At 40.4% G+C, this 516,093-nt stretch overlaps 17 protein-coding genes and 1 long non-coding RNA gene across 32 annotated transcripts; 6 read left to right on the top strand and 12 right to left on the bottom strand.

The window, feature by feature from the left end:
- Positions 1 to 37,285: 37,285 nt before the first annotated feature.
- On the bottom strand, positions 37,286 to 60,978 carry IP6K1 (inositol hexakisphosphate kinase 1). Its single transcript, XM_083356145.1, has 6 exons — positions 60,870 to 60,978; positions 47,203 to 47,548; positions 43,043 to 43,253; positions 41,277 to 41,449; positions 40,688 to 40,863; positions 37,286 to 38,969 (listed from the first exon to the last, which is right to left on the bottom strand). Exons 2-6 carry the CDS (start codon positions 47,423 to 47,425, stop codon positions 38,463 to 38,465), a joined length of 1,290 nt encoding a protein of 429 aa, XP_083212271.1. The 5' UTR covers positions 47,426 to 47,548; positions 60,870 to 60,978; the 3' UTR covers positions 37,286 to 38,462.
- Positions 60,979 to 65,914: 4,936 nt separating this feature from the next.
- On the bottom strand, positions 65,915 to 109,574 carry CDHR4 (cadherin related family member 4; the record flags this gene model as incomplete). The annotated part of the gene is made up of 20 exons (XM_083351095.1): positions 65,915 to 65,970; positions 67,198 to 67,231; positions 70,721 to 70,805; positions 73,070 to 73,111; positions 73,545 to 73,684; positions 75,101 to 75,315; positions 77,591 to 77,735; positions 80,053 to 80,192; positions 80,928 to 81,134; positions 91,245 to 91,347; positions 91,644 to 91,791; positions 92,164 to 92,347; positions 93,932 to 94,065; positions 95,354 to 95,457; positions 95,792 to 95,887; positions 99,155 to 99,246; positions 99,600 to 99,759; positions 100,764 to 100,951; positions 107,434 to 107,454; positions 109,502 to 109,574. The coding sequence occupies 20 exons, from the start codon at positions 109,572 to 109,574 to the stop codon at positions 65,915 to 65,917; spliced, it is 2,367 nt and encodes a 788-aa protein (XP_083207221.1).
- Positions 109,575 to 122,766: 13,192 nt separating this feature from the next.
- Positions 122,767 to 130,532, top strand: INKA1 (inka box actin regulator 1). 3 transcript variants are annotated; one of them, XM_083352050.1, is made up of 2 exons: positions 122,767 to 122,885; positions 129,616 to 130,532. In XM_083352050.1, the coding sequence occupies exons 1-2, from the start codon at positions 122,835 to 122,837 to the stop codon at positions 130,483 to 130,485; spliced, it is 921 nt and encodes a 306-aa protein (XP_083208176.1). In that variant the 5' UTR covers positions 122,767 to 122,834; the 3' UTR covers positions 130,486 to 130,532. The 3 variants fall into 3 exon arrangements, with proteins under 3 accessions (XP_083208176.1, XP_083208177.1, XP_083208178.1); XM_083352051.1 differs by lacking the exon at positions 122,767 to 122,885 and adding an exon at positions 127,508 to 127,633; XM_083352052.1 differs by lacking the exon at positions 122,767 to 122,885 and adding an exon at positions 128,952 to 129,214.
- A 10,685-nt stretch (positions 130,533 to 141,217) lies between these two features.
- On the bottom strand, positions 141,218 to 184,142 carry UBA7 (ubiquitin like modifier activating enzyme 7). Of its 3 annotated transcripts, none has more exons than XM_083352023.1 (25): positions 184,003 to 184,142; positions 181,103 to 181,179; positions 180,370 to 180,538; positions 177,885 to 178,019; positions 177,364 to 177,470; positions 177,045 to 177,135; positions 176,351 to 176,486; positions 175,857 to 175,954; positions 174,516 to 174,662; positions 174,236 to 174,397; positions 165,534 to 165,635; positions 165,196 to 165,276; positions 163,472 to 163,627; positions 163,102 to 163,267; positions 161,563 to 161,759; positions 160,864 to 160,928; positions 160,367 to 160,547; positions 158,321 to 158,374; positions 157,530 to 157,719; positions 157,213 to 157,322; positions 153,526 to 153,612; positions 152,976 to 153,170; positions 144,718 to 144,819; positions 143,836 to 143,930; positions 141,218 to 141,583 (listed from the first exon to the last, which is right to left on the bottom strand). In XM_083352023.1, the coding sequence occupies exons 1-25, from the start codon at positions 184,027 to 184,029 to the stop codon at positions 141,433 to 141,435; spliced, it is 3,081 nt and encodes a 1,026-aa protein (XP_083208149.1). In that variant the 5' UTR covers positions 184,030 to 184,142; the 3' UTR covers positions 141,218 to 141,432. The 3 variants fall into 3 exon arrangements, with proteins under 3 accessions (XP_083208149.1, XP_083208150.1, XP_083208151.1); XM_083352024.1 differs by having other exon boundaries at positions 181,103 to 181,174; XM_083352025.1 differs by having other exon boundaries at positions 183,999 to 184,138.
- Positions 184,143 to 184,811: 669 nt separating this feature from the next.
- On the top strand, positions 184,812 to 187,883 carry TCTA (T cell leukemia translocation altered). Its single transcript, XM_083352027.1, has 3 exons — positions 184,812 to 185,064; positions 187,396 to 187,450; positions 187,581 to 187,883. The coding sequence occupies exons 1-3, from the start codon at positions 184,827 to 184,829 to the stop codon at positions 187,621 to 187,623; spliced, it is 336 nt and encodes a 111-aa protein (XP_083208153.1). The 5' UTR covers positions 184,812 to 184,826; the 3' UTR covers positions 187,624 to 187,883.
- A 252-nt stretch (positions 187,884 to 188,135) lies between these two features.
- AMT (aminomethyltransferase) lies at positions 188,136 to 198,512 on the bottom strand. Its single transcript, XM_083352026.1, has 9 exons — positions 198,397 to 198,512; positions 195,900 to 196,067; positions 193,471 to 193,551; positions 192,435 to 192,566; positions 192,206 to 192,284; positions 191,845 to 191,990; positions 191,021 to 191,201; positions 190,611 to 190,766; positions 188,136 to 189,981 (listed from the first exon to the last, which is right to left on the bottom strand). Exons 1-9 carry the CDS (start codon positions 198,490 to 198,492, stop codon positions 189,803 to 189,805), a joined length of 1,218 nt encoding a protein of 405 aa, XP_083208152.1. The 5' UTR covers positions 198,493 to 198,512; the 3' UTR covers positions 188,136 to 189,802.
- Positions 198,513 to 201,217: 2,705 nt separating this feature from the next.
- NICN1 (nicolin 1, tubulin polyglutamylase complex subunit) lies at positions 201,218 to 208,817 on the bottom strand. 2 transcript variants are annotated; one of them, XM_083351201.1, is made up of 6 exons: positions 208,500 to 208,817; positions 207,991 to 208,179; positions 205,543 to 205,656; positions 204,101 to 204,172; positions 203,830 to 203,934; positions 201,218 to 203,035 (listed from the first exon to the last, which is right to left on the bottom strand). In XM_083351201.1, exons 1-6 carry the CDS (start codon positions 208,638 to 208,640, stop codon positions 202,994 to 202,996), a joined length of 663 nt encoding a protein of 220 aa, XP_083207327.1. In that variant the 5' UTR covers positions 208,641 to 208,817; the 3' UTR covers positions 201,218 to 202,993. The 2 variants fall into 2 exon arrangements, with proteins under 2 accessions (XP_083207327.1, XP_083207326.1); XM_083351200.1 differs by lacking the exon at positions 201,218 to 203,035 and having other exon boundaries at positions 203,707 to 203,934.
- Positions 208,818 to 210,554: 1,737 nt separating this feature from the next.
- GMPPB (GDP-mannose pyrophosphorylase B) lies at positions 210,555 to 219,495 on the top strand. Of its 2 annotated transcripts, none has more exons than XM_083356147.1 (10): positions 210,555 to 210,639; positions 210,872 to 211,006; positions 212,628 to 212,708; positions 214,336 to 214,384; positions 214,474 to 214,616; positions 215,238 to 215,396; positions 216,297 to 216,375; positions 217,199 to 217,326; positions 217,892 to 218,074; positions 218,764 to 219,495. In XM_083356147.1, the coding sequence occupies exons 2-10, from the start codon at positions 210,878 to 210,880 to the stop codon at positions 218,893 to 218,895; spliced, it is 1,083 nt and encodes a 360-aa protein (XP_083212273.1). In that variant the 5' UTR covers positions 210,555 to 210,639; positions 210,872 to 210,877; the 3' UTR covers positions 218,896 to 219,495. The 2 variants fall into 2 exon arrangements, with proteins under 2 accessions (XP_083212273.1, XP_083212272.1); XM_083356146.1 differs by having other exon boundaries at positions 210,568 to 210,783.
- Positions 219,496 to 219,681: 186 nt separating this feature from the next.
- RNF123 (ring finger protein 123) lies at positions 219,682 to 332,309 on the bottom strand. Of its 4 annotated transcripts, none has more exons than XM_083356120.1 (39): positions 330,952 to 331,033; positions 328,204 to 328,312; positions 326,472 to 326,556; positions 318,517 to 318,596; positions 316,531 to 316,628; positions 314,475 to 314,529; positions 314,026 to 314,111; positions 313,558 to 313,644; positions 313,228 to 313,295; positions 310,533 to 310,658; positions 309,740 to 309,848; positions 307,943 to 308,047; positions 306,698 to 306,823; positions 306,201 to 306,293; positions 305,452 to 305,525; positions 302,232 to 302,349; positions 301,804 to 301,903; positions 301,086 to 301,147; positions 299,238 to 299,309; positions 298,012 to 298,132; positions 297,202 to 297,303; positions 292,931 to 293,037; positions 291,220 to 291,412; positions 290,256 to 290,401; positions 289,548 to 289,631; positions 287,297 to 287,404; positions 286,201 to 286,378; positions 284,574 to 284,648; positions 283,945 to 284,032; positions 283,637 to 283,724; positions 283,167 to 283,251; positions 275,537 to 275,676; positions 274,911 to 275,099; positions 272,588 to 272,663; positions 268,510 to 268,594; positions 229,900 to 230,042; positions 226,112 to 226,206; positions 221,496 to 221,581; positions 219,682 to 220,991 (listed from the first exon to the last, which is right to left on the bottom strand). In XM_083356120.1, exons 2-39 carry the CDS (start codon positions 328,283 to 328,285, stop codon positions 220,892 to 220,894), a joined length of 3,915 nt encoding a protein of 1,304 aa, XP_083212246.1. In that variant the 5' UTR covers positions 328,286 to 328,312; positions 330,952 to 331,033; the 3' UTR covers positions 219,682 to 220,891. The 4 variants fall into 4 exon arrangements, 2 of the variants coding, with proteins under 2 accessions (XP_083212246.1, XP_083212247.1); XM_083356121.1 differs by having other exon boundaries at positions 275,043 to 275,099; XR_014491705.1 differs by lacking the exons at positions 219,682 to 220,991; positions 221,496 to 221,581; positions 226,112 to 226,206; positions 229,900 to 230,042 and adding an exon at positions 332,073 to 332,309 and having other exon boundaries at positions 268,531 to 268,594; positions 275,043 to 275,121.
- LOC310635713 lies at positions 226,683 to 229,451 on the top strand. Its single transcript, XR_014491489.1, has 2 exons — positions 226,683 to 226,779; positions 227,894 to 229,451. It is a non-coding gene; the product is annotated as an uncharacterized lncRNA (long non-coding RNA).
- On the top strand, positions 240,917 to 242,485 carry AMIGO3 (adhesion molecule with Ig like domain 3; the record flags this gene model as incomplete). The annotated part of the gene is made up of 1 exon (XM_083356144.1): positions 240,917 to 242,485. The coding sequence occupies one exon, from the start codon at positions 240,917 to 240,919 to the stop codon at positions 242,438 to 242,440; it is 1,524 nt and encodes a 507-aa protein (XP_083212270.1). The 3' UTR covers positions 242,441 to 242,485.
- A 2,857-nt stretch (positions 332,310 to 335,166) lies between the features above and the next one.
- Positions 335,167 to 346,280, bottom strand: LOC310635300 (NACHT, LRR and PYD domains-containing protein 3-like). Of its 4 annotated transcripts, XR_014491378.1 has the most exons (9): positions 346,094 to 346,279; positions 343,801 to 344,086; positions 343,082 to 343,102; positions 340,602 to 342,312; positions 340,000 to 340,086; positions 338,773 to 338,940; positions 337,144 to 337,276; positions 335,526 to 335,615; positions 335,167 to 335,412 (listed from the first exon to the last, which is right to left on the bottom strand). XR_014491378.1 is itself a non-coding variant. In XM_083354092.1 (8 exons), the coding sequence occupies exons 2-7, from the start codon at positions 344,066 to 344,068 to the stop codon at positions 337,177 to 337,179; spliced, it is 2,355 nt and encodes a 784-aa protein (XP_083210218.1). In that variant the 5' UTR covers positions 344,069 to 344,086; positions 346,094 to 346,280; the 3' UTR covers positions 335,167 to 335,615; positions 337,144 to 337,176. The 4 variants fall into 4 exon arrangements, 1 of the variants encoding a protein (XP_083210218.1); XR_014491379.1 differs by lacking the exon at positions 346,094 to 346,279 and having other exon boundaries at positions 343,020 to 343,102; positions 343,801 to 343,828; XM_083354092.1 differs by having other exon boundaries at positions 335,167 to 335,615; positions 346,094 to 346,280.
- Positions 346,281 to 349,651: 3,371 nt separating this feature from the next.
- On the bottom strand, positions 349,652 to 351,923 carry BRK1 (BRICK1 subunit of SCAR/WAVE actin nucleating complex). The gene is made up of 3 exons (XM_083351806.1): positions 351,714 to 351,923; positions 351,497 to 351,579; positions 349,652 to 350,216 (listed from the first exon to the last, which is right to left on the bottom strand). The coding sequence occupies exons 1-3, from the start codon at positions 351,829 to 351,831 to the stop codon at positions 350,190 to 350,192; spliced, it is 228 nt and encodes a 75-aa protein (XP_083207932.1). The 5' UTR covers positions 351,832 to 351,923; the 3' UTR covers positions 349,652 to 350,189.
- A 240-nt stretch (positions 351,924 to 352,163) lies between these two features.
- FANCD2 (FA complementation group D2) lies at positions 352,164 to 410,121 on the bottom strand. Its single transcript, XM_083353892.1, has 44 exons — positions 410,114 to 410,121; positions 408,953 to 409,037; positions 406,834 to 406,974; positions 405,715 to 405,782; positions 405,492 to 405,595; positions 405,047 to 405,110; positions 404,170 to 404,222; positions 403,503 to 403,581; positions 402,635 to 402,759; positions 402,220 to 402,307; positions 401,882 to 401,986; positions 399,729 to 399,829; positions 399,406 to 399,514; positions 398,951 to 398,986; positions 398,635 to 398,778; positions 397,934 to 398,068; positions 394,860 to 394,991; positions 394,100 to 394,207; positions 389,940 to 390,049; positions 389,600 to 389,660; positions 387,861 to 387,980; positions 387,426 to 387,499; positions 387,191 to 387,334; positions 385,942 to 386,042; positions 385,412 to 385,527; positions 383,674 to 383,782; positions 381,859 to 381,960; positions 380,951 to 381,063; positions 380,193 to 380,339; positions 378,939 to 379,055; positions 373,372 to 373,500; positions 373,145 to 373,263; positions 372,713 to 372,823; positions 372,350 to 372,477; positions 369,600 to 369,699; positions 368,112 to 368,234; positions 366,223 to 366,316; positions 364,532 to 364,603; positions 362,963 to 363,001; positions 361,187 to 361,261; positions 359,298 to 359,372; positions 358,407 to 358,553; positions 356,898 to 356,984; positions 352,164 to 353,230 (listed from the first exon to the last, which is right to left on the bottom strand). Exons 2-44 carry the CDS (start codon positions 409,017 to 409,019, stop codon positions 353,162 to 353,164), a joined length of 4,341 nt encoding a protein of 1,446 aa, XP_083210018.1. The 5' UTR covers positions 409,020 to 409,037; positions 410,114 to 410,121; the 3' UTR covers positions 352,164 to 353,161.
- A 136-nt stretch (positions 410,122 to 410,257) lies between these two features.
- EMC3 (ER membrane protein complex subunit 3) lies at positions 410,258 to 423,602 on the top strand. The gene is made up of 9 exons (XM_083352678.1): positions 410,258 to 410,311; positions 411,149 to 411,350; positions 413,551 to 413,608; positions 416,202 to 416,295; positions 418,077 to 418,181; positions 419,383 to 419,464; positions 419,562 to 419,641; positions 420,190 to 420,272; positions 423,435 to 423,602. The coding sequence occupies exons 2-9, from the start codon at positions 411,196 to 411,198 to the stop codon at positions 423,561 to 423,563; spliced, it is 786 nt and encodes a 261-aa protein (XP_083208804.1). The 5' UTR covers positions 410,258 to 410,311; positions 411,149 to 411,195; the 3' UTR covers positions 423,564 to 423,602.
- A 2,764-nt stretch (positions 423,603 to 426,366) lies between these two features.
- On the bottom strand, positions 426,367 to 431,009 carry LOC310634366 (uncharacterized protein C3orf62). Of its 2 annotated transcripts, XM_083352680.1 has the most exons (4): positions 430,466 to 431,009; positions 428,064 to 428,158; positions 427,889 to 427,913; positions 427,295 to 427,425 (listed from the first exon to the last, which is right to left on the bottom strand). In XM_083352680.1, exons 1-4 carry the CDS (start codon positions 430,963 to 430,965, stop codon positions 427,422 to 427,424), a joined length of 624 nt encoding a protein of 207 aa, XP_083208806.1. In that variant the 5' UTR covers positions 430,966 to 431,009; the 3' UTR covers positions 427,295 to 427,421. The 2 variants fall into 2 exon arrangements, with proteins under 2 accessions (XP_083208805.1, XP_083208806.1); XM_083352679.1 differs by lacking the exon at positions 427,889 to 427,913 and having other exon boundaries at positions 426,367 to 427,425.
- Positions 431,010 to 434,725: 3,716 nt separating this feature from the next.
- USP4 (ubiquitin specific peptidase 4) lies at positions 434,726 to 494,515 on the bottom strand. 2 transcript variants are annotated; one of them, XM_083356127.1, is made up of 22 exons: positions 494,347 to 494,515; positions 493,760 to 493,887; positions 492,180 to 492,310; positions 489,259 to 489,385; positions 488,349 to 488,494; positions 487,927 to 487,988; positions 486,469 to 486,612; positions 484,569 to 484,683; positions 474,704 to 474,877; positions 472,809 to 472,967; positions 470,931 to 471,155; positions 465,552 to 465,635; positions 464,553 to 464,647; positions 448,315 to 448,506; positions 447,034 to 447,122; positions 446,575 to 446,784; positions 446,417 to 446,487; positions 444,685 to 444,800; positions 443,032 to 443,181; positions 441,801 to 441,904; positions 436,328 to 436,416; positions 434,726 to 435,048 (listed from the first exon to the last, which is right to left on the bottom strand). In XM_083356127.1, the coding sequence occupies exons 1-22, from the start codon at positions 494,496 to 494,498 to the stop codon at positions 434,929 to 434,931; spliced, it is 2,883 nt and encodes a 960-aa protein (XP_083212253.1). In that variant the 5' UTR covers positions 494,499 to 494,515; the 3' UTR covers positions 434,726 to 434,928. The 2 variants fall into 2 exon arrangements, with proteins under 2 accessions (XP_083212253.1, XP_083212254.1); XM_083356128.1 differs by lacking the exons at positions 492,180 to 492,310; positions 493,760 to 493,887; positions 494,347 to 494,515 and adding an exon at positions 489,817 to 489,855.
- An 8,658-nt stretch (positions 494,516 to 503,173) lies between these two features.
- On the bottom strand, positions 503,174 to 506,823 carry GPX1 (glutathione peroxidase 1). The gene is made up of 2 exons (XM_083356150.1): positions 506,429 to 506,823; positions 503,174 to 504,149 (listed from the first exon to the last, which is right to left on the bottom strand). Exons 1-2 carry the CDS (start codon positions 506,657 to 506,659, stop codon positions 503,799 to 503,801), a joined length of 582 nt encoding a protein of 193 aa, XP_083212276.1. The 5' UTR covers positions 506,660 to 506,823; the 3' UTR covers positions 503,174 to 503,798.
- Between the last annotated feature and the right edge of the window lie 9,270 nt (positions 506,824 to 516,093).

The following is a 516,093-nucleotide window of genomic DNA, read 5'->3' as shown; positions in this document are numbered from 1 at the left end:
TTGGACAAGACCTTGGAAGAAACAATGTAAAGGAAACAAAAAATTTAGAGACCATGAACATCTTTTAATTCTGCCTGCTTCTTCCACCTTTTGCCCAATGAGAAATTTAGTAGTACTGAAGTTTCCATGCTATTTTTTAAATTCAAATTCTCAGTAAAGGAGTTGCCACAACAGAGATTTCTGGAATATTTTCTGAATGGTTGGAACGTAGGCTGGGATTCTTGTTAATTACATCAATTTTTTATTATTAATATAGTCTGTCCATGAAAATGCGTCACAGGTATGATTCATCCTCCTAACTGAAATAATCTCAAGGGCCTATTTTCAAGATGAAAAGCATTATAGCATAATTAAATATTTATTTTTAGCATTCTGTGACAATTTCCCAGCCAGTCTTGCAACCCCTTGTTCCCTCCACTCAGCAGCAGCCATTTGCATGCCTACTAGGAAGGGAAGGAGGAAGGGAAAAAAAGGAAGAAGGAAAGTAGATTTCTGATGTTCCCTGCCACATTCTCACAAGAAACTCAATGGGGACGTCAGCAGGAAATTGCTCCTGCTCCCAGTGTTCTTTTTCTTTCTTCCTGCCCTTGGTCATTCTCTGCTCAGGTAAAGAGATATCTCTGAAGCAATAACCTAACAACCAAGGACTACCACTCTTACTGTTCTCTAGGTTCCCCCAAACACCAGTTCTACCATTGTTCTGGTGGGATTCCTCAACCAGCAAAAACAGATTGGAGAGTAGAAATGGGAGCTCAGGGAATCAGTTTAGGACATTTGATCTTTTCCTCTCTTTAGCAGACACTGGAGATAATTTAGTTTCAGTAAGAACCATTTTATCAACAAAAATTATATTCGCTTTGCTACATTAACTATTCAGTGAAACTTGCTGGTCCTTTCAAAAGTATCTCTTTAACGCAGAGTAGGTTGTTTTTAATAGATGGTTGTAATTTCACTTTCATTAGGAGAGGAGCATACTTTTCCTCTGTGACTAGAAGCACGTTTAGTTGCTCTTTTGGAGATTGTAGGTCAGAGGGATGACAGAAAGATGATAAAATTGAACTTCTTGACCATATTCTTCTATATAACGTATGTCTTCCCTGATTCCGGACTTAGTATTTTCTTAAACTAGTTAAGCATTTAGATTTAATTCTGTTATAATACTTTTACATAGGCTTTAAAACTGATAAATATCTAACTGGGGATAATTCTATATGCATTCATAATTCATGTAGTTGTATTTGCTTTAGTCAGGAAGACTAAAGTTCATATTAACATTCTTTCTGTATCCCTAAGGCACAATTCTATGCTTACTTAGCACACTGGAAGCCCCATTTAATGCAGACAAACTAATTTTCAAGTAAATAGAAACATGATTACACCTCATGATTATCTAACTTTTCAAGGGGTAGGAATATATTTCATATTCTTTTTTAACTACTGGTTTTCCCCTTTATAGGACAGGAAGTCCTCTACTTACAACCATTCATTCAGTAAACAAAGTTTACAAAGGCACTGAAAAAATGACACATGATCGTTTTTCACACTTGTGTCCATTGCAGCATCACCATGGTCATCTGATCAAAATTCAAATGCTTGGTAACTGGCATGTATTTATGATAGTTGAAGAGTCCCAGGATCACATAATCAACTTTTGAAACTTTCTGACAAGCAAAGTCAATGGGGAAGCCAGATTCACTTAATAATCATGTTACTACCTTAACAACTGCAATGATAACAACTATGGCAAGACATTGTAAAATGTGGCATAATTCACTTAACTGTCTTGCTTAGCAATGGAAATTTTAGGCTCACTTGTGGTCATAAGTAGAGGACTACCCATATTGTGAAAAAGCTTGACAGGGCCTCTAGCTCTTCAATTCCAAAACTCCTGCGGATATATGCAAATATGGGTAGACATATATGGTCCTCAAATCATGTAATCAGATTATCTTTTAATTGAATATATTGCCTTTGCACAATAAACCAAATTCTTCCTGCAATACCTCAGTTTAAAAACTTGGCTGCAATAAAATTATCTGAGGAATTAAAGCCACATTAGCCAAGAACTCAAAATAATTTTAAAGAGGCAGGAGGAAAGGTAGGTAAGGAAAGAATTGACTTGAAATTCTCAAACTAGTAGCATCCTAGGGTCTATAATGGGAGTAAGGGTCAAAGTTATTATACTTCAATCCCAGTAACTTTCCTATGTGTCTGATAATGCCTAATTCTGAAAATATAACTGAATTTTGCATGAAACAGAACCAAGTCTACAGCCAAGATATCGGAAAGGTAATTTTAACACGTTTATTATCCTGAATTGCAAAGGTTTTTTAAAACTAAATCATTTGAATTACATAAAGAAGCCAACAGGTATGTCCCTTCTCTCCCATCATATGAAAGCTATATTTTGGATATAGTAAATCAGGGAAGACCATGTTTACTTATCTATCTGCTTAAAATACCTTAAAGGGGGTTAATATAGGAACTCCTCCAAATATATATATGTGAATCTTAAAGCAATATTCATTTTTAATGTTTCTTTTCCATAAACCCATTTGGATTTTGAAACTTGTTTATGTTAAAACTGATCTGAAATAAAGAATCTTAGGTATTTACATTTACAAACAATTTTTATTTGCACTAATTATTTCAAGAATTTAAATTTCAAATAAAATATCCTTTTACCAGTTTCCTTAAGTAAATTAAAGCCTATGGGAAGTATCAAAGACTTACTCTGGTTAATTTAGTAATCTGATATGTATCAAATTGTTGATCCTTATCAGTAAATGTTATTGTGTTTAACTCAGTAAACCCAGTAAAAAGTGTTTAATCATTTTTATCCTACTGGGCAAGACAAGCCAGTGTTTCCAGTATTAAATTAAATAAAAGATCAAAAGAATAAGCATCCCTGATGAAATAATTCTATTTGTGAAAACCCTGGCCAAAGAATGAGAATAATACATTGTAATTCAATTAATAGAAAAAGGAAATCCATATTTATGTAAAACTTCGTTCCAAAATTAGAATTATATTGCATTGGATGCTTTTTTGCATCCAACTGACCACCTCTGCAAAATTCAAGCAGTCTAAAAAGAGCCTTGGTGGAGCAGTGGGCTAATGCCTCCTTAAGTAACACCAGCTGCCTGCAATTAGTGCAGGTTTGCATCCCACCAGGCTCATGGTTGACTCAGCCTTCCATCCTTCCGAGGTTGGTAAAATGAGGACCCAGATTGTTGGGGGCAATAAGCTGACTTTGTAATAATGCCGCTTGGGGGTGTGTGTGAAAGCCCTAATAAGCAGGCATATACATAGAATGAAGGCTACTGCTAAGCTTGTAAGCCGCCCTGAGTCTTTGGAGAAGGGCGGGATATAAATGGAATTAAAATTAAAAAAAAATATTATAGTTTATGGTTGCCCTTTCATAAAAACAAATTGTGCAGAATGAACAATTGACAACAATTTTACTATTAAAACTTAGCATTAACATCTAATCAAAAAAATCAGATGATAGTTTATACAATCAGCAGAAGCTTTACCAGTCTTAAAAATCTTAAAAAGGAAGACAGAAAAGCATAATTCTAAATCTCCAACAATCAATATACACCATATATCAGGGGTCCCCAACCCCCGGTCTGTGGTCTGGGACCAGGCCATGGCATGCCAGCAGCTGGTCTGCACAAACAAGCAAAGCCTCATCCTTGGGATGCAGGCAGCACACAAAACCAGGCACTCTCTGGTCCGTGGAAAAAACTTTCTCCACAGAACCGGTCCCTGGTGCCCAAAAGTTTGGGGACCTCTGCCATATATCATTCAAAAGGATAACAATCAGCACTGGAAGCCTTTCATGTACTTAATGTTTATTATTTCCTGATAGAATATAGGAATGTTGAATAAAGAATCCGATAGTGTGTTATCTTTGGGAAAATTGTACTTATAAAACAATTAATTTCTCAGTAACTTTTAAATCAGTATACACCTTTTAAAATTTTGCTTTGTTGCAGTGGTTTCAATCAAGCAGCAAATAATTATCCTTTTTCTTCTTCCTCTGGTTTGCAAGACATGCTTATAAGATTCAGTTTCATAAGATTCTATTTCAACTGCATAGAATAATAACTAATAATTTAGCAACATAAGAAATTTATATAATTTGACTTTGTATATGCATAATGCCTTGCATAAACGTTTGTGTGTGTGTGTGTGTGTGTGTGTGTGTTCCTTAATTATGTTTTCCAAATTTTCTCATTTTTTCTTTATCCATGAAGCACAAACAATACGCCTTAAAAGTATCCCAAACTATCATTAATGCTGCAGAGTATATTCTTGTATATTTTTATGTAAACTAATATTTAAAATCTTGTTTTATCTGTCTAATAAATTGTCAATCTTCCATTAATGATATAATTAATTACCATCTTTTCTTACATTTTCTGGTACTTGCTTGGGTGTTGCAATAAGAAGTAGATTACAATTATCTATTTGATCAAAGATAAGGACAATAACAAAATTTAGTTGAAGACAAATTTTGCTTTTTTTTAAAAAAAAGATTTTTAAAATGTGTTTTCTTGCTGACAAATCACCCTACACTTACCAAATTAAGTTCCAACCAATACTCTTATAGTGCTTCCCATGTATTAGGATTAAATTAGGTAAGCAGTGTTGTGATCCAAAATTTGCTTTGGATCTTCACACAAAATTATCTGATCAACTGATCAGCTAAAGATAAGCTCAAAATCCCTACATAAAATATGTAGATGAGCATAATTCTAATTAAAATAATGGCTCTAGTGGGGTAAAATTCTGTGGATTATAATCAAACTAAAAGACAAAATAAGGGAAGGTTGGCTTAGTCTAAGATGTACTTTAATATTTCAGAAAGGACTTTGCTGGAAAATGCTGAATAGTACTGGGACAAATGGTCACTGTCCTCAAGGAACCAGTTCTAACCACCTAATAATAGTAAAGTTATTTTGAATAATTAGTAATAAAATTAATAATACAATGGAAGACCTGTATATTGTGCAGGTCAGAAGGAAGGCTGAGAAAATATCTACAGATCCCTCATAAGCTGGACATAATCTGTTTGAACTCCTCCCCTCAGAACGTCAGTATAGGCGCAGGGGTAGGCAACCTTGCCCTAGCTGTCTCAGGAATTCTGGGAGTTGAAGTCCATGAGTCATAAAAGAGCCAAGGTTGCCTACCCCTGGTAGGGCATTGTATGTCAAAACAACTAGATACAGGGACAGTTTATTCCCTCGTTCCATTATTCTGCTGAACACCTAGTTCTCACAATATTATCTTATGTCTAAATGAGGAGTAGTAGTAGTATTCTTATCTTCTTTACTACCCTCTCATTGGTATTATTATTAGGTTTATTATTGCTTTGTTGCTTTGCGTGTACACAGAGCTTCTGCACCAGAAACAAATTCCTTGTGTGTCTAATTACAGTTGGCCAAATAAAATTTCCAAATATTTATCTAAGGAGACACACAGCTCTCAGGTGCTTCAAACAATTTCTTAAAGATCTTGTGTTACAGAAATCACATGAATAGGCCATAAATATCTATGGTGGAATGTGTATGGCACATGACAAGAAAGTGATGGGTATGGCATGAATCATGGCAGAAGCATTTGGCATTAATTTTTCACCTTTAAAAAGTAATAATTAAATGCTCATATTTCGGGCTCAGGGATCCTGTTCATCTCCTTTGGGTCATGAATCTGTCATAATTAGAATTGTTTTTGAAGTATTACTGAAAGCTGTAAAAGGTGAGTGCTAGCAAACATTTCACATGTCTTAATGAGCTTAAGAACACCAGCAAAAGATGTTCTTCTGGCAAGACATAATTGAAATCATCACATGTTTGTATATAATTCACGTTAAATCAGTTTCTACAAATCTCTGTGACATTTAACTCGGTTGGCAGCAGGTGAAGTTCACTTGCTCCCAAAATTCACACTGGTGTGAATCTTGCTCATTTGTACAGAAATCTGAAAAACTACAATGTGATTAAAACTCAGTTTGAACTTCAGAGTTTAAATGCTTAGCTGCACACAGAATTAAAGATTGCAATTTTAGGTAGGATTTAGAATTCACGTTCTCCAAAGTAAAAATTACTTTTTGTTTTTACAACTATTATGCTTCTTGTATTGATGCTTTGACTAAAATAATAAGAATTTTACTGCCTCATGAATTAATAAATACTAGCTATAGAAATCAATTCGCTGTTCTTAGAGGCCTTTCTCGTTTCTAAGATCCTTAGCGAATTAGTATAGTCAATACAGCGGTGTTTTTCAACCTTGGCAACTTTAAGATGTGTGCACTTCAACTCCCAGAATTCTGTAGCCAATATGCTTAGATGTCTTAAATTTACCATACATGTTAAAGTTGCCAAGGTTGAAAAACACTGCAGTACAAACTTTTCAGAAAACACTGGCAATGCCTTTATTTATTATAATTTTTATTTAGTTTGAAGTGTTTATGAAAAGAGAGCCAGCTTGAATCCATTTACTGTATACTCGAGGCCCTGTGTAGAAATGGAAGTAACTTGTATCAGAATGTCAGAAAATTGTTAGAACAAACTGAATCCAGACTAAATTGTAAAAAAAAAAACTTGATCCACTAATTGAAATCCCGCTGATTTCAATCATGCATGACTAAATCTATTCAGCTCTTTGTCTACTTAAACTTTTTCATTAATACTACACAGATTCTTATGAGAATAACTGAACAGTTAGGGTATTTTATTTCACTGTTTTTAAGTTGTTTACCATCTTTTCTACTCAAAGCTGAATGACTACAGTATGCTGTTCATGGGGCAACCCTTGAAGAGAGTCTGGAAATTGGAACTGACCCAGGCAACGTGGGTGATGTTGAAACAGTTGTTCTGGTTACTAAGTCCAATTCACTGTGGCATATCAAACAATGCACGCCTTAGTCTGAAATTAGTTTCAGGACTACTTACTCCAGTGCAATCTGCCCCATCCTCTTTGATCATCTTTTTTCAAGCTCTGCCACTGGTAAATTTAACAGTATCAACAAATTCTTTTTCTGTGTGGGGCTTAGACCAAATGTAGGCCATTGGGATTGAAGCTGTCCTTCATTACAGCTAAAAGATACAGTATATTGTATACCTATGCATTTTAGAACTTAGAATGGTCAACATTGCTGGTTTTTAACAGGAAAACATTGGACCACAGCAAAACTTTAAGCAAACACAGCAAGTAGTTAGAATTTGGACCCTTGACTCCTTGAAACTTTCTTACTGTGTTCCATTCTGGTAGGGAGAGACTTTCAGAACTGTATTTGGATGCTCAGAAAAGTACTCCGCATAAGTCCCATGTTCTTGGTCAGTGAATGTGAGCTAACAGGCCTATAGTGCAACAATATCCCTGAATGGGTCATTAGAAGTTAAAGCACTTTCTGTAGCATGGTGCACCTCAAGTCCCCACCTGCGGAAGCAAATTTTAACCTGAGCTTAATAAGCACCCTTCACCCAAGTTGCTGTCTTACAAGTGTCTTCTCGTAGGACCCCTGCTACTTGAATAATTGATCTAGCTTTCCAGACAGAATGAGCCTTAATGCCAACAGGGGGGCGTTTCTTGCTGGCTGGGTTTATCAAAGCAATGCATCCTCTGACTGAACTGCTGAAAGGGGCTCCTGTAATTCATCTCCTCTGTGTCTCCCCCCCACCCCCACAACTCCCGGGCTGAGATGATCCTCATTTCAAACTCTCCTTGACAACTTCGCACAAGTTGATAGAGAAGCCGGCAGCAATTCTAATCTCTTCTGAGGAGATGATGGCACCATTCAGCAGTGTGCTAAAAAAAATTAAATAAACATTTTAAAAAATCTTGTCAGCCCAATTATGCCATGTGAAAACAGAGGTGGGATGTCATGATTAACAAGTCACATGACTGTAATTTTCAGTGCTCTCAGGCAGCTTCCCGCAAATCAGTGGAGGGGCCAGCAGGAATTCCAAATTATTCTGAGGTGATGACGGTGAAGATGTCCCAGTTCCCAGTGCAGTCATGCTTTGTGCTCACCATGTTACAAAGCACAGAGGCTGGTCATGGACAATGTGCTGCTTTATCTGAAGAAACCGTTATATCAGCATAGTCAGCTGCGTATCACTTCAGGCTGAGGAAAAAATAAAAATGTCAAGAGTATTTTTAAAGGATGGCAGATCAACCAGATATTTTGTAATCAAAAGCACTCTTTGTTAAACAAAAAGCATTTACAAGTAGTCCTTCAGTTATGACCTCAATAGGGCCTGGAATCTCAGTTGTTGACTGAAATGGACATTAAGTGAGATACCAAATGACCTCTTCACATAATGATTACAATCTCAGATCTCCCAATTGTGGTCGTTAGGCAGACCACTAAGAAAAAGCCTGGGCTTCCTGGGCATGGTGGGGTGGGGGAGGGTCTGGGCCCACCCAGGTGGCCTGAGCCCTCTCCACGCCCCACCAGGGAGAACAATTGGGAGAATGCTAGCGATATCAAGCTATTTACATATTGGCAGCAAAACAATTAGGTGCAAAAAAGAGGCTTGAAGGGAGTATTGGCACAATCACTGCTGCACCTGTTGGCACCTAATTAAAGTAGCCTTTTCCTGGACATATATGGCAGCCCTGCAATAGCTTTCTCAATAGGCTAGGAAGGATGTGAGCAAAAATCAAGATGAGAATCTCTTTTGCTTGTTGGCCTTGGACAGTAGGGGTTCAGACATAGCACCATTTTAATAAATAAATGTTTTAATGGAGTTCATATAAATGCACATTCATAGAGAGCACTACCTCCCCAAGCCTCCTAGATGATGTTAGAATTACTAAAGGGCTGTTTTCCAGAAAAGAATGTTAATGGGAATTTGTCTGGTGGAATCAAAAGGAGCAGTTGTTCCACCTTCAGAACCAAGGACAATGTTTTTTTTTTTATTGAAGAGTTTTACAAAAACAAAATTTTACAATGTGTCCCCAAATCCCCCCCACCCCAAACCCGCCCACTTCCCCCCCCCACTTCCCAGAGCTAAATACAGGATTATAGTTATAATAATCATATTCTAAATAAAAATTATGCATAATATACAATTAACCAAATTCATAATGTGCTTTAACTCCCCTTTAACATAACTACAAACAAAGTACCAATAACAATATCCCACTAAAATCTACTCATAAGCTAAATGGAACTTTTTAGTCCCATATTTGTTCTGAATATAATCTATCCATCTCCTCCAAACTGAAATATATCTTTCCTGTGAATGATCTTTCAAGTAAGCAGAAATCTTAGACATTTCTGCAAGATTCGAAACTTTAAACACCCATTCTTCTATAGTAGGCAAACTATCCTTCTTCCAATATTGTCCCACCAGTAACCGTGCTGCTGTTATCATATTCAACATCAAATTAGTTTCTTTAACATCACAATCTACAACAATACCCAATAAAAACAATTGCGGAGAAAACTTTATCTTTCTCTTAAAAATCTTTTGAATGTTCCACCAAATTTTAATCCAAAAAGCTTTTATATTTCTACAAGTCCACCACATATGAAAATAGGTGGCTTCTAAACTACCACATCTCCAACATTTAGACTGTAAATTAGGATACATGTTAGACAACTTCTTGGGATCCAGATGCCATCTATAAAACATTTTATAAAAATTTTCTCTTAAGTTTTGAGCCTGAGTAAATTTAACATTTCTGACCCAAATTATCTCCCAAGTGTCCAACGAAATTGGTTCCTGAATATTTTGTGCCCACTTTATCATACAATCTTTAACTAATTCCGTTTCCGAATCTAATTCAATTAAAGCATTATATATCCTCTTTATATGTGCACAATTTAAATCTCTAATTTGTTTTACTAAATTTTGATCTGTAATTGTGATGCCAACCTTTTGGTCTAACTTCCACCTAGCTTTCAATTGGGTATATTGAAACCAAGAGTAACTTATGTTTTCTTGTCTTAACTCCTCTAATGATTTAAGTTGCCAATCATTCCCTTGCAATCTAAGTAGTTCCTTATAAGAAACCATATCCAAACTCACTCCCATAGATACGCCCTCTATTGCATGTCCAGGAATTCCCCAAATCGGTATTTTATAATTTAACTTATAATAATACTTTTTCCAGACACGCAATAAAGCACTTCTAAGAATATGGGATTTAAAAGCCCTGTCCACCTTCTTATCGTAAAGCAAATATGCATGCCGTCCATATACCAAATCCCATCCCTCAAGATGAAGTATTCTCTTATTAGTTAAATTAAGCCAATCACTAACCCACGTCAAGGCAACCGCATCATAATACAATTTCAAATTCGGCACCTTGAGTCCCCCTCTTTCCCTAGCATCTTGAGAACCAAGGACAATGTTATGGTAGAAGAACATGGATAAGAGAAGACTCATTCCCCTGAGGAATTGGTGCACCTGAGAGTGGCTAATTAGTGATAGGAGGATAGATCCCTCTCCTAGCAATTGTGTGTGACCACAATGTATTTGCTGCTACCCCCTATTGCAGTGCCACTTGTAGAAATCCCAGTTGTTCAGGGAACCCTGTTTAGGGTCATTTGTACCATTATTAAAAGACACACTTCAGTGGTGGTTAAGTATTTAGAACCCATGAAGATTCTCAGCATGGGGCTTGGAAAACCAGAATTTTGTAATGTCCACATTTAATTTCCAAGCACAAAATTGTAGCAACCCAGATGTAGAATGGGGCCTTGAGTGAGAATATCTGCTTTTTGTTTTGGAGAGGATGGGGTGTAGGAACCTGTCTCTTAGTTTTCCTAAGAATTCCAGAGCCACTTTCTACCAAACTGTCTTCAGAAACCTTGCTTGTGTGCAAAAGGTGCATCAAAATGTTTGCAGTTGTCCACCCAATTGGGAAATATTTGTGTCAATTCAAGGAACATGTCCTTGTTTCTTTCCTCCTAAGAAAGCATTATTGAAAACAGCAACATATTGAGGTATTTGGTGGAGTAATTATATTTTTCTGTGCTGGCAAATGTGTAGCGTCTTGTAGTACCTTAAATAAATTTGTTGTGGTTTAAGCCTTCAAGGAATATAGCACATTTTAGTTAAGCACAATGCATTATGTTCCAGTGACAAAAAATTTACTCATGAGTGAAAATGAAATGACAAAAAACAAGTGTGTGGCTAATTCCAATATATTGGGGCAATTTGGTATCTCAGAGATTCCCAATTGGCCTTAAAGTTACTATCCTTTATCTGGAAATTTCAGAATTTTGCTGCAACTTCATTCATATTATAAGTACTTTGAGTTTCCTTCTTTAGATCTCAGCCAGGGTAATAGATTCTGAACAATAGATTTTTAAACTGCTATAGTGAATAAAAAAATATTACAATTGGTTGTCCTTGGGATATTGCTTAATTGCACTGAATGGTCGCGAATATGTTTTGCTCTCAATAGCATTTGGCTTCCCATTTCTTCTTCTTCTTCTAGATCACATGTGCATCTGCCGCCTGAGGAAAACCATGAGATGAATTGGGTTGAAATTCAGACTGGTAAACAGCATCATCAATCTCTTAAATTTTATTACTCTTGGCTGTAGCTGGGGCTTGTCTCCTAGGTCCTATCAGGCCAGGCATGTGGCAAATTGAAGATTGTTGGCTTGAATCGTTGGGGCAGCTTGACTGAAAAAAAGTAAAGAATTGTATCTGTGGCACTTTGTGGCCAGCAAATGTGGTCCCAGAAAACCGAGTAAGTGGGAGAAGGGAACTGCATTGCCTCCTACCTTCAGCAGTTCCGGGTTTGAACCTCCCACTACTATTTTTGGCATGTTGTTGCTTGGCTGTACCCTAAGGGTATGAATTGGATTGTTCAGCCAAGCCTTAATCAGACTGCATTCAGAGAGAGGGTGGAAAGAATGAGAAAATGGGTACTTAAGAGCCTTCTGGCATCTCTGCCAGAGGCTGAATGGCAGGTTTGCATCTGCTCGACTAGCTGCTATCAGTGCAACTTCCCGTTTTCTGCATGGCTGGGCTGTTTGCTGTCCTGTGAATGTTGTCACAGGGCTCTGCTGATAAGAATTTCCAGCCCCATTTTCAGTGGGGGTTTTCCCCTGGCGAAGGGCGAAACAGGCTTGGTAAAAGCAAGGCTCTGCCTCAGAAAGTCCTTGTTGCTTTCACTCCCCATCTCTGCTTGGCAAGCCTACAAACATTCATAAAGCCCATCCCATCTATTTTCAGCCTTGCCAGGAGGGCAGAAGCAAAAGTTCTGTAAAAGGCCTTCCCTATTTATGGCTCCCTCTCTTGCAGCAAAATGTTACTCTCATTGCACAGCCCCTCCTTTTTTTTTTCCAGCGAGCTACATTTAAAGAGAAGCTTATTTAGAAACCTAATTTAAGACTTTATTTCATCCAAGAGTCTCAACAGCACAAATGTTTGGGAACAAACAAGCAATTTTTAGCATCGGGGGGTGGAGAAAATATTATATTTTGTGAACTAACTCCAGCCTTGGAGTGTTTGCTGTTGTTCAAGGGCAAGGCAGGACATTTTGAGGGCTTTGGCTTATTATCTGCAGTCACGCTGGAGCTGAGAGCTCCCCCTCGGATTCTGGAAGTTCCCCTCATAGGAAGTTCGAGCAGTGGCCTAAGAAGGTTGCTTTGAGAGGTTTTGCCTTATGAACTGCTCTGCGATTTAAGAGAGACGGCCTTGAGCCTCTCCTGTATGCTGTTGATGTTTTCCTTTGCTCCCCTGCAGCATCTGCCATTGTGTATTTGTCACTCCCAAACCGTTTCTCTACAGCTGATAATGGTTTCTACTGAGCTGCTTCTTCTTTTTTTTTAAAGGATTTTATTAAATTTTATAGGGTTAGGAATAATATAGGATCGGGTCAGGGTTTAGGGTGGGGTTGGGATCAGGATTGGGATCGGGATTAGGACAGGGTTGCCTGATGTGATTCCTTAGAATACTGGAAGAGTAATCAGTTTGCTCTCTACACATCTCTCTCTGTCTCTTTCAGATTGGTTTTTAGGATCTGTCTTCCTTGGATTGGCCCTTGGGGTCTTTTGCTCCAGCCTGTCTCTTTCTCTATCTCTGCTTCAGAGTCTACAACTCATCCTACTTCAGTGGTCAACCAGGGCACCAAGGAACCTTTGAGCCACTTGCCTTGCCTGGTGGGGAAACTCTACAGCAGAGCCTTTTCCAGCTCTGCTGTCTCCAAAGCTGAGGAAGCTTTCCTTACTGAACAGAAATACTTAGCCCAGAATTTAAATGATACAATGAGGCCACTTCATTTTTGCTCACTCCACATCCAGGCCTCTCAGCTCTGTGCCAGGAAGCTGCAAAGGGGCAAAAGGAGGAAGCCATTTGCCACCTAAGGCCTTGATAAGAGGTCCAAATACAAAGCTGGGAACGGCAGGTTCAATTACTGTATATCTGCAGGAGTTTCTTCATGGTGCCAACACCTACACTGGAAGATTAAGAAGTCTAAATACAGAATTGCTAGCCACACAAAGTACTGGCATTTAGATGGATTTGACTACTGCTGCTATTCTTTAATCACTTAACTCAAGAGCTTTGGTGCTAGACAGCTTTACAAAAAGAATTGGACATGCTGATAAGTAACTTGGTGCCACTCTGCACAGCCATTTTTCCTGGAAGCTTAAGCAGATCTTCCCCATTCAAAAGCAGTATCTCCTTGACTAACAGATGTGGAGTTTCCCCCCATGGTTATATGTCAGCTTCCCAGGACTGGAGTCTAACCAGGCACGCCATCTTCCTCCTTCTGACAACTGGCTGCTGTAGAGCTACTGCTCTACAATAAAAGGGTTAAGGACCACAGCCAGTAGACCATGCTCTGTACAATTCAGTCAGATGGTCTTTTACAGGTAAACTCCCTTGAGTCAAGCTTGAGAGTTGATGGAGAGGCTAAAAGATGGACAAAACAGAAGTGTTTCGGAAGTGATGCGCCTGCTACGCATGCCAAGAATTCCTTATTTCTACTCATATTTTCCAAAGACTGCAGGGCTGCCATATAAGTGGTGAATGCTCCAACACTGGAAGTTTTTAAGAAGAGACTGGACAGCCATTTGTCTGAAATGGTGTAGGGTTTCCTGCCCGAGCAGGGGGTTGGACTAGATGACCTCTAAGGTCCCTTCCAACTTCATTATTATTATTAAGTTCAAAAACAGGCTGCTTTAATGAAGTACCAACCGGTACAGTGGTTGTGCTGATGCTCTCTTCAAAATACTTTTTCTGCTTCAAATTTGACTTGCCCATGTAATTTTCTTGCCATCAATGTGTAAATGGCTTGATATTGCCTTCTACCAGACTATGGGGTTTTTTTGCTTGCCAATTTACCCTGAGTCCAACCCTGCTTAGATCTTTTAGGATCAGCCAAATTTGGCTATATGCTGGCACCCAAGACCAATAGTAGTAAATTCCACTGAGAACAATGGAACCTGCCTATTTCTCTAGCCATCCCCACTCCCAAATTACATATGCATATGATCGTTCAGTTAATATTGGAAATCAATTTCTAATAAGCACATCTGATTAAATAATGCAATACTCTGAATATCAACTCAAAAGAGAGATCCCTCCCCCAAGTTCAGTGGCATTTACTCCTTGAGAATTGCTTATAAAGCAGCAGCTTAAAATCACAGTAGAGGGGAAGCAGGTTTTGAGTCATTGGACAGAGTTAAATATGACCAGGTCTGAGATCTCTATAGGATTCTTCTATTCCACACATTATGAATGAACATTAACTCAGTCTGCATTATTTACTAGCTAGAGGACTCATTATTTACAAAGTACAAATTCATTTTTCTTCATCAGAATTGCCATAGTATCCCTTCACTGAATCTTTTTTCTATCATTGTAAATAGCAGTCAACTACAGTATTAAGTCATACTTCTTTTGTTTTGTTTTCTAGAAATACATTTGTCTGGAAAACAATTTTAGACCAATTATGGTACATTTAAATCTGTCTGTGGGATTAGATCACCTTCATTTTTGGCACAAGAAAATTAACTTATGGATGTTGTAATACCAAATGCCCAGAATGAGACCTTGTTGTGAAAATGACCATAAAGCCATACAGCTTAATAGAACATGACAAGGGGGGGATTTAAATCTCTCCACCCACCCTTCACTAACCCTCCTGAGAATTGGTCACTTGTCTGAAAATTATTAGAATTGTAATCCAGCCTCTTTGCAGCAGGTACCTTGTTGGAGAGGGTTACTTTAAAAGAAGATCTGGGTCTGGAAGAAGGTTAGGAATAAATATAGTTTGTCAGAAGAGCATTATTAGATTTGGAGAGCGTTTTGTGCTAAATAAATCTAAGCAGGTTTTCTGTTTTGAATCTTATTCTGGATTGATTTCATTGGACCCACTGTCTGGAAAGCAAAGCAAAGGTGATCTTCCAGCAGCTGCTTTCCAGCTGAAAAGTGACAATAGAGCTTTGTCTGGAACCGGTCTCTGGGAAGTCCCAGTCTTGGTGGGAAAGGATTACCATCTGGCATTAGGACTTCAACATTTGCTGCAAGCACTGTTCCAGGGAATGGGCGTGAAAAAACAAACAAGTGCTTTCTAACCAGTATGTCTTCCCTTCAGACTCTCCCAGCAAAAGTAGGCCAAGTCCATACTGTATGTGACAGCTGTTGCACTCCACTGCCAACTTTTAACAACAATGCCAAAGTCCCACATTCAGTCTCCGCACCAACACCGAGGGGTATGATCCAATCAAATGTGAGCCACCCAATCTTACTTGATTTCCACGGAAAAGATCTTCAAGTAATTATCCAAAATCCAACCTTATTTTTCCCTTGGTTTTAATTAAAAAAAAACACCAAAGATACATTATCTCAATTTCTTCCTCTGCCTCTCCCCGTGTTGTCTTTTTTTTAAAAAAAAACAGTTGCCTTGGAGACCCTACAAGGTGGAATGACATAGGGAAGGCTCCAGAGAGGGAGGGAGGACCTCTCTGCTTTTATACCTGCAGGGATGAACAACTTTAGATGCAGCATTTGGGGCCTTCAAGGGGAGTGGTTACCAATGTCACTAAAGTGATTGGGGTGAAACATTGGGGCCAGTTTTGTTAGCATTATTTATTTATTTATTTATTTTTTTATTATTATTATTATTATTATTATTATTATTATTATTATTATTATTGAATTTGTATACCGCCCTATTCCCGTAGGACTCAGGGCGGTTTACAGGGCAGTTAAAACCATAAAATACAAAAATTAAAATAAATTAAAACAATTAATTAAATTCAAGCCCCAAAAGTAAATCTAAAACCCAATTAAAATTAAAAAACCCTCAGTCTGGGCCAAACAGCCACCCATCTTGTCTAAAGGTGACTGTTAAGAGATGAAATAGGTCCCTTAATGCTTTTCTTCATCCTAGGCATTCTTTTTGTACCTTAAAACCCAAATAGACCACATCATTCTACTCTTGTGGCAAACTGAAAGAATGTAATGGTTTTACAAGGCTTCTGGAATTCTTAGTAAGAGTTTATCCCTTAAAATCCATTGAAAGGAAACAAAAACTTGATTCCATCTGTTTGAGGGGAGGAGTTCATCTATATCCTGTAGATTGCCCATCCTTGTTCTGCTGGATGTGTACAGAAAAAGCTCTTCCTTCTGTTCAAACAATGGCCAATCTGAATCCAATTAATTACAGAATTAATGCTATGTACCATTGGAAAAGAAAAGAGTGACTAGCCCTGATTTATAAAAGTTTGCACATAATAGTGATTCCACAGCTGCTGCTGAGTAAACATCTCCATGACAAATTGATGTGCTCTAGATATCACTTTGGACAATGTTGGTCATCTGTTAAGAGAAAAAAGAAGGCATGTATGTAAGGAGAAGCAATAAGAGGTTAAAAAAATGAGATTTTGCACTTTTCTTTGAAAAAAGCTTTCCTAACTCAGACACTGCCAAAGCCAGATGCTGAATGAAGATTTTATTGAAACACTTGCAGCCATCAGACTTAATCCAGAACAGAATCTGCCTTTGCATATGAAAATTGATCTGACTAGAAATAGCAGCAAAGCTATCTGAGATCCCTTCAAATGGAAATCAATGACAGTTAATAATTAAAGATAGATAGGACATGATTTCAGAAGTACCTGGTTTTTAGATTTTGGACGATATTTATTTATTTCCAATGATTCTGCTTCAGCTGAATAGCAAGTATTTTGTATAAAGGAGCTCCAAAGCAAATCAGCTTCTAATTAAAGCATCTCATTGGAGTAGACTGAGATTAAAAAGAAGATTGTTTGACTGTGGGGATTAGGCAGTATAGAACTAGATGACCACTGTATAAACAGTTTCAAAGCTTTTATAGTAAGGCATTGCTTGACCCAAGTCCATCCATATTTGCATTCATATTCGTAAGAACACAAGTTAATAAAATGGATGGTTTTTATTCTAAGGTACTGCTTAGCTGCGCTGCAGTAGAATTATAATTGTGTTTCATTCTATAAATTTGATACCCCAAACTACTGATGAGCAGAATTGTGTCAGGGGAAGATGTTCGTAAAGAAACAAGTCCCGATTCATGTGAGAGGATTAGCCAATGTCCAAATTTCAACATTTTGAGGACTAGATGCCTCATCATCATTTATTTATTTATTTATTTGTTTATTTATTTAATTGGATTTGTATACCGCCCTTTCCCGAAGGACTTGGTCATGGTTGTGCCATTCAGAACAACTACTGTGAATAGCACTTTGCTTACAGTTCCACTTCCAGTTCAGTACTTTTACCTGCAGTCAGATGGCATTAACAAATATTAAATGATACATATACATTTATAAAGGGACTCATTGTTCATCTACAGGAGTGAGGAAAGTGTTCCAGCAATACAAATTAAGTGAGAACCTTAATACAAATTAAAAAGAGTCCCTAGCCACTGATGTTTGAAGCTACTAACCATCAAAGTAAAATAGGGGTATAATGCTTAATTGCATAATCTACGGGAAGAGTTTTGTGCATGGAAACCAACTATTAAGGTAGAGTGTTGTAGCAAAAACCACAGGGAAACAGGCTGTGTTCACAGAAAATATTACTAGATTAATTAGGAGTTTTTAATATAATTATTAAATCTAGTAATAATATTACTGAATGAAACTACCTCCTGAGTTTGTTCAATACACTGAACTTTTAATCCAACAGATAGGACTAAATTCGTTCTATGCTGGAAAAAGAAACGGAAACACTTTGCAAACATGCAGCAAACATTTGATTTTTAAAGAACTTGGGCAAGCATGTTGTATGACTGCACTTGTTTCATCATTGTCTGCTTGTGCGAGGATTCCGAAACTTAATGCAATTTTCTGGTTTTACACAGGACCATGGATCAAAATGTCAGTATTCTGGCAGTTTTTCCAACACAGGTAGCATGGGGGGCATTTGCCCAGGTTCGCCTGGTGCGCCAGTTGCGCCCCTATCTGGACCGAGATGCCCTACGTACGGTCACTCATGCACTCGTTACCTCCCGGATAGATTACTGCAATGCTCTCTACATGGGGCTGCCCTTGAAGACCACCCGGAGGCTCCAGCTGGTGCAGAATGCGGCCGCGCGGGTAGTGATGGGAGCATCCTGATACTCCCATATTACACCCCTCCTGCGTCAGCTGCATTGGTTACCGGTTGTCTTCCGGGTGAGATTTAAGGTGCTGGTACTTACCTTTAAAGCCCTACATGGCCTAGGCCTGGGATACTTGCAGGACCGTCTGCTGCCGGGAACGACTTCCCATCGCCCAGTGCGCTCACACAGAGAGGGCCTCCTCAGGGTGCCGTCGGCTAGACAATGTCGGCTGGCGACCCCCAGGGGGAGGGCCTTCTCTGTGGGAGCGCCAGCCCTGTGAAACCAACTCCCCCTTGAGCTCCGGATGGCCCCGGATCTCTGGTCCTTTCGCCACAGCCTTAAAACTTTCCTTTTTCATCAGGCTGACCTGGACTGACGATACGGTTTTTTAAAATGTTTTTTTAATTTTTAATTGTTTAGTTTAACTTATTTATTGGGGCTGTTTATTTAATTTCTTTTAACTTTTGTATTGTTGTTTTTATTGTTGTTAGCCGCCCTGAGTCCTTCAGGAGATAGGGCGGCATATAAGTCCCAAAAATAAATAAATAAATAAAAAGCAGCTCAGTTGGTTGTACGAACACAGCTAGAGCGTTATGGCATTTTCAAGGCTGGCAGAAAGTTATCCCTCTTGGTTGGATCCCCCAAAATGGCATCTTTGAACAAATGCTGACCTCATTTGAGAAGGTCTGGTACTGCATGCAAGAATCCCAGGTCAACACTGCAATTCAGGCTCACCCTCAATAATCTCTATGATGGAAAGGTTAACGGTTAGAAGCTAATGGTACGTGAAAGCTTTGCACCAATATTTTTAAAGCAGGCTTTTGTTCAAGTATAGTTACTATCCTCTGGAATGATTCTAATCCTACCCTTTTTTAAGACAATGGAAATAGCTGAGGTTAAACTGCTGGTAAAAAGGTCGGCTTGGCAGGGCTGACTAGAGTCAGGTAATAGCTGTCACTTAAGCCCTAACAAGCGAAAATAGTACTTTTTAGTGCTGCATAGTGAGCTGAAGGACACAGTATTTGTATGAAAGCCAGCGTATTTCAACCACGCTGAATGGCTTTGTTGCTGTTCTGTGCATGAATGTGTTGGACATATCTAGCATTAGCCTGCCAGAATGAAACTGCATTTGGGAAGCATCCCAGACCACTACTGTAAAACAGCAATGTGTGCACTATCATCCCCTTCTATGACAAACTTTTCATCTTGAGGAATATCAAGGAGTGTTCCTGCTCCTAGAAAGACTTGGACTCTCTTAACTATCATTATTCTGTAGTAATGTGTTCTCTGCCCAGGGTGATTCAGAATTGTTCTGTAGCTGCTTTGTATTCTTTCAGCAGAAATGAAAATAAGTTCTGCTTATAATACTCTATGTTAATGTTTGGAATAGCTGTGTTTAGGGAGTCTAACAAGCCAACAGAAGCAGTATTAACTGCAGCATGAAGCATGTAGTTTGAAGTCACTGACTGCAGAGAGTTAGTTCTTGAAGTTCACCTTCTGGAGCACGGTAAGTCTCAGATGCCTTAATCTTGCTGAAAGTCTTCATGCCAGGCAAGATCTTTCATGGACTTCTGATGAAAGTTTTCAAGTCAGTCATTTCACTTGTATTATTTCTACAATTATTTATTGATGTACTTTGTATCACTAAGTTCTCAACATGAAATAACAGTGAATGTATGCTGTATTTATTGCCCTCTCCCTTCTCAAGAACTTGTATTCGCTTCAGACCATGGTGGCGAACCTATGGCACAGGTGGCACGCAGAGCCCTCTCTGTGGGCATGCGCACCATCGTCGCCCCAGTCCCAGGCCTTCAGCTGGGTTTTATAAAACCTTTTCGCTTTAGGCCTCCACCGCTGTATACAAAAAAAAGGTTCAATCAAATCAATGTCAACTTCTTGCAGGAAAAAAAAAAGTTCTCGCAAAGTTGGAATTGATTGATTGAACTTTTTAGTTCCACCCAGTCTGCAGCTACCACTGCAGCCATGCCCACCCAATGGGCCACACCCACCCAATGGGTCACGCCCACTCGGCACCCACTGGTACATAAGTGGGTTTTGGGTTGCAGTTTGGGCATTCGGTCTCTAAAAGGTTCGCCATCACTGGACTTCATTCAATGCTCCATCATAGCATTGGCCACAGCACTTATTCAGAAGAAGATTAGAATAACAGAGCACATTTTATTTATTTATTTATTTATTTAGTTAGTTAGTTAGTTAGTTAGTTAGTTTTATATACCGCCCTATTCCAGAAGGACTCAGGGCGGTTTACAGGGCAAAGTTAAAAGACAAAACAAGAATTAAAATAGAATTAAAATTAAATTAAATAACAATTAGTAGCCCAAAGTTTAAAATTTAAAAGTTTAAAAATTAAAACCCCTCAGTCCAGGCCAGATAAATCAAATAACCAAGTTTTTAGGTCCCGGCGAAACAAAAGAAGGTCGGGGGCAGTCCGGAGTTCCACAGGCAGATCGTTCCACAGGGCAGGCGTGCCTACCGAGAATGCCCTTCCCCTGGGGATCACCCGCCGGCACTCACTGACCGGCGGTACCCTAAGGAGGCCCTCCCTGTGGGAGCGCACAGGATGATGGGAAATTGATGCTGGCAGCAGGTGCTCCCTAAGATAATCCGGACCCATGCCATTTAGGGCTTTACAGGTCATCACCAGCACCTTTTCAAAGCAGGAGGCAGAAATTTTGCAATTCTGCCACAAATTTCATAAAAATCCACACATTTCATAAAACCCAAACCTCCCACCACTTTCAGCAAACGTATCCTGTCATGTAGAATATTGTGAGCTCAATGAGATCTCAAGCGGCTCTTTTGTCACCAGAGGAGAGAATCCATTTGGCTCAGCTCGGGCAGAAGGTCAAGAACTGCTTCTTGCTCTTTGAGTCTTCCTCAAGAAGATCACACTTCCGCTCTTGAGGGCAGTCTGGTTGGGGCTGTTTCAAAGGACAGCTTGAGTTGAGAGGGGTAGGCGTTGCAGTGACTCTTGGGAGTTGGAGCCTCTGAAAGCCATTTCCTTTCTTGGCATCACTTGCAGGAGCCTGATGACACTACTTGGTTTGGCAGCCAAGCCCAGAGTGGAGGCCAGCACTGGGGGAAGTAATTGCCCCATCACACCCACCGAGAAAATGACTGGCTTTACTTAATACATTCAAGAAATATATTTGGGTAGTTTGTGATTCAGTATACTGTTACCCAAACAATTATGCTAATTTATGATATAGTGTGTGGCATGAACCTAGGCACCTGCGTTATTCTAATAAGCCATGATGCAAGCTTAACCAAACAAAGTATGCTGGCTTTGTAATCAAAATAATCACTTATTAGCAGCCGCTGCCTGATAACTGAATTTTCAGGCAAGAGATTTTTTTTACTGTCAATCGTTTTAAACATGCTCATAGTGACTCTGTTCATATGACACACTGGTTTGTAAGTCATAACCACAGCTTACTTGACCCATTTTATGACTTGTACAAAATCATAAACTAACATGTAAAAAACAAGAAAAAAGTGAAGGAAATGATTGGTCCGTTAGTGAGTGAAAGTGGCAAGAAGGTGACAAGCAACAGGGAGAAAGCAGAACTATTTAACTCGTTTTTTGCATCTGTCTTTACACAAAGGGAAAAAACAGTCCAACCTATCAAAAACAGTACCATAAAACACAGAATAGAAACACAAGTTAAGATAGGCAAGAAAATGGTAAGTGTGCACCTGTCCAGCCTAGATGAATTCAAATCAACAGGACCAGATGGATTACACCCCAAGGTTCTCAAGGAACTGGCAGATGTGATCTCAGAACCACTGAACTATATTTTTCAAAGATCCTGGAGCACTGGGGAACTACCAGAGGACTGGAAAAGAGCTGATGTAGTTCCCATCTTCAAAAAAGGAAAAAAAATGGATCCAGGAAATTACAGACCTATCAGCCTGACCTCAATACCTGGGAAGATTCTGGAAAAGATAATCAAACAACGAATTGGTGAGCACCTAGAGGCAAACAAAGTCATTACTAAAAGCCAACATGGGTTTGTCAAAAACAGATCATGCCAGACAAATCTTATTGCATTCTTTGACCAGGTGACAAAATTAGCAGACCAGAGGAATGCTGTGGATATAATTTACTTGGATTTCAGTAAGGCATTTGATAAAGTAGACCACAACCTACTACTTGATAAGATAGAAAAATGTGGGTTAGACAGCATCACCACCAGATGGATTCGTAGCTGGCTGACCGGCCGTACTCAGCATGTGGTCCTCAATGGAACCACATCTACATGGAGGGAAGTATGTAGTGGGGTGCCCAGTGGCGTAGCGTGGGTTGTCAGCACCTGGGGCAAGGCAAGTAATTTGCGCCCCCTAACCCGTGGATTTTAACGCTCGAGTCTCTTCCACTAGATTAGTTAAAGAAACCCTTACCCCCTAAGCACATGTATTGTTTGTTATGAAAATACTGATGTAATTAAAGTAAAATGCATCTAATGCGCCCCTCCAGATGTTGCGCCTGGCCCCCCCTGCACCCCCCCACGCTACACCACTGGCTTAAAGGAATGCCAGGGACGACTATTGCTCCCCTTGTCGTGTGTTCATCAAAACCCTAAATAAAAAAAAATTGGCGTGTGATGCACGCCTCCCTGAATAAAGGTGGGTCGGGGCGAATGAATCTCTGCCCCCCCCCCGCTTCCGTTTGGATTGGTGCTTTGAGAGGGCTGCCTTCGGGTCAGCGATTTTCAGAGTTCAGCCGCAAATACTCAAGGCTTTTGATGTGCGCAAAGTAGCTTCAGATTCCCTGGGGAAAAAGAAGCGAGCGGGGTGGGGTGGGGTGGGGTGAAGGGAAATAAAAAAAAGGCGAGTAACTCGTCCCTCGAAAACTTAACCCGCCGTTCCTTTTCCCCCGCCATGGCAGCCGCAAGTCCAGCGGGGATTAACCACGGCGCGGAGCCACGTGGACACTGCGGCGTCCCGCTCCGCCCCTCCCGCGAGTGGGTGGCTGATCTTCCGCGAGGCTCGTAAGCCGAGCCTTTGCCGGCTGCCTCCATCCCCAGCTTGGCTTCGCGCGCGATCGCGGAGACGAAGCGGCAGAGCCCACTCAGGCCTTCCGAAGCGCCGCTGAGCGGGCCCTCCTTGGCGCCTTTGTTTATTATTTTTTTTGGCCCCGCGTGCGAATCCGGCACGGAAAGGGCGGCAGCGCCGCTGCTCTTCTCTTTGCCCCGTCCCAACGCGCCTTGGCCTGATCCCAACGGGGCGTCGGTGGACGGAGAGGTGCCGGTGCCGGCGGCGGGATCGGACGCGTTGCCGGGCTTGACCGGCTGCCGTCCCCCCACTACCACCGACCCTTGGCGAAGGGGAATCGTCCTCCTCCGGCGAGCTTAATGGGCGCCCCCCCAGATGTTGCGCCCGGTGCAGCCGGCCCCCCCTGCACCCCCCACGCTACGCCACTGGTGGTGCCCCAGGGCTCTGTTCTGGGCCCAGTGCCCTTCAACATCTTCATCAACGATTTGGATGAGGGGATAGATGAGGAACTCATCAAATTTGCAGATGACACCAAGCTGGCAGGAATAGCCAACACTCCAGAAGACAGGCTTAAGATACAGGAGGATCTGGACAGACTTGAACACTGGGCGCTATCTAACAAAATGAAATTCAATGGTGAAAAAAGTAAGGTTCTACATTTAGGCAAGAAAAACCAAATGTACAGGTATAGTATACGGAATACCTTGCTCAATATTAGTAACTGTGAGAGGGATCTCTGAGTCCTAGTGGACAATCACTTAAATATGAGCCAGCAGTGTGCTGCAGCTGCCAACACAGTGCTAGGCTGCATTAACAGAGGGATAGAATCAAGATCACGTGAAGTATTAATACCACTTTACAATGCTTTGGTAAGGCCACACCTGGAATACTGCATCCAGTTTTGGTCACCACAATGTAAAAAAGATGTTGAGACTCTGGAAAGAGTACAGAGAAGAGCAACAAAGATGATTAGAGGTCTGGAGGGTAAAACATATAAGGAACAGCTGCTGGAATTGGGTATGTTAAGTTAAGAGTTAATGAAGAGAAGGATGAGGGGTGACATGATAGCAGTGTTCCAATATCTCAGGGGCTGCCACAAAGAAGAGGGAGGCAATCTATTTTCCAAAGCGCCCCAAAGGCAGGACAAGAAGCAATGGATGGAAACTAATCAAGGAGAGAAGCAACCTAGAACTAAGGAGAAACTTCCTGACAGTTAGAACAATTAACTAGTGGAACAACCTGCCTCCAGAAGCTGTGAATTCTCCAACACTGGAAGTTTTTAAGAAGAGACTGGACAGCCATTTGTTTGAAATGGTATAGGGTTTCCTGCCTGAGCAGGGGGTTGGACTAGATGACCTCCAAGGTCCCTTCCAACTTTACTATTATGATTATGATTATGATTACTGATCAAAATATATCATTTGTATCCTATCACAATCAGTACTCTTGGAATATTGTATCATCTGCCTCCAGTTATCTTTCTTAACAGTCATTATTTAATTTTCTAATGGATTAGAGACTACCTTCATAATTTAGCAAAATGTTATTAATCTTTAAAAGCTTACAGTATTCCATTTAGAAAGCAATCTTGTATCTGATTTAAAACTAATATAGCTAAGGTGAAATAATACCCCACTTTTAGATTTAAAGAATTCCACTTCTTGAATAGGGGAGAACTCAACAATACAACTTTAAAATATTGATATGAGGTAATTTAAGCCTGTTCAGCAATTTCCAGCTGTTGGCTCATTATCACTTCACCTAAAAATAAAATACAATTGTGATATTTTTTTGGTCCACTAGAGGGTGCATACAACACACTGCTGAAAGTCTGTCTACACAGTACTGAAGTCCACAACTGGTAGAAGTAGGAAGCAGATGAGAAGAATTTGGATAACCCTACAGGAGAAGCATTTGACATTTTTGTGAAAATTGTGCCTTTGTTTGTAAAATTAGTGGTTTGAAAGTCAATGAGGAACCCTAGAATGAAGTTAGTTTCACTTTGATCCTTTTTAGTTTATTACTGCAGTTAATGAAAAACCCTCCAGTTAAGCCTACTTAAAGAGATTTTCATTCCCATTGTCCTACATGTTTTGATGGCCAGGTCGCGGTATTTCATAATTTTTTTAGTTCTTTTTCTTCAACTCTGGCATCTCCTGGTACAGCGATATCAATCAGCTGTACGCTTCGGTTCTCTACAACTGTGATATCTGGTGTGTTGTGTTCCAAATGGCGATCTGTCTGTATTCGGAAGTCCCACAAGATCTTCACCCTCTCATTCTCTACAATTTTTTCCACCCTATGTTCCCACGACTTTTCAGACACAGGCAAGTTGTATTTTTTACACAATGGATTAGTTTAGCAACTCGGTGGATTAGTTTAGCAATGGATTAGTGGATTAGTTTAGCAACTCGGTCATGTCTAGCTTTGTAATCAGTTTGCACGATTTTGCTGCACTCACATATTAGATGTGAAACAGTTTCAGCTTTGTTGTTGCAAAGTCGGCAATTTGGATTGTCAGTAGATGATGATGATGATGATGATGATGATGATGATGATTATCCCACTTGGGTGGGGTTCAACCAACTTATTTAGCTAAAATGTGGCTGGCTCATCTGTTCATATCCTAAAATGCAGTCCATAGTCAATTAATTGTACCCAGCAATTGATTAGAATCATGTTGAAAGGTGCCCTAGTCTCTTAGTGTTGTTGATCTGAAGGTACTCTTGTTGCTATGGAATATTAATTAGGCAAGCATTACTGGGCTCTTTAGCCCAGATACGTTCCAAATGGTTAATTTGCTCGCCTAGAACCACACAGACATTTTGGAAGGATCAGTAATTGAAAAGCTTTTAGACTGAAAATTTTCAGTGACCCCACTAAGGGGCTCAAGAACTCAAGGGCTCCCCTTTCTGACATACACAGCACTAAGCAGGCAAACCTCTGCTTCTTGTTACTTTTCCCAGACAGAGATCTCCCTCCCAGAGCAGGCTCATTTCTGTTGGGTAAAGCTATCAGTGGGGGAAAGCTCAGCAGCAGCAGCAGCAGCAGCTTTGAACCCTTTACGCCCAGTGGAAGTTATTCCACCAGAATTGTTTCTCCATAACTGCTTCTATGAAAACAATATTGTAGTCTTTCCCCACAGTTCCATCTTCATATGTTAGAGTGCCTCTCCTAGCATTCCTTAAGTGGGGAGGAGGAGGCTGTTGTAAATGTTTTAATTTTTATACCAGCTTTTTATAAGTTACAGTTCATGCATGCTTGTGTAGATTGGTGATTTATTTATTAAGCTGACTTTGTAATAATGCCGCTTGGGGTATGTGTGAAAGCCCTAAAAAGCAGGCATATACATAGAATGAAGGCTACTATGCTAAGCTTGTAAGCCGCCCTGAGTCTTAGGAGAAGGGCGGGATATAAATGGAATTAAAATAAATAAATAAAAATTTACTATTTATTATAATTTAAATAGCTGCCCATCTCACACAAGTGACTCTGGGTGGCTTACAAGGTTAAAACAAACAATTGTTGATTCAATTCACCACCAACAGCCAAGAGTTTATCCGACACGCCACCCCCCCTCCCCCTGCAACACAAATGCCTAGAACAGCTACTGAGGAGATGAGACCCAACAAGATGGCATTTGTACAAAGGTACAATTTAAAGTGCTGTTTTTGATCGATAGGGCTTTTATAGCATATGGACTGCCCATTTCTCTTATTGTTTCTATCTGACATAAATTGATAAGACTGGTCATGCTCCAGATCCCATCGTTAATACTGTGTCATCTGATGGCACCCGGGTGGTGAGCCTACTTTGCCATAGGGCCTGCCCACTGGAACAGCATTCCCCTGGAAATTTGAATTACCCTGATCTTCCCTTTTTAAAAACAAGCGATTCTCTCCTGCGTTACATTATTTAGGGTTTCTGTATCCAAAACATATATTATTTGCACTTTCCCCCCCCCCCAAGTATTTCAATATACTGGATAACTATATCAAATACATTCATTTCTGAGGAGATTCATTTGGAATGACTGCACCAAACTTCCTTCCCATCTAATTTCAAAACTTGGGGGGGGGGCTTGTCTTCTGGGTGAGGTCTATGGCAGCAATGTCTCCAAAGGAGCAGAGATGGCACTGTGGCTGTGGCCAGCAACATCTCTCTACATCACGTGTCAAACTCGATCGCGTCAGGAGACGTTATCATGACATATCGTGACTTTTTTGCCTTTGTGGAGCTGGGATGGGCGTGGCCTGTGTGTGGCACATCCGGCCCATGGGCCACTAGCTTGACACCCCTACTCTTGATAAAGGAGAGACTGAGAGATCGTCTACCTGCATGCCGGACAGCTGCTCCTCATGAGAAGACTGCAAGAACTGAAGTCTTGTGGACTTCTGGTTGAGCAGAGCAGCTGGGGGATGAGGGAGAGACAGCCTGTTTGCACCTGAGCACAACCTTTTAAGGACATCAAACCCTCACCCTCATGCTGTAGTGTAAACACTTTGGATATAACCAATGTACAGTTAAAGAGGTATTTGGAACAGAGGAACAAAGAAAATCACCACTCAGTGAATCGGCCTTCATTCCGAATTACAGAAAGAAAAGAGGCAAATATTTTTTAAAGATTACAAATTAACAGCAAAAAGCCCAATAGGGTTTTAATTTAAGAAAGTTATAAATGAACAAAGGGGACCATATACTTTTGAGCGATTAATAATTTTCGCAAAAGTGCTTCTGATGCTATTTGGAATTAATTAGACAAATAGACTAGACCTTGCTGGGAATGTTAATTGTTCAACCTCAAAGGCAAAAGACAAATCTTACAAAATAAGATAGAATGTAGGACAGAATATATGATTAAAATTGCAGAGACAAATAAGAGCTTTAAAAATACAGAAGAGGCAAAAGGAGGAGAGGGGGTGTGGAAAGCCCAGCCTTTACTTTCACCTATGATTCACTTTCACTGTTGGGTTACAAGAAAGAGAGCTACCAGAGAAGCTGCAAAGCTTGGTAAGGGGAGGGGAGGATTGTTAGAGCCACTGATAGAGAAGCAGATTACTCCAGAAAAAGTATTTGAAGAGATGAGGGAAAAGGTACCTGAATCTGCCAAATCTGTTGAAAGTGATCTGGTTGATTTGTTTAAATTTGAAATGGAAAAACAAGAAGTGAAAAGGGTATGATAAAATGGGCTAGGAACTATATACTGAGGGAACACTAGGAAAGCATACAGTTGGGAATTTACATTGTTATAATTTTAAACAATTTTTATAAAACAATGTACCATTACTAAAGGTAAAGGTAAAGGTTCCCCCACACATGCGTGCTAGTCGTTTCCAACTCTAGGGGCCGGTGCTCATCTCCGTTTCAAAGCCGAAGAGCCAGCGCTTGTCCGAGGACGTCTCCGTGGTCATGTGACTGGCATGACTAGACACCAAAGACGCATGTAACGCTGTTACCTTCCCACCGTAGTGGTCCCTATTTTTCTACTTGCATTTTTACGTGCTTTTGAACTGCTAGGTTGGCAGAAGCTGGGACGAGTAACAGGCACTCACTCTGTTACGCGGCACTCGGGATTCGACCCGCCAAACTGCCGACCTTCTGATCGACAAGCTCAGCATCTTAACCCACTGAGCCACCGCGTCCCTATGTACCATTACTACTTGAATTCAAATCTATGTTGGAAATGTGGGAAAAAAGAAAGTCATTTTAACATATCAGGTGGACTTGTGAAAAAGCCAGAACATTCTGAGTTCAAATAAGAGATAAAGTTTACCTCTGGGTAGGTGTGTGCTCATCTCCGTTTCTTAGTCAAGGGAGCCGGCACTGATGGTCATGTGGATGGCACAACTATATGCCAAGGGGCACAGAATGCTGTTACCTTCCCACTGAAGTGGTACCTATTTATCTATTCACGTTTGCCTGTTTTCAAACTGCTAGGTGGGCAGGAGTTGGGGCAAGCAATGGGAGCTCATCCCCTCTTGCAGCGCTTAGGACTCGAATCTGGGCTGTCAGTTTTTCAGCTGAGAAGCTCAGCGTCTTTAATTGCTGAGCCATTACAATAATAAAAAGAATTTTAAAAACCAGTATTCATCTAAAACCAGATTTTTTCTTGCTGGAACTAAAGGACAAACAATTAAAGAAGACTTATGGACAATTGTTTTTTAATATGGTAACTTATGTGCATGAAGATAGAAAACTTTTGAAAAACCTACAATGAACAAATGATGAGAGAATTTGCAGAGACTGCAAAATTGACTTGTTTAATTAGAGAAAAGACAATTAACAGCGTTAAGACTTGCAACGGCATTTTGGCACTATATCTGCCAAAACTGTATATTCAATCTTGAATATAAGTAATAAACCTCAAGCACACTTTGTTAGGACCATAAATACCTATTCTGCTGGCAGTGCCTTTAATTCATACTTCTGATAAAACTGTTGTTCCTGCAAATAATAACTAATAATTATTACTTACCGTGTATTACAGAGCTGGAAAAGGCTATTAACTACATTTGTTAGTCACTGGAAACCCTTTATGGACTTTTTGCTAAAAATGGAAAAAAATGTACTTGTGGTTGGTTTACAGTCATGAGTTATATGATATGCATCAGGACATAGTAAAAATCATCCAGTCCTTGGCATTTTTAAAAGTAAATACAACTTCAGATGACCAATACATGACATATTGCACCATGTCATCATTTATTTTACAAAATGAAGGCCAAAACAAAGAAGCCACGTATGAAAAACTAAGAATACCTTATGATTCAATAGCTTATAGAATCACCTTAATATCAATAATTGGAAGTAATCGTTTTCTGTACTCTCACATCATTGTGGAGGGATTTTGATCCACTCTTCTTTATAACAATGTTTCAGTTCATTGAGGTTTGTGGGTATTTGTTCATGCACAGCTTTCTTGAGGTCCCGCCACAGCATTTCAATCGGGTTGACATCTGGCCTTTGACTGAGCCATTGCAACATCTTGATTCTTTTCTTTTTCAGCCATTCTGTTGTAGATTTGCTGGTGCGCTTGGGTTCATTGTCCTGTTGTGTGGCCCAATGTCAGCTAAGCTTTAGCTGTTGGACAGATGGCCTCATATTTGACTCTAAAATATTTTGGTATACAGAGGAAATCATGGTAGACTCAGTGTTTGCATGCGCCCAGGTCCTGTGGCTGCAAAACAAGCCCAAATCTTTACCCCTGCACCACCATGCTTGACAGCTGGCATGTTTATGCTGATATGCTGTGTTTGGTTTTCGCCAAATGTGGCGCTGTACATTATGGCCAAACATCCCCACTTTGGTTTTGACAGAAGTCTTGTGATGTTCAGAGGCAACTTTGCAAATCTAAGCCATGCAACCATGTTCCTTTTAGAGAGGCTTCCTCCTGTCAACCCTTCCAAACAAACCATACTTGTTCAGTCTTTTTCTAATTGTACTATTATAACTTCAACATTGAATAAGCAAAGTGAGGCCTGTAGAGTCTGCAATATAACTGTTGGATTTTTTTGCAATTTCTCTGAGCATTGCACAGACCGACCTTGGCATGAATTTGTTGAGATGTTCACATCTGGAAAGATTGCCAACTGTCGTGAATGTTTTCCATTTGTGAATAATCTTCCTCACTGTAGAATGATGGACTTTGAATCGTTTTAAGAATGGCTTTATAATCCTTCCCAGATTGATGGGCAGCAACAATTGCTTTTCTAATATCATTGCTGATGCCTTTCCTCTTTGGCAATGTGTTGACACACACCTCAATGCTGGAGACCAGCAAAGCCCTAAAACTTTGGCTTTTGTAGAGGTAGTCACACTTGCAGATCAATTGATCAAGGGCATTTGATTAGCAGCACCTGACTACTACTAAGCCTCATTCAATGTAGAGGCAGTAAGAGTGTACTTACTTTTTCACACATGTGGCTTCTCAATTTTGGCTCTTTTTCCAAAATAAATGACAATATGGTGTGATATGTCATTTGCTGTTGTTCATGTGAGGTTGTATTTACATACTTTTTAAGAATTGCTAAGATGATTTTTACCCTGCCCAAATGTGTCAAAACAACAGAACTCAAAGAGCATATTTTTCACATGACTGTATGGCTTTGATGATTAAATAGCATAAATTATAAAAAAGTTATGATATATCCTTAGAGAGGATAAAATTTGAATGCATTTATAACCACTATAAAGATCTGGTCATATTTCTTTATATTTTGTCTTTTCTATTTCTCTTATTTCTTTATTCTTTTCTCGGCACTTTTTATATGTTTTTATTCCATCACTTTTTTTTTTAATAAAAATTATTTTTTAAAAAATAAAACTCTTTGGGGGGCGTCTATAGAAGTGAAAAGTTCAAGGTCAGGTCAGAAACAAGAACATGCAACCTGAGATCCAAAACCAAAAAGGTACTCTGCAATGAGCGTTCTGTATCTTTCCGCATTCCCTTAAAGCAGACATGTCAAACACAAGGCCCGGGGCCCAGATCCAGCCCGTGAAGTGGTTTCATGTGGCCCATGAAGCCATCCTGGAAACAGGGAGGGAACAGCCCCCACTGCCTTGGCCCTGGCCCAGAGACCCTCCTTCTGCCAGAGACCCCCAGATCTGTCCCACTCCTGCCCAGGCCCCCATAGGCACCCTTGATGCCAATGATGTAGAGCTGGCCATGCCCACCCAGTAGGCCATATGCACTCTAGCCACGCCCACCCAGTAGGCCACGCCCACCCACACCACACCCACCCAGCCCCCTGAGGGCAACCGCAATGCTGATGCGGCCCTCAATGAAATTGAGTTTGACACCCCTGCCTTAAAGAATTGGTGCTGTTTCTGGGTTCACGCAGGAGCCGTTCAAGGAGACAGAGGCATTATGTTTACACCCACTTCAAAGTACTTGGTGCAACCTACTGGTACTTTCTTAATTCAGATGTACACTTTCCTGGGGATCAGGCAGCAACCTGTGAGCCTTGAAGAGGCAGCTTTTGTCAAGGAGGTGAAGACAGAGGCAGCACCCGTGCCCATGTCTTTTCCTTTTCTGAATTCAAAATGCTACACAATTATAGACAGAACTTGTTAAATAAATGGTAATTAAAGCTTGTTTCCAGAGTCGTATGTTTAGAACTAAATTAATGTTTTGTCTTGAAATTGTTCTAGAATCCATTTAAAACAACTTTATTCTGGTAACTAGATTTTGAGCTGCACGTTTTTATTGAACAGCTTAGAAGAAGAACCATTTATTTCTATGTTCCCTAATCTAAGGGACCATACGTAATGAGCAGTCTTTCAACAACTTTTGTTACAAAGAACTATTGCTGGGGTGTATGTAGAAGTCACTCTGCCAGAAAGTACAAAAGAAAAGTACATTCCGAACCGCAGAAAGAGCTGCCTCAAATTTCTTAGGGTGTATTATCTCAGGCAGCGATTCTAAACCTTTTTCAAACCACTTTCTGCTGAGCAATAAGTTCACTCGAACGTGGTAGAGTGTGTGTGTGTGTGTAACCCCGACACGGTGTATGTTTATAATGCCGTATAGCGTGGAAATAGCCACACAAAGACAAAAGCCACTCAATAAATGTCCACATTTTATTTATATACACGTAGGACTTTATGCACAAACAGGAGAGCTAAAGGTGCAGTGAATGGAGTAAGATACTGTTATTTCTCATGCCCAAAAGCACTGAAATAAAGACTATGGAAAATACCGTATACTAGGAATTTGTAATATGATGCAGCATCCCTCCCAAGCAATTCGAAAGGGATGGGTGGGAGCCACTCCCTCCCTAGGGTGCAGTTCTGCTCCTCGCTCTCACAGTATGTAACATTTTCTCCCTTTCAAAGCAGTTCTCATAGAGACCATTCTGCCCCCTGCACTTCTCAAAGTATAAAAACAATAAGTTTGCTCCTGAGATAAAGCATGCAGTAATAGTACAAATACAACCAAAGCCGGAACCTGATGAATGACTCTTTCCAGACTTACTGTAAAGCAAGCAAAATACATAAGCCTCGAGTCTTTCTCCCCCTCCCCTCAAGAGAGGTTTTTAAAAAAAAGCGCCCGAAAGCAATAAAGCTTGCCTCTCTTTTTAAGCTTAAAAGGTAAACTGTCTGTTGAGACCCTTTTCCAGCAAGCAGTAAAGCAGGGTCCTTTGCACTGGCGCAGAGCAACTCACACCCACAGACTCTGCCTCCGTGTTATAGCCCCAAAGCCGCCGAACGTGTTGCCTTGTCAGGTGCCCTGGGCTTGCAGCAAGCTGCTGGTGTCGCTTACCAAACTAGATCTTAGCTAGCTAGCGAAAGTGCTTTCCCCCAGTGGGAACTTCTTTTTGGCCTCTTAGAAAGCACACCAACAAATTCAATCTGTCAGCAGCAAAAGTAGGCAACTGGACTCGGATTCACTTTTATGTTTTGGTCCTCTGTGGAAGGATAGGATGCACACGGAAACGTAGCGGCAGAAAGGACAAGGCTACCGAAATCGAAGCTGGCGTTCAGTCTCTCTACCAGCTTTTAGCAGAAACTCGGGAAGGTTTTCTCCTTTCAACTTTCCTAAGGTGCAAAAAACGGATACGGTTTAAGAGCGCTGAATCCTAACGCAACGGGTTCTCTGTGGCACGGAGATCTTCCTTGGACTCAAGAGACGGAAGATTCTCCAAAGTCAGCTCAAGAGGAAATATTTGAACAAATCTTTCAAAAAGATCGTGTAGCAGTTCCAGGCTACAAAAGGTGTCAGTAAGGAGCACCTGTTCAAACTGAAAGAGCCCAAGCTAACTAACAGAACAAGATCAAAAACTGATAAAAAGCACAGTGAGTAGTAACCTTAGCTGAGGAAAGAAAGAGACACTTCCATGGCAGTAGCTGCCATCCATATAAAATAAATTGAATGGTGAACTCCCATTTGGCCTTTATTAGAAAGATAAGAGAACCGTGCCTATGTGTGCTAACAGTGCCTATGTATTGCTAGAAAGAGAGCTGGCTATGTATTCCGGAAGGCTGAAAAGCTGATTCATCATCTATATGAAGGCAACTACACAGTACGTGCAAAATCCTGCTATAAGAGCCATCACTATTGGACTTAAGTATCAGCAAACCGTAAAGGGCAATAAACAGACTCTGCTGTTCCAGAAGGAACAGACTGAAAAGTTTATTTACAAGAGTCCTCCAAAGAGGACTTGAATGTATATAATGCATGCAAAATGGCTTCATTGAATACAGCTCTCCTGATCAGCATCCCCTTTACCAAGTAGGTTCAAACTCTCGCATGGACCCTCTGTGCATCTTAAGATTGGATCGAGTAAACTCCTGTTTTCTGGTGAATTCGAAAATACAAGGGAAATACCAATACCCCAGGCTTAACCACAGGAAGAAAAGGACAAGTTGCTTTACATCAGCTGAAAAAGCCAACCCAAATGTCACACGGAGAGTTTTGTTTTTATTTCTGCAAATTATCCCAGATATCTCCACAACATCTGCAGTGGAGCTTTCCAGTTCAGTGACAACGCCCCTAAGTAGCATGAAAATCCCGATTACCCTTTTGTGTTATTCTATCTTCAGTCATGAGGTAGAACCTACAGAGAAGTGGCAGATTACCATCAATGGTCAATGGCCTCTGTGGTTTAAATAATAATAAAAAAAAGGTTTGGCTGCAACACTGAAGGTTGCATTTTGCTTTACTGATTATGTTAGACTATTAACAGTAACAAAACAGAAGATGAAGTAATGCTGTAGAAAAAAAAATAGGACGAGTTAACTTTATTTTATGTAGATTGAATCCCATTTGTTTAAAGGAAGAAAGAGACCATGGATGTCTGGCCTACTTACCATGGGACATATTTTTTCTTGGACCAAGTTCCACAGCTGTTTTGTAAAACAGCACCAACGGGAACATCTACTTGGCAGTTACGTGTAAGAGATCCATAAACTATTTAACAACACAACCCAAGAAGGGCTACAAGAGACCAAGTATATTCCTTTCGTTTGAAAGATGCACTTTTGAACTAACTACCACATTTCTCAAGGCATGTGGAGGAAAGTTGAAGAAGGCAAATATTTCATTTTCTATCTTTGGATTCGTTGTACATCTTTTGGTGCCTTTTAGAAGGCCCTATCACACTACAGACGTAATTTCAATTCAAATCAAATGCCAGGCTGCAGAAGATGGGTTTGCCAAATGCCAAAAGGGATGGAGGCCTTAAATCTAATTTGTATGATGAAGTCTATTTGAATTCACCTGTTCTGACAATCTGGCTCTTTTCCTAATAATTCCTATAAATGTTTCCTTACACAATTTTGCCTGTAGTCTCCCAACCATTTTGGTGCTGACAAACTGCCTAGAAGCGTATGTACACATTCATACATAAGCTCTGCAAAAAAACAAATTAAGGGCATGTGTATAAAAAGCACCCAGCCTGATAAACTAATTCCATCTGTAATTTCCGAGCTCGGTTGCTTTAGCAGTAAAAGTTCATCAAATGTACAAGGTACTCACCAAAAACAATAACTGTCTTTTTGCTTATCTTGAAATTAAAGATCTGAATCTGGAAAGCTTATTGCTATAGAACAAAACTGTGCTTTACACTGTTTGAAAGCAAACCACAATGCTAAAATATTGACAAAAACATATTCTTACGATTTTTTACTTCTGCGTTGAGCAAAAAGAATTACTAGTCTTATGAAAACCTGGAACAGGAAAGGGAAAAAAGCTATTTACAAGCTCTAGAACTTGCGGTGTAAAAATCTGAATGGTTCAAAAGTATTTTATACATATTTGTTTTAAAACGAGGCATTCATTAGACAGGAAGTAAACTCTGCAGAGTGGCTTTCTAGATCGATTTTTGTTGATAACAGCTGAAGGGATAAAAATTCCCTTCCACCCTTCAAATTTTTAAAGATGTTTTGAAAGGTACTGTTGATCTAAAATGGGACACAGAATAAGATGCCACAATCACAAAATGTCAAGAAGTAACTCACAGAATATTTTTTTTAAAAGATCCAGGAATCAAGAGTAATGCTGGAAGAACTGCATTACTTTCTTCCTAGCGCAAACATCTTTGCCTTGTGAAAAAAATAGCAGGACCTAAGATTAGTACTGAATGGCCAATGCGCCAAGGTGACTCACCTACCTTTCAAAATAGCCTCAGCAAGGTTTGCTTCTGCAGGTCCACATTGGCACTATAAAAAGCTCAACCAGAAGTTCTTTGATGAACACACACACACACCCAAAAAAAACGCTTGCAGGTATATGTATAAAGGCCATAAACACCCAAAGGGAGGCACAGATTCTACACAAGGAGTTTTAGTCAAATACTAGTTCTTTTTAAAAAACATCCACAACAGAGTCGTAAGATAACTGTCCTCAATATTAATAACATCAGTTCCCTACGGTAGCAAATCCTTTCCCACAAAGTGCATTTTCCAAGAGGTCTAGTAGTGCATTTATCTCTGCTAGGCTTAGCCTTAACCAGAGCAACCGTTGTCTATGGTCCATTCAACACTTCTTGCTGATGTTTTTGCTTGCATTTGTGTGTGTGTGTGTGTGTGTGTGTGTGTGTGTGTGTGTGTGTGTGTGTCTGCCTGTCTGTGTATGTATATATGTATGTGTATATATATACACACACACACGTATACATACACATAAACACTAACTGTAGGAATATATATATGTATGTGTGTGTGCGTGTATACACACACACACACACACACAAATACACACACATACATACACACACACGCACATTTACTAACTATAGGAATAAGGCCAGCAAACACCAGCTCCCTGAGGTGAAGACAAGCACAGGTGATAGTACTCTTTACCAGAAGGCCATCGTTCAAAGCCAAACAGGTTCTTCCATCCACAATGGGAACGGGTTTTCCAAACAAAAAGGCCAACTTCTCATCAACGGCCTCTTGAGTGCTTCTCTAGAGTGGATGGAAGCTGTGTGGAAAGTATCAGTTTGGCAGGGAAGGCCGTTGAAAGGAAACGGAAAGGGAAGGACCATTCAGCATCACAGGGTTTAGGCATGACTGAGGCTGGAGAAGAGGCTGCTGGGTCTACCAGAGGAAAGAACTTGTACCTGATAAAACATCATTAATCCCAGAAAGTATTTTAAGTCTTTTTAGCTACCTTAGTGTCCTGTGAAGACAGACGTCAAGCCCACTGTTGTGGACATTTGATTAGGTATTCCTGGAATTAATCATTTCAGTCAACTCCAGGAAATTGGGGAGGTATGAAAGCTTCATCAAAATGATGCAAAGCAAAATCATTAAAGCATTGAACTGGTTTGCCTTTGGTCATTTATTTCCCCAGTTGGGATGATCTGTTAACGATCAGGTTGGAGAAGATAAATGATATATATGTTCCCTCTAGAAGACTATTTCACATCTGCTCAGGGGCAAAAACAACAAGAGTAGGGCCTGTGTAAATCATGTGCATTGATCAGCCCCAAAAGCTTGAATGTGAATGCCCATTTTGAACAACAAAAAAAGAGAAGTTCAAACCACTGTGCCTCACTGGAAAGTTGACAAGGAAGTGGACTATTGGAATCCCAACATCGACACCCACTCCTTCTTTCGGATGTGGGGGTGGGGGGTGGGGGGGTCTACATTTCTGAAAGACAAGGGCTATACACAAGGGCTATACAGAACAAATACCAAGCCCCAGACAAAATGCCCCATGCTGGAGCCATGAATTGATTTCTCCCACAAGGAGTTCAGGCTGATAGTGAAAACTGAAAACCATTTTGCCAGGATCATCCAGGATATCAAGTCCTTTGTCAAATACATTGAAACAAATTGTATTTTCAAAGCAGAAGAGTCTACTTTCTCTGTACCAATAGTGGTCCTGTCTGTTCCTATCCTTGGGAGAGAAAACTGAAGAGGCCAGCCCAAGGCTACTGATTCTCATCCCTCATCTGTCCTATTATGTTGATAAGGCTCTCTAGTCCAAACACATATCCCATATCAGGGCCATCATGTACAGTGGGGTCATCCCGAAAGCCTTTGAATGTGCTGTGTGCGAAGTCAATCATACGTACATCCACCTTGGGCTGGAAGGAGACGGATTCTGTGTTGCTGACATCTTGTAAGTTGTCAGCGAGGGAGAGGTCCATTTGTTTTAGGCACACCTCTGCTTTGCGTTCCAGGTATGTCTCACACCGGGTATCCTTCCCATCATAAATAATGAGCAAGGAGCTGGAATAGAACCGATAGGAGGCCTGCCTCTCCAATACAGCCTTTAGACTCTGCAATTTGCTGAGGATGGGATCAAAAAGGTCCTTTCGTAGCTCTACGCCATTGTGCAGGTATTGGCAAAGGGCACTGCGAAAACCCTCAATGGAAAGACCTCTGCCATAATATTTGTTCCTGCACAAATAATGCCCTGTGTTCAGCTGATAGACCTACAACACAAGGAGAAAGCGTGCATTAGTTTAGAAGCACAGTCACATTTGAGGATGGTAAGAAAAACAAAGTGCTACTGATCCATTGTTATTTTCTACCGACGGTCAAGGCGGTATATTCGCATTTTGAGATGGCAGTATTCCTAAGGACTGGCAAGAGGAAACAGAAGCATTGGATCAACCCTTCAAAATATAGTTTATACCAAGAAGAAGAAAAAGGAAGTGCCCTAATCTGCCAATTTAAATGATTGCTAAGGGCATTCCTCTCCATTAGACTAAGTAGCCCAAAAAGCCCAGAGCACTAAATCAAACACAACAGTATTTCCAGGCAGATTGCTGTCTCCTGTGCATAATGCTAGCAGTTATTGGATAAGGGTAGAAGCTTTAGTGTTTCCATACAGGAACAAAACCTCTTTCTTGAAATTAGTAAAACCCTGCTACAAATTTTTAAAAGCCTACGGAGAAAACTGCTGACTGGGTAGCTAAATGCTTTTCAAACTAATTGCCCTAGGCATTCTCATTCCTAAGTAAAACATCCCACAATGGTCGTTAATCAAACAAAAGTTACAGAAGGAACAATTTATTTTAAAGTCACGCCATTCACAGCAGCTTGGAAATTCAGAATATGGCTGTAAAATCAATAGAAAGTTTTACAACCAAGGTATTTTCCCACCTTGTTACCATCCAGCAGAGGGCACCAGCATGTAAGGAACAAAAAAAAAAATACCTAGCCAAAAAAAAAAAAAAAAGGTCCCAAATCCTCTAAATCGGAGCTCAATGAGCTAAGTACCCTGACCAACCTACATTCCTTGTGCTTTGAGTGAACAGTCCTTTTTTTTATCCTTTCCTCCCCACGCATGCCCTGCTCCTCAAATCTGTTCTGGCTGCGCCGTTTCTCAAAACCGGGGAAGAGATTCCAGGTTTCTGCAGACGTTGGCGCAATATCTATCTAGACCGGGATGCCTTGCGTACGGTCACCCATGCGCTCGTGACCTCTTGTTTGGACTACTGCAACGCTCTCTACATGGGGCTGCCCTTGAGGACCACTCGGAGGCTCCAACTGGTACAGAATGCAGCCGCGAGAGTTGTGTTGGGAGTTTCCCGATACTCCCATGTTACACCCCTGCTCCGCGAGCTGCATTGGCTCCCAGTTGTCTTCCGTGTGAGATTCAAGGTGCTGGTAATGACCTACAAAGCCCTTCATGGCATGGGTCCGGAATACCTCAGGGAGCACCTGTGGCCGGCATCAACTTCCCTTCGCCCAGTATGCTCCCACAGAGAGGGCCTCCTCAGGGCGCCACCGGTCAAAGAATGTCGACTGGTGGCCCCCAGGGGGAGGGCGTTCTCTGTGGACGCGCCGGATTTATGGAACCATCTTCTGGTTGAGCTCCGGATGGTGCCCGACCTTCGCTCCTTCCGGCGCGACCTAAAGACTTACCTGTTCGAACAAGCCGGCCTCGCCTGATGGGTGATGGGTTTGGGTTTTTATTGCTTTTTATGTATTTTAACTTATTGTTACAGTTCTTGGGCATCTTGTTTAATCTCTTTTAATTTTTGTATTCTTGTCTTTTAACATGTATTGCCCTGTTCACCGCCCTGAGTCCTTTGGGAGAAGGGCGGTATACAAATAAAATTATTATTATTATTATTAATATCCAATGCTTCATACACACAGGAAGAGGCCAGCGGCCACATTTTGCTTACGGTTCATACAGTACCTGCATTCCACAAACTCGGACTCCTAGCGTAGCTGAGGTGCTTTGTGCACATTTCTTCATCTGCCGAGCAGCCTTCTCCTCGGATGCATCGTCCCCATGCTGTCTGGTCCCCATTTTCAAGTCAAGCACACAGGGAAATTTGAAATGATGCACCACATTCTCCAGCAAAAGAAATTCTGAGATGCTGGTCAAGGAGAATTGATCTCTTGAAGCTCTCTGTTGATTGCTACTGAAATACTAGGGCTTCCCTCCTGCTTTCCGGAGAACGTTCTATCACTGAGCTTATGTTCAGACAGACCAAAGAATTCAAAGAAGGAAAAGAGTACTGTACTGTACGTACAATTAGCCACCAAGGGGGTAGGAAGAATGTCAATTTTCCCTCTCAGAACTAATATTTTGAGTATTCCTGACTGAGGACTGGAAATGGCCAGAAGAAAACAATGTCACAAGGAACTATTTGCACCATTATAGTCAATACCTGATATGAAGAATAAAAGCAGACACCCCTGTTAGAATCATCAGACATTGTGTAAAAGTCATCATGTTGTAAAACACTACATTGTGGCAGATTTTGCCATTTGGAGGATACTGTAGAGCTTTCGTTCCTTAGACTCCGAGCGCATGAGACTCAGTTGTTGCTTGTGGCAACGCAAACTCCACGGATTAAAGCTGATCTTCTCAGAACTAACACTACTGTTTCCATCTAGCATCTGAAATGGAACGTCTGAATGGAAGTACTTGAGGCTCTTTGCGTCCTGGATGCTGTGGGTACAACATAATATGACATGACGTTAAAAAGCTCTGCAATCATAAGAACTGGTGTGTGTGTGTGTGTGTGTGTGTGTGTGTACATATATGTATATATATGTGTGTATGTATATATATATATATATATATATATATATATATATATATATATATATATATATATATATATATATATATATATATGTGTGTATATATCTGTGTGTGTGTGTGTGTATGTATATATATATATATATTTATATATATATTTGTTTTCGTAGATTCTCGCGGGTGTCTGTATGTGTAGATCTAGAGTCTCGGGTTTCTTCCCGCGTTCCTTTCATCTTCAGAAAGTTGTGGCGACATTTCGACAAAATCCCATCCGTCATCCTCAGGCCGGAGTGTTCCTCCTGCTGCTTCCAGGAGCAATGCGTGGTCTGGCTGTTCCTTTCCTTCCAACTGCCGGTGAGGCTGTGTTCTGACTGGGTGGAGGCCCAATCCCCTACCCAATCAGAGCACACCTCCACAGAACACACCCCCTCTGGCAGTTTAAAAAAGAGGAACTAACAGCCACATGCTTCTCCCAGAAGAAGGAAGCTAAAGCCTGATGATGACGGATGGGACTCCGTCGAAACGTTGCGCCCACACCTTTAGTTCTACGCGGGGAAAAACCCGAAAAACCAAGGATCCACATACAGGCACCCGCGAAAACCTCAGAAAACATATATATATATATATATATATATATATATATATATATATATATATATATATATATATATATATATATATATATATAAAATGCTAGTTAAATATTTAGATTACCTTGCTAGGCCCCAAACATGGGACAAATCTTTATTTCCTGTTTCAGCCTAACCGAAGGCCATCGACAGGCAGTAGTCACAACAGTGCAGCTCATATTTGTGTAAATTTTTTGGATTGCTAACAAAGAATTAAAGGGAGACTGATATGCATTTCAAACTTATTTGTTTTCATCAGTCAGCCATACCCTTCTGAGATTCGAACCTGGGCTGATTGCACATTAGGCAGTTGTTTTAACCTCTAGGCCGCAAGCTCTATCTCACTTTGTTAGCTGAGAAGCAAGGGAGATATGTGTAAATGCTTGTTAACTATTTAGATTACCTTGCTAGGCCCCAAACATGGGACAAATCTTATAATATATATGTAAATTTTACACAAATATGAGCTGTCACTGTTGTGACTACTGCCTGTCGATGGCCTTCGGTTAGGCTGAAACAGGAAATAAAGATTTGTCCCATGTTTGGGGCCTAGCAAGGTAATCTAAATAGTTAACAAGCATTTAACACACACACACACACACACACACACACACACACATAAAATTATCTAGAAAACAGGGAGCATGCCATGCCATGAACATAGTGGCCAAACATTACATTTCTGGTGTGTATTAAGGGGTTTGGAGGTCGCTGCCAGAAAGCCAGTGCCAATCTCTTATCATGGACCTTTGATTTTTAAAAGGAATCCAAGAGGATGCTTAAGAAAAGGAGTTTTTTAATTACCCATTAGAAGGAAAATAAATCAACCACAAACAAACCCCCCCCCAAAAAAAACCCCACAAGCCAGTACCTTTCTGAGGTCTCAGAGGTGAGCCCTGCTTTCTCCTCCTTATGCTCACTACCACTGCCTGATTTGTTGAGGCTCCTGCGGGAGTGTTTGCGACGTGGCTGGTCCCACTCTGGTGTATCATCTTGCTCCAAGGTTTCGCTCTCCACATACGGATATGCTACCAGGTTAATGTAGCCATCACTGTCTCCCTCAAAACAGACAGACACTACACCTGCCAGAAATCAGCCATATGATTTCAGCATGCCTCACGTTAGATTTTTAAATTAGTACATCAGAAATAACAAAACTACTAATCGTTTTCCCAAGGAGCAGATTAAAGGGGAAAAAAATGAAAATGAGGCTCATAAACCCAGTTGTAGAACTACCAAGAAGAAAAAGAGAGCTAAGACGCAATTCTATAATCTCTCCAATTTGAGTATCTCGTACCACAATGTATTTATAGAATTGTTTAAAAAAATAATTCCCTATAAAGTATTTCCTCTTTTCAGTGGGTTATGTAAAGCTGCTGTGGGCTGAAAAACATAACGGTAGATCTCTGAATGAACTGCAATGGATCACTAAATGTTTTTAATTCCCACACAATGGCACCTTGGGTACTCATTGCTAATTCGTTCTGGGAGGACGAGTACTGAGCAAACTACGTACTCGTGGTTTACCACGTGACCCTTTATTTCGGCTGGAAGAAATAGCAACTCACAAGACAGCCAATGCCAGCAAGTTTACCTCGGACGTCAAGTAGAGAGAAAAATGACTACTGAGACAAGATTTTTGCTTCAAAACGTATCAAGTGCCAAATTCAACGAGTTTTGAAGCAGTCAAATACTGTGGTGTGATTGTAATTTAATTATCACAGTAAAATGTCCGACTTGTTTACCCAGACCAGGGTTCCCCAAAGTTGGAGAGATTGCAGAATTGGAGTCCCAACAGAGCTTCACGCCAGTCCTTAGTCCTGAAGGTTAGGTGGCTAGAGACAAGACAGTGTTATTCAGGGTTGGATGGTCAGCCATCAAAGAAAGCAGCCTGGAGATGTCTTATATTATGGTTGGTATATTATTCTGATGATGATTGGTCACAGCCATATACTTACACTGGATTTGGCATTTTTATCCACCTATCAAGTCCTTCCCAAGAACTTGGGATAGGCAGGTGTGGTTGTTTGATGGAATTAAAGATCATTCTTTTCATATTACTATTAGTTAAAATAGCATTTAATAATTATTTACAAATAATAAATGTTGGGGGGGCTGTCAATGAACAATCTGGAACTTCACGAAGGGACTGGTGAATGAAGAGTTTGGAGATCTGTACCCTAGATTATTCTGCTGGTATGAAAGTTTGGGATAACAGGCAATTGATTTGGAAATGTCATTTCCATTGAGGTCTGTTTGTACTGTATCTTTTGCACTGGACTTCGTGGGATCAAATCAGTCAAACGAACCATAAATTTCTGCCTATCCTTGTAGAAAGCATTTGTTGTACCATAAATGGGGCAATTTAGCTTGAAGAGATGATACCAACTGTTGAATAATTGTTGGAAAAACTGACCAATGGAAAAAGGAATTTATATACAAAAGAGAGAGAGAGAGAGAGAGAAATTCCACACTTTAAAAATTCCTTTTTAACAGGCAGGCGACAGATATGTAATAGGTAAAAGCCGATAGATGTAAGAGAAGGACTGGCAGAGCCAGAGGGAGGAGTAAAAGGCAGGATCAGCATAAAATTGTTACATAGCCATAAACAAACTAAGCCTTCCTCCATTGCTGTTGACCCTTATCTAACCATGCTGACCATTAGCTGAGAAGATTGCTGTGCGTAAACTTATAGCAATAAATCAGTTAAACTAAACATTCATATGTGGACCGGGTCTTTTGCACCTGACAACAGCACAGCAATTCCCAAGTGATGGCCATAATGGAGCCTGACTAATCCGATTTTACGGGGAGGGGTTTGCAGCAGTTGCTAAGTGAAAATAGCGGTCATAAAATGAATGTAGCATTTGTTAAGTGAACCCACTGTTCTATATTGCGCAGTTTTACCCAAATCCAGAAGTGCCGGGATTTGGCAAAATCATCATGTAACTGTGGTACATTCACACATGCAGCCATGTTGGCGAGCACCTGAAGTGTGGGCACATGACCACATTGGGAGGGGGGGGCAGAATCAGAACTTTGAATTTGGATTGTAACTCCCCCCTTTTCTGGTAGGGTCGTAACTTTGAATGGACACTCGGTGACCAGTTGTAAATCGAGGACTACCTGTATATTCCATAAGAGTGAAATCTTCTCTGCTAGATGGCAGAAACTATTATCAAGTTTGATTTCTTGTGAAGGAATCAATTTATGGGATAATATCCTCGTCCAACTTGTACCCAGCTTTTCCACCCAGATAAACATTGCCTGCAGTAAATATTGGCCATCATTGATCCATCTAATGCAGACATGTCAAACTCGCAACGTCACGTGATGCCGCGCGACGTATCAGAGCTTTTTCCTCCTTGCCGGCAATGGGGTGGGCACGGTTTCTGCGGGCCGGCAGTTTGACACCCCTGATCTAATGCAACAATAAATTTGTATAACTAAGTTTTTGTTACAGAGGTAAACAAAATGAGGATGAGAGTATGTATTTAAAGGATCAGTTTTCAAATTCCAAAGTGGCATAAGTGCCTTTTTCTGGAGTAGAGGAAAATATAGGGCAGCAATTTACATGCTAATGATGCACTGTATGAGCAACTAAATGTACTTTGGAGTCTGTCCCATGAAAGGTACAATAAATATTTCAGTATAGCTAGCATAGATTCAGCTTCGGTTATTAATTACTGAGTTTGTGCCCAGATAATGCCTTCCATAAGTCATCCCTGTCTGTTTGTTGGCACACTCACAACTTGCACACCAAACGTAATGTTAAAGACTTTGCCTTATTAAATATTTTCCCAACAGTTTTAATAGGAAAAACGATGTGGAATCTGGATATATTTATCTTCATTTGCTGTAATATGTTGAATATTTTAAAAAATCCGAAGCACTATAGTGAGGTCTGAAGATGTGTCTATGTCTGTGTTTTTTTTCACACATTCTTTTTCAGGCTTTCACATTTGTAGCTGTAAAGTCTCATCTATATTTGTAAGTAATACCTAGAAATGGAGCTCCATTTTTGTTCTGTTTCAAATGTATCAGTCCTGATTTTTCTTGAAAGATTTAAATCAATTAGAATAGCAGCTTTTCTGGTCCCTGCAATATCCCACTTGGTTAAGGAAATGGAATGTAGCAATTACTTGTGATACAGTAATGCATGATCTCAAAATTCAAGCAACACTTTATGTCTACCCAGCCCACACTTTCAACAATTTGAAAGAGGACAAGATTTGACATACTGTACTCGGGCCTGTTAAAATTATGATTTTTAAACTGGAATGACATAATTCAGTTATTCGTATCACTAGTTAAAATGATCCAATTAATCATCACTTCCTAATACAAATGTTGTTTGATATAGCTATTATTCATCAGAACTTATATATGTTTCACTCTGAATACATCAGTACACTCTACCCGTTATAAGGATTTTCATTGTTAATTTTCAACCAAAAAATGAATAATTATCTGTTTTGATAGCAGAGCAGAAATATTAAGCAAACTACTTCAATTAATTAGGGATGCTTACTGGATGTTTTTGCTATAAAAGGTAAAGGTTCCCCCGCACACGCGGGCTAGTCGTTTCTGACTCTAGGGGCCGGTGCTCATCTCCGTTTCAAAGCCGAAGAGCCAGCGCTTGTCCGAGGACGTCTCCGTGGTCATGTGGCCGGCATGACTAGACGCCAAAGGCGCACGGAGCGCTGTTACCTTCCCACCGTAGTGGTCCCTATTTTTCTACTTGCATTTTTTACGTGCTTTCGAACTGCTAGGTTGGCAGAAGCTGGGACGAGCAACAGGCGCTATAATTTTTGCTATAGTATGCTAGTATAAGTATCAGCAAATAGCTTATTTATACTAATTTTTATGCTTATTTAAGTTTTATACTTGAATAAGTATAAAACAAAAAAGGAAAAAAAATCAGTGAAATAAATATGTGCCTTGTAAAACTAGTAATTCTTTTAAATGAATCAAATCCAAATTGTGTTGTTTTTCAACTTCGGGTGTTTTTCAAGGTTTTGGGATGCTTACCTTTATACTCAGGTGTGAATTCCTTCATTTCTGGAGGCAAAGATTCATAAAAGCGTTGTTCCCGGGTTATGAGAGGTTTGCAGACAGTGTGGTCATCGTAGCGCATCATGCTGCTGTGGCCGCCCACCTGATGGATGAAAGGCTCCAACAGGACCCCTCGGCTTCCTGTGTGGGTTGCGTTCTTGCCATGCTTCCCCACCTCCATGGTTTGACAAACACACATTGCGTAGGGCGCAAGTCACACACTTGGGGCATGGGGAGAGCTGCATGTGGTGGAAGGAGCAGTTTTTCAAAGAGAAAATTATCACCCCTCAGTTAGACTGATAAATGATTAGGCACCAACAGCCTGCAAAACAAAAAAGAGATGCCACAGACTTTGGTCAAAAGCAATGAAATAAACTCTACATTTGGCTGTAACAATTGTCCTTATTGCATCTGATGAATTGAACCCATGTCAAGGAGTCTGAAGAGGCAAGATTCCACATTTGTTCTCAATTGTACAGTACATCCAACAGTTAAGCTCCTACGCACAATGGCTTGTCCAGTATAAACTAGGCAATTCTTTTACCATTATAGCTTAATTTCCTACGCTTGCCTCTTTGCCAAGTTTGAGGGATGGTTTTCTACGTCAAAATAAGCAAGGCAAGAAGTCTTGTCCCACTGCCACTGTTCCTTTATTAATTAAAAGAAGGAATATAGCATATGGCAAGGTTCTAACAGGAGGGAAATCTCTTTAAAATGACTGTTCAGTAATCCAGGTTTGAAGAGGAAAAGGTGATTCAGAACAAATCTGTCACTAGTTGATAACTAAAAATAGTGCATTTTTAATCTGGATTCATCTAGAACAGGGGTCTCCAACCTTTTGGTTTTGGCGGCTCGGTGGGAGAGGGAGGGGCAGGCACCTTAAACATTCATGCACAAACATGAATGTGGCCACATGTGCGTGCGCATGTACAAACAGGCTGGCAACACGTGCACCACGCAAATGGGGCTATGAGCATGTGCGGTGATCGTGCCACGGCCCGCAGCACTGCCGCCCCTGGCACAAGTATCGCACCACTGCCACTGCTCGAGGCTCATGCTGCGGCCCACCTGCTGCTTACAGCACTGCAGCTGTCCACACAATACTAGCAGCGCTGCCGCTACCTACACACTTGTGGCAACGGTGGCACAAGGGGGGTGAGCACACACACACATGCATGCACTGCCCAGGTACTCACGCGGCCCAGCAGCGATAGGTTGGGGACCTCTGATCCAGAATATATATGTTTGCTCTGAATCACTTTTTACCCTTTGAATCAGGATAGTTGCAAAGTTGTTTCTGTTTTATTAATCATAGAAGCAGTAGAAAATAAATGATCTTGTATAATATAGTCTAGTAAAACAAATGAAAATAAAGAGTCTGACATGTTATATATTTTTCTGTAACTGCTGGTAACTCTTCCCCCCCAAATTATACATGTCTGTATTTCAGCTCATTTTAGAGACTTAAGAACACAATCCACTGGACACCACAAAGTGCAAGAATCAAGATGTGAATATAATATAACATAGTGGGTATTATAGCTACTAATGGCTATTCAAGAAAAAAATTAATACAAACACTTCAAAACAATTCTTGTCACCTTGCTACATTGACAGATTTGGCCAAAATAAAATATTCAGTGTTTGCTAGTTACACAGCCTATTTGTATTTAAGAGCTGATTTTTGAATTACATTGCCATCTAAAAACTGTTAGATAACCACCTACAATTGTTCATACTCTCCACAATTTCATGTAAGTGACATTCACATGCAATGATTGCCTACATGGAAATATTTCATACTGAAGAGCAACAGGGGACATATGAATAAAAATTCAAAGAGAACTTTGAGTGGGAGAATGGCGCTCTAGTTTTTATTTAATTGACCTTGCCATGTTTTAAAAAAATCCAAATGTTTCAGCTTCAAACAAGAAGGAATAGCTCAAGGAGAATTACCGTATACAACATTACCCGAACATTCTGATGAAGCAGAAAAAAAACCCCCATGTAACCTTAAAGGGGAAAAGCTTAATCATCAGACTAACTAAACATAAAACAGATGCAGTTTAAATGATTCCAGATTTACAAAATCAACAAAACAGCTTAAGTAGAAATTTCCTTTCCTCTAACTATAGTCTGAATATTAAATGCACTCTGATATGGGTTCCAAACAAAGCATATCTAGATTTGCATGCTGAGGACCCTTACTTAAGAGAGTCAGTTCTCACCATTAATATAGGTCTTAAAGCATTTTCCTTTCAAGCTAACAACTCATGCAGCGCCAAAAAAAACCACAACCCAAACATTTTGAATGCCATAAAAGTGGGAATTTTGTCAAATATAATTTCCTGCAGAATCAATGCAAGCCAAAGTTTTCTTTATAGCACCGAATTCTTCCATTTGTTTTTCTTTTTTATATACTATTCCATTTAGCTTCATTATCAAATTAAGTAATGAATTTAAGCTTCAATACTTCTGATCATTAACAAGAACCTTGCTTTGACAAAACATCCTCTCCCCCTCCTCTACCACCACCACCACCACCACACTTTGGATGTCAAGTGAGATACAAAAATCTGGTTTTTGCTCTTCTGGCAGCCTCAACCATTGTTATCTGAACTCTGGTGAAGAAGTTGTAACAGCCCCAAGCAGGTCAGCAATGGATTATATATCGCTACAGAAATTATAACAAGATACAAATGGACTGATCTTCCTTTACAAGTTTCTAAAGTTAAAAATAAGTTCTGTATTTGTAATTCATATTTTCACCAGGAGTTCTCAAACATATTCAGGTTGCAGAAGTGTTTTTTCCCCCAGACCCCCTGATTCACAAACAGGGTTATCATGGCCTTCTCTGACCTCCCTCACACACAGTGGCTTTCCTGCACGAGCTTTTTGACATCATTGCTAGGTTGGTGATCAAGCTTCTCAAATTGATAGTTTTATTTTTTTATTCATTCTATTTATTACATTTATATGCTGCCCATCTCACCATTTAGCGACTCTGGGCCCCTGAGGGATTCGAAGTGGCTTGGGAGTTGATGGCCTTCACAGCCGTGAACCTGACTCACCTTACCTTGACAGAAATACGCATGAATGTTTATCTAGGTAACAAGGTCTAAAACATTCTTTAACTCCTAGGAAGCAAGGTAATATTCAGAAGCGGCTCAAGCAAACTGGGATAAAAGGAAAGGAAGTAAAGCATAGTCAGACTTGCGAGATTCCGTTCTGTAGTCTAACTCGATAAATTACAATACTACAATACTGCCCTCTGGTCTACCTCGTGCAGTTGATACCGAGGGGCCAAAACACATAGGTTATAACCAGTGCTTTTTTTGTAAAAGAAAAAGGTGCCGGAACTCACACATGTCATACAATCCGCCTTGCCTACCCTACAAGGTTCCATCCAAAAAAGGTGCCGGAACTCCGTTCTGAGCGTTCTATGAGAAAAAAAGCCCTGGTTATAACACATCAGCATCAAATTCCTGGGTGTGCAGCTAGCGAGTAGGCTGGCTTGGTCGCTCAACAGCGAGAAACTGGTGAAGCGGGCACAGCAGCGCCTGCATTTTCTGCATCACACGAGAAAAGCACATCTTCCTTCTCCTATCCTTACCACTTTCTACAGGGGGACGATCGAGAGCATCCTGCCATACAGCATCACAGTCTGGTTTGGAAGCATCCCTGCTTCAGATAGGAAGGCGGTGCAGAGAGTGGTGAGGATGGCCGGAAAGATTATTGGCAGTTCCCTCCCTCCCATCCAGGACATAGCACAGAAGCGTTGCTTGAACAGGATCTGCAAGATTATCTGGGACACTACACATCCTCTTCACGACCTGTTTTCCTTGTTACCTTCTGGGAGGAGGCTTCGTGGTATCCGTAGCAGAACATCCAGATTCAGCCATAGTTTCGTTCCATACAGCATTAACCTTGTGAACTCTCAAGCTTCCTCCTTCCGTTACATATTCAAGGTGGACAATTTAATATTTACTTGTTATGTATATGTAGGGGTGTGGGTCTATACATATGTTGTACATAGTATGTTTAGGTGTGTGTCATGTATGTGTTTCACTTGGAGAGCGGGCAACTAAATTTCATTTTTGATGTGTGCCCTTCTGCCCACAGTAAAAAAAATGACAATAAAGGTTATCTTATCTTATCTCATTACATCTGCTTTTTGTCTCAGAATAGCTGCAATATGGGATGAAATTAGAAGACATTAACACCAGTCCCTTGCCATGGTCAGATCACTCTGGCTGATTTAGAGCTTTTTAGTGGTCCAGGAAAAATAAGCCCATTTGATCAATCCATTCCAGGTACCTGGGAGATCTAAACTTTTTCAGAGGGAGCTCGGGGGGTTCCTGACACTCTAGTGATCAGTAAAACAGAGGCTCTCATTACCTCTATTGCAAGCTAACTCTGCCCAAAGCCAGGAGTTTGATCCTGACTGACACAAGGTTGACTCAACCTTCCATCCTTCTGAGGTCGGTAAATTGAGGACACAGATTGTTGGGGGTAATATGCTGACTGTGTAAACTGCTCAGAGAGTGCTGTAAAGCGCTGTGTTATGGTATATAAGTCTAAGTGCTACTGCTATTTCTATCTCCTGGAACAAAAATCTTGGATAAAAGTGCCCGGAAATGGCCCCTTTCAGAACCCTGATCCTCAAGGATTCCTTATTTCTCTGGAGAACACTAGGAAATATAGCAGCACAAATGACATCTAGAACACTGCTGGAGAAAGACAAAGAATAAATCCAAATGAATATGTAAATAAACCCATTTATAACACATTCTAGCAATAAGAATGGCAAAATACAGCTATTTTTCCACTGCTATTGTGTCAGATTATCAACTAGCGGCCCTTTTTAAAATATTACCTGGAAGAACCTTAAACCTGTAAGACTTCAGGAAGTGGACAGTGTTCTCAGATCTGTCAACACTGCCACCTAAATATTAAAACCATATCCTGTAGCAAAAAGTGTCTAGTTGGCTTTATAAACTATATCAAGATAGCAGTTACTATTCACAGAAAGAAGAGTAAAAAAAAGGATGGAACAGCATTATGAACTTGAGAAATCAAACAGAAATTCAAAAGCACAAAAGACTCTAATGAAATAAGTAGAAAAGATTTAGAGGGAACTGATCAACCGCAAGATAACTAAGAGCTATAAATGATATAACTGCAAAGATCAAATTGGAGGAGCCGCTAATATTCATGTGCAAATATTAAGTCAATTAAAATATTCTGCCCAGTTACTCCCCCTTAATGAATGAAAACAAAAATACTATGTTTAAAATTAATAAATGTGAAATATTCAACAAAACTATTTTTGAAGTTTAATATACATCTATCATGCTCAACAACTCTGCATCAAAATTATTTGTCAGATTACCCAATGTGACCCATGTTGCCAAAAATCAGGTGGCCCCTAATCATTTACTAAACCTACTTGAGAAAAGCTATTTTGAAATTTAAGCAAAGGGTTTAAATACTAGAAGTATAAGGAATTTATAATGATACATTAATGATATTAAAAACAGTTGCTGAATTCAGCACAATCGTAGTTGGGGAGACATAAACATGGGACATGGAAGCACGTGATAGCAGTCCAGTACTATAACTCAGGCAAGTAGCAGAAAAATATCTCCTGTATGTTCCACCATAGGAAACATGAAAATAGTTCTTACTTTTTCAAAGTGGTGGCAAGCTGAATCTTGAGTTGAAATGGAGCATCAGAATAATACATGTGTATAGAAGTGGGCATCAAACAGATAATACACATCGTATCACCAACCTAATTCCAGTATTCCTCACTTGATTTTGCTTGAAGCTAGGAAAAAATGTTGTATCTGTGGTCAGAGCACAATTTCCCCCGGTTGAGAAACTGGTAGGAATGAAAATGACTGTTTGTACTTATCATGTGTTCATTTTTTCCCCTGCTCCAATTTTCTCAGTCATTTTAAGGTGCTGCTTTTTTTGTTAAAAATCTTTCTGTAATTATTGCTTTAGCGCAGAGGTGTCAAACTGCAGGCCCGCGGGCCATTTGTGTCATGCGGAGGCCACACCCACACCAGTTCTGGCAATGCAAAAAAAGTTCTGATACGTCACAACACGTCATGTGATGCGGCAAGTTTGACACCCATATAAAGTAGGGCACAAAATATAGTGATGAACACCTTTCTATATTCAAATGATCAAAATAATTTGCATGTCTATTACTTCCAACACGTCACCTGGATTTTACAAATGCTAGTATTACAGAAATAAATGACGGAGGATGCACTTATCAGTAGCAATACAAAGAAGGTGCACACAAAACAGGCTTGCAAATATTTTACATCAGTTTACCCAAGTATTTCTCTGCAATGTGAAAACTAGTTGCGCTAACCTTCATTGTTACAAATGGAATTCACTGTTAGAAATCTGAACTAACAACTAAGTTTTTTAATGACAGACCTATTACTACTACTGTTCTTATATATTTTTAATTTGCATAATAACCAGTTTTTTGAGCAAATCACTGTGAAATTCACTTCTTTTTGCCAATTATGCCATTTCCTAGTACAGAATTCATTTCTCAAGATAAGGTTCCATGTCATAATTTTATAACAACATTTGATTATTGATTTCTTTCAAGTGTCCCAACAATGCACTCATCTCTACTGTAACTGAGTCTATCAAAAATTTCCTTCTGTGAGTTTAGACTAAGAAAAGGCAATCTTTGGCCCTTTAGATTATACTGATACACCGTCTTGTTTATCTTAACTACCTTCCTCAAGGAAAATGGTCTGAAAATTATTCAGTTCCTGAACTACTTGTATTCTAATCTAAGCCATCAAATCAGCAAGCACATCAATATTGGAAACAATTTATCATAGTTAAAAAGGAAAAACACCTGAATACATTTAACACAAGCTATTGGAATTATTTTGCATGTTGCAAGTAGCAATTCAAGGGGACAATTGATCAGACTTTCCAAGAAAGATATGTGCCAGAACTTTCACATAAACTATATTGGGCAAAAAGATGCATGAAGATAAATGTATAGCCTGCTTTCCAATACATTTACAATTTCCATCTGACATGCCCTTTATTGTTGTTGTTGTTATTCCCCTATCTCTTGCTGCTTGGGATAACAACCAATCATTGCTTCTTGAGCAAGTGGATAAAGAATACTAACCTGTTGGTGGAATGGTAGTATAGCATTAGTATAGCAATAACCCTGAGGAAACAGAGAGCATATGTAGCATGTAGCATTCTCTCTTTCAGGAACTGAAAGCACACATAAGTATAAACATAGTTATGATGGTGTTCTTTTATTGCATAAAGTGCAGAACTTGGCCTACAGTTATATCACCACCGTTGTGAGATGAATGCTCAGTTAGATGATTACAGGAAGCTGGTTCTATTAGTAAGACATCTTCATTAAAATTACTGTCAGTGATATGGTAATGACATGATAATCAAAACCAGAGTGTAGAAATAGTCTTCATTCAAAAAGTTAACATCAATCATGGTACAACATAGCTGTGTAACTTGGCACTCCTTTGCTTACCTTTGCTTACCAAAGCAAAGCAGGAGAGGACAGCCTTGGTGGAGCAGTGGGCTAATGCCTCCTTAAGTAACACCAGCTGCCTGCAATTAGTGCAGGTTCGAGTCCCACCAGGCTCAAGGTTGACTCAGCCTTCCATCCTTCCCAGGTAGGTAAAATGAGGACCCAGATTGTTGGGGGCAATTAAGCTGACTTTGTAATAATGCCGCTTGGGGGTGTGTGTGAAAGCCCTAATAAGCAGGCATATACATAGAATGAAGGCTACTGCTAAGCTTGTAAGCCGCCCTGAGTCTTCGGAGAAGGGCGGGATATAAATGGAATAAAAATAAATAAATAAATAAATAAATAAATAAAATGCAACTGGCTGAATTTTATACTATTCCAAGACTTGTCAGTTATTGAAAGCAAGATCCCATTGCAGTTTACAAGCTAGAGAAATAGTGCCACTGTTTTCTAATCTTTTTGTCCTGAAAAGACCAGATGTCCCACAGAATACAAAAAGAGTAACAACTGTTGCATTTTAGTAAGCCGTTCTTGCTTTCTGCTACTACTAATATACCTTAGGACACAAAAGTGTATCTAAAATAACACTGAAAATCAGACAAGACCACAGTTACTATCCCAACACGTTATCTAAATAAGTCAAATTCTAAATTTTGAGCTAGTTTCTGAGGCTTCCTTGTTCCTCAGCTCCTCCTTTTGCCCAGTCTCCTCATACCATACGTACTACATCAACTCTTCCCGAACCATTTTATAGACTTCCTCCAATTTAATCCAAATGCTGTCAGTATGTGCAGAAATCCTCACGATCTTCTTACTCTATAAATGAAAGGTTATGATGAAACCCCATGGAGACACTGCAGAGCCAAATGAGAACAAATGATTCACGTTTGCCCAAGGGCTATCCTAGTGTTTTGACATAATACATAATACAGGAATGAAGCTTATTCTTCCTGTTCTGTCTTTGCAGAGGAAAATGTTGTATTGTTCACCTTTTATAAACATCTTATTTACATAGTACGCTGAATTATATACTGCTAAAGTAATGTGAAGCAGCAGAAAAAAAACATAGGCTCTACCATTTTTATGTGCATACATAAATGCTGAAAGCTTTATTCTCAAAAATGACGAAAATCCTTGCATCTCAAGCAGGACTCCATGGTGCTGCATAAATTCTGTTTCTAACTTCTGAGGTCACAGGCAGAAAAGCTAGGCCTCTCTCCAGAAGAAAGCTGAATACAGCCCCAAGCAATATGAAATAACATCATGTTCATTTGCTATCAAATAGTTTTCCAAATAAGAATGGTATGTATTGCCTGGAAAATCAAACTTCAGCATAGTCCCATAGGAATACCAACAGTGAAAATAATATAGAGCCACTATGGCAAGGCAATTTTACTGTCTCAAACATTCGAACATTTCCACTGCATAACTTGTGTATCATAATAGGTAAAGGTTCCCCTGCATATGCGTGCTAGTCGTTTCCGACTCTAGGGGCCGGTGCTCATCTCCGTTTCAAAGCCGAAGAACCAGCGCTTGTCCGAGGATGTCTCCGTGGTCATGTGGCCGGCATGACCAGACGCCAAAGGCGCATGGAACGCTGTTACCTTCCCACCGCAGTGGTCCCTATTTTTCTACTTGCATTTTTACGTGCTTTAGAACTGCTACGTTGGCAGAAGCTGGGAAAAGTAACAGGCGCTCACTCTGTTACGCGGCACTCGGGATTCGACCCACCAAACTGCCGACCATCTGATAGACAAGCTCAGCGTCCTAACCCACTGAGCCACTGCGTCCCTGTATATCATAATACAATACTATATAAAGAATTTTTCAGTGACAATGATCAAAAGATAAAAGCAGTACTGTAGGTGCAATCTCAACATAGACTAATAAATTAATTTTATCTGCCTTGGTTAACATTTACATTAGCAAACATTTTTTGAGAAAATCATTTCAGAACTGGCATGTCAATAATGCCAAAAATCTCCCACTAGAAGGCATCATTTAGTCTATAAAGTCTGCATGCGCGCATGGACACACACGTAGTGCAGTATTCAAATATCAAAACTCTTTTATATCAATTTCAGTTAACAAGAAAAACACTCTGAAACATTCATTTTGGCAGATAATCCTAAAGTACAGCCAGCCAGATTAATATAAGAATTGGTATTCTTAGGTATTGGAACCCAACAGTTTAGGAAGTTACTACCATTTAGGACTGGGGTCAGACGTAAACGTATACTGGTACGTTTCTTTTAAAACTAACCTAACAAGCAAAATAAGAGCCACTAGTCAAAATTCTGTACCAACCACTGCAATCTTTCTTTACTCACTCAGGTTTCCATACATGTGACATAGAAAATATAGGAATATTATTCTATCGGAGCAGAGATTGTGACTAGATTTCTACTGACATCAATTATGTAAGCACTGCTAATTTGTCACTGCTTCAGACTCTTTTTCAGGCATATTTAAATCAAAATTCTATACAGTGAACAGGGGAAAACTGAAAACATATTTGACAAGGTGTAGGGATGCAGGCAGGCAATTAAGATATGATTTATCTAACACTGGGAGGTCTTAATCAATGTCTTAACCATCCATTGTTTTCCAAAGCCAGCCAAACTGATATGCTTCTGAGCAACGTTCTCAGGCTCCATGAAGCTTGCAAGAGTTTAAAATCCGAGATGGATCAAAAAGGCCAATCTTGATGTATCTTAACATTTTAATATAACAAATATATATTAAGTACATTTCCTTTATATTACAATTTATTACACACTACCCTAAATTTATCACTACTCTGAACAATTCTAAATCAGGTCAATTAAATCAGGTCCATGCATCATTATAAAATACAAAATCCCCCCAATCTTGATAAAAGTGACGTTTTCCTTTTTTTTAAAAAAAACATGGATTTTATATATTAATGAGACCTTCCCAAACAGTAACCAAATCTTATCCAACCTCTTTCAAGCAAAAGATTATCTAGATCAGGCATGTCAATCTCACGATGTCACGTGATGTATCACAACTTTTTCCCCATTGCTGGCAATGGTGTGGGTGCGGTTTTAGTATGATGAATCCGGCCCGTGGGCCGGCAGTTTGATATGCCTGATCTAGATATTTCCATTGGTAAGCAATGATTGCCGCTAAAAGCATTTGAAGTTAAGAGAATACTTTCAAAAATAAAACTGAAGTCAAACAAGTCATATTATTGTGTTTTTATCCCATAAACATCAGCGACAGGGAAGCCAAGCAGTCTAAAGACAGTGGGAAAAAATATAAGATAACTTTTTATATTCCTATAACAAAAAAAAAATCCCTATGAAACTGCATATTTTATTTTTTTTAAAAAAAAAATCCTACTGTGATAAGATAGTTCATTGTAGTTCCACTGTGGCAGTTATCCAAGGCTGAGGAAGACAGAAAAGGGAAACAACAGATAAGATGGACTGGATCAAAGGGAAGATGGGTCAAGGTGACCAGGAATTGAACTCCGACTTAATGGCACCTACTGTTTAGTACACTACAGATTAGAACTCCTTTAAATATACCAAGAAAATATTACCACAGATGCATAAATACAAAAAAAATACTCTCAGGATCACTGTAGCGAATCACAAATACAAACCGCAGTGTCACCTGAAATTTCAAACACTTCTTCAATCTCATGAGAAGCATAGCATTTCCAGATCACAAGTAAATGAAAGATATTCATATCATTAAGCCTAGATTCTTGAACAAATTATGAACCTAACATGTTCTGGGGGGCAGTAATAAGTGAATTTTAAATAAAAACTGAAAGGCTTTTCCTATTTATCTCAATATGCTAGCTAATAAGAGCAGCATTCTAAGCAATGAGAATTTATTTCCAGCAATAATCAAATAATCATAATTATCAATATGATCTCATTGCTAATTACTTGACTCTTGTCAGTGGACTGACAAGATCATTTACCAAATGCATCCATAAACATATGTAAAGTGTATGCAATTTTAACAGAAGCTGTTTATTTAAAAAAAAAATAGTTCCAGGCAGTTAATTAGCTGATTTCACTTGCTCTTCAAAACAAAGATACTAAGTTTTCCTAGACTTGTGACTCCTGCTCCAAGAGCAGGTGTCAGCCATGGCTAGGAAACCCTTTGTACAACTTCATGTGGTGCACCAATTTTACCCTTTCCTGGAACATGAGTCCCTGTGCTCAGTCACTCATGCCCTGGTAATCTCCTACTTGGATTACTGCAACATGTTTTACATGGGGCTACTCTTCAAGAGTATTTGGAAAGCTCAGTTGGTCCAGAACACAACAGCATGGACAGTTTTGGAGGTGCCTAGGGTGGTACATATAACACCACTGTTATGCAAGTGCACCAGCTGCCAATCTGCTTCTGGATGCAATTCAATGTATAGGTTACTGCCTTAAAGCCCTTTGTGCCATGGGTCCAGGATATCTGCAGAACTGTATTTGTGCTGGCAGAAGGGGGCCTACTGTAGATCCCATCAACCAAAGAACTTCAGCTGGTGGGATACAGGAGAAAATCCTTTTCTGCCACAGTTTCTGCTCTTTGGAACATCTTGCCACAGGAGTTAAGACCCCCACACACACCCCTCTTTCAGCCATCAGGAAAAATCTGGCTATGCCAGCTGACATAGGGACCTGAAGGAGAAGCTGCACTAATAGACAAGGCATACTCCCCTCTCACCTCCAACTTCTTGTTTTTTTAGTTTCATTTTTGTATTTTTAATCAGCTGTTATTTTTATAACTGTTGAATGTGTTTTATTTTGTTGTAAGCCACCCAGCATTGCTCTGGACTGTGAGATGGGCAGCAAATGAATAGGATAAATAAAGTGAAAATTGTGCAAAACTATTTTAATAAAGAATTATCTACACTTTCGAAACATTCGAAACTTATTTCAAGTTGGTAGAGGATAAGCATTTGTATAATGTTACAATGATGAACATATCAATGGGAAAAAAAAGTTTGCAATATCAAAAGGCAATCCAAAAAGTTAATTCTTTGTTCAATGGCATCGCAGTCACGGAGAGCTGTTATATAAACAAAAGTCAGTCTAAAATTCAACTATAAAATATTCATTGCCCATGGAGGAAAGCTTTTTTTTGTTTTGTTATTCCCACAATGTTTTGAATTGGGGCCAACCTGCTTTGTCAGGATGGAAGTTCCAAGCAAAACTCTCCTGCCAAAAACCAACACAACTTCTCAATAAATTTAGACCACCTTAAATCTTATATTGTTATTGCTGGTGGATGGGAGAAAGTTTATGGCATACAGCACATCCCCAAGTACCCTCTGAGCAAAAGTTTCTCTAGCCTCAGAACTCTTTACCACCACCACCACCACCCACACACAACCACCTATCACCCTGCAGATGTCACCAACATCTGCCGGTGTCATTCCTTACAAGTCCCCCTTCCAAAATGACCCGCTGGAATCTCACAGCCAGTTGTCATCAAGGCAAACGGGCCGGCAGAGCGCTCAGAAAACCACAACTGAGCAGAAAACCACAACTTCTTGCGCTTCTACCCCAGCTTTCCATAACCGAGCGCCCTCCCTACTTGGATTGTGTCCGACCACCCGAGTGCTGGCCGGGGATGATGGGATCTGACGTGAACTTCAGTCAACTCATTTAGAGGGCGGCCAAACGGGGGAAATTGCTCAACGGACACCTGTACCGTAGACCAGCGTTTCCCAACCTTAGGAACTTGAAGATGCGTGGACTTCAACTCCCAGAATTCCCCAGCCAGCATAGCTGGCTGGGGAATTCTGGGAGTTGAAGTCCACGCATCTTCAAGTTCCTAAGGTTGGGAAACGCTGCCGTAGACTTCTCTCCAGCAGCTTCGGCAGGATCGTCGTGAGGACACCTATTCCCTCTCTCGCGAGCTTCAACAGCAGCCCTCGAGCCAGGCGGCTTGGCCGTTTTGCCCGCCGGATCCCCCCGAACCGGCCTTACCTTCTCCCTACGAGCGCTCATTCACTCCCCGATCCCCTCCCACATCCAATTCGGAAGGGGCTCCCTCCCTTTCGATCCAGATCGCTTCCTACGAAGAACAAAGGCCCGACACTCACCGACGTAAATTTCCCCCTGCCTGGCCGGGGGGAGGGTGCTGCTGCTGGGTTCCCCCCAGGCCGGCTTCAAGACTTCCCTCACCTGCTCCCTACCGTTCGAATCAACAACAAGATGGCGGCGCCGGGAAGGTGGGCATTCTGCCGTCATAGCAACCGGGGCGCCCAAGGTCCACCTCCGAGGCAGCGAAACCAATCGCAGGTTGATGGCATTACGAGCTTTCTATTGGTTCTCATTTTTATTGGACTACGTATCCGTCACTTCTCCAAATTCTCTGCGCCTTCTGCGACTGGAACCCCGCCTCCGGTTTTCCAACGCACGCTGCGCAAATGTGACGAAACCAACCTTTTTTCCGGAGGCTCTCTCCTATTGGCTAAGGAGGAGTGACTCACCAACCAATCACAAAAGCCTTTCGCTGCTATGCTGTATGTCTCTCTCGAGGCTGCTCTTTTAACGATTGACCTCTGAGCCTTCGTAGGAAAGTGATTCTTAAGCTAACTTTCCGCTGCTTAGCCTCTGAACTCTGGCAAGACGTATTTTTCATGCTACCTTATCTCTCAGGAGGCTTTCTAAATGTTTTACAAACTCCAGTGTTATCCTGCCTGCCCTCTGACTAAGATTGCCTTAAATTTTACTTTTAAAAAAAAGTTAGTAGCTTTAAAGCGTTTACAATAATAATGACTGAATATATGTGCTAACATTACCAGATTTACTAACAAAAATTCGTCTGGCCTTTGCAAAAAAACAAAGTATTTTTTAAATTTCTTTGTTGCCAACTTGTAATTGTCCCATGGTAAATCATCCAGGTCAAATGGAACCCATTACACACACCCCAACCCACCAAATAATTTATATTTTCACAAAACAACCTCTCTTTTTTATTTTTTTAAAAAAATCATATTTAAACAAATTTCAATTCAAACCTGCAGCAACGAGAGGTGCAGGTAAATGATAGTTGCTCATTGTTGTTAGCTGCAAAGTTGTGTCCGATCCATCGCGACCCCATGGACAATGTTCCTCCAGGTCTTCCTGTCCTCTACCATCTTCTGGAGTCCATTTAAGCTCACGTCTACTGCTTCAGTGACTCCATCCAGCCACCTCATTCTCTTGTCGTCCCCTTCTTCTATTGTCCTCAGTCTTTCTCAGCATTAGGTTCTTCTCCTGTGAGTCCTTCCTTCTCATTAGGTGCTCATAGGTGTGCATATATTTCACACCTACTGATTTTTTGTTTGTTTGAAAACCTCAATTACTAAAATCATTAAGTTTTCTTGGCCAGTATTAAAGGAAGAGGCTAATGACATTTGGAACTGTTTTAATTATTGAAGACAATATGTTTAATATTGTTCATTACATCTAACCAGATTTTTTAAAAGTAGGTCACAGCTATGACAATAATTCAAGGTATCACAATGGAATATAATTGATGTAGGCTTTCTGCTAGTTTTCTAAGCAGCGAGAAATACAATATTTGCCCATCAAAGGAAATTAAAGGAAACTTTTGACCAAGACAAAGATAAGAGAATTTCTGAACATGGCAGTTTCACCAATAAGAAAGTAAGTTCACATATAAAGTATCAATCCAAGTAAAATATTATTTTTAAATGTAGATCTTTTTAATGAAATTCATATTGTAGCCACATCTCCTGCATGTATCCAGAAAGTGCTTTTCACTCATCTGAAAGTCAATAGTACATGAAAGCTTTATATTGGCCTTCTATTCTACACACAATTGCATATATGAAATATTGACTATGTAATAAAATTTCACAGAAAATTCTTTTCCGGAAATTCCCACTGTTATGTTGCGGGTTCGTCGCGCAGGAAAGAAGACGAGGCAAGTGAGTTCAGGAAAGCTCATGATTTATTGCTTGCAGAATCTGAACTGAGAATTGGGCTGCAACTAGCAGCAATTTATAGCCTAGCCCCTAGGCAGCAGCCAATAGGTTTAAAGCAACCATTGCCGCCTAGGGACAGCCAATAGCAGCACTGGAGACCTGGAGTCTGGGTAGCTGGAGAGCCATTAGCTACTCCAGCTAACCATGTGGTATTACAATTGAGCCCAATACATAACACCCACAATCTTAAATGCATAGAACTTAACAGATTTAACTGTTTACAGGATCTAGCATCCAGCATCATATGTAATAGTTGTCAACCAGTGTAGAAGCAAATTTAAAAGCTGAAGTGTAGAAGTTAAAGGTAAAAGTATTGCTTTTTCATTTTCGCTTCTTAGTACGTTAGTTGGTATTTTAATATAAGAGCTCTTGAGTCTGCAAGTAGTACATAAGCTAGCTATCAAGAAGAGTACCTATTAATAAAGGTTATCTAATTCCAAATTCAATAATAACCTATAATTTGTTGAGATTGTTCCTTTAAGTCGAGAAGGATAGTTATTATTTTTTCAAAAGTAGTTATGATGCTGATTCTTTTATATCCTTTCTCCAGAAAGGATTTAAGTTACAGTGGTGTCAGCCAATACACATAGTAAATTACTGGTAACTCAATCTTATCCTTACTATGCAGTTCAATATCATTTTGACATTTTGACTTTTACTGGATATCCATATTCCCAATAGGCACTCCCTATTTCAGTTCTTATTTATTTGTTATTCTTGAATTCATTTGATGTTTGTTCATCTTCTCTCACTTGCTTCAGCTTCAGCTAGCAGCTGCTTGGGTTGATAAGAAAAATATACCATTGGCTTAATTTCACCATGTTTTCTTTTATTTCAAATGCAACAGTCTTTTTTGGGGGGTTTTCTACTTTTTATTTCAATAATTTCTTTTTTCCACTGTGTATTTCAATATATTTACTGTAACAGCTAAACTTACTTTATTAAAAAGAAATAATAGAATCCTATCCAATAGACTCTAAACACATTTACCTGTCATTAATTATTTGTATTTAGGCAATTAACTACTTTATTGTGCAACACTGAGAATTTACAGATTCCTAATGTATAATAATCTTATATTACTTCCAGTAATAAATCAAGTTGTTTCAATTGGTGCTCCAGCAGAGGGCACTTTCACATCACAGGTTTGTCCTGGCCACTACTGCACACCCAAAAACAAATTGTACTATAGACTGCAGCAGGGCTTTTTTTTTCTCATAGAACGCTCAGAACAGAGTTCCGGCACCTTTTTTGGATGGAAACTTGCAGGGTTGGCAAGGTGGGTTGTATGACATGTGTGAATTCCGGCACCTTTTTCTTTTACAAAAAAAAAAAGCACTGGACTGCAGTATTAGGGCGACATACATATTCAGCATTTAGACTATATCCATATTTTTAAAATAATGCACTGCTGTAAATACCACCATCGTCCATCATTTAGACTACTGCAACGCTCTCTACATGGGGCTGCCCTTGAGGACCACTCAGAGGCTTCAACTGGTGCAGAATGCGGCCGCGCGAGTTGTGATGGGGGTTTCCCGATATTCCCAACCGGAAGCCAATGCAGCTCTACTCCGTGAGCTGCATTGGCTTCCGGTTGCCCTCCGGGTGAGATTCAAGGTGCTGGTGATGACCTATAAAGCCCTGAATGGCTTGGGTCCGGGATATCTGAGGGAACACCTGCTGCCAGCATCAAGTTCCCTTCGTCCAGTGCGCTCCCACAGGGAGGGTCTTCTCAGGGTGCCGGCGGTAAAAGATTGCCGGCGGATAACACCCAGGGGGAGGGCCTTCTCTGTGGGTGCGCCTGCCCTCTGGAACCAGCTGCCCGTAGAGCTCAAGACTGCCCCTGACCTACGTTCATTCCACCGGGACCTGAAGACTTGGCTCTTTGAGCTCTCTGGCCCAGGCTGAGAATTTTAACTGGGGTTTTATTTTCAGGGATAATTTAATCTTTTTAATTGTCTTTTAACTTTGTATTTTGTATTGGTGTGATTTTAAAATGCCCTGTAAACCGCCCTGAGTCCTTCTGGAAAGGGCGGTATATAAATCTAATAAAATAAATAAATAAATAAATTATATGCAGAATTTTGTTAGGAGATAAAGAAGAATCAGTTGAGTGAACAGTTAGTGGCAGGCTGCAATACTAATACCCAAGTTTTGAGCAGCAGGCTGTTCTCAGAAGACCTTTCACTCTCTTCTCTAAATACAACACCTCCCCTTGAAGCAGAAAGGGAATCAATCTGGCAGACATTTGGACCACAGCTGATCTGAAAATTGCTATTTCATGCCCCCAACATCTCTGACTTCTGATAACTTCATATGTCAGGGGAAGATTTTATTTATTTATGTTTATTCACTTTATTATATTATAATAGCACTAATGTGAGTAAAGCTTTGCCTAGGGAGTACCTGGAAAAAAATATGCCCCACCATGAATCCAACCTAATCTGCACTGAATAAAGTGTTAGAAAATTACAGTTACTGTATCTCATGTGGCTGTGTTTGACTTTGGAGCACTTACCCAACAGGCTGGTGCGATGCGTAATTCTTTTATTATTTCTCAGTTATTCAAGCATCCCCAACAATCAGCAAGATAAATGAAACGGAAGGAAAGAAATATGTACACGATGCTATATTGTCAAATGACACAAAACTTCAGAACCACCGAGCTACAACAGCAATGAATATGCCTAACCAGAGATATAGAGAATTTAATATTAAACTCAATTGCTATCCCTTGTTTTTGAACCAGATTTTACAGTTCACATACAATTCTTCTGTACTCAAGCAACACTAAAAGGGCCTTTATTACAGCACTTTCTCATAGAGAGATGTCTTTGTAAGAAGGAGGGACAAATGGGTGGATGTGTTACCTAGTAGTGCCATATCACCATTCTTAACTTCTCCCATAATATGGAGAATTTCCAGATATAGGGGCACCATAGATGGTGGAAAGAACTTCTCACCAATGAAACAACCATGGAAACCAGAATAGCAAAAGAAGAAAGGAAAGTGGCAACCACCGATTATTAAAATACATGATGTAACTAATGGAAAGCTACTGTTGTGCCACCATTATAAACATATATAGCAGATACCCAACAGAGAGTTCCTGGTGTCCAGAAATCTGGGTTCTTCCTTCTCCTTCATGCTCACACCCAGCGCCGTGCTCCAGTGCTGCTGTCAAACAGATAATACTGCCCAGAGACTTGAGACAAAAAATAAGAGCTAGTTAGTTTTTTGCCTACTTTTGCTCTACTTATTTTTGTAGAGCTGCCCATCTTAGAATACAGCTCTAAGACAGAGGTAAGCTGAAATTCATAATGTTATTCAATGTCATGAAATACCTAAAAGCTGTTCCTCTATAGAATTTGGGAAGATAGCGATTTAACCAGAGCTGCCATCAATTTCACTTCTAAATATGAAATGGTTAGACTTTGTAGCGTTGCACAGACCCAGAAAACTCCTAGAGACCCACCAATAGGCATTCATCCTTTTTCAACCTCTAAAGTGGGTAACATCATTTGGCAAAACTTCTGTATTTCAAAGTTACATAAGATTGGGCCTGCTTAATACTTGAATGCAAAACCAGGGGAGAATACAAGGGCTGCAAGTGAGACTGGAATTAAAAAAACAACAACAGGCAAATCACTAATGTGGGTCTGCCAAGAAAGCTACTTTGTATATGGAGGTGATGGAGTGGGGGGATTTTTTTTTGCCCCAGGACTATATCTGGCCTGAATGATTTATGGTGGGCTGCAGGCGGAAAAAATGGGTGAGACAAGGAGGAAAAAGAACTGACACAAGCCTGAGCTTACAAAAATTTAAGAGTTTCTGATATACAACTTAGGCAAAAGAATGTCCATCAGGCCACAAAGGGAGAAAGAGGACCAAAGAGCTGAATGAGAACCAACGGGAACATATGTGTAATCATCTATTTCCATGTAATACAATGAACTATTCTCATATAATTTCTCTCTAGAATTTTTTTAAAAAGTACAATTCGGTGTTAATAATGATGGGAAAGGGCACAGACAGGGCGTCCTTCATCTAAAGTCAGACTTCCCAGCAAGGAATTATTGTATTACCAAGTCCTCTGCAGAGCACAACAATGGCATAAATCCAGTTTGGTCTCTGGCAATCGTTCCTTATTATGCGTAAGGAAACCAGCAACATGCAATAGTAAAGGTTTTCAACTGGCTAAGCTCTGCAGTCTCTGCAGAAGCAAGTCATATGTGACCGCAGCTGCAGCTCTCAGCCTCTTGCAGATAAATCCAGCTTTAGCTAAAAGATGAAGTCTGGTATTTCCTTTCTTGCAATTATATACAAGAGCTCATTTATGGGAAATTGAGAATGTCTGTCTTTTCTATTGCCTGATTGGCCTATGCTATCTCTCTATAGGTCAAGATGATTTAAAACGGGAGATTAAACTTACTGGGGTCTTGAGCCCGGCCATCAAATTGTTGTTCCTATAATGAGAGAGAGAGAGAGAGAGAGAGAGAGAGAGAGATGATCCACCTCTTCCCAAGGGCAAGGAGCCCAGGAAGAAGAAAGCAAGCTTCCTTGAACTGAAGACCTGGCTCTTCGAGCTCTCCGGCCCAGGCTGAGAGTTTTAACTGTTTTTTTTTTAATTTCTTCAGGGATTTAATTTAATCTTTTTAATTGTTTTTAATTTTTGTATTGTTGTTTTAAGTACCCTGTAAACCTCCCTGAGTCCTACGGGAAAGGGTGGTATATAAATTCAATAAAATTCAAATTCAAACTTAACCTTCTGTCATTTAATGACTCGCCTAGAGCAGGGGTCGGCAACCTAAAAAAGAAAAAGAGCCACTGGGAACCGGTTCCATCACAAATTAAAAAAAGAGGGAGCCGCGTGCGTGTGTCCATGCACGCGCATGCGCAAAAAGGTTTTTTGCGCATGCGCGGACGCACGCGGCTGCCATTTTTTAAAAAATGAGATGGAACCGGTTCCCGGTTGCCTGATGGCGACGGCCCGTCTGCAAAGCTGCCGCTTTCGGCAGCTTTGCAGACGGGCCGTGGCAGCTTCCGCAAAGAGCGGCGCCCCTGCCCATTCCGAGAGGTGCGTGCGCACCTCTCCGAACGACCGGAGGTGCGCGCGTACCTCCGCGCGAATGGGCAGCGGTGCCGCTCTTTCAGGAAGCCCGCCGCGGCCCGTCTGTGAAGCTGCCGAAAGCGGCAGCTTAGCAGACGGGCCGCGGCAGCTTCCGCAAAGAGCGGCGCCCCTGCCCATTCCGAGAGGTGCGTGCGCACCTCCGGTCGTTCGGAGAGGTGCGCGCGCACCTCTCGGAATGGGCAGGGGCGCCGCTCTTTGCGGAAGCTGCCACGGCCCGTCTGCTAAGCTGCCGCTTTCGGCAGCTTCACAGACGGGCCGCGGCGGGCTTCCTGAAAGAGCGGCACCGCTGCCCATTCGCGCGGAGGTACGTGCGCACCTCCGGTCGTTCGGAGAGGTGCGCGCGCACCTCTCGGAATGGGCAGGGGCGCCGCTCTTTGCGGAAGCTGCCGCGGCCCTTCTGCTAAGCTGCCGCTTTCGGCAGCTTCACAGACGGGCCGCGGCGGGCTTCCTGAAAGAGCGGCACCGCTGCCCATTCGCGCAGAGGTACGCGCGCACCTCTCCAAAGGTTTGGGGAGGTGCGCGCGCACCTCCGCCCATTCGGGGAGGTGCGCGTGCACCTCTCCAAACGGGCGGTGCCACTCTCCATTTGGAGAGGTGCGCGCGCACCACTGCCCGTTGGAAGAGGTGCGCGCGCACCGGGCGGCTGGGAGCCGCAAGAGACGGCTCAAAGAGCCGCATGCGGCTCCGGAGCCGCAGGTTGCCGACCTGTGGCCTAGAGCAATAAAAGAGGCCTCATCCGTATGTCCTGTTCGCCATGGCATAAGGCAGCTCACTGTTTATCAAGAAGAAAACGTCATTCTCAACTTATCCCTAACCCACCATGAGAGCAGCTTTTGTCAATCTTTTTTTTTTTTTGCTATACATCAAATGTGGTGTTTTCCAGGCTGTTGCTCAAATAGTGTAGTGTGACCTCATTTATGACCTCATTTCGTTACGGGCAATGCCTCCCCTCCAACTGCTTCATATACACATCTGTGGGCATAACCCCTCCCTGCAATCCCCAGGTAGCTTCCCTCCAAGGCCTTTCCGTCTTGGGCTGCTGGGATACGTCTCCTCCTTGAGAAAGACTCTTCCTAGAAAAGACTGACCCTAAGGCAGTGTCTGAAGCATAGTATGGTTTCCCTATGTACCAGAAAATCCTGATGTTTGGAAACCCTGATACAGCAGTTCCTGTATGGATGAAGCGCCAGTGTATCATTGAATACTTAAGAATTTCAGCTGATGTGAGTAAATTCCATTACAGCCATTTTTTTACCTGCTCGTACCTTCATGACATCCTCCAGAGGAAAACTCTAGCTGATTGCATTGAGCAGACAGTGCCATTTTACCTAGTCTAATGCAATTTTGGTCTACTCCATGAGATACTTCCCTTGCTACTTACAGCCAGTGTTCCCTTGCAATACTGGCAGCTGGGATGTAATTGACAACAGTTCTGCCGGTTCCCTTTCTAGCCCAAATGGCAAGAACGAACATCAAATTGTATATTGATTTTCTGTAAGATTGGCAAATCTGTATCCAAAACTAGCCCAGCTAATGGGGCTGGGGTGGGGTTTATTTATTTATTTAGATTTATACAGTATACCGCCCTTTCCCGAAGGACTCAGGGCGGTTTACAGGATATTTAAAAGAAAATCAATACAAAAGTTAAAACAAATTAAAAAAGATTAAATGAAACCCTGAGAGAAAAACCCAGTTAAAATTAAAATTAAAAATTCTCAGCCTGGGCCAGAGAGCTCGAAGAGTAGGAGTTTCAAGGCACCTTATCCTTGTTTTTCCCTTCATTAATGTGTGCTTTGAGCTATCTTGATAGAGGTTTACCAATCTTATGTAGATGGCAGACTCATAGGCATGCTAACCATTCTTCCTGCCACTTGGGCTTTCAGATGACCTGTTCAAAAATAGCCCAAGTGACAAATTATTGCTATAGAGCACCTCCACATTGATAGACTGCCTTCTGGGAAGGTGGCTAAAGCCTCTGTCCTAGGAAACTAGCCACACTCACTCAAGCCTGCACCACCACACTTTAAGGACAGCAATTGATAATAGATTCCCCCACTGACAGCTGACGCTGGATGGGAAGGAACAAAGCCACAAAATATTGCCAAGGATAGTAGAAGAGGGAAGAAAGTGTGGAGAGAGAGGTTGGCTTTTTTTGGTTCCTGCTCTCCAGTCACTCCATGGGAGGACGAACAGACAGCAGAAGACCACAAGCTTTCTGATATCAGCATCAAGGGAAGTGTTCTCCATTCTTCTTTTCTCCTCTCCCCACATTATGCAGACAGCTCTTTTTCTGCTGATGTTAAACTGGCTCCCACACTGAATAGCAGCACAACATGGGAGACCCAAGAAAACTCTTGTTGCTGCTTCCAATCACTGCTGGGAAGAGGCACTGCTATCATTCTAACAAGATAGACAAGCAAGTGCTTGGGTTGATTTTATTTTATCAAACAGTTCCCACATTACATAAAAAGCCAATATGCAGAAGAACGCAAAAATAGTGTGCCACAAGGATGGTTGCAGCTGACCAACTGACAGAGACAACAGCGATTTAAGCACAGTCTTAAATGCAGGGCTTTTTTGTCATAGAACACTCAGAACAGAGTTACGGCACCTTTTTTGGATGGAACATTGTAGAGTAGGCAAGGCGGGTTGTATGATATGTGTGAGTTCCGGCACCTTTTTCTTTTACAAAAAAAGCACTGCTTAAATGTAAAAAAAAAAAATCAAGCTAGGTCAAGATAACATGCTAAGCTTGTAAGCCGCCCTGAGTCTTCAGAGAAGGGCGGGATATAAATGGAATTAAAATAAATAAAAAAAAACATACCAGACTCTGCAAGTCAGTGACATCCTTCTTTTTCTGCTTCCTTGCTTCTTCTGTTACCTTATAATTTTCCCCCGCTTCTTTGTTCCTACACAGTGTGAGACATTGCATGAAAAAAGAGCTCTTCCATTAGTATCCTGACAGAAGTCTAGCAGAACCAACAACATAAAACAGTGTTTTCAAACTTGACCACTTGAAGAGGTGTGGACCTGAACTCCCAGAATTCCCCAGCCAGATTTGCTGACATAAAAGATACAGCCTGGAGCTCTATCACAAATTAACTGATGTTAACTCCAGTTTTCTCTAAGCTTGTGCCCACAAATATATGGAGACTAGAGCAGGACCATGCCTGTATGGCTAGGTGTACTAAGAATTACAGTCCCAATACATTTTAGCCCATACAAATCCACCCCCAATTTTTCTAGAAGCATGTGTAATGAGGGTTTTAGACACCAAGTGTCATCCTTTGCTGCAGACAGATTATCAAAAAAATAGTAGAACTGATTTTTCAGCAACTGCAAAATCTCATTGCTATAGTTGTGCATGTTATACAGTAAATGAACGACATCACTATGAAAACTGTTCTCTTATCATTTTTTTAAAAAGGAAAGATTGCAAAGGAGTAAAAGTGACACAGAAATGAGAACAATGTCTGATGAAATTTCTACAGCTGGGTGAGGAGATTGGTAAGGCAAATTGAAGGGGTTTCAAACTGGGTCAGGATATCCTGAATGGTCATAAGCAATTTAGAAGGGGATCACAGTACTTTTAAAAACCTGATTAGACTTGTGCAAGTGACAGTGGAGCACTATTAAAACTGTCTCTGGGCTTTATTCCCTGTTACCTACATGCTCACAGTGGGCAGCAATTCCATAAAGTTTGAGAAGTCATGTAATACGATGTTTGAGAAGCCATGGACTATGTAGATTAAAACTGAATTATTGTTGTTGTTGATTAAACATATTTTTAACTATGGTTAAAAAGAATAAGAAATTTTGGAAACATATATATTAGTTTAGGAGGGATATATATTTTAAATAGTATGTTATTTTTTGTTTCCTTACTCTTGCTCTCCTTTTTTTTACTGTTTTATCTATTCTTTAAGAAATGTAAATGTGTTGAGATGGTTTATGTGGAAAAAATAGACTTAAATGTAATTAATTTTTGAGAAAATCTTAACCGGAAAGAATACTTTGAATTTTGTGGGAGAAACAAATTTAAATAAGGACTGTAACAGGATCTACGATGAGGCAACCAGAATGATTAGAAGAAAAGAAATATTATATTGATGTGATTGTTATTTTTAGGAATATTGGGGAAAATTATATATTTAATTGTTATCTATCAAAATAATAAGAACTTTATTAATTCAATGTTTGCAAAAGAGGACATTTTGGGGAAAAGAAGAAATCAACTAAAAGCATTATGTGGATTATGGACTATAGAAATTAATTGTTAGTGATTCTTTTACAAATGTAAACCCAGACAACACACTGTTTACCAATTATTAAGTGATCTATGTTTAAAGAATTTCAACTGTTGGGGTATATTCAGCACAACCTCATCCATATCACACTTGACACTTCTTTAGATGGATAGATGAAAATTTCCTTAAGTTGTGAGTTCTATTATTACCAGAACTTGTAAAACTATTATATTGATAGCAGTTTGTTCAAATACTGTATTTACCAGTCAGCATTGGCCTGCAATGTATTCCTATATCTAGGTATATTCTTTGGCAAATGCCAATGTTTACAAATTATGTTTCTAATTCCACAGATACAGCTTTGATGTTGATGGTATGCTATCTCATTTTTCTTTGTTTGTTGGGGTTTAGAAATAAAGGATCCTAACTGATGGTTTGTATCTGTAGCTTATTCCAAAGTTTTGTCCCCAAACCTAGACATGAAATACAGTAATCCTCGACTTATGAGCACAATTGACCCCAACATTTATATTGCTAAGTGAGACACTTGTTAAGTGAATTTTACTCCATTTTATTCTTCCTTGCCATAATAGTTAAATGAATCACTGCAGTTGTTAAGTTAGTAACAGGGTTGTTGAGTGAATCTGGCTTCCCCTTTGACTTTGCTTGTCAGAAGCTCACAGAAGGTGATCACATGACCCTGGGACACTGTGACCGTCATAAATATGAATCAGTTGCCAAGCATCCAAATTTTGATCACGTGATCATGGGGATGCTGCAACAGTTGTGTGAAAAATGGTTATAAGGCAGTGCCATTGTAACTTTGAACGGTTACTAAATGAACTGTTGTAAGTCGAGGACTACTTGTATGTGAAATAGTATTTCCCCATGAAGATGACTAGTTATCTATGACAAGAGGCACTTACTTGTTCTGCAGTAGAGGCTGAGATATCTCCCCTGCTGGTTTTCTGAAAGCCAAACAAGAGTAGAGTCAGTTTTCGGGAGACATCATCTCCGATTTGAATGTGGTCAGGGCTTTGAGAAGGTATGAAATAAATCATAATGTTTTTTCAGCTTGGAAGATCAGGGAATGGTTTTTTTGGAGCATATAGTAAATTGCAAAAACAATCATGTTTTCCAGGCAGGGGAAAGGCCATAATATATTCTACCAAATCATATCATGCTCCTTCATTGAGGATTGCTCATCTTTGGTTTCAATTATTTTCAGCTTTTCATAATGCATCCTGAAATAGCTGGTGCTAATAACTGTAGCCATCCTGGACAAGGTCCATCTAAGCAGTTGCTAATAGTCAACTTGATGACACATAATCAATAAGTCAATCTCTAGTTAATATTAGATTTCAAGCTAGTAACTCAGATATAATTTTCCTGAATATTCACCTCCGGCAGAATTGCCAAAACAACAAACCCAAGGCAGAAAAGAAGAGGATTCCAGTGAGTGTAAGAACCACCACAAACCACGGATCTGGTGCCCAGTATGTCACAGTTCTGTGCAAAACAATCGGCTTCTTGGGGACTGTCTGAAATCATAATAGTGTAAATTTAGTATGCAGAGACACACAGCTTTTTCAGATGCTCAGCTCAGCCCAGACAAACTCTACCCATGTAGCTCATAAAAGAGCTAAATTATTGGGTGCTGATTCTCCTTGAATTTTATGTACATTTTTTTCAATCCATTCTTTTTCATAACTCAGATTCAATCTATTATCCCTTATTCAACCTGCAACAGTGCTTCAACAATGCCAGGGAATGTTTAGCTCTGCTATGCCTATTGAGAATTACAATTTACAGCAGCCCAAACTAGTATGATTAATGTTACCAGTTCTAGGAAGTTTTATTAAGAAAAGATGGCAAGTTATAAATTCCCAGCCAATACTTTAAAAAAAAAAACCAATTGATATTTTGGGGTTCATTAAACCATAATTCAGACCAAGATCATATGACTTTCTTGATGATACTGCACTTTGTATCATTTGACATTCTCTCTCAGTAGCTAAGTCAGAATGCTTCACAGTAACAGCCACAGAGTCATTCACTCTCTCACACACACATATTCCAAATCACATGGAGAGGGGGAAAAAGTACCATAAAGTAACCAGAAGACTGTGATTTAAATCCCAATTTGGGCATGAAAGCTAGATGAGTGACTTCGGGCCAGTCATTCTCTTTCAGCCCAACCTACTTCACAAGTTTGTCATTATGGGGAAAATAGGAGGAGGAAAGAGTACTATATATATATATACATACATACATACATACACACATACATACATACATACGTGTGTGTGTGTTTGTGTGTAAATATGAGCTGTCACTGCTGTGACTACTGCCTGTGGATGGCCTTGGCGGGTCGAATCCCGAGTGCCGCGTAACAGAGTGAGCGCCTGTTACTCATCCCAGCTTCTGCCAACCTAGCAGTTCGAAAGCACGTAAAAATGCAAGTAGAAAAATAGGGACCACTACGGTGGGAAGGTAACAGCGTTCCGTGTGCCTTTGGTATCTAGTCATGCCAGCCACGTGACCACGGAGACATCCTTGGACAAGCACTGGCTCTTCAGCTTTGAAACGGAGATGAGCACCGGCCCCTAGAGTCAGAAACGACTAGCACGCATGTGCAGGGAACCTTTACCTTTAATATATATATATATATTCATTATAGTGAGATAAAAATAAAGTGCTAATTCCCCAGTGCCTCAGAAAATCCAGTGGGCTTTCCCATTGCCAAAACTTACAAAGCAATCTTTAAATGCCACTTTTCCGGAGGCATCTAAATGCTTCATTATGGAAGCCACATAGATAAAGAAATACAGTATCCATTCTCATGACCTTTTTCACAGACTGGGGAAATAGTCTGTGGGACAAATAGCAAAAATGTGATATCCCAGTGATGCAAATGGAAGAAAACGTTTATGACCGCAACACGTATGACTGCTCACCGTAGTAGTTGTGGTGGTAGTAGTTACTGTTGTGGCCCAAGGGATCACATGAACAACAACTGTGACTGTGGTGCTGAAGCGAGGTAAGCTTTCACTATCTGTCACTTCCACCAGAAGCACAAAAACAAGGGGATCATAGATACCATCAGGTCTATAGGAAAAAGTGTTAGGAAAAAGGCTTTGTCCTTCCATGCGAAAACGCCCATTTACGTTGCCTAGAAAAGAAAAGAGCATTGCTGTTTTAAGTGAGTGTCAAATTTATTCCTAATTTAATTGCTCATAACTTTCTGCCCGAAACCCTTCAGAAAGCTATTTGAAACTGATCCACAATCACCCTCGCTATTTTAGATCTCTGTCAACACCAAAACTCAGTAGGCATTGTCATCCTGAGCCAATTAGTGCTCTCCCTCTTTCCTCTACAGCTGACCAATGCAGGAGAACAAAAATCCAGTGAGTCGAGGGATCCTCGGTGCTCTCTGAGCTTGCTTGTTTTCTTGCAGACGTTTCACTACGCAAACTAGGTAACATCATCAGCGATGATGTTTGGGTAAGGAAACGTCTGCAAGAATACAAGCAAGCTCAGAGAGCACCAAGGACCTCTCATGTCAACGGTGAGCTACAAATCTTCTCCTTTATTAGTATCCAGTCAGTTGCCTTCTGAACTACTGCAGTGGCATTTATGGAGTAACAACCCTATAATCACACTCTACATAAAGATGATAAATGGCTAATGATCTGCCTCGTGAATCATTTTTTAAACATGTAGTTGTTTACGCTGTAAAAAATATATAAACAAATCCATCCAAAACTTCTCATTGCCAGGCGTTCCACTCCACTGTTGCACTAAAAACCTTCTGTGAGTTGTGAAAGGAATATTATTCCTTCTTTCGTTTTTCAACAAGGTGCTCTTCCCAAAAACTGTAATCAGGGTTTCATGTAGCTATTCTGTCTGGAACGATAAGTTCTCGATGTAGGGATACATGAAAAGACAAGCTCCAGAAAGAAGACACCTTAGTGGAATTTGAAACGGGGAGGGGGGAAGGTTCCAGCTACTGCGTGATTCCTGTCTTGAGCCAAAGAATTAGGATGTAGGAAGAAACCAGTTTTCCTTCAGTGAGGAAATGGACTATCCCCTGCAGCAAGGACAATCCTATAAAAAGCTGGTCCCTTTTCATTTCACTAGGCCACAGGTCTGCAACCCATGGCTCCGGAGCCGCATGCGGCTCTTTCAGCTGTCTCCTGCGGCTCCCAGTCCTCTGCCATGTGCAGTCCAAAAAAAAAAAAGTGGGACTAAAAAATTTCAGCCAATCAATTCAAATATGCAGGGTAGGTGCATATCTCGCCTTGGCTCCACTCTTCAGTCAAACCCTGTTCTGTGCATGCGCGCATGTACGCGCATGCGCACACATTTTTTGCGGCTCCCAGTTTTTCCTTCTGTGAGGGAACCGGTTCCGAGTGGCTCTTTCACTGTTTCAGGTTGCTGACCCCTGCACTAGGCAAAAGAGAGGGTAGGTTTGCCAAGCATTGAAAAATGACCCACTCTCTGCCAGCCTGCTTCTTTTATGTTCCTCCATTCCGAGTGCTCTCCCACTTGCTGGGCCAGTTGACTCCAAGCAATTCTCACAGAAGCCTGATCACCCCCCCACACACACTTAGCTTATTTTGAACTACAATTCCCAGGGGTAAAAATCCCTATCTCAGACCATCACTAAAAAGTCTAGGGCCGTGGTGGAGAACCTATGGCACGCGTGCCACAGGTGCACACAGAGCCCTCTCTGTGGGCACGTGCACCATCGTCCCAGTCCTAGGCCTTCAGCTGGGTTTTATAACCTTTTTGCTTTAGGCCTCTGCCGCTGTGTGCAAAAAAAGGAGAAAGGTTCAATCAGTCAATCAATCAATTTCAAAAAAAGGTCTTGCAAAGTTGGGATTGATTGATTGATTGAACTTTTTAGTCTCACCCAATCTGCCGTTACCACCGCAGCCATGCCCACCCAATGGGCCACGCCCAACCAGCACCCGATGATACATAAGTGGGTTTTGGGTTTCAGTTTGGGCCCTCGGTCTCTAAAAGGTTCGCCATCACTGGTCTAGGGCAACATGAGGAAGCCTTCCAGATCTCGGGGGGGGGGGAGTCGTTAACAACCATTTTGCAGAAACTGGATTGAACCAACTGGATGCCATGACATCCCTACCTGGACAGCATCCCTGTGGAAAAAATATGCTTTATCTCTAGTAGATTCCCTCTATCATTACTATCTAACACTAACTGGGTCCAGTTTGCTAAATCCACTTTTTGCCTACAATTTAATTCTTTAAGTATCTTATAAGTAGCAGCAGTGATAGCCCTCATTGGTGAGCTTCTATTCTCCAACTTTTTCCCTTTTTCAAGTTCAGTTTATTCCTTCTTTTTCCAGTCCCAAAGAAGACCCTGGTACTGATCTCTTTTAATTTATTTAAGCAGGTCCCGGCAATTTGCGACCCATTCCATACCACGAACAATGTTGTAGGCCAGTTTGGTTCCCCTCTCCTCATCTTTACAATCAATATCTGTGATTTTTATATTTCTGGCTTGGGTGGAGTATATGGAAAACATCAAAAATGATTCTTCACACCTAGGAGGATGGTCGTTCACATCCTGGGGATATAAAAGAAATTACATTTCATGGTAGACAGTTCACAGGTTCTCAAACATTCTCCTCCTTGTTGCAATGATCAGAGACATTCCCAAAAAACAAGTCTCCAAGCAAGAAAGATTTCCAGACCTCAGGCTTCCCCTAATGCCACCAAGGGAAAGAAGCTATTGCAACATGTGTACAATTGTAATTCTACACGAACTAAATAAGACTTTAAAAATAGCATAAAGCAGCTATTTGCAAAAGTGATTTTGGGCTGAAAAAGTAAAACTTTCTGCAGTTGGTTATTTGCCAGATGAGATTACAATATAGGTAGTCCCTGACATATAATCATTTGTTTAGTGACCATTTGAAGTTGCAGTGGCACTGAGAAAAGTGATTTATGACTGCTTTTCACATTTACAGCCATGGCAGCATCCCCAGGGTCACATGATCAAAATTTGGATGCTTGGCAACTGGTTCGTATTTATGACAGTTGCAGTATCCTGGGTCACGTGATCACCTTTTGCAACTTTCTGACAAGCAAAGTCAATGGGGAAAGCCAGATTCACTTAACATCCATATTACTAACTTAACTGCAATGTCTCACTTAACAACTCTGACAAGAAAGTTTGTAAAATGGGGCAAAATTCACTTAACTGTCTTGCTTAACAACATAAATTTTGGATTCAATTGTAGTCATAAGTTGAGAACTACCTGTATTCAGTGGGCTATCAGGCATTTCTCAAAGTACTGTATTAAGAACATAACCCTCAGTAAAACCTGCTCCATTCCAGGCCTAACAAAAGTTTTAGAACTTATTTTTGTTAGCAGAGCAACAAAAGGGAACATGGTTACCCTGCTTTTCTCTTGTATTAAAGCGCTCAGGATCTGAAGCAGGCTGCTATTTACTACTGTAGGTAGTTTTAAAAGTTGCATGCAAATTCCAGGCTAGAAAGTTAAAGCTTTCAGAGATGATGCTATTTTGTACATTTCAGTCAGTGTTTGCACCACTTCGGCAGAACCGGTAGCTAATTTTTTGTTGCCCAGGCCCAGAATGGACTTCCAGAAGCGGCATCCACACAGAAAACCGGTTGTTTACATATTTGAATCCCACCACTGATTTCAGATGTTTGGGCAACAGTTACCAACCAGCTCAGCTATTGGCCTAGGGATTGTGGGAGAATGGGCAGTAAGTCCAGTGCATCTAGAAGGCACCAATTTGGCTGCTGTATAACTGATCTCTCCCTACTCCCACTTTTATAAAATAAAAATATATATGCCCATGCAATTTCTGTTTTCAAGACATCAGGTTTCTGACAGAAAAGACCCACAGAAAGGCATCTTTATAGCAATAGGTAGGACAACAGGCCATGTTTCTCCTTGCAGGACATTTTAGAAGAGTGATAACCTGAAAACCAATAAAATGCACCATTGTAGAGCCTATTAAAGAGCAGAAGTGGGAAGATATGAATATATAACACAGGATACATTTGCCTATAGGCCCCACTAACCACGTAGCAGATGAATAATTGTAAATCATAGGATAAGGAGACTGTAATGTATTGGGCTTGCTTGTTAACACCACGTGGTAATGGCTGGTAGGTTGCTAGAGCAGGGAGCTAGCTAACAGCTCCCAGCATCTCAGACAACCCGTCTCCAGCGCTGCTATTGGTTGCCCCTAGGCAGCAATAGGTTGCTTCAAACCTATTGGCCGCCACCTAGGGGCCAAGGTATAAATTGCTGCAGCTGCAGCCACTGTTTTCTAGTTCAGATCCTGCAAGAAATAAACCATGCTCTTTGCTGAACTCACTCGCCTCGTCTTCATTCCTGCGCAACGAACCCAGTACACAACAGAGACTGTTCAAAGCTCAACTTTTCCTAGCACAATACTGGCCAACCTTTCTGTGAACAGAGTGGCTGCACCCCCATTTTTAAAAACTGGGGGAACACCTAGTCATGTTGCTATATAAGCTAGAGCTGAACATGTTGTCTTGTTTTGGTTTTTCTTTGTTAGGGTTACAGTAAAGCATTTAATAAACTTAATATTGTCTTTATTGAAACACACATATCTGTAGAGATATGCACCTTCTCTCTCCCCCCACCCCAATAATAATGTCCCTAAAAGTTGGGGGTTTGGTATCTATTGCTGCTGAATTGTTCAGCAGAGTTTCATGGGCTATCAAGTGTGGTGGGAATCCAGCATACATGTCAGAGTTCCCCAGCCATCTCACTTATCAACTGCTTGATCTGGGGGATATAATTTATGGTGCACTGGGGGGGGGGGTAGTCAATGCTCTGTATCAACATACTGTAGCTTCTCTTCTATTTTCAAATTACCTGCACATAAATCGTGACATTACATGTTGTTGTTTTCTGGGTGCGAGGAGCTGCTTCGTTCTCCAGGTCTTTTAGAATGACAGCCAGATGATACACTTTCTGGTCTTCATAATCCAAGGGCAAAAGTACATGCAGCTGACCTGTGACATATTATAAAACTATGCTGGGTAATTTCCAGTTTAATCTGCATCCAGACCCAGCCTTTTCCTCATCAATCTCTATATCCACATGCCACTCAGTTCAGCTAGCAAAAATATAGTTGGTGCTTATTTATTATACATAGAAAATATCAAAACATTTAACTGGAAAGCTGGGATGGAAGGCAGGCAAAAGCAGAGAAAGAAAGAAACATGAACAATGGCCAAGGAACTTCCTTTCCTTTCCTTTCCTTTCCTTTCCTTTCCTTTCCTTTCCTTTCCTTTCCTTTCCTTTCCTTTCCTTTCCTTTCCTTTCCTTTCCTTTCCTTTCCTTTCCCTTCCCTTCCTTTCCTTTCCTTTCCTTTCCTTTCCCTTCCCTTCCTTTCCTTTCCTTTCCTTTTTCCTCCATAATTAAGCTATTTGACACTCTGTCCAATTTAGCTAATTATTTTTTGTAAACTTTATTTTCTTCTTTAGGAATTGTTTGTCCTAAAAGATATAGTAGTGCCCATGCTATATTTTACAGAGTTTGGAACCAGCCTTCCTCATACAGTTGCTAAACATACTTCAATTCTAAAGATGCGAGATCAGTGTACTGCTGTATTCCACCTAAGGTAGTTCTGATAGAATCAGATTCAGACAAGTAGATAAATGAGTGAAGGGAGATCCTTAAGGCTTAAGCTGTTTGGTAAATAAAGCCTGGGGAGGCCCTGCCAAACAGGACCACCATTAGCTTACCTGTATAGCTGCTAATGTAGAAAACTCCAGCATCTGCATCCATTATGCTGTATTCAATGTTGTTGAATGGATAGTCTTGGTCAGTGCCATTGACATTGCCAATGCTGGATCCATACTTAGTATTCTCTGGTACACTGAATTCCCGCTTTGAGCACTTTGGGGAGAATTCATTCACTCGCCTTACTGTCACCAGCACAGGTACAGTGGCTGCAAGATAAAGAAAGAAACCCAGAAAGCTTATATGATGACAAAATTCCAGTGTTATGTATTGGGCTTAATTGTAACACCACGTGGTAAGCTGGAGCTAGCTAACAGCTCCCAGCAACTCAGACACCAGGTCTCCAGTGCTGCTATTGGCTGCCCCTATGCTGCAATGGGTTGCTTTATACCTATTGGCTGCCACCTAGGGGCCAGGCTATAAATTGCTGCAGGTTGCAGCTCAGTTCCTCAGTTCAGATCCTGCAAGCAAATAAACATGACCATTGCTGAACTCACTCGCTTCGTCTTCATTCCTGTGCAACAAACTCACTACAGAACACTGGTGACGAGGATGGGATCTGAAAGTCACTAGGGGAGAGGCAGCGCATGCCTGGTGGGAAAGGCATTTCCCCCCCACGGTCGGCTAGCCAGACACACTAGCGACCACACACTCAGTGGATCAGTCCCTGGGCATCAGAGAAGCAGGATCAGAAGACGCAGGAACCAGCTGAGAAGATCAGAAGAATGCCCAAGGTCAGAAGGCTGCAAGAGTTCGACATCAAGCGACCAGAAGGATGGCCATCATACCTGTCCCAGGTCAAAAACTACCTCCGGGCGAACCAGCTTGCAGTAGATGGACTGAAGGCCGCCATGCTGCTCTTTGTGTGAGGCCCAGCAACATTCGATCTGGCTGAAAACCTGTTCGCGTCAATGCCGCTTGAATCAGTCTCCTACACTGATCTAAAGAAGAAGCTCGGAGAACATTTCCAACCGAAGATGTCGGTGATTGCCTGGTGCTACGCCTTCAAACAACGAATACAGCAGCCCGGTGAGACCGCGTTGGAGTACATCGTGGCCTTGAGGCAGGCCGCATGCCTGTGTAAATTTTCTGATGTTGAAGAGTGACTTCGAGACCGGCTCGTCTGCAGCCTACGAAATCAAGAGCTGCAGCAAAAACTTTTTGCTAGAGCTAACCTGTCATTCACTGAAGCCCAGGACAAAGTCATGGCAGATGAAGCCGCCGGGGGAGCCATCCGAACAATCCGGCCCGCCAAAACAACACAGCACAAAGAAGCCGTCCACCACGAGGACGCACCAAAGAATCAGATGAAGAAGATGCTGAAGTTGACAAGCTGCACAAACAACCCAACACTCAGCACTGCAGCAGCAAGCAACAAGAGACTCCTTACAAAGCAGATCTCTTACCTAGATGTAAAGGTTGTGGTGGCCGCCACCAACGCACAGACTGCAGATTCCGGTCAGTCATGTGCTGGGCCTGTGGCAAAACTGGCCACATTGCAGCAGTATGCAGAGCTCGCCAGAGGGACCAGCCATCGAAGCGCCAGTCAGAAGATCCGACCAGGAGAGGTACCAGGGCCCAGGGGCCGTTTAGCGTGGGGTTTTGTGCAAGCCACAGAAGTGTATGCTGCACAGGGGCCCGACGCCTCCTAAGACCCAAATTTAAACTTCAGGTGGAGCTACAAGGTGTCCCCTGCAAAATGGAGTTGGACACAGGCTCAGCCGTTTCCATCATTTCTCTGGACACATTTAATTTCATGTGCAGTCGCAGTAGAAAATGGGCACCTGAATGTCGTAGAAGTAGGGGGACAGAGAATGAGTCTAATTGGACTCAATTGGTTTGATGCATTAGGCATCCAAGTAACCAGTATCAACCGGACACAAGCTTTGAATCTAACATCAGTATGCGAGGACTTTGCAGACATATTTGATTCAGCCCTAGGAACATACACAGGCCCACCTATATCATTCAAGCTAGACCCCAATGTGGTCCCCATTAGGATTAAGCCTCGAAGGGTTCCCTTTGCCCTCAAACATTAAATTGACACAGAAATAGACAAGCTTGTAGAACAGGGCATTTTGCAACCAGTTGATGGTGGGGAGTGGGAAACTCCTATAGTAACACCACTGAAGGCCAACGGAGAAATTAGAATATATGCAGACTACAAATGCACAATTAACAAAGCCCTTAAGCAACATGCATACCCTGTCCCAGTGGTGAACCACATCTTGGCATCTTTGCAAGGGAGCACCATTTTCGCAAAGTTAGATTTGGCACAGGCCTATCAGCAACTGCCGGTTGATGAGGCCACAGCCGCTGCTCAGACGATCGTGACTCACAGGGGGGCTTTTAAAGTGAAGCGTTTACAATTTGGGGTTAGTGTTGCACCAGGCATTTTTCAGGGAAACATGGAACGCACGCTTAAAGGCATTCAGGGTGTTTGCCCTTATTTTGATGATGTGCGTATTGCAGGGGAATCCACAGAGGTGTTAGCCAGCAGGCTCAGAGCCGTCCTACAGAGGCTGTGTGAAGCAGGCCTCAAATTTAAAAAGAGTAAATGCAGTATTGGGGTTTCTTCAACCGAATTTTTGGGATTTTGCATTGATACTAATGGCATTCACCCAGCTGAGTCCAAAGTGAAGGCCATTCAAATGGCACCTAGCCCTAAATCAAAAGGAGATCTACAAGCATTCTTGGGCCTTCTCAACTTCTACCATGCATTTCTGCCTAACAAGGCCGCAGTGGCAGAGCCACTTCACAGGCTCTTAGATAAAAAAGCTTCATGGAAATGGACCACCATTCACGAGAAAAGTTTCCAAGACCTAAAGGCACTTTTGTCGGTTAAATCTACTGTCACTCATTTTAGGGAGTCTAAACCAGTCTGTTTAGCATGTGATGCATCCCCTTATGGGGTGGGGGCAGTCTTGAGTCATTTAGAGAAGAAGTCCCTATTGCATTTTATTCAAGGACACTGTCCTCTGCTGAGCATAACTACGCTCAAATTGACAAAGAGGCCTTAGCCATTGTAGCAGGAATTAAAAAATTCCATGACTATTTATATGGCAGGGACTTCACGGTCTTCACAGACCACAAACCACTACTGGGACTCTTTACAACAGACAAACAAACACCCCACATACTTTCCCCAAGAATGTTGAGATGGTCTATTTTTCTATCAGCCTACACATTTAAACTGGTTCACAAACCTGGCAAAGAAATGGGCCATGCTGATGGCCTGAGCAGACTCCCACTGCCACTAATTGAACCAGATCCAGCCCCAGGGGCCAGAATCCTGTCCATTCAGGATTTGCCAGAAGAAACAGCTACTGATAAAACACTTAGTAGAGTGCTTTCATGGGTGCACATGGGGTGGTTAGATAAAAGCCCAGGCTCTGAATTCCAGAGTTATTTTGTTAGAAGACATGAGCTATCAGCTCACAAGGGTTGTATCCTATGGGGAGACAGGATGATAGTTCCCACTTCACTGAGAGATAGAGTTCTACAGTCACTGCATGAAGTCCATCCAGGTATTGTCCATATGAAAGCTTTAGCAAGAAGCTACCTATGGTGGCCAGGTTTAGACAAGGCCATCGAGGCACAGGTGCATGGATGTTATACATGCCAGCAATCAAGGCCTGAAATGCCACATGCTGCAGTTCACAGGTGGGAGGAAACGCACACTCCCTGGTCTAGAATTCACATAGACTTCGCTGGGCCCTTTCAGGGACAGCTCTTCCTCATAGTGGTAGACAGCCATTTTAAATGGCTTTAAGTAATCCCGGTTGCAAACATGACTACTGCTAGGACCATCCAGGTGCTGAGAAAACTCTTTGCCACACATGGGCTGCCAGATATCTTAGTTTCAGACAATGGGGCTCAATTCACTGCTGCTGAATTTCAGGCTTTCCTAAGGGCAAACCTCATCAGACACGCAACGTCTGCCCCATTTCACCCATCCAGTAATGGTCAAGCTGAACGTATGGTAAGGACCACAAAGAAGTCACTAAAACACATAGTAACTGGGGACTGGCATCACAGATTGGCAGATTTTTTTACTTTGCCAGCATTCCACGCCCTGCACTGCTACTGGGAAAAGCCCAGCAGAACTAATTTGGGGGAGATGCCTGATCACAAAACTGGACAGGTTGCATCAAGATAGAGTGGCAGCAGAAGCCTCTCGACCAAAACCCCCGAGGGGGCTGCAAGTGGGTGATGGGGTGTGGGCTAGAAACTATGGGGATGGGAATCTGTGGGTTCCTGGAAAAAATCACTAAATCATCTGGTCCCCTCTCTTACGAAGTGGGGCTGGAGGGAGAGCGAGTTGTCAGATGCCACATTGACCAACTCAGAAAGCGGTTTCCAGAATGGCCACTAAGCGAGGACTGCATCATAAGTCCCTCCCAAGGTCCCCAAACTGGCAACCAAGCCAGCCCATGCATAGACTCTGAAGACTCTCACAGCACAAGCAATGAGGAGTTGGCCGTAGAGGAGGAGAGTCCGGAAGTACAACATGGATCTCCTGATGGAGCAAGCCAACCTGACTTTCACAACCGCTGTGCCAACTCTGCTGAACAGTCTGACTCTGGGGTGGGCCAACCTGGAGACGTCAGCCAGAGAGCACCAAATCCTTCTGGCTCAAGTGCATCAAAGGACACTGGTCTACCCAGCCCGGTGGGTAAGCTGGTAGACCAGAAAGTGACTGAACCCCTGAGGCGTTCCACAAGGGCACGCAATCCTCCTGCTTATTTAGCAGATTATATAGTAAAATAAGGAACTATAATGTTGTATGTACTTGTGATAAATGTTGACTATGAGACTGTACTAAAACAATGATGGAGTTATAATGTCGTTAACTGTCTTATTATATTGTTAATGGAAACCTATTCATACTATTGTTAAATCTTGTAATTTGTTATTGCACGCTTATTGTTGCTATGATGTTTGTTCATTCTAAGAGGGGAGGGATGTTATGTATTGGGCTTAATTGTAACACCACGTAAGCTGGAGCTAGCTAACAGCTCCCAGCAATTCAGACACCTGGTCTCCAGTGCTGCTATTGGCTGCCCCTAGGTGGCAATGGGTTGCTTTAAACCTATTGGCTGCCGCCTAGGGGGCAGGCTATAAATTGCTGCAGGCTGCAGCTTAGTTCCTCAGTTCAGATCCTGCAAGCAAATAAACATGACCATTGCTGAACTCACTCGCCTCGTCTTCATTCCTGCGCAACGAACTCACTACACAACATCCAGCAAGCACTTTGTAATCGGCAAGTAACTAAGTGCCTAACCTACATAATTACAGAAAACAAGCAAAGCTCAAATAACACATGAAGGCTACAGAGCTGAAGGTTTTCGGCTAGGTTTGCCAATCGGGTGATTTGATTTTTAGAGGAAAGCAGAGATGAGACTGAGGGAGAATCTATCATCTGCTTATCTCCCAGTGATATCTCCTTCTAGGTACTTTTCACAGTGATATTGTTGGTTCTTAAAGGCAGACAGTCAGGAATCAACCACAAGAAATACTATAACTCTCTCTCTATGGGCTATAATAACATAATCTCAAAAGATAGACAGAATTTCTCCTTCTGTCTCTCTTATATCAAAGACAGTCACTCTTGGGTTTCCTTGGCATATTTTTCTGCCTTCCTGGGCTAAATTGAAGTTTTGATAATGGCTGCTGCATGTTTTCTTCAAGGCTTCTCTACATATATGGGGCGTAAGTCACACTCCTTTGTCCATTTCACTGGAAAGTTTGCCCTTAATCATACGTGATTGGGGGTAGACTGTGATCCCCCATCTTTGGGGGCCTACAATATATTTGGAATTTTGAGAACCTACCACGAGCATTTGCATAAAATAGGTACTATAGAACAACTAGTGAGAAAAAGGCAATTTACTGGAAGGCAAGCTAAAGAAATTAACTCCTGCTACTTGGGAGTCCTCCTAGATTCACGGCTTACCCTGGAAGATCATGTGGTGGCCGTGACTAGGGGGGCTTTCGCCCAGGTTCGCCTGGTGCGCCAGTTGCGGCCCTATCTGGACCGGGATGCCCTGTGCACGGTCACTCATGCGCTCGTGACCTCTCGCCTTGACTACTGTAATGCTCTCTACATGGGGCTTCCCTTGAAGACCACTCGGAGGCTCCAGCTGGTACAGAATGCGGCCGCGAGAGTTGTCTTGGGAGTTTCCCGGTACTCCCATGTTACACCTTTGCTCCGCGAGCTGCATTGGTTACCAGTTGTCTTCCGGGTGAGGTTCAAGGTCTTGGTTATGATCTTTAAGTCCCTACATGGCATGGGTCCGGGTTACCTCGGGGACCACCTGCTGCCGGCGTCAACTCCCCTCCGCCCTGTGCGTTCCCACAGAGAGGGCCTCCTCAGGGTGCCTCCAGTCAGGGAATGCCGACTGGCGGCCCCCAGGGGGAGAGCCTTCTCTGTGGGTGCCCCGGCTTTGTGGAACCAACTGCCAGTGGAGCTCCGGATGGCATCAGACCTCCGAACTTTCCGTCGTGGCCTGAAGACCCATTTATTTGAATTAGCCGGTCTGGCCTGACGGGGGAGTTGGGTTTTAAATTGTTGTTTTAGAATTGTATTATTGTTTTTAACTGGGCACTGATTTAATCTTTGTTTTAACTTTTGTATTGTATTGTATTGTTATTTACCGGTATATGCCCTGTGAACTGCCCTGAGTCCCTAGGGAGAAGGGCGGTATACAAATTAAATAAAACGTAAACATAAACGTAAACGTACTTCATCTCTCCCATTTCACCTTACATCTGTCTTTATTTTTTCTGGGCAGCTGGGCATACTGCCAAACAAAACACTGGCTATAGCTACCAAATCATTTGTCATTTCCAATACCTCTGGGGTATAGTGAAGTTCAGAAACACTGCTGGAAACAAAGATAATGCTTGAGGCAGGTGTTTTGTTCTGAACCATGGCACCTCGATTTTTTAAGAAATCTAAAAATAAAAATAAGATCAGGTATGATATGAAGCCTGGCAGCCACTAAATGAGATCTCTGTAGCCACATTCCCACTCTGGAATCCATACTAGAGACCCATGAGGTAGGACTATATACAGCTAAGCACCATCACACGGAGGATGAGTAGGCATATCTTTAGAAAGATTCATACATTGACTTAATATGGTTAGAGCCTAACAACAACAACAATTAAAATAAAAATAAAAATTGGAAGGGACTTTGGAGGTCTTCTAGTCCACTCCCCTGCTCAGGCAGGAAACCCTATACCATTTCAGACAAATGGCTGTCCAGTCTCTTCTTAAAAACTTCCAGTGTTGGAGCATTCACAGCTTCTGGAGGCAGGTTGTTCCACTGATTAATTGTTCTGTCAGGAAATTTCTCCTTAGTTCTAGGTTACTTAGTTTCCATCCATTGCTTCTTGCCCTCAGGTGCTTTGGAGAATAGTTTGACTCCCTCTTCTTTGTGGCAGCCCCTGAGATATTGGAACACTGCTATCATGTCACCCCTCACCCTTTTCATTAAATTAAAAGGTAAAGGTAAAGGTTCCCCCGCACATGCGTGCTAGTCGTTTCCAACTCTAGGGGCCGGTGCTCATCTCCATTTCAAAGCTGAAGAGCCAGCGCTTGTCCGAGGACGTCTCTGTGGTCATGTGGCCAGCATGACTAGATGCCAAAGGCGCACGGAACGCTGTTACCTTCCCACCGTAGTGGTCCCTATTTTTCTACTTGCATTTTTACGTGCTTTCGAACTGCTAGGTTGGCAGAAGCTGGGACGAGTAACAGGCATACCCAATTCCAGCAACTGTTCCTTATGTGTTTTAGCCTCTCCTAATCATCTTTGTTGCTCTTCTCTGTACTCTTTCTAGATCCCCAACATCTCTTTTACATCGTGGTGACCAAAACTGGATGCAGTATTCCAGGTGTGGCCTTACCAAGGCATTGTAAAGTGGTATTAACACCTCACATGATCTTGATTCTATCCCTCTGTTAATGCATCACATTAATTTGCATCACAACAGCCACCCTACCCTATAACAGCTTGATTCTTTGTATATACTGCCATTCTGCTAAATTTGCTCAACTTCTATATGAATTTTAAGTGGACTGCCCTAAAATCAATAGTCATGCTCCTTTGGGGAAAGGATTATTCTAATACTTATAGGAATACTTAGAGTTACATATTAAATAGCCTCTGCAACATTTCTCATTTGCTATAATTTTATTATTTCAATTGTATTAATTTTTTGATGGATTTGTCAAACATGCATTTTGGTAGTCTATCCTGGGCTTTCTGACTGATCTGCTTTCTATGGGGTAGGACACAGATCACGGGTAGCTTTTGTTTGCCTATCACAAATTTACTTAGCAATTGTCTCCAGTCAGGCAACAGTGAATGGCTCACATCAGTCTCAACCAACTGCTGTTTTTCAGTTGCTTCCTTTGGTCTCTTAGATGCCTTTACATTAATATGCTGATAACTTGTTGTTGTTGTTAGCTGCGAAGTCATGTCCGACCCATCACAACCCTATGGACAAAGTTCCTCCAGGCCTTCCTGTCCTCTACCATCTTCTGGAGTCAATTCAAGCTCACGCCTACTGCTTCAGTGACTCCATCCAGCCACCTCATTCTCTGTCGTCCCATTCTTCTCTTGCCCTCAATCTTTCCCAGCATTAGGCTCTTCTCCAGTGAGTCCTTCCTTCTCATTAGGTGGCCAAAGTATTTGAGTTTTAGCTTCAGGATCTGGCCCTCTAAAGAGCAGTCAGGGTTGGTCTCCTGTAGGACTGACCAGTTTGATCGCCTTGCAGTCCAAGGGACTCACAGGAGTCTTCTCCAGCACCACAGTTCAAAGGCCTCAATTCTTTGGCGTTCAGCCTTTTTTATGGTCCAGCTTTCGCTGCCATATATTGCAACTGGGAAGACCATAGCCTTGACTATACACACTTTTGTTGACAGGGTGATGTCTCTGCTTTTTAGTGTGCTGTCTAGATTTGCCATGGCTTTCCTCCCCAGGAGCAAGCGTCTTTTAATTTCTTGACTACAGTCCCCATCTGCAGTGATCTTGGAGCCCAGGAAAATAAAATCTGTCACTACCTCCATTTCTTCCCCATCTATTTGCCAGCAATTGAGAGGGCCGAATGCCATGATCTTGTTTTTCTTAATGTTAAGTTTCAACCCAACTTTTGCACTCTCCTTCTTCACCCGCAACAAGAGGCTCTTTAGTTCTTCTTCACTTTCTGCCATTAGAGTGGTATCATCTGCATATCTTAGGTTGTTGATATTTCTTCCAGCAATCTTAATTCCAACTTTTGATTCATCTAGCCCTGCCTTTCTCATGATGTGCTCTGCATATAAGTTAAATAGGCAGGGCGACAGTATACAGCCTTGCCGGACTCCTTTCCCAATTTTGAACTAATCAGTGGTTCCATGTCCAGTTCTCACCATTGCTTCTTGGCCCACGTATAGGTTTCTCAAGAGACAAATAAGATGGTCTGGTACTCCCATCTCTTTAAGAACTTGCCACAGTTTGTTATGATCCACACAATCAAAGGCTTTGGTATAGTCAATGAAGCAAAAGTAGATGTTTTTCTGGAACTCTCTAGCTTTCTCCATGATCCAGCGTATGTTGGCAATTTGATCTCTAGTTCCTCTGCCTCTTCGAAATCCTGCCTGTACTTCTGGTAGTTCTCGATCCACATACTGCTGGAGTCTAGCTTGTAGGATTTTAAGCATAACTGCTGATAACTGCTTCTGTACAAACTAATAATTGCCCTCTTTTACTATCAATACTTCTGAAAAAAAGTGTGATCATTTGACTGATCAATGACTATGAAAACAGGAAATTGTTTATCAAGAAAATTGCATGACATTGTAGTCACTAAATGTGAAGCTCAATTCAAACATTTGACCTTTTCTCATGCTTAAAGAATTTTGAGTTCTTATTTAGGAAAAAATATATATTTTTAGTTATTGAGACTGTGGTCTTGACTGTCTCGATGCAGAGTTTTATTTTATTTTATTTTATATGAAGGGCAGGAAATTGCACAATAGTATATAAGTTAGGTTTGCTTTTCTGCATAAAATTATATTACATTAGTAATACTTTTCTATTACATTAGTAATACTTTTCTATTACATTAGTAATACTTTTCTCCAGGTCAAACAACAATGATAAACATTCTAAATTTATTTTCATCAACAAATTTCAAATGGCTATGTATCCATGGCCCAACATTTGAAGGAGACATCTTCTAGTCCTAGAATTCTTCCAGGTTTCAATTACTTCATCAATATCCAGGAATAACAAACTTCAAATAGTACTTTTTCACAATGTCGTACTTACTGGTTTGTGCAGGACTTCCTTCATCTATCACTAGAATGGCAGCTTTGTACTGAAAGTTAAGACTGGCCATACTTTCTGAATCATAGTCCAAACTGCTATTTACCTGTCAGACCATAGGATAGAAAGATCAGGAGAAAGAGGGCAGAAGTTACCTTTAGTTATTAACCCATGGCAGAAAAGCTTATAGTATCTTCTACAAAAACAGAGATCTTTCATCAACTGAGATCCAAAGCACGAATCAGGGTCCTTAAAGCATCAAAATCTAAATGGGAATTCAGTGTCCCTTTGAGCTTTAGGTGTACTGTGCATTTAAATGTACATTTTTAGTACCGCTCACATGAATTGATGCGGAGGAATTTACTCAAGCCTTACCTGATATATAACTAGCCACTGGCTCACCTGCAAATTTGGGCCATTCATTTTAAAGCTATAAGGTGGATTCTGGTCAACTATATTGTATTTCAAGCTGCTATTCATACTCTCTGGATCATAACAAGACAGAGGCAAAATGGTGCTCCCAACTGAAATGTTCTCTGGAATCTCAGTTCTGGAATTAAGCAAAAATAATCACAAGAGGTAGGGGGTTCTGATTTCTCCAAAGCATTATCCCACTGTTACTTAACTTGCATGACTTCCAGATTTGTTGGATTATGAAGTCAAAACCACCACAGTCCCTGGAGCTGATCTTTAATTGGCTAAGAAATTTACCTAGATGTATTTATCTTTAAGCAATCCCAAACTCTCTTCCCACTTAGCAGTCTGACTTCTATATTTCTCACTTCAGAAATAGTAGTCCTCCTAATCACCTAAATCTACCACACAGGCATCCCTATGCAGAAAGTTAGACATCCTCAAATTGACTCTATTACTCTATGTTTTCTTGGCTCAAGCTACCACAATTTCCTTTGTGGAGACTTACACAAACACAGCAGGAGAACACCGGGGTCCTTCCAAGTTCTCCTGTTTCACAGTAATGTTGACAATGATGCTGGCATGATCAGCGTGATTGAGCATATTGTAAGCTTTCACCTCTAGCTGGGTGTTGACTAAGCTTGGATTGTGTTTCAGATCTAAGTAGTAAGTGGTCTTGATGATGCCTGAAACTGTATAATTAAAAAATACTATTTTATTAAGAAATTTAATTACAGTTGGAAAAAACTAATACAAACTAAACCTAGAGAAAGAGAAAAGAATGGAAAGAAGAAAAAAAGTACAGTAAAAAAAGAAAAAGAAAGAAGAAAAGCAAAGAAAATATAATGAGGAAAAAGAAAAGAAATGAAGATGAAGTGACTTCCAACCTTCCTCACAACAAATATATTTAATAACTCTTCAGCGTCTATAAACACATATCTCTTCATCTCATATCCCATCCCTTAGCTATATGCAAATTCATTAAAAAAAACCAACAACAACTTTTCAACCCTGGTGTTAGCAAAAAGCCCATAAAGGGTTGCCAGAAAATTACAAAAAAACAATAATTTTAACCTTGATTATATAAACAATTTTATATTCCTTCCTTTGATTTCTAATAGTGTAAAGTCAATCAATTACTGTTCTAGGATTTTATTTCTCTTCAATTCTCCTTTATCCTATGACCAAGATTTCTTCAAGGCTTTAACAAGCCTCTTGATACAATAAGAAAATATTTTTCCAATCATTCTCTTGGTTCATCATTTATATTTTCCTTAACTTTTTTTTAAAAAAACTTCAGTCAGTTTCTTTGATATATCTAGTATAGTGACCTATTCAAAATTGTTCTCTTATTAGATGAAATCTGTTTCTCATTTATTGTTCCTTCATTAATATCTTTTAGACAGAATACCTATGGAAGCAGACATTATTACTGACACTGTTGATACTGTAGTTACTTAATTTATGGATCTATTCTTCAAAGATCTCCTTCAATATTTCTGATGTTATAATATTTTGTATCATTTTGTATCATCCCAGTATTAATTAGCATTAATATTTTTCATCTTCTGCTTAAAATCTTTAGTTCCCTCTAGTCTAGTCACTGAGTCTAGTTTCTAAAATCATCACTTATCTTTTATCTCACTTGCAGTTGCCATAATAATCAAAATAATTATGTTTCCTACAAGAGGTTATTTTTATAGTTAATTCCAAAATCTTATAGAAAAATTCAATACTCCAAATTTACCTTGACCCTTATAACTTTCTTAGATCAAAATCTTATTTAGCTTTTTGCTAAATAGGGCAAAACTCAACAACTGTTTTGCTTAGTAATGAAAATTTTAGACCCAGTTGTGGCTGTAAGGAATGCATAGGCAAATTCCAAAGTAATTAGAAACTTAGTGTCCTTTAAAAGCTCTTCCATAGTTCATCTTCTGGGGTTCAAATGCATAGAAAACTGCTGTCCTGCAGTCTCCTTGCAAGGAGTAGCCATTGGAGCACATATGGGCAATCCTGTCCTCTCCTTATCTGGAATGCTTCCAAGGAACTGGTCTACTGACAAGTTCCTTGGTCTTTACCACTTATTTTTTACTTTTGTTGCTTTTACACAGCTGTCTTCAGTTCACCATACCTCCCCTGGAGTCCATATAAGGAAGAAAGATTGATTCTCAGCCTCTTGAAGGCAAGAGGACTGGCAATTGAAAATCAGTATAGCTAGCTGCTAGAGACTTCCTGAGATGGGGTGGATGCTATGGCTTACCTGGGGCTTTCATTACCTGGGTCAATGGTAAAAGAGTTTGTGCTTGGGGAGATAATCTGGTAGAGCACATTATCCCCACTCGCATGAACCTTTATGATGTTGAACAAGGGTGGTACATTTTCCGGTATTGAACTTGCAACTGATGATTCCCTGAATCATGAAGACAAAGGTATGAATAACTCTTTCTGAATCAAGAGTCCATTGAGCACAATACTGTTTACTCTGCCTACTTAAAATAAAAAAAATAGTTTAATGGTTACATGGGCACAAAACTATAAACATTGATGGGGATATAGCCTGAAAGAAATCTGTCCCCATGCATGTCTATCTCAAAGTTCCAAATATATCTGGTTAATGTAATGGTATTTGGTTAAACTATAAGTATGGATCATAGTCCAGTCTGTTCAATCTATGTGTCCTAAACCTATGAGGTAGAAGAGTCAGGAAACATATTCTTATACTGTCCTAGACAACAGAAAGAGGATGAAGTCTCCTCATCCCCTTTCTGCAATAAATTTTAGATCTAGAATTTTGTGTTCACTGCAGGGATTTCAGAAATCTCAGTAGAAAACATAATATCCCAAGAATTCCAGAAGTGTGCAGCTTGATTCAGGCTTTGGCTGTTCTAGTTCTTTCTCCAGAGAAGGGTATAAGCCGTGCACGATGGATGGAGCATAGATGATTCCTCATGTGCTGAGGTTTCCGTTAGTAACAAGTAGCCCTAACTCAGACCATGCATGATTGAGCAGACAGCTTTTTTAGAGGTTCCAGCAAAGCATCATTTTGAGCAGTGCATCTTCAAAGTCCAATATATGTAATCTTCAACTTACAACCATTTATTTAGTAACCATTAAAAATTATAATGGCATTGAAAAAAGTGATTTATGACACTTACATCAGCATCCCCGTGTTCACGTGATCAATATTCGGTTGCTTGGCAACTGGCATGTATTTATGATGGTTGCAGTGTCGCTGGGTCATGTGATCACCTTTTGCGAACTTCTGACAAGCCAAGTCAATGGGAAAGCCAGATTCACTTAATAACCATGTTATTAACAACTGCAGTAATTTAACATGTGTAGCAAGAAAGGTCACAAAATGGGGAAAAACTCACTTAACAACTGTCTTGCTTAGCAATGGAAAATTTGGGTTCAATAGTGTTCATAAGTCAAGGACTACCTGTAAGTATCATAGAGGATTCTGAGATTGTACTATAAGATTAAATGGGATTTCACGTGACCAGATCTGAAGTGATAATTATTCCCTAACATAATTCCAATTCTGTGCCGTTCACTGCAAGGGATTCTGGAGTACTGTATGCCTTTCAAGGATGTAATGGTAGAGCAGGATGTCTTGGCTCTACCAATTTGTTGGCAACCCAACGTGCACATCTAAATATCACCATATCTTTCTACCCACGCCCAATTCTCCAACTCACGTGAAACTGACTTTGTTATGGTGGACAGGGATCACCTGAATAGACAGAGGCACTTTGCAACTTCTTGAAGCACCATCGCTGACCGCAATTTTTAGTGAGAATGTCTGCAGGGGCAATACAGGAAAGGTTAGCTGAATCCAAGAGGCCCAATGAAGAAGCCTACAGTTCCATAGAAGCCTTAGAAACAGATAATTCTCTGAAATTATTAGAAACTATGCAATTAGAAAAGTCCAAAGACCTGAAATGAGACATGTGGAAATCAAAGTCTAGTGGCAAAATGCCGATGAAAACAACAGAAGCTCCCTGCAGGCATGCAATTCTCTTTGGGATTGTTTGGGATATGACCGAGAACCAAGGAATAACATGTCTTGAATGGACTCCCACTATTTCAGTAGGCTGCTAAGCAGATATATGTGCAACGCAAACAATAGCATATACCTTGCCAGCTTGTTCACGAGTGAAACCTGTGGCAGGTGCCTGCAGGATTCCTTCTGAAGTTATGACAAAAGGCAAGGAAGAATCCTCAATGGTGAACTGTGGGAAGGAAAGACAGTGCGGAGATTATAAAGTAGACAATACCTGCACCTGTTGCCCAGCCACTGGCTCTCACCCTGTCTGAGTCACCCTTCAAAATGCCAGCTCCCCACAGATGATCACTTTCTCTCAGATGATCCACAAGAATTCCTCCTCCCATTTGTGGATAACAATTTGTCCCTCTGTGTTATATATGTAAACAGTTCCGTGCGGCGTGTCTGACCCCGGCGATGAACTCGTTGGCGGGCTCGTCCGGCCGTTGTTTCTTTTGTGCGAATTGCACCCGCCAGTACAGTTCTGAACGAGCCGGCATGTAGTACTTGTTCAGCTGGTCCACCAGGTCCGCGTAGGAGACTTCAGTGATGGGCACCGGGCTGAACAAGCCGACGGCTGCATCATATACTGGAGGTCCGCTGATGTACAGCAGAGTGGCGGCCTTTGCTCGGTCGTCAGTGATTTTACTGACGAGGAGGAATCCCTCGACCTGGCCAAGGTGTGATTGCCATCTCTCGGGATGGCGTGTATCAAACTCCCTCACACGGCCGAAGTTTGCCATGTCGTCCGGTCCTGGGTTGCTCCGATGGAAGTTAAAACCTCCGTGACAGCTCTTGCCGGGAACTCTCTTCCTCGGCCGTGACTTCAGCTCCGGAGCGATCCCACCTTCGTCGCCAGTGAAGTAGCCTAAGGACCACTCGGGACGACAGGCTAGTTAACGACAAGTTTATTAAGAGCAAGGCAAACATAGAATAACTTGTCCGGCTTTTATAGCCGGCAGCTGGTAGCGAGGACCAATCAGCGGTGTTTATTTTGGCGCCGCGTCAAGCTGGGACCAATCCGCGCCGCCTTCTGTTGACAGCTCCGGCTTCCGCATGTGTTGGTGTTTTGACAGCCGCGAGCTGTCAGTGGTTGCGCCTGCGCTGTGCGGTGGATGCTTTGACAGCTCAGGCTTCCTCATGGTCCGGAGTTTGACAGCCGCGAGCTGTCAGTGGTGGCGCCTGCGCTGTGCGGGGAACTTTGACAGCTGTCAAAGTTCCCGCGTGTTTTCCTGTCAGGCGGCTTGTAGTTTATATACTTGTCAATGCAGTATTATTGAACTGTTTACACATATAACATATCAATTAAGGAACTGTTTACATATATAACACACCAATTTCACGACTACCTGTATGGCAGACCATTTACTATATTTACGGATCACAAACCCCTGCTAGGCATATTCACGTGGAATAAAACTACTCCACAAATTCTCTCTCCGAGAATTTTACGATGGTCAACATTCTTAGCAGCCTATTCCTATCAACTAATACATAAGCCAGGTAAAGAATTGGGACACGCGGACTGCCTCAGCAGACTACCCATGCAAACCAGGGACTCAGACCCAGCCCCAGCCAGCCTGATTTTAGCAATCTCCCAACTACCAGAATGCCCCTTGACTGCAAACATTATAGCTAGTAATTCAGCCAAAGATAAAATACTTACCAGAGTCCTTAAATGGGCCACAACAGGGTGGCCAGCTCAAAACCCACAACCCCAATTCCAACCTTATTTTAACAGAAAAAATGAGATCTCAACACATAGAGGATGCCTGCTGTGGGGAAATAGGGTCATCATACCAGAGAAAAACATAGACCAAACATTACACATTTTACATGAAGGACACCCTGGAATTGTAAAAATGAAGGCGATGGCTAGAAGTTATGTGTGGTGGCCAGGCATAGATAAACAAATAGAAAAATATGTGGGTGGGTGTTACACCTGTCAACAGACCAGGAACGAACCACCCCAGGCACCTATCCATAAATGGGAAACTACTAGGAACCCTTGGTCTCGTATACATATAGATTTTGCAGGACCCATCCAGGGTCAAAGTTTCTTAATTGTAGTGGACAGCTATTCTAAATGGCTGGAAGTCACTCCCCTTAGAAAAACAACGTCCGAAGCCACTATGCAAGCTTTACGAAAAATATTCGCTACACACGGCCTGCCTGACACCATAGTTTCAGACAACGGACCTCAATTAACCTCTCGTGAATTTCAGATGTTCGCTATGAAGAACTGTATTAGGCTGGTCACGTCGGCGCCGTTCCACCCATCGTCGAACGGAATGGCTGAAATTATGGTACGATCCACAAAGGAAGCTTTGAAAAAATTCGTTAAAGGAAACTGGCAAAGGCGTCTCAGCCAGTTTCTATTATCACAACACTCAACTCCATGCACTACAACCGGCAAATCACCGGCTGAATTAAGATGGGGGAGGAGGCTCATAACACGACTCGACAGACTGCACCCTGACACATATCCAGAAGAAAAACAGCACCCCCATCCCGCCCGCACACTCAACCCTGGTCAACTGATATGGGCACGATCATACACAGATAAAAACAAGTGGGTACAAGGGACAGTAATAAAACAAACTGGGCCCATCTCATACCTTATAGCAACGCAGGCACAGGGCAACGTACGCCGCCATATTGACCAACTCAGACCCAGACAACCACCACACAATTCTGAGCAACCAACCAATGCCGAGATACAACCCCCACCGGAAATGCTGCCTATCCCAAACCAGGAAGAGGAACACCAAAACGAAGGACCTGAACCAGACCACCCTCCACCCCTTCGCCGCTCAACCAGGAATCGAAGACCACCCACCTACCTAAAAGACTATCAGTGGGCAGGTTCAAACGTCCAAGAGGAAAGAAACGCACCAGGGGAGGGGTAAGGGGTGTGTTATATATGTAAACAGTTCCTTAATTGATATGTTATATGTGTAAACAGTTCAATAATACTGCATTGACAAGTATATAAACTACAAGCCGCCTGACAGGAAAACACGCGGGAACTTTGACAGCTGTCAAAGTTCCCCGCACAGCGCAGGCGCCACCACTGACAGCTCGCGGCTGTCAAACTCCGGACCATGAGGAAGCCTGAGCTGTCAAAGCATCCACCGCACAGCGCAGGCGCAACCACTGACAGCTCGCGGCTGTCAAAACACCAACACATGCGGAAGCCGGAGCTGTCAACAGAAGGCGGCGCGGATTGGTCCCAGCTTGACGCGGCGCCAAAATAAACACCGCTGATTGGTCCTCGCTACCAGCTGCCGGCTATAAAAGCCGGACAAGTTATTCTATGTTTGCCTTGCTCTTAATAAACTTGTCGTTAACTAGCCTGTCGTCCCGAGTGGTCCTTAGGCTACTTCACCCTCCTTGTGATCACAGAGCTTTTCTCAAGCACATTCCTGCTTTTTCTTCCAACCACTGCACTTACGGTCAGTCTGCCTGTGCCCCGCCTCTTCAAGACAGTTGTGTAGATTGTTTCTCCAGGTCGAATGTCCTCTGAAACTTGTATAGGCAACCGTCCTATGATATATGAGAGATGGAGAAAAAAATTAGCATGGTAGTGAATTGAACATGGCAACATGGGCAAGCTGAGATTGAACAGTCCCTCATTTTAGGATTATGAGACCCTTTGGGCAATTCTACTCCACTCTCTTCTATTCTTGGTCAAAATAATATTTTGTTACCCTGTGCTAGTCAAGATCTGCTCCATGTTGATGGAAAATTCAACACATCCCACTGCTTACTGACTAATAATCCCCCATCTCATCCAACTCTACTATAATACTACGTTAAAATGTTCTTCATTAAAGCACTTTTATCTTTTGCTGAATATGCCCAAACTAACTTAATCAAGGAAACTGAAGCATTCTTACCTATGTCAGTAAATCTTTCAATGCACACTAATCTCTTTGCTTCATTAACTTGAACAAAGAGTTGAGCATCTTTTGTCTTTCCTCCACAATTTGCAGTGAATGTTAAGGCATACAGATTCACCACTCTGGCATCTAGAGCAGCACTGGGACTAAGTCTCAGCTGGGAATCAAAAGAAAGAGCCTTGGTTTAATTGTTAGGTAAGCATTAGAACACCAACCTCTTCCCTCCCCTGTCCATCTCTGAGGGTATCTCCACCAAAGGACTGTCAGCCACTTCAAAAGCAACCCTGGATCTCAATAATTTCTTTAACATCAGCTGAGGGCTTAGCCAAGTTATTGCTAACTCAGCAATGTGGTGTTTGAGTCCACCGTAAAAGTGATCTTTTTTAATTAAAAAGAACACAGAACTCTGTGGAATTTATGGTTAGTCTATTTCCCCATTCCAGAGTTTTTGGTAGAAACTGTTTTCAGTCTCCCTTCTTAGGAACTCTGGGATGATGAAGTTTTTATTAACCTTATATTTCATCCTTTCAGTTCTTCTAGTTTACTGTTAATAAGCACACCGCTCTTCATCAAGTACTGCAAAATGATTTACAGAATGAATATAAAATATAAAACCAAGAATTGCAAAGAAAACCATATAATCAAATGCCATAGTCAGCAGTGAACCTATCAAAACCTCACCTGAATAAATACATATCTTAATTCATAAAGTGTACTCTTGAGAACTACTTCATGAACATCAAACATAAGAGAGTTCCAAAGTGAAGATGCCACAAATGATGTTCTTGTTTAGATTACCATCATTCATTGATAACATCATAAATAAAGCCCTTCCTAAGATCTTCTCAGGGTTAGATGAGGTATTCTTTACTAAACCCACCAATCACTTCTGTTCTGCATCGGAGAAACAGAACCACAGTCCCTTTCTCAACCAGAGGTCCATTACCATGTTTATCTGGGATACTCCAAATTGTAATCTTAAAGCTTCAGAGCACATGTGGTTGAAGGAAGCTGAAACACTTAGTAGCAGGAGTCCAAATTGTTTGTAAATTATTACAAAAATTCCCTATATCATTTAGCATTTCCTTGGCCATCAAGACAAATACTATTCCTCAAAAATCATCCTAAGGTATATTGGGCTGGCTATATTATCTTGTTTACCTCATAGTTGCCAACGGATAAGATGTTTAGAAAGTTGAAAAAAGAGGAAACCGGGTTGACGCTCTTCAGGTATGTATCAGGCACATAGCTTGAGTTTGTACAATTGACAGATAAGGTAGTCACAAATGAATTTGGTTCCAGATTGTCTTCCAGTTCCACCGTTTTAGGAAGGTCTCCAAACACTACAGCTAAGAGAAGGATCAGCAGGAGAATGTTGATTTTATGTCACCACTAATGATAGCAAGGACCATCTGCTAAGAACTGCATAGGAGCTTCTCCTAATAGCAACTTTGGTCTGGAATGCTCTTCCTGCTGAAATTCACCTATTTCTTCATCCAGCCTTGCGTGTAGAGCAAGGGTCTCCAACCTGTGGGCTGCAGCCCCCTACCGGGCCACAGCCTATTGGCCACCAGGCTGCATGAGTGGCTGGCTGGTGTGCATGTGTGCGTGCACACAGCCCCATTTGCACGAATGTCAGTGTTTGCATAAGCATTGCCACAAGCATGGGCATTCACAGCCCCACTCACACAAGCGTCACCACAAGCATTGAGGGCATTTGTGGCTCCACTCGTGTGAGTGCTCATGGCCCCATTCAGGTAAGCAATGGGTGTTCATGCACGCACACGCATTCACTCTACCCATCCCTTCTTTCCCCCTGCTCCAGGCCACCAACCCCCAAAGGTTGGGGGAACTCTGGCGTTTTATGGTGTTTTTTGTTTGATTCTCCTTCGTTCTCTCTCTTTTTTAACTGAAGGTGCTGTTTTTGCAGTGTTTTAACCTACTGATATGCTCTTGCATTTTAACTGTGGACTGGGAACTTCTTGAGTTTTACAATAATGGAAAATACATAAAAATAAATAACTGAACAAAAAGAAAGAAAATAAAGAAATCCTTGCTAATAAAAGATTCTTTTGTCTTCAATTATTTATTTCTAAATAAAGTTTATTTTTTAAATAAAAATGAATTTATTTCCAATTTAATAAACAGGAGCTACTTTATCCTCTGCACTACTTTTGCATTTTTTTTAAATTTTTTGACTCAAAAAAATTCATATTCAATATTTAAGAACAATGAGATGACAAAGCAGAAATGGGGAACCTCTGACCCTTCTAATACAGCTGGATTACAATGACCAGTAGTGAGGCTTGTCAAGAGCTGTAGTTTAGTTACATCTGGAAGGTTCCTCAATTCTCCTGTTAAGAACCTACAATTTATTTCATGGTGTTATTTGTTGAGCTCCTGCCCAGCATACTCTCTTCCGAAATCTAAGGTATGTTTTCTACCACAAGCAAGAAATATAGCAGGAATGTCAATGAGGTATGACTGGGGGAAAAACAAGATGATGGGTGTAAAAACATGATTGAAGGAATTCATACATATTCAACCACATTGTCACGGCCACCATCTTCACATTTTATACACATCCTGTGAATACCCCTGAAACATAGGAGGTCCTCTTAGGCACAATGGGAAAACTGGTTCCTGAAGGATGCTTTAATATTCCCCTTTTTCTCCTACTTGCCTCCCCAATTATGAAACATTTATGCCTCTGAGGCCGGACTCCAGTGACTGCCTGTTTTCCTGTATTTTTTTCTCCTGTTGCTTTTATCCTTCTGAACAAATTCTTCACCTAGCATATAAAGAAAAATGCTCCTAAATTCCTAAAGTCATCATGAGACCCCCAAATTTAGGAGAGCTGTTTTGTTAACAGCGTGGGAACACATTCACGCACTGCAGGAGAAAGTTTGAACAAATATTTGTTGGAATGCAGAAAGTAAGCCAAAATGGTTTAAGAGGATCCAAAAACATACCTAGCTTTGCCTTTATTACAGATCATCCTTCTCCAAGCTTTCTGAACGCGTTAGATAACAATTTACAGTGCTGGCTGAGAATGGTGGGAGGTATAGTCAAGAACATTTGCACAGTAATGGGTTTGCAAAAGCCTTGCACTAATCTCATCAAGCCTTTTTTAAAAAAAACCCTTCCTTCCTGAAAACAATGTCTTTAAATGAATTATAGTTAATTATACTTAGTTAGCACAGATTCATGATCCAAGGGAAAAAAATCTAAAACCTGTTCTTCAATGATAGGATATAAAATTATATAGAAAACCTGAAGGTCTATTGGACTGTTCTAGGGGTCTAAAATGGGGAGGATGGGGAGGAACAGGCTTCAGCTCAACCCTGTCAAGACTGAGTGGCTGTGCGTGTTGGCATCTCGGGAAATGCAGAATATTCCATCTCTTAATATGGGGGGTGAGCTATTACCCCCCGTAGATCGGGCTCGCAACTTGGGGGTCCTTCTAGATTCACAGCTCTCCTTAGAAGATCATATAGGAGCTGTGACTAGGGGGGCCTTCGCCCAGGTTCGCCTGGTGCGCCAGTTGCGGCCCTATCTAGCCCGGGATGCCTTGCGTACAGTCACTCCTGCGCTCATGACCTCTCGTTTGGACTACTGCAATGCTCTCTACATGGGGCTGCCCTTGAGGACCACTCGGAGGCTTCAACTGGTGCAGAATGCAGCCGCGCGAGTGGTGTTGGGGGTCTCCCGAAACTCCCATGTTACACCTCTACTCTGCGAGCTGCATTGGCTGCCGGTTGCCCTCCGGGTGAGATTCAAGGTGCTGGTAATGACCTATAAAGCCCTACATGGCATGGGTCCGGATTACCTACGGCAGCACCTGCTGCCGGCATCAACCTCCCTCCGTCCAGTGCGCTCCCACAGAGTGGGCCTCCTCAGGGTGCCTCCAATCAGAGAATGTCGATTGGTGGCCCCCAGGGGGAGGGCGTTCTCTGTGGGCGCGCCAGACCTATGGAACCGCTTGCCGGTTGAGCTCCGGATGGCTCCCGACCTTCGCTCCTTCCGGCGCGATTTAAAAACTTATTTATTTGAACAATCTGGCCTGGTTTGATGGGTTTGGGGTTGGATCTAATTTTAACATAGTTTTAATCATTGTATTATAATGGGCATGATTATTTAATTCTTTTAACTTCTTTTAACTTTTGTATTTATATTCTGATATTTATTGCCCTGTACACCGCCCTGTACACCGCCTTCGGGAGAAGGGCGGTATAAAAATTTAATAAAACTAATCTAAACTAAAATGTGCAGGCTCAGTTGTATTAATTTTACTTAGTTCCAATAAAATTATTACCCACTTAGGAAATATTTTTCCTCCCTAAGGAAAAGATTTTACACATCCTTTCTTTTTTTCAAAACTATTTCTGCAATTCTAAACCAATTAATTAATTAATTAATAGTACTAGAGGAAAATAAAAAGGGATGCTTTATGTATCGATTTTGGCAATGCTCTACATTTCCTGTTGAAAAAGGAATTTGCACAAAAGTGAAACAACTATCCTGCTTTGTTACCTCAGCAGAACATTTATACACCAACATAGCTGGGGAAGAAAGGGGGCAACTTCCCTCAATTCATATGGGATGGCCTGATTTTTAGGATTTTGTATTTGATTTGATCTGATTATGATTTGATTAAATTTATATGCTGCCCTTCTCCCTGAGGACTCAGGGCGGCTCACAACCATAAAAATTAAAAAAGAAGAAATGATGTGTAAAATCTTTTCCTTAGGGAGGTAAAAATAAAATAAACATATAGCTATATAAACAGGAAAAATTCAGCTGGCATAGTAAAAATAATTAGTAACCATCAGGCTTTTTTATAAGACTTATTTGTGGAGTTAACTAAAGAAATCTGTTATTCTCAGAAGGAATCAGTAAATCATTTAGCCAATTTGCTATCCAGCGGCAAGCTTAATGGACATTACCTTTAATCTTGTTTTGAACAAATTGTTAAATGAAATTGTACTGTGATAATCCAGCTCAACTATTTGGGCTTTTATTACTGATACATAAAAATGAGAAAACATCGTCTGCCCAAGTTTTTAGGGACCAAAATGCTACCACATAGCTTCCACATAGCAGACACAGAGGCGATATAGTAAGCAAAAACCAGAATTCTGATTACAGTACTAAAAATCTCTCTGCAAGGAAAGAAGAGATTTTAATGAAAAGGATAGTCTGCTAATGAGGCTATGGAAAGAATAGAGCCAGGTGAGAAAAACAATAGAAATCTCTGGCTGCAGATTGTGAATTGCAATTTGAACTGCAGCTGATAGCAGCCTTTTCTCTTGAAATGCCCCAATTCAGACACTGGTCTGTAACACTGAAGAGCAGCAAATGCTTTCCAAGTTTTGTTTTCCTTCCCACTTGGAGGTAGCAAGGACTGAACTGGGGACCTTCTGCATGAAAAACCTGAGCTTGTCCCCCCCCCCCTCCTCGCAAGGTGCACAAGGGTTTGCTTGGCAAGACACCTGCAATTTGAAATAGATTGTTGAGCCTAACCCTGCAGTCAAACATCAGAACCCTGAAACTAAGGGAGGATGTGCTGATACAGTATATTTCTTTCCTGGTACTGAATTTGCCTTTATATGTCATTTTATTATCTTTCGCTTTATGTACATTTTGAACAGTTGGGGTTTTACTCTCATTGCCATCTTGGCTATCAACTTTTACATCATGAAGGAAATTCCCTAAACAGGCAAAGATAGTGGCACTCCTCTCCTCCAAATCAAACTCCTATAAAGTGTTTGTATAAATATGTCAGATGTAAGTCAGGAATTGTACTTCTTGGGTGAGCTGGGTGCAAAAGGACTACTGGTCAAAAGCCCCCAATCCCTCAAAGAGCTTGCTGATCGAACAAGACTCAACTGGTCCAGGGAGTCTGTTCTTAACCCTTCTTTCTTCCACAGCAGCCCACCAAGACGGGCAGAATGTGCCCAGGGCTTGATGGCATTTCCTGCCGTTCTGCAGCATTTCATATTCACCCTCCAAATAATGCTTTGGAGTTTTGTGGGAGTGTAAGCGTAGCCCATGTCTGCTGAATTATAAAGCAATCCTCTGATTATGCTGTCTGAATTGGGATTGCCCGCATCTCTTTTTCCCCAGATGTCCTGGTCTCCAGGTGCTGGAGCAAAGGCTTGGAACGAAGATTCCTCCCACGAACCTTCGCACCTCAGAACTGCCCCACCACTGAAGGGAAAGAGCATCCAGCAGAATAGCAGGGAGGAGAAGACCAACTGAGGACAGCTGGAAAATTGGGAGAAGAAGAAAAAAAAAAAGACAAATTCAAGAGCCAGTTCACTATTTTATATGTCTCTAAAATAATTCCATGCCTGGGGAAAGAAGAAGAGAAACCTTTTATTAATCAAGTAAGGTGCTTCCTGCTTCTTCTCAGGTCAAGGAAAAAAAAAAAGCTTTTCCCCTAGCTACTCTGAATTCCCAGTTCCCAGTTGCCAACAACAGATATTCCTCGTGAAGCGACAGTGCCTTCTTAACCTAATAAATTTAAACCTAATTAGATATATTGCATTTTTTTTGTTTTATTTTTATAATGTTTAATTTGGCACTACGTTGCCCTGAAAGCTATGCTACTAGGTAGAGTGTGTCTTTTTCTTCACGATTAAGCAAATACATCAAATTTCCATCATTGGAAATATGTTGGAATTCAGCACCCATAATTCTCTGCCAGCATCTATGTTAATTGGTAGTAAAGACATAAACCATAACAGAGAAATCTGGGTGCCAGGTAGAAAAAGACAAAATTAAATTGAGAAATGAGTAAAGTAAATTTAAAAGACATTAGAAAGCAGATGAAACTTAGATACAAAGAATAGGAAGAAGAGTTTAAATAGCACAATTGGCTGGTATTTTATTGTCATTGTTAATTGGTGGATCATTTCTAGTTTATGTTATTGCGTTTTTGTGGTTAATTATTTGGGTTAAGGTACAAACAATAAAAGGGGCACGGTGGCTCAGTGGGTTAGGACGCTGAGCTTGTCGATCAGAAGGTCGGCAGTTTGGCGGGTCGAATCCCGAGTGCCGCGTAACAGAGTGAGCAACTGTTACTCGTCCCAGCTTCTGCCAACCTAGCAGTTCGAAAGCACGTAAAAATGCAAGTAGAAAAATAGGGACCACTGCGGTGGGAAGGTAACAGCGTTCCGTGCGCCTTTGGCGTCTAGTCATGCCGGCCACATGACCATGGAGATGTCCTCGGACAAGCGCTGGCTCTTTGGCTTTGAAACGGAGATGAGCACCGGCCCCTAGAGTCGGAAACAACTAGCACGCATGTGCAGGGGAACCTTTACCTTTTACAAACAATAAGGAACCTTATAACACCTTAAACGGATGCACTGAGTATCAGATGAGCTCATATGTGATAACTGATATTCCAAGGTGCCACTGAGCTCTCTGTTGCTTTTGCTTCAGCAGACTTACATACCAATCCCCTCCGGAACAAAGATTTTCATGCTCATTAAGACTCCAGAATGTTCTCGGCCCCCTCTCATCCATCATTGGATTCTAAAATTTCCTAGGGTGCAATCATATTGTTTTAATCAAACACTGGACATTTTGTAAAGCTATATAGCCCTAGGTGGCCTTGAGGCACCCTGGTGCCTATATGCCCATCTGGTGGCACATGTACTCACATACATATGCTTGGCTATAATCCATGTTTGTCTATATGAAGAGCAGTCAGCTTTGTTTTCACAGCTGTCACACATCAAAGGCTGTTCTTGACCTGCCACTAGCAATCTTGTTTTCAAGCCATTGGTGTCTGGCCATTAAATATGGGGCAAGCAAGTTTCCTTACCTTCAGCTCCGATGCTTGGATCTACAGGTGGGAAGGAAATAAAAGAGAAACGTTTCTTATGCACTGCCTGCTGTGAGTCGAGTTAACTAGCAAATATTACTCAGAAAATTCACTGCTAAATGAGAAATAAAGGCAAATGTTCCCTGACTGCTTTGAACCCATTTTTATGGTGTGATTGCCTTGCCTCTTCCACATAATTTTATGCTGTTCTGCTATTATTTATGCCATCATTTTCCCACCCAAAACACCACTAGGTGCTATTAATCATTTTGATTCATAATGCTCCGTTTGGATTCACCCCTTCTTAGGGAAGGGTGGAAAAGGTTGCTCCAGTTTCTTTTGGATCATCTTTACAACTAGTTCTTTCCTCCTCCGAGAATCTAATCAAGGGCACCAACACTGCACTAATTTCCTGTGTAAATCAGGGCAGGGAAGTCAGACACTCTGTCCCATTGTCACAAAGAATACAGGAAACCCCCTTTGGGGAACAGGGAAACTGCTTTTGTAAGACCCAGGATTGCCAACACTTCCAAATGGAAAAGAGAGAGAAAAAGTTGGGGGAGGTAGATTCCTCCAGATCAAGGAATTAAGCCTGGGTGGGGGACAAAGGAGTGGATCCCCCTAATTAGTCTGGGCCTGAGGACACAGCTAAATAGATGACCTGCCTGTTAAAGGGCAGAGCTGGCATAGGAAGAGCAGAGCAAGAAAAACTGCCTTCCCCCCACCCCCACCCCCTCACACACACTTATACACACTCCAGGCAACACCTTGGAAAACAAACACAAACAAAGACACCAAACAAGCTGTGCCTAGGTCAAGAGCTGCTTTGTTTTTGTTTTTTTTCTCTTAAGAACCGGCAAGGGGAATGGAAGCCATTTGGTTTTGATCAGCTCTGCAGACCCGGCTTCAATCTCTGAGCCTCCCAGCAGATGAAGAGAGGCTGCACTGGAGCTAGGCAGACTGGGTCACTTGCTCTTTGGCAAGTGGGCTTTGACAGATCCCTGCAAGTGTAATTAACACGAACACCCACATTGGAGGGACAGTTTTGATACAAAGCAACTGCTGCATTTTGCCAGGAGGCCAATGGGGGGGGGGCTCATTTCGAGAGCCTCCTCAAACTCCCTCAAGAACCGTGCAGCTCATGTTTAGTTTAGTTTAGTTTTATTAAATTTTTATACCGCCCTTCTCCCTAGGGACTCAGGGCGGTGAACAGGGCAGATAATAAAAATACAAAACTACAAAAGTTAAAATAGAATTAAATTAATGCCCAAGATAAAACAGTAAAATATACAAATATTTAAAAACCCAAATTAACTCCCCATCAGGCCAGGCCAGCTTGTTCAAACAGGTGGGTCTTTAACCCGCGCCGGAAGGAGCGGAGATCCGGTGCCATCCGGAGCTCCACCGGCAGTTCATTCCATAAGGCCGGGGCGCCCACAGAGAAGGCCCTCCCCCTGGGGGCCACCAGCCGGCATTCTCTGACTGGAGGCACCCTGAGGAGGCCCTCTCTGTGGGAACGCACAGGGCGGAGGGGGGTTGACGCCGGCAGCAGGTGGTCCCCGAGGTATTCCGGACCCATGCCATGTTCACTACATTACACATAGTATTTGTGCAATCAGTAGTCACTGTGTACAATCACATGCTTCAAGAGATCTGGGGGAAGTATTCTCCAGAAGCGCTTATCTACCTTCGATTCATAGTCCATTTTGCCCTTTCCGCAAGTCTACAAGGATGGGACCCATGTGTATCGGATGCACCTCTCGCAAGCCTGACAGCCCTTTGGGGAGGGTAATTCAATTCAGAAAAGCCCCCCCCCTCACCAAATAGTTCCCTTACCTCAAAAAACAATCAAAGAGAATAGTTGTAGTTCTGGGTAGCATTGTGAGGTCCTCAATGCATCCTTGATTGGTTTGCCGCAGACGTTTCATTACCAAACTAGGTAACAACATCAATGCTAGTGATATCTAGCACTAACGATGTTACCTGGTTTGATAAGGAAACATCTGCCACGAAACAACCAAGCTCAGAGAGCACTAAGGACAGTTCAAAAGCACAAGCTAGCTCTTACCTATCCTCCAGGTCGTGAGGAGCAGAAAAAGGAGCAAAGGCCTTTCCCACTCCACTAGGGCAAGCCGCAGCATCTTGTCAAAGTCACTGACTGTCCTCTGCACCTAAGGTTGCCAGATTGTGTTGCTAACAACACTGGGCTGGGCAGGACTAGACACGGAAAAATTCACTTGTGAAAGCTGCAACCCTTTGCTACTAGTCATTTTCTAAGAAATCGGGGTTGGGGTTGGGGTGGGGCAAATAAATTAAATAAATAAGTAAATAAAACCCTGTCCAAGAAATGTTGAGAAAAATCCAAGCCCCCTCACTGTTTCTGAGCTCATCTGAGCTTTTTGCTGCCATTCTTTTGTCTAAAAGTACATGAAAAGCACTCCCCAAGATGATATTATGGGCTACTTCAACATAAGCTTCAGCTTTAAAAGTCTTTTCAAAGACAGTTTCCAAAAATAGGGCACGATTATTGGGTGTATAACTAATTCCGTTTAAATTTGCTGTAAGAGGAAGGGTCATCCACTAAAGCTCCTGATTTCTTTTAATCAGTCGAATTATTTATTGTTTTGACCAAGTCATAACAAATCATACAAAGCCTACAGAGGGCTTATAGAATAGCAATTAGGTTCATGATTTTGGAAAACGTTGAGGCAAAATCTCTAGTACAGGATGGGGAAATTAAACACATAAATCAAGTTCCATGACAACCATGAAGCAAATACTCTTTGTGCATTTTTCTTTCTTCTTCTTCTTTTAAAGGAGGCTGCAGCTTAGCAAATCAGGTTGGGAGAAGGAAGCTCGTCCCCTTTCCCAGAGACTTTTTCTGACCGACCCGGTTGCCATGCACGTGTTTACCAGAGGACGAGACCTTTCCGGGGGCAGAGACCTGGTCGTGCAGGCAGAGATTGCCAATGTCTTCGCGGGGGAGGGTTGGGCAAGGAAGCCTGGAGCAAAATCTTCACTCAACAGTGTACTTCCTCGGGGTCTTCCTTCCTCTACTCCACCTTACAGAAGCGCTGTGTTAAAAAGGGAAGGGAGAGAGAAACAATAGAACATTAATATCCAGAAGCTGAACCATAAAAGCTCACAATCGTTTGTCCTGGGGTGGGGTGGGGGGAAATGTCATATCCGATGCTGCTGCTGCTAATGATGATGATGATGATGGAGGAGGAGGAGGATGAGGAGGAGCAAGTAATTCTGCGAAATGCCACCTTTCAGACCTGGCATGCTCAGAGTGTCCAGCAGAGCGCGCTGTTGCGCCGTGGTCGCGCGCTTTGGCTGAAGGGCGTCAGGCAGCCTTTTCTGCCGCTCCCGAGCTCGCTTTCTCGGGCTCTCCTCTTGGGCAAACCGCCTCCCTCCCGTAAAAATCCCTTCGAAGCTGCTCGCTGGAGGCAGAGTTGCAGCCTTTGAATCATCGGGACAGGCTCGCCGTCCATGGGGTAATCCTAGCAGTAGGATTAGCGTTGTTTTCAACTTTCCTGTCTAGTTTACCGCTCTGATATTTCCTCGTGGTCTCGCATCCCAAATAGAGCTGACTGATAGAGGGCAGCAATTTATTTATTTATTTATTTATTTATTTATTTATTTATTTATTTATTTATTTATTTATTTATTTATTTATTTATTTATTTATTTATTATCTCTTGGCTTCCACATCGTCCAGACATCTGGTAGCTCTGTCCTGATCAGGACTGACCCTCCATAATTTTTCTAGATGAGTTAGGGTCCACTTGGTGGCCAATGCTACTGGTACCCACAGTGGGAGGGGGTTTTGGATGCAAGTTGGCAAATCCGCCCCCCCACCACCACCACCATAAAGTGGGCCAGAAGAAAGTCAAAAAGTCTGCCCTAGTAGAGATTTTTTTTTTCTGGAAATGCAAAAGGATTAACAGTTCCCCTACAAGGAATCGCAGTTATAACCTGGTTTATACAGTAGACTAAATTGCCATTGGTTTCACCATGTTTTCTTCAATAATGCACAACACGCTGAGCCATCATTTACAAACTATGGTGTGTGAAACACGAGGCCTTAACCTATGCTAACAAAATACACTGTGATTGAATGTATTGCGTGGCCCAAGCACGTAAGAGGATTCTAAAAAGAGATTTAAGAAATGCCAGGCTGGAGGGAAGAAAATCTTAAGTTGCAGCTGTGGCCTGCAGACCTGCGGCTCTGAGGGCTGAGGTTTGGGCATCTGCAGATTTGAATATAAATTCTGCTTCCATTTATGGTTGAATTTCCACCTTTGTATTCTTGCACTCTGATGCACAGGCCCTTGAGGGGATTATTCAGTGAGCTGGATTATGATTTATTTGACCTGTTTATGCTTAACCTCATTGCTTTGGGGAATGGCTTATGACATTTTGCAACGCTTTAATTTGTCTTTTATTTGAGACATTATGCCCTGTCCTCCCATTCTGGATGTGGGTTTCATCTTGGTTTCTTTGTAGCTGTGGGAGCCTGCTCGCTATGATTCAGTTTTACTGCTTCAAAAAACAGTGGCATATAACAGTGCAATAGATCAGACATGTCAAACACAAGGCCCGGGGGCCAGATCCGGCCCGCGAAGTGGTTTCATGCGGCCCGCGAAGCCATCCTGGAAACAGTGAGGGAACGGCCCCCACTGCCTTGGCCCTGGCCCAGAGACCCTCCTTCTGCCAGAGACCCTCAGATCTGTCCCACTCCTGCCCAGGCCCCCAGAGGCACCCTTGATGCGAACGATGTAGAGCTGGCCACACCCACCCAGTAGGCCATACGCACTCTAGCCACACCCACCCAGTAGGCCACGCCCACCCTGGCCATACCCACCCGGCCCCTTGAGGGCAACTGCAATGTTGATGCGGCCCTCAATGAAATTGAGTTTGACACCCCTGCAATAGATGTATTCTCAGAGCTCTTTGCAGAATTAATGGGCATTGTTAAAATTAAGCCAGAGCCAGCCTGATGTAGCGCTTGAGGCACCAGGCTAAAAACTGAGAAATTGTGAGTTCTGGTCCTGCCTTGGGCTCAAAACCAGCTGGCAACCTGGGGCCAGTCACTCTCTCTCAGCCCTAGGAAGACAGGAATGGCAAACCACTTCGGAAATCTTGCCAAAGAAAATGCAGGGATTTGTCCAGGCAGTTGCCAAGGTCAAGAACTGACTCAAAGGCGCAATAAATAAATAAATAAATAAATAATAAAACAAAGTACAGAAAAGAAGAGATAACCCTGCAGTTTGGCCTAGATTGCAATGTCCTGGCAGCTCTGAGAATACAAGAATTTGGATGGGCATTTTCAGGGGAAACAAATGCAGATAAATAGATGAATGAACACTTCATAGAAATGGATAAAATACTTGCAATTGTGTGTAAAGGCTCATAGCTGAGAGTGGCTGCTGCTACTAACTGCTGAAGACGTTGTAGAGAAGCTTAAATATGTTGGATTGACACTTCCCCCCCCAACTTCTATGTGACTTTAGTACGTATTCATCCTTCATATATATGAAGCTGGAGCAGAAAAAGGAAGTTCTCGTGGCCTTGGCGTGAGGCCCTGGGTTGGGGGGGGGGATGGACTTTTGAGAGGGTTTTGTGCTTGAAGAGAACTGCCAAGTATGGGGGGTGGGTGGAAGGCTGCACATCCGTTTCTGCAGCAGAGGAAGAACTCAGCTCCCAAGTTGTATATTTCAAACTCTATAGTGTCTTGGAAGCAAGGCTTGGCTGACTGAGTCTGGAAATTCCAGAGAGCAAAACCGAATCCAAAACACAGCCAGAGATGTTAGAGGAAAAAAGGATGATTTAACAATGAATGGAGACCAGAGGGCCCTGAGAAGTTTGGGCGAAAAAGTCCTGATGCGTATCTTAATGTCTTGCTTCAGGGACACTGTGCGCAGCTTTTTGAAATGTTAGGCTTCTGCACAGGCTCCGGTGTGGACCATTCACACGTGACTGAAGGCATCAGCATACCAAGAAACCCAGATGGGGCCGTAGTCCCCTGTGTATCTCATATGTTCTTTATTTTTTTTGTTTTTGAAGGAAACTTGATTTCTATACAGCAATGCTGTTTGTCCATTGAAATATGGGTCATTGTTTTTATTCAGACCCAGCATTATTATTTATAAATAATGAATAAGTGTTTTTAGTAATATCCATGGCTGTATCAACATTCGAATCCTTTTTCTCTGTTGCTTTGTGGACCCTGTTGCTGAAAGCAGCTTATAAATATTTTGAAATAACTAAATACATCTTCTAAAGTGATCTATGCTGTTGGGGATGGGAGAGGAATGGGGAGAATCCCTAGAATACAAATTTCAGGCATCTTATATTTAGGTTTGCCAACTGACTAAAAAAAAGGAAATAGTGGCCTAGCATTGCCTTGTGCTTTTTAACAACAGCTTGAGGTTCAGAAAACAATAAAGCTCACAGCATGTAGATAACCAGTATCACTTGCTTGTCAAGCTGCTGTTACAGGCACTGGCGAGTTGAAAAGTTGCCAGTCTTAAATCAATCAGCTTGTATTTCTGAGAAATAGCTGGGGCTAAGGAGGACTCACCACAAAGGCTTGTAGGCTTTGCAGCACCGTCTCTTAGCAAGCAGGGATTCTCCTGAATCAAACCAAGCCAATATACCAAGGTTGGGTTCCTGCTCACTCTAGGATTCCACTGTCCTTGTACACAGCAGAGAGTTTTTCTCCAGGAGTTATACTCCGGCTAATGCAGCACAGTTATTTTCTTGGAGAAAACTTTCCATAGGGTCAAAACAGCATAAGAGTGACGTTCATTTTCTCCAAAAGCCTTTATCAGGGTGACTGTTGCAAGACAAAGAGAGAATGTCAGGAAAGAAACATAAAGTCCAAAAATAAGGCCAGAAACCTTGCTTGCATTTTAGACTCCGGCTGGGGATGAAAATTGCACCAAGTATCCAAGGTCGAAGAAATAACGACTGTGCTCCCTTCATGTCTTTCTTGGGTAGATTAAATGTGCTCCTTGCTAATCTAACCTGCAAATCTTAATAATCCTGGAGAAGGCAAAAGTGTATGTCTGTGTATTTGGATTTATCTAACCGTGAATTTTGGATTATATTTTCCTTTCTTTGGACTGATGAACCTAGACTTTTTGAAGTCCTGCAGACGTAATTGCTTGATTTTTAAGAAAAGAATGGACAGCACCTACCATATGTAAAATGGTATAGGGTCTCCTGCCTGAGCAGGGGGTTGAACTAGAACAGGGGTCCCCATCCCCCGGTCCGTGGATCAGTACCGGGCTGCAACATGCCAGCAAAACCCCATCTGCGAGATGCAGGCAGCACGCAAAACCACGCACTCTCCGGTCCACGGAAAAACCTCTCTCCACGGAACCGGTCCCTGGTGCCCGAAAGGTTGGGGACCTCTGGACTAGAAGACCTCCAAGGTCCCTTCCAGCTCTATTCTGATTGGTGGCGAACACTCCAATCTGCATCTGGGTTCCCAAGTAAAGGATTCACATGGCCCTTCTGTGAAATGTTGAGATTAACAATAAATCAATCAGCAGTGCGATAGCTGGACTTGTGAGCAGGACTGAATTCAAGAGCCGGGAAGCTTCCTATCCGTTTTCCAGGCAAGCCCTTGCGCCAAAGGATGTAAGTGCAAGCCTGACCCAAAACAGTCCCATTTGGGAAAGCTTAACAATTTACAAAACCTTCTGAAGTGGGCAGGCCCTTGCCCTCAGCACTACTCATGCCCTTCTCCCATGCGCCCCCGCCTCCTTTAGCCTCTCCTTGCTGATTTGGGAGGAAAAGGCCTGACTTCCTGCTATAGAAATGGCTTGAGCCCAGTGTTGTCCTTAGTCTCTTAACAGTGGGTGTGTAAGAAGGAGCTGCTGTGGCTTGTACCTGTCAGACCTCAGGAATGAGGAGGAGGAGGAGGAGGAGGAGGAGGAAGAACTGGCAGCCTGGGTGGGGTACCCTCTGCACAGCAGGCAGCTTGTTTGAGAGTCCAGCTTGTGCCAGCTGGCAAGGGGAGAAGAGCCCTCCTATTGCCTGCCACCCAATTCCAACTGCACACAGATGCCTTTACGTCTGACTGTGGATTCAAACCGGGATCCCAGTTTGGCAGGGAGATCCAATTACAGGGCCACGGTCTGCTGTGGGATTACTTTAGGGCCCTGCTCGCTGGGTTTTTCTGCTTGCGTCAGTTGTGATGGTTTTAGCTGCAGTGCTCTTTCAGGAAGAAAGGGTTTCTGTGAGGATTTTGCTGGGCTGAATCCTACCACCATTTGCTAATCTTTAAGTAAAAATATTGCAGTGGTTGGAATTTCCTCTGATTTAATTGCTGAGGATGAGGTCAGTCAAAGAAGGACTGCGTATGAACACACTGCTCAGGGCCTCTGTGTAAATCAGCCCTTAATCCACAGGGCTTCTGTTAATAGAGCTGGTTGCCAATCTGCATCCAGCTCAGCAAACAGCTACGTACGGTATATGAACCCAGTCCCCTGTTTCCAAAAGTGCTCTCAGTGTCCCCAGGAAATCCATGAGGTGGACATAAATAAAACATCCCTTCTCTAGATAGAAAGAATGTGCTACACCCATATATTGGTACAAGTTTGGTTTTAAAAAAAAGAGGGTCCAATGGCTCAAGTAAGCAAGTCAAGCTGTCACTATAAAAATAGTGTTGTTATTACGGTATTATGGGTGATCACACAGCCAGATTACACTGGATTTGGCATTTTTGTCTCCCCATTGAGTCCTTCCCTAGGACTTGGGATAGACAGCTATTGTTGTTGATGGTGTTAAAGGTATTGTTACTATTATTTTATTTAATAGTTGAGATGGATGGTAGGCGTATATTTGTTTATATATTGTTTCAAAAAGTGAGCAATGCTGAATGAGAATTGGGGATTCTTTTCCCAGCACTGACCACTGTATACAGAGCCAACCCCTGACACTGTTGAAGCATGTTATGGAGACTTTTTAATTAATTTTATTTCCACTGAGGGCATTACCTCTGCTCTCCTTTGGTAATAAGGGAGCTCTCAGATACTTTTCATAAGAGGCCCACCAAAAGTAGTAAAATAAACTACCTCTCTAGGAAAGATAAACAATATTATGACTCTCCTGCTTTTGACTGTGATGATATTCTATGGCAAATTTACATGGCAGCCCTGTAGTCTCTCAAAAGGAAACCTCATGGAACTCAGTGGAATTTAATTTAATTTAATTTAATTTAATAACATTTATATACCGCCCTTCTCCCTGAGGACTCAGGGCGGTTCACAGGGCAGAATAAAATAACCAATACAAACATTAAAAACAGATTAAACAATTGCCCTAGTTAAAAACAATATGATACAACGCTAAAAACCCCCAGAAAAATTAAAAAACAAAAAATAAAACAACCCCAACACTCCCCCTCAGGCTAGGCCGGCTTGTACAAACAAAAATGTCTTGAGATCGCGGCGAAAGGAGCGAAGATCGGGCGCCATCCGGAGCTCTACCGGTAGCTGATTCCACAGCTCCGGAGCGCCCACAGAGAAGGATCTCCCCCTGGGGGCCACCAATCGACATTCTCTGATCGGTGGCACCCTGAGGAGGCCCTCTCTGTGGGAACGCACAGGGCGCAGGGAGCTTGATGCCGGCAGCAGATGTTCCCTGAGGTACTCCGGCCCCATGCCATGGAGTGCTTTGAATACCGTTACCAGTACCTTGAATCTCACCCGGAAGACAACTGGCAACCAATGCAGCTCACGGAGCAGAGGTGTAACGTGGGAGTATCGGGAGACTCCCAACACCACTCTCGCGGCTGCATTCTGTACCAGTTGGAGCTTCCGAGTGGTCCTCAAGGGCAGCCCCATGTAGAGAGCGTTGCAGTAGTCCAGACGAGAGGACACGAGCGCATGAGTGACCGTGCACAGATCATCCCGGCTAAGATAGGGCCGCAACTGACGCACCAGGCGAACCTGTGCAAAGGCCCCCCTAGTCACGGCTCCTATATGATCTTCCAAGGTGAGCCGTGAATCTAGGAGGACCCCCAAGTTGCGAGCCCTATCTACGGGGGGTAATAATTCACCCCCCATAGTTAGAGGTGGAATGTCCGAATAAACCCGGGATGAAGATATGCAAAGCCACTCAGTCTTGTCGGGGTTGAGCTGGAGTCTGTTCCTCCCCATCCAGACCCGAACCGCCTCCAGGCAACGGGACATCACGTCGAGGGCATCACTGGGGTGGTTTGGGGTCATGTTGTAGATGAACCTAAGGTTGCAGCTGTAGCTCAGTCTCCTTGAGTTCCAAAGCAATTTAGCTGTGAGAGCTTTTGTTGGATGAAACCCAGTGGTGGGATTCAGCTGGTTCGCACCACTTCGGCAGAACCAGTACGGTAGCTAATTTTTTGTTGCACCACTGGTGAAACCTAACGGCCTTCATAGATTTTTTCAGAAAGCTTTATATGCAGTTCTTTTAGCTGATTGGAATTCTAAACTAACACTTTTAGTTGGCAGTATTCTGATTGTACTCCAACTGATTCCTGCGATAGATTGATTTGATTTGATTTGATTTCTCAGAGATGGACCATAGTTTCTCAAATTTTGGTGAGAAATCGATAATCTCTTCCCAATGGACAGGATATAATAAGAGTAGACCTTGCAGATAACAAAGAAATAAATAATAATAATTTCCAAAACTCTTAATTGGCTTTAGCTAGCATGAGACTTTAGTATTCTTATCAAACAAATTTTATGATTGTATGCAAACATATATATCAATATTCCCAAGTTGCATGTTCACGCTTGAATGAAACAAGAAGAATCTTTGTCTATGGTTTTAAAAAAGACCTGATAACTTAGATCAGGCTTTAAATCTATTGGGAAGGGAGGGGGATAAGAAAGAGTGGTAATTTCCCACCATCGGAAGAATAAAGAGAGGAGCATTCCATTGAATGAATTGACAGCCTATATTAGACAGGCTAATCCATGTGCCTGGAGAATGAAGCCTAAAGGATTCTAAAAAAAAACTTTAAGGGAAATAAAGATGTAGTTTATTGATATCAAAATTCAAATCCATGGGACCAACCCATGGGGAGCTGGGAGACATCTCATAATAATAATTGTGATATCATTGTAGCAATTGCCCGTGATAATATATCTTCTAAATAGCAGGGCACTTATATGCCTGATGGTTTCCAAAGGGGTAGTAGCTATGTTGGATTTTTCCTACAAAGACCTTACAATCCTGTGACCCACCCCCTTAAAGAAAAACAGATTGATTATCACTGTTTTACAGACTTTTATCAGTATTACAACTTTGCTTGCAAAAAGTTCATAATCTAAAAGTAAACATCAAGGAAGATATTGAAGGGAGTGGAGAGAGGGGGAAAGAATAGCAAAGAAAGAACAGATGCAATTGTACATACTTATAATTGGTTACTAGTGGGAATTGAAGATTAAAGCAAAAATTCTTTTTAAGAAAAGCGGGTGGCAGATGTGAAGAAACAGAAAAATTAACCTTTCCCTGTGAACTTTAGATTGGGCCTTATTTTATAAACCTTTATCATGTCGCTATCATCCCTTTTCTCATCTTTTCTGAATTAAGAGACCCAAACAGGATACTCTTTCCTTGTAAGAAGTCATACATTGCTGGCTGGGTAATTCTGAGAGTTGAAGTCCATACATCTCAAAGTTGCTAAAGTTGGGAAACGCTGATATAGACACCTTATAATACTGGCAGTCCTTTTTATAATTTATTTCTAGCATGTTGTTCACCATTCCAATAAATGTCCTACAGACTATTATTTTAATTTTCCTATAGATTGTGGTCCTAAGATAATTAAACATGTCAGAAGTTCAATCTTACCAATGTGCACATAAATATCATGGCTTTCTTTTTTTCTTTTTCTTTTTTTTTGGGGGGGGAGGTGTCTCTTGATACTTACTTGCCCCTTTTTCTTTTTTTCCTCCCCTTTTTGTCCCCCTGATAGCTTCCCCAGAATAATTTGAGTTGTCAATGAATGTGGCTCCTTCATTGCTTGCTGCCAGTTTCAAGCTATTTATGTATAAGTTGAAAGGCAGTTGCCATCAAATAATTCTTTTGTAACCCTTCAGTTACCAAAAAAATGGTACTTGGTTCATAGTTTAACCATTTGCCAATCCACATCATGGCTGCCAAATAAGCGGTGCAAAATCAGAAGATGTGGCGAGTCCTGGGTCTTCGAACCGCCGAGAGTCGGACATGACTGAATGGACATCATCATCATTCTCCTCTTCCTCTTTCTCCTCCTCCTCCTCATCATCAACGTCATCATCATCATCGTCATCATGGCTGCAAAATATATTTGGGAACCTTTGCAGAAATTCTGTTCCTTCATCTTCACTGAGACCTGTTTTGCTTTTTCCTCGATAAATTATAGCTAATCATGCTTTCTCTTAGTTTGCCAAGAGCCCTAGGCCAGGGGTAGGCAACCTCGGCTCTTTTAGGACTCATGGACTTCAACTCCCAGAATTCCTGAGTCAGATGCTGACTCAGGAATTCTGGGAGTTGAAGTCCATGAGTCCTAAAAGAGCCGAGGTTGCCTACCCCTGCCCTAGGCTAACCACTGTGTAGTTTTCTAGTCCATAAAAATGGATGGTGGTGTTTAGGTATTAATCAGAGGTTTATCATGTTCATTTTTTGTTTAAAAGTTCACTTTTGGGATTTAATTCCTTCCAGACCTAATGCATGCTACTTTGTGTGTGTGTAAAGAAGGCTGGAGCATCTTGGCTGCATTTGCACAACACACTAGCCATAGTTTATTGAATTAATCCTATTGCCAGGGATTGCATGGTACAATAGTCTGCACAAGCTAATCACAGCAAGGCAGGGTTGTTTTGTACAAATTATAGAACTACCAGATCAGACTGCAAAGAATCTGGGTGACCATGAGAGAAAAAGCAAAGAGTAACAAAATTCAAATGCTTTGATTTATCTTGGGATCATCTAGAGTCTGTAGCAGAGTGTATTCATAATAATATTTGGATTCTTACACTGCACAGAGTCTGGATTTTTAGAGTCCTTTGTAACTGTTTGATTCTTCCAAGTTAATTCATGGATATCTGATCAATGATTTATTGGATTAAGTCAATGACCCTATTTCCCAGAGATTAAATTTGGACTGAAAAAACATGGATGATCAATAGGTGGCAGCAGAGAGCAGATACAGGAGAACTTAAATTCTTGCAGTTGAGATCTGGGGGACCTACGCATATATTAAGCCACAAAGCAGCCAACCAACACTAGCCTTCTGCATTTTGTCAATCTAACCTAATTTTAAGACTCATTAAGACTCATTTCCTGGAGGGTGAGGGGATATGTTCTATATCATCCTGGGAACAGAAAAAGTAGTTTCTGAGCTTTTCATAAAACAGAAAGGAAGCTCTGCAGGAGCAGGAAACAATTCATGGTGAAGTTTTGGAACTGTACAATGTTCCATTTCAACCACTATGATGTTTGTTAAACATACACAATCACGATTTAGATATTGGGCTTTTAAATTTTTTTGTTAATACCCCAAATTATGAAGATGAATATTTTAAAACATCATAAAATCCTAAAATAAGCCCAGCTTTCAGATGCTAGGATTTGAATTATATCTTCTTGGAAGATACATTCATGATGAAGTATTTGTGATCCTGTCAATATGCAGAGTACATTTCCCTCCCCATCGTCACAGCCATTCCTCCCGGGTATTTGGACCAGGGCTTGTACTGTGCAGCATATATCCCTACAAGCTTGAACATCTTCTGAATGTGGGTGGTGCTGGAAAGCAACAATTGTATGGTGCCAATCATATAATCAGAAGTACAGGTAGTCCTCGAGTTACGACTACAATTGCACTCAAAATTCCTACTGCTAAATGAAACGTTTGTTAAGTGAGTTTTGCTCCATTTTACAAATTTTGTTGCCGCAGTTGTTAAGTGAATCATTGCATTTGTTAAGCTAGTAACACGGTTGTTAAGTGAACCTGGCTTCCCCATTGACTTTGCTTGTCAGAAGGTTGCAAAAGCCGGATCACGTGACTCCAGGACACCGCAACCGTCATAAATGTGAGTCAGTTGCCAAGAATCTGAATTCTGATCATGTGACCACGGGGATGCTGCAACTGTCATAAGTGTGAAAAGCAGTTATAAGTCACTTTTCCAGTGTAGTTGTAACTTTGAATGGTTACTAAACAAACTGTTGTAAGTCGAGGACTACCCGTACGTATCAGTAGGAAGAACAAGGTATGGTTAAGAGTGAGTATGTATTATAAAAGGGACGCGGTGGCTCAGTGGGTTAGGACGCTGAGCTTGTCGAACGGAAGGTCGGCAGTTTGGCGGGTCGAATCCCGAGTGCCGTGTAGCAGAGTGAGCGCCTGTTACTCGTCCCAGCTTCTGCCAACCTAGCAGTTCGAAAGGACGTCAAAATGCAAGTAGAAAAATAGGGACCACTCCGGTGGGAAGGTAGACGTCCTCGGACAAGCGCTGGCTCTTCGGCTTTGAAACGGAGATGAGCACCGGCCCCTACAGTCGGAAACGACTAGCATGCATGTGCGGGGGGGGGGGGGGAACCTTACCTATGTATTATAAAGAGTTTCTAGGGGAATGTGAAATTTCCCCTTTATTTCTCCGAGTGGGAGAAAGCTCCTGCCTCTTTCAACAGTTGCAACTGGCAGGACGAGGGAATGGCTGGTCAAGAAGCGGCAGAGCATCCAACGCTTAATAGAGACACGAGGAAAAAGACTTCTGTTAGAGCAGGGGTCTTCAAACTTGGCCCTTTTATGACTTGTGGACTTCAACTCCCAGAATTCCTCAGCCAGCATGGCTGGCTGAGGAATTCTGGGAGTTGAAGTCCACAAGTCATAAAAGGGCCAAGTTTGAAGAGGTTTCCCGCCCCGGGGTTGCGTGTCTCTTTCTAGGGCAGGATTTGGCCATCACGGCGCTTCTCGCCCGAGTACTATGAGCGCTCCCCGCCCTCCCCATAACCGCTGTGCCCGAGGGTGGGGGTCCCCACCTCCCAGCGGAGCGTTTGCCGCCTCGGCCCTTCTTTCCATCCGCCAGACCTTTTGGCTCCTAATATGGGTTCTAATTAAATTACAACCGGTCCGCGAAGCTCAGGTTTCAAGCAGCCGTTTGGCCCGCTCATTGGCTCTCGGTCGAGCAAAGGGGAACCAGACCTCGGGCGCCCATTGGCTGCCGTGCCGGAGAAGGGAGGGGCTCGGTCTCTAAACCAAAGGGTGCGCTTCGCTGCTTTGGGACTGAACTAGGGAGAAAGTTTCCAGCGCGCCTGCCGTCTCTGGGGTCTCCGCGGTGCCTCAGCCTCTTGCCTCGCCCTCGCCGGACTGCGCGGCCGGTTCCCTTCTGCTGCCAGCTGAGCGCCCTACCTCGGGCATGCACAGCGCCCGCCTCGACGCCTTCGTGAGCCACCTCCGCGCAGAAGTGGTAAATTGGCCGAGGGGAAGAGGGGAAATCGGGGATGCGGTGGTGGGGATCCTCCAGGGGTCTTCAAACTTGGCCCTTTTTATGACTTGGGGACTTCAACTCCCAGAATTCCTCAGCCAGCTACGCTGGCTGAGGAATTCTGGGAGTTGAAGTCCCCAAGTCATAAAAGGGCCAAGTTTGAAGACCCCTGCAGTCCAGGCAGTAGCGGGGTTCGCGTGCACGAGAGTTCCTGAATGCGGGATCCAGGTAGGGCGTCCTCCACACACCGAACCTTTAGCGACTGACCAAGAGAGAGAGAAAGCGGGCCGGGCCGGGCCGGGACTTCCTAAAAGACGGTCTATGCCGGGGCAGCAACGGGGACTCGCGCCGTTCCGACGAAGCAGCGCTTGCTTGGCGAGAGCCGCCTCTTGTCTTGTGACTTCCCTTCGCCGGGAACGGCTGTCTGCTGCAGGCTGCCCAGGAAAGCAAGCAAGACGGGGCTTGCGGCTTGGGCGGCGAAGCGAGTGGAAGCGGCGGCGCGTATTCCGCCCAGACTGGCTTCAGGAGCTGTCAGCCCTCCTCTCGCTCGCTTCTCTTCAGGCGGCTTAGGGGGGGTTTGCTAGCTGTTAAAAGAGGGGCGCGCCGATGTCACCGTGTCTTTGGAGTGGCCTGGCTGGGAGAACTGGCCCGGGCTGCGGAGGAGACCAGAAGCGCCGATTGCAACCCTGTGCGGACTCCCCAAAGGGCGAGTGGCCCTTCCTAACTTCCTTCTGAAGAACTAGGCGCCGAATCGGGCAGCCTAGTGGGGGGGAAAAAGGCCTTCCGACGACGCCTGAACGTGTGTGTTGCTTGTCCCGTCTCCGACGGGCCTTGACCCTCAAGAGAGAAGCTGGGATTGGGGAGCGGTGGCGATCCAGCAAATACGAAGGAGAGTCAGAGCGCAGAGAGAGTTTGCTGGATGGGCCCGCTGTTACTCAGGGGAGAAAAGATATGGAGAGAAAATTCCTCACTGGCTGGTCCCGAAGATTCCTCTTGATCCTGGGCTGTTCCAGTGCCGGGTTTGAAAGGTGTGAGGATCGTGGAGGATCGCTGAGTGAGGAGCAGGCAATTTGTCCCCATCCAATCAGGATCTGTAATGTGTTCCAGCTTGCCATGATAAAGTGCATCTCAGAAGTTGAATCCTCCCAATCAGTAATTAAATCTTGGTTAGATATCGATTGTTACATTGTCCATTTCCACATATCTGAGGAGCTCTCCCTCCTAATGAACACGGAGAAAGCTTGATTTTAGGTCTGTCTTATTTTGGTAGCCTTTGCCCTGCTTCGTAGTAGTCTCTGCTGCTGTGACAAACAGTTGTCCCGTATTGGTCATTCTGAGAGCAGTCATTATGGACCACCTTAAGTTTCATCTGTCCCATCTCAACTGAGTACAATGAAGAAATGTCCATCATCACATAGAGCTTGCCCTCTAGTGCTCTGTAGAGACACTGCAAGCTATAAACCAAAGGTGGTTATGATCTTGGGATGTCTATCTGGAAAAAAGTGACATTATAGGATTGGCTATAACTGCCCCGATTTCTAAATATTTGTATAAGAAATGGCCAGCATAGAATTCGATAGGTCTTGTGTTTGCCTAGAATAGCATTACAGAACCCCCAGGAATCTGTAGATTTGAGCCGACCAGTGTCTTCCAGGATTAAATACTGTACTATTTGGTCAATTGCTCTCTATGTTTGTCTGCCCCTTTGTGGACCACAGCTACTATCTTTGCGATACTACACTACATTTCTCACAGTGCCACTGACTAGTGCTCTTCTGAGGCATTGTAAGAACTGGGAAATTAAGATGATGATCGGAAGTCCTGACCTCAGGCCTGGTGTGCCCAGATTGGGAACTGGCATAGGTTGGTTTCTTGGGACTCCAGCAGTTGCATAAGATGCCAGGTGCTGATACCAGGCTTGGATTCTATGCTATTCATATTCAGCTTGCCTTGAGCATCCTTTGGGAAACCTATCATTTAGTGAGAAAATTAAAAGACACAAGTCTTGCTCCACTTTCAGTTCATCTTCTTAGCACAACCTTCTTGACCTGGTGTCCTCTGAATGGCTTCAAGCACAGTCTGCAGAATTCCTAGCCAGCATCATTAGTAGTTGGAATGGACAGTCCTTAGGAGTGGAGAGACTGACAGTGTCTCCATGGAGGGCTGTGACAGGCCTAATGCAGGAAGCTGGATATTCTGGTATCATCTAAGCAGGGGTGTCAAACTCAATTTCATTGAGGGCCGCATCAGCATTGCGGTTGCCCTCAGGGGGCTGGGTGGGTGTGGCTTGGGTGGGCGTGGCCTACTGGGTGGACGTGGCTAGAGTGTGTATGGCCTACTGGGTGGGCGTGGCCAGCTCTACATCGTTCGCATCAAGGGTGCCTGTGGGGGCCTGGGCAGGAGTGGGAGAGATCTGAGGGTCTCTGGCAGAAGGAGGGTCTCTGGGCCAGGGCCAAGGCAGTGGGGGGCCGTTCCCTCACTGTTGCCAGGATGGCTTCACGGGCCGCATGAAACCACTTCACGGGCCGGATCTGGCCCCCGGGCCTTGTTTTGACATGTCTGATCTTAGATAATGAAGATGATGATGCAGCTTCACATCCTATTGGTCTGATAGCTCCCAGATTGTCCAAAGTTAGTGGGAAGGTAGTACTTACTTGGTATTTTTTTTTATTAAATTTATTATTTAAAAACATTGGACACAGTACCAGCGAGCTGACAAACCTTTTTGTCTACAATGTTTAAATATATATATATACATGTATATATGTACATCAAAAATACACTTAAATACACTTAGATTACAAATCGGTGAAATACCACAATATTTAAAACAGTGAGCTAGTCTGTAAAACCTAATAGAGACCTTTCTTTTTATCCATCCAAAGATACAATTTGTTCCAAATTCTATAGTAGTCTGATTGATCTTTATTCTTTAATTCCAAAGTTAATTTGTATTTACTTGGTATTTTTTGTAATGGCTATAAAAATGTAAAGGGAAAAAATCATGTTTGATTTGAGAAGTTTGGCTATAGGAAATGAGATCATGATGGAAGAAGCTCTTTGGATAAATAAAACTGAGAGATGTAATGGATGATGAAAACTCCATAACTTTTAGTGCAATCTCTGCTTTGTATTTATATGTGATGCAAAATTCTTGTCATTCTTTACTGTCACCACAAATGGGGTCCCTGTAAGGGGCTGAGCAGCTGCCAGAACCATTTTGAGAAATAAGCAGCAGCATTATTTTTCTTTTGAAAACAGGCTTGTGTGATAACTCTGATCTCTAAGTACGGTCCTATAATCTCTCAGCATGCGCCAGTCCAATAATCATTTCATAGGCAGTCTTCCTATCTTGGTGGTTCCAGACATGTTGGGATATATCTACCATAATTCCAACCCAATGTGATATAATTCAGGACGACTCTGGGTTTGATGAAGGGTTTTTTCCCCTATGTGTTGTCTAGTCTTGTAAATAGTTTTTTTATTACTATTATTTTCTTGCTCTGAGGAATGAGTATTTCTCCAACCTTGTACTTTCCAATCACTTATTTATTTATTAGAATTTTCCCCATTTTATTTTGGTCAACTTAATGTGGCATAAATACCTATTGCTCATGCCTCCTATTTTCCCCAGAACAACAACCTTTTGAGATGGCTTGAACTAGAGAAGAGTGTGACTGTCCCAAACTCATCCAGCTTTCTTACATGCTTAAGGGAGGACTAGAACTCAGAACCTCTTGGTTTAAGCATGGTAACCACCTCACCAAACTGGCTCTCATGTTGGGGAAACAAAAAAGCGATGCTGGCTGAGATTTCTGACAGTTGTAGTCTCAAGAGTTGTGGAAGATAAACATGGAAGTCTATTCTAATCAAAGTGTGCACCCTAGGCTGTCCCAAGGGGTCGCCCTTTTTACTCTTTAAGAATTTACCACTCAGGAGCCCAGGAGCCCAGATGCTAGAAAAGCCTAGAATAGCAGGCCCCTCTCTCCATCACTACTGCCATAAGGGTAGACAGTCCTACCAACAACTGGATTGGCCCTCTGGCCATCTCTGAGGTTGGGGTAGTTGGCTTTGTGGCTGTTTTTTAGAGCTTAATTTGGTTTTAGTTGACACCATTCTAGTGCTGTTCTGTTTGTAACAAGCTGGCTTGAGGTTTTGGGAAGATGCCATATACATACTATGAATTAATAAATCAGGGTAGACGTTGAAACATCTAAGTTTGAGTTTGGAAATCCTGTTTCTGGGAGTTGCTGCCCAAAGGAAAGACATGATTTTAGGTAGCTTTTTTTTTAAAGAAAACACCTCAGTTTTGAGACCAGTTTTACATCTGTGATTTATTTAGTGATAATCTAATTATGAAATTATCAGATCAAGGGCAGCCAATCATATTGCAGCTGGTTGTGCCCCATGTAGCTGTTTTAAGCCTGGGGCACAATACGTAATTATTATAATTAATTTTTTTCCCTTTGTGTGGGAAGTTCTCTGTGCTAAGTGTGCACACGTGGCTTCAGGGCTTCCCAGTCATAACTGCTCAGGAGGATACCTTATTTGTTTCCATCTTTTATTCTCTCTTTCCCAAGCTTATCAAGACAATATGGGATGGATCAGAGCATGGCAGCCTTTTCAGGGCATCTGGGACCCAGAGGCTCTGGACATTTGCTCCTGTTGTCAGCTCAGAAACCACCTTTCCCACTAGTGTTGAAATGGTCCTGGGCACCACCCAAGCTTTGGTTTGTTTCAGTCTTGATTTTTAAATTCAGGGCTGCATCTGGGTTTTTTTGAAGGGGGGCCCTGCACATCAGGACAAAACGTAACACTTTAATTACTGCACAATTGAATTGAATATAGTTTGTACGGTTACCTGTACTATATTTCATAAGCTTTTTGGCAATCCCTTTGAGATGGTCTCGGAGCTGCGTTATTACAAGGCTTGGGACAGGATATAGAGTCATATTCCACAGGAGATGCTAGTCAGACCAGGAGAATTTCTTTTTCTTTCCAGCTGCTGCTCAGCTGGAATTGTACGGAAGTTGCCTTGTTTCTTCAATGCTAGATTTGAAGAGAGGATGTTTTTCTCTTAAAATCTCACCAATTGCTGACTCAGTTCTGTGGTGTAAAAGTCTTTTACTGATGCCGTTACTAGGAAAGGTACTTGAATTTTTCCCAGGCTTGAAGTGAAACCTATCTAAGGAGTATGCAACAAAAAACTACTTTAACAAATTATGTTCTTAACCATGGAATTGGGACTGAACTATCACACCAAGACACATTTGGTCTTGGTTTTGAGCCAGGCACTGAGGATTATTGTATGGTGTGTCACCAGAACAGCTAAAATGAATCATTTCTTGTCACTGTCCAAATTATGCCTGGAGGAGCAGTGGTCTGTGGTATATGTTTGATCTGCACTGCAAAGACTTTCAGAAAGCAACAGGAAGTGACTCTGTGGAGGGGGGGGGAATAAGATGCTAGGATTCTGCAGTCTTTGCATTTGAGCCCTCAACTCTCCCTTTGTCACTCTAGGACTGAGAAATAGGCAAAGGAAGTTTATGGGCTTATGACAAACCATTTTCCCTGCCAGACCAGAGAAGACCCTCAAATGTGTCCTACTCACTATGAGGAAACTAGCCAGTCTAGCTTTTATATCTCTCCCTCCCCTTGTGTCCCTTCTTTCCTTTGACCTATCTTTTTTGAGCACTTAGGAGGGATGTGCCACTTCATCTGGTCACCCTGGATTTCTCACAAGAAAGGCCAGTTGACCTTATTCTGGCCTATGCAAACATGTCCTTTCTCCTGTGCAGGAGAAAAATTGGAGAGACCTCTCTCTTTGCTCTGGGATTTCTAAAGCTCATTAACTCCCAGATGAACTTCACCTTTGCTAACACTGCTGCTGGTCCAGTCTTCCCCTCTGCTGCCAATGACGGTGGCCTTATCGCCTGCCTTTTCCTCCCCGAATGGCTGCTGCTTGTATAATTCCTGCAGGCTCTCACACACCCTTTGTGTCATCTTCTGCTGGGTGGGGCAACTCACCCACTGCAACAAGCTGCTGCTTGTATGGCTGGGGATGGGCTTGGAACGTGCAGATGTTGCTGAAAAGCTCTGCCTCGGGGCTGAGGACCTGCCAAGACGAGACGGGGCAAGGGCTTGCGCGTGCGGCTCTGGCTCCCAACTCCACCCCTGAGCTGAGGCAGATAGGTGCCCCTCGCCTAACAAGGTGTCTTGGCTCTAGAGCTGGAAGGAGATTCTTGGCATGTAGTCGGTCCTGGAAATCCTGGATGTGTGGGACTCCTTAGGCACTAGAATATGTGGACCAGGTAAGCCGAGCGATAAGAGTGCTAGTGGTGTTTTTTAAATGCCGAGCAGCGGGAAAGGAGCAGTGTCAGAGACCATCATCAAAGGGTTTATGTCAAGCAAATGCTTTTGCCTAAGGGGGCCTGGGTCGTGTGAGGTCACCAGCTCAGATCTATGGAGACATTGATCTTTGTGTTTTTGTCTGGATTCATGACCCCCACGTGGCTTTTTATGGATGTTTGTGGCACTAAGCTCATGCTATACACAGTAGACTAAGCTGGCTTGAGGACTTCAGCATAGGTGTAATGGGTTTAGGTGCTAGCTGTCCTCAGTTGTCATGGCTCTCACCTGGGACTTGAATGGAGCACTTTTCTTGAGTGGATTATTTCGAAATAAATAAGGATGATTGCTTTTCCTCCCACAGCTGTGCATGAAGGAGTCGAGTGAGGTGCTGCGAGGCCAGATGCAGTGCATGATGCGGACCCTCCACGATCTCAAGAGGGCTCATGACCGAGAGCTGCGACTGGAACCCCAGGAGATACGGCTACCTTCTGCTCTGCCTTCCTCAAAGTCCTGTATCAGCCCACGGATATCAGCCATCTCAGAAGCAGATTCTGCCTGTTGCTTGGAGGGGACTGTGGAAGAGGAGGTTGCTTTCTCCCCACCCTGCAGTGAGCGAAGTCTGGAGTTCGATTCGGGCTACTCAGAAGTATCTGGGAACAGCTGGCGGGACGAGGAAGGCCTCCCTCCCCTGAGAGCCAGTAAGCTTTCCTCGGGGGGCTTCCTGCGCCGTCGGGTGCCGGCCAGGAGGCCCCGGCCAAAATCAGCTTCAGATGCCTGCCTGGAGCGGTGGCGGGATGGCGAGCCCTCAGAGGCAGGGGACTGGACTGTGTCCCTCTTGTCCCAGAGTCGTAACCGGCAACCCCTTGTGTTGGGGGACAACTGCTTTGCTGACTTAGTGGAGAACTGGATGGACTTGCCGGAAGAAAGCAGGGAACGGGGGTGGCTGCAGCGATGGCTGGCCAAGCCCCATGGCTTCTTGCTTAACCTCTCAGGCAATGTTCGCCGCAGGCTGGCTGGCATCTCCCGCACGGAGCGCACCAAGCATGACCGGGACGGCACCAAGCGTTTCTCTTGCCCTGCTGGTCTGGGTGTGCGCCCTTCATTACCCTACTTCCACCAGTCCCACGCCAACATCAGCGAGCTTTCTACAGACTGTAGCAGCTTTGCTGCCCTAATGAACTGCCGAAGTCGGCAGCCCATCATTTGCAACGATGTGATTGGCTACATCTAGCTTGGCTTTTTTTTTATGCTTGTTTATAAATAAATGCCTTTTTTTCTATGTCATAGCTGTATGGTGTCTTAAGTCCGACGGCTTGACCCCAGTGATAGTATAATTGTGGTCCAGTTGATTCATCCCCAAATTAAGTCAATTTCCCTCCATAATGCAGCTATAAGAGTCAAAATAAGAGGCAAGGAAAAAACTAATTTTGAATCCAAAGTTTCATCTCAGGAATTGAGGCTATGTCCCTTTCTGATCCCTTGAGCTGAGTTGGCCTTGCTAACAATAGCAATAGCATTTGGTTTTATATACCACTTCACAGTGCTTTACAGCCCTCTGTAAGCAGTTTACAGAATCAGCATATTGCCCTCAATAATCTGGGTCATTTTACTGACCTTGGAAGGATAGAAGACTGGGTCAACCTTGAGCTGGTCAGGATCGAACTCCTGGCAATGAGCAGTGAGCCTGCAGTACTGCATTCTAACCACTATGCCACTAGGGCTTTTAATCATTAAACTATAGACCTGAGTTAGTTTGATAAACATTAATGTGCCTGCTTTATTATTGGAGAGTACAAAGTTTGAAATGAGAGACATGGTTAAAATCTTGAGGACTTGCCTAGAGGGAATTGTTGCTTTGTCCCTAAAGAATGTGGAAATAAGATTATTTATCTTACAGGCAAGACTAAACTAGTATTTTTTACTAACTCTGTGTCAATAACAACTTCTTAATGGAAAAAGTTAGATTGCCTGAAATAGGTTGTGCTCAATTCTCAGTATCAAATTTAGGAAGTGGCCAGGAGAACCATTATGAGTTTTTCAACCATGGACAATTCAGAAGGATTCTAAATGGTGGCAGGAGTTGCATTCTGGCATGTAATGTGCAAGGGTACTGTCCAGCTGAGACCTGTAGAGCAGAAATCAACAGCTCTGATGGCCAAATATACATGGCTAAAATAATATTCATAGGAAAACTAAGCCTTGGTCAGAGTGGCAACTGGTGTTCCATTAAGTGGCATCAATGATTCAAACATTCAAGGGTAAATGTCATAAATTAGTGCAACTTATTACCTGTTTACCTGGAAGTAAAACACACTGACTACCATGTGGATATTACCCAAATAAATATGTAATTTCAATTAGGTATTAAGACCCTGTGATGTGTGATAGTAATAATATCTGGACCTAACACATAAATTTGTTTTAGTGTTATCATCATGTACACTTTAAGATTAAAAAAATCAAATATGGATGTAAAAATACAGTAACAGTGATGATCAATCACATCAGCAGCTTCAAATATCTGCAAAAAATGAACAATGAGGGCCACTAAAGAACAGTACACAGCCAAGTTTTGTTTTTACTATTTCTAGATACAGTAGATAAAAGCTAAAATAAGCCAGCTTATTTATCCTCACATTTATCCCTTATAGTAATAGCACTAATGAGTCTGATAAACATATATGACACAAAATTACAGGCATCATAGGAAGCATCTAGATTTGTACGGATCCTCCTGTAAAAATAATCTGAAGTACAGCCTTTACAATCAGGAAGGAAATTTATTAGCTTTGATAATCATACAGGGCAGGGGTGTCAAACTCGCAACATCACGTGACATGTCGTGACGTATCACGACTTTTTCTCCATTGCCAGCAATGGGGTGGGTACAGTTTTGGCATGACACATCCAGCCTGTGGGCTGGCAGTTTGAAACCCCTGATATAGGGAAATATGCTTTTAAAGATTTGCAAACATTAACTGATTGAACCAGATAAATTGCACCTAATCCAGAGTCCATTACCAAAATCAACCTCCAATTTCCTTAGCAAATTAAAGGGGTCGTATGTCTTAGGGCATCCTAACATGACACTCGTTTTCTGTGTCTCTTCATTGCCATCTAGGGGTTCTGTGGATTTTTGCAGCCCAGAAATGGGAGCCCTATTATGAATGAAATTGCATCCAGTCACTTAGCCTCTCTACTCAAGTGGCCAGTGAGAACCTGCACTTCCATTTAGGGCACAAGGCTGGAAGTTATCAATTGATCTCTTCTCCATGAATTTATCTCAACAATTACCTTTATTCCAGCAGGGGGCTGGACTAGCAGACCTCCAAGTTCCCTTCCAGCTCTATTATATTCTAAAATAGTAGCTAGGAGTTGATAATACATAATGAAATCAGTCCGTTCCATTCTGGAGGTCCAGGGCAATGGGAGGAGCAAGCAGCAGCCTCTCTACTGTTTTTCTCATGGAAATCAAAGCCTTGAAGATCAGGGCCAGATTATCAAATGGCAATTGGCAGGTAAAAGCTACTAACTGTTCCCTTTAAAAATGATCTGCTAAACTTGCTTTTCTCACTGTGTGGCTAAGAGACCAAAGAGGAAGGGGGCAGGGAGGAAGCAGACTGTCAGACAAGAAGAATCTAGAAGACAATATTAGCTGTTTACTGGGTATGGAATGTCTTGACAACCTCAACCAACACCCCCCCCCCCCCCCGCCCCCTTTGCCAAAAAAAAAGGCGTACTAAACTAGCAAAAACAAAAATAAAATGGCTGGACAGAAAATCCAGCAATTCTAAAATGAGCTGTTGAAAAAAAAGGGGAAGGTGTCAATATTATAAGCTAAAAGAGAAAAACCAGAACTTGTGATAATGACCTCCATAAATTAATCAGGCAAGCAAGTTACAGAAGTGATAGGTTACGCGCCTTTAATTGGTATCTTTAATTTACATGACTTTACAGTGCCACTGTTTTGATCAGTACTTAGTGGGAGTTTTCCACACGCTCAGAAGGCAGGGTTGAGGGAGCAGCGTTTTTTAGTTGATCTCTAGCAAGCAACATTAAGTAATCCTATTCCCTGATAAATAGGCACCCTGCAGCAAAATCCTACAGCTTTTTAGGTTGTCTGCACACATGTTGACAAAGCAGATGTTATTAAAAACAAAACTAAAAATGACCTTTTCAGTTTTGCAGATAAAATCGTCATATTCTCCTGGAGTGGAGTAACAGTAGTCTTCTACAGAATGGTAGGCCAAAGGGAGGGGCTGGGATGGCTTTCTAGAGTTACCATGTAGTCCAGATGTTCTTTCTGTTTGTTGTTTATAATAAACTTCTCATGTTTTTTTTTATGGCTACATCATATTGTGGCATGCCTACAGCATCCCAGGCTGGATTCTACGAAACACAAAAATATAGCAATTGCCTCGCTGGCTCAAGCTGAGGCTCGTTCAGTCCACAGTTTACTTTTTTTAAAAGGAAAGATCAGCTGGTTTACACATAGACTTACACAAACAGGGCATGAGAGTTAAAGTGTTTTGTTATTCTTTCTTTCCTGGATCTTATACAAAGATATTTTGCCTCAGCATGAGGAAGTTTCATTAACTACCTTTGCAAATGACTCTTGCAAACAACCTACCTACAGGAACAGAAACTGCAGGCCTTTAGAAGCTGGATTTTAAATTAATTTGTGATTAGCTTTCAGAAGATATTCATTGTGAGAAGCAATATAAATCTATTCTTGCATTACAAATACAATAATCCAGGATCATTTGAAACGTCATGTTCGAGCTGACGGGCATTGGAATCCAACATGCCTGCCCTGAGATATGATTTAATCTTTTGAAAAGGCTAGTTCATCTGAAGGTCATAGTCAGATGTGATCATCATTTTCTTAAAACAAGGACTTGATGATCTGATGCCTCCAGATACAACTATCACCTCTAACCACTATTGGTTTGGCTTAGCGTCGTGAGACAAGTCAGACATTGGTTTGTGAGGAAAAATCTACAGGCTAGTGCTTACTGAACCCATTCAATTGTGACTTATTTGACAAATCATGACCTAGTAGTGTGTGTTCATCCAGTTATGCTGACTGAGTAACATACTATATGAATGTAAAATGCTCAAGCACAGTAAATTTGAAATGCAATAATAATAATAAAAAGCATTGACTATGGGAAAGCTGATGGGAGGGTGTCCAACACAATTATATTGTACTGCCCACCTTGATCTTACGCAAATGTTGGACTTCATGAAAAAACAAATCCTTGAATACATCGGCCTTTATGGAAAATTCCAAGCTATTAAGCCATCTCTGGATTTCAGCCCTGACTCTCTCCTTTCATACTGGTCTAACACTTAGATTGTATAATAGCAAATATAATAAATCCAATGATGTTCATTATGAAAAATATAAATTAAAAATACATGGAAGAATGCTTCAAGATGGGTGTTTACTCAAATATTATTACATTTTTAGAGTTCTCTCTCAGTTTGGAAGGAACAAGATGTATCACAGAACCAATGCCAGCACGCAAAATATACTACCAACATAGAGAAATTATATTGTAATGCCCATGCATTATAAGAGGGGATGCTTCCCTCATGAAACGGAAGCCACATGCTGTTGAGATGTTGCCAGTAATGTGGTAAACCCTGTGGCCTGTCTGGCTGATTCCAAACACACACCTTTTGAACTGTGGTCTTTCACCAACATGCTACTAAGGGATAAGTGACAAATCCCCTTCTTTATCACAAGCATTGTTGCTCTTAGCACAGTTACGTGAATGAGCCCTAAAACAATTGGTTTATGAGCCATCATCCTGCTAATTTTGTTCTGGAAGTTGCATCATAAGCCAGCAAAAAAGCAAGCCTTCTTCTAGTTAACACACGCCTTCTACCTCTAATCAGTAGATCTAAAGGATTACAAAAAAAATCTGCCTTCAATGTAAGAAAAGCCAAGGGGATTTTTCTCCTTTTATTTACAATAACAGCAGCATATAGGCTGTTGGGTAGTGTCTCTCTATATATAACTACAGACTGCTCATGAAAGTTACAGTGCAAAGGGAAAACCAACTTCATGCTTTTGTGAGGCCTTTCTCAATGGTTAATCACCACCCTGTTAAAAATAGCACCTTTAAAAACAGCAGACTTGATCAGCTTAATTTCCCAGGTGTTCTGTTTGGCCTTTATCTTTTGCATAAGCTACACAGTTTGAAGAGATGCCGTCTGTCTCTCACATCAAGAGCCTTTTCAGGCTCCAACCCTTACATCATCTTTCCTTGACCAAGGGGAGTGCCAGACCTTCACTGCTAACCGATCCCACAATACCCAGGGGGAAAACACATAAGCATCCTCCAATGTGATAGCTCCAGCTAATTCTGCTGAGAAGGTGTTTTTATAAACTCAGCAAGAGTTTATTCAATAAATCATGGCTAAACAAACTATGGATTAGTGCAAAGTGAGAGCCAACTATGTTATAAATTAAGATAAATCAGGCAAGCTGTAATTTGATTTCCCCCCCATCTTGCCACTAGCATCCCAGAAAGGACAATTGCTGAGCATTCAACCAAGAACCTTGATTATACAAGCTACACCATGGTCTCTCTCCCCCACTCTCAGATCAGTAGCCCCGTTCCGGAATAAATCACAATTTCAAATACCTTGACCCAGTATCAATTACTGATATGCCATACCATGCTGGCTACACTAGATATAACAGAAATAGATCTTTGTATTTAAATATAGACTGTAGATAAAAAAGGGGTGGAGATTTAAGTTATGACAATGAAAGGCTTGTTTAAATGAAGAATTATAGAACTCTCTCAAAGTCACTGTCTTCTTCCCTTCTCATGATGCTTACCCAGTTCAGCTTTTCCTAGCCTTTGGCCCAGTGGAACACATTACGACTTCAGTTCCAGTACAACCAAAGACAGTCAAGCATTCCTCTTGCAGTCAAGAGATGCTCCAAGCCATTCTCTTCCTTCTGTCTCTTGTTCTATCCAGATCAGTGTTGCTCAAACATAACATGTTTAGGATGTGTGAACTTCAACTTTCAAAATTCTGGAAGCCGAAGTCCACACAACTTAAAAGTTACTTTTTCAAAAACAGTGGTCTACTACGTGATTGAGGAAGAACCATGTTTTTAACATCAGAACATGTTCCTGCCATTACGTCTAGTTTGGCCCTTGAGGCAAAAGCCTTTTCCAGGGTCTGCTTTAAATTGGGCGTCTGTGGGATTCTTTCTGGTCAGAATTAAAGAGGTAAATCTCTTCCCCCCCCCAAAAAAAATCCTCTTCAGCCACTATGTCAGTATTCGTGCCATCAGTTCAACACAACGATTTTCAGTAAGAAACTAATTAATGGCAAATGAGGTCCTGTTCTAGGATCTGGTATTAAAAGTGAAATGGAAGGGGAGGAGGGTTCATAACGAGGGTCTTTGAAGTGTGACGTCTTTAGCCAGCATTGAACAGAAGGCTTTCTGTTCATTTAGCTGTAGACAGTAGAGTTCATTGCAAGCTAAGAAAGAGACTCTCCAACAATTTTGAATTACTCTGTTGATAAATACACATTTTTAATATGATGCAAAAGCTACTGCAGAGAACAAAATCAAGACCTATTCTTAAATTTGCCACATCAATGAACCAATGAACTGCACCCTGAAAGCTGACCCATTTTTGCCATTCCTCAGCAGCTACAGCTAGAATTTGGGTAGCATTATGTGCATATAGCATTTTTATACACAGCCAATACAATAGTATATTTTGGTAAATATGTAAAAATGTAAGTTAAAAAAACCCAGTAAGCTGAGTAGTGAGGCTTTAAGTTTAAAGGAACATAAAATTCAACAACGTCCTTAGGGTGCCGCCGGTCAGGGAATGCCGGCGGGTGATTCCCAGAGGGAGGGCATTCTCTGTGGGCGCACGTGCCCTTTGGAATGATTTACCTGTGGAACTCCGGACTGCCCCCGACCTGTGCTCGTTTCGCCGGGACCTGAAAACCTGGCTTTTCGATCTATCTGGCCTGGACTGAGGGGGTTTTTAGTTTTAAGTTTTAACATTGTTTTCTTGTTGGGCTATTATTAATTTAATTCTTTTTAATTCTATTTTTATCTTAATTTATATTGTCTTTTAAATATTGCCCTGTAAACTGCCCTGAGTCCTTCGGGAATAGGGTGGTATAGAAAACTAATTAAATAAATAAATAAACATGGACACTTCTATAGCAGTTACTCAAATACCATCAACAAGGAGAAGTGCTTTAATGCCTTTCATGGAATAAAAGTAAGACAAAAGGGAAACAAGCTTATACGGTATTTGAAACAGCATCTTGGACAGCTTGAAACCATTTGCATCGAAGATGCACAACTTGATAGCCCCCGGGTCTCTTGTGGTTCCTTAACACTTTGTGCGTGGCTCCTAGAGATAACCAACAGCTGTTTCTAAAATGATAATTATTAATACACTAGGAGGAGAATGTGTCTAATAGATGGTTAACTATATTTCAATTCAGTTAGTAGGAAATTAAATGAATTGTGGTTTTTGTTCTGGTCTCACCTACCACTTTCTGGCAAAATGTCTGGCATGCCATTTAAATCCTGCTTGGCTAAATTGTACATCCTTGATCTTTTTCTCAAATGTTATGTTTTCTTTAAAAAAGTAGAAGCATAGCAATTCCGATAAATATGGTTTCATGGCAGCTAGAATGCCATTGGGTTTGATGCATGGTGTTCTTCCTATCCAGGCAGACAAGAGAGGGTTTCATGGGATAGAAAGTAAACTGAGTCACAAGAGAAATCCCCGGGGAGGATTTTAAATGGTGAATTACATTGCCTAGTCCAGGGATAGGCAACCCCAGCTCTTTTATGACTCGTGGACTTCAACTCCCAGAATTCCTGAGACAGCTATTCTGGGAGTTGAAGTCCATGAGTCATAAAAGAGCCAAGGTTGACTACCCCTGGCCTAGTCCAAAGCCTTCTACTCTTCAGCTACTTTGGCAAATAGCTTTTGTAACCATGAGAGTTGCAGTAAAATACATTGTATGCGGTATTCTTGACTTGATTATCTACTTCACTTTCTGGGTTCACCTGATACAGTGACTCTTAAGCTAACCAGGAGTGTTAGCTTTACTCAAAATACTTGGTATATAAAGAAGCAAAACAAACAAGGTTAAAACTTCATACATACAGTACATGTAGTCCTCGACTTAACAACAGTTCATTTAGTAACCATTCAAAGTTACAATGGCACTGAAAACTGACTTGGGGCTTATGATTGTTTTTCACACTTACGACTGTTGCAGCATCCCCCTGGTCGTGTGATCAAAATTCAGCCATTTGGCAACTAAATATGACAGTTGCAATGTCCCAGGGTCCCGAGATCAACTTCTGTGACCTTCTGACTAGCAAAGTCAATGGGGAAGCCAGATTCACTTAACCACCATATTAATAACAATTGCAGTGATTCATTTAACGACTGGGGCAAGAAAGGTCATAAAATGGGGCAAAACTCACTTAACAACTAACTTGCTTAGCCACAGGAATTTTGGGCTCAATTGTGGTCATAAGTCAAGGACTACCTGTACTTACGAATCTTTGAGTTACAAGCTTTGATACTGAGCTATTCTCAACTCCGACTAGAAGATCCCAGGTGAGAGAAGGCAGAAAGCGTTTCTTTACAGCATGCCACATATATATGCTTCACAGCATGGTCGCACATAAGGAGGCTCAGGTACACCATTTTGGATGCCATCCCATCCTGTTTGTTCGCTGATCTTGTGGTGTTTAGTTTGTGTTTAGTTTTTGTTTCTGTAGTAACTATGAATTACAATATGTCTGGAATTAATAAGTGCCACTTATGTACAGTAAGAATTGTACTGTGCATGTTTTCATAGCTGGTTGGATTTACAAACAAAATGGACTTACAAACAGTGTCTTGAAATGTAACCTGTTTGTAATTAGAAAACTGGCTGTATTAGCATGTTGTGTGAATACATCCACCTGCAGTTGTCTTCAATCCTGTGAATATAGTGAAACTGGCTTAATCAGTTTGAGGGAAACCGGGGAAAAAGCTGGAAGAGCAGAGGAATTCTCTGCCCAGCCTAGGATTCAAAGGCAGTTTTATTCATAGTAGGGCTATTGCAGAAACGGCAAGGCATAATTTCATCATCAGCTCTGTCTCATTACTTTAATGTGTTGCTATCAATTTACTGTAAACAGAAGATGCAATTTGTCACAGGGCAATTTGCCATAAAGTGCAAAATGAACCTAATCTAAAGCATTTCATTTAAATTAGAAGTGAAGAAAGGAAAGCCACTCAGCTATCTTCATCAGATGTTATTACTGGTGCTGCCTGAGAAAGTTTCACAGGAGTGAAGTTCTCACACTCTTTCTTAAAAATCAAACCACAAACACGGAACTGTCAGCCAAGTTGTTCTAACAATTCTTAACATTATAGGCAAACTCCTATTTCTTTCTTATCAGAAGGAAAATCAAACGTGTGAAACCAAGTTCAAAGAGAGCTGGATGTTTCAGTAGGTGGGACAAAAGAAGATGATGGAATTACAAAGTAGCAGTTTTACAAATAAGATAGTTCTCAACTTAGGACTGCTCACTTAGTGACCATTCAGAATTACAAGACTCCCCTAAAAGGTACTTGCAATTTGGTTCCCAAGTTACAACAGCTGCTCCCTCCCATATTCATTTTGAGTCCTCAGCAACTGGCCTGCATTTATAATCATTTGCACCACCTGCAGTTGTGTAACCCCAATTTACATTTTTTTTTGAAAACCAACATTTACTTCTGTTTTTTTTTGGCAAAAACACCCCCTAGTGAACAATGGCTGCACTTAACCACTGCAAAAAACAGCTTATAATCAGGTTGGTCACATGATAACTTATTTTATGACCATCACGACTTGTGATTATAATGGGCAGACTCCATTAAAGTCATAAGTTGAGGACTACCGATATCTATAGAGCTGTCACAACAAAGATGGATCTGAACAGCTAATAGAGAAGTGGACAGAACAGCTAAGACTAATAGGTGGACAATACAGCAAATCAGTTTAGGAATAATTGCTTACAAATACGTAAGTTTCCTCTGGATCTATCTACAATAGTGGAAGCAGAGTTCTCCTTCATGAAGTTCGGGTGGCCAAAATCAGGAAGGCTGTGGTTTATCCTGAAGAGCCGTGAGCACTATCAATTCCACTGGTAACAATGTGTAACAAAGGAGAGCACATATTTTAAATGCAAGATGCCCATTCTATCCTTGGCATCAGCACGCAGGGCTTGAAAGAACTCCATCACTGTTAAGTACAGAGACAGTAGTGAACTAGATGAAACACTGGCATGAGGCAGCTTCCGATCTTCCTTTCGGGTATGCATAATGAATGATTTACAAAATCTCATTCATCCCCATGATAATCACATTATACCGTAAGGAAAAAGATAATGGTTTGCGCCATGCTGCCCGATCAACAATCAAGGCATTTAAGCTCAGATTTTGCCCTCAGCTACAGCACTAAATGGTGCCTCCTAAAAATTTCACAGTACTCTATTGCACTTATTCAAAACACTGGGACAGCTGAAAGCTTGAAGGTACTCTGGTTGATTATTGCTACATGTAGCCCAACGCTGTCTGCTCTAATTGGGACTGGCTTTCCAAAACCTCTCCTAGTGTGTCCCTCAAGCTGTCTCATCTAATACTAGTTGAACACTGAAGATTAGGTCTCTCGGTGCCAAGATAATGAAAATATCCCATCCTTTAAGGCAGATGTTCCTAACCTGGGGCCTCCCAGCTGTGTTGGACTACAGTTAGCCTAATCCCCACCCACATTTGCAGTGTTGCCTACAAATCATAGACCAACACTCAAGGAAGGTGCCAGTTCAATAAACTTTCTGACAAAGCAAAGCACTTTAATGGAATGTTGTCACATACCCAACTGATATAGGACCATAACAACAAAAGAAGCTTGGTAAATTTCACTTCATATTCATTTCCAATAAATTATCAAAAATAGGATGACTCCTGCAGACATATTTAAGCTGATCCACTGGAGAGGACACATCATCTTCATCCGTTCATCAAAACACATTCTTGCACTGAGTTTAGAGTAGTCACTTTCAGTGCTTCTGTCGGATTTAGCGAGATTGCTTCCTTTCTGATCTGTTACACAAAGTTACTTATTTTTGACTACTCGTTGGTTGAAGCATGATATGGACAGGTGGTAAATCATCATCAAGTTCTTCATCTTCACAGACCATTGACAATTCCAAAAGATGACACTCCTTGGGGATTGACTTTCCAGTGATTTTATGAATCCATTCTGTCAGGCTTAGAAAGTAAAAACAAAAAGTGAACAGGGTGCCAGGGGAAGGACTGAGCACCAGTCTTTTGTCACTTGATGTAGTGAAAATATAAAGCATGTGTTTATAATAATTGCATGGTAGAATCGATATGGGAAGTGTGGTCAGAACTGTAGTGGGAAATATCTGACACTACATGGGGATTTGATTTCATGGGCTGCTTTTGGCATAAGCCTGAGATGCACCAAGGCTTCTTAATCAATCGCATCCCAGTCTGTTATTCTGCTTCTCCCACAGTAGTCAACAGAATGAATGCATTTGAGAAACCCTCAAGCAGGAAATGAAGGCAGCTTCTCTCTCTTTACTTAGCAAGTGATTGTTGGGAGTACGTGATGCATCCAATTAGCCAGATGTGGAGCGTGCTTCCTTTTCCTGCTTGCATTTGTTTCCAAAGCATGGTCTGAAGGGTGCTCCAGAATTAGGGACTAAAATTACGTTAGCTCCCATTAGGGTGGGGAACACCTCGCCCTCTCTCCCTAAGCTTTTATATTGGAGGTTGGACGGGGAATATTTCTGAGCAAAGGCTTCCAGGATCCCCTACTTTGGCCATGCCAGCTGGGGTTCTCAAGCAGGGACAGGCTCTCCACCTCGTACCTCAGCCCTCTAGAGCGGAAAGCAAGGCAGGCGTTTTGCTCTCTCCTTAGGAAGCAGAGTGAGAGTGGAGCTTCTGCCTGGAAGAATCTATAGACTGATTTGCGAAGGGGGTGCGGACAGAAGGAAAGTGAGTGTGCTGAAAGCAGAAGAGCTGCCAGGGAGTCTGAAAAGATTATAGAGCGCGAGGCTACAGTTGCCTCTGGTTGGCAGAAGCCCAGAAGGGCCTGCTTGAGGCTGGGATGAGCTTTGTCTACCCCAGGAAGTTGAGGAGGAGGTGCTGACAGCAGGATGTTTACCCGGCATGGAAGGGACGGGACATTCGAGGCTTTGCAGCTGCTGCAGATACAGAACCTAAGCTGTACTTGTAGGGGCCCTGCAGCGGGGTAGCCCTGGCCTCCCTATCCTTCACTCCGGAGGATCCCTCTGCCGACTGGCTTCCTAAGCACAGCTGGACAGTGGGCTGTTCTCCAGCCAGCAAAACCAGGCAAGCAGAGGCCCAGACAGAGCACATATTCAACCTCAGCAATCACAGAAGGAAGAAAGATGGGAGGATTCCCATAGATTGTCTGACCAGGCCTTCCTTTTACTGGGTCACCAACAGCCCCCCCGCCCTTTGTGTAGGATTAATGTAAAGAGACTCTGATAGCCTGGGAACCTTCTCATAGTTTAATATTAAACTGAGATTTAACTTATTTCATTTGGTCTGTTTTTATATTCTTCTGCTTCTAGAAATAGCATTTTTAATAACTGTAAACTCTCATAGAAGCCTTTTTAGAGCTGAAAGGCAGCATCACAAGTGTGTGTGTGTGTCTGTATGTTTATGTATGTGTATATGTATATATACATATACACACACATACACATATATAAATATGAATTTAAAGCTGGGTACAGCCTTTACAGATGGGTCTCCAAACTAGAAGTTTTTTCTGTCAGTTCACTTCATAAAACCTTTCACTGCCTTGGTTAGATAGAGCCTCATCAACGGCTCTGCTCTAGTAACCAGAAACTGAAGCTAGGAAGATTAGGGTTCTATAATATCTCTCTATGGATCACAAGAGGCCTTATGAAATGTCCATGCAGGGAGAAAATCTCAAAACGCTCATCTTTGATTATGATTTGCTAAAAAAAAAGAAAGTTTAAAGCCAGAGAGACCACATAACAGGTTTTCAAGGGCCAAAATCTAGAGTGGATTGGTTGATGATATATAGTAATAATAATAATAATAATGTTGGAAGGGACCTTGGAGGTCATCTAGTCCAACCCCCTGCTCAGGCAGGAAACCTTATACCATTTCAGACAAATGAGTGTCCAGTCTCTTCTTAAAAACGTCCAGTGTTGGAGCATTCACCACCTCTGGAGGCAGGTTGTTCCACTGGTTAATTGTTCTAACTGTCAGTGAGTAGGAGAATTCTTTTTTCTGGAGTCTGTGAGAAATGGGTTAAACTAATGATATTAAAGCTACTCCATTTAAACCACATTATTACTATATGTGTTTTGGGGGAATCTAAAATTAGACAGTATGGACAAAGGCTACCAAAAAAAAGAGGTTTGGGGACAATTTGTAGCACTCAGACAGCAAGTTATTATTAAATTCTTAAGGAAATGTCTCCGTTAAATTCCTACCACAAAGGAGGCTGTTGCTCTACGATCTGCTCTTCCTTATCATAGAGAGTGGCTTTTCCAAACAGCAACTTCTGAGGCACAAGATCATGCTCCCTCTATGAAAAACAGTAAACACAGTCAATATCACATTAAAATCCTTCAACTGAAGACCACTGAATCAACATAACGTTGGAAAAGCTGAGGAGAACACAGAAAAGATCTGTAATAGTCTTCTTTAACATGGTGGCCTGCAAACATGCTTGAAAACTTCATAACCTGCAACTCTTACCTAAGAGTGGACTAATGAGTATAATACACTTCAAAATGCCACACTTTTTTTTTACTTAGAGTGCAATGAAAGACTAACCTAGCTATCTCTTGGAAAATCACAGAACATCTATCTGGAGGGTAACCAAGTTTGATAAGGATGAGCTGGAAGAATACGATGATGGACAGATGAGTCCAATACAGGACATCCAATTGTGGGAATGAAAATGAAAAACAATGAAAAAGGATTAAACAAGCAGTATGTATGAGTTAGGACAAACCAGGCTGCAAGACATGAGCGTACTGGGAGAAGGAAGCCTATTGAACAGAATATTGGCTAATCAAGAAAATGGCACTGGGATAGAATGGAGACATCCCATAAAGTCTCTGTATGTGAAATACTGGATGAAAATCATCTTTATGCTTGTTCACTGATGAGGCTGGATGTATCACTGGAAAGCCAAATACTGTATACACATTTAGGGCGCTCTGCACAGAAAAGACAACCCTGCCTGCTAAGGAAGAGGTAAACCTTCTTACTATAGGAAGAAGAAGAAGAGGTAAGACTGAACACCCAAGATATGCCCCTGGGCACTTACCAGAACTTGCTCCTGAAATTGGAACAATTGTCTTTACCTGGATATGATCACAGAAGTCTCTCAAGGTAATAACTTCTCCTCTGGAATTAAAACCAGGCACAGTAATTCTGTCCCAGCAGCTCCATGTCTTCTGCCGATACTGGGAAGAAAACAATTTCCAGAGAAATAGCAAGTTAAGGGGTTTTTTGCAACATACCACAACAAAGAGTCTCGGGGCACTTTAAAGCTAGACATTCATAAGCGTTTGTGAAGTCTACTTTATCAGCAGCATGGAGATCATTTTTTGTTAAAAAAAAGGTCTGTGTGAAAAGTCCTAACCCAGCTGGTACACTTCAAGAAAATTGCAACAGGCAGCTTTCAGAAAAGCCATTTCTTAAAGAACAGAATGGGTCAAGCCTTAGATTCACACTCTTAAATTGTCCTGCAACCCAATCCTTTACTCATTTGGAAATATATCCCAGTGGGTCTTATATTCAAAGTTATAAGCCCAACTATGTTTTCTAGGGTATAAGATCAATTGAAATGGGGGAACGTAGTGTTGAGTAAATATATTTAACATTGCAGCTTGAAGGAACCTTGCTGGTGGACTGGTAAATTCAGTGACCCCATATATTAGCCCCAAGTAATCTGTATCACTAGACCACTTGGATCATTTTAGTAAAACAAGGGGATACAGAGGACGTTCCCCCCCCTCCTAAATTATGAACATTATGTCTAGTTCAAGATCTATTGCTCGTTTTCTAGTGAGATGTTAGTAAGAAAAATAGCTGTTGGGAAAGAATCTTATAGCCAAGGACCTTACAAATTCAGACTGTTCATCTTATCAAAAACAAGGTTAAGAGGTGAACTGATTGTTAATATACCTTCACAGAAGAGGTTTTAGGTATCAAACAGCGGCTCTTTAATCTAACCAAGAGGAACAGAAGAAAAACCAATGCAAATAAAAGATAATAACATGACCAATTCTAATCAGGCCCAGCATTTCAAACCGCAAGGAAAATTAATCATTGCCACCCCAAAAGCCACTGTGATGCTGTAGTTGAGAGCATTTGATTAGGATAAGGAAAGCCAGAATCGCATCGGCCAAGAAGGTCATTTTCCTTTCAACTTCTCAGTTACCTCACAAGGTTATCGAATACTAAAACACACAGATCTGAGAGTCTTCGAGGAAAGGCAGAACAGAATTCTGATAAACAAAAATGGCAGGCTTCCAATGAAAACCAGTCCTCTTCCTGCTGAAAAGACAGTTTAATGTATTCAAAACCGGGGGGGGGAGGGTGGATGTCATAATGTATAGAGCAGAGGAAGTCATTCCTCTTGTATTTCCCATGGGAAGCCAACATTGGATAATCTGGCTCATTCCAGTCTGTCTTCTCATCTCTGGATACACAGACTGGATGCAGAGCGTGCAGAGAGGACCCTACAGGGTCCTCTCTTTTGCTTGTTCATGTTCTATACTATAGCTTTCTATTACACAAAGACACATTGAATGGATCTCCTGACAACATACAATTATCCTTTTCTTCATAAGAGGCCCCAAAACGTGCTGACCTCTTTGCTCTTTGCATTGTTGGCCCTAGGCAGAACAGACAAGAAACATCCCATCTAGTAACAAGGGAGCCATTGGAGCTGATTACTAGTTCATGGTAGGAAGTGCCCTGACTGGAGGGAAATTTGGGGGGTCAGGCGGCACAAAGGGATACTGTCCTGGGCACGCTCACTGGTCAGTTAGGGAGGAGCTGGCTTGGACTCTATCATTTCTCTAAGACTCCTAAGCAAATCCTCTTTGTTTTTAGAAATGGCAGGTATGGACAATTTCGACTCCCTTATCTAAACCCAAGAGTACAAGTAATCCTTGACTTATAACAGTTCATTTAGTGACCATTCAAAGTTACAGCGGCACTGAAAAAGGTGACTAAGGACCATTTTTCACACTTACAGCCTTTGTAGCATCCCCACGATCATGTGATCAAAATACAGAGGCTTGGCAACTGACTCGCGACTGTTGCTGTGTGCCAAGATCATCTGGTCACCTTTTGCAACCTTTTGACAAGAAAATTTTTAACGAGGAAGCCGGATTCACCTAACAACCATGTTACTAATTTCCCAACTGTGGTAATTCACTTAACAACTGTGGCAAGAAAGGTCGTAAAATGGGGCAAAACTCACTTAAGAAATGTCTCACTTAACAACAGAAATTTTGGGCTCAATTCTCATCGTACGTTGAGGACTACTTGTATTAGCATCTACCAAAGCTTCTAGATACCCTATTAGATTCCTGCTTAGAGCTCTAATGAAAGAAGTCACTTCCTCACTGTGGCTAACTAAAAAACTATATCCCATCCCACTGTTCAATCAACTCTTTTTCAGTAGGATACGGGTAATGTAAGAAAGGCTGAGCGCCAAAGAATTGAGGCCTTTGAACTCTGGTGCTGGAGAAGACTCCTGCGAGTCCCTTGGACTGCAAGGTGATCAAACCGGTCAGTCCTAGAGGAGATCAATCCTGACTGCTCTTTAGAAGGCCAGATCCTGAAGCTAAAACTCAAATACTTTGGCCACCTAATGAGAAGGAAGGACTCACTGGAGAAGAGCCTAATGCTGGGAAAGATTGAGGGCAAGAGAAGAAGGGGACGACAGAGAATGAGGTGGCTGGATGGAGTCACTGAAGCAGTAGGCGTGAGCTTAAATGGACTCCAGAAGATGGTAGAGGACAGGAAGGCCTGGAGGAACGTTGTCCATAGGGTCGCGATGGGTCGGACACGACTTCGCAGCTAACAACAACAATGTAGCTTCAGTGTTGTTTTATAATAAAAAGAATATTCTCATTTATTATTTATTTAACTTAGATTTCTAAACATGTATGTATGGTTCAGACTATGTTAGCGATGGTTCCTGGATTTACAATTTGAAAACAAAGAACTCTTACCTATTTTATTTCCAACCCCCGTAGAAGCAAATAAAAAAGGGAATGGGAAGAAGGAAAGGGAACTCAAGATGCACAGCACCATCAAACAGGGAGTTCTAAATGAAAAACCATCATGTAACCCAGATTAAATCATTGTACATAAGAGAGTCCCTAAGCGGTAGAAAATAATTCTTTAAATGCCTATGAGGCTAATGAAGCTTATGTCATGCCACTTATGGGAGGAAACTGAGCCAAAGTTCCTCATCCTGACCATTTGGGTCCATATGGCCTATTCCATTTGCTCCTTTATGTCCGCTAGTAACAAGAACCAGCAACAAGAACGGCTTCTCCTCTTTCCTAGGCGCCATATGGCCACTTGGCCTCTCACACTTGCTGGGAAACCTTTACACCTCCTGTTCATCTCTTCCTCTTTTTTCTCTGCCTCTATATTTCTACAGCCAACGGACTAACCCACAGACAGTAAGAAGAGTGGAAATCAAATTGGCCCCATCCATAATGCCAGAAGATCACTCTTCAAAGCCAAGGCTGCAAGGAGACAGGAGTGGGTGGACCACGTGAGGAGAGGGAGGGAGAATATTGAGGTCCCAAAGCTAATCATTGTTCCCCAAACTCTTTATTCCCACGCCACAGCATTGTTCTTTCTGATTTTCTCTACTCAAGTCTGCCTTGCACAGTTCTCTGAAATGTTGTTTCCTAGCCCATCCCCATCCCAAAATCTGCTCTAGCATGAGAAACAAATTTCTAATGAATGTAGTGGGGGGGGGGAATCCTTTGGCGCCAGGATAAGAGCTGCCTTCCCCCAATCACCAGCCCTTGCTAACTAATGACTCCCATATGTGGCTTAATCAACTCCACAAGTTCTTGGATTCAGTACAGCTCTCCATTCCTTTTGCAAATCTATCCCCCTTTCCCATCTCCTGATGCTGTTGCTCCTTTTCCTCTCTGAGCCCTCCTCTCCGCTCTTTCCTCCCTTTCCACTCCAATTTCACATAGACAACTTCAGGAATGAAGTCAGGATTTAATTCCAGGAGGTTTATTCATCCCTGAAAAAGAAGCAAGATGGATGTTCCTAAATAGCCCTAAGGTATAGTAAATACAGACTTGCCATCCTGTCTTCTCTGTTGCTAGTCTCTGATACGCTGGCAGTGCTGAGAAAAGTGGCGGCAAGATTTCAGATCTGTAGGACCTACTTTGTTAACAGAGTTTTGAAATCCATCAACAGCTGTCAAGTGTATGACTTGAGTGGGAGTGATGGTAGTGAAAACAGTTAATGAGACCTCTAATCACAGACTCAACCTAATTACTTCGAGGGTAAACAGTTCAGTCAGAAACCTTTGTGGCTTTACTGCAAATCATCTCATGGGAGTGGCATAGGTCAGTAAACCTTTCTACCACAGTGGCTTCCAGACATCTTTGACTATAATGTCCATGATTCCCTACCAGATCTTACACTGATGAGAATCCCAGTTGAACACATCTGGTCAGTGTTTGGAAACAGTGCCTCAAAAGGGAACCGTTTGCTTTCTGTGATTCAGTGTCCATCTCCACTAGATTTGCAAACCCAGGGGAAGAGCAGCCCATCCTTCCCAGCAACAGGAAGCATGATGGACTAATGGTCTCACTCAGTATAAGATGGCTTCCTACATTCCAAAGATCCAGAGGTGCAACTACGGAGAAAATTCCCAGTTCTGGCAATCACAGATGTTGCCTCTCTATCCCATCCCATTGTAGCGTTGGTGGAGCAGTGGGCTAATGCCTCCTTAGGTAACACCAGCTGCCTGCAATTAGTGCAGGTTCGAGTCCCACCAGGCTCAAGGTTGACTCAGCCTTCCATCCTTCCGAGGTAGGTAAAATGAGGACCCAGATTGTTGGGGGCAATTAAGCTGACTTTGTAATAATGCCGCTTGGGGGTGCGTGTGAAAGCCCTAATAAGCAGGCATATACATAGAATGAAGGCTACTGCTAAGCTTGTAAGCCGCCCTGAGTCTTCGGAGAAGGGCGGGATATAAATGGAATTAAAAAAAAAAAAATAAAAAAAAATCCTTTTCCCCACCAAGTCTGTTTTTGAGAAAGTAAAAAGGGGCCATTAAAGAGGAAGGCAAACTTCACTGAATCCTATGTAAAATTACCCAAAGGAGGCTTCGAAACGGCACAGTTAAAAACATCCCCTTCACATCTGCCTTCTGAGCACCACAGCCTCTAAGCTGCTACACTGGGTAGAGGCACAATCCCTCCACAGCTGGATGAACTATGGCTGCAGAGAGGATTTTTCAAATTCAAAATGTCACAAACTTTCATTACCAAGGCCACCCCCACCCCTTTTCACCACAGAAGTATTGAATCTCTGGTCATTGCAGGGGCCATTTGCAGAGCTGTGCTGTTTAGAAATCTGAGATACCCTTTAAAAATATACAACATTTGGCAATGCTAGATGGCGGGGGTGTAACCAAGCCCTGGGGCCATGCAGCATGATCTGAACCAGGAGGGAAGGAACAGAGGCCTGACAGCCCAAGCCCTGCAGAACTGACGCCCCCCCCCTTCCTGCTGGCCCCCCCTTCTCCTACCAATCTGGTTCCAATCTGTGTTTCCTGTGTAGCAGGAAGCCCCAGCCTCTCACTCCATAAACTCAAGACAAAAAGGCCTCTATTCAAACAGACGCTCTTAATTTAGCTTCTTGCTCTTTCCACTCGCCCCCACCCTATTCTGGCTCTGGTTTCTTTCTCCAGAAAAGGGAGCTATTGCAAAGAAGCCAAGAATAGTCGCAGCCCCAGCCATAGAGGGCCAAGGCAATTTCCTGGGGGTGACAACAGTAGAAGCAACCCCGAAGTCCCAGCACTGTATTCTGGGTGAGCATAAATATACCTCCTCTGCATTCATGCTGGAAAAAGGAGAACAAGAATGGCAAAGTACTTTAAAAAGAGTTGCCAGGAAGAAACCATGCCATAGCATAATTGATAGCTCAATAGGAAGGAAGGAAGGAAGGAAGGAAGGAAGGAAGGAAGGAAGGAAGGAAGGAAGGAAGGAAGGAAGGAAGGAAGGAAGGTGTTTGAATGTGCAACTTCATCTTTAAGCTAGTCAGTATTTAGAAAAATCACCTAGAAATTTCAATAAATTCACCTTAATAAGAAAATCAGAAACACATAATAAAAGAACCTTATATACAAATTATCTATCTGGTGGTGGATCCTGTCCTAGAAAGATCCATCATTGATACTGGTAAGATAGTGGCATACTTTCAATACATTGGTTACCAGTTGTCTTCCGGGTGAGATTCAAGGTCTTGGTAATGGTTTTTAAGTCCTTACATGGCATGGGTCCGGAATACCTCGGGGACCACCTGCTGCCGGCGTCGACTCCCCTCCGCCCTGTGCGTTCCCACAGAGAGGGCCTCCTCAGGGTGCCTCCGGTCAAAGAATGCCGGCTGGTGGCCCCCAGGGGGAGGGCCTTCTCTGTGGGCGCCCCGGCTTTATGGAATCAACTGCCGGTTGAGCTCCGGATGGCACCAGATCTTCGCTCCTTCCGGCGCGGGTTAAAGACCCATTTATTCGAACAAGCTGGCCTGGCCTGATGGGGGAATGTTAGGGTTTTAATGTTTTTTTATATTTTGATTGTTTTAATTTGGGCAATAATTTAATCCTTTTTAACTTTTGTACTTCTATTTATATGCCCTGTTCACCGCCCTGACTCCTTCGGGAGAAGGGCGGTATAGAAATTCAATTAAATAAATAAAAATAAATAAATAAATAAATTACAGGTATTGATTTAATGTAAAATTTTCCCACAATACCTTTGCCCACTACTTTTTCACTGCAAGAAGGTATTTTTAACGCAATGTCATATATTCTACTATTATTATCCACAAGAAACACTTTGATGGCAAGAGACGATACATCTGCATTCTAATGTTGCTCTGAAGATATCTGTGAGACTTCTGTGACTTATCTCTGAGAACAAAGATTGGACAATGGTATAAACATGGGATATCTGGGATGGTATAAGGACTTCTGCCTTGGCCAGGGTGTTGGACTAAAAGGCCTCCACTAGCAACTCTATGATTTTATGATTCTGTTAACATGTACTCCCTTTCAGTCACAGCACCATTTCAGCTTGGATTTACCTTGACTTTGTTGAGTCTTGCAGTAAAAGCCCTTCATCATATCTGGGGAGCAAATGAATGTGTGTGGAGAGATTCAGGGCTGGCATTAGTGGTTTCTTCCAAAAGAAAACACCTTGGCTGGTGCTCCAGATTGGTGTGCAGCTTAGCCCCAGCTGTGAATGTCAGCTGCAGGTTAAAGACCATTTCCTGTGTCTGACAGCTCTCAGGCACCTATCCATCCCTCTCCTTCTGCACTGCTGCTGGCTTGATACACACTCCAGACATCAGCTTCTGAAACTAGATCTCCTTCACCGTCTGTCTGCCAGAAGAGGCTCAGGAAAGGCAGAGTCAGCAGCAGCTGAGCTGAGCAGAGCTGGAGCAGCTTCCCCTGCCCCCTCACATCAGAGCTGGGCAAGCAACTCACTTCCGGTGCCCAGACAAGATGGCACTGCATGGAATGGGTTGGCAGCATCTGCAGCCTGGATGTCATTCTCACCCACATGCTAAAAAGTCACCTTCGGTGGCTATATACAGTAAATTTCAGTAATAAATAAATAGTAAAAGTAAAAAATAAAATAAACGATACAAGGCAGCCATTCTACCTTGAACCTTTGCTGCCAGTAACACCCAGAGCAATGCACTATCTCTAATTAATGCTGTAAACCCTATTTCCAGGAGGGGACTGCGGCTGGACGCTGTAGCCAAGAACAGGAACACATGCCAGAAGATCAAGTGCTTCATACTTCCAGTTTTCATTCTTCTGTTGCAATGTCTGGAGACAGGCTTGTGCCAGAAAAAACAGCAACTCTGTCATGATAGCCTTTAGTGTCTTCAAAAAATTCCAGCAAAAGTGCACGAATAGAGGGTGTGTCACCCACACATCTAAGCGATCACAGATGCTTAGTGCCAAAGCCACCCTTGGGACCATTTTGAGCATGAAATAAGAGGGAACCATTGCTCTCCCTTCCCTCCTTCAATGTAGAAAGATTACTATAAACTAAGATGGCCACCAGCATCCACGCTGCTACAGAAATTACATGTTAACTTGTACAAAGCAATTTGATTTCTGTTCCAGAATGATTTGGCTCCTCGCACTACAACAACCCCTTGCTCCAGCCTTTTAGACATCCAAGTATTCCAGAACGCCTCTGGAGCTCTCCCTTGCTTGTTCTCATCTTTGACTTGCACACAAAAAAGAGACCCAACCAATCTCCTCCCGTTTTCAAATTATGATGAATTCAGAGCTCCAAAGAAGGATCATCACAGGCCTCACCTTGTACTCTTGTGGACATGGCACAGGCTGGGAGCGATCGACGAAGGGCTCAGAGAGCTGGATGAAGTCATGGCGATAGGAACCGAGATCCTTGTGCTGCCACACCAGTTTGTAAAGCTCCAGGCAGGCCAGGCCAGCTACAGCAGCTGTTGTTGTGGCAATAGCAGGTACAATCCGGCCCACAATCCTCTTGGCCTGTTGAAATTAAGTTGGACAGAGACCATGAAAATGATGGGAGAGAAAGCTGCTTCTGCCAGTAAGGAGTTCTGCAGGTGGCAAGCACTGGGGAAGGATTTTCTCAAGAGGAATTGGTAGCCTCCACCACTTCCCTTCCCTTGATAGCCCCCTCTCCTCAAGCTTCCAACTTTTTCCCCTCCCTCTCTTGAGTAGCCTTGTGCAGAAATAACCTTGCTGTATGGACTTGTTCTAAAACAGCTAGAGCACATTCCAATATCCCCATTCTCAACTCTCTATTTTCTCTCTTTCATTTATTGGCAAAATTGGGGGTGGGGGGTGGGGAGGAAAACAAAAGCCTTCCCACTGGCCTCACCTGGAACTTATCCACTGGAGAGATGCCATAGTTCTCAGCTCGCAGATTGGCTGCATGCGTGATGAAACTCAAATGGGAGTCATTATCCTGAGGGCCCAACAAAGGGAAAATCAGTCCTAACCAGGAAGTGGTGGAAGTAACAGAAAGGATCTCAATAGGAAGGAGACAAAAGTGATTGTAAGTCTTACAAAAATCAGGAAAAACAAAGAACAGTTGGGACTTGATAGTCTGTAAAGAAAAGGCATGAAATGTGGTGACAGGGGTAGATATGATGTTTGGAGGGTTTATTTTTAGTAAAGCAAAACAACTCCAATGACTGCAAAAACAGTGTGCGTGCAACGCTTTGTGCAATCTTGGAAAACACTGTACAGCTAAATACGTTTCCACAGTCCAGAGCAGACGTAGCACAAGGTTGCCTGTGACTCAGTTAAGGAATTGTGACCTCGAGTCTTTTTCTCTTTCTCCTTATCCTCTTTCTTCCCATGTGACAAACCCATTTCATATTTTTTTAAAAAAATGATTGCTCCTTTTGTCTATCCAACCCATATCAAGGTAACATTACAACAGGCGCTCCAAACTGAATGTTTCTGGAATACTTTTGAATTGAGAGAAGGAATTCAAGTGGAAGATGGGAGAAGGTGAAAAAATGAAAAAAGAGGAACTGTAGATCATGAAACAAATTGTATAGAAAATACAACACAATAGTGGTTTAAGTACTGCAAAGATAGATTGGTGGCCTGGTTCATTAATAATTAATTGAGAAGAGATATAAGACTACCTGTTTTATGAAACACAACTCTAGACGGCTTACAGTAATATTAAAAACCAAAGGAAAAGTAAAGTCAAAAGCCTAGTGCCTTAACCAACAATATCTGATCTAACAGACAAAGTGATCACTGGATCCTGATGCCAATTCCAATGCCTGGGGGAAAAACCAGCTCTCCGCAGCTTTCTGAAAGGCTAAAAGTACACCACTGCGTTCTGGACGAGTTGTAACTTCTGTGTGGTCTTCAGGGGTAGCTCCATAAAGACACATCACAGTGGCCCAATCAGGAAGTCCTAGTATGCAGTGTTGCTCTGTCCACAGGTAACTACATCTAAACTAACTAGGGAGGTTGCAAACGATTGTGTTATGTAGCAACAGAAGAAGAGTATCAGAAAGATAATGAGAAACAGGACCATCAACAGCTCATTCCAAAGCACCCCACCCACCCTCTTGCAAGAAATACATGACTGTGAACCAGATTACAGGTAGTCCTCAATGGAAAGCAAAATTTCTGTTGCTAAAGACAGCAGTTGCTAAGTGCAAGTTGCAGTTGTTCAGTGAATCATGTGGGTTGTTAAGTGAATCTGGCTTCCCCATTGATTTTGTTTGCCAGAAGCTCCCTAGGAAGGTTGCAAATGCCAATCCCAGGGCCCCGAGAGGCTGCAACCATCTTAAATGTATGCCACTTGCCAAACACCCAAATTTTGATCATGGGACTGTGCGGCTGCTGCAATGGTTAAAAGAACTGGCTCTTGTAACTTGGAATAGTCACTAAATGAATGGTTGTAAGTCAAGGCCTGCCTGTACACACTTTCTTCATGATATCCCTCAGTCTTTGGAACACCCTCTCTCAGTTCCGACAGACCCTCTCCTGTTAACGCTCTGTAAACGATTTAAATCTGTGTTATTTCAATGCGTCTTTGGCTGGTCTGAATGAGGGCATCCAAACTCTGGCTCCAAGATCTGTACTGTTACATTTTATATTTTCTTTTATGTCATAATGCATTCAGAGCCCTTCAGCATTGAGGTGGTTTATAAATACAGTAATGTGAAATATATACCTACAATTTTAAACTATTTGTGTACTATCGTAGAATGAATGACAAAATGTACCTTAGTCCTTAGGTACTTAACCTGAATTATACAATGTTTTGTGTTTTTAAATAATAATATTGCTCTCTTCTAGAAACTTAAGAAACTTAAATCCTAAATGTCAACTCAGTGATAATATAATTCAAGACTCCAGCAACAGTAGCCTCCAAAACATGGAAAGGTCAAAGCAACTAAACCTGACTGGTAAATGAGATTTCTATTAGGAGCATTTGACAGCAACTTTCAACTGAAATGGCAATATATGGAAAATATTCCACCTTAAGTAAAATCTGGACCCCAATCCTGGCAGCTGATGACATATTTGGATATAATCCCCACAAGATTCCTACATTACAACTGCATTTCTGCAGACAAATGCCCACTGTATGCAAAAGGTTTGGCTCACAGCAGCTGTGAGCCTGTTCCAATCTTGCTCTGCACACAAGGAATATCATTCAATCACAATGTTCTCCCCTACTAAATAAAAAAGACTTCCTACTGCAAGATGTGAGCAAGCTGAGGAAGGCCATAACTCAGCACTGAAGGGTATTCTTTGTACACAGAAAGTCAGCTCCGCTTTCATTATCCAGCTGTAACTTTCCTTTTAAGAGTCTCAGATAGCAAGGGCGAGCAAAACCCTTGGCACGAACCCACCATTTTCCCGAAATGTCCCACATCCTTATCATTCCACGTTCAAGCACCTTCCCATTCTCCTCTCCCTGCCATTCTCATCTGCTGAACCCAGATCACAATGAATTTAGACCAACGAGCCTTCTGACTTTATTTTGTCTTAATTGTATGCATGGCTCAGAATTTTAAGTCTGTGATCAAGAAAACTTAGTTCTAGAGAGGTATGCCCAGGAATGTAGCCTCATCAACTCAAAAGAGATTATCCAGATATGGTTTGGTTCTCATATAAAGACAAATAATTGTTCTAAGTAGCATGCCTGAGTCTTGGGGTCACATGCTCCCACCTCCTCTTTTGTGGGATTCCATCACAAATTCAAGTCAAATCAATGTTTATTATAGTCAAAGACCACAGCAAGTTTAAAACACTCAGAGTATCCAGTTAAAGATGCTAGAAACTACCACAAATTGAATATGTAATTTAGCAGCCAAAAGCATGATTATTTCCTTTTTTTTTCTCTTGAGAATTTTCTTCTGGAAAGAAGATCTTAGTGTTTCCTCTGAGTCCATCTAAATCTTACCTACACATTTAATTTACAAATAAATTAAGGAAATCATTAGATACTTGGGAAGTTATGCTGTCAAACTGACCTAAATTCAGTCTTATCTAGCTTTTGTTTAGTTTCTGCCCATTTAACATGCCCTGGCCTCACCCACTTTTGGGCACAAGGATTCCAGCACATCAGTAAAGTCCAAATGCTTCCTTCGGCCTAAAAGAAGTTGCTCAGCCCACTTCAGGGTATCCAATGAGTTCTCAGTAAAGGTGAGATTCAAAACCAGGAGCCATCTGATTTGTACTTCTGTCTTTGAGTCACAATCCTAAATCTTGTGTACGTGATACAAAGGAAGTGTTTTTTGTAACTCAACATTTGAACTCTGAATATTAAAAAAATCATGTGGCTCTTGTTCATACTTGCCCTTTACAGATACTGGGACAATGGGAAAATCAGTTCATGAATCATCTCATAAAAGTGCTTTAGCTCTAAACTGAAATTGCCGGTCCAAGATGAAGAAGCATTGCCAGAACTGCTGGAGAGGAAGTCACAATTGGCATAGTGGAGTCACACGGTTTACTCACTGGCCTTCAAGGTCTACCAAGAAAGAAATACATAGCAAGATGCAATAAACGAGCATGTCCATACCTTGCCAAAGTGAAGTGGCTCCATATGACCAGATAAGAGGGCATTGTCTTTTTCAAGCTCTTCTCTTAACTTTCCCAATTCTTGCTTCAGTTGTACCAGCACTGACTGATCTAAAAGGCATATTTGGAACAGCCCAAGTAAGATGATTGATATGGGATGAACAAAACATTATCTGCTTGTTTAAAGCCTTTTATATAATCCTTACAGTTCAGTGATAACCTCCACCCACACCTTTGATGAGATCAGCAGAAGGATCTTTGGGAGCTAATGGAAGCAGTTTAGTTTTCTAACTATCATTGATCTTATTGATTTCTTACCAGCAGCACTTGGTAGTGTTGAAATATCTTCATCAGTAACAGGGATTTTCATCCCTTGACATGGGTGGAAGGGTGGGAGATGCATATCACGGAGGACTTGGAAGGTAATAGCTTTATCTTCATGAACAAGCAGCCTGTGTGTCTTGGCAAAGAGGTGACTGGCAATCACAATGAAGGCCTCGTGGGTGGGCTATAAAAATCCAAAGACAGCTTTAGCAGAGGCAGTACCAAATATATCCCCTTTTCCCCACTGCAGCTCTAAGTTCTTGTTTCTCATATCAGCAACTGGAAGCGCTGGGTGAGCCTTCAAAAATAAATTCCTTACCATTTGGCTAAACAAACTCTCCTGTGTTGTGATCAATACATCACATCACCTTATGTAGCTTTCTACTATGTCTGCAATAAACAGTGGATTCAGGGACTGCATTCCAGTGAATCTTGAACCCTCCCTTGAAACATCCAAGGCAAGTTTGAAACAAGCTAGTTTTTCTCTTGCTGATTAGACATTTCTGGATTTCATACCCTTTTCTTTGCTATTCATTGTGAGTTGTTTGCCACCTGTTCTAGGAAATAATAAAAACAAAAAAATCCCCATTCATTGAGTGTGTGTGTGTGTGTGTGTGTGTGTGTTCGTGAGAGTGAATGTGTACATTTACTTTCATCCTTTTAACCTTAAGATGTGAATGGTCACCCAACAGTGGAAATGGACCTTTCCCTGATGATGCTTACTGAAAAGGCAAAATCTGCTCTCTTCCAGAATCCCCAGTTCCCAAGATGAACAACTCACTCACATTACTGTAGTCAAACTGGAGTTGGTGGGGGCATCGAAGTCCAGAGCTTTTCTCCTGGGGACAAAGGTAGATGGGGTTAGTCAAGAAGCAACATGGGGTGCCAGAAAGAAGTTCAAGAAAGGAAACTCTACCGACCAAAGGCTGGAACTTGGCCAGGTAGGTTTTGCAGCCTGAAGGGAAGAGATTTAAGCCATGGAAGAGAGAATAAGTGAAGGGCTAAGAAACAATAGATGTGTGGCTGGAACAGTAGATGTGTATCTGTACCTTCTATACAGTAAGTCATGTAAGTCACAACAATAGAAAAACACAGTCTGCTTAAAATAATATTACTCCAGATCGTTGTGCAGGTCTGATCTGCAACTACAGGAAACGTTTGGTTGAGGTTATTGCTGCCAAAGGAGGGTCAACCAGTTATTAAGTCCAAAGGTTCACATACTTTTTCCACCCTGCACTGTGAATGTTTCCATCTTATCTTCAATTAAAACATGACAACAGCTAATGTTTGTGTACTATTATTTTAAGCAGACTGTGTTTTTCTATTGTTGTGACTTACATGACGTTTAGAGGGCATTTTATGGCCAATTCATGCAAAAAACTACATAATCCCAAAGGGTTCACATACTTTTTCTTGCAACTGTATGTCTTACTTGTATATATTTTAATTACTCCAAAGCGTCCAGGGCCTCCTTCTCACAATAGGGTTACATTCCTTTCAGAGCAAAAATCATTTTCAAACTTTATTGCATGCTGATTTACAAAATGTGCTATTTCAAACCCAAAAAAGGTTATACAAAAGGACAACGCTTTATCATCCAAAAGATGGACACGGCAGCATGGCAGTATCACTTTCAGTAACACAAAGTACACAGTGAGGAAAAATGGAGAGTGAAAGTGCAGTGGAACCTGCAGCTGAGGTTGTGGAGCTACCAAAGGGCTCTAAATCGAACATATAAAATGGGGGGCTTCGCTATTTTTTTTACCCTTCCTTGAATCTGTTTATGAAAAGCCATGAAAAAGTGCGTATTATAATTCACTGCTACAGTAATCCTTCAATGGCATTTTCAATCCTGAGTGGAATACACAGGTATCAAAGAAGCCACCTTTATGTTAAGCATCTGGGTTTTCACAAAAATGTGCCGTAATTCCATACAATTCTTTCTTTTGATTTTCCTCTCAACAAAGCCAAGAAAATCACCTTCTGTGTTTTTAGGTATTAGCGTAACTAAATGAACAAAGAAGCAGTACAAGTTCTTTTCATAGAGCATGTGTGTTCCTGCAAGGATTAAAAAATACTTCATTTTATTTTCTATTTATAGGTAACACCACTTGCAAAATTATACCACCACCACTGTAGGGAGATGGATATAAATGATTATGTATCAACTACATACAAGGCAGATTGTTTCTAAACTTCTGAGCAGATGTCAGATAATCTGGACTAGGAAATACAGGAAGAGGGCTCTCGGTACTACCAGAACATCCTACATAGAAAGGGAATAGCTATCTTGAATCCTGCTTCACAACAAGAAGAGGAAGAGAGACAGATGCAGGACCGCTATTGAAACTGTTCTAGGTTGAATCCTAGCCTGAGCATCTGGAATCTCTGCTTTGAATATGCAGTATTAATTCTCTCTCGGTGGACTCCTGATTACTGTTTGTCTTTTGATTCAGATCCTATTAGGTTCCTGTTATTCTGAAGTTTGTCGCCAGTCTATAAAAAACTATAGGCAATTTATTTTCAGGATCTTCAGCTAGGATGTATGAGATATTTTACGACCATGGGCTTCTACCCAAAGAAGCAGCAAGAGTAAATGTTTGCGGAGCTAAGTCTAAAAAAGCAGTGCCTCCAGGATGAGACCAGCACTTTCTGGAATGAGTTTTGATTAAATTGGAAGCCACTGCAAGAGAAATGTGCACTCTCATCCAAAGAAGGACAGAGGGAGGACCTTCCCTTGATCTTAAGCCATCCCCACTTCATTTGCTGGACCATGGTGGGCAAGAAGCTAGGAAGTAGTTGAGGGTAGAAAGGATATGCTCATATCTCACATATTCAGGTGGAAGGTTGGACAGCAACTGCAGGATGTCTTGACAGAAAAGACGCTCCCAAAGTGTCCGGGCCCAGACCACACAGTCTTTCCAGCAGTGCGGCTGCTCCTGAAGACTCATCTTCACTAGATTCAGCATCTCCAAACCTTCCATGCCTTCTTTCTCAAGGCAGGTGCGATCCCTGGATTTAAAAGTATACACACTACGGTTGGATTAAAGAAAATATCCAGCTGTTTTATTTCTTAAATATAGGAAAACTGCACCAATTTTATGGTTAAAATATCTATAGGCCTCTCAAAACAATCAGATCTCTTTGTTTCATTATTCTAAGAACAGCTATTGTTTAGTGAGATAAAGTATCTCCTAAACGTCCCGTCCCTGCTAGTGGAATAAGACATCAACTTGATTCCCAACACTGCTTATTCATGATTCTTCCACACACACACACAATATTTATCCAGAACTCCATCTTTGTCAAGATCTAGACTTTCACTCACCTCAGAAATGTATTAGTATCTTCTGCTCTTTTTTTGAAAAGATCCTCAAATTGATTTCGGGCCCACTGCAAAAGAAAAAGGTGAGGTGGGCTTGGGTATCTATTTTGCTGTTGTTAAATGCATTAAGCCTGTTGTTATGATCCTCAAGATGCACTCGCAAATAGCAAGCACTGGATAGCAGGCTCTGAGTATCTTGCATGTCACTATTTTCTGGGCTAACTAGGCTAACACGTACCACAGATCCCTAAAGTTAGGCCTTTAGTTCTCTAATCTAGATATAAAGTGCTCTCCAATCAAATGCCCAGACAGAACCTTCCTCTACTGGGGGCTAAGGGGCATCGAATAGGGGCATGAAAAGCCTCAGGGTCCTGAAATCTGGAGAGGCCTCTGTTCTGTGAACTGGGAAGAAACAGCTGAAGATTTTCTTGAGGTGAAGAATTTTGGCTTAGCTTATGGGTGAAACAGCTGAATCCTATCTCCTGTCATCAAACCACTAACAGCCACTCTAGTTCTTGCCCAGCTGCCTGGAAAGCGTAAATGAAGCTAAAGGGCCAGGCAGAAGAAAGGAGATTTCCCTCTTTCAGGGCTGGCTCAACTGGAGAGAAAGGGAGGGGAGACGTCCCTTTGGAGCAGAGGCGGCACAGTTGATGAGGGGCAGAAGAAAGAGTAGCGTGGGCTATGGGAAAACAGTCCTTGTACCTGAATGGTGTGCTGGATGTTACTGGGAAAATAGCGCAGAGTGCAGAGAGGGAACTCTCCTCTGTCCCCATCCTGAATTTGTCCATGTGACTTTGTCAGGTAAGGCACAAAGACCAGGGCATGTCCCTTGGTGCCATGGGTCCCAGAATCGAGCAGAGGTTTGAGGTAGCGCACACATCTTTCACCCACATAGTTTCCTGCAGGGAAAGGAAAAGGGGGAAGCCTTTAAACTGTTGCTCACCTCTTTGGGTGATTCTATTTCCATAGCTAACTAACTTCTAGGAGAGAAAGGGGTCGAGAAACACAAGAGCAGCCATTTGTGGATTGCTGAAGTCACTTTCCTTTGAAAGTTTAAGGAAATCAAAGTTGATGGTTCTCTTCATTCTCTGAAAAAGAGAACTGGAAGAAAACCAAGACAAAATCCGAACTATATAAAGTATATATTAGGCCATGTTTTGAATACTCCAAATCATGGTATGAGAGATGGATAAATATTACGCAAATTTAATTGATTATTTAGGTGCCCTCAATTCAGCCTTGACTCCTAATGACTCCATAGAAAATGCTCACCAATCTCTTTACAATAGAAACCTATAGTTCTTTGAAGAATTTTTTGCAGTAATTGATCCTGTTCATCCACCTTATATATTGTTTTCCCTTCCTCCTTCCAAGTTTAACAGGTGTGTGTGTGTGTTTGTGTGTGTGTGATTCAGTCCATCATCAACTTCCATCCCAAGCCAAAGCATTTGGGTTTCTTCTTGTGGGTCATTGTCTCAAAGGTGTAGTCAGTTTGTATTTGGTCCACAACTAATTTATTTATTTTTTCTTGCAGTTCATGGTACCTTTATTAATAGTTTCCAAATCTATCATTCTAACATTAGCACTGATCAGTGCTTTTTTTGTAAAAGAAAAAGGTGCCGGAACTCACACGTCATACAACCCACCTTGCCTACCCTACAAGGTTCCATCCAAAAAAGGTGCCGGAACTCTGTTCTGAGCGTTCTATGAGAAAAAAAGCCCTGGCACTGATAATGTTACCTAGTTTGGGTAATGAAACGTCTGCAAGTCTGCAAGAAAACAACGAAGCTCAGAGAGCACCAAGGATCCTTAGTCTATCATTCTATCTTCTTTCTCTCACTCTTTCTGTACATATAACTTTGAAAGCCACACATCCTTACAGAAAAGAACTGCTGCTTTAAGTATTCTGACCTTTGTATCATAGGAATAGCCCTTATATTTTATTATCTTGTCAAAATTTACCTTTCCCTTAAAATTGAGAGAAGTCATGCAAAAATATTATTTAGCAGCGTGAAATATATGCAAGTATATAAATGCATATACATACATGCGTTTTTCAAACTAGAATGTTTCAGAGGTACTGGGGTTACTACTTTGAAATTTCCCAGTGCAGTACAGCCATTGGTGATGGCAGGCAGCATCAGAGAGTTGTATCCCAATTTATCCAGGAGCAATTACATTGTGGAAGACTGGAACATTTTAAGCATAGAGACTCATTCCCATTATGATTGAAGGACTCACTGGCTTGAAAGCTGTCCAGGGCACTGGCTACACCATCCAAACCCAGGAAGAAGTCATCCCCATAGAGGTTTTCTGTGTCGGGCCCAACCTCATTCTGCTCAGCTATTATATTGATATTGGGATTCATAAGTCTTATGGCATTTGCAGCCACTTCTGACTTCCGCTTCTATAGAAACAAAGGAAACATGATTAGATCTAGGATTAAAATTGGTCATTGACCAAAGTACAAAAATAGAAGTCAAGTAAAAAAAAACACTTTTACATTAAAAATCAAGTTGCTAGTATTCTGACCAGCAGCAAAACTCAAGAGCTTGTAAAATTAACGCTCTTCTCTCAATTGTTTTCCCACCATCATGCTTGCATTACTTACAGTTACATCTTGTTGTCGAAATAGGAACTGCCTGTGCAGGTTGGACTTTTCAATGATGTCCATGTCTGTCACAGTGATCTTCCCGCTCTCGCCAGCAGCCAAGCCAATCATTGCAAAATTCTTCAAGAGTTCACAACCAATCGCACCTGCTCCCACCTAAAGAAGTTGTTCATAATAAGATTGAGACCCCATGACATTTTGGAACTACTGTATATCAGAAACTGGAGATAAGCTTCTCAAATTATATATGGTTGGTTCTGATCCACACCTGTCCTGTATACCTTTTCTCCATCTGCATACTATTAGCCTAATTCTCATGCAATTTCAATAAAGTGTGCATGGCAATTACAAAGCCTGGACAGAAGTATTCACACAAGAAAACTGCTATCAAAAGTCTCAAAACTTTCTGAATGCAATTCTGGGAGAAGGGTAGAAATGACATACAGAATGATCTCTCATTTTAAAAATTGAACTCCTGATCACATTTTATATTACAGATATCTATTAGCCCAAAATCTAAAAAAAGGAGAGAAACACATGATTTTAATATGTTTCCATTATAGCTGGTACACTAGATTAACTCTTAATTTTGCCATGGAATACAGACACAGACAAGAAACTTCACAAATTCATGGGATCCATATGACAATTCTTCTATTGTGGAAACATACATGAACTATGCAAGGGCCTTCAAACAAGAAAAAGGAGTAAAACCGGGATGCAATGTCAACCCAACCCTGTTTTATCTTATAAATCAACTATTTACCAGCTGTTTCTAAAATGGCTGTGAAGTCCAGGATTACCAGAATGTGACTCAGCAGCACAAAATATAATGGTGATCTCACACACTCCCTTCAATAACACAGTCATGCAAAAGAATAAAAGGAAAGATTTTGCAAAAGGTGAATGTATCTGGCAATAGTGTATTTGGTCCCTGACTATTTTTCAAAAATATTCTCATGGAGCCTAGAAATTTGATCAATATCAATCCCTCTAGGCTTGTTTGCTTCTTTCCTGATACTTAGGGATCCATGCTGAATTTTCCAAAAATCCTTGAATTCAGATCTGCAAAAAAGCAATATGCTGTAATTTAAGACTTCATTACCTTTGCTATAATAATTTTGTTGCATTATCTAGTGGGAATAATTTCAACATCTGGAGTCTTTCTTTGATAATCAGGAATCTGTTAATTAGGATAAAATCTGATATCTACAGCAGCAGTTCAGCCAGCAAATGATAGGTTTACCACTATCTCCCCCCCAAAAAAAAAACCCAGAACCCACTAAACCAATAACAGCTGCAGGAACAATCTAAGCCTCATCATAGAAAAATAATAATTCTTCCTTTGTGCACCCTTTCAGGCTTCAAAACGATCAAATGCTCCCTCTGCTGTGAAAAACTGGAAGAAAAGGCACCAAGGTTTATCCATTCTCTTTCAAAAGCTTCTGGGTGAAAATGTGGTTTCCTGGCCTGCATGGGAAATTAGCTCATCAAAAAAAGTTTTGTTTTAATTATTAGAACCACAAAGGCCAGTTGGAAGAGCTGTAGATGTATCATCCCAGATGAGATAAATGAGAGCTGGAGAGACAACAGACAACAAAAATAGGAACTCAGCACACAGCATAATTTGCCCAAACCAAATACACACATTATAATGAACCTAGTTAGGGTGCAGGAAAAAAGGTTGTTTCGTGTGGTCTGCAGGAGTTGCATGCCTTACTCACCAGGAAATACTTCTCCTCCCCAAGTCGTTTTTGGAAGTCAGCCCCAAAGACAGCAATCTGCCCATCGTAGCGAGTAGCACACTGTCAGAGATGGAGATGTTAGAACGGGAACATTCCAGACCGGAGGCAAAATGAAACCAGCCCCATTTCTCAAGGGCATTCTCAGAAAGTCTAGTTGGCTGCCTTTATGGAACTCGGCATCAGGGAAGAGAGAGAGAGATGAAAATGTTTCTGACAGCCACTAGTGGAAACCTTTCTACACGGAGTTGTGATGGGTCAGAACTGAGTGGTTTGGTGGGGGGGGGGGGGAAGGCAAACTACAGAATGTAACTACTCACTGGGGCACAGTTTGTCTCTGTCAGCTGCTCCCCTTCAGGCAGGCATTCATAGGCATCAAAGTACAGCCACTGATCCAAAGGGGTGAACTTCCCCGAGACAGCCTACAAGCAAAATAACATAGAAGCTTTGTTCAAGCAAAAGATTATAATGAACATCATGGAAGCTGGAATCCAACATATCTATAGCTTAAGCCTGTAAAGCAGGCCCAGTTTCAGTAGGTGATATTTTTGCTTATTCGGTCTCGTTATTCAGAAAAAAAATCACATCTTGTTGGTGTTTGGTCTTCTACCCAACTAATAAAGGCACAAAGCCCATCAGGGAATGGGGAGACTGGTGCTTCTTTATCACTCTAGTCACTTCACTAATCTCGTTGAGCACTAATTCATCCAGGAACTTGACAAAGTGGCTCATCTATATTGCAACAGGCAGAAAATAAATTACTCTAGGAAAAAGAGAAAATGAAATGATAGCAGCGGTTTCCAGCCCAAGATAGACTGAGTGCCTATGTTTTGGAGTCTTCCCACATGAAATTAATTTCTGTGTGATTCAAACAATGTTTAATCCTGCCTTCTGCATTTGTCACTTGCAACAAGTGGTCAGTTACAATGCTTTATGAAGGATGGTCTTTAAATCCAGAGGGCCTTCTGTGATGAAGCTTCATCAGTCCAAATCTTGTTACAGAAGGCAAAACTTCCAAAGGCCCTTGGCATTGCCCCTGAATAATAGACACACTGCTGCCTATCACACTGAGCGATATTAAATTCTACTAAAGTTAAAGTAATTATTTCATTTATATATGTATTATCGATATTATTACACACTGTACATAATCTATTCCTGGTGGTGGTGGTATTTGTCATGAATGTTGTCTGTTTGGGCAATGTACACTGTACATCTGAGTGAAAGAGTAAAGTCGGATGGCCAAAAAGGGATACAGGGAAGTTTGAACCAAAATACATTTTACCAAATGAGATTTTTTTAAAAAACTGCATGTGCTCAGGTATAATGCCAAGGCCCACAACTGTATATTTTAAAACCTTGTTAATGTTTTTATTTGTAGCCACCTACAGTTATTTAGGGACAGATGGCATATATGCGTTAATAATAATATACATTTTAATAACAAAAACAAGAAAACCTGATAATGGCTAAGAGCAGGAAAGTTGAATAAAAGAGACAGAAGGGCAAATTCTAATTGCACAAGACCAAGCCTTAAAAACAAATTCATGTTGTTGTTAGTTGCGAAGTCGTGTCTGACCCATCGCGACCCTATGGACAACATTCCTCCAGGCCTTCCTGTCCTCTACCATCTTCTGGAGTCCATTTAAGCTCACGCCTACTGCTTCAGTGACTCCATCCAGCCATCTCATTCTCTGTCGTCCCCTTCTTCTATTGCCCTCGATCTTTCCCAGCATTAGGCTCTTCTCCAGTGAGTCCTTCCTTCTCATTAGGTGGCCAAAGTATTTGAGTTTTAGCTTCAGGATCTGGCCCTCTAAAGAGCAGTCAGGGTTGATCTCCTCTAGGACTGACCGGTTTGATCGCCTTGCAGTCCAAGGGACTCGCAGGAGTCTTCTCCAGCACCAGAGTTCAAAGGCCTCAATTCTTTGGCGCTCAGCCTTTTTTATGGTCCTACTTTCACTGCCATACATTGCAACTGGGAAGACCATAGCCTTGACTATATGCACTTTTGTTGACAGGGTGATGTCTCTGCTTTTTAGTGTGTTGTGTAGATTTGCCATGGCTTTCCTCCCGAGAAGCAAGCATCTTTTAATTTCTTGGCTACAGTCCCCATCTGCAGTGATCTTGGAGCCCAGGAAAATTCATACAAATTCATACAAAGCCAGAATTGAGAAGACTGCAACAGATGACAAATGCTGTCTCTGCAAAGAAGCTGAAGAAACAGCGAACACCTGGTTAGTTGCTGCAAGATCACACAGACTGACGGCATGACAAAGTGGCAACAATGGTGTACTGGAATATCCACAAGAAATTGCAAAAAATTCTGGATAGTGGACACTGCAGTACTCAAAACAGCAGAATAAAAAAAACTTGGTGAAAAATCACAAAAGAAAACAAAGATAGAACCAACATGTCCCTAAAAATCTGGAGCACCATTTAAACACCAAGGGCATTGATAAATCACCATCAGTCAATTGCAAAAGGCAGTTTTCCTGGGAACATCTTACATCCAGTGATGATATTTTTAACACCATCAAATAACCACATTTGCCTAACCCAGATCCTTAGGAAGAACTCAATAGGTGGATACAAATGCCGAAACCAGTCTAAATAACTGTCTAACTGTGCAACCAAACATAAGAATGTCATACTGTAAGTCACTGTCTACAAACTACAATGGCTACCTTCACATATCATACTAAATCAAATATATTTATTTATTTTATTTTAATTACATTTATATCCCGCCCTTCTCCGAAGACTCAGGGCGGCTTACAAGCTTAGCAGTAGCCTTCATTCTATGTATATGCCTGCTTATTAGGGCTTTCACACACACACCAGCGGCATTATTACAAAGTCAGCTTAATTGCCCCCAAAAATCTGGGTCCACATTTTACCTACCTGAGAAGGATGGAAGGCTGAGTCAACCTTGAGCCTGGTGGAACTCGAACCTGCACTAATTGCAGGCAGCTGGTGTTACTTAAGGAGGCATTAGCCCACTGCTCCACCAAGGCTCAGAAAACCTAACCAAACCATGTTATGGCTCAGCATGAATCAAACTGGGAAATTCCAGGACTCTAGAACTTTACGGCCAGGATTGTAGACACAGCAGAACGAAAGAAAGCCTAAAAGAAGAATAATAGCTGGAGGGAGCCAGTTATGTGTGAGAAGACCACAGTTCAGAGAGGAAATGTTACCGGGAAACCTAACTTGGCTGTACTAGATGTAAGTAATATTAGAGTTCTATCCAGGCTGTATTTCTTTTAGAGGTTCAAGCCAGCTTACATGGGGATTTACCTTCATTGTGATGACTGGGGGGGGAAAATCAGAGGTTTGCTGAGAGAGGGTGACAAGCCCAAAATCAGCTTTTAAGTTTCCATGGTTTTAGTCTGGTAAATTAAATCTCAATAAAGGAAAGTATGGCATTGCTCCTCTTACCCACTCTTGCTCAAGATTGTAATCATTATATTGCAATAATTTTGTCTGAGGAACTAGGGATCATCAGAATCCTGATCTTTAAACTCTTATACATTTTTTCTATTTTAAGTTAACATTTGGCCATTGTAGGAGAGTCTTACAATGGCTATATCCTTCGGTTCATCCATCGTTTGACATATCTAGAGAATCAGCTAGAAAAATCCCAAGTAATTTTCCCTAAGGTGCTCCACATATCTCGTGATTAGTAATACATTTGGCCAGACTTTAGCTATTTAGTTAACAATATATTTTGACTTTCAGTAGTCAGCGTGTGTCAGAGCTCTGAGTAAGGGCTTCAACAAGCCTCTTATCAACTCATAAAAGATAAAAGCTAAAATCTTAGGTTGTTTCTTGATGAAGTGTCTTTTGTGCAATCGGTCTGCCTCCTTAATGGAATTTTACCTGGGTTGTAATGGTTGAGACATCATCTCCTATTTCTTAGCTTTCCTGTTTTTCCCCCCAAAAGCTCTTTACAAGTTTTGCTTATCACAAAAAGTTATTAAAAAGGTAAACTGCTCTGTGCCGTTTATCTGGTAGAATCAGAAGCTGCCTTGTAATCATTTGCAAAAGGGCTTACAGAGGTAAGATTTGAATCACAGGTTTCCTCAGTGTGTCCTATAATTACATTTACACTGACCGAATTGTGCTTCTCAGAAAGTACGGTAGGAAGCGTGCAGTAAGACAAGGTGCCAAAAGGAGGACATTTAGCTTTACAAGTAGTCCTCCGTTTGCAACCACAAGTGGGCCTGGAATCTTGGTTTTTGACCTAAGTGGTTATTAAGCAAGATGCCACATGACCGCTTTGCTCAATTAACCACAATCCTGGTTCTCCCAGTTGTGGTTGTTAAGTGAAATGCGAGGGAGAGAACCCAGACCTCCAGGGCATGGTGCAGCCATCACACCCAGGAGAGCCAGGTCCTGTCCCTCACCACCGAAGAGAACAATTGTGAGAATGATGGCGTTTGCTAGATGCTTTCACCAGATTGAGGTCCAGTCCTCCAGCACCTATGAGGGTTTCTTTCCCTGCATGAAGGGGAGGCAAAGTCTCTGAGTGCCGGAAGACTGGGCCTCAAATCCTCTTCACTTGTGACTTTCCCTGCTGGTTTCCCAATGATTTTCTGATGACTCTGGCAGTGAAGATTGCAAATGGCCACCACATGATCACAGGGCACTTGGCAACCAGTTTTAAATGTGGACAGGTTGCCAAGACCTGCAACGTTTTATGACAGCCATCGTGACTGCAAACCATTATTAAACAACCAGTCTTGAGCTGAGGACTACCTGCATGCAAAAAAATGGATACATGATAAAGCCTTTATTATATTTATTCTCTCTTCCTCACAAAGCATGAAACCAGCCTTATGGCCAATTGAAAATGGGGCCTAAATAGAAGAGGGTCATGTTTCTTATTACTCTTCAAAAAACACCTCTGTATTAGGAATCTTGTCCAGTGACAAAGAAGTTGCTCATCTATCATGTGGCTGTAATGCAGGGTTCTTCAAACTTGGCCCTTTTATGACTTGTGGACTTCAACGTGCCTGGCTGAGGAATTCTGGGAGTTGAAGTCCACAAGTCACAAAAGGGCCAAGTTTGAAGGCCCCTGCTGTAATCTGTTGACCTGGACTTAGGGGACAGGATAGGAAGTATCAATTGTGAATACGTGCAGATGGCCCCGCTATCTCTAGCCACTTGCAGGACCATGAATGCAAGGTCATAAAAGGAAACACCTAATATCCTAACCCACCCGGGAACATATGGTGTCTTAGGGAAAGACCTAAAACAACCAAACACCCAAAAGGGAACATATGGTGTCTTAGGGGAAAACACAAAAGGGAACATTTTTAGCTACCTCTGCTTTCTTCCTTCTTATCTACAGTGTGCCAGCCTTAAAGGGCAATGTCTTTGTCTTATGTGTGTCAGCTTTGCTGGGTGAATTGCTTATGTAATCAAAGAAGGTATAAAAATAAGGGTTTTTCTGTTATTTGGGGCTTTTCTCTCTTTTAGAGAAGCCCGTCTTTGTTTAGCTGAATAAAAACATAAAGCTTGAAGGCAACTTCTGGTTTCCTGTATTTTTTTATCAAGCAAAACCTCAGAACCTGCACATCAAATCTTTCCACTACGGTAAAATATATTACAGTTTTGTTTAAAATACTGTATCGTACGGATTAGATTTAATTATAAATTAACTGTATACAGTATGATGCAAATCAGCATTTATTTTTTTTTGAGATGCATTTCCTCTTTGGGGTGATGTTTAAGTGGCCACCCTTCTAAACAGCGATCCGTGGAGGAAGAATTTCTCCTCTCTTCTCTGGCCTCCTTCTGACCGGTGCAACTTAGAGAAACAGATGAGCTAAAAGAGAGCTCAGCTTCCTATCATTCCTTAAAAATGGTTTAAAAGCATAAACTGCCATCTGGTGGACATTTTATAAATTATGAGCAAAACATACTTTCATCTGGTTAGATTTTATAACGTTTTATAAGAAGGGACCTTGGAGGTCTTCTAGTCCACCCTTCTGCCCAAGCAGGAGATCCTATACCACTCTGGACAAATGGCTGCCCAATCCCTTCTTAAAAACCTCCAGTGAAGAAGCACCACAACTTCTGGAGGCAAGTCATTCCACTAATTTGAAATCCATTCTGTAATGTATTAGGCTTGATTGTTAACACCACGTGGTAATGGCTGGTAGGCTGCTTGAGCAGGGAGCTAGCTAACGGCTCCCAGCATCTCAGCGCTGCTATTGGTTGCCCCTAGGGCGGCAATAGGTTGCTTTAAACCTATTGGCCGCCGCCTAGGGGCCAGGGTATAATTTGCTGCATCTGCAGCCCTGTTCTCTAGTTCAGATCCTGCAAGCAATAAACCATGATCTTTGCTGAACTCACTCGCCTTGTCTTCATTCCTGCGCAACGAACCCAGTACACAACACATTCCACATATTGTAATCCATTCCAATTAGGACAGAAAACCCTTCTCTGCTTGATAGACAACACTGATGGACAACACTGGAGTTAAAGCAAAAACCATGCCAGTGTGAATAGTAAAAATTAACATTAAATATTCTTTAACTGTCATCTCTCTTAACAATAGCTTGGACAATCTATGTAGTATACATCTTCCTTAGTTGAGTTCTCAGATTACAAAAACCCAGCTTTTATCTAAAAACATGCCCTCAGGCTACACAAGAGGTCCACAACCCCCAGTGTGTGGACTGGTACTAGTTCATGGCCCACTGGAAACAGGGCCGCAAAAGTGGCAGGCAGGCATACAAAACTCCATTTGTGCATGTGAAACCATCCCCTCCCCTTCACTACCGCCGTCCGCCTCCCCTGCCGCTGTTGGTCCACAGAGCTGGAAAGGTTGGGGAACGCTGCACTAGAGGAACTGTGAGTCCACCGTTCCAGATGAGCAAGAAGGAAGAACAAAATGAAGACACACCTTTTGTCTGGATCCAAAATTATGGCTAAATATCGTGGCAGAAACACACTGAATATTAAAAGTTGTCCAGACTGCAAGAAGCCAAACTTTTTTAATCATGCGATTTTTTTAAAAAAAAAGTGGACATCCTTCACTGGCAAAGCCAGTACAAAGGCAGTTGGAAAGCTGAATTTCAGTACTAGGACTAAAGCCAGTGGGGCAACTGCAATTCTCAATGGGAAGCCCAAGATGACTCGTTCAGGTACAGCTACAAAAATGGTTAGCATAGCCATCACAATGGGTAGAAAACTCGTGCAGCTTCAAAACTATTTCTTTTAGTTTCCTATAAAAATTCATAGTTATTCCTAATATTGTATATTGCTCTCATGCATTCAAAGTACTTTGTGTATTTTATTAATTAATCCTTTCAAGAATCTTGTAAGTTAAGTCAATATTATGTTTCTGTACTTTTTTTTGCAGATGAGGAATACTGAAGTTGAAAAAGACTGGCTTACCTAGGGCACATACTGAATTCCCCAAAGAGGTGAAACCTAGAGACTTTCTGATTTATAGCTTTTTAAAACTACGACTTTATATTAGATATCGCTAGCATGATCATTCCTTATTGTGGGTATAACCTACATTGAACTTCTCCAGGAGCTCCTCTCATTTTAACCTTGCAATCATTTTATGATGTTTACTATGCTGAGAGAAACTGGATTTATCATTCAGTGAGGACTTGAATCTGGATTTACCAAATCCAGGTGTTTAATTACTGGACCACTGGCTTTTTATTCAAAGGCACGTCTTAGCAGAATTTCCTTAACGCTTAAGACAATGTCCTTAATAATTAAAGCAGACATGTCAAACTCGCGACGTCATGTGACATTGCGCAATGTATCGGGACGGTTTTGCCATTGCCGGCAATGGGGTGGCCGCAGCTTCTGGATGACATGTCTGGCCCACGGGCCGGCAGTTTGACACCCCTGAATTAAAGGTTTGGGCACAACATTTCCTATTATTATATAATAAAAATTCAGTTTAGTGTAACATGATTAATATCACACACATAAAATGGAAATCCGTCAGAAATATCTATGGGAAATGATTGCAGATAGTATGTGGACTACAATTCCTATAGTAGATAGACGTTTTTGGAACTACAGGTAGTATCTGCCTTGTGACCATTCACTTAATGATGGCCCAGAAAGAGTTTACTTCCATGCATGGAGGGGATATGAACTTTCAGCCAGCCCCTAGAGACAAGGAGGAGCAGAAAGCCAAGCAGAGAGTAGAGAGTCAGTGCAGAAAGGGAAGAAGCATGGGGTGCCTCAGGCAGGTGCTAAGGGATTGCTAAGTGTTAAAGTCATGTGACACAACACTTTAGGACCGTGTTGCTTAGCAGTGGAGATTTCAGTCCCAATTACCGCCATTAACCAAGGACTACCGCTATGCCATGCTATGATATCACTAGCACAGGGGTAGGCAACCTTGGCCCTTTTATGACTCGTGGACTTCAACTCCCAGAATTCCTGAGCCAGCCATGCTGGCTCAGGAATTCTGGGAGTTGAAGTCCACGAGTCATAAAAGAGCCAAGGTTGCCTACCCCTGCACTAGCAGCAGCTAAGGGGAGCAAAGAAGAGAAGGAAACGAAAACATGGAAAAGTTCATTAGGGGCAATGTTGGGGTAAGAGTTACTGAAGAGGAGGGGGTAGCACAGGTCAGGTTTACCCTACTCTTTAAGTCTTGTTCTACTTGTCTCGAGAATGAGAGTAAATCCTTGGTTCAACAGATATTCGTCTTGAATTGACATTCTTTGTCCCACACCCCCACCCATTAATTGACTAAATAGAAGATAATTACAATGAGTATGGGCTTTAAAATGTTGGCATTTCTCTCAAAAGTGAACATATATTCCAAAATGTTCACTTCCTGTCATACCACAAATCCTTTTTCCTTTTCCCATTGGCTTTCATTTTCGTTATTTCCCTTTCCTATTTGTTTTCGTTTTCTTTTTAAAACCATATTTTAGTTGATGGTTAATTACTATTTGTCTCTTTAATTTTTTTTTTAAAAAGCAATCAAATCAGTCAATCAACTTCTGCCTGTTGTTAAAAGTCTGCTGCTCACCTTTAGGACTTCTTGGGCCGCAATGCCTCCAATAAGGCTATTCATAGGGCTCAGATTCCCCATACATCCATATGCAAACGTCCGTATCAGATTCTCTTGTTCCTGATCCATAGCATCCATAGCTGGGGTCCTCACCAGCTCTATTAACATATCTGCATCTGCCTGCCAAAGAATAATGACTGAGGTTGAAGAATAGACTTGGCTGGGGAAGGGAAAGGGGAGGGAAGGAAAAGGAAAGGGAAAAAGTAAATGGCTAGATAGGTAGGTAGGCCAGACTTACCCGATTCTGAGGCCTAGGAAGTCGACCAATTTTTTTCTGGAATGTGTGAAGTGCCTGGAAGGCTGCATGAAGAGTGCGATAACGAAACAATTTATTTCTATCTTGCGTGTTAATCTTGGGATTATCCATGCAGGCTCGCAGAGACTCCTAGGAATATAGAGAAATCAGCAAAAAGGGAAATAACACGTCCTTTCTCTCAGATACCGTATCTCAAGAAGAAGTTCTCTTGCCAAAAGAATATGTAAAGCACACTTAGCCCATTTGCCCCAGCAAGTCTCAGATTTTTGAATTTTAAATCCAACATAACAGTAACAAAGAATTGCAGATAGAGACAAAAAGCCCTTTTTTACAAGAAATTATATAGAAGCAAATTAATATTAACACTTATCAGCTACGGCAAGGATCCCCAAACCCAGTCTGCAGCCCGGCAGCAGGCCATGGCCTGTTGGGAACCAGGCCATGCAGGTGGCGGGCGAGCATGCAAGCGAAGCTCCTTTCGCACAAGTGGAAGGCACACACCCCAAACCATTACCTCTTCCCTCTGCCCTGCCACCACTGCTGCCAGTCTGCAGGAGGTGGAAAGGCTGGGGAACGCTGAGCTATGTTGCTTTTAAAGTACATAAAGAAATGCAATGATATTGTTGGCATTCATTTTATACAATAATGAACAGGACATGGGCTGAGCTTGCATTTACCACTGAAATGCACTTACCATTTTCTCCTAAATACAAACCGCAAAATATATAAAATGAGAGAGAGAGAGAGAGAGTGCACTAACTACCCCAACCTTTCAGACAGTGATCCAGTCTTGGACTCTTGTGTGTGTGTATGTGTTTAAGATCAGAAGAGGTGAATCATTCTGCTACATGTCACTACTGATAAATGTGCCATTAATCTACAATGATTTTTAAGTTGAGCTCAGACAGACATCCTTCCCAGTTCGACTCAACCTGGAACAAAGCTGAGGTTTTCTACATGAAGCATGTATTATACTTCTGAGTTGCTGGCCAGCACAGTTTCCTACACAGAATTTTATATCACAAGCAAGCACACGCAGCTTATACTAATTTTTCTCAAGAACGAACTCTACCTACCAGTCTCATTTCAACTGGAGGATGTGCAGTGTTAATTCATTATGAATGGATCAATAGTCTAAAAATTTCAGGAAGGTAACAAGTTGAATGGAAGCTTATTTTAATCTCTCTCCCCCGTATAAAACAACACTGTACATCTCACAACATACTTGTTCAAGAATCAGTCCTTTATGTAAAGTAGCCTGAAAAGAAGAACTCCGTTTTTCAAAACTCCCAAGATATGTACAGCACAGAAATGAGAACCTACATAGGAGTGTTTTTGAGGCATCTTGACCTGAGTGATGATCCCACCACGCTGGTAGGGAGAAAAGGAAGACGTGTCTTCAATTTCCAGGGTGTGTTTTCCTAAAAACAGAGCAAAAAGATTGAGATTCTGCCCTGAGTCTATGCTTAATCCTAATCCTAGCCCTATGCAGTTTGATTTTTAGAGTCAGATAAAATCATGCAAATCCATTTGCTAAAAATGTAACCTTTGAAATTCAGGTTTCTCTAAACTTGAAAATATTCTGGTTTCCTGACAAATATTTTATACTTCCACACTGAAACCTCACAACTTTCCTTAGTTTTCCTATCAACACCACTACTAAACCATTCTGTCATTCTTCTCTTATATACTCTTCACCATCTCAATTTCATGATGGGTTTTCCATGTTAATCCTCCAGTTCTTTATGAACCTGTTCCACATTCAAGTAAGAAAGACACATGAAGACCTGAAGGGAAAGGAAAAAAAGTCCTATTACCTTTCACACAAATCTTAGACTTAGAACCATTCAGTTGTGTCATCCCCTCAATCTCAGAGAACATCACCCAGTCACCATCCATAAAGCAATGTTCTTGGTCATCATCATAGACCATAGTCAAGAAACCAGGATTACCCTGGGTGAAGGAAAGAAATCTGAGATTAATTATTACCTTCCCTTTCAGCATGATCAACCTATTTCCTCTCTAATTGTTTGGATTCCAATATAAAATGCACCCCAAACTGACCTTGCGATATTAATAAAATTGACAAGGATTAATTAGTAATAGTCCAGCTATAGAAAACAGACAGCTTGGCTTACCTCCCCCACCCCTGCTTTTCAGCTTGAGAGAGAATAGTTGCTTTGAAATGGAAATTCTTCATCCACAGTGGAAATGTGCTGGGATTTCACATAAATACAAGCCCCTTGTCATGACATTATTTATTATTTAGATGATTCCCCTTGACCAAAATCAGACACCATCTCCCGATAATCCCTTCATAAAAATAAACATGGGGGCTACCTTGGATAGAGACATTATATTGAGGTTTTAAAGGAGATGGCGCAAGAAGGGAATTACGAGTAGAAAAGTAATACAGAAAATTGAGGTAATGAAAAAACATTGGCTTGGTTTGCAAAGTATGTGATTCTATATTGGTAGAACAGCCATTGTTATCCCAGGGAAAGAAGTTACCAAGGTGATGTGTTTAATGGCAGCAGATGTAGGCTCAGCTTCTGAAGGATCATACACCACAAAGTTTTCTCCAAAGTCACAGAAAACCTGTCTGGAATCAAGAGGAAAAGAAAAACAAGTCATGCCTTAAAGGATGCATTCAACGTATGCGCCACCCTTAGAAACACGTAGCACACATATAGACCAACAGTAACTTTCAACTACAGAGTCTTCCTATTCAAAAAAAAATTTCTCTACAATGTTCCAGCATTATTTATATACATTTTCCATCTCCTTGGTTACTTCCTAGAAAAAGGACAAACCATTCATCCATACATACCCAGCTAGGCCCTTTGTGCTAGCTAGGACAAAGCAAATTTGATTGGCATGGCAGAAATCACTGATGTCCAGCTGTTCCTCCAAGGATGAGTTGGTCAGGACCACAACCTGGAATACATTGGATACATAAGCCACATTAAGGAATATCCAATCACAGAGAATGACTGGAAGGACATTCTCCAAACATACGCTCTCCGTTTAATGTCTGACAAGAATACACCACACATCTATCCATTCTGGACACGTCAGTCAAGGCAACTGCATTCGTTTGCAGATGCAACTCCCAGTCCAAATCTTATAATTCTTTTGGAAAATTTACCATAAAGTTACAGCTGACAGAAATATTTGAGATGGATTGACAAGCTTTCTACTACTGTAGGATGAAGAACAGAAACTCTTCCATCAGTTCAGGTAAATCCTGCCTAATTGTTAGCTTTCATCACTTCTTTCTAGCATCACTAAAATTGCTTCTTCTCCCATATTTCTCACTTCCATGGCATGAGACACGTAACTCTGTCTTACCTTGAAAGTAGCCAAGAAGTTCTCCGTTAGTTTACTGGTGTTAAATTTCACCTCGACCTTCCTATTTAACGCGGAGAGTTGTTCGTGGGAAACCTTAGCTCGGTTTTGCCCCACATGATTCTCTGACAGGTAGAACTACAGAGACACAACAATGCTAAGAGTAAACAAAAGTCCTTTACAGAATTCTTTGCCACCAGTAAAACAGCACTTTTGCCCTTTTCTTGCCTTATTTTACTTTCAGATGCAGTGCATTGTCTAATAGCATATTTTGGAGCTGATTTTTACATCTCTATTCCCAGCAGCGTTTGCATACCATGTGTGCATTCAGCAGTGTTTCTCAACCTTGGTAAATTTAAGACAGATGGATTATATCTCCCAGAATTCCCCAGCCAGGAAACTGAAGCCCATCCATCTTAAAGCTGCTAAGGTTGAGAAATACTGCACTATACAGTAGCTGTAATACTGCAGGAGCGTAAGATAAATGTATAAGGTTTCTGTTGATGAGAGAAAAGGACTTTAATACCTTGCATTGCTTTAAATCCTCCTCAATACTGAAAAAAACAGAATTCTGACACCACATGGGCAGATTCTAGTATCTAGTAGTTTAGAATTGATAGCTTGCTATTCCAGGCCAAAAAGAGATTATTCCAGTCTAAACATTCATTAAACTTTCCAAACTGGTCAATCTTTTAGAATCCCAAGACCAGGTTAATCATTCAGCCACATGTTGTATAGAATTAAATTATCAACAATTATCTGTTGTTAAATGAGCAATACTAACTGAGAATCCAGATGGCATGTGGGAAATTGGGTCCTATCACATACTAGAAAACTGTCTTTAAATGCTGGGCATTCCTCTTGTTGCGAGTGAAGAAGGACAGTGCAAACCGTGGGTTGAAACTTATTAAGAAAACCAAGATCATGGCATCCGGTCCTCTCAATTCCTGGCAAATAGATGGGGAAGAAATGGAGGTAGTGACAGATTTTATTTTCCTGGGCTCCAAGATCACTGCAGATGGGGACTGTAGCCAAGAAATTAAAAGATGCTTGCTCCTGGGGAGGAAAGCCATGACAAATCTAGACAGCAAACTAAAAAGCAGAGACATCACCCTGTCAACAAAAGTGCGTATAGTCAAGGCTATGGTCTTCCCAGTTGCAATGTATGGCAGTGAAAGTTTGACCATAAGAAAGGCCGAGCGCCAAAAAATTGAGGCCTTTGAGCTATGGTGCTGGAGAAGACTCCTGCGAGTCCCTTGGACTGCAAGGCGATCAAACCGGTCAGTCCTAGAGGAGATCAACCCTGACTGCTCTTTAGAAGGCCAGATCCTGAAGCTAAAACTCAAATACTTTGGCCACCTAATGAGAAGGAAGGACTCACTGGAGAGGAGCCTAATGCTGGGAAAGATTGAGGGCAATAGAAGAAGGGGACGACAGAGAATGAGGTGGCTGGATGGAGTCACTGAAGCAGTAGGCGTGAGCTTAAATGGACTCCAGAAGATGGTAGAGGACAGGAAGGCCTGGAGGAACGTTGTCCATAGGGTTGCGATGGGTCAGACACGACTTCGCAGCTAACAACAACAACATTCCTTCAGTTCTCATAATGCCATCTGCAAACCTCTGCTGGCACCTTTACTTAGCCCAGGTTTACAAGAAATAACCTCAGTGAATGAGAACTTAAATGCTGGCATATGAGGCAGGCATGGAAATGTGCCCTTGTATCTCTATCTGCCCCACACTCCTCCTTTCAGCTTAGGAGAACAGAGGAAGCAATTGCCCTGTATGTAGATGCACTCCTTCTGCAGCATGTCTGGTGAGTTCCACAGTCAACCAGGGTGGATGGGGAAAAAATCACATGGCCCTCCTAGCGCCACTTGTAAGTTTAGGTGGCATGAATGACAGGAAAATGACATAGCAATACTGGAGGGGGGTGGAATTTGGCAGAGGGTGAGGATTATTGGAACCATCTGCAGGGATTCTAATCTAATCTAATCCACAGAGCTCTGGGTGAAGACCAATGTCCCTTTTTGCTGCACAGTATTCTGGGCTAAGGAACCTGGAGCATCTTTCTTTAGACAGGAGGATTTGGAGAACAAGTTACCTTCAATTCTCCTGCACAAGCAACGTGCCACTTCCTTTGTGCTAAGAAAGGAGGAGATGAAATCCAAAGTTGCTCTGGACATCAAGGTGGGTGGCAAAAATTTAATTAGCGAATTAATATTCCCCACCTCCTTCTGTACAGAAAGAAATGCTCTCTGCAAATGGGATGGATAGGAATGGCTTTAGAAATTAGTAATATATAGAAAAATGCATGTGTATGTGCATATGGTGTCTATGGATTTACATATATTACATATAGGCTTCTGGAAAAGTATCTGTAGCAGGATAAAACCTACACAGAATGTGTGAACAAAGTCAAAGGAAGACCTGTTCTACGCCTTGCAACTGCTCTCTCACATTTGTTAGGCAAGATCAGTAAATTGCATACCTGCGAGGACAGGTCACTCCACTGGGCATCATTTTCGTCATGGAGAGTGACATATTTCACACCAGCAAGAATCACATTTTTGGCAATCTCGACCCCCAGGCCTGTCATTCCAGAAACCAGCACGGTTGCTGTAGCTATCTTCCGCATGGCCGCATGCCCCAGCAGATAGCTAGAACAAAAACATCACAATGATGCAAATGCCAAGCCTGAACAGCGAACTTCTTTGCTCAACTGCACTTTTACCCTTACTTTGATTTTCTTTGCCAGTTACCGCTTCCTGTTTTTCCCCCCATCTGTCATTATGCAATTTGTGCATGGAATGACCTCAGGAGACGGACAGATTGGACAAGCGGCATGTAAAAGGTATCTTAGCTCCAAGGGTTTCACACAGGGCAGGCGTGGGAAATGTTTTACAAAGGACCTTCTCTAGTTTTCCATAAAGGATAAGAAGGGAGGAAACACTTTCAATCTTGCAAAATTCTGTTAATGTAACCTTACAATAAAGATAAGAATTGGTTTTCCTGATTGTACTTCCTGTATGGACTACTTTTGCAGTGTTAACGGTTGTCTTAATCCCCAGATTCTTCTGCAAAATAATTTCCACCAGATGCTCTCTCGTTATCTAAGTACTCTGTCATTAGCGGGTCTCTATTATACCAGCTCTCAAGCAAAAGCCCTTTGTGGCTTCTTAGCATTCCTCCCACTTTTGTGTCCCATGTTATATCAGACTCACAGTTGGCGAGAATACAATTCCTCGTCGATATCCAGAACGTCCTCTTTGGCACTCATTCTGATCTTGCTGCTTCTGTGCTGTCAGGAGCAAAAAAAAAGAGGACCAAGGCAAGTAAATTAGGCTATTGGAAAGTCTTGATTCATGAACCTATTGTCCAAGTATCAATTATGGCTGTGCTTACTAAACTGCCGGGGAGAACTGTCCTCTCCTCTAGAACGACATTCTCTGTGATATCAGAGAAGCCCCAACCCTGTTAACTTTCCACAAAGACATTAATACAGGTGTCTTCAAACTTGGCAACTTTTAAGACTTGTTGACTTCAACTCCCAGAATTCCTCAGCCAGCTGGGAGTTGAAGTCAACAAGTCTTAAAGTTGCCAAGTTTGAAGACCCCTGCATTAGGAGCTTGATGCTCCAGAGAGCCTTGCAGGGCTGAAGGAGCCATTTTAATCCTTCCTGATGAGGATGATGTTTGGGCTCTTCCTTTACAGGTAGGGTGTAATTGATCACATTTTTATTATTTTTTGTGATTATGTAGCTGTGTCTAGTTTTAATCCTATTACTATTTTGTTGCAAGTTGCTCAAAGTCAGTCATGATTGGAATGGCATAACTCAGTACAACATTTCTTAATTTTTTTTCTGTCAAGACCCTTTCCCACTCTAAAAAATTATGGAAGACCCCAAAAAAGCTTTTGTTTGTATTTATCATTTATGGTATTAAAAATTTAAACTGATGCATTTGTACAATATTTGTTCATTGAGTAATGCAGAAATAACTAGATAAATAAAATACTTTTTGGGGGGAAATCTATTTTTAACAAATTATTTAAAAAATGAGAAGAGTTTTAGTTCTTTTACAAATATTTTCAGTGTTTGGCAAATAATTTTTATTTTGAGGATCCCTGAGGAATTCTTGGGGACTCCTTGGGGTTCTATGACAGGGGTAGGCAACCTCGGCTGTTTTATGACTCATGGACTTCAACTCCCAGAATTCCTGAGACAGCTGACTCAGGAATTCTGGGAGTTGAAGTCATAAAAGAGCCGAGGTTGCCTACCCCTGTTCTATGACCATACTTAAAAAAATACTGGCTTACTAAAATTAATTAAATTTAAAAGAGAAAGCAAGTCCCAGCAGGGGGCAGCATCTGACTGAGCTTGTCTGGGTTCAGAAGTTCAACAGAATGAGGAATTATCTTAATTAATACTTGGAGGGGGAAATCATCAGAGAATTCTAAAGCTATAGGCTTTTGGGGAAGTTGAAAAAACAATTCTGGAAAAAGACAATAGCAAGCCACTTCTGTACAGTTGCCAAGAAAAATGCATGAATGTAACCACCAGGATCTTAATTGGACTGGCAGTTGACTATCTTTACATGGATAAACAGTGGTGGTTGTGATTGGTGTTGCAGCCCACCAAGGGCAGGTTTCTCAGCCAGTTTTAAGACCTCCCATTAATTTTCCTTCTACTTCCCCATATAATCTTTAAAACAAACAAAACAAGAGTCATGTTGGACCTCAACAGGTGGAGCTACTGTACTGTATTATGGCTGCAAAAATCTGGACGAACATCAAATAAGTTTAATAAATATAAATATAACATCAAATAAGTTTAATAAATATAAATATAAATGGCAATGAAAAATTGAAAGAGTTTTCTACGTCTCTTTGTGCCAACTGCCAGTCATCTGGATTCCTAAATCCAGATACGGTATGAAGCAGTAGGCGTGAGCTTAAATGGACTCCAGAAGATGATAGAGGACAGGAAGGCCTGGAAGAACGTTGTCCATGGGGTTGCGATGGGACGGACACGACTTCGCAACTAACAACATATGGGAGCTACTCAGCCAGCCTGGCAAGCAGTTTAAATAGCACAGAACAAGTAGCGCAGTTCATATCCTGCCTCCTGCTTCAGTTCAAACACAGAAAGTAACTCAGCTGTTTCAGGGTGCCCTTCTAAGAGTATGCTCAGTATGGTTGTTGCACAGGGATAATGGAAGAACAAGGAGTTTCCAGCAGAGTGAGCGGAATAAAAAGTATTAAAATGAGTAGAGGTCAAAGTGAAATGGGGCAACACATTTGTATGGGAATTGTTATGTATGGGGATTAATAAAATACAAGCAGAGGCTCACTGTTACAATCTGGTGGCGCTGTACTGTGACAGGATTGGCTGATAAGTGCCCGGCGGTAAAACCACATAAAGGGATCGGCTACCTGTGTACCTAGCCAGGTATATAAGGGGGTACAGGTAGCCCCTATTGTCCAGTCAGTACTCCACCAATAAAGAGCTGTTATGCTGAACCCTTTGTCTTTCGTATTGCCATGTGGTCAAGAACCCACTACAGAATAGGAATGACAGACAAATATCAGAGACTGAAGTTGAAATAAATACTATAAATGTTTGGGTCCCCAAAGTATCTCCTTTACACTTATCAGTATTAAGTTATTAAACATTTTTGAGAAGGGAAGAAAATCCTAAGGTCAAACAAGAAATAAAAGGCAAAAGAAAATAATACAAGATGAATAAACAAGGAAATCACAAGCATCACAGAATTAAACAGTACTAAATTGGTTGGGTACGAATGTTTTATCAGTGTTATATAATATATAATAATTCTATATTAATAAGAATAATAATCATCATACATTTTTACAGAAAAAGATCTACCCTCCTTTACAACACATCATTTAACGATAATATTAAAATTTTATGTTAAGAAAACCTCACATTTCAGATTTTTTTTTTAAAAAAATGTTATTTTATTGTCTTGGGTTATGGGGAGCGCCTCTGATGCTCCTGGGTTTGCTGACGAAGGTCTTCTAGCTCATCCCACAGCCATTCGTACCTAGACTGCAACAGAGCGCAATGTTTTGCCATTCAGAGAAAATCAAAAACTTTACCCACAGACACTTCGTGCTTCTTTCTCCTCATCCGAAATCCAGCAGCTCCAGGCGGAAAAATCACGGAAACGGGCAAAATCCGCCTCCTTTGGGCAAGAAGAAGGAAAACGAAAGCGAAAGTTACAGCTTTTCAGGAACTGAGTGAAAACAGAACAATCGCTCGATTCCTTTGCGCTGCAGCTCCGACGGGAGCTTTCTTAAGAGTAAAGGCGGTACTTTGAAATAGCTTTAATGAACGATTTTCTTTCTTTCTTTTTCTTTCTTTCTTTCTTTTTTTCTTTCTTTCTTTCTTTCTTTTTCTTTCTTTCTTTCTCCTTCCCTACTTCGACAAGCTTGCGTTTTCTTTCCAACCTTCAGCTAACGGTACTGAAGTTGCTTATACAGTATAAAAAATGCAAGTATTTAACGACTGAATTTGTTCTTTAAAGGTTTCTCCAAACGAACCCGATTGGGTCCTTTTTCTTGGCTGAAGATCGCACAGGCTGCCTGCCTTCCACGGCTTCTCGGCATTAAAAAACGTTTGCATAAAATACCGAGAATCGCTGAATAATATGAATAAAATAAGTAAGCACGTGCAAAATTATCCAGTGCAATCGCATCACACGCTCATCAACGCCGGTCCCTGAATTCGTTCGGCTCCATTCGCCGCTCCTAACCTGTCCAAGAAGAACACAAGCCGACTCTTTTCTGCCAGCGCGGGGAGGAGTTTGCAAGTTGTTTCGGGCGCATGCGCAACGAGGACCCACTGACAGTTTTGTTTGGATTTGTGGCGCAGCGTTGAAGCCCTTGTGTGGGTCTCGCCGTCGTGCGAGCGGCGGGTGGGTTCGAATGGCGGCTGAAGCTGAGGCAGGAGCCGGGCCCGCTTCCGCGGAGTGGGAGGCCCCCACGCGCGTGTTGCGGGCTTTCACCTGGCTCGGGCAGGAGTTCCTGTCGGACTGGGAGGCCCAGGACTTGCGGGCCGCCCTCTTCCAGCTGCTGCTGCTCTGGCTGCTGGTGAGCTTGCTCGGCATCCAGGTGGCCTGGCGGGTCTACGGGAACACCGTCACCAGCCTCTACTATCGGCAAGGTAGGGCTCCCCGCCAAAGCCCCTGCGCCGCGCCGAGTCCGCCCGGGTCCCGCTTCCCCACTTGCGCGCACCGCGATTCGCTCCTGGGGCTCCCGTCGTCTCCCATTGGGTGGCGGAGGCGGGAGAGCAGCCCGGGTCTCCCTCCAAGTGTGCCCCGGAGAAACTCGGCCAGGGAAGGGGGTCTAACATCTTTAATTTTATCTTAATTTCTGTATTTATTATACGTTATTGTTGTTAGCCCGCCCTGAGTCCTTCGGGAGATAGGGCGGGATATAAGTCCCATTAATTAATTAATTGATTGATTAATATAAGTCCCATTAATTAATTAATTGATTAATCAATCAATCAATCTTGACTCGCTGCCTGGCAGCCTTGCGAGAGACCAGACAGGAAGCACCGCCAAATAAGTCTACTTTGTTGTAAGGTTACATTGATAGAATCGCCTGACCCTGAACATATATCTCTTCCCTGCCTCCCGTTCCCCCAGCCCCATTACTGCCCAAGCAACTAGGGAGGGTCTCTTCTGAGCCACTGGACCTGTCTACGTGTTGCTGCTGCAGGCTAAGTTGCCTTTTATCCGACTGTTCCCTTGGCTGTGGGTCTTTGCCCAAAGGTCATTCCCATGTACCATTATTAATGATGAAGCCCTGGCGGCCAGGCCGATTGTTCCAGCCTCTCTGGCAGCTGAGTTGACCAGGATCTTGGTATTGGTCATGGGAGAGAAGCAATAACTGGTGAAGGAGTCATATCCGATATGGGGTTCTGTCCCATTCCTGAGAGGTCTTTAGTAGTTGCTGGTCAGTTGTGTTACCAAGCGTTAGTCTATTCTGGCTAGGTTGCCCTAAAAATGCACATTTTTCACTCCATCCTGAATGCTAGTTCTGTTACCAATTTTTCCCCCTAGCCATTTGTAAAAGTATGCACAATGGTTAGGCAACAAGTGTTACAGTGCCCTCTACCTATGATCAAGCATTTCTGATACTGAGGCATCTTCTAAGGTTAATTTGCACTCTGGGGAGAGAAACATGGCATCATTGAATTCTGCAGCATTATTAAATTGACATTTGTGGATGTGCAACTCCAATGAAGCTAGTTTTCTCTTAACTCCTCCAACAACATTCCTCTTCTCCAACTGTGAGGACATTAGCCATGAATAATACTCTAGAAGTTGATCACAGAGCAAAATGTTCCTGTCCTGTCAGGGCATAGCAAACCGGGGCAGAGGGAAAGAATGTAAATGTTCCAAAAGTATTTCTTACATTCATATTGTAAAAGGTGAACATTCTCCTACTCTGCAGAATCTATACTTTTCCCAGTACACTTATGGAATTTTAGCAATGAATTATTAGTTATTGTGAATGTTTGGTGCTAGTTAATTATCTACTTTAACTTGGCCTTTTTCTAGTTTTATTCTACTTAATAGGATATTCATCTCAGATGCTGCTAGTATAGATGTGTAAATTAAAGGTAAAGGTTCCCCCGCACATGCGTGCTAGTCGTTTCCAACTCTAGGGGCCAGTGCTTATCTCCGTTTCAAAGCCAAAGAGCCAGCGCTTGTCTGAGGACGTCTCCGTGGTCATGTGGCTGGTATGACTAGACGCCAAAGGCGCACGGAACACTGTTACCTTCCCACCGTAGTGGTCCCTATTTTTCTACTTGCATTTTTACGTGCTTTCGAACTGCTAGGTTGGCAGAAGCTGGGACGAGTAACAGGCGCTCACTCTGTTACGTGGCACTCGGGATTCGACCTGCCAAACTGCCGACCTTCTGATCGACAAGCTCAGCGTCCTAACCCACTGAGCCACCGTTTCCCTCTCGGATGTGTAAATTAGGCTCCAGTTATTGAGAACTGCCCTGTGTGATCTGGATGGCTAGGCTGCAGGTGAATTGGAGGGGTCTGACTTTGGCAGAGGCCCTTCCCCACATAATGCCAGATGTGTTTTCCAAGGTGCTGTCAAGTCTTCTCTGTGGTCTTTGTAAAAACAGGTTTAGTGTTTTTTTTCTGAAAGAGTACTAGAGTTTTGTTTAAAAACTCGATGTTAGAGTTCTACACTGAACAAATCTAGAAAAGAGAGACAGCTTCAGCCCCTGGGTATTGTTGCTTCTTTCAGCAAAGAGAACATTGGAGGGTTTCCACTGTGTCTGCTGACAAATGATTTTGTGTGGCCGTACTTTTTACTATTTACATTACTTTGGGGTCGGGCTGTTGTGGGTACTAGTATCCTTAAAGTCATTTCAGTAAACATCTTGCAAGACAAAAGGGAAACAGGAGTCCTCCAAGGGTCAGGAGAATAGGAGCTGAAGGATTTAGTTGCCTATTCTTCTTTCTAGGTCCTGGAGGACAAAATGGAGAAACTCCAGATGGCTCTTCACACTATTCTATGTGGTGAGTTGTTTTATTTCTTGAACTGATTATCGTATAATGGCATCAGTGGTTTGGGACTATCAACCCCGAAAAACACCAGTTGCATTTCTCGAAGATTTTGATATGGTTGGATTTTCTTTTTTAAATTTAGGGAGAGCACAAGCAACACAAGTACAAAAACACATCGAGAGTAACCACAGAGATGACCAAGTCTGGCTCCTGCTCCGCCAGGAGCACAGAGGATGGGGATGCTTGCCTGCCTGCCCACTCAGAGGCCTTGCTGATTCAGTGCAAAGGGAAAGTGCAATCAAAGTTGTCATTTCTCCCATGCTATGGTTTATAGTTGCTGGCTATCACTGGTGCTGTGAGGACTGTTCCTATCCGTCCAGTTGCCAAGCTCTGAATCTCAGGATTGCTTTACTCAGGTTCGGGAAGCTGCAATTCTCCCCCCCCCCCCAAAAAAAAAATTACATTATTTTCATTGTTCTTCTGTGTGCCGCAAACCTATCTGCAGACTGACCTCCAGACTATCTTTTCTCAGCATTAAATTGCTGGCCCAGACCTCATTTCTTTCTGTTCTGGTTCTTGAAGTCCTCTGGCCCTGAGCCAGCTTCTGCTTAGAAAGGACACAGGCTCATTCTTCCAGTTGAGCATGAATCATCGGTTGCTATCTTATTCTGAGTAGGTTTGGCCTAACATAAACTGTAGTGTGAGTCAGCAGCACCCAGGTGTATTGGCCCGCAGCTTGAGAGCTCCAAGATATTTGGCTAATCCTTAGGGATTCTCAGAGTTGTCCTTTAGATTTGGTAGGATTGGAGAAATCTAGTCTGGGCATTTTTTTAAAAAAATGTTTTCCTACCTCTGTCAGCTTTGTAGTACGGGCTAATGACTTTCTGTAGCTCGACACTTTTTAGAATAGTTCTGCTTGCAATCCATAAGCCACTGTGCTTATGACTTGAAGGACTAAGTTGAAGCTGCTGTATAATTGTGTGATCTAAGAGGTGCTGATGCAATACCGAGCTTTCCTTTTCTCTGCATTGTGCTTATTGCAGAGTTTGCAATATACAGATTATAAAGATGTAATTTAAAAAAACAAGTAGCTTGGTGGTTATTGTAGCTGTTGCATGTGAACTGCATTTTATTAGTTAAGGGCCATGCTACCCACTGAGCAGAAAACATCCACATTTTTCTTTTTAAAAAATTGAAGGGGAGGCATGCAACTTTTTCATGTTCTTTTCCTAAACCTCTCCCCGTGGAGCCAATATTAATTTTAGATGGAAGCTAATCATGTTTTGCCCCATCAGCTTCTGTAAATACTGTAGCCTGTTTGGATTGTTTTGGTTCACATATGCTTTCAAGAAAGTTATGCCTTTATTGATTAAATTAGAAATGAGGTAGCTCTGAACAGTCTGTCAAAGAGGATGGTAGCACCTAGCTGACCTTGAAAAACTAGACCAAGTTGATCCTGCCTCGTACTTAGGTGGAATGCCAGCTCTATGGGCTGGCCAGAAAACAAATATGACACCTACCAAAGATAACAATAGCAAAGTATTTTATTGTTGCCAAGAAAACTTCACAGATGTGCTCTGAGCTGTATTTCAAGATATTATCTGAAGCTTCCAGCTCGGAAAAAGAAGCAAAGAAATAAAAGAAGATTTGCCTAAGCTTGAATCACTGTTCCTGCATATTCTCACAGAACGTGTGTTGAACAATTATAAAAGCCCTCTTCTTAAAGAAAATGGCTCACGAGTAGTTCTGCAGTTTTTGCTCCAATTTATCCCTGTGCCTTCTGACATTATCTTTGGGTATCTAACTACCTGATATTTATTTTAAAAAATTCCAGTGGGCTCATAGGCATTCTCAGAGTATAAAAAAGGAGAGGGATTACAGTGTAGTGTCCATCTACCCAGAAAAAAAGAGAGCTGATCAGCTGCAAGTCAAAGGGTGAGGTCCTGAAGACAAGAGTTCAAAAGTGGAGAGTATCTTCTTCAGTTTTCCTTCTGCTAAATTAGAATTTTGTTGCTGACCATGCTCCAGTTTTGTAAGTCTACCCAGAATATGCTTTCCAAATTCCGATGTGCCTAACCAATTCCCAAAATGTAGCCTAGATTCAACTGTATTTGCATGATCTGAACTAAACGACTCATGATAGCAACTAAGAAGCCACTGAGTAGATGAGAGGAATAAAACCAGGTTACTTTTCTGCTTATCAGATCTCAAATATTCCACCTCACACTGCAGTCATCAATTATAGACTGATACAGTCAGTTCTCTAGGCCCAGGTTGTCATTAGTAGCAGACTCTTGACAGAGTCAAATATCTCTTGCCTTTTAGTACAATGTGATGTAAAATTAAACATCTGCTGGCAGCAGCCTATTTTATAGTGTAGTAATGGGTAGGTGTAAAGGGCATTTTGGTCACAAGAGCTGGGTAGTTCTTCTTCCTCACCTCTACAGTGAGGGCTGTGTTCAGTTTGCTGTATTCACTGTCCACATAGCCCATAGCAATATTCTTCTGCAGGCATGGTGATGGGCAGCCACTAGTAACTTCACCTAGTGCACAGAGAAACAGCCAGAGTATTGCTCAGTAGGGAGCATACAATTTCTACACATAGCAGAAACAACAGATTTTCAAACTACCCTCCCCCAGTACCCATTAAAAATAACATCACATTCTTGTTTTCCTTGCATAGTGCCTTCCAGATATGCTAGAATAATTCCCACAAATTTCAACCAGCATAGCTAAAAGCAGAGTCAGCAGATTAGAGGGCCTACAGTCTCTATCGAGGAAGGTTAACAAAGAGCCATGAACAAAAATGGTGCTTTAGGTATCAATTAAGAACAAGCAAACAGGGCATGGTTATTTCAAGTTCCGATTGTTACTAGATAACAACAGCCCAATTCAGACTCAAAATTGGAAAGTTTTTAGATCAAAACGTTTTAAATTTGAATTGTTTTATACATCTCAAGTTTATACAACGTTCGATGTGTAAATATGTATCGTTTAATTTTGGATGTGTATGTTGTATTGTATGAATCCAGCTGATTGTGATATATCCAATGAAACATTATTACACAAACCTGGCTTGGCATGATACATGAATCCAGTCACTGTATGAAGTCAACCACAACAACAGGTATCATGATCATCATTTAGATTACTGATCCACTAGACTACCTACCAGTTGCCTTGCCCTCTGGGCTAAGGATGGGCACATGCTGCCGGATGGGAGGCCCTGCGGATGTCAGCCCCACACGCTTCTTTTTCGGTTTCTCTTTAATTTGGGCCAAAATGATTGAAGCACCAGGGAAATCCATGGCAACACGACGGCGCTTCCCTGGAAAGGAGTCAGAAAAGTACAATACCATGATAGCACTAGCTCCCTCATTGTAGATCAGGAGATCCTCCTGTCAGAAACAAATACTTGCCCTGCACAGTTCCCACCCCTTTTTCGCTCTGATTATAACACTGCCAATACTTAATCTTTGATCTGTATCTCATCGGGTTGGGGTTGGGTGGACATTGGCCAGTTTGTTCAACGTTGGCTTTGGCTGGGACAAAAAAAAGATTGAGAATTCAATGGGTACTTGCCAAGAGTCCACACCAGACTGGCCTCCACAGGGGTTGTGTTCTCATCAATGTCATTGCCATAAAGACATAGACCTGCTTCCAGTCGCAAGCTATCTCTAGCTGCAAGTCCGGCCAGCCACACAGAAGTGTCCCTAAGCAGCAGCTCGGCTAGCTCCACAGCTTGCTTTGCAGGGACAGAGATCTAGGTATGAGAATGCACATTATTTAGTTGGTGTGATTTATATTTTCGCACCCTGTGTTTTAACTCATCCCAATATTTGGATTTGACAGACACACTTATTTTTCATCCACATTATTTCTTCCCTATCAACACATTAGGTAAAGGTAAAGGTTCCCCTGCACATGCGTGCTAGTCGTTTCCAACTCTAGGGGCCGGTGCTCATCTCCGTTTCAAAGCCGAAGAGCCAGCGCTTGTCCGAGGACGTCTCCGTGGTCATGTGGCCGGCATGACTAGACACCAAAGGCGCACGGAATGCTGTTACCTTCCCACCGTAGTGATCCCTATTTTTCTACTTGCATTTTTATGTGCTTTTGAACTGCTAGGTTGGCAGAAGCTGGGACGAGTAACAGGCGCTCACTCTGTTACACGGCACTCGGGATTCGACCCGCCAAACTGCCGACCTGATTGACAAGCTCAGCATCCTAACCCACTGAGCCACCACGTCCCTTACATCAACACATTAACTTCCACTAATTGGAGAATAATTTGTCTCTCCTCAAACTGCTTGTCCAATTGGATACCATCTTACCACCTGCTGCTATTGCAATGCTTTTCCCCAAAGATCCTTATTCCTGCTCAGATCTAGCAGCTGTCAGTGTGATACCTCTACACCATCCTCGCCTGTGTAGCCACAGCGTGTCACCCTACAGCCTTGCACTCCAAATACAGCCATCACTGCACTGCTCATGAAGGGTAACTTAGCCAAATCATCTGCCACTCCAGGTTGCAGTACACGGGCCATACCAGGACCTGGTAGCAGAAAAAATGGGAAATAAAAAGACCAGTGTGTAGTTTAGGTAGTTCTGGAACTTCACCAAAGTTTAATGAAATTTAATTCCACATAAAATTTCATCTTGTCCAAATGGCTGACACTATAGGAATTCACCTTTCGAGGTGAAAGGTTGGGATAATGGGAAAAGGTGCTCCCTAAAATCCTGACGGCAATTCTAAGAAATTTTATTTACCTTGCAGAGCAAGTAAAGCATTGTCTGAGACCTCCAAGTGCACATCATAGCCAGCTGCTTTCATTTCCTTCATCTTATTCTACAATATATAATGGAGAAAATAGTAAGATCAAGATGCACATAGAGGATGATGGTTTTCCTGGTCTTCTATTTCTGTAACAGAACTTCATTCTTCTTAACTCAGTTTCTCCTACTTCCTCTTGGGAATGAACGGTAATGAGAAACATACCTCCATGAGGGCAAAATCTTTGTCCATGCAGCCGGCGTTCGAGACCACATATAAGTGCTGATCTGAGGTGTTGGTTACAATCAAATCATCTATAATGCCGCCTTTCTCATTTGTGAACAGAGAAAGTGTGCCCTGAAAGGAAAGGTAAATTCAACCAATTCCATTAGTGGTCTCAGAGATCAGTTTTCAAGAAGGAGACGCTGAAGCAGAGAACTGGATACAAATGCAATAAGCATCAAAGCTATCTCAATCTATAAGACACATATTCCTTAATCATGCAATATGAAATGAGATTCCATTTAGAGTTACAGCTCTGTATAAACTTCACAATGACATACAGTACATTGTTTTAAAATTTTCAGAAATATATGTTTACTAATCCATTGTTTAAGGCATGAATTCAATTTTTTAAGTAAAGACTACCAAGACTCTTCAAATGTAAGGCCCTTTTGTATTCTCCAAGACATTAGTTTTGGATGTTGAAAAGTCAATCTCAGTTATTCATATCTTTAAAAATAGAGAACCAGAATTATGTAATACAGTTGGAACTAACAGTTAAATTAACAACTTCAGTGCACAACCTACAATGGAGGTTTCAGTTATAGCAATCCATCTTCTGCTTAAATATTTGTATCAGGTTATTCCACTTCTGAGGAGTTCACTGCTATTAAGAGCTCTTAATTTTGCCACAGTCTGATTTCTAGTTTTCACACATTGTTCTATGTTTTCTGATCTCTGGAGCAGCAGAAATCATGATGGTCCTTTAGATAATTGAAAACTTATGTCTTAAGCTAATATTCTTTTCTCTTGTCTAATTCTATCCAGTTCTTTCATCCATTCCTTATAGGACTTCCATTTCAGGTCATTATCTGACCATGCACCAGGTGTCAATATCTATAAAATGTTATCAGAAGTGGTTACAGTAATCCAGATTTGTTAAAGATCACCTAACTAAGCTGGGTTTGATCTTGGATATCTCAGTCACAAATCTGCCTTCCTACTGATACTCCAAGTGATCTATTTGGTTCCATTGTACCTGATTAGGCTTCAGCTCTGCAATATCTCCAACAACAAGATTTTCTATAAACTTCAACCTGTCTCTACCAAACACTTTTGTCTGTAAGAGAGAAAGAGAAAAATATTTTATTTAATTTGGAAGAGAGACCATGATGTTATATTATTACATGACATGTAGGAACAAGGACAACATACCAAGACATAATTTCGGGGCCTGCTTAGTATATAAGAGTGTATGTGATCAAAGGTATTCACGAAGGGTTTAATTAAGAGAATATATGTAGCTCAGGGCTGAGCTGTGTTGTCCTTGATTAGGATATTTTTTTTCTGCCCAAGAAAAATTAAAAGTCATCTACAAAATACAGCGTAAGGATTATGACACTACTGTGTAGGGCAGACAGGCAGAAAACTAGCAGGGTGCAAATTATAAAAAACAGAACTATAAATCAGAAGATCAAAATAAAACAGTAAAAATTCCCAGGGCTTCTAAAATAATCAATTTGTCCTGGGAAAATTTATATGTTTTTGCCTGACAGAACAAGGGCAAACAAAGGTGAGGTGTCGCAACTAAGAAGGCTTGGTCTCTATTATATTCAGCTGATCTCAAGTTCAGGACATTGGGAGGGAAGCTAGTGGAATGATGTTGGCAGAGGCAATCCATCCGTTAGCAAATTTTCTGTAATGTGGTACCCTCCAGATTTCTTATGCCAACTCCTGTCTGTTTTGAAAATCCAACCTATTTAAAATGGGTCCCCAACCCCCAGTCCACGGAACGGCACCGGTCCGCAGCATGCCAGGAAGCAGGCCACACAAACAAGCAAAGCTCCATCCTCGGGATGCGGGCAGTATTGAAAACCACGGTCCACAGAAAAACCTTTCTTCATGGCACCAGTCCCTGGTGCCCAAAAGTTTGGGGACCTCTGATTTAAAAGATGCAGTTCAGCAATAGCTAATTTAAACTGATTTCTATTATAGTTACAGGTAGTCCTCGACTTACAACAGTTCATTTAATGACCGTTCAAAGTTACAACGGCACTGAAAAAAGTGACTTATGACCATTTTTCACACTTATGACTGTTGCAGTATCCCCATGGTCAAACGATCAAAATTTAGATGCTTGGCAACTGAATCATACTTATAACAGTTACAGTGTCCCGGAGTCATGTGGTCGCCTTTTGTGGCCTTCTATCAAGCAAAATCAAGGGAGCAGTCAGATTAATTTAACAACTGGGTCACTAACTTAGCAACTGCAGTGGTTCATTTAACAACTGTGGCAAGAAAGGTCATAAAATGGGGCAAAATTCACTTAACTGTCTCACTTAGCAACAGAAACTTTGAGCTCAATTGTCATAAGTCAAGGATTTCCAGTAATATAATTCTTTTATATTAATTCCAATATTGGGGAAAAATACCTCATAATACAAGCTTTAAAAAAGTTAACCAATCTCAAGCAGTACTATGGTTGCATGAAATTTACAGTCTGGAATTAATGCTGCTTGCATAAAATTTAGACAGTGTTAAAAATGCCTGACACAAGAGAACTTTGATAGATCTATTCATGCTGAGAAATGTGTATATTTAACTTCAAGGCTATTTTGCTTCTTTGGTTGAGGACTATATGCCAGAATTTGAAGCAGATACAGTTAGTGTCTGCACTGGCATATAGTCCTCTTTACCTCTTCTCATATACATTAAAAGCATACATATAAAAGCATACAACTCTTGCAATCTGCCCGAGAACTGTAGTTGTCCCACAAGGCCCACTGTTAGTGACAGAAATGCAGAGCTCCACCTAATACAGAGTTCCACCTACTGCGGTGCTTCTCAAAAATAGGGGGTTTCTGTTTCCTAAAATATCAAAAAAATGGTGCTGGATTCACATAACGTGAAATTATACATGCGGTATAGTTTTGAAAATCCAGTCAGTTGTATATATATATAGGTATAGGTTCCCTCGCACATGCGTGCTAGTCGTTTCCAACTCTAGGGGCCGGTGCTCATCTCCGTTTCAAAGCCGAAGAGCCAGCGCTTGTCCAAGGACGTCTCCATGGTCATGTGGCCGGCATGACTAGACGCCAAAGGCGCACAGAACACTGTTACCTTCCCACCGTAGTGGTCCCTATTTTTCTACTTGCATTTTTATGTGCTTTCAAACTGCTAGGTTGGCAGAAGCTGGGACGAGTAACAGGCGCTCACTCTGCTACGCGGCACTCGGGATTCGACCCGCCAAACTGCCGATCTTCTGATCGACAAGCTCAGCGTCCTAACCCACTGAGCCACCGCATCCCTTAGTTAGTTGTTGTTTATTCAATAAATTATAGCTTAGCACAGCCCATGAACTCAATCTTAGCTGAATTAAGATCCAGTTGCTGAGTTTGAAACGGACAACTGGAGACATGAGAGAGGAACTCAAAGGTGGCGACTTTTAAGCCCTCCCTTTGACATTACCTGGAGCATGTGGGACACATCAAAGAGAGAACAGTGTTGACGTGTGTGGAGATGGGAGTCCAAGTGGCTGTGTGTGTATTGCACAGGAAGGCTCCAGCCTGCAAAGGCCACCATCTTCCCACCATGATGTCGGTGGAAGTCATAGAGAGGGGTCTGTTTCAGGTTCTCCTGTAGAGGAAGGCAGTAGCTGATTGCCAGAAACTCCCAAGTGATCATTCAGAACAAAGTCAGGTTGAGACAGGCCAAGAAAGCCATTATTAGTCCTACCCTAGCTATTCCTGACCACAGCCCAATTAGAAGCAAGAACACCCCTTTGCTCCAGCTACTTCACTTCAAAAACAACAAACCCTTTTTTTTGTAGCTCTTGAGTTTCCCAGAAATCCAGGCATTTCATCTTGGTATTCCCTTCGCTATCCATGAAAAACCAAACATCTGCTACTGTTTCAGCCTTAGCTTAAGGCCAGCCCGTGGTTCAATTTCCTGATGTGGGAACAGGACAGAGGGGGTAGTCTGTCCAAGCTACCTTCGACCTTTGTAATTAGCCTTGTTTACTCAGTGTGTTATCTCAAGTCCATTGTCAAGAGAACTGCAGTCCTTCTTGCCCTTTGTACCCACCAGCCTCCTTTCCTCTTTCCCACTTACTGAACTCCTGCCCATAGGTTTATGCCCAAGAGTGTGTGTGTGTGTGTGTACAGAAACAGTAAAAGTGCAAGAGATAAACGCACACGTCCAAAAACCCTGCATATTAATATCCTAGAATTCACACAGTAATTTAGGAGAGACGTTTGCCTGGTATTTATTTTTTTGAAAAGGAATCACTGGGGTAAAATTGCCCATAGGTTGAAAAGAGGGGAAATTCAAATTGGTGCAAATTTCTTTAAATAGGTTGAAAGTGGATAGGGGCAGCTCCTTCCTTCTGAGCATCCCTTTCATAGAGATTCAATCCTCCCCCCTGCACTACAGAAGAGCAGAAGGCAAACTAATTGTGGCTGGCCACACAGAGTAGCAGCAGGAGCAAATATATTAAGTGGGTTGATTTTCACTGCCAGCAGCTAAAGCCACCTCTTCACAACTACAGTTGTTCAGGAGGCAGCCTGTCTTCTGCTTTGTCTGGATTTATGGAAGTACTACTGCCAGAGGCCAGCAAATTCAAGCTCCACGTCTCAATTTATGGAAGGCATTCTTCTTCACTCATACTGTCTGTTGATAGCACTGCTTTTTCACCCCCAACCTCCATACCTGTGTTTAAAAAGTGACCTGCCATACCTGAGCAGTGACAGTTGCTAATCAGAACAATCAACACTTCAATGGTGGCAGGTCAGACACTCCTACAACGTGGCCTCTTGATGCATGCAAAAATGGAAAGTAGGTGGATGAGGAGTTTCAGGGTTTTTTGTTTTTGTTTTGCTACTTTCTCTCCTTATTCAGAAAAGCACAACTCTTTGAATTAATTGTCTCCAGGAAACTCAGTGTATTCGAGGAATCTCTCAAGAAACTCCCACAAAATCGCTTCTCGCTAAGAAAGCAGCTGGAAGAGAGGCACCGTATCCTTCTCTCTCTCTCTCCTCAAAACTGTCTTCTTCTTGTTGTTGTTAGTTGCAAAATCGTGTCCGACCCATCGCGACCCCATGGACAACATTCCTCCAGGCTTTCCTGTCCTCTACCATCTTCTGGAGTCCATTTAAGCTCACGCCTACTGCTTCAGTGACTCCATCCAGCCACCTCATTCTCTGTCGTCCCCTTCTTCTCTTGCCCTCAATCTTTCCCAGCATTAGGCTCTTCTCCAGTGAGTCCTTTCTTCTCATTAGGTGGCCAAAGTATTTGAGTTTTAGCTTCAGGATCTGGCCTTCTAAAGAGCAGTCAGGGTTGATTTCCTCTAGGACTGACCGGTTTGATCGCCTGGCAGTCCAAGGGACTCGCAGGAGTCTTCTCCAGCACCATAGTTCAAAGGCCTCAATTCTTTGGCGCTCAGCCTTTTTTATGGTCCAACTTTCACTGCCATACATTGCAACTGGGAAGACCATAGCCTTGACTATATGCAAATCTAGACAGCACACTAAAAAGCAGAGACATCACCCTGTCAACAAAGGTGCGTATAGTCAAGGCTATGGTCTTCCCAGTTGCAATGTATGGCAAAACTGTCTGGCGGGATACAATTCCTCAGCCTGAAATAAATTCTGCAGGCGCTCTGGCGCGCTCTCTTGTACTGTGTTAATCCGAACGTTTGGCTCGGACCGACCTGTTGAAGTGAGATTGGAGGCCCGAACCCTCGCTAAACTCAAGTTGTCCGTATGAACGCACACAGACGCGCGCTACTTTTCCCTCGCCTGCTTTTGTCCTCCCTCCCTCCCTCTGAAAGCACAAGTGCCCCCGCAGCCTTCTGGAGGTGGGATGAAGCTCCGTTTCGCACCAGCGCTTCTAAGTCTTTGCCCGCTCGCCCACAAACAGGCAGCCCGACTTGCTTCGAAACGCGCCCACCTGCCGCCCACCAGCTCACCTGCCCGGAAGAATAGCTCCGCTTCCCGCTTGCGATGACCCCGAAAGAGCCCAAGCGCCGGAGCGAAAGTCTTCCAGCAGCCCCAGCCCGCAGCATTTCTCCCTGCCAGCGAACACCCCCCCTCCACCCCCCCTCCCTCGGCTGCTCTCAATCTTATTTAGGGACCCTCCCACCTCTGGAAGCCCGGAAGGAGCCTGGGAAATGTAGTCGATCGCGTTCCTGGCGAATGCTCCTTGGGAATGGCCCGCCCCGCCCCAAGCCGATCGGCCAGGCCGGCTGTGAAAAGGAGAAGTTGTTGCTGCTGCTGTACAGCAAATACACAACTCAGCTTGTTCAGCATTTCTCTTCTCGGTTTAGAAGGCGTGGCGTAATAAAGCAGAGCGAGAGAGCCCCATACTGTCTGGCGATCTTGCGGCCACGACATCTGGCCTTCCGTAATCTTATTTTGCTTCTTCAAAATGATCTTTTGCAGTCAATTTCAGATCCCGTTCTCTGACACCAGCCAAGGAACATCTTCAAAGTGTAGAAATCTGTTAGTCTTGGACACAGTCACCTTAAACTAGGAAAGAGAGCTGAGAGGCAGTGAATTGAAAGAGATTATCAATGATTGCAAAAAAAAAAAAAAAAACCACACACCCACACACACACAAAACGAGTCTGGAAGCACCTTTTCCGACTAACAAACTTTATTAAAAGGCATCCTGAAAGCTTATACCTTTTAATAAAAAGTGTTACTTGGAAATGGTATTAGCAGATTTTTCCCCCCAGCATAGACTAAGAGTTCATTTCCCATATCTGAAAGGGAGATGGTACATTTCATGCTGCTATAGTTTTCAGGAGATTCAGGGATGGACAGATAACTCTTTAAGTCAGGCTATTGGTGCTACTAGTCTTGATGCCTTTTTAGTTTACTATCTTAGGTTATCACCAACTGTCAGGCTGTAACAACCGACCCAAGTTCCCTGTATGCATCTGGTTGTCCACAGGGTGACAAAATGCTGGATTAGCTGGACCTTCAGCCTAATTCAGCATCTTATGGTCCAGTAAGGACATCACCGGACAATTTCTTTCCCATTTGCATGAACTGCATCATTTCCTTTGATTACGTCTACTTATTTCAGCTGTCTCATATTTTTCCCCACTAAATGGGTTAGGATTATACTGACTGATGGTTAACAGTAAATTTATGTCATGATCGCAAGGGTGCTGCACTTTTAGGACATAAGGTTATATCACTAGTAACAGGCAAAAAGGAACAAGAGCCAATTCATAGAGAAAAGAAATTAAGGCCATTTAAAATATCTCTCCCGCCGCCACCGCCGCCACCACCTCCAAACAGGCAAGTTTTCCAAGACTCCCCTATGCTTTTGGAAAGTAAGCTTATCTTGCTCAGACTGGTGATGAGCTGAACCACCATAAGAATGAGAAAACAAATATAGCCAAGTTACCGTACTACAGGTGTCAGAATCTGCAAGTTGCAGGGTATGGGGTTGTGACTGAAGTCCTGCCCCACTTTTATTTGCAACAGTGTTGATTGCAGTCCTGCATCTTCTATCTTTCAGATTTTGACACTGCCACAAACACCTATGAAAGCTGCCTTTCTCAATCACTCTTTAAAACTGCCTAATGCATGCTTGTTATATATACTCTACACTGCATTTATCATTCTGATTATCCATTCATTCCATTTGGAGAGATTCTTGGTAACTGTGCTCTTCTGCCTGCTTCAGACAGTAATGGAAATGGCAAGATAGATGCCCAGAATCCTAAATCTTATTCCACAGAAGAACCCTCAGAATGGCCAAGCTCCTTTCAAGATGTTTGGCTGCAAGGCATTCATCCTTGTTTATACAACTGGTTTACATAGCTCATGGTTTCTTGAATAATCCAGAATTATCTGGATGGACATACCATTCAGGCTAGTCAAACATTGCCATGATGTAGGCTTTTTTTGGTGTTGGCTTTGTGTCTATCTAGTATTTGTGATTTGTAAACTGAGATTTATAACAGTATGTTGTATGAGTCTAACCAGACTCAGAAAAAAACTCAAGTTTATTCTTGTATATCCTAACCATTAATTAGTGTACAAATCAATACATCTGGGTTCACACATCAGACTAATCCATGAATATTGGCTGAAGGATTCTAGAAACAATTTAAAGTATGTCAATAGAGATTCAGCATTCAAAATCTCTGAGAAATCAAGACATACGTCAAAGAGGGAGAAATTTCTACACCTACTGAGTTGGACTTTGAACTTCCATTGTCCCCAATCATTAGCTCAGCCATGGAAGATAGAACTCATTAACATCCACAGGATGCAAGGCTCCTGTATAAAAATAAATGCTGAAGAATAGACTAAGCTTCACTAAGCTCAGGAACGTAATCAAGAACTGCATACATCTAAGATAATCAAAAATGCTAACAGATATTATCCATTCAAATAGAGGTGGACAAAAGCACGGATTTGCTGTCATGTTTAGTACTGGCATCTTCTTGAAAAGTTAGATAGGATAGATTTTCAGCATTTGGTGTTTAAGAATTTTATTCAGAGTGTAAAATTAATGAACACGATATAGACTTACTAATGACACTTTAAAGACCAATGATTAGCAAAGTGGACATTCTCCCTGGAGATCAGTCTGTCCACGGTATTGAGATTACAGGTCGCTGATTATTTACTAGTTGTTGCTTCAATAATTATTCTATTGCTGTGATAATGTTTAAAAGAAAAAAGAAGCAAAAGCATTATTTCAGAATCATATTTTCCAATAGGACATCAACATAAATGCAAAAATCACAGTTGGGGAAAAAATGAAATTACTCAGAAATAATCATTTAAAGTAAAGAGTACAGTAGGCGAAAGATCTATTATTACTTTTTTATTGGGCAGATAATTTGAGACTTCATCTCATTCTTTGCTACTTACCTTTTCATCTTTTATTTGGAAAAACTGTTCAGATAAAAATATGGCAGCAGTGTTTCCTTCCATTTCTACTCTTGGAACAGCCTATTCCTCTTTCTGCCAATAAGAAGTAAATATATGTCCCCAAAAGCAGGAAACATAGCAAACCTTGGTAGACTGAAGTCAGGTTTCTCACTAATATTGGCATTAGTAACTGAGCCATCTCCACCAGATGGCTGGAAAGAATCAGCCTCAAAGCTCCCCTTTTCTGCCCCAGAAACTACACCCAAAAGCAAAGCAAAGAAATTAAGGCATGTATTCCATATGTATCAGGAACAAAAATTTACTTGCAATCTTTAGGATCAAAAGTATTTCCTATGTGTTTACAGTGTGTCATTATACAGTACATAGCTTTTCATTTATTTGTGATCCGTTAAATATATAGAGTGCATTAGAAGTCTATTACAATCCTTTTCAACTATAAATAATTAACATAAATAACTATAAATAATAACATAAATAATATAATATACAGAAAACAGCTGTAAAGACATTCCAAAAATGCAATATTTTTTTTTTAAAATCACACATCCCACTGCAGAAATTTATGCTGTTTTACAGCAGGGGTCTTCAAACCAGGCCCTTTTATGACTTGTGGACTTTGACTCCCAGAATTCCTCAGCCAGCGTGAAGTCCCCAAGTCATAAAAGGGCCAAGTTTGAAGACCCCTCTTCTACAGTTTGATCCTTCTGACAACTACAAATTATGTCCATACTATAAAAAGGATTGTTCCTCACAACAAGGAAAATGATTTTCTGTGGAAATCATACAATGCTATTCCAGTAAATAGTTAAGTCATTCAGTGGCTTGAATGAAGACACTCAAATATCCCTCTTGGTAACTGTCAAACCAACCTCCAAAAGGCATTTTTCAGCTGAGCTTTGCAGATACAATCTATCTAAAGATTTTTGACATGAGACAAAATGGACCAAACTTTCCCTTTCATTCAACCAAGTTCAACACTCATTGGACCTATGAGAAAATTAATAGCTTGTTGGGATAGAAAATGTATGATAAAACCTAGAATTCTACAACCTCCATCCCTCCAAGAATACTAGTGTCATGTTTTTAGCATGTTGCAATGTTTTCTTTTTGAAGTCTACACACATATTAAAAGACCTATGCTCTGTAATTATAAGTGAGGTAGACAGCAACATTCATCTCTGTACCTGGCATTTTTTAGAATTGCCTTTTTTTAATCTTAGACACCAATATCTGGAGTCCTTTTGTCCTTCTTACAATGTCTCAAGTCACTATTTATAAAAATGAAGGATTCCTTTCCTCCATGCCCCCAGTACCAGATTCTTGAACATATTTCATTTTGCCTTAAAAAGAAACTTATATCATGCAGCAAGGCTTGGAAAAGCAGATCAGGAGAGAAACAAACCTAATTGGGCACTTTCAGTTTAGGTAATCTAACTTTTCAGGGTTCAGTGCAAAATATAGACTTGAAAACCAGATTACCACAGAATCTAAATGGTTAGTTATTGGAACATGAGACGGGAACATGGAAGCAATCAAGTCTTAATCTTCCTGATCCAGTTTAATCTTCCATCTTCCTGCTCAGGCTAGGCTACAATGCAAGGATGCAGCCCTGCTTGAAATCCTTGCTTCTTCTTGTCCTGGCACCATTCAAGTATAAGAAAGCAAATTAAGGTCATAGGAGTCCTCTATCTGAAATACACATAAGAAACAATTCAACAAGTTGAGCACACTGAAGAATGCTTCCCACACCCCAACCGCACATCCCCAAAAAAATCTAATTCTTTTTTCTTCCTACCCTCTCCCTATAAGACAATACAGCCTAGGGGAAGAAAGCTGAACTTGGACTCAAGCAGTGCTTAGCTGGTCTCATCAGCCCCAACAAGCATGCTTAATGAACAGAATTGTTAAAATTTGCACCTAATACTGGAAGGACCACAGGCACAAAGATTACACCAATTCAAATCAACAGCCTAAAAGATGATGAACTTTGACCAATTACCTCTTACCTTAATCTGTGTCAAATTAATCTGAAAAACGCTAACCCAGTCTACGTTCCTTAAAGGGACATGTAGTGTAAATAGAAATTGCATACTAGCTGTGTAATCCCCACCCCACCCACAATCAGGATGATCATCAGTCTGCGCATTTTAGCAAGTACTAGTTCTATAGGAATTTTGATACAAGAGTTTTATCATGGAAGATCTGTTGGTAAACATCTTAAAAGGAGCCTATGGATACGGAAAGGGAGGTATTTTACCCATTTGCAGTGCTTAGAGCAGACATGTCAAACTTGTGATGTCACATGACGTCATGCAACGTATCGGAACAGTTTTGCCACTGCCGGCAATGGGGTGGGCGCAGCTTCTGGATGACACGTTCAGCCCGCGGGCCGGCAGTTTGACACCCCTGGCTTAGAGGTTCTGACTATTTTTCAGTCATAACAACATTTCTAAGACAAGAAACAGAAGAACAGAGAAACTAACATCAAAGCGCCCAATCCGTGCTACTGGTTGGCTGGCTTGGAGCATCTCAGTTAAAACCCACATTTGCTGCAGTTCGGAAGACACTCTGTTGGCATCAGGAAGTCCCTGAAAGCAAAGAATAACTATTTTCAAATAGGCAGTTCTCTGCTGCTTTTGGTCTCGCAAGATCAGCTCTGTCTGAAAGTCTGTTCTCTCTAGGAGCTGTCAACAATCTGCAGCCAGACTAAACTTATATATCTTTACTGAGAAACATCTCAGTAATAATACTTACATCATGTAAGCTTGTTGGCTGCTCCTGAGGAGAAGGATGAGAAAGCCAAGCTGGAAAGCCTTTCTGAGGATTCTGTAAAGAGAAGAAGGCCATTCCAGAGAAACATATAACAAAATCAGGCAACATATACACTCCATCTTCACCATTCACTTTCCTAGAACCAGTGATCAGGAAGATTTACCTTTAAAAGTATTTATTTCAACTGTTTCCAAATATATAAAATCATTAGGAATTACGTTACTTTGCAGATAAAAGCAAGAGCTATAAAATACGTTTTTTTCCTTACCTTACCTGAAAAAACCTCCAAGGTCAGTTTTAGATTTCCACCTAGTTCATACGTTGAAATTAATACTAGGTCTTGTGCAGACTAAGTAATACAGGCAGTTACTTTCCTAAATATTACTAATTATAAATAATGTTACAATTAGTGTACTGTGAATCTGGCAGATAAAGAAGTAAATACCATACTAGCTCCTTGGATGTCAGAGATATGTGGATTAAGGTAAAACTCCCTTGAATCAAAGTTCAACTTCCGGTAGAGGGAATACATCATAGTGCAAAATGACACAAACAAGTAACTAGCTAACAAACAAGCAAACAAATTCACTTTAATACAAGTAGTGCTTGCTTACCAACGTTCATTCAGCGACCATTAAAAGTTACAATGGTGCTGAAAAAATAACTAATGGTGATCATGCATCCCTAGTCTGCGTGACCCTTTGCCTGGTGTGTGGTCCCCCTCCCCCTTGCAGAGCAGAGAGAGAAAGGGATTGGAAGAAAGTACATCTGCTCTTCTACACGCTGAAAGCAATGCAATTACACCAGCAACCTGGGGCTGGGAAATGCAAGTGATACACAAACAGCTTACGGTACTTCCTTGAAATTCCTTGGCATCCAATCTACTGGGGGAAGGAGAAAAAAGTTAGCAATTCCTGCAGTCAGTCTCTGCTTGACCCTCTTCCTCACCGCAGAGTGCAGAGATTAGAGAGATTCCAAAAGAGTAAGCTGCTCTTCTACCCATCAAAGGCAATGCAACTGCAGCAGCGGGAAAGGGTCAGGCAAAGGGCAGACTGAGCAAGGACCATCTGAATAAGGATGGTTGGGAACAGGTACCTCTCCAGAGGTTGTGAATCAGGACTATGAGTATCCTCAGCCAGCTAGACCAGGGGTCTTCAAACTTGGCCCTTTTATGACTGGTGGACCTCAGCTCTCAGAATTCCTCAGCCAGGCATGCTGGCTGAGGAATTCTGGGAGCTGAAGTCCACCAGTCATAAAAGGGCCAAGTTTGAAGACCCCTGAGCTAGACCAATGATATCGGATACTGCAGTAGATTTAGTTTCCCACCTTTTAAACATATTTGCAAGCCACTGCAAAGATCCTTGGAGGATTGGAACAACTGCTAAAGAAAGAACCATTATTTTGACAAAATTTTGAATACGTACCTTCTGACACAAAGAAAAAAGTTGCAGCTCCTCAATTGCAAAATGCAACCATACTGGAGAAGGCTGGCGCAGGATGAAACGCACGGCCGCCACCTGATCCACATCACAAAGCATCTAGCAAAAAAAAAAATGGAAACAAAGCATTACTGGAGCATATATACCTACATAATTAACAGAAACTGGATAATGAAATTAAATTACAGTATTTCTACATATTATTATTGTGGAATTACTAGATTGGGGAACATTGCTACATTTTGCTTGGATCTAAATAAAATAACATTTTGTTTAGATCCAGGAACAAATCATCACATTCAGGAACTTCTGCTACACCATTCTATATCAGCTACAGTTTGGAAGGGGGGAAAAATCCCTAAACCAGTAGTGGGGTTAACAGGGTCCCACTGTCTCTTTAGCAGCAGCCAGCATGGCATACTCCACTTGCCCACTCCCCATCTTCCCATTGCCTTCTCTTTCCTCAGCCACTGCCTATAGCCACAGTGGAACATCCTACCTATAGCATTCCCCATCACCACCCTCCAGCATCTTATCTGCACAAGAGTGAGTGTTGGCTGTGTTCCAGAATGCCCTCCTCATTCATTTTAGGCAATAAGAAAACTCAATAAACTTGACCCACTTCTCACAGAAGCTGAAATCATACTCTGCCATAAACACAGACACAAGAAGAAAAAGCAGCTATGGCTATCAAGTACAAATGTGTCTCCTACTTGAAAGAAAGATTATCAGAGACTGAGACAAAATATTGAAGTGCAGAGACATCACATGGAGAATAAATACACTGTCAAGGCCATAACTGTTCTACTTGTAATATGTGATTGTAAGAATTGGGCCACCAGAAAGGCTGAATGAAGAAAAAAATTCAGTGCTTTTACAATGTAATACTGGAAAAAAAAACTGTTAAAAAAACCTGTGGACTGTACAAAGAGTGTATAATTTTGCTGTAAGGTTAAATGAAACTAGACTGTTCACTTGAAACATTAATAAGGAAGCTAATGCTTAAACATTTTGGATATATGATATATAATACATAAACCGTGTGGGTGCTTATGGGAGTATCTCGATACTCCCATGTTACACCACTCCTGCGCAAGCTGCATTGGCTTCCGGTTGCCCTCCAGGTGCGATTCAAGGTACTGATAATCACCTTTAAAGCCCTACATGGCTTAGGCCCGGGGTACTTGAGAGACCACCTGCTGCCAATGTCAACCTCCTATCGCCCGGTTCGCTCCGACAGAGTTGGTCTCCTCAGGGTGCCGTCGGCCAGGCAATGCCGGCTGGCGACCCCCAGGGGGAGAGCCTTCTCTGTGGGCGCACCGACCCTCTGGAACGAACTGCCCCCGGAGCTGCAGATGACCCCTGACCTTCGGTCCTTCTGCCGTGACCTAAAGACCTGGTTATTCCAACAAGCGGGCCTGGACTGATCATAGTTTTTAAATTTGGGTTTTTTAAATTGGTTTAAATTGTTCTTATTTCTTATATTGTTTAATCCTCTTTTAATTTTTGTATTTATATCTTTTAACTTTTTATTGTTGTGAGCCGCCCTGAGTCCTCAGGGAGAAGGGCGGCATATAAATTTAATAAACCTTAAACCTTAAACCAAAATCACTGGAGAAGATCGTGATGTTTGGAAAAACCAAAGCTAACTGAAAATCAAGTAAAAAGAAGGGAAGGTAGCTAGATACTATCACTGATGATGGAAACACAATGTAGCTATTGTTAGACTCACCTTAGTAGGTCATTCAACAGAAAACATCCTGATATTTAAAGGAGGGATACAACAATGTATGCCAGCACTGTACTTATTCAACTTATTTATCAATGATATTGTCATAGTGGGGAAAATGCCTTCGCAATAAAGGTGGGAAATAAGTAGTTCTCAGTATTTCTTTATGGAAACAATCTACTGCTCATGTTATACTCTCAGACAAGCTTTCTTAATTTTAAATCCTGAATGCTGAGCAGTAAAAATGGTTATATTTGAGGAGAAAATAAAAATGCACAAATGGAGAGTTAAGGAAGGCAATATAGAACACGTTCCCTCATATTGACATTTGGGCATTCTTTTTACATCTTCAGGCAGTAAAATAAAAATAAAATTGATCAGCTGTTGGCTAGAATAATTACATTTTGGAAGACAAATTGGGGGTGTCAAATGTCCCAAGTCCAAACCTCCCTGTTTCCTTATTTTCCTTATGCAGAAGAGATATGAGAGACTGCTACACCTAATGATGTGAAACATTTCCTAAATATATTTATTACAATTCTTTTCTGCATGTGGAAACTGGCACATTCCCAATCAGAATACTTGTTAGGGCATTTAATTATTAGATTACGGTATTCTTGTTTCACTACCTGCTTCCAGAACTACGCTATGCCTTTGAAGCAAATGAAATTCCCCACCTCCCCAGTAGAAACTGAAATCCTTACCTGATGCCTGGAAATAGAAAAGTAGTTTTGGGAACCCTCCTCTGTATGTAAGTTAGGCATCAAACAAAAGTTACGTAGACAAGTAACCCATTTGGAAGGGCTTTCATTCCCATCATCTGCAGAACTTCGTCGCTGTACTCGAAGGGTCAAAAAGGCAGTATAGTAATTTTTGAATGCAACTGCCTGTAACTGAAATAAAAATAAAACATTGACTGAATCCATAGCAAGCGAGATTTAATAAAGTAAAAAGAATACAGAGAAAACTTTCATGAATACTTTTTGTTTCTCAGAATATCTCCAGCAATAAGTCTTTAAATAAATGTTCTGTATTGCTTATAGAAGGAAAGGGAATTTTGATTTGGAACAATCAAATGAGTTAATTAGAGATATAAATTTTGGAACAGGAATCTTCTGGCTCACAAATAACCTTAGCTATGAGAATTAAATCAATTACAACTTCTAATTTATCTGTTGTGAATCCCTGACATCTGCTTTTCTTTCACACTTACATCTGTGGTCTGTGAGTGTGGGAATGAAACATCAATCACCAGAACACCAGGCCGGCCTATCTCAGTTTTTATGTCTCCCACTTGCAGTGCTACTGGGTTCTTAATGGTGCAGGGGACTTGCTCCAATGCCATGGTCCCCATTCTGGAACAAAATAACAGCTTCAGTAAAGTGGCATACAACAATCACAACCATTATTTCACTATATTATATACAGGCTTTCTGTGCTAAAGGGATTTCTTCCATTTTCCACCCTTATTGGATGAGGAAGTTTTTGAAAATGCAAAAACTTTCATAAAAATGTTATGTTTTCCATTAATCAGTGTTTACCACAAAAAAATATTTATACACCCTTCCGGTGCTTTTCATAAAATACAAGACATTGTGCCAGGGAATCCTATTTTGTTAAGGCACCAAGTGGCTATTTCAGATAGAACAGAACAAAATAACAGATTTGGAAGAGATCTTGGAGGTCTTCAAGTCCAGGGGTAGGCAACCTCGGCTCTTTTATGACTCATGGACTTTAACTCCCAGAATTCCTGAGCCAGCCAAGCTGGCTCAGGAATTCTGGGAGTTGAAGTCCATGAGTCATAAAAGTGCCGAGGTTGCCTACCCCTGTTCTAGTCCAACCCCCTGCTTAGGCTTGACATCCTATAAACCATTTCAGGCAAATGGTTATTCAATCTCTTCTTAAAAGCCTCCAGTGATTGAGCATTCACAACTTCTGCAAGCAAGACTTTCCACTAGTTAATTGTTCTAATCTAACAGGTATCTGATGCTGCTACTAATTATGAAAAGTTTAAATAAACTTGACAGCTAGAAATCTATGCCTCAACAATTTTCTGAAAGAATGCAAACGACCAGCTAGCTGTCTGCAAGGAGTTATAAACCATTCCCCACCCAGTCAGAGTTGAAGAAGCTTCTTGGATAAGAAGCGAAGCGTCTTTAAAGAAAAACAAAAGTCCACTTGCCTCGTGAAAAAGCACCTTCGGGACAACTTTGACCTGGATGACTGAGAATCTCCACAGACATTTACCTATCCCTTGAAGCTAAACAATGGCAACACTCCCCGACCCTGCAGACTTCCGTATTGTTAATAAGGGCAGGTGGGGGTCTTGGACAGCTTATCAAAGGCAAACGTCCTTTGCCTGCGCTAGGGGCCGAGAGACCAATGGGCAAGCCATCATCCGGGAAAGGGAGCGAACACGGGTCCGTCCGATGCCGTTGCTTCGCACACAACTTGGACCGCTACAACTCGTCTGCTCCCAGCAGCCCGAGTACAAACACGGCTCTGCCACCCTGTCTTTTCCATCTGCCTCCTTCCCGCTTGAAGCCGAGCGAGGACGGACTGCGAGGGGGCTTCCGGCGTCTATTTATTTATTTAAATTCCATTTATATCCCGCCCTTCTCCGAAGACTCAGGGCGGCTTACAAGCTTAGCAGTAGCCTTCATTCTATGTATATGCCTGCTTATTAGGGCTTTCACACACACCCCAAGCGGCATTATTACAAAGTCAGCTTAATTGCCCCCAACAATCTGGGTCCTCATTTTACCTACCTGGGAAGGATGGAAGGCTGAGTCAACCTTGAGCCTGGTGGGATGCGAACCTGCACTAATTGCAGGCAGCTGGTGTTACTTAAGGAGGCATTAGCCCACTCAAGGCCACTTCCAGCACGGCCGCCCCGGCCTTACAGCCGCTGCCAAGAGGTTCCAGGAGGCGGAGCCCCCTTTCGCTAAGGTTCGCGTCGCGTTGCGAACCGCGGATGACGTAAGAGGCCCGTTGGCAGGAGGCACAGGAAATCCGTCCCGGAAGGCGGGACTTGCACCTTTACTATAAGCGAAACCAGCGACGTGTCCAAGGCCGGCTCCGGCCCTTTGATCTGACGCAAAATGCCGCCTGATAGCCGAGCCTGCGTTGCTACGGCAACACGGTCGCTTCTTCTTGCGATTGGCCGATTAATGCGATTCTTCTCGCCCGCCATTGGAGGAGGGGAGTGATCGGCCACGTCAGACGCGCTGATTGGTCAAAGGGTTCGAACGGGAAGCGGAGCGGGGTGGGGGAGGGAGAAATGCCGTGGACGTTCGTTCTGGCTCCCGCCAGCGGGGCGGAGTCTCGGAGTTGGCCTGAACCGGGCGCCGCGGGTGAGGGCGCGAGGTGGCACCCGGGGAGGCTGCTCGGCGACTTGCTCTTCGGGCGGGAGACGGCGACTGGGACCCGGGCAAGCTGCTGGCAAGCTTGGCTGAACGGGACGGGGCGAGACAGCTGGCGCGAAGCGGGGCTCGCAGGCAGGTTTAGCGTCAGCTGAGAGCGGGTCGGGGTGGGGTGGGGGAGGCGTGGGTCCCGCAAAGCTGACTTTTCCTTCTTTCCGCTCAGGCCAAGATGAAGGCGCTGATCCTGGTGGGGGGCTACGGCACTCGGCTGCGACCCCTGACCCTCAGCATCCCGAAGCCGCTGGTCGAATTCTGCAACAAGCCCATCCTGTTGCACCAGGTGGAGGCCTTAGTAAAGGTAGGGTGGGGTGGGGGCTTAGACCCCATCCTAGATGCCTCTGTATGGGACGAGTGAGTTCTTCCTGGCTTTTCCTAAAGGCTGCCCGACGACGAGCTGAAAGTCAAAAAAAGCAAAGCTTTTCCTTGTTGCGTTTGTGTGGGAAACCTCTGCCTGTTGAATTGCTGCCTGATGCAGGGTTTTTAACGGGACACTATTTTAAGAGAAATGCCGGGGTTTTCTGCTTGCATTTGAGAAGATGCAGCGCAGAGTTTTCTTTGGAACCCCCCCCTCCTTTTTATTTTTGCATTTATTTATTTGTTAAATGTATTTGCTGCCCATCTTGCCGTGGGGCTACGCTGGGGTGGCTTACAACAGTAAAACGTACATCCCGTTGGACTTAAATTGACCTGTCTTGCCATAGAGAGAAATCAAGATGTCTGATATTTTGTACTCTACTAGGAAAGAGATGAATGTGAGAATCAGACTAAATCTGGACTTGAAGTAATAGATTTTGTCTGCTTCAGAAAGCAAAGTTGAATTTGCAACTATCACATTAGTTGTTTCTGCCTGTTGCTTAGGAAAGGTATTCATGGTAAGATTATTTTCATAGCTATGGCCTCTTATGACCACCCAGATGATTTGTTTTCCTCCTGTTCAACTGTGTCCATTTGCCTAGAAAAGCCCCTGCAGTTTTCTTGCCAAAGGTTTTCCAGAAGCGCTGCACCTTTGCCTCCTTCCTGAGGCTGAGAGACTGGTCCAAGATCACCTAGCTAGCCCAACCTGGGATTAGAACTCGCTAATTCTTTAATCATTAACCCAAACTGTTTTTTTTCTTAGATGACATTTAATATTTGTTTATACTGTACTTTTAAATCCATCTCACATCTTGCAGTACATTTATTTATTAAATGCTGGTTGGAATAAGGGTGCTTTTAGAATTTTTGAATTTTTTTCTTATGAACTGATATGTCCAAATTATACTTCCTGAAAATATATTCTTGAAATGTAGTACCAGTATGTAAAAAGCGGTGTCTTAATTCATATCAATCTAATCACTGTTATTTTAAGGCCAGACAGTAAAACCCAATATTGATTGTAATGATGCAATAGAATCACCTGGGTATAGGTAGATAGCATGGTCTTAAATAATGTATGTTTTAGAAGCTAAACAGCACTTTGACTTGATTGCAGAAATATTGTTATATTGGGCCCAGTTATACTGTGGCTAATGTAATTGATGCAGAATAAGTTTGTATCTAAAGCGTCTAGCTTCCATAAGCGTTTTAGTTGTGGTTTAGTTTTAGTTGAAAGCAAGGGCATCTGCACACACAACATGACAATAAGCAATAATCTAACTTGTTAGGTGTTGTCTAATCATGTTGCATTTTAGTTAAGTCAGTTTTCTTAGGACAGGAAACTCTTGACACTGATCAAAGTCACTTCCAGAATGTTAGAATAACTCTCCAATGAGGATTCAACAGTTTCGGATTTCTCTGTCATGAGCCAATATTTGGCATTTCTAATCACTAATAAGGAGTAATTATTTGGGGATATTATAATTCTGACAATCGTCTTAAACAATCCCTTGAATCAAGCCCATGCCTTCAGATCATGTTGAATGCTAATTTTTTCCTGGCAGGCAGGTGTTAATCATGTGATCCTTGCTGTGAGCTATATGTCAGAACTACTGGAGAAGGAGATGAAAGAACAAGAGCAAAGGGTAAGTGACTTGAGGTGAGCTTGTTTACATGGATGTATTGGGTAGAGTAAATCAGCTCTTTTTTGCATTTGCCGGGGTATTATTATTTTGCAGCGCAGTGATTTGTCATTTCCAGTCATTCTACGCCAGGGGTGTCAAACTCACAATGCCACGTGACATGTCGCGACTTTTTTCCCATTGCCGGCAATGGGGTGGGCGCAGTTTCGCTACGATGCATCTGGCTCACGGACCAGCCGTTTGACACCCCTGTTCCACGCTCTAGTCTACTCAACAGCATTTTCCACAGGGCAATTAACAGATATGCATGTGCATACTGGTGGGTGATTAATAATTTTAGCGCTCCTGAATTAGGGAACTGATGTTTCAGCTTTAATATTTTGTTTCAATAGAAATGAATTAAGGATTTTACATTAATATTTTGTCTTGGCTTGTGCAAGGAAAATGGATGATGTTGAGTTTAGCTAAATTACTTCTGTGTGCTTGAATCTTCTTAAAATAAGGATGTGATGTATGAGATTTAACTAACATATAGAGCAATATGTTGAAAAAAAGTGAAATAAGCACAACTCTTTTCATAATTCCTTATATAAGATCCCTGCTGTATAGTGTTAAAACAGGATATGTTATCTCTGGGTATCATGATACTGCTTTTCAGTAGCTTTCCATAATTGATTGTTTTGTACATTCAGTACTTGATTTATCTTCAAGAAGTGTTAATAAAGTGCAGGATTATTCTCACAGATAATGACCTTGAAGATGCTGCAGTGCTCCCTTGATTGCTTACTATTCGCTATGTTCACTTAGGTTGATGGATTCAACATCTAAAAAATATCAGAATTTCCACTAACTCTGCAGTAAAGAATTCAATCTTAATAAGGTTTTTTTTATCTCACCCCTTTCTTGTATAATGTTTTAAGCAAAGTACTTTGAGCACAAATTTGGCCTTTCCCCCCCCAGTATTTGTGGTTTGTGTCTATTATTTTGAAAAAGTTGTGTCTTTTGTCATTTCACAAAATCACACACAAAATGCTTATATTAGAAGTACTTTCTCCACTGTACTGACTGGACAATTTTTTTCCCTTTGGCTCCCTAGTTTGCCTTGCACCTTTTGGCCTGTATCCCAAGATAAGTTAACTTAACAAAAGTTCTTGAAAGAAAAGTGTCCTTTTCTTTTTTTTTTCTCCAAGGAGTGCCCTGAACCCCATATTACAGCTTCTTGATGGTTATGGAATGCCATGCCTGCAGAAATGCTATATGTGCCTAATTTTAAATAGACTCTGTTACCTTCAACAGACTTCTTTCCAAGTAGGAGTGCTTAGCAGTAGGGTGTTTGAATATGGTTTAAGAAATAGATAATCCAAGAACTTTGCAAGACGGCTAGGTAGAATTCTGTTCCCTTGTCTAAATTACCTTATTAGCAGCGTTATTTGGTGTGCTTATACACTTAAATAAAGAGCAATGAGTCAACAATTTGCAGGTTGCCGTAAACCAACTGGTGATATAATTAACTTGTCCTGTTTGAGAAATTTTATAAAGGCAGTTATGGACAGAGTCTCCGCCATGTACTCACAGATGCTTGCTTCTACTTTTCTTCTAACTGCATTTCCAAATTCTTCTTTGTTCTCAGCTGGGCATTCAGATTTCTCTGTCACATGAGAAGGAACCACTGGGCACAGGTAACTGTGAGTTTAGCGGTGTTTGTTGGTTATGGATGCTAAAGGGCTTATGATCAGATGGACACTGATAACTCCTGTTTCCTCCACAGCTGGCCCACTGGCACTAGCACAAGAGCTTTTGGCCGAAAATTCAGAACCTTTTTTTGTACTCAATAGCGATGTGATCTGTGATTTTCCCTTCACAGACATGGTACACTTTCACAGGCATCATGGAAAAGAAGGCACCATTGTGGTAAGTACCTGAGGATTGCGTTTCATTGTTTTATGCTTTTTGAGGGTATTTTTAAATCCCTACTGCATTTGAAGCTCCCAGAAGTGTGGAGCAGGTTAGCTGGGAACACAGAAATCAAACCCTTTGGGGGGACCGTATACAATAACACATTATTATCAAAACCAAATGGAAATAAAATATACGTAAATGCAAACCCAATGCTGTACAGTCCTCTCTTTGTTAACATAGGTTGGAGTATATTTATTTTTAAAAAACTGCTAAACCTGACATCATACAACACAAGCCGGATGATAGGTGGAATATAAAACTAAAAATATTTAAGTAATGTGGTTTATTTTTGATTTAAGCTGTTACATGAATCCAGCCTTCTGGATGGTTTATGATTGTCTGATCATGTGAATTCAGCAGCGCATTGTTTATTCAATAAATCTTGGCTAAGCAAGCCATATCTTAATTGCTTGTTAGCCCCTTAAAAAAGACTAAGTGTCCTTTTTAAGACTTTGAAATGGGGTCAGAAAAAAATAGTCAAATAGGCATAGCATTTTATATTAAGAGGTGATAGGTGCTTTTTCTGATTTATGATTCACTACAACTGCATCTAATGTTGACTTTGCCTCCCAGGTCACAAAAGTGGAAGAACCCTCCAAATATGGTGTAGTAGTGTGTGAGGCAGATACTGGAATCATACATCGCTTTGTGGAGAAACCTCAGGTTTTTGTTTCGAATAAAATCAATGCTGGCATGTACATCTTAAATCCAAGTGTATTAAAGCGCATTCAGGTATGAAACAAAAAGGGTAAAATGGAGGTTTCAACGAGCTAATTTCCATTAGATGTTTTTTTCTGATGTAATGCAGATCAAAGCCATTTTTAGATGATTCTTCCATAGTACTTAGACTCATTGGACTGTGGGAGTGGTATATTTGATTGTCATGATGTGCAGATTCTGAAATGGCTTTTCCCCTAATAGATCAGTGAGGATATCTTTCTTCAATTAGCTATTGCTTCTGATGGGAATGATCTGAAGTCTAAAGAAATATTAGTTTATTGTGTAAATATTGGTGAGATGTTCACAGTCACTCAAAGCCTGGTCACCTCCAGATCGGACTACTTGTAGTGCACTCTATATGGGGCTGCCCTTGAAACATATCCAGAATGATGTGGCACAGGCAGTTACATGTGCTTTCAAAACAGCAGATGTCGCACTTCAGCTCTGCAAACTGTATTGGCCTCCAGGTCCAATTCAAGGTGCTGGTTTTAAATCTTCAAAGTCCTTCACGGCATGGGACTGGGTTATCCAAGAGACTACCTATCCCCAGTTACATCAGCCCATCCCATTAGGTCTGGCAGAGAAGACATGTTCCCACCCTCCACCCCCAAAATGAGGTTAATTCTATCCCTGTTGATGTTCTGGAAGTCGCTCGAGACCTGGCTGCGGCATTAGGTCTGGGGAGTCCCAGGAGACATTACCGTGGCTTAATAATTCATCCTCCCTTGGGCCTCCGTTCATATTCTAATAATGATTTTGTATGTTTTTAATAGTTTTTACATTTTTTTATGTTGTATTCTGCCCAGAGTCACTTTTTGAAATGAGCGACCATATAGATTTGTTAAATAAATGCATGAGGGTTGTATAGCTCCTATTGGGATGGCCACCTGAGCCCCTTTATCTTTTCCTTAGCTGCGGCCTACCTCAATTGAGAAAGAAATATTTCCTGTAATGGCAGAGGAAGGACAACTCTATGCCATGGAACTGCATGGTAAGGGAAAAGCTTTAGTACCTTTGGACTAGGATTCAGAATTAGACAGTAATGTCTGTTCTCAAAACAAAAGTTTGTCTTGTTAGCCTAAGTCAGGGGTTCCCAATCATGGCAACTTTAAGACGTATGGACTTCAACTGTAGCTGGTTGTCAAATTCTGAGAGTTGAAGTTCACACGTCTTAAAAGTTGCCGAGATTGGGAATCCCTGGCCTAAGTAAATGCAGCTTTTTCTAGAAGAAACAGCTAATCAATCTTGAGGTTGATGAAAGGACATTTTAAATACCCTTAAGATGGAATATAAATTTAAACATTTGGAAAGTAAATTCTTCCGATGCTACTTTTAGAACAGGGCATCCTAAAGCCCTAGAATCACACGCAGCCTTGTCTTTTTGCATGATGAACGTATACTCACTTTTGGCCCTCAGCCAGCCAAAAAATGTTTAGGTCAGCTCTTGGCTGCTAAAAAGATTTGGGGAGGGGGTCAATGGTGCCTCTTTGTTGATTCCTGGTGACTACCTGAATGAGTCCGTGTAATTTGCCTGGAAAGATTTGAAAAATGGATTGTCATTGTCTCCTTAGGGCTGAGAGTGACTGGTTTAACTAGAACACCAAACTGGCTTTCTCCTAAAAGATTGCCCACTGTTATTTTAAAGCAAAGGAATGTTACATATATTACAAAATAATACATAAAATTGCCAAGACTGGGAACCCCAGCCTAGAAGCATTAATGCTTTCTCTGCTTCCAGACGAGCCCCTTGTGTCTATGATCCCAATGAAACTCTGTTACAGATTGCCTGATTCATAAACCTTCTATCACTGCAGGGTTCTGGATGGACATTGGGCAGCCAAAAGATTTCCTGACTGGCATGTGCCTATACCTACAATATTTGCGGCTGAAGCAGCCTGAGCGGTTGCATTCTGGATTGGGCTGCATGGGAAACGTACTAGTGGTAATCCCCTTTTAAAAAATCATTTTCTAGCATTTCCATAGGGATCAATCTAGCTGAAGCAGGGCAACAGCATAAGCAAATGTTTACTAAGTACAGGTAGTCCTCAAGTTACAGCCATTCATTCAGTGACCATTTGAAATTACATCAACACAGAAAAAAGTGACTTATGACCATTTTTCACATTTACGGCCATTGCGGCATCTCACGATCACATGATCAGAATTGGGACAGTTGGCAACTGGGTCAGATTTATGATGATTGCAGTGTCCCAGGGTCATGTGATCACCTAATGCAACCTTTTGACAAGCAATGGAGAAGCCAGGTTCACTTAACCGTATTACTAACTTAATACCTGCAGTGATTCACTTAACAACTGTGGCAAGAAAGGTTGTAAAATGGGGCAAAATTCACTTAACAGCAGTCTCACTTAGCAACAGAAATTTTGGGCTCCAGATAAGTCAAGGACTACCTGTATGTAGTTCTGATCTGGGAGTAGAAGAGGGAAACTGGAAATTATTGAGGAAGGATCATAATGCTGTCTTTCACATTAGATCTTTCATTTCAGGACCCAAGTGCCAAGATTGGATCAAACTGCAGCATTGGTCCCAATGTCACAATTGGGGCAGGAGTTGTGATAGAGGATGGTGTTCGGATCAAACGTTGTACTGTACTAAAGGGATCACGCATCCGTTCCCACTCTTGGCTTGAATCCTGTATTGTTGGGTGGAGCTCCTCAGTGGGTCAATGGGTGAGTGAGCTCTACTTGTGCTAAAAACTAAGGGTTCTGCCCGTACAATTTAGAAAATAAGTTGTATTGCCCTTTATATATAAATACTGAAAAGGACAGTGTGATGCAATTAAGATTTTTTCCCCTTTTAGAACTTTTGAAGGCCCACAGAGTCTCTCTGTTGTAGAAATTCACGAGCAAAACATTTTTTCTTAAATATGGTCAAAATGAGCACATTAAGCTTCTGCAAAGCTTTAGGCATGATTTCTTCATCCCCACTGCAGCTATTGTATGGCAGGGGTTGTGGGGGACCTGAGAGTCTTACATAGAGGAAAACTTAGTAAGCCTCGGATATCACCCAGGGCAGGGGTAGGCAACCTTGGCTCTTTTATGACTCGTGGACTTCAACTCCCAGAATTCCTGAGTCAGCCATGCTGAGGGGAAGTTTCCAAGCTGAGCCATGCTGGCTCAGGAATTCTGGGAGTTGAAGTCCATGAGTCATAAAAGAGCCAAGGTTGCCTACCTCTGACCCAGGGCATTCTGACTTTGCTTTCCTTAGCTGCCAAGTGGCTGAGTGTAATTAACTGTTAAGAACCAATTCCTGAATACCTACGTGACTTGTATAAGCAAGTAGCTCTTTTAGCTTGAGTCTCTTAAAATATACTTTCCTAAGCTTAGCTCCTTGTAATTGCACATCATTATTTCCTCAGGTGCGGATGGAGAATGTCACTGTGTTGGGGGAAGATGTCATTGTGAACGATGAACTCTACCTCAACGGGGCCAATGTGCTGCCTCACAAATCCATTGCTGAATCAGTCCCAGAGCCTCGCATCATCATGTAGAAAGCTTGGATTGAGCGCTGGACTAACTGGAAGAACATTTTATTGGAACGACCACACTCTGTGCCTTGATGGCAAGGGACTCTGTATTGAGTTCCTCAAGTTTTTTTTTCTTCCAAATACTATTTTTCCCCTCTTGCTGCTGACTTAACCTTTACATGGAATCCTAGGAGCGGACAAGACTAGGGTTGCATCATTCAGGATTGGGAATGGGGTGAGCTAGGATAGGCTACTTGAGCCAGATCCACCATTATTCTATAGAGTCCAGTACCTTATATTGAACAGGGACAAGTCATCTTTGCTCCAACATCTGGGATAGTATAATAGCTCATCTGTTTTGAAGATGAAAATATCCAATAGTTCTGGGAAAGGGAATGAACAGCACGTTGTATGCTAATATGCTAGGGTGGTATTTGCTGTTTATGAAGTACAAAGGCAAACAAAATGCAGTACTCTTCTATGGACCTTAATTGCCTTATAAAACTGTTTCCTTCCCTATGGTGAATAACTGGCAACTTTAGAACTTTGGACAAGGTTCTCTAATGAAATCATATTATAATGAAAACAAATGAAATTATTGTAATTAATAATGAATTCTAGGTATGTCATGTGTTGTCTACTCTTCAAGACGTGCTAATGATGAGAGCGATACTCCTTAAAATCAACTTGCTTTAATTGCTCTTTCGTGCAAGTATCCCTGCAAGTACTGTGCCAACCCTTTGCAATGCTTACCTACTTATAATCTACATCAGAAATAATATCTTGGAAATGTGGAGAATATGCATCTGACAGCTTTAAGGAATAATAATTTAATATTTTATTTTATGGAAGTAATACCCCCTTCCAGTTGGGAAGGGGAAGGGGAAGAGAGACAATCATATATGCACTTAAATTAAGTTCCTTGTTTGCTACCCTCCCCAACATTTCTGGATATAAGACACACACAGTAAATTTTTTAAAAAATCCTTGTCTGCTCCTGAATTGTACAGGCAACCTAGTGACACAGTATAGGGTGTGTGCCACAGGCACTTTCTGCTGGTGGAAGATAGCAGTGCAATCAGGTTCGCCTCTGCTGTAGCCTACAATATCACCAGTGAATATTTCTCCCAACCACTTATATAATACATGGACCAAATATTGGTCCTATTGAACCTGGTCTTTCCCATGATCAAACTCCTTGTGGTCTAGGCTGCATTTATTTTCTGTTGTATCACTACGTCCTCCCCCTCCCCCCAAAGCCTGGCCTAGCATCTGTTTTTTAGCTGCCCTTGCCTTCAAAGGAAAGGAGTCAGACGCTCGAAACAGATTCAAATTTTTAGGCAGATAGGTGCCACAATCTTTCACTCACATGCGCTGCCTTTGACTGCACAGTAGAGTATTGCTTGACAATCTCCAGAACTATCACATCAGATGCTACAGGTGAATGGTGTCTGCAGGGTATGCCCACACAAATATTTGAACCAACTCTAGCTACACATGCATTGTCAAAACAGCGAAATGCTGCTGCTGCTGTAGCAGCCGCCAGAACACACTTGGCTAGTGAGTAGCTGGACTCACGGGAGAGATGCTGGCTGCAGAGAATCCATTTTTACTCTACCATGGAGAGCACCTCATCAAAGAGGATGTGTCCCAGCTACGGTACAAGATACACATCCTAGGGTAGATGCAGGATAAGAGCTATGGATTCAGGCTGAGGTAGAGAACCTGACCACGTTAAGCCCCTATGCACATATTCCATAGGGAAAGCCCAATACCTGTTACTTTTGAGTCGATGACAGCAACAGGAAGTGTACCTAAATTCAATAGGATTGAAGAATACAATTTGGCCTGGGTGATGCATACAGATGTGTGTGTTCTGCAAGAGGTGTCGTAAAACTGAACTCAGCTGTGCTAAAAAAAACCAGCCACTTTTCACAAGATGCTCTTGGAGGGGGGGGAAGAGTCTTCTGTGGGGAGAAGCTGCCCAGGCATGCGGCCCCTGCCCTGCAGGGTCCAGGCACTAGGAGGTGGCTGGTTTAATGTAGTCATCCACTCCTGTGATGGTGGCTTTGCAGAAGAAGCAGTCCTTATTGTTCATCAGGTGCTGGTTGATGCAGGCTCTAAAAAGGCAAGGGTTATATATATGGGCTCAGATTATGCAGAAAATGGGGCACGCATATTACAAAACAAAGGTAAATAACCCTTGAAAGGTTCAGACATCCAACAGTGTGTCTATTTTGCTCTTAAGAGCTAAACAATTTTGCTCACAATTACTGTCAAAAATAAAAAGGATACTGAAAACTTCCAATCGCTACTGCAAATCTTCCCTTCTTGCTTCTACATTTCCCCCAGGAATCAACTACCTGTATGCTTTCAAATCTATCCTCACAGTCAGAAACCTCACTTCCCTGAGTTTGAAGCAGTTGTCCAGTTCTGTTGTATAACTTCGTGGGAGTACAAGAGCCTGGCTGCATAAGCAGCCGCTTAAGAGGATTGTGGGGCTTAGGTCTTTTCCAGCAGTTCAAAGGGGATTCAAATGGCTACCACTAGATTAGTTCTGGTACAGAGCTGTGATGCTAGCAGGATAAAGGAGAGAAATGTCTGCTTCTGCAGGGATTACTCACTTGCATGATTTGTGGGAGCATGGCTTAAATACAGCAGAGATCGGATGCGCGTAACAGATTGGACACAAGTCTTCTTCACTAGTGGGCTGGAAAAAACAAGCACATACAAGTACCTACTCAACTTCAACAGCAGTTATCACCAACAGCCCAAGTACAAGATATCCAAAGACTGCTTTTCAGCTATTGGGAACCTTTCAAATGACCTGTTTTATAGCATCGGGCGAGTCTTTCATTTCTTTGCAAAACAAAATTTAAATATATGCTTAAGTATTTCAGAAAATTCATTCATAGGAATAAATAGCCAGAGAGTGATTAGAATATGGATTTTGGAATGGACTAGGGCAGGGCTTTTCAACCTTTTCAGAGATTGTACCACTTTTAGGACAGGGCAATATTCGAGTACCACCAGTTGCCTAGCAGGTTGGTGTGGCCTGCTCAACACCACTCAAGACAGGTGGGTCGGAATTGGAACAGGTCACAACAACTAACTCGATGTGGGGACAACTCGGTGCCCCACAAACCACGCCTCCCCAAACTGCTAGCAGCCAAGCACATGCGCACGTACACACACACGCACACACACATTCCGGGTTTGGTGACTTTTATCCACAGAAGAAGGAGAGGGCCTTCTCCCCAAGCCCAGGCATGATTGGCAATTTGCTAGCTCAGATGTGGATACAATTTGCTTGTCATCCTTGCACAGGGGCCATGCTGATCTTCTCTGTATTGTTCCAATTTTACCATATGTGCTGCCTTGATCTTCATGGATCAAGGGAGTCGAGTCCAACCTTGCCAAACTAGGCTTCTTGTCAGTCTCAATTCTCAAATTGGACTGTGACCAAGCAAAACAAACCTTGCGTCAAAGGGTAGAGGACATCGAGAGGCAAGCGGACTTAGGTATAGCTCCGGTGTTTCTGTCTCCAGACTATTAGATATGTGTTTACATCTGTCAGGTATCTTAGTCAGTTGGAGTCAGTAAGCCACCGGAAAGCATTCTCGCTTGCACTGTGCCATGCATTTCCATCGGCCGTCCTGTACGGCAAGTACAAAAAGACACCACTGTCTGAAAGACTCTGCTCCTGTGGCTCAGGAGAGGTGGAGACCATTGGACTCCTTCGATGTTCCTTCTACAGAGCCATTCGGGAAAACCATATCCTCCTCATAATTGATAGGTATCCTGGTCGTTCGGAAATTATTTATCTCCAGTGGCTGCTTAAGGATGAGCAGGCAGAGATCACGGTGGCCAGATTCTGTGCAGCAGCCTTGGGGATTCGCCAGAAACGTAAGTAATCATTTTAGATCTTTTTTAATAATCTTTTATAATTGATTTTATTACATATTTTATCCAGTTTTAGACTATACCCGTTGTATTTTTATTGTCAGGTCAGTATGATTCAGTTTTCTGAAGATAGCTTGCTTTAGATAGACTGACTGTAAAACTAGGCAGACCTTGGTCACCCACTGATTGCCTCATTGACTGTGATGTATTGCTATGCCCTCTTGTGATGGTTCTGTTTAGTTTTGTTTTATTTGGTTGTTTATGTGTGGCCTTGGGCTGTAATAATAAATTGAAATTGAAATGTGGATAGAGAGAGAGAAAGAGAGAGAGATCTGCAGGGGGAGATAAATCTGGAGGGCAAAGTGCAGCCTCCATATTGGCCACTTCTACCTCTCCAAGTCCTCCTTGATTAAACATACATTATATATATATATATATAAATTAAAACACAGCCAAAAAGAAAACATAGTTAAATCACTAATTACAGCTCTTTACATATTTTCTGGAAGAACCACCTTTACTGATGTTAGGAAGGAAGAGCAAGCCTTATTAAGGAGTTCTTAACAGGAAGGGAATTGAAGACCCCCAACGGTCTCGTTCTTTCTAATTTGCCTTCCCTTTGAGCCTTCAGTTCTCATTATTTTATCATTATGTATTTAAGAAGATCAAAGGCCTCCTCCATAGCTCAGGATACTCACTTAAAATCAGAACCCATAAAAATTTAGTTAATCCACAATACCGCTCTATGAAGAATGAAGATAATCTTTGGGCCCTGAGAGCATGCAGGTGTCAGGTCGGAATATTAGTGGCACACCTGTCAGCAACTGGAAGTGCATAGCTCCATGTACTTCCCTTTCCTGTCTCACAACTCAGTCCATACATTCTTTAATTTTCAGGCACATCTTTTTCTCATAAGCTCCTTAAAAAACCAACAAGGTATATTGTAATTAGCAGGAAAAATAAATCTAGCACTTCTGAATTCTTTCTCCAAGGGGGAAAGGAAAGTTCACAGCTTGCAGGTTGCTAGCAAAGTCGTCAAAGAATGTAGCTATCGCTGCTAAAGAGAAGAATAAATAAGGAATCAATTTTGCAGCTCTCTCCTGTTACTACATCCTCTTACCTCCAGGATGTGGCCTGGGATTGCACAAGGGGCAGGGCTAAAATCCAGCCAGGTGTTCAGTACAGACCTTGCCAATGTGATTTTAATAGCCCAGGAAGGGATAGGAAAACCCGAGGAAAACTTTGCCATCAATAAACCATGGTAGACTACGCTTGTTTTGCCCTATTTTGATTCTCCTCCCCAGCAGCAGCCCATCAATTTCAGAACTGCACGGCCACAAAGTTAGAGGCCTTTAGCCTCCCAATCCCTGCTTAGAGAGGGATTTGCATTTCAGCGAGAGTCAGGCCATACGCCCCCAATCAAAAGAAAAACCTGAATCCAGCGAGCCAGAAGGCAGCCCAGCCGCCGCACCCCTCAAGTTCCTTCTCCTCAGCCCCAGGGCACAGACGCAGTTGCAGCTCCTTGCCATAGCTGGGGCGGGACTTGCAAGTACCTCCGTCTGCTTCGTCCTGCACTCACCCGGCAGCCCCGACTAAAGGCCGTGCGCTCCAGCCTCACCCAGCCAAGGAAGGGGGTGGCAGCCGAGACTACAGCAGATTTGCAGCTTGTCAGGGGTGCTCAAAGGCTGCCCAACTTTACTCTGGAATGTCGGGGTTGGAAAGCGGATGGACAGCACTGCGTTTGCAGGCCTGGCGGCACCTGCTGAAAAGCCTCCTACTCCCCCACCCCGCCGCTACCTCCTTCGGAGCTGTCCTGGTCCCCACGGTTTTGAATTCTTAAAAAAAAACATGCTAGGATGTGACTTTGAAGGTTTGACACTAGAGGGAACCAGAGGAACTAAAGATTACAAGTAAAGGAAAAGAACTCTCAAATTTGGTTTACTAATACAGAATGGAGCAAAATGCTTTCACATTGAATAGATAAATCATTACCTCTAGTAACCCTTAATGGACTTTTGCTGACTAGGATTGAACAATGAGGCTTTAAGGATTTGTTTATAGATAACAGATGAGATGTGGGAGGAAGACATAAATTTTAAGAGAATTTGATAAGTTACTAAAATTGTTTATACTTATAATGAAGGGGAAGTTATATATATATATGTATATATATATATATATATATATATATATATATATATATATATATATATATATATATATATATATATATATATACACATATACATATACATATATATACATATACATATATATATATATATATACACACACACACATATACATATATATATATATATTTCTTTTCTATTTTCTATTTTTCTGTTTTTATTCTCTTCACTATTTTTTAGTGTTTTACTTTTCTTTTTTAGTATTTATTTTTTAAATGTTAATGTTTAATAACATTATAAAGTGACATTTAAAAATGGCAAAATATGCAAAAGAACCTCTTGTAAAAAAAATTAAAACAAAACGTACGAAAATTACTATCTTTTAATATAATTTTGGGAGGGTTCAAAAGATGTTGGAATAAAAATATTTATGAGTAGGTTGTCATCTCTGCATTCAGGTTATACGGAGAACGCACGGAGTCCCACTCAGCTTGAGGCTCTTAATGAAGGTTCAGATCCTGTCTCTAGTTGGGCCTTGGCTAAAACCGTGACTTCCTACTGAAACCCAGAGATGGACTGTCACATACATCCCTCCTGCTCCCGCTCACTCTCCCACCCCCACCTGCAGCAGCCTTCATACATCTCCAAATTGCAACTGGAAGATGAGCAAGCAGATAAATTAATAATTTATACCCAATCCCTGCCAGAGATCATGTTCTTTGCTGGATCACTGCTTCTCATTGGAGGTCACCCAAACATAGCAATAGATGCAAATGATATCTTTAGATGCAAGAATTAATCTTGACAGTTTTTTTATGCTACTGGAAAGCCCTCCTCCTGACACTTTTTTTTTATTTCCCACTCAAAATTAAACTCAGTTTGCCAATCTCAAGGCACAAACTTGTTTTTACCTGGAACCATGCCCTTACTGTTTTTCCTGATAGTTTGGAAAGTTCCAACTTGTGGAAACATAACCTTTGCAAGCACCTTTGACATAAAATCTGCAGTTTCATATGGTTCTACATTTCTGAACAAGATCTTGAAGTCAAGAGACATCCTAGCCTGCAAAGCGAATTAACTGATATTACTTGCACTTATACAGCTCTCAGTTTCTTGCAATTATACAGCTCCGGCATGATGTTCACCATGGATGCAGGTTGCCAAAGGGAAGAACAAGCACACATTTAGAAAATCAGAATACTTACCAAAGTGGCAGCTGCAGCTTGCTTGGATTCTTCACTGAGGTGGCCAAGCATTTGCTCCACCTTGGCTAGCTCTTCTTGGCTGATAAAATCAGTGTCTGCAAAACAAAATAAGGAAGAAGGAACTCAATGGGTATAGATTTTAAGAATATAACAGAAGAAAAAGTTACCAGTTACATTTTTAACTTTCAAAATTTCTCCATCTCTGCCTGGCTGGGAGCAGTTAAATTGAACTTGTAGAGAAGGTTGATGGCCGCAGGGTGGCAGAGTCTAAGACGTCTTCCAATTAGTCAAGCCCAGTAAGCACAAAACGATTAGTCTGAGCTCAAAATGACAACTGTGCTTTCAAAACTACTGTCCCACTGACATTTGGTGTTAGAAAAGCAAATGTGTAGAGTTCATATGTCACAGTATGAATGGGAATTTTATGCAAAAGTAATTTGCAAATGCATGGAGGTATTCTTTCTGATCAGATACACTGTAATATTTGATAAGGTTATAATTTTTAAAATATTTTATTTTTTCTGTATTCACAACACAATGAGATGACACTTAATCCACCCATGAAAATGATGTATAATGTCACAAGCAACAGAATTTATGATAAAAAAGAATAATGTGAACCAAGTTAAGACTGTTTCAGGAAGAGGTACAAGAAAAGTTCCCTTATGGTATGTTCCAGGACGCTTTTTCCCCAACCCAGTCTCTGCAACTAGGATATTGTATGTTGTTATAATATTTATTGTTTTATGGTAGCTTTCTTTCACTCTTTAGCCTTTAGGACTAATGCAACAAATTATGGGCCTTTTCTAACTGGATCAAGCTGGGAAGGGGAATAATTAGACAGGGCACAGAACAATTTTGAAGAAGTCCATGTGCCAGAAGCTAAAACACAAAGTATACAAACAAATCTGATAATCACCGTGTCAGCGAACAAATATCTAGGCTGGAGCATTTAGCTTCTGGGCCAACTCAGCAGCATTGTCAAGGGGGGGGGTGCTGGCAGATGCACAAGCTCACATTCTGGGAATCAAGCTATTAAAGAGTGGGCACTCTTTAACAGGCTGGAAAGGACCTTTTCCTACAGAGCCCAGAAATAGAAAGAGAACACAATCCCTTTGCTGCAAGACAGGGAAAGTCATAGCCAGGCCACAGAGTCTAATTGCAGAAGAGTCTTGATAGATGGGAGGTGATCCTGATCCTGTTATCAGGATTCATTTTATGAAACAATTAGCCGGGACAGATGAAGAGATACCTTACAGTACATTAGGGAAAAGAGAAGAGAATCTGCCTGTGGTATTCTCTGCAGCTGGCTCCTTTCCCTATAGCAATATTTTCATGCAATTATCGAAATAAATAAATAAATAAAAGCCTGCAGTTGTCAGGCAAGAAAGCCCCATTTATTTTGACTTCCAAGGAGCAGAAAAGTACTACAATTCCTGCAAAAACTATTGAATCTGTTCCAGTCAAGGTGCTTGAAGTTACTAATTAACAATAACTCCAGAAGGTGCGCACGCTCACAATCAATATTTTTCATTTTTGGAAAGGTTGAAGTTCCAAATTTCACAATCAAATCTCTCTTACATCTCCTGTTATATATCCCATGGCGAGCATATGGCATACCAAGGGCAACTGTGATTGCCTCATTCAAACAGTTAGAAGAGCAGTTTCCCTGGGAGTTGAGGTTCACAGAAGAGCTATTACAAGGGAGAAAACAGAGATCATGTTTGAAGCCGAGATGTTGCTGAATATTGTCTAAATATTTTTTTTTCTCTCTCTCAACAGAACAGAAACTTATTTGATTCTACAGGAAAAAATTAGTTGATCATCATCATCGCCACCTCAATCATATCTAGTTTTGCCCATCAGCTCAAGATCACTGAAGGATTAACAGCCCGTGGAAAACACAGAAATTAAGACAATGCTTTTCTTTGGGGAGCAGCATTTCCCTGTCCAGATGCTCCAATTACTTTCCTACCTTTTTGTGGAGCTAAAGACAATAATCTGCTTCTCTCTTCTTAGAGCTGGACAAATGTTTTTCTAACAGGGTTGATTTATGTGAAGCCACCTATTTTCATGGTACAGGGCAGCAATGCTTTCACTGCCCTCATTTCAGCAATGTTTGATCCATAATGACAGTGCTCACAGTAGCTCAATTTCAGTGAAATGAGTGCTAGTTTAACAAAGTAACCTCATCAAGATGGACTCATGCTCTAACACACTCCCTCATTCCCCTTAACCTTCAAACACCCAAAGCAAACCATCCATCATTTCCAAAAGCCACCATGATGCCTCTGATCCTCTTCGTTTCAGCGGCATCTCTAGTTTGGGTCATCTCATAGCCTTTTTACTTACAATGCCAGTTATTCAAAGAATGCATAGTCTTCAAATGGAGTAAGAGGATATCCACTTATGGGGAGACTGCAAAGGGTGCAGTATGTAAAAAGAGCTGAAACCTTACCTTTTAATTGGTCAGATAAGATAGCCAGTTTTGGCCAAGTGGATACATAAAGTTTTATACTTTGTTAGTGTGGTCTTGCCCTTTGGCATTTATCTCTGCTAATATCCTTTTCCAAATATTTAGACTGGACAATATTTAGAAAATAACATTACAGTGCTAAATTTAGGTCCCTCAAAAGAACAGCACTAGAGAAGGCAGACTAAGATGAAACCTGTTCCCATATTTCATTCTATGGATACATTACACAATCTTATCTTGTGTGATGGGATTAATATTATAACCTAAGCAGAGTCAAATGCATAGTGTATTTGTTTGCTCTGCTCATCAATTGAAGAGTTCCTTGGTTGCTAACATACGATCAATAAAAAGGTACAACACAACTACAAAACCCAAACGGACAAAGGAAAAAAAAAAGGAAAAACGAACTCAGGCTCTATTATTTAAAGTTAACAATTATACCACAGTTCATATAATGATAGCTGGGACAGCAAAAATTCAGGATGAGATGGTGCCTGATGGAGCCTCTTTCATTGGAGCCAATATAAAACAGTCTTTTTCTCTGCTTCCAATCAATATTCAGTCCGATCAGTTATATGTTAAGCTACTATTCTCATGGAAGAGAAATGTAGGAAGAACATATAACAATGCTTGGTCCACCCTTATAGTCCTGAAAACTGCAACTCTCCAAGTTTCTGGAAGAAATATTCTCTAACAACTTTTATCTGACTTTATAATTAAAGATTCTGGGGACTGGATCCAGGTTTTCCTACCACAAACGTGCCATGACCTATTTCAACAGTTCTACTCGGCTTTGCTAATCATCCCTATTAGAAGATGTTTGTACTATAAAGAATCATAGAATAAAATAATATAAGGACTTTGTGACATGTTTTATTGTGTTATTTTGTTCTGGATGCATTTTAACTGTGGATTTTTTTTCTCACATGGGTTTTGCTATAAAAATAACTGAATGTTTATCAGAAAAGAGGCTCAGATTTCATCTTAAATAAAGCTCTGATACTTCAAAGCCTTGACAGATGTTTCCCAGAGAATAGGAAGTTGCAGTTAGTCTTGGGCATGCAAGGACAGGAAATTATTGTATACCTCTGTAGAGTTTCAAAAAGCAGATACACTTTCAGGATAAGAACAGGTTAACGGGAAAAATACCAAGGGGACATTAAGAGGTTTTGTAGACCGTTCACAAACTTCAGAACAGGGCCTATATTACTGTCTTTTCTACAAAGGCCACCATCAATCTGACTAGGGACAAAAAGTAATGCAAGCAAGCAGTTTTTGGCAAAAGGAGGCATAACATACCGGGGATACTTACAGCTCTGCAGGGAGAAATGTTTCTTGTCAGCAGAAGATGATGTCGTTCCCAGTACTAAAGGCTCCGTGTGACCCAGTAAGTACTGAATGGAGCGGAGCTGGAAACAAGGATCTGCCAGGATCACAGCCGTTGCTCGTTCAGCCCTATAAAGACAGACATACAGATAGGGAGATCCTCTTGTTAAATGCCTTGCCCTGCAGGGTACTGCTCTGCTTACAACTGTGGCTCTTTTGTCACAAAAATGCATACAACTTACAGACCACAGCCCTCCATTAAAGAAATATGCACACTCACTCGTTGCCCTGAGAACACTTCCTGTGGGTGCTTCAAGACAGTATAGATTGCAATGATTGAAGGGAAGTAAGGCCAAAGACCCTCAACAAGCTTCAAAGGGACTAGAGCTTATTTGCTAGAAAAACAAACTCATTTTTGGAAGGTACCTGAGAATCCCTTTTGGACAGTTTATTTCTGGAAGCTAGTATTTTAGAAGCCAATGGCTTTCGCAATTGGAGTAAAGAAAGCTCACAGTTTATATGCCTCGATGTTCCCCTCCCCGCATTTCCCAAGACACAACATATTCATAAATTAAACATGTATTAAACATCAGATACTTTATTTCTTCATTTGATTGATATTTGATTCAAGGGTGAAAGACAGCTGCTTAGCAACTAGATCAGCTGATAGGCTGCTTTTGCTCTACCAATTCCAGGGAATCTTGAAAAACAATTAAATAAAAAAATACTCAGCATTTTAAAGTAAGACAAAACTGGTTGCAGTAGGAATAGGGCAAACTCCACCTCATTTATTTATGTTTATTTTAAAACAAATACCGTATCTAAGAAGAGTAAAGAAATCATTCTAAGGAACAAGTATCGATAATCCACACAAGGCTTCAAATGACACTTTATGTATTAAAAGAGAATTTTTAAAAGCCCTCTTGTCATGACTCACAGATTATTTAACTTGCCCAAAATAAGTGAGGAACAAGAAGCAGCAAGATTTTTTAGGAATAAAAAGCTATATATCCACAGAAAATCAATAATTGAACTATAAGTGAATAATACTATGTAAACTAGAAACCAAAATGCTATGAAATGGTTGCATTTTCTGGCTTATTTTAAAATGTTTACTTATAAAAATATTTCTCTACTCCTTGTATTGGTAGAATATAATCAGTAAAATAATACAAAGCAATGACAAAGCACTAAAATAGAACCACATTAAAAGCATATTCAATATACTGTACAATTAAAAACTAAACTGCAGTTACAGAAATCTGAATGGTTGAATGACTAGCTAGTTTTCCTTGCTAAGGAATAAAGTAAGGGCAGTGCTACATTGCTTGCTGGAGGAAAAGTTTCCCACAGTTGAGTCACCACAGCCAAGAAAGCCTTTTCCACACAATGTGCAATATCCAATAGTAAGATGCAAAGGAGGGTCCCTAAAGAATATCTTAATAACAGATGGGCCAATAAAAGGAAATAGCCAAACCATGGAGCCAGTTCAATATGTCAACGCTAATGTCTTAAACTTGGAATAAAAATATATTGACAATGTGTGTAATTTCTTTAAAATGTATAATGTCTGGAGTCTAAATCAAATTCTCAGTAGCATTTCAATTTTCTAAAACTATCCCAGCCTTTATACGTATCTAATGATGCAACAAATCAGAAAACATCAACAGTCTCTTACAGAAGAAACAGCTGATAAGTACCCTGCAGATTACAGGCGCCACTAATAATTAATATTTTCAGAAAAATCATCTGAAGCCTTCAAGTCCCCAGCTTGCACCAAGGTAAGAATCCTAGAATACTGAATTCTATCAAATATACAAAACTGTAGCTTAACAAAAGATCTTATAAACATAGCTATAATTTTATCTTCCTTCCTCTTACCCTTCCAGTTTTAAGAACTGAAACTTAGAAAGGTGGGCAAAATAATTCATCCTCTCCCAACTACTTTTACTGGATACTAGGTACTAGGTTCCTTTTCCACACTTGGAATACTGCATCCAGTTTTGGTTACCACATTGTAAAAAAGATGTTGAGACTCTAGAACAGGGGTGTCAAACTCAATTTCATTGAGGGCCGCATCAGCATTGCGGTTGCCCTCAGGGCCGGGTGGGTGTGGCCAGGGTGGGCGTGGCCTGCTGGGTGGGCATGGCTAGAGTGCGTATGGCCTACTGGGTGGGCGTGGCCAGCTCTACATCATTGGCATCAAGGGTGCCTATGGGGGGCCTGGGCAGGAGTGGGACAGATCTGAGGGTCTCTGGCAGGAGGAGGGTCTCTGGGCCAGGGCCAAGGCAGTGGGGAACGTTCCCTCACTGTTTCCAGGATGGCTTCGCGGGCCACATGAAACCACTTTGTGGGCCGGATCCGGCCCCCAGGCCTTGTGTTTGACATGTCTGCTCTAGAAAGAGTACATAGAAGAGCAACAAAGATGATTATGGGACTGGAGGCTAAAGCATGTAAGGAACGGCTGCTGGAATTGGGAATGTCACTCTAGTCTAATGAAGAGAAGGGTGACATGATAGCAGTGTTCCAATAACTCAGGAGCTGCCACATAAAAGAGGGAGAAGCAACCTAGAACTAAGGAGAAATTTCCTGACAGTTAGAACAATTAATCTATGGAACAACTTGCGTCCAGAAATTGTGAATGCTCCAACACTGGATTTTTTTATGAAGAGACTGGACAACCATTTGTCTGAAATGGTACAGGGTTTCCTGCCTGAGCAGGGGGTTGGACTAGATGATCTCCAAGACCTCCAACCCTAACCCTATTGAGTCCTTACCAAGGACCTGGGATAGGCAGGTCTGGATGCTTGATGTTGTTGTTGTTGTTGTTGTTATTAATTTGCTTTTATAAAATAAAAAGTAAACACACATAGCTGTCCTTGGTTTTTAATGACATGTAAATAACTAAAGCTTTAATGTAAAAGCCAAGGAATCTGAAATGAGTATGTTTTCCCACTACAAGGATAACAAAGAGTTTAATACTGGGGGGGGGGGGGAAACGGTTGAAGGTCTTACATCTCCTGTCCCAAAAGACCTCTGAAATTGCACTCACACACCCCTCTTGGCTCAGCCTTTCTGCCTGGTGCAGTTGGGAAATAATTGATTGGCATGAATGGAGAGGGTGAGGTCCAGTGGTGGGATTCAAATATGTGAACAACTGGTTCTCTGTGTGGATGCTGCTTCTGGAAGTCTGTTCTGGGCCTGGGCAACAAAAAATTAGCTACCGGTTCTGCCGAAGTGGTGCAAACTGGCTGAATCCCACCACTGGTTCGCTCTCATTAGCACATAAGGGAGAAACAACAACAGCAGTTTTTATAGCAACTCCTGCCTCTGTAATTTTTAAAGTGCATAATTAGGGAATTAAATTAGGGAATTTAGCTAGATAAAGGACACAAACATAAGCCTTATTAAAAAGGAAACAGACAAAAAAAAGACATCAAACTTGCTATGGAACTTAGGTGGTAAAAGATGCTGGACTATAGAGTTGCTAAAGTAGAGAGAATGTCTCCAGAAAATATTGTCCTCCAGGGGGAAAAAATTAAATATTCTGAGCAGAACACAAGAATCAGTTTGCTAATAATCAAGAAAAACTCTATTGTTCAGAAAAATCTAAAAGGGTTAAGCTCACTAGGATTTCATGGATTAAAAAAAGAGAGAAAGTGCAATCCAAATATTACAGTCAGTAAAACAGACATAATCACTTACAGTCAAATTAAAGCTGAAAATCTCAGGACAGATTAAGCAAAACATTTATTGCTTGAGCTTCTGATGCTATCCTGGATCTGCGTAGTTGTCTGTAACCTTTTTCCAGAGGCTTCTGTTCCTACGCCTAGGTCCCACAGCTTTCCAGGGCTTAAATTTAAAATAACGCTTTTCCTTTCTAGAGAGAAGAATGGCAGACTTCCTCCTTCTGCTGTGGTTTAGATGCAAGTATGTATTAACTTTTCTTTTTGAAATAAAAAGATACTGATTCTGTGCCTTGGCTAATTGTAAATACCAGAATAACCCATGGGCTCTATTCTGATCTCCAAAGTATGCCCATTATTCACTGCTTAGTTCTGCATAATAGTTCAGTGGGACTGAATTGCTCAGCTGTTCTGCACGTTCATCCACCTATACCCTCTTTCTTGGAAGTTGAACCCAGAAGGCGACAGGCCTCAAGATTCTGCATTATGAGCTGCTCAGAGTTGGTGACGACTGGAATACAAGCCCAATCAAGTAAATAAAGACACCACCTTTTCTGCCACGTTCTGCAAAGCTTTCTTTCTTCTTTACATCTATTAGTTGCCATGTCAATGAAATATTTTTAAACTGAGTTGACCTACAAAGCATGAGAGAGCTCTTGCCCTTGCCTCTGGCTCAAGTGCCAGGACATTTCAGCCAGTAAGAGGGTGGTGTCCGCTGCATTTAAAAAAAAAATCAGCACATTTAGTACCTGTAATGAGCAACCTGCCAGCCTATTGGGAAAAGGGCAGAGCTATCCTATATTTTCCTTCTATTTTCTGAAGCTGTGATTGGGACGTCGTGTGGTTGAGTTCTCCTTTCCTCAAATAAAGACAAAATATAGAAGTGGTCTTCCTGAATCCTTTATGAAGAGCAAAATGACAGGTTTGCTAAAGTGCAGCGGCACATGGGTTCAGGGAAGCTGAGGACTCAGCTGTCCCCATCAATATTTGGCTCCCCTTCTCTCACTACGAGAGAAAACCTCTACTACAGTAGACTCAGCAAAGCAGCATCCTGCAAATGTAAACCTTCCAGTCATATTAAGAAGAACACTGTGACAGTTTTCCTTTGTCAGAATCTTTGCATTCTGATTCTTTTGAGTTCAGCATCACAGATGTGGTGTATCTGCTACAAATGATTATGCTCACCAAAAATTAAGAGGGCCACAACCCACGATTGCGTTCTGAGGGTGAGGGATTGACAGGAGGAAACTGTTTGCTCCTAAGAAGACTATGTTCCCAGTGCCTTAGATGGTTATGGCAGAAGTACCTGTTTCAATGTTGTTTCTCAGGGAACCATAGGACTACATCCCTCGGGGAAGGGAGGCATTTGAAACAATACACGCATACAGTTCCAAACTCAATCATAAATAATCAGAAGATGGAGCTGACTGCAGCCATCAAATGTTTTGTGTCAAATTTAATCTTTTCAGTTGAGGAAAATTCTGTTATTCTAAAACCATTAGGTGCTCTCGTGTTACTATTGTTAGGAAGGTATGCTATTTTTTCCCCGTTTTGTTGTGACTGAAGCGCTTGAAAATATTTGAGAAAACTTGAAAAGGAGGAATGTCCCTTTTCAGCATGTTAGATCTAATGAAATTATAGTCAGCAGAGTTCTTCCTGGTAGCTAAATGTAACTGGATATAGCCCAGATGCTTCCTGCTTATCTTCCACACAATAGGAATCTGCTTTACATTTATACTTTTCAAGAGAGATGTTTACTTTCTCTCTTGAAAATACCACTGCAGAGTGCATTTGAAAAAAAAAACATATATAGAAAAAATTCCCACAAATGGAATACGAATAGGCTAAAAAGAAAAGTGGTATAGTGCTATTTTTCTTTGAGTGTACGTTTTTGGCATAGAGGTATACATTTATTGCATGATAGAGCAATCAACTTTGTGAATCTTCATATGCATTCTGGAACAAGGCTAGACATCTATTGCTTCATAAGAACCAGTTGAGAGTTCTCTTCCCCCACCCCCAAAGGCTATAGAGATAACGCTCATCACTGCAGCAGTTAATTTTAGCTATGTGGCATTGACATTCATGCTCACTTTACTATGTTTACTTACAGTGGTGGCCAAAATTGTGGAAACCTTTTGGGAAAAGTGGATTTGAGGTCTGATGGCTAATAACACTTTTTTTGGAGTAGTACCATAAAATTATATATCAATGGAAAGATAATTTAATCAAGAATGTAATGCAACAAAATTTGTTCAATTATCTGTATTCTATGAAAAGGTATAGCCAATGGGCATGAGTGTTTAGAGAGCCAATCAGGTGTCATCTTGTTTTGGCAATGAGCCAATCAGATCACAGGATTCAGTTAGTGATGTCATGTATTGAAGCTGAGAGGAGGACATTTGTCAGGGTGTTATGTGATCGCTATCAAGTTGGTTGTTTTTCCCCCCCCTTTCATTTAGTGAGCTTGTAAAACGTAATAAAATTAAAGTAATGGTGAAAAGAGTTGACTGGTTGCCCAGAAAGCGATGTAAAATAGTATTTATGAAGTGAACAAGGCTACAGTTATAAAGAAATTAGAAGAAAAATTGGTGGCAACTTAACCAAAGGTGCCATTTCTACTGTACACTTTTCCTAAAAGGTTTCCACAATTTTGGCCACTACTGAAACAGCAACTTTATGGATCTAGCAAGGTCAAATCATGCTGATGATACACAGATTCAAAATATCTTTTACGGAAAACTATGTTTGTTCTTTGTCTCCAGCACAAGTTTCATTTTCTTATGAAAGCTACATAATAACTAGACCACGGAGGGGAAGATAATTCCAAACAAGCAATAAAATTACAAGACTGCTTGTTTTGGGGTGTATTTCACCCAAAGGAGGTTTGTCTCCTTTTTGAGTGACACATTAAGCAAAATGCTAACAAAATAGAGAAGTTAAGAAAACACTGAAATATTTTAAAGATTGCTAATCCAACCAAATGCTACATGGTAATTATGCTATATTCATCAGCAAGTAATAGCTATCAGCTATTTGAGGTAAGCTGGCTCAAGAACCATTGGAATTCTACTTTATTGTTTTAAAATATAATAAAATTTTGAAAGCTGGAGTTTCTCTTCCCCCCCTCCCTCACCTTATATCAAAGAAAATCAAGGCTGAGCAATCGTCTTTCTCCTCCACTTTGTTTTCATGCTAATGCAATGTTTACAGAATCTGCATTTTCTTTTTTTTCAGGTCGTTTAGTCTTAAAGTGAAGACACTATAGTTTCCATAGCACTTTTAAGTTGTTTCTGTGACCACAAGTATCAGGTTTGAAATACAGGTTGTTGTTTTTTAACCAAATGGCAAGTTAGTTCATCATTCTAAAATTTAAAGAATAAAAAGGGTTAAAAAAACCATTTAAATTCATTCAAGGCTTTCCTTAATGAACCAAAGCCAAGATTAATGGATCTAATCTTTGGATAAAAATCAGACCTGTGAGAAAGAACACTCGGGAAGAGGAAGTATAGAACCATTTCCTTCACCTTCTGTATACAATATTCAAGTCCAGCTTTAAATATAGCTGCCTACAGGGAGGCATCTGGCAAGTATTTCTTCTAGAGCAGAACTCCTTCAACTGGAAAACAGAGGGTTAAGTGCCCATCATATCCTGCAGCTGCAGCAGCCAAATTAGTCATTTGCTGCCCTAATGGAAACCAATTACTCGGTTTTGATTTTCACTTCCTTCAAATAAAGCAGCCTAGGTCTCCCTGGAAATTACACCCCAGGCCCTGCTGTAACTGCCCCTGCAATTACTCTGCCGACATGCCTGGTCAACTACCTTCAACTGTGCAGGGGGCAAAGGGTAATTCAATGGCATGCAATCTCTTTCAGTCTCTGATGAACCTTCAGAGCAAGAATAGCTTTCCGGCTAGCCAAACAAATGCCATAAATATCTGGAGTTTCTACCTGTTTGTTTTTTTAAATCTTAGTTACCAGATGTTGTTTATTGCATTTAAACATCCAATTTTCTAACAAGATGCAGTATATTAATAGATCAGCCACAGACAAATGTGAAAGGAAGAAAGTCCAGATAATTACTCATAACAATACTGTTAAAAGAAAACCCCAAGAAATATTGTTTGCAAATAGAAATGATGGAAAAAATAGTGAAGCGTTGAAGCATACAGATGTGCTATGAAGTTGATTCTTACAAAAAATAATGGCTATAACAGATTTTACCGAGTCTGGAAAATGTATTTTTCTCAAGAGAAACTATCCATTTGTCCTTCTCACCGTCATGAAATGTGCACACATATTTTCCTAGAGAATAACTTTATAGCTAACATCTTGGCAAAATCAGTCACGCAGTAGCAAGGCAGTGACTTCTAAACTAACACAAGCTACTAATAAAAGGTAAGATGCAATATAGCAATAGCAATAGCTATTGCTGTATTGCTCCATGGTACTTTACAGCACTCTCTGAGTGGCTTACAAATGTCAGCATATTGCCCTCAACAATCGCATTTTACTGACCTTGGAAAGATGGAAGGCTGAGTCAACCTTGAACTGGTCAGGCTCAAACTCCTGGCTGTGGGCAGAGTTAGCCTGCAGAACTGCGTTCTAATCCCTGCACTTAACACGGCTCATAATATCCAGGAAGAAAAGAAACAACTCCTTGAATATTGGGGACACACTCCTAGCCATTTGCTCAAGAGTAGAGGAAGAATATAGGGAGCTACCTTACAATGAGTCAGATTCAGGGCTGCAGGCAAAGTAGAAGTGGTAGAGCATGTGCCGCACATGAAAGAAGTTCCACCTTCAATCCTTGCCATCTCCAGATAAGCTGAACTTTATGAAACCTTGGTTAGTATTCAGTCAACACGGGTGACACTGAGCCATACGAACCAGTAGTCTGACTTTGACTCAGCGTGAGGCAACTTCTGATATTCACAGCAGGGAAAAGCATTTATTATTACTACAACTTGAAAATGAAACATAGGGCTTTAGAGAACCATTTATTAAATCAAATAAACAGAATGCAACAGGACAACTTCCTAGATTGTGGGACAGGTTGGTTTCACCCAGCATAGCAGAGGAAAACTTACTATATGACTATACTAGAGGACAATCGGTAGCTATTAACTCACATCTAATTACTTTTATTGTACAACTTTTGGGAATTTGCCAGTGAAACAAGGTAGGTTTGCTCTCATAGAAGCCATTGCTAGGATTATGAAATCATATATTACTGTGATCATTGTACTTATACACCAAAATCCAGATAGCACTGAAGGCTATAATCTGGAAGAATGGACCATGATGATGATGCAACATAGCAATAGAAAAGCTCTCAGTGAGTTTTCCTAATCAAGATTTCAGTGAAGAAGCTTTCACACAAGAGTGTCAAAGAAGTAGCTCTTTAATTTCATAGCAATGAAAGGCTCAAATGCAGTGTATCACAATGAAAACAGAAGCTTTGATGCTAAGAAAAGGGCACTTTGTTTGTGCACTTTTGGGAGAGAGAGAATTAGAATCTACTCAATTACTAAAAAAAATGTGTAATAGAGCCTGTCTCCATTCGAAAGTGCAAGATTATGCCTGAGTAGATAAACTGAGTAGAGAAACACTGATAAAACCTACTAACTTCAGTGATCACAAGTGGGCATTGTTTCATCTTTGTACTTCAGTGTCATTGAGCCTTGGTGAAGCAGTGGGCTAATGCCTCCTTAAGTAACACCAGCTGCCTGCAATTAGTGCAGGTTCGAGTCCCACCAGGCTCAAGGTTGACTCAGCCTTCCATCCTTCCCAGGTAGGTAAAATGAGGACCCAGATTGTTGGGGGCAATTAAGCTGACTTTGTAATAATGCCGCGTGTGGGCTGTGTGAAAGCCCTAATAAGCAGGCATATACATAGAATGAAGGCTACTGCTAAGCTTGTAAGCCGCCCTGAGTCTTCGGAGAAGGGCGGGATATAAATGGAATAAAAATAAAAATAAAAATAAAATTGCCTATTGTACACCTCACTTCTGATTCAAGTTCCTAACTACCCTACAATTGTTCAAGTGCTTGCATCACAAAGGGTTGTAAACATAATGTCAAACATATATCCCCTTCAGTGAAATAGAGAAAGTAATACATTTGAAATCTTGGTTGTCTCCTCTTTTAATAATTGCAAAGCCATGCGACCGGTGTAAAAAAAATGAAGACCAGATTCAAGAGCTATTAAACTGAAAGTTTATAGAGGCAGCTTGAAAAGAGAAGCAGAAGAGTTGTTTAATCAGAACATACCCTTCCTCCTTTTTGCAAGCTGCTTCCTTCTCCCTCTTTGTTTCTCCTAAAATTGCAACCACTGGTGGAAGTTGCTGCAGTTCTTATGTGCCTCTCGGTTAGTCAGTCTTAGAAGGATTTTTTTTCTGCTTCTGCCTGGCATAACAAAGAACCTACTTGCCATTCAAAAAAACAAAAAAAAGGTCTTCATTACTGGTTTTCCTCTCTCCTCCCTTTCTAACACCACTCCCTTTTAACACAAGCCAATAAGATTGCTCCTAAGCCCACCAGGCTTTCCCTGTCAGTATTCACGGGCTGCTTGTAAATAGCAGAAGGAAGGAAGGGTTTGCATAGATTGATCTTGGCTGAAAGATTCAAGTAGCAGGAAGGAGTGATGCTGCTCAGTATAAGCCAGAGAATATGGAAACGGGGTAAGAGCTGCTTTTTTGGCATTTTCATTTGGGATTACAGAAGGGAAGGGGAAGGCTTCTACCTGAATCTCATTAACGATGGAGCTATACAGGAGTTGCCTAACCACAGGATGCAGACTCACTAATGGAATCTCTGACTCCCAAGGACAGTAGGCAGAAACGGCTCTGACTTTTCTGTGCAATAAAGTTATCGAAATTGCAGTTTCAAATGGATGTAAAGATAAGTTATCTGAGAAAGAAACAGCTTGGAGGCAAATCCTTAAACATTCTCAACGAACCCGAAGTAGAATTCAAAGAGATTTGGCTCAAGGGCATATTTATTTTTACCTTTACAGATGCACTGTGGCACTGAAATTATCTGGGGCAAAAACTGAACACAGAGGCTTGCTAAACTGGCATGCTGAACAGTACTTGCATGACTTTTTCAGCTGGATGTTGTTGTTTTCTTCCCGCAATGTGCACAAATCATTTTAGAAGACTTTTTAAATCTCTAAAAGGGGCCCATCTGATTTCAGCAATCCTTTCAACTGTTCCCATTGCCATGTTCCATGAAAGACCATGCTCAGTGTGAGTTTTATTTTGGCAGTCTGGACTGATCTTGCTGGCAGGAAAGAGTGGATTTCCATCATTTCATAATGAGTGTGCTGATATTAACTCTATTTATTTGTAAACTTCTGGGGAAGATGTTGGTACTGTTTGACCTGGGTGTTCAAGTTAGCATCTTAAGCAATGCTTCCATTTTCACAAGATGCCCTGAAGTCTGCATCTGTACTGCTGATCTCCTGAGTTGTACCAGGAAAAACCTTCGGCATGTCCCTGTTCCATTGCCTCCTACAGCTATCACCTTGGATCTCAGCCACAATGCTATTGTTCATCTTCATGATTATTGCCTGACTACTTTACCACATCTTGAAACCTTAAGGATTAGCCACAACAAAATAAAAAACATCACCCAACATGTGTTTCGCAATGCTACTTACCTTCTGTATCTGGATATGTCCTCCAACCATCTGCAGACTGTGGAAAAATACTACTTTGAAGACCTTGTGAACTTGAAAGAGCTTCTCCTTTACAATAACAAAATAGTGCAAGTAGATGAAAAAGCTTTCATGACATTAATCAATTTGCAAAAGATCTATCTAAGTTGGAATAGGCTAACAAAATTTCCATTTGAGTCTATTCAAAAACTTGAACATCCTTATCTAAGGACGCTTGATCTTTCTGCCAACAACCTAAGCAGCATTCCTATTCAAGTAATAGCAAGTTTGCCTACGTACATTAAAAATGGCTTATATTTTCACAACAACCCTGTGAATTGTGACTGCTCTCTCCAGGAGATGCTCCAGGAATGGAAACATCGTGGTTTCAGTTCTGTGCAGGATTTCATAGAGGAGCACACTTGTAAAGCCTACCCCAATATGCTCTCCTTAATTAAGACCTTCAATTACAATAAATATTTTCAAATTTGTTCTTGGAACCAAAGAAAATTTGACATTCCAGAAGTGCTGTGCAGAGTGGGAGAATCCTTGGTAATAGACTGCAACACAAGCCTCCCTGAAGACAATACCACCACTTACAGGTGGATCTCCCCACGCCATGAATTATTCATGTATCCCGAGCACAGTGATCAGACACATCAGCCTTTAAAAAATGGAAGCTTAAAGATCATAAATGCCATCCGTTCGTTCTCAGGTGTTTATGAGTGCATAGCAATCAGTGATCTTCAAAAGATCAATGAAACATACGAAGTTAATGTGACAGTCCATTACTCCAAATTAGGGGAATCATTCAGTACTAGCCTCACAACCCTTCTAGGGTGTATTGTAAGCTTGGTATTAGTGCTGATGTACCTGTACCTTACACCATGTTGTTGCTCTAAGTGCTGCAAGAAGCCTACAAGTCCTCCTCAAGACTGCAGTGCCCAATCATCTATTCTTAGTACCGCTCCATCGGTCACAGATGTAACAAATCGCAAGATCAGTGCAAACAAGCATGTTGTTTTTCTAGAGCCTATCAAGGAGAATCACAATGGCAAGGTCAAGCTGGCTGTCACTGAAGACTTTGATGTGAACCCCCCCAAGCTCCTAAGACTTAAACTGGACTCGGAATCAATCAATACAGCTTTTTCTAATCCCGTCATGTCACCAGGAGATGCATAGCAAGCCAACTGCAGAAAGCCTTTCTTAGTGGACAGCTGGAATGGAAAACAAAATCCGGTTTCCATTCTGGGAGGAAGCGAGAAGACAAGATATATTCATGAAGGATTTCCTCACCACAATCTATAGAGGAGTTTTTAAAATGTTTCTTGGATGGAGGATACTGAATCTTACATCTTATATTACCTCCTCCTCTAATTCCTATCCAATTGCTCCAGTTCTCTTAGGCATGGAAATGAAAAGCAACTCCTTTTAAGCAAGGAAAGGAATAATTGTTCTCTGCACATCCCAAATGATTGCCGCATGCTTCAGTCTCAAGATAATAAAATGTCCTAGAAGGTTATCTTCTCCCATTAGAAAACTGCTGTGGAATATAAACTTGTGTTGTGGCTTTGACTTTTAGAGAACAAAGTTTTTACTATACAACAAGGCTGTTTTCATCTTTGCAGAAGACCAAGTGCCTCATATAGCCACATAGAGACCCTTTCTTACTTGCTCGAAACTGCTCTGACTAGATGCTGCTTCAAACCTCAAACATTTGTGAAAATAAATTCTTGAATCCACTCTTTCTACCATCTGCACTGCTTAAAAGAAGTTAGCATAAAAACAAGCTGAAGCAACGTTCCTTTTAGAAAAGAAACAAGCACTGCCCCAGATGACCATACTTGGATATGTGCAGTTAGCCCAGTAAGTAGAACTGATTGTACGCCTAGCCCTGGACTATTTTAATAAAAATAGCTTTATTTCACTGGAACTAAATATGCTGGCTGAGATTTAAAAGCTCCATGTTCTAAATGTCTCTTTTTAATTAGTAAACTGTTTGTTAAGGCAAACCAGGCAGTATCACGGCTAGGATAAACAGTTTGGATATATGTTTTTTAATCATTTCAGTGGCAAACAAAAACCCATGCCTGAAAATAATATTTCATTTACACTTAAAGGGCAAGCATTCTCCTCGGAATTAGAGATACAAGAGAATTATACTCAGACAAAGTTAAAAAGGACACTATTTTAGAGAAAGTGCTGATGTTCATTATTTTCTTTTGTGTACAATGAGATTCCGATTGATACAAATATTGCCCCCGAACGCATGCATTTTTTACGTGAGGTAAGGAATAGATATCTAGCACTGCCACTCAAAAGTAGAATGTCCTTTTCATTCATCTGTTGCCATCGAACAGTCATAAAAGATGCATTTGATCTTAGGATAATACATAGGACCCATCTGTGCCGTGCTCAAGGTTATCATGTAATGCAAGACTTGAATGAACAAACTTGCCAGCTTCTTTCTCCTTCAGAAAGGCAGATAAGCTTGAGAAAGCACTATTTTGGTAGTATTTGTAATCCATAATAAGAAAAGGCATGGCAGACTAAAAGTCCTCTCCAGTTGCATTTAAATGAAAGTGTTTTTAAAAATAAACATTTGCATTTGAAAGTGTCTTTATAGTGTTACATTGTGGGACATAGCTGGCTTTATATATATTATCTGGTCATCTGACAAAGTAAAACTCTGTGCACAATAAGCCAGTTTATCTGATCTCGATTATCTAAAAAAAAATATAAACCAGATTAAAACCAGTGAATTCTTCTAAAAAAGAGCCTTGGTGGAGCAGTGGGCTAATGCCTCCTTAAGTAACACCAGCTGCCTGCAATTAGTGCAGGTTCGCATCTCACCAGGCTCAAGGTTGACTCAGCCTTCCATCCTTCCGAGGTAGGTAAAATGAGGACCCAGATTGTTGGGGGCAATTAAGCTGACTTTGTAATAATGCCGCTTGGGGTGTGTGTGAAAGCCCTAATAAGCAGGCATATACATAGAATGAAGGCTACTGCTAAGCTTGTAAGCCGCCCTGAGTCTTCGGAGAAGGGCGGGATATAAATGGAATTAAAATAAATAAATAAAATAAAGTATAAATTTGAAGGTATCTTCTGGCCAGCAACTAGTTTATTTCTAGACAGTTATTAGAAAAATCAGGGGAGGTAATGCCTCAAATCCCTATTCCAAAAGTAGTCAGCAAGCATTTTTGTTGAGAAAGACAATACTTCCAAATTTAAATCAGCTGTTATTTTTCAGGGGAACAAGTCTAAACCTCAGACTTTCTTTCTAATTCCTGCCTTATGACATTGTATATTTTATAATTTGTTTTGTATTTTAAAGCCTCAAAATTGTTAATGCTTATTAATCAAAATCCTTATGTTTTTTCTATCTTTTTTTTTAAAAATCCAGTAGCGAATCTTATGTATATTCCTGGCTACAGAAATCTGCATGAATAACAATTTATGCCTGGAAAGTACCTGAACCTGGACTGTCTTGAGTCTCTAGAGGAAAGCCTTTTCAATGTCGTGATTTCTAAGGACACCATAACAGAGCCTTCAAGATTCAAGCTTGAACTGTAGAGAGAACCACCATCAAAACTGCTTTCGGCAAGGGGAAGCAATAAACTTACATCAGGTCCTATTTATGGGTTTCTGCAGGGAAAGCAAGAGAGGGGCAAATGATAACAGATGTGAGGGGTCCTTGGTGCTCTCTGAGCTAGGTTGAAGGGTTTTTTTGCAGACGTTTCATTACCCAAACTAAGTAAAATCATCAGTGTAGCAAGGAATGGGATTTGCTCTCAGTCTATATTCCAGTGGCTCGCCTTGTCAGGGTTGTTGGGGGTGATCTTGGTGGTTCTTTGGTTGGGTTGTTTGGGGGTCCCTTGATTGGGGCACTGTTTACTTCTTGACTGTTAGTCTGATGTTAATCCTAGCGTTAATCTATGCTCACCTGGATGTTGATTGCTGGTGGGGAGGTATTTTGGTATTTTTGTTCCCTTTCTAGCTTGTTCATTGTCTCTTTTGCACAGTATATAGATGCTGTTTATGTATCTATTCATGGCCAATTTGTCAGAGTGCCAAGGCTTCCAGAAATTCTGTACCACTTTTGGACTTGGCTTGGATGGTTACAGCTTCCTATTTGAAACTATGGTTAAGCCTGTCCACATGTTGTGAAATTAAAGAGTTTTCATGATGTCTTCTGATGATGTTAGCTATTTGTGTAATGACACGTCTGCAAGAAAATGACCAAGCTCAGAGAGCACCAAGGACCCCCTCATTTCAGCCCTGAGCTACAAGTATTCTCTTTATTGATAACATGCACCTTATCATTTGTGATAGCACAATTTGTGTCAGGCATTCTGATGCAAATATATACTTTCAGCATGTATATGATTACATCATTACACATGTGTCATCATTATGGCATCACAGTTTACTGTGTACACTGCTGGCATTACTGACTGGGATATTTGTAGACATATATTAACCCTTAATCAAAAAGGGGGGAGCTGAGCAGCTGACCTCAAAGTTCCCAGATAAAGCACACTCTTTATTGGCATACACTTCTCCTGGAAATGGGGTACATTTGTCCTCCTTTCAAGAAAGAAAGTACAGTACTCCATTTCTTGATCAAGCAGCACTACAGAGAATTGTCTTTTTGAATTAGAATAGCCAAGGTCTGGTTGTGTGTATTAAAGGATCCTTCTACAAGGGTACCAGAAACAAGACAAGAGGTTGTAAAAGTTTTGTTTATCTTTTATTCTGGCTATAGTGTATTGTGGAATTTGAAGCTGAAATTTTTTAAAATGTTTATTCTTCATAAATGAAAAAGCAGAACGTATTTGCTGAAGGATCAAAAACCAGGAAGCATAGGTGATCTAAAGCAGGGCTTTTCAACCAGTGGTACGGGTACCACCTGTGGTACATTGGCACCTGGCAGGTGGTACATGACCATCCTAGAAAAGTGGTAGCAGGGGAGGGGAATGGCAGCACCGCACAAGCCTGAGCGAGAGATGGCTGGAGCTGCAGGGCTGTCAGGACTCAGCGGAAGCGCCAGGATCAGCACTTCTTTGGGGCTGTCAGGTCTCAATGGAAGCACCAGGATCAGCGCTTGGGGGGCTCTTTTTTTCAGCACCACTGCAACTTCAGTCACTAAGCGAACTGTTGTAAGTCAAAGACTACCTGCACTTCATCACTTTTTTCTTTTTTTGGCACCTTGTTTGTCACCAGGTTTTTGACACCTTGCTAGGCGACTGGTGGTACTCAGATGTTGCCATATCCTAAAAGTGGTACACTGGGTGAAAAGGTTGAAAAGCCCTGATCTAAAGTACAGAATTTCTGTTGCATTTCCAGTTATTTATTATTTTGCAAGCCATGAGTCATTGCCAAATTATTCAAAATAAAATAATTGTTTCCAAAACTTAAAAAATAATTATTTTCAGAATTTATTTTGAGAGTAAAGCACACATTGCTTCTGTAAAATGCATGCCATTCTGATTATAAAACAGAAATCACTCTCCAAAACATGTAATCAGGGAAGAGGGGAGGTCTGGAAACTTTGTTTACCTTTCTTCCATGTATATGGTTCGATAATAGAAAAGAGGAACATATCAGCTTTCAAGTCTTAAAAGAGCCTTGGTGGAGCAGTGGGCTAATGGCTCCTTAAGTAACACCAGCTGCCTGCAATTAGTGCAGGTTCGAGTCCCACCAGGCTCAAGGTTGACTCAGCCTTCCGTCCTTCCAAGGTAGGTAAAATGAGGACCCAGATTGTTGGGGGCAATAAGCTGACTTTGTAATAATGCCACTGGGGAGGGGGAAGCCCTAATAAGCAGGCATATACATAGAATGAAGGCTATTGCTAAGCACATTGATTTGTGCTTTAAATTGTAAGCTGCCCTGAGTCTTCGGAGAAGGGCGGGATATAAATGGGATTTTTAAAAAAAAGTCTTGGTGAGCAATAATTTCCAGGATGCCTCATCATTATTGATGCTCGCTGGAGGCACTGGTCTGGTTAATCTGTAACATCTGGAGGATCACAGATTCCTTTTTCCCTGTTCCAGTTATCTATATATATTAAATATTCCCAGAAGGGGCTTTCAATTTTATATCTACTTTATTTATTTAACACATATATACAGTCAGCCCACCTACAATGGGACTTTCTTGGTGATCAAACAATAAAACATAATGCATAACAAAATCAATTAAAAGAATGAAGTTGACATCATGGCAATAACACCTTATTGAACGTTCCACACATATACATCACATCCTCCATTAACATCCCACATCTAGTACCTGCCAGAAAAGTGAGATCTTCATGTCCTTTTGCAAAATATATGATGTTCTGCTTAGCCAGGGGTGTCAAACTCAGTTTCATTGAGGGCCGCATCAGCATTGCGGTTGCCCTCAGGGGGCCGGGTGGGAGTGGCCAGTGTGGGCGTGGCCTACTGGGTGGGTGTGGCTAGAGTGTGTATGGCCTATTGGGTGGGCGTGGCCAGCTCTACATCATTCGCATCAAGGGTGCCTATGGGAGCCTGGGCAGGAGTGGGACAGATCTGAGGGTCTCTGGCAGAAGGAGGGTCTCTGGGCCAGGGCCAAGGCAGTGGGGGCCGTTCCCTCACTGTTTTCAGGATGGCTTCGCGGGCCACATGAAACCACTTCGCGGGCCGGATCCGGCCCCCGGGCCTTGTGTTTGACATGTCTGTGCTTAGCTCATGTAATTGTTCAAACTCTTGGCAAAGTGCAGGATTATGCAAAAGATTAGCCCAATTTCTATTTCAGTCATGTGTTACTGAACCTACGCAGCAACAATGCTTGATTTTATCTAGTTTTGAGTCACCTGCCTAATCTAGCTTTGAGAACACAGCATAGTCAAGGTTCATTGTGACTTCTAGACTATATAATAAGCATTAAAATATCTATCAGGCCTGGGCCAGCTAATCACAACAGAATATATTTTATACAATTCTGAACTCTCCAAACAACTTTTAACTTCATGCTTACACTTAAATCCCACTATTGATATGACACAGTTTTGCTGGCAGTTATTTCACAGTGTTTGCTAATTGATGGAATTCAATTATGAGAGGGATGATTGACTTTTTAATGCCCATGAGATGCTATGGCAAGAAAATAATTATACCACTAAAAGGAGTTTATCCTTAGAATTCACCGACTACATCCACGTCAAAGATGCATTCCCTGGAAAAGAAAGTTTGGCAGCACAAAGTTTAGTGGGTAGCTAGGGATTGTTATTACATTCATGTCAGGGAAAATTAAAACTGCAAAGGATTATTACTTAGTTATTTTTTTGAAAAAGACTATTGGGCTGAAACTGAAAAAATAAAGTAATACCTTCCTCAGGACTTGCAAGGATTTTACATTTTATTAAAATATTTTTTTCTCAAAAGATCTTGGTGAAAAAGAAGTAACTTTCCCAAAGAGGCTGTGCCTCTTAGTTAGGAGAAAAGGGAACACTGCAGTTTCTCCCCTGCTATTTATTTTGTTTTCTCTAAAACACATGCAAACTCAGCGGGTCAAGCCCTCCTTCTAGGATCCAGAATTATATCTTATTGTTTTTATCTTAATTCCTGCTTCTTGATTCCAGTGATTACCACGCATTTTTAAAAAAAAATTATATAAAAAGGGGAAAAAGGAAAACATGATTAGAGAAGCAAATTATACACACACACGTGTATGTATATGTCTAGTACACACACACACACACACACACACACACACACACACACACACACACAGAGAGAGAGAGAGAGAGAGAGAGAGAGAGAGAGAGAGAGAGAGAGAGAGAACACCTAATTTTAAAATGCATTATTAAACCCTGACCACACTTAATAATGACATTCAATCATTCATTCATTTCTATGGTCACTCATCTCAGTCAAGGACTCTGGACAGCTTGCAATTAAAAAAAACGTATTACAATTAAAAAAAACTAAAATATTTTAAAACAACAAAAAATAATATAAGCATCCAAAATAAATGTACACAGGAGCTGAGATACTTGGTCAGCCAGCAATACAGGCAAGAATTGTGGCCCTTAAAACACTGACCAGACTTTACCCTTACGCTGACAGAGAGACAGTTTGTAAGGAAAAAGCAAACACACCCTTGATGTCCAAGACTGCAAATGTGAGGTAATGTTGTCTTTCCCAGATTAAAAAATAGTATTTTTGCTACCTCCCATGTTCAAGAAATTCATAACTCTATGGTTATAAATTCCAGAATTTGGGTATATAATTCAAAGTATATTCACATGTTTAAACTATACTGAATCTGTAATGAACTGATGGATTTGTAACAATGAAAATGGGCAAGAGTGGGACAGGACTATTTCATATTCATATCTCTCTCACCATCAGCCAACATTTCAAATGTAATTGGACAACAGCTAAAACTTTTAAAACACATTCTCTCAGCATAGCAAAAAACATGAAAATAACCATTTTTCCTGAATTAATTTTATTTTTTATTTCATTAAATACATTTTAAGATTTTCTAGCTATTAATTTCTTAACATTGGACATTCCAATTATATAACAGTTCTTGCAACTAATTAATGTCCACTTTGATAATGCTATTTAATTGTTCATAAAAATACTGCAGATTTGGAATAAATAAAGATACATCCCAACGCCAACAGATGCTCAGGAGTTTTAATCATGATTAATAATACATCAGAACCAAACTCTGAAATCAAGAGGTGTTACAACAAAATATACTGCTGTTTTCACAATTTTACACAATCCAAATTCCTCTTGCATAAATTATTTTTAAAAAATGGACCAATAAGCTGATGTTAAATATTGTGCATGAATTCAAATAAATAAATAAGATTGGACAGCCATTAGTCTGAAATGGTATAGGGTTTCCTGTTTGGGCATGGGATTGGACTGGAACACCTCCAAGGTCCCTTCCAACTCTGTTATTGTTACTCTGACCTACCCAGGGTACAGCTTATGAAACTGAAGGTCAGAGGGAAAATCTGCTACCAAGGCAACCATCAGATAAATGAGACTTGAGCCTGGGCCAAGAAAGTGCTTTATGAAAATACCTCAGATTGCCCTCTCCCCAATTCTCACGAAGATAAAAAAAGGGAAGTACATTCAGGCTTGTAAGATTCTGTTAGTACAGCTGTTCTAACAGAAGTGGCTTTCTTAGTCTGATCTGATTTATAGGTTTATGGTGATTTTTTTAAATTCATGACATTCATTTCATAGATAAATTGAAGTAGAAATTTGCATCCAACGATAAAACTGGAGGTCAGGAAAATTAAAACCGCTATTATCACGTGACAGCTGTTATTTGGATAAAGAAAGTTTATTCTGCTCATAAAAAAAATCTTAGTATCAATTCATCTTAAAATAAGATATTAGCATATATGCATTTCTATAACATCTATCTTTCCTTATACATTTAGGATTTTAACCATCTATTCCTATTTATCTGAAAATTTAAAAGGTAATACATTTACATCCACTTGAAAGTATCCTTTAAATAACTATTCCCAAATATATTTCTGGGGAAGCAATGGCAATGGAGCCAATAACTGTGGTGGTGAATGGACTGGTTTCTCAGAATTCCTCTCTGGGCAAGGAGAGGACTTGGATAACAGTCTCCCGCAGACTTAGTGCTCTGGAAGCTGAAGGATCCTCATTTTTTGCCCAAGCTGCGATACAGTGCCTTCAAAAGGATACTGGGTTAAAATACTTCCTTTCTTGGCCCTGTTGGAAGTTGCTTATTAACTGTTGTTTGTATATTAAGAAACTTCAGAACAACAAATTTCAGGTGAGTCCCCTTTAATCGTTGTTAAAGAAGTTTTATGCAAGTTTAAGAACTTAAAACTATTTTGGAATAAACAGGAAAAGGATCATTAGAACATTGATTTTAGGAAGTTATAAATGAACTAAGGTGCAAGATGGATTTAAAATAAGGTTTTGAAACTAGTTACAAGAATCCTTCCTGTGGGAAAATATTGTTGTTTGAAATTTTATTTTTAAAAAATATAAAGATTTTCCCATGGGAAAATACTGATGACCAGAAAAAAAAAACACACGGGGGATTTAAGATCAAAACTATAAAAACAAAGGAATATAAAGTTGGTTTATCTGATCAAGGTTAAAATATGCTATTATTTCTGGTAACTCTTATGGATTTTTGCCAATCAGGACCAAATGATGAAACTTTAAAGTTTTGTTTATAGACAAGAGACAAATCAAAGGAAGAAGAGATCTTCTGTTTTATTTTTAGACAAAGTAATATTTACTACATTAAAAGTAATATTATAGTTAGTTTATCTTATTAAGGTTAAACTATATATGTTATTATTCTGGTAACTCTTAATGGACTTTTGCTGATTAGGATTAAATAATGAAATTTTAAGAATTGGATTATAGATAAAGATGATATATGCAAAGAGAGCTTTTGCTGTAGTATGAAAGAAAGTGATAAATTACTGAAATTGTACTAGTCATGATGAAGGGGGAAGACATCTCTTTATATATATTTTTATTTCTCCTACTACAAATAGCACACTTAATTCATTTTTTCTTTTATTTTCTATTAGTTTCTATTAGTTTTTTATTTTTGTAACTAAATTTTAATAAAATTATTAAAAAAAATCTTCCGAGTGCCTACAGAAACATTAGAATCTTAAGTATACAAGACTTTAATTGATTAACCTGATGATTACTTTTGCACAATAACATTACTTTTGCTAAAATAAATGTCATTTAAGTGAGATGGACAGCATATAACTTTAATAAAATTAATAAATGAATAAATATGAATGACATCAGCTTGCATTCATCTATTCCTACTGTTATACCCCATCTGTTTTCTATTTATCTTAAAGCAGGCCAATGGTATCAACATCAAATTAAAAAACATAAAAGGACTCCTTGATGATTCCACAAGACATGTTGATAGGTAAAAATATTGTTCCACTTATAATAATCTAGCAAAAGGTATTAATACTATATCTTGGCCAAATTAATTTTAAAAAAGAGGAAATCAATATATATTTCCAAAATATATATTTTAAAAAAGAGGAAATCAAGACATATTTCCAAAATTTCCATTTTACCTACAGAAAATGACCTTGAAAGAAAACTATATGGCAACAATTAGAGAAACTTGTATTAAGCTCAGGAAAGGAAGTCATTTAGAGTCAAGTTGACCCCTTAAGTCCTGGATTTAAGAGGGAGGAAAGGGAAAACATAATTAGCTTTCAAGATTCTATTACTGTATCCTATATATATTAATCAAGTTCCAGAATCTTTTATGAAGAGTCTTTTACTGACCTATATCAAAGCGCTCATCACCGTATAAAAGGCGTCTTCTGCACTAAAAAAACCCACCAATGTGCATTTCAATTTTTCTGAATGTATATCCAGAACGTTAATTAGTAAGTTAATATTATCTGATCCTCGGCCACCTTTTCTAAAAACAGATTGTGCAGAATACATAAGCAAATATATCCCCTGTCATCTATATGATAAAATTAATTTCAATATTTTTGCACTGATATTTGCATTATATTTGGCCAATAACTTGCAATCAGCCCATGAAATCTCAATGATGTATCTCATTAAACATTGTCTATATCTCAGCCCAAACCTTTCCATTGCCTATGAAATTTGTCCAGAAGTTCTGGTTCATATGTAGAAGCCCAATATTTCATATGAAATATGTGCAGATCATTTGTTTTACTCTACTGTCAAAATAATAGTAATAAATCTATGTTAAAAATTAATAATCTTTTCCTACTTCTGCATATTTATTCATAAAAATATTCAGATTTAAAAATAAGTTTATCTTATATGGTTGTTTCAGAATACGATAGGTATAGAAATGATTGAAAAGTGATCAAACTCAGAGATTAATAATGACATTTATCTGAATTAGATATGAACTAGTTAATTACAAGTTATAGCATTAATGTAATCCCTTAAAACTCTGATCTTTAAATAAAAAATGCACAACTCTGGTTGGCCTGAGGCCTGCTTATTTGTTTATTTAATGCAGTTTAATTTGTATAACTGTCCATCTCAACAAAGAGACCCTGGATAGCTAATAATAACTAAAAATAATAACACATATATTGCTGGCAGCCGAGATAAACAATAAATAGCCCTCATAGGCACTGACATTCTGAGTCCAATGCCCAGGAATAGTCATGTTTTCAAAATCTTATGAAAGGCCAACAGGGTGGAGACTAATCTAACCTCAGATGGGTGCATGATGTTCTATATTGCTCACACACTTTGTCAAATGTTATACTCTAGTAGAAAGTAGGATCAAGAGTTCTTGTTCTGGAGGCTGTGGGAGTAAGTCTGAGTACAACTCAATGGTTTCTCAACAGCCCTGCTCTACTGAAGATTCTTGGCAGTAGGGAAAGGGTTTTGTTGTATGTACCTTTGAGTCAGTGTTCATTTCTGACAACTGCGGTTTTCTTGGCCAGATCTCAAAAATGGTTTGCCATTGACTACTTCCTAGGGCTGAGAGTGAGTGACTGCCCAAACGTCAGCCAGCTGGCTTTATGCCTAAGGCAAGACAAAGTCATGATCTCCTGACTTCTAACCTGGGTACCTTAACCCAGTGCTTTCCTAACTTTTCCTTCATTACCCAAAATAGTGTATCAAAGAATCTTTTTTTACCACTTATCAGAAAGTCCTTATTTAAATGTTCTGTTGTGACTGGGTAACATGTTTGTGTGTCATTACCTTCCCCCCAAAGCCCACTTTTATCCAATTTCTTGATGAACTGCTTTTTGTGGAGGCTCTGGAGGCACAGGAGAAAAAGCTTTCAATTGAGAGCCAACCAATACTGAACCCATATTTGCATTAGCCTTGCTGAATTGATACTATATTCTGGTTGTCCAATGCCTAATCTTAAACCTTTCGAATATGTCTCTTGTGCACAATTTGGTATTGTTGGTGTGGTTCTGCTATTCATTTTGCTATTGATTTTTGGATTGTCCACAGATGCTACCTCTGCCCTTTACCCCGACTTGCTGTTGCCTCTATAATACTCATGAACTGTTGCTTGGCTATGCTGGGTATTTGCTGACATCAAGCCCTCAAACGAGGACATTCCCAAATTAAGGAAAGGAATAAGAGCACAGAATGTGCAATCCCAAGGCAAAAATAAAACAAAATGTCAATTGTTTGATGCCAAAAACATTTTTAGTAATAAATCCAGAACATATGCTGGAAAAGTTACAAAAAAATCTACAACTATAGGTAGCAGCCAATTATATTTGTGGTTAGGGAAATGATAAGACAACCAACTAGCTTCATGTAGCCCCTGAAATAAGTCTTCTGATATAATTCGCTGTACTACTAAGCTTCACAGTATCACTATATAATGGTTTTCCTACCCACTACCAGCACCATCATTATCATAATTCTCATCATTTTTCCACCTACATACAGTGTGCCTCCAATGAACAATATAATCTAGAAAAGGAAAATTTGTAAAAAATATGTTCATCCCTGACCTAAAATTTTCTAGCTTTCCAGTATGCACTAACTTAATTTTTCCTAAAAATGCTGTAAGATCTGGTACTTAAGAAAAGTAGCAAATGTTCCTCATGTGGCAGGTAACATAGCATTTCAAAATAACAATGTATTTTGGAACAACTTTCAAAATTATTTTTTTAAAAAACTCTTTTCATAACAAGTATTTAAAAACCATGTTTTACCCCATCCACCTGTTACTCTTGCCTAAAGCACACATCAACTTTTCTTATCCCTCATGCAAAGTAGTCAAAAGCAGAGGTAGAAAGAAAGAAAATATATAAGTGAGTCCAAGGCCATATTCCATCAACTGCTATTCCAAAACCACCCAATCTCAAGTGTGTGCTAGTGTATTTTCTGAAGAGGGAACAAACACAAAGAATCTCAGGTCAGACTTACAGTATACGTAAATCCTACTACCTTTCAGTGGCAAGAGTTGTCTACCTGTTTATACAAATATATGGTATGACTAATAAATATCATTAAACAGTGAGCTGTAAAGAAACTTATAAACTGTATCAATGCTGACACCTTCTTACAAACATTAAATTCCTTCTAACGATTAATCTGATTGTTTTTATTTCAGCCTGATGATCTTGTCCTGCTTTCAATTTCAGTGGAGAACAAAACCACTGGCTCTTGCATATGGCCATTTTTAGATATAAACTAATACCATACCTCCTTAGTCTTCTCTTATGCAAGTTAAACATCCCTAGCTCCTTTGAATGTTCCTCGTAGAGCTTGATTTCCAGATATAGTAGTACCTTGATACTTGTCATTAATTGGTTCCAGGAGGCGCAACAAGTACCAAAATTGACGAGTACCAATTTTTTCTCATAAAGAATAATGTATTAGTCATGAAGCAACCGACACTGACAAGTTCTGGCTTGCACATTGAACACCAAACAAACAAGTACTGGGACAAAATGTTTGCATCAAAATGCATTGAGTACCAAATTCAACGAGTTTCAAAGCAGTCAACTACCGAAGTACCACTGTACTTTCTTATCCTGATAGATGTTCTCTGAACCTACTCCAGCTTATCTGTGTCCTTTGAAAGCACAGAGTGCAAAACTGGATGGAGCACCACCCCAAGTGCAGTGCAGCCAGCACAGAATACAGTGGAACTGTCAATACTACTTGTCATAAAAAAAATGATTCTGTTAACACAGTTCAAGAGTACATAGATCTTTACATAGTCAGTGCATCATGTTTGCTCATGTTCAGATTGTACTTCATTAGTACTTCTAGATTCTTCACACACACATTTTTTTCCTGTACAGATGCAGGCCTTTATACATCTCATAAATGATCATTATTCTATTGGATGTATCCCAAAATTCAAGCTTGCTAAGTCATTCTGAATACAGATACTGTCTTCCGAGGTACTTGCCCATCCCCAACTTAATATCAGTGGCAAGCCTGACAACCATCCATTTTATTTCATTCTCTAACTTATTTATACAGATACTAAACAATATTGGGCTGAGCACAGAGCTTCAACTTAAAATTTATCTCTTGGACAATGCAAGTTCCTTTGAAGGCCTCCTAAGGGTGCCGCCGTTCGGAGAATGCCGTCTGGTGGCTCCCAGGGGGAGGGCGTTCTCTGTGGGCGCGCCGGACCTATGGAACCGTTTACCGGTTGAGCTCCGGATGGCTCCCAACCTTCGCTCCTTCCGACGCGACCTAAAAACCTATCTGTTTGAACAATCCGGTCTGGTCTGACGGGTTCTATTTTAATTATTTGTTTTAATGTAACTTATCTTCTGCATTTGGGCATTAGGGTTTAACTTATTTTCAATTTCTGTATTCGTACATTTTTGATATTTATGTCACTGTTCACCGCCCTGAGTCCTTGGGGAGAAGGGCGGTATACAAATCAAATAAATAAATAAATAAATAAGTGCAACTGTTTTACTAGCTGGAAGCCCAGCAGATTAAAGTACTGTGCAGTCACATTTTCTCATCTTCCCCACAGACCTTGTTAAACAATTTACTGCGTTCAAGGTACTTATTATCATCCACAGTCCCTTGAATGCTTGGTCTGCCAAGCCAGTCCCAATGCCATTAAAAGAGATAAAGTTAGCTTGATACAATTTGTTCTTGTCAAACTCACACTGCTTTGGTAATAGCAGTATTCTTTTCTAAGTGTCTGTGTCATGTTCCTTGACAGTCTATTTTTGTACCTTGCCCAACAGAGGTATTAAACTAAGTAGACAGTAGATTCCCAGGTATTTTGTCTTCATTTTTTTTAATAAAGGGACTAAGTTTGCTCTTCATCACTTTGTACTCTAGGTACAAGCACTGATATGCTGCACTGATTCAGTGAAGTAGGCGGAAAGAAATGCCCCGACAGAATTTCCAAGTGGAGTTTCCAAGTTCAGTATTATCTTAGGAAAAATTATTTCAGCTCTGAGTTGTAAGAACTAACTGAAAGGCTTCACTAAAGTCTGTTTTGCTCTCAGCAGCAAACATTTATGTAAATCAATTTATTGTTGCTCACCCCCCCAACCAATAATTCATTATTTAACTTTAAAGAACTTCTACCCACACAGGGATTTATTACTTCCCAGGTTCAATAGTAGCAACAAGAAAGTATAGGTAATCCTCGACTTACAACAGTTCATTTAGTGACCGTTCGAAGTTACAATATCTCTGGAAAAAGCAGCTTATGACCGTTTTTCACACCTATGACCTTTGCAGCACCCCCATGATCACATGAACAAAATTCAGCCAGTTGGCAACTGACTCATATTTATGACGGTTGCAGTGTCCCAGGGTCATGCAATCCCCCTTTTGCAACCTTCTGACAAGCAAAGTCAACGGGGAAGCCAGATTCCCTTAACAACCATGTTGCTAATTCAACAACCGCAATGATTCACTTAACAGCTGTGGCAGGAAAGGTCACAAAATGGGGCAAAACTCTCTTAACAAATGTCTCACTTTTTTGGCTCAATTATGGTTGTAAGTTGAAGACTATCTGTATTGCCATTCTGAGCAAATCTATGGTGGGGATCCCCTTCATGGATTACTGCCTTGTCGTGGCGAAGGGGCTTGCGTAATTCAATGAAGCTATGAGCTATGCCGTGCAGGGCCACCCAAGACGGAAAGGTCATAGCCGAGAGTTCTGACAAAACGTGATCCACTGGAGAAGGAAATGGCAACCCATTCCAGTATCTTTGCCATGAAAACCCTATGGGCAGTACCAAAAGGCAAAACGATATGACGCTGGAAGATGAGCCCCTCAGGTCGGAAGACGTCCAATATGCTACTGGGGAAGAGCAGAGGGCTAGTACTAGTAGCGCCAGAAAGAATGAAGCGACTGGGCCAAAGCCGAAAGGACGCTCAGCTGTGGATGTGTCTGGTGGTGAAAGGAAAGTCCGATGCTGTAAAGATTTTTTCTCCATAGGAACCTGGAATGTAAGATCCATGAATCAAGGAAAGCTGGACGTGGTCAAACAAGAGATGACAAGACTGAACATCGACATCTTAGGTATCAGCGAACTAAAATGGACAGGAATGGGTGAATTTAATTCAGATGACCATCAGGTATACTACTGCGGGCAAGAATCCCTCAGAAGAAATGGAGTGGCCTTCATAGTCAATAAAAGAGTAGGAAAAGCAATACTGGGATACAATCCTCAAAATGACAGAATGATCTCAGTTCGAATCCAAGGCAAACCATTCAATATCACAGTAGTCCAAGTCTATGCCCCAACCACCAGTGCTGAAGAGGATGAAATTGACCAGTTCTATGAAGCCCTACAGCACCTTATAGAACTAACACCCAAAAATGATGTCCTTATCATCATGGGGGATTGGAATGCTAAAGTAGGAAGCCAAAAGATAACTGGAATAACAGGCAAGTTTGGCCTTGGAGTACAAAATGAAGCAGGGCACAGGCTGATAGAATTTTGTCAAGAGAATACGATGGTCATAGCAAACACTGTTTTCCAACAACCCAAGAGACAGCTCTACACATGGACATCACCAGACGGTCAACACAGAAATCATATGCTCTGCAGCCAAAGATGGAGAAGCTCTATACAGTCAGTAAAACCAAGACCAGGAGCTGACTGTGGCTCAGACCATGAGCTTCTCCTTTCAAAGTTTAGGCTTAAACTGAAGAATGTAGGGAAAAGCACTAGGCCACTCAGGTATGAATTAAATCATATCCCTGTTGAATATACAGTAGAAGTGACAAATAGATTTAAGGAATTAGATCTGATAGACAGAGTGCCTGAAGAACTATGGACAGAGGTTCGCGACATTGTACAACAGGTAGCAACCAAAACCATCCCAAAGACAAAAAAATGCAAGAAAGCAAAAGGGCTGTCTGAGGAAGCTTTGCAAATAGCTGAGGAAAGGAGGGAAGCGAAAGGCAAGGGAGAAAAACATAGATATGCCCAATTGAATGCAGAATTCCAGAGAATAGCTAGAAGAGATAAGAATGCCTTCTTAAATGAACAGTGCAAAGAAATAGAAGAAAACAATAGAATAGGGAGGACCAGAGATCTTTTCAAGAAAATTGGAGAGATGAAGGGAACGTTTAATGCAAAAAAGGGCATGATAAAGGACCAAAATGGCAGGGACCTAACAGAGGCAGAAGAGATTAAGAAGAGGTGGCAAAATTACACAGAAGAACTATACAAGAATGAGCTTAATGCCCCAGATAATCACAATGAGGTGGTCACTGACCTCGAGCCAGACATCCAAGAATGTGAAGTGAAGTGGGCCTTAGAAAAGCTGAGCAACAACAAAGCTAGTGGAGGTGACAGTATTCCAGCTGAGCTATTCAAAATCTTAAAAGACAATGCAGTAAAAGTGCTACAATCAATTTGCCAGCAAATTTGGAAAACTCAACAGTGGCCACAGGATTGGAAAAGATCAGTTTACATTCCAATTCCAAAGAAAGGCAGTGCCAAAGAATGTTCAAACTATCGCACCATTGCACTCATTTCTCATGCTAGTAAAGTCATGCTTAAAATCCTACAAGCTAGACTTCAGCAGTATGTGGATCAAGAACTACCAGAAGTACAGGCAGGATTTCGAAGAGGCAGAGGAACTAGAGATCAAATTGCCAACATACGCTGGATCATGGAGAAAGCTAGGGAGTTCCAGAAAAACATCTACTTCTGCTTCATTGACTATGCTAAAGCCTTTGATTGTGTGGATCATAACAAACTGTGGCAAGTTCTTAAAGAGATGGGAGTACCAGACCATCTTATTTGTCTCTTGAGAAACCTATATGCGGGTGAAGAAGCAACAGTGAGAACTGGACATGGAACCACTGATTGGTTCAAAATTGGGAAAGGAGTCCGGCAAGGCTGTATACTGTCGCCCTGCCTATTTAACTTATATGCAGAGCACATCATGAGAAAGGCAGGGCTAGATGAATCAAAAGTTGGAATTAAAATTGCCGGTAGAAATATCAACAACCTAATATACGCAGATGATACCACTCTAATGGCAGAAAGTGAAGAAGAACTAAAGAGCCTCTTGTTGCGGGTGAAGGAGAGTGCAAAACTTGGGTTGAAACTTAACATTAAGAAAACCAAGATCATGGCATCTGGCCCTCTCAATTCCTGGCAAATAGAAATTAAAAGACGCTTGCTCCTGGGGAGGAAAGCCATGGCAAATCTAGACAGCACACTAAAAAGCAGAGACATCACCCTGTCAACAAAAGTGCGTATAGTCAAGGCTATGGTCTTCCCAGTTGCAATGTATGGCAGTGAAAGTTGGACCATAAGAAAGGCTGAGTGCCAAAGAATTGAGGCCTTTGAACTATGGTGCTGGAGAAGACTCCTGCGAGTCCCTTGGACTGCAAGGCGATCAAACCGGTCAGTCCTAGAGGAGATCAATCCCGACTGCTCTTTAGAAGGCCAGATCCTGAAGCTAAAACTCAAATACTTTGGACACCTAATGAGAAGGAAGGACTCACTGGAGAAGAGCCTAATGCTGGGAAAGATTGAGGGCAATAGAAGAAGGGGACGACAGAGAATGAGGTGGCTGGATGGAGTCACTGAAGCAGTAGGCGTGAGCTTAAATGGACTCCAGAAGATGGTAGAGGACAGGAAGGCCTGGAGGAATGTTGTCCATAGGGTCGTGATGGGTCGGACACGACTTCGCAGCTAACAACAACAACAATGGTGGGGAGGTGGACTGTACCAACAAATGGAGCTTTGGGTGGACAAACTATGACCTTAGTTCCATTCTGATCTCAAAACAATTTCCTGGGCTTGGAGTTCTTTAACTTTACAGGTAAGTTGTACCAAAGCCTAGATGACAGAAGTTGGGAGTTCAGCAAAAAATGAAATCTGCTCTCCCCTAATTTATACTTTCTTTCACCACAGGAGGGCACATTTCCCCTAAATTAACCCCAATACGAATGTACAAGTTTGCTCTGTTGTAGGACTAAGTCTATATGGTATACTATAGTATTGTGTACTCTCAAACCTTTAAATAATATTAAACACAAGACAAATAAAAACATCTTTTATGAAATTTTATAATTCACTTCATTCTTCCCCTTTAGCATAAACTTACTGTTCAATATGAAACTCAAATACTTTGGCCACCTAATGAGAAGGAAGGACTCACTGGAGAAGAGCCTAATGCTGGGAAAGGTTGAGGGCAGGAGAAGAAGGGGACGACAGAGAATGAGGTGGCTGGATGGAGTCACTGAAGCAGCAGGCGTGAGCTTAAATGGACTCCAGAAGATGGTAGAGGACAGGAAGGCCTGGAGGAACGTTGTCCATGGGGTCGCGATGGGTCAGACACGACTTCGCAACTAACAACAACAACAACTGTTCAATAAACAATTGGTAAGTTAGAACAAAACAAAATCTAGAAAATGCGTGAATGGCATGAAGTGGAATGTTATTGCTCAAAATCCTTTAGCCGGGGGCTGCTCCATCTGCTTCAGCCCCAGTCCTATTGGCATCAGTAAGCTCAGTAGTTTTGTATCAATATTCCTAGTAGTCTTAGTGCCAACAGCTGCACTTGAGACAAACCTCTGGAGTTCCAGGGATTTGTTTTTAAAAAAATACTTCCATTTTTTAACTAGGACTACATCAATAAAAAAGCCATTTTTTAATATGAACTGAAAGTCTAATGGCATTCCCTTAGGAATGCACCATGGCCTCTCTCAGAAAACAAAACAGCAATCAGAAATTCAAATCACTGCCAAGACTGGAGTTTCTAAATTGCATGCACATTATATTAATGGGTCAGCATAGCATCACTTACAGTTTTACTAAGAGAAAAAAAGCAGAGTAATTCCCATCCTTGTCCCTTCCCCCCACTTTATGAGTAGATGGTTTGTAAATGCATTTTTATGGAATAAAACTTGACAGTCCACTTTTTGGTATCGCTTCACAAGAGGAAATAATCATGCTTCACACAAGGATCTAAATCAGATTACTATTGGCTATGGGAATCAGTCTTGTGGGGAAACTGCCATTTCTAATCTATGGCTATAACTGTAACTGCCAGCTCCGTAGTCCAAACTGGAAACTCCTAACATTCCTAACAATTCCCTTGAAAGCCAACAGCCAGTCAGTCACTCTTCCTATCATCGGCTATGACTGCATGGGGCTCTCAATGGAAGACTTCGGCTCCCTAGAATCTTTTCGCAGGCATACAGCAGGAATAATTCCATGTTTTATTGTTGTCATGTTGGGGAGAAGTTGCCAAGGCACAACACCAATCTTCAAAGGTCCTTCTCAAAGCAAACAACAGGAACAAGTTCAAAAATAGCATTCCACGTTGGGGCCAATATTTTATTTAGTCCAGCATCATCCAAATGCCAGTAGAAATCCATAAGATGGATATGAAAGGATCATACCACTGTTAGGTGAAGACCTCACATTTCTCCTGCTTTCCAACAACTGCTCGTCCCATCCCAATGTCTCCTTCCCTGACAGGCCCACTAAGTGCCCTTCAGCAGATGAGATTGTCATGAGCTACTGCGTTTGCCTCCACTTTAGCTCCTTTGACCCACCTCTATCTCCCCCTGCACACTTGCCAAGAGAGCTGCTGGCTCTTTGTAAGGCCTCTGAAAGGCCTGCACACGGAAACATCATGAGATGTTGCAAAGGACCAGCAGCTGCCTCAACCATACACTCTTGGTCAGAAGTGAGAGAAACAAAACAGCAAATGTTGGCAGGGGATGGCAGGAACCAGCAATGGTGACAGAGTGCAGAGAAGTAAAAGAGTGGAGATAGAGGGAAAATAGGTGAGTGAGGAAAACTTGAAACATACTCTGTGGTCCTAGACGCGGACAGGATGCCTAAAACACCCAAATTTTGATCATGTGACTATGCATCAGTCATAACTTTGAGGACCAATCATAACTACCATTCATTCAGCACCACTGTAAATTGAAATGGTTGCTGAACAAATGGTCATTAAGCAAGGACTCTCTGTAACTCAGTGTTCAAATGTGATCTTAACAAATGCTGAACAGTCAAGTTTGAGGAATCCCTATAAGGTAAAACATATGAAGCTTGTAACATACCGGTACTTCAATACAGAGAAATGCTAACTTCAGCTTTAAATTGAACAATAAACATTACTTAAATGTTAAACCCATTTGTTGAACCAAATCTCCCCACATTTAACTAAGTTATGTTACTAAAATAAACAGAAGACTTCCAAATCAGGAAGTCAGGAAAAGGTTTGATACAGTAGAATTGGCAATATTAGCAGGATTTTTGTATACCAATAATATATTTCCTACTGTTTCTTAAGGAATATCCAAACAACTTATCAGTTCCTGACAGTCTCTCCCCAGTTCTTTTATTTAAGACCCAACCTTGAATATTGTGTCTTGTTCTGGGCACTGTTGCTATAAGAAAAATTCAGAAAAAAATAAAAAGGCTCTGAGAACAATGAGGGTGACAGCGGACTAGAAATAGTTGTATGAAAAGAGATTTATAAAATCTGAATTCTTCTTACAACAACGGTGTCCAAATAGGATACAGTATTCAAGGTTGGGTCAAACTAAAGCAGAATGAAATGAAACAATTATTTTTCTGATTTGGAAACCATTTCTGTTCACAACTGAACTTGCCTTTTTTGCAGCCCTATCATATTTCAATTTACAATCTGTGAGAATAACAAAATCTAGAAAAAGCATGAATGGCATGAAGTGGGACTCAATATGAATTTTGCATTCAATTATTATTCTAATATTATTATTTTTATAAAGATTATTACCAAGTCAGGCAGCCCTCATCCTATATCTTGGTATTTGAGTTTTGTTTCCTAAATGAAGAATATTGCATCTATCACTAATAAATTTCATGTTGCTTTTTTCTGTCCATTTTCTAATATAACAAGCAATATTTATTTTTTAATTTCTGTCTTTTAGCAAAGTTATTATTATCAAATATATCTGCTGCCCATCTCGCAGTTTGAAGTGACTCTATTAGCCAAACCATCTTATTTCTTCCATCTATTCAACCAAGTCATTAGTAAAAATATTGAAAAGCAGAGTGCTAGAGATATTTTTTTGGGGGAGGAAATTTGAGACTTAGCTCAGACTTAGTGTGATACAGAATCATTGATAAATACTTTTTGAATATGATTTTTGATCTAGCAATGTATTCATTTTTAAGCATTTAGCCCATACTTGACTCACAAATTAAAATGTCATGTGATCTTATGTTTTGCTGAAATATGTTATTCCCACAACTTATTTAAAAAGTTATTTTTAAAAAGTTAACTGGACAGCTCTTATAATGGCTGTATTGAGCTGATGTACAATTTCATGTCTTTTAAATAGATTATGGAAAGTTTTACATACTTGCATATTGGTTTTTAACTAGCTTTTAATTGTTTCTACCTGTTGTGAGGTATTATGGATTAATTAGAAACTAGCATGTTCATGTTCTTAAGACTGTCCACAATTTGTTTTGTTCTGCCTGTCACTGCAGTTGGGACAAATCAAACGAGTCAGTCAGTCAGTCAATAACTCCTGATCAAGCTGATGTGATTGAACATATTTTTTTGCTGAACCCTACTGTGGCATAATCCATCCAATACCTGTAGCCCAGAAACCAGTTCTCTCTTGACAATACCACCCTGATAACAAATCATTCAGTCACAATATTTTTCTTTTCTCCTCGGGACCAGAAGATTGGAAATTAACTTATGAATCTTCAATTAATATTTAACACAAAGTCTAAGCTTTGACTGAAATTACTTATTTACTTATTATATTTGTATGATGCTAATTTCTGAATGCTCTGAGTAGGTAGCAATCAAGACATCATTTTAAAAATCCCTTGAATAAAAGCAGTATCTCCTATAAAAAGTAATTTAAATTTCCAACGTCATTATAAGGAACCAAGGAAAAACATACAAAATCAGGTATCCGGCACTGCATCCCAGCATTCACAGCATGCCTTCCACCTGGACTAAGTGAAATACAGCTCCTCTGTAACCCAGGAAGAAAGGAGTAGATTGGGATTTCCAAAGCCTAGAAAACTATTGAAAATATCCATTTCAAGATCCTGTCAGATGTGTTCACAAATGGATGTGATCTGAACCAAATTGTATGATATAAATAGTCTAATGGAGGAATAATATAATAATTCAAGCAATCTCCAAAACACATTTTGAAGCAAAGGAAAAAAAGTTTTGCAGACTGAAAAGTCATTTTGCAATTGAAAACTAAGATTCAAGTTTCATCCAATTTCTTCTATAATATACCACATATAATATTAACTCTGAGTCCAACCACAAATAAGTAAAAAGTACTAAGAATGCTTCAAGTACTCTACAAAATATTGTTCTCCCAAAGCAAAAAACATTTTATTTCCTCTGATCCATTGTAATGAAGCACTGTTTTTTGTATAATTTACAATTTTATCCATTACTGGAAGTTCATAATTAAATTGAGAAAACCTAATCTTTTCTGCAATCTGTCCTGTGACAACTGTTTTCTCAATGTCACGTGCATAAACTGAAATTGAAGCTACCCAATGTCCATCTTGGGTTCTATCACATGGCTCCTGCACCTCTGTAATTGCACTAAGTTGCATACTTTGCCAGGAGTGTGTAATATACAAATATGACAGATAAATGACAGTCATACTTTCTTCACTTAACTGCCTTCAACATATTTTCAGTTTGTAGTATATATTCCTTAAACATATTAAAGTGAGAATGTATACAATGGCTTAACTACTATTTAGAACAGTTTTAATTGATTTCTTAGTGGAATTAAGAAATAAAAGACTCATAATAGTTTCTTCTGGTTTTGCTGAGTAACACAATATGTCATTACTAATTAAATCTCTTTCATCCAAAGTTCATCAGCAAAATATCCAGCACTGGAAGAAAACAATTACTATTGGAGCCAAACATCAGGCTTGTTTTCTACCTTCACTTATGTTGTGTGTGTGTGTGTAGAGAGAGAGAGAGCATAGTAATATATATATATATACCGGTATATGTAAATTATTCAAATTGCTAATAAAGAATTAGGGAGGCTGAGATGGCCATTTCGAACTTATTTTGTTCTCATCAGTCAATCATACCCTCGAAATGGCCATCTCAGCCTCCCTAATTCTTTATTAGCAATTTGAATAATTTACACAAATAATGAGCTGTCATAAGTTGACTATGTCCTGTGGATAGCCTTGGGTTAGGCAAAAACAGGAAAGAAAGAGTTAATTAACAAGGTGTATTAAAAAAAAGCCTTGACAAATACTTAATATATATATATATATATATTAAATGCTTGTTAACTATTTAGATTACCTTGCTAGGCCCCAAACATGGGACAAATCTTATTTCCTGTTTCGGCCTAACCGAAGGCCATCCACAGGCAGTAGTCACAACAGTGACAGCTCATATTTGTGTAAATTTTTAGATTGCTAACAAAGAATTAAAGGGAGACTGATATGCATTTCAAACTTATTTGTTTTCATCAGTCAGCCATGCCCTTCTGAGATTCGAACCTGGGCTGATTGCACATTAGGCAGTTGTTTTAACCTCTAGGCCACAAGCTCTTTCTCACTTTGTTAGCTGAGAAGCAAGGGAGATATGTTTTTAAATGCTTGTTAACTATTTAGATTACCTTGCTAGCCCCCCAAACATAGTTAATAGTTGCTTGAAATGAAAATCTCATTTTTATTTAGGAAGTATAACAAAGGTGCTTGGCACAATTAGCCTTACAGGTATTCACTGCTTTGACCACAGGAGAGGGTTATAAATAGGTTGATTTGTGCCTGCCTATCTGGAAGGCACTGGTGAGGAAACAGAGGGTCAGAAATAATTTCGTGTCAGAACTGAGTGCCTAGCCAGATTGGGCTCAGCTGTTGGCAGATATCTGCAGAGCTACACGAAATAGGCAAACATGAAATTAAATTTTCTGATGGATTGCACTTCAGGCATTCTAAAAAGGAACTTGACCCCCAAATATGGCAAGTATCAACTTTGAAGACCTGATCTTGTAAGTGTTTACCAGGAGTGTATTTCATATCTGTTTAAGTTCTTTAAAAGTTCCCCCTACATCACTTTGTATCATTTTAAAATATATTTTTAAAAAATAATCACAGCTCCATGCTGGCTAGAGTTAAAGGATAGAAGTAAAAAATGAACTAATTATTACATAGATAACACTTATAGGATTCTTATACAGTTTAAAAACTGTATGTTAACCCCATAATTAAATCAGTGGTGGGATTCAAATATGTGAACAACTGGTCCTCTGTGTGGATGCTGCTTCCAGAAGTCCATTCTGGGCCTGGGCAACAAAAAAATTAGCTACCAGTTCCGCCGAAGTGGTGCAAACTGGCTGAATCCCACCACTGAAGTAAGTCAATTTCTTAATTAACTATTAGCAAACATGATCAGTTTTGTATTTAACAGCTGTATAAAAACAATTCATATTTATTTTTGTTGTTTTAATAAAATTTCACTGATCAAATATACGGATTCACTGAGATAATCATACAAGTCAAGATCAGAATAAGAATTATTTGCACCCATCTTATTTCTTACTATGCTAAAATTAATCCTGGAAATCCTTATAGATTTTGTCAGCTTTCCCAGTTAAACCAGATAGGAAATATGACTCTGCTCTCCCACGACCACGTTTAACTGCTGTTTAAATAGGAAGGGTGGGTCCTTCCTAATTTTTTTTCCCTCTGACTGTTAAGCTACTAATGGTGCCTTCCAGGAAATAAAGGCTGGAGCTCCCTAAACTAATGTATCTGCCGCTACAAACACAAAAATGCCCAAGTTAGGAAAGTAAAGGGAGAAACATTTAACAGGTATTTGAGAAATGTCACTGCCACCGCTTCAGAAAGGGTGAAACACTGGCCTTCTTTATCTTTAGGCAAGACCTTTCCTAAATGTCATTCTCTTTAGAAAAACAACAGAAGAAGGTAAAGATGTGAAAAAAGGAAGCCTTTTTCCCTACATTTCATAAAAATGGAAGTGGATGTCAAAATAATCTAACCCAGTCGCCTGTTCTAAGTATCTTTATGTATACTTTAGTTACAGTAAATATAAAAGATAATGAAAACTGTTCTACCTTACAATAAACTGCATATGAAGTTCGGGATAAACTAAATACTACATCAGGATCCACACACAGTGTTAAAGAGCAATTGATTTCAGTTAAATAAAACAGTCGTAAGTAAACAGACTGGAAAGCAAGCAATGAATGTATCAGTCCATAGAGTGGAATAAAAAAGCACTTACCCTTGGAAATCAGTATCAACAAGCAGCCTGACTAAAATTCCTGTCACAGCAACAAGGATTGGATAGTGGTCTACACTTTCCAGTCCTACAGAGGAAAGCAGAGGTTCAAAATAAATATTAATACTAATGCAGACTTTCCAAGAGTCTGACTGTGACTCCTGATGGAGGCACAGATGAGGACCAACCAGTATAGATCATCACCAAGTAAGATCATTCCCTAAGAGTCTAGAATGTAATTACTGGTTAATTCGATTAGCAATTTGTTTTAAATTATCCAATTATCAAGTCTTTAGCAAAACTCCTTTTCCTCTCTGTTTTGAGCCATTTTGGACACATACATATAAAAAGGATAAAACAAACCTTTCCTCACAAATTTTAACCGGCATGCAACAAGCACTAGAGAGAGTACTTTGTTTTTACTAGTGCCACTACTTGATACCTAGAGTTACAAAGGTACCTGGAAAAAAAACCTGAAAAAACTGCAAAATTGTGTGGATACTTGGAAGCTTTTGGAAGCCTGAGGTGAGAAGAAGACCTGGCTTGAAGAATGTTGCAAGGTGGCCTCAGTAAGAAGGCCTGGTGTGGTCAGCAGCCACCTCACATAGTCTGGGCGTACCTGTCAGCAGCTAAAGAACAATGGCAAAGTAGATGGGGCATGGCAGATCCTGTGACACAGGGAAGCAAGGGCTATTGGGGCTTTGCACAATGGTACCAATGTCATTGGATGTGGGTCTTGAGGTGGCATTTCTCAGGGCAGAGCATATTTAAAAATTACAGGCTACAAGAATGATCTAGAGAAAGATGATATACTGGATATACAACTGCAAGTGGCTGATATTTTAAAAGGAACATACAAATACAAGCCGAGGAAAGGAGGTAAGCGAAAGGCAAGGGAGAAAAAGAAAGATACACCCAACTGAATGTAGAATTCCAGAGAATAGCTAGAAGAGATAAGAATGCCTTCTTAAATGAACAGTGCAAAGAAATAGAAGAAAACAATAGAATAGGGAGGACCAGAGATCTTTTCAAGAAAATTGGAGAGATGAAGGGAACGTTTCATGCAAAAATGGGCATGATAAAAGACCAAAATGGCAGGGACCTAACAGAGGCAGAAGAGATTAAGAAGCGGTGGCAAAATTACACAGAAGAACAATACAAGAACGAGCTTAACGTCCCTGATAATCACAATGAGGTGGTCACTGACCTCGAGCCAGACATCCTAGAATGTGAAGTGAAGTGGGCCTTAGAAAAGCTGAGCAACAACAAAGCTAGTGGAGGTGACAGTATTCCAGCTGAGCTATTCAAAATCTTAAAAAACGATGCAGTAAAAGTGCTACACTCAATTTGCCAGCAAATTTGGAAAACTCAACAGTGGCCACAGGATTGGAAAAGATCAGTTTACATTCCAATTCCAAAGAAAGGCAGTGCCAAAGAATGTTCAAACTATCGCACCATTGCACTCATTTCTCATGCTAGTAAAGTTATGCTTAAAATCCTACAAGCTAGACTCCAGCAGTATGTGGATCGAGAACTACCAAAGTACAGGCAGGATTTCGAAGAGGCAGAGGAACTAGAGATCAAATTGCCAACATACGCTGGATCATGGAGAAAGCTAGAGAGTTCCAGAAAAACATCTACTTCTGCTTCATTGACTATGCTAAAGCTTTTGATTGTGTGGATCATAACAAACTGTGGCAAGTTCTTAAAGAGATGGGAGTACCAGACCATCTTATTTATCTCTTGAGAAACCTATATGTGGGCCAAGAAGCAACAGTGAGACCTGGACATGGAACCACTGATTGGTTCAAAATTGGGAAAGGAGTCCGGCAAGGCTGTATACTGTCGCCCTGCCTATTTAACTTATATGCAGAGCACATCATGAGAAAGGCAGGGCTAGATGAATCAAAAATTGGAATTAAGATTGCTGGAAGAAATATCAACAACCTAAGATATGCAGATGATACCACTCTAATGGCAGAAAGTGAAGAAGAACTAAAGAGCCTTTTGTTGCGGGTGAAGAAGGAGAGTGCAAAACTTGGGTTGAAACTTAACATTAAAAAAACCAAGATCATGGCATCCGGCCCTCTCAATTCCTGGCAAATAGATGGGGAAGAAATGGAGGTAGTGACAGATTTTATTTTCCTGGGCTCCAAGTTCACTGCAGATGGGGTCTGTAGCCAAGAAATTAAAAGACGCTTGCTCCTCAGGAGGAAAGCCATGGCAAATCTAGACAGCACACTAAAACGCAGAAATATCACCCTGTCAACAAAAGTGCGTATAGTCAAGGCTATGGTCTTCCCAGTTGCAATGTATGGCTGTGAAAGTTGGACCATAAAAAAGGCTGAGCGCCAAAGAATTGAGGTCTTTGAACTGTGTTGCTGGAGAAGACTCCTGCGAATCCCTTGGACTGCAAGGCGATCAAACCGGTCAGTCCTAGAGGAGATCAACCCCGACTGCTCTTTAGAAGGCCAGATCCTGAAGCTGAAACTCAAATACTTTGGCCACCTAATGAGAAGGAAGGACTCACTGGAGAAGAGCCTAATGCTGGGAAAGATTGAGGGCAATAGAAGAAGGGGACGACAGAGAATGAGGTGGCTGGATGGAGTCACTGAAGCAGTAGGCATGAGCTTAAATGGACTCCAGAAGATGGTAGAGGACAGGAAGGCCTGGAGGAATGTTGTCCATAGGGTCACGATGGGTCGGACACGACTTCGCAGCTAACAACAACAACAACAAATACAATTCAGAAGAGTGACTTGGATAACTTTTCTATATTGGATTTACAAAAGAGGCTTGTTACAGTTTTGAAGGTTCTATTGGGGAGACAAAGAAAAGGAAAAAAATATTAATTTCTAGGACATTATTTGAAGATATTAAAAACCAAGATTGTTAAAAGTTAAGAGAAGGGATGTAAAATTAGTTTATCTGATTGAGATTTAAAAAGATATATTGTTCTCTAGTAACTCTTAATGGACTTTTGCCGATCTGGCCTGAATGACAAGCCTATTTATAGATAAGAAATCAGATGTGGGAAGAAGGGATCAGTTGTTGGTGATATGTTACTAACATTTTTTATACTTGTGATGAAGGGGCAAGCTACATCTATCTATCTATCTATCTATCTATCTATCTATCTATCTATCTATCTATCTATCTATCTACCTATCTATTCTATACTATATTGTTATTTTTCCTTTTTTTTCTTTTCTGTACTTCCTAATTTTTTATTAATTTTTATCAACTTTTATTTTTAATTGTAATGTCTAATAATGTTCTTCTTTCACTTTTCTTACTGTACATCACTTTTTGTTTATAAATACATCAAAACAGTTTTGCATTCAAATGCACTTATGCATATTCAATAGTATTTCTATTAGCTTTTGGGGCATACCCAAGATATCTTTCTTCTCTATGGATTACCTCATATTTTAAAATTCTCGCTATGAGAACAGATCTCTTGGCCTTGAATAGGCCAGGCACATGGCCATCATTTAATGGCTCTTCAAAGTTTACAGCCAAAAGATCTCACATCCTATAGCTGTAATTCTGAGCAACCAAGGGAGACTCAGTATAAAGTTATCATAAGAACTAGATGTTCTCTTTCATTTTCAGATGCACCTCTTGGGTCTTTATATTAATGACCCATGAGAAAGACAGCAGGTATAATATAAACTACACTAAGACTACAATCTGAGGTAAAAAGTTGACCTAGAATTACTCCTCATGTATATTCTATTTTTTTCCCAAAGGGACTAGAAATAGGAAAAGCTCTTGTGAAGACCCCAAAAAAGCTAAGACACTTAGACACATTTCAACAATAGCAGGAGAGCCAAGGGGAATATCTTCAATAAATAAGAATATTAAAAATACTTTATGCCAGGTTACATCATTTGCTTATTTAGCCCAACATTATGTAGCCTGAGTAGAAGAGTTTGACACGACTCTCTAGGATTAGAGAACTTTTTATCATCTGCTTCCTAAACATTTTAATCCTGGGATATCCAAAATATGTATTTTATCACAGAGATATGATTTTTCTTTGGGAGACGACTGCAGAAAGCAAGAAAAGGCAGCTTACCTGGCAGCCGAAGATTCACCACTCTGTCAAACAAGTTCCGCTCAGCTGTTACACGATTTAGCACCTGATTTAACAGCTGTAGGAAAGGGAAAGAAGAGTGAATACTGAAACAGACTAATAATAATAATAATAATAATAATAATAATAATAATAATAATAATAATAATAATAATAATAATAAGAAGTTGGAAGGGACCTTGGAGGTCATCTAGTCCAACCCCCTGCTCAGGCAGGAAACCTTATACCATTTCAGGCAAATGGTTGTCCAGTCTCTTCTTAAAAACCTCCAGTGTTGGAGCATTCACCACCTCTGGAGGCACGTTGTTCCACTGGTTAATTGTTCTAACTGTCAGGAAGTTTCTCCTTAGTTCTAGGTTGCTTCTCTCTTTGGTTAGTTTCCATCCGTTGCTTCTTGTCCTGCTTTCAGGTGCTTTGGAGAATAGCTTGACTCCCTCTTCTTTGTGGCAACCCCTGAGATATTGGAACACTGCTGTCATGTCCCCCCTCATCCTTCTCTTCATTAAACTTGAATACTTTCTGACTGCACACTTGCTTCATCCTCTTAACAGCAAAGCTCAGACAATCTCAAACTGTGCATATAGTGGAAACATTGAATTTGGCCAATGGCATGAGGAAGAATTTTAAGGGTGGTTGCTTATTCTTATTCTCTGGCATTTTCAATCTTCAAAAAAATATTAAAAACTCAGCCTTGGATGGAAACGCTGAATGCATCACAGTACATATCCTGTACTGTCCTTTAGGTCCTTAAATCATTTTTTTTTCTTTTTACAACCCTGTAATCACTTTTATTGGGGTGAAGTCGGGGCAACTGAATGGAGCTGAGCATTTACTGGCCAGATGCCTGAAGGTCCTTAGATGAATATTAACACAATATTAGCAGATACCAACCATCGTAACAGCCCAGAAAATATGTGCAGAACTCTTAATGAAACAGTGACAGCAGATCAGTCTCCAGCTGTGACAAACTGAAACTAAGATCACATTACACAATCTAGGGTGGATCTAGATCAGGCATATCAAACTGCTGGCCAGATGTGTCATGCAGAAACCGCGCCCACCCCATTGCCGGCAATGGGGAAAAAGTCCTGATACATCACGAAGCGTCACATGACGTCGCGAGTTTGACATGCCTGCTCTAGATAATTTCCACTGAAAGAAATCTTTTCGCTTTTCATTCTTTTGGATAATGGACCTTGGGGATAGCAAGTAATAGAATCCAACAAGATCAAGTGTGAAAGACACATTGCCTTGAGTCTCAAAGACCATACTCTTTGAAAATCCAATTCAAAATAATTTATTGCTTCCAAGAGGTTTATTTTTCCCTTTTTTATTAGCTAGTTTTAGAATGTAAAAAATAAGTTGTTTGGGCTGATTTTACTGCATTTAAACTCCAAGAAAACATATCAATATAGTTTGAATATTCTGCATGAACAGTCAAGCCCAAATATTTGTGGCAAAGCAATGTTTATCATTATGTGTATGACAAAGTAATTTTCCAGAGATATTTGAAAAATGAGGTTGAACAAATGTATCCTAGCTTATGTGTATTCCTTTTCCTTCCTGTAAATATCAGCTGTCATCTACACTATATATTCATGTTGTATGTATGATCTAGCAACATTTAAATATATTTTTATATTTGGCAAGAAGGATGATTTACTGATATATTTTGATATAGATATAAGTAAATATAAGAAAACATTATGGCATCTGAAAGAAGAAAGCAGGGAGAAGGAGATTGGAATGACTTATCAGAGATTTAACGATATAGTACAATGTAGTTTATGCATGCATTTTGTGAAATGTGTGTATATCTTTTGTCAGATAAAGGAGAATATGTATAGCTCAGGATTGAAATGTGGACTCCTTAGTCCTCTCTGAGAGTTGTTTTCTTGCAGGCATATTATTAGCCAAACTAGATAATATGATCAGTGCCAGTCCTAGCTACATTGATGACATTACCTAGTTTGGGTAATGAAGTGTCTGCAAGAAAACAACCAGGCTCACAGACCACTAAATAGAATCAAATAAGAACCATAAAATCAAGAGTTTATCGTGCAGCAAAACATTATAAATAATGGCTGCCGAAACTAATTTTAATAGGGGAAGAGAAAAAAAAATCCTGTAGTTCTGCATATATCATCCTTCAATCTGTTAATAATCGACTAGATAACTTTTTAGAAGGTAATTCAGAAACAAAATTGTGAAGGTGACATAAATAGGCCATTACCTACTAGTACTATATGTTTCTGAATTAAGCATATGTGTACAGAAGCATATGATATTCCACATAAAAAAATACCTGTGCAAGTCTCCTGAGTAATAATTCTGAAGAAGGGCGATTCCAATCCAAAAAGATCTCTGGAGCTAGAGTGACAGTCATTTCCAAGACCCTGAGAAGGCTCACTGACAAATCAAAGCAAGTTGCACACACCTTCAATTGGCGACTATCTACGAAGTTTCTTTCTAGGCGTTCTGCAGCTTGTTGGATCTATCCAGACAAGAGGGCGCAACTTAATAGGGGATGGAAGAAATGGGAAACACAGAAAAAATAACCACATCCAGAAAGGTTGAACTATTTCGATTTAGCTAGTTATCAGCAAAATTAACATCTGGTACATATTGGTTACTTCAGGTTTAAATTAAACAAAATCTGGACATGTAGAATAAGGCTGATGTTTGTTGTTTCCTTTCACACCTCTTCACAGCTCCTACATGGCATATCCCATGGGTCTTTCTCATACTAACCCAAACTATCTATTCTCTGCACAACTAATATGCAAGTTGGCTAAATCCCTACATTCCTAAGGACCTGTGCTGATTTTGCTATCCCCTACTAACAAAGGACATACAATAAGAAAAATGCATTCATTATCCAGTTTCTTATTACTTGTTTGGAGTTAGATTTATACTGAACCATAGACTCACCTCTTGAATCATGCCAATAAACTCTGAGAAGGCCCAGTTTAATTGGTTAAGGACACTATTGAGGAAACTAGGTGCCATTTCTTGGTCACTGCGCAACAAATCTGCCATGTGTCGTTGCAGCAAGGTTGACGGGCATGGCTCTGGAAGAAAACAGATGAAAAAAAAGGCCTCACTGTGAGAAAGTGCTGGAAATCATTAGCCTGCAATCTCATGAAAGTGAGGAAGAGCTAGAACATATCTGGCATTCACAGGTGTATATCTTGCACTATAAGCAGTTTCATTTTGTTTCTTATTTTCTTCATTTTTCTCTATTTATTTAATAGTAAATATTACTATTAAACCTTTTTTATAGTTTTAATAGTTAAAACCTTTAATAGTTTTCCAATGGACAATGGAAAAAAACAGAAGAAAAGAAAGAAAAAAGAGCTAAACAACAGCAAGAATAGCAAATTACCATATATACTTGAGTATAAGCCGAATTTTTCAGCCCACTTTTTGGGCTGAAAAATTCCACTTCGGCTTATACTCCAGTCAACAAAAAAAACTTACCGAGGACTTGTGTGCGGCCGAGGCTTTGGTGCTTCCGGGATCGCGCGCACCTCTCCCAAGCCACCGCCGTCCGCAGACCTGCCGAAGTTTGGGGAGGTTTGGGGAGGTGCGCGTGCACCTCCCCAAACCTCCCCAAACGTCGGCAGGTCTCCGGACCTCCGTGCCCTGCCTGCCTGCTTCTTTCCGCTGCGGAAAGAAGCAGGCAGGCAGGGCGCGGAGGTCTGCTTCTTTCCGCAGCGGAAAGAAGCAGGCAGGCAGGGCGCGGAGGTCTGCTTCTTTCCGCAGCGGAAAGAAGCAGGCAGGCAGGGCGCGGAGGTCTGCTTCTTTCCGCAGCGGAAAGAAGCAGGCAGGCAGGGCGCGGAGGTCTGCTTCTTTCCGCTGCGGAAAGAAGCAGGCAGGCAGGGCGCGGAGGTCTGCTTCTTTCCGCTGCGGAAAGAAGCAGGCAGGCAGGGCGCGGAGGTCTGCTTCTTTCAGCTGCGGAAAGAAGCAGGCAGGCAGGGCGCGGAGGTCTGCTTCTTTCCGCTGCGGAAAGAAGCAGGCAGGCAGGGCGCGGAGGTCTGCTTCTTTCCGCTGCGGAAAGAAGCAGGCAGGCAGGGCGCGGAGGTCTGCTTCTTTCCGCAGCGGAAAGAAGCAGACCTCCGTGCCCTGCCTGCCTGCTTCTTTCCGCAGCGGAAAGAAGGAGACCTCCGCGCCCTGCCTGCCTGCTTCTTTCCGCTGCGGAAAGAAGCAGGCAGGCAGGGCGCAGAGTTCCGGAGACCTGCCGACGTTTGGGGAGGTTTGGGGAGGTGCGCGCGCACCTCCCCAAACCTCCCCAAACTTCGGCAGGTCTCCGGACGGCGGCGGCTTGGGAGAGGTGCGCGCGATCCTGGAAGCACCGAAGCCTCGGCCGCGTGCAAGTCCTCGGTAAGCTCCGGGCGGTCACTTGCTTCGCGTCTCCTGAGAGAAGGGGGGGCGACTGGAGCGGGCCTGTTTCCTCGCCTGCTGGGCGCCGCGATTTACCCGGGGAACGCGCGGGCCCCGAATGGCAGCGTGGAGCGAGGAAGCGGACAGCCAGGGCTTCCCCGAGAGCCGCGGCCACACAGGGTATTCCTGTGTATTCAGGCTTGCAAAATGGTGGATCGAGCCTCTGCTGGCGGCAGAGGCTTGCAGAGCGCGGATCCAGCCTCCGCCGGCGGCGGAGGCTTGCAGAATGGCGGATCGGCTTATACTCGAGTCAACAACTTTTTCCAGTTTTTGGGGGTGAAATTGGGGGTCTCGGCTTATACTCGAGTCGGCTTATACTCAAGTATATACGGTGTACCAGCTACTTTTTTTGGTGTCCTTTTTTCTGACTTCTATGCCTTTCTCTTTACCTTCCTGCCTCCCATATGAGCAAATTGTTTTGATATATAAAAACAAATTCTAGTGTACAAATGTTGTTTGTGTGTGACCTGGTGATTGGATTTGTTGCTGACCCTAAATCTGTAATTCTGACTTGCTACCTGAGAAATATTTCTCTGGAGAGTTACACTGTAGTATTGATTGGAGAGACTGTCACCCCTCTCAAATGAATTAGTATCTCAACTGACCCAGCATAACTGCCATTCTCAGCTTCCTAATGATAAGCCACTCTCTGTCACTGCAGGTTTTTGGTATGCAGAGAAAGTTAAAACTTACATAATGCCCTTGCAGCAAATCTTGAGCAACATTTTTTAATCTCTCTGATTTAAAGGAGAAAGTCCCAGCTTGAAGCATTCACGTTCTCTCAAAATGTGGCATCTAAATGAAGCTTGGGCAATCAGTATGTTTGTTCTTCTTAATCTCCCCCAACTTTAGAAATAGTTCATTTTTTTGTGTTTTTAAGTAGTTGTGGACGATGAGTGCACAGGGACTATAAACTTGCATGGAAATGGGTAAAGCATTTAAGTAATAGGTTTGTGCCATGTTTCTTATCTATAGGAGTATTCTGTTGAAAGGCTTCACTTCTCCCCCACCTCCATCTCCATGGCTCCCCTAGGTCATGCATTAAGCTGGCTGAAGCTTTAGTTTTCTTTTGGAGCCCTTCATGGCAGAGAGTTACACATTGTGGTGAGGTCACATTATGGAATCATATAATTGTCATTACAAACAAACATGTAAATGTTTAATTTTTAAAAAAGGAAAGGCGGGAAGTCTGAAAGCTAGGGGGGAATTTCCATCCCACAACAACCAGTCTATTCATAGATCCTGACATCGAGCCTATAAATACTGCACATTGAAGCAGGCTGTTAGGATCCATGTAGCAAGCAACTGAAAAAGAATTTCAAGTGACTGCTTCTGTATTACTCTTCTCTCCTTGCAGTGAGGTAAGCAAAAATTGATTCAAGTCATAGACTTTTAGAACATGCTAATGGTCAACTTTGATGAAAGAGACCCCCGCTGGGCAGCTGAAGGAAGATCTTACAGCTCTATGCTTTTTTTTCTATCTTCTAAACATTCTTCTACATGTTTTAGAAGGAAAGAAAATCAGCACTGAACAAGCATTCTCTATTAAAGTATAACTTTAATGTTTCCCCAAATTTCAAGGCAATTTGGTAATGATAATGTTTCCCCAAATTTCAAGGCAATTTGGTAATGATATTTCTTCTAAATAAAGTACAGCATTCACATTTTGCTATTATTATTGCCAGCCCTCCAGAGGTTCAAAGTACACAAACAGTACTCCTGTCTTCAGTTTTATTCCCAAAATAACCCTTGAAGTAAGTTGCTTTAGAGATAATGAGTGGCTTAAAATATCAGTAAGTTTCCATGGTTAAATTTGAGTCTTGATCTCTCCACAATCTAGCTGAGTTCAGATTCAGGTTGGTGCAATCACCCCCTTAACTAAATGTTACTCGCAAAATGCTGCACATATTTGGATGCTTCCTACTTGCAGTTCAACTGAAAGCACACCCTTGTGACAGGAAGTTTTTAAAACTTTCCCAGCAATTCCCAGTTCCAAAACTAGACAGATTAGAAGAACTACCTAATAAAGAACTGTGAAGGAGAGAACCAAGTAAGCACACAAGTGCCTAAGCACGGAATTTTACTAGCATGTCTCTTGGGTGATTATTTTTTTCTTTACACAAGACCAGATGATGTATTGTAAAAGCTATCAAAAAAAAGGCCCTAGCAGGAAAGGTACATAAACCACCCCTCAACAAATAAATTTGTAATCAAAAGACTGAAAAATCCAAGAAAATGTTAATCGGCATTATGCTTCGAGGAAGGGAGAGTACTTTAAAAGCACATGAGCAACCCTACCAGACAGAAAGATCTGAAGGTTTTCAAATCCAGAAATTCCACATCAAGTAAGAGCCAGAGAACACCTGACCTTCCGCAGTTGCCTATATCCTCTTTCTCCTTGCACATAAGAAAGACTTTGGGGAGATGGAGAAGGCTCATTCCCTTTGGGCTAAATTAGGCTATCTCCTTTCAATTAATTTGGTATGAATTATTCAATACTGTACACCTCAAAATAGCAGAGAGAAGTATCAGTAGCATGAGGATCTAATGGCCTGCCTTAGATCTTTTGGAGCCTCCCAGAGAAACAAATACCAAACTGTCAGAGCCTGCCAGCAACAAGAGAAGGAAAACAATGCCCCGTTGCCCAGAAGGCTTCACAAGCTCATGGCAGGCATGGAGCACCACAATAGCCTCAGCCAAGGCCACTAAGCCGCATATCCCAGTCAGAATTGGACATGACTTTGATGGGAAGAAACTATATCTGCTGATCTTTCCTGTTCTATCTTTGCTGGAGGAGAATTTTAAGGAAAAAAAGGGGCATGGGTACAAAAGGAATGTGCAATGGATAGCACATGGGCAACAGCCAGGTATGCTTGCTGTGTATTCAGAAACTGCCTTGTGGTTAAAAGCATGTATATTCATCCACCTTGATGCATATATGATATCACCACCATAAACATTAATACAACTTTTAAGGCCATCATTCAGGACATCCAGTAGCGTTGCTTTACCCTCCTACTGTAGTTTCCAAACGCCCAGCCTCTTTTACAACTGACAATTTATCTGAAAGCAAAGGAAAGAGAAGAGAGATCTTGCTAGAGGGCCCTTTTACCATTGAAAAGAAAACGGGAAATTTAGTCTGAATATTAGCAAGAAATAACTCCTAGATCCAAGAAATAAAGAAATTACGATATACGGGTGAAAAATACTGATTTTTTTTAGAAAGGGTAATTTCTAAATAATTTTTAATCTTGCTTTATGGGATCTCTCTGAATGACTGTAAGAAGCATTATGCCTGAGATACTCTGCTCATAGGACAGAAATTATTACTCTTTTCATTAGTTCAAAACCTCTTGCCAAATGCAGACATATATTCTGTATGTTCAGAGTTGGAAATAGCCACTTAGCCCAGACATGTCAAACACAAGGCCCGGGGGCCGGATCCAGCCCACGAAGTGGTTTCATGTGGCCCGCAAAGCCATCCTGGAAACAGTGAGGGAACTGCCTTGGCCCTGGCCCAGAGACCCTCCTTCTGCCAGAGACCCTCAGATCTGTCCCATTCCTGCCCAGGCCCCCATAGGCACCCTTGATGCGAACGATGTAGAGCTGGCCATGCCCACCCAGTAGGCCATACCCACTCTAGCCACGCCCACCCAGTAGGCCACGCCCACACTGGCCATACCCACCCGGTCCCCTGAGGGCAACCGCAATGGTGATGCGGCCCTCAATGAAATTGAGTTTGACACCCCTGACTTAGCCCATTAAACCACTCCCTTCCCAGTGCGGTTTGAGGGAGTAAAGCTGGGTTGCTATCTGCACTTTGGAAAAGCAGCTGCAGACAGGCAGTAATTTTCTTAACCCCACTTCCCTCATATAGTTTATACATTCATGCACAACTTTATTCCCAGGCATCCAAGCTGGTGTTGCAGTTGCTTGTGATAATTGAGCCATACTTTGGCATTTTCAAGAACATGCTGGTGTCCAGAGGCAGCCTCATCCCCATCCAGGTTCTTAGCTTAGAAAACTAAAACTAAGTGAGGAGGGGGATATGTAGCAGGAAAGATAATAAGCAAAGGTATACAGACAGGGAACCAGAGGTGACATGTGGAGATTGGCAGTTATTTACAAGCGGTCAAGAGGACTATTGCTCAACTGCCAGGACCACAAGCTACAGTGAGCAGCATATCCTGGTGCAAGTCCTGCCTGGAGCTTGGAGCTTTGCCTGGAGTCCAGCAGCAACTAGAAAAGGAGCAACCACATTGAAGCAGTAGCTCATCACAATGTTTAGAAAAAAGCAGACTTTTGTTTGAACTGAGCACAAAGGGCTAAATATTAAAGAATCTTTACATGGCAAGTCCCAGAAGGATTATATACAGTGTGGGAATCCAAACAAAAAACGTTCTGGTCATTCTCTCTGGTCTTTGTTTTAACATACCTAACAAAGCACAGCCTATCTGGGTAATTTAATCCACTGTCAAATTGCTGTTAGTATGTTTGCTTTAGTAACATTCAACCAGAATGTGCCCACACTAAGGATTAAATCCATTATTTCATGTCCTGAATGCTGTAGGCATGAAGAACAGGTTTTGGCTTTACAGCCTAGGATCAAATTATCCCACCATATTTCTTTTCTCAAGGCTAAACATTCCCAATTCCTAGAATTTTGGCTTCTCAACATCAACAAGGTTAGCAGCTCAATCTAAAACCTGGAGGAAGTTATTTCTTTGTTAACACAATGTCTATATCAACCTAACTCACAAGTGTCATTCAAATAAGCAAATAAGAATACAGTTCTTCCAAATTAAAACAGCAACAATTAAATTAGAAAATTAGATAGATGTAGAATTGCTCTCTAGCACTTTCCTGGTTTGCTACAAAAGAGAAACCAAAGCTCCCCCTACAGCTTGTAACCAAACTTTCTCAAACTTCCAAACAACTTCTGCAAAAGCATCCTAAATGTGGTAATTCTGGGAGAACAGCCGTAGCTTAGGACACCAAGTGATAAAGGAAGAAAAGAAGGAACTTGCATATAATATTAATCTAGTGCTGAGTGCATGACAGAGTTACATGTTGTAAAGGCTGTTTCCTTAAGACAGGACACAGCCTACCTGCCCTACAGCATCCCTAATGAAGAAATCCCCCCCCCAATAATCTTAGCCTCTTACATTCATTTAATGTTACTGTTTAAATTATAATCTTAGGAAAATTGGAAAATGTTTTACACTTTGCCCCACTACATTTACTCTGATCATATTCCACTATTATTTCTGTTTCTCCCAGTTATATTTTTTACAGGAATTTTAAGACTATCTGGTGACATGCTGAAAACTATGGGGGGGATGAGAATTATTGAGATCTTTGTATAATAAATTAGAAGCAAAATAGAAAAAAGAGGAAGTTAAAAAGAAGGATAAACAGTTTTGAAACATACTATAATTGCCTTCTCTGTTACTAATCTAAACATGTCAAAAAAAATAGCAAGCTATTCCGTTTTCCCCATTTGACCAAAGGAAGGGTAAAGAAACTGGCACTCAGGCAGAGCCACACTTTCCTCCTTGTTATTCTGTATTTCTCAAGTTCAGAAATACTGACACATACATCTGCTCACTTCTACAGACAAGCAAAAATGCCTAGCCTCTCAACAGCTTAACCTCCATGAAGAGTGAAGAAAAGTCTGGTGCCAGGATGAGGCAGATGTTCCTGCCACAGCTTAAGTGTCTCCCTCAAAGTTCTAGGATTCACATCAGTTGGTTTCTTGGCAATTCTGTCTGAACCAGAGCAAAGCCAGAAATTATAGGCTTTGCCACTCAATAAAGATGACCACCTACGATCACATGATGCCAAGCTGATCTGGGAACAGCACAAATGCCACGGGGAAAGAAGGGCTTCAGCCGGAATAAGACAATATATTTAAACTATTAAACATCATGAGTTTCCAGTTGTCAAACCTGCTTGGCAATGGCAGTGAAGCCTCTGTGGTATCAGTTAAAGTGCCAGAATGTGGCATAATTGTAATAATAGCATACCAGAAAACTGTTTTCTCCTGCTACTAGAACCGACAGTTGGCCAGAATAGGGGGGAAAAGCAACACTTTCCTGTTCCCAATTTCCCCACTCACTCTGCAAGCTTGGTAGATTGGCATCTTCCGGTTTGGTTTTCAGCAAATGAGGAAGCCGTGTGTACCTGTATCCAAATCCACAGCCCTAGAAGCGAAAGATTTAGATTTAGATTTTTAGATTTTATTAGATTTATATACCGCCCCTTCCCGAAGGACTCAGGGCGGTTTACAGGGCATTTTAAAATCACATCAATATAAAATACAAAGTTAAAAGAGAATTAAAAGATTAAATTATCCCTGAAAATAAAACCCCAGTTAAAATTCTCAGCCTGGGTCAGAGAGCTCAATGAGGGGGGGGGGAGAAAAGGATGCTGTGTTCCATTACTTTTCACAAGAAAATCTGAGACCCTCTCACCAGAAATAAGTGTGCAAAGAGTAATAAGAGAATTCATGCAGAGAGCACCAGCTGCTTTTAAAGCTCCCTGAACCTCCTAAACCAGCTGGGAAACAAAGAGAGAATCTATCCTTACACGCCACAGTCGTACAAGAATCCAGTTAGTCTGTGCCCAAGGTCTTTGCTCATACGGGGCCAGCAGATTCCTCATCATGGATATTCGTCTGCCAAAATAAGACAAACAATCAGCTCCAAAATAGGGGGAGAGAAATACGAGGCAAGGAAGAAGTAGAAATGCAATGCCAACAAGTAGAAGAGGCCATTTTCATGCATGCAAGAATCATAGGGAATTACCAGACTTGTGCCTAACCTAAGGAAGAAAAAGAGGCAACCTGTTTTAGGACATACAATTTTTATTCAGGGAAGAAAGTACCAAGCACTTACTGATCTTCTGGAATTCTCTCCACAGCCCGAAGTGAATGGGGATAGCAAACGTAGCTGGCTAATGCTTGCATTAGAGAGTCTCTAATGTCTGAATATAAAAATAAGAGAGAATTTTAATGAGACAGAAAACCTAACTGTAACTGTAACTCTGGTTACGAGAATGCATTTTTACTGAAATAATGGAAGGCAGACAAGCAGCCAAGGGATGAACAAGTTATAAATGATTTCATTCTGCATTAAGCCTGAAATTCTATAAATAAGAAAAAGCAACACTCCCGTTGCTATTCCCAAAACGACAACTGGAAATCAGAGAACAATCAATAACCACGAATTTGCTGTTTTTATTTTCTACAGTCCATCATGGACATCCTACTGAGCTTCAGATCACCCTCGGCCTCATTTTGAGAGCCTCAGTAAGAATCTCTGGCAAAAATTCTCTCTTCCGTCCCAGAAAGAGAGCGCCACAAAAAGAGATAAAAAAACAACAGGTGGTTCAGCCCAGTTTTGTTTTTGATCCTCCCTAGCATTTTTCTCACTGCCACTAGCCAATTAAGACACAGTTCCCCACTCTCCAGTAGCCCCAGCTTACAACCAAGAAAAGATGTCCCTTAAAAAAAAGAGCGACCTACCTGTGCCTACAATCCTTGGGTCAGCAAAATGCTTGGCTAAAATGGCAGCAAGGCGAGTCAATGTATCTTCATAGCCTGAAAAGAAGTTCCAAATACTAAGGACTGCAAATGTATAGAAAATTTCTGCACCTGCGTTTTCACCAGTACAACAGAACGGATGTCTAGAATTAGTTTTCTTATTTATGCCTTTGTTTTGAATTCCCGGGAGGCAAACCAGAAACCCAGCTTTTCATGATTAACAACAGCAAAGGAGAGCAAGTCTGCGTCTTTCCCCATTCAAGGCAAATACATGACTGAAGTTTCCACTGAGCTAATTTTATTTAGTGTGGATTTTCCTGGACATACACGAGTCTCTCTCTAGGAATACCATTTCCATTTATACGGACAGTATGTGTATTCCTGGATTACTGCAATAAAGAAATATCGTATTTTATTTAATGCTGGTTTTTTTAACATTTCAATCCCATGCAGAACCAGCTACCTGCCCTAACATTAGAGTTTTCAAGCAAGCACAAATATTCTTATTTAAGATTAATAATCAACCACAAACTTTCCAAACTATTCCCCAAAGAACATTAAGGCTGAGGAATTCATACAAGACATTCAAACTGGAGCAACAAACAGAATCTAGAACAATCAGTCTGAATTATCTTGTATTAATTCATCTCAAGGGCCGGAGTGCGCGAGAAATTTCCAATCTACAGTACTCTGTGGAGAGAACTGTCTGTACATACTGTAGCATCTGATAAGAAGGGAGGTAAATTTAACATTAATTCCTAGAGAGTAACTGCAGGATAAGAACAGAAAACATCACAGAATCCAAAATCAAGGAGGGAATGCATTTGTAAAAAGTAAACAAAAAGAAACTTTTTCCAGTTCTAGAAAGGAAATACCCTCAAGATTTTTTTTCTTAAAAAATGTCTTTCTCCATTTCAATAATGGGAAAACAAAGAAAAGGTTCTGAGGAAAAGAAGCCCATAGCTGTTAAACCTAATTTTTATCACCTTTCCTTCTTCTCAGGAAGTGATAGGAAGTAACTTTTATTTACTTATTAAAGTGAAAATAAATAAGGAAAATATTATCAGACCTAGAATTATGGAATGGCATTACTTCCATAATTTTTGTGCTGTATATGAAACATAGGACACCTATGTTTGCCCTATCACCCAAACCTCTGCCATATTGTCTGCACATCGATGAAAATAATATCAAAAATATTACACACACACACACACATATATATATCAGAAATTCTGTGTGGTTTATAAGTTGTTAAAAAAGGAAACAAGAAGATAACCAAAAATAATAAAGATGGCAGAAACAGCAAAACTAGATGGGGCAAAAGAAGGAAATCGCTCTCACCAAAAGCTTGGGGAAAGACCAAGATCATCAGAGCCTTCAAAACACCAGTAGGATAGACCATTTGACTCTCAGGGAGAACCTCATTCCATTTCCATAAGGGCATTTTAACATATGTGTGTTTTATTTTAACAGGGAAAAAAGGTTGTTGGCAAAATGAAATTGGTGCCTGGTGCCAGATGCCAGATTCTGTGTTCTCATGCTTTTTCTTGTCCATGCTGGATTCTACATGCAAAATATAACCATTCCTGCTTAAAGATATCCTTACCTGGAAGTTCTTCCATGCTGTTAACAGGACTGAAGTAGTTCTTGAGAGCACTGTAGCTATTCATTGCTACACTCAGATAAAACTCAGGCATGAATGCAAAGAGTGAGCCAATTCTGTCCCCATGTTCAATTGTACGAATGCACACCCGTAACAACCAGTATATATCTTGCATCTTCTCCTGTAGAGGGGGAATTCTGAGTTAATTTGTACTTCAAGTGGCAGAAAAAGCATATATGTGAGATATTAGAAGAGAACTAGTTTGGTGTAGTAGTTAAGGCATTAGACTAGAAACTGGGAGACCATGAGTTCTGGTCCTGCCTTAGCCAGTTGGGTCCCTTGGGCCAGTCACTCTCTCCTAGCCCTGGGATGGATGCAAGGGAAAACCTCACTTCCAAAATACTTTGCCAAGAAACCACAGGGACTAGTCAGGCAATCACCAGGAATCAACATTGACTTGAAAACACACACACACACACACACACACACACACACACACACACACACACACAAAGATTAGAACTTCTTTATACCTTAACTATGTATCCATCTAGTCATAGGTGATCAACAATGCCAGGTAGGCAACTGAGAGACTGGTGGAAACAGTGAGCATCCCACCCCCTCTAATCCACCCATTTACTTTTCACGTTAGTCACTGAACAAGAAAAGCCAGCACAGAGCATGAAGTAAAAGAGGGAGAGAAATAGAATGATTGGTCTCTCCTCTACCTGCCTGTTGGCTGAAGTCACCTTTTTATTACTTTGTTAAGTAACGGAAGAGTTAACAATCCTTAACTCTGAGCAGCCTGTTACTATTTTTTTTCTGCTAACGTCACATTTATGACCTTATATACAAATTTGGATTGATATAATTATCACTCTCAAAGTACCTGAAGAGTCCAAGAATATCCTATATTAAAACTGAGTCAGTTCATTATTAATGTGCACAATTCTCTCGTAATATAAACCCTACAGATAATTTTGCAGGAATATATAAATGCAGGAGCAATTATTCTCTTAATTTTTTCACCCCCTAAAGTTAGACTATCTGGGCCAGATTTAACCATGGCATTCTAGAATGTAACTGCATTCCCTCTCACCTTTGAATAAATAGTAACATTGATCCAAGCAAGTCGACGACTCAAGTGATTCAGCTTCTCAGAAAAAACTTTTTGACTCTTCACTAATTCTTCACAGATATCTTTTCTCTGAATTGAAAACAGAAGGATTTGAAGAGCAATATCTTTTCCAGTATTCAAGATTAAAAATACAGTATAATTCCCCAGGTACTGGGGGCAGGCCATTAGTGTTTTTATTTGCCTTAATGTGATTTTAGTAGGTTGTTATTTTAATGTAAGTCTTTGTTTTCGTCTATTCACCACCTACATTTTCTTGAATAGATGGGCGGCTAGATAAATTAGACACTCAAAGCTCTTAGTAAGTTATATAGGATTTATTTATTTAATAAGATCCTATAGCTTTGAGTATACATCTGGCACATATCTCAGGTTGATAAGATGCAGGCCAACAGTATGTTGGTGTCAACGCTGTGACAATGGATATCATCGCTCTGACAACTGAGAATCAGCAGCCATTTTTACTTTTGCTTCTAATGTGCCTTTCCTATTCTTTTAGAGGAGATGTAGAAGGGTGGATTGGGTAAATGCTTGAGGGTTTAGCTAGCCATAACAATGTAGAAGTGTGGGAACTCAAGGACACGGTCTGATAAGGTTTTGGTGGGCTGAGGGGCCAGTGAGAAAAGCCCACGTCTTTCGTTAATTGGGGAACGTGATTTACGACAGCGTTTGTGGGATGGGAATTGCAACGTGTTACTTTGTATCTGGGGGGAGGAAATCTGTTTTGGGTTCAGCTACCTAAGTGCCGATACTTTGTTTCCTAATAAAATGCTCTTTAAGGAAGAATTCTTGCCTTGAAGTTCTTTTACTGGTTTCATCTATCAGAATCATGACAGTTGGCTTATAAGGTAGTCTTTAGATTAGAGATTCTACCTTCACATAGAATCAAACGAACAAGTCTGGGTTAAAACTGGGCTTTGGTTGTATTTGTGGCACAATGGCAAAAAATGATAATTCTCAGGATGACTGGGGCAATCATCAACAGCAAAGGAACATGCAATCAAGAAATATGTTGCAGGCTATCACTTGGTAGAGCAGCCAAAGTGGCCTTGGAAAAGATGTTCAAGTACCATGAAGTATTTACAAAGATCAGAGTAGTGTAGGCAATGGCACTGTTTGTGATACTTTATGGAGGTGAAAGTTGGATTTTGAACAATAAGAATGGAAAAATTAGTTAATGCTTTTGAAACTTTGTGCTGGAGAGAACTCATTAGAATACCATAGACAGTCAGGAAAACATATAATGGATAATTGAGCAAATAAAACCAGAGATTTCACTCAGGTCACACAAGACCAGGCTCAAATTATTGTACTTTGAACATAACAGGCAAAGGCTTAACTCTCTGGAGAAGCCTCTAATGTTGGAAAAAGTGGAGGGAAAAAGAAGACGAGGATAACCAACAGCAAAGTGGATGGGCTCAGTTACAATGGTAATGGATGCACCATTGGAAGGGCCATCTTAGGGACAAATCATCATGGAAACATCTATCTGTGGTGATCAGTACCAGTAATACTGACTTGATGGCACATAATCAATTGTATTAAATTAGAAATCCATAAATTCTAACATAATCACTTTAGGCTCCAATGAATGGTGATAATGACAGAACCACAGCTTTGTGAAAAATTACACAACGATCTTAATATGATTCAGGAAAAAAATGGATTGCTAGATGACACAATTGAATAATTGGGAATAAGATGAGAGAATACAAAATGAGTCCAATTACAGGATGTGGAGATAGAGAATGATATTTTATTTCCTCCTCCCCCTTATCTCCTGCCTTTAATTTACTTTCTTTGCTAATTTTTACCCTATTTCTGGGCTTTGCACAATATTTCCCCTAAAAGCAACAGCAATATGAGTATATAAAAGCCCAGCCACAATGATAGATTGTATGTTATTCTCAATGAAATACAGAGGTGTCAGTCACCTTGGCCAATGCTCAAGGTAATATACGTCATATAAAATTCAGAGAGAACTAGAGAAATCATGTGAAAAAGAAAGTATGCCCTCTTTCAGGTCTATGGTCTATGGACATAGTAAAAATCATCTTTCTCACTGTAGAATGATGGACTTTAAATTGTTTGGAAATAGCCTTATAACCCTTCCTAGATTGAAGGGCAACAACAATTATTTCTCTAAGATCATTGCTGATGTCTATGGCATTGTGTTAACACACACTTCAGTGCTGGAGACCAGCACACTCCTTACCCTTTCTGGACATCGGCTGATCTTTTCTTCAGTATCTTTCAATGCCATAGCATACTCATTCACATCATCAGAAACACCTACCATCTGAAATACAATTAAATGTCAATAATACCAGCTGGAGATTTCTTAAGACATTAAAGAAAAAGATAGGATATTTACCAAAGGTAAAGCAAAAATGCTGAATGTGATTAGATTGGCAGCAGCAATATTTTGGAATGCCCAGAACCAATTTTTACCAGTACAAAATTAGCGTTTTGAGGACAACTGCAAAACAGTGACAGAGCCCTGTTGATGGCAGGCTGCTGTCAACAGCAACAAAACAATACGCTGGAGAATGTTCTCTGACAGAATGACTTCCTCCACTTGTGACTTTCTCACTTGGAATCCTCCTTGCCTTTAAGTCATTTTCTATCAGCCAGGTTTGTTTCTAGTCTTGGGAGTTTAAGATCCTCTGCAGCTTCTGCTTCTCAAAATGAAAAATATTAGATAGCTATTGTTTTACTGATTCTTGGTGACCAAAGACATCAAATAACATGGCTCTGTCATGATAAGATACAGTATGAGGCAAAAAGTAGGTGAACAATTATTACAAGTTTAGCACTTCCCACACTTTCTCAGTGGATCCTTGTTTCTTTATTAAGTGAATTCTCATCCCAGTTGTAAGAGTGAAACAGAATTAGGAACTTCACTAAAATGAATCCTGCTCACCTTACCAAGCTGCTGATGCACGCTGAGGTTGTACATCATGACTATTCCATCCAAGATTTCCAGGAGAGAATTCTCGGTAATTGGTTGATCCGGCTCTTCTATAGGTTTCCCCAATAGAAGACCTTCATTTCCACGGCTACCTTCAACTGCCATAAAAACAAACAAGAGTTTCTAAGCAGGCCACTGCTAAGAATAAGAATCTGTTAATTGTGAAAAGAGTACCTCCACTTTTCTAATGAAAATGTTGATGTTTTAATCATGAATTTCACTCGTGCTACATTAAAACTAAATCTAAACAGAAAAAAGTCTACAGCTGTTTTTCATTCTTCTACACATTTCACTCTATTAACTCTTTCTTTTCAACCTATATTCCAAAGGAATGAGCCTTGCCTCTTTCTCCTCTTCAGCTTTGTTAGAATAATTAAATTTCATTAATTTTCTATTCTTTACTTGCTACTCAAAACCATCTGCAAGTGTAATATAGTTCCCATAATCTTTCAGGCAGAAGGCACAAAGCTTGCATTCTAGTCATAGAGTTCCTTATAACACACCCACATACCAACTAAAAAGAGGTATAGATCTTGTCCTTCAGCCATGAAACACATTCCACAGTAAAACCATTCTACTTTTGATGCATTATGCAAAGACCCAGCTCACCTGAAAAGGCACTGGGAAAGAAGTAAGAAAAGAGAAGGATGAACAGAGCAAGATGGGTGGCTCACTTACAGTGGCAATGGTTTGCACCATTAACAGACTTGACAGAACATGTTAGGGGTAAATTGTTATGGAAAAAAAATCTATGTTGTGGGTATGAGTCAAAAACAACTTGATGGTAAATAATCAATTTGCTTCCACTTGCAGAGTTGTGCATAGCAATGATTTGGAGGGTTCCCCTCCCTCACCTATATTTTTTATAATTTTCTTTAGTACTTTTATTTTCAGAATGCAGTTATATATAACTCACTGTCCTCCTCTGTTCGTTGTTCCATGTTCAATGTACGGACTTTAACCTTCTCTATGGAACCTGGTGATCGTCTTGGGGTCATCAGGCTCACAGCTGCAGTACTGAGAAAACGGTTAGCTCGCCCTAAGGTGGGAGAACTGAGCCAGCTTGGCCTGGCCAAGGCTCCCCCAATTGCCAGTGCAGCCGCTGGGCGCTGAGAGAGAGGGAAGGAGAGAGAAAGGGAAAGAATGAGAGAGAGAGAGAGAGAGAGAGAGAGAGAGAGAGAGAGAGAGAGAGAGAATGAGAATGAGAATGACAAAGATATGCAGTAATATTTGTTCAGCTACAACAATTCTTCCTCTCAGTGAAAAAAAGCCAGCTTGAACCCTGCACAAATCTTTGATGTTCAAGTAGATACTCAGAATATTACCATTCACAAAAATGTTTTTTAAAACATTTTCATCTCACTTAAAATTTAGGGAAGATCTGGTGGTCTCACATAGCCAAGTATAACTGGAATAAAGCTACTGGAAAACTATAGTAGGAACCACAGCCTGTATTCTCTTCAGTGTATTACCAATGGCAAAATATCAAAATTTGATATTTTTTTCTATCAATGGACCATACTTGTTTGGTGGACTTATTTGAATCTTGTAAGCATCTCAGAGTCACATTTGTGAGATGGATTAAAATTAAATCCAAGAGAGTTTAAAAATGAAAGGCACGTTACCCAGTACCATTATTACTCCCCCTGCAAGGGAAATAGAATGAGGATATTTTTGAGAAGAGATGTTACAGTAGTGGCCAAAATTGTGGAAACCTTTTGGGAAAAGTGTATTTTTGAGGTTTGATGGCTAATAACACCACTTTTTTTGGAGTACTACCATAAAATTATATATCAATGGAAAGATAATTTAATCAAGAATGTAATGCAACAAAGTTTGTTCAAGTATCTGTACTGTATTCTATGAAAAATTATAGCCAAATAAACAGAAAAAGGAAGCACAACTTGCTTTGGTTGATATCAGGTTGCTTCCCTTCATCTGATTGTAGCCAATGAGCTTGAGTGTTTAGAGAGCCAATCAGGTGACATCTTGTTTTGGCAATGAGCCAATCAGACCACAGTAGGATTCAGTTAGTGATGTCATGTATTGCAGCTGAGAGGAGGACATTTGTCAATGTGTTTTGTGATCGCTATCAAGTTGGTTGGGGTTTTTTGTGTTCTTTCATTTAGCGAGCTTGTAAAACGTAATAAAATTAAAGTAATGGTGCAAAGAGTTGACTGTTTGCCCAGAAAGCGATGTAAAATAGTATTTATGAAGTGAACAAGGCTACAGTTATAAAGAAATTAGAAGAAAAATTGGTGGAAACTTAACCAAAGGTGGCATTTCCACTGTAAACTTTTCCCAAAAGGTTTCCACAATTGTGGCCACTACTGTATAAATATTATGCCAGCACTGAGAAAGTCTTCTCACTCTTAGCCAAAGGATTTAGTTTCCTTTGCCTTTAGAACTGTTCCCTAATCCAATACACCTTTGAGTCTGCATACTTCATATCTGAATGCCTTATAACTGTAATGTTATAAGGCTACCCATCTCAGGGTGTTTTTACACACTATTTGTTTTCCTCACTACTCAAGACAATTTCTATAAGCTTATCAACAACTTTTCACCGCTGCTACCAACTTTAATGAAACTTTGACCCATTTAATGCCCCCATTTCTAAGGCTCACTTGTGCTATTGACACTGCTGATTCTTCATCTTCATCAAGATCATCCATTGTCACAGCCTGAAGTTCTGCAGGATCAATTACAATATTCACCTTTGAGGCCAAATCATCTGTGTGAATAAACAGTGCAGTGATATTGCTAGGTATGGTTGCTTGAACACTTTCCTTTTCCTAACTTGATTTCTCATTCTATTTCCCACTAGCAGAAGGCCAAATAGTAATGTAACAAGAAAGATCTAAATAGGATTTGTATACTTCTCGGGATTAACAACACAGGGGAAGAGCAAAACAAAATTAAGCCATCCCGTAACACTTCTGAATCAACATAATCCTATGAATGTGATTATTATTTTGCTGTTTCAGATGCTAATATTTTGGATGGAATGACCCTAATGGGCCATAAGCTTAAATGCTTATTCAGTGCCTACTGATCTTTTTCTTAAACCCCCAAAACATCATAGGTTTCTTACAACATTTGCAAACCTATCAGAACCTTAAGTATTATAATATCTGATGTTCTTCTTGCTATACAGAGCTAGGAGGGAGGAGTTGTGAAACTCCCAGCCACTCCTAATTGAAATGTCTCAGGGCTCAGTTCTCTCCCCTATGCTATTTAAGGTTACAATAAGAGCTGCTTGGAGAGGTTAACTATCAGTTTAGGGTAAGGGATCATAAATACGTCATAAACATATTAGCTAGTTATAAACACTGCTCTAGCTGGAAAAGTAGTGGAGAACCTTACCGGGTATCTGAAAGGTAGAGGAGCTAGATGACACAAAGAAAGTTTTAAACTGAAACCTAGCAAAAAAACACAGGTACTGTTCTAATGCCTCTATTTCAGCTTTTCTTTGCCTCTAGACAAAGGAGCAGGTGCACAACTTAGGCGTTCTCTTGGGCTCCTGGCTTCCGCTTTAACCAGCAGTAGAGGCCATGCCTAAGGAAGCCTCTGTCCAACTCTGGATGGCATGGCCCTTTCTGGAGTGGAAAGTCCAGGAGGCAGAGATTCATGCCATCGACACCTTGAGATTAAACCATTACACTGTACTTTGCTTGGGTCTGCATTTGAAAAATACCCCCAAACTGCATATAGTTCCAAATGCAGTGGGCCACTTTCTGGTGGGTTCCAGTTTCACAAACACTGCGCCAGTTGCCAGTAGGATTCTAAATACAATTTAAAGGGCAGCTGTTAACCAAACAACAACAAAAACAGAAACCCTGCAATGGCTTGGCTGCCCGTTATCTGCCCACTCCTTCTGTTTCATTAGGGAAGGGATACTTCGGGGACCCGTCCCCCTCCACCAGAAGTGAAAGGGGTGAAAGCCTAGTGACAGGCCTTCTCACAGGGGCTGCCCAAGGGTAAGGAGGCAACTAATTCCCAGCAATCCAAATGGCCTCTTCAATGTTGAGTTAGGAAGATACTGAAAATTGTTTCATTTTGCAGACAGGGTGGGCCAAATGGCTGCTTTTTTACCAATAAAAGAGAATATCTGTAGCGCAGGATTGAGCTTTGGAGTCCTGGATGCTCTCTGAGCTTGGTTATTTTCTTGCAGACTTTTCATTACCTAACTAGGATGCACTGAAAATGTTACCTAGCTGGGTAATGAAATGTCTGCAGGAAAGCCAAGCTCAGAGAACACCAAAGATTCCACAGATTTTTTTAAATTATTCTTTAGGACAATATGATTTTTTGTTATATTTTTTTAACATGCAGAATTTTAGTCAATGCTTTCACTAGTACTTTTATATTTTAGAAGAATTAGTATATTGTTTCTGGTCTGGTCTGTTTTAAAAATTGTGAATCATCTTAGTATCCTGCGATAGGATATAAATAACATAGTACACTGTTTTGTCCTTAAAAGGGCAAGGACAGAATCAAAAGATAATATCCTATTTTTCTAGGTTTTATATATTGAGTCATCTTATACAGCTTTAAAGGTAATAATTGCATTAGAATGTTCTACTTAAAATGCAACTAAGTCATCGTTTTTTATTAAAACTATTTTTTTCAGTATCATCCAAAACACATCTGTGCTGAGGGTTGTAATTTAGTGATTTTGTTAATGAGCCTGAAATAGGAAATTTTCCAAGGGTGGCTTGTTCTCCTGAGGACTCCCTTTTATTTAGAAAAGCATCTACAGAATGGTTCAAACTGAATAGCTTCTATTTAAATTTCAAATTAAAATACAGTTTCCAAGAAAGATTATGAGGAAAGAGAACATGGCTTCGGATGGTTATGTCAGATGATCAATTAGCACCTGCCAATTAATTGCCACTAGTGATGTTCAGATGTTCAGATCTCAAATTCCTAACAGTTAACAAACTGAAAATATAACAAGGCAGGAATAGCATGGATACCATGTATTGTTTTAGCTTTATAGAGAATTTTTTGTATTAAAATAGATAATTTTTAATGAGGTTATATTTTATTTATTTAATTTCTATAGCTGTCCATCTCAAGAAGTGACTAAAACAATTCTATCTATCAATACAATGTGTGTGTGTGTGTGTGTGTGTGTGTGTGAAGTATTTGTCAAGTCTTTTGAATACCTTCCTAGTTAAAGCTTTCTTTCCTGTTTCAGCCTAACCCAAGGCTATCCGCAGTCTATAGTCACAACTTACGACAGTTCATTATTTGTGTAAATTATTCAAATTGCTAATAAAGAATTAGGGAGGCTGATATGGCCATTTCGAACTTATTTTGTTCTCATCAGTCAGTCATACCCTTTATCTGAGATTCGAACCTGGGCTAATTATATATTAGGCAGTTGTACTTAACACATATATCTCCCTTGCTTCCTAGCTAATAAAGAGAGAAAGAGCCTGTGGCCTAGGGGTTAAAACAACTGCCTAATCCCTAATTCTTTATTAGCAATTTGAATAATTTACGTGTGTGTGTGTGTGTGTGTGTGTGTGTGTGTGTGTGTGTATGTATATGTATATGTATATGTATATATTTATTTATTTATTTAATTAGATTTGTATACCACCCTTTCCCGAAGGACTCAGGGCGGTTTACAGGGTAATTAAAACAAGAAATACAAAAGTTAAAAACGATTAAAAAAATTACAACAGTCCCTGAAAAGGTAAAAGCCCCCAATTAAAATTAAAATTAAAATTCTCAGCCTGGGCCGGAGAGCTCGAAGAACCAGGTCTTCAGGTCCCAGCGGAATGAACGGAGGTCAGGGTCAGTCCTAAGCTCCACGGGCAGCTGGTTCCAGAGGGCAGGCGCACCGACTGAGAAGGCCCTCCCCCTGGATGTTACCCGCCGGCAATCTTTTACCGGCGGCACCCTGAGAAGACCCTCCCTCTGGGAGCGCACTGGACAAAGGGAGCTTGATGTATAGTGACCAAGTAAAACTGCCATGGATGTTAATGTAGCCAAGAAAGGGGTCCCATGCTTGGGCATATAACCAGTCTTCAAGGCCTTATAAAAGACCAACAGGTTGGCTTCATCCTAATCTCTGAAGGAAGAATGTTCCAGAGGGCAGGGGCAATGGCAGAGAAGGCACATCTCCTGTTCGCCACCAACTGACATTCTTTGGCTGACAGAAGTCATAAAATCCCTCACCTGCCAGATGAAATTGGATGGGAGAAGAGTCCTTTAGGTAACATGGCCCCAAGCCATAAAGGACTTTGAAGGTAACAAGCAGTACCTTGAAATGAACCTGTAAGCACACTGACAGCCCACGCAGCTCACACAGCAATGGTGTTACATGTGTTGCATATCCAACATCGTTTTCTACCCATGCATATGCTAAAACTTTAGGATTTGATTATTTGGTTATATATTATTATTTGATTTTGTTGAGAAATTATGATTCTATTAGGCCTAGGATGTTACTAAAATTATTTGAAAAATTAATATTTCTGAGATGGATTGCATTCGAGACATATGACCATTTTCAAAAAAGCAATTCTGTCTACTAATAAAAATGACTCAATGTATTTTTCTGTGGCATAGACTTTCAATATTTTGTAATGTTAGACAATCATTAATGTATTTTGTCCTAAAATAGACTCAGAATTCTGTTTAATATTTGGTTAAAATGAGTTTCATTGATGGTTTCACCGCTTTCTATTCTTTCTGGTTGGCTTTGTTTTTTGGGTTTTTTGTATTCTGTAATTTTTCTATATATTTTTTTTGTAAAATAGAGCTCCTCTTTCAGGGAGATGAGTTGTCTAGAAACATGAAATATAAATAAAATAAAAAACTAATATTTTTTAAAAAGAATGATTAAAAACTACACATAACATGCATCAAAAATGTCACTTGCCTTTCAGAGTTTTCTTGAGATGAGATAAGAGCCCCCCAAGACGCTGGAGGTCAAAGTAATCCACCTTCCCATTATAAAAGAGCTGAGGGGGAACATAAGCATCTGCAGAAAATAGATATGTTATCTAGGGTGAAGGAACTAGTATTCTTTGACAATAAATAACTGGGATGGTTACGAATTACATGCAGATTTTTAGGACATGTTTTAGAATACAGCCTGAAAAAAGCAATCTAAGTTATAACTGCAGAATGAAATATACATCGAGACAATAGATTCCTACAGTTTTAAAGCAGAAACATAAAATATTAAATATATCAGAGGGTTTCAAAACTTAGAAAAGGGAGCAGTGTAAATTCAGTAAATAATGTTTTAGAAATATATTAAAGCTGCTCACAAGAGACAACTTTCAAGAACTTCTTAAGGTTATGTGAAATTTTCTGATTTAAGGCAAATACATTTTGGTATAGTTCATGTTTCAATGTCCATGCTAAATTTGGTCAACATTTCAACTTGGCCTCATACTCTGTTTTAACTGTTCTTCTCCTCACTCTTTGAGTAGAAAGTTTCATTGTGAGAAGAGAGAATGTCAGCATTTTTTAAAATGACAATCTTTCTGAAAATTAACTACGATCCTCCTAATATCATAATCTAATTTGTAATTTTGGAATAAAAAAAGATCAAGAATATCTCATCACACCACTCCAGAATTCTTTAAAAGAAATTAGTTTTAGTTGAAGAGTCCATTCTTCAACTTTCAGTCACATGCCAATATAGAGGCTATCAGATTTTCCAAAGTTAATGGCATTTTACCTTCACTATTCAATGCTGATGCATTCTTCATTTTATGTTCATCCCAGTAATGTCTCAAAGCTGCTATGAGTCGATGCAAGAAACACACCATATATTCTGGAGGACATAACACGGTCAGATTCTAAAGGCAAAAAAAGTGCAACAATCCTCTGCAGTTAAACTAACAGTTTCAGGAGTAATGCTAGATATCTCAATTCACTTAAATATGCGTGATGCATATTACCCTTCCTTTTTTGCATTTCCACAAGAGGACATGCCTATTTCCCCACAAAAAATAGCATCTCTTTCTATTTGAAGCAGTGGAATTGTATCAGAAGACATGGGGGGAGGGGGGCAAAACATCTTAGCAAGAGTCCAAAAGAATACAGTATTCCTTGTACTGTCTGCTCTCAGAATCGGCACCACATAGTATTAAAGTGAATCTCTAAGGAAACTTCAAGCTCCCCTAAGCATGGCTAGGAAAAAAGGGGGAAAATTAACCAGGATCCTTCTCTAACAATTCTCCAATGAAGTACAAATTATGTATATATATTTCAGAATTACACATGAGTGGAATCCATAATATTTTCCCCCAATGGCTGTCTGATCTCCTCTTCAAAACCTCCAGTGTTGAAGCACTCATAACTTCTGATCGTTCTGACTAATTGTTCTAACTGTCAGGAAATTTCTCCTTAGTTCTAGGTTGGTTCTCTCCTTGATTAATTTCCATCCATTGCTTCTTGTCTCCACAGCCTAATTTCCACAGTCATCCTTCTCACCTTTTGGAACAGATTTTAGGTGAAAACAGGGGAACATAGTGAAAAATATCTCCCCAAATGGAGACTCTTCCATCTTTTTTTTTTGGAGGGGGTGTGTCTTTTGCTAGAACCATTGTAATATAGATTGTAATGTAGGATTAAGCTACTGATGATCTGATTTTACTTTACTATGTGAAATGCTCACCTAAGATTCAACTACTCTAAAAACAATTAAGCTTCATTAGCATCTTTTTTTTGAATAATCAATATGTAAAAATATCCCAGACAGATGAATTAGCGAAGCTAACGGAGAAAATAGAACTGCAAGGAGCATCAGCTGGCATGGAATTCATCAGCAGAAAAGTTTTAGAGACTGCTGACATGTAAATTAAGGCACAATAATATCCTTGCTAAAAAGTATACTTCTGAGCAACAAAATCAAATATGCAACAATGGATGAAAAACATAATATTCTTCTTCTTCACTTACCCCTCGATTGCTGGCATTTTCCTGAAGAAACTTGCGGAATTTATTTAGAAAGATGTACCTGGAAGCTCCTCCCTGAAAAAAGAATCAATAACTGGTGTAGGGGAGTCCCATCGAGATTATGAAATATTTTTAAACCAGATTCTTTTGTTTCAGTTTTGGTCTTAAAGAACCTTAGGGAGCAATTTCATATTGTATTTTTATAATATGATAATTTTTATACTGACAGACTATTTTCTACTGTGGCTTTCTTTTGTTTTTTTAAAATGGTAATTGTTTACAATATTTTCAACTTGAAATTCATCATATAGTTTATGATACTGTGTTCCAGTTAACATTTATTTTACTAAACTAGCTTCCAACAACTCCATGGGGAAGCAGGCAGAAAGTTGCAAATCGTAGTCATGTGAGTTTGTTTAACAACCACACATGGCTTACTTAAAGACTGTAACTGGGACTGTAAATCAGCCCAGTCACATTATTTTTCACTTTACAACTGTGGCATTTACAACAAAGCTGCTGGTCTGAAAAACAGTCATTAACTGAGGATTACTTGTAATTTAAAAAATTCTGAACAGTGATTATACGAGGGAAATTCAGAAATAAACTTCCATTTGCTTATCAGTGACAGTCACTCGCAGATACAGAACTTTTATTATACACATTAGAAATCGCCATTCAAATTGAGGCACCTGTCATAACATCTTCCAAGGTTTGAAATTCCTTAGTAGTAGTCACTCAGCACCAAATCTGGAACTGCTTCAGAAGTTCTTGGGTGCGTCTAGCAGTGTACAGGCGAACATTATTGTGAACCAACACCACAAGGGAAGACAGCATGCCCTGACGCTTGTTATGGATGGCTTATCTGAGTTTTCGTAATGTTTCACAGTAGACTTCTGAATTGATGGTCAAGCCATGCTCCATGAACCTCACTAGCAGTATTTTGGCATCTTCACAATTGGCAGGATTTTCTATGGCACCACTTCCAGTGTGGTGTTGGTTCACAGTAATGCTTGCCCGCACACTGCTAGACGCACCCAAGAACTTTTGAAGCAGTTCTGTTGCCATGTTTTTGATCACACACCCCCATAGCCCAGATTTGCCACCAAGCAACTACTACTAAGGAATTTCAAACCTTGTAAGATATTACGACAAGTGCCTCAATTTGAATGGTGATTATGTTGAAAAGTAATGTAATATTATAGTTTTCTAATGTGTATAATAAATATCCTGTATCTGCGAGTGTCTGTCATTGATAACAAAATGCAGGTTTATTTCTGAATTGCCCTCGTATTAAATATTACAAAAATCGAATAATATAGACTAAATTTTTGTATTCTTCAACATGATTTCAAACAAGATTTCTTAAAAAAACCCTGAAAGTGTCGTATAAGGTACTACATTTAACCTGAAGACACCTAACTAAAAACACTATCTTAGTCTGAGCAGCACTAATTCTTAGTGTGTTTTTTAAATGTTAGACTTTAATATGACTGCAGCCTGCAGTTAATAGTCAGATTCAATGGAAAGGACAAACAACATACTTTAAAGCAAATTTATTACCTGGATGCTAAATCAAGCATTAGCAAGATATATCCCTCAAAATCAAGTAAGATATTAGATTTGTTTAACAAAGTAACTGTATGTTCCTGCAATAAGGACTCTCAATATCTCATTAAATTAAGCAATGCTTTGTGAAGCTAACAGCAAGGAGTATGGAGCTGCATGGATATACATAGCTTTTAGTTCTTAAAATACAAGCAAAGAAGGCAAAAACTATAGTACAATAGCATAAAAGCAAGTTTATATTCAGAATTATTGCAGCCATTCAGTTATTTAAACTGGCCTTACCACACCATGATCTTTATTATTTAACAACAGCTTCAGTATCTGCACTTGGAGTTCTTCCACCACTACAAAAGAAAAAAATAATATAACTTTTAGAAACATTGGGTGAGTCCATCACCATGTTCTACTGAGAAACCAATCATGAATTTATTCAAGTCTTATATAGAAACTTTAGAAAGAAAACCAGCCCATTTACATTGTTTCATTATTCTCCAAGAAAATAAATAAAAGTTTTAGTAGGTTGCTCCAGATAACGTTGAGGAGAACTGAGTTGATCAGTATTACATTTGGGAGTATGAAAGCAAATAAAATTGACAGCACTGCAATACCCAGCTTTGGTTTGTACATTTTATTTGCAGATTGGGATCAAGCTATGATTCATACCGGCAGGTAATGATCACGGTGATTTCAAGCCATAGACACCAATACAGGTGTATTAGCTGAGGAATAACAGCCTTGCATGTGACCTCTAAAATCTTTCATTCTTAATGTGATCAAAAGGGGAAATTGTTTAAAACTTGAAAATTTAAAATATCACAAAAATAGCTAGATTCAATGTAATTAACTGACATGTAAATAATGTAATACATTCTACTTGTTCTATCCATGTATAGCAGATATGCCACTCAAATGCCAACTGAAGCCTTCAGCCCATAAAAAGTTGCATAACTCTGATCTACAATGCCACGAAAATCCAAATTTCATAAACCAATTATTGTACCTTCAATGCGTTTTTTAAGCCGCTGGCACCCTCTCTCATAGGCTCGCCTCCTCAGTCTCTCTTCAGAACTCTCATTCTTCATCTCTTTAGTCTCTTTGCCCTGCATTTAAAGAAGGCAGCAACAGAATTATAAACCTGCTTTATTAACATTGGATATAAAGTACTCAAAACATTCAAAGCCAATGGGGAATTGGGCTTTTAAAAAGTTTCTACCAATAAAACATGAATAAAAAAGGGGATGGATGGGAAAAGCTTGGAAACAAGAGCTAAAACAGCTGATAAGAGACAACAACCATCCCCAAAGTGCTTCACTATCACCTGTATAATTTTATTATGTTCAGAATATATCTTGATAAAGTCTGAATCACAGGTGTTAAGACCACTGTGTCATTCCCTGAATCTACCACCTGCAAGATTATACTCCTCACCTCCTTGTTGAAGCGATTTGGCCACCAGGTGGTGGGTATCAACTCCTGTAAGCCAGCCTCCTCCACACGCAAAGGGGACTTGATATAAAAAAATACAACTGAGCGAAGAACATCAAATCTGGAAGGAATTAAGGAAATTGGGTGATAATTCAAGACAAGTGTATCTGTGAATCTAAGTGAAAAAGAACCCTAAAGTGAGTTAAAATAATTTTGCACACCAAAAGTTTTACTGAAATCAGCTCTGTAAGGCATTTGCAATTAAGCTATGAACTGAAATATGCAAATATTGAGTTCTATATGGACTCATTCTAAATAAAGTAACTAATCCAGCCAACCCTTCTGAGAGAAAGCCAATTCCTGAATCAGGAATCTAGAGAGCTGAGATTTCCAGCAATAGATTGGAGCATACCTAAGAGTTAAGCTACCTGTACAAATAACTTGACCTAATAGAAGGAAGTTTCCTATATAGCACATAAAGCGGTCTTAAATGCAAATAAAGAATTCTCCACCTAAAAACACCAGAAATTATTTCCTATTTATTAATGGAATAAAACTGTACACAAACTCTCCAGCAAAGAAACTTGTTACATTTTCTAAGGCCATGTTTCAACTAAATTCCATCATACTGATCTAAAATTCAAAAAGCTGTTCTAGTCAAAGAAAGAGACTGCCTCCAACAGTTTTAGTTTGCCTGTGTCACTGACTGAATGAATGTCAGTGGTGTAGCCCTCTAACCACAACAGAAATCAGCTTATGATAGTTTTCACCATGAAATATTTAAAGAATTGTACCAGTTTTATTTGATATTTATACGATGATCAAGAATTAGGTGTCAGTTAATGTGGCTTCTGTAGGTAATTCCAAATTATTTATTACAATAAAAAGCCAATGAAAATTAGATTTTATTTAAAAACACGTGTAAGCAATGTATACTATAGTATGTCAAATTTCTGTACACACACAACTTTAGAGAAGATCTCAACGTGATTATTTCCTAGGAGACCCTGAAGTAATAATGCAGAACTCAATGAAAATGCCAGTGTGGAATAGGAGTAGAAATGTAACAACCCACTGTAGAGTTCAATTTCAGAAATAATTATATCATGTATGCTTTGGGGAAAGGTAAAGAAAAAAATTCAGAATTTTTTTTTTATTTAGAAAATTAAAACTACTTATAAGCGGAACCAAATGTTTATAAATATGTAAATTAGTAGAAGCACAAAAAGGAGAAAGTTAGAAATTGAATAGCCTTTTTCTTTTTTTCATTTCAATTCTCCAATTTGCTATGTTCATATTTTTAACATGCACAAATATTATTAAGTAACAGTACACTAGAGAATGTAGGAGGAGGACTGGCAGAACCTCAGGGTGGAGTCAAAAGAGTAATCAGTCTAGAATCTCTACATAGCCACAGACCAAGCTCAAGTCCAACCTCTCTTGAATTCCATTGACCCTTATCGAACATCAGCCTGATGCTAAATGTTAAAAGTAGATTTTTGTGCATAGGCATCATCAGTAACAAAATAGTTAAATTGGAAGTTCATGTGTGGTTCTGATCTTTCATGCCTGTGAGAGACCTTAATACCAGCTTTAAGACAAAAAGCTTTTTTGCACAACAAATACTTTGATGTAACTTGCAATAGTTTGCTGGATGAGAAAGCTAAATAAACTTATACTACTAACATTGATGTTTTAAATCATAATGAATACTGCTAAAATACCTCTCTTTTTTATCTTTAATGAATAGTCTAAGTTATATAAGCATTAATCTTTAATCAATACTGAAAATTACCACTGTATCAAAATATATTTTACAAAAATATAATAAAAAAATAAAGAGACAAAAATTAAGCCTAAAGCACCACAGAATCCAATTAGGTATAACTGCTGAAAGGAATAGGAGAAGGTTACTACTTCATTTCCTAATTATGGGCTTCCCAGAGATATCTGGCTGTCCAGTTAGGAGTCAGAGTACTATAGGCTGTTGATCCTAACTAGATCCATCATTAAGAAACATGGAAAAGTTGAGATAAAACTGCACCATAAGGACACAGTTCTCCCTAGTACTGTGCAGTAATTAGTGCATTCAATAGTTTATTGCTCTGAGGTCAAGAAATGGGAGCACTGTTAGGAGACCTGTAGGACCAAGTTAGGGAGAGATCATTTTGGACAATCACCAAGAGCAGTGGGCTAATGCCTCCTTAAGTAACACCAGCTGCCTGCAATTAGTGCAGGTTCGCATCCCACCAGGCTCAAGGTTGACTCAGCCTTCCATCCTTCCGAGGTAGGTAAAATGAGGACCCAGATTGTTGGGGGCAATGAAGCTGACTTTGTAATAATGCTGCTTGGGGTGTGTGTGAAAGCCCTAACAAGCAGGCATATACATAGAATGAAGGCTACTGCTAAGCTTGTAAGCCACCCTGAGTCTTCGGAGAAGGGCGGGATATAAATGGAATTAAAATAAATAAATAATAAAATAAAATCTAGCTATGTGATTCAAAGTCAACAACTGGGTGGCACACAGTAAACAGTTCAAGATATGATAGTGATTTAGTACTTAGATAGGGTGGGGAGACAGCATTATGATAAAGCTGAAGTAAAACAATCTAATCTATGTTACAACTAGTTATGGAAATTTAAAGATTAAAAAAGGCATAAATGTTCTCCAAAGATTTCCTATCGTAGCAATATTCCCCAAAAGTGAAGGGAAACAAAATTAGGGTAATATAAGGGAAGCAATTATCAAACTTTCAATTGCTTAGGCATTCTTTGATTAGAATCTTTCCTCATGCTCCAAGGATTCTGCCCTAATATTTATATCTCGAACTTCAAAGAATGCTGCCTGAAATACATTTACAAATTAGTTGTCAATGACAGAGCTTACCAATGCTTGATTCAGCAGAAGTACTTCAGAATTTGGTTGATTCAACAGAAGCACAAATGCAGCACCCGACTATGGCTCAATTAAAGCACTCACATATATTTCCAGGACCGTGACATAATCCTGGCTCTCATACACTGAACACACACTTCTGAACTCAATCTGAACTAATGCATGGCCTCATCAAGTTAATTATTGTTTGAAAGATAACTCTCACAAAACAGGAGGACATTATTTTACATTTAACATAGCCTATATTTGGAATAATCTGATAATGTCAGTGAATAGGCATCACTGAGAAATCTAAACAACTATGAACAATATATAAAGAAAGGATACAAGACATTATGGAGCAGGTATTTCCTGGATTTCTCATGTTTTAGGATAGCAATAGTAAGGCGAAGATAATGGATCTGGGCAGAAAAAAAGAGGAAAAAGGACAATCAATTTATAGAGACCAATGCAGGTAATCCTTGATTTATGACTATAATGACAGTTCATAGTTATAACGGCTGGAAAAAAAAACTTATAACCTGCACTTGCACTCATAACCATTGTACCACTCCTGTGGTCAAATGATTACAATTTGGGGGCTTGGCAACCCGTCTGCATTTATGGCCAGTTGCAGTGTGCAAATCATATGAATGTGATTTGTGACCTTTCTTGCCTCTTTCCAGCAAAATGCACCATTGGACAGCTGGATTTGTTTAACAATTGTATGTGATTAATACTTAACAACCACTGTAAAAATTGTCATAAAATCAGGTCTGATTTATGACCACAATGGCTTACTACAGAAATTCCAGTTCTAATTGTGGTCATAAGTTGAGGACTACCTGTAACCTAGAATTCTTAAATGATTTAGAACATTCTTCTTCAAACTGATCCCTGATGCAAGTTATATTAATTGCTATAATGACTAGGTGACATGACCACTCATAGCAGTATGTTGACATCCAACACATTTGGTGGACACCGAGTTGAGATTTACAACTCATAGGTTTGTAATCAGGGAGAAAAAAATGTCTCTCATGCTGTCTTTGGTATCAAGATTTTTTTCTGGTATGTCACAAAATAATATCACTCACCTGTAAGCCAAGATCAGGAACTATGGGAGAAAAGCGGTATGCTCTGAGCAGGGACATCAACAGCTGCTTGAGGCATTCGTGAACTTCATAATCCTGAAGAAAAGAAATAGAAGACATTTACGCTAAGTAGCCCTAATGGAGAACAGAAGCAGCCCAGAATTATTAGAATTCAAAAGACCAAGGTGGAGCAGTGGGCTAATGCCTCCTTAAGTAACACCAGCTGCCTGCAATTAGTGCAGATTCGCATCCCACCAGGCTCAAGGTTGACTCAGCCTTCCATCTTTCCGAGGTAGGTAAAATGAGGACCCAGATTGTTGGGGGCAATTAAGCTGACTTTGTAATAATGCTGCTTGGGGGTGTGTGAAAGCCCTAATAAGCAGGCATATACATAGAATGAAGGCTACTGCTAAGCTTGTAAGCCACCCTGAGTCTTGGGAGAAGGGCGGGATATAAATGGAATTAAAATAAAAAAATAAAATAAAAATAATGAAACTCACCTCCATGAGAAGCCACATAAGATCCAGTAACTGCTGAATAAGAGGATGTGCTTCTACAGCTCCTCCCCCTTCCAAGATTCCAAGCAGGAAACTCATGAGCACATCTTCCACTAAGTACACTTTGCACTGTACAAAAAGAGTCCTTAAAGTAGCAGAACTGAGAATGACCACCATACAGACCAAACCAAGTGATACAAAAATTAAACCTATACCCATGCTGCAGTTTCATGAGAGTTCATTTTTTAAAAAAAATCCTGGGATGTCATGAGAACTGTAGGGTGCAGTCTACTCCACAGATTACTTCCTCAGACTAGTGCCATATTTCTAAAATAGTACAATTCTTCTCCTACAATGTTCCAGATATGTATACAACTTTTGTTCCTTCCCTTAGCAATAAACCTACACACAAGAAGAAAATACACCATTTGATGTTGTACATGGCAGAATGCAGCCTTTTTGCTGATGAACAAGATGTAATTCCTTCCTGGAATTAGTTAAGTTGGACAGGGGAGTTTTGTGTTACAGTTTGAAGGTGAGGGGATTTTCCTAATTAAAAAAATACATAATAGCACTGCTTCTCCTTATTTAGGCACTTCATATATAAAGAACAGCACAAAGTAAATTTTATAACTTCACAAAGCTTGCTTCTTTTTTTGAGAATGAAACTGGCTGGCAACAGACCTCAAAATATAGGAAAGAAGAATAAATAAAACCCAAAATTCTGTTCAGAACCTTAGGAATCACCACTTTTAACTGAAACATATTCCCCGTAACCTTCTGAAAAGCAGGTCATAAACCCCCCCCCCCAGTAAAGGAAGAGGACCTGATCTTTTCTTGATCCCAATAATTCAGACACCGATTGGAAAGGATAAAAGTTCAGTTGCAAAGACCATATTCTGAGGTTTAACCTGCAGCAAATCCACATGGAACTAGAAAAAGCATACGTCCAAAATCAAGGAAAATTACTAATAATCAATGTAGATGGGGAAAGCAAATTTGTGTTCACTACATATCAAATGCTCACGATCCCTGATATAAACTGTAAACGATTAGAATTTATGGGTATTGATATCCAAAATAGGTTTCTATTTTGCTGTCTCTGGAGATATCATGGAAAAATGCAACATTCTGTGTCATAGTGCGAATGATCTCTGCAACTGAATAAACAAAAACAAGTCCACTACTATATTAGGTAGAAAATCCTACAATGAAAGAAATCTTAAGATATAAACTGAGGAAACTCACCATAAGAGGGGCAAAATTATTAAAAATGTGTGCCAGGGTGACGAGTATTGTTGGTTCCCCCTGGAGTTGCCAGGTGGAAGAGTCTTTTTCTACCAGCTTCCCTTCCTGAAAGAGAAAACATTCAGGATTGCACAACTTTTTAAATAGATCCTTAATTTACATGAATTTTCTTAAGGAAGTCCTTGAAACAGGTCTCTAATTCAGAAATACAGGATAGTTCCTTACAAAGGCAAAAAGTTCGTTATCCTGACAAATCTGGCATTATCTTGATACTATATAGTGGTTACTTGAAAGATTTTGGCCCTGTAGTCCCAATACCAGATGATGCCACTTTGAAAGATTACTATGCGCTATATTTCTTTGAGTTCAGCAATTCCCTTGCACCTAATGCTGTTCATTATTACCTGCTATTTGCAGGGGAAGGACAGATAAAATCCAGTTACTATTACATACAGCATAACACGATACCCAGCTTTACATTCCCCCTCCCCCCCAACTGAAACAAATGCTGCAGTGGAGTTTCTGATTCTGTCCAGACGCTGTGGGGGATCTGAACGGGGAAGAGCAGGCTAGCAAATCTAAATGGCTGTTGACTTTTGGATCCCCTGGATCTCTTATTCCAGGTAAGACTGTGGTACCCGCCAGGAGGCTGTGGTACCCCCCCCCCCAGGAGGTTGTGGGATCCTCCTGCATTCATAGCTTCTGCTTGAAGAACATGTGGCAGCTGTGGCCAGAAGGGGTTTCATACGAATTCATCTTCAGTACCAGATGTGCCTTTTCTTAGGCCAGGAGCCCAGCTTAAGGTCACTTACACTTTAATTTCCTGAATGGGTCACTGCAATTCATTCTACACGGGCCTGTCCTTCAAGAGCATCTGGAAGCTGCAGCTGGTACAGAATGCAGCAGAATGGAGAGTTATGAATAGCCTTGGTGTATGCATGTTGCATTTTCTCCACAAGCTTACATTGTTTGCCAGCGTGCTTCCAGGTGCAATTTAAGAATATTTACATGATCAGCTCCTTAGATCCAGCAGACTCCTGTTAATTCAAAGAAATCTACAGGCACTAGGAAGCAGGACTTTTCAGTGGTTGAACATCATTCCCCCCAAGAATAGATTGGTACACACTGAACCAGTCTTTCTGAAGGCTCTTTTATGGTTGTGTTCCTACAAGACTGCATAACCTATAGGAGTTAGAGCCTTTGATGTGCTATGTGGTTTAGACTGGTTTGGTCTTTTGACTGCTGCTATTTTACTTTGTGTTCTGTATTGTTTTTAGCCTGCTGTAAGTTGCCCAGAGCTGTTTTGTGGAATGGACAGCTATGTAAATTGAAGATTTTACTTGTTTCATTTCATTAGATTTAACAAATTAAATACAGGATGGCAGCATGCTTCCCCATTATTCACAACCATTCCAAAAACCCATCTAATTTGAACCTTAGGCATTTCCTTTTCATCTTACTAATATTTCAAACTCCAAATATAGTTCCACAGAGCCTGCATATGTGTAGCAAAGGGACATTTATCATACTCATTTTAATTTTTGATATATACATGTACACACTTGAAGATAAGAAAGCTTAATCTTCATAAAATAAGACAAATCTTCAAATGCTATTTTGCTGTGTTATGAGTGTTCTATTACGTACTTCATTCTTTGAAAGTGGCTGAAAGAGCTTTGGTTGAATAGCATAAATATTTATACACTATACACACCTAAATAAAATAAATTTAAAATAAATTTAAGTTTCTGATAGAACCATGTCTAAATAAACATAACACTGAAAATACCATCTTACCGAAACATCTATTTTAATAACATTGTTGAGGTATCCCAGGAGCTTGTGAGCTTTCATCAGATCTGCAGCTGGCTTATCCTGTAAGGGCTGATATCCCTCCACTGGATATGTAGGGAATTATTAAGAAATATACTGGAAAGCAATTTATTTCTTTGAGCCTGGGCCAGAAAGAGGCAGTCTTTCAATGGGCAAAGTCCATAAAGAGCAATAATGCCTTACAAGTGTGACTGCATCATGCAGTGGGCAAAGGAGAGATTTCCTGAGGGTGGTTTTTTTTTCTGGATTCAATTTTTAGATAGTTGCTATTCTTATTTTTTTTAATTGCCAAGTGTATTTTAGGTGCACACTATAGTGTTTGTGTCTTCCCATCTTAAGGAGCAAATGGTGGAAACTGAAAATAAATAGGTTTAATTTTACCATTATCCTTATGAGTCTCTGTTTTTTCTTAAAGCTCCACATATCAGAAGGGGGAAAAAATCTGGCACATCTTCGTAATCAAAAGCATGAGATGAAATCCCCTACCTAAATTTCAGCTCAGGTGAAAACTTATTAGGTGTTCCTCAATTAAAAAACAAACCTTATGTGGTTATTCTTCAGTTTTACTGAGTAAAAAGTAAAATATGTTCAAGATGCACTAAGAAAGCATTTTTTTCTAGGTATTATAACTGTAAGATTCAATGGATCACTGAAAAGCTAACATGAACATGAATAAGGGAAAATAATACATTTTAGATATTGACATTTCTCAGGAAGAATTCTTCCACTGTTTGGTTAAAACCATTTTAAAGGATATCGGAGTGGGCGGCTGCCAAAGTTAAAGGCAACAGATTCCTTGAATGACAGACTGATGGCAGGGAAATAGGCCATGCCAGGGCCTCTTGAAATATTATCAAAAGCTGTCCCCAGAGACACACCATTCCTGAAGGGGAAAAAAATGAAAGAATTTTTTTTTACAGTTCATACAATTTATCATAAAGGATTTATATGGCAGTCATGAGAAACATGCAGAAGTATTCAAAGCCATGTAATTTCTCCTCCCCCAAGAAATATAAAACAGATTCTACAGCCTAAGGGCAGAATTTGCTCACCCATTGCTATGATCCAGACCTGGATTTTATCTCCAAAGGTAAATTCTTGCCAGAGTCCTAAGATTGTATTCAGTCTCAGAATGCCACCAAATGATTTAGACCTATGCCATTTTCTCTGCAGAAGCATGTGTGTCTAAATAACAAGCCATTCTATAATCACTTGGCACAACTGTCGGAACAATCCATTTACATTGTTGCTTAATTTTTAGCTTTCTCAGTATTATTAAGTTGGGGATTTTGCATTAAGGGAATCTATTCTTATTTTTAGTTGCTGCATCAAGTATATCAGATTTCCTAAGAACCGTATAGTGGCATATGTATTTAATGGAAGGCAGAACTATCTTCATCAGCTTATACTGCTAAGATTAGACCAAGTAACTAAATTTGCTTGCCTTCCACTTCTTTTTTTTATTTAAATCCATAAGATCATGGGTCAGAAGCCTTGTCTTTCAATCTTGTATAACTCTTAGAAAAGGTTTAGGCAATTTTTTCCCATGGCAAAGTTAAAGGACAAAATGGGTTTGTGCTTCTGCAAGGCTAAAGGCTCCTATTTTGCATCTTAAAATGTGCCCCTGAAAACTAAAACATGCAGGCCAAAAAATTTAGCTCACTAACTCAAATGGCATCACCAGTCATGTCTCCTATATAACCAGAGGCCAAATAAAGCCATATTTCTTTTTAAAAAGTATGATTCCTGATCACTAAATATTACCTATCATTGCCCTTCACACATAGTATTCCAGTGAACATTCTGCTATATAGCTACAGTTCTCTGTAGATTTTAGATGATACAATGCTATAGATAACTGCAGTAAATAAGATCGGCTTCTCATATAGAGTGGCCTATTCAGCTCACAGGAATCATATGAAAGCCCTAATAAGCAGGCATATACATAGAATGAAGGCTACTGCTAAGCTTGTAAGCCGCCCTGAGTCTTCGGAGAAGGGCGGGATATAAATGGAATATATATATATATATATATATTTGTTTTCTGAGGTTTTCGCGGGTGTTCGTATGTGGATCTTTGGTTATTCGGGTTTTTCCCCCGCGTAGAACTAAAGGTGTAGGGGCGACGTTTCGACGGAATCCCATCCGTCATCATCAGGCTGGTGGCTTCTGCTTCCTTCTTCTGGGAGAAGCATGTGGCTGTTTGTTCCTCTTTTTTAAACTGCCAGAGGGGGTGTGTTCTGTGGGTGAAGGTGTGCTCTGATTGGGTGGGGGAGTAAGTGTGTTCTGATTGGGTGGGAGTGTGTTTTGAATGGTGGGTGTGTTCTGATTGGGTGGGGGTGTGTTTTGAGTGGATGGGCTGGTCTCAGCTGCCAGCCTTAGACCTGAGCTGGTGAGTTGTGCTGCTTATATTTATATATATAAATATATATATATAAATATAAGCATTTATATATATAAATATAAGCAGCACAACTCACCAGCTCAGGTCTAAGGCTGGCAGCTGAGACCAGCCCATCCACTCAAAACACACCCCCACCCAATCAGAACACACCCACCATTCAAAACACACTCCCACCCAATCAGAACACACTTACTCCCCCACCCAATCAGAGCACACCTTCACCCACAGAACACACCCCCTCTGGCAGTTTTATGTCGAGACTCTAGAAAGAGTACAGAGAAGAGCAACAAAGATGATTGGGGGACTGGAGGCTAAAACATATAGGGAATGGTTGCTGGAATTGGGTATGTGTAGTTTAATGAAGAGAAGGGTGAGGGGTGACATGATAGCAGTATTTTAATATCTAAGGGGCTGCCACAAAGAAGAGGGAGTCAAGCTATTCTCCAAAGCACCCGAAAGCAGGACAAGAAGCAACGGATGGAAACTAGTCAAGGAGAGAAGCAACCTAGAACTAAGGAGAAACTTCCTGACAGTTAGAACAACTAACCAGTGGAACAACCTGCCTCCAGAAGTGGTGAATGCTCCAACACTGGACATTTTTAAGAAGAGACTGGACAGCCATTTGTCTGAAATGGTATAGGGTTTCCTGCCTTAGCAGGGGGTTGGACTAGATGACCTCCAAGGTCCCTTCCAACTTATATTATTATTATTATTATTATTATTATTATTATTATTATTAATTATTATTATTATTATTATTGTCTCACATGGGACTGAAAGAAAGGTTTTACCAATTTTATCAACCTACACTAGAAATTCCTGCTCAAAAATAATCTGTACCAATTTCTTTGACAGAACTTGAATACAGCACAATACAACCTTTTACTAATTCTACTTTACAGAGAAGTATTATGGTGAAGTGGGGGGAAAAAACCTTGTTACAATATTGTTTATGATCTCAGTGTATATATTTAGGACATGTGATGTTGAAATGTTGTAACACTGCTGTAACAAGTGACTCCCAGGAGATTTTGAACACAATACTTACAAACAGAAAGAAATGTTTCCCTCATCAAGGTCTATTAAACAGCTGACAATGTCTCCTGCTGCCCAAGACTGGAATAAGAAAAGGGTTTTTCTGAAAACATGTAAACAGTATTCCCTCATGGTTATTTTCAAATTTATCAAACATGCATGCCTCCTTGACTACATTATCTTTCTGCTTCATATCCCACTCCATAGCCCAATCTTCTTTCCTCTCCAAGATGAGAAATATAATAAAACTATAACCTTATAGTGCAATATGGAATGAAGGCAGCTACATATTCAGACTCAACTACTACTTTCCAAGATCAATAAAATAATTAGGGACACTTACTTTCCCATAGTTAGTTGTAGTCACATTCCACTTGCGCACTCGATTCCCATCATAAGCATATGAATCTGGTGTGTCCCCAACTCCTTCCTTTGTAAGAACCAAACAAGAACAAATTTTAACCAAAGTATTTGGATTATCCCATTTTGTATACCATACTTTTTCAATAATCTCGTCAGTATCTCAGTACAAGTGGTGAGATGTTTAAAATATGTTTTAAGCTTTAGCTTAGCATTTCCCTTTTGTTTACAAGCATATTATGTACAGAACAAGAGTAGAAAGGTTAGCTTAAGACTAGAATATTCCATCACTTGTCATTAATGTTTTTTTAAATATTTTGTTGCAATAATGCTTTTCTCTTTCCATAAATTATTGTCAGTGTCATACCCCAGACTTTGAAATACAACAAGTATTTGTTTAATAACATTTAGAAAGAGTGGCAATACTGTGTATGCAATGATGTAACATTACCTCTTGATTGAACCGACAATTGAGAGTGCACCAGCCAATTTGCATGAGACCTTGGGATGAAATCAGTACCTCATAGATCCATTTACCTAAAAGGGAATGTAAGTGACATGCAGCAAAGTTCCATTTAGATTATTTAGATTGCAATTATTTGTCAAGTATCACAAACACTTAAGGAATCCTAAAGGAATTCCAAAGGATAAATCCATTCTTCTTTTTTCCAAAATCCCTTGTTTTTTATAAGCATTATTTATTAGCTGTAGAATAAAAATAATTTTGGGATAGTAATACTTCATTGTCAAAAATTTCTTGCAAAATAGCTAAGACATCTGTAACACAAAAATTCAACCCAGAGATTACTTGGAGAATAAATTCTCATTTTAATTTGTTTGCTACATCTGTCTTCCAACTTGAACCAGTATCTTTCCGAGGTTGCCCTACTTTATTCTTACCTTTATATACACAGGTAGTAGCTCTAATAGAACCAAAGTTACTATGCCCAATCACCTAATACAAGAAACAAAGAAAAGGGATTGTCACAAGGGTTTCATTGTACTTTATTTCAGGAGAAAGAACGTTAAAAAGTATTGTGTTACTTCCAAAGACCCAAATCTACTATTGAATTCTCTCCCCTAGAATCACTAGATGTGCAAGTCTGATGTAAGAGGAATGAGGATATGTACAGTATGTCCACACAATGCCTTCCTTATCTCATTTTTTTCCAAAGAAATATCTATTGATAATGTGAGAAAGCTACTCCTGCAAATGACAAAACATGTATTAGACTACAATCAAAGCATGTGAAAAGTTTAAGAATCAATGTGAACTAATAGCCTAAAACTATCAGAAAGGATGATACAATACAAGTGCATATGGATGGTTCAGCATGTGATTATAACAACCAACAGCAAAACCAAGAGTAATAAATGACCTTTATAAAGAAAGAATGATAATGTCTTCTGTTTTCAGGGCAGCTTAGCTGACTTCCTGGATTGTAATATAAGCGATACATGACTAGCTTGATTTATAGGCTCAGTGGAGAGGTGGATTTGTTTCTTCTTCCTCAGATAAGAAACTGAATCTAGTGAGCAATATGAGGGACAAGAAAACTCTCAAATAAAACCTCCAAGTTAAAAAAAAAGGATTATCAACAACACAGAGAAACAGTAGAAACTAATTCACCAAGAGAATGGGAAAGAAGAGTTTAAATGGAGAGCAACAAAGAATATCTGCTTTTCTCCAGTAGTTGTGACCACCCAACAATCAGGCAGAGTAGGTGAGTTCCAGGTGCCTTCATTTAAATATTGTCATGTTGTGGGACTGGGGAAACATGTCTTTTCTGTCATAACCCCTGCCTATTGGAATAGCATCCCCCCCCAACCCTAGGGACAAATTGCTGCCACTCTCCAAGTCTTTCTGAACTCCCTTAAGACTTAGCTTTGCTCCCAGGCCTGAAGTCATTGTGTTAGTAGAGTTCCTGTTGCATTTTTTTACAACTATTATTATTGTTTTGTCCAGGCAATTATGTTTGTTATGCTTTTGGCTGTTTTAATTATGTACTGCAAACTGCCCAGAGTCTTTTTGAAATCTTGTGGCCTTAACAAATCTAATTAATAATAAATAAATACATTTATCCAGAGTCACTTTGGATAGCGGATTGGTAGCATATAAATTTAATAAATAAATTTATTTATTAAATTTATATGCTACCAATCCACTATCCAAGTGACTCTGGATAAATAAGCAAATCTAAATAAATAATAAAAAAACACACAAGGTGTATGACGGGCAACACTTGCTAAAGAACCAGATTTACCATTGTTGTATATATAATAATATGCAATCAATATATAATTAAACAGGATATACCCAATGCAAATATTTCACCACCTGCAAAAGAACTCTGTTTAACTGTCATGTCTTTGAACTTGTTAATTCATGACTTTAGAATTATCTAAATTTAAAATGAATACATTTTTTAAAATTAAAGAATTAATACATAATAGCTTAGTTTTATTACTTTAGCTATACTAAGGAAATGGAAAGGCAACATGCAAAATAATTATTTTAGTCAAGGAATAACAGGGAATACCATATAATAGAGGGCAGATATGGAACATTTTCCAGAAGAATAATCTGGAACCAATTGATTATATCCATTTATTTCAGCTGTCTTGTGCCAAATGGATTAGGCTTTTCGATCAGTGTTTGACAGTTACCTCTGCCAATTTATCTACCCAAGCCATAATCACACCACTTGATTACATCTGCAGCAGGCAAAACTTTATGAACATGAAATTTTAACACTAACAGGGGCAAAAAAAGAAACAACTCTTTATTTTAAATTAGAATAGAAATCTACAGTTATAGTTTTTTGCTACATGGGATCTCAAATTAACGACAACCCATATCAATGCTGACAAATAGTTTACCTATGAAGGGAAGGAAAGAAAGTTTTTTTTTCTACATCTATAGCGATTATTATCAAATTAAATATTTCACACTCACTCCAAGCAGATCGTCATCTACGAGCAGGAGCCCTTCAAAGCCACTAGTATGATCCAGCACTACAGTTGAAGGGCCGAGTCTGCCATCTACAGTTTGATCTGAAACAAAGTTTCAGGAAGTATAGTGAGAAAGACCTGGAACTCTACAAGAAATTCAATCCCAGACAATATATATGCCATTTTCTAGCAGAAATGAATTTTAGAAAGTAAGTGATATAGTTAATAAGTATATTTAATATGTATTCTAATAGAAATAACAATGAAAGTTTTGCATTACTCAAAAAAGGATGCAAAATGTTCAAAATAATTTTTGCAGACAATGAACACTGTAACTATGATTATTCTTGTCACTTGCTGAATCTGAGAATATTTCTAAAAAGTATTTTTTTTTAGTCTTTAGTTGACATTTACTAACATGTTTCAATAAAGTCCAAACGAGGGATAAGCTAAAATCAAAACTCATGGCATGCTATCAGAGTACCCAAAAAGGGTACAGGGTTTCTTACTACCATTCAGTATGGTAGCCGCTGCCTGATTGTGGTTCTCCCAAAGCTGAACTTGGTTTTCCACTCCTTATAAAATTACTTAGACAATATCTAAATATAAGATTATGTTTAATTACTGGAACCATTTAGCAAACCCAAAGAAAATTGTAAATGTTGACATTTATAAACTCATAAAAATGCTTATTTTCATAAAAACTGTATTATGTACAGTAATGTTTATTTTTACAAATGTCTAAAAGGAAGACTTTACAGCCTATGAAAAAAGCATGCAGAACAATTTTAACATTTACAATATTACAAATATCTTTGAATCAAATCTATTAAAACAAATCTTGGGTATTTATTCAGTTCAAAGCAACAGCCCACTTCCTGTTGGACATGTGTTAAAATGATTCACAGCTGTACCTCAGATCACTGCATCAGTTCTCCAAGTTTCAGTTCACAAATTTTATATAAATGATAAATGATTGTGTGCCAATCCCTCTATACATAAAACTAACAACTTCATTGGGTCTGGGCAAGAAAAATACCGCCTCTTTAATCACTGTATTTTATCCTACATATCAAATAAAGCAATGATAAAAGCCTTTAACCTTATGAAATAAAAACATTTTAATGGAAATACGGTAAGCAAAAAACAAAACAAAACAATAATCCCCCAGATATAAATTAAACCATGTTCTTCTGAGGAATGATTTACTTTTGCATAATTTCTGAAATCTGTGTTTCATTAGACAGTCACTCTTACTCACCAATGTTTTCTTCCTTGAAATCAAACTCTTAAGCTGCTCTTAAAATGCTATACCTTGCAAAACTAAGGACGGGGTAAATTCTTCCCCAGTCCAGCCATAGAAGATAACAGTTATAAGCCATATTCTCTCTCTCTTTCTCTCTTGCAGCCTTTTTGCAATCCATGACAATATCTGTAGCTCAGGGTTGAACTATGGATTTCTCAGTGCTTTCTGAGCTTGACTGTTTGCTTCCAGATATTTTATTACTAACTAGGCAACATAAACAGGGCCTTGATGAAGTTACCTAGTTGGGCGATGAAATGTCTGCAAGCGAACAGCCAAGCTCAGGTAGCACTAAGAATTCTATTGGTATCTGATGCACGTAAACTCTTTCAAGGTCCTTCTTATGACAGCTTTATAGCTTCTTATTCCCTGCTGAGTGAGGATCAAGTTAGATGGTCAACTTTGCACAGAAGCTGCCTGCCTTCCACACACAATTACTTTTCCTCTGAAAGGAAAAGATAGCATGTTGGGGGGGGGGAAAAAACTCGAGTTTACCACAGATTTCTGAAACTTTCCTGCTATTTTGTATTAAGCATATTTTGTACTAACTAGTGAGATCTCCAGCTAATTCTTGTGACCCACATTTTGAGAAATGTTGCCATACAGAAGAAGAAAAAAAGATAAGGTTCAATTTTCGTAAGATGCTTTTCTATGTTACCTTAACATAGTAACCAAACAGACACCTACCTTGACAATCTTCCGAGCTGGCATTTTCTGCTAATAATTGTTCTATATGTTCTTGTAGATTTTGAAATGATAGATGCTTCCTAGGAATAAAAAGAACTGCTTTTAAGGGTTCTGTATGACTTTCTATGAGAGCCAGTTTGGTGTAGTGGTTAAGGCATCAAGCTAGAAACCAGGAGACTGTGAGTTCTAGTCAGCCTCAGGCATGAAAGCCAGTCATTTTCTCTTAGCTCTAGAAAGGAGGAAATGGCAAATTACTTCTGAAAAACCTTGGCAACAAAACCACAGGGACACCTGAACAGAAGAAAAAAATGACTTTCTGTGAAGTGTTTTGTATAAATTATAGATTACCTAAATTATTTCAACATTATCCTTGGCTAAATAGAAATTTAATAAAGCTGACTTCCTGTTCCTGTTTTCCAGTGAGCAGTCTGAAGATTCAGAATGCTGAACTCTTCGGCTGGAATTTCTTTTTGTTGGGGACCCTAAGGGGCCAGAACCCACCCTGAAGGGGTGGAATTAAGGAAGGAAATCCCAGGGACTTAGGAGAGACGGCGGTCTCTCTGAATGGTCCAGGAGAAGCCTCCCAGAAACCAACGGAACAAAAGGCTGACTAACTGCATGTTCAGCTATAGTTGGAGACAACAGAAGTCATAAATTTTTAAATTAAGCAGATTTAAAACAGCATGCTTGAATCTGGGTAAGAATATTGATTTTCTCTATCCTACTTATTTTCCTGAAGAAGAAAGTCTCCAAAATAAGAGATCTCCGAAGAAGGAAAGGGGGAGGGGGATTCTGCTCCCTCCTTTTGGTTATCGTAAGCGGTGAAACTTACCCTTTAGAGAGAGAAAAGACTTTAAAGACCTGAAAAATGAGCAAACGCTGACACCTGCTAGTGGGTGAGGATTTTTTTTCTCTGACCCTCAAAGTTTTTTAAAAATGCAGCTGTGTAAACAAAGTGAGAGTAACAAAGCTGAAGCAATGAATACTTTACAAAAGGAAACATATAAGCGGCAACAATTTCAAAGGACAATGACTTTAAACTACAAGGAAATCCAGAATAACCTTGAGAGCATGAATCAACTTATTCCAACTTAATTTCACTCCAAGAAATTTTCCAGGAAAATACAGTAGAGGTGATTGAACAAAATTCTGAGGATAGAGACTTAAAGATGGAACCGTATAAAATGAACACTTCACAAAAGGAAACATATGAAAAGCAGCAACAATTTCAAAGGACAATGACTTTAAACTACAAGGAAATGCAGAATAATCTTGACAGTATGAATCAACTTATTTTCAACTTAATTTCACTCCAAGAAATTTCCCAGGAAAATACAGTAGAGATGGCTGAACATAATTCTGAGGATAGAGACTTGAAGATGGAACCATATAAAATAAAAAAATCATGATTTAATTCAAATGGGAAATATTTCAACACGTCCAAGCAACTTTGAAGATAAGGAAAAGAATGAGAAAAAATCCCTTACAGGGAAACAAATGATGCAGCAAAACATACTGATTAAGAAAGGCAAAGGCCAGAGAAAAAAGACTAAAATAGAAATCCAGAAAATAGATGATGGAACTTATCAGAAAGAATACTTAAAAAAGAAACATTTATTTGAATATGGCTAAAGAAATGGAAAAACTTTGAAAAATATTACTCTTAGAGAGATGATTTTTTTCTTTTTTTTCTTAACTAATATGTTTTTTCTTTCTTTCTGTTAAAAACAAGTTGAAATGATTTAAACAAAAGCAAATGTTTTAGTTATTTAAATGTGACGATAAGAAAAGCATAAAAAATGTGTTTTGAATGAGAGTTAAAGGATTAGATGATTAGAACTATTGACTGGAATGCTTAAAGCTTAAATAGATTAAATACATTCTTAGCTATGAGGGAATAAATATATATTAAATTAGGAGGGATGCATATTTTAAGTTGTATGTTATTTTTTGTATTTCAGTCCTCTTGTCTCTTTTTCTTGTTTCCTTTTTCTTTCTTCTTCTTTGTTTTCTTCTTTTTTGTCTCTCTCCTCTTTTCTTTTCTTTTCTTTTCTTTTCTCTTTCTACTTTTTTACTTACTAAGAAATATAAAATTATGAGAGGGCTTATATGGAAAAAACAAAATTAAATCCACCAATGTAAATATAGTTAATTGTTGAAAAAATTGTCATTAGTATTTAGAATTTGGGGGGAGAAATAAGCTGAAATAAACACGGTAACAGGATTTACGATAAGGCAATTAAAATGACAAATAGGATTATTGAAATTATATACTTAATTGTTGTTAATTAAAAAATGAGAAATGTTTTAATCTAATGTTTTGCAAAGAAAGATACTTTGGGGAAAGGGGAAATCAAATGAAATTAACATATGGAAGATAGATCATAGAAATTAATTGTTAAATATTGTTTTATAAATGTTACCCAGACAACATACTGTTTACAAATTACTGGATGATTTATGTTAGGTTAAAAAATTCTAATAAAATATATATATATAAAAAAAAGAAATTTAATAAAGCTGCAGTCATGTGAAAAAGTAAGAACATCCTGTATAATAGTTTTTCTTTTTTAACATATGTGGGCATATCAATATTTTATCTTCAAACAGTATATAAAGAAAAATGTGATATAAATAAAAATATAAAAAATTGTCCTTGCAAATCATTTATTCAACAAAAAATTAAATGAGACGTGCCATTTCCTTCAATGCATAAAGTAAGGGCATTCTTTGCTCCAAAGCCTGCTACTGCTAGCTTTGGTAGAAACAACCTGACACTGATCGGGAAGGATTTTTCTGCAACCCCTCCATGCATATTTTTTTCTAGCTGTGAGTGTTTTAGGGGATTTTTGCATGTACAGCCCATTTCAAATCATTACATAGCATCTGGATAGGATTTTAATTCAGGCTTTCACTTGGCAATTCCAGAACCTTTAATTTCCTTGGTAGGTTTTTCTGTAATATTGAAAGGTCCACTTTCAGTTCACCTTCAATCCTCTAACAAATGATCTCATATTATCCTAAATACCATCTTGCACAATGAAGAATTTATTATGATGGTAAACTGTCCGGACTATAATGCAGCAAAACAGTCCCAAACCATAACATTTCCACAACCATGCTTTACAACTACTGTCCAGGTCTTCTAGTGAAATCCTATTGGCCAAATGCTATTATTCAGACATCTGAATAATGGACTCCCTCAGGGCTCTGTATTGGCCCCATCCTTATTCAACTATTTCCGATATACCACCCACGCTATCACCAAAGTTCTCTTACGCTGATGACTTGGCATTAGCACATAGCCACAAGGACATCGAAGTTACAGAAGGTGTACTTACAGCCGACCTTACAACTCTGAGCACATACTTCCACCAATGGAGATTAATCCCAAGCGTAAATAAGACAGTCACATCATGTTTCCTCCTTAATAATAAACTGGCAAAAAGAGAACTCAATGTATACCTAAATAACAAATTGCTCCCATATGAGGCAACTCCAAAATATCTGGGGGTCACCTTAGACAGGACCCTGTCTTTTAAAAAACATATTCAGAATATGGCTGCCAAGGTTAACAGCAGAAACAACATTCTGCAAAAACTATGCGGGACAACTTGGGGAACTTCAGCTCCAACTCTTCGATGCGCAGCCCTTGGGCTTTGCTACTCTGTAGCGGAATACTGCACACCTGTATGGATAAACAGCTCAAATACAAGACTTGTTGATGTTCAACTCAACCATACGATGAGATTAATTACTGGGTGCATGAAATCTACACCTATACACTGGCTACCAGTTCTTAGCCACATACTTCCCCCGCACTTACGATGACAAGAAGCTCTCATTCGGGAGTATAGTAAGATCCTGCTAAACTCCTCTCTACCCATTCATGCCTATACCTCTGATCTCTTAAGATGTCGTTTAAAGTCAAGAAATCCACCACTCCTCACAGCGCTTAAGCTGCTGGCTGAACATCAGAGCACTATACAAAAGTGGATGGAAGCATGGAGTAGCTATACCTCCCAAGATATTTCTGAGCATATTAACCCTAATAGTATACCTCCAGGATTTAATCTACCCCGACACATATGGGTGACATACAATAGAATTAGAACGACTCATGGGGTGTGTGCTGATTCTCTGTATAAATGGGGAAAGACACCTTCAGCACAATGTGATTGCGGGGCTCCCCGACAGACTATCCAACATATAGTGAGGGAATGCACTAATAGAAGATACCCAGGAGATTTTAAGGACTTCCTCTGCGTAACAACGGCAGCTACTGACTGGATCTCCAAACTCGACATTAAACTCTGAAATTATTTCTGTTTTCCTCTTAGGTTTTATAATTGCTTCTTTTTTTAAAAAATTGTTTTAACTGTTCTAACTTGTAAATATGAAGTGCGTTTAATTCTGTGTGTGACCAGCCATACGCTAAATAAATAAATAAATAAATATTGGTACTTTGACCAAATAACTTTAACTTTGCCTCTACGGTCCAGAATACATTGTCCCAGAAGTCCTGGTCTTTGCCTAAGTGCTTATAAGCAAATTTTAGCCTTGCCCTGAAGTTCTTTCTGGATAGCAAGGTTTTCTCCTGGCACACATTTCCATATAGATCTAATCTGTGCAGCTTCTTTCTAATGGTAGACTCATGCACTTTGGTATCAATAACGGGGAGAGCTAATTGTAGACCAAATAATGACATTTTGCATTCTAAGAGGCTTCTTTCAGTATTGTGTGTTCTGCTCTCACACTGAACTTCCTGGGACAGCCTGGCCTAGACAAGTTGGCAGGTGTTGCAAATCTTCCCCAATTGTAGATGGTCTTCCAGACAATGGGATGACTGACAGCCGGTTATTTGGTGATCTTTTAAATCCCTTTCCAAACTCATAGACATCTATATCTTCCTTGAGGCCTCAAAAAGCTTTCAATCTCTCTAGAGATGATACCAACATTTCAACCAATCAAACTATATGTCTGAGCTTTCAATAAGACAAGTTTCTCCCAGATCCTCTCTAATGACGTTCTAATTTACACTTGATTCTAAGTTTAGGTATTTGAGGTAGTGAGAAATGTAAGGGTGTACTTACTTTTTTCTACATGCCAAATTTCCATGTAGGTTTATTTAAATTACACAATTGTCCAGAAAATGTAAACGGTGCATAACATTTGTTACATTATACAAATAACTCTTATGTTGAAATATATTGAACTTTTTCACATGTTTCTATTTACATACAAGAAAACTCTTCTTCAAAGGGATTAAAAACTAAACAGTTCCTGTAAAAAAAGCACGCTAACAGACCCTATGCTATTATTTTGACATTGCATAATGGAACAGCAAACGCTGCATCATTCACTGATAGAAAGCATGTTCCAAAAGAAAGGAATAACCTACCTGCATCTGAAATATTTTTTCCCCCTAAAATGAGCAAAACAGTGATTTGGCAACCCTTTTCTTCAATTCTGAATTTTGTGCCGCGTAACAGAGTGAGCGCCTGTTACTCGTCCCAGCTTCTGCCAACCTAGCAATTCGAAAGCACGTAAAAATGCAAGTAGAAAAATAGGGACCACTACAGTGGGAAGGTAACAGCGTTCCGTGCGCCTTTGGCGTCTAGTCATGCCGGCCACATGACCACAGAGACGTCCTCGGACAAGCGCTGGCTCTTCAGCTTTGAAACGGAGATGAGCACCGGCTCCTAGAGTTGGAAACGACTAGCACGCACGTGCGGGGGGAACCTTTACCTTTTTTATACATATTCAATACACTATAGCAAGATGATTTCCAACTTCCCACTGAATTGACATAATAAGTGAAGCCCATTTAACTTGTGATGTAGCACAGAGGTCCCCAACCTTTTGGGCACCAGGAACCGGTTCTGTGGAGAGAGGTTTTTCTGCGGGAGGGGCATGGTTTTGTGTGCTGCTTGCATCTCGTGGATGGGGCTTTGCTTGTTTGTGTGGCCTGGTTGCTGGCATGCTGCAGCCCAGTATTGGTTCACAGACTGGGGGTTGGGGACCCCTGATCTAGCAAACTAAATGGAATCCATGAGTTATGTAATGTGCCACATGTCTCTAATATAGTTTTACACTGGGGAGCAAACATGTTTGCCTAAATGTTTGCAGAGTGATAGCAACTGACAGGTTCACATCACAGAGAGTTGAGGAAATAAGGGACCGTAAGGGGAAATAAGGGATCATTTTTTTTAAAAAAATAAGCCAATTAAATAATAATTAGAAGTTTTATACAGCTTCTGTTTCAAAATAGTGGGAAATGTGCTAACAACAAACACCTTTGTTTCTACCCAAATGATCTCTATGAACTTAAACTAATGAAAGAAATCTGACATAGAATTTTTTCTAACTCAAAATAAAAAAATATTGAAATGGAATACTTAAAGAATAAACAGTCTGGGAAAGCTACAGCAATGCAACAAGAAACCATTCCAGTCCTCTTCCTGATAACCTCCCATAATTAAATATAAAACAGGATGAAAGTTATTTTTAACAACACTAGCAACTCAGTTGTGAGTTCAGTTGCTAAGTATAATTTGACCCTAACAGATCTTTAAATAAAAACATACAACATGCATTTGTCCTAAGAAATATTCACATGAAACTCTAGCAGCATAAGTACTATGCTAAACTTGCATGTACTATCTAGGGACAAAAAATAAAAGAAATTATCATGTAATTATATTCAAATTTAACATATAAAATATGAAATGAAACAGCTTTTCTTAAGGCCTTATGAACATCTTATTGTCCTCATGAGAAATCTATATACAGGTCAAGAAGCCATAGTACAGACAGAACATATTGAAACAGGCTGGCCCCATGTTAGTAAAGAAATGAAACAAGGCCATATGGTGAAGATGTATAAAGAAGATGATTATGATAATTTTAAAATTGGAGGTTGAAACAATAACAACATACACTATGCTGACACCACTATCTGAAAACTGAAAATGCAAAGGATCTGTAAACTTTAGTAATAAAGGGGGCTGAGTGAAAAAAATGGAATCAAAATTAAACATAAAGACCACCAAACTAATGACAACAGATACAACAACCAAACTAAGAACTCACAATCCTCATAATGAAATGGAATAATGTTTCTAGGATCAACCATCAACAGTAGAGAACAAGCAGTCAAGAAATATGCAGCAGGGCAGCAGCACTTGGTAGAGCAGCCATGAAAACCTTGAAAAATGTATTCAGATCCTGTGATTTGTCTATGCTCACAACACCTGTAACCCTGTAATAATTCAAAGAGAGATGCTACTGAAGCAAAATAGGAAAAGTATTGATATCTTTGAACTTTGGTGTTGGAGAAAGCCCCTGAGAATACAGAGGACAGCCAAAAAAAACAAGCCAATGGCTTATCAAAGAAATCAATCCAGAGTTCTTACTAAAGACACAAATGACCAGGCTCAAATTATTCTATTTTGGACACATTATGAAGATTCAGCTCTCTGGAGAAGACCCTAATGCTAGCGATGAATTCACATTGGAAGACCTGAAACTGATTAATTTCACATCTTTATATGAAATTTAGTGGACATTGGTTTTCAGATTACAAATATTACAAGTCTCAAGAACTATAAACATCTGCAGTTACTATTTAACATTTATAATTTTCTGAGTGTTGCATAGATATTAAAAGATACACAATTTAAGGCATTATTGGCAATTTGTAAATAACATACAACAAAATTTACAGGGTACCATAAAAACTAATAGGATTTCATTGCCTCTCACACACCTTTTCAATATGAGGAAAAAGTCCTGCACAAATATTATAACAAAAATTCTTCTTTATAATATATAAAACAGATGGTAGATCTAATTTATATAATGTCAGCACTGAACTTTACCTGCTAAAGGTTTACTCATCAGCCACATCCAAATAGTATGATTTGCTTGATATTTAATAAATTAAGAACAAGTACCTGCATGCAGCCGAAGGTTGAATTCCATCAGCACTGGGGAAAATACGATGAAGATAATCATTCAGGAGCTTGCTGTTCACTATTCCTACAACAAGTAGCAAAAGCCAAGTCAGGTAATCAAGATACTCGTGTTACCTTCAGAGTGTCACAAACACATTCTGGTTGAATTTATTTCTTCTTTAAAATTTAAAACCGAATATGATATTCCTGCGTGATTTCCCATTTCAAACAAACCAGGTTACAGTAGAATGACTTGCCTAACTCAGTCTGTTTCATCAAGTAATCTCACATCCATTCAATAAGTCTTGTTCATAAAAATCTAAAAATATTTCTAAGTAAAGGCTCACTGAATTAAAACTACCGGCTCTTCTGTATTTGTATGAACGAAGAATTAAGAAACATTTTTTTCCTCCAGACTGAAGACAGCTTCTATCAATGCTCTTTGACAAGGAATTTATTGATTAATTTTTCACATTTTTGAACCGCCCATCACCCTCGGTAACATCTTATTGTATTCCTAGGTGGTATATAATAAAATGTTAAAATATAAAAACAGCACATAAAAAGTAAAAATGTAGAAAATTTACAATTAAAAGGAGGCAAGGATTAAATCTGTTACAAATCAATCAAGAAGGCAAAGGGAGGGCTCTCAGAGCACCAACCACCTCCATGGCTGCATGCTCCTTTGAGCTCCCCACAAGAGGCCGCAGAGTCATATTTTAACTCCTTTGCAGAAGGACGGGAGAGGCGGGGTCTGTCTCATCTCTGTGGGGGGAGGATATTCCACAGGGCAGGGGCAAAGGCAGAGAAGGTTCTCTTCCTAGACTCCACCAGTTGGAATTCTTTAACTGATGGGGTCTGCAATATACCTTCCCTACCTGATCGGGTAGGACAGGCTGATATAATGGGACAAAAACAATTCTGTAGGTAGCCTGGCCACATGCCATATTGGGCTTTCTAGGTCACAACCAAGTAATGTATCATTATATTTAATATCCAGTGAATGAGGTTGTATTCACACAATTTAGAAAGTAAGCTTAACCTATATGATACAATATACTTTCTGAAACTTCTTCTTAATGATTAGTTAAAAAAAAGGTCTGTCTTTTTTGTACCTGATTTACTTTTTCTGTTAGCTGGGGCTTTTTTTCTACTAAAGATTTATGATTTTAGCTGACCTTCCAAACAGATGTCAAATTAGAAAATATACTTGCAGGATACTTGCAGGACCATCTGCTGCAGGGAACGAATTCCCATCGCCCAGTACGCTCACACAGAGAAGGCCTCCTCAGGGTACCGTCGGCTAGACAATGTCGGCTTGCGACCCCCAGGGGAAGGGCCTTCTCTGTGGGAGCGCCAGCCCTGTGGAACCAGCTCCCCCCTGAGCTTCGGATGGCCCAAGATCTCCGGTCCTTTCGCCGTGGCCTCAAAACACTCCTTTTCTACCTGGCTGACCTGGACTGACAGGGATTTCAATTATGTTTACAATTTTAACTCTAATCTTTAATTTATTTCAATTTTAAATTTTAATTTACTGTACAGAGACCTTTAATTTTTGTTGTTGTTAGCCGCCCTGAGTCCCTCGGGAGATAGGGTGGGATATAAGTCCCATTAATAAATAAAATAAATAAAATATATATCTTTGTATTTGACCTTTATATAATTGACTTAGGACCAAGAAAAACCTACAAGGTAAGTAGCTTCTCCCCAGAATCCACAATATTGCTCCTACCTGCAATTTTGGACTTTTCAGACTCAGTGCTTAATCTGTAATTCTTCCGAGGAAATGCTGTGCCAGAACTTCTTGATGTCATAGTTCAGGACAGTATTAATGTCACTAACTTCAAAGAGGTAACATGAAATAAATTAGAAATTATAACAGTTGTAGAAAAATTGCTATAAAAGATTTTAATGCTCTTAAATAAAACTACTGAGAATAATATAAAGAAACACCTATTTTTTGCATTTCATTTTTCAGTGTCATTTTCACTTTCTGGCATGCCTGTTTCTAAGAATTTGCTATAAAAATGTAAAAATAAATAAATAATGATCCACTTCATATTTTTAAAACAGTTTTATAGCATCTAGACTTAAATAGAATTGATGCTAAATAAGAATTAGTAGCTAACAAGGAAAAATAAACTCATATCTTTTAAGTTATTTCATTTAGCTTTAACTAGAACAGATCAGTAAAAATTTGCAAGCAGAACTAGTAAAATGGCAAAAATTAAATTTTAAATGTATAGTAGCAAATACTGTACAAGAAAACTTACCAAATACTGTACAAGAAAAGTAAACCTATTAAAATGATGAGAATGAAGAACAGGAAAAAACCCTATTCCAGAAAAAAAAACCCTGAGAAGAATGTACAAAGTATATACACATATTTATGTAAGTACAAAAAGTTGATAGGTTGATAGTCATGAAGAGAAAAATGTGACATGTTTTTTATGGGGACTTGCTTTACTAGATATTCATTCTTCTTCATTATTCAAAGTAATGTTTTTTAATAGAACATATAAGCAATAGATTATCCTCAAAGATGTATTTGTTATATATCTAGATCCATTCTCAGTACAGACATATAACACCATAGCTAAATATAGCTTCAAGAATATTTGTCTCACAAATGTGAAGTCCCCATACAACAACTTAACAACATTATCTCATAATATGAAGCAAGGATATTTCAAGTTCCAAACACATCTTATTTTGACCGTCATAATCTTTATTTAAACTTATACAACAGCAAAAGTAACTAACTTTTATCCTCATCTAGTAAGAGACACAAGCATATCAAGTAAGTAATTCAATATTGCCTTCACAACACAGCACAAAAAGTAACTTTGGCAACATTATAACAGTTAATATATATCCATATGCTGACTGAAGCATAATGTAAAAAAAAACCCTGAGCTAAGATTGCAGTGCTGCTTTGAACTACACTACAAGGCAGAAGGTTATTATTATGAACCATATTTTTACCCCCACAGTATATTCACAAATACTAAACATTATTACTAAACTTGTCCACACATCTCTGCTGGTGGGAATGTGAGCTTTTGACTCAGTTTTGACTGCCCAAAGAATCCTTGATTTTATTTTATTTTTGACAAAGTTTCTTGGAAGTGGTTTGCCCTTAGCTCCCTCCTAGGGCTAAGAGAGAAAGGGAAAGAGCCACTCAAGGTCATGCAGCTGGCTTTGTACTTAAGGCAGGACCAGAACTCACAATTTTTTGCCAATTTCTTGCCTGATGCCTTAATTACTACATTGAGACCTTAAAATAAAAGTTTCTGTAAATCCTTCCTGCTTGGTCACTCAAAACAGCCTCTCCTCAAATCAGCACCTTTGTAAGAAAATATTTTCCAGTCCGAGTTAACAGGTTTTCTAATAATCTCTCTATTGTGAACTTTGAGAGTAAATGCATATCTAGAAACAACTCTAATATCAGAGAATGCTAAAAAAGAGAGACCAAGAAACAGACAGCAAGACACAAAATGCAGCTGCAAAAGCAGAGATAGTTCTAATTAATTAGGTTTTCTATAACACTATTTTATGCAGATTTATTGCAGGAAGGAAGGCCTATTCCTAAGAAGGAAGCCCAAATTCTGGTCACTTATCTTAGAGAAAGATACTAGATCGCTCAGAAAAAGTGCAAATAAGTCAGTTGAAATTATCAGGGAGTAGAGTAACTACATTAGTAAACACTGTAGTATTTGGCATTTTTAAAATTATTAAAACAAGCCAGATGTTCATGAGATTATGCAGTTTTCCCTATAGCAGAATCCATGGTTTACTGTATCCATGATGTAGTAGAATCCATTTTCCTACAGTAAAAGTTTTGATCATTAAATAAAAAAGATTGATATGGATTCTGGACACATTAAAAGTATTTTACACAATACATTTCAAGTAGGGTTAACAATTAGATTCATAAGATGAAACAATGGTCAACTTACGATCACTATGAAAGATCTTAATGAAATTCATGGAGAAAAAGGCTATGAATAGCTGCTTATTATATAATTACAGCTGAGAAACCTACTGTGAATATTCATTAGTGGGGGACAACTGCAAGAGAATTCTACTCTCTATCATGATGGGCTTTGCACTGGCATTTAGTTGACCACAGCATGAAATAATACACTGTACAAAATGGGTTAGGTGTCTATTCAAGATATTCTGACTGTTAAGTTCAGCTAGACTCACTTCTGTCTATCAGCAGTTATAGGAATAGCAACTCAAAGTAAATAATGTGAATAAATTAACTTGTACAAAATTTAATCCCAATCTTAATTTCTGGTTTAACTATGGCAGACATTTGCTACTAAAATAAATGTAAACAAGGGGAAAGATATCATGCATAAATCAGTTTCGTCTTAACAGCTGAAAATCCACGGGAGAATTATATTTAGGCTTTGGCACATGGAAATGGAAGCCGAAATCACAACTGTAGTTTTGAAATATTACTACAACCAACCTGCATAGTATTGCAATAATTTTGGTCTTCAAATGACGTGGAAGGTTGCAGGTGTAGAATTGTGTTTATTTTGGGATTTCCACTGGTAACAAGAAAAAAATTCAGCTATCAGCCTTGCATTGAAACACCAGCCACAGCCCCAGGCATGAATGACCTTTTGCCTGATTTCACAGTTGCCCCTTCTACTGCTGGGAGGTTTGTTCTCCCTCCAAACTCCTCCAGCTTACTGATCAGTCTCATCCATACCTATTTATTGGTAAGGAACTCCCCCTGAAATAGACGGTGCTTACTCGAGATCAAGCCTTAAATCAATTTAGGATTAAGGAGCAATGTCTGAGCAAATGACTTCCCACTAAATCAGGGGTCTTCAAACTTGGCCCTTTTATGACTTGTGGACTTCAACTCCCAGAATTCCTCAGCCAGCGAAGCTGGCTGAGGAATTCTGGGAGTTGAAGTCCACAAGTCATAAAAGGGCCAAGTTTGAAGACTCCTGCACTAAATTCTACCGGCATTAACACCTACGACGTTAATACGCTTCAAAATCCCACTGAAAAAAAAGCCTTTCCACGGGAAGGGCGGTCCACAGACACTTTTTTTTTTGTTCTTTCCATACTACTCTGGGAAGGTGACACAAACGAAGCACGTTTTTTCACAGGAGTCTCGGTCTCCCGGGTGGCCGCTAGCACGTCAGGAACTGAAGGAAGGAAAGGCGCAAAGGGAACCAATCCCTAGGCTGGCGATTGTGGGACAGGGAAGACCCCGGGAGAAGGAGGGTGAGAGGAACCAGCCTTCGCCTGCAACTCTTTTCCCCCGAAAAAAGGCCTCCCTCGGGCAGGCTCGCGCCAAGGGTGCAGCAGGCAGCCTCGCCTTGGACTGCCCGCCGGGAGCCTCCCTGCCGCGCGGGTGGATTTCCACCAAGCGCCCCACCGCCCTCCCCGCGCGTGGCTGACAAGCCGGCTTCGGTTCTCCGGCTTGCCTTTAAAGGCGCAGCGCTCTCCGCCTCCCCAGCTGACCCGCCAGCCGGGCCTAGTCGCAGCCCGCCAGCCGCGTCTTGACGGCAGCCGCCTCCCTGGCCGTGGCTCCCCCCGCGCCCAGAGCCGAGTCCCGCGGCTACTACTCACCGCCGCCTCCACCACACGCCTGCCTGCCTCCCTCGCCCAGCCCCGCCGGCCGCGGTTCCTCACAACATCCGCCCTGCTACGGAGCGCCAGCTGGGACACACCGAAGCGGCGGCACAACCGCAGTGGCGGGGCGGGTGGAACCCTCGTTCTACTACTGGCAGCGCCGCCCTCGAGAACCAGGCTGATCTCCCGCGAGCAAGTCGCAGCGCCCTACTACGCCGTGGCCGGCTCCGACTCCCGTCCTTTGCTTCCTCGGGAGAACCCCGGGCTTCTCTGCAGCTGACTAGCAGACGATGCTCTCGCTTCCCCAAAGGCTTGGCTTTCGGCTCTCGTGCGGTAGCCCGATCATTCGAGACGCCTTACCTGTGCACGTAAAAAAAAGGATAATATCGCCTAAGCCGGTCTGGAATAACCCGGGCGATAACCGGACAGCGGCGCAATGTCACAATTTGCCATCAGAGTTTTGCCATCAGGGTAAGAAGAGTGCCCCCCCCTCCAAATATATTCTAACCTTCCAGAGTCCAAACATAAATAATCACTTGATGAATTTTTGCCACTTGCCAAATCTCACTGGCTGGTTCACAAATTATAATTCACGAGTGAACCAAGTGAAACTGAGCTGGTTATTCTAATCGGAATCATCGTCCAACACTTAATTTGTCTTTTGTTTTGTATTGGCTACATAAAAACAGACCTCAATTTATGGCTCAGTACGTTGTGTGAACTTAAATAAGTGTGGTCCCTTGAGTGTGTTAAATGATAAGACATTTAAACCACAGTGGGTTAAATTCACACATTAAGCCACAAAGTACATTACGGCGTGCTGTATTGTGTAGATCAGAATGGTAGCTTAGTATATTATGTAAGCCAGAGTGTAATATGCTTGTTAGTTTTGGTGTAATGTGTGCCATTGTAGTTTCTAAGTTTATGGTTCAAAGTGTTGTGAAAATTAAAGAACTATATCTGGATTTCTGACGAGACTCAATTTATTATATTTCTGGTATGATAACAGCTACCGGTTCTGCCAAAGTGGTACAAACTGGCTGAATCCCATCATTGATGACACTGCGAGTTTGACACCCCTGGTATAGAGGAAGAGCCTTGGTGGAGCAGTGGGCTAATGCCTCCTTAAGTAACACCAGCTGCCTGCAATTAGTGCAGGTTCGCATCCCACCAGGCTCAAGGTTGACTCAGCCTTCCATCCTTCCGAGGTAGGTAAAATGAGGACCCAGATTGTTGGGGGCAATAAGCTGACTTTGTAATAATGCCGCTTGGGGGGGCGAAAGCCCTAATAAGCAGGCATATACATGGAATGAAGGCTACTGCTAAGCTTGTAAGCCACCCTGAGTCTTCGGAGAAGGGCGGGATATAAATGGAATTAAAATAAAAAATAAAAAATAAATAAGGAACAAGATCATCAACTCTTTTACCTCAAACCAAACCAAAGAAAATAGAATAGCAGAAACATAGGAAAAGGAAGGTGAAATGCTCTTGATTTGATTGATGAATTGATTCTTGATCTTGGAAACTAAAGCTGTATTAGACATGTATCTTGGAGTACAAAACAGTGGGATTCAGTGAACTCGGAACAGTGATAAATAGGATTTCCATGGCAGGAACAGCAAATGGAAAAAAGAGCTACATGGATATTGTTCCTTCTCGAGTGTAATGGGAAAGGCACTTTTCATACAATTTGAGTTGTAGATGGGTTTTTTTGGGGGGTATGTGTTTGTCTTAACAGAGGAGGCAGACTTTTTCACAGAGAACCAACTTAACTTTTTTTAAAAAACAGAATTTTATGGAAACAAACCAAAGACATGTTTCTGCTTCAAGCCAGAGATCCTATCTTCTTGCTGCGAGGTCAAGGTGCAATCTTATTGGGACAACTGAAGTAAAATGAAATGCCTAAGCACCTCTCTCCGTTCCTTGCTGTCAGAAGTAATTGAGGGTGGGAGGGGGGAATAGTGGATACGGGAATTCGAATACTTTTATAATTCCATTATGAAATTCTATCAAGCCATCACACAAGGTTCTATGAAAACAGGCAAGTTTTGTTATCTAACCAGAAGCACATTAACATTCCTTTATATCATTCTATTTAAAGACTGATTGTCTCTCAGTGAAGATAGACAATAATTGATTAAAGGCAAACAGCTGTTCAGTTTTGCAGGTGATGATCACTAAATCTGGTAAAGAAGTAATTAATATAAGGTTATGATATAACTCATTTTTATATTGGAAATTTAAATCTTACATAGTAGAGGCAAACCAGTATTTGAGGGGCTGCCACAAAGAAGAGGGGGTCACGTTATTCTCCAAAGCACCAGAGGGCAGGACAAGAAGCAGTGGTTGGAAACTGATCAAAGAGAGAGACAACTTGGAATTAAGGAGAAACTTCCTGACAGTCAGAACAATTAACCAGTGGAATAGCTTTTCCCCAGAAATTGTGCGAGCTCCATCACTGGAGATTTTTAAAAAGAGCCTAGACCATCACTTGTCTGAGATGGTATAAGTTTTCCTGCTTGAGCAGAGGGCTGGACTAGAAGACCTCCAAGGTCCATACTCCCAAGATGTGCTATGATGTTCTGATCTATCTCTGTGATATGTGCTAGTAGGTTCCACTCAGCTCTGTGATATTGTCACATTGCTTTTAATCTATATAGTTTCAGCTTTGTTAGATTAATATGCTAAGCAGCTCAATTTCAAACTTTTGTCTTTGGCAGCTAACCCCAGAGTATAATCATACATATACTCAATTAAGCAGAAAAAAAATAACTGGAACAAATACAATTTAAATAATGCAATATTGACAAAATTGTGTTTCCTAGATTGCTTCATTTAGTATTAACATTTCAAATGAACCTCTACAGTTGTGTACTGATTGTAATAATCTTTCACTAGATATTCAGAATTTACATACTACTGGGTAAATTGGCTGCAAAAAGGGACCTTGGAAATACATATAAATAAAATCAGATTTAGTGATATTATAATCCCTAACCTCTTTTTTTTAAAAATTGCTTTTAGTGTCTGTTATGACTTGGATACTTCTAGAAACCAGTCTCCAAGCAAACATAAAACCCATCACACCTAGTTTGGCTTAAAAGCATTGTTTGGTCAATAATGCAAATTTATTGGAAAAAGGAAGCACACGTATGACAGAATATCAAGAAGAAGCACTCAAGTAGTAGTCTCACAGTTACTATTCTCTAGATTGCAGCAACCTGGATGATCAGTTGATAGTAGCAAATAAAACCATTTGTATGTGTCTTCAGTGCCTACCAGGAAATTCCTGGATTTTTGTAGGCTAGATTTGTTAACCCTAGTTTTAGAAGAAAAGTTGTTGTTAGTTGCAAAGTTGTGTCCAACCCATCGCGACCCTATGGACAACGTTCCTCCAGGCTTTCCTGTCCTCTACCATCTTCTGGAGTCTATTTAAGCTCAGAAGAAAAGAGGGGGCCACAAACTGCAATACTTTAGCACTGTAAATCCATTTGAACATTCTTCCATCCTTTCCCCACTCCCATCCATTGACAGGAATTCCTGTAAAGGGAAAAGATAGACAATGACCCCAGAAACCTGTAATATCTCACAGTTGTAGCTAGACTGGGAAAACAATAAAAGAAAGTGTTTGGGTGAAGGTCATAACTTGCTGCATTGCTACTACATGGATAATTGGGCAAATTGACAGAACCGGACTGTGAAGCTGGTCTGATAAAAAGTCATTGTGTAATGATGAAACTAGTGTCAAGGTAGAAAGAATTTATGGACAGAACCTCTGTCAAAATCAGATTCATTTAGACAACTTTCTTAATTCTATATTTTTTTTTAGAAAAAAAGATGACATTCTGTGGGATCAGTTTGGATTTACTATTCGGTGGATCAGAAAGGATTATTTCTAATATCCTGCCTTTCAGTCCATCAGACCATTTGGGTTCTGAATCCTACTTATTAATGTCTTTCCAAAGTTTTGAGTACTGAATTTTGCTGGGGCTCTGAGATCATGCCAGTCTTTAAGACAGGATCAATAATTTCTTAGTGCCTTTCTTGTCTCATTTCGTGTTTGTTCTCGACTGTTGCCAAAATATCGCAGCAAGAACCAAACAGTTTTGTATATACTGTAGTATTCCAACGGTGGCTACACTATGGATTGTAATGACATTTCAATATTAATGACAGTTTTATTTTGTAGGATGAAAATCACCTTTTTCCCCAGATTCAACATTGATTTTTGAAACTGGTATTACTCTGACCACATACTAATTCTCTGATATAGATGCTGGTTGTTCAAATTATACATGTCTGTTGATCAATTATGTCCCATGAAGTCATTGCCAAATCTTAATGATCACATAAACCTTCACAAGGATGATGCATGTTTGTTAGTTCATCATTACTATATCAGTAATCTTGATATAGTAATGTTGGACCAATTTTAAAATAATCTTGGACCAATTTTTAAAATTTTTAAATGACCACTTGCTTTAGTTCTTCAGAATCTCTTCCTCAAAAAATCAGTTCAAGCACAGATATCTCCTTGCCTATCTTAGAGCATATATTTTATATACTGTATACAAGTATTATATAATCACTGTCTACACCAGGGCTCTTCAGACTTGGCCCTTTTATGACTTGTGGACTTCAACTCTCAGAATTCTTCAGCCAGCATGCCTGGCTGAGGAATTCTGGGAGTTGAAGTCCACAAGTCATAAAAGGACGAAGTTTGAAGACTCCTGGTCTACACTGACAATAGGATCTGGAAAAAAAGCTGGCTTCAAGTGTTATTTTTACTGATTTATTATCACATGCAAACCTCATCTTTCTGCTTATATAAATGCTAGAATCAATGCTTAAAAGTTTGGTCAAGTGGTTTTTCCATTTCCCTAAATATTAAGGGATACTTAATATTTTTTAAAGAAAGTGATTTCCTAGAAAGCAATATGCCACAATATTCTAAAATATGAATGATTGTTCATGTCTACATTTTTGTCTGAAAATTGTTTTCAACAACTGAAATTGGTATAAACTTGTGGAAATACCTCCTTGAAATTATTCTCTAAGGATTGATTACCTTTTGTTCTGTAGCTACCGTGAGAGAATAGAGTCATATCCATAACAAAAAGCGACGCCCTGATTCACTTATCTTCTTGGCTTGCAGATTCAGGGATTTTTGTCCTCTTTTATTAAACTTATTTGATGACAAGCTGAAAAGAAATGAAAACAGAAGCTACAACAAATTGCTACAGATGAGGCCAGTGTTTGGTACAGATAGTCCTTGTCTTATGACTGCAACTAAGCCCATTTCTGTTGCTAAGCAAGGGACCTAAGTGAGTCACACCTCATTTTATGATTCTTTTTGCCACAATTGTTAAACAAATCACTGCTTAACAATTGGGTGTTAAGTGAATCTGATTTTAGAAGCCAGCTGGGAAGGTCGCAAATAGTAATCACATGAGCTGAGACAGTGCATCTGTCATAAATACATGCCAATTGATCAATGCCCATATTTTAATCATGTGTCCGTGGGACTGTTGCAATGGTGATAAGTCTGAGAACCAGTCAGAAGTTATTTTTCCAGTGCTCTTGTAATTTCAAATGGTCACTAAATGAATGGTTATAAGTTGAGCAGTACCCGTATGGATTGTCATGCCATCTCTAATTGGCCTTAAAGGTATTTTAATCTACTAAAGTAGGTTTCATTCAATTTCATGAAGGAAATTTTGCTTTATACATTATTTCAAATGAGAATTTTGGAAAAAGGCTCAAGGTGATCTTGCACATACAGTATGTAGTTAGGAGAAGTCAAGGAACCTATATTCCATTACACTACTCTCTGTCTGTCTCTCTCTTGCAATCTGCAGCCTTCTCAGCTTCCCATTGTTTAAATGTATCCCATACAGCCCACAGAGCTTTCTCCACCACTCCAAGAAAACCCCACCCTTGAAAAGCTGTTCAAGTTAGATAAACAGCTAGACAGACACAGACACCTCCCCTCTATGTGAGTGGGGAATATTTGTATCTGATCACCTAAACCTAATGCATAATTGTTAACAATTTAACAAATGTAATTCTTTGGTTAACTTTTGGTTTCTCCAAACATGCCATTTTATTTCTTTACTTCTTCTATTTTCACATTTTTTATTGGTGTGAACCTTTGTGACTAAGGGAACTAAGTTTATCTAGCCTAAAGAAAAGAAGGACTAGGGATAATATGATAGAAGTCTTCCAGTACTTGAAGGTACAAGAATTTATTCTCCAAAGCACCTGAGGGCAGGACAAGAAGTAATGGGTGGAAGATGATTAAAGAGAGATCCAACCTAGAACTAAGGAGAAATTTCCTGATAGTAAGAACGATTAAATCAGTGGAAAGGTTTACTTCCAGAAGTTATGGGTGCTCCATCACTGGAAGTTTTCAAGAAAAGACTGGAGACCACTTGTCTGGAGTGTTATAGGATCTCCTGCCATGGGCAGGATAGATTCCCTCCATCATGATGTCTCCCCTAACTCACTCTTCCAATGGTGTTCCCATTACCACTGTAACTGAGTCTCCCACTCTTTGGAATGCTCAACCCAATGCTACCGGGATAGCCAACACAAACATTCCACTAGGTCTCAGCATATACAATTGCAGAATAATAATATCCATTTCCCAGAAGGCAAGCCAAGTGTTCTCTTCCAGCTTTATCAATACACTACTCACTCTACAATAGCCAAACTGGTGCAATTTTCCATCAAGTCTTCGATGAATGGGACAGAGTTCTCTGTGAAAGAATTATCTTGAAGGTCTAAACAGAAAAGTCTGTGACTAGTTCTGAGAACAGTGCAAAGCACTTGGGCACAAGTGTCAGTGAGGTTATTGCAATCAAGTCTGGCAAAGAGAAAATTAAAAGCCACATTACAAGTTTGCTCAATCTTTTTTTATAACAAAATCAGTACATGTGACAAGCAAATTATTACAGATGGTACTTCACCCCACCTCACTTTAACCAATTATATTTGAATTAACTTTTGGCTGATGTGACAGAGCCTTCCTGGTCTGAATATTGCCCTATGGCCTATGCCTTAGACTTGATTCAGGAAATGTTACCATGGATACAAATCAACATCAACACTATCTAGGTTGTACCCTTAAGTGATAAATGCATGGTGTTGGCATATATCAATTAATCTGGAAAAAGTCACCTTGGCATTTATACTCATTCTGAAGCCAATCAGTCAGTGAGTGTTACTGATCCCTAAAATGTAGAGATCTCACAAAAAGTACAGCCCCCCCAAGTACTGTAACATTTGATGATTAGAGTCATTGTTAAATCCTGATGCATACAAGTGTTTAAAACACTTCCCTGAGAACCTATGAGAAAAAACAGTCCTTCTCAATTGCATGTTGTCATAACACTGAGATTTGTACCAACATAGAACCATATAATATCACATCTCGTAAATTACTAAACGAGGACAAATCCTGTGGACATATGAGCAAAAAAGACTTGAAGATTCAGCACAAGAAATGCCTAGAGTTCCTTATTAAGCTATGTTTCATCCAGCTTAGGAGGAACATTGGAAAATCTTTTGTAAGCAGCAGAAAGCAAACATCCAAGCAAAGAATTCCTTTACCTCAGTTGACTGACGGCAGGCCTTCAGGTGTAGCCTGGAACTGAAGATGATCTTTATATGTTTTTTAGTAGCTGCCTGCGGAGTTCTCTAGGAATGACTCATTCTCTTCTCACCCCTGCTTTGCTCTTCACTATGCACATTGATTAAACTGACTCTTCTGAACATCAGTTCTGAGTAGCTAATGCCTAATTAATTACTTTAGAATTTCACCCAGTTGGCTGCTAGTTATTAGGATGGATAAGGATACCCAATTCTTTCAAGACAAAATATGCACCCAACTGTTTAAATGTGCCTTTGCTCTCTTGTTACTCACTTCAACTCAGCCAAATTACAACCCAGTTGCTTCAGAATGGTACAGAGAACATTCACTCCTGAGTTTCCAAATTTGTTATCTCCAAACCTGCAATGTAGTTAAAAAGAATAAAGTGTGGATAATTGATGTAGCGATACCAGACGATGGAATAGAAGAGAAAGAACCGGAGGAGATCACAAAGTATTAATTGAAGTTGAAAGATTATGGTATAAACTAGCTGTGATGGCCCCAGTGGTTATTGGCACACTGTGTACCATACCCAAAAAAAGTCTTGGACAGCACATACAAAATGTGCGCATTGCCAAAATTTCTGTCAATTACAAAAGGCCACACTCCTTGGATCTGCACTTATATGATGCTGATATATTATGACATCTTGGGAAGAACTCAGTGAGCATGAAGATCAACACCACCTAAAGAACTGTCAGCTGTGGTTTCACACTGTTGTGAATAATTCTGCAGAACAAAATGATAAATGATTCTTTCAAAATGTGAGAAGAAGGCACAATTAGCAAAGGCAGGATCAAAACATGAAAGACGCTTAAGAATCTCAGCTTCAGTTTGAATCTAAATTTGGAAACAGGAAAGGATGCATCACTTACTCTAGTGTTGTACAGTTCTTAATTCCTGGGGCCAAAGCCTTGATGTGATGAGTTCTCAACCCGCAGAAATGTAATCGAAGGGAATGATCCTCAATTGTACTATGTTGCAGACAAAACGCCAAGACGTTGCAGTCTAACATGGACAGCGTGTTGAAGGAAAAGTCAATAATTTGGAAGTGATGCATCACCCTCTTTGCAAATTCGGGGTCCTGACTCTCAAACAAGCAGTGAAAAAAATTTAGCGGGGAATAGCGTTTTTCAACGAGTTTCTTAGCAGCTACTTCTGCTTTCTGTAATAAGAGAGGCTTTACACGGTCAGAAGTGTTGCATTGCAGGGCTTGCTCAAAGAAGATGTGTGTCTTTTCACTTGTCAGGCCAAATATGAAACATGTAGTTAGTGCAAAATGTTGATTATTTTGCTTCTCCCCTTCAACCAATAATCTCTGCAAGTCACCCATAATGTGATCCATCTCTTCTGTTGACTCCGCTGGCAGTATATACCACATGGCAGCAAAGAAGTCTTGAAAGCAGAGATGGAAAAAGCTGTAGAGACTGCGCCTGCCCAAACCTGTCCTGAAAGCTCTTTTCTCTAAAAAGAGATCCTTAAGAGCTGATACATCCAAGCAATGTTCCTTGAGATCCTGCTCTTCAAAGAGGACTTTTTGTTGCCTTATGCCAACTCTGGCCAAAGAACAAAGTTTTCTGAACTCATTTTGAGGGGAGGTTTTCCATCGGGGATTATCGTGTTTAAGAAGAGTATGAGAGAACTGCAAAAACACTTTTGTTGTGGTATCCAAGGTGCCTGCAATCTCATCTTCAGTTTCCAGTTCTATTTTAATCACAGAACAAATGATCCAGCACACCATTGGGATGAAGCAGATGGTGGACACCGCGATGGTATTTTCAATGAATCTCAGTGCAATGTTGGCTTTCTTCTCCTCTTCAAAAAACTTGGAAAAAAACTCACGGCGACCTTTTTCAGAAAAGCCGACGATCTCAGTGAACCTGGGAAACTTCAAGCGTTGCTGCAGTCTCTCTAGGAGAACACCTGGCCTCGCGGTGATTAAGAGGAAGGAATCTGGCAAGAGTATCTTCCTCAGCAGGCTGCTTAGAATACTTTCCAAAGGGACCTTTAAGTTAGGCTTGTCACACCAATAACCTTCAGATTCTAAAAAGTGAGAAAGCTCATCAAAGCCATCAATGATAAAGAGCAGTTTTTCAGAGTGGGCTAAGATTTCATCCACTGGGGCATTTCTGTCCTGACACTGCTCAATAATAAGTTCAGCCAAGCTGCTGGCTTTTTCAGCAAAGTTCAATTCCCTGCAATGGATGAAAAATACATAATCAAACATGTCTGAATAGAGCTGCCCATCAGCCCAGTCCAGCATGATCTTCTGCACAGTCATGCTTTTCCCAATCCCTGCAGGCCCTTGCAACACTACTGTTTTTGGAATTGTTCCTGATTCATCAGGCTCAAATAAATCTTCAAGATCAATGGATAAATGATGACTATAGGTTTTCAGGATTTCCAAGTGCAACCTGCCAGTGGCAAGGAGTTCCTGTTCTTTCTGCTCTTGGGGCTGTTGCTTCTTGATAATAAGCAGCTTTGCATAGCATGAATTCAAAGGAATGCTCTCACCACACAGAATGTTCATTTCTTCTATATTTTTGCATTCTTCCTTCACGTACTTGGCATACTTTTTTTTGTAACCTAGGAAAATGCCAGAAAACAGACCGCATCGTTTAGTATGATTGTAGTTACTAAGTGGTCTATCGAGAGATCCTCCATCTCACAGGGCTGCTTCTTCTTCATATCCATCTACATCATTCTTCCACAATTTAGTACCTTCTACCAAAGGTTATACTGACTAGGGATTATGAAAGTCGAATATTTATTTCTAGAGGACACCAGTTTGAGAATGGCAGGTATTCATCACTGATTCCTCCAATAACTTTTTGTGTTTGTTTGTTTTGTTCAAGTTGTCAAGAGCAACAGAGGTATTCTGAAGCAGATGTGATGCTTGTCTGCTATAATATTTCTGAATGGGCTGGGTACATATACATTCTAATTTAGTTTTTTTTAAGCTACCATATTCTAGACCTACCCTAGCTATAGCGCTTGTGTCACTCATCATATAGAAGCAGATTTACTTAGACCCTAATATTTGTTAGCAACATTGCAAAGATTAAGCTTAGACCTATTCTCCCTAGCACAGGTCTCTAAATTATCATTCGTTCACTACTCCAATAATATCACAGACGAATACCAATTTGGAACTCATTAACTAGTTATATCTCTTAAATTTTTAGACTGTTTTTACTTTTCTACTTGAAATATGTTCAAGTGTTAAGTTTTTATACATTCTACTGAAATATCCTAACTGTTCTCCAAAAATAAAGAAAAAAATATGCAGTTACCTTGGGGTTTATATACATTTATTTAAATAATTCTAAGGCCTTGTAATGAGGCGTTCACATACCCTGAACGTGATCCTTGAGCTCTGAAAAGGAAACACATTAGTTAATTAGCATTCTTGTTTTCTGCCTGACAGGAGTTCAATTCTAAAGGTCCCACTAAAAAGAAATACAGGTGACAATAACTTCAAAGCGCTCTGAAAAATTAATGGCTTTGTACAAAGCATACTTTCTTTCTCCTTTCTTTCTTTTCTCTTCCTCGCTCTCAACAGCAAATATACCTAATACTCCTGCCTACTAATTTCTTCAAACAACCCTGTGATATGGGTAGCTCTGAGGCTGACTGATCCAAAGTCATCAGGGCAGCTTTCATGCCTAAGGCAGGATTAAAACTCACATTATCCTGGTTTTCTTGGCTTTGTATGGTAGGTGTGAAGACCCAGAAAAGTAACATGTTTGAGTTAAGGCAGGGGTAGGCAACCTCGGCTCTTTATGACTCATGGACTTCAACGCCCAGAATTCCTGAGCCAGCCGGCTCAGGAATTCTGGGAGTTGAAGTCCATGAGTCATAAAAGAGCCGAGGTTGCCTACCCCTGAGTTAAGGTCTTAACTTGCAGAGAAAGGTGCAATCACACCCTGCTTCCATCACTCCAATGTGTATTTTCTTAGTGCAACTCCCTTAAAGTACAGGCAACAGGTACAAGGAGATTGCCCATACTACAATACCCTTGCCCACTCTACATCTAAATATTGCAACTCTAATTATGTTTCAGCACATCCATACCTTTGCTGAGATTGGAAGCATTTTTCTTGCAACCCATGTCTTCCAAGATAGTTATCATTAGTGTAGCAGCCTTCTCTTCGTAGAATTCGACAAGGAGCTCCACCAGATCCAGCCGGTCTGCATTTTCCAACCGACCACGTGGAATATTCTTTCCCCGAGGAGCTGCTACATATCGCAGCTTAGACTTAAACAACTTAATGTCTCTTTTCTCAAGACGTTCTAAAGCATCTACAAGCAAGTCCTTCATCTTTCCTCCTCCAGTGTCCATTGTAAGGTTATAGCCAAGCTACAAGCACAACATATTTTAGAGGCCAGGAAAAAAAACAAAGTAAATGTTGGCGTTCAGAATGAATTTTGCATAATCTTAGCAGGTGGGTGGAATACAGGACTACCCAAATTACCACCTGCAGTGAATAGGCATTTTAACCACGCTGCATTCATCAATCACCAACCATGTCTGAGTTTCAATTCACACTCAAACCAACCAGGGCCAGGCTTGGGATCCTGAATGCAATAGCATCTTTTTCAAAACAAGAGCAGAAAAGGAACTTGAGCTGAGACCACATTTAACTAGGCATTTAGTTTGGTTTGGAGCAGTACAGATAGTCCTCGACTTACAACAGTTTAGTGACCATTCAAAGTGACAATGGCACTTAAAAAAGTGACATGATCGTTTCTCATCCCCATAGTCATGTGATCAAAATTCAGATGCTTGGCAACTGACTCATATTTATGACAGTTGCAGTGTCCCAGGATCTCCTTTTGTGATCTTCCGACAATCAGTGTCAATGGAGAAGCCAGATTCACTTAACAACTGTGTTACTAATTTAACAACTGCAAAGATTCATTTAACAACTTTGGCAAGAGAGGTTGTAAAATGGGGCAAAACTCACTTAACTGTCTCACTTAGCAACATAAATTTTGGACTCAACCATGGACATAAATGGAAGACTATCTGTACAACAAACTCTGTTATTCAAAACCATGGTGAAATCCCAGCTACAGAAAAATACCAGAAGGTATTTTTGGTCCCTGCAGCAGACGGAACCTGACTTCTACCAGATGTTTGCTCACCAAGTTAGAACAGATGTGTTATTTATGGTAGAAACAAGCAGGACATCATTGTGTGGGAAATCAGAGCTGTCGTAACTTGAAGAGATCTGGACTTGGTCAGATAAAATTTTGGGGATCTGAGAATGGGCAATACAAGGGAAATTAACCAGTGCTGGAATTCAGCCAGTTCGCACCACTTCAGCAGAACCGGTAGCTAATTTTTTGTTGCCCAGGCCCAGAATGGACTTCTGGAAACGGCACCCACACAGAAAACTGGTTGTTCACATATTTGAATCCCACCACTGAAATTAAGTATAAACCAGATTTTGGAATTAAAAGTAGCAAAGGTAACTTTAGTCATGCCAAGGTTCTATGTATATATATTTACTTTCCCTCTATAAAATATCTAGCAGCACTGCAATGGCTGCTTCGCTGGCTTGTTTTTCAGATTTGCCCTTTTCAGGTTTATAGTTGATATTTTCCAGGAAAATATAGTCACTGTAGTTTTATCCCTTCACGGGCAGTGCTCTGTTCTTTATTTCCAAGAATTAAAAGCAGTTTCAAGTGCCTAAATACAATTACATTTTACTTATCATTTTACCTAAAGCTATTATGCCAATGGCATATTCCCTCTTATTATAAGCAGATCTGTGGTAACGATTAACTGGTATCGGCTTCTCTATTAGCTGGCAACTACAGCCTTGAAAGTTTTTCAGTTGAAAAATTTGTAGAGAAACCAGGTAAGAAAGGAAGTTCCCATCTGATTAACACAAGGTCTACTTTTCCAGAAGTTCTAAAACAAGATTGGGCAGCCCGGACCTTGCAAATCGGCTAGAATACAATTCCTATCTTCGTTCCAACAAAACTTTGCAATGCAAAATACAGTGCAAACTTCAGCTGCCATAAGAGATACGTTATGCCCGCAGGGGTCTTCAAACTTGGCCCTTTTATGACTTGTGGACTTCAACTCCCAGAATTCCTCAGCCGTGGAGATGACAAAGGAGAGGCTGCCACTCCCAGACCCTCAACTCTCCTCTGCCCAAGCGGCAAAAACGACGTCTCTCCCGCCTCTCCCTTCCCTCCCGTGCTGGCGGCCATACTTCAGGCATTGTCTATGAAGGGAGCAGCCGCCCTCCTCTGCACCCTGGAACTGCGTTTGAGTGAAACACGGCTCCTTTTCCATAACAGGCCGTAGGCCAGCCCCACCCAGCGCCTCAGTGCAACCCCAAAAGCGCCTCACCGATCCGGGAAGGCAGCCAAGGAGAACCGAACCAGAGCAAAGCAAGCCGGATTCCCAGAACCACTTTCAGGTGGCGGCGTCCGCTTGGCATCCGAGAACGAAAATGAAAGTCTTAACCTTGACAGGGAGGAGGAGAAGCTGACGCCGAAAGCTTGGGGTTTGGGGTTAGACATGCCCGAAAGAAGGGTTTCTCCCCCTCCTCCTCCTCTCCCCACACGCTTCTCAGCACTTGCTCCGCCGAAGAAGACATTTAGTTTACGTATTTTGAAGGCAGGGACGCTAGACTCTCAAGGCGATAAAAATACATGCACTGGCAGAGAATGAAAGGGAGATATGTATACAAGTAGCATAACCTGGGCACAATTTAGACAGAAATGTTCCGGTGGGAATTCGTTTGCGATACATCAGTGTTTCTCAGCCTTAGCAACTTTTTCTCTCTCTCGCTGTTATTGCTTCTCTTTGAATCCTCCCATACTGTAATCTTCATTGGACAGCTGTGTCTGCTTGTTTTAATCTCCTGGCGCTGACCTCAGGAGGTGTCGTGAAATGTAAACCCTAGAGCAGATCTTTTTAAAGCAGGGGTCTTCAAACTTGGCCCTTTTATGACTTGTGGACTTCAACTCCCAGAATTCCTCAGCCAGCAAAGCTGGCTGAGGAATTCTGGGAGTTGAAGTCCACAAGTCATAAAACGGCCAAGTTTGAAGACCCCTGTTTTAAAGTGTAAATATAGGAAACCTCCTTCTCGATTAATTCAACCTCTAATGCAGAGCTTTTCAACCAGTGGTATGGTACCACCTGTGGTACATTGGCACCTGGCAGGTGGTACGCCACCATCCTAGGAAAGTGGTAGCAGGGGAGGGGAATGAGCTTAACCGGTGGCAGCACCGCACAAGCCTGAGTGAGAGATGGCTGGAGCTGCAGGGCTGTCAGGGCTCAGTGGAAGCGGCAGGATTAGCACCAGGCTCCAGCTGGAGCTCGGCGCTGATCCTGGCGCTTCTGAGCCCAGAAGAAGTGCCAATCAGCTGGAATGTTGCAGCATCTCCAGGGTCTTGTGATTACATTCAGATGCTTGGCAACTGATTCATATTTATGACGGTCACAGTGTCCCAGGGTCATGTGAAGTGACCAAACCCTGCTGCAACCACCCAGCAGACAGAGGGGGTGGGACTAAAAACCAAACACCCCCCCACCTCCACCCCCGCTGCCAATCCTCAGCAGAAATGCTCACAACAATGAAAACCTCAGACAGGAGGAAGAGCGCCGCCGGGCGGGCAGGCAGGTCTCTTGCTCGGCTGTGGCTTGGGGGGCACTTTTTTCAGTGCCATTGTAACTTCAAACAGTTGCTAAGCAAACTGTTGTAAGTTGAGGACTACCTGTACTTCATCACTTTTTTCCTTTTTTTTTGGTCATCAAGTTTTTGACACCTTGCTAGGCGACTGGTGGTACTCGGATGTTGCCATATCCTAAAAGTGGTACAATGTGTGAAAAGGTTGAAAAGCCCTGCTCTAATGGGTGATTCCAACTGTTCCAATAAGTGTTTTTAAGTTTTTCCTGATGATAGCTGTTACCTTTCCAATTGCTAAATTTTGTATCTTAGCCATAAGACTATTTGCTAACAGAACCGGGTAATGAAACTATTAGAATATTACCACACTTTCAAACTGAATTTAGGCTGGCATATTATTCTTAAACTGATCAAGATTTCTCTGCTCCTTCTGATTTCAAAATTGTAAGTTTGAATGGAAATCTGCATTTTAAATTCCCATTTTTATCAACAATTCTGTTTAGAAACTTCAACACAGTTCTTTTTTTGTAAAGTATTTTCATGTTTGAAAAAATCTGTTTATTTTCTTCAGCTTGCAGGCATCTTGAATAATTTTATCTCTGGTAAATTCGTTAAGAAACTTAATTATACTTGTGTATATATAAACCTTCACCCTATGGGTGGTTTTGTCTTCCTCAGTGCTGGGTCCTCTATGGCCTGGGAGTTTGAAGATTCTGTGCAGTATCTTAGCTGTTCCTAACACTGCACTCTTTTGGACAAAGAGCTCTGATATTGTTCCTAGGATCTGTTGGAGCCCTCAGAGTTCCAGCTTGGTTGGGTGATGCAATGGTCCTTTGAGGAGGGGGTCAACCACCGCCTCTTTTAAGAACTCGTAGGGCCACTCCCTTTCAAGGAGGCATAAACTACCACCCAGATCCAATCCCATCTCCCCTCCCATGCAGCTTTAATAAGCCAGGAAGGGCATGGATCTATTATACAAGTGGCCAAACTAGCAGCTGAGAGGGCCTTGTCCACTTCCTCAGTTCCCAAACTCTTCCCAGGTTCACCTTGAAAGATGTAACCCCACCACCTCCACAGATTCTGCTTTAAAGTTGGAGTCCAACAGAGAGCGAATGTCAACTACTTTGATCACCAGATGTGCAGCCTATTCCTCACAGTAACCTTTTATGTGAACTTTGTATTGCTCCCCTAGGATCATTAGCTCAGGCACTCCATTGCCAACCCAGACGCAGAATCAAGGAGCTCAGGCAGGGGTGTTGCCATAAAGCAGGGAAACTGGTACAAGAGCAGCAATCCCAGCTGCCATTTCCTGGTGCCCAACTTAAGAAACAGCATCTCGCAACCGGTAATCTGCAAAGCCAGGCCTCTGGATGCCGCCCGATTATCTCCCAGAAATTTCTTGTTCCAACTTTATCAGTCATGGATCCGCCCCAGGACCCCTCTCCAGATGCAAGTTCAGAGGAGGTTGAGTTTGAGTCTGCAAAGGAAAGCGTGGAGCTGAGTATTGGTTATGATTTGAGTTCTGAGAGTGTTAGCCTGATAGAATAGCCTCAGCTGGGTTGATCGGACCAGTGACAGGCTAAGGGAAGTGAACTGCAGCTGCAGCAAATTGGCCCGGAGGCTCCAGGCCAGTTCTAGGAGCAGCTACCACCCGTTAGCAATGAGGAGGTAGAGTTCACACCTCCTCCTAATCCAATGACCCATAGAACAAAGAGGAGACAGCATCGGTCAATGCTAGATTACTCATGAGGAGGCATCCTCACCGCTCATGAAGGGCTGCACTGGCATTGCCTACTTAACTCTGAAGACTTGAGTGTTGTTGGAGCAATGTGCCCAGTTCTGTGCCTTGTGTGCTCATGCTGTGTATCCTGGCTTATTTGACTCTTGGGACTTTGTGTGTAGCCATTGGACTTGGTTACCCAGTGACTCTTGCTGTACTGAGCTTGGAATCTGGACCTGTGCTACAGGAGTGCTTTCCAAGGACCTGTTTGCAGGGTTTGAATAAACACCTGTAGAACTCTTGCCATACACGTGGCGGGGTGGGAGAGAGTGGGGCAGCATAGGAACCAAAAAATTTCCAAGATGCTACAAGCACCATAATATAAAACAGCCATAATACATGAATGTGACAAATCTGATATAAGGGTTACATAGTACTCTATGACAGTATCAAGTGCATGTGTATTCTTAAATTAGCTAAAAAAAATATTCAGATGTGTTAAGCAGAAGTGATTTTATTGTTGAACACAAATGGAAAAGACATCTCAAATTACATTAAAGAATACAAAATACTTAGAAAACTGACTCATCCCTCCCTTGGCACATGATCTCCCACAGCCCAACCCACCCTACACATACTGCACATTTATTCAAATAGGTTACTTGATATCTTGAGCAGCAAGAGCGAGCCATAAGAGCCACACACTATGCATAGCCCTAATATCCTGATCTGTTTAGATTTTAAAAAATAACTCATAGTAATAATCAGTGTTTCCAGAAATTAAGATTGTGTTCCATCAATATTTAGTTGCCATGAAGCCAGAGTTCTGCGTGTACATGGGACACAATAGGACAAGAACTGAGTGAATTTGCTTGTATAAAACAACATAATTAAACATGCTCTTGTACAATTTAGCTGTTTCAGCTTGAATCACCCACAGAGTCTCCAAATGGAGGAGGCAGCTTCCCAAGGGGCAAAAATGAGTTAACTCCCATCCATGTTAAGTAATGAAGAAACCCGAAGTCTGATCATCAGCCTTCTAAACAGCTGCACTTTTTTTCCCCTAAGGTTGACTCCTTGCCAGCTTCACACTATGTCAATGTTTCACCCTTTGTTACCTGTCGAGGAAAAAAACCTTTGCTTACTTTGGAACATAATGTCTGGGGAAGCAGAAAAGATATGTATCCATTGGGAAGCAAGAAAAGTTTATATTTTAAGAAACATGAACAAAGCTTGGAAATGAACGTGACTTTAGTTGCTTGGGTATTATATAAGAACTAATGGAAAGGCATTGGGTCTTTAAAGAATATATTTTAAGGTTGACTCAGCCTTCCATCCTTCCGAGGTAGGTAAAATGAGGACCCAGATTGTTGGGGGCAATAAGCTGACTTTGTAATAATGCCGCTTGGGGTGTGTGTGAAAGCCCTAACAAGCAGGCATATACATAGAATGAAGGCTACTGCTAAGCTTGTAAGCCGCCCTGAGCCTTCGGAGAAGGGCGGGATATAAATGGAATAAAAAAAAAATGAAAAGCAAATTGGGAATGGCACCTTTGTGACTCAGGGCCAAGTTTACCCATCCCAAGCTCAGCCATTGAATGACTTTAGGCCACTGTTTCTCAGGGCAGCTTGTTATGGAAAAAATGGGATAGACTAGAGCAGGGGTAGGCAACCTCAGCTCTTTTATGACTCATGGACTTCAACTCCCAGAATTCCTGAGTCTGCTATGCTGACTCAGGAATTCTGGGAGTTGAAGTCCATGAGTCATAAAAGAGCCAAGGTTGCCTACCCCTGGACTAGAGCATTATTTATATCTCCCTGAGTTCCTAAGAAAAGGTGAGAGATAAAACCCGCTAAGAAACAAACAAACAATGGCTCAAAAAGGCTGCAACCATCCAACGCTTTGGACTATATATATTTAGCCAGGGAATTTTAACTTTTGTATTTCTTGTTTTAATTACCCTGTAAACCGCCCTGAGTCCTTCGGGAAAGGGCGGTATACAAATCTAAATAAATAAATAAATAAATAAATAAATAAAATTAATTTATCAAATACAGGAAAGTCCCTTTACCTCATTTCAAACAAACAAACAAACAAACAAACAAGCAGACATATCACTACTTTATTTATTTATTTATTTATTTAATTTATATACCGCCCTTTGAAAACTGAGATTCCCCTTCCGCTCACCATCCCCCAAAGACAAAACCAGCTGCCCTCGGTTGATTCTGCCCAATCCGCAGGTGCAGCGACCGGGCAATTTCAAGCCTCCCCCCACCCCTCAAACGAGAGAGCCGGAGCCCGGTGGACCCCAGGAAGAGGCGTTCGCGAGCCGAGCCCCACCCCACCCCACCCCACCCCCGGCAGCTTCTGCCGCCGCGCAAGGGAGATGCCTCACCCGGGCCTCGATGTATTCGATCCGTCTCTCCAGCGCCGTCAACTTCTCATTGAGCGTAGCCAGACGGGAGCGGCAGGACATGTCTGGGAGAGGGAAGAGAGCGCCGTTAAATGCCGGCCACGGACCCATCGCCCGGCCGATCACCCCCATCTGCAGAGAGGATCCTCCTCCGCCCCTCCTGCCCTATCGGGGGAGAGAGGACGGCGCCCGCACCTACCGAAGGAGTTAAGGAAGTCCGCGATCTTTTTAATGGAGCTGGTGATCAATTCGATGTACTCGCGGTTCGCCCAGTCCTGGTGAATCTCGCGCTGGACCGGGTCTTCCTGAACCGACATGGCCGAGTCAGCTGGCAGCAGCCCCGCTTCCCACCCATAAGCCAGGACGCCTGCGCGCGCACGACGTTCCCGGAAGCAGGCCGGGAGGGGCGCCCCCTTCCTTTCCCACTCTTGAGCACGCGCGACGTTGCTCCTACTTCCGCACCACTATTGGCTGTGACGGCCTGTCGGAGGAACCGAAACTCGGAAGTAGCTTTGCAGCGCTGTCGTCGTACGCCGAGCGCGACTGTTGTAGTCTATAGCAGGGGTCTTCCAACTTGGCCCTTTTATGACTTGTGGACTTCAACTCCCAGAATTCCTCAGCCAGCCTGGCTGGCTGAGGAATTCTGGGAGTTGAAGTCCACAAGTCATAAAAGGGCCAAGTTGGAAGACCCCGGGTCTATAGCTTGAAAGCTCTTGGTTGGGTTGGCTTTTAGTTTTGTGTGAATTTTTTTTATAATGCAGTCTATAACAAATCTTCCGCTTCCTAACCTTAACCTTAAAAGCACCAAATTTGAGTTGCAAAAAGATGGGAGGCCACGACACCCCTTTGATCACATTTTCCCCCACGTTGGTTATTTCGAGTTCCTTTGGGAGATCAGAGGATCTTATTTCCAAGATAGCCGAGAGAGACTGGGTCTGTCTGTTTCCGACTAACGAAATCTGAGCCTGTGCCATCTCTCAAGACTTCCTTCAAGTGGAACTAAAAGGAGTTTCCTTATACCAGTATATTAATTTAAGAAAGAAAATTTGAGGCTGTCAACATCACTAAATTTCACTGTGCTTGATCGTGCAAGTTTGTTTCACGTGTGATTAAAAACATGAAGTCAGCTTTTGCTTTTATAAAAAAGATATTCTATCAGAATACCACTATTTTAATGTTATAATCCCCAATGCTTTTTATATTCTGTTGGGATCACAAATATAAATACCAGTCTTTTACCTGAGGCAGGTGATTTTTGATACCAACAAATGTCAATTTATGTATCTCCTGCTTTATATCCAACCATGTGAATTATTAAACTGGGATCATTTCCTGACACAATTGTTAAATGCAGGCAAGCTTTCCTAAGAAAGTTATCTTAATTGTTGCATTTCAAGTAAAACTTGTAATTGTTTGCTTATGGGGAATAGTATGGAGATGCAAAAAAAAAAAAGGTATGGGGGAGAAAAAAAGTACTCAATATATTCATTTTCAAAGAAATAGTAACAGTTGATTATTAAAAGACAAATAATACTGCCCATGACTCATCCAATTTATTTTAATATTGTCTGAATACAAATTATAAACTTCTTGGGATATAGATAACAAATTCTAATAATCGAAGCCAAAATGTTTCACCCAGACATTCTAATCAGAACTGTCTTCGTCGCTATCATTGGTGTCCATTCTATCTTCAGTCTCTGAAACTTCCTTTTCCTGAGGAAAATGCCAAATGTTTAAACAACAAAGACTGAGGGGTACAAATCATAAATTCTTCATTCTTAGACAAATAGACTTAGATGGCATGCTTAATCTTAATTATTTACATACATTTCAATTAATTTTATTTTTTTTAACCTTCCAGTTTACTGGGTGTTTTACTCATATTTCAAAATTAGATCAATGCAGTAACTTGGGAGCTGATTTAAGAGAGAAATCTCGGACTTCCGGTGGCTCCGCGGCGACGGAGGGAGCCTTCCCGGGCTGCCCGCGGCTCAGCTGGTGTTTTTTCGCCCGAAACAGCGCCGATCAGCTGTTCGGGCGAATCCGAAGCCCCCTCCTCGGGAGAAGAGGAGGGGGCGAGCTCCCAGGTAGGGGTAGAGTTCTCCAGGGCCGCCTGAGCTTATGGCTTGGGCGGCTGAAGGATTGAACTCCCCCGTAGCCTGGGTTGCTCCCAGCTGGCCGTCGCCTCTGCTCCTGACTTCTTGGAGCAGAGCCAGCCGTCTGCGACCACCCCTGCCTGAAGGAATGACTATGATTTAAAGGAGCAGGCAGAGCGATACAAGAGGAAATGGTAAAGAGGATTACTATGTTTTACTCTCCAGCTTGATGGACTTTTTTGGATTACAAATCTGAAGTGAAAGTGCGTCATATTTGGTAAAAGATGGCGGCTAAACCACCCCCTAAAACTCTTCGGAGTGCTGGAACTTCTCCCGTGCAACAATCATTATTGCAGGCACTGCATCCTCCTGATGTATTGACATCAAAGGACTTACAAGATGCTCTTGAAAAACATACCCAGGTAATTTTGGAATCAATTAATATTAGATTTGCACAGATGGAGGAGAAATTGGAGAAATTGGAGGAGAGAATGGAGGAGAGGATGGAACAGAAGCTCAAAGCGATGAGGGTAGACATCTTGACTTCAGTGTTTAAAGTGGCTCGGTGTGTGGAAGAATTGGAGGAAAAGCTAGAAGACTTGTCTCAAAAGAATGCTATATTAGAAGCAAAACTATTGGAGAATGAAAATAAAATGGAAAGGGAACTGTGTCTTGCTCAATATTTTCAGATGCAGTTTGCCATTAGAATTAGAGGCTTAAAGGAGAATACTAAGGAAGATCTAAAGCAGCTGGTTTCTGAGGCTTTTGAAATAGTGTTGAAACAGCCAGCATCTGAAATAAAAGGAGGCATGGACAAAGTGTTTCGTGTGAATTCATGGATTGCCAGACAGAGAAAGTTGCCTAGAGATGTGGTGGTATATTTTGCAAAAAGGGAAACTAGAGATGAAGTTATACAAGCTGCTTATGATACTAAAGTTATGATTGCTAATCAAGAAGTTTTGGTCTTAAAAGAAATTCCTCCAAAGATTCTAAGGAGAAGGAAGGATTTTACATTTCTTGTGCAAGAGCTCAAGCAGCGAGATATAAGGTTGAGATGGGAGATCCCAGTGGGGTTGATGGTGACGCACGAAGGTAAAAAGTACCGTTTGGTTACTGTGATGCAAGCGCGTGATTTCTACAATAATGTTTTAAATGCAACGCCATTAACACTTTTGGAAGCTGGAAAGGGATCTGGAGAAGGAGTGCATCAAGAGGCCGAAGATGGTCAGATAGAAGACAACGGTGTTGGAGGAGATCAAGATACAACCTCGTCGGATGAATCTATAAAACAGAGGGTGACGCGTGCTGCTGCAAAACGATCTAAGAAGAGAAAGTAGCAGGAATTGCAGAAGTCTATGGAACTTTTACGATATAGTCAAGTAGTCAAGTAGGGGAGGGGGGAAAAGATTTGGGTGTAGACGCAATATATTTTTATATTTGGTGGTTCTGTGGAAAGGGTGAGCTTTTTTGGATTGTGGTACTGGAAGAGGAACGGCCGATTACAGAAGAGTTGACTTTAAAGTTTTTTTATTTGGGATCCTTGGTTAATTTGGAAATTTATTTGTAAGAATGTTATATCATGGAATGGATAAAATGGATGGAGTTTATTTAGGATAAGTATAGGGTTGAGAAGGGGTTTTTTTTTCTTCTTTTTCTTTTTTTTTGTCTTTAATATATATTTAATACTATTAAGGTTTGTTCCATTCTATATAAGCTAGAGAGTGTTCTTTTCTTATTCTAGTTTTTTTATACATATATTTAATATTGTTAAGGTTTGTTTTACCCTATATAAGCTAGAGAGTGATGGATTTTAGAATTTATAGTTGTTAGTATATGGTTGCTTAGGTTTGCTTTTTTTTTATATATATATACCTTGTATTCAGCTCTGGGAAGTAGGGGGGGGAGGGGGGAGGTAGGGGGGGGAGGAGGGAGGGGGGAGGAGGGGAGGTAGGGGGGGAGGAGGGAGGGGGAAGGGGTTTTTTTTTAAAGGAAAATTGTATTTTAAAACTTTTCAATAAAAAAAAAAGAGAGAGAGAAATCTCCAAGCATTAAATAATGTTTTCACCCTAACTTAGAAAAGGAATTGTAATTGAGTATGGCTGGTCTTATTTCTGTAAATGAAAGAAAAGATTTGATCCATATAAAGATGAACCAGCACATTTTCTTCATCTTCTGAAGGGGAAAAAATGAGTAATCCTTTCAAAATCCTTATTCATTTGAGCATGATTGCTCAGTACTACCTTATGAAATGTCACAGAATAAAACATGTCAGTATATACTTGGCTAAGTGGTGTAAATTCTAAAGGTCTAACAGAAATGTTGCTAAAATGTCAATGGTCAGATTTTTAGTGGTTCTTTGTTTTTATAAATTAACAATTCTGACATAAAGTATATTTAGCAGTAGTAAGAAATGGAGGTAGTGACAGATTTTATTTTCCTGGGCTCCAAGATCACTGCAGATGGGGACTGTAGCCAAGAAATTAAAAGACGCTTGCTCCTCGGGAGGAAAGCCATGGCAAATCTAGACAGCACACTAAAAAGCAGAGACATCACCCTGCCAACAAAAGTGCGTATAGTCAAGGCTATGGTCTTCCCAGTTGCAATGTATGGCAGTGAAAGCTGGACCATAAGAAAGGCTGAGCGCCAAAGAATTGAGGCCTTTGAGCTATGGTGCTGGAGAAGACTCCTGTGAGTCCCTTGGACTGCAAGGCGATCAATCCGGTCAGTCCTAGAGGAGTTCAATCCTGACTGCTCTTTAGAAGGCCAGATCCTGAAGCTGAAACTCAAATACTTTGGCCACCTAATGAGAAGGAAGGACTCACTGGAGAAGAGCCTAATGCTGGGAAAGGTTGAGGGCAAGAGAAGAAGGGGACGACAGAGAATGAGGTGGCTGGATGGAGTCACTGAAGCAGTAGGCGTGAGCTTAAATGGACTCCAGAAGATGGTAGAGTACAGGAAGGCCTGGAGGAACATTGTCCATAGGGTCGCGATGGGTCGGACATGACTTCGCAACTAACAACAACAACAACCTAACTAAAATAAAGGAAAAAACTGGAATTCAGTTGCACTTTCATGTTTGTTACTTTTTAAAACAGGGTAGCATTGCTGCCACTTTTCATAAGAAAGGAATAATTTGTAATATCTTACATATCCTTGTGTTAATTATTTTCCATATTTTGCCTACTACCTCTAGAAGCCAATATCACTTTGGGAACAAATAGTTCTGGTCTTTTCCAAAGTAAAGTATAGAGCCATAAGCAAGTAATCTGCCTCTAGATGAATACCTCTTCAGGATCCTGTTGAGAGAGTGTGGGCATCTCTGTCTCTTCTGCTTCGGTTACTTGTGATGCTTGTGAAAGGATCTCTTCTCCCTAGAACAGATTAAACAATATGATGTGGTTCAGAAAAGAATACTGGAATCTCTGTGACAATCTGAATTGTTAAACTTGAGTATAGGCTGCCCTGTCTTTCAGCCTGAAAGAATCAAACCCCATTCCTATAATGTACAATGCAAAGGAAATACAGTAATTGATAATCAAGGAATTGCAGTACTGTATTATGTGGTTATGCTGTATATTGGTGAAATGAATCCCAGAGCATGCTAAAGGAAACAATGACATGCTAGCAATGAATTGGAAGTTAGTTCATATAAATTTATCAATATGTTAGTTCACTGATAAGCTGAGGGCATTTTATAATTTATCTTGATGACAATGGTTTTTATATCTGAGAACAGTCAAGATGTTAACAACAATGCAGAGAAGTTAATCACTCAACTCCTTATCAGAAAATGCCTCAATGGTGGAGAAGGAAAATCAGTTCCCATGCCTCTGTGGCTATGGTCAGGCAATCCTGATCTTGAAAATCACCAAAAGAAGAACAGCAGGCAGGAAAAGAGCAGGGAAGTTAAGAACTGGAAAAATTCTAACCCACACTTTTCAATCATCCACCATGTCCTGGACTTTGTGGGGATGGGGTAAATCTTAGTTACTTGCTTGCTCTTAATGGATTTAGAAGCAACAACAAAAGCAAGAAAACAGTGAATCTTTGCAGTTAAGCTAGTCACCTGGCTTCCCAGTTTATTTATTTAGAAAATGTATATAGCTGCACACTTGCTCGCAGCGACTCTTTGCTTGTCAGGTTACAAAACATGATCACATGACCCCCAAGACACTACAACCATCATAAATATGAGTCAGTTGCCAAGCATTTGAATTTTTAATCATGTGACCATGGGTATGCTGCAAAAACATTAAGTGTGAAAAATGGTCATGTTGCCTTTTTTAGTGCATTGCAACTTTAAAGGGTCACTAAAGGAATTGTTCTGAGGACAGCTCTTTCAATGGATTCTTTTCTGAAAAGTATTTTTACTGGAAGAGAGAAGCATTTTCAGGTCATCCCAATGGATATATGATCAGTTATTCAATCTGTAGCAATTGAGCCACTGTTTACTGAACAAACAAAGGAAGAAAGACGGAAATATACGTATATTCTGTCCCTTCTATGGACAACCCAGCTCAGTGTAACAGTTATATTTTTGTATAGCGATTCTTCATCTTTTGAAAACTACTTCAAGTTTGGCATTTCTTATACCAAAGCTTGCTCAGTGAATTCATCTTAATGTCATTTAGTATAAGCCACAAACTTTTACACATTTGAATGATTCTCTGAAGCTTAATTCCAAATCATATGCATCAGATCCGATAATTAATTTTTGAGCTTTTTTAAAAAATAACGGCCAAGGAACATATGTGAAAATGAATTAATGCCATTCATGAGACACATACACTTACCTGCAAGTCCCTGTTTTTGAGGATGCCCACCCAGAAAGCCTCCTGACAATGATTGAGAGCCAGCATTGCTTTCACTCGGTAAACAAATAGCTCGAGGGACTTCTTTAGGAGAGGCACATGACTGGTGAGACCTGTGTCTTGATGAATCTACATGTGTAAGAAAGGCAAACCAAGAAAGAACCGCTCGTATTCCTCCGATTCTTTATTGCAAAAATCAACACTGTATTTTATGAATGCACTAAGTGGCCTTTGACAAGTCTCCTAAATAGCATTTTTCTTGGAGGAATGCTTTCTCCATTGCTAATTAGAAAATGTAAAAAAAAATCAGAATAAGAGCCTTGGTGGAGCAGTGGGCTAATGCCTCCTTAAGTAACACCAGCTGCCTGCAATTAGTGCAGGTTCGCATCCCACCAGGCTCAAGGTTGACTCAGCCTTCCATCCTTCCGAGGTAGGTAAAATGAGGACCCAGATTGTTGGGGGCAGTAAGCTGACTTTGTAATAATGCCGCTTGGGGGGGGGGGCGAAAGCCCTAATAAGCAGGCATATACATAGAATGAAGGCTATTGCTAAGCACATTGATTTGTGCTTTACATTGTAAGCCGCTCTGAGTCTTCGGAAAAGGGTGGGATATAAATGGGATTAAAATAAATAAAAAAATATTATAATAAAGTACTTATAATAACAGAACCAGCAATATTAAGATGCAGATAAACAACATTTTTACAGCATATTGGCCTAAGTAATGTTAACCAGGATCTGGGCATTTCCAAACAGTACTTTTCCACTGATCCATTACAATGAATAAAATACTAAATAGTGTGCTAACTTGCTAGAATTAGAGAAACTAAACAAGTAAGAATTTACTAGCACTGTAGTTGTTGTTTTCTTTACCTTAGAGTGGCCACAAATATGATGAAGTTGTCTGGTGCTCAGTTGCAAGGTTTTCAACAAACTCTGCACATCCTCCTGCAACCCAAAGAAATCCATTTAGAAACTTGTGCAAAGTGGCTACTATTCGAAATCTTGTTTTGTACAGATATATATCTGTGGCAGACTGGAGATGGTTTGAGATCTCAGTTAATGAGATTTGAAAATCATTGCTTGTGGTTTAGCATATCCAGTGCTTTTTTTGTAAAAGAAAAAGGTACCGGAACTCACACATGTCATACAACCCGCCTTGCCTACCCTACAAGGTTCCATTCAAAAAGGGTGCCGGAACTCTGTTCTGAGCGTTCTATGACAAAAAAAACCCTGAGCATATCCATTGAATAAAATATATAAAATATATTGAAGCATAGAGAACCACTTCACAATGTACATGACACTAAGGCAGGCATGTTATTAAAATAATATGGGTTGAGTTTGCTTAGTACTGTTATAAGACACCTGCAGCAAATTCCAAGGGCATAAACTGGAACACAGTTTTTTTTTAAAAAACCACTACCAATAATAATAATTCATGTAGCAATAGTATGGGATAATAGAATGGAAGGCAAAAAAATGGAGGTTGAAATACCGAGAACTGAAAACTGAAGTTGAAAGATTATAGCCTAAACCTGTCATGGTGGTTCCAAAGAACTTGGTATGAGTGAAGGCTTATACCAGCTAAAGAACTGGCAGCTATGATTTCACATGTGTGAAATCCATGTTGGGGATATAATAATTTATTAAATTTATGTGCCATCTGGTCCCAGCAACTCTGGGCAATTTACAGTAGTTAAATGGCAAAATGTTTCATGACAAAAAATACCAAAAAATAAAAAGGAAGAAAGTGGCATTGGTCATCCTTGCTAAAAATTAGCAGTGGCAAACCAGCAGTGAATTCAAGAGTTAAGGTCAACTTGTAGTCATTTTTTCTTTTTTAAAAACTGAGTTGTAAGTCTTCCTTGGGTGTTACGTGCACGTGTGCAGGCACCTTTGAGTCAATTGTTGATTCCTAGTGACTGGACGAGTCCCTGCGTTTTTCTTGGCAAGGTTTTTCGGAAGTGATTTGTCCTTGCCTCTTTCTTAGGGCTAAGAGAGTGACTGACCCAAGATCACCCACCTGGCTTTGTTCCTAAGGCAGAACTAGAACTCACAGACTCCTGGTTTCTAGCCTTATGCCTTTATCACTGCACTAAACTGGTTCTTTTTTACAGGAACATATTTATTTTATAGTTTCAGTTTTTATGGCTGCCCATTTGTACTCAATGCTGATGATTTATATATATATCAGAACACAGCCAAGCCACTATCACACACTTCTCCCAGAAGAACGAAGCTGAAGTCACCAGCCTGAGGATGACGGATGAGATTTCATTGAAATGTTGCCCTGATACCTCCAATTTTATGTGGGGAAAAACCCCGAATGACCTACATACAAACACCCGCAAAAGCCTCAGAAAACAAATATATATATATATATATGTACACACACACACACACACACACACACACACACACACGTGTGTGTGTGTGTGTGTGTGTGTGTGTGTGTGTGTGTGTGTGTGAAATACCTGATATATCTAATATGTACATTAAAAAAAATTATAGGATGCAGCACTCATTTAATAAGATACTACCTAACAACCTATAGTTGTTTTGAGTCTTGCCAGATTTGCAAGAAAAACTGTTGTTTCAAAGTTCTTACCATTCAGTTTTATAGTTAATCAGTTATGCTAATTACTCCTCCTTTTCTGTTATTTTCTGTAGTAGGTCACTGCACTATAGACTTTGAAAGAACACATATGAGCACTTTAAAACACTCTCAATCAAGAAACAGCCCATCCCTAACATCTTACCCTGTGCTTTTTAAAGCTGTAGTCCAAGAGGGGCATACCAGACTTCAAAAATGTCTCTATAAACAGACGACCATACTAGGTAAACAAAAAGACACAAAATGTCAGCAAATGTGGCCAATTCTCCCAAACAAGGGTGAGTGTTCTAAGCTTGCGTAATAAGTCACAACATTCAAGCACTCACTATTCTTGCTTAAATTTTAAATGATCTAATTTCTTACGTTGGTTATCATCAAATTTATTTAAATGAATTCTTCATCAGCAAATCCAAGATGTGTACCAGTATGTTGGAAAACACAATTTTCTCGAGATGCAGAGAACTTTATTAGAGTTTCCTACTATCACTTCCAGATCTTATCATTCCAATTACCGTAGTTACTCTCCTCACAGACTGACACCAAAACTAGGTATTTAGGATGGAAGCCATTATAATGCAAGTAGAAGTCCACTTATGCTGTGGGTATTCTGCCGTCTCCCCTCCTGCATATCCACTAATATCCTTCTCTACCTTCTGGAGCAGATTTTCAATATCCGCAAGACAGTAAAAACAAAGGGGCCATCATTTTACCCTTTCATTTTGCTGACAGAAGAGGTTTAGTAAATCCTACCAAAAAATTTACACTGTAGTCAGCAGTTTTCTGTTCTTCAATTTTTGTGCAATCAGACCGTATACATTAGAGTTGTTACGTGAATAAATTCAGGTGCTGGGCAGTAGTTTCTGAGCAGTGATATGCAAATTCCTTGTACATATAACCCAAAGTTCATACAATCAGCATCTATCATTAAATAATCTGTGCTGACCCCTCCTTTTCATAATACAGAAAGCTGCCTTAAACAGCAACCATTTACAATTATGATAGTAAGGAAAAAATAACTTTGTGACCAACGCCCACATTTACAACCTTCTGAACATCTTTCTCTGAATCACAAGTTTGCCATTACAGCATTGTGTTATCCTATGCCTGACCTGGTTCTTTCTTTTTCCACCCCTCAAAGAGGGGAAAAATTGCCTAAATAATCTCTTCCTAAGCTGTTTTTCTCCACAATGCTAAAAAGGTCCCTAAAAAGTGCTAATGGCAAGTTAACAAATTCAATTCTGTGACCATAATTTGATTAGAACTGTCTGAAACTGGCAAAACTCTCATCAGTTTGACACTAAAGGCTTTTGTTTTTGCTCCTAAGGAAAGCTTAAGTAAAGTCCTAAGCACAGTCACGGTTACCTGATTTTCAGTTATCAACCCCTTCACTTAATCGTTGAGTCACCAAAATCAATTGCAGTCACTAAATGAGGACTATCTGCATTGATAGGAATAAGGCGTAGAGTCAAATGGACTCCTCAAAATGGAAGCTTTGGGAAGTACTAAACTGGCTGTAGCTTTTCAGTTGTGAAGTGTTCATTTTGAGGAATGGCAAAATTTGACAATATTTACCCTACAAGAAAACCATATTCGTTTGGAAGTCATCTGAAATATATGTCACTTAAAATATGCATTCATCTATACACCCACCCACCAATGAAAATAATGCATGACAACCAAGCCAGAAACAAGCAGTTCAGAAGGCAGAATCACAATGCTTTCCTTTCAGGTCCTTTACCTCTGAAGTCTATTTTCTCCTTGGGAAATAAGTTGTTGTGAAAGGTTATACCAAAAGAAAAGTGATATGTAGAAAATGTGGACATCTCTACTCAGAGCAGGTTTATATAAGAGGAAGGTGATATAATAGTTTACTATAAAGTTTCCTGAATTTCGTGTCTCTTATCACATGATTCTCACTTACCTTCAAGCAAACACTGAGTACAGGACGACTATCAAATACCTGTTTGGAGAAAGTTTAAAAAAAAAGCTTTAAAATATAATATATTAAATATGATAAAATAATATAGTGCTAGCTAAAAAATACAACTACTACTGCAGAATATGAACACTATATATCACCACATTCCTTCCTAAATATCACATTGATAGTATAGCGTTTACTTGAAAGAGTCTATTTATTTAGTAAGCTGCCCATCTCACATACATGACTCTGGGCTGCTAATGATTAAAATTGTCAGATCCCCAAAGAAATACTGTATATTGTTTCTCTCCTTATAGTACGCTTGCTTTTGTAACCATTTTTGGGGGGGCCTGCCATTCTGTTGGGAGAGGGGATGCTTTGGAGCTGCTTTGCACTGTCTTGCCACTATGTCCTTCCCCCAGGAGAAGGAATGTATCACCCTTATCTAGGAGAGGGTTTGAGCTTGGAGTCAAGAGAGAAACGAAAGCAAGAGACACCTTGAAGAGCCCCCCAACGGAGCCCTGTTTTCCTCGCTGTCACTAGCCCCTAATAAAAGTTCCTTCTGAGACAATGTCTGTTTCAAGAGTTCTGCTTTCTTGGGAGGCCTAGTTGAGGGAGGTCCTTACAAAAACAGCAAAACAATAAAAACAACAGAATAACCTATGAAATAACAGCTGAGAACACCAATAAGCACTCAAATTAACCATGAAATGGACTCACTCATACTATCAGTATATACTCAATCCTATTGCCATATTAAAGTCACCCTACTGCAATATAGCACAGAAGAATTTTTGTTTACCTTAAATCTTAGCACACAAGAATTTTTGTTTATCCTAAATCTTATTTGAAAATGCAACCCCCACTGTAACATGAGAAGGGGTGCCAAACCCCACTGATACCAAAACTGTAAATATCCCCCTATACAAACAAATATGTGCATGTGACACATTGACAACGGTGGTGGAAGGAAGGGAGGGAGGAAAAGAAGGAAGGAAGAATAGCAACAAGCCAACCATTTCTTCAAAACTGGGAATGTTATGTTTGTTAGACAATAGTAAAGAAAGAAAATAACGACTACTTAAATTGAAATAGATTCAGAAAATAATGAGAATTTTAAAAAGGCGAAGAACATGGATTGTTTTAAAGATATGAGATATGCAAAATAATTCCAGTTGTCTAAGTTTAAAGTCAGCAATATGATCCTTCCAGGATAATCACATTCATATCAGAGGGCGTTCACTCACCCTTATTCCAATGAATATATAAATGCATATGGTTAAAATATCTTACAGCATCTAAATCTTGCAAGACCTATGTTCTTTTTGCACATGACCTGCCTTGCTAAAACAAAATGTCAGAATACGTCTTGTAAGAGTAATGTATTCAGGATGAAAAGAAAGTTTCAACACAGGTCCACAAAATCAAGTCAGTGTATAGCCACCTAAAGACAGGTGGTATATAAAATTAATAGTAAATTAAACAAATATTTAAATCTGAATATATATCAACAGACAAAAAGCCATCACAGTTTCATATATAAGAAACATTAATGTGAATGTTACACACCTTGACCAAATTAACAAGGATGTGGAAATCACGCACAGCCAGGTTCCAGTGTAACAACTTCTCTAATTGGATCTATGGAACGCACACAAATGACATTATTTGGGTATCATCCTGTAACTGTTTAGACAGAAAAGAGTTCAATATATTGCAACTTACTTGACCCATTTATGGAATTATTAATTTTCATCTCTCAATTTCATATGGTTGTATTTTTTTTACTTCATGTTCCTATTGCAAGGTTATGTTCAATTTCTCATTTTTCTCAATTAAAGTTGATAATATGCTCATCAAATCCAGATCTGTTTCCCCCTCCCCCACGACCAAAATTTTATATTGCAAACATAATCTTCTATTCTTGTTAAAAACTCTATTGTGATCCATAGAACCTACTAATACGCAAACTTGGGTTGATAGATTAGGGCTACAAATATGTACATACCTAGCCTGGAATAACAGGATTACAATGAACAGGTTTGAATGGTGTTGAAGCATAACTCAAATTTTATGCTAAACCCTACATAGACTTCTTGTGCAGATTTAGCATTTAACAACTTCTATATAAAATGCATCTGTAAAATGCATCAGAGAAAGAATTTTGTGGGCTTCCCTCTGAGGTTGATGCAAGAATTGGATCAGATTTGCTTCCACTTTCAACAGTAAAAGCTGGATTTAATGGAACCCCATTTCCCACACACATACTTAGAAGACCAAATACAAAAGACAAAATGTTCATTTGGAAATTCCCTGGAAATAATGGCCAAGTCCATTAAATCAAATGTAGTTCAGATAAGTCACATACTGTATCTTTAAGGCTAATTTACATTAACTATATGCTAAATAAACGGACATTTACATTAGGTACATGAATCTATGCATCAACATCATTACACAAATTATATAAATTTCATCCTTCCATAATGACATCATTACAAAAATGACATATATTGACTATGCCATGTAAAGCTGTCATGAAGTCTGATTTTAAAGACATTGGGGAGCAGCGCACTCTAACCCTGCAAATGGCTTTACTGAGATTTTACTATTACAAATTCTACAGCCATGCAGAAATCATAATATGGGACTCCAGGTCATATTTCCTGCCATCCCACTTTTCCACGCACAAAAACATATAGCTGGGTTTGCTTATATGGGGGCAGAACTTCCACCTGATTCCTATCCAGTCATCTTTATTCACTGAAGAGAAACAAATATATGTTGGAGGCTGGGGAGACAGAAACCAGCCGTTCGCAGGCAACAGATGGTTATTATGTAAACATGTCCCAGCCACCTTCTTTAAACATTTTTTAATCCTGCTTCTATGTCAAACATCTGTTAATTTGGAAAGGTGAGAGGATGAGTTTACTGGAAAAATAAACTGTTGTGGGTTGTAGCCCCAGATAAGATTTTCCTAGTATCTGGCTGGCTGGTTTAATCTGGAAGGGTTGGGCTATTTCAGGTTCCATCAATGAAACAATGCCACCTATTGGGTGTTGTAATTTCCAAAAACTACCTCCAAGACAAAACCAGGTTTTTATGTATAACCAATACACAAATACTAATGCTACATATTCAGGTAGGTGTTTTCGATCTTAACATATCAAAAGAGTACATATTCTTTCCCTGAATGAAGGCATATTCCAAGCAATGCAGATGCCTCGCTAGAAACCCCAAGTTCTATTTTATCATATTACCTCACTTGAATCTGATGATTTTCCAGCAGATATACTTCTTATTGAAGTTTCTAGGTGAGTCATCATCACCCGGAAGAAAATGGGAAAAGTTTGTCTGGTAAAGAAAGGATGAGGAAGTATTAAATATATTCATACTACTTAGCATTACATTACTACTTTCTGATGCATATGTAGTATCTATCTATCAAACTTGAATTAGCTATAATAAAACATACAAAAGGCAACCTAAAATAAAAATGAAATCATGTGGTTATTATCATTCAAAGTAAGAACACGAATCCAAACCAAGGAAGCAAAACCACGTCTAATGAACTATTATGAAACTAAATGACCTAAGGAAATAATAATAATAATAAATAATAAATAAATATACTAAATTTTGTAGAGGAAAGACAAAATTATCCAGCGTTCTGATTTTTCATATTGCAATTAGATGTGTGGATTTCAACTTGCAGTCAAATGTGTGGAGAAGCACTTAGTTAAGTTACTGTATAAAGTTGGTTAACAAAAACAGTATATTGGCAGCTGTTGTGATTCAGCGTCAGCCTGTGGATTCGGCAGCTGAGTTGGACAATTCTGAAGAGGAGGAGGAGGGATTTGGACAGCGTTGGTGTCAGAGGAAGGTTCTGATGCACCGCAGAACTCAGTCAGGCCCCTCCCGTCTTGTTCCTCCTCAGACCCAGCTGTGTGAGCCTGAAAGATTGGAAGAAGACGATCCCCAGCTGGCTCTGTTCAGGGACGCTAGGAGCAGGAGGCAATCTAGCAGAACTGAGCAAAGGAAAGCAATGAGGCAACTCAGGAGAAGGCAATGAGAAGCCACGCCTTGAGACTGCTGTTTAAAAGGGGAATGTGTGGGAGGTGCTGGTTTCTGAAGGCAATCGTTTGAAGAGCTTCTGATAAAGTCTTGGTCTGTATTTTTTTAACTTTTGTTTGAACTTTTTTGTTTAGCTTTTGCAAGAACCTTGGTGGAGAAGTGGGCTAATGCCTCCTTAAGTAACACCAGCTGCCTGCAATTAGTGCAGGTTCGAGTCCCACCAGGCTCAAGGTTGACTCAGCCTTCCATCCTTCCGAGGTAGGTAAAATGAGGACCCAGATTGTTAGGGGCAATAAGCTGACTTTGTAATAATGCCGCTTGGGGGGGGGGGGCGGCGAAAGCCCTAATAAGCAGGCATACATAGAATGAAGGCTATTGCTAAGCACATTGATTTGTGCTTTAGATTGTAAGCCGCCCTGAGTCTTCGGAGAAGGGTGGGATATAAATGGGATTAAAAAAAAATTGGTTGGATTAGTTCCAGCCTATTGTTAATAAAAAGGGGTTGTCCCTGACATTCCAACAGGTCGTAGGCTGGAACAGAACAGCAGCTGTCTTTATGGTAAGAATGATGGTGGCATATTGCTGAAATTGTTCAATAACTTGGTATATGCAGTATATCGAAAACATGAGAAAAGTCATAGTAGTTGTGAATCTGCTGACTTTTGAAAAGGGTATAGAAGGACCTAAGAAAATAAGTGAGAAACCTGAAAAGTCTCAGGGCACATACAGGATTTTGCAAACTTTATGGTGAAGCAATTTACTTTTGGAAAGATGATGATGAATAAATCTGAGCCACAGTCATTTACAAGTAAACAATCTTGCTGAGCATCCAATTATTATGGTAAGAGAACCATACATCAGGTTTTTTAATCTTTTAATGACCCTGTCATCCCTTGCACTGGGGCAACTGAACAGAGCTTGAGCGTTTCATGCCAGATGTCCTTCCTGAACCTACGTGGAGTTTGCAGCAGACAATAACTCTTTGCACCCAGAGAGAAAAATATGGTTTATCATATTAAGAATATTTAACCAACCTATAGCAAACAGAAGATATGGCCAAATGTGTAATTATTACCTGGTTAGTGTAGGGTAAGTGGAAGAGTATCCATCTTTAGAAGAATTAATCAGCTCTGGAACCCCAATGCTTGAAATGTCTTCTATCTCCTTCAAGATATCATGTGTATATTCCATATGAATGCTGCATAGAATAATTTTCACAAAATTATAGATGTCTCTTTTGAAAGACTGCATTAAGATTTTTTTTCAACACTAGATTTTATCTGACATATGGGAAAACATAAAGTTGGTTTTCATTTCAGCAGCAGACATGATTATAAGCATGCATTCTATTAAAATATTATTAGAAATCAATCCATTCAATAGTTTTTAATTTTGGGAATAATTTACTGGTAGTCCTTGCTCAATAATGGTAATTGAACCATAATTTGTTGCTAAGCAATGCAGTTTTGAAGTGTGATGTCACATGACTGCATCACTTAGTGACAAACCTGGCATTCCTCACAGCCATCATTAAGCAAGGATCATAAGTGCTTAAGTGAAGATCTCCTTGCAACTTCCTGCTAGCTTCCAACAATTAAAGTCTGTAGGGAAGCCAGCACTTAGCTGCAAGTCCCAGTGGCTCAAAAGCAGTTGGCAGGCAGGTAAGTAGCATCTTCAAATTATTTGGACCTAGGGGATGGCTGCTGCTGGGTTGTAGAGGGTCTACCGGTGACCAGCGAGACATGGTGAGGACAGCAACTGCCTGGTAGGAGTTTGTGCAAGGGCCAACAAGGCATGGCATGAGTGCACTGATGTTGGGGGGGTTTGCTGGTACCAGGTAGGGGACTTAGTGGAGTCACTTGTGATCTTCTCTGCTGGCTTCCCCATTGACTTCGCTTGTGGGAAGTCAGCAGGAAAGGTTGAAAATGGTGGCCACATGTGCTGCAACTAAGTGCAAGCTGGTTGCCAAGCACCCAGTTCGTGATCAGCAATTGCAGGGGGGATGTAATAGCCAAAACTTCGAGGACCTGTTGGAAGTTACCATTCGTTCAGCGCCATCACAACTTTGAACAGTTGCTGAATGAGTGGTTGCTAAATGAGGATTATCTGTATTAGCAACCTTTCACATTTCTTTTGTTCAATGGTATGCCATGAGAAAAAAAAGACACCATGAGGGACAGAGTTCTAATTTTCAATTTTGGTACCATTCAAATTTATTTTTACAGATTGCCTTCCAACCAGGAAATAGTGGGTTGTGGTTTTTTTGACAAGTAGAGGCCAAAGAAAGAAAGGTCATTTGGCTCGTTTTAGTTCTTTGCTAAAAAAAATAGTATTGGCTGATTAATAACAAAGTATGACACTATCAAATCTGATCAAATTGTCATACTTTTCAGATGAAAATTAAGAAAATGGTACTGGAAAGATCCTGCAGCTTATACTGCTAGTGTTTATTCTCTGCAATTGGCAATGAGGTATTTTAAACATGGTTAAGGAAATTGCCTATTTGTAGGGTTGCTTTTGAAAAGAAGTGAATCTCAACAGCACCAAAAGCAAAAATTCTTACTTCAGCAAAGCATGGAGAGCATCATTAAACTGGGAACCCTTCTGACGAGTTCCACAGGGCTGCATCCAAGATTGGCAAAGGAAACCTTTTGTGATGGAAGCTGTCAAAGAACAAGAAGGAATGCTAGATATGGCTGCTAACTACCGGTAAGTTTTTTTTTCTGAGAGAAATTATATTTGCTAAATTTAATAGGATTTTGAGTTAACTTCTTACAATTTATGACAATGATAAATGCAAATCACCCCAGATATTAGAAATTCAGTAACACTCACAGTCCTGTCATCCTATATCTATTTTCAACTAGGCCCATCAATTATGAAGGACAGAAACTGAACTTTACCTATTTTCAATTAAATTATTTATTTTTATTCATTGATTAAATTTATACTGTATCTCCCTATTATTAAGAGTGACTCTCAGCAGTGACCATAATACATACATCATGTTTCTTCTGTTGGAATTATAGATGCTACAGTTACAAAATTCTCAGAAATACAAAATAAATCTTTCCAAAATATTGATGTGCAACAGAAATAAAAGGAAACTCCAGAGACTTCTGGTCTTGCACAGTAGCACAGCAGTCGAGGGGTTCAGGGCTCCGTGCACTTCAGCTGATTTTCTTCCTGTTAAAAAAGGTAAAGTTTCCCCCGCACATGCGTGCTAGTCATTTCCGACTCTAGGGGCCGGTGCTCATCTCTGTTTCAAAGCCGAAGAGCCAGCGCTTGTCCGAGGACATCTCTGTGGTCATGTGGCCGGCATGACTAGACGCCAAAGGCACACGGAATGCTGTTACCTTCCCACCATAGTGGCCCCTATTTTTCTACTTGCATTTTTACATGCTTTCGAACTGCTAGGTGGGCAGAAGCTGGGACGAGTAACAGGCACTCACTCTGCTACACGGCACTCGGGATTCGACCCACCAAACTGCCGACCTTCTGATCGACAAGCTCTGCGTCCTAACCCTCTGAGCCACTGCATCCCTACTTCTTCCTGTTAGGGGACCCTAAATGAGCCAGATATCACCCCGAAGAGGCGGCAAAGAAAGAAGGAAGTCCAGGGGACCACGGAGAGAAGGCAGTTGACCCGATCGGTCCAGGAGAAGCCTTCTAGAAACCAACAGGAGAAAGGTTAGCCTAACGTCAGAGTCTAGCCCAAGCTACAAGCAACTGAAGTCAAAAGTACTAGTTTAAGCTGATTGTAAATAGCATGTTTGAATCTGGGTAAGAACATCTATTTTCTCTATCCTACTTATCAACTCTCCTGAAGGAAGAAAAAAATCGCAAGAAACAAAAAAACCTCCGAAAGTGAAGGAGGGGGATCTTTGCCCCACCCTTTTACTAACGGAAGCGGCAAATTAAACCTTTTATGGAGGACCAAAAACATATTGAAATGAAATGACTATAAAACCTAAATTTGAATAAGTTTGAAATTGCTGAATAAGATTCTCATTCCCACCACATCTAGTGGTGGATGAAGACTATGACAACTATGGCTTTCATACAGGACTTGGCATAATCTGGAAAAAACTAATCTGTGCTTCTGACTTTCCAAGCTCTAACAATAGAGAACAGCTCTGACAAAAAAGAAAACAATCTGGGCTGCAGACAAAAGAGAGTCTTATAAACTTTAGGGAACAAAAAACAACAATAACTTTTTTTGAACTTTCTGGATTACAAGTATCTACTTAACTGTGACTCCAAAGCTATTTGCAGAGAAAAGAAAACTTGGATTCTTGGCCATCATGGAAAATCAGAGACTTATAGAAAGAACGTATCAAGAAAAAATAAATACCTTTCAAGAGGAGAAATATGCTGCAATTAATTCAAACAACAATGATTTCAAACTGCAAAGAAATCCAAAATAACCAATTCATCTCCAATTTAACTTTACAACAAAAAAATCCCAGAAAACAACAATAGAGAAGGAACAAATAAAACAGATAACTGAATACAAATTCAAGGATAGAGACTTAAAGATGGAACCTAACAAAACAAAGAAGTATGATTTAACCCAAGTGGAAAAAATTTACAAGAAATACTGGATTTGGAAAAGACAACTTATACTTTAACACCACGGAAAATTTGAGAATAAGAAAAAAGATTGGAGAAAATGGACTGCAGAGATGTCAGGAAAACTACTAGAACTGAAGAGACAAAATTGATAACAGAAACAGAGAGGGAAAAAAAGAAAAAGTCTTATTTATTCCTTAAGAAAGGTAAAAGGACTGGGATGGCTTACATGAGAAAAAATAAGACTTACATATTTAAATGTAATTAACTTTGAGAAAATCTTAACCAGTAAGAATGTCTTGAACATTGTGGGAAAAACAAATGTAAGCAAGAACTGTAAACAGGATCTATGAGAGGCAACCAGAATGACTAAATAGAAAAGGAATATTATATTGATGTGATTATTATCTGTAAAAATATTAGAAAATTTTTTATATTCAATTGTTACATACCAAAACAACAAGAATTGTATTAATTTAAGGTTGGTAAAAGAGAACATTATGGGAAAAAAGAGGAAATCAAGTAAAGCTATTATTTATTTATTTATATTAATTCCATTTATATCCCGCCCTTCTCTGAAGACTCGTGGATTATAGATCACAGAAACCAACTGTTAGTGAATGTTTTTTAAATGTAAACCCAGACAACACACTGTTTGCCAAATATTAAGGTGACTATGTTAAAAAAATCAATAAAACATTTTTTTTAAAAAAAGAAATAAAAGGAAACTCCATGTGTTACCTATTTCTTTGCTTTTTGGATTGGCCACAGATTTTTCAGCAATGACAAGCAGAAGCTGGGTAAGACTCAATGCACAGTAAATATTGGGAACGCTGTGCTGGAAGTTCAGTAAATACTGGAAACTCTGACTATAGGATACAGGAGAAAACGGAAATGAAATTACGGTATAATTTGCTAGTAGATCTAAATATTACATTGTCCATAATTAGTTCCATTGTGTTCATGAATTTTTTTTAGTTTGTTTTTTTGGAAGAGTGCATGAAAGTGTTTCTGAATTCTAGGTCTCTGATGTACAGTATTGATAAATGATATATCCTACCAAGTATTATGTGTGAAGTTGCATGATAGATTCTTTTCTGGTACCTGAGTAGGTCCTCAAGAGGAAGTTCTCTATCTCCTGGCTTAAGTCTGCATGCAAGGACATGCAGACTTGTTTTTAGTAAGCCATGGTTCTCATGCCGAGAAAATCCATTCCTGGATGAAAAAAAAAGCATCCATTATTTGTTGCTATAGTATCCAGTTAATACAATACAAAAATATTTTCATAAGCTCTATTTGTCTTTAGTTTGAAGACATTTGAGTGTGATCTCAAGACAAGAAGCCAACATTAGTCTGGTAGCTCAGTTTGCTCATTACCAGTGTCATAAAAATATTGTGACATTGCTGTATGAAAAAGACCCATCATAGTTTACGCTATGGGTGGTCTGCTTCATGATATTCTATAAAGAAAATAAAAGGCCAATAATAAAAGATTAATTTATTCTTGCCCTTATATTTGTAATTCTACATACTTACCAAGCAAACAGGAAGTGAAAGATCTGCAATAAGCGCTGATAACAGGATGACATTAATTGATGTTCCTGAACATTGACGCCTGGTCCATCAATCACACCATGGTTCTCTGTAATCAGCGTCTTAAGTAAAGAATACATTACTGCATAAAAGGCTGTAGCGGGTTTAGTTACAGTATGATGTAAAGAAGACACTGTATGCTATTATAGATAAATAATTTGTGTTCCAACCTGGAAATGGTTGTGCATATTTTCTATGTGATTGCACAGTGGCTTTAAAAGTTCAGCAGCATACTCAATCACTTCTTGAGATGTACTTTGGCAAAGATGCGAAAATCCAGCATTTTTATTTCCTTTTCCCTGTAAAAAAATACATGTTTATTTTTTTGAAATGCCTTTGTTTCTGCAACAATCATAATGTACATCGGGGAGGACTGTGTGGAGAGTTTCCTCCTTTAAATTTCTGGGAGTCTACTTCTGTGAAGATCTGACCTGGAAAGTTAACACAACCCAGTTGGCTAGAAAGGCCCAACAGAGGCTTCACTTTCTTAGGGTCTTGCGGAAGAACAGGATAGAACAACGGCTAATGACCCTCTTTTACCGGTCTACTATAGAGAGCGTCGTCTCGTATGGTATTGTGGTTTGGTATGCTGGTCTGACAGCCGCGGATAGGAAAGTATTACAGAGGGTAGTGAGCACAGCACAAGACATTGTGGGCTGTCCCCTGACACCACTGGATGACATCGCCAGGACTCGTTGCCTTGGAAGAGTGAGGAAAATTCTCAGGGATGACTCACACCCTGGACGGTATCTGTTTACTCTCCTACCATCGGGTAGGAGATATAGGAGTATAGCCAGCCGTACCAACAGGCTGAAAAACAGCTTTTATCCGTGGGCTGTTAGGCTCTTGAATGGGATATAATCTCTGTGAACTTATGCAGAATTGACTTGGGAGGCCGGTGTGTGGTGTAGTTGGTTCACATGGTGTGGTAGGATGGAGGGTTTGTTATCACTGTGTGTTGGGGGGAGGGAGCACGGGAAGAGGCTCAGCTAATCTCAATGTACACATGTTGTACTTTGACAATAAGGTTTATTATTATTATTAATGTAACACAGACCATTGGGAATTAGAAACCTGATCACTCTTTTTGTGAAAAAAATCAAAGAAACTGGTATATAACTGGGATAAAATAACTGAAATGTACGGGAGTGGTTTCATCTGGAAGCCACCATTGATCAGGAAATTGGACTTGGTGGTCTAGATAACTTTGGCCAACCCTATAATTCTGAAGTGTGTCCCAGTGAACATTCAGCAAACATAATGTTTGAAATATGAACCTGATATAGCAAAGATTTGTTGCAAAGTTGAGCATATCATTGCATACAAAGACAACCAGATCACTGAATCTTGTCGGAAAAGCATCAATTTAAAAATATGGTTTGTACTCAAAGCAAAATATGGTTTAATAAAAACAATTAAGAAGGAAATTAAAGTGCAGACATTAGATGACTGTACAGTAATGCATCCCCTTCATGGATTACTGCCTTGTCGTGGCGAAGGGGCTTGCATAATTCAATGAAGCTATGAGCTATGCCGTGCAGGGCCACCCAAGACGGAAAGGTCATAGCAGAGAGTTCTGACAAAACGTGATCCACTGGAGAAGGAAATGGCAACCCACTCCAGTATCTTTGCCATGAAAACCCTATGGACAGTACCAAAAGGCAAAACGATATGATGCTGGAAGATGAGCCCCTCAGGTCGGAAGACGTCCAATATGCTACTGGGGAAGAGCAGAGGGCTAGTACTAGTAGCGCCAGAAAGAATGAAGCGACTGGGCCAAAGCCGAAAGGACGCTCAGCTGTGGATGTGTCTGGTGGTGAAAGGAAAGTCTGATGCTGTAAAGATTTTTTCTCCATAGGAACCTGGAATGTAAGATCCATGAATCAAGGAAAGCTGGACATGCTTAAACAAGAGATGACAAGACTGAACATCGACATCTTAGGTATCAGCAAATTAAAATGGACAGGACTGGGTGAATTTAATTCAGATGACCATCAGGTATACTACTGCGGGCAAGAATCCCTCAGAAGAAATGGAGTAGCCTTCATAGTCAATAAAAGAGTAGGAAAAGCAATACTGGGATACAATCCTCAAAATGACATAATGATCTCAGTTCGAATCCAAGGCAAACCATTCAATATCACAGTAGTCCAAGTCTATGCCCCAACCACCAGTGCTGAAGAGGATGAAATTGACCAGTTCTATGAACGTCTACAGCACCTTATAGAACTAACACCAAAAAATGATGTCCTTATCATCATGGGGGATTGGAATGCTAAAGTAGGAAGCCAAAAGATAACCGGAATAATGGGCAAGTTTGGCCTTGGAGTACAAAATGAAGCAGGGCACAGGCTGATAGAATTTTGTCAAGAGAATACGATGGTCATAGCAAACACTCTTTTCCAACAACCCAAGAGACGGCTCTACACATGGACATCACCAGATGGTCAACACAGAAATCAGATTGACTATATGCTCTGCAGCCAAAGATGGAGAAGCTCTATACAGTCAGTAAAAACAAGACCAGGAGCTGACTGTGGCTCAGACCATGAGCTTCTCCTTGCAAAGTTTAGGCTTAAATTAAAGAAAGTAGGGAAAAGCACTAGGCCAGGCAGGTATGAATTAAATCATATCCCTGTTGAATATACAGTAGAGGTGACAAATAGATTTAAGGAATTAGATCTGATAGACAGAGTGCCTGAAGAACTATGGACAGAGGTTCGCAACATTGTACAACAGGTAGCAACCAAAATCATCCCAAAGAAAAAGAAATGCAAGAAAGCAAAATGGCTGTCTGAGGAAGCTTTGCAAATAGCTGAGGAAAGGAGGGAAGTGAAAGGCAAGGGAGAAAAAGAAAGATATGCCCAATTAAATGCAGAATTCCAAAGAATAGCTAGAAGAGATAAGAATGCCTTCTTAAATGAACAATGCAAAGAAATAGAAGAAAACAATAGAATAGGGAGGACCAGAGATCTTTTCAAGAAAATTGGAGAGATGAAAGGAACGTTTCATGCAAAAATGGGCATGATAAAGGACCAAAATGGCAGGGACCTAACAGAGGCAGAAGAGATTAAGAAGAGGTGGCAAAATTACACAGAAGAACTATACAAGAATGAGCTTAACGTCCCTGATAATCACAATGAGGCGGTCACTGACCTCGAGCCAGACATCCTAGAATGTGAAGTGAAGTGGGCCTTAGAAAAGCTGAGCAACAACAAAGCTAGTGGAGGTGACAGTATTCCAGCTGAGCTATTCAAAATCTTAAAAGACGATGCAGTAAAAGTGCTACACTCAATTTGCCAGCAAATTTGGAAAACTCAACAGTGGCCACAGGATTGGAAAAGATCAGTTTACATTCCAATTCCAAACAAAGGCAGTGCCAAAGAATGTTCAAACTATCGCACCATTGCACTCATTTCACATGCTAGTAAAGTTATGCTTAAAATTCTACAAGCTAGACTCCAGCAGTATGTGGATCGAGAACTACCAGAAGTACAAGCAGGATTTCGAAGAGGCAGAGGAACTAGAGATCAAATTGCTAACATACGCTGGATCATGGAGAAAGCTAGAGAGTTCCAGAAAAACATCTACTTCTGCTTCATTGACTATGCTAAAGCCTTTGATTGTGTGGATCATAACAAACTGTGGCAAGTCCTTAAAGAGATGGGAGTACCAGACCATCTTATTTGTCTCTTGAGAAACCTATATGCGGACCAAGAAGCAACAGTGAGAACTGGACACGGAACCACTGATTGGTTCAAAATTGGGAAAGGAGTCCGGCAAGGCTGTATACTGTCGCCTTGCCTATTTAACTTATATGCAAGCACATCATGAGAAAGGCAGGGCTAGATGAATCAAAAGTTGGAATTAAGATTGCCGGAAGAAACATCAACAACCTAAGATATGCAGATGATACCACTCTAATGGCAGAAAGTGAAAAAGAACTAAAGAGCCTCTTGTTGCGAGTGAAGAAGGAGAGTGCAAAAGTTGGGTTGAAACTAAACATTAAGAAAACCAAGATCATGGCATCTGGACCTCTCAATTCCTGGCAAATAGATGGGGAAGAAATGGAGGTAGTGACAGATTTTATTTTCCTGGGCTCCAAGATCACTGCAGATGGGGACTGTAGCCAAGAAATTAAAAGACGCTTGCTCCTCGGGAGGAAAGCAATGGCAAATCTAGACAGCACACTAAAAAGTAGAGACATCACCCTGTCAACAAAAGTGCGTATAGTCAAGGCTATGGTCTTCCCAGTTGCAATGTATGGCAGTGAAAGTTGGACCATAAGAAAGGCTAAGCGCCAAAGAATTGAGGCCTTTGAACTCTGGTGCTGGAGAAGACTCCTGTGAGTCCCTTGGACTGCAAGGCGATCAAACCGGTCAGTCCTAGAGGAGATCAACCCTGACTGCTCTTTAGAAGGCCAGATCCTGAAGCTAAAACTCAAATACTTTGGCCACCTAATGAGAAGGAAGGACTCACTGGAGAAGAGCCTAATGCTGGGAAAGATTGAAGGCAATAGAAGAAGGGGACGACAGAGAATGAGGTGGCTGGATGGAGTCACTGAAGCAGTAGGTGTGAGCTTAAATGGACTCCAGAAGATGGTAGAGGACAGGAAGGCCTGGAGCAACGTTGTCCATAGGGTCGCGATGGGTTGGACCCGACTTCGCAACTAACAACAACAACAACAGTAATGCATATAATAATTTCAAACAACAATTACAATGTATTTGTAATGCATCGTATCGTTAGACTGAGATTCTACAGTACTCTGGGGCAATTATAAGCATGTATTTAATTATCTTTTAATTTTTGTACATTTCTGTGTTTTATTCTTGCCCTGTACACCGCCCTGAGTCCTCAGGGAGAAGGGCGGTATAGAAATATTAATAAATTAAATTAAATTAAAATTTCCAGATCCTAAACCAATACTACTAATCTCAACATTCAAAATCTAAAAAATATCCTAAATTGTTGCTATACTAGGAAACTATATAGTGGACATTTCATTTACTTTGATTTGCTTTTTATTCGTTTTAACTGCTATCTCTGATGACCCAATTTATCATTGCTTCTGTTTCTGCTTTATAAAAGTGTATTTTTTTAAAAATCCCATTTATATCCCGCCCTTCTCCGAAGACTCAGGTTGGCTTACAATCTAAGAAGCACAAATCAATGTGCTTAGCAATAGCCTTCATTCTATGTATATGCCTGCTTATTAGGGCTTTCACACACACCCCAAGCGGCATTATTACAAAGTCAGCTTAATTGCCCCCAACAATCTGGGTCCTCATTTTACCTACCTGGGAAGGACGGAAGGCTGAGTCAACCTTGAGCCTGGTGGGACTCGAACCTGCACTAGTTGCAGGCAGCTGGTGTTACTTAAGGAGGCATTAGCCCACTGCTCCACCAAGGCTCTTTATTAGATTTCTATCTTGTCTTTATTATTTTCTTATAAATAACTCATATATGATACTTTTTCCTCCTCCTCCTTTCCCCACAACGACAATCCCGTGAGGTGGTTTGGACCGAGAGAGAGAGAGACTGACCCAAGGTCATCCAGCTGGCTTTCTTGCTTGAGGCAGGAGGAGTAGAGCTTGGTTTCCTGGTTTCTAACCTGATGCCTTAACCACTATAGCAAACTGGCTCTCGGTTTCATTGAAACAAAGTTCTTCTTTAAATGAAATTTCTTAGCATTCCCTCGCTTAAAGCCGCAATGCCTTATTCACACGATGCATACCTTTAGAAAAGGGGTTCTCTTTGCAGGAGCTAGTATTAGGACATGTTCCACTTTACGGTACAAATCTTCTAAAAGGAAGAGGAGCTCAGTTGGCTCTAGCTGCACCACTTCACGGGTCTAACATTTTAAAGGAAGAATATAGTATAATTTCAGTGTTCATAATAAGTCATAGGTTTGCTATGTTATACATGTACTGTATTTAGATTTTTCAGGTAGCTGAACAAAATTGTTAAAATGCTAAAGAGAAAAAAGGCAAGTGTTTGCAATTCTCTTATGAAAGGCAACAGGATCAACTCATTATATCAACGACAGGCAGGCATGTTGAACATTGCAGCAAGTAGTCTTAATGTATCATCCACACTTCTTCCTATGAAGACAGATCAGCTGGTTTGTCAGTGACTTTCTTCTAAAAATTCAAACAGAGAGAAATTGCCAGGGACAGAAAAAACTTGCAGATGAGTATCACCATCCAGAATTAGAGTTAACTTTGCAGCACAGAACTTGGCATACAGAAAGAATCTGTAGAAAACCATTCCAACAAGATATACAAGATATGCCTAATGCTTAAATAGTGTCTCCATACCCTGTGTTATAATCAAGATGACTTTCCTTAATACTTAAATTTGCTTGATTATGATTGTGCACTCTGATATGCCACACTTATCAACTGGAATGCTTAAATTCAGGAACCCCACACGAATACTTGCACAGCAGCTGCATAACATTAACTTTAATGTAAAATCCCCAATGGAAAGTATTTTCTCGATGCCACCAACTTGTGCTGGGAAACTCTGAATAGGATTCTCATCCTGCAGGGCTTCTGTTGAGATTCTCTGTTTAAACACTGCATCATATAGTGACTAGCTGCCATTTGAGAGCTTATGCGGGAAGGAAAGCAACTAGTTTTCCAACTAACAGATACTGTGCTTAATTGGGATAAATGGTCTACATATTAATATATGGAACACTCATTCCATTCTTATTAATCAACATATTTTAAAATGTAACCTATAACCTACATATAACTTCTTGAATTCCTCATACCTTATAAAGTTGACTACACATTTCCATTATAAGAGTACCATAATATTTTTCCTACTGTTATCACTATACTATGCCATATGCTGAATAAACAAACTTAACTAACAAATGCTTGATTATAACTGAAATACTAGTTTTAACTCAGAAAACTCCACTTTGCCCATGATTCTTCATCCTGAAGTTAAAGATCCACCATTGTACTAGCCTACTTACCTTTGTGTGCATCTCTGTGTCCAAAACAGATTTGGTCAGCAGTCCACAGTGCAGGATGGTAAAAACTTCCAAATCTAATTCACGGAAATACGCACTGTAATTCTGCAGCTGTATTAAAGGAGTTCCTGGATCTTTTTCTGGGGAGCTCTAAAAAGAGAAATATAAATCCCTTCAAAAGAAGACGATATAAATTAAAAGCTGGCAAAAGTGGCACCATATTGGGGATTGATTCTTAATGGCAGTTGATACCATGTGCCTACAGGTTGTCCAAATTCTATTTTGTTAACTTTGTAGCATTGGTAAAAGTATATAACCGCACCCTCTGCAGTATCTAATGTTTCTTCAATAATCACTAAAGATGTTCTGATCAAATGAACTGAATGAAAAAAAGACTCTGAGAGCTGAACTTTTCAGCTAGTCTTTGATTTTCATCACTGGGATCATCTATACATGTCCGCACATAAATAAGTTTAAACTATGTGCAATGATTCAGTTTCAGGCAAATTGATCACTACAGTGGTTACCAAGAATCTGAAAGTATATTACTCCAATTTCTATCCAATCTCACTACCAACTGAGAAGGTCCCATTACTCTGCTTGTACAACAAAAGTTTCTTGAACAACTTTCTGCAGATCTTCTGGCTTATTATATTTTCACAAAAGATATATACATGGATATATATTAACCTCAGACTTCTAGAAAGAGACCTAAAACATTCCACGTTATAAATTCAATGTATTTTCAATAAGACACATACAGATTTTTCTTGTTGACTTGTCTCAGCTTCTGCTTGAATTATGTCCGAGTTCTCATCCAGTTGCGAATTATCTCCAAAGCTGTTTTTGCTATCCGATTTTACTCTTTTTTGTCCTAAAAAAAGCAGAAGGTTCCAAAAACAAAGGAAAGCCAGTTTCATAGCTGACTAAAATAAATAGAAAACTTCTAGGGAAAAATATATTATACTATATCTGAAGTCTAACTCCTTGCATTAACATACATCAGTTTAGCAGATTTCACATATTTCAAATAAAGTCTGCTAAATGTAACTTTTGACTGAGCTTAGGCAATGATAAACTTCATTCCAAACAATAGATAAAATGGACAATGGACAATATTGTTTCTGCACACATGTAGGCATGTTATTTTTCCACATGAATAAACTAGTGCTTTATAGAATAATTGCATGGACTAGGAAAACCACACTCATTTTTCTAGACACGTTACTGCTACTGCTTATATGGGTATTTTGTTGGATTCTAAATGTCTCTGGAAGAAAAAAAAATAGGTGGCCAGAATTGTCACAAAACTTTGCTGCACAACTATCCTAGCTATCCTTTCTCATGTATTGCTGATGCCTAAAAAGTGATTTTGTTGAGCAGTTTGATAGTTGCACAAACACAACTTGGGGGAGGGGGGAAATGTATATTCATGTTATATTTCTGGAGTACTTTGAATCATCAAGAAAAAAGTAAATGAAATGAAATTAGCTTGACTGACCACTTAAAGCAGATGATTTAGTATTGCCGCTATTAACAACAGAAATAATATATACAAAACCTTTAATTCAAGAAGAATTTAACTATAATTCTTGCTCAGCCATTAAGTTTATCTGATTTTTTTTTTACATTTTAACCGAAACAACAGTTTATGAATTGCATGTGGTACCTTTGTTCTTTTTTTTAACAACAGAGGTAGTATTGAGGACAGGTACAGCTTCCAAGGTCTCAGAATCAAAGTTAGCAAGAGGAGGAGCATATCCAGGACTTGCTGAAAAATCAGAGTAAAACAATCTAAGTAACTCGATTAAATTTCGTATATAGACAGTCCTTGACTTATTACCACAATTGGGACCAGAATTTCCATTGCTAAACAAGGGTTAAGTGAATCGTGCCCGATTTTATGACCTTTTTTTTTTTGCAATGATTTAAGTGAATAACTGCAGTTATTAAGTGAACTATGCAATGGTTAAGCAAATCTGGCTTCCCCTATTGACTTTGCTTGTTAGAAAACAGCTGGGAAGATCCCAAATGGCAATTACGTGATCCCAGGATGCTGCAACCATTGTAAATATGCCAGTTGTCAAGTGCCTGAATTTTGATCACATGACCAACGGGGATGCTGCCATGGTTCTAAGTGCGATGACCGGTCATAAGCCATTTTTTTTCTTTGCCATTCTGACTTCAAAGAGCTGCCAAACAAATGGTTTTAAGTTGAGGAATACCTGCACAGGTAATCCTTGGGCTACAATGGCAATTGGAATGGATTGCCTTCATTAACTGTCACGTGATTGCATGACATAACAACAGTCCCAGTTGTTGTCGTAACCCCAAGATGCATGGGTCAAGTGGGGAGCAATAAGAGTCCCTGGTAAGGAGCACAGGGGTGCTGTGGGGAAGTACCATGGAGGTGGGGGTGGGGGGAAGCCAGGCACAGGCTGGGCAGGAGCACGGCAAGGCCAGGGGAAGCAGAGTGCAGGGAGGCTGGAGGAAGCAGTGTGCCACGCCACCACACAACTGCACAGAGGCCAGGGGGAGACTTACCAGAGCGACTGGTGACCTTCCCTGCCGGTTTCTTCATTGACTTTGATTGTGGGAAACCAGCAGGAAAGGTTGCAAATAGCGATTGTGTGACTGCAGGATGCTACAGCTGTTATGAGAGCTAGTTGCCAAACAGCTGAACTGCAATCACATGACTGGAGGGGGTGATGCCCCAGATAGTACTTTGCAAGTACCACTCATTCAGCAACGTCACAACTCTGAACAGATGCTGAACGAGTGGTCATAAGCAAGGATTATAACACATGGTTCTTATAAATATACTGCATTTCTGTAAGGAAATCAGGATATTCTGATTGAAAACATTAATCGGTTACATCTTTTCCAGAGAACTACTTACAACATTTAAAACATCTATCTCTGTTTCATCACGTTAAGTGTGTGAGGTAGACATATTCAACACATTAATCCCCATATATACTTTGGTGGAGCCTTGGTGGAGCAGTGGGCTAATGCCTCCTTAAGTAACACCAGCTGCCTGCAATTAGTGCAGGTTCGCATCCCACCAGGCTCAAGGTTGACTCAGCCTTCCATCCTTCCGAGGTAGGTAAAATGAGGACCCAGATTGTTGGGGGCAATTAAGCTGACTTTGTAATAATGCCGCTTGGGGGGGTGTGTGAAAGCCCTAATAAGCAGGCATATACATAGAATGAAGGCTACTGCTAAGTTTGTAAGCCGCCCTGAGTCTTCAGAGAAGGGCGGGATATAAATGGAATTAAAATAAAAAAAATAAATAAAAATAAAAATATAAAGGGACTTTACATTTAATCAACTAGCCCTAAGAAAATTAGAATAGTATTCTTTCCCGGCCTTTTTCACATTTATTCTTTAAGTTTAATTTTTCTATCGTCTTAAAACAACCCGCATAAATTGGATGTTATTTCTGCCCACACCCCTTTTACACCTTTATTTCATGTAAGATTACCTGCTAAGCATTTTTCTAGAATACGCTGTAGCTCGGTAATGTTCTGTAACCGGGTCAAAACTTTTCCTTTTACACTAGGATCTTCTTCTCGGCAGAAAGCATTTACAACCTTGAGAGACAAATTTGTAAGATCAGATTAGAGACTTTTCTTACCATCTGCTACCAACTTTTTTTTGATTTTGCAATATACAATATAATAAAAATACTATTCTTCAAACCTTAACTCAGTTCCAAATATTGGAAAAAAATAGTTGATCACAAACTTTAGTAGGAAGGAGTGGTTGTTATTTCTAGTCTTAGCTATATATGCCTGCTTGTTTTTTGTATCGGTTTTCTATCGGTACACAATGCCCAGAATCATCCATTATTTAATTTAATTTAATTTAATAATATTTCATTATCACTTAGGCATTCTTATAAATCCTTTAACAAATAGAGAAATAAATAAAACAAGCCTGTCAATATTTTAAGTAATAAATTATCAATATTCATCTTTATATCCCATCCACTAACAGGGCAATTTCCAGTCTTAAGAATTCCATATTTCCCACCCACCCCCAACTATTACATAACAACAGTGAATTAAACAATATAGGTAGTCCTCGACTTATTACCATTTATTTAGTGGCCATTCAAAGTTACAGCAGCACTGACAAAAAGAGACTTAAGATAATTTTTCACACTTACAACCGTTCCCCAGGATCATGTATTCAAAATTTTTATGCTTGGCAACTAGCACGTATTTATGACAGCCCCACTGTCCTCTGGCCATGTGATTACCATTTGTAACCTTTGGCTTTCAACAAGCCAAGTCAATGACAAAAGCCAGATTTGCTTAAGAACCACAATTCGTTTAACAACTGCAATGATTTGCTTAACAACTGTGGCAAAAAGGTTGTAAAACGGGGCAAAACTCAGTTAACAATTTTCTTGTACAACATCAGACCTTTTGGGCTCAGTTGTGGTTGTTCGTGAGGACTACCTGTAATCTGATATTTAAAATATTTTCAGAAGTAGCGCCAGCCAGTAAGAGCAAAAACAGGAAAGAGAAAGATAAGAAAATATTTTTCTACTTTTACTGATATAGTAGTGCTTATATGGAAACAGTAAGGGACGCGGTGGCTTAGTGGGTTAGGACGCTCAGCTTGTCGATCGGAAGGTCGGCAGTTTGGCGGGTCGAATCCCGAGTGCCGCATAACAGAGTGAGCGCCTGTTACTCGTCCCAGCTTCTGCCAACCTAGCAGTTCGAAAGCATGTAAAAATGCAAGTAGAAAAACAGGGACCAGTATGGTGGGAAGGTAACAGCGTTCCGTGCGCCTTTGGCGTCTAGTCATGCCGGCCACATGACCACGGAGACGTCCTCGGACGAGCGCTGGCTATTCGGCTTTGAAACGGAGATGAGCACCGGCCCCTAGAGTCGGAAACGACTAGCACACGTGTGCGGGGGAACCTTTACTTTACCTTATATGGAAAGAAGTGTATGTAAGGAAATTAATATTTGTATACTTACAAACCTAAGATTCAAGTATTTGTATTCACGAACATGCAACAACAAGAGTAATTAGGAAAAAAATACTATATTTAGCTATGTTAAGTCTCTCCTTTTGGGAAAAATTCTCAAAATGAAAGATTCTTATTATACCTCAGGAAAGACTACGATTATCAAACAGACATCTGGCCTATTATTCGGGAGAGTGTCAGCACTATGAAAAAGTACACCTTCTGAAGCCCTGCTTACCTCACGAAACCAGTTCACTGCATGAAATAAGAGCGAACAAAGGAACTCGCGTTCTTGCTTTGACAAAGACTCTATTTTTTCTGTCACCTCCAAGCTGGTCAGATATAAAGGGCACACTGTAATAGAATACAGTAAAAGAAATTCACTCATAATTAAGTTCATTTGCTTAATTGTTAATCTTTTTTCATACATTTTCCTGAAATGAAGTTTGGATTAATGTTTTGCTTCTGTTTCCTTTTCTCCCTATTTTCTAAGGAGTAACTTTTGTTTTTTGTTGGCTATTACATTACAGCAATGTTGTAAACTGCTTCAAAATGTGTTTCCAGCAGCATTATAGAAATACACTAAATAAACAAATACACATAGTAGATTATATTTCAGTGTAGCAGATGGTAATGCTTAAACTTGAACAAATTAGATGAATGATGAGCTCCAGTTTTAGCACTCATTCCTCTGCATCAATATCCCACCTATAATATTCCAAATAAAAATGGGCTAAATTAAAAGAGGTAACTGTTTACATCCTATACCTAATAAGGCATCAATGTCCTCCATATTCCCCTTATTCAGTTCTGACATGCAGAGCCTCAGCAGTCTGAAGAAGGGCGACAAGCACACTGGAGACACTAGCCTGAGAGGTGAAAAGAGACAAATATTGTGAAATGACAGCATGACTGTGGTGCTGAATACAGGGGAAAAAAAAGTGTCAGGAAACCTGGGTGGTAAGAGAAAACCTGGCTGACTGGAGGGACGGGGCAGGGGAAGGGAAGCCAGAAAGAAATAGTTGTGTTAGGTTTAAAGCAGTAGCCAGCCTCAAGTAATGTGAGATCCAGATGGGCAGGTGGTGGGAAGTCATCATAACAATTTTATAGAGCTTGGAAAATGGGGCTACAGAGAGACTATAATAATTCATTGATATATACCAAGGGGCCAAAGTCCTACAGACTTCTGCAAAGTTTTGCCTATCAGATAAGTTACACGCAATTTGGGGGGAGGGAGAGCTGAAATGTAAGTTTACAAAAACTCCTTTCATCCAAAGCCCTGGAGATGACAGAGTGATTTGGATTTCACAAGAGCCATAAATGGGAAGGAGAAACAGGCATAATTGTCAATGTTCCAATTCAAAAACTGACATCATACTCTAATTTTGGGGGAGACCCTACAAATGGCTCAAGAGATCAACTAGATTACAGTCTCATGAGATGAAACATTTGAGAACTACTTCCTCACATCAGCAAACCTCCACTTCGCAAGAATCTGACAAGAAGGAAAAATCTACCCACAAATTACAATATTTATCAAACACTAGCAACCAAACAAAATTAACTGAGAAATGCCGTGCTTATGGCAAAAGAGGACAAAGGTATAGCATCTTTAGGATAGAATTTCACATGAAAGTCTAGAATGCTGCTGCCAATCAGTCTACACAACCAAACCAGAAGGACTGGAACCCGCTTTTGGAAGGAGTACAGGGTGACTGCAATCCTTTTCCCCCAACCAAGTTTCCAATTTCCAAGGCATTGAGCAAAATGACTATTGCTTTTTCTTTATTCACTTAACATTTGATAATTTTGGAAAATACATACAATACTTTTGGTTTTCGTAAGAGGATTTTCCATTAACCCTCTTGCACAACCTAGCGTGCCCTGTCCAAATGTATTGAGACTGCAGTTTCTAAACTATGCTGGATAAAAGGACCTAATTTAGATTTAAACAGCGTCTGCTCCAAGAAAACTGTGCTAGCGCTTCAGCTGAGTAAGAAAAGGAGGCAACTCTCACCTTTTGTCCTTGCTTTCCGCAGCTGTTACATCCAGGTTCAGGGAAAAGCTCTGGGACAACAGGGGCAGCAAGTTAATAGCAATACCCCCCTCACTTTCACCATCTTCTAAGCCATATAGAGCTTTCAGCGGGAATGGGAAAGTGCTGGAAAGAAATCAAACGTCAACAGTAAAGCTCAATATAAAAACATCAAATTTAATTATTTTTAGGAGATGATAGTACTTTTGGAAAATACCTATCCTCTATCTGGAGAAGATCTGTGACAAAATCGTTCTCAAAGTCTTGGACCACATAGTCCTTAATCCAGGCCTTAAGGGAAAAAGAACAAAAAAAAACAATTCCAGTGGCAAATTAATTAGAGTTGGAGAACAATGGAGAGATTAGTTATTTTCTTCAGATTTATAATACTGAATGTGCCTTATTGTAAGTTTATACTATTCCAAATGGGGATTCAAAGTACTCTTGCAAAAATTGCTGTAGTAATTTTTGACACGATAAAAGGTGGAAACTATCAAATTATATCTAATCAATAGCTCTGCATGCTTCAAATTTTTTTCAAAAGATCCCATGAGCTTGAAAAAAAAGAAAAGAAACAAGCTGCTTTAAGAGTTGGCCATAGTTATGCAATATAATAAGGAAAAGGGTATAAGCCCAGAACTCTGTATCCTACCAGGATCTGCAAATCCATACTTCCTTTCTGAATTAAGTTGGCAAGTTCATCATAGTACAAAGCCAAGGCATGAGGAACCTGCCCACAACAGGAGAATACAAGCTCCAGCAATGTTATAATCTGCAGAGGGAGAGAGGAAAAAAAGAAGAGTGCTTGCTTTTAGTCACCTGAAGGTCAGGCGCAAATAACCAGGAATATTCACTGAGTTGAAAGCACAGAAGATATCTATACACAATAATCTAAACAACTAATGGTCAAAGCTAAATTGGTACTAGGTAAGGATCAAGGGAATTCAGAGGGCTGGATTTGGGTTTCTTGAAGCAACGCAATGACTCCAAACTGATGGTACATTTAACTCCAGCTTTCACCTCGGCCTGCTCTTCTCCTACAATGACAGAGATTCAAACAGTATACCGTAAGCAGCATTCCAGATTACCTAAGACAGCATCAGGCAAATAGAAAATACTCTGTTCTCAGCATGTCCTTAGGCAGTTGCCTTTCCAAGCAATCATAGTCCATTGGACCCAGAAAGAATAGGCTTTATTTTAAAGTGTTTTAATTTTTTAAAAAATAGACTATTTTACTATCCCAATCCCTGTTAATTCAACAAGGAGTGATATTTCAATAGTTCATTTTAAAAAAACAACAACTCTAAATTGGTCTACATTCCAAGTTAATAGCACTGCTGGTTTATATAGAAGTCTGCTCAGTATGTATATGGGGAGAGGGGGATATACAAAAGGAGTGAAAGGATTTACAAAAGGATTGGGGGGTGGGTGGGTTTTCCAATTGTAACCAACCCCCACAAAAGTAAATTTTATGTCAGACTAAGGCTGGTCTGCCAATAGATCTGTACTGCTGGACCCTTGATACTCTCTGAGCTTGGTGGTTTTCTTGCAGACATTTCATTAGCAAACTATGTAACATCATCAATACATCAGTTTCTCTATCCTTATCCACAGCTTCTCTGACAGGCAGATTGAAGAGTCACTGCAATGAGTCCCAGGATTTGACTGATGCCTCATGTAATAATATCAGAGGGGAATTGTGATGCCTTTAAATACACCTATAAGGGAGCTAGTTGGTGTAATGATTAAGGCACCAGGCTAGAAAGCAGAAGTCTTGTCTCAAGCATGAAGCCAACTGGGTGACCTTTGGGCTAGACCAATCTATTTCAGCCCTAAGCAAGAAGGCAAAGGCACTTCTGAAAATCTTGCCAAGAAAACTGCAGGTTTAGGCAGTTAAGGCACAGCCCCACCCTCATCTCTTTTACTCAACACAAGTTTTCTTTTGAACATACGATCAGCCAGGTGGAGAAATTATTTCTTAAAAGATTTAAGGTATCCTGTGCTTTCTTCAACAATACCTGGGCTTCTCTGAAAACTCCCAGTCATCTACTCCCAAATTTATACTGATGACCCTTCCACTGGGCAATAATCCAGTTTCCATGTAATTCTGAATCATGGTTATTACTTGTACAAGCTGCGACAAGTCAGGAAAACTGTTTTGCCCTCAAAATGAAGTCTAAGGGAGCCCTGGGGGATGAAAACATATGGCTGAATCTGTATGGACATGGCCAATGAGTTGCCCATATCTGCAGTACAGAAAAACAGAAGAAGAAAAAATGGGAGACAAATCCTTCTCCAACTACTTTTCCTCATTAAAGCTAGGAAAAAAGAATAATTTCATATTTCCCTGGTAGCACTAGAAATCTGCTACATAGAAACAACACAACTTGCCTGTCTGTGTTGTTCCTTGCTCAGCTCTTCCCTTTCCAGCAATTTTCCATTTTCTTTGCTCCTGAAATTAGGTATGATATCAATTAAGGATGTCTGATGCAGCCAAACCTTCACATATAGTTTCTTAGTCTGAACCAGAGAATTACTGGAACATTGTTGATGTGCTGAATGCAGTAAAGCCCTTATATTCTTCCTTCATTGATACTGTTCATTACTCACTTTACTTTCATATTTTTTTTATAATTCTAACCTTTTTTATAAGTTTAACCCACTGTTATGTAATGATCCACAGTTCGTCTGTATTTGTCCTCTCATCACTATGTGATACTTGCTTGCTCACCTCTTGGCTGCCATACTGCCAACCATGGTAACTGCTCCAATAATCCCAATACGTTTATACTTAGGGATAGTACTTGAGAGCTGCTTTCTAATCACCATGTGCATATCATCCTGGGTGGAAAGGAAACTAAGTATTATAAAACTGACATCCAGAAGTATGTGAGATAAATCTGGTTCTCCTGAATTGTAAGCAATGCCTAAAGAACAGTAGTAGCACAGAACTATCAAAGCATACAAAAAAAGAAAGAATACTATTCTGTTCTATAATCTGAGAGATATTTTAAAACTACAATTTTCCCCTTGGGACTCAGTGCAACAGTACACAGTGTTTTAATAACTAGCAATTATTCTTTGAATGTAAAATGCATTTGGAAATTTTAAAATCAAGAATGAAATTAAAGCAAGCAAAAATATCTGACGGGCAATGCACTCATATAGAAATGTATGACGTCCCGACTTCCGGTGGCGGCGCGGCGCCGGAGACAGCCCTTTCGGGCTGCCCGCGGCTCAGCTGTGTTGTTTCCACCCGAAACAGCGCCGATCAGCTGTTCGGGTGGATTTGAAGCCCCCTCCTCGGGAGAAGAGGAGGGGGTGAGGCCCCAGGTAGGGGTTGAGTTCTCCGGGGCCGCCTGAGCTTAAAGCTTGGGCGGCTGAAGGATTGAACTCCCCCGTAGCCTGGGTTGCTCCCAGCTGGTCAGCGTCTCTGCTCCGTGATTTCTGGAGCGGAGCCAGGCGTTTGCGACCACCCCTGCCAGAAGGAAAGACCATGGAATAAAAGGAGCAGGCAGAGCGGTACAGGAGGAAAAGGTGAAGAGGACTTTTATTGCTGCTTTCTAGCTAAAAGTGAAAGTGCGTAGTAAGTGAAAGTAAAGATGGCGACTAAACCTCCCCCAAAAACTCTTCGGAGTGCTGGAACTTCTCCGGTGCAACAGTCATCATTGCAAGCGTTGCTTCCTCCTGATGTATTGACACCGAAGGATTTACAAGATGCTCTTGAAAAATATGCCCAGGTAATTCTGGAAACAATGGGTGATAAATTTGCAAAGATGGAGGAGAAATTGGAGAAATTGGAGGAGAGAAGAGAAGAGAGGATGGAAGAGAAGTTCAGAGTGATGAAGGTAGACATTTTGTCTTCAGTGTATAGAGTGGCTGAATGTGTGGAAGATTTGGATGAAAAAGTGGAAGATTTGACTCAAAAGAATGCCATATTAGAAGCAAAAGTACTGGAGAATGAAGATTTAAGAGACAAAATGGACAGAGAACTGAGTCTTGCTCAATATTACCAGATGCAGTATGCCGTTAGAATCAGAGGTTTAAAAGAGAATATTAAGGAAGACTTAAAGCAGCTGATTTCTGAGGCTCTGGAAGTAGTATTGAGTCAGCCAGCATCTGAAATAAAGGGAGGCATGGATAAAGTGTTTCGTGTGAATTCATGGATTGCTAGACAGAGAAAGTTACCTAGAGATGTGGTGGTTTATTTTGTAAAGAGGGAAATTAGAGATGAAGTTATTCAAGCTGCCTATGATACTAAAGTTGTGATTGCTGATCAAAAAGTTTTGGTTCTAAAAGAAATTCCTCCAAAGATTTTAAGGAGAAGGAAGGATTTTACATTTTTAGTGCAAGAGCTCAAGCAACGAGATATAAGGTTCAGATGGGAGATTCCAGTTGGGTTGATGGTGATGCATGAAGGTAAAAGGTACCGTCTGGCCACTGTGATGCAGGCGCGTGATTTTTACAATAACGTTTTAAAAGCAACCCCACTATCTCTTCTGGAAGCTGTAAAGGGATCTGGAGAAGGAGAACATCAAGAGGCTGAAGATGGACAGACAGAGGAGAATGGTGTTGGAGGAGACCAAGCTACAACTTCTTTGGATGATCCTAGAGAGCAGAGGGTGACGCGTGCTGCTTTAAAACGATCAAAAAAAAATAAAAGAACAAGATCAGCAGAAGTCTATGGAATTTCCAAAATGTACTTACAGCCAAGCAGTGGGAGGAGCACGGCCTAAAAAAGATAGTCCTATTAAAGCAGTGCTCCAAGAGCTTTGGGATGATATGCATGGCAACTAAATTTTTAACTTGGAACGTTAATGGACTAAATTCACCACAGAAGAGGAAGAAAGTTTTTCAATATTTAAAACAATTCAAGATAGATGTTATATGTTTGCAAGAAACGCGGGCACGCAATTTGTTGCTTCTGCAACAAATAAGAAAATGGAGTGGTTGTTTATGTTAAAAGTGCTTTAACAGCGGACTTAATTGAAGCAGATAAGCATGGAAGATACGTTATGATAGAGTTGCTGCTAGAAGGTAAAAAGATGCTTTTAGTTGGATTATATGCTCCTAATCAACAACAAGCTGATTTTTTTAGTTTATTTCATACAAAGCTTACCCAGTTGGATTATAAATCTTTTATTTTTATGGGGGATTGGAATGGTGTTTTGGATGTACAGATGGACAAGGCTGGAGCTTTTAAGCGCGTCCCAAGTCATGCTAGACTGCCTAAATCCTTTTTTGAAATGAAGGATGACTTGGAACTGCGAGATATTTGGCGTGAAAGACATTCGCATGAAAAGGATTATTTTTTTTTTTCTGACAGACATCAATCTTTTTCCAGGATCGATTTTATTTTGTTGACTAATGACTTTTTTTTCAAGGACTAAGAAGGAAGGATTTTTTTGAAATTAATATGAATAAGGGTACCTCTATGGACATGGTTTGGGATGCTAGCAAGAACAATAAACATAGATGTGCTGTGGAAGCTAGGAGGAAAGAATTGGAGAATGAAATAAAGGAAAAAGAAAAGGCTTTGATTTTGAATCCAGAGGATGTGAAGTCTAAGGAGGCTATTAAACTGTTAAGAGGAATGGATTGAGTATATCCAGAACAAATATGGGACTAAGAAGTTTCATGTAGTATTTGAATAAGTCTTCCTTTCTTTATTTTTTTTTCTGTTTTTTTATATATTCTATATTAATAGTGTTTGTAGTTATCCTATATGAGCTAGAGAGTGATAGATTTTAGAGTTTATGGTTGTTAGCATATGGTTGTTTATGATTCTTTTTTTGTTTTTTATACCTTGTACTTAGCTCTGGGAAGTCGGGGGGGGTGGGGGGTGGGGAGGGGGGGAGGGGTAAGGAGGGAGGGATAGGGGAGGGGTAGGGGGGACTGTCAAAGATAAAATGTATGATAAAACTTTTCAATAAAAAAAAAAGAAATGTATGACGTCCCAATGATTCTCAAATAATAAACTAAATCTTACTTTGGTCATTTAGGCCACTTAGCATTCAGTTTTATATGTTATACTGAATTTGGAAAACATCTAGATTCATACACGGCTCCATTGTTTTAATGAATTTACAAAAATACTGATATGTGAAAAAAGAAATATTGAGAATTATTAGCAACGTTCACCAAATTTTGAGTAACTGTTTTACACCCGCTATGCATGAAATCTTTCTGATGCCAAAGGCATCTAGACATTTAAAACTGAATAGAGAACCAGCCCCAACGTCTTCAGATGTAGAGGACAAAGGGAATGATCTTGAAGGAAAAGCCACTACCAATGCAATATTTAGATTGCCAGACTTGAGCCCCAGGTCAACAGGATAAATTGAGAAAATGTCTGACACCAGTCCCTTCCTAGTTTACAGGAAGATAAAGTGAAGGAGGGGACAAAAGAACATTCAAACTTGCAAGGTTCTGTTTTTATATAAAGGTAAAGGTTCCCCCGCACATGCGTTCTAGTCATTTCCGACTCTAGGGGCCGGTGCTCATCTCCGTTTCAAAGCCGAAGAGCCAGCGCTTGTCCGAGGACGTCTCCGTGGTCATGTGGCCGGCATGACTGGACACCAAAGGCGCACGGAACGCTGTTACCTTCCCACCATAGCGGTCCCTATTTTTCTACTTGCATTTTTTACGTGCTTTCGAACTGCTAGGTTGGCAGAAGCTGGGACGAGTAACAGGCGCTCACTCTGTTACGCGGCACTCGGGATTCGACCCGCCAAACTGCCGACCTTCTGATCGACAAGCTCAGCGTCCTAACCCACTGAGCCACCACGTTTTTATAGTTTACAGTAAAAAATAGTCCTGATCTATATGGCATTGGTTTCTTAATCTGGTCTACCTTGTGAGGCTAATGTCAGCTATCAGTGGTCCACTCACCTGGATGTGGCTGTTTCTATGCCCCTGGCTAAATGCCAGCATGCTGAGGATGTGAAATAGCTTCCGGATTTGCTGTGGACCAAGATTATCCATATAGTCCAAGATGCTCTGAAAGGAAAGTTCAAGCTCAGTCTTCTAGAATATCATGAGTATATTAAGCAAGTAAGATAAGTTGGAACACTTCTGTGAGATTTCTTTGTGTCACAGACAAGTAGAAGATGGACCAATGGCCTTCTTGCCACAGCCAGTTTAGTATCAGCTGGTTGTGAGATTCTTCCAACAATTAAGTACTCTGATCCAGAAAATCCATCTTAACATTCTGGTGGCAAAAATGCATACTCAGAATTATTTTAGAGACCAAATATGCCTACACTGATATAAATCTTTGCTTTGAAAAATAAGTCAATGGGCCACAAGGATTCTAATAAGAGAAAAAAATAGATCCTCGCTCTTCAAAGAATCTCTTATATCTTCCACTATCAAATTAATTCCCCTATTTTATTTAATCAGTCTTTTTTCTTTTTTCCTTCTGTGAGAAATATGCAATAATATTTGACAGCTAAAAGGGATTACATGCTTATTTGTTGGAGGCTATCACAAACTAGACAGAATTAAAAATACTTTGGTATACAAAAGAATAAAAAATGCTATTTTTAAATATGTTTATTTTGTCTTTTCACAAAAAATCCGATTTCTAACTCTGCAGAGAAATTAGTTAAATATACCTGAATCAAAACTTCCAGAGTTGAGCCATACTTACCTTCAGAAAGACAACATAAGGAACAACTGATGAGGTATGGACAGACACAAGATCAGTTAATGTATCCAGAGAAACATCCACTTCAACCTTGTTGCCACCACATACATGAGTAACCAAGGCACCCACAATCTCCTGCACAGAAGCCAAGTAGGAAAGAAAAACTTACAAGTATAAACGTTTTGCTTTAATTTTAAAAAAAAAAATCATTTGCCTGCTAGGGTTGAAGTTTATTTATTTATTAGTTTTTATAAACCGCCCTTCTCCCGAGGGACTCGGGGCGGTGTACAGAGGAAGGAAGGTATACAGATCGAACAATAAAAATAATAAGAAACACTAATGAACACAAACTGGGACCCCAATTAACGCTATCATGCCAGGCCAGCCTGCTGAAACAGGAAAGTTTTTAAGTCGCGACGGAAGGTACGGAGGTCAGGGGCCATCCGGATTTCTGTTGGTAAGGTGTTCCAGAGGGCTGGCGCACCCACTGAGAATGCCCTCCCCCTGGGGGCCACCAGCCGACATTCCTTGAGCGGTGGCACCCTGAGGAGGCCCTCTCTGTGGGAGCGCACTGGACGGTGGGGTGCTGACATTGGTAAGGAATGAAGTCTTTCTTAAATAAACTAGCAATTGGAGAACTTATTGTATCTACACAAATCAGCTTTTAAAGAACCACACAAAGTATCTCCAATGTTCTAATTGTGTTTAAAGAACATGGAGTCCTGGAAAAGGGCATTTCTATTAACAGTGCTCCTTGTTTCAAAAACTATTTTAATTTTTATTTTATTTGGTGTTACAGAAGGTTTTATATTTCATTTTATTTCACTTGTACAAAAGAGCATGAGTCTACTTACAGTAAAACTGGGCTTTGGCTACTTTGTTACATACAGAATAAAATGTGCCAGAAGTGCTACATGTGGCAAAAATACAAGACTGCTATGTAGTCTACCTCTTCTGTATTTTTCTCAGAAATATTACATGAAAGTCTCAGCTGATTTAAGACCTATGGGCAGCAGGGTTACATAGTTGTAGGCCCGTCTGTGGATGACCATAACATATGAAAGACTATAAACTGGAATGTAACAGGATAAAAGAGAAAGGAAAAAAATTAACAAAAGAAAGAAGTGCAGATTCAATTATGTATGACAGGGCTAAACTGTCATGTTAGAAGGAAAGAATTGGTGTCATCTAGGTTCTTCTGGATCTGCATGAAAGTAGAAATCCTACTTTTGCATGTTCTCTTCCAATAAATGATAATAACACACAACCAGAAATAAATCTGGGGGATAATGGCAACATTGTGAATGAAAGTGATCCAAGAGGAAAAACATTCTGTCTAGACAACATGAACAGATGAGTAAAAATAAGACAAAAAACAAAGAAAAAAGTAAGTTATTTTGAAACCCAAGAAATAATGAGAATGGTGAATGTATACAGAGTATCTATCTAAAAGTTATGCTTGTTTCAACTATATCCTTAAAGTACATAGTTGTACATACATATACATGTACATATACAGATATAGAAAATGAATAAATTAGGTCTAAAATCATGAATGATTTGATAGAATTCATGAAAGATATAAAAGTGAGGTACATACAGAGATCCTGAACACGAGGCCAACTGTATATACAGTACACAAAGAAAGAAAGCAGAATGAAAGCAGAATGGCTGCAAGAAGACAAAAATACAAGCCTCATAAAAAATATTGGATTAATTTCCTAATGGAATAAATGGAAGCTGTCCATAAGAAAAGTGAATTTGGAAGCTGCTTAGAACAGAGTGATAAAAATTCTATTACAACGTGACACAGAAATGTATGGAGTTATATTAAAATGGAGTTAGAAAAAGAATGCTTGGTAGAATGATGAAATGAAAATTGTTGTGGATAGGAATCTAGGGATCATTTCTTGAGCAAAATGAAAAGACAAATATATTGCATAATGTTCCAAAAGAGAGAAAAATAGTTGCAAAAAATAGTCAGCCCTAACTCTAAGGAGCAGGATTAGCAGGGGAAGGATATTTTTGAAGGAAAAAATCTGTTAATTTAGAGAAAGTTATTATAGAACGAATAAGCTTGAATTTGCACTAACCTGGAGTTGAAGGTTGACTGTTAAAACCAATATAGAATAGAAGGTCAAGTATGCAAGATAATAAATGAAATTATTCTGAAGATTAGAACAATGTTTGTTGTCCTCTTCCTTTTTTTAATGTATCCATGGATAAATGTTGTGTTGTTGACTGAGATTCCAATGACATGCAGCAGATGGTAGATATAGTATATGATAGAACAAAGTGAATGGATGTGAAAAAAGTGTGCCAAAGACTGAAGTATATTTGTTTGTCAGGGAACATGGAGTGAATGACTGTAAAGTATAAAGGTAAATGCTACAAAATTAAACTAGTTCCTGCCTAGCCATCTACCTTGTTGACCAACATTTATTATTATTATTTTAATCCCATTTATATCCCGCCCTTCTCCGAAGACTCAGGGCGGCTTACAATCTAAGAAGCACAAATAAATCAGGGCTGGTAAGGACTCTGACATAATCAATTTGTGTACTGTGGAAGGATATTTGCTAAAGATGAGAAAACTGATCAGAAAATGATACATACAAAATAAGTTGAATATAACAGGAGTGTGGTAAAACAAGATTTAAAATCTGAATAATACTGATTAAATCAGATTGAAAACAAAAGTGAGTGATAAGTAGTACAAAGCACATTGAGGTAATGTGGTCAGATAGGCAGAAAGATTGAGGATTGAATCTCAATCTTTCTGCCTATCTGACCACATTACCTCAGTAAATTAGTTAAGCGAAAGGGAAAAGTCAAGCTTACAACTGATCAATCTCAAAGTGAAAAATAATAAAAGGTAATGTATGAACATGGCAGAAAAAAAATAATTGTATTAGAGCCAGAAATATTACTTTTAAAGAAATGTGCACAGAACTTTACAAATATATATACACACACATTATTTATTTCTCATTTAATTCATTGCTACCTCCTTTTCCTCTCAAAATGAGTTATTCAAAAATAAAAATGCATGTTGCAAATATGCGTATCTTTTGTACCTGCTGGCAGTAAGAATCAAAAGCTGTGAATGCTTGCTTGTACATGCAGCTACCAAAGGAGACAACACAAGGATCTGCTGAATTCACAAAGCTCTCAGCAACTGACAAGATTGCTGGGAAAAGATCTCTCATAACCTGAAAACATAAAACGGCTTCAAAAATACATCTTTGTCCTTCCAATGCCTATAGTATAGCTGATTGTATTTACAGTATTCTAAAATGTACTAATAACTTAAAATCAGTTAAACAAGTTCCCTGAGGATGGTCTCCAGCCTGAGTCTGAAAGCTTGGAAGAGTAAACCTCTGGTCCCAGTGACCGACCTAGTTAAACATCTGACTGCTGCTATTAATTCATCTATTTGAGACGATGAGTAATATTCTATTTCTGCCTTTATGGGAGCTAAATAATATACTGTATCCTAAGGTAAGGACACCCATTATTTTCTTCAGGAGAACAGGCTATTTATGGAGAAAGCAGAAAGTCATTTCACCATCCAAACCTATCATAATCCCCAAAATGTTGTGGCTTTCTCCATACATTATCTGATTAATGATTTATGGCAGTACAGTATTTATAAACATGTGGAGAAAATAAACAGGTGTGTGGTCCAGCAAAGAAGAAACTTTGCAATATTGAGTCTAGAGAGAAAAATAAGAAAACCCACCCAATGTGCTGTATTGCATCATAGCAAAGAACCTACCGGTGAGTGATGCCGGAAGGCGTTCTGCAGCAACTGCTCTCGCAAACAACCTGACTGAATCTTACTCTTCAACAATCTCTCAATTTGCTTCTTGTTTTTGGTATTTGTAGCATAGATTATTAACAGCATTACCATATCCAGAACCTTTTTAAAAATAAAAGTGCTAAGTTAATTATGCAAATATTAAATCCAAAATAAAAAGTAGATAAACAATGGCAAGGATCTTTAAAAATTAAGAGTCTCATGCAATAAGTAAGAGGCCCACCAAGACTACTCTAAGAGGAAAATAGCTAGTGCAGAATCTAAATAGGATTACCTTATGATCAGAGGCAGAAGGAATATTCTCAATAGCCTAGAACAAGAAGGATGGATTATGCCCATTACAGAATTCAATAACTGCTTACATAACATACATAAATAAAATCTCAGAACTCTTCAGGAGAACAGATCTGCACTAATTGCCAGAATTATATTTAATTCTGCATATATATTTGAGAAAGATAATTTTTAGTGAAAATCCTACAAATGCACTCTAAAGTATTAAAAAGACAGAACACATGTTTTGCTTGTTTCAACTATTGGCATTTGTGCATCATGGAAATCTCAGAAAAACAGAGCACAGCACTAAAGATAGAGAACCACATTTAGTGCCAGTTTTACAAAAAAGAGGAACCCCTAAATAAAACACATAAAACACAAGACAGCTTTATAAAAGTTTGTGTAAAAGAGAGAACATGGCAAAAGGCAAATAAATAGGGGAAAAAGTTTAACCTTAATCCAACCTTCTGATACAAACTTCTGAAATTTAAGAGCTGACTTTAACACTTCAAAAAGGAGCTTGAAAGAATCCTTGTTAATACTCATTTGGCTTGCAGATAGACTGAAAAGAAACACAAGAACAGATTCAAACAACATTAACACCAGCATTAACAGTATTAAAATAACGGTTTGATAAGGGTAAGGCTTTTGAGTTAATTTTTTTGAACAATGTGTTATGATAGTTGTTGGATTTACCTTATTTTAGGCATGAGAAATTGGCACAAAGAGTCACTGAATAAGGCTAACATAAACAGATATCGATATTATGTACAGACCTTGACTGTGCCTGGCTGCTGAGTCTGCTTTGAGAAGCCTGGATACTTGGAAGGGCGGCACAAGATTCCAGATTCAGCTTCTTACGAAGGTCAGAAATTACCTGCACGACAGTAATTTTCATTCAAACTGACTTGGGCAACAGCAATGTATTCAAGACAATTACACTAGGAAAAATGAGAAAAAGGAAGGGGAGAAAAGGAAAGAGCATACAAAGACTGCAACGAAGTATTTTCATATGCAGTTTTTAACATATTTTATAACGCCAATTGATATATATTCCATATTTTATGCCGATGACAACCAAATTAAAAATAGGAAAGTGGCATAGTATGTCCTCTTTGATAAAGAAAACTGGCCAGAATTTTGTTTCTGCAATAATTAACGTATTATTTCCTTCTACTGTTCCACTTATTCTTTATTAGGTATATATCCCGCCTTTCAAAGAAGAGCACAAGGCAGCATGCATGGTGCTCCCTTATCCTATTTTTTTTTCCCCTGCAACAAACCTATAACGTGGGTTGAGAGATAATGGAATAACTGCCCAAAGCCACCCAGCAAGCTTTATGACTGTGGGTGGAGTAAAACCTGGGTCTTCCTGCTCCTAATCCAGTACTGTCATGTAAAAAAGCTGCTTTATTTATTTATTTATTTTATTTAATTTAATTTATATACCGCCCTTCTCCCGAAGGACTCAGGGCGGTGTACAGGGCAATAAATACCAAAAGTACAAAATACAAAAATTAAAAACAAATTAAACAATTGTGCCCAAATACAATAAATTAATTAAAAACAGTAATTAAAACCCCAAACCCATCAGACCAGGCCGGCTTTTTCAAATAAATAAGTTTTTAGATCACGTCGGAAGGAGCGAAGGTCAGGAGCCATCCAGAGCTCAACCGGTAAACGGTTCCAAAGGTCTGGCGCACCCACAGAGAACGCCCTCCCCCTGGGGGCCATCAGTCGACATTCTCTGACCGGTGGCATGTCTGTTCTAGAGGCTTGCCCTGTCAATGTTGGTGGAAGTGGTCTTGGAGGAGCTATTTTTCAAGCAACAAAACAGTAAATTATAGCACTGCACAATAAGGCATGATTTCCATAACTTTGAACTACAGTCTTGTAAGTATTTCAGATTGTAAACATTTCAAGTTCAAAATATCCTTCCTCAGATTTAAAGCAACTCCCAAGTAAATTCTGCTGCTCGATTAGGAAGAACAGGTTCTCTCCAGGTACCCCTCTTTAAAAAAAAATCATCTACAAAGTTCCTGCCCCCTTTCCTGCAACAGCAATCCCCCTCCCCTAATTTAACTTGACACAGCATGATTGGGGAAGACAATCAGAGCCTTGTCACTTCATCAGGCCTTTGAGGAGAAGTGGAGAGAAAAGTGATTCTTTCTGCATTATAACCTTGTAAGACATTTTAAGATTATAAGACATTTGTCAAACACAAGGCCCGGGGGCCAGATCCGGCCCGCGAAGTGGTTTCATGTGGCCCGTGAAGCCATCCTGGAAACAGTGAGGGAACGGCCCCCACTGCCTTGGCCCTGGCCCAGAGACCCTCCTTCTGCCAGAGACCCTCAGATCTGTCCCACTGCTGCCCAGGCCCCCATAGGCACCCTTGATGCGAATGATGTAGAGCTGGCCACGCCCACCCAGTAGGCCATACGCACTCTGGCCATGCCCACCCAGTAGGCCACGCCCACACTGGCCATACCCACCCGGCCCCCTGAGGGCAACCGCGATGCTGATGCGGCCCTCAATGAAATTGAGTTTGACACCCCTGCATTAGATGAATCATGGACATAGGAATATTTTACTAAGTAAGTTTTGTGATTTACCTGGTTTATTCTTAGTTATTTTAAGGCTGTTTATAGGTGATAGGATAAGCAGTTGCTCAGAGCCAATTGTAACAAATTAGGAACCAAACTGAACCAAATCAAGCTCAAGGCATTTGCTTACCTGCCTAGGTAAGAAAAAAGGAAGATTAAAATAATCTGAAATGATGCCAGTATTAAAAGTTTCAGAGGTGAGTCAATACTGGAACCTGTCACTCGTACATAAAAATAAAGCCATTTTCCAACATTTATTTCACTATTTCTTCCAAAAATATAATATTCAAATGGAGCATCTTTGATGGTTAGGATAGATACTGTACCTCTGTTGCTTCAGTGGCCTTCATAGAATGAAGAATAAACTTAACTATTACGGGTAAATCTTCCACTTTTACAGCAGACACTGAAATCATGACAGACTGGCGTATCTATTGGGAGAGCAGAAAGTTGTTCAGATGTCAAAATGAGAAAAAGAATTATATTCCTTGCTTGCGCTTATCCCAAAATGTTGAGTTAACTTTAATGGAAAACTCAAAAACTGGAAAGAAAAAAAACCTCATCCCAAAGGCTTAGAATAAAAATTAGCAAATTCAGGGCTATCTTAGATTTTAGCTGATTCCAAAATTTCAGCAAATTTAACTCCTGACAGAAGATTCCGTACCTCAGACAGAAGTTCCATATCAAGATTCAAACAGGAAAGTGCATCTAGGACTGGAACTGTAAGCCCAACGTTCTCCTTTAACAAAGAACTAAAGAATAGGCCAAAAAAAATACCTTTAACAGATACAAAATACACAAACTGCAATATTATATAGGTTTTTCTTCAATTGCTCATCATAGGACTTTATTTCTTGAAGTTGGAGCCTTTTTTTCTTATGTTATGATTTTTCTTATTTTTCTGGTTCCCGGACTGTTAAAATATTAAAATTTCCAGGCCTTCTGCTAACTTAGTTACTTTGGACACGGTCTCTACTAATTCCTATAATATACTTAATGACATAGCGTTGCTGGAAAATGCTAGAAAACCATAAAAATACATGAAGAATATTTTTAAAACACAGTAATACCATATTTACCTAAGTTGCTTGGCAATTTCACTATGCTGGGAATCTTCCAGAATTTCTGGCAGACTTGTAATAATATCATGTTGGATTGATGGGGGTGAAACATAAACCATCTGCATGATCATTGAAACAAGATCCTACAGGTACCAAAGCATGAAGTCATAGAAATTCAATAAAACAGTTTCTCTATAAGTGACTGCTCAACTAAAATACTGACAAGCCAGGAGATATATGCTATACATACATAGCTAAGATACTGATTATGCACTAGAAATATATTATTTATATAGTATGTTGGCAAACATTTTTCTATAAATCAAAATCAAGCTTTATTTTGTTAACTTTATAGCTGCCCATGTCACTATCCAAAGTGACTCTGAATGGTATATAAATGGTATATAATGAATGGTATATAAATAAATAAAATCACTTCAAAGTGAGATGGGTGGCAAGCATCATCATCATCATCATCAAGCTTGAGTTTGCTACTAGGAGCCCCATAAATTGTTTCTCTATAAAACCATGTAATTTTACCTCCCCAATTTAGTCAGAAGAGAAATTTGGTAAATATTTTTGCTAATAAGCAGGTCCTAACTATTATCCTACATTTTTGACCCTATAACAGGATTTTTTAATTCTGCAAATTTTTTCAGGAAACTGGTTTTACATTACTTAGGCTGCTATATGCAATGAACTTCATCTACTATAATGAAGCAAAGTAAGCAAACATAATAAATACATATTTTATTATAACCCAGGGACTTCTCAACAGCATGATTTCAAGTAGCACAACAAAAATTATATTGTAAGATCCAGCACCAGCTGAATTTGAAAATGAACCCTGGGAAAGAGTTTCTAATTGTCTACTCTTTTATCTTGCCTTGTTGTCAACTATCTTGTCAAGCCATTTTAATTGATTGACAATCAGCCGAGGCAAATTTAATCCATCAGTGCCAACACTGAAAAATAAAAATGACAAAAGAATCACAACAGGGAAGAAGAGATCAAGCACACTATCTTCCTTACTACTAATGTAGATTACATTCTAAAATCTATTAATTATCTAACTGTTTAGACATGATCCAATTTTTTTAGCATCCTCTCTTTAAGCCTTTTTACTGGAAATAAAGGCACTATTCATAACATAAATTAATTAACACTTTAATTTTGAGCCACGTAACAATAAATAGTCAATTAATAAATATCAATCAATTAATTAATTAATTAAGTCAATTACAGTTCACCAGTCTATTCGTTTATTTTGCCATGTAAGGCTGGACTTTTATAGCAGAATGTATATACTGTATACCAGAAGAAACTGAACATCAGCTTTTCATTGTGTACTGCTTAGGACTACAAACAAATTATTTATACCAGTCTACTGTATTTTCCCCCTTCAAGGCAAATCAGATCCCATATTTAGGATTCCAAAACAACAATAAAAAACAGAAGTTATCTGATAGACAATGTTCTACTTTAAATATCTTTTAAAAGTATGTATATATTTGTTTGTTTATTTCATAGTTATCTCCCTCAGAGTTACTTACCTTTCCTGAAAAAATTCAGGGAGCTTTTCAAATAACAGTTTTATCACAGCAGGCTTCCAAAAAAGAAAAAGATAAAAGTGATTTGAGAAAATTGCATGTTTACATTGTGTACAAAATCTTGTACAAAGTAATGCAAGAAAATTTATCAGTAAATGGTACATAAAAACATTGGAGATGTACACAAGGAAAACAATATAATAGCTTTTGTTTTCAGAGAAGACAAATTCTATCTCCTAAATTTAAAAGACAAAAGTTGGATCTATTCAAATATTTTACTTTTTCAGCTGGACGAAATCAGTCACACACACACAGAGACACACACAAAGAGAGAGAGAGAGAGAGAGAGACAGAGACAGAGACAGAGACAGAGAGACAGAGAGAGACAGAGACAGAGAGAGACAGAGACTACAAACCAATTACATGATTGCAATAACAACTATTCAAATCTGGAAGAAAGTGATCAGTCTGCATTATTTGGAGTAAAAATGATCCAAACTAATGGATCTTTCCGACCATCTTGTGACATATTTCTATTCATCATTCTAGTCCTATCCAGGCATTTTGTGAAAAGTTCAAAGTGGGAAGAAACTGGGCTCTGTACAGTCATACTCTTGCCTCTCTCCACTTCCATAGATTCAGGCAGGGGTCTGAGTTATACTGAATTGGACTGAATGAGAGTGCAGTTCTTGTAACCCCGGACCAAATAGAGCAGAGTAATAATTACAGATGATGTGGGAAAGGTGGGAATAGACTGCATATGAGCTCCATTTCCCCCACTTTTATATTTCCCACAAGTTCATTCTAATACCCTAGTGGCACTTAAGATGTCTACTTTTGATTGTCAGGAGAAAATGAGAAAATCAAATGATAAACATACCTGCAACATTTCAATACCAAGAAGCAATTTAATGACACTTTCGCAGTATGAATGTACTGCATTACTAAGGAGGAGAAAGACAGTTTTCTGTTACTCTTGTTACAAATTCATTCTAGAAAATTTGCTGTTTGGTTGCATAACCTAACTGCCAAGTGGAAACGTGAATTTAAAACTATGTATTTGCACTGGAATAACCTCCGGATTCGTTAAACAAAAAGAATTGAAGAGATTTACCACTTTCAATCAATGTACTGTAGCGTTTACTTATATGCTTTTGGTCTGCCCTCTAAAAGGTGCATCAGTTTTCATTAGTACTTTAAGCCCTATCCCTATCCAAGCAAGTTCACGTACATCACCAGGGATTTTTCATTGCCACAGTAGCTAACTATAATTATGAAACATTTGGGTGATAGTTTTCAAGCATCAAATAACTCTTGTCACTTACTTTGTTTCTTGATTTTGTGCAGGTATGCATGGTAGGAGACAATTCCTAAATTGATCTCTGTTTTCAATGTGGGAATCCAAGCCACCGATGAATTCTGCAACAATCTAATTTTTTAAAAGGGGCACAAAAAAGGAAGACTGAGAAATCATAAAAGTCATCAGTGCTTTTCAGCTCTTTGTTATGTGGGCTGTAATAAATATATATCATATGATCAGATTCATACCTGTGGATAAGAAGGGTGTTTTCTTAAGGCTTGATTCAACTTTTTCTGGAAAATTGCTCCATCTACAGCTACAAAAAAAGTATCAAGAGAATCATACATAAAAATACGTATCCACATCACATTATTCCAAAATGCCACCTTCCCTTGTCTTTAAACAGCTCCATAATAGCTGGCGGAAATCCAACAACATACGTTAATTATATACCTTTCAAGAAGACCTGTCTTGTGTCATCTTGCATCCAGTCAAGACAAGAAGCTTTTGCTTTTCATCTCCTGATTCACTGAATTTGGTTGTCATGCAGGTGATAAACAAGGTCATACTAAGATAATAATGACAATCCTAACTAAAAGAGCAGTGCATCTATTGAATTTCTATATTTGCTACAACTGTTGAGAAGGCATAAAACCTCTGTCAGTAAATTGTTACATGCCCACAACCTTTATGCTTTATTAATAGTTGCCAAGAACATAAAATATATAAAGTATCCAAGCTGGATTCTCTATAAACAATTTTTCCCTTCTGTTGTTTCTTCTATGCAGTCTCCAAAATGTGTTTTACAAATTCTTATATAGTATACAATAAATCCAATGGACAGAAAATCATATTAAAATAGATGGCAGTGTCATCTTCTTTAACAAAGGATAGGTTTTGACATTGACGGTGACAGGTTAAAGACAACTGTACAGCATGTTTTTTCTCTTTGCAAAAATATTCTCAGTAAATATGTTCAAACATAGGAAGAACTGCAAGATTTCCAGAAATATTATCAATTGGGGGGGGGGGGAATTGAAATGCTGGCAAGAACCAACAGACTGGGTTTCCCAAAAGTAATGGCAGTCAACATTTGGCTATAAATCAGGAAAAAAATAATATATTTAAATGTAATATAATGTGTGTCCAAGACATAAAAACACAAAGTAAATTAATCATTATCATCAATTTTGGTGATGGACATTTATTTCAAATACAACAGAAATCCTTCCTGCTCATGACTCAAAAGTGTTCAAGAAAAAGAAAAAAGAAAAAAAGAAAAGAAATAGGATTTCCCTCTCTTCCCCAGATTTTTATATCTAACAAGTACTCCGTTTACCAAAGAAGCACAGCACAACAAACAATACCTATTTCATTCTGTTTTTCTCCTGATTTCAGTGTAATCCCTGCAGTCTTAAGAAGATGCCCAAAAACATTATTGCTTTCTATATTATCATCATCTTGTGGAACAGACTTTTTCTTTCCAGAGGTTCGAGGCCTTTTTGTTTCTAATAGGGAAACATAAGCAAAATGAACATTGGGATTAACGTAGAATCACAACAGCTAAATGCAAAAATTAACATTCAAGTAAAAAAGTTATCTCATTTTTTGTTATCTCTGCCTTGAAAAAGCAAAGCAAGGGATTGCAAAACACTTTCTGACAGGCCAGTTGTAGATACCAAAGAGGGAAAAGAAAATAGTTCTGCTTTATACGCATCTAAGAATAGGTCTGTATAATGTGATCATAACTGCTGGACGTGATGCGCATAATGAATTCAAACAAACTCAATGGGACTTAAACTTTTTTCCCCCTGAATTGCATTCTCTATTACACTAGGTCTGCTTTTGTCAGAACTCTCAACATGACTTTATCAAGAAGTTTATACATTCAAATTAAGTTTATTATATCTACATTGTGGACATTATAGAAGGATAAATGTGCTAGTCTATATGGTGCCAAAATATCAGGAATCTGGTAGTATATTTTTTTGATTAACAAATGTTAGAACCCAAAGTACGGATCTGTTGCACAGATGACACTTTTGCCATACTTAAAAAGGGCCAATTACAGAACGCACACAAAACCATCAGCAACATCTTCAAAGGAATAAAATTCACTAGGAAAAGAAGAAAACAACACATTACCCTTCCTGGCTATACTCATAAGCAGAGACAGTAATGACAAATTAGAAACACGAGTGTATCATAAAATCACTTACAGCAACCAAGTGCTCCACTATGAAAATAACAACTCAACCTTCCACAAGAGAAACTGTAAGAATAAGCAAAACACATTGCAGCAACCTGAACATCAGAAAAAGGAAAGAGATCATCTATACAATATCTTCTAACAAAATGGACATGCACACAACTTCATTGTCCCTGATCACTTAACCCAACACAGCACAAGTAACACAAGCTGTGAAAAAGGTAATACTGCCATACATCAAAACATCTCAGAAACCACCAACAGACTATTACCACAGCATGGCATCACCACAGCACTCTAACCAACTAAAGCCCTACGAAACATCCTAAGTAAACTAAAAGACTCATCAGCCCAGAAGAAAAAACAGGAGTCATCTACAGCATACAGAGTAAGGACTTCAAAAGCCACCCTGTAGGACAAACAGGCAGAAGACTAGCAGATCGTATCCATGAACAATTAGCAATCAGAAGACATGATGAAAACTCCTTAATTTCACAACACATGGACAAACCTAATTTCAACTGGGAAACTTTGAGTATCCTACACCAAGCCAAGTCCAAAAACACCAGAGAATTTCTGGAAGCCTGGCACTTAGACAAATCAGCCATCAACAGGCATATAGCTGTGGTGGTGCAGTGGTTAGAATGCAGTACTGCAGGCTAACTCACTGCTCACTGCCAGGAGTTTGATTCTGACTGGCTGAAGGTTGAGTTGATTCAGTTTTCCATCCTTCCGAGATCAGAAAAATGAGGATCCAGATTGTTGGGGGCAATATGCTGACTTTGTAAACTGCTTAGAGAGGGCTGTAAAGCACTATGAAGCAGTATATAAGTCTAAGCGCTATTGCTATATAAACTATATGGAGCATGGATGTCCTCAAATACTGAAACTGCAACAACAGTGTTTGAGGATCTATGTTTGTAACTGAGCAGTATAAAATTCTACAGTAAATAAATAAAATAGATATTTGAAAATTTTATTTTTGATATTACTGCTTTGGGAATTTCCTGACAGCCTACAATTAACTTTTCATATTATTATTAATTTTTTAATTCCATTTATATCCCACCCTTCTCCGAAGACTCAGGGCGGCTTACAATCGAAGCACAAATCAATGTGCTTATATTCATTGCTTATGATGTGGAGGAAAAGATATTTCAAGTGAGAAGAACCTTGCTCTTGTTGCTGTTCTTCACAGTTCTAACAGCAATAGCATTCCTTTGCTTAATGTCCTTGGCAAAGGGATTTCATATAAGAATGGTTCCATCTGTACATACTTGGTAATTCTTCTATCAGATTTTCACTGTAGGCATGGGGTTTGAACAATCTCCGTTTTGAAGCCATGACGGGTACTGATGTGTCCTAAATCAAGAATATTAGGTGAAAATTAGAGACTGGCTGAAGAATACATGCTTTTATATTAAGATCTTGCAAATAATTGTGTAACAAATCAATTATAGACATAAAATTGCATTGCAGCATAATGAATTCATTTAAAAGATGTATTAGTATATATATTTATATTATTACATATTATAAGTGTCAAAAGGAGCTACTGTAATCCTCTGCACTGTGTATATCATAGCAGGCATATATGATTAAGATAACCTAAATACATTTTCATGAACACAATTGAATACAACTTGTTGCTGTCAGAATGCTTGTTGAGGTTTCCAGCCATTCCACTGTTCCCCTCTCACCCAGGAGGCTTGTTTGGAAGATGATGAGCCTACATTTTGGATTTTTGTTGGGTAGGAGGAGGAGTTGGGGGATACTTTTATGCCTAATTTCCTACATACCAAACGAATGACCCATCGGGATCCCCATATCAAAATAACTTACCTTATGTCCGGCCAGAACTTGAAAATAACATTCAACGTAGCACAGTATTTAAACAAAATGATCCAATTAAGATCTGCATATGTGGGACTGATTGGGGTAGATTGTAAGGGCGACTCTGAAATATGTTACCATATTTTATCTATATCTTAAATTTGTATTTTATTACTATTTTAACTTAAATTGTATTTTAATTCCATTTTAAATTGTATTTTATCCAATTCCATTTCGGATTGCTTTTATCGTTTTGGTGACGGTTTGTTGCTGGAACTTTGTACTTTGATATGGCCCAAGGGCTAATCAATAAAGTTGTTGTTGTTGCCTAATTTCCACCACACTGATTCTTTCCTTTCGATCCCGGGGAGGAGGGGGCAACAATTCTGCTGGAATGAAGCTATTTGAGGTAATGAGAAGGGGGTTTATTTCTTAATAGTTGTAGCGTTTGTATCTCTTCTTTCCTTTTCAAGTCACTTCATTCTGTCGTCTCCCTTCCCCGACTGACTGCGATCCTGCCAGAAGAAGCGAGGCTCCTAAAGCAGGCATTCCGCCCTGACTAAACCAAACAAGCGCAGTTCCCGCGCGGATTGCTTATGGCTTACCAACGAGGAGCAACTACCGTACAACACAGTCGCTGCACACCCTTCGGCGCGGGCTCCTCTTCCAGTTTTGGAATTCTCCCGCCAAACCGCCCACCCGGCGGCGCTTTGGGATGATCTCACCAGTTAGGAAGCAGCCATTTTCTCGGGCACTTTAAGAGGACGTCAGTCGTTGATCCCGGAAGGCTGAAGGGGGACCAGGTTGGTGCTGAAAAGCGGGTTTCCGAAGGTCCTTATGTAGCGGGATGAGACAGTTTGGGGCTTCAGCCTCCCCATTTTCCGTATTTGGAAAGAAGGGGGGGCCCTCCAAAAAGTGGGATGGTTCTGATTTAAGAAATAGGGATAAAATCATTTCCGTATGTCTTATGTTGTTTGTTTTTTTTTAAAGTACCGAGGATCAAGCCCCAGGTACTTTGTTCTAGGTCGGGTAGGCAACCTCGGCTCTTTTATGACTCGTGGACTTCAACTCCCAGAATTCCTGAGCCAGCATAGCCAGCATAGCATAGCTGGCTCAGGAATTCTGGGAGTTGAAGTCCACGAGTCATAAAAGAGCCGAGGTTGCCTACCCCTGTTCTAGGTGTATGGAAGCGAACTATAATTATTTCGAGGAAAGGGAAAGACACGTACAGTAATGCAAGTTTAAAGACTTCTCTGACTTATCTTATTTCTTCTGCTTTAGAACCGAGTTCTTTATGTTAAAACTAGGACTGGAGCCCAGTATCTTTTTTTTTTAAACGAACCCGTTTCTTTTAACTGCTCATCCTTTAACTTTATTTTTCACGTCCTCCTCTCCTGTGCAAATCTAAGCCATGCTGCCAGACTAGCATCTCCAGCGTGAGGTTTTTTTTTTTTCCATAAGGCAAATGGAAAAAAATAATGTTCAAAGCTTTCCTGGCATCCCCCAAATCTTACTTTTCTTCTAGATTTTTGTTTAAATTGAAATTTTGTACATGTTTCTGGAAAAGTTATCAATGATAATTTCGTTTTGGGCTCCTTTTGGACTCATCAGTTATTATACCATTATTTATGATCTTTTAGAGATTAAATATTGAAGCTGGTGTGCATGACCAGAACTCTTCTTAAAAATGAGTGAACCAGAACTGTTGTTGGATTCCAATATTCGATTATGGGTGGTGCTTCCCATAGTCTTCATCACCTTCTTTGTGGGGATGATTCGTCACTATGTATCCATCCTTCTGCAGAGTGATAAAAAGCTTACTCAGGAACAAGTGTCTGACAGGTAAATAGTTGACAAGTGTCTCTTTAAATAATTATAATAATATAATATAATAATATACCATGTAGATTGATTATAATACATGTTGCATGAGAATAAATAGAATGTTAGTGAAGAGTTCAACACTGATCATAGTGAAAGGTAAAGATTATGATAGCCTCTTTATTGTTTGTTTATACATTGATAAATGTACAAAGGATGATTGTGGTGCCATTAGGAGAGGTATTGCGTAGAGATGTGACCGTGCATATGGTTTTGAATGCAGCATCACAACTCTGTTGTTGGCTGAGAACATAAATAATTTATGGCAGGTATTAAATACAGTGAAAATCAGTATATTGAAAGCCAAAGTAATTGGCATGTCAGGAGAAATATGCAAATAGATTGAATGTAGTGGAAATGGAGACTTTTAAGATGTGTATGTAGTAAGATAAATGATAAGATCAAAAATGTATTGGTGTTGAATAAACAGACTCAATATAAAGTGTGTGACAGTACAAAAGAAGCGTGGTTGAGGTGATTTGGTCACATACAATGGTTGAAGATCAATAGCAAAACAGATAATTGAAGGAAGATGAAGTTGAGACAGAAAGAGATGAGTGATAAAGTTCTGTTTGGATGGAGTTAATGCAGACTGAACAAAAAGAGAAAAATGAAAATTTAAGGAACAAAATACAGTGCATGTAGTCCATGAGTTGGACTTATTTTGGAACAATTTTTGCAGTGGATGTTAAGCAAATCACCAGACACCACAAGCAAATCCTGAAAATTCCCCAGTGGGCGTATTTTGTTGGAAATCAGCAGAAAAGATTGCAGGGATCAAGTGACCATAGGATACTCCCAGCTATTCATAATGTAAGCCAGTTGCCAAGCGCTCAAAGTGCAGTAACATCATGCAACAGTGGTAAATGCAAATATAGGTTGTAAGTCACTTTTTCCAAGCTGTCATAATTTTGAATCATGATTAAAACAAATGGTTGTAAATTGAGGACTGACTGTATACAAATCAAAGTATGGCAAGTACAGTCTGCCAATGTAGAAAATTATGGATGGAAGAGATATAGTGAAGGATGGTAATGTAAAATGATTGAACCTCCAGACTTCTGGAAGGGAAAATTGAGTTTTGTTACATGGATTTGTTATATCTGGTGCAAAACAAACTTTACATTCCACAATAGGAACATTATATCAGTTTTCAACTATGGAAGTAATAGTATGGACTGGGGACATATTGCTATCTCAGGATCTGGATGATTTGTTATCATTGAAAGAAATATGAGTTTTGCTTCATAATTTTGAATTCTGCAGACTATCAAGTCATCTGCTTAGCTGAAGCTAACACATGAGCAGGTCATGCAGTAAGACAGTGATTCAAAACATATAACCAAGTGTACAATGCAATGAAAGAAAGGAAAAAATCCAATTTTGACAGTGGTTTAGGACTCTAGGTGTAAATTGTGGCAGAACTAAAAATGATAATTAATGTTGGAAATCCTTAAATATTACTGAGTAGTTGCCATTGGATAATAGTGTGATGTATGTGAGAGAAATCACCAATTATAGGAAGCACTCAGGTGTTACTGCACCTAAAGGAAGTGCAAACTATTCCTATTTCCTAATGGCTTATTGCAGGGGTAGGCAACCTTGGCTCTTGCTCAGGAATTCTGGGAGTTGAAGTCCACGAGTCATAAAAGAGCCAAGGTTGCCTAACCCTGGCTTATTGCAAGCTGAACTGCTCCTCATCAAATAAAGGAAACAGGCACCAAACTTCATTGCTGTTTATATGTTAGTAAGGATCTAGATATGATTTGATTTCCATAAAATAGCAGATTGTTTCATAACTGTTGAGCTCTAGCTTTGGATGTTTAAGGCTTGTGTTATCTTAAACATAAAACTTGACTGTGTATGGAGGATGCAATTCATGATGGCATTATTAAAGGTAAATATAAAACATTGTTTGACATAATGGTGTCAGCATGAAGGAATTAAATAGCTCTCAGCTAACACACTGATAGTGAAATATTGCTCCATGCATTTCCTTAATATTTTCAAGATGATGTTATTTTGTAAATGAAAAATAGTCTTGTTAATGTTATTAAGATATTTTCCCACAGTTTGCCCAAATCTAACACATAAAAGTGCATCTTTTTGCTGATTTCTTGTTTTCTTTCTTATTTTACGTAATGGCCTTGTTTTATTTCAGCCAAGTTCTCATTCGAAGTAGAGTCCTCAGAGAAAATGGAAAGTACATTCCAAAGCAGGTATGTAAGAGATTCCTATTTGTGAAATTGTTATTACTGTGTGTTGAAATTAAAGGCTATTATGTATGTTTGCCTGACTGACTAAACCAGATCTGCCACTAATCATAGTTGTGGCACTAACTGTGATTCCTGTGGCAAATGATATAAGAAATCCATCCAACTCCAGTTGACCAGTTCCTGTTCAATTAGCCAATGTTCCAGCCATCATTGTAATTAGCTAGATATCATTACTAGAATTATTACTGTTTTAATTTTTTTAGACTTGTTAGTTAAAAATACCAATGAAAGTCAGTACTTCCCTGGGATACTGATTCCCAGATTTTCATATCCTTTCATATTTAACAACCAACAGGGAGTGAAAACTAAATCTGGATCATCAGAAATCTTGCATCAAAAAATAAACACATTATGTGGCTAGTTCTGCCTGTTGGCTTTATATTTAGAAATCATATGAGAGAAGATAACAATTGATTCACATCCTTCATCCTTGAATTTATTTTTGGAGCACAGTAAAGCACATAGGAAAATTCTATTCCCAATGAAAGTTAAATTAGGGTTAGAGTTAAACTTCCTTGAAGTCAGGGCCAAAAACTGACATCAGCTTAAATTTGCAAAGGCTCTGGCAAGTATGTGTGGGTGGCTCTTTTATGTTTGGATTTATTTGCGGACTACGATAAAATGCTTGGGAAAATCTCATTAATTAAACTGGGATTAGGTTCGGGATTAGGCTTCTGAAATCAGGGCTAAAAACTGATGTCAGGATTATTATTCACAGAGGGTCTAGGGAAAGTGAGGGTCACAGCTTTTCATTGGGACTTACTTGTAAGCACAGTAAAATGCATGGGAAAAAGCACTCCCAGTGAAAATTAAAATAGGATTAGGGTTAGGCTTCCTTAAAATTAGAGCCAATAGCGACATCAGTGTTAGATATACAGAGTGTCTCTAAGAAAAGTAAGGGTGACAGCTTTTTGTTTGGACTTAAAATTAAAGCTTTTTATTCCCACTTAAACTAAAATTAGGATCAGGGTTAGAGTTAGGGTTAGGCTTCCTAGAAGTAAGGTCTGACAACTGGCATCAGGGTTAGATTTGTAGAGGTTCTCTAAGGAAAGTAATGATGAGTTTTTCATTGGGAACTTTTGTGGACCTTGAGAAAATACATGGAAAACCCCATTTCCAGTGATTATGATTTAGTTTATGATTAGGATTAGGCTTCCTGGAAATCAGAGCCAGTACTAACATCTGCACCAACTGCACTGGTTGCGCAGTGGTTAAAATGCAGTATTGCAAGCAAACTCTGCCCACAGCCTGTAGTTCAAACCTGATGGTTCAAGGTTGATCGAGCCTTTCATCCTTCTGAGGTCTGTGAAATGAGGACCCAGATTGTTGGGGGCAATATGCATATATTGCTTCTACATTGTAAACCACCCAGAGAGTGCTGTAAACTGCTGTGGGGTGGCATAAAAGCCTAAATGCTGTTGCTATCAGAGTTAAGAAAGGGAGGGTGACAGTTTTACATTCAAACTTATTTTGAACCTCAGAGAAATGCATGGGAAAATTATATCCCCAATGGAAATTAAACTAGTGCTAGGATTAGGGTTGGAGTTTGGGTTAGGCTTCCTTGGAGCCAGATCAGAAAACCGACATTCATAGAAGTTCTCTCTGGAAAGAGGGTGATAGCTTTTCATTTGGACTTATTTGGGGACCTCAGTAAAATGCATGGGGAAGTCCCATTCCTAGTGGCAATTAAACTAGGGATAAGCTTTGGATTATGCTTTTTTGAGGTCAGGGCCTCAAAAACCAACACCAGACTTAGATTCACAGAGGCCGTTAAGGAAAATGAGGGTGACCACTTTCCGTTTGGACTTATTTTTGGACCGCAATAAAATGAATTGGACGATTCTATTCTGAGTAATTAAAGAAAAAAAGATATTGATTGCTTTGAGATTATTCTTAGAACATCAGTTCTCAGCAAGATTAAATATACTTCAATATCTTTCAAAGGTAATGTGTTTCTATTATTAATATGCACATCCAGGCCCATGGGGCAATCACATCTGACATCTGCTAATTTAAAATGCTGAACTATCAAAAGTAGGGGATGATTGTGCAGCCTTTTGTACTTCGGTTGTTTAGAAGGCAGTTATATATTACTAACTGTAGAACTGGGAACACCATACATTTTGAAAGATGTAATCAGCTGCTTTTTCGTTTATGCTGTGTATAAACTTGAGTGTCAAATAACATCATCAGTATCAAGAAAGAGGGGGGGAAATGTGAACCAATGCAACAAGGTTATGTTGAAAACTATGGAGATGACCTTTAAGTCCAGGAAACAACCTGTGAGATAGGCCAGATCAAGAAAGAGACTTCCCTCCCATCTGGAGGTATGCTATCTTTATATAGTTTTCCTTATTCACAGGTCTTTCACTTCTTCATTCTAACAAGGGCTTATATTTTCTGTTAGCATATCTACACACTCTTCCTGTCATACTGGAACATAGTTTTACAACCTTCCCCTAGCATCCACATTCTAGTCATTCTGTTGTGAGATTAAACCCAGTCTTTGATAAATGTTGTCTTTTTTTCCCTACAGTCATTTCTGACACGGAAGTATTATTTCAATAATCCTGATGATGGGTTCTTTAAGAAAACTAAAAGAAAGGTAGTGCCTCCTTCCCCAATGACAGGTATGTAAGAAGCCTTCCTGAAATAGTTTTGTCAATGATATTAGAAACATTTAGTTTTGTTTCAGTCTTAGAAATAGCAATTAATCTGAGGGCTGATTTATTTAGAAAAATAAAACAAGCTAGATATCTTGCATGATAACTCCTTCTTTCTGCTTTCGTTCTTGAAAATCCTGCAAGATCATCTGGAGAAGAGTGGTTTCCCTTTACTCATAATCTCTCTCTCTTCAAGCAGCACATAATACTAGAGCTCAGAACATTTTAAAGTAACAGACATGGTTGAATGGTTCAGTAACTTGCATTGTGATTGCTTTCTACTCTATGTCAGCCAAACGCAGACTATGGTTTAGATCAGGGGTGTCAAACTGCCGGCCCACCGGCCAGTTGCATCATACAGGGGCTGCGCCTATCCCAGCTCCGGCAATGTAAAAAAAGTAGCGTCATGTGACGTGGCGAGTTTGACACCCGTGGTTTAGATTATTTTATATACAGTCTGAAATGGGCTTGTTTCACAGTGGCATACTTCAGCTATAGTCTAGTTTGGCATTCTGATTTTCTGGTTCTCAAGCAGCCTCTATTGTCCTACCAAACAGAGACTGCTCTCTGGAGGAGATGCAAAATCGAACCATTCCATCGACAGCATTTCTGCCATTCTGGAATTCCACACATACAGGAAATTAACTCAAGTCCTGATTAATTGAAAAATCTTTTAGGTATGAGGCTCTGATCTCAGTGGCCATATTTTTTCCTATCAATTTAAAATTTAAATGAATTAGTAAATGTCAGGGATATCTAACCTCCAGAAGAGTGTCGCTGGGGCCTCTTCTTTAGAGTAGTGAAGTAGTCTGTAGGATTGGCAGTGTAGTCAGTGTGACTGAAGCTAAGTTAAGCTCATTCTTTCAAACAAATGTAGTTAACTATTTTTTGTTTGAACTTCTGTATAATTGTTTTGAAAGAATAACATGTTCCAGGTTCTTGAATGGGATCAATTTGGAGCAGTTTGTACAATTTCAGATTCTGATCCTAACAATTAAGACTTTGCTACCATTTACTGTTTTGAAAGCTACTCTGCCCCATTCATGTCCTTAGGATGAAAGACAATTAACTGAGATCTATTAATTAACTGAGATTAACTGAGATCTATTAATTTTTGTATGTACCTCTTAAGGTTACTCATACATTACTCTTTATTTTTAAACAAATTAATTTTAAAACAGCTCCAAATGAATTTAGGCTAAAAACAAAATAAGTAAAAAAGAAAAACCACTTATTAATTTTAGTGAAATAAATTCACAGGCTGTTTATAAAAGATGCTAAAGCTTTTCAGTGTTGGGCCTGGTGCACCCGGAGAAATTTTAAGAGATATTGAGAATATTTACAAGAAGAGTAGACTATAGATAGGCCTACAGGCCAGTCATTCTCAAAAAGCAAATTTAAATACTATTTAATTAAATTATTTGATTTTTAGTGTTCATTCAAGACCTCAAGACAGTGTACCTAGCCACTTCCTCAATTAACTTTTTCCCACATAAGAATTTTAATCTGTGGGGTAGATTGTCCTGAGAGTGAGTGATCCAACATCAACCAGTGACCTTCTATGAGTTGAGGGTGGGCTACTCTTAACACTTTAATCATTGTACCACACTGGCTTGCTAAATATTAAAATGAAGATTAAGCCAGGGTGATCTTTTGTTTCCTTCTGTTGTTGTATTCAGAGCTTTTCAGAAATCCAGCAGTGAAGGCAAACTGTTGTATATTCATCTGAACGTTCATTTGCCTTGCAGATCCTACCATGCTGACAGATATGATGAAGGGGAATGTAACAAATGTATTGCCTATGATTTTAATTGGTGGTTGGATCAACATGACCTTCTCAGGCTTTGTCACAAGTGAGTGTCAATCTAGGGTTCCAGACCTACACAGTCAGAAACCTTGCGATACTTTGCATGCAGATGTGGCATTCTAGAGATCCTCTGCAATGTGGGGGGGGAGTTCGATTTTTTATTAATTAAGTACCATCGTGTCAGTATCAACTCTTAGGGACTACGTACATTTTTTTCAGTCCCTAGCCTGGTCTCAACTCTGCACCCACTACCCCTGTAACTGAATCCATCCACTTTGCTGATGGTCTTCCTCTTTCTTTCCACCCTTCCTAACGTTAGAGTCTTCACATAGTTCAGACATGTCAAACACAAGGCCCGGGGGCCGGATCCGGCCCGCGAAGTGGTTTCATGTGGCCCGTGACGCCATCCTGGAAACAGTGAGGGAACGGCCCCCACTGCTTTGGCCCTGGCCCAGAGACCCTCCTCCTGCCAGAGACCCTCAGATCTGTCCCACTCCTGCCCAGGCCCCCATAGGCACCCTTGATGCGAATGATGTAGAGCTGGCCACACCCACCCAGTAGGCCATTCGCACTCTAGCCACGCCCACCCAGTAGGCCACACCCACCTAGGCCATACCCACCTGGCCCCCTGAGGGCAACCGCAATGCTGATGCGGCCCTCAATGAAATTGAGTTTGACACCCCTGAGATAGTTAATCCAAAGCATGATAATTGGAGCATTTGTGCTTGAGTGAAAATTTTGGTTTGATTTATTGGATGATACTTTTGTTGTTATTGTTTGGGCTATGGGAGCCTTGGATAAATCGTTATTTGTTAGCTTTAATTTTCTTCTTTGAAACAAAAATAGCAACTTACACTGGGATTGCTTTATGACTTAGAACATGGTAAATATCAGGAAAGATGTCCTTTCTTTTGGAAGTAATTGGTGTTACACAATTTATCTTGCTGTGCTCATTTGCCAATACTATACACTAGTCAAAATGCTTCTGCTTTGTTCTTGTATTCATTTGCACTTTTCCTGATAGTATATGTGCAGTACTTGTTAGTTTAATTTGCTTTGTTTTTATTTAGTGCATTTCCTCTGCTAACTCTTTTTTTATCTTGCCTTTCTGTTTTTCAATTTCCCATTATTTTTGTTTTTCAATTATTGAAAGTTGTGTTTTAAGCACCTTCTCATAATATGTCTCCTTTTGTAAGGCAAGATGCCATACAGAATAGTTCTAACACTTGTTTTTAAACTTTTTGCAGCAAAAGTCCCCTTTCCTCTGACATTGCGTTTTAAACCAATGCTGCAGCAGGGTATTGAATTGCTTACTTTGGATGCATCTTGGTAAGAGTTTTTCATTGTTTGACCTTATTTGAAGCGGTTCTAGGATCTTATACATGGGGCCCTTATTATTTAAATAACAATTTCTTTGATTTATTAGGGTAAGCTCAGCTTCTTGGTATTTTCTAAATGTCTTTGGACTTAGAAGCATTTATACCCTCATTCTTGGCCAAGATAATGGTAAGTTATTTTCTGTACATTTAAATTAAAACTTTTACAAAGAGACGAGAAAATTTGAATCACATGTTGCTACTGTTTCCTCAGAAGATTACTAATCTGTTACCTTTTGAATGAGTCATGAGCTGGCATAAATTACATCCATTCAAGGAAATACTTGCTTGTAGCTTTAATTCAAAAGGATTGTGAGAAATCGATTCATATATACTGTGCAATTTGGAATTCATAACTATTATTTTTCTCTCCTAAAAAGGTTTCTCATTGCTGACTCTATTTGAAATAATTTTAGTGTTATGATGGTAAATCAAATTGCTCATGTTAGTATCCGCTGCAAATTAAAATGTTCTTTTTTAGCCCTAGTTAAATGTAAAGCTTTTTATATTCACTTTAATGCTGAAGAAAACTGAGCCTGTTGTTTATACATAATTGGCCAAACACTGAAAGGCTATTTCATTACTTACAGAAATGAATGCTTTTTTATCATTTTCTGAAAAGTCTTCTTTATTAACGTAGAGCATACTATAATGATCCACTTGTTTTCATATTTGTAGCTGCTGATCAGTCCAGAATAATGCAGGAGCAGATGACAGGAGCAGCCATGGCCATGCCTGCAGATACTAATAAAGCATTCAAGGTACAAGACTTTTTGAAGTTCTTCAAATCATAGGTAACATTTCCTTGAATGTAGATTGGAAATGCTTTTAAAGAAAGAATAGCTGCAGAGCGTGCATGGTAGGAATGCTTGCTAAATAATTCTCTAGAATAGGGTTGTTGTTTTTTAAGATTTTCTTTCAGGACCCTTTCCCACTTTTAAAAATTATTGAGGATCCCAAAGAGGCCTTTCTTTGCATGGGTTATATTTATCAATATTCACAGTTTCACTGCTGGTACTGCATCTCATGATTATCTGACTGAATTTTAGTTTTATTTTCCAACATAGGCTGACAAATAATTTTGATTTCACAGACCCCTAAGAGGATCTGGGGGAGGGACCCCCAAAGGTCTTCAGACTATAGTTTGGAAAACACTGCTCTAGACAATTATTGGATTCAAAATCCATATTCACATCTAGTGTTTTTTTAGCTATACTGAAGTTCTTTGGAAATGTATTGGCGTATTGTCAGTGAAAAGACCTTTAGCGTGAACTGCTTATGAACTGAGCATGTGTCAGAATATTCAGTTAATTCAGAGCAGCAAACAAGTTCAGCAAACTCGACCGTTGCTTTGGAGAGTTTGGGCAGAAACTCACATGACTGAATTTGTTTTAAGTTGTGGACACAGTGGAAATATGAGGAATTTACTTGGTAATCTATAGAGCTACTTCAGTGTTTATTGAGAGAAAACAACCCAGAAGTCCCTATGAATCTTATTTGGATAAAAGTGATGTGTTATGCAAAATGTGGCTATGGTTATAATTTATTTATTTATTTATTTATTTTTGGGACTTATATGCCGCCCTATCTCCCAAAGGACTCAGGGCGGCTAACAACAATAAAAACAACAATACAAAAGTTAAAAGAAATAAACAGCCCCAATAAATAAGTTAAACTAAACAATTAAAAATTAAAAAACATTTTAAAAAACCCTGTCGTCAGTCCAGGTCAGCCTGATGAAAAAGGAAAGTTTTAAGGCCGTGGCGAAAGGACCGGAGATCCGGGGCCATCCGGAGCTCAAGGGGGATTTGGTTCCACAGGGCTGGTGCTCCCACAGAGAAGGCCCTCCCCCTGGGGGTCGCCAGCCGACATTGTCTAGCCGATGGCACCCTGAGGAGGCCCTCTCTGTGTAAGCGCACTGGGTGATGGGAAGTCGTTCCCGGCAGCAGATGGTCCTGCAAATATCCTGGGCCTAGGCCATGTAGGGCTTTAAAGATAAGTACCAACACCTTAAATCTCACCTGGAAGACAACCGGTAACCAATACAGCTCATGCAGGAGGGGTGTAATATGGGAGTATCGGGATGCTCCCATCACTACCGGCGTGGCCGCATTCTGCACCAGCTGGAGCCTCCGGGTGGTCTTCAGGGGCAGCCCCATGTAGAGAGCATTGCAGTAATCTATCCGGGAGGTAATGAGTGCATGAGTGACCGTACGTAGGGCATCTCGGTCCAGATAGGGGCGGAACTGGCGCACCAGGCGAACCTGGGCAAATGCCCCCCTGGCCACGACTCCAATATGATCTTCAAAACTGAGTCGTGAGTCCAGGAGGATGCCTAAATTGCGTGCCCTATCAATGGGAGGTAACACCTCTCCTCCCATAACCAAAGATGGAACCTCTTGGACAAGTCGAGATGCCGGTACGTAAAGCCACTCAGTCTTGGCTGGGTTGAGCTGGAGCCTGTTCTTTCCCATCCAAATCCGTACCGCTTCCAGGCAACGGGACATCACATCAAGGGCATCGCTGGGTTGGTTCGGGGTAGAGATGAAAAGCTGGGTATCATCAGCATATTGATGATACCTCACCCCGAAACCACAGATGATCTCACCCAGCGGCTTCATATAGATGTTGAACAGGAGGGGCGAGAGTACCGACCCCTGAGGCACCCCACAATTAAGGGGCCTAGGGGTTGACCTCTGCCCTCCTGCCAACACCGTCTGTGAACGGCCCGAGAGGTAGGAGGAGAACCACTGTAAAATGGTGCCTCCCACTCCCAACCCCTCAAGACGTCGCAGCAAGATACCATGGTCGATGGTATCAAAAGCCGCTGAGAGGTCTAATAGGACCAGGACAGAGGAATAAACCCTGTCTCAGGCCCGCCAGAGATCATCCACCAGCGCAACCAATGCCGTCTCCTTGCTGTACCCGGGCCTGAAACCCGATTGGTATGGATCCAGATACTCAGTTTCCTCCAGGACCAAAGGGAGCTGCCGTGCCACCACGCTCTCAACAACCTTCGCAAGGAAGCAAAGGTTGGAGACAGGACAAAAGTTATTTAAAATAGCTGGATCCAAGGCAGGTTTCTTGAGGAGGGGCCTTACCACTGCCTCTTTCAAGGCGGCAGGGAAGCACCCCTCACTCAAGGAAGCATTAATAACTGCTAGGAGCCAGCCTCGTGTAACCTCCCGAGCCGCATAAACCAGCCAGGAGGGACACGGGTCCAACAAACACGTGGCGGCACTTAATTTCCCCATGATCCTGTCCACATCATCTGGAGTCACAGGATCAAACTTTTCCCAAATATTATCGGCCAAACCCATCGCTTCCCCCTCGTCAGATACTGCCCAGTTGGAGTCCAAGCCAGCCCGAATCTGAGCGATTTTATCCACCAGATACTCACTAAACTCCTCGGCCCGTCCCTGCAAGGGGTCCTCTCTCGTCCCCTGATTTAAAAGGGAAAGTGTCACCCTAAACAGGGCGGCCGGGCGGTTATCTGCGGATGCAATGAGGGTAGCGAAGTGAGCACGCTTCGCTACCTCCATTGCCACAAGATAAGATCTAGAAAAGGATCTTAACTGTGTTCGGTCAGACTTGGACCGACTGGATCTCCAAATGCTCTCTAGGCCCCTTCTCCAGCGCTTCATCTCCCGCAGGTCCACAGAGAACCAAGGAGCGCTTCTCCGGCGCTTCATCTCCCGCAGGTCCACGGAGAACCAAGCCTTGGCACCAACTGACATTTTGGCTAGGAAGATGACTGGTTAAATGTTCAGGCAGTTTTTAATAGGTTAATCATGGATTTATACCCAGCTGCTCAAATTTAGACTCCTAAGACGTGACATTGAACAATATTTGAAAAGACCCAGTGTAGTAGCTATTTGGTGATTCCTGCTTGTCCTATCAGTGCTCTTTCTTTACCATTACAGACAGAATGGGAGGCTCTAGAACTGACTGACCATCAGTGGGCGCTGGAGGATGTTGAGGAAGAACTCATGGCTAAAGATCTCCACTTAGAAGGCATGTTTAAGGAAGAATTGCAGACATCCATGTTCTGAGGACCTTCATTTGGTTGGCATTAAATCAGTTATGTTTAATATCTGAAGTCTGTTCTTATTGATGACCAGAATAAATTTGATCAGAATGTCTGTGAATTATGTAGCTGCAGGCAAAAAGTCTTGCTTCAAGAGCCTCTTCTGAGACTGATGTTTTCTGAGTTATCTTAGAACTCGTGCTAATACTTCTTCTTTGGTCAAATGTACACTACTAAACTTGTTACCCAAGCCAAACTCATTGGAAGAATTTATACGTTGTGGATAGCGGAAATGTATTAAGAGTTGAATACACTGCTGCTGTACCTGTTAAATGCCACCATTTTTGCAAAAGATGGTTTAATGCTGAAGTTCCTTGACAGGTAGGGCTTAGCCACACTGCATTCGAGAAACTACCTATCCTTAAAGACTTGAATTTAGGTGGAAAGAGCATGCAGGTGTTCTCTCTGCTTGCTACCATATGGTTATCCAGATGTTCAAGTTACTAGAAAGTCTTGGAGCTTTGCCAAGAGCTGGATGAAGAATCCCCTTTTCCTTTCTCATTTTTCTTCTGCCACCTAGGTAAACACAGTAACTGAATCCTGTTACCAAAATGGAAAGTAAATAAATTTCACTGTAGTAGATATCACTGACTAGAATAACTTGGATTTTAATTTTAGAATGGAATACTCGTAAAATATGGATTAGAATCAGATAAATTCCTCTTTTTATTGAGGTATGTTTTTGATGGATTTTAGATCTACAAAAAATGGGCTTTAGATCTTAAACTAATCTCTCAAGAGACAAGCATTTAAAGTTTCAACATGTATATGAAATAAGATTCCCTATGAATTATGTTTGTGGCTTTTGGAGTACAGGGTGTTGTGTGTATAATCAAGACAATACATGTTCCTGAGTTCACCTGGCTAAAATCAGATTGACTGAATAATTTCTTTAGTTACCAGCCAAAGGTTATATGTGGCTGTGCTCAATTGTCAGACTGTGACACTAAAGTAGCAGTGCATTAAAAGACTAGTTAAGATTTTTAACAGTGTGGTGTATGTACAGTATTTCAAATATTTCATGTTACAATTTTTCAGAATAGCATTGGCCTTGATCTACCCTTGATAAGCCTGAATTTCCCAGCCAGTGAGACCTTTGCTGAGAATTTTGAGAATTGATGCCCATGTACTCGTTGAATTATGCTATATCACAGTTCTGTGCATCAGCAAAATAACAACAAGAAACAGTTCCTCACAACTGTGAAATGGCAATGCTAAAGTAAGGAAAATGAATAAATCCATGGATCACATTGTCCCAATGGAAACCTCTGGGGATGCATGTTACATTTAATATTGTTCCCATCCTTTTTCTGTCACATACTAAAAATTGGAATGAGAAGAGACCTCTTTTCCTTGTTCCTTAAGTCTATTCAATGTTGAGCAGCTCAGGGAGGGGGGAATTATGAAGAAAGTGAGGTTTAAGCCATTCCTCCTCTCAGATTGTTCAGCTTATTGCAAAAAACATTTCAGGTAATATCTTGGTTCTGATAAAGGGGGATGGAGGCTTGGACATGGCCTATAGACCAGATATTTCCCATTGCTGTCTTAGAGGGGGAAGGATATAAATGCACCGTGAAGCTAGCTATGCCCGTGAAGCCCATATGAGCATCCCCACACTTCATTTCTTCTGCTGTAAGGCAGGTTTCTTTGTTTTAGATTCACGAGCTTAATTCTATCTCATATCTCACATATGAAGATAATTTGTTCTGTAATTAAGGTATGAAAATTGCTTATTTGTTTTATTTTATTTTCAGGCACTCAACCTCTATCTAGTTTAGGCTTCTTTAAGTCTATTTTATGCAACCAATTTTTCCCCCCAGCAGTAATGCAAATTGATTTGTATCTCAGTTCCCACTAACTTAAAAAACACCCAGGAACTCTTTTTTTCATTGCACGTCTGGGTTGATGGGTACAGTTGTTTATCTGTTTCAGATTCATAGCAAATGCCATACTTAAGTTGCACTTTAATAGTACACATTTCATATGATATATAAAGAAATTCATTCTGTGCTAGTGTGCCCATATCAAATAATTATATGTCCTTATATCAAATGATTTAAGAAGACCTTGAAGAAAGTGGCATTCTAAAGGTTGAATATTTACTGAGATATAATAAATATATCTGTAAAGTATCTGAAGTATAGATAATTATGTGTAAAATATCCATCTTCCTGATGATTGTAAAGCAAATCACTGCCATGATTGACTCAATTTTACAGCCTTTTTTGTGGTGGTGATTAAGCAAATGCTGTAGTCATAAAGCCACCACTCTAGTTAGTAAGCAAATGTCACAATCATTAAGTGAACTCATTGTTCAACTATGGGGTGTTTTTGCCAAAAACTGGAAATAAACACCAGGTTTTGGCAAACTTGTCATAAATTGTGGTCACGTGACTGTAGGATGCTGCAAACAGCCATAAATACAGGGCACCCAAAATGCAGTTATGTAACTGGGCGCACGCGTATGTATCTGTTAGAACTTCGGAACTGGGTTGTATCTTTGCGGGGGGGGTGGGTGTCTGCTGGAATTTTGAGCGGTAATTAAATGAGCAGTGGTATGTCAAGGACTTACCTGTATTTGTTTTTTATGAAGAGTGGCAGGTCACAAAGAGTCAATTGCAGCAGATGCCAGCTAGAAACCAAGCTATAGGTAATGGACTGTATACAGGACTCTTTATGCCATAGAAAATTAAGTAAAAATATATGGGCTTTTTCCATTCTGGATATGGATAACGCTAGAATTATGTATTTGTGTAAACATTCACTGGTTCACTTGTGGACATATTTTTAATGTAACAATGTTTCCAGTTAAATTATGCTGGTATTTGTTTATGTTTCTTAAAAAGTGGAGCTTATTTGAATTGCTGAAAATATGTCTGTTTTTGGCAAAGACAAAATAGATTAAGTACATAAATACTTTTTACAATCATCATCATCATCTGATAAAGAATACCCTGCTGCTTACAGTTTCTTCCATGGTCAATAACAGTATTTTATCCCTAAAAAGGCTATGATAATATGTGAAAGCTAAAAACCCACCAAATCTTTAATTTCATTCCAAATAAAATTTTTAGGCAGTTTGGAGGGTGGAGGGATGTTCTTTTAAACTATACATTTACAATCACAATGGATTACACATTTTTTCCTCCTTTCCTGTCTGACATGAAAGCAGATGTGTGGCTTGCTTCCCCACAGAAAACTATGGCGTAAATCATCAACTGTAGATGCCCAAAATCCTACCATTAAATGAATCCTCAGGTGTAAGAAATAGATATTTCGTTCCACCACCAGTCAGTTTTGTTATTAGTGGTTATCTGTTCTGTGTTTCCTTCTGTGAAATTCATCCCATGATTCACATCTGTTTTTTCTGGTTTAAAAACATGCGCATCTGCTGCTTGGCAAAAATTTGCAAGTAATCACGACTTAAATCATTATGCCGCAATCTGGCTTATATGCAATATCTTTTTTGCAGTGGAAACATACATTGAAGGGCAAAGCTAAAGCAGTAGCATTTGATTTAACTACAGTTCATTACCCTACAGAGAAGAAAGAAAAAACTCCCTGCAATATTATAAGTTGGCTTCTTTAATGGTGTATCTGGCAAAGGGCAGGATGGCTTGCATGGTTTAAAAATGTTACTACCAAATCTTAAAATAGCTCACACTTTACACCACCTGCTTAGTGCAGCTGGTGCAAGGTGGAGCTGTTCAATCTGTATTCTTCTTCCATATCCAGCAAGGTTTCAATGATAGCTTCATCTTCTGGGCTGTGTTCTAGGACCTTTCTGAAATTGTTCCTCTCACCCAGATGGACAGCTGAGGCTTCATCTACAGAAAAAAATGCATAAAAGGCTAGTAATTTGCTCCAGATCCTTCAAAACATCAGAATGATGTTTACTTTGCTCATTCTGAAGAAGCTAAAGAGTTTCAAATTGAATTCCAATTGTCCAAATGTGAGAATGTAATCAAAATTGTTTCTGCCATAATTTGTATTTGGTATTCATTTTTTCCCTTAACAATTATAATAACTCTTCTCACATCTATTGTAACAGTGTTTGCTGTTTCAAATATCGATGGGATCTATTTTGAGGGCTTGCAGGATTGTGAAAAGCTAATGAACTAGAGGCAAGAATCGTAACACCCGCATTTATGAAAACAGAAGCTTCTAAAGGAAGATGCCTTCCCATCACGTATTTCTATCTTCCCACTTTTAAGGCTATGCTTTTCAAGCCGATGCAAAGTTAGCCAATGCTACTTTCCAGAGCATAGCTTTTTAAAAGCAATTACTTACCTTGCATTCATTTTGTGCTTGACATCTGTATTAAAACAATATAAATTGATAAATCTGTACAGTTTAACTGCAGAAAACCTGATGCACATATTCTTGTTTCTTTAAGCACACAGTGCTAATTCCCTCCATAGAACCAATTTTAAAAGATGTATGGAATAGAGGAGAAAATTCTTACCAGCAGACATATCTTCTTGATCCTTTGGATTCTCTGGAGGAACATCACAGGAAATTATGTTTGTTTCTGACTTCATGGATCGTTCATCAGTTTTGCTGAACAGCATAAAAATACCTTAACTGAACACTAGATCAGGAAATTTCCCATTGTAAGAGAAAATTTGAAAACAAGCCAACCAATTTCATAAACTAAAATGAAATTTATCCCAGTATTCAAACAGTAGAGATGTCTCAATTTTCAATTATGCTATCCAAATTCACTTAGTATAGCTATTTTTAAGGCATAAGCACACTGAATTTGTAAGAACTGCATCACTCTAAAAATAAAAGCTTTTGAAAAAAAGCAATGCTTCTTAGTTTGAGTTTGAGATCGGTCATTGTGAATTCTGTTGATCTCTATTAAAACACAAACCAGACAATCTTTGCCTCCACCCCCTTACCACAACACTGTAAACAAGTGCCTGCTCTATTGTTTTTTAACATATAACTTGCTCTTTGGGTAATGATCATAATGAAGGTACCTAATAATAGAATACCATATGTGATAATTGAAAAAAAATATGATTGTGCCATTTATTTAGGGGCCTTTTGACCTCTATCCTTCAGGCTACCACCAACTACCATATACCGTATTTTCCGGCATATAAGACGACCCCCGACTTTTGAGAAGATTTTCATGGGTTAAAAAGTCATCTTATACGCTGGAAACCCTATACCATTTCAGATAAATGACTGTCCAGTCTCTTCTTAAAAACTTCCAGTGCTGGAGCATTCACCACTTCTGGAGGCAGGTTGTTCCACTGGTTAATTGTCCTCACTGTCAGGAAGTTTGTCCTTAGTTCCTGGTTGCTTCTTTCTTTGGTTAGTTTCCATCCGTTGCTTCTTGTCCAGCCTTGTGCTTTGGAGAATAGCTTGACTCCCTCTTCTTTGGGGCAGCCCCTGAGATATTGGAACACGGCTATGTGGACTTCAACTCCCAGAATTCCTGGCTGATTCAGGAATTCTGGGAGTTGAAGTCCACGATCCATAAAAGAACCAAAGTTGCCTTCCCCTTGACTAGACATACCAAATTCCAGCAACTGTTCTTTGTATGTTTTATCCTCCGGCTAAATCCGGCTGCAACACAAGCCCGATTCAGCCCTTTCTGATGCAGATGGTGCAAAGCCGCCCTTTTGAAGCCCAAAGGGGCTTTTCCTTCCACCCACCCTTTGGAATACACGCAAGAGCTGTGTTTACATGATGCACTCTTCCAGGCCAGACTGCAAACGGCACGCCAGAAGCTGCAACCACCGCGGGAACTCCAAGTGCCTGCCTTTCGGCAGCCTGCACTGCCGAGCGTGATACGGCTTTGACAGCGCATTTGCAGATGGAGCAGCTGCCGCGTCTGGAGCCAAGCCCTGCCCGGGCGGCGGTTGGCCAGGCGAGCCCGGAAGACGCACTGGAGAGCCGGGCTTGGGGCGGCCATGCCAAGGCCGGCTGGCAAGGGCCACTGCGTGGGCTGCAGGCAAGAGGGGCGCCAGGCCACCAAGTACCGCTGTCCGGGCTGCCGGGATAGTGGGTAGCAGGGTGCGCTCTGCTTATGCTCAGATGCCGCTTGGGTGAGGGGGAGGGGCTTCCTGCCGCTCCCGAGGTCTGGCGTTTGCAAGGGGGAGGGGAAGGGGCTTAGAGGCTCTTGGGGGTGGGAAGCGAGGGTCACGTTGGAGGGGGGACTGGACTAAGGAGGCTTGAAGTTGCTTTGAATGAATGGGGGCGCTCGATTGATTTATGTACCCGTATTTTCTGGCGTATAAGACGACTGGGCGTATAAGACGACCCCCGACTTTTGAGAAGGTTTTCATGGGTTAAAAAGTCATCTTATATGCCGGAAAATATGGTAATGGGTGTGATCAATTCCATCTTGTATGCTATGGATGTCCACATTTCACAGAATAAGGAACATTGATTCAAAGGACTGGACATTTTTACCTCCATGGAGCAAGAGCACACTCTGGAAGTTTTGAGCTACCTGTCCTCTTAAGGATCTTTTGCAAAGTCTACCTTCTTAAAATAGCATCTTAGCGATCAAAATTTCATCTGAAAACTGATACAAGTTCATACCGTCTCAGTTTACAATGAATAAAAATGCATTTGCCTGCTGGTAGGAGACCAATGTGGAGTTTACTCATTTTCTCTTGGAAATATATTCCAGAGCTGATGAGCTCTGGAATAGAAAATTTTGACCAGCAAATTATTAGGTTATGGTATATGTTTTGATTTTGCTTTGCATTGTTTTTTTACCATGTGAGCTTGGATACCAAAATACCTGGAGTCAGCTCTAGCATCTCCCCTGGAACCAAAATCATCAAAACAAATTCAGATGCTGCTCATAATATTACAAATCAAGACTGTGATGGCAAAGCATACCTTACTTGTCCTTTCTTCCATCTCTCACTGTCTTGTAGGCTGATAAAATACTGCTTGTCAGCCATAAACATTGGTGGGTGCAACCATATATTTTCCTTGCTCATCAATGGTTCCCGTTTGGTACATGGAATACTGGAGGTTACCGTCACTGGAAAGAGATTTGACCTAAGGAAGGGATTCTCTTTTTCAGGAGGAGAAGAAACTGCTGAAGATGGCTGGGGGCAATACACAGTAGGAGATATTACCTCTCCCTTAGAATTAAAGATATCTGCATTAGGGGGTGTAGAAAGCTGCACTATTGGCAAATCACAGTCCTGGTTGTTGCTGGTATCTTGGGATGGAAGGAAAGGAATGGAGAGATCTTCCATTGCTCGATCAATAGCTGCTGCTAGCTCCTTACGGCACCTACTTAACTTTTCAGACATCTCACCTGAAAGGGAAAAATAGCTAATTGTCCAGAAGTCTGATTGCTTATAGAAAGTTGTAACTGGAGCAAACATGTAAATATTTAAAGGTAATATTCCTCTGCCAGACCCTCCTAAAACTTGTAGACTAGTACTCCTTTGATTGGTCTTTCATCTTTAAATATAAAATTGGGAGGATTTACACCTCACACTAAGCCATGGGTTTCAACACAATAGTAAACAAAACCATTTTGTCAATGAGGGTACGATGTTATTTTAGCCTAAATGCACACTGCATTTGGAGACAGAGACCATTTGGGGTTTGTGCAAACCACACTTTATAACATATAGGCTGTGAACTGCAACAATTGATTTATAAAAATCCAAATAATAGCAGTTTGGGGAGCAGATAACTTACAAACCTTCATTGAACAGAGGTAGTGCATTATTAACCATACCACATAGCCATACCACATTCATGTTGGTACAGTTGTTTAACTATGTCTGAACCAGATTACTTTGATCTCTTTCCTCCTATATTTGGAGGATACCCATCTCCCTCATAAAATGATTTGCTGAACAGCTATGACTAAGTATGAGTGCATACCTTTACAACAGATCTACTTCTGAGTATAGTATAAACACACAGAGAAATTTTAGTTTGCTCTAAGTCTACCTAAAATACTTCTGGAAGTTAATTCAGAAAATACAAACTTTGACCAAGAAATCATGGCTTCATATTTTCCATCAGGCACTAAACCTGTTGAGACAGCCTGACTCAGTCATTATCTATCAGACTATTATAAGGAGAAAGGAAAAGAGAAATCATAAACAACCATCTCAGCAATTTTGGAGAAAGATTGATCATAACGTATTAATGGCACATCTAAGCTTTGTGCATATTTTAACAGTTCTTTTTTAAACTGCTCATCTACAATTTATCTTAATATTGTGTTGCCTCAACAATTTTATGTCCCAAATTCTCTTAAGATATTTAATAAACTATATACAATCTTTCCTGAAATTTTGCTTTCTCTAGAAATTCCATAATCTGTTGATAAGATACAAATATCTGTCTAAGCAACCTGCTTGTGACAATATCATCAAAATGTGAAGGATGCCTAATCTACACTAAGGGTCTAATAAGCCAGTTCCCTTATTATAGAAATTTAATAAATAAATATATATTTATTTACATACATACATACATATATATATATATATATATATATATATATATATATATATATATATATATATATATATATATATATATAATCCAAGTTTCGTATCCACCAGACCTGTTTATCAAGGCTTCCCAATTGCAAGACCACTACAAGATAAAAGAGCAATTGCACAAATCCTTTTTAGCAAGAAAGTCATAGGCTGAATTGAAAGCCTCCCAGCTAAGAGTCTGGTGCCCCTCCTTTCCCTGTGGAAGGTTTCAACTGTCACGGAATCTTTGCTTCTACTAGAACTTTCCCCCAAGATGGGACTTGCAGTTTTCCAATGACAATTTATTATTAATAAATTTATATTAATTACATATTACTTAGCAAAGGAATTATTTTATTTGAATCTGATAAACCTAATCAGGACTGATCTGGATGAATATTAAAAAAGAAATATTGTTTATAGTTTGTCCCAGTGCTTCAGAAATTACAGCTCAACATTGTAAGCCTACTTCAGACAATCATTTTCATTAGTCATTTTTTCTCCATAAATGGCCGGTTAGATGACAGTTTTTAATCTGTAAAAGGATTGTCGATTCTTCCTAGGAGGTGAGATAAATAGACTTAAGCCAATCCAACATTCTTAGTAAGATTAATTTCCAAGAAATGGAGCATGAAAATCATCCCTTAAAGGCTAAGAAATGATGTATGAATTTACAATTCTAGCTTTATAAGTTACTGGTATGTGAATACATAAACACAGCACCCAGGCTACCACTTTATTCCAAGTTAACAGAAAAAAGCTGCTGTATCGTTGGTATTGTTTGATAGAGGCATTACTATTCAATCAGGTAATGTCTCATATCCTAGGATATGCTAAAAACCCTCATTCTCCACCCAGAAATACCAGAGTACATACTTTGTGCAATCCGTTCCTCTTTATTTTATTCTTTACCTTTACACAGTAAAACAATCCAGTGCTACTCTAAAAGTAATTTTGATACTATACAGAATGTACACACCAGCTAGGTTTCAACCTGGACAGAGGCAAATCAAGATTTCTAATACCATTTGTACAGCATTTAGAAGAAACTTAACTTTGATGTACTTACTCTCTGATCATACTTAAAAACAGTGAAGATTTTTGCTTCAGTATGCAACAGAAATATATAAGATATTTAATTATATATTGCTTTTTGCATTTAAATATTTCACTCTCCAAATGTTACACTTAAAAGAAATAACCCAGAAAAACAGAAAAAAGCAAAACCATAAAATGTGATTTGACATTAAGCATTTAAATAATTCCAAGCCCTTTTCTCTGCCCATGTGCAAGAAAAAATATGCAGTTGAGATAAAACCTCAAACCAGTTTAAAAATCTGGAAGCATTGGCAACTCAACCAAATAATCATTTCAGTGCTTTAGAAGAATCACCTGCAGATCTATATAGTAATCATTGGGAGATTGTCAGTGAACAGTATATAGCTGACAACAGTGACTCTTCCTCTGCTAAAATTTACAGAGAATACTTGATCACATCTAATAAATTCTGCTAAAATAGTGTTGGATCACTGGTGTCTATAGCCTGTGGGATGTCAGACAAAGGTCTATGTAAAATTTGTGGAAAAAAATGATTCTGTTTTGAATGAATTCTTGGAACATAATACCAACAGCAAAAGGAAATAATTTCATGAGTTATTAATATGATTTCAAAGCCATTTCCATTAATAACAAATCTCTTTATTATATGTCATTCCTGGGGAGCATTCAAAACTCTCTTAGTTTATATAGATAAGCTACTACCAAAGTACATTAGGGCTTAGTGAGAAGGATATGGATTAAAAAAAGAACAGCAAGACGATTTTTCTTTGGTAACTTTTAGTTCATGTGGAAATGAACAGAAGGGAAATTACTCAAATAAATAGGAATAAAATACCTGGAAAGAAAATGAATGGGTTCAAACGCATCCAAAGTAATTGGATATTACTGTGTGGCATTCTTAAGAGAAAAAGATTAAGACCTTTATATGGTGCTGATAATTGCATAAATATGAAGAAAAGGTGTCAAATGAGCATAAAGAATTGCTACCAGATGAATATGAAGAAAAGGATTTCTGAACATTGCTACAGGAAAGAAATACTATCTGTATGTTACTTCTAAAGGATTGCTTTACTGTCATTGATCCTGAAAACATGGAAACTATTTTTGAAATACTTCTTAGGTAATTTTTGGGTGGGAGACTTTGGGCTAGGACAGGGGTAGGTAACCTCGGCTCTTTTATGACTCACGGACTTCCAGAATTCCTGAGCCAGCATAGCTGGCTCAGGATTTCTGGGAGTTGAAGTCCATGAGTCATAAAAGAGCCGAGGTTGCCTACCCCTGGCCTCGGGGAAATACTTTCTCAAAAAAAAAGTCTGATCAACATGTCCAAAAGGGATTGACACAATGTTGTGGTAATATGTGCTAACCAAGACTAAAGTTGGTGTCTATATGTTGCACTTCTGCAGCACTCAGATGTCTCCCAGATTGTATACTTTTCACAATGCATGAAACTAAATGCATTTCTTTCATTGAAGCCCAATTTGAATTTGCAAACCAACACAGCCATTTTTTTCTTAACATGCATCGCTCCAGTCATATAGCAGCTCTTAATCCCATACAATCTTCATAATACAAAGTCAGATTTAGACAACAACATTTTATTGAACAGTTAAGATAGAATTTGATTAAAAACTCTTAGGTTAAAGAATATGCCCAAGTTTGCCATCTTATTGCTTCCTCTATTTATTTTTCAGTGCTGAGGCCTCCTGTGCTGTCCAGTAGCCCTACAGGGGTTCAAAATAAGTCCTCAGATGCATTGTCATATTAGAGATTAACCAAACAAATTCAGTTAGTATCCATGCCGTCACATTCTTCAGATTCTGGTTCCATGCTTGGGCAAAAAGAATGGCTTCCCTTGAGCTTGACATCTCTACGTTGGTAAAACAGTACATATGCTGCCTTTGTCTGGAAGAAAGTGATTGAGAAATATATTTAAAAAATCAATACCTAACAGAAAAAATGTAATCAAGCTAGCCTATAAAGCCCCAGGACTCGAATCTCTGAAATATATACATACCTACATAGAAGTCTTGACATCTTTTTCAGAAGCCTCCTTTAAGTGCCACCACTAATGAAGTGAGGCTATCCCCCCCCAACCAGGACCAAAGTCCTTAGAATTGGAAGGACCAAGGAGTTATTGATAATCTTGCTAAGGTTGTGTTTGATCCTGCTGCTTCCATTCAGAAAGATCACCCTATTGCAATCCAGAGCTGACGAAGAGCCCTTCTGAACAAACAATAACTCTACCTTCCTAGGGTTCAATGTCAGCCAAATCATAACGGCCTCCTGCTACCACTGACTAAATAATCATGGACTGTGTAACACTCTGCCTTCATCTCCCAAATTTTGCAGAGGGTTTAGAGTTGTATAATGGTTTATGAATGCTGCTGAGAGGTCAGATAAGATCAGAAAGGATACACTCTTCAAATCCAAGTCACAACAAAGGTAATTAAAGAGAGCAACAAATGATGTCAAGCTACGAAATCTACTGTCTTTAGGACTGCTCTATATTTCTAGCTTGTCCACAGTTGGGGGGAGGGGGAGAAGAGAGGAGAGTTTGGGATCCACAGGTGTTCCTTATCAAGCGAGAGCTGAAGCAGTTGAAGCTGCTGGAAGATTTTTTGGACAATGTGAAGTGAACTGGACTGTCAGAGAGGGGAGGGAAAGTTTAACTCTTTTAATTATTTGTTTCCCACCATATTCTCAGAGCTAATTTCCTTTCTATCTTATCATTTTGCTAATGCCTAATAAAAGTTTAGATTAGAGAAGGCAATGTCTCTGGTGTTTTGCTTCACTGGGCTTCTCAGCTGGAACTTGACAAATGACATTTCCATCTTATTATTAGACTGAATTCAGAATGAAAAAGGTCTATGCAATCTACAGTATTTCCTGTGTAGGGTTCCCTTTAGCTGACTTTTCAACAGCTTCTTGACAATCTTCCCCCCAAAAGGGAGATCAATATTGGAGATTGTATAGTAGTCACTTAAATCAGCGCACATGTTTAGAGCTTAGTTTGAAGAATTGCAGCTAAGCTCATGTTCCTAATGGGTTTTAGATGGATTCTGCTTTCTGTAGAAAATAATTTGTAGTGCCATTTTAACTTGCTACTCTGCTGATTTAACAGCTGCACTTGTTAAATTCCAGAAGATATCAGGAAAAGGTTTGATTTATTTGAAATATTTACCACTATTTGTTCTTCAGAAGCTGGAGATACATTGCTGTCATCAAAGTAGTACCATTTTCCATTGATTTTATTCTTAGCATAAGCAGTATCTGCCAGGAAAACAAATGCAAGGGAAAAATGTAATGACATGCTTTAAAAATACAGTCTTAGTTTTGCAAGCACAGATAGTCTCTAACATCATTAAAAAAACATAAAGGAATTTCTTTCCTTTTACTGCAGTTGGCAAATATGAATAAATAATTATATAAATTATATCTATCTATCTATCTATCTATCTATCTATCTATCTATCTATCTATATCTTTCTATTTATTTAATCTATCTAAATAATAATAATAATAATAAAATAATAATAATAATAAAATAATAATAAAATAATAATAATAATAATAAAATAATAATAATAATAATAATGATGATGATGATGATGATGATGATGATGATGATGATGATAATAGTAATAAAGTTGTAAGGGACCTTGGAGGTCATCTAGTCCAACCCCTTGCTCAGGCAGGAAACCCTATACCATTTCAGACAAATGGCTGGCCAGTCTCTTCTTAAAAACTTCCAGTGTTGGAGCATTCACAACTTCTGGAGGCAGGTTATTCCACTGGTTAGTTGTTCTAACTGTCAGGAAGTTTCTCCTTAGTTCTAGGTTGCTTCTCTCCTTGACTAGTTTCCATCCGTTGCTTCTTGTCCTGCTTTCAGGTGCTTTGGAGAATAGCTTGGCTCCCTCTTCTTTGTGACGGCCCCTGAGATATTGGAACACTGCTATCATGTCACCCCTCACCCTTCTCTTCATTAAACTACTACACATACCCAATTCCAGCAACCGTTCCATATATGTTTTAGCCTCCAGTCCCCCAATCATCTTTGTTGGTCTTCTCTGTACTCTTTCTAGAGTCTCGACATCTTTTTTACATCGTGGTGACCAAAACTGGATGCAGTATTCCAGGTGTGGCCTTACCAAGGTATTGTAAAGTGGTATTAGTATTTCACGTGATCTTGATTCTATCCCTCTGTTAATGCAGCCTAGCACTGTGTTGGCTTTTTTGGCAGCTGCAGCACACTGCTGGCTCATATTTAAGTGATTGTCCACTAGGACTCCGAGATCCCTCTCACAGTTACTACTATTGAGCAAGATACCACCTATACTATACCTGTGCATTTGATTTTTCCTGCCTAAATGTAGAGCCTTTTTTCACAATTGAATTTCATTTTGTTAGATAGTGCCCAGTGTTCGAGTCTGTCCAGATCCTCCTGTATCTTAACCCTAACTTCTGGAGTATTGGCTATTCCTGACGTGGAGGAATCGGACGGTCTTGAGGATGTTATCTGGACTGAGTTCGATCCTGTTTCCCCTGATGATGTGGACAGGATCATGGGGAGGCTGAGCTCCACCATCTGTTTGTTGGATCCGTGCCCCTCCTGGCTGGTTTATGCAGCTCGGGAGGGGACACGAGGCTGGTTCCAGGCAGTAATAACTGCTTCTTTGAAGGAGGGTGTCTTCCCCGACGCCTTGAAGGAGGCGGTGGTGAGACCCCTCCTCAAAAAGCCTGCCCTGGACCCAGCTGTTTTAAATAACTATCGTCCAGTCTCCAACCTTCGCTTTCTGGCAAAGGTTGTTGAGAGCGTGGTGGCACATCAGCTTCCTCTGTTCCTGGAGGAAACTGATTATCTGGACCCGTACCAATCGGGTTTCAGGCCCGGGCACAGCACGGAGACGGCATTGGTCGTGCTGGTGAATGATCTCTGGCAGGCTCAGGACAGGGGTTGCTCCTCTGTCCTAGTCCTATTAGATGTCTCAGCGGCTTTCGATACGATCGACCATGGTATCCTACTGCGGCGTCTCAGGGGGCTGGGAGGCACCGTTTTACGGTGGTTCTCCTATCTCCTGGGCCGCTCGCAGTCGGTGTTGACGGGAGGGCAGAAATCCACCCCGAGGCCTCTCGTTTGTGGAGTTCCTCAGGGGTCGGTTCTATTGCCCCTCCTGTTCAACATCTATATGAAGCCGCTGGGCGAGGTCATTCGTGGTTTCGGGGTGGGGTATCATCAGTACGCTGATGATACCCAACTTTTTTCTCCACCTCGAACCAACCCAGCGATGCCCTCGCCGTGATGTCCCGTTGCCTGGAGGCGGTCCAGGTCTGGATGGGGAGAAACAGGCTTCGTCTCAATCCTGCCAAGACTGAGTGGCTGTGCATATCGGCATCTCGGGCTAACCAAACTATTCCACCTTTAACGATGGGGGGTGAGGTGTTACCCCCCGTTGATAGGGCTCGCAACTTGGGCGTCCTCCTGGACTCACGGCTCAATTTTTATGATCATATAGGAGCTGTGACCAGGGGGGCTTTTGCCCAGGTTCGCCTGGTGCGCCAGTTGCGACCCTACCTGGACCGAGATGCCCTACGCACAGTCACTCATGCGCTCGTGACCTCCCGTTTGGACTACTGCAATGCTCTCTACATGGGGCTGCCCTTGAGGACCACTTGGAGGCTTCAACTGGTGCAGAATGCGGCCGCGCGAGTTGTGATGGGGGGGTTTCCCGATACTCCCATGTAACACCTCTACTCCGCGAGCTGCATTGGCTTCCGGTTGCCCTCCGGGTGAGATTCAAGGTGCTGGTGATGACCTATAAAGCCCTGAATGGCTTGGGTCCGGGATATTTGAGGGAACACCTGCTGCCAGCATCAAGTTCCCTTCGTCCAGTGTGCTCCCACAGGGAGGGTCTTCTCAGGGTGCCGCCGATAAAAGATTGCCGGCGGATAACACCCAGGGGGAGGGCCTTCTCTGTGGGTGCGCCTGCCCTTTGGAACCAGCTGCCCGTGGAGCTCAGGTCTGCCCCTGACCTGCGTTCATTCCGCTGGGACCTGAAGACTTGGCTCTTTGAGCTCTCCAGCCCAGGCTGAGAATTTTTAACTGGGGTTTTTATTTTCAGGGATAATTTAATCTTTTTAATTGTTTTTTAACTTTTGTATTTTGTATTGGTGTGATTTTAAAATACCCTGTAAACCGCCCTGAGTCCTTCGGGAAAGGGCGGTATATAAATCTAATTAAATTAAATTAAAATTAAATTCCTGCCAGCTTGGTGTCGTCTGCAAATTTGATGAGTTCCCCATCTATCCCCTCATCCAAATTGTTGATGAAAATGTTGAAGAGCACTGGGCCCAGAACAGAGCACTGGGGCACCCCACTACACACTTCCTTCCATGTAGATGCGGTTCCATTGAGGACCACACGCTGAGTACGGCCTGTCAGCCAGCTACGAATCCATCTGGTGGTGATGCTATCTAACCCACATTTATCTATCTTATCAAGTAGTAGGTTGTGATCTACTTTATCAAATGCCTTACTGAAGTCCAAGTAAATTATATCTACAGTATTCCTCTGGTCCACTAGTTTTGTCACTTGGTCAAAGAATGAGATAAGATTTGTCTGGCATGATCTCTTTTTGACAAACCCATGTTGACTTTTAGTGATAACTTTGTTTGCATCAAGGTGTTTGCTGATTTGTTGTTTGATTATCTTTTCCAGAATCTTCCCAGGTATTGAGGTCAGGCTGATAGGTCTGTAGTTTCCTGGATCTATTTTTTTCCCTTTTTTTGAATATGGGAACTACACCATCTTTCTTCAAGTCCTCTGGTAGTTCCCCAGTGTTCCAGGATCTTTGAAAAATATAGTTCAGTGGTTCTGAGATCACGTCTGCCAGTTCCTTGAGAACCTTGGGGTGTAATCCATCTGGTCCTGGTGATTTGAACTCGTCTAGGCTGGACAGGTGCTCACTTACCATTTTCTTGCCTATCTTAACTTGCGTTTCTATTCTGTTTTTTATGGCACTGGTTTTGGTAGGTTGGACTGTCTTTGTGTAAAGACAGATGCAAAAAACAAGTTAAATAGTTCTGCTTTCTCCCTGTTGCTTGTCACCTTCTTGCCACTTTCCCCCACTAATGGACCAATCATTTCCTTAACTTTTTTCTTGTTTCTTATATGTTGAAAGAAGCTTTTTTGTTATTTTTGACTTTCGTCACAAGCCTTAGTTCATTTTGAGCCTTAGCTTCCCTCACTTCATCTTTGCAGGCACGGGCTGTTTGCTGATATTATTTGCCTTAGTTATGTGCCCCTCTTTCCACTTCTTATACTTGTCCTTTTTATCTTTCAATTTATCAGAGTTCTTTATGCAGCCATGCTGGTTTCTTTTGAAAGCTGTTATTTTTCTTCTTTGTTGGTATTGTGCTAGACTGGGCCTTTATTATCTCAGTTTTCAAAATTTCCCAAGCTTCTTGAGTTGTTTTCCCCTTTAGGATTCTCATCCATGGAATTCTTCCCAACGTCTCTCTAAGTTTATTGAAATTTAAAGTCCAAGACTCTAGTTTGGCTGTATTCTATTGCTTGTGCCTCCATAATGTTGAATTCCAATATTGCATGATCACTTCCCCCCAAGGTTCCTGTGGCTTCGACACTTTCTATCATTTCATCTATGTTAGTGAGAATTAAATCCAATATGGCTAATCCCCTAGTTCCCTTCTCTACTTTTTGGGAGAGAAAGTTGCCTGCTAGGTTTGTCAGGAATCTGTTAGATCTTCCACTTGGTGCAGAATTTGTCTCCCAGTTGATATCAGGGTAATTAAAGCCCCCCATTACTATTGTGATGCGCTTCCTACATACCTTAGTTAACTGACTAGCAAAAAGTTCATCTATTTCCTCTGCTTGGTTGGGTGGCCTATAGTATACACCTATGGCAATGTCATTTTTCCCCCTTTTATATTGACCCAAATACATTCAAGTTTACAGTTTTCATCACTGTTGTGCTCTATTTCTGTAGAGACAAAGTTATTTCTTATATATAGAGCAACTCCACCTCCTCTTTTGTTTAGTCTGTTTCTTTTAAATAAATATCTATCTATATCTATATCTAAAATTATATGTAAGAAAACCCAGCATTTTAAAGAACCATTGGTGAGGGAAGGGGAAGCTTTCCACTTTGATTTTTAAAAAATTTCACAATCATTATATGCTTAATTAGCACATTAATAAACACATTCAGTAACAATCTGCAAATTGCCTAGATGCACTAAATACTTTTTCATGGGACTCTCATCAGTGTTATTACAAGCATTATTTAAATATCTGAAGGCTCATAACAATCTTTTCATTGAAGATATATAAGAAACAGCAGCTTCAGAAAAGGGGAACTTTATGATACAAAACAAAAAAGCGGTTATCTATTTAATAGACATTCTAGAGTATTTTAATTGAGGTTGGAGTTTTTCCCCCTTGTCTACAGAGTTGACAATTCAGTGCTCTTTTACATCACTTCTATTAGCTTTGCAGGGCAAGTCTCAATGAACCAAACCTAGGAGCCTGCAATGGTTTATATTCAGTTTCAAAAATCCCTACTTTAATCTTGGATATTGCTGCTGAGACACATTTTGAATTTTTGTGGATATAGGGGGAAAAACAAAGAGTTACTCACAGTGTCCTACACCCAAGCCTCCATAGTGATTGGAAACAGCAATTAAGTCATATATACATGGACTTGCTGCTGGATCACAAACAAACTCAGACATGTTCAAATCCCTATAAAGAAGTCACAAAGATCAATGTTGTGGCAAAAAGACATGCTAACACCTTACAAAAAAGACAATCTATTTCCAAAACCAGTTTTAAAAGTACCCATTGTGTTATTCCACTGTTATTACCAGCAAGAGTCACAATATTGCAGATTACCCACAATGTTCCTGAAGAATTCCAAGTGATACAGTGACACAGTAGTGTCACAGACACTACTTCTCACTGAAGAAATACTTCAATATAATCATCATTTTATGGTAATCTCTGCAAATGTTTTTTTTTTGCTACAAACACATGAGCAACAATACTTTTTAACAGGACTGGGAAAGAGATATTTATACTAAGAGCTTATGCTGAGTTGTTACAAATAGTTACAGACAAAAGACATATAGACACTGCATGCAAGTATGATTCTTCCAAATAAGGTCAAGGTTGAGAGGAGGCAAATTCTCATTGAGATTGAAAGAAATGTTCTTAATAGCTAGTATAATATTTCCAAAATACTTTCCCTCAAAAGTATGGCTATAGAAAACATATACTGACAAAAGCATATTTGAGTTACAGTCCTCAACAATACATGGGATCATAATGTGACCACAGACATGACTGTGTCTGTTATGAGAAACATTTAATTTTTCATTTAAATTACTGGGAGCATGTTAAACAACATTTTAATTTGTTCAATTATATTTCAAAGGTCTAAATTACTCAATTACCAGAGAATAATATAACGTAGAGAAAAGTAACATTTTGCCAAATAAAACATAAATTTAGATGTGGTCCCAAAATACTGCCAAGATGTGCTCAAGTTAAAAATCTTTAATACAAGGAGATGTGGTACTGATCGTGAGGTTCAGGGACCTAAACGGTTGGACTAGTTGAACTGCCAACCCCACAGCAATGTAAAACAAATCACAGATCTCAAAATCCAAACCGAAGTAGCTAAAAGGAACAGAGTTACGCAAAACCCCAGGGTAGAGGAACAAAGCAAGAGCCAAGGCACTCAGGAAGATGCTGGCATCAAAATTGGCAACAGGGTACTGTAATTATTGTGACAAGGCTACTTGGACCATGTAGTCATAAAGATATCAGGTCTGACCATATCAATATACTAACATTTCTGAAGATTTTACCTGATAGGGAAGTCAACTACTGTGTCAAGTTTATCCCTCCAATATCGATTGTATGAAAAGCGTTTTAAATGGACTACCAAAATGCGTGGCAATGACCAAAGATCAAATTTCTTAGTGGCTTGTTGATGTTTCTTGCAATTAGGACAATACCTGAAACAAATCAAATAGAAATTTTTTAAAAAACCAAGAGTGTTTGTTATTAATTCACTTTATTGGAAGGGAATTAATACTTATTTAATGGGACTTAAAATTCCATAGTTCTGGAAACATATAACAATCTCAAGTAAACCACATATATCTTTTGGGATCAGATTTCAGTCCACAGTTTTTCTTTATACCTTACAGGAAGAAAACCTATTGGACTGCTTAGGACTGGACTTATTTTTAAGATGTACAAAAAGTCCAGGATCTTATATGTTGCATACTTGCCTAATCATTTCAAGGAATACTACAGAAAGAACAATATGTGGATAAAGGATCCTGTACTGCTGTGAGAATGCAGAATACTTTGAGCAAAGGAAAGAAATGCGTAAGATACACCACTATTCAGTGCATTTTCAAAAATCATTTTTAAGGGGAGAAGGAATACTTCGTTCTGACTACTGCTTATCCTGACTAGTTTCCCAAATACCCCAAAATAATCCCATCTAAATTGGGAATAGCATCAGAATCTACATTTACCAGAAGAATGTAAATAAGGAAGGACTTCTTCCTCAAAACCAACATATTGGCCTTGTTTTCAATAAGATAATAATTAATCTTATCTCATCTGTACTTTTGCTCTTATTGATTTTATCATGGTTTTACCAAACCTTTTTTTAAAAAAATCTATGACAAATGTTTTTATATTATACATTAAAATTTATGTTAATTATCAGTGAAGATTGCACTGTCTTGCACTGTGAAGCTGTCTAGAACAAGGGCTTCTTCCATGTTCGGAATATGTCTGAAATATAATATCACAAATGCATAGCTGTGGTGCCATCCATTTTCCTGCTGCATTTTTAAAAATTTTATACAGATCCCAGAGACATTCTTTACAAAATGAAGAGGTCATAGCTGAGTGGTTTGTTTGGAGATATGCTAGCCTGCCCAGGAAAAAAAAAGTTAACAAAGAGGATTTTGAGAATTTAAAGAGAGTAGGGAGCAACCCCATCAGTTCAGCTTCTGGTACATCATCATAAGCCATTTGAGAGTGCCTGTAATATGTTCTTGAAATTCCAAATGCATTCTAAAAAGGTTGGGGATCTTTGATCTATAAAGTAGATAGTAATGGCAGAGGTATATCTAAGAAAGTAGGCCTGCTAGATCTATCAGAAATTAGAAGGAGATCACGACAGCCTCTTTATCAGATGAAGTAATATGTGGCTGAAGAAACTCTACTGTCCTGCGGCACCAATGAAAGATAATCAACTGTATTATTTTTTGCAGTGCCAACACATTCACATAAGCATGTAGATACAGCTCCTTTCACATATATATTAAAAAACGAAGAGTGGTCACATGTGATCATGGTTGTCTGCTTTCTGAACTAGGGAGCTCCATTTGTAAGGAAGAATGGTATATCAATAATAGCAGCAACAGCAACATGCAAAGATAATATTCAAGCATAAACTATGAAATGCTGTCCCAAAAATAGTAGCAAAAACATACCAGGGATCATGTTCCCCAAGCGTCTCCATAGTTGTAAAAAGTTCTATACATTCTCTAAGGGCTACAGAAGTTTTCTTTTTTTGCGACTGAAACATACTGGTGTGTTTTTCAAATGCCTAAAAACACAAATGTATATTAAAGTGGAGAAAAACACAGATATTTCTAAAAAAATAGTGTTATTTTACAGTCACCACCTTGCTTTCTGCCCTTCCCCCTTTAGTTTGTGCTGGTTTTCCTTCACTTGACACATGCAAAACTACTGCATCATGGTATGTTTTATGACAATGACAACAAATGTAAATACATACAGGCAGTTCTCATTTAGCAACTGTCTTAGATAGCAACCATTCAGTAATATAACTAATAACTGGTAGTAAAAAAAATCCAATCCATGTGTGGACTTAAACCCAAATTTTTGTTCCTGACAGTAACGTATGCCAGAGAGTAACACTGGTCTCGCTACCCTAAAGAACTTTAGCTAAAAGAGACAGCAGCAACCAGCAATCTTTGCAGCATCTCTCTCTAGTCACATGGTTCATTTATGGACTGTGTTTTATGGTCCGTATCACTTAGCCACCTTTTCCCTGGAACCAAACTACTGTTGCTAGTCAACTTATGACAACAAACTGGTACTGGAATTTCCATCGTAATTGGTGTAGTCATAAAGGGAAACCTCAAATGGTCAAACCTAGTTTTGCAACCATTTTTACTACAATTGCTAAGTGGATCACCACAGTTGAGCAAATCCAGCTTCCCCAATATTTTTTGCCTATGAGAAGATGTCTGGAAAGGTCACAGGTCTTGATCAAATGATGGCAAGACACTGAAGCCGTCATAAATGCGAGCTGGTGGGCCAAGCACCTGGATTGTTACCGTGTGACTCTAGGGGTGGTGTGTCAGTTGTTAACTTTGTTAAGTCTAGAGCAGGGGTGTCAAACTCCCGGCCCATGGGCCGGATGTGTCATCCAAAAGCCATGCCCATTCCATTGCTGGCAATGGCAAAACTGTCCAGATACATTGCCCGACGTCACATGATGTCGTGAGTTTGACACCCCTGGTCTAGAGTCACTTTGTAGAGTGAGATGGATGGCATAAAAATCTAGTAGATAAATAAACTTCAAGAGCGGATTGTAAGACAACTTTCTCAAGGCCATCACAGCTTTTATTTGATAAACAATCATAAGTTGAGGACTAACTGTATTTAAATCTTTATTTCTCACTTAAAATAATTTTGATCAATAACCGTGAATATGCATTTGCACTGTAAGATTCCAATCTTCAATCAGCACAACAAAGTTTACAGGAATAAAAAAGGGATATAAAATATAGATTATCTGGTCAGAGAAGCAAAAGCAAAAACACTAATAAAACACATATGTTAATTTAGGATTACAAGAAAATTATACTGACAGAGATTCTCAATGCCTGCGCTAAAAAAGAGCAATCTTAATGACAATGGCAAAATAAAATATTTTGGGGGGGAAACCCTATCCTATTACAAAATGTCTACTGAGCATACAGTACTCAGTAAAATATTATGATCAGATGCACAAAGCCATTCTCAATTAGCCTATCCATTCCGCAAAGCAATATTTTATGGTCATATTTATTTTATGAAAAGCATCATCAAATCAGAAGAAACAACATAACCTTGCCTAAGCTTTTTTTATAACAGGGATTAAGAAATCCAAATGGTTCTGCCCTTTAAAAGGGAGACAAAAAGATTAATCACCTGAGCTTCACGTTCATCAAAAAGCAGCTTCCGGGTGTCAGAATCCCAATCAATAGCAACAGTTGCATAGGCTGGAAAAAGAAAAAGAAAACAATAGCAGCTCATAAAGTTACCACAAATGAAGTGTGTCTGCGGTGACATTTTTAAAAGATACATACAACTCAGTTTGAGGATCTTCCCTTCTGTAGTAAGGCAGTTTACTTCTGACGTCCCGTAAGAATTCACAAAACTGAAACTGAACAGCCGCTTTCTGTGATGCTGCTTCCCTTCCACCTGCTCGTCCTTGTCTTCAGACTGAGAAGCGCCTGCATCTGGTATTTTCTGTTTGTTTTCTTCACTATCCTGATGCTCCATCTCCTCAACATCACCTAGAACAAATATATTGCAAAGAGTGTTTCCTATTATCTTTCAGACTGGAATTTCCCTTTGAAACCGAGAAGCAACTGATTAAAAATTATAATGAAAGGAGGTGGTTATATTGAAGTTTGGACCACATTTGATGTAGTTATCAAATATTTTAAAGATCGGCCAGACTTAAATCTGTGATTTACAAAAAAAGAAAAACGGGTAAACTTGTATTATATTCTAGTCTAAGTAACTATCTTTGGAGAATTTACCTTCAGCTTTATCAGTGAAGCCATTGCAACTGTCACTGTCCAGACTCACGTCAGAATATTCTTCTTTTAAATTAATTTTTACATAGCGTCTGAAAAATAACAGCCGGTCCATTATTAGGGAATCAGGCAAACCAATAAACAAAAACAATTAGTCCCAAAACTGATAGCAATGACTGTTTATTACTCATTCTGATCACTCACATGTAAATATATATGAATATTAAATATTCATAGGTCAATATTGCTTTAAAGAAGGATGGAGGTCTTATGGACATGATTAGAACTGCAAGCAATAGTATACCATAGTAAAGCACAGTATAACAACAGAGGTATATTATAACTTCACAATAGCCCATATTAAAATTGAAATAAGAACACTTTTAAATCCGTTTTGAAAATTGAGAAGTTATATTAATACAAAAAATATCTAAGCTGCACCAAGAAATATGAAGAATGAGTGATTACATATTTTATTGGTTTATGTTAATAGTTTTTTTTAAAGAAAGAACTTTTTCACTCCTTATAACTATCAAATAGGCAGTGTGCAGTGTAGAAACAATTCTACTTAAAAATACTAGAAAGAACTTCATGGAGACAGATCTATTGGTGACTGTTAACCATGTAAATGAAGCATAAACATAATATAGATTATAGCCACTGAGTGTTTGCATTGCCACTGACATTCTAGAAGCTTGGCTGCTTCTATAACATACTACTTTTGATCCAACTAGGTTGCTGTTGTTTTAGAGTTTGGAGTCTATAAAGTCTCCCTTTAAGAAAAAAAGTTAGACATTTAGCAGAGAAAGATGTGTTATGTTTGAGAGAACACACTACAGCATTATTCTTCAGATACGATACAAAACGAAGTCCTCAATTGAGCCTGGAGGTTTGGTTATAATTTGTTGCAGTCAAAAGTCAGCACCTGACTGGACTCGATTCTACAATTGTTTTTATGGCAGTCGTTAAATGAATCACATGGTCATAAATTCAAATTCAGCTTCATCAATGGGTGTGTTTTTGCCTGAAAACAGCAAAAAGTGTCACAAAACATGATGTGACTGCGGGATGCTGCAACCGATCATAAATGTGAGCCAGTTGCCAAGCACCTGAAATGTGATCATGTGACCATAGAGATGGTTGCAGCACTCATAATTTCAAGGGTCTTTTTTCAAATCCATTGTAACTATGAATGGTTACACTGTCATAAGTTGACGAATGCAGAATACTTGAATATACATTTATAACCATATGACTAGTTGCCAAGATAGGGCCTATACTCACCCAATTCGCTCCAATATAACATTGTACAAATAATCTATTGTTAGTTTGTGTTTGGGTATAGCTATGAGTAGTGGTTGGCCGTAAAGAACTGTCCCTGGGGTAGCACTGGATTGCCTTGCTTTCTTTTCTCTGAAGTAAACTGAGAGTGTGACACATTCAGCACTATCTTCAGTTGGTTTACAAACTTCATATCTGCAAGAAGAGAGAGAAGAACAAGAGCTGTTTACTATCACTCCAGGTGGAAGAACATGTACTTAATTCATATGAAGCAGATTCCAACGGAAAGTTAGAAAAATATTTCTTAGCTGTAGGAACAATTCAACAGAGGAGTCAGTTATTCAGAGTGGTGATATGTTGTTCTTTATTAGATATATTCATGCATAAGCTAGACAGAACCTATTATGTACAGATTACGTTCCTTCTGATCCTCGACTTAGCGCTTTTCCTTTTTTCAAACTATTATTAGTTTATCATGCCTTTTTTTCAAACAGAAGAACTAAGAATTTGTTCCCTCTTGAAAAGAGGAATGCACTGTTGCTAATCAAACATATTCCTTCCTCCTTTCTTTAGGGATCAAAGAAATACATTTGGAGTGGACCATCCAAGAACCTAGACACCACTTTAGTGGTACCTGACATTTGTCTAAAATGGTTTATTTCATTCCCTCACCATTTCTGAGACAGCTGGTCTAATAATTCGACATGTTTACTAAAATCATGGCTTGCCCAATCATCTCACTTTTGACAGAGGCATTCTACTTACAGTACATTTTCAGAAAATTGTATGTCAACTGTAAAGTTGAAGCTCTGTCTGTTCTGTACTATCTGCAGCTAAATTAAAAAATAGAGAAGAAAGACATGTACTATTTTAGAGCAGTATCTTGCTTGCTATGTTAACTATCACCAAACAACTGGCCTGTGACTAAGTTCAGTTATAACAATTCATACCAGTATTCAGATATGACTGCTCAAACAAGCTAGAGTTACTGTTTGAACCTGCTGCCAAACCCCTATTGGTCTTCTCCTGTTCTAGAGGCTTTCTTTTCTCAAGAGCTAAAAGTTGCTCAATACTTCATTTTTCTTTTTAGTTCATATTATGAAGACTTTCTTTACTATTTTCTCTTGAACAATTTGGAATAAAATGTGTACTCTTTGCTTTTCAATAGTTATTATTTGTACTTTCAAAAAACTATTTTTTTTAAAAAAAAGAAACATTCTGCTTCCCCTCAAGGATTAACTAGATGATGCCAATAATTTATATAACCATACTACTAGTATTTTCCCTCTGCCCTTAACTGTTAGAGATCATGTCTCCTACTTAATATCTACATAAAGCCCTAAAAATGCTATCCTGAGAATCACACAGGATAACGCATCATCAGAATTCTGATGGTATTACCTATTTAGGCTCTTGGTGACCTAACCAGTGTAATAACGGTTAGGTCTTTCACCTCTAGTTATGGATGGGGATGCACTACCCCAGACAGAACTGGTGTGTAATGTGAGGGATCCTCCTGGACTTGAAGTTGCGCCTGAGGAACAGGTGGCAACCATGGCCAGGAGGATCTTTGTACAAATTCATCCGGATCAGGCAGCCCTGCTACAGGCACTCAATCCTTGGCGAGCCTTCATTTTAATTATTCTGGTACATGGAAATCATCCAAAAACTGCAACTGGTCCAGAATGCAGCAGTGTGCGTAATTATGGATCCACCCTGGTACACCCATGTAACAGTGCTACTTTGTGAGCTGCACTTTTACTGGTGGCTTCTGAATTCAGTTCAAAGTGTTGCTTGCCAACACCTTGAAAACCCTTCCAAGGCTCAGGAACAGACCTAGTGGAACAGCACATCTGCTTTCAAGATTTGGGCAGTGCAGACTATGCTGGCATTTAGAAAAGCTCCCAAAACCTGACTCTTCCCTTAAGCACTGTGCCAAATTTAACTTTTAATTTAATTTTAGCGTGGCCACTCAATCCAGAGTACTTTGCACAGTTTACAGAATTTTCCCCCTCCCCAAAAGCAGTAAAACAAAACAGTTACCATCCATAAACAGGGAGCCTTGACTAAAACAACTAGAAAAACAAACAGTACAAAAATATGACAGGAGCCTCATCAATAGTTAACAACCATATTAACTCGAGGTTTAGAAACAAAGCCAGGTCTTAAGGGTTTTTTTTGGATCCCAGTAAAGTGGGTGCTGTCCATAAATCTTTTGGATGCTGCTTCAGGGGATAGGGGCATATGACACAAAAGGCATGTTTCCTGAGTCTACAAGAGGGAAGCATTTAACTGAATGACCTGGAGTGCACACCCTCAGCCTGAATGTACTGGGCATGCAGAAACAATTGGAAATAATATGGTTCAGTATTATAATACTGTAATCCAATTGTGGCTTGTTTAACAATCGTAGTTTAGAAAGCGTAATTTGACACAGAATGTGAGCTTAGCAATACATATTTTGAGTGGTGAATATTATAGAGGATGTTGCTCTTCATTCTCAAAATATTAATTTTCAAAATACCAAAAGGGTATTCAGTAACTAAATAATGAATTATACAAAATCAATTTTAGAAGTCCACATCAACCTGTAGCTCATTATACTATATTTCTGATGATGAAAATTCGAACAGACAGGGGGCCATATCGTTACCGGGAGGGCCGTCTCCGCTGTCTTCAAGCGGTGAGGCGCTCCGACCCTCTGGTTCTTCCCCGAGGTCCCGGGAGCGGGGATGTGCAGCCTCCTGAGCTCCGGCTGGTGTACCTGAATGCCAGGTCCGTGGTTAATAAAGCTCCCCTCGTTAGGGATCTAGTTGAGGGTGAGCATGCGGACCTGGCTTGCATCACGGAGACTTGGTTGGGCCCAGAGGGTGGGGTCCCTTTGGTTGACCTCTGCCCACCAGGTTTCCGGGTGCTACACCGGCCACGAGCTCAAGGTAGGGGTGGGGGAGTGGCGGTTACCATTAGGGAGACCTTATGTCCGCGGGAGGCCACCGTTTCTCAGATAGTCGGGTGTGAGTCTCTCTTCATGAGATTTGGTCCTGGGGCGCAGTTGGGCTTGCTGCTGGTGTACATTTCGCCTAGTCTCACAGCGGCAGCCCTGCCCGAGCTGCTCGATATCCTCTCGGGTTTGGTGGTTGAGTTTCCCAAACTTATAGTTTTGGGAGACTTCAATCTACCATCTCTGGGAGGTTCATCTGAGCTAGCTCGGGAGTTCATGGCTTCCATGGCGGCCATGGACCTGACGCAAGTAATTTCAGAGCCAACTCATGAGGGAGGCCACACCCTTGACCTGATTTTTTTATCTAGACGGTGGTTGGATGATCTAGGTGGGGGCTCTCCATTTATTATGCCCCTGTCATGGACCGATCATCATCTCCTGCGGCTGGTCTTCCGCTTTGCCACCCCCCGCCGTGGGGGTACGGAGCCAATTAGATGGTACCGCCCCAGACGCTTAATGGATCCTGACAGATTCCAAGCGGCGCTGGGGTCCCCACCTGCCTCCACTGCTCACTGCTCGGCTGATGCCTTAGTGGAAGCCTGGGGAAGGGCAGCCACTGAGGCACTTGACCGGGTTGTACCCTTGCGGCCCCTGACCCGGCGCAGATCCCAGCGAGCTCCATGGTTTTCCGCGGAGCTCCGGGAGATGAAGCGCCGGAAACGGGGCCTAGAGAGCTGCTGGAGGTCTAGCCGATCCGAACCCGACCGATTGCGGTTAAGAACCTATATTAGGTCTTATCTCGCAGCGATGAGGGTGGCGAGGTGTAATTACTTCTCCACCCTCATCGCGTCCGCAGATAATCGCCCGGCCGCCTTGTTTAGGGTGACTCGCTCACTTCTCAATCAGGAGGTGAGAGAGGATCCCTTGCAAGGTCGTGCCGAGGAATTTAGTCATCATCTGTCGGATAAAATCGCTCGGATTCGGACCGGTTTGGACTCCAGCTGGGCAGAGTCAGGCGATCAGGACACGGGCGGTCTTGTCAATGTTATCTGGGAAGAGTTTGATTCTGTGACCCCTGATGAAGTGGACAGGATTATGGGGAGGCTGAGCTCCTCCACATGTTTGTTGGACCCGTGCCCTTCCTGGCTGGTTTATGCAGCTAGGGAGAGGACACGAGGCTGGTTCCAGGCGGTTATATCTGCTTCTTTGAGTGAGGGTTATTTCCCCGCCGTCTTGAAGGAGGCGGTGGTGAGACCTCTCCTCAAGAAGCCTGTCCTGGACCCAGCCGTTTTGAACAACTTTCGTCCAGTCTCCAACCTTCGCTTTCTTGCGAAGGTTGTTGAGAGTGTGGTGGCGCATCAGCTCCCTCTGGTCCTGGATGAAGCGGATTATCTGGACCCCTACCAATCGGGTTTCAGGCCCGGGTACAGCACGGAGACGGCATTGGTCGCTCTGGTGAATGATCTCTGGAGGGCGCGGGATAGGGGACATTCCTCTATCCTAGTCCTATTAGACCTCTCAGCGGCTTTCGATACCATCGACCATGGTATCTTGCTGCGGCGTCTCAGGGGATTGGGAGTGGGAGGCACAGTTCTTCAGTGGTTCTCCTCCTATCTCCTGGGACGCTCGGAGTCGGTGTTGGCAGGGGGGCAGAGATCGGCCCCTAGGTCTCTCGTTTGTGGAGTTCCTCAGGGGTCGGTTCTCTCGCCTCTCCTGTTCAACATCTATATGAAACCGCTGGGTGAGATCATTCGTGGTTTTGGAGTTGGGTATCATCAGTATGCCGATGATACCCAACTTTTCTTTTCGACCCCAAACCACCCCAGTGATGCCCTCGCCGTGATGTCCCGTTGCCTGGAGGCGGTTCGGGTCTGGATGGGGAGGAACAGACTTCAGCTCAACCCTGACAAGACTGAGTGGCTGTGCATTCCGGCATCCCGGGACATTCCAAATGTTCCATCTCTTTCTATGGGGGGTGAGCTCTTACCCCCCGTGGATAGGGCTCGCAACTTGGGAGTCCTTCTAGATTCGCGGCTTACTTTGGAAGAGCATATAGTGGCCGTGACTAGGGGGGCTTTCGCCCAGGTTCGCCTGGTGCGCCAGTTGCGGCCCTATCTAAACCGGGATGCCCTGTGTACAGTCACTCATGCGCTCGTGACCTCTCGCCTTGACTACTGTAATGCTCTCTACATGGGGCTTCCCTTGAAGACCACCCGGAGGCTCCAACTGGTACAGAATGCGGCCGCGAGAGTTGTCTTGGGAGTTTCCCGGTACTCCCATGTTACACCTTTGCTCCGCGAGCTGCATTGGTTACCAGTTGTCTTTCGGGTGAGGTTCAAGGTGTTGGTTACGATCTTTAAGGCCCTACATGGCATGGGTCCGGGTTACCTCAGGGACCACCTGCTGCCGGCATCGACTCCCCTCCGCCCTGTGCGTTCCCACAGAGAGGGCCTCCTCAGGGTGCCGCCAGTCAGGGAATGTCGACTGGTGGCCCCCAGGGGGAGGGCCTTCTCTGTGGGGGCCCCGGCTTTATGGAATCAGTTGCCGGTGGAGCTCCGGATGGCACCAGACCTTCGAACTTTCCGTCGGGGCCTGAAGACCCATCTGTTCGAATTAGCTGGTCTGGCCTGATGGGGATTAGGGGTTTTTTAATTGTTTTTAATCTGTATTACTGTTTTATTGGGCAAGGGTTTAATTCTTTTTAATTTTTGTATAGTGTTTTTTGTTTTTTATATGTGCCCTGTGAACCGCCCTGAGTCCTACCAAGGAGAAGGGCGGTATATAAATCAAATAAATAATAATAATAATAATAATTAATCTTTCAAAACAAAGGCAAATTCAACCACAGTTTTAACTAGGAAACTATCAACATTTGACACCAAGCTAAATCCAGAAATGCTAGGGAATTTCTAAAAGCTCGGCATTCAGACAAATCAGTCATCAATGGATACGTAGCACACACACACCCAATCTACATACTTTTTAAAAAAAAATACAATCAAAACTCAAGGAAGGAAACAAACAGCTGAAAGTACAGCCTTCGTAACAGGCAACACAGATAAGCAGGAAAAAGCAATAGATGTAGAAATAATATCCTAATCAAATAATTATGAACAACCAAGCTGCCCGGAGTCACTTCATCAGTGAGCTAAGTGGTAAAGAAATTAAAAAAAATAAAATAAAATTTAAATAAAAAATAAAAAATTAGAATAGAATGGAATGGAATGACTGACAGGCAACTTATACCAATAGTAAACAAACTGCACTCTTCCAAGTACTGATGATATTACTTAGTCCGGTAATGAAATGTCTGCAAGGAAACAACCAAGTTCAAAGAACACTAAGATCCCAAAAGTTGAACCCTTAGCTACAACCTTGGCTGAAGTGAATTATCGGGACTCCTTTCAATCAGGACTCAGGCACGGGATGGAAACGGCATTGCTTGCACTTTTGGATGATCCCTGGTGGGAGCGATACAAGGGTGGTGTATATGTTGTCGTTCTACTTGACCTCTCAGCAGTCTTCAATATCAGCAACCATGATATCCTTCTGAATTGGCTCCATGAAGTGAGTGTGAATGGCACAATATTGTGCTTTATACAGGGCTGGTATGTGGGGTTCCATAGGGTTCATTACTCTTTCCATTCCTGGAGTATTTGACCTCAACTGAAGCTGCTAGGTGAGGTAACCATAGGGTGAGATAGCATTGGTATGGAGTACAATCGGCTTTGGTAGAACCCTGGCAAGACTGAGTGGATCTGCAATTTGGAGCTTTATGGATCTAGGACTTTTACCATTTTTGTATTGGAGGAGATGGTGCTACTCCAGTCAGACTTTGTGCATAATATGGGAGTCGTCTAGAATCAAGATTCCTGCTTGAGTCATGGCTAGGAGGGCCCCTGTATAGCCTTGTGTTATACACCAGTTATGCCCCTTCCTAGACCACAAGGCTCCACTCACAGTTGTGATCACCTCCAGAGTGGATTACTGTAATATGCTCTATATCAGGCATGTCAAACTCACGACGTCACATGATGTCACGCAACATATTGTAACTTTCCCCCATTGCCAGCAATGGGGTGGGCACAGTTTCGGGATGACGCATCTGGCCCGGAGGCCAGCAGCTTGACATGCCTACTCTATATGGAACTGCCCTTGAAGACCATCAGAAACTTTAGGTAGTGCCAAGTGCAGCTGCACAAAGAGTTTTGGGTGTCCCTAGTATGGCACAGGTACCTCTGTTCTGCATGCTACATTGACTGCCGGTCTGCTGCCAGGTTCAACTCAGGGTGCTGGTTTTGAACTTTAAAAGCCCTACATAGCACAGGACCAGATCATTTGAGGACCACCTCTTCATAATTATATCTAACTGCCCCATCAGATCCAGCAGGAGGGTTATATTGCAGTTCCCATATGCCAGAATTTCACCTGATGGGACCCAGAGGATGTGCCCCTGCCACTTGTTTTTTCATACAGACTTGAGGATCCTATGGAGAGCCTGCAACATGGTTGTATTATTATTCTACTGCAATCTTGGCTTCTGATGATTATTTTAATTGCCTGTTGATTGTCCACTACACAAAGTCAAATTCAGTGACATGGATAGTTGTATAGATTTGCTGAACAATTTCTCCTTCATCGGAAATTAGGATATTTCCAACTACTGATAAGGAAAGTGCAGGTAGTCCTCACTGATCATTCATTCAGCAGCCATTTGAAGTCGAAAAAATAGCTTTACAACCATTTACAAATATTTACCACCTTTGTGTTGTCCCTAAGTCACATGATAGATAGAAATAGATAGATAGAAATAGTATTAAATAAATTAAATAAATAAATAATCAGTAAACAATGTCCTATGCCTGTCCTGTTTTTTTTCTTTCCCCCCACTCTGCAGAGCAGAGAGATTGGAAAGAAAGGGATTATAAGAAAATAAAGTATATGCTCTTTTACAGTTAAAAGCAATGCAATCATGCCAGCAGCACAGGGCTAGGAGCCATAGGTGTACTGTGCAAACAGCCTACAGTATTCCCTTGAAACCTCCTTCTCTCCAATCTCTCTTATAGTATTATCTTCACATCTCTTTCTGTCCAATCTCTCCAGTCTGGGAGAGAAGGTTGGGGAGAAAAAAAGCAAGCAATTTCTTTAGGCAATCTTTCATTTGCCTGACATTGCCCCTCATAACATGGCAATAGCAATAGCATTTAGACTTATACACTGCCCCCTAGCGCTTGTGGGGCTTTCCCCCCTCCCCACTACCTCTTGGAGCAGAGAAACTGAAGAGGAAGAGATTTTAACAGAGTAAACTGTTTCATCTTGTACACATCAAAAACAATGCAATCACACTGGCAGTAGGAAAGGGTCAGGTAAACAAGATTTTCTACAGGAATTGCTTCCCCCACTCCCCGAGAGCAAAGAGACTGGAGAGAAAGGAATTTCAAATGTGTAAGTTATTCAGGCACTTGGAGCTTTCCAAAGGGCAGCGGAGTGGTAGGGAGACAAAAAGAAGAAATTAAACTGACTTATCTTGTCTCTTTCCAGCCAGAAAGCATAGTCACGATCACTGATTTCCCACTTACAGATTGCTTTTCCCATTTAAGTGAAGACTGCCTGTAGAACTTTCACGGAATAACTCTGGTTCAGGATGTGTAAGTCAAGGAAGCAAAATTCCTAGCAACATATTCTATCCTAGTGGTACATCCCTCATAAAATACATACTGTATTTTTCAGATCATAAGACGCACTTTTTCCCCCCCAAAAAGGGGGGGGGGAAACGAGGTGTGTCTTATGGTCCGAAGGTAAGCGAAAACTCGTCTCCCATTCAGTCAACGCCGTCCATCAGCTCCATTGGAGAGATGTGATTGAATGAAGATGCGGAATTCTCCGCCCCTCCCCGCGTGCGCCCATTTTCTTCCTTTTACTTCGCCGCTAAAGAAATAAGTTTTTGCTAAACTAAACCTCATAGGCCAAATCCCAATAATTCTCCGGTTTCGTATTGCTGGCGACTTGCCCCAGCAAAGCTGTGAGGAGTTGTCCCTGCAGGTTTCTCGGCGAAGTTTAACGGAAGTGATTTCCCATTTGCAAGAGTAATAATTGTTTGAAATTGCTTTGGCGTCTTAGAAAACCTATTCAGGGAAAAGAAACTATTGGTTCCTTAAATTTTGGCCAGCAGCTGAAGTGCATTCAAAACCCCTGCAAGAAAGCAGCTTCTCATCCTGGCGGGGTGGGGGAAGGGCGGCAAATAAGTTCTTTTTCTAATGCATCTTTTCTTCCTTTCCCCCCTGAGCACTTTGCCCCCCCCCACATTCCTCGCCTCTCCTCCTTCCTCGGCTCTCAACGCAGCCCTGCTGCGTATACACGTGCACCGAGACACGCAACCTACTGGGTGGAGGGTGAGGGTGGGGAAGCCGGCACGCTGAGCTGCCGACCAGCCAATAGAAATGCAGGTTCCCGACGCGGCGAGGGCAGGGTGCGTAAAGAATCGTGAGGGTTGTTCTCATGCCGCGGGAGAGCTACTGGTAATTCACACATTTGCGGGCTCCCAGTGGAAAAGAGCAGGACGGATTCTTTCTTTCTTGCTTGCTTTCTTTCTCTCTCTCTCTTCCTTTCTTCCTTCCTTTCACTCTTTCTCCCTTCCTTCCTTCCTTTCACTCTCTCCCTTCCTTCCTTCCACTCTCTCTCTCTCTCCCTTCCTTTCACTCACTCTCTCTTACTTCCTTCCTTCCTTTCACTCTCTCCCTTCCTTCCTTTCACTCTCTCTTTCTCTCTCTCCCTCCCTCCCTTCCTTCATTCCTTCCTTCCTTTCACTCTCTCTCTCAAAAAATGTGGCATTAGCAATGCCTTAGATGGAACTGAAGATAATGTCATATATAAAGATAGCGAAGAAAGCGATATAGGTGATTGTGAGCAACAGAGCTTCATAAATTCTGACACTAGTGATGATGAGTTTTTAGGGTTTCCAGGAAACTAGAAAAGTGCTTGAGCCTCTAAGTCTTTCCTCATTTGTTAATGAAAATGATGATGGTTCTTAACACCACTGTTGAGTTTATGCTGTTAAACATTTTGCTTTATTATAATAAATATTTTAGTATACTGGTACTATTTGGTTCAGAATATTTTTTTCTTGTTTTCCTGCTCTAAAAACTGGGTGCGTCTTATGGTCAGGTGCGTCTTATGGTCCGAAAAATATGGTAGATACAGGCTATTTAGAGAGAGAGAACGCAAGGACAGAAGGGTAACTTTGATGTTTCAGATACTAAATTGTCAACAGTTACTCAATCATCGATTATCTACATACTTCTGGATACTTAAATGCTTAAGAAATAGGTAAAGCAGATAATGTGAGAAAATATGGCATTCATTGGTGAAGTTTTATAATTTTTTATAAATTAAAGATGACCTGCAAGCCGTTTTGACAAAATGTAATGAATTCTAAACATATGTGCTGAATACCTCCATTATCCAGGCTAAAATATCCAAAAGCACTCAAAAATATTTTTACGTTTCCTGGGCCTCAGGTTCCAATGCCAAATAAAAGATGAAAGGAAGAAAACAACCAACAAAGAAGTTGTATGCTTGGGCAATGCAATTTCACAGACACTTACCTGACCCCTTGTAGCCTGGCTCCACGCTCCAGCAGGATCCTTGGTGATTTATGTCATCACCATGATGGCACATGCTGGGGCGCTACATCGGAGCAGGAGCCTATTGGGGCTGGACATCAGGGAACCTAAGGGAAAAAAAAATAAGTGTCCAGCTGTGTGCTGAATGCCTAACTTAGTTTAGCCTGGAGGAATTCAGCACAAGCAACCCACGTTGATTAATTTTGTCAAATTGATTTGCAGATCACCTTTATTACTATCAAGCAGTGAGGCCACACTTAAGAATACTGCATTTAGTGCTAGTCGCCATGATACAAACACCATGTTGGGACCCTAGAAAATGTGTAGAGAAGACCAACAAAGATGATAAAGGGTCTGGAGGCTAAATCGTATGATGAACAATTGAAGGAGCTACATCTGTTTAGCCTACTGAACAGAACAATTAGGGGGGACAAAATAACCATCTTCCAGTACTTGAGGGGTTGTCACAGAGAAGAGGGGATTGAAAGCACCAGAGGGCAGGACAAGAAGTACAGTAATAGGTGGAAGCTTGTTAAAGAGAGATCCAACCTAGAAATAAGGAGAACAATTAATCAATGGAACAGCTTGCCTCCTGGAGTTGCGGGTGCTCCATCACCAAAGGTTTTCAAAAAACAAACTGGACAATCATCTAACTGGGATGGTATAAAGTCTCCTGCCTTGAGCAGGGGATTAGACTAGAAGACCTCTGAGGCCTCTTCTAGCCCTACAATTCTATGTTATGTATTCAACAAGAGAATCAATTTTCTTTATAACTGCTACTTTCATTGCTAAACTATATCTGAAAATACAGTTTCCTTCCACCTTATAATTAAGGAGTTCTTCACCGCTTTTTATTTTATGACAGTGTCAAGTAACTAAAATACACAGTAGACCAACAATACAAAAAGAATTTGTATGGAAAAAAAATATTATTATTTTTTAATCCCATTTATATCCCGCCCTTCTCCGAATACTCAGGGCGGCTTACAATTTAAGCACAAACCAATGTGCTTAGCAATAGCCTTCATTCTATGTATATGCCTGCTTATTAGGGCTTTCGCCCCCCCCCCCCAAGTGGCATTATTACAAAGTCAGCTTAATTGCCCCCAACAATCTGGGTCCTCATTTTACCTACTTCGGAAGGATGGAAGGCTGAGTCAACCTTGAGCCTGGTGGGATGCGAACCTGCACTAATTGCAGGCACCTGGGGTTACTTAGGGAGGCATTAGCCCACTGGTTTTTGCTAGTTGTGAATTCAATATTTGTACAGTAATCCTTGATTTACAGCCACAATTGGAACCGGGTTTTCCATCACCATGAGATCATAAACTGAGACATCACATGACCGCATCACTTAGTGACCACGATCCCAGTATGCCCAGCTGCTGTTAACTGAGAATCGTGGGTTATGAAATAGAGGGAGTTTCAGGTAAGAAGCATGGGGAATGCTACAGGGATGTTGCAGAGGCCCTGGGAAGCCTGGCAGAGGCCATATGTGAATTGGCTAGGGGCGCAGCAGTGTGACGCAAAGCTGCCATGCCCCATCTAGCCCAGTAGCACTTAAAACTTCAGGGGCTCTGCAACTCCTCTGCCTGCTTATCTCCCCTCTCCCACCTATGCCTTTGGGCCACCCTGCATAGTGGTACACAATGGCAGAAGAACCGGTCCTGGGGCTGAAATAGAGGCCTGGCGGTGGCAGCAACTGTCTTGAGACTGCTGAAGATGCCAATCCTCTACTTCAGCCCCAGTGCTGTTGCTATCACTGAAAAATGCCACCTCAATATCCACACTGTGGCCAGCCATACCATCACCATTGTGCAAAGCCCCATTGGCTATGACAACAGAATTGTGCAATTTTGCTTGTGGTATGCCTCTTCCCTTTCTTATGCCCACTTGAATTAGGCAGATGTTTGACAGAGCTGCTTATGCATACTTTCTGCTTGTTTTGGACTTAAGCCATGTTTTTCTCCTTGTCACTTTGGTAAGGGATCTGTCAAGGTCATCACAAACCTTAAAACCAGGTTTGTGATTGACAAACCAGAATTGGGATTATGGATTTAAATGAATTTTAATGTACTGTTTGTTCAAACAATAACTTTCCCTTGATAAATAATACAGGTATTTCTACTGAAATAGATCTCTAATGCTAGAGATTAAATACCTAAGGATAGGAATTACTAAATTGATGAAATACAGAAAAACTGTTACAGGATACTTATACTGCAGGTTTATGTGTACTTAGAAACAAAAATATATTTTGAGTTCTAAACCATGATTGGACACAATTGCTAAATCAATTATTTATCCAAATGAGTAAGAACAATATAGATATAAAATAAGGGGAAACAGAACACAGTACTTTGAATTTTCTGCTAATTTTAAAAATTAAAAGATAGTTTCCATTTGTAGGACTTCAATAAATATATTAAGTAAAACCACATTGATGTATTTGTATGAACTGTTTTCCTAAACTGATACAGTTGAAAAAGCATTTTGAAAAAGGCAACTGGCAGATTTTAGACATGCTAGATCCAACAGAATAAGTTCTGCTTTATCAGAAGATTTAAATATCCATGACAATAGAAAATGTCACTGAGAGAATCTACGGAAAACAGACATTATTTCCGTGTCTTTTGAGACTTAAGAGGATTTGTTTGTTTAGGCATCATAGCTCTCATTGCTTTTTCTTTTGTTTAATAAGATAATTCTTTCAACTGGATTGTAATTAATCCCTATCTAGTCACTTGTGTCAAGGAGAGCAGGCAATATTACATTTGATAATTGCAAGGTTGGCTGTGTGTCAGTCATTAATTTAAGAACATACAGGCAGATTAAGTTTGTCAAAAGCTTTGTTAGTGTTTCTCCTGCTTTAATTTACAAGACTGTTCTTCATTGTTCTTTCTCACTGAAATCAGTAGTTCATGAAAAGGAAATGGAAGTTTATTCTATAGGAACTTACAAAATACCATTTTAATCATTTTGGAAGTGTTTCAAGATCAAAACAGGATTCCAGAGCACATTTGAAAAAGCCCCATAGACCTAAACATAAAACTAACTGTAAAAACATAAAAGAAATAATAGGTCTAGAATAAAAGAAAAGATGCATGTGGAAGGAATGCTGTAAGTTTGAAGGACTTTTACACAGATTTTCAGTTTATATGAAGTATCATCCCACTGTTACTAGCAGGGGGAATTACTAGCATGGGGAAAAATTTGTTCATTTGAAGTTGATTGATAGTTCAATTACTTTTAAACAACATGATTTTTATACAACAGTCTAGGCAACCTTAATAACAACCTTTGCCAGCCAGTTACTTATTGAGATAAGAAGGAGGGCAGCCCATGTGTTCCTTGGGGTGGGCAGCAACCCAAGTGTTTGGCTTGGTGAAATGGGGATGAGACCTAAGGCCTGGGGGAACCCAGTGGGAGAGGGAAAAGGCCAGTGGGGACCCAAGGGGCAGGGAGCACGGGGTATGTTGGGGGGAGTGAGGAAAGCCTTGAAAGCACCAAGACACCTAACACCTAGGCCTCCAATGGCCTCCCCCACTTTTGGGACACCCCATGCTCCTCTTACAGCCTGCATGTTCATTTAACTATTTATTGGGGAGAGCAGATGCTTCAATTAATGGTCATCATGACATGTGACCATAATAGGCAGGCTCATTATGGTCGTATTTTGAGGACTACATGTAGTACCAAAATAGTTCACAATATGAAATAATCAGTTCTGTACTTCAACTGATTATGTTCAATGCAGAAAATTGAAGCCTCGGGCTAATCATTTTCCATTTACTGAAAGAATTAAGCTGTTTATATTGAATTGGAGACATTACTATAGTTATTATAGTAATGGGGGGAACCAAAAATCTCTGTGGGGTACTTATATCTGAATAATAAAACACATACTGGTAGTCCTTGACTTACAACTATTTGTTTGGTGACTATTCAAAGTTGCAGTGGCGTTGAAAAAAGTGACTTATGAGTGTTTTTTTACACTTTTGACCATTGCAGCATCCTCAGGGTTATGTGATCAAAATTTGGAAGTTTGACAACTAGCATGTTTGGCACTTGCAATGTCCTGGGGCCGTGATCACATTTTGCGACTTTCTGACAAGCAAAGTCAATGGAGATGCCAGATTCATTTAACAACCATGTTACTAACTTAACAACTGCCGTGATTTGCTTAACAACTGTGGCAAGAAAGTTCGTAAAATGGGGCAAAATTCACTTCACAACTGTCTTGCATAGCAATGGAAATTTTGGGCTCAACTGTGGTTGCTAAAACTAAATATGTAGGTAACAGACAGAAAGCTAAAATGTCTCAATACATAGTGGTAAAAACAATCAACATATTTTAATAGTACTCTTTATAAGATGAAACCACAAATTATAGCCAAATATATGGCTAGTTTTAGTTCCATTGCATTTTATGCTATTTATTACTGAAGATCTGTTTGAGAAATTGGCTAAATAGGTACTGCTTAATAAAATATAAATTGTAGTTTTAAAAATGGTATTAATGTGGCTTTCTGGTCTGTTGTCTAATGTTTTAGTGTACTTAATATTTTAATAGGCTTCTACCTATTTTATTTAAAAGCTTTTAATAGGTTTTTTACTACGTTGTTTTAACATTATTTTGCCCTATAGTTAAACAGCTTTTACTGAATTATACCTAGCTTCTAGTTTGTTTTTATTAATAAAACATGGACTTGAAATGTCTATAAATAAGAAATACTATATACTAGTGCACAACAAACTTTAAATTCTATCCAGTAATTTAATATTAAAAAGGGACCTTTCCTTTTTTTGGGACATATTTCTATAAATTATTTCATGGGAAATGGGTGGCATATATCAGTCTGTCCCCAATGCCTGTTTATACTTAAGAGATTTCAAGCTTGTTTTACACACTTCATTTCTTAGATCCTCAAGGTAAACAAACAAAAATCCTAATCAAGACATCTAACCTCTAAAAGCAGAAACCTTTCCAACTATCTCATACATAATGAAATTGATCACTATTCCATAGACTGAATTTGTGCTTGTGTGAAATGAATACAAAATAAATCTTATGCCAAACTAATCTGTACCACAGCAATGTACTCACTACTACATTCTCATCCAAAGTAAATATAAGGCAATATTCACTTGCTTTGTTTCACAATGTAATACATAGTTACAGTTTTATAGTCCTTTGAACATGATATTCAGCAATAACTAAATGCTTACAATTATATGCACAGCCACACAAAGATAATTGATAGAAAGCGATATAGTGTAAAATGATTACTGAACTTGCATTAGTATTTTAACTATGATGTGAAATTTAGTTTGGTTTCAAAATATTTCATCTTTGTATGCTCAGTGTGTGTAAACTAAACTCTTTTCAGTTGTCAGTTTCCTATAATTCTGAGTGCAACAGATTTTTGCTCGAATTAAAAAAGCCACTTGAATATTTGTTGGAGTTTATTAAGAGTCAGTATAGCTCAATAACTTTAAAAATCCTAAGATAATATTATCATGGTAATAATTGATACGAACCTTGTCCTAGGTCTAGGAGATCAATAAGTAAAGAGCATGCAGTACAGACCACATTTTCTTTTATCAGTATGTACTAGTCAAGAATAATATATCTAATTTTCCGAGCAGCTATTCATTCTACATATTTGATTACTCACACAAATATATTGTCCTTTGGCATAATATGAGTTAAGCCTTCATCCATTTGGAAAATTTTCTGGAATCTGTGATTATAGACTTCTGTCACCACCATCTAAAATAGCAAACAGTTGAAGAACACTTACTAGAAAGCAGATGAAGTGTTCAATACTTGCCAGTATTGAGATACTTCCATGAAAGTGGTTCACAGAATGACAATTAAACAGAATTCAGATATAAGAAGCAGTAATACATATCAAAATTGGAAAAAACTGTAACTAATTGTTTCAGAAGGAGTAAGGATTTGAAGAAAAACAGATGCTAGGAGGCAGGGTAAAAATAATATCAATTATTGATATTATATCAAATAATAGTAATATAATATCTTTATATCAAAAAAATTAACTTGATAAATAGCACCTAAATATCTGAAAAAGGAAGGAAAGCAGCTTCTGTTTCTGCCAAAACATTGCAGTTCATAGATTCAAACACATTTTTTTAAAAAAAAAATTCTATCAGTGTAGCCTGGTTTACAAAACAGACTGAAATGGACTAGTAGAAGCGGACAGCAATAAGCTTAACAACAATAAGGTTCAAACTTGGTTATATTCTAATATTTCTAGATCTGCTCCCAGAAAAATTAAAACTTTCAAGTTCTGCAAAATTATTTTTGCCCATCAGAAGCCACTCAGTACTATACTTCCTGCAACTACCAATTAAGAGAAAAATGGTAATTATAATTCTGGTCCAAACATTTCCCTAATGGAAAAAAAGGTTAAAATGATTGGATTAACATTAAATAAAAAGCTTTTAATTTTTTGTAACAATTCTTAATAGAAAGCAAAACAGATTCTGAACATTTTTTTTCAATCAGTAAAACATATTAACTTGCCTGTTCTCAGCAGAAAAACATACATCCTGTATACATTTTATATTTATTTATACTGTAACATTAACATTCAAAAATCCATCTTGCAAGTTCTTTTAAAAAATGGTAAACTTTTATGCTTTATTCTTACATTTTCTGTAGGGATTCCAGAAATTTTGGACAATGCATCACACAGATCAGATATACCACCCATCATGGGCACTACTATTCGGAACTGGAAGTAAGCAGACATTAAATTTGGATTAAACAAAGTAAGAACATAACCCTTGGTAAAAGAATTTTCACTATAATCAATTTCAATATTTCTTGCTACTGATTTAACCTATTTTTTTTAATTGAAAATACGCTAAAAATCTGTCCTGCAACAGATTGTTTTGTTGCAATCCCCTAGTGCAGAAAAAAGGACTAAGAAATTCACACCTCAAGTAGTCTAATTAATCTATGCTATGTGCTCAATTTTATTTTTCTCGTTATTTAAGCATAAAATGGGAGCTATCTGTTTTGGTCATAAGGGCTTTAAATATTTAATAAAATATACTGTAATGGGAATGCGCTGTATGTGAGGCTGTACTGGAAAAACATTCACAGAATTCAAACAAGTGCTTCACTTTTTATGAAAACCAATTGCTCATATTATTTCATTCTACTTTTACACCCATTTATCTCTGTTGATTTCTTATTTGCATCTGAATACTGTTATGCTAATTATTTTTTAGTTTTTGTATCCCACCCCAATTTGCAGATTCTGGGTGCCAGTGATAATCAGGGCATAAATTATCATAACTACACCAATCATATTACTGATATCACTAGGAAAGGACTTGCCATGTATCAGTAGTTCAGTTACTAGGTATACAAGACAAGGCCTCTGTGCTAAAAGCTGAACGATGAAACTTTAGAAGACCAAATTGATTAATGATGCTCAGTGCCATCTTTGGGTTGACAGAGCAGCTCCTCAGGCTTATAGACCCAGAGGACTTCAAACTGTTCTCTCCAGGGGCAAACTCAGAGGCAGTCTGCGGAATTCATATTTGCTATAAACCTGATTTAGCTTATTGCAGACCTGATTAATAAATGGGTGTCTGTCACATACTAGATCTGGTGTGTGTGGGGGTTGTCTCAGTGGTATTGGGGAAATATTACCATTATTCCCTTGCCATGGAGAGATCATTCTGTTAACCCTGGAATTTACCATAGCATCTCTGAGTAAGGAGGTGGAACCTATTCAACAGGCCTGCCCCAGGCACCTAATGAACCCAAATTTGTTTGCAAAATTAGCTTGGCGTTGTTCCTGAGGCTTTGATTGATGATTTAGCTGAAGCCTTGGTTGCTGCTTGGAATGAGGCAACAACAGCAGCTTTGATCAAAGGGTGCATTAGGTCTCCCCTCGCACAAATGCCACTATATATCCTTACAGAGGATCTGTGGAGGATGAACCTGTGGAAGAGACACTTGCAATGCCATTGCAGGACAAATGGAAGTGAATCCAATCATACAGAGGTTAGAGACTTTATTGTTGTTGTTGTTAGCTGCGAAGTCGTGTCCGACCCATCGCGACCCTATGGACAACATTCCTCCAGGCCTTCCTGTCCTCTACCATCTTCTAGAGTCCATTTAAGCTCACGCCTACTGCTTCAGTGACTCCATCCAGCCACCTCATTCTCTGTCATCCCCTTCTTCTATTGCCCTCAATCCCAGCATTAGGCTCTTCTCCAGTGAGTCCTTCCTTCTCATTAGGTGGCCAAAGTATTTGAGTTTTAGCTTCAGGATCTGGCCTTCTAAAGAGCAGTCAGGATTGATCTCCTCTAGGACTGACCGGTTTGATCGCCTTGCAGTCCAAGGGACTCGCAGGAGTCTTCTCCAGCACCAGAGTTCAAAGGCCTCAATTCTTTGGCACTCAGCCTTTCTTATAGTCCAACTTTCACTGCCATACATTGCAACTGGGAAGACCATAGCCTTGACTATACACACTTTTGTTGACAGGGTGATGTCTCTGCTTTTTAGTGTGCTGTCTAGATTTGCCATGGCTTTCCTCCCCAGGAGCAAGCGTCTTTTAATTTCTTGGCTACAGTCCCCATCTGCAGTGATCTTGGAGCCCAGGAAAATAAAATCTGTCACTACCTCCATTTCTTCCCCATCTATTTGCCAGGAATTGAGAAGGCCAGATGCCATGATCTTGGTTTTCTTAATGTTAAGTTTCAACCCAAGTTTTGCACTCTCCTTCTTCACCCGCAACAAGAGGCTCTTTAGTTCTTCACTTTCTGCCATTAGAGTGGTATCATCTGCGTATCTTAGGTTGTTGATATTTCTTCCGGCAATCTTAATTCCAACTTTTGATTCATCTAGCCCTGCCTTTCTCATGATGTGCTCTGCGTATAAGTTAAATAGGCAGGGTGACAGTATACAGCCTTGCCGTACTCCTTTCCCAATTTTGAACCAATCAGTGGTTCCATGTCCAGTTCTCACTGTTGCTTCTTGACCCGCATATAGGTTTCTCAAGAGACAAATAAGATGGTCTGGTACTCCCATCTCTTTAAGAACTTGCCACAGTTTGTTATGATCCACACAATCAAAGGCTTTAGCATAGTCAATGAAGCAGAAGTAGATGTTTTTCTGGAACTCCCTAGCTTTCTCCATGATCCAGCGTATGTTGGCAATTTGATCTCTAGTTCCTCTGCCTCTTCGAAATCCTGCCTGTACTTCTGGTAGTTCTCGATCCACATACTGCTGAAGTCTAGCTTGTAGGATTTTAAGCATGACTTTACTAGCATGAGAAATGAGTGCAATGGTGCGATAGTTTGAACATTCTTTGGCACTGCCTTTCTTTGGAATTGGAATGTAAACTGATCTTTTCCAATCCTGTGGCCACTGTTGAGTTTTCCAAATTTGCTGGCAAATTGAGTGTAGCACTTTTACTGCATCGTCTTTTAAGATTTTGAATAGCTTAGCTGGAATACTGTCACCTCCACTAGCTTTGTTGTTGCTCAGCTTTTCTAAGGCCCACTTCACCTCACATTCTAGGATGTCTGGCTCGAGGTCAGTGACCACCTCATTGTGATTATCTGGGACGTTAAGCTCATTCTTGTATAAGAGACTTTATTACTGGCTCTAATAAAATGTGTGGTAATATAAGTATTAAAATGCACTCATTTCTCTGCCTGGCAGTCCAGTTCAGGGTATCCAGTCCCTATTTGGTTAAAAGGGACTGAGAGATTACCTGCAGGGTGGTTGTGAGGACTATTCTTGGCACCTGGTGAATAAAATTGCTCAGATTTGCTCTGAGTTGGACTCCTGGCCAAATCCTATTGAGTTCTGGGGTTTGGTCTTCTGATGTTATCTGGGAGTTTAATCTTGTTAGTCCTGAAGAAGTAGGCAGAATCCTTAGAAGATTATTATCTGTACCTCTTCCACTCAGGTTATAACATGTGATACAATATAAGACAGTTTTGGTCACTCTTGTAAATGACCTGTGGTGGGCTTGGATAATAGTGCATCCATCCTAGCCCTGTTTGACTTCATGGTAGCTTTTAATATCTCCAACCAAATATTGACAATCCTTCTGGACCAGCTTAGGAGGTTGAGTGGGCACTATTTTGTAGAAGTTCTACTCCTTGTATCAGGGCTGATTCCAGGCAGTGTAGGTGGGAAGATTGTGGTCTACCTTTAGGTGCCTGCTTTGTAGGTTGCCCATCTCCTTTTCAATATATACATAAAGCCACTGGGAAAGATCGTATGTCAGCCTGAGGTGTAGTATCACTACTACACCTTTGAAACCCAACTGTACATCTCTGACATTGTCTGCCTAAATTATGCTGTCATGATTCTGTTCTGGTGTGTAGAGGTTGTGGGAATCTGGATGGGGAAGAACAGGCTTCAGCTAAGTTCTTCCAAGACTGAGTGGCTGTTGGCTTGGGGTCCTGTGAATTCAGGATCAGGAGGATTTCCATCTTTGATTCCGGATGGGATGGCAATGTCCTATTTGAATTCAATACACAATTTGGACTCCTAGTTTCAAAGCTCCTGCAGAAAGAACAGGTGGCAGTTGTGACAAAAGGAGTTTTTACACAACATGGTCTCGTGTGTCAATTATGCCAATTCCTGGACTGAGAGACCATGCTAATGATTACTCATGGCTTAAGTCACTTCCTGATTGGATTACTGCAACATGTTTTACATGGGTTGCCCTTGAAAACCATCAAGCAGCTTCCTTTGGTTCGGAATGCAGTGGTAGGGATAGATAAAGGCTTTCCTCACTGTGCCCTTTCTCTGTACTTGTTTCCAATAGACTTCTGGGTCTGTTGCCTAAGGTATCTGCTTATCCTCCACACTCTTAATAGGGAGGGCACACCACATATTCACTGCTGTGCCTTGTTAGTATTGGCTCCTACTTAATAAATTGTCTTCAATATATAGTTGGTCCCAATCCTGTACACCTTTAGAAAGGAGGTTAACGCCTGGCTCTTTCCCTACCTCTTTGGGAGCAGATGGGTGGAGTCTCAATTGTTGTATTCTAGTACACTTTAATTTAGCTGCCAATTTACAATTTTAGTTAGCTTTTAAAGTATTGTTCTTGTATTTGACTTTTTATAGACTGTCCAGAGTTACTTTCTTGAGTTGGGTGGGCATATAAATTTATAATTAATTTCTATCATAATTTGAATGTAGGCTTATAACCAGATTAGTGGAATATAAATATTAAATTACCTTAGCCCATTGTTAAAATATATCTTCATATTTATGATAATAATTAAGTTATATTGAACTTCTATAACCAGCTTTTCAGTTAAAATGATTAAGGCAACTTTTTATAATATGTAAAACACACACAATACTCATCAGACACTAATCCCAATTTTTGCAAGAGCAACAACAAAACTTACTATGGCAATTTTATGGGAACTTAAATTATAAATAATATTATACAGTGGATAAATTGATGATAGTATTATTCACCATGAAACTAATTTCATCTGTTTTCTTAGTCTTAGATTTCTGGCGCTATACACTATTCTGAAACTGGACTATTCAAACGAATACCCAAAATCAGCATAATGATGTGATTCCATACACTGTGGATGGGCCTTTGAAATTTTTTATGATCCTTGACTTTTATTTTGTTGGCATACTTCTAAATAATCTCATAATTAATGTTCACCTGTTATGCATGTTTTCACAAATAATTTTTAAAAAGGGACAGATTTAACTTTATTTTACTTCAAAGCAATATCATCCAAGTGATTTTTTTATATTTTTTTTAATTCTAAAAAAGAAATATAGCAGGTTTTGTAGGAGATGAGCAGGCTGACCCTGAGGGAGGGGTCAAATGTCTCATCAGTCTCAAGCCCCTTTGCACCCACAAAAGATCTATGTCCAGCCCACTTTGAATTCCACTGACGCTTATCTACTGCCAATTTGCTTTGACAAGTTCCCATGATTGGCTTTAGAATTATTTTAGTGATCTAAGAAGTCTTCTGAAGCAGATTATAGTACCACCACCATTTCTACTTACTTGCATAGGTTTGCTCTGTGGATCTGCAAACACCAAGAATACCTCCATGGATCTATCTTTCTTCAAGGGCAAAGGGAGTGTTAAATAGCAAAATGGATCAAAAGTTACTGAAATTTTAGAACATTTGGGGCAGACCAATGTAGATTTGAAGAGTCCATGAAAAATATCTACAATTATAGAGTCATTACGCAAACGATGGTTCTCCCAGGCTTCCTTTGCAACCATCTATATAAGAAAAACAGATTGTAGTGAAACAGCAAACATTGAACCTAGTCAGTTCAGTAAATTCAGCTGAAACAGATTTCTTCTACAGGAGTTACTGAAATGTATGTGCCTCAAAGTAATATAATCTAAGATACATGCTAGAAGCACCAAAAATCTTTGTGTGACTAAGGACTAGGTTATCTGAAAAATTACATACTGCTATACCATCTTTGCCACTTCTGCTATCATAGACTATTGGTGAGAATTTATGAAATCACCTTTCATAAGGGTTTTAGAATTCTTTACAGGAAAGGTTTAACTAGCCTCTTTTTTCATTACTTCCCTTAATAAGCCATATTTTTGTTTCAGTAACATTTTGGCCCTATCAGTTCTCTATTTTATAGTTACTCTGTATTTTGCTTCTTTCATTTTTATTGTTGAAGATTTGGAAAAAATACAAATTAAGCCAAAAACTAAATCAACATCTGTATGTATTACTTTCTCAAATGCATTCCTTAAGAAATAAAAAAAGATATTAGAAAATACACTATGTCACGTATAACTGTGGATTAGTGTTACACACAAAAGCTATGACAAGTCACAAAAGCTATGACAATTTTAAATTAAGTATGCCATTATATCAAAGGTAACTCTGAGCAAAAATATTTTATTCAAGTAAGGATCAAATAATAGCTTATAATTTATATACAACTAAAACTCTTACATTGTATTTATCATTTATACTCTGAAATTAGCTCAACTGATGTATTATACCACAACAATTTTTGAATCAATGGTACCTAATATCTGCCAACTTAAAGAATGTGTAAAACATCTAGGACTCATTACTCCTCTGGAATTGAAATTTCCACAATTTCACACTAGTTTTATTAGCAAAGCTGTGGTCATTGCAAGGTCCCCAGTCATGTGACTGATTTTCAACGCTGACATCAAGCAAGCAAAGTGAGTGTGGAAGCCAGCAGTAAGTTGTTAGTTCTGTTCCCACTGCTTTTTTTGCCAGGCTGTGGTCTTCTACTTATCTGTTTACGTATGTAAATATTGTCTTATTAATAAAGTTTATTTGCTACTACATTTTTTTAAATTTATGATATATACTTTCCCTAGATGATCACAGGACTGTTCAGCATTGGAGTAAAATAGTATGGTCATTTAATTCAATGTTCATTCTAGTCATTTTGCACTATTTTTTCCTCAAAAGGTGATTCAACGGATCACAGGGCTGTCTAGCTTAATTTATCGAATTTGTAAAGCCACTGACCTCATAACAATTCAGTATAATTCATTTTAAAAAGGGCTTAAACTATCCCAATTTTCCTAACTTTGGACATTAAAAAGAAATCTGGTTAAAAAAACCAACTGCTTAACATTTCTTTTGTCAAAGAAGGAAAGAGGAGGGAGGTATTTCCAACTCAGGACAAAACCCATCTCATGCACTTAATACTAATCAACGTGTATAGAAAAACTGTAATCAAATCAACTCGAATCATTCACGCTTAGTAAGTGAAGAACTGGATGGAATAAGGTGATCACTGCTTGTATCATAAAGGAAATATAGATGCTGCTTCTCAGTAACACAAGTAAAAAAGGTCGTTCTTCCTTGTCTCCTTCTACAACACAACTGAAATACAAATGAAATATTATTTTAGAAGGTACCGAATCAGGTCTCCCATTAGCATCCTTCAATTCCAAATATGGTTTCTTCTTTACTCTGTTTAAATCCTCATGTAAGCCATCCAAAAGAAAGGCCAGAAGCTCCTGAGAATCTTGTTGTTGGTATCCGGAAAACTGAGGGGCAAAACGGCCAACCTGAGTCTAGAATTAGAAATTGGGGGAAAAAAAATTAGGAATATTGTTTATAAACTCTATAAAGCGAAAGAAAACATTAACAGTGCCCTCAGTTCTACAGAATTCAATGTAGCTCTGCTCTAGTTTATAGTTATATTTGTACCGAATGAGTAGTACTTAAAATCAGTCTTTGAAGTTTTGGTTATCTAACATGGTAATATGATCCCAATCCAGGCACTTGGTTTACACTTATGATGGTTACAGTGTCCTGTAGTTACATGAGCACCATTTGTGATCTCCCTAGTGGCTCTCTACAAGCAAAGTCAATTGGGAAGCCAGCAAGGAAGGTTGCAAATTGCTCCTGTAAATTACCTGTCACTTTTTCTCCCAAGGAGCCTGCTCCAGAGTAAGAGATCTCAGGAAACTCATTCTGCATACAACCTGCAACACCCCCTGCCTATATGCTGTAGCATGCACTTGCACAGCGCCACAGTGCCCCTTTCTATGCCCGTCTGCGCTTATGCAGAGCTGCAGCATCCCTTCCCCCACATACTTGCACTCACACGGTACTGCAGCATTCCCTCTACACTCCATAGCATTCATATGACTGCCAGCCTCCTTGAGAATCTTCCAGGACTTGTCACTTTCTGTCAGCTTTCTCTTTGCTTGTTAGAAGTTGGCATGGTCATGGTCACATGAGGTTCTTGCTTAATGGCCTGTGATTCTGGTCTAATAATGGTAACAGGACTTCACTGGTAAGCAATGGAGTCATGTGACATCGTGATTTAAAACTGCAATGCTTAGTGATGGAAATTCCGGTCCTGACTACCATTGTTAAATGAGAATTACCTGTAAAGGCACTGTAGTGGGGACATGCTGTGTATATAAAGAGGGGTAACTTGAGACCAGAACATAGGCATTTTGGTTTGCACATGGGTCTAGCACATAGGTGTTTAGATAGGGAAGGGACTGATCAAGTACATCTTCAATGGTTGCCAGTGGAAGATAAAGGAAAACAAAGTGTTTGAAAATGTGGAAGGGACTGGTGGACCAGTTAGGTACAAGCTGTTGAGCAGAGAGGTAGGTGGCAGGTTGGATAGGGCAGTATTGGCACCTATCAGAAAGGAAGATGGTAGAATTAGGATATAGAGCTGGCGATTGGATGGATATGTAAAACAACAGCAGAGGTAATGGGAAGATATGATGGGAGATCTTGGCATAGAGCAGGGGTAGGCAACCCTGGCACTTTTGTGACCCGACTTCAACTCCCAGAATTCCTGAGCCAGCTTGGAAACCTCTCCCTTTCCCCTCACCGTGGCTGGTTGAGGAATTCTGGGAGTTGAAGTCCACGAGTCATAAAAGAGCCAAGGTTGCCTACCCCTGACATAGAGTCTATGAAAAGGAGAATAAAAGGTAACAAAGGCAAGAAGTTTAACATTGCCCAATTCATTTGTAAGATACTTCTAAATTTTACTTCGATAAACAACGTACATGTTCTGGATTTAAGTTCAACCAACTCAGAATGGCTCAGCTAAACCTATGTGACCTAATGTCTTTGCTTTATGAACAAAGCAAATTTTCCAATCTGCGTAACTTACATTATTATAAATGGGATTTTCTTACAATTATCTTAAATTCAATCTAGGCTTCCTACTGAAAAAGTTTAGTCTTATACTTCATATTACATAAACAGTAAAGCTTTATAGAGTATACAAAACATTTGAAAAGACACAGCATTTAACTGTGATGAATATTACACTTACTTTGAACATACGAGGGGCTACATGAGAATTCCGGCCAGACCACATTTGTTTGATGAGTTCTGCATATGCTTCTGCAATTTCTCCCCTCATTCCCAGAGGATTATCTTGGTTTATTTCAGCTTCATATTTATCTTCCAAGAAATAGTCAGTCAAGGGAGGTGTGTTACTCAAACACTAAAAAAATGTTCAGAGAAAAGAATTATGTGAGAAAATGATGCCCATAGGAAACTATATTTAGAAAATTATGTAAGAATTAGTTAGGAATTGTATGGATATTGCTGGAGATCACACATTAAAAAATTCACTAGCTAGACTGTCAGGTCCACCAGCATGTGCTGCCATTGTGCTGGAGGGGGAGAGGGTGTGGCAAAAAAAAGAGAAGAAACAGGCAACATGATAGCAGTATTACAGTATTTGAGGGGCTGCCACAAAGAGGGCATCAAATTATTCTCCAAAGCACTAGAAAGCAAGACAAGAAACAATGGTTGGAAACTGACCAAAGAGAGAAGCAACCTGGATAAACATCCTGACAGTGAGGACAATTAACCAGTGGAACAGTTTAGCTTCAGAAATCGTGAGCGCTCCATCTCTGGAGATTTTTAAGAAATTCAAATTCAATAACGTTTTATAAACCTTAGCAATAATTTATTCATCACTACCACAGTAGGATTTCCAATTCATTTTTAATGAAGTCAAACCCATAACTTTTTGTCTAATTTAAATCTTTCTTTCAATTGTAAATATGTAAACCTATGGCAGACATGTCCTTCTGATTCTAGCTCTTCCTTACGCTTGATTATAGGATCACCAAGATTAAATATTATTTTACCGATCACCAAGATTAAATATTATTTTACCATAGGTCCACCAATCCAGCTTCGCAACCATTTCGTTCCTTAAAAAAAAGCTTCCTGAGGGGACACCCAAAGAGGCATTTTCATAGAAAAACCTTGTTTTATATTTATTCCAGACACTTAGAATGGCACATTTAACAAAGTTATTATTAAAAATCAACATTTACTTTAACCTTATCATACCATAAATAACAATGCCATCCAATCTTTATTCATGACCCTCTGTCTAAAACATGTAGCCTCTTACTATGGAGGCACACCCACTCTTATAGCCAAACCAGGCAACAAGCATCAAACATAGTTTCAAATCTGGTAAACCCAACCACACTTGTAGCATCTTGCAGTAATTTACATCTACCGTATATACTTGAGTATAAGCCGAATTTTTCAGCCCACTTTTTGGGCTGAAAAATTCCACTTCGGCTTATACTCCAGTCAACAAAAAAAACTTACCGAGGACTTGTGCGCGGCCGAGGCTTTGGTGCTTCCGGGATCGCCCGCACCTCTCCCAAGCCACCGCCGTCCGAGACCTGCCGAAGTTTGGGGAGCTTTGGGGAGGTGCGCGCGCACCTCCCCAAACTCCGCCACTTGCCTGCCTGCTTCTTTCCGCAGCGGAAAGAAGCAGGCAGGCAGGGCGCGGAGGATCGGAGACTTGCCGACGTTTGGGGAGGTTTGGGCGTCTCCCCAAACCTCGGCAGGTCTCCGTTCCTCCGCGCAGACCTGCCGACGTTTGGGGAGGTTTGGGCGCCTCCCCAAACCTCCCCAAACCTCGGCAGGTCTCCGTTCCTCCTGCCGACCTTTGGGGAGGTTTGGGCGCCTCCCCAAACCTCCCCAAACCTCGGCAGGTCTCCGTTCCTCCGTGCAGACCTGCCGACCTTTGGGGAGGTTTGGGCGCCTCCCCAAACGTCCCCAAACCTCGGCAGGTCTCCGTTCCTGTTTGGGGAGGTTTGGGCGCCTCCCCAAACCTCCCCAAACCTCGGCAGGTCTCCGTTCCTCCGCGCAGACCTGCCGACGTTTGGGGAGGTTTGGGCGCCTCCCCAAACCTCCCCAAACCTCGGCAGGTCTCCGTTCCTGTTTGGGGAGGTTTGGGCGCCTCCCCAAACCTCCCCAAACCTCGGCAGGTCTCCGTTCCTCCGCGCAGACCTGCCGACCTTTGGGGAGGTTTGGGCGCCTCCCCAAACGTCCCCAAACCTCGGCAGGTCTCCGTTCCTGTTTGGGGAGGTTTGGGCGCCTCCCCAAACGTCCCCAAACCTCGGCAGGTCTCCGTTCCTCCGCGCAGACCTGCCGACCTTTGGGGAGGTTTGGGCGCCTCCCCAAACGTCCCCAAACCTCGGCAGGTCTCCGTTCCTGTTTGGGGAGGTTTGGGCGCCTCCCCAAACCTCCCCAAACCTCGGCAGGTCTCCGTTCCTGTTTGGGGAGGTTTGGGCGCCTCCCCAAACCTCCCCAAACCTCGGCAGGTCTCCGTTCCTCCGCGCAGACCTGCCGACCTTTGGGGAGGTTTGGGCGCCTCCCCAAACGTCCCCAAACCTCGGCAGGTCTCCGTTCCTCCGCGCAGACCTGCCGACCTTTGGGGAGGTTTGGGCGCCTCCCCAAACCTCGGCAGGTCTCCGTTCCTGTTTGGGGAGGTTTGGGCGCCTCCCCAAACGTCCCCAAACCTCGGCAGGTCTCCGTTCCTCCGCGCAGACCTGCCGACCTTTGGGGAGGTTTGGGCGCCTCCCCAAACGTCCCCAAACCTCGGCAGGTCTCCGTTCCTGTTTGGGGAGGTTTGGGCGCCTCCCCAAACCTCCCCAAACCTCGGCAGGTCTCCGTTCCTCCGTGCAGACCTGCCGACCTTTGGGGAGGTTTGGGCGCCTCCCCAAACGTCCCCAAACCTCGGCAGGTCTCCGTTCCTGTTTGGGGAGGTTTGGGCGCCTCCCCAAACCTCCCCAAACCTCGGCAGGTCTCCGTTCCTCCGCGCAGACCTGCCGACGTTTGGGGAGGTTTGGGCGCCTCCCCAAACCTCCCCAAACCTCGGCAGGTCTCCGTTCCTGTTTGGGGAGGTTTGGGCGCCTCCCCAAACCTCCCCAAACCTCGGCAGGTCTCCGTTCCTCCGCGCAGACCTGCCGACCTTTGGGGAGGTTTGGGCGCCTCCCCAAACCTCCCCAAACCTCGGCAGGTCTCCGTTCTTCCTGCCGACCTTTGGGGAGGTTTGGGCGCCTCCCCAAACCTCCCCAAACCTCGGCAGGTCTGCGCGGAGGAACGGAGACCTGCCGAGGTTTGGGGAGGTTTGGGGAGGCGCCCAAACCTCCCCAAACAGGAACGGAGACCTGCCGAGGTTTGGGGACGTTTGGGGAGGCGCCCAAACCTCCCCAAAGGTCGGCAGGTCTGCGCGGAGGAACGGAGACCTGCCGAGGTTTGGGGACGTTTGGGGAGGCGCCCAAACCTCCGCAAACAGGAACGGAGACCTGCCAAGGTTTGGGGACGTTTGGGGAGGCGCCCAAACCTCCCCAAAGGTCGGCAGGTCTGCGCGGAGGAACGGAGACCTGCCGAGGTTTGGGGAGGTTTGGCGAGGCGCCCAAACCTCCCCAAACAGGAACGGAGACCTGCCGAGGTTTGGGGAGGTTTGGGGAGGCGCCCAAACCTCCCCAAAGGTCGGCAGGTCTGCGCGGAGGAACGGAGACCTGCCGAGGTTTGGGGAGGTTTGGGGAGGCGCCCAAAGCTCCCCAAACAGGAACGGAGACCTGCCGAGGTTTGGGGACGTTTGGGGAGGCGCCCAAACCTCCCCAAAGGTCGGCAGGTCTGCGCGGAGGAACGGAGACCTGCCGAGGTTTGGGGAGGTTTGGGGAGGCGCCCAAACCTCCCCAAAGGTCGGCAGGTCTGCGCGGAGGAACGGAGACCTGCCGAGGTTTGGGGAGGTTTGGGGAGGCGCCCAAACCTCCCCAAACAGGAACGGAGACCTGCCGAGGTTTGGGGACGTTTGGGGAGGCGCCCAAACCTCCCCAAAGGTCGGCAGGTCTGCGCGGAGGAACGGAGACCTGCCGAGGTTTGGGGACGTTTGGGGAGGCGCCCAAACCTCCCCAAACAGGAACGGAGACCTGCCGAGGTTTGGGGACGTTTGGGGAGGCGCCCAAACCTCCCCAAAGGTCGGCAGGTCTGCGCGGAGGAACGGAGACCTGCCGAGGTTTGGGGACGTTTGGGGAGGCGCCCAAACCTCCCCAAACAGGAACGGAGACCTGCCGAGGTTTGGGGACGTTTGGGGAGGCGCCCAAACCTCCCCAAAGGTCGGCAGGTCTGCGCGGAGGAACGGAGACCTGCCGAGGTTTGGGGAGGTTTGGGGAGGCGCCCAAACCTCCCCAAAGGTCGGCAGGTCTGCGCGGAGGAACGGAAACCTGCCGAGGTTTGGGGAGGCTTGGGGAGGCGCCCAAACCTCCCCAAACAGGAACGGAGACCTGCCGAGGTTTGGGGACGTTTGGGGAGGCGCCCAAACCTCCCCAAAGGTCGGCAGGTCTGCGCGGAGGAACGGAGACCTGCCGAGGTTTGGGGACGTTTGGGGAGGCGCCCAAACCTCCCCAAACAGGAACGGAGACCTGCCGAGGTTTGGGGAGGTTTGGGGAGGCGCCCAAACCTCCCCAAAGGTCGGCAGGTCTGCGCGGAGGAACGGAGACCTGCCGAGGTTTGGGGACGTTTGGGGAGGCGCCCAAACCTCCCCAAACAGGAACGGAGACTTGCCGAGGTTTGGGGACGTTTGGGGAGGCGCCCAAACCTCCCCAAAGGTCGGCAGGTCTGCGCGGAGGAACGGAGACCTGCCGAGGTTTGGGGAGGTTTGGGGAGGCGCCCAAAGCTCCCCAAACAGGAACGGAGACCTGCCGAGGTTTGGGGACGTTTGGGGAGGCGCCCAAACCTCCCCAAAGGTCGGCAGGTCTGCGCGGAGGAACGGAGACCTGCCGAGGTTTGGGGACGTTTGGGGAGGCGCCCAAACCTCCCCAAACAGGAACGGAGACCTGCCGAGGTTTGGGGACGTTTGGGGAGGCGCCCAAACCTCCCCAAAGGTCGGCAGGTCTGCGCGGAGGAACGGAGACCTGCCGAGGTTTGGGGAGGTTTGGGGAGGCGCCCAAACCTCCCCAAACAGGAACGGAGACCTGCCGAGGTTTGGGGAGGTTTGGGGAGGCGCCCAAACCTCCCCAAAGGTCGGCAGGTCTGCGCGGAGGAACGGAGACCTGCAGAGGTTTGGGGAGGTTTGGGGAGGCGCCCAAACCTCCCCAAACAGGAACGGAGACCTGCTGAGGTTTGGGGACGTTTGGGGAGGCGCCCAAACCTCCCCAAAGGTCGGCAGGTCTGCGCGGAGGAACGGAGACCTGCCGAGGTTTGGGGAGGTTTGGGGAGGCGCCCAAACCTCCCCAAAGGTCGGCAGGAGGAACGGAGACCTGCCGAGGTTTGGGGAGGTTTGGGGAGGCGCCCAAACCTCCCCAAAGGTCGGCAGGAGGAACGGAGACCTGCCGACGAGCCGCGGCTACACAGGGTATTCCTGTGTATTCAGGCTTGCAAAATGGCGGATCGAGCCTCTGCTGGCGGCAGAGGCTTGCAGAACGGCGGATCGGCTTATACTCGAGTCAATAACTTTTTCCAGTTTTTGGGGGTGAAATTGGGGGTCTCGGCTTATACTCGAGTCGGCTTATACTCAAGTATATACGGTAATTCTTGGGGGGTTTTTCCTTGCCATATAAACTTAAGAAACATCCCTCTGCTATTGTTTAAATGGAGTATCAGTTGCAAGTATTGGTAACGTCTGAAACAAAAAAAGCATCTTTGGTAAGACTTTCATTTTAATTACAGAAATTCTATCCAATTGTGATACAGTTTATCCCATCTTGATAAGTCCTTTTTAATATCATTCCAGGAGGCACATAGTTATTTTGAAATAGGTCTGTGTTTGTATTTGCCAATATGACCCCCAAATATTTCACCTTTTTCTTAACCCTAAAACCAGACTTTTTAGTCAATATGTCACTTTCTTATGGGATCATATTCTTAGTAAGTATTGCTTTTTGTTTATTTTAAAACCCGCTAAAGCCCCAGTTTAATTTCTTCATTAAATATTCTATATTATTTTGGGGGTCTTGCAAGAATATAACCAAATCGTCAGCAAATCCCCTCATTTTGTAAACTTCAAAACTATTCAAAACTTTCAACACCAAAATAAACAACAAAGGAGACAGGAGACATCCTTGTCTCCTACACTTTTGAATTTAACGTAAATTGGTTAAATCACTGTTAATAATATTTTTATTGCTATGACATGTAAAACAGCTTTAACCCCTTGGCTACAATTCTCCCCCAAAGTCCATTTCTTCTAAAACTTGGAACATAAAAGCCAAATTTAGATTGTCAAAGGCCTTCTCTGCATCTAAAAATATTAAAGCTGCCCGTTTCTCATTATGGTATTGTAGATATTCAATAATATTCAAAACAGTCCTCACATTGTCCCTTTAACTGTCTTTTTGGCAAAAAGCCAGATTGATCTTCATTGATATATTGCCTGTAATCCTTTTGCCAAAACTGCTGTAAAAAGTTTATAGTATTTGTTTAATAATGAGATTGATCTGTAATTCTTTATCTTCATAACATCTTGACCTTCCTTCAGTAGTAGTACAATATTGGCTTCTTTTCTTTCCACCTATGAGATATCTTTCCCCCTTCTAATATATCGTTCATTACATCCTCTAGTCTAGTGGCTGAAGAAGTTCATCTTTGCAGCATTTATAATATTGGCTTGTAAGGTCATCTGGACCTGGAGCTGTATCTGATTTCATTTTTTAGTAGCTTCTGATATTTCAAACGTAGTTACTGAGTCATTCATATGTTTTCTCCAAGTTTGTGAGATTTTAGGCAACCTTTGTCTTAACAGATATTCATTTATTTTAGCTATATTTAACTCCTGCTTTTTATACAAATTAGAATAAAAAATATGAAAATACTTTTTAATAAGCTGATTAACTTTATTATATTGTTCACAAATTTTCTCAATCATTCTTTTTCCTTTCCTTTCTTAGTTTATATGCCAAACATCTTCCTGGTTTATTTGTAAACTCGAAGTGTTTTGCTTCACATAATTCATTTTCATTTCCATTTCTTGAACTGTTAGCATGGACAGTTGTTGCCATAACTATTTAATTTGATGTAGAATTTTAGACTGCATAGGTGTCTTTTGCAAGTCAATTTCTTTCTGTTTAATTTCATCCAGTATCTTTTGCATCTTTTCCTAGGAGTTTTAGTTCTCTAGGTGATTATATTGTATAAAATAACCCCACAGAACTGCTTTACTCACATCCCAAACAGTCATTAAGTTTGTCCCTTTGCCTAAATTGTCAAAATATTCATTTAATTTTTACAGTCCTTTACAATCGTCTTCTTTTGCAGAAGATTCATTTAGTCTCCAACTACCACTCAAACTTTTTTAAATATCAAAAGAACTAGATTATGATCAGAAAAAAATACATAAAATGTCAATTTTTAGAAACTTATTTGTAAGGTTTTTAGAAGTCTATATCATATCAATCCTTCATATGGTATGTATTTCTGAAAAAAAGTATGTTCTCTGTCACAGCCGTTTCCTTGCCTCCATGAATGTATTAATGCTAAATTGTCCATCTCAAAAAAAGAGTTTGATAGTTTACCCTGGCAAGATTTAATCCCTTTAATAGATGTTCTATCCAAAATTGGGGAAGTCACTCCATTCCAATCCCCCAGCATAAGCCAGTTTTCATACAAAAAGGGCAGTAGCTGATTCATAAGATATTCAAAAAAATTACTTTTATCATCATTTGGCACCTAGAGTTTAACTACTATTGATTTTATTCCATTAAGTTCAATTTCCACTACTACAAGTCTACCACGTTCATCTAAAAGTAACTTAGGTTTATGACTGTACTGATCTTTTTTAAATCAGCAGATATAAATTCCTCCCCTAATACTTTATTAAGTATTTCTTGCCTTAACACTGAATTTCCTCAGATAATGAAATATATTTTGGCGTTTAGATGGGGCATTTACCCCTTTAATATTCCATGTAATAAACCTAATCTTTAGATAAAATAGCAAGTTCTTTTACGAACATCTCAGCTGCATCCTCTTCTTCAATATCAACTTTTTGAGGTTGATCAGCCTAATTTCTTGTCTGTATCCATTTCTCCAACTGTGTCTGAAATTAGTTTATGTTTGATCAAGAAATCCTTGGTTTTTCTATAGAGCTCAGTCTGAATATTTGCTCTTGGTAAGTAAGTATCATTTCTTCAAATTTATCCCAGCAGAAGGACATTTTCCTCTTCTTCAGAATCAATAAGGAAAGAGTAGACTTTCCTTTTTCTCAAAATTCTAACAGGAATTTCCTTCAAAAAAATTATACACACATTTTCCATTCTTAGTTTAGATTTGAAGAGGCAATCCAGGACATCTCGTTGTTCTTACAAAATGAACTAAGACATCTCTTGGTAGTTTTCTCATAGTAGCAAATCTGGAGTCTATATTCTTTGTCTATTTCAAGGTCAAGGATCTTTGCTTCTCAATTAATTAACTGAGCCAAGGCTTCAATTATCCTTAATCTAATCAATTCAGGAATTGCTTGGAATCTTAATTGCAATTGTTTAATCTGTGCTTCCAGAAGCGCTCTTTTGTCCAAATCAGCTTCACACAAAATATCTTTCTTCTCCAGTTTATCATCCTTAAGATCCACTCTATTCTTCATCTGTTTCATATCTCCAGTCAAATGTTGTATCTCCTCACGAAGTTCCTTTGAAAGCATATCAAGCTTTGATTCAAGCTTTGTTCCATTGTCTGAATTAGTTTATATGTTTTAGTTGTATATTCATCCAAAGTCTTAAAAATTCTGCATTTCTTGATATTCTTTCCAATTTTTCCATTCTCTTCCACGTAGCCATCCTGTGAAATTGTAACTAAAGTTTTGAAGTTAAAAATTTTAAACTTATAAATTTATAACATTAAATCCAATGGGATATATAATGTTGCTGAAGAATTAAAAAGGATTACCGGTAGTACTGTAATACTACAGTCTTTTGGCTCCCTCATGTGGCCAAATAACAATACTGTAATATGAGCTACAGAAAAGAATTGTCTGTGCCTCTTTGTTTAACAGCCTATACAACTGGTCTACTCAGAAGCCAGTAAAATTGAAATTATTCCTCCCGCTCTTCCCAGCAAGATCAAAACACTGTTTAGGCGGTCTTTGTTTTAAAGGCAAAAAGTTTCAGCAGAGTCAATTAAAGATATAAATCATTTAGAAGATTTAAGTCCAGAAGTTTCAAAAGTAGTTTCCAAAAGTAGTTAAGTTTTAAAAATGTACACTTTATAGAGAAATGCACACAAATTAGAATTAATTCAGCAAAAGGTCAACTAACCAGTTAAAATACTGCAACAAACAACTTTGGAACTACTTTTATTTAACTTATAGTAAAACTGAAATAAAAGTAGTTTCAAAGTTGTTTTTAAAAATTAAAAGTATAAACATTAACTGCTCACAAATCTGACAGTAAGGCTTTAAAGCTCTGTATTAGCATCACATGCTATACACAGAGATAGCTCTGGGTTCAATACAGGAAATCACCAAGTCAGATTGGGGAAAATGTACCTGAAAACCAGGAACTGTTCTGTACTAAGCAGCACAAACAATGCTCAGTAGCAAGGATGAACAAAGGACTTGATATTAAGCCACGTTCCATGTTCCTATCCCATCCAATAAATGATTATGTCGCATTTCAAACTGTTGAGGAGCTTAATGGTACTTATATATTACAAAACTGGGATGGGCAACAGTTTCACTGAGGACTGCATTTCATTAGTTACAAGCTGGATTGGTAGAGCCAGGGTGGAGACATTCTTTCTATGAAGTCTCTGAAACTAAGCTGAGGGTTGTAAAAGGCCTTAAGAAAGCAGGTTACCAACCCATATTTTAATGTACATTTTCATATAAAACCTGAAGAAGAAAGTTTACCACTATATGTTCTTAACCAACACTTTACCTGTAGAGCCGAGTTCATGAAACATGTATTTCCTAGATTACTGAGCCCACAGAGTCCAGGCTGTGACTGAAGACTTTCCCTGCTGTTGTAAGAACTGTAAGAAAAGCTCGAGCCACTGAAAAAAGAAAAGGCAGATCACAGCATGCTAATGCACCATAGGGCTTTGCAAAGAAAGGCATTCTAATTATTATTTAATATATAAATTTATATAATATCAAAGCAATTCCTTAGATGTAGCTCTCACAAATGACTATTGGGGTGTCCAGCTTTTAACAAAAGCATTTCATTCTGCAGATGCATATTTATGTTAATGAATGTACATCAATAGATTTTATTAAAATAGTTCCGTACTTTTTAAACAAATATCAAAATGCTATTTAATCCCCCCAACATTATACTATTTCCACCTTCCAAAGTAAACTAGTTTAACTAGTGTAAACATGTAAGAAGGAAGTGCCCAATGAGAGAAGCCCATCTGAAGCAGTCCTCCAAATTCAACAAAGGCAAATCTAAGGCAGGGCCTCCTCAAAAGACCTAAGGTTCCATTAGAGGAGCAACCTTTTGAGTACATGAAGCTCAGATCTAAGCCTCTCAGGACTTAAAAATAAACTTGAGCAGATTGAAGTGATTCAAAAACAAGATGGAAGCTAACACACTGACTATATTTATACAGGTTACAGAAAATTGAAAAATATTCTTAATAGTTACAAATGCATTGCATCAATTTAGTTTAGATTTTAACTGTTGACAATGGAGCTAATCTTTTTGAACTTTAAGGAATGTAGTACCCTTCTTATAGTTAATATTAAAGTTAAAATTAAAAAATAAATAATAAACATTAGGAAAAAAATGGATTTTGTCCTCTACTGGGAAAAAAAGATATAGAAGGCTCCAATTTTTCTGGAGAAAAAAAGATTAAGCAGAGAACAAGCAAATGTCAAAATGTATATTTTGCTACATTAGCAGTTTCAATTAATCCTAATTTTTGTTTCTATAATTTGTATTGTTTATATGGGTTTATTGAAGATTTTCCTGTATTGAGATAGAGTTGTCTACTTTTAATTTATTTTTTTTATTCAATATGAGTATTTTCAATTCTGCCTTTCCATCTTGATTTTTTTGTATTGTTTAAAGTTATATTAAAAATAATTATTCTGAATTTTTTAAGATCAAGCAAAAAAAATTCTCCAATTATTTCCTGTTTCTGGGCTTTCACATGACCATCAAACGCAGCATACAGATTCTTTATACTTCCTACTTCATCCAATCACATACTGATCTTGGAAAGCTCTATTACACTACAGCATTTTGTCATCAGCTGTTACATATCAAAGTAGTTATGGAAAAAGGGACAGAGTGAATCTCTTTTAACAGAACAGTACCTGGCCAAAAAAAAAATAGTGCTTTGAAAGCAAAGCCAAAATATTCTACCTTAACATTGTGTAAAATGCAGCTGTTATTCTTAGCTTGTATCATGCAGGGTAGCAGGTTACACTTGCTTCTGCATTGTATTTGCCTAGTTGCTGTTGTTCATCATCATCATCATCTTATTACATGTAAATGCTGCCCAACTCTAGTTCTTACAGTAAAGCTTAGCAAAGCATGATGCAACAAGGGCTTTTGTTTTATCAGCCAGCCTGTCAGAGAAGCTGACACTGACTTAGGGACTAAGAAGAGGTGCCTGGGCCAAGATCACCCATGACTATGGCAGGACTAGGACTTGGGTCGACCTGCTCCTTGTCCAATACCTTAACCCCTACAACATACTGGCTTTCTTTTTGTGTGTATAAAGACTGTTAACTGCAAGCATAGGGATTAAGACTTCCTAAAGGGCACAAACCTTATTTAACAAAGGAGCGACTCTATTTAAAATACTTATAGAAAGAATATTCTTTCTTACCCTCTACCAAGGCTAGAACAGTTCAAACCATAGGAGTTATTGCTATCGCCATTTGTAATGACTGAAGAGGCAGATACTGAAGAGCAAGAACTTGCTGATGCTTTTGAAGAGGTAGCTAGATTTCTGCTAGGTGCAGTACATGATCTAGGAAAAGGCATAAACATGACACTCATGATTTCTTAAACACTGCTTTTGGAATTGGGATTTTGATAAGTATTATTTTTTTTCCTGGATTTTCAAAACAATAGGACAAAATATGACAAGGTATCAAGTTCAAGAGGTAGCTAATGACATTCTAGATTTATAGATTTATCCATTAGATAGAAAATTTTCCAGCCATCTAATACTAAGCGGAATGTTTATTTTTAATAAAGAAACCAAACTTCAGTAAAAAGGTCTAACAAGGTATTTTCAACCTACAGATGCTACAACGCTTTTACATCTGAAACTATTATGGTTTTGTTTGTTTTTTTGAAAAATGGAAATTTGAAAGCCAGTATTTTAATTTTTCTCAATCCCTAGAGAACTGGTTTTAGATAGCTGCTGCACATGAAACACATATTGTTAGATGAATAGTTTCATTTAGATTACAGAAATGTAAGAAATGAGTAGTTATGTAATCTTCCTCCAAAAGTTAAAATATATCCGCTCCAAGCAAACCAAAATTGCTCCATGGTATGTTACCAAATAAGGCTGTAATTACCATATACACCTTCTACTTACTTAGTGACCACAATCCATTCCAGCAACTTTGTTAAGTGAAATGGTGGCTAATTGAACATGTGACTGAGAGAGAGGGGTATTCTGAAGATCACAGATTGCTGCCATCTCACTCAGTTAAAGTTCTCTTGTACAGTGTCCTGGGTCTGATCCTTCCATATTTTATTTATTTTATTTTATTTTATTATTTTATTTATTTTATTTTATTTTATTTTATTTTATTTTATTTGCATCTTGAATGTAGAGAAATTGCTTTAAAAAGCTATCCCTGAATTGTTTTTCTCCACAGCATTTCCCTAAAAACCTCAAGTTAATAATAAGCCGAGCTTTGTGAACCTAATTAATTAGAACCTTCCAGGCCCTCTATTACTGCCGAAAAGTGGCCATATCATAATCAATTTCACACTGTCAGGCTCATAAATGCCACAGTGATTAGAAGATGAGTTTTTTTTATTCCATTTATTGCCATATTTGCAAACAGTCACTAACTGAGACAATAACTAAATGAGCTGTGTCATATTGGAATTTCTTGGCTTCTTAGATCAGATGTATTACTGATTTAAAAATAAATGTAACCAAAATAGATTCTGTTAAGGCAGTTACATTATTAATTCACAAATTTAAACGATGAGTTTATTAGTTCTGATTACATACTGTGTGCAACCTTGCTTTGGTAATCAAGTTTTGCAAAGACTTAACTGAGCCACAGAACATGAGAGATGAGAGACAAATGCTTACTTTGTTAGAGAAGATTGTCTAGGCCATGAACCATCTTCATTTTTCACTTCTATTAACACTACCTAACAGGATAAAAATAGTCAACAGTGTTATACAAAAATACAAATGCTACATGGACAAAACTTTTTGGAGCCCAATTAAATCACACCCAATCCTGAAACAAGCAGCTACTATTTAATAAATTAGCACCTACATATAGTATTTCAACAATTTTTTTCAGATCGCTCCAACCGTACTGTTACACAACAGCCTCAGATAAAGGAGCTGATTTTCAGAGGGGTAACTTCCTTATGAATATTAATGAGATGCAGAATGCGCAATATTCCAGAAACCATTTCAATTCAGAATATTTTGGAAAAATGTGTGACCCTAGAAATTGCAACTTGTTTAAGTAATCCCAGAAACAAAAATATATTTCTTACCTGTCCCTGATAGAGCCCTGCATCTTGTATGGTGCTATCGAGTTTGCTTAATTGTTCATAAGTACTACTTGAACATCTGTTCCACAGTCTGACGTCTTTACCATCAGGAATATTAAACTGCTTTCGCATTTCCTTTTCAATAATAGCTGATAAAAAAACCCATATATTTACATGGAAGGCTGCAATGGCTTATTAAAAGTACATAAATTGGCTTATTCTAGAAGGCATGTTTCTTCTGGATTTTCTTTTTAAACTAATGAATACATTCCTGATTCAGCGTGTACAAACTGGCTTGGATAATTCTCATACTGTCCTATTTGCACTTGGGGTATGTGTGTGTGTTTGTGTGAAAATTTGAGCAAAACCTACGAGGCATTTTAGTTTAAAAATGAAGCTAGGACTTCTGGAACAGAAACTAGTATATTCAAATGCTACTATAATTATCTAGAAATACGATTTTTTTATGAAGAAGAGCAAATATAAAGCTCAATATAGATGCTTAAAAGAAGGAAAAATATTATATGGAATATTATAAATTCAAAAATGAGTTTTAAAAAACAATTAAAAGTATTATGTATATTTAATGCAGTCAATTAAAAACAGACAGATAATTTGGTGCAGTAATTAAAGCACTGGGCTAGAAACTGAAAGACCATGAGTTCTATCTAGTCTTGCCTTAGATATGAAATCAGCTAGGTGACTTTGAGCCTGTCACTCTCTCTTAGCCCTAGGAAGAAGGCAAGGGAAACAACTTCCAAAATTTTTTTATCAAGAAAACTGAAGGTGCCAAATAAAATAATAAAGTTGAATTGAATCAAAATAAAATGAAATAAAATAAGACTTTCAGAAAAATATAATTGTCCAATTTAATTCTTAAACTTTACATCTTAATATCATGCATCATACTCACCAATCGTATCTGCCTTGCTGAAATAAGAGTTCACAAGATTTGTAGGATCACTGTTCTGACACAGCTTCAACTCCAAAAGATAAACCTCCACTTTACAGTGTTTAACAAACAATCCATACTCCACAACCTATTTAAAAACATCACTTATAAAAATATGTTTCAAAAAGAATAAGATCATAGACGTTATCTGTAGTCAAAATTATTATAGTTGTGCCTACAAATAAATCAACTGATCTAAAACCTATGTCAAAATATTAATATTTATATTATCATTTTATCATGTCAAAAATTTGGAAAGTGGCAACACAGACTCAAAGTGCAAGACATAAGCAATGAAAAAAGAACAAGCAGTATATAAAACATTTCAAACCCCACACGTGCATTGATTGGTTCTTATACACATCCACACTCTGAACTGCTTCAAATGCAAACTGCCCCACTATGATTACAAAAAGGAAATTTTTGCATCTGAAGTAACATGGTTCACATTTGAAACTGCTCAATTTGAAATGTTTTGTGCATGCTGCCCTAAACAAAAACATTCTTACTTTTCCTGACCTGCTCAGGGAAGTTGGAAAACATTCCAGTTGAGAATGAAGACCTGATGCCTTAAGAAACTTGAGCTAAGTTTTATGTTTGAAAGTTTTTAAATTTAATTTATATAGCTGGCCGTGTCATCCTTATGGCACTTTTAATAGCACTTTTGTTAAATTATAAATACAACACCTGATTATAGTCACTGAATCTATATGGGCAGTATAAAACTTTTGAAGGCGAACTTGCAAAACATCTTTCCTTGAAACCCTGAGGAAGCTTCATCCTTCTTCTAATGGCTGGATTTGAGGGTATCTCCTTATGTATGTGTGTGTGTGAAGGAGACTGTTAGCTCTCCAAGGGAAGTATTCTCTGTGAACAGACATGCATGCAACCTAGGAAGACCAAAAGAGCAGTCATCCTGAGCCTTAGAGGACATGCCAGTGGAATGAGATGAACAAATACAGGAGTTCCCATCTGTTTAAGCTTCAGAGACTCTGAATTACTACTTTCTCTCCAAGCCTGAATCAGAAGTCAAAACAAAACCTAGCTTCTTATTCTGCACATACTTGAACAAAAATAGATACACACTCTTGGAAACAATGAAATACTGTATGGGTGGTATCAGGAACAAAATTCACTTTGCATATTCCACGTGTCATTGGGGATGCTACAGTGCAACATTCCTCAACATCAGAAATGTGATATTGGATTTTTTTTTAAAAGCAGACAGAGGAACTGCAACAGAAACAGCACCTAATATCTGCATGCCTTAGGTCTTTAATTTGACAATGCTACTGTGACAATCATCTTGTCCAACTATGCCAGTTGAGAATAAGGAAGAAAAAAATACAAAAAAATAAAAATAGGAAGCACCCTGCCTAAATACCAGACTAGACAAAGTGTCCAAAGTTAGAATGAAGATACTGTACAGTGGAAAACAACAGACAAATAGTGGAAGAGAGAAACAATCTCTATGAATGCCAAATACACAAACATCTAAACTCTGTCTCTTGGTACGCTCTATAATTCAGGGGTGTCAAACTGCCGGACTGTGGGCCAGACGTGTCATCCAGAAGCCACGCCTACCCCATTGCTGGCAATGGCAAAACCGTCCCGATATGTTGTGTGGCGTCACATGACATCATGAGTTTGACATGTCTGCTCTATATGATGGCAAAATTGAAATATTTTTATTAAAATTTCCACATTATTCAAAGCACTAAATTAGAATAGCAAGGCATTCCATACTATGAACCAAGACAATGCAAAGGAAAAAAATAATGACATCAGAGCCCCCTAAGTTGCAATTTAAGGGAGTACCCATTCTTTTGGGCTGTCTATGGTGCAAAATCCTATGAGCAGAAGACTTATTAGAGGAACATCTACTTTTTTCCATATTATGCTGCAACTGACAGAAGGCCTTTCAACTAGATTTCTATTTAATTTTTATATATTCGTATTGTTCTTTACTTGTTCTTCCAAGTTTCCTCTAAATATCCCTAGTTCCTCCAATGTTTACTGTTGCATTTTGCCATTTTATTAAACCCTCTTTAGGATCAAGAAACAACAAATTAAAATCAATATGCTCCCAATATTCCTCAAATTTCCCTCCCTTTTCATACACAGATGTCAAACATACGATTATGATGTATGAACATTCGAATATTGGGACAGAGTTAATAAAATTCTAAAAAACCAATCAATTTAATCCAATTGTCACATGTGGAAATTTAGTCAGCTGACTCTTCAATCCATTAAACACTTTATAAAAGGCTTCAGAATTAGGGTTTTAAAATAAAACAAGCCTTGAAAGGCAATGGCATCAATATAGTGACTCATACAATCTGTATAATCAGGCATTTTAAAATCAGAGTAACTTTTTGTCACAGGTGTTTAAGAAACTTTCACTTCTATTATTTCCTTCCCCAGTATCATCTCTCTACATACTGACATGATATTCTTAAAGACACGCTTTTCTTCACCTTTGATAAAAAAGCATTCTATTACCTTACATGAACGTGTTTACTCTGCTTCATCTACTACTCATGGAAGTAAGTATGTAATGGACCCTGCCATGTTGATTCTGAAGTTTAGATTAATAACTAATACACAAGTTATAGGCACTGAAGATTAATATTTTTGATACCTTTTATATTAGCTATTAGGTGGAAATAGGCATTTGAGTTCTTCAATTTTATGTCCAAATGTAATACACTACAATTTACATTCACATTAAATGTCATCAGTTATGCTATTTATAATTTAAAAGTGCATTTTCTCTGACAAAGTTGGAGGAAATTTATACACTTTTTGTGAATATGCAAAAAAGTCCTTCTCTACAATCTTCTAAATATCTAGGAGATACAAGGAACATGATGACTTACTTTTCTCACAATTGGCTTCTGTCCCTCCATACAACCATACCAATTTGCTAGTTTATCCCAAGCTTCAACAGGAACCAGTACATAATCCAATTCATCAATGAGGTGCTCTTTCAAAGTCTGAGTTTCTGAATCTAAAAAAGGAAGGAGACATAGAACTATAAAGGAAGCTCATCAACTTTCTATAAAATTTTGAATAACATTTAACCAATACATTGAATGGCCATCTCAAACATTGAAATATTTCTATATGGGCTACTTCATTCACTATATCAAGATAAATCTTGATACAAACTACATTTGCAGAGCACAATGGAAAAAAAATCAGCAGAACATTTAATTCCCCCAACAGCCAGGGTGAGGATAATAGGATGGAACCCACAGAAAAGGCAGGGCAGTGGTGCAAGTGATGATTTCTTGGGCAGAAATGACAGCTGCTGCCTAATGATTGCTTGCTTAATGATAGAAATTTCAGTTCCGATTAAGGTTAAGTGAGGATTACTGTATTACTTTAACCTATACAGGTAGTCCTCGACTTATAACCATTTGTTTAGTGACAGTTTGAAGTTACAGCAGCACTGAAAAAAATGACTTATCACCAGTTTTCACACTGCAGCATTCCTACAGTCACAAGATCAAAATTCAGGTGCTTGGCAACTGACGTATGTATTTATGACAGCTGCACTGTCCCAGTATCATGTGATCACCATTTGTAATCTCAGCTGGCTTCCAAGAAAGCAAAGTCAATGGGGGAAGCCAGATTCACTTAACAAATGCAGTAGTAATTTGCTTAACATCTGTGACAACAAAGTCATAAAATGGGGCAAAACTCGTTTGACAACTGCCTTATCAATTGAAATTTTGGGCTCAACTGTGGTCATAAGTCCGAGGACTATCTGTAATAAATTGGTATTTTCTATTGGATCCATAATATACTTTGGATATTTCTATGTCAGAACTGTATTTATAGTGGGAGAATTCAGATTTATAAATTCACTTCATGTCCTACTACCGTGAAGTGAAAAATACAAAAACAAAAAAAAGCAGATATGAAGAGAGATTTGCCTTTTTTCAAGCAATTATAAAAACTAAGACAGCTAATAAAGCTACACAGAAATAAAGGTATCAAAAATCCAGTTTTGAGTTCTATGAAATGGTAAGAAAGAAAGAAAAGTTATATGGGAAGAGAGATTTGCCTTTTTTCAAGCAATTATAAAAACTAAGACAGCTAATAAAGCTACACAGAAATAAAGGTATCAAAAATCCAGTTTTAAGTTCTATGAAATGGTAAGAAAGAAAGAAAAGATATATGGGAAGCCATAGATAAAACGTTAAGATTGATAAATCTTTCAGAGCTTTTTCAAGGCCAGCTATAATTATAATTGCCTCTTATTTAAAGTGTGTTTTTGACCATACTAACATTAAAAAAAAATAATCGCAGGGGGCAGCAATCTGTTCTCAAATGTCAGAACATTTTAACCAGTGTATGTTGCAGGAAGATCTAACGCACTCAAAACCGACATAGGATCACCAACCCTCCCCTTTTTGAGTCCTTTTCAAAGTCAGTTCTGGGTAATTCTTACCGGTAAAAAGTCCGGAGTTGTCAATTGGTCCCGGGAAGAGGTTGGGCTCTCCAACGTTGTACAGATCCCAACTTTCAAAGCCCACATATTTCTTCCACTGCTTGAACCACCGACTGTCAATCAAATACCTGTCATAAAAGCAAAAGTATATATATGTATATATGTGTATATATATATATATATATATATATATATATATATATATATATATATATATATATATATATATATATATATATATATATATATATATATATATATATATATATATATATATATATATATATATATAAAAAAAGCAAAGGCAGAGATGGAGAGAAGATGGGGGGAAAAAAAACCTGCGGGAGCGAACGAGGCACAGCAGTGACTCAGCAATGAACGAAACGAAACCGAGCGCTCCAAACCAGCCTCCGCGCCCGCCTCACACGCGGCCTCCTTCAGCGGCCCAATATGGGCGGTCGGGGGTACGGTGAGACGGCCTTGCTCTCAACCTGACGCCAGAGGACGGGCCCGGAACAAGCCGCCGCGGCCTCCTCCTCGCGTCCGTCTCGCCGCCGCCGCCGCCCCCAACCCGGCTGCCCGCTCACCAGGACTCTCCCGGCCGCAGAACCGTTTCCAAAAGTGGCATAAGCTCCGTGCGCTGCATCGCGGCCTCCGGCCTTAAGCCAGTGGGGGCTCCTCCGCCCTCTAAGCCTGCTTCGGCCGCCATGACTACGCGCCCCGCCGGCCGGCCGGCCATCCTCAACCCACGGAAATGCCTCTTTTCCGCTGGAGCGCGCACCGAAGGCCACTGCGCAGGCGCGACGTTGCTTGGTTTGAGAACGTAAAGTGGCCGACGTCACGCAGAAAGCTTAATTCCCCAGTCGGAGCGGAGCCGGCCTTCCTGTCCCTTTGCGTAACCTGGGAGACTTCGAGGCTCCGAGTAACGGAAACAGGATTCGTTCTTTCGAGCCGTGCTTAGGAAGCTGCTGCCCTCGCTTCCAGTTGCGTCCTTGTCCTTCCGTCGCGATCTGAAGACACTCTTATTTGAACAAGCCGGCCTGGCCTGATGGGGGATGGGTTGGGTTTTATGGTTATTTTTAATATCTGTATTTACTGTTTTTAGTCGGGCATATGTTTAATTTTCTTTTAACTTTTGTATTTTTGTATTTTTTATATATTTGCCCTGTTCACCGCCCTGAGTCCTTCGGGAGAAGGGCAGTATATAAATAAAATTATTATTATTATTATTATTATTATTATTATTATTATTATTATTATTATTATTATTATTATTATTATTATTATTCTGAGTTAATTCGGCATGAGTCAGGCACTTGGAGTACTCGTAATCGGCGTAAGCGTGAACAGCCCAAGAATACGGGATTGAGAACTAACAGGTCGATCAATGTGATCTGGCTTTATGCAGTGGCGAAGATGCTGGTCTAGAACAGGGCTTTTCAACCTTTTCACCCATTGTACCACTTTTAGGGTATGGCAGCATCTGAGTACCACCAGTCGCCTAGCAAGGTGTCAAAAACTTGGCCGAAAAAAGTGATGAAGTACAGATAGTCCTTGACTTACAACAGTTAGCTTAGTGACTGTTTGAAGTTACAATGGCACTGGAAAAAGTGCCCCCCCCAAGCCACAGCTGAGCAAGACACCTGCCTGCCTGCCAACCTCCTCCTGTCTGAGGTTTTCATTGTTGTGAGCATTTCTGTTGAGAATTGGCGGTGGGGTGGGGGGGTGTTTGGTTTTTATTCCCCCATCTGCTGGGTAGTTGCAGCAGGTTTTGGTCACTTCACATGACCCTGGGACACTGACCATCATAAATATGAATCGGTTGCCAAGCATCTGAATGTAAATCACAAGACCCTGGGGATGCTGCAACATTCCAGCTGATCAGTGCTTCTTTCTGGGCTCAGAAGCACCAGGATCATCACTGAGCTCCAGCTGGAGCCTGGTGCTGATCTTGGCACTTCCACTGAGCCATGACAGCCCTGAAGAAGTGCTGATCCTGGTGCTTCCGCTGAGCCCTGACAGCCCTGCAGCTTGTGCGGTGCTGCCACCGGTTCAGCTCATTCCCCTCCCCCGCTACCACTTTTCTAGGATGGTCGCATACCACCTGCCAGGTGCCAATGTACCACAGGTGGTATCCATACCACTGATTGAAAAGCCCTGGTCTAGAAGCCAGAAGATCGTAACTTCTATACCTCTCTTAAGCATGAAAGGCAGCTAGGGAACTTTGGGCCAGTCCTTTCCTCAGCCTAACCCACCTCACAGGTTGTTGCCATAGGGAAAATAGAGCGGAAGCATTAGTATGTTAATGCTGCCTTGAGTTACACATCAAAAGGCGGAATAAAATATTCTCGGTGGAATATTTTCCCCTTGGGAGATCAGAATGTCCCAATCCTGTCGGTCTTTTGCAAGGCTCTAAAAGACCTCGCTTTAAAACCGTGGCCTGGGGCTCTGAATGGGCTACGGCCCCTTTCTTGGCTTTACTGTAGAGTCACTTGGTTGAGATGGGCAGTTAAGGAAAATGAATGAAATGGCTTTTTCCCCCAATATGACTATCTGTGTTTAATTTAACTATAGGTTTTAGAATTAACCCATGCAATAATTTACAGTTTCTTCAGCATCCCAAGCCTTTAATTACAGCATATGGGTTGCATAACATATTTGTCTAAAACATGGCTAGCAAGTTTGTGGTAATGTGTCATGCAAATATGATCAGTGGGTGGCAACCAGGTAGCACGGTAAGCAAACATCCAGATTGTTGAGAATCTTATTTTTTATTTTTTTTATAAATAACTCAAGGCAGCAAAGATATCTAATACTCTCCACCTCCTGCTTTCTCCTAAACAACCACCCTGTGAGATGAATTGGGCTGAGAGGGAGTGACTGACTTTCATGCCTAAGGTGGGACTTGGACTCACAATCTCCTGATGCTTTAACCACTATGCCCTGTGACTTGTAACCTTGCCTTTTTCTTTTGTACTTATCATGTGCACAAAGCACATTAAGCCAGGTAGTTGAAAGACCTAGTTCTCATGGTATGATTGGTTTGAACCATTAATATGCAGTAGCACTTTTTCCCAATCGGTCTCACAGGGTTGTTGTTGTGGGGAAAATAGGAGCAGGAAGGTGTGTTGGATATGCTATCTGCCTTGAGTTATTTGTAAAAAATAATAAACACAGAATACAAATAAAGTGATCAATACAGGAAACAATTGCTGTCTCTATATCAGAAATGCTTATTGTGTTGTAGAAAGAAGAGACTCACGCAAGCTCTTCAGGAAAGGAAAGGCTTATTGCGCAGGTTCAGAAGGCTTAAACAAAGCAAAGGGTCTGAACCCTGAAGGGCTCATGAACAGACATATTTATACACCTCTAATTCCTAGTTATACATTGTTATACATTGTTCCTTATATGGTTACATCTTGCACATTCTTATCAGACAACAGTTTACAGAAGAAAATTACATGAAGTACGTGTAGTTTCACAGACAGGATATGGCTATCCCAATCAACATCTACCTTAAGGACAAGACTATGTTTGCTTAAACAATGACCTTTGTACACTTCCTCTTTATTCCCCCCTTTTGAGACTTATCTCAACTTGTGACAATGAGTCTCAGCAGAGGTCTTCTTTGGCTTGTAACCTTTCATATTCCCACATAGCCCACTGCAGCCCAGAATTCCTGAGCTCAAGCTATCTGCCAGCCTCAGCCTCCGGAATAGCTGGATTACAGGCTCGCGCCACCGCGCCCGGCTATTTACGACTGACCTTCCCGCTCCTGTATCTCTCAAAAACATCATTCTATGGCCCCCTATATTCATAGTTACCAAAGGCTCGGGGGGGGGGGTCTCCTCTAAGCCCGGTCTCCGTCAATCCGTCCAACTTGTCCCTGCCAATCCAATCCCCTCTATCTCACGTTCACCCTCCATTCTTCCTCTACTTCCTCGGTTCCCTTGGGATCTTCTACCTCTCAAGGGAAATCCAGTCTGTACCTTGCCTATAGACCTTGCTCTTCCAAAACCTGTCCTTCCTCTCCAGCCTCGTCCTCTCGTCCCTCTTTTTGGACATTCCCTATGCCAATGACCTTCTTCCCTACAATACGCACACTGGTCTGACCCAAGCAGCATCTTTCCTTGTAAAGCTACTGCCAACAATTCTGTTTTCCTCTGCATTCATGCTTCCCTCTCTCTTTCTCTCTCTTTGCCACCTCCAACAATTCACTGGTATTCTTTCCCAGAGCTCCTTCCAACCTCTGTGACTTCTTCCTTATATCACCATAACTTTGTGCTATGAATCTCTCATTCAACATTCGTACATTGTCTGCGTGTCTCGGATCTATCTGCGTATACAGCTCATAAGCCTCTATCAGCCGTTGCAAAAAACTCTCTGGGCTTTCATCTGCTCTCTGCGTTACCAAAGACGACTTAGACCAGACATGTCAAACACAAGGCCCGGGGGCCAGATCCGGCCCGTGAAGTGGTTTCATGTGGCCTGCGAAGCCATCCTGGAAACAGTGAGGGAACGGCCCCTACTGCCTTGGCCCTGGCCCAGAGACCCTCCTTCTGCCAGAGACCCTCAGATCTGTCCCACTCCTGCCCAGGACCCCATAGGCACCCTTGATGCGAACAATGTAGAGCTGGCCACGCCCACCCAGTAGGCCATATGCACTCTAGCCACGCCCACCCAGTAGGCCACGCCCATCCTGGCCATACCTACCCAGCCCCCTGAGGGCAACCGCAATGCCAATGCGGCCCTCAATGAAATTGAGTTTAACACCCCTGACTTAGACATATTCACAGGGGGGTTTCCTGCCTTCAAAAGCACCTCTACTGTTAAATTCTGATATTCCCGCAACAAGGTCCTTTGCGCTGCATCCCTAATGTTCCAGTATGGATCCTGCTCCGGTGCCCTTGTCTGTAACTCTGCCTGTATATTCTGCGTATTAGGGTACCTGTCTATAACACACTTCCTAACCACAGCTCTCCACTTGTGTTAGTTCAGTTAACTCTTTGGACTTCCCTGACAGATCCGTAACATTGTTTCCAATTGAACAAATCATTTGCAGTGAAGGGGACATACTAGCAAACAGGTTGCACGTTCGCTTGTCCCATGGCATCAATGACTCTCTGATCAACTTGCCTTAAGGGCGCCATTAGTTCCCCCCTCTTCTATTCCTCTCCCCTTGTATATATGGCTACCGGGGACGCCACCCCGGTTTCTTCATCTTCCTCCTCTCTTCTGCCTCCTCCCGCCCCCTGGTCTCAAACCTATATATCCATATATCCTGCACATTCTTATCAGACAACAGTTTACAGAAGAAAATTACATGAAGCACGTGTAGTTTTACAGACAGGATATGGCTATCCCAATCAACATCTACCTTAAGGACAAAACTATGTTTGCTTAAACAATGACCTTTGTACACTTCCTCTTTAATTGGACAACATCTTAGGTACCTTTGTCATTTATCAAATTTATATGGGCATCCATCTTACAAGAAGTGCCTCTGGGTGGTATACAGCAAAAAGGTATAAAAACAATAAAGCCATCAAACAGTCATAATTTTAAAAAATGTTAGGTAAGCTATTTCCTGGTTTTAATTGGCTGGGAAAGTCTAGGAATTGAAGTCCACATACCTTAAAGTCTTAAGACATTTTGTATTGTGTCATTAAAAATATTTTATAAAATTTGCCAAATTTCAGTCCACAGGAGTTGTGGATCCTGGATTTTGGATGCATTCTGTAAGGCAGAGGTCACCAACCTTTCTCGGTTGGCAGACCAGAGGGAAAAGGAAGCATTTTACGCACGCGCATGGGGCCATGAGCACATGCGTGATGCAAGCAGGGCAGCGCTGGCGCCCACATGATACTAGCCCTGCCCCGTTCTTGCGTAGCACAGAACCATTTCTGCGCCCTGAGGCGCGGCGCTGTCCCGTTTTCGCACCCTGAGCTGCAGCGACCCATTTTCATGCGGCACAGCAGCATCCCTTTCTGCACTCCGAAGCACAGCAGTATCCCATTTTTGCACCCCACAACACGTCCCATTTTCACACCCCAAGGCACGGCGGCATCCCATTTTCGCACCCCAAGGCGTGTCGTCTCAATTTCATGCCCCAAGGTATGGCAACAGCCTGTTTCTGTGCTCTTGAGATGCAGCAGCATCCCATTTTTGCTCCCCGAGGTGCCACGGCATCCCATTTTCACACTGAGGCGCATTGTTGTCCTGTTTTGCACTCTAAGGTGCAGCATCTTATTTTCGCAACCCATAGCTGAGGTGCTAGTGCAAGTGGGGGTGTGTGCACGCTCTGGCCAGCCTGTCCCGCGACCCACAGGTTGGGGACCCCTGCTGTAAGGTACCTAATTTGAGGTATCTTGGTTAAAAAGGTTTTGCTCTATGACACATCATTTTTCCCATTTATAAACATACAATTAGTCCTTGACTTACAACTTTTTATTTAGTGACCAAACTTACAACAACACTGAAAAAAGTGACTTATGACCATTTTTCACACTTACTACTGTTATAGCATCCTTGTGGTCACATGATAAAAATTTGGACACTTGGCAACTGGCTATTTATGATGGTCACAAAATCCCAAGGTCATGTGATCACTTTTTGTGACCTTCTGACTAGCAAAGTCAATTGGGAAGCCAGATTCACTTAACAACAATGTTATTTACTTAACACTTGCAGTGATTCACTTAACAACAAGGACAAGAAAAGTTGTGAAATAGGACAAAACTCACTTAACAACTGTCACTTACCAACAGAAATGTTGGGCTCAGTTGTCGTAACTCAAGAACCATCTGTAGTAGTAGTATGTAGACAGAAGAAGGAAATACTGTAAACATCGCTTAAGTACAACTAAGGCAGCCTTTACTTCCTTTGTTACAAGAACATTGAGTAAATTACATAGCTGAATAGGTCATATTGTATGAAAATGCCTTGTTTGCTTAAGTACATCTACACAGGCAGTCTATAAGCAATAATAAAATCTCTAATCGTGCTTGACTATAATATTTATTATTCTTAGTCAGTGACAGAATAATTGTAGGGAGAGGCTCTGTTAATTTCTTGAAGGCCATAAATTCTCAAAGTTTGAAGATAATGTTTCCAACATTCTCCTTCATTAAAGTCCTTTGCAATACCTTATATAAACTAGCAATTGATAATGCAGTACTTGCAGTCATCATTACATATCTGACATTTTAAAATAGCATTGGCATTTTATTTACAAAATAAAAAATGTAAAAAATAAGTCATCACAAAACCCCCCAAATCTCACATTTTAGCATTCTTGACTTACGTCTTAGGATTTTTAATATTTCCTATTTTAAGATATTTTGATGCCTCATGATACATGACACCATAATATTTTTAATGTTACGTAGTAGTATAGTAGATTTATTGAATTTATTTGCCACTCATCTCATTTTAAAGCGATTATTCTCACAAACTAGTTGTGTAGACCACCATTACCTTAATATTTTGGAACATTTTGAAATTATCTCTCCAGAGAAACTCACTTGCTGCCTAGAAGTGTAATTTCCCAAATTTGATCAATATTTGATTTATGAAGATTTTGGAGTTGCTATTGATTACTTGTTTCAGTTTTGCATGTAATGTTATACTTGGCTTGTAAATGATTGAGATAAATACATCTGAGCTGAGGAGTCACTGGCTTTATTGGAATATGGAAATGGCTTGATATGATCTTTTCAAATATTTTTTCCTATTCTTCTGTAGGCTATAACTTTAGGATTTCTTGGTAATCTTCAATGCGGTATTCACACGTCCAATTCTTCTTAGATTTTAATTTTAATTTGAATTTATATACCGCCCTTTAGGTTAGCCCAAATCTGATATATATTGCTACTTCCTATAAGGTGGTTATAGTTGTTTTAATATGCATATATGCGTCTGTAATTCAGATTTTTATTCCTGGCAACCATCTGGACAAATCCCCAGAGTTTTGAAGTTGCATTTGCCTCTTTCCAAGGGTTAAGAGAAACTGGCCCAAGGTCACCCAGCTGGCTTTGCACATGGTCCCTCAGTTTCATGCCTGGTATCTTAACCACTGCAGCACACTAGCTACCATTACTTACATATCCCACTCCTATGATACAAAACTGTATTTAGTAGTATTTTCACTTTTAAACCAAGAGGACTCCTGTAAGTTTACAATGAATTATTGGACAGTCTCTTTCAGAGCAAAAATTATTTTCTGTCTTGAAATGCCAAGAGTGATAATTAATTTGAAAAGTATTATTTCAATAAATACAATGTTGAGAGTGAGTGATGGACCCAGTGGCAACCAACTTTGTGCCTGAGGGGGGACTAAAACTCAGTCTCCCTAGCTTAGTGCATTCCTTGCTACCCAAAACTGGTTGTCTACAGATAAATTACCCAGTATTTCTGCATGCCGGCACACCATTTCCCCCCCCTCCTTTACTATTTTTTTCTAGTGGAGAGCTTTTCCATTCAGAATAGCTTGCATAAAATATCAGCTTTCTGTAAAACAAGTGGATGAGAAATTATTTGACAAAGAACCTAAATGCAACGTAGGTAGGGATGAGTTTTGATAAAAATGCCAAATGGCACATTTTGTCCAATAAAGCACAACAGTGCATTTATTTCATACAAAATATTTACACAAAATAGGTGGGGCGCATAAACATGCCAAAAGAAACAAATCACCCAATATACAAATCTCTCATGCTCAATTTATCACCTATAAAACTCTTTACAGCTGCATTAGGCATAGCTTTCAGGATTAACTACCTATCCAGTAATACCTTTAAAGAGCTTGCTGAGAGGCATATTCCCCACCATCACCACTTTGCAAAACAAGCTTAACAGGATGTGAATGAAGCAGACGACCTTTCCTCTTAGGGGCCACTTCTCTGGAGCTCTCTACCCAGTCTCACATTACCTTATAAAAGGCTAGGAGGGAGAGGCTATCAAAACCTCCTTGTCCCCCAGGCTTTCAACCTCAGATGAATGTTTTATAGTGCCCCTCTTGACAGTTGCTGCTGGAATCTCAAGGTTGGATGGGCTACAAAAATTGTAAAATATAGCCTTGGTGGAGCAGTGGGCTAATGCCTCCTTAAGTAACACCAGCTGCCTGCAATTAGTGCAGGTTCGAGTCCCACCAGGCTCAAGGTTGACTCAGCCTTCCATCCTTCCGAGGTAGGTAAAATGAGGACCCAGATTGTTGGGGGCAATTAAGCTGACTTTGTAAAAATGCCGCTTGGGGTGTGTGTGAAAGCCCTAACAAGCAGGCATATACATAGAATGAAGGCTACTGCTAAGCTTGTAAGCCGCCCTGAGTCTTCGGAGAAGGGCGGGGTATAAATGTAATAAAAATAAAAATAAATAAATCAGACTGAAATAGAGCTTGAAAGCAGAGACACTGAATATTTAACATAATTTCAAGATTTTATTGGTGCATGGTAGCATTGAAGGCAGCTGATTCCAAACTGTTCTACCTGCTATAATTTACAACTTCACATGCAAAATTTTAAAGGTACATCAGGTGCTTATCAAGTATTTAGAAAAAGCGCCATCATAAATAAAATTTTGATGGGAGTAAAATCCTACCAGCAGAACAGTTAGTGAACCACAGCAAGACAAGAAATGTAGAAAAGACGACCACATTTAAGGCTACTTCACATTGTAGATTTTTTTCTAAGTACACTTCAGTTTTATTCCCCTACATTTGAATGATTTGCAGCCTAGTTGAAAATACACAGATTTTGTCTCTGCTACATGAGAGGTCAGTGACACCCATAATGTGTATGAACTTCAGACCAATGACTGTTCTAAGTAATCCTTAAGACTTTTAAGGAAGAGTTATAGGTTTAGTTTATATCACAGCAACTTAATAGATTATTCTTACATTTGAGAGAAGCTTTGCTGCTGCAATATATAAGCAACTATCTTCTGTAATTTTTTTTCTAGATGTATGAATTTAGTTTAACATGGAAAGTTACATTTAAATCTACATATAGAGAAGTTTTATCAAGATTTTATCTGGTCCAATCTAGACAGTTTGCTGAAGCAGCTTTTCAATGTCATCCTGAATCTTGATAGTTTCAAATTTTCTGCTGTAACGTTTGAAAGGCACCCCATCACGACCAATGAGGAACTTTTCAAAATTCCATGCGATGTCACTGCGGCACACAGGAGACCAAATTATGAACTTGGGATCAGTCATCAGGGACACAGGATCATCATGTGGGATAGGCAATGATTCTTTCAGGAGCTTGAAAAGAGGATGAGCATTTTCCCCATTAACTTCACACTTCTCAAACACGGGGAAGTTGGGCTCATATCCATTGCCAGGACGGACATATTTCAGGGAATTCAGGATCTCGTCATTGGTGGCATTTTCCTGTAACAAGGCAGAAAGGCATATGATTTACATCCAGACATGATCATTATAGCACTAGCAGAGCTGCCAATTATGGTTTCACAATACAGTTACCTTTTTCTTCTATTAATAGCTATGCTGCAGTGCAAATATTTTTATCCAGAAAATATCAATTATTTCACCTACAGGTGCTTTTTCAGAGTTTTATATGTTACATAGCTTATGAGATCCAATGCTGTGCAGAAACAATATTTCAGTTAGTGATTCTGCCTAATGCAATAGAACTACCAAGTACTAACACTTCTATACTCCACACCTGAAGAAAAAAATATCAAACCAAGTAATTTACTCCAGTGATACAAGTCAAGCGATGTTGCCAAGTACAAACTTCACTAAAAACTACTTCCTTACTATCTGCAACTCTCTATTCATGTACTTTCAGATCTCAGACCCTATTTTTGCAGACTGACATGTCATTTTTTGATATAAATTCTCCTACACACTCCTCTGAGTGCAGCTACCAGAATCCCTTATCGGGAATTTCCACAGGCAAGTGATAGAAACCATCACAATTCAGCACTGGAATCATTTAGATTGGAATCTTTGGGCTACAGTTCGCTTCTGAAAAGTTATAAATGTATTCAAGTTTGATATATTTCATCCCTTTATACAGACTTTTCATAATGGTTGAGTCAGAGCAAGACTACATACAACATCTTTAAAATACCTAGAGGGAGAAACAAAAACTTTTATTTGTTCAACAGAAGGCACAGCAATGTTTTTGAGAAAAAGCCCTGAATGTCTTAAGTTTCCTCAATCCACATATTTCGAACAATGACAATTGTGAAGGTGAAGCATATATGTTAATTCCTGGTAAGGCTACTCTTCACTATACCTGTCTCATTCTCAGTCCAAAAGAAGATCCTGCATATATCAAACCTAGATATTTGTCTAAAGTTACAATGAATGTTAACTCATAGAAAAACTAATTTGCAAATATTTCTCCTTTTTCATCCCTAATTCAATTGGTAATTTGTATAAATCTCATTCTAGACCAGGGGTCTTCCAACTTGGTCCTTTTATGACTTGTGGATTTCAACTCCCAGAATTCCTCAGCCAGGTCTAGACCAACTTGCAGAAGGCTAAATTCTGCAAAACTTTTTTCCCTAGAGAATTTGTAGAACGGGAAAATGGGAATGGTTGTAATTATGACTAGACCCTCCACTGCATAGCTTTACTGTACTGTATTGGAAAGTAGATAAGTCTTGCTTTCAAAGTGACCAACTGTATATGGAAAGCAAGGCAATTGTGCAAGTATCCTTGTACTATGTCTTTTTCTCCAAGAGGGTAAAACAGTTCTCCAAGTCACCCACTGAGAATTGTTGCGTATTATTTCCTGTTGGGGTTTCAGTGCAATATGCATGACACAGAGAAAAATAGTCACTACCCTTCCCCACCATAACACTCCCACGCCATGAGGAGACCTTGTTAAGGACGAGCCTTTTCCAGGAGAAGCGAAGGCGACGGAAACCCCCCCCCACCCTTTGATATCTGCGTTCGTTTTGCTAAATTTACAAATGGGTTTATTTTTATCTGAGGAGGGTTCGATTACCCTCAGCCGGTCAGAACTTTTGGGAAACACGGAAAAAAAAGCTTGAAACTTCTCTAGAGGGCTTTATTTAACATCCCCAAACATGCCACAGTCTCGTTTCCAGCTACCGCAGATATGTTTGAAAAGCCCACACTCCCACCCCTAATTAGGGACGCGGTGGCTCAGTGGGTTAAGACGCTGAGCTTGTTGATCAGATGGTCGGCAGTAATCCCGAGTGCCGCGTAGCAGAGTGAGCGCCTGTTACTCGTCCCAGCTTCTGCCAACCTAGCAGTTCGAAAGCACGTAAAAATGCAAGTAGAAAAATAGGGACCACTATGGTGGGAAGGTAACAGCGTTCCGTGTGCCTTTGGCGTCTAGTCATGCCGGCCACATGACCACAGAGACGTCCTTGGACAAGCGCTGGCTCTTCAGCTTTGAAACGGAGATGAGCACCGGCCCCTAGAGTCGGAAACGACTAGCACGCATGTGCAGGGGACCTTACCTTACCACCCCTAAAGCGAGTCTCTATAAGCCTAGGGTTGCGACCATTCACACAACCGAGCCTTGGTACCGCTCAGCTTTCAAAGACTTGCTCCACAGTGAAGGAGCTCCTGTCGCTCCAGGCTGCCTTTTTTTTTTTTTACCGGCGCAGCCGCAGCCGAACCAGCTCGTCCCAGTCGAGACTTGTCGCCTGCGGATACTTTTTTACCTGGTGACCAAACTGGTTAGAGGGGAAAGCCAGGACGGTGAGACCTTGAGAGCCGAAACGCCGCTGCAGTTCACGGAACTGAGTGAAGTCCCGGGTCGTTGTGCCTCAGAGCGAAGCCACGTTGGAAACCAGCAACACCTTTCCCCGCAGCGAGCCCAGATCGATGGGCTGCGAAGCCCCCAGCGGGAGCGCCTTAATGCCGGCCAGACTATACCTCGATACACCAGCCATCGCAACGGCACAGGAGGACTCGCAAACACTGCGCCGGCAACGCGCAATTTTGCCTCGCTTAAGAGCCCCAGCTACCAACAACCCCGCCCACCGATCTATTTTACTTGCACAGCGTCAGCCCCACCCCGCTCCTTTGTTCTTATCTAATCCGAAGCGGCTGCGGCCACTTTCGACTGCCTTTTCCGCCCAAGGAGAACGCCGGGCATGCGCGATTCCCACGATTTGAAGGGAAGATTGTTGAAACGCCTTGTTGGTCTTCTTGCGGTCGGCGGTGTGTTTGGTTGAAGTGCATCCAAACCTTGAAAGAGGGCTAGTCTTAATTGTTGCTAAAGGAAACGGCCATTTTGCTACTTTGCGAAGTGAGGTCATACGGTAAACAGCATTTTCCCGGCCCCTTTTCTGTCATAAAAAGGGCAAGGATAGTCACGTAGCCTGAAGCCTCTTGGGACAAAGTGCCAACTTCTCTGCGCTCCCGCAGGCAAAGGAACAAAGCCATCTTTGTAGAGAAGAAGGAAGCCCAAGATCGATTAGCAAAGCCCAGCAGCAGACTTTTGAAAAAGGCGCTAAGAAGTTTCCCTAGTTGCTAATTTGCTTCCAGGTCTAATCCAAGCTGCTGGCGCTTTTATCCTTAAAACCCTAAATATTTGTGGAACAGAGGCTGGAAAATTGAGGTTTCCAGTCTCAAAAACTGCAGAAGCACTGACGCAGACATGCCCTAGACGCCGCCGTGACCTGGATGTGACCTAACCTGGTAATGAAACGTTCAGAAACCAACCCACAAGCTCGGAGAACGAACCTTCACCCTCATCCTACACCTGAGCTACAGATATTCGCCACTATTGCACACTTTACTTTTTTTTTTGGTATGGTTTTCCCGTTGTGACAACATAAGTGGGACTTACTATGGTCTTTGATAAAGTGGAGGTCAGAAATTTTATAAATTTGTTTGCTCTGGCTTTTTTGAGTTTGTAAATTGTACTTTGCTATACCTTAACCATGATGTATGAAGAAACCACATTTGACTGGATTCACTGCAGTTAGAGGCTGTTATGTTAGTTATGAGGATACAGTTTGAAGGTGGAGTACTGGGCATGTGTGTGTGTGTGTGTGTGTGTATAAAACAAACAAACTACAGTGGCTTAAGATAATGTGCTAAGCCAAACACCACATTATATCAATGCAGCACACACATCCCTCTTTTATCACAACCCATCCTTGTATTTTATTGCCTTTCGATACTGTTTATTATTACATTCTATATTAAGATATTTTGTTATTTTAATTATATTTATTTAATATTTATTTATTAGTTGAATTTATATACCGCCCTATTCCCGAAGGACTCAGGGCGGTTCACAGGGCAAGTTAAAAACAATACAAAAGAGAGAATAAAATTAAATTAAATTAATACAGCCCACAATTAAGATAACATTAAATGTATCAAAGTTATGTATACATCTCCAAATAAATAAAAATATGTAAAGATTATCAGCCGCTTCATCTTTCACAGTCACTCAATTAGTTCACTCTGGATTATGCCCCATTTTACCATGCTTTGGATTCAAGCAAATATCAGACCAAACCTTTCCATTCTTTTTCTGGCAAATTGTTGCACTGCTTTTAAGAAATCTACAGATTGACAGCATATGGTAATTGGCCATGGTGGTTACTGTCAATGGAGTTGTTTCAGAACTACCATCCTTTGCTCACTATGCTTCAATAGATGCCAGTCTGCCATAAGTCATGAGGGGAGGGAGCTGTGGGAAGATGGAGGAAACTGAAAGTGATCTTCCTGCTGACATCTCAAGGTCCTGGGAATAGAATGCAATGTCTGTCTATCTGCTCAACTGTTGCAGGGACAGTTACCAAAACATCTTCAAATCTGATTGGACAACTGGGAAATAACATGGGGTGGAACAGAGAAGGGAAACTTAACTAGGGAATATTCACACACAAACTCTTAGATCTGGCTTGCTCCTGTAACCATTTGGCTATTAGTAAAAGTAACCTTTTCACTACAAATGGGAGTCAAAGAGGGTTTCTTTCCTAACTCAACAAGTTGGGCCAGGCCTGGTAGGTTGTGTGCCAAGTGAAGAAGCTGATTTGTGACTTGGGATCCTCCTGGAGTGATGGCTCCTCCTACTTGAAGATGAGGCAGAGGTTGTGGCTGGGAGGTCTGCATCTATCTTCAGCTAACACACCACTTATGGCCCTGCTTGGATAACAAAATTAAGGCAATGTTAACTCATGAACACTACTTAATAGGACTAATGCAGTGTGTTGTATATGGATTTGCTTTTGAAGGTGACTAGGATGTTGCAACTGGTCAGCATACATCAGATAGACCTGCAATAGAGTTACTATCTTGTTATGTTTACTGCATTGATTACCAGTAGCTTCTGGGCCCAATTCAAAATGCTGATCATTACCTATAAAACCATGTCTTTGATGCTGGGTTATATCGGGAGCTGCCTCCTCTAACTGGAATCTCTCAGTCTGGTCCAGCAATCGAGAACACAGTGTGGGGAAGGTTCCATGTGAAATAGGGGGGTGGGGGGTGGGTCAGAAGGCAGGCCTTTTCTGTTGCTACCTCTGCACTGTAGACCATGTTTTCCCAAGAGCCCTTGGGAAAAATGTGATATGGAAACTCCTGAGGGAGGGGGTGTCCCTGAGACGCTGTTACAGGGTTTGCAAAGTTGCATTTAAAAAATTCTAATGCATAAATATAGATATGACTCACATCAAATCTTTTGGATTCTTGGTCATTTTTATGAATATAAAGGGCTAAACTGTTGCCCTAGAGTAGACAGAGCAGAGTTCCCCAGCCAGCCAGCAGGAGGGTGGAGAGGGGATGGTTCTGTGCAAGCAGTGTGCAAGTGCATGCGTACAGCTCCATTTGCATGAGCGACAGGCATGTGAGCCTGCCACTCATGCAAATGGAGCACGCACCCCTGCGCTTGCCTGCTGCTCATGCAAGTGGGGATACATGCTTGCACCCCTTCCATTTCCACAGCCTTGTTCTAAAGAGCTCGAAGCCCGGTAGTGAGTTGCAGCCCAGGGGTTGGGGACCCTTGCTCTAGAGGAACACATATATATCTAGGAAAATACTTAAGACTGTTCTTATTCATTGGGCTTTGGATGAAGATTTTGAGGAACCATCTTGTTTTTCTTATGTAAAGATCTTGTTTTTAATTGTAGTGCATGCTACTCTGCTTCTCAGAAAATTGCTGCTCTTTAAAACTATTGCAAGATAAATTAATAAATAAATAAATAGACTCCCCCATCATCTCCTGCATGATGGAACAGCCTACTATGTCTGAAGTTGTAGGAGGAGTTGCAGAACCTGGGGGCAGAGTTAAAAGAGGGCTCAGCCCTGAATCCCTATGTAGCCACAAGCAGATCATGTTCAACCTATCCTTGACCTTTGTTGACCCTTATATAACTCCAAGCAGGTTTTTAACTGTTAGTTAAGAAGATTCTTGTCATAGACCTTTTAGAAATAAATCAGTTTAATTGGACCTTCATGTGTCAACCTTGTCTTTTGCATCTGACAGAAGTGGAATCCTTCAGTTTGAGCCTCCTAATTACATGGACACTACTATGGACTTTTCTTGGGTACATGATGGAGGTGGCTTGCCAATGCCTTCTGGTGGGATGTTTTTTCCATCTTCCAAGTCTAATGTATGAGATAGAGGCATTTGAGTGGGTGATCTCCTGTTCAAATATTAAGCCCATCCAACCCTTCTGGATAATAATTTACTGTATTATAACATTTGTAGTAACATTTGTTAGAAAAAGAGGAAGATTGGAAGATGTTTCTCAGCAAAGGAATAATGGCCTTAATGAACAAAAATGTACTTCCCTTAACATGTTTCAGATGTTTTCCATTATTGTGTTAGCATAGAGTTGGATAACTTTTTTCCTGCATTGGCCTCTTAATTTTGGGCACCCTTGAAAGTTGCAGTGGGGGGAGAGAATGGACAGTGGACAGGCCCATTTCATATACATAGGATAGGATGGTATGTTCTACTTTTTCCTGCACCATTAAAGGATTTCTAGCTGATATGATTTATTATATATAATATGATATTGATTTTTCTTCCACCTTTATTTATATGTAACTCAAGGCAACAAATATACTTAGTACTTCTTCCTTCTCCTATTTTCCCTACAACCTGTGTGGTGAGTTGGGCTGGGACAGAGTGACTGGTTGAAGGTCACCCAGCCGGTTTTCATGCTTAAGGCGGTATCAGAGCTCACTAGTTTCTAGGCCAGCACCCTTTTGCTACAATATCGTGCTTCACAATGGGAGGATATTCTGTGGCCAGTTTTCAGCAAGTACAATGAGAAGGCATTTCAGTGGTCATCAATCAGAATAGAGCTGGAAAAGATCTTAGAGGTCTTCTAGTCCAGGGCTTTTCAACCAGTGGTACGGGTACCACCTGTGGTACATTGACACCTGGCAGGTGGTATGTGACCATCCTAGAAAAGTGGTAGCAGGGGAGGGGAATGAGCTGAATCGGTGGCAGCACCGCACAAGCCTGAGCGAGAGATGGCTGGAGCTGCAGGGCTGTCAGGGCTCAGCGGAAGCGCCAGGATCAACACTGCTTTCCAGCTGATTGGCGGTTCTTCGGGGCTGTCAGGGCTCAGCGAAAACGCCAGGATAAGCACAAGCTTATCCTGGCGCTTCTGAGCCCCAAAGTAGCGCTGATCAGTTGGAATGTTGCAACATCTCCAGGGTCTTGTGATTTACATTCAGATGCTTGGCAACTGATTCATATTTATGACGGTCACAGTGTCCCAGGGTCATGTGAAGTGACCAAAACCTGCTGCAACCACCCAGCAGATGGGGATAAAAACGAAACACCCCCACCCCACCCCCACTGCCAATCCTCAACAAAAATGCTCACAACAATGAAAACCTCGGACAGAAGGAAGAGCGCCGCCAGGCAGGCAGGCAGGTGTCTTGCTCGGCTGTGGCTTGGGGGCCACTTTTTTCAGTCCCATTGTAAGTTCGAACAGTTACTAAGGGAACTGTTGTAAGTCGCGGATTACCTGTACTTCATCACTTTTTTCCTTTTTTTGGGGGTCATCAAGTTTTTGACACCTTGCTAGGCGATTGGTGGTACTTGGATGTTGCCATATCCTAAAAGTGGTACAATGAGTGAAAAGGTTGAAAAGCCCTGTTCTAGTCCAACCCCCTCTGCTCAAGCAGGAAATCCTATACCATTTCAGATAGTTGACATTCCAGTCTTTTCTTAAAAACCTCCAGTGATGAAGCACCTACAATGTCTGAAGGACAGCTGTTTCACTGGTTAATTGTCTTCACTGTTAGAAAGTTTCTTCTTAGTTCTAGGTTGCTTCTCTCCTCGATTAGTTTCCAATCCATTTGTCAACACTGCTAACATTGGATGTTCCCGCTCTGACAACTGATGAAAATGCAGCCATTTTCTCTTCTCCTTTAACATGTTTTTTCTTGCTTTTAGAAATCAGGTGCAGCAAGGGGGGGATTGGGATGAAAGCTCAGCTAGCTATAATAATAACGCTGCTGTGGGAACCCAAGGACAAACTGATAACGTTTTGGTGGGCTGAGTTGCTGAGGAGAAAGCCCACACTTTAAGCTAATCGGGGAATGTGCTTTATGACGGTTTATTGGGGATGGGAATTGCACTTTATTACTTTGTATCTGGGTGAAAGGAATTTAGTTTTTGGGTTCAACTATGTAGTGCCAATACTTTGTTTCCCGAATAAAATGTTCTTTAAGGAAGAATTTTGCCTGGAAGTTCTTTTGATGGCTTTCATCTATCGGAACCATGACATTAACCCCAAACCTACCATTTTCTACATTAACCACCTTGGGGTCCTGAGTTCCAGTCACCGTACCTAAGTTGAGGGATAGGCTGACAAAGATTCGGGGAAGATCTGAACATGGAGAAGGAAGAAGTGCCTGCCGCCTCAGCGGAGGGAGCGCAAGCCAGCACACCAGCGGAGAAAGAGGCTTCTCAGGCCTTACAACTGGGGGCAAGACCCAAAATGCAGGAGCTGATCTAGTCATCGGAGTGGACCCTGCTCAGTGGAGACTCCAAGCACCTCAAAGCAACCCTGCCAAAAGCAAGTTCTTCGAAAGTGGCTGAAGTTGTTTTGCAAGAAGGAACCTCTCGAGAATTGCATTCCCTGGACCATTGGAGAATCAAGAAATCGGCAACTACTGAGGACTCCAGAGAGTGTAAGTACCTGTCTGCAGTCCGTAGCCAATCGGTGGAGAAGTTGGTGGAGAGATTCGAGGGGCTAGAGGTGAGGAGTGGGGAGCAACCCTCTCACTCTTCGCATGCACGGACACCAGTCCGTGCCTAAAAGAAGCCCCAGCTCCACCTATGGAGCGCAAGCAGCTTCCCCGTCCTTGAAGCCACCAACATTAACCTCCAGCCCTGCGAGGAGGAATAGTCCCGGCCGCCACTCTGAACATGGCAGTCCAAGATGTCGCTCTTCCAGAACTGCAGAGCGCCGCTCACGACATAACAGCTTGAGCCACCACCAGGGCAGCCGAAGTCCAGATCGCCCCAGGTACTGCGAAAGCCCTGAACATCGCTACTATTGGTCACTGTGCATCACTGTTGGCACCACCCAAGCCCAAGGCCTACGCAGGGGGAAGACTCAGATGTGAGAGTTCAACAAGATGTAATGCAACAGCTTTGTATTGTAGACAACCTTTTCCATCTACTAAGTTATGTATTATTTTCTTCTCTTTCTGTTTTTTAAGTTTATATGCTAACCATCTTCCTGGTTTATTAGCATTTTCAAAAAGGTTTTGCTCTCTTTATCTGTTCTGCCAGTTTTTCTGAGTCCAACAGATTTAGTTTGTGTTTTATTATTTCCATTTCTCTTTTCAAAGTCTTTTTCCTGTGGAGTTTTTTGTAGTTCTGTTTCTAACTTTCCAAATTTTCCTTTTAGTAATAGATATTGCTGTCTTTTCTGTTTATTTTTCTTTGCCATATATGTTATATCTATGCCTCTGAAGTACGCTTTGGCTGTGTCCCATAGATTTCATAATGATATATCTTCTCCTTTGTTTTCTTTAAAGAAGAATTCCATTTCTTTTTTTGCTAATTCTATGAACAGGTGGGAGCACCGCAGCAGTGGGGCTTGCAACAGCCCCTGAATCTGCAGCAACCACTGGGAGGCCTGCAGCAACTGGGATGCCACAGCCACCGCTGCCAGGAGGTCAGCAGTCGTTGGGAGTGCAGCAGCAGTGTGGGTGGCAACAGCCTCTGAATGTACAACAACTGCTGGGGTGCCTGCAGCAACTGGGGATGCCGCAGCCGCCACTGGGAAGTCAGCAGCCACTGGGGGTGCAAGAGCCACAGCAGGGAGGCCAGCAACCGCTGGGAATGCAGCCACACTGGGGGGAGCAGCAGCCCATGATGGCGCCACCCCTTAGAGCGGCTTTTGATGGTGACCCAGAGAAGCTGATCTTCTTCCTCAATCAAGTACGTTCCCACATGAATTGCAGTGCCAATTTCTACCCGAATCCAGCTGCTATGGTCGATGTGGTCGCGGCCAATTTCGAAGGGGAAGCATCTGAGTGGCTGAACAATTTGTACACCGAGCAAGTGCCTGAGCTGGGGAACCTCCACCTCTTCCTCCTTGGATTAAGAGCCGGGTTCGAAGACCCATCCATAGCCCTCAAAGCGGAGAAACAAATTCATAAGATAAAACAAGACGGCAGGACCGCATTGAAATACATACGAGAATTTTGCAAGGTGGCTGGCTGAATAGAAAGGTGCCCTGAGCAATCCCCAGTTCATCACTTCAAGGAGGGACTAGAAGATCACCTTTCTCAGGCCTGTGTCTATCGAGCTGTCCCTAATCTATTGCAGGAGTGGTATCAGGTTGGACGTCAAGCTTGTTCGTTATAAGAAGCCACCACCTCAGGAAGACAGGCAGAAACCAGAACAGACCAGACAGCCACCCCACCCCCCCAAAGTCTCCAGCCATATTCATGAAAAGAATTTCTTGTCTTGCCTTCTGGTGCTTTGGGAAATAAATTGAGCCCCTCCTCCTTGTGGTAGCCCTTCAAATATTGGAACACTGATATCATGTCCCCCCTAGTCCTTCTTTTCTCTGTACTGGCCATACCCAAATCCTGCAACCATCTCAACATCGTTTTTTGTAATATGGTGACCAAAACTCGATACAGTATTCCAGGTGTGGCCTTAAAAGGTAAAGTTTCCCCCGCACATGCGTGCTAGTCGTTTCCAACTCTAGGGGCCGGTGCTCATCTCTGTTTCAAAGCCGAAGAGCCAGCGCTTGTCCGAGGACGTCTCTGTGGTCATGTGGCCGGCATGACTAGAAGGTGTGGCCTTACTAAGGCTTTATAGAGCGGTATTAACACTTCATGTGATTTTGATTCTATGCCTCTGTTTTGATTCCATCCCTCTGGCCTAAAATAAAAAGGCTCTGGATCATCCTTGGACTAGCTCCTCCCACCAGTATCATAGGCCAGAGTTTGAGAAATCGCTTTTTTTCAAGTGCTTCACATGAAGGGAATGTCTGTGCTTTTGCAATCTGTTCTGTTTGAAATGGGTAGAACAATGCTTTTCAGACTTGGCAACTTTAAGATGTCTAGAACAGGGCTTTTCAACCTTTTCACTCATTGTACCACTTTTAGGATATGGCAACATCCGAGTACCACCAATCGCCTAGCAAGGTGTCAAAAACTTGATGACCCAAAAAAAGGAAAAAAGTGATGAAGTACAGGTAATCCGCGACTTACAACAGTTCGCTTAGTGACTGAACTTACAATGGCACTGAAAAAAGTGGCCCCCAAGCCACAACCAAGCAAGATACCTGCCTGCCTGCCTGGCGGCGCTCTTCCTTCTGTCCGAGGTTTTCATTGTTGTGAGCATTTCTGTTGAGGATTGGCAGTGGGGGTGGGGTGGGGGTGTTTGGTTTTTATCCCCCCCATCTGCTGGGTGGTTGCAGCAGGTTTTGGTCACTTCACATGACCCTGGGACACTGTGACCGTCGTAAATATGAATCAGTTGCCAAGCATCTGAATGTAAATCACAAGACCCTGGAGATGCTGCAACATTCCAACTGATCGGTGCTTCTTCTGGGCTCAGAAGTGCCAGGATCATCACTGAGCTCCAGCTGGAGCCTGGTGCTGATCCTGGCGCTTCCGCTGAGCCCTGACAGCCCCGAAGAAGCACCAATCAGCTGGAAAGAAGTGTTGATCCTGGCACTTCCGCTGAGCCCTGACAGCCCTGCAGCTCCAGCCATCTCTCGCTCAGGCTTGTGTGGTGCTGCCACCAGTTCAGGTCATTCCCCTCCCCCACTACCACTTTTCTAGGATGGTCGCATACCACCTGCCAGGTGTCAATGTACCACAGGTGGTACCCGTACCACTGGTTGAAAAGCCCTGGTCTAGACTACAA

This window comes from Vipera ursinii (genome assembly GCF_947247035.1).
Source record: "Vipera ursinii genome assembly, chromosome: 2".
Taxonomy (NCBI): Eukaryota; Metazoa; Chordata; class Lepidosauria; order Squamata; family Viperidae; genus Vipera; species Vipera ursinii.
This window is presented reverse-complemented; position numbering and strand designations above follow the sequence as displayed.

Coding starts and splice junctions, on each gene's coding strand:
- IP6K1 (XM_083356145.1), bottom strand. CDS start 47,425: ATGTGTGTTTGTCAAACCATGGAGGTGGGGAAGCATGGCAAGAACGCA. Junction 41,450..43,042: donor ACCTCTGAGACCTCAGAAAG/GTACTGGCTTGT, acceptor TTGTACCCACAG/CATCCAGGACGCAAAGAGCC. Junction 40,864..41,276: donor TAAGGAACGAAAGCTCTACA/GTATCCTCCAAA, acceptor CCAGCATCTCAG/AATTTCTTTTGCTGGAGAAT.
- INKA1 (XM_083352050.1), top strand. CDS start 122,835: ATGCACAGCGCCCGCCTCGACGCCTTCGTGAGCCACCTCCGCGCAGAA. Junction 122,886..129,615: donor GCCACCTCCGCGCAGAAGTG/GTAAATTGGCCG, acceptor TTCCTCCCACAG/CTGTGCATGAAGGAGTCGAG.
- UBA7 (XM_083352023.1), bottom strand. CDS start 184,029: ATGAGGAGAAAGAAGCACGAAGTGTCT. Junction 181,180..184,002: donor GAAAGAAGCACGAAGTGTCT/GTGGGTAAAGTT, acceptor TGCTCCTGACAG/CACAGAAGCAGCAAGATCAG. Junction 174,398..174,515: donor TTCCTAGGCCTCAGAATCGG/GTAAGTCTGGCC, acceptor ATTCTTTGGCAG/GCAGATGCAGATATGTTAAT.
- TCTA (XM_083352027.1), top strand. CDS start 184,827: ATGGCGGCTGAAGCTGAGGCAGGAGCCGGGCCCGCTTCCGCGGAGTGG. Junction 185,065..187,395: donor CAGCCTCTACTATCGGCAAG/GTAGGGCTCCCC, acceptor TCTTCTTTCTAG/GTCCTGGAGGACAAAATGGA. Junction 187,451..187,580: donor TCTTCACACTATTCTATGTG/GTGAGTTGTTTT, acceptor TTTTAAATTTAG/GGAGAGCACAAGCAACACAA.
- AMT (XM_083352026.1), bottom strand. CDS start 198,492: ATGCTGCGGGCTGGGGCTGCTGGAAGACTTTCGCTCCGGCGCTTGGGC. Junction 191,202..191,844: donor CAGGCGAGGATGGTGTAGAG/GTATCACACTGA, acceptor TCTCATACCTAG/ATCTCTGTCCCTGCAAAGCA. Junction 190,767..191,020: donor CAGTCTGGTGTGGACTCTTG/GCAAGTACCCAT, acceptor ACTCCTTTCCAG/GGAAGCGCCGTCGTGTTGCC.
- NICN1 (XM_083351200.1), bottom strand. CDS start 208,640: ATGGGGACCATGGCATTGGAGCAAGTCCCCTGCACCATTAAGAACCCA. Junction 205,657..207,990: donor TTTCTATTTCCAGGCATCAG/GTAAGGATTTCA, acceptor TTTTTTTGCTAG/ATGCTTTGTGATGTGGATCA. Junction 203,935..204,100: donor AGCCAACAAGCTTACATGAT/GTAAGTATTATT, acceptor CTTTGCTTTCAG/GGACTTCCTGATGCCAACAG.
- GMPPB (XM_083356147.1), top strand. CDS start 210,878: ATGAAGGCGCTGATCCTGGTGGGGGGCTACGGCACTCGGCTGCGACCC. Junction 211,007..212,627: donor AGGTGGAGGCCTTAGTAAAG/GTAGGGTGGGGT, acceptor TTTTCCTGGCAG/GCAGGTGTTAATCATGTGAT. Junction 216,376..217,198: donor CTATGCCATGGAACTGCATG/GTAAGGGAAAAG, acceptor CTATCACTGCAG/GGTTCTGGATGGACATTGGG.
- RNF123 (XM_083356120.1), bottom strand. CDS start 328,285: ATGACATCAAGAAGTTCTGGCACAGCATTTCCTCGGAAGAATTACAGA. Junction 284,033..284,573: donor CCCAAGGATTGTAGGCACAG/GTAGGTCGCTCT, acceptor TTTTATATTCAG/ACATTAGAGACTCTCTAATG. Junction 221,582..226,111: donor AAGCTGCAGCTGCCACTTTG/GTAAGTATTCTG, acceptor TGTTTTTTCCAG/CCCACTAGTGAAGAAGACTT.
- LOC310635300 (XM_083354092.1), bottom strand. CDS start 344,068: ATGGACACTGGAGGAGGAAAGATGAAGGACTTGCTTGTAGATGCTTTA. Junction 342,313..343,081: donor GCTCAAGGATCACGTTCAGG/GTATGTGAACGC, acceptor GCATTTTCCTAG/GTTACAAAAAAAAGTATGCC. Junction 340,087..340,601: donor AAGAACTGTACAACACTAGA/GTAAGTGATGCA, acceptor ACTACATTGCAG/GTTTGGAGATAACAAATTTG.
- BRK1 (XM_083351806.1), bottom strand. CDS start 351,831: ATGTCGGTTCAGGAAGACCCGGTCCAGCGCGAGATTCACCAGGACTGG. Junction 351,580..351,713: donor GGACTTCCTTAACTCCTTCG/GTAGGTGCGGGC, acceptor TCCCTCTCCCAG/ACATGTCCTGCCGCTCCCGT. Junction 350,217..351,496: donor TCGAATACATCGAGGCCCGG/GTGAGGCATCTC, acceptor TTTCCTCGACAG/GTAACAAAGGGTGAAACATT.
- FANCD2 (XM_083353892.1), bottom strand. CDS start 409,019: ATGGCTTCAAAACGGAGATTGTTCAAACCCCATGCCTACAGTGAAAAT. Junction 366,317..368,111: donor ACTTACCCTACACTAACCAG/GTAATAATTACA, acceptor TTTCTTTACCAG/ACAAACTTTTCCCATTTTCT. Junction 363,002..364,531: donor TCCTTGTTAATTTGGTCAAG/GTGTGTAACATT, acceptor TTCTCCAAACAG/GTATTTGATAGTCGTCCTGT.
- EMC3 (XM_083352678.1), top strand. CDS start 411,196: ATGAGTGAACCAGAACTGTTGTTGGATTCCAATATTCGATTATGGGTG. Junction 413,609..416,201: donor GAAAGTACATTCCAAAGCAG/GTATGTAAGAGA, acceptor TTTTCCCTACAG/TCATTTCTGACACGGAAGTA. Junction 416,296..418,076: donor GCCTCCTTCCCCAATGACAG/GTATGTAAGAAG, acceptor TTTGCCTTGCAG/ATCCTACCATGCTGACAGAT.
- LOC310634366 (XM_083352679.1), bottom strand. CDS start 430,965: ATGTTTGCTCCAGTTACAACTTTCTATAAGCAATCAGACTTCTGGACA. Junction 428,159..430,465: donor TGGAAGAAAGGACAAGTAAG/GTATGCTTTGCC, acceptor TATGCTGTTCAG/CAAAACTGATGAACGATCCA. Junction 427,426..428,063: donor TCAAGAAGATATGTCTGCTG/GTAAGAATTTTC, acceptor TTTTTTCTGTAG/ATGAAGCCTCAGCTGTCCAT.
- USP4 (XM_083356127.1), bottom strand. CDS start 494,498: ATGGCCGGCCGGCCGGCGGGGCGCGTAGTCATGGCGGCCGAAGCAGGC. Junction 464,648..465,551: donor CTGGAATCCCTACAGAAAAT/GTAAGAATAAAG, acceptor TTGCTATTTTAG/ATGGTGGTGACAGAAGTCTA. Junction 448,507..464,552: donor CCAAAGGACAATATATTTGT/GTGAGTAATCAA, acceptor CTCTTCTTGCAG/ATATGAAGTTTGTAAACCAA.